General features: G+C 44.4%; 1 protein-coding gene, 2 long non-coding RNA genes and 2 pseudogenes across 10 annotated transcripts; 3 read left to right on the forward strand and 2 right to left on the reverse strand.

Moving 5' to 3' along the window:
* Positions 1 to 2,466: 2,466 nt before the first annotated feature.
* LOC136641963 (uncharacterized) lies at positions 2,467 to 15,498 on the reverse strand. The gene is made up of 3 exons (XR_010793933.1): positions 15,346 to 15,498; positions 10,704 to 10,771; positions 2,467 to 9,078 (listed from the first exon to the last, which is right to left on the reverse strand). It is a non-coding gene; the product is annotated as an uncharacterized lncRNA (long non-coding RNA).
* A 117-nt stretch (positions 15,499 to 15,615) lies between these two features.
* LOC136641965 (uncharacterized) lies at positions 15,616 to 33,088 on the reverse strand. Its single transcript, XR_010793934.1, has 3 exons — positions 32,994 to 33,088; positions 31,359 to 31,459; positions 15,616 to 16,880 (listed from the first exon to the last, which is right to left on the reverse strand). It is a non-coding gene; the product is annotated as an uncharacterized lncRNA (long non-coding RNA).
* A 13,893-nt stretch (positions 33,089 to 46,981) lies between these two features.
* Positions 46,982 to 447,950, forward strand: PLXNA1 (plexin A1). Of its 8 annotated transcripts, none has more exons than XM_066617858.1 (32): positions 46,982 to 47,047; positions 134,766 to 136,118; positions 163,912 to 164,094; positions 273,235 to 273,375; positions 285,860 to 285,960; positions 298,672 to 298,795; positions 299,169 to 299,322; positions 300,626 to 300,725; positions 319,205 to 319,319; positions 332,426 to 332,626; positions 361,202 to 361,298; positions 362,954 to 363,144; positions 371,005 to 371,156; positions 373,111 to 373,231; positions 374,326 to 374,462; positions 380,298 to 380,465; positions 381,715 to 381,808; positions 384,944 to 385,180; positions 389,228 to 389,371; positions 391,618 to 391,852; positions 395,236 to 395,378; positions 407,363 to 407,619; positions 415,754 to 415,820; positions 427,517 to 427,663; positions 428,590 to 428,749; positions 430,399 to 430,550; positions 432,173 to 432,269; positions 433,175 to 433,365; positions 435,576 to 435,745; positions 437,896 to 438,108; positions 442,315 to 442,465; positions 447,308 to 447,950. In XM_066617858.1, exons 2-32 carry the CDS (start codon positions 134,940 to 134,942, stop codon positions 447,401 to 447,403), a joined length of 5,718 nt encoding a protein of 1,905 aa, XP_066473955.1. In that variant the 5' UTR covers positions 46,982 to 47,047; positions 134,766 to 134,939; the 3' UTR covers positions 447,404 to 447,950. The 8 variants fall into 8 exon arrangements, with proteins under 8 accessions (XP_066473955.1, XP_066473954.1, XP_066473952.1 ...); XM_066617857.1 differs by lacking the exon at positions 46,982 to 47,047 and adding an exon at positions 72,249 to 72,412; XM_066617855.1 differs by lacking the exon at positions 46,982 to 47,047 and adding an exon at positions 72,249 to 72,400.
* LOC136642688 (5S ribosomal RNA) lies at positions 146,915 to 147,033 on the forward strand (annotated as a pseudogene).
* Positions 412,925 to 413,023, forward strand: LOC136643391 (U6 spliceosomal RNA; annotated as a pseudogene).
* Positions 447,951 to 576,716: the final 128,766 nt, after the last annotated feature.

The following is a 576,716-nucleotide window of genomic DNA, read 5'->3' on the forward strand; positions in this document are numbered from 1 at the left end:
TCCTGGTTTCTTGTCCCTAAGAGTGTGCTTGAGACAGCAGGACATCTACACTTCAGTTCCCGTTGTTTGCACAGGTCTTTTGCTCCGAGTCAATGCCATTTACAGTACATCTCCACTAGGGCTGATGCCAGGGTTGGCCCAGGGCATCCCAGCCCCTGAGGCAGCCTGCCCAACTGCCCCTGCACTCTCTCAATTCCCCCTGTTGTTGGCAACCTTCAGTCTTGAAAGACTCTGGTATCGCGCTCTGAAAGGTGGTTCTGGAACAGCATCTAGTGTGGCTGAAAAGGCCGATTCGGGAGTGACAATCCCTTCCACACCGGGAGCAAGTGCAGTCTGTCCCCCAGTGCTCTACAAACTGCCTCTAGAGGTGCATGCATGCACTCCCACCCCATTACTTACCAAAAAGCATGATCAGCAGCCTGCCTTGCCCACACTGCTTTTGTTTGAAATGGAAGCAGTGCAGCCTGGATTTGCAGCCTGCTCCACTTCTGACACCAAAAGAAGCAGTTTGGGTATAATGCAGGTATGATGCAATTAGCACTCCTGGTAAGTAAGGGAAGAGGGACGGGCCCCAAATTGCCTGCCCCTGTCTACTTGCTGCTTTGTAAGGTACTCATACGTTACTCATTTCCTTATGGTACTTTATCCTCACATGGGGTTTAAAGAACATGCATCCCTGTATTCTTTAAACACTGAGTGAGTAGGGAGCGAAGAGAGGAAGTAGCAAATTTAAAATTTAAAGGGATGTGTTTCTATCAAACTTTAAACCCTTTGCAAAGATGGAGCACAAGAAGGGAAGGTGATTCCGGCTTACAGTGAGTGGATCAATGCAGCTTGTGGGCTGGAGGAGGTGGCGGCAACAGACTCAGGGTGAAGGACACCCCAAATCCGCTGTTCCTTCCACCAGCTGCCCTGATGCAAGCTAGATCACACTGATGGTCAAAGTGACCACTGACCATCAGTGACCACTGACCATTGCCCCTATTGGACAGTCTAGGTCATTCCTAGTGTGGAATAATAAACACACAGATCTGGGCAAGTAACCAGACATTTATTGGCTCAATTCAGCATGAACTGAGAGACCACTGACACAAAGGCATTCTCAAACAGTCTCTGAACAAAGCTCTCCCGAGCTCACATAAGGTCCTGTTCAAGGCAGACCGACCCACTTATCCCATATTTGGCACACATTTCCTTAGCAGGTAAACAGCTCAGGAATGCAGAGGTCATGTGGAAATAACAGATAAGCTGAAAAGTTCAGTTGCAAGACATCAAAACCACAAATTCTATTAAGGCTCAACTACAAACTCTACAGACCACAATCCCCCTTTACCTTCTCAGCGTATTGGGAAGGTCAAGTTTTGGTCCAGAGGCTTCTTGGGCTTTGTAACAACCACCAAGTAACCAGCGTTCTGGGTGGCAGGGCTTAACCAAAAGGCAGAGAGAGAACCTTAGTTCTTCTCAACACATGGGCGTGTGTCATAGATAGAACATGTAATTCTCAGTGAGGCAAACAAGAAAAAAGAAGTTCCCACTTGTATGTTCTCCTAACCACAAAGTTCAGCTGACAGATTCACAGCTCTCTCAGGTTCCATCGTCATACAAGTGATGAGTCTCCCATACAGGTGGACATGTGTCTGGAATCTTGTCCAGTATGTCCCTTCTTTAGGTGGAGTATGGTTCTCAGACAATAAGGTCAACTGAGCAGTGGTTGGCAGGACCATTAGGCTATGAGGTCAAGTCACAGGATGATTCAAATGGGCCCACGCAGGCCCAGTGTCAGTTTGTAGTGTCACAAACGTGCCGTAAGGCATGCCTGCAACACTCTGTGCCGGTCCAGCACTGGCTCAGCCCGAGCCCAAGCTGAACCGGTGCCAGGCAGTGGACGGGGGCCCTACTATCATATTTTAACCTCCCTCCCAGCCCGGGAGACCCAACATGGGTCTCCTCAAAACTACACCGGCTAATATTACACCGGGTAATATTACTACGGCTAATATTATAATGCTGTTGTACAAATCTATGGTAAGGCCACACCTGGAGTATTGTGTCCAGTTCTGGTCGCCGCATCTCAAAAAGGACATAGTGGAAATGGAAAAAGTGCAAAAGAGAGTGACTAAGATGATTACGGGGCTGGGGCACCTTCCTTATGAGGAAAGGCTACGGCGTTTGGGCCTCTTCAGCCTAGAAAAGAGATGCCTGAGGGGGGATATGATTGAGACATACAAAATTATGCAGGGGATGGACAGAGTGGAGAGGGAGATGCTCTTTACACTCTCACATAACACCAGAACCAGGGGACATCCACTAAAATTGAGTGTTGGGCGGGTTAGGACAGACAAAAGAAAATATTTCTTTACTCAGCGTGTGGTTGGTCTGTGGAACTCCTTGCCACAGGATGTGGTGATGGCGTCTAGCCTGGACGCCTTTAAAAGGGGATTGGACAAGTTTCTGGAGGAAAAATCCATTATGGGGTACAAACCATGATGTGTATGCTTGATTTTAGAAATCAAGCATTCTAAAATCTCCTGATTTTAGAAATCGGTTATGTCAGAATGCCAGATGCAAGGGAGGGCACTGGGTTGCAGGTCTCTTGTTATCTGGTGTGCTCCCGGGGGCATTTGGTGGGCCGCTGTGAGATACAGGAAGCTGGACTAGATGGGCCTATGGCCTGATCCTGTGGGGCTCTTCTTATGTTCTTACACCCACTCAATAGCAGGTGCAGATCCAAGGAGACCCATTGGGGCCACCTGACCATTACATGGGGTAAGGGATCATAGTAGCCCTGGTGCTGCCTCCCAGCCCCGTGGGATGCAACATTAGCCATTTCAGCGCTGCTGCAGCCCTGGGCTCTGGGAAGCACAGGATTGAGCTGCTATTCACTCTGCAGTTTCAAGACCAGACTCACGACCTGCATAGGATGTGGTTAGGGGGAAGGTACTCTGTGTTCTGAGGTGCCAAGTAAGACAGGAAAACATTCTCCTTTGAATCTCAACAGAAAGCTCACTTTATATCTGTTAGGTGACAACATTTAAATATAGAGAATGGGGGATTAGGGACTTTCCACCTCTTCCCAGCATAAAGGCTTCAGAAGTGATTACCACCTCTGGTTTGGATGTTGAAGAGTCAACAGAGGGTGAAAAGGCAGAACTTTCCAATTGTGTGTCCGTGACATCCAAGGTTCGGAGTTTAATCCAGGCAGACAGAGTGACCTATGAGGAGACCTGCCGGGCTTGGATCCGGCACAGGGAGGCCAGTGCAACTCCTTGTGCTGGCTTACCTGACTCCTAAGTCGGCACAAATGTGCCTTATGGCACGTTTGCAACACCCGGGGTCTGCACAAGTGACCTGTGAAAGCCTAACCCGGGGATTAGGATTGTGCCCTAAAACTTTCTCTCTAAAGAAAGTTTCAGAGAGCTGGTCCATTGTGCAGGATCCCTGCTTTTTCATGGCTTTTTAAAAAAACAAAAACAAAATGGAGGCAACTTTTCAGTCTGACTCCTCAAACTTTGTTGATGTGGACATCCTGCATTTTTTTTTAATTGGAAGCCAGTCAGGATTTACAGTCTAACCTGCTGAGGCAAATCTTCCTGCTGCCTCCCCAGAGATTGCTGACATAGGCACCCTGCCTGTTGTTTTGTTTTGTTTTGAATTGGAAGTCAGCCATGAATAGGCTGATGGTTACTTCCCTGTGTATTGTAGTGGAATGTGTGTGCATGCTGCTTAACTCACTAACTCTGCTCAAAAAGAAAAAGGCAGAGCAGAAAGGGAAGGAACTTTTTCTTTTCACTTATTGGGTCCTTGGGCTTTGTTTTTATACTTGTTGGGTCCGGTGCAGCTCTGCCTCCCTTCCCTCCCCTGACTGCACATCACTGTTCTGCATGGCGTTATGAGCTGCTGGAATACCATGCTGGAAGTCACTGGATGCCCAGGGAATACATGGACACATTCTTATATTCCAGCACTACGTTGGCACTTGCTGGAGAGCAGCACAGGAAGAGAGGAAAGCATTCCCATGCTGCCTAGGCAATGAGGAACTGCGTTCCCTTTCATGCTTCCCCATGCTGCCAGCATACCTGATCCATCTTCATAGCCTTCCTTTTAAAAAGCATCAATGAAAAGCAAAGTCCAGGTCTACAAATTAGGCTGTCGAACAAGGGGGTGGCATTTCAAACCCTGTGAGCACATACAGAGTCTGGGTGACGTTAGCAGAATCTTGAGTGTTAGGGTTTGCTACAGCAGACGCCGCTCCTGACCTACACACATCTATCAGTTCTTCTGCATGAAGCCTATGGGTGCAATCCTAACACCAGCGCAAGTCCATGCTGTAAAGCATGTTTGCACCTCCTTGGGCTGGTGCAGGGATGCTCGCTGGCCCATGGAGTGTATCCAGCCTCTGCACCAACTTGGGGAGGGAGGGTTGTGTCAGCTGAGCTCAACCAATGCAAGGATCTGGGGAGGGCAAGGAGGGAAGCATTCTGAGGTGGGCGGAGGGCAGGCAGAAGGCAGTCCCAGGGGCAGGCTGGCAGGGAGCAGGAGGCGGGGCTGGGACCCAGCTGTTATGCCAGATCCCAACCCTGTTCACTGAGCAACTCAAGGTGGCTTGAAGCCGCTCCATTCTTCTCAGACTTGCACCACCTCCTGAGGTGGCGCAAGTCCAAGGAGACCCATTGAGGCCATGGTGGCTTACCTGGGCGTAAGAGGAAGAGTTTCCCCTTGCCTCTGGCTGAGCCACTTCTGGCCCCAATCTTGCACTGGATACAGTGCAGGACTCCTGGGCTGCCTATTCCAGAGCAAGATAGGATTGTGCCACCTGTGTGTGCAAGCTGTACGCATGTAAGCTCTGTCCACACAATCTGTTTACTGAACCCCCTTTCAACCGTTCTCTGTTTAAACAAAATAGGAAGAGGGATTGAGCCTGCTATCTCTGCTCCTGACTTATGTGTTCATTTAGCGTTTGGAATAGAACCCATACCCGTATTGCTCTATGTGACTGGAAATTCTGAAAAACCTATCCACAATGAGAGTGTCCTCTGTGCTTACAGCTGAATTCATAGAACAATGTAGAGGTCAGGGTGAAAATGGGGACAGCATGCAAAGAATGTCTTGAGTATGCTGGTGCTCAAGGAAACAACAATACATGAAGCCAGAGGATGGAATTACTGGTCCCCACTCCATATATTGATTTAACATAGTTTCAAAGCATAGGAAGAAAAGGCCATACACTTCTCCACACAGTGAGGACCACTAGAGGAGATGATGGCTGTGATGTCACACCTCACAGTGCATGTTCATGTCTTTCTTATCTGAAAAGGACTAGAGTGAGTCAGGGATCCATGGAAGTGCTGCATGTGGGCAAAACTATGGTGACAGAAAGGGTAAGAAAGATGATGCTTCTTCTATTGAGAAGCAAATGTTTATATGACAAATACACCACTTGACTAGGATCAGGTCTTTGTGACATGGCCATTTCATCGCAACAGTTTTTATTTTATATTATTTACAATGCAGAGACTAAGGGCTTTGCAAGCAATGGAGAAATGTGCTGTATTTCATTACAGGCTGCTCAATAGCTGCTTTTTATTTTATGGCTTATTAAGTGATTTAATTTACATTGAGTAGTTTGCTAATCGCCGCCATGGTTTGGCAGAAATTGTGCTATGCTAGGCTTTCCCTATTGCTCAGATCGCTGCAACATTTCCTACCATAGAACACTGCATTGGCCAGGCACTTGTTTCCTGGGGAGGTATGGCTATGGAGAGAGGTATGGCATGGAATGGGACAGAAGATGGGGTCTTATTCTGGAGCCAGCAGCCAGGAGGAGTAACTAGCCAGTGAATCCTGGTGAGAGTTAGAACATCAAGTCTAGAAACAGGAGTCACTTCTTTCGTTACAAATTTCCTACATGGAAGGTACTTCTGGTCTGTGGAACAGGGTACATAAACCCTGTGTAGATCAACATGTCTGTTGATCACAAACATATCTGTTTTGCTAAGTCCATGTACAAGTGACAGGAAGCTACAATTGACTTTGGCTCCTAGATGTTCTTGAGGTGTGTGCCCAACAGATGTATGTGTGAACATCACATGTGGAGACCTACATGTGGTTCATGTTTTTTCCTACATAAAGATATTTTCCATTTCAGAAATGTATAAACAATTGAAATTGTGGGTTAGATCAAGTCATTGCCCTAGCCAAGGAATCAGGCTGTATTACCTTTGTGATAACAAACAGGCCAGATTCATTGTCATACTCATCTCACATTTTCCTGGTGACACTTCTTAGAGGAAGAACTATACAGTTTGTGTAGTTCAATTTTTGTCCAGAGATTTTTTTTTCATGCTGCAGCTGCTGAGGCTACAGTTTAAAGACTAAAATGGTGGGGACAGGGGCTTCTGGACCACTTTCTTCATGCCACTTTTCTCCTGAAGATTGATGCCTTGCAAGGAAAAAGATGCAGGAATCATCCTGCATGTACGAAAGGTAACTCTTGGCTCTCATCCTTTATTCCAGGTGCCATTTTGAATCAGGTGGCTGGCCCTATCTGGATGATATTTTCAACATGTCTACATCCACAGGTCACCAGGGATATAAGGGATGGGGATGAGGAAGGATGGGGGAGGGATGTCTCTCCACAGAAGCCATCTGACATAATTGGGCCAGGTCAGTACGACCTGTTGTTTGCAGCTTGCGTAATAAGCCAGACAGCTTGGCTGGTGTTTTCTCTCTTTCATGCACCAGGATGATTCACAGATCATTCAGAATTGTTTGTCTTCTTCAGTTTTAGTGGTTAAGATTTCAATATTGTATTTTGACTGTCTCTTTTTACTTTTTAAAAGCAGTTTTCTTTAGAAGCCTCAGATTTGAGATAGCAAGCAAGGAGTCATTACACAGGGCTCTCATATTCAATGCACACCTCCTCAATTGTTCCCATATACTGTAACCCGTTTTCCTTCTCACAGGAGGCCAGCTGAAGCAATCCCCAAGTGGAAGATTAGCATCCTCCTTCCGTGGTTCTAAGCCATACAAATGTCAATTTAACCACTTAACAGTTTAATGGTCAAGCCTTAGCCTTTCAACTAAGGGATGCAGGTCAGGTAGGCTACTTGGGACAAAGGGAGGAAGAGATAATTGCATATAAGACAGGAGTCTCAATAGCCATTAAACAAAAGCCAAAGTGGCATCATTCATGTCTGTGATAAGCTCAACATCACGTTTGTGATAAGTAGAAAGAAATCAAAATATATTGGGTGGGTCATGGCACTAACTCATTGTTGTTCTGCTGCCGAACTAACTGGGCCAAATTTATTATTGAAAATAATAATTTATTTTCTGGGCCAAATTTATTATTGAAAATACATCCCAGGTGGCCTCCTTTGGGATCCAGGCAACTTCTTTCCTGGGTTTCTATTTGAAATGTAGATAATGGAAGCTTCTGTAGTGGGATATGTGTAGGGGGGGAGGGGCGAAAGAGACAGCCTCTCATCTGTGCCAGCAGCTCTTCAAACCAAAGTGACTCAGATACTGCTTTTACTTGTATGCTTTTACAGGAATTAAAAACCTCTAATCAATCGAGAACAGACGCTTTTTCACTTATATTCTCTCTTTTGGCATAAATTGTCACTGGAAGCACACTGGAAAAAACTCCAGGCTCTGCATATCAGTACAGCAACTGAAGTCTCTTCTTTTGTCATAATGTTTTTCATTTCTAGTGTACTTTTAGATTTCATCTTCTGGACTCTTGCAGGTAGAGTCAGCTAGAAGATACTTAATCAAGATTTACATTGTGGATCTCAGTGAATTATGGTATAGAGCAGTGGCTTTAAACTGGCCTGACTGCAGCTGAATTAACACTTGGGAGGGCCTGGGACTTGCAGAATCCTGTGAATTAAGTAGCTTTAAATCTTGCTGGTAAGAGATTATGAGGAAGCTTGAAAATCTGTGCCCTCTATCAACAGATAATAGGTATTGCTTATCCCCCCCCCCAAAAAAAAAACAAAGAATCTCATTGCACCTTAAAACACTAAGGAGCCAATCCTATCCAATTTTCCAGTGTCGGTACAGCTGTGCCAATGGGGCATGCACTGCATCCTGTGGTAGGGAGGCAGTCACAGAGGCCTCCTTGAGGTATGAGTACATTTGTTCCCTTATCTTGGGGCTGCTTTATGGCTGCATGAGTGCTGAAAAGTTAGATAGGATTGGGCCTTAATTTGTTTCTGCATCAACATTTGTGAATCTGGTTAATTTTCCAGGCCTTTAGGACTCCACTTGTATTTGCTGCAGCAGATGAACAGGGCTATGAAATGTTCTACTTCAAATCATTGCATTTGTTGGCTGTGCCTTGACACTTCTGATCCTGCAATGTCCTGAAATAAAGGGTAGCCTTTATGTCATATGACATGTCTTGCAATCCTGCCAAGGACACCAATTTGTCCCATCCAAATATTCAGACTCCCTTCTAATGCCTACTTTGCGGCTAATTAGCACCTCCTCCAAGAACAGCAGCTGCATATGCAAAGAAAATGACTAGAACCCCTTATCAGTTTGAGCAATTAACAGTAATTAATTGCTCCAAACACAGACACTCCCTGCACATCCTCTTGTCCAGAGGTCTTCCCCTCCCCAAAACTCCACTTAACTTAGTGGGCAAGGTCTGAAGCCTCCAGTCCAAGTCCACGTTCTAATCTCCAAAGCACAGTCCAGTCTTCCCAGTCCAGTCTTCTGCAGCAAAGTCCCTCCTCTGTGTCCTCTCTAGCAGAGTGTCTCCTTCAGCAGGGTCCTGTCAGTCCTCTCCAGCAGAGTCCTTGCAGTCCTCTTCTCCCATAAGTCCTGGTCCATCCGTGTCCCGTAGGTCTGGGGTCCTGTAGTCAGGGGTGGGGTATGTCTGGGTCTTCTGGGGCTGCCTTTTATTCCTGTATGTCCCATTATCCAAATGCAGCTCAGCTGTGAGCTACCTTGTTAGCTCATTCAAAGTCTCATCAAGGTCTAATGAAGCTCAGGTGTCCATCCAGGTCTCCATTGGCCTTGATTGATTACAGCTGTGGAGCCAGCCCTGCCCATCCCAGAGCTGTCAACCAGCTGTCAAAACATGGGATCACTGTCAACACCATATCATCCACCTGATGATCTGATCGTCCATTACAACATGGACCTCAAGTAGGTGTCAGCTCTTTAAAATTATAAGGAATGTATGCTAACGTTAGTGGAGGGCAATGAGAACACCTCCTTCATATTCTGCCTTCCAAACCAATATCCATATCAACAGCCATCACAAAAGTCTTCTTTAAAGAACTATTTTGGCAATGGCTAAACCCAAAATATGTGGCCATATTAACAACTGCTCACAGTACCTCAGTGCAAGGTACACATGATAATGATGACGGCTCGAAATGAATGTCCTCCTCAAACACTATCACTGTTTTTTTTAATAAAACAGTTAATATGTTATTTAAATGTCAGCTCATTATTAAGAGTGTAGTTTGTTTTTTTAATTTTTTACGTTTAATAACCATGTAATTGATAGCACCTATTCCACCACTAAACCTTGGCAAATACGTTCTCATAATTAGTTGGTATTTATTTAACATCGTATTAAATTTAATGAGTTCGATTAATAGGTACATGGGGGCTTTATTTTTAATGTCAATATGAATTCCTAAAGATGACTTCTGATAGCCTGCAGTCAAGAAACTTAATTGCTTTGGAAGCGGTAGAGAGCAGAGGTCAGGCGGCAAAACTGAGCTAGCTAGCCCTGCTTGGGTGAGAAGCATTATAGGACCGTGCGCCTTGAAGCAGCAGTAAGTATTCATAATTCAATGGGCACAAATAACTGCTTGACTTGGGCTCCATCCAGCCTTGAGCACTTGATTGAACAGCTGTTAGAAAGTATGGACTACTAAATGTTATCTCAGACTACTAAACTGTTCCTCTTAATAGCAAAGCAATAAATGTAATCATGGTATTTATGTGATTTTTCTGCAAATTATAGCTATGAAATTATTGCCATAGGGTACTGTCCCTCTAAAGTTAAGAACTGCTTGTTCCCATTCATTTCAATGGAATAGTCGTAAGATACAGTACGTAACTCTCCCATTGAACTCAATGCTTAGCTTTGGCTGGATTGTGCACACTATAAATGGAAATATAAGCAGTCACAGTCAGTCACCGCAAGTGTGATGAATGGGCAAAACTACACTGCAGAAAGCACTGAAATGTATAAAAATACTGAAAAGCTGCCATTTTGTTGTACATTTTAATCTACATATTTGTTGAAGAAATTGATAATTTCTGTCAGTATCGGAACAGAATTTAAAGGCTTGGTACCAGTTGTCCCTGAGACTATTAGTCTTTGAAATATTGGTTTTTTATTCAAATATATACCACGCATATTCCACAGGCTCAAGTTTTAGAGATACTATCTCATCACAGCTATCAGTGAGGTTTTGGAAAGGATAAAGTAAATAAGTTCTAGGTGGAAACCGCAGCTGTGATAGCATGTAAATTCATATGAAGTAGCCTTATACTGAATCAAACCATGGGTCTGCTTAGCCCTGTACAATCTATAATGGCTGGAGATTGTTCTCTAAGTGCCCAACCCTATCCCCCACCATTGGAGCTGATGTTGCTGTGCTGGGGCAGTTTGTGCTGCATCCAGTGGTGGGGTGGGGGTGATTAGGTGGCCTGCCAGACATTTTTTCACTTACTTTTGTGTAGGCACCGTCATGGTCCATAGGTCTCCTTGGACCCGCACTACTATATAGCTGCCTTAAGCCTGAGGAGAGAAAGGGGGCAGTAAGTCTGAGGAGAAAAATGGGGATCCGGCGGGTGTGTTTGCCACTGAGATTCTCCCCCTCTGGCCTGCTCCCCCGCCCAGCCTCCCTCTCCCCACCTTGGAATGCACCCAAACCTCCCCACCGCCAACTTAGTGGCACCTGTGTGGCCTTCCAAAGCTGCTGCTGCTGTGTACACCATGCCTCTTGCCACTCATGGCAGTAATCAGGCCCTGCGCAACAGCAGCCCAGCTTCCGCACTGTCATAAAGGACCTTGTACTAGTTCTTGTGGCACAAGGCCCCTATAAGAGTGGGGCCTAAGGCTGCAACCCTATAACACTTTCCTGGGAGTAGTCTGAGTAGACCTGCATATGATTGTGTTGTAGTGCTGTCGGACCTTCCTGGCTCTGCTGAGGTCATTTGACTTGAGTTGCCAGGGACTGAATTTAGGGCTTTGTGTAAGCAGGGCCTCTGAGAGGAATTTTTTTCAAGGGGTACAAAGTTTCTTTTGGGCCCCTTCCCAGAGAGGGAGGGAGTGAAACAAGAGCAGGGGGAGGGTGGCAATGGGGTGGGCAGAACAGGGGCAAAACAGGCAAGAGGAAAATGGCAACAGACAGAATAGTCTTTGGAGCCCAGGTCTACCAGGCTTCCCAATGCAGAGCTCAGGTCTACCTGCCTGCCCAGTGTTGGCAGCTAGATACAGTAATATGGAAAACCTAACTCACTCCTAAGTCCCTCTAAAATATTTCAAATATAGAAAATCATTGCAAGAGATTAGCATCATTGTATTTAGGCTCACACTAGGATGGAAAAAATGTCCTGTGTACACCAAAACCGACTTCTGCAGTAACTGTAGTACCACAGCTGTGTCACTAAGCTCCTATACACTCCTTCATGGTTAGCAGATCCCCAAGCCAAAGAGCTACTGTAGCAGGTCAGTTTCCTCCCAGATGTGACACTGTTAAGGAATGTATGCATTCCTGGGCCTGGTGTGTATCACTTGTGGCAGCAGTCGCCATCATGTGCCCACGGTAATGCCCCCAGCATGCCGTGTGGGCAGTGAGTCTGGGTGAGATAGGAAAACATAAGATCCCAGGAAATTTCTGGGCCCCCTCCTTTGGCTCCTGGGCCCCCCTGACCCTGGGCCTGGGTACAAATTACCCCCCTTACCCCCCTCTCCTAGGCCCTATGTGTAAGCACCGCAAGTACTTTACTACTGAGCTATGATAAAAAAGCCTGAAGCTCTTTCCTCCCTGCAAAGGAAATGTTTCGAGTGGAACATCTAATAATAAACTCTTCCCCATCCCCTTAAAATCACACTCAATTTCTGACTATCATGGCCTTACCTGTTCAACTCAGGCAAAACAAAAGGATAGATTTAATGGGCCAGGAGAAGCAACACGAGAAGTGCTTGTATTTTGGATGTGTGCATGATTGGTGGGGTTATGAAATAGGGTACAAGCAAGAGCTGCCAACTTGAGCTAATGATGCCAGTGGTTTTGCAAACTTGCTTCTGGTTTAATGGATTTATTGATCTTTCTGTGTCAGGAGATAATTTAGAAATCAATCTTCTGAAACCAATTAAAGGCCCTTCCAACAAAGTAAAACCATTGTTTTATTAAGGTCCCTCTACACCAGGGGTGTCCACATCATCTCTCTGACACTGTTTTGGAGGAAAGAAATAATTAATTTACATTTAAAATTTGAATAAATTTACATAAGTTTACATAAAACAATATACTAGAGGTGGAACTTATATGAATAAATGAATGGTCTTGCAATAGCTCAAGGCCTATAAAAGGCCTTGCACAAAGCAAGGCTGGCCTTTTCTTTGCTGCCACTACTGTATCACAGACGTGAAACAGCAAGCGGTGGAGGGAGCCCTTATCCCACAGCTAACGATTATCTGGATCCTTTTCAATCTGGTTTCAGGCCGGGCTTTGGGATGGAAACGCCTTGGTCACCTTGGTGGATGACCTACACCGGGGTCTGGACAGGGGGAGTGCGTCCTTGTTGGTACTGCTGGACCTCTCAGTGGCTTTTGATACCATTAACAATGGTATCCTACTGGGCCAGTTGGCTGAGCTGGGAGTTGGAGGCACTGTTTTGCGGTGGTTCTGCTCCTGCTTGGAGGATAGGTCCCAGATGATGATACTGGGCGATGCCTGTTTGACACCCTGACCCTTGAGGTGCAGGGTGCCACAGGGTTCAATTCTGTCTCCCATGCTATTTAACATCTACATGAAACCGCTGGGAGAGGTCATCCGGGGGTTTGGAGTGGGGTGCCATCAATATGCTGATGACACCCAGCTCTATCTCTCCTTTCCTCCAGACTCCAGGGTGGCAGTTGAGGGCCTGGAGCGCTGTCTGGAGGCAGTGAGGATCTGGATGGGGGCTAACAAGCTGAAATTAAATCCGGATACGACAGAGGCTCTCCTGGTTCGGAAATCCTCGATGCAGGTGCTGGAGTATCGGCTTGTGCTGAATGGGGTTGCGCTCCCCCTGAAGGAGCAGGTCCCCAGGTCGGGGGTCCACCTGGACTCGCAGCTGCTCCTGGATTCCCAGGTGGCGGCTATGGCCCGGGGGGGCCTTTGCTCAGCTTCGGCTGGTGCGCCAGCTGCGGCCGTACTTGGATCGTGCAGACCTGGCCACGGTAATCCATGCCACGGTGACATCGAGGTTAGATTATTGTAACATGCTCTATGTGGGGCTGCCCTTGAAGACAGTTCGGAAACTGCAACTAGTGCAGAATGCGGCAGCCCGTGTAGTTACTGGAGGTAGGCGGTTTGACTCTGTCAGTCCGCTTCTCCAGCGGCTGTATTGGCTGCCCATTTGACTCCAGACCCAATTCAAGGTGCTGGTTTTGACCTTTAAAGCCCTATACTGCTCTGGGCCAGGGTATCTTAGAGATCGCCTACTCCTGTACAATCCAGCTCGTCCTCTTAGGTCATCAGAGAAGGCCTTTTTACAAGTGCTGCTGCTTAGGGAAGTACATGGGGCGGCGGCAAGAAACAGGGCCTTCTTAGTAGTGGCACCAACGCTATGGAATTCCCTTCCCCTTGACTTAAGAACTACTCCCTCTCTTGTAACTTTCTGGTGAGGCCTGAAAACCCTTCTGTTTAAACAAGCCTTCTGAGTTGCTGGCCTTTCAAACATCTTTTAACATCTCTTAACATTTTTTAACATCTGTTCACAGGCCTGATCCTTTTCTAATTTGCTCTTATCTGACTAGTTTTTATCTGGCTATTGTTTTTATGATATGTTTTTATCTACTTTTAAATTATGTTTTTAACTGTTTTAACCTTGTTTTGTAAGCCGCCTTGAGTCCCTTCGGGGAGAAAGGCAGGGTAAAAATAAAGTATAACAACAACAACAAAAGTGGTCAAACAGTTGCCCTCACACTGAGAGCAGTTGTGTCGGGCCAGTGCAGGCTCCAGCAAGTTTCCGGAGGGCCAGAGGCTCACTGGAGGCTGGGGTCTCCCTGAGGGCCGCATTGGGAGTCCTTGAGGGCTGGCAGTGGCCCCTTGGCCAGGGTTTGGGCACCCCTGCTCTACACAAGTATCTATGGGTACACAACTACCCTGTATCTCATCCCAGTTGGTCTGTTGTCTACCTATGTCTTATCTTTTCAAGAGAAAACTAAAGTGTCTTAAGAAGAAGAGCCCTGCTGGATCAGGGCAAAGGCCCATCTAGTCCAGCTACCTGTATCTCACAGTGGCCCACAAGATGCCCCAGGGAGCACACAAGACAACCTGCATCCTAGTGCCCTTACTGTCCCTTGCATCTGGCATTCAGAGGTAGCCTACTTCTAAAACCAGGAGGTTGAACATGCCCATCATGGCTTGTAACACATGATGGACTTTTCCTCCAGAAATCTGTCCAATCCCCTTTGAAAGGCATCTAGGCCAATGCTATCACCACATCCTGTGGCAAGGAGATCCGCAGACTAATTGCACATTTGATGAGCAGTAAGTGCGCGATTGGTGGAAATGCAATTAACGTTCTTCTGTATCAGCCATTTGTGATGGTGGCTCTCTGGCCAAGACTGGGAAGCCTGAATATCTAGAAACAAGAGTTCTATACAGCACCCATGTCACCCCTTGACATAAAAACAGAGTGCCATTTGCATGATACAACAGAGCCAAATATCTAAGCATGGGCACCTGCTTGCAATGCTTCCTGTGCCTGTTCTAAGGTCAGGAAATGTTGTTTTGAAAGTCCTCAAGTGCTGTGTCACACAGAGGAAACGTGAAGAAGTGATGATAGTGTGTTACATGGTCAGTATTTTATTTCCATCAATTTCCAGGCATATCAGAAACATGCATTATGATCCAAGTGCCTTCCAAGAGAGCATGGGTTAGATAAGGAACACAGCTATTTACAGAACTGGTGGCAAGAGACCTTCAATCTACAGGCCATGAAAGCCACAGTTTTGATTAAACCATAAAATTACTCCCAATCCTATCCCCTGCCACCTGAACTGATGCAGCCATGCCAAAAAGCCCATGCTGCATCCTGTGTGGGGGGGAGGGGGGAACAGCCTGTAGGAGGTAAGTAACAGCATTTTGTACTTACTTCCTGGTAGTTTGCCCAGTCGCCAATCATGTCCTTGACATAATTTTGGTGGCGTATATCCAAGTAGAGAAAAGGGGCTGGTTGGTTAAAAAAAGAAAAAGAAAAAAAAGAGGTTATAAGATCCAAGGTATGCTGTTGTCAACCCACCCCTTCTTACCTCCTCCCCACCCTGGTTCCTTCCCTCTCCCTGCTCAGACATGTGCATGCTGGCACATTCACAGGTAAAGAGGAGCAGCTTTTGCCTCACGCTTTGGGAGAGCTTGGGCTGTTCCTGACTTCTCATATAGTTGGGTATCACATTCTGCTCTTATTCCAACCTGGCACAACATGACTTTTTAACTGCTATTCTGTGCTGACTACATTGCAGGTGAAACTCAATACTGCTACCCTACTGGGGTGACCATCTGTGGAAGGCACAAAGGATGCACATGGAAGATATGGTGTTTTTTCAGGTTCAGTATAAGAAAATGTTTAACCTTGAACTCCAGATCTACCTTTGATGTGAATTCTCTCAGAGAGCTCTTGTAGTCATTATGAATTGCTCTAGCATAAGACTTGCAGTATCCAATCACTGTACCTCTAATTTCAGTATCTCCATTTCTCCTCTTGTAGGAAAGTGATGCATGCTTATTGCCCATAGGTGTATATTGTGGAGGTTTGCTACCATTTCCTCCCATTTTTCTGGAGGAAAAATCCATTACGGGTTACAAGCCATGATGTGTATGTGCAACCTCCTGATTTTCGAAATGGGCTATGTCAGAATGCCAGATGCAAGGGAGGGCCCCAGGATGCAGGTCTCTTGTTATCTGGTGTGCTCCCTGGGGCATTTGGTTGGCCACTGAGAGATTCAGGAAGCTAGACTAGATGGGCCTATGGCCTGATCCAGTGGGGCTGTTCTTATGTTATTATGCTGATGTCCGTTATGTCAGTGTGGTCTAGTAGTACTGCAGTTTGTCTGGGTCTAGTCAGAGCCAACCATGAATGTACTGAGTGACCTTGAACAAGCAACCTTGTTCCATAGCTCTCCCTTGTGAATTCTCATATTGGCTCATTGAGCTAACCTGCTGGAGAACTGTGACAAGCTCAAGGTAGTCTCTACAGTAGGAAGACTATGTTGCTGGAGTCCATGGAGTTCTGTAGGCACACCATACATGTCAAATGGCTTCTGGTAGTGTGCTCTTTGAACAGACATGTAATCCATGGAAGTGCTACTATGCTGTGTCAATTGAAAGGATAACCATTGTTTGTTTTATCTTATCGTATTCTTTTGTATATTTAAACTGTGTATATCTTGGCTTTCCATCCCAATAAAAGGGTGCACAAATATCTATGCTGGTGCCAGCTTCAGGCTACCAGGAGCCTTGGAGCAAAGCCTTGTAGTGAGCCCCACATGGTATCCTCTGCCCAATCTCTGTTGGTGCATTGGGGACAACACTGCCACCAAAACTGAAGGTTCAGGGTTGGTCCAGCCAGGTAGGCTCTCTGTTGGTCATGTGCTCTTGGCCAGTGCTCATCCTGGCTCTCTGTTGTCGCCCCTGAAAATATAAATAAAACAACCATAAAATTAAATCCTCCAAGTTCTTGATTGCTTCCCTAATGAACACTGGTGATCAACTGATATTTCTAGAATGTGCTGCTTGCTCAACAACTTTTGGTGGTTGGAAGATGATTATGGAATGAGCATAAATGGTTGGTAGCTGCTGTCCAGAAAACACTTCACATATGTGGGTGGAAGTTGGAGAGAAAGCCATTGGGCCAGCAAAGGAGACATATAATCATAGAATCATAGAATTGGAAGTGACCCATAGGGTCATCTAGTCCAGTGATTTTCAACCTTTTTCATCTCATGGCACACTGACAAGGCACTAATATTGTCAAGGCACACCATCAGTTTTTGCCAATTGACAAGGCACACCATGCTGCCAGTGGGAGTATCACAACCCCATTGGCCCTACTAATAGATGATCTTCCTCCAAATTCCTGTGGCACACCTGTGGACCACTCGCGGCACACCAGTGTGCCATGGTACAGTGGTTGAAAATGGCTGATCTAGTCCAACCCCTACCTGTAGCAGGAAATCCTCCTAGAGCTTCTTCATCAGGTGGCTATTGAGCTTCTGCTTGAAGATCTCCAGTGAGAGAGAGGGAGGCAGACAGAGGTCTGAATTTTGTAGCTGGCTGGAAGAAGACTGTGTGCTTTTGGGAGAGGAGTGCTGCTTCACAGAATAGCAGAGTGCTTGACTCCTTTCCAATGCTCAGCTCACTATGTATATTTGCACATTAACAGATATTAAAAAACACCCTGTCTCCCTCTTCCAAGGGAATGGACCCTTGGAACTTTGTAGTGTCTACAGAAAGGGCGATATGAAGGAAATAATATGGATCTTTAGATCCATTTGCTTTGAATGTGCAAGCGCTATGTATACGGAATATCCCAGACTTCAGCAGAACAGCCCTTAGTCTGTTGGGGCAAAAAAGGATAAATCTGCAAAAAACCGTTGCGCAGACTTCTATAGGCAAGAGCCTAGTTTCTCTGTGCGTGAATCTTCCCAGCTCTTTTCAGCAATTTCTCAGACCTAACCATCCACATAATTTCAGTCATGCTCCATTTCATGTTTTTGAATAAGCAGAGCTATTTTGCATTCTTCTCACTCAAACTGTTTTCCATTCAGTTTTGCTCTCCCAGCCTCAGTGAGTCCTTTGCTGTGATCCCGTAGTGATGTCAAAACACTGCATTTTACAACATCACAGACAGACGTCAGCACTGCATGGTGCCAGGCAATTTCCTGGAAGTGTGTGCCTGAGTCCTTGCCGCAGAAGCTTGCTGCCAAGCGAATGACAGCCTTGCCTGAATCCAGGGTCTGACGATAAGCGAGATTCTGCTGACTGGTTCCCAGGGCTGTTTCCATTTGTAGACCTAGTCATCTCCCTTCCTGACATCTGAAACGTAGTCCTTGTCCCAGAAATCAGTACTTGCTTAACGTTAATGTACTGTCACTGACAAGTAATTCTGCTTCGAGTTGTCAAATCAAAGCTCCACAATAGCATTCCCTCCAATATTTGTCAAATGAAAATGGATAGATTTAGTTTATAGTAAATGAAAGGTATGTGGGACAGAGAAAACAAAGCAGAAGGATGCTATAAGGGGCAAAGTCCCTGGGAGATGTTGGAAACTAGCAAAATGTATACTTCCTTTCTACATTAAAAAAATAGTTTTTAAATTTAAGTACAGGTAGCAAGGCATGAAAACTTGTATCTTTTTAATTTAAAAATATTTAGACCCCACCTTTCCCCCTAACATTGGGGCATTCAAGGTGGCTTACGACATTTAGAATACAGTGTATTTCTGGAGGGTCTATGGCTGTACTAAGGAAAGATTGAGTTCTCTCTGGCCACTGGTACACATGCAGAGTAGTCCTAGGCATGTCCAAAGTAAGTCCCATCGGGACCAGTGGGGCGTACACAGTGCCGTCACTAGGATTCCTATCACCCAGTGCGGGAGGCCTGCGCATCACCCCATGCAGTGGGCGGGGCAACGCCCCAGGTGGTGGGCGTGGTGACGTACCATTGTCCCGCCCCCACTGGTTTTCTGGCTGTACCTTCTGTTAGAACACAGATATTTCAATGTGGTTTGTTTCATTGCATTCTGCATGAAATTAAGCATTGATTGATATATAACATGATGGTATTATTCCTCCAAATTCTGATTTTAGTGATTTTGAACACTTGTAGAGTCACACACACACACACACACACACACACACACACACCCCTGTGTCAACTTACTAACACCTTATTGCAGCAGTTCTCAAACTTTTAGCACCAGGACCCACTTTCTAGAATGCCAATCTGTCCAGGACCCATTGGAAGTGATGTCATGGCCAGAAGTGACATCATCAAGCATATTAAAATAAATAATTATAAATAATTAAATTAAAATGAAAGAAATAATTAAATAAGGGGGAGCCAGTCCTGTTCCACCAAGTGAATCTACTCTGAAGTAAGTCCCATTGTGATCAATGGGGCTTACTCTCAGGAAAGTGTAGGTAGAATTGCAGGCTGTGAGCTCAAGCCTATGCATGTCTACTCAGAAGTAAGTCCCATAGTGATCAATGGAGCTTACTCTGTAGTCTGCCTGCAATAACACCCCCCAAAAGAATCAGTGAGATTCCCAGCCCTCCCAGTGCCCAGTTTAAAGTTCTTCTATTTCAGGCATATCAAGATAAAGACCCACCTGGCTTTACAAGTGCAAAATAGAAAAAAATGCCCCTTACCAGTTGAAGCCTCTTTTTGGTCCTTTTTAGTAGGGGGGAGGGGTAGGCTGCCTTCTGGAGCATTTGTTGCACTCCAGCTCCATCAGATCAGGACCATTCTGGTGTCCTCACATTCCCCTTTGCCTGGCCTGACCACCAGCCAAGGCACGTCTGCCTACTCGCGAGTAAACACGACCGTGATGCTTAATTTTGCTTTCCATAGGGCTCAATTCATCTGCTTGGAAGGAGGGACTACCTTCTCAGGTGTTTTTGGGGGCTGCATTCATTGGATCAGGACCATTCTGACGTCCTTGGAGTCCTCTCAGCCTGCCCTTTCCGATGGACTAAGGCAAGTTCACCTACCCATGAGTAAACGCGACCACGTGGCTTCATTTTGGGCTCAACAGACTGGGATGGAACCTCCTTCTTGAGTGTTTTTTGGAGGCTGCATTCATTGGATCAGGACCATTCTGGTGTCGTTGGATTCCTCTCAGCCTGCCCTTTCCAACAGACTATGCAAGTACACCTACTCGCGAGTAAACGCGCGATACGGCTCACTTTCACTTTCTATAGGGATCCATGCATTTTTTCCTTCCGGTTTTTTGGCCACAACTTTTGAAGGAAAGGCGTGATTTTAATTCTGTTTTTTGCATTGCATTCTGCCAGGAATTCTGCATCCGACGGTGTATGGCACGACGCGGTAGCTCCTAAAGCTGTGATTTTAGTGCATCACCCCCCAGGGCGCATCAACCCCCCCGCACGTCACCCGGTGCAGCCTGCACCCCCAGCACCCCCGTAGCGACGCCACTGGGCATATGCCCAGGGAAGGGTGTACATGGTTTGTAGGATTGCAGCCATGGTGAGGCAGTAAGGAAGGCAACTATGAAACAGCAAGGTATGAAATGACTACAATGGAGCAGTGGTGAATGTCCTAGTCAGAAAAAGGTCCCTCTGATTCTACAAGAGTTAATATTCGTGGACTAAAGGGAGGTAGGCTATCGATCTTCAAATAGCTGAAGAGCTGTTGTCTCATGGAAGAAGGAGCAGAGTTACTCTCTATGGTTCCTGGAGCAGGAGCAGAAGCAATGGTTTGAAACTCCAGGGCAGTAACTGTAGTAATTGTGCAGAACTGAAACAGTCCACTTCATGTAGTTGTGGGCTCTCCCTCAATGACATTTATCAACTGAAGCTGGCTGGTCATCTGTCAAGGATGCTATAGCAGTTGCCTGTGCTGAGTATGAAGTTGAACTAGAATGCTCTCCAAGGCCTCTTCCAACTTTCCTATTATTCTATTATGCCCTTCAAATAAAGGCTCTCTCTCAGAACAGTGGTTCTCAAACTGATACGCAGCTTTGGTCAGTGGTGCGGCCATCAAGTGTGCATGGTGACCAGACTTATGTGTGTAATGGTGGGATAAGTCCATGAGAGGAAAATCATGTAGTATTCATGGTAATATAGTATAAAGCATTAAGGCATAGTGTATTGATTGATTGAGGAGGAATTTATTGATCCAGGAGGAGACACAGGTCCTTCAGTGTGGTCACAGGACACCTTCATAATGACCCTTTTATTTACTTACTTACTTACTTACTTACTTAAGGGGAGAAAAGGAAAATGTTACTAACCTGGCCCATGCACTCTGGCAGACACTCATGTACATAAAGTGCACATGCTTGTGTCCTGCATACATGAAAATAAGATATGTTGGTAAGAGCTATCAAGCAACAAATTCCCATCATTCATGCCTGGCTCTGACGGTATAGTTCTTTCCTTAATGTTCGATATAAATGCCCTCCACTAATTTCAATGCATTAAATAAAGAAAAGTACTTGATGGCCTCCTCAAAGGTGCCTCATGGAGGCATTGGAGAAGCAATCTTTTGGGGATACCTATAGCAGATTTCACCCTGACGCTGTCTCAGCTGCCTTATACAGCCAATGAAATCTGCATAAAAATAGCAGTGGCTATCGGAGTACAGCAAAATATCTCCGAGGTTTAGTTAGTTCCATAATCCTTTTAGGGGAAAAAACAGGAGGGGGATAGATTGTTGCCAGAGGAAGTGTCTGTGATTAATTGTCCAAATGCAGAAAGAGTTACCATATGCCTATCTGCTAAGCGCCCTACATCAAACACCATGGCTTATCTCTCTCGCTCTCTGTCGGTGGATGACTTGTGTCTCTGATGTATGACAGTGACAGACCTCTGGATTGTTTATTTTAAGGAACAATTGCTAGTTCCCATTGTGTGGCGGTGCCTCTGAAGAAGGAGGTGAGCACTGGGGAGGAGGAAATAATGGTGTTTCTGTAATTAATTGGGAAATTGCAGGCTGGTTTGGTCAGCAATTAAACATTCTATCCACACAAGCCTGGAATAAACTTGTCATTTCTATGGCTGCCATAAAGGGCATAGTCTGTAAGGAAGACGTCAATGGGTTTATCGGGATTATTTAGGGAAAAGCCACTAGCTTATAGCACAATCTTGTACCTATTTAATTCAGAACTAAGTTCCACTATGTTTAATAGGACTCACTGCCATGTCAGCGTGTATAGGATTGGAGCACATGTGCATACAACGGTATTGTACTCTATAGGTAGAATTGGCCCAAGATCACTGAACCAAATGTTGCCCCCCTCTTATCTGGTGATTTGCCAGCCTCTGCTCCATACACTCCATGGACTGGAAAAGGATGAGGATGATGGAGCTGAAGAGGAAGTATGGAGAAGAGGAGAGCGATGGGCTAGATTGTCTCTCCTCCACACTTCATCTCCTTCATTCTCCTCTTCTGTTTCCAATTCAGAGTAGGAAGAGAAACAGTGGAGAGGAGTGAGTGTTTCCTGCCATACCTCTGCCTGAGGCAACCACCTCAGCTGGCCTCATGGATGAGTCAGACCTGCATGTGAGCATCTGGACGTATGCTGATACCTTGAAATGTGTTTCAGGGCGGTTTTCTTCCCTAAATTTAGAATATACAAATGTTGTTCGCAAGTGCATGGCTATGACTTGATGACGCAGGATTAAGTGGTGACTAGGATGTGTGAATGAACACACAGATTGGTCACTGCCACAGGTCATCTCACACACAATGCTTTTCATAGAAGTTCGTTCACATGTTCAGTTGAGAATTGTCGCGTGAAAAATAAGCAAAGGATGCAAAATGAATGGCCCAATCCTATGGCCCTTTTACGCCAGCGCTTTCAAGACGGACCAATGTCTGACTCAGTGGACAGCAGCCTCCTCTGTTCATATGGGTGACTGTATGTTTTCTGTGGAGGAAACGGCAGTCTGGGGAGAGGGGGCAGAATTTGGATCAGGAAAATGGTGCAAAGGGAAAAGAGTTTTGTTTTTTTTAAAGCCTTTCCCCAGTGCCACAGCCCTAATCCAAATTAGTTGGCAGTTGCATTTAGCATTTTTAATTAGAGGTCCCATCTCTTAAATTGTCAAGGGCAACAACTACTGGAGGCGAGGCCTCTACAAAATTAAGAGTGAGCACCTATCTTAACAAGTCCTGGTATTTGTCTGTATTTGTTTGCAAGTGTGGTGGTTGAAGTGCATGTATGTGTTTGTATAGCTCATGGTGAGAGAACAACCTACATATTTAATACAGATTATGGCAGATTTCCCCTTTTGTTAAATTCTCTTGTAAATGTGAGGTGAAATGCAATTTATTTATGCTAAGCAGCCATTATTCAAACACAATAAAATCAAGTCTGTGGTCTTCTGATTTCAGCTACCCTTCGTGTTGGGCAAGTGGAGGCATCATTATTGAGGTAGAGGGAGAGGGACCTTCTCTGGGGGATTCAGAGCTGCCGTTTTAAGGGAAACAACCATATTCTTCTTTTTTCCAAATTATATGTTTTCTGCTCTCCACTGTTAATAATAATCATTTGGATTGCAAAAACATGTGGCACACTTTGTCTTCCTATTTGTTTCATGCTAACTGATAACCCCCATGGCCCTATATAAAGAATAATAAACATATTAGTGCATATGGTGTTTGCTTTGCTTTCTAAACACTTTGCAAATATTCCCTGATTACTAATCCTTTGCATAACTTTTGAGAACCAAGCATTTTCCCCATGGCAGGATAGCATGCAAGAGCAGACACTCGCAAATGACATAATGGGCGGGCCATGATAACCGGGTGAAAACTGTTTGGCGCTTCCTACCAGTCCTGAACACAAACAATTTAGCTGATAGCACCATTGTCAAGCAAAAATACTGGCTGGCAGTTTGTTTCCGGGCTCTATTCAGAGTGGTCTTGCCCTTTAAGGCCTTGGGAATGTGGGTATCTAAAAGACTTTCTTCTAAACGAACCTGTCTACCAATTAAGGTCTCTTCCAGGGGCCCTTCTCCAAGCAACTCAAAGGAAACTTATACTAAGATGGACTACTGATTCATCTCTAGAGTACTGAGAGGCCAGGCCCATTCATGAAGCCCACTGAAATGTTTGCCTCAGGCAACAGATGGGCAAGGATGCCTACCTTCATCTGCCCTCTCACAGCCACTGCTCCTCCTCCTTCTGTTCCCCCAATTAGAAAAGGAAGAGTCAGAGCAGAACAGGAAGTGTGGAGGAAAGAAGTGGACTACAGCATTGAAGACCATCACGTTCCTCTCTTAAGAACATAAGAACAGCCCCGCTGGATCAGGCCATGGGCTCATCTAGTCCAGCTTCCTGTATCTCATAGTGGCCCACCAAATGCCCCAGGGAGCATACAAGACAACAGGAGACCTGCATCCTGGTGCCCTCCCCTGCATCTGGCATTCTGACATAGCCCATTTCTAAAATCAGGAGGTTGCACACACACACACATCATGACTTGTAACCCGTAATGGATTTTTCCTCCAGAAACTTGTCCAATCCCCCTTTAAAGGCATCTAGGCAAGATGCCATCACCATATGCTGTGCAAGGAGTTCCACAGACCAACTACACGCTGAGTAAAGACATATTTTCTTTCATCTGTCCTAACTCTCCCAACACTCAATTTCAGTGAGAGTCCCCTGGTTCTGGTGTTGTGTGAGATGGTAAAGAGCATCTCTCTATCCACTCTTTCAATCCCCTGCATGATTTTGTATGTCTCAATCATGTCCCTGCTCAGGTGCCTCTTTTCTAGGCTGAAGAAGCTCAAACGCTGTAACCTTTCCTCATAAGGAAGGTGACCCAGCCCAGTAATAATTTTAGGGCGCAATCCTAACCCCTTATGTCAGTGCTTTCCAGCACTGGCATAGTGGTGCCAATGGACCTGTGCTGCATCCTGCAGTTGGGTGTCACTTATGGAGTCCTCCTCCTCACTCATGGAGTCCACCTCATGAGGTACTTTGTTTTCTTACCCCAGAGCTACACTGCCCTTATGTCAGTGCTGGAAAGCACCAACATAAGGAGTTAGGATTGCACCCTTAGTTGCTCTCTTTTGCACCTTTTCCATTTCCACTATGTCCTTTTTGAGATGCGGCAACCAGAACTAGACACAATACTCCAGGTGTGGCTTTACCATCAGTTTGTACAATGGCATTATAATATTAGCCATTTTGTTCTCAATACCTTTTCTAATGATCCCCAGCATAGAACTTGCCTTCTTCAATGCCGTCGCACATTGGGTCGACACTTTCATCGACCTGTCCACCCCCCCCCCCCCAAGATCTCTCTCCTGATCTGTCACAGACAGCTCAGAACCCATTAGCCCAGGGTTTCTCAAACTTTGAGGGAGCTTTACTCCCTCAGTAAGTTCTTGTGTGGGAGGGGCTAGGGCAACAAAACGGAGGTGCAAAATGGAAGTGCTTTGCGCCCGCTTCTTTTGCAGGTTCCAAGCGTTGCAGAGCGCTGTGCAGGGCTGCCTGCACCTCCTGCAGCCTGCTGCAGCCCAGCAGCATGCAAAGTAAGGCAAAAGCTCCCTCCCTCACCCCCTTCACAACGCGATCCTGGGGATCGTATTGCTGCCTCCCTCCCCTTCCCCCACCCCTTAAAGGGACGGGGGAAGTGTTACACTAACTGGTGGGTTCAAACCCACCAGTTTGAGAACCACTGCATTAGCCTATATGTGAAGTTTTGATTTTTTTTGCCCCAATGTGCACAACTTTACACTTACTTACATTGAAACGCATCTGCCATTTTGCTGCCCATTCTGCCAGTCTGGAGAGATCCTTCTGGAGCTCCTCACAATCGCTTCTGGTCTTCACCACTCAGAAAAGCTTGGTGTCCTCTGCAAACTTAGCCACCTCACTGCTCAACCCTGTCTCCACACTTCCACTCATTTCCCTCTTCCATTTCTAATCCAGGGAGTAGGGGGAACAAAGACTGACACTAGATAAGGGGGGGGGGGTAGCTTTGGCATGCCACTTTAGGCACCAGTAAATCTTGGGCTGACTCCGAGTACTGAAGTGCTCCCAGATCAGGAAGTCAGAATGTGGGAAGCTGCTCTGATCAAATAGTTCTTGTTAGTTGCCCTTGGAACTGACTCTGATAAGAAGACATCATCACTGGGACTAAGGGAGGAGTGCTTCCTGCTGCTGGACATGGTTTCCTTTCTGGTGCTCCTGATGCTTTTATTGCCGAAATATTGTTCGGCAATAGAACAGCCTTATGTAAGGGAATTGTCTGAAGTAATGGTTTTTATATTTTAATGTAGCATTTGTCATATCTTTTATTGGAATGAAATTAAGATGAAATTAGAAATGAAAATAACTTTAATTACGAATGGCATGATTCAGTCTGTTGTAAATCCCTTGGCATAATATTGTGCCATGAAAGCGCTATTTTCTGATAACTATTATTAGAATTAATGTGCTTCAAGTGGTGATGCTGCAGGCATTCATTGTCTGGCAGATTCCCTCACCCAGGTGCTTAAGGATGCTGGGGGCATGTTGTGAATTCTGTCAGTCACCTCAGAGGCTCTGTACAGGGAGGTTTTCGGAGGTTGGCATAATAATGCAACAATATGTGTTTTACAGAGCTCTTTTAATTTACAGAACTCTTTTGTTTTCCCTTGTAATATCCTTGGGGAGCAGTCCACTGCTGTTCCCATTTTAAAGATACAGAACTGAGGCTGCAAGATGGTGGCTAGCCCAAAGCCACACAATGAATCTACCCCAGTATTATTGACGCTGAATGGCATGACTCAACAACAATTCAACAAGATATCAAACAGGACCCCCCCCCTCTCTCACTTCAGTATTGAACCTGGGACTATCTCACTTCTTATAGTAAAGATCACCACTGCCTTACCTCTCCTTCATGCAGTTCTTCTCTGATCAGTAATGGACCTGGCTCTATGCTGCCCCGGGGCCAGGTCCGCATCACAGTGTCCCCCCCAGGGGATAATTACTGAAGCTCACAGAGCTTCCTATCATGCTGCAACAGGCTCAAAAAGCCTTCTCAGGCCTCTAGTGTGATCTTAAAGAGTTCTTTTGGTTTCCTGATGAAACCAGAAGTACTCTTAAAGATTGCGCCAGGAGACTCAGAAGTCTTCTTGAACCTGTCAGAGAACTGCGTGGGGTTTCGCCTGCCCACGGAACGACTCCAACAGCCAAGGCAGCAACGCCAGGCATGTGGCATGTGCAGTGCCGGGGATTTGCCCCCCAGGGCTGCTGCTGTCTCTGCTGCTATATATGGTGATTATAACAGTATTCCTCTCTCTCTCTCTCTCATTCACTCACACACAAAACTTAACAATATTTCATAGTATCTCTCTGTGCGCTTTGACTAGATTGTGCTATGCAGTGATTCTCAATATTTGTCCCCTGCTTTATCCTTCACATATAAACTTCACATACAGGCTGATGGGTTCTGAGCTGTCTGTGACAGATCAGTAGAGGGATCTTGGGGTGGTGGTGGACAGCTCGATGAAAGTGTTGACCCAGTGTGCGGCAGCAGTGAAGAAGGCCAATTCTATGCTTGGGATTATTAGAAAAGGTATTGAGAACAAAACAGCTAATATTATAATGTCATTGTACAAATCGATGGTCACACCTGGAGTATTGTGTCCAGTTCTGGTTGCCACATCTCAAAAAGGATATAGTGGAAATGGAAAAGGTGCAAAAGAGAGCGACTAAGATGATTACTGGGCTGCGGCACCTTCCCTATGAGGAAAGGCTACAGCATTTGGGGCTCTTCAGCCTAGAAAAGAGACGCCTGAGGGGGGGGGACATGATTGGGACATCAAAATTATGCACAGGAAGGATAGAGTGGATAGAGATATGCTCTTTACCCTCTCACACAACACCAGAACCAGGGAACTTTCACTAAAATTGAGTGTTGGGAGAGTTAGGACAGACAAAAGAAAATATTTCTTTACTCAGCGTATGACTGGTCTGTGGAACTCCTTGCCACAGCATGTGGTGATGGCATCTCATCTGGATGCCTTTAAGAGGGGATTGGACAAGTTTCTGGAGGAAAAATCCATTACAGATTACAAGCCATGATGTGTGTGTGCAACCTCCTGATTTTAGAAATGGGTTATGTCAGAATGCCAGATGCAAGGGAGGGCACCAGGATGCAGGTCTCTTGTTATCTGGTGTGCTCCCTGAGGCATTTGGTGGGCCGCTGTGAGATACAGGAAGCTGGACTAGATGGGCCTATGGCCTGATCCAGTGGGGCTGTTCTTATGTTCTTATCCCTTCATATTGGAAGTACCTCCTATTGGAAGGTACCACTGGAAGTAACTGGAGATCATGTCATTGCCAGTTACTTCCAGACTGTGAGACCAGACACTATGTAGCAAACACCAGTAAGAGGGCAAACAGGAAGGCTTTTTTGAGTTTGTGAAAAGTCCATGATGGAGCTCTGGCCACAAGCCAGGCCTCCTATTGCTGCTTTGCATGTTGCATTGCTGGTCTTGCTTCCTGGTGGCAGGGGTCTGGGGTTATTGGATGTACCACCCCACACCACCTCAAGTATCACTGGTGATATGAGTAGCACTGTTTGAGAAACATTGCACTAGACCAGTGGTACTCACACTGGTGGTTCTTGACCCACCAGCTTGTGTAATTATGCCCTATTCCCTTTAAAGGGTGGGGTCAGGGGGAAAGCAGTGAAGCAATCCCCAGGATCACATCCCTGCAGGGGAAGGGGGACTATTTTTAAACTGAACATACATGCTCTCAGGGTCCGGGGGTGTGAGGAGCCCCACGGAGCACTTGCAGGGCTCCCTGTGGCTTCTAAATAGTGAAAGTTGAAAGCATAATGAAACAGGAAATTCTACTTCTGGTTTAATCGTGCTTGAAACTTTCACCACACCCCCGGACCATGAGCACATGTACGAGTTTTTTTAGTTTTTAAAACTCATATTTTTAGTTTTAAAATAGCCCCCCTTCCCCGCAGGGGCACAATCCTGGAAATCGCTTCTCTGTCCCCACCCTGCCCTGCAAAGACTTACCCTGGGACTAAATCTCCCAGGAAGTTTGAGAACCACTGCACTGGACTGAGGCTGCAATCCTATTCACACTTTCCTGGGAGTAAGCCCCATTGACTATAATGGGACTGACTTCTGAGCAAACATGCATAGGGTTGGGCTCTTAGTCAGGATAGCTCCACTTCCCACTTCAGATAGTTAACTTCTAGAAATTCTGGGGAAGGGGTGGAAACCTCAAGAATAGTATTTCTATTGCATTTGTGCACACTAACTATTTTTCTGAAGACAGCCTTCCCATCTCTGTCAAAATACGTAAGTTCAGGTACAAGAAAACAGCTACTGCCTCTGGCAAAAAGGGACTATTGAAACATATGGATATGGCAATTACACATGCCTACAAAATTGAGGGTCAGAAAAGTTTTCCCAACTTTATGGTGGTTTGATATGAATTTGGGGTGCCAATTCCAAAAATGGCATCCGTTTTGCCCTATCACGTCTAGTTTTGGAGATATAGTATAGTGAATGGTTTAAGCAGCTTCCTCATGAGGAAGCCATGGTGTAGGCTTCCTCATGAGGAAGCTGCTTGAACCATTCACTAAAGAGGCTATGCCGTGTCTCCAAAACTAGATGTGATAGGGCAAAACGGATGCCATTTTTGGAATCGGCACCCCAAATATACCCAGGAATTGGTGTAATGTTTAAGGAAGCAAAATGTATGTTAGCCTGTGTTATTAGCCTGGTTCTTCAAGCTCTTGGACCAGCAAGAGAATCAGTGACTCTAGGTGCATTCCTTAATTCTGTACTGGTTAATTGAGGACCCAGGACCTAGTTTTGCTTATGACATTTGTGACAACTGAATATGGTTTTCCTGACTCCAGTCATAGCATAGAACAACAGCTGTTTTATGAAAGGCGTTTCTGCAGTTATGTCCCTGGCTTGCTTTATTATATCGAATAAATCTTTCAATCTGGGCCTCATAACCTTGATTTCTTGGTGGACCCCACATCAGGTGTGTACTGCCTGTTGACAATGCTTTCCAAATAACATTGACATAGTTGTGGTATAAAGGCAGGAAATCAATGACATCACCTGTGATTTGGCTTCCCAGTCTTGCTGGCAGAATTACTGTCACGTGTGACACAGTTCTGAGGTGTGGGGCACCCCCTGTTAATGCTATCAGATGGGGTAATAGCAAAATATAAAAGTGATTCTTGTTTCCATTGGATGTTATGTGCTCTTTATTCTGTTGCACGGTGCCCTGACTGCTTTGGGGGGGAAAAAGGCACTAATGACATAAAACAAAACTTATTATAATAAATTATTTGTAATTAACAATTACTGCCTCCCAAATGGAATAATGTGTGGCTTATAAATCTTTCCCGGCTCATGCTCGCTCTCTCTCTCTCTCTCTCTCATGTTCTTACACTTTTCACTTACTTGTGTGTGCGCTCTCTCTCTCTCCTTAATCATGTGCTGTATGAAAGTCAATGAGAAGACATATTGGCTGAAAAGGTGAAAATCGGTTATCTGCACTGGCAATCAATCAGTAAACAAATGAAGTCTAGTTATTCAAGGTATATGTATATGTCTGATGCTACTGAAATGGCAGCAATATGTTATTTCAAGACAGGTTCCCATGTGGCTTCTGGTATCTGTGAACCTAAAAATGTCCTTTATGAGATTTGACCAAACATGTATGTAGTTGTGATGCTCTGCAGCCCCACAGCATCCTCAGAAGCCTGGGGACACTCCAGAGCAGTGGTTGCTTCAATTCGGAACACTTAGCATGTCAACGCTGAGCACTAAAGAGGAAAGGACCCTGGTTGGCCTCTGTAGCAGTGGGAGTAGGGCATTGATGGAGCAGGGGATTTAAGGGAGGTAGAACAGAGGGGGGAAAGAGAATGAAGGCAGCACAGAGAAGGGGTGTGTGTAGGAGGGAGGGAGCATGGAAGTTATGAGGACAAAATTTGAGGCAAAGGGAAGGAGAGAAGGATGGGAACAAGGGGTAAAAGAGCATTGGAAGGACCGTTAAGGACATTGCAGAGATGAGAAAGATTGACATGGGGCCATAGCAACAGAGAGACATGGGAGGAGTATAGAATAGGAGGTAAGGATGGTGGCAAGAAGGGAAGGAGTGCACAAGGCATAAGGAGGAGGAGTCTTCCAAGCTAGTTTGGTGAGGGGAAGAGAGAGAGACAGTTCTTTTTGCCTAGCTATGGCTGGTCTAAGAAAGTTCTGGAATTTGGATCCTTGCCCAGATATCCCCACCCCACCAAAAGAAAGGAAACCTGCATTCCACTTTTGCCAGAGCTCTCCCTCTTGGGCTGCCCCAACAGCAGCCAGGACATCATGCAGGGGGAAGAACGATGAAAGGTAGCCTCCCTCCACATGCTCAGAGGGAGGCTCATTCCAATACCTGCTCTCTTTGGATGCTCTTCCAATCAGTTTCTGAACCATTTTTGTTAGTGCCACATGTGTGCCATGCTTGTTGTTCCTGGATAGTGGTCATTTTAAGTACTGTCCATAAGAAAAGTAAAATTGAGAGGGCATTGTCCTTACTTTGGTCCATATATATATATATATATATATATATATATATATATATATATATATATATATATATATAGTGCTGGTGCCAGTTTGCTGGGGGACCTGGGGCAAAGCACCCATGGTGTATCCCACCCACCCCTAATAGTGCACTGGGTGTTACTGCTACCACTGATACTTAAGGTTCAGGGACTGTTCTTGCTAGGTGGTTTTCTCATGGCTATGTACCCTCAACCAGTGCCCAATCTAGTCATCTTCTGACACCACCTTTGTCTCTACAGCCAACATTTTAGACTGCACATAAGTGTAATATACAAACACGCACAGTGTCTTGGAGAAATTGCAAGCGCGAAGAAAATGGTGGCAGCCCTTCGAAAGATTGTGGTCACAAGCACAGAGAATGGGGACAGGAGGCAGGAGGTAGCAGGCACAGAGCTTTATTCCCTGAAGTAATCCATATGTTATTTTCAGAGAGTCAAAGCAATTGATAGTGCTTCGTGTGCAAGGAAAGATTACAAAGAATATTTCAATGAGGAGAGTCTACTTAGATGGATGCCTCACACTGGAAGAAGCCATTAATACACTATCTCAGTATTGGGACTGCTTTTTCTTTATGATGTGGCTGTGGCTACCTTCAGCTGAGGAGAAAATCTGCCATTGGGACAGTGATGGGCAAATTGTGAGGCGGCTCTTTGGTCTCATGCTTGAAGTGAGAGATCTGCTTCTTGTGGAGGAGGGAATTGGAATTCTTTTCCTGATGTGGCTGCAGCCCATATTCACGGGGGCTCTTATAAGTTATTACCAAAGACCTCTGGTATGTGTCAAGATATACTTGAATGACAGGAAGGGTTGTAATCACATGCAAAAGCATCACACAGGCACACACACAATCAGCAATGATAACAACAGCATGTGAGTGAGAATGTAAGGAAAAGTTTGCTTTTTGTAAAGGGAACATTTGCTTTTAGGAAAGACAATGGAAACCAGAAACAGAAAAGTTCTGCAGAGAAACTTTAGCCAACATTGTATGTCCAAATGTGTAATGAAGCTCTGGAGTATTTAAAATGGTCTAAAAACAATCCACCATTTATTTATTTATAGTTTTAGCCAATAACATAAATCAATGCATAACTAGCAAAAGGTAACAGATTAGTTCAACTACTCTTAAAAAGAAAAGAACAGCAGCCTCAGCTGCGTGTGAATTGGATCTAGAGGAGTGTTTTAACTCTTTCATCACCTGTTTATTTTCTCCTTAAAAAACCTATGAAGCAGCTTCCTCTCCCCCACCCAGACGTTCCAGATGCAAGTTTGTTCTCGTAAAAACACATCTCAAGCCCTATAGTTAAGGAAAACAGCTTTATGAGGTTCTGTTGTGATTCAAACAATGTGAAGCAGAGGTGGAGAGAAGCACAGTGTGGTAAGCTGTGAGTTGCGTTGTACAACATGTTACAAGAAAAATAAGGCAAAGGAACGTGGAGGAGTGATGGCACCAAAGCACTGTTACCTTAATACTGTGTGTGTTCAGTCATGGGATGGAATGATAGCTCCCAGAGGTCCTTTCTTTTTCAGCTGGGTTGTTAGCTGGTCGTGAACAGCTGGAGTGCGTGGGTGTGGTAAGTCTAATCTTGGTGGAAGGAAGTTAGGACACAGAGGAATGTCTGTTGGCAGCAAGCAGAAGAATTTCAAGCATTGATTAGTTTGGGCTCTGCAAATAATAGCCCAGACCCTCTGGGAACAAGATAGCTTTACTTGCAGCCAATTCTTCCATGCCATTTTTATTACTGAGTATTTTAGTTCCCTCTCTGATTTCTAATCTTCCCAGCAGTAAGACAGCAGGATGAATCATACACCAATTTCTTGGGATGGGGGTGTTAAGATCTTTTACCTAACATGGGATTGAGAAAGCCCTCAAGCAGCTGCAGATTGGACTGGTTGCCTCTAAAGGCTCTGCTCAGTTAGATCTGTTGTGTTCACACAACTTCCTGTCTTCTTTTCCTAACCATGCTCAACCTCAGCACCCTAGCAGAACTATTAGTTTATGCCTAAATAAAACATGGTGGATAACTACAAAATCTCAGTTTTCATGTCTTATGTATTAGAAGCTTCTGCTTTCCCTCCACTGAAAACATGTAAGAGGTCTTTCCCAAAGTCAGCTTTTCACCAGTTATTAAGATGTTAAGGCTATATTTTTGTATAGGATGGTTGGCGTAGGATCCCTGCTTTGTCCCAATGTGAGCAGGTTGCAAGAAAAACAGCAAATACAGCAGAGTACTTTCAGCAGATGTATTTGAGCAAGGGATATCACAAGTAGAGTAGTCAGTAAACAGTCCAAGAGTCAACACAAAGAGCAGTCAATCCAAGTATAACAAATCCAAATCAGTTTCCAACAATACACAGTCAAAGGTTCAGTCCATAAGTCAGTGATAACATATACATACAGTATCCAGCCTCCTCAGTCACTGGCAGCAGTTCCTCAGTTATCTCCAACAACTCCCCTACTGCTGCACTGGAAGCTCCAGCAGACTAACCTTATGTAGTCAGCTTAGCCAATCAGTGCTGGCTTGGTCACACCCAGGGTGTGTCAGTCCCAGGTGCCTACTGATTCTGCTGACTCAGCAATCAACACCTGCTCCCTGAACCAACTTGTAAGCTGTGGTTCTGCTTCCCTCAGAACACAAAGCTAACAAGAATGTTTCCTTCCATGCATTGACTTGGAGAAGTCCACGCATGAACTGCTACTACAGACATTATTTTGAATGGAGTGGACTTATTTTTGTTTTTAAAAAATATGGAGAGAGTCTCCTACCCCAATCTTATTTGTGGAATATGATGGCGGATATCAGGCACAGCAGGCACTCTGCAGAGCTGCTGCCAATTCAGAGGCTGGGCAGTAGTGGCCTGCAAAATGTCTACCGTTGCCAGTAAGTTGGCAGTGGGGGGCTGATTGGGCCAAACCACAGATGGAAATTGGTGGAAGCCATGCATGCCAGATCTTCATTACCATTTCACGGCCTGGACCCCAGAGGCTCTTCAGACTTAGGCCAGCAAAAGAGCTGTCACTGGGGACCAGGATGCCTACGGAGAGGTACGTACAATTTTCTTTACTTACCACCCTTGGGTTGCCTGGTCCCTGTGCAGCCCATAGCATCCAGTTACGTCAACAGCACTACATACTCAGCCCTGGAGTCAGCCCTGGAAAGGATTAGGCCATTCATGGATGAATTATTTTTCATGCTCTGCATCTGTCTGAAAACCATATTAGGGTGGGAAGGAATGTTCAGATTTGTAGATAGATGAATCAGATAGATTTGTAACTGGGTATGTGCCATTCCTTGTGGCTTGGCTTGTTGCTTGACTCTTAGGAGGGCTGTTCACATGTTAAACTGTGCCTGAGACATCTGTGTGCCCAGGTACATTCTTTGCTAGACTGAAACTTGATAGTTATTTGAACATTCCATGCAGTGCAGGTACAATCTGTTTACTGTGTACATGTATTGTTGACCTGTAAAAATGAATCCAGGTACAATCATTTGAACGGGAATGTGACAGACAGCTGTACCTGAGTACGGACATTCTGTATCCAAGCATGGCATAATATATGAACTGCCCTGTGCACTTATTTGTTCTATGGAAAGTTTCAGTGCGCTTCATTCACTTCAGGTGTCTATCAGTGGGCATGCCGTGATCTGGATTGGATTTAACCACCTTCCAGCCTTATGATACTGTGATGAAAAACACTGGTCAGTTCCTATAGGGTAGGAATCAGTTAACTTCAAGTATGTCATGCACATAGTGTGAGAAATCCATTGAGTGGAAAACATGGAGTTTTATCTCACCTCTCCACATTGCAGCCCACCATATCAGAAGATCAGAGACTAAAGAACCACTCTTGCATGTGTCTTCCCTGTACTGCTTCAATAATGTCAAAAGTAGCTTCTTCCTATCTGACTTGCTCAGAGAAAGCCCTGTGCACAAACAGTTCTACAGGAATAGGCTCTATTCTGACCTTTAAATAAATGCACATAGGTTGGAACCCCTGAACCAGGCTCACCACAGCAATCCACCTCCCCGTAATCTGCATATTTACCGTAGATTGAAAAGGGCCTCATTTATATGACCATTCCTCCAGCCTGGCATTAAGCATGATCTTTATGCTGGCAAGAGAAGGCTGTGTAGCAAACCCCCCTTCAAACAGGTTTTAGCAGACTTGGACACTGGGCCAGCACAAATCTTTGCACGTTGTCGAGCCATTCCCACCCCAGCTTGAGTGTGGATAGCAAAAGCTGTTCCGGTATTTATAGTGAGCATTTTAACCTGACATACCCCTTCTGCTCATGACTAATTCATTCTGAAAGAGGTACCTGTCCAGCTCACTTAGAGCATCTTTGCTGAGAACGTGCTGCAACACATTACATTTGAAATAAGGTGTCCTTAGAATTATGCCTCTTAATCATAGTGAGATTTCAGCATAGGCAGGTGGAGAGCATCATAGAGCTGACAAAGAATTAAGAGCAGTAGCTCATGGCAAGATGAAAGGCAGGAGAACATGAGGAAGGTCGGTTTCTCAATGGCCTGGTTCATGGCAACCCATGAGAAAAGGGATCTCGTTTCCTTTCAACTGGAATCCTTTCTCTGGGCTGAAATGGTGATGGATAGTAGCATCTTTTAGAAAAAGGGATTAGACAAATTCATAGCATATAAGTCCATCAATGACTACTGGCATGATAACTACATGGAACTTTTATATACAAGGGCAATATACTTCTGAATTCCAGGTTCTAGGGACAGAAAACAGGGAAGTTGCTGAAAATGTATAAAATTATGAATGAAATTTAGAAGATCATAGCTAAAAAATGTTGGTTCTTTCTGTTTACATTCTAATGAAGGTCATAGAAGGAAACTGACACGAGGCTCAGGACAAAGAAACTCCACATAACGTTGTTAATTTGTGGAACTACATGCCACAAAATGCGATGAGCACTGGCCTAAGGACTTTAGATGGGCATTGGATAAATATAGCTGATAACTCTATTAACAGTGTGATAACTTTATCAAGAGCTAAGGGGAACATCATTCAGTGAATGATACCTCTGAATACCATCTGCTGGGAAGTAACAGGGAATGCTTGTAGATTCCCAAAGGCATTTGGCTAACCACTGTTGAACTCTATGGACCCTTGCTGTGATCCAATATAGCTTTTCCTAGGAGGGCCATCACCTTTATGTCTTGTTTGAAAGCATCTGGAAACAGAATGCTAGACTAGATATATAATATTCTTATTTAAAATTGGGTCCTGGGACCATATTTATTTCTTCAGGCCAGTTCCTTGAAAGTCTGTCCTTGGACTGTCAGGAATAAGGCACATGCATCACTGTCTTCACAACTTAATTCTAGCTACAATACAGCCTATGTACTAGAGGTGTAATCCAGAATTGCCCAGAGGTGTCGCAAAAGTGCCATAAGGCACGTTCACACCATCGGGTGAGGAGGGAGGCCAGCGCATGAATGTGCTCCAACCTCTGGAGAGTGACCTGAGCCCTGTGGAGCCAGTGCAATGGTAAGGCTGTGCCAGCCAAGTCAGGCTTTAGCGGGGGCTTGGAGAGGGTAGGGCAGGGTGGGACAGAGGCATTCCCGGGTGGGTGGTGGCTGGCTGGGCCCCTGGGTGGAATGAGGCAGAGTAGGGGGGTGGGGCCAGGATCTGACTCTTAGGCTGAATCCTGACCCCACTCCTGGGTGACCCAGCGCAGCCTCGGGCGGCTCGGTTCTGTGCCACCTCTTTAGGTGACACTGAGTGACCCCATTGGGGCTACTATGGTGCTATCCCAAGTAAGGGGAATGAATTCCCCTTGCCTGGGCATAGTCTCAGGCAGCTCCAACCCCACTCTGGATATGGGGCAGGCCAGCCGGCCTCCCAGTGCGGGTTAGGATTGGGCTGTAAGGGCATAAACCTAGCTGGCATGTGAACTGGCAGAGCGAACACTGCACAGGTGCTATTCATTCACACAGCACTTTGTGATGGCATAGCAATTCAGCATGCTGGTGGAAGTCCCTAGCCGTCCCGTACGCACTGGCACAAGAAGCAGCAAGCACTGGACATGGTGAGTTCTGTGCTGAAAGGTGCAGGAATGAGGGAAGGGCAGGCAGGGGCAGAACAGGGTAGGGACAGAGTGGTGACAGGGGTTGAGGTGGGCAGATCAGGCCCAGGAGAGGGTAGGATCAGTGGCAGCAGCACACACCTCATCCTATCCCTCTTCCCAGACCCTATCTGGGGGCAAAGGGCAACATACACTTGCGCCAGCAATTGAGCTAGCTCAGGTCCAAATTGCCCCATTGTGGCTGCTAGAGCTTATCTTGGGGGCAAAGGGACAAATATCCCCTTACCTTGGGGGGAGCTCCCAGCTTCCCCTTGAGGATGCAGAACAGTGCCAGTGCTGCTGCATTGCCATGGTGGAATTTGCGCTGGGCTAGGCTGGGCTGTCTGGCTGCAATCCTATACACACTTTCCAGGGAGTAAGCTCCATTGAACACAACAGGTCTTACTTTCATAAGTAAATGTGTGTAGGATTGTGCTGTATGAGAGATACCCAGAGAGATGCAGAAGGGACAAGAAGTGTGCCATGTTTCTTCTCCCACTATTGCATTCTTGGCAAAGAATTTAGAATACTGTAGAATGACAATCAATGAGTTAAACAAAACAAAAAAAGCATGCATATTGCATGAGGTTGTACAAAATAAGGCAATTTGCATAAATTGCATTGATTTGCATAATTATTTTGAGCAACCATAGGGGGAGAGAGAGAGCTAACTCCACAGAACACAGTTGTCCCTAAAGCTAATTTTGTAATTATTATGATTAGACAAAGTGCAGCACATATGAACCCATTGATTCAGGGAGAGTAAAGCATAGGCTTGACTCTCTTACTTGTTGAAATCAAGGGGACTTCAAGGTGCTAAACTGAGCCTGGATTGTGGTCTTAGGAACACTGACACCCCTAAACTTCAGGGGAAACAAATATAGACCTGGGTTCACGGAGCATTGCAAGTTAGGAGGGAAATGGTTTGGGCAGAGCTAGTTTTTGTCTAACGTGGTACTTCTTTCTACACCGACAGCCCAGATCTTTTTATGAATCTCAATGGCTCTTTAAAATACTGTTCAGCATCCTAGCTTTGCTTGTGCTGATTGCAGGAAAGCCCCAATTGTGAACTTGCAGCCTGTGCCTCGGAACACAGGTGTCACAAAGATTTAAACATGCAGCTGACAGCACCAGAGTTGGGGGGGCACCCTTTCCAGTTACTGCACCAGCTTATGTGCTGAGGCATGAAATGCTGTTAATACTGGAGCAATTAGCTCTTGGCAATGGCAAGTGGATTGGAGAATGACAGTGGCAGCACCTCGCCTGGGAGCAAAGGAGGCTTTATTCTTGGGAGAGGGAGAGATTCCTTTAAGGGACAATGCCCTTGAATACAGCATTGTCCTCAGCTGAACTCTGCTGAAGACAATTAGCTTCCAAAATTGAGTTTTCACAAGCACATTGCTTGCCCCATGTTTCCTGAGGGCCAGTGTATGCATGCAGCAGAATGAGCAGGTAAACCCTTGAGATGGTAGAGCTGACTGTTCTACTTCAAGCTGCAAGTGGAGGGATACTCCTCTCTGTAAATAGTACTGTAACTATCTACAAGTAGAAAACTAGCACATATAAGGAAACATTCTAGCCTAGAGGAATGCTAGAACACTAGTTTTCTGCATGCAAGGAGCTTTTCCTGTTAGGATCATTTGTAAAAAATGTGATACCCTGCTCAGAGACTGAAGATGCTACACTTCAGTGGAAGAGCACATCCTCTGCATGCAGAAAGTCTTGGGTTCAACCCTTGGTATCTCCAGGAAAAATTCCTATATGAAATCCTGGAGATTTTCTGCCAGTGTGGATAGTACAGAACTACATGAATCAATGGTCAAGCTTCCTTTATTCACATGATGTGATACAGCCTATTCTACCATTTTGTTTCTTTGGGCAACAAGGACAAAATAACAAAGGACACTGGAGTCATATGACTGGTAGCACAATCCTAAAGTTGTGCTGGGAAGGCGTAAGCCACTTACACTGACCTGGGAGTATAGTGCTCAGTAAGTCCCTTTCCCCCAAGGAGACTTCTGGCTGCTTCCTGGCACATGCTGGATACAGTGGTAGCCACTTTGGTACCCCTGCTTCATCAGATGCCCATAAGCTCAGGATTGGGCTGTAAGTGTTGCGTAGCAGGGGTGTAGAAAGCAGGGACTGTAACAAAACAAACAAACCATACTGCAATGTGGAGTTGTATGCCTGTGGGCTATGCTAGCCATGCAAACTGATAATACTCAACACTTGTATAGTGCAAAATGCTTCACATGTATTATCTTGTGGTAATACAACAATCCTGTGAAGCAGTGCTTCTCAAAATGTGTGATGTAGCAGACTGGCAACCTTCCCCCCCCCCCTGTGCCAGGGACCAGTGCCATATCTGTGGCTTATTATTACTATTGTTGTTTTCTTTCCTGGAAATTTTCTGTGAACCATCAACCAATGGCTCATGGACCAGCATCAGTCTGTGGACCATCACTGGTCCACAGCAGTCACACTGCTGTAAGGTATGTATGGTTACCCCATACTTCAACTGAAGAGTGGGCAGCCTAATCCTAATACAAACCTGTGCTGGCGCAGGCCATCTACACTGACTCTCGAGTGTCACAAATGTGCTGTAAGGCACATTTGCACTGACTTGAGAGGTGGCTGTACCAGCACAAGGACATGCGCCAGCCTGCCAGAGCAGACGAGTGTTGCAATGGGTGGCAGAGGGGGTGGGAGAGGGTGGAGGACAGGCATTCTGGGGTGGGGGCATTTCTGGGTGGGGGGAGGGAGGATCGGGTCCAGCAGGGTAAAGGATTGTCAGAGGCGGCGCATGCCATAGCCTAAACTCTGCTCCTGGTCCTGAAAGCCCTACATGGGCTACCTGGATTTATGCCAGCTAAATAACTGGCTCATATCCAAGTAACCCCATAGGGCAGGATGGGGAACGAAAGGTGACCTCCAGCAGCCTCCTACCCTGTGTTGGATACAACACAGGGTTAGGATTGTGCGCTGAGTGAATTAATGACGGAGGTAAGATTTAAGTAGGGAGAAGTCCTGATTCGTAGCTCAGTATCTTAGCACTAATGCAAAGTGGGAGGTGTAATTTGTGTGTGATGATAATTTCTACACATGTGAGATGTTATCTTGCTTCAATTCATATGCTCAAGTCCATATATGAAATGAGTCACTTGTCTGGCCTCCTGTTGTGTTCTCAGTGACAGCTTTATCATATGCTAAGCCTGAATGTACTGTCTGAATTATATTTATGAATGACAGAGATTGGTAAAGATTTGATCCCACACACAGTTATATGATGCATTGCATTTCTGAAAATCATTTCCTGAGCATATGTTTTTCTGTGCAATTTTGCACTTGGAGACTGCGCTTGTGAGCCCCTACATTTAGAATCAGAGGAGGCTTTGTCTGTGTAATGTTGTAATGTCCATAGCGGGCAAAGACCCCACCCCCTGGTATGAGACCGAACACAGGGTAGCTTACCGTTAATGATGGGTGGTCATCAACAGACAGAAGGACGGGAGACAGACATGGTCGCTTTGCACAGGCAGTTTACTTGAGTCAGACGTTTAACATTCACGGGGCCTGTTACGTCACAGGCCCTTTTGGTTTACATAGACTTGTGCCATCAGTGCACGTTAGGATCATTCCCCAACCCCTCGAGGTTCCAGGCGGAGCTCCTCGGCTGGTGCCTGTTGCCCCAGAATATGGGTTCCCCAGAGGTTGGTCACCTGCAGCACTGGTGTTTGGGGTCAGCCCAGATGTCCTCAGGAGGGCCCCAGGTGCCTCAGTGTTTGGACCTCGATCAGCTGTCCAGCATTTGGGAGAGTTGGCTGGGAGTCCTCAGGCCTGTGGCCTTGCTTCTCCTGAGGTCAGCCCAGGCGGGTTCCCAGTCCTGGCTCACTCTCTCAAGGACCAAGGCAGTCAAGTTCCCCTTTGGGTCATGAACCTGCAGAATAAGGCCAGGGTTGCTACCCCCTCTGGCGTTGCTGCTACCCTAGGCTGCTTATGAAGCCTGTGTCTGGCTTAGCTGGCCCCACCCTTTCCAGCCAGTGGCTGTTTGATGCTCCCAGGAGGCCCTAGGTCCTACTCTCGGGGAGATGCCCTGCCTGGGGGACCAGTCCTGGCAGTACTTGTGACTTAACCCCAGGAGGCCCCTACATGTGAGGAGACCCCTGCTCTTGAGGAAACCCTGGCCACTGGGGCTGGGTCCAGGTGACTAATGTATACATATTTTAATGCTACTCTGTTTTTAGGGTTCCGGCGTTTTGTTTCTGTTCTTGGGAGCAGTGTAAAAACTGGCCTATGCCATTTGGCCAGTTGGATGATTTGGGTGGGATATGCGAAGACTTTGCTTGGTGTGGAACTCAAATTCTGAGATCCCAGAATGTCTTGATATGAGAGTTGCATTTGGTGAGCTTTGAATTACTCTTCAAAAGTAGTTCAAAGAATTGATGGCTATTTACTGTCACTACTAAAATACCCTCTCAGAAGGGGCAGGGAAAACTTGACTCCTGTGGAGGAAGCCCCTCTGAAAGCCCCACTGTCTGGGCCTTTTCCTGTTCAGATATAGACATTTTCCAAGTTGCAGCTGTGGTGGGACTAGCAAAAGACATTTTCGCTTGTGCCTAGTTTCAACTCCCTGCTGTTCTCAATTGTCTCATGAGAAGCGAATTAAATCCTGCTACAGAACCAGCGAGGCCCCTGCATTTTATTCCTGTCATTGAAACCATGCTGCTAGAATGAAAATGAAGAGCAGGCACATTGCAACTGAGCTTGTGTTTTTCCAAAGCAGAAGAGTTGAGAGGACAAGTCTGTCCTCTCCAGCTGGCTGGGATACCCTGTGAGATGCAAACTTGTTCTGGCTTGGGATTGGGTGCGTCCACCCATCCTGAACATCTGAGTGAACTCTTAGCTATAACACAGCTTCCTGAATCCAGAAATGTCCATGTGATGTCTAACAGCCATGGTTATCTGAAATGTGCAGCAGCAGACCTAGTCAGTGCCCATTGGGTCTTATAATTAGGATTGCTGGGTTTGAAGAATTTGCTTATCAACAAAAACGAAGGCCAACAAACATTATGTGTGGAAGATTTATTTTCCACCACAAGCAGATGTAGGCAATGCTCTCAGGGAGGATCATATTGGATTTGCCTTTTCTAAAGAGCACATGAGGCTAATGGCAGTGATTGGTGTGTTCTCCATGGAATCTTATCTGTAGATTTCAAGCTCCATGCAGGGGGTTGGTCGCTTAACTAATTTGTTTATTAAATTTATTTGCAAGGTTATATACAGTACCTTGGCAGGGCTCCTAACACAGGGCCTCAGTCAGTCTAATAAGGGGGGCTGGCAACAGGGCTGCATTTAAGAGGACAGCACACAGTTAATTCACTGTTCCTGACCACAGCAATATGGGGAACTTCTCCAACTCTTAGGCCACTGGCTCTGTCAGCTCATTTTATATTCTGCTGAGAAAGTTGCTTTAGTGATTATTAGTATTGCAGCCTATATAGTTTATCTTTTGCTGTTCTAGCTATTGAAGACCAGACAAGTCTAGACCACTTCTATATGAAGTATTTTTAGTTTGAATGCCAGCTTTCACAATGGATGTCCTTTATTTTGGGATGCCACAGTATTAACGAATTCTTCAGAAAAGACAAGTGGGAAACCCTGGCCTCTGAGCGGCCCGCTTGGAGGCAGGCTGTGCAGCATGGCCTTTCCCAGTTTGAAGAGACACTTGGCCAACAGTCTGAAGCTAAGAGGCAAAGAAGGAAGGCCCATAGCCAGGGAGGCAGGCCAGGGACAGACTGCACTTGCTCCTAGTGTGGAAGGGATTGTCACTCCCGAATCGGCCTTTTCAGCCACACTAGACGCTGTTCCAGAACCACCTTTCAGAGCGCGATACCATAGTCTTTCGAGACTGAAGGTTGCCAAAAAACTTTAACGCTTTGTTCATTTTTTGGTTTGATAATCTTTTTAAGTATTATTTATGAAGAGTCAAAGTAATACAAGAAAGGGGAAAAAAACTGCACAATTAAACGCACACACAAATCACAATTAAGCAATCAATCAATGAGTCAAAATACTGTAGTACAGGAAAAAACACAAAATAATTACCCAATCCCATATGTCAAGCTGTCACTTGGAGCCTAAAGCAGGGCTTTTCAAACTGGGGCGTTGCCACACCACAGCCTGTGGGCCCTAGCCCCTGCCCCCTTAAGGGGCAAGGGCAGCCTGGAGGCAGGGAGGAGGCAGCAGCACAATCCCCAGGATTGTGCGGCTGGGGGGGGGGCTGCAGGGAGCCCGGTGCGACCTGCAACAGGGCTCCCCACAGCAGTGAAAGTAGATGTAGAGTGATCGCGCCCCACCTCCGCTAAAGGAATGTTAGGTTGGGGTCACACAAGTGTCCGATGGGGTGTGCTAGCCTTTTGATTCCTCTACTGAAAACCATCTTGCTTCTGGGAAATGCTTCCTGAATAAATGTGGAAACTGAAAATGTGGAAGTGCACAGAAACATGTGATGAAGGAATAGGAATTTGGGTAAGTATGACACCAACGTTTTGTCAAAAGCAAAACTGAAACAAATGTGTGGGTTGTTTCTCAGGAGGAACATGTGAGGAATTCCAACAGAAGGAAGAAGAGCTTTGATAAGATCGCCCTGGTGAAAATTTCCCAGGGGTGAGCATCATACTTGTAGGGTGGATAATATTAATTTTCTCTTTTGCACCTTCTATACACAGAAGACTGAAACATAGTGAGGAGCTCCAGAAGGATCTCTCCAAATGGCAGAATGGGCAGCAAAATGGCAAATGCATTTCAATGTAAGTAAGTGTAAAGTCAAGCACTTTGGGGCAAAAAATCAAAACTTCACATATAGGCTAATGGGTTCTGAGCTGTCTGTGACAGATCAGGAGAGAGATCTTGGGGTGGTGGTGGACAGCTCGATGAAAGTGTCAACCCAATGTGCAGCAGCAGTGAAGAAGGCCAATTCTGTGCTTGGGATCATTAGAAAATATATTGAGAACAAAACGGCTAATATTATAATGTCTTTGTACAAATCGATGGTAAGGCCACACCTGGAGTATTGTGTCCAGTTCTGGTCACTACATCTCAAAAAGGACATCCTGGAAATGGAAAAGGTGCAAAAGAGAGCAACTAAAATGATTACTGGGCTGGGGCACCTTCCTTATGAGGAAAGGCTACAGCATTTGGGCCTCTTCAACCTAGAAAAGAGGTGCCTGAGGGGGGACATGATTGAGACATACAAAATCATGCAGGGGATGGACAGAGTGGATAGAGAGATGCTCTTTACCCTCTCACACAACACCAGAACCAGAGAACTTCCACTAAAATTGAGTGTTGGGAGATTTAGGACAAAAGAAAATATTTCTTTACTCAGTGTGTGGTTGGTCTGTGGAACTCCTTGCACAGCATGTAGTGATGGCATCTTGCCTGGATGCCTTTAAGAGGGGATTGGACAAGTTTCTGGAGGAAAAATCCATTACGGGTTACAAGCCATGATGTGTATGTACAACCTCCTGACTTTGGGCTATGTCAGAAATGGGCTATGTCAGAATGCCAGCTGCAAGGGGGGGCACCAGGATGCAGGTCTCCTGTTGTCTTGTATGCTCCCTGAGGCATTTGATGGGCCTCTGTGAGATACAGGAAGCTGGACTAGATGGGCCTATGACCTGATCCAGCGGGGCTGTTCTTATGTTCTTAAGCATCATTTTGAAAAGCAGACCTCCTGCCCACTATGTGGCCACTATAGAGTGGTTTACAAAAGGAGAACTACTTACAGCATTAGGAGGATTTGGGGGGAAATGGACCTTAAAAGGAGCACCCTTCTCAACACCATTCCAACTGCATGCTCTGAAAACAGATCAGTAATGCTTCCAAGTGGCCAGTTTTAATTCCTTGCCTCTACAGAAGTAGATTTTCTCTCATCTATATTAGGATGGGCAGTTTAAAAAGCTCACATATTCTCATTAATTAACATTTGCAAAGGTTGATCCGTAGCTCAGAGTTTGTTTTTTTCCCTCCACTTACATTTCAAGGGGGCAGGTAGTCCTGCAGTAGGTTTTGACTAGTTTTAAGATTCATATTTTATTAAGTGTGTACATGGTGCTTTCTGAATGCTCAAGGTGCTTCACATATATTTTCACAATGAAACTGTCCTAACAACCCTACAGGGTAAGTATAATTCTATTATTATTAACAACAGTATTTATATACCGCTTTTAAACGGAAAGTTCACAAAGCGGTTTGCAGAGAAAATCAAACAAATAACTAATGGCTTCCTATCCCAAAAGGGCTCTCAATCTAAAAGGGTGCAGAAGAACACCAGCAAACAGCTACTAGAAAAGACAGTGCTGGGGTGAGGAGGGCCAGTTACTCCTCCCCCTCCCCGCTAAATAAAAGAGCACCCACTTAAAAAGTGCCTCTTACCCAGTTAGCAGGGGTTATAGCAGCTGAAGCTAAGTGGCTTGCCTAAGACCACCCCAGTAGGTTCATGGCAGAGGTGCAGTTTGAACTAGTGAAGGCCTAGATTCATATCTCATGCACTTAGCCACCATGCCGCACCAGTACCAGCTAATTTCCTGAAACAATGAAAAAGGCAGACACCTCTGTAGACCTGACACCCTCTTGGAACAATAGGCTGTTCAGTGCAGGAAAGAATTGGGCAAGGTTAGAAATCTTTCTAAGGAAGCCATATTAATTAATCTTGGCTGGAAGAAATTTGATATGATATTGCAAGGTTGTATGCAATTCCTCCTGACTTTGCCACTGCTCAAGAGAAGGCCCTTTGCAGAGACGTTCTTTCCTGTGCTGGGATTCTTAATCCCTTGGTTTAGATACAGATTTATGGTGCATAACAAGAACTTTATTCAGTGTGTGTGTGTGTGTGTGTGTGTGGAAGTGAATGATGCTGTGTGGAGTCTTATTTATGTGTCAGTAGATGGCACTCTTTCTATGGAAACGATCTCTGCGTGTGCTTTACAGATCTTCCTGCATCCTCTTGTAACATATTCCTGTAACCAGCATTTTGAACTCTGCATTACATTGAGAGGGAAATGAGACCCAGGGAAAGGGAGGAACCAAAACGTAAAGAGAAGGGTTCTTTCCTGGGTGGACCTTTGCACACAATTGGAATTTCCAGTTATCTTCAGTCTCACTGGACTGTGCTTCCCACTTCATTGCACAGAAGACAGCGCTTAAACTGTGCCTCTCCAGTGGCGAATAGTTCTTGGCGACAGATTGATCCAACTCTTGCTGTGCCTGCCTCTGAGGACATGCCAACAACTCTTCTTGTGTCATATGCCAGGCACTTACTTTTGGACCCTTTGAGAACTGTATTGGTCTGTTAAGGGAAAGATTCTGTCAACAACTTCAGGCAGCTCTTGGAAGAGCTGGGCCATCTCCAGCTCCTGAACAGGTAAGCCTAGCCCTCTCTTTCTCAGTCAACATTATTTCTTTTTCTTTTTTCTAAAAATGTATATCCTGCTGGAACTCTGGGAATCAGCTCACATCATTTAAAAGGATTCATGAACCCTATCTAGAGTGTTCATATGGGGGGGGGTTTGCTAGACTTAAAACATTGCTGGGGAAGCACCGACTTCTTTTTGACCCTTAGCCAGACGCAGTAGGAGGGTTCTGTACCCACTTAAGTTTTGACTGATGGTGTTGGGAGTCCTAGGCACACCTTCTGTATCTTTCATAGTCTGATACTGTACCCTCTGTTTGTCCAGTGGGGATTTTAGAGCATGCCTCAGGCCAACTACATGAGGCCCCTACATCAAGACCTCCTTACACTAGAGGTAGCATGCTAAACACTGCCCCCACCTATTGATGTGCTAGCCTCTGCTTTTCCCACTCTCTAAGGTTCTAGCTAAGCACTCTCGTCTCCTCCACATTTTCTCTTCCTCTCTGTTCCCCCCCCCCCTTCCAGGGAGTGGAAGGAGAAGGGAGATCAATGGAGGCAAATAGGTGGACCAATAGGGTAAAAAAATAGATGGGTACCCTCCCCAACCAACATGCTGCCTTAGGCAACCACTTTCATTTGCCTCATGGATGATCTGGCCCTGCACTACATCCTACTGCTGCCTTATTTTGTACTGCCAAGAGAAAAAACACCAGCAACTGAGTTTTATGTTGTATCTGATAACACAAAAATGTCTTTTCTTTGCTCTGAGGGGGCTACTCCAAAGCTTAAGAAGCCTATTGCTGGTACTTAATTTCTAAAATGAGTGACATTGGGGCTTAAGCTTGCCTTTCAAAAAAAAATACATTAACGTCCTACCTTTTTTTGTATTACAGAGCTCAGAGCAGTATATGTGAGGTTGTCAGGTTGTGTTCCAGGTGGGTACTGTCCAGGCCTAGTTTGGCTTGGGGTGGGGGGCCGCATCATGTGCTCTCAGACATGCCCTGGGATCTCCCACAAGATTTCCTCTGCAGTCTGGAAGATTGTCCTCAGATGCATGTTAGCAGGTTGTAATTATTCAGAATTAAAGGAAAGAGACTCTCCACGTGCTCAGAGGCATTTGGTTATTAGGCTTTGACCTGTGCCAGAAACTGAACATATGTTCCAAGGCTGAGCCCAGGCAAAAATTGAGCCCTTTCATGGCAAAGGTTCTTCGCTGTTCTGAGCCAGCTATCTGAATTCTAGGAGGACTGCTCAGAGAAGCATGGCCACATGCAAATGATCTTAGTTTTCCTGGATTCCCAAAACAGCAGAGGGTGCTCGTTTAAGTTGTGAATATCAGCTCAGAAGAAACAAATGCAAGAGTATATTTTTATGCACACTGGAACCCAGAGGCGTATGGCCCAATGTGAGATTTATTAGAGCCAGCTGAGAGTAAGAACAAGGCTAGAAGGATAACTGAGATGCCTGCTTCTCAGTGGTAAGTATGTGAAGCTTGAAGCTGAAACCAGGATGCATTTTTAATGATGTCGTAGGCAAGAGCTGAGTTTCTTTAACTAAGACTAGGCAATGAATACAGGCTTTGCAAACTGTCTAGCATGCCACAAATGCATTATTTACACCAGCGTCTTCTTGATCCATTTTAATTTTAAATAGGCTTCACAGGATGATCTTAAAAGGAGAATAAGTGACTTGTGTCCATCCACATGTTGCATGTGTCACAGAGGGGTGCATGTGCATGTGGCCAGGAGGCAGGCTAACATCCTTAAGGGATTTGGCTCGCCTCCTGCCACTGGCTTGCAAGGAGACCCCACTGATCTGAGTCTGTAGAACAGATGGTGACTAGAACGGGAGGGGCAGGGGGTCAGCAACAGCAGAAGCAAGATTGCTGGAAATATGCATGTGGATAGTGATGCAAATGTAGTACTAACAAAGGGTAGATTTCTGCAAGGGTTGCAACTGGCTCTCAGACCACCTATGTTTCATATAGCTCCTGCCATTTATCCTTGCTGTGTCAAGTCAATATGGTTCATTAGAGCAATTGGATTGTTATGTTGGAGACTTGGGTTCAAAACTGTGTTTGGTCATGAAGCTTTCTGGGCGACTTTGAACCTGTCGCTCTGCACCCTAACATGTTTTCCCACAGCTGTGACATGAACAGAAAAGGACTGCTGCTTTGAGTGCACTGTGGTTTGGAATCCATGTGTGTTGAACTGTAGAGGGCTGATGGGGGTGTGTGATCTTGCCATGTGGTGGGAACTGGGTGGCCTTCTGACCCTATGGTTCTGTGAAGGATCCCTTATAACCTGCTCTGAGTCATGGCAATAAGGTGAGAAAGACATAGAAAGGAATAATCCATAGATCCCTTCTGCAAATGGGCCTTCTTGCTCATGTCCTTGAAATTAGTTTCTGCCCTCACACAACGGAGATTGTCACAAGAGAAAATGCTTTGGTGCTGGTTTGAGACAGTGGTACACATAAGTATATGACTCTACCTTGTACTGGATCATGCTACAGCCTATCTGCAGTTGTCTACTCTGAGTAGCTATAGCCCTCCAGAGAGCTGTAATCCAGTACCTGCTAGCTGAGATCCTTTGTAGAGGGCTTAGTGGAGTGAACCCGGGGTCTTTGCCATGCAAAGCTTGTGCTTTACAACTAAGCTACAGCCCTCACCATTGTAGCATTACTTGAGATAGTCTGAATCAGAAATAACAGACAGACCCATTTGGGCAGCAGCTTACTCCCAGGCAAGGGGATTGTATGTGGTTGAGAGGACTTAGGATGAGGATCCCCGTCCTCTCAAACTGCTGTTCTATGTATTGACTCACAGCATGTATCGACTCCTTCCCATATTAGAAGAACTGAAGCATATAGAACATATATCCTATGTGCGCTAGGCTGAACACTGATGTTTGGGTGTCATTTGCGTTTGACTCTCCTCCTCAGTCCTCTCAACCACTTATAATCCCCTTGCCTGGAAGTATGCTGCTGCCCAAATGGGTCTGTCTGACTGTACTCTACCTTTCCCAAAGCTCATGGCAGCTTGAACCTGCATAAGTGATTTTTCAGGTGCAAGTCCGAATGGACCCAGGAAGGGGATTGAGGCTGTTAAGGGGGATAGGATATCAGCTGTGCTGCTGTTACCAATATCTCCCCCTTCCCAGTCTTGATCAAAGCCCCCTCCCTTCCCACCCCATTCTGCCCGCCTGCCCCACTGCACTGGGTCTCGTTGGTAGGCCACTAAAGCATGGCCATGACCTCTCACAACATGTGGCGGCAGCCCAGCTATGCTGAATGGCGCTGCAGCTTTTGCGACCGCTGTAAAGCACATTGTGCCGCTGGAACCAAAGTTCTGGCCACACAGCATTCCCACAGGATTGGGCCACTAGTCCCATTAGATTCAATGGAGCTCACTTTTGAGTAGACATGGCCAGGTTTGTGCTGTTAGTCTCTGCTCCGGGCTCATGACATCTTCAGTCTTCTAGTTTTTTGTGTTGTTTTTTTTTGAAACCTTCTCGCTTTTGGTTTCAGTTGCAGGTGCAAGATATTGGGAAGACCCCTTTAAAAAAAAATAGCAGAAATCAGTGGCTGGTGGAACCAGCTCTGTTCATGCTCAAACAGTGATTAGCTTTTGTGGGTTTTTTTAAAATTAAATAAGGAACTTTCCAGAGCAAATCAACCTACCAGCTCACTAACGTTAGTGCTATACTGCTGAGGGCTTCCCTTGAAGGCTTCCTGTATTAGACCTGCGATGCCTAACCTCTCTTTTGTAAGCATTAAGAGTGTACTAGACAGAATAGAAAACAGCTGAGCTCCAGTGCAGACAGTGCCTGATGCTAAAACTGTGTTTATAACCTTGTTTCAGATTACCAGTGATGTCTCCTTCCTTAAACGGCAAAGATACTAATATTTACCATTTGGTCTTGCCCCTGAACACTGTCTCGTTGGGAGGTCACTGTCACCATTCTGTGGTCTTTGCTTCAAAGAAAAGAGAACATGAATCTTTCCTTTATCCTTTGGTATCTCTCAAGGAGGATTCTGGCCTTTGGTTTTTGATTTCACACAATGTAGAGAGGCTAGAGCAGATAGATCCTATGAAGTCACTTAGGTCACAAGGCGGGATAGGAAAACTTCAGTTCAAATTTATTTGTTTGCTTGCTTGTTTATTATAAAAGCTAGCTGGATAGGAGCCTGTGGCTGGGGGTGGGAGTTGGGGGACAGGGACTTGGAAATAATAGTGGCTGAACTTGATGCTTATCTAAGGAGCCTTGCCTGCAACAGTGAGGTGCAGGGATGTCAACTTGATGACCTGGAAAATAGACTTAGATTAAGAAATATCAATCTAGAGAGTATTCCTGTCTGACAGCTTCAGGGTGGCCTAGATGAAATGGGCACCGGTGGTCTCCGAGGAACTGACAGGTTCCAACATCACGTTTGCTGCTAATTAGCCCCTTTTCCATCCGTCACAAGTGCAGCATGGAGTAGATCATGAGGATAGTGTTTGTCTTTCAAAAAACCCCACAGTGGGAGTTGGGGAAGGAGGAGATCCCCTTCTTCCAAAAAGGGTTTATTTTTCCCCCCTCTCCTTTTGATGCATCACAATTGGACAGGATGGAATTATTTGTCCAGTAACTATTTAGCAAATGCTGGCTAAAAATAGCCAGACATATTATGGCTCTAATCACATGGTCCTAATATAGAGTTTATGATGAGAATGATTCCCTAGGTTAAAAATGTATGTATTCATTATATGTATACTGTATATGTATATAAGCATATTGATATGTATATATGTATGTATATATTCATTATATACATGTCTATGCAGTATATAAATTTAAAATTTTTAAATTAAATCCACACAAAAACAAACCTTCAACTGTAAATGATGCAGATAATGTAAATGTATACCTAGAATATATCCTATATTGAACCAAGTAATTGGTCTGTCGATCATAAGACACTTAGGGCCCCAATTCTTTTTCTCACCATTAGCGCCGATGCAGTTGCACCAGAAAGGCATGTGTTGCAAACAAGGGTGGGGTAGGTGAACCAAGAGCAAATGGGAGGTAAGTAAAAGTTACTTACCTCCACGCAAATCTAGGGGCTGCCTCTGGGTCTCCTTGGACATACGCCTCGTTTTTGGTGGCGTATGCCCAAGGAGAGAAAAGGGGCAAGGAGGTTAACAATGGAGCGGTAAGATCCGACATGCGCCATTGCCGCTGGATCCACCTGCTCCCACCTTCTCCCCACCCCCAGTTTCTCCCCCCTCCTTGCCGAATTACGCTGCCAGTCCTTCCACTCGCTCCCCTCCCTTCCCATAGCCTGCCCCCACTGCTGACTCATTGGCGCCAGGGGCTCCAGTCAGGCCTCTGCTGCCCAACCAGTAGTGTTTGCTGGCACTGGTCAGTCAAACTCTATATGGTATCACATAATGTGATGCCATAGCTTGGGCGGCATTGCTGGAATGCAAATTCTGGCAGTTCAACCTGATCATAGGATTGTGCTGCAAGATAGGGATATCTCTTTTCCCTCTGTGCACATCAGCATCATATATGCTGACGGCACTATGCATAATCTAGATCAGTGGTTCCCAATGTTTTTTTTCATTTGCATGCCCCCTGGCAGCCCATTTCCATAATTTGTACCCCTCATTTTAGCAAAATGTTTATAATTAATATAGTTGCTCTTATTTTAAACTTAAATGTTTTCAAGTACTGATCCATATCTGAAAATACACAAATTAATGACCAGAAAGTAACAGTTGCTGGGGCTTTTGCAGCCAGCCAGCTGCCTGCCTTCCTTCCTACCTTGCCATCCCCGCAAGTCATTCTTATACAGATCTGCCTTTTCTTGCCATTATCCAAGTCTTTTTCAAGTACTCTAAGGGTCCTGGCAAGTACCCCTGGGGGTACACATACCCCAGGTTGGGAACCACTGATCTAGACCACTGCTGCCTATTCTGGCTCACTGTGCATCTCGATGCCCTGCCATCTAAGGTCCTTTTAGCAAGAGTTGTCAGGAACCAGAGACCTATATGCCAGGCAGATGCTTTATTACTGACTTATGGGCTCTCCCCATGCTTTGATGGTGCATCATGTGCTGGTACTCTCTTGTGTCCTTTTAGGGCACACCAGCTTGTGTTACAAGTGCAACAGTTGCCCAGCAGCTTATAACTCAGTGCAACCAGAAAAGCTTATTTTGTTATTCTGAAAAGCAAACAAAAATGTCCAGGGTTTATGTATGCCTTCTTGCCTAGTGATGACTGAACTGTTTGGAATGGATTAGCATGGTATTTTTTTCCCCTTAACTTTTCCACTCTAACTTTGCTTATTTTGGCTGCATACAAAATAAGGCAGCCCTTTCCCTGATAAGATGCCAGTTTATCTTTAAGCATGTCCAGGAGTAAGACCTCAAAGAACCCCACCAACCTTAATGGCCTTTAAACAAACTCGCTCTGAGGAAACAGAATCCATTTGCCTAATATGTGGAAAATCCCCATGTCTGTAATCAAACCATGCCAGTCCAGAAGCCTTTCTGTCCCCACTGGCTGCTCTTGACTCTTCTCCTTTCCTTCAACATAAACTGAGAATCCTTGAACAATCCTCTTGTTTTATGACCCAGCATGGGGAGAACACAAAACTCTCCTGATGTAATTAACGATACCGCAGACTGCCCACTAAGGGCTGTAATAGAAAATTCCACATTTCAAGGAACATAAGCACAGCAGGCGAAAAGGAGAAACCATTCCATCAGCTCTGAGCTGTTGCAATCGAAAGGGCAGCTGTAGCGGGTACAGCAGAGTTTTGGATCATCTGTGGGAGGAAGGCAGCAAACAGCTTCTTCCTGCATCCTGGCACAATCTAAAGGGGCAGTGGCTGACCTGGGGAACTAGTGGAGGGACATAGGAAGGCTTATGATTATGTAATTAGAGATACCAGGGCTCGAGTAAGCTTGAAAGACACATTCTTGAACCTAGAAACTCTTCATTCTAAGATCTGTATGGAGTAGTCTGGGTTACTCAGCGATGGGAAATCACTCTGCACATGTCAAAAGTACTCTCTTATTTTATATGTGCCGGTTCTAAGTCCTGGCACTGAAAACAAGTTCCAGGGCTAAGCCCCAGTGAATGGTTGGGTTTCACCTTGTAAGCCTGGATAGTGTGTTTTACATTCTGGTCTGGCTAGAATTTGCAGCTGTGATCCCCTAGAAAATGACTCTATTCATTACATGTCTTAATTTCACTCCATGACCCATGAGTGTTGCAGACACATTTTGTTGTTCTGGTTGGCATGAAGAGCTGCACAGACAGACAGACAGACAGACAGACAGACACAACTTTGTTAGACATTCTCCTCAGCCATATTTTTATCTGCTGTGTCCCTTGACAGTAAAGTCACAAGCAGATAGGGTGAAACGTAAAAAACAAAATAAAAACTATTAGAAAGTGCACATATTTCTGAGGAGTTCCTATGTCCCTTCTCCACCTGAGGCTGCTTCTGCTTTAGTGGAAGCTAGATTTGAGCAGCTTCGTTTGGCTGTATGCCTGTCTGCATCGGACCATTTCTCTGTGTCAAAAGGTGCTTAGACATGACATTCTGGCTAATCTAAGAAAGTCTGAATCATGCTGAGAATGATTTAGAATTCACATGCAGGGTCTAGTTTAGTTTATGTAATATAATGCCAATATGAAAGAGAATGGATGGAAAGAAATATTTTCTTTCTCCTAATACTAGAACTGTATAAGAATGTGTGTGTGTGTGGTAATGATAATCACACATGATTTGCAGTAAGTGTGGAACAATGAAAGAAAGAACATCACATAATGCAAAACTAACATGAAATTCACAGCGCGATCCCAACTTGTGCTGGAACAGGCAGGTCAGGTGGCCTGTGCTGTGTCCAGCGCTAGGTTGGGACTGACTGTAGCTCAACCCGAGGCAAGGGGAAACTTTCCCCCTTAACCCAGGTAAAGCAGCAGCAGCCCCAATGGGTTTACTTACCTGATGACATGGTGCAGATCTGAGCAGAATCAAACAGCCTGGAGCTGTGCTGCGCTGCCCAGGAACGGGGGTAGGATCCAGCATAACTGCTGGGTCCTGGCCCTGCCTTCTGCTCCCCGCCTGCCCACCCGCAGGAACACCTGCCACCTGCCCCCCCACCCCAGAATGCCTCTCTCTCTCTCGCATCCTCCATGCCCTCCCCACGCCCCCACAGACCCCTGTGCTGGCCAAGCTCGGATGGTGTGCTCACCTGCTGCTGCCGCCATGGAGGCTGAATCTGGCCTCCATGGGCTAGTGCACCTCTGTGCACTGGCGCAGCTTACTCCTATGGAGGCACAAATGTGCTTTACGGCACATTTGCGACCCTCCGTGGCTGGCACAAGGGACTTATGCAGTTAGGATTGTGCCCTCATTCTCACAAGATGTGGTGATGTACTTAAACAGTTTAAAAACATTAGAGAAACCATGGGAAATACAGTAAGCCCATCAATACCTATTATAATTACAGAACCTCCAAGTTCTAAAGCAGTATACCTGTGAATACCAGGCTTAAGACAAGCAACAGAGACTGGCCATCATGTTCTGCTGGTGAGCTTCCATAGGCATCTAATTTGCCATTGTTAAAAAACCAAATGCTGAACTGGAGGGACCTTGGTCTTATGTTCTTCTTATTCTTGTGCATGGCAGCTGCTAGGGACTCTGCTATTTCCATATGTGGGTTGTGTATGTGTTCTAACAGCAGCTCCCATCTGATGGCCTCAAGGCAATTACTGTGCCTCAGTTATCCTCAACTGAAACACTAGGAGAGTGAATATCCTCTCTCTCAAGGGTGAATTAGTAAAGTGATAACTATCCAAACCACTAACTGCATAAATGCGGTTATTGAAAAAACCATGGTTTTAGTGTAGAGGGCCATTTTGCACATTGATTTGGGCTGCGTTCCAGCCAGATATAAGCCTTTCCTGCCTACCCTCATTGGGCCTGTGCACATTGCACTTCACACTGCAGTACACTGTAGGACAGGCCCTCTGATTTTGAAGCCACTTAATTTCCTCTGAGATATACGTTCACATCTGGGAGCCTTTCTTTTGCAGAAGGCAGCAAGGACAGGGCTTCATATTTGGCATTTACTCCAGGACACTTTCCTTGCTGTTTGTCAGTCAAGATGCTGAAAACCTGGAGCTGGATCTCTGCCATGTTGACAAGGACCCACTATGAAGGACAATGTAACTGGAAGTGCGATGAGATCGCTCTGGTTTGGTGGGTTGGGGGTGTTCTTCCAAAAAAGATTCCATGTGCAGACATGGCATCCTTAGTCCAAAGTTTGGGACTGGTTCCTAATGCCAGTGCTTACTAAAAGAGAGTAAGCACTTGTTCTTAGTAAGAAGCTGGGAAAATGTGGTTTCCTGAGGCTCCTTTAATCCCACAAACCTCTCTGAAAACACACTTGTGGGCCTGTGACAATGAAGATATAGACATTGCTTTGGGCCTCAGTAGAATTTGACTGTATGCACAGCATGGAATGTAGGAAGCTGCCTTACACCAAGTCAGATGATTCAGCTAGATCAGTGTTGTTACACTGACCAGCAGAGGATTCGCCTCTGTTTTGGGTGGAGGTATTTCCCATTCTTTTCTGGAGATACCACAGGGACTGAATCTAGAAACTTCTGCATTCAAAGCAGGTGCTCTGCCACTGGCTATAGTCCTATTAGAGCGCAAAGTGATTAGAATAAGGCAGCGGTTCCCAACCTTTTGGCACCAGGGACGGGTTTCGTGGAAGACAATTTCTCTACAGACCAGGGGAAGGATGGGGGATTGTCAGGTGCCTTCCCTTGCTAATGGCTGGGAAGAAAGTGGTTTCCTGAATTCTTTCCAGAAGGACCTTGTTAGGTGAGGCCACTGGGAGTCCTCAGACTAGGCTCCGGGGGAAGGGGGTTACGTTACCCCGCTTTCATCCCTTTGGGGGTTACAGCCCTGAGATGGGCCCCAGGCAGGTGGCTGTTAGCTTCATGCTTCCTGCCTCACTATACTGCTTGCTCATCACTACCCCCCCCCCCGGGCTTTGTGGGACTGGTCAGCCTCCCTCAGTCTCACCCCTTCCTCTCTGGTAGGGTCATAAAGGAGTTCCAGCTCCTTTTCCCTGTCTTTCCCTGGTGGCTAGTGGCATCTCCCTCCTCCCTTGCAGCCTGTCTCCCCCCAGCCTGCTCCCTCCTTGCCTGCCTTCTGGGGTGTATCTTCCACCATCCGTGACATTGAGGAGGCTTCCTGCCTTGTGTGGCCTGCGGATGGCAGGTCCCTCAGCCTATCTCCCCCTGGTGGGAGCAACCGGGGGCCGTGCATTTATGCCTGGTGCCGGGTTGCCTGCCTCCAGCATCATCAGCCAGAGAGGGCCCAGAAGGCCCTGGGGTTCCCTAGCACTTCCCCACTGGAGTGGTGGGGCCAGGCGAAGCGTGGGGAGGCCAGATGCTCATTCCCCAACAGCTGCCCGCTGTGCTCTCTTGCCCTCGTCCTGCTGTGTCTTGTCTGCTGAGGCCAGCCTTAGGGGTAAGTTGCGGTCCAGGGTTTCACCCAGACCCTGACAGCTCACCCATTGCTCACTTCCTGCTGTGTAGCCTGGTTCCAGTCCATGGCCTGGGTGGTTGGGGATCCCTGGAATAAGTGATGAACAATGGTCTAGCTGTCTTTTCCCTTTCCTTGTCCTAATAAGAGCTTCACCGGGGATTTAAACTGAGCATTCTTTACCATAATGCTCAATAAAGCTTAAGCTGCTCCCGCTGGTAGTTATAGGGGGGAAAAGCAACCACCATGGCACAATGCACTTCAATGTACCTTGGTGTGGTTAAGTGCATTTTAATGCAGTTACAATGGAGCTACCAAGATGGCTGTGTTGTTTGAAGTGTTCATAGCTCTGTGTTAAGTGGCTGCAAAAGCAATGCAATGCTGAGAAAAAGGAAGAGGGATTCACTGTTACAGAATGAGCAGTCCAGCATGTCACTCTACAAAGTGGACCACAGGACAACAAAGTTTAGATTATTACACCAAGGCCCCTCTGAAACCATTATCTGATGCAGATTGCCCTGAACCATAAGGATGATGAAACCTTTGTTCCCATTCTCCTGAGAACTCAGGCTCTCAATTCCTTTTAAGTAAAAATATTTGGAAATCACCCCTCACAAAATGAAACTGAATTCTCGAATATCTCCTTGACTGATCAAAAAGAAAATGGAAACAGAAACAGTGAGAATGATTTTTTAACTAGAATTCCATTTCAAAGCATCATGTTCATGAATTATGAAGTCATTGGTTTCCTTTTCTTCATGAGAGGAATGGCAATGCAGCACCAAAGGGTCAGGGTGCCATTCTTGCCCACCACTCGGGGCAGTTACGTCCCTGCTTTTCAATGAAAAAATAGCGAGTGGAATCAAAATAATAGAGAATTTTTTAAAACCCTGTGGAGGGAGCACAACTGACACACTTTCACACTGAGGAACTCTAAATAATGAAACCATAGCAGGGGCTGTAATGTTGCTGGGGTCCTCCTCTGTTGAATACTTAGCTAAATGCTTAATCCATCAGTGATTGCAGTTTAGGCTGTTGCTAACTGCTGTGGCTGAGAATATTCTTGGAGGGAGGGATTCTTTCCCACTCAAAGCGGCTCCTAGAGAATTTTCCTGCCCACATGTTTCCTGATCATAGGTGGCCAGGATATTTTTTGCCAAGGTCTGTTGCCTCCGCTTCGAATCCACAATCCACTGTCTTTAACCTCATTGCGGCAATATTAGCAATATCAGCATAAGGTTTGTGTGTGTGTGTGGAGGGAGAGGGTTGGTTTTGAAGCTAGAACATATCTGCAGTTGCTGGGTTCTGCTTCTTATGTCAATTATAATGTCCATTGTTCAGTTTCTCTGTGAGTCTTGGCATAATCACAAACTAGTTCTGCCAGAGGCTATCTGTACATGTTTCCTTAAAGAAACCCTCAGCATAGGGTTCAATTGGAAAGTCACTTTGAAATAATGGCCTTTGCAGAAATGCTGCATGATCAAGCAGATTGGTAGTTTGTGGATGAATTGCCTTCCTTTGTCTGAGTCCACCAAGAACAATAACTGGGATTGGCATGTGCCAGGCATCTAAGTCCACAAGACCAGGTCAGAGGGCAAATAGGGATGCCCAGGTGGTCAAGAACCATCTAATTGGATCTTATGACCTCCTTGGAGCTAGGTTACTTAAGGTCAAGTCCATAGATGCTCAGATTTGTTCTGGCTTGGCTCCTTCAGGGAAAGAATCTCTTTGTGGTCAGATTCTCTCCCACAAGCTGATACTGCAGTAAGTATGGTTAGGGAACTGTAAGTTGGATGCATTAAGTGACTTCTATGTTTCTATAAGTTATGCATGTAATCATTTTGCTTATATTATTGCTAAGATTTGCACCATGTAAGTGCCCATCATTTTCCAAGCCTGGTAATTCTGTTCTTTTCTGCTTGTATTATCCAACCCCTGAATTTTTTTTTTAAACAGCCTACAACTCTTTCATGTTGGAATTCTTTACCTGTCTGTGGTTGATTGAAACCACTTTGTGAACTGCTCGTTGAAAAGTAGTATATAAATATTCTTTACTATACTACTACTATTTTACTACTACTTAGCCAGAACCTTGCCTCAGTCCTCCTGGACTTTTGTAACTGAGACGGGAACATCTGAAGGTAGTCTCTCTCCGTCTTTGCCCTTGCGTTGGCAACATTGCTGGTCAATTTTGGACCTGTGTTAGGGGCAGATTAAGGGAAGGAGAGAGGCACTAGCACCAGGGTTTCCTCCTTCAATCACCACACCATTGTTACATGATAGTATAGCACTCCAAGACTGACCAAGTCCACCTCACTTCCAGTGCTCTACTGACAAGTTCAGTTATCATAGCTGGTAGCACTTTACTTTTGCCTTCAGGTTTGGCATTTGGAGGGGGTCAGGTGATACCACTCAGAGGTTCGTATGTGGCCCTTAGGTTACCAGTTGCCGACATCTAGTGTATAAAGGGCAGTGGGGCTTTACAGGAGTCAGGGAAAAAGCTGTGCTCGTGAAAAGTAATTCATGGCAATTTTGCACATACTGATTGGCTGACCTGCTGCTATTGTGCTTTTCTTATCTGTGTGAGATTCCTCTGCTACATCATCTTGCCATTGGTAGCATATCTTGAAATGAAAAAGAAAAAAAAAATGTCAAAGCACATTGGTCACAGAGAGGTTATGGGCCACTATTCACAATTTCCCCACCCCACTGCTTTGCTGGAGGTAGGAAAAGCATCACCAAAGCATTCCAGGGAATTAAATATTCATATCCTTTTTTGTTTGAATTTTTGCTAGAAAACTGTGAGCAAGGATTGACTGCTGGAAAACTGCCATTTTAGAATGAAACGTTCCCACCCCCGCTTTCCCATGAAACAACATACCCCACCTTCCACTGAGTTTGTAGCTGAGCTCCCCCCTACCTAGTTTTGACTAGTTTTCTAGAGTCAAATGTCTGGCTGTGCAGATTGCTTGTCCCCTGAGGAACTATCAGTTTTATGAGAATCACAGTGCTTTTTGTTTGAGCATGTTTAAGCATATCCATCACTTCATCTTTCCTGCAACCCCCTCCCCCCGCCTCATCCTCACCCTGCTACCACACACATGTTCCTGATGCTTGGAATGGTGGCGGTGGTAGTAGCAGATACAGTAGGGGGGGGAGAGTAATTGCCCACTCCCAGGTTGTGCCCAGCGTGGGAAGCACTTGTTAAATTATGCCTACAGGACAGCCTTGGTAACCAGAGAACAGGAGGCCAAGGTGCCCCTCTCTAACCAACACAGAAAGCAGGAGACTGTCTAAGGGGGAGGCAGGGGATTGCTAGAATATTTCCCTTCCTTCTCCCTTACAAGTTTAAGAGCTTTCTCTGTCTCAATAACTCCCTTGAGAGACCAAAGCAGAAGCCTCTTTGGATGTGAATACCTGACAAGTTTTTAATGTGAAAAGAATTCACCTAAATTTAGCCTCTAGAAATGAAGAGGAGGAAAAAAAAAAGAAGAAGGATGAGTGATGGCGGGGGTAACCCAATGCCATCCACTTTCCTTTAGTCAGAATTGGTTCATTCGTTCTTTTCTCCTCTGTCTTGGAAGCTTTTAAGTCTAGGCGCCGTAAACTATACACAAATAAGCAATGTGACCAAAAATGAGAAAGGGAGAGAGGCGCGCGCACTCACCTGAAAGAGAACGAGCTGAATCAAGGCTCTTCAAAGCTGCCACAATCAGGCAGGTATTAAATTCTGCCTCTTCAGGAGGATGTGCTGACGGGAGGGGTAATGCAAAAGCCCTACTTAGGTGGATTAAATCTGCTGAGTTGCCAGGAATTTGGCCCAAGCAGTGCTGGGCTTTGTGGCAAGCTCCAGCAGGGCCTCAGGCCTCAGCTCTCCCTTCATTGCCTGATGCAAGACCCCCCCCCAGCTCTGAGGAAAGGGGGAATTGAGACCTCTGTGACCCCATATTTTGGGCATGTCTTTAAGACAAATTCCAGATTTCTCTAGGAGGGGAAGTAATTATGGTGGCAAGAATCTTGTATAACCACCAACATTTCACAGTGAAAACAGGGATGATGTTGTGGGGTGGGGGTCATACCCCCCCCCCACTTGCTGGCCAAGAATCGGTATCTGAGCCTCCAACCCACTTCATCTCATACATTTGTGAAGGATTGTCTGCTTGTTTTAGGCTGTATTCATTTTTATTCTGCAACTGCCTGCCCTGCCCTGGTTAAACTGACCACAACTGTTTCCTTCTTTTAAAGCTTAAGAATGTTGTAGCAGAGTGTATCCGTTGGGCTTCTTATAGAACAGCTGCAACTCAGTTATATTAAGAAATGCTTCCTTTTGATAGGCAGTTATAGGTGGTAATAGAAGACCTAGTGCGTGATAATGAAAACACAAGAAAAATAAGCAGCTGCAAAAAATGGGGGGGGGGGAGGAAATGCAGTGCTGGGCTGCATTAAAAGAGGCGTAGACTCCTGATCAAGAGAAATAATCATTTCACTCTACTCTGCACCAGTTTGACCTTACTTGGAAGGTGGCATGCAGTTTTAGGCATCACATTTTAAGGACGTTGATAAGCTGAAGCAGGTTTAGAGGGGTGCAATTAAGATGGTCAGAGGCTTGGAAACGAAGTTCTGTGAGGGATAATTAATAGTACTGGGAATGTTTATTCTGACGAAAAAAGACTAAGAGGAGATATAATGGCTGTCTTGAAGGGCTGTCATTCAGAAGAAGGGGAGGGTGTACTCTCTTTGGCTCCTGGGGACAGGACTGTAACCAATGGGCTGAAACTACAGGGAAGTAGATTTAAGGTAGACATGAGGAAGAATTTCCCATAAGTAAGAGTTGTCCAGCTCTGGAACAATCTGCCTCATGCAGCAATGGGCTCTCTCTTGGAGACTTGGAGGTTTTTAAGCAGAGGCTGGGTGGGCACCTGTGAGGGATGCTGCACAGTTGCCTGCATCTAGCAGGGAGTAGGACTAGATGACCTCTAGGGTCCCTTTCAACCCTAACAGTCTAGGATTCTGAAATGGTGCAAAATCAGAGAAAGGAGGAAAGAGAGTTAAGAGGCAGGCCTAGCATGTTGTAAGGTGAGGCAGCTGCTTCAGTTACCCATTAAGGGCAACAGAGTGTGAGACTGACTGATTGCGTCGGCTGCCTCAGCTGCTGGGACATTCTCTTGCATAAGCCTCATTGTGCAAGAGCACTATCTCTGCTTCTATGGTATTAATTGGGATTTTCTGGCTCAAATACCAAAATGTCCTAGATGGGCCCTGGATGGGGGAGGGAAGTTTTGGGTGGTCATGGACTCATGTGTAAGATGAAGCCAGGATGGTTCGGGAAAGACTTTGCTTAACAAAGCATCTTGAGCAGGAACTTGGAGGAGAGGTTCCAAGAGAATTTATTGTGCTTGTCTCCATGCCAAACCTGCTAAGTAAGTTGCTGTGATTACTGTTTTATAGATAGAGAACGGAGGGTGAAAGAGGCAATGGGCACACAGCAGTGGGCTCTGCCTTCAAAGCCCTTTCATCTCTAATGGTCTTTGTTTCTGTGAAATGTTCAAAAAGACAACTCCAAAATCGCCCCAAGAGACAAAATGGGAACACTGGGACTGTGATTTACCAGGGACAAGTATGTGAAAATGCAGGATAAGTAGAGATAGCTGGAGCATATGTCCTCATTGAGTTGTACAGCCCCACAACTGACTATAGACTTGAATATATGCTCTTGAAATAAAAAAGGTTCATATTTTTAGAGCATTTGTTGTCATTGCTGAGGTATTAAAACAAAAGGATCCTCAGCAATGTTACCAACACAGATCAGAGTCATCTTTATTTTTGCCTTTGGCATGCCTATTTAGTACATAGGCTTGTTTACCTATTTCTAGGATAACAATTAGTGATGGCGCCTACATTCTTATTTCCAGGCTTAGAAATACAAATTTTGCCAGCTGGTCATGCCTGTTTCAACTAGGAGGCTGACGTTATGGTACTGAAAGTTCTCCTACAACTTTTGCCAGCTTTAATTCGATCTGGAGAATACCTGCAGTTCTCCCTCTCACCTCCAAACCTCATCCGCTCTTGTTCCCACAACTTACCTTCACTGTTGCTCAAACAGGAATTGAAGGGAGGTTTTCTCTATACACACTACACATATACACAAGCAGCTGTACATGGTTATAAAAACAGGTGCACATGAGTGTAACCAAGGACATTCCATCTTGTATTTTCCTCAGTTTCTAAGTGCACTAGGACTTTTAATACACCTAGTTAGAAAAAAAGAGAATAGTGGCCCAAACCTATCAAGGGCCTGCACTGGTAGGATGCATGTTCCACTGGTGTGTACTGCTGCAGAAGTGCCGTAAAATATTTTGCAGCTGCGCAAGACCAAGGCATGTTGGTGGGAAGGCTGGAGTCTTCCCACTAGCGCTGGAAGAGCAACAGATGTCTGCCAAAGCAGGTGAGTCCAGCACAGGGGCAGGGGGAGGGTAGTGAGGGGGCTGAATGGAGTGGGGGAGACAGAACAGGGAGGAGCTGAGGTGGAATGGACAGATTGGGCCAGGGGTGGGGGCAGGATCTGCAGCATCAGCACAAGCCAAATCCCAAGCCCTTCCTGGGCCTGATCCACCTGCATGGAGCAATGTGAACTTGTGCCAGCGAAATTGCGAGTGCAGGTTTGAGCTGATGCTTTGCAGCTGCTGGGGCTTAGTAAGGGGCAAGGGCACAAATGAGGAGCAGCCCATTATCTCCCAGTGGGATGCAGCATAGCCCATGCTGGCACTGCATGGGCTGCCCATCTTCATTTCAGGGAACTAGGACCTCTACGCATTTCCATCATCAACAGCTAACAACCATGTAACGAGCTCCTGGAACTTGATCGTCCTTATTACCATGGATATACCAAGCAAGGTACTTTTGTATCATTATTGAGTGGAATAAATTCTGTTGGTACACTTTTTAAGCTTCATCATGTGCTTACATGCCACTGATTTCAGTGGGACTAACAGCTCAATCCTAACTAATTTTCCAGCATCGATGCATCTGCAGTTGTAAACTCAAGGTAATGGAAGAAATGTTCCCTTACCTTGAGGAGGCATCCATGACTGCTCCCTTCCCCCCCCCCCCGGCAAAATGCAGTGAGCGCCTCATTGGCACAGTATTTGGAAGTTAGTTAGAATTGGGTTGTTAAAGACTCACTTCCAAATCCTATCAGTGAATTTACAGCAGTAGGACACTGTCCCACTGCCATAAATCGGTTGTGCAGAGCATAAAATGGCATGCAGAGCATGCTGCTGGTGGCCATTTCTGAGCCACCACTTCCAAGCAACAGCAGCATCAGAGGCCTGCTGCATGCTCTGAAGCAGGTAAGTTGACATGGGGGGGCGGCTTTTGGGTAGGTAGAGCGAGTAATGGGGCATGCTGGGGGAGGAATTGGGGGCATATTGAGGGAGAGGAGGTGGATCCCACATGTGCAACCATTTTAGTGGCATATGTCCAAGGAGACCCATAGGCAATTGGGCAGCCTACTAGGAAGTAAGTGAACAATATTTTTACTGCAGGCTGTCCATTAGCCCCTCTCCCACCATAGCGTGTAGCACAGCCTCAGTTGGGTTTGAAATCTATAGGGAAAAAAGCAGCTTGGGAGAGGAATCTGGAATGGAAAGGTGGCAGGCAAGGAGAGGGTTAAGGAGCCATTTTCTCCACCCACTGCTTCTCCACTCCAAGGTCCCCCCAGCTTGGTCTGTCTGTCTGTCTGTCTGTCTTTTTTTCTGTCACTTACAGTGATTCCCTTTGGCCTGCTTAATGTTCTCTGTCCTAGCCTTTAGAAAACAATGTTGCTACCACAGAATTACATAAAAGCTTGCTGCAGGTTGCATGGGTGTTGTAGAGAGGCTCCCCTCTAAGAGGTGATAAACTTAGTCATACCAGTTTGTGCAGACTAATAAACAGAGATGGAGACAAATTAATTTCCCCCAGCAGATGAAAGAGAAGTGGGCAAGGCCAAGAGGGAGAGCTAGAGTTGACCAATTGGAGCAGGACTGAATTCCTACCAGCAGAAGCCACATTCTTTCTGAACTGATAAGAGGGGTGTCAGAGAGAAGCCGGGTCAGAAAAAGAATGGAGATGATAAAAGTGGCTGGCACTGAGTGCGCTTCTGAAAGACAAATAATCAACTGAAACTGTCAATTAATCTTTTTTTATGGCTTTTATGATTTTTCCTCCTTATAATTTTATCTTTGAGTTAAGTGAATTTTGTGCTGCTGAAAGATGCTGAACTGACAGCTCTGAGGCATAAAAGCCTGGGTCCGTCTGCAGAAAAGGCACATCATGGGCAGCAAAAGGCAGTGCTTTCCCCCTCACTGTTTCCCTCCACTCCGTGTCCAATGCATGACTCTGACACAGTGCACAAAATGGCAACTGCACAAACTTAGCACAGAGGGCTTACCTCAAATTTACCTGGGAAAGAGAGATCTAGAACAACTTGTTACCAGGGCCACATGCATTGCTTAACCTGGGGACCTGTCCTCAAGGTATTGTGGGTGTCTGCATGGTTCTGAGCTGGCCTGAGCAGGATTTTTTTTTTTTTGTCCAAGTGCTGCTGGAAGCTTTAATGGTACATCATGGACTTCTAAAAATCTGTCTACACATGTATAAGCTTTTAAAAAAAATTTGCATCATTCCTTTCAATAAACAGTTCTTTTAATTAGATATTTTAAAGGAAGCATACAACATTGGTAAAATGATAACAAAACTAAATAAGGAGCAGCTTTAGGATGGAACATGGGTGTGGGTCATTCTAGTTGCCCCCCTGCACTGTTTGTATCATCTCCTTCCTTAGCAGCACCAGAAACTTTCATGCTCAAGGCCATGCTCTAGAGCAGCAGTCACCAGAACATAAGAACATAAGAACATAAGAACAGCCCCACTGGATCAGGCCATAGGCCCATCTAGTCCAGCTTCCTGTATCTCACAGCGGCCCACCAAATGCCCCAGGGAGCACACCAGATAACAAGAGACCTCGTCCTGGTGCTCTCCCCTACATCTGGCATTCTGACTTAACCCATTCCTAAAATCAGGAGGTTGCGCATACACATCATGGCTTGTACCCCATAATGGATTTTTCCTCCAGAAACTCGTCCAATCCCCTTTTAAAGGCGTCTAGGCTAGACGCCAGCACCACATCCTGTGGCAAGGAGTTCCACAGACCGACCACACGCTGAGTAAAGAAATATTTTCTTTTGTCTGTCCTAACCCGCCCAACACTCAATTTTAGTGGATGTCCCCTGGTTCTGGTATTATGTGAGAGTGTAAAGAGCATCTCCCTATCCACTCTGTCCATCCCCTGCATAATTTTGTATGTCTCAATCATGTCCCCCCTCAAGCGTCTCTTTTCTAGGCTGAAGAGGCCCAAACGCCGTAGCCTTTCCTCATAAGGAAGGTGCCCCAGCCCCGTAATCATCTTAGTTGCTCTCTTTTGCACCTTTTCCATTTCTACTATGTCTTTTTTGAGATGCGGCGACCAGAACTGGACACAATACTCCAGGTGTGGCCTTACCATCGATTTGTACAACGGCATTATAATATTAGCCGTTTTGTTCTCAATACCCTTCCTAATGATCCCAAGCATAGAATTGGCCTTCTTCACTGCCGCCGCACATTGGGTCGACACTTTCATCGACCTGTCCACCACCACCCCGAGATCTCTCTCCTGATCTGTCACAGACAGCTCAGAACCCATCAGCCTATATCTAAAGTTTTGATTTTTTGCCCCAATGTGCATGACTTTACACTTACTGACATTGAAGCGCATCTGCCATTTTGCTGCCCATTCTGCCAGTCTGGAGAGATCCTTCTGGAGCTCCTCACAATCACTTCTGGTCTTTACCACTCGGAAAAGTTTGGTGTCATCTGCAAACTTAGCCACTTCACTGCTCAACCCTGTCTCCAGGTCATTTATGAAGAGGTTGAAAAGCACCGGTCCCAGGACAGATCCTTGGGGCACACCGCTTTTCACCTCTCTCCATTGTGAAAATTGCCCATTGACACCCACTCGCTGCTTCCTGGCCTCCAACCAGTTCTCAATCCAGGAGAGGACCTGTCCTCTAATTCCCTGACTGTGGAGTTTTTTCAGTAGCCTTTGGTGAGGGACCGTGTCAAACGCCTTCTGAAAGTCCAGATATATAATGTCCACGGGTTCTCCCGCATCCACATGCCTGTTGACCTTTTCAAAGAATTCTATAAGGTTTGTGAGGCAAGACTTACCCTTACAGAAGCCATGCTGACTCTCCCTCAGCAAGGCCTGTTCGTCTATGTGTTTTGAGATCCTATCTTTGATGAGGCATTCCACCATCTTACCCGGTATGGATCTTTGATGAGGCATTCCACCATCTTACCCGGTATGGACAACCTTGCAACCACTGCGTAACAAAAAAGTGACCCCTATTCAGACCAGCACTTACCGTTCTGCTGCACTGATCACAATCAACCCACCCGATCTCTTCAGCACGACACTCTGGGCAGTCACATCTGCCTCAGTAGGCTTTGTGCCCACATTTCCAGGCAGGTTCAACTGCACAGAAGGTTGCACTGAAGAGATTGGGTGGACTGATTGTGAGCGGTGCAGTGGAATGGTAAGCGCTGCTCACGATGAGGAGAGAGATTCAGTGTTGCGCTGGATCCAGCCCACGGGCTGTAGATTATTGAACGCTGCTGTAGAGCAACAATTTTAGACCTTTTTCATCTCATGACACACTGATAAGGCACTAAAATTTTCAGGGCACACCATCGGTTTTTTGATATTTGACAAGCCACACCATGCTGCTGGTGGAGGGCTCACATCCCCCAATGGCCCTACTAATAAATTACTGAATAATGAGACCAGGAGTGAGAGGAGGTGCAAGCAAGGTGAGGCCACATTGATTCAGGTAAAGAGTCTAGTAAAGAAATTGCTCTGTGGTTGTCCTAGCAACTGCAATATGCTTTCACTTCTCTAAACTAGTAATATGATTGGCCAAGTGGGTACATAGCACGATAGTAGGAATAGCCAACCTGAGAGCCTGGCCCCTGGTACAATTACTCTCTGTCTCATATGGACGAATGATTCAGCCTTAAGGATGGGTGATTCAGCGTTTGTTAAATGTATTTATTTTTCTCATTTTTATATTGTTCTTCCTCCATGGAGCTCAGGGTAGTGTACATGGTTCTCTCCCTCCTTGTATCCTCACAATAACCCTGTGAGGGAGGTGAGGCTGAGAGATAGAGACTGGCCCAAGGTCACCCAGGAAGCTTCATGGCTCTTCCAGGTCAAAGTCCAACTCCTGAACCACCACTACGCCATCCTGGCTCTCAGTGAAGATCTGGAATGTGATGTGCACTTTCAGAAATAGACTGGTATTTTATTGGCATCGATGTTTGTTGTCAACAGTGGAAAGCTTGATTTGGGGTGCAGCACTGGCCACATGCCTTCGACCAACCTCTGAGCAACTCTGAAGCTTAGCAACTTCCCAGCATCCTTAGCTATAAAATCTTAGATTTTGCATGCCATTTGTTGGGAGAAACCCTTCCCCTCTCCTTAATTATAAGTGGATGGGGTGGGTGCGAGGGGATTATAAGACAATGAAAAGAGTGAGAGAGTGGAGAGGGTGAGCAGGGGTGAGTAGTATCTTTTGATACTTTCACAGTGCTAAAATTCAGGGTATAAAATTTTTACAGGAGAAAGGTGATTTGGGTAATGTGCATATAGGTATCACCACGGCCTCCTGTCCATGTGAGACTTCATGCCAGATTATACACCTGTGGCTATCAGAAACACTAGGCAAAGGTGGCACTCAGCCCTCATGCTTGCACACAAGAAATGTACTTTTAAATGTTGCAAGCAGGCTGGGAATTGCTCACATAATCACTAGCTCTTTCCTTTCAAGTGCATTGGCTTCCCCAAGGCTGCAGGTGGTGTAATACTCTGACTCCACAGAGAGTTAAATAGCTGACCAAAGGTTTTGAGACTGTGCTCCCAAGTGTGTTTCACAACACTGAAATATTATGGTATTGTATGTATGTTGTACTCTTTAGTGCAGCTTTACATGTTAGTTCTATCATTCTTTGGGGGCCCTTTTCTGAATGGGTATGTTCTTCATACACAGAGCCAAGTGGCGATTTATATTCTATGCGGTGGTTTCTGTTTGCTTCTTCAGTGATGTCTATTTTCTTTGCTTGCATTTTATTATTTTTTAACTGACTACTAGTTTTGGGCTCGTTAGGGCTGAATGATGGGACATAAACTATTAAATTTAAACACACACATTTTTTATATTAAAAAAATATATGAAGTAGGATAACACACCTATTTTTAACATCAGCTTTCCAATTGCAAAGCCTACGGGAAGCTTCTTCCTCCTACCTGTTGCCGGTGCTGTAAGCATACATAGTAAAAATGTCTGCCTTGGTGAAGAAAAAAAATCAGCATTCACAAACTATCCTTAGAGCTTCTGTTTATATGCTTTAGGGCCCAATCCTATCTTTCCCGAGTACCCAGTGGTACAGCAGTGCCAAAATGGCTGCCACTATATCTTGTGTGATCAGGGAACCATGTCAAGCATGGCTGACCCTGATGGGTCTACTTGGATCTGCGCCAGTCCTTAAGCTGCTACAGAACCAAGGAGATCCATGTCAGGCAGCTTAACTCTGGAGGGTGAATAGGATCCAGTGATACCTTTTGTCACCATCACTGTCCCCTCCTGGGCCTGTGTTGGCCCTCCCACTCTTCCACCGCCAAGTTCTCCCCTCCCCACTTCCCCCCATCCTCCCCGCTCCCAAAAGCCTCCCTGCGGGGATACTCACCACTTGCTGCTTGTCATCTGAGTCCTGGTGCTGAGGACTAGTGCAAATTGGCACTGGCCTCTCTGCTGGCGCCATGCATTCCCTGCCACTGGCTAAGAGCCTTATGGCATTTTCATTACAGCTGTTGCTGGAGTAGCTTGCCACCCACTGGAGTAGCCCTGGCATAGGATTGAGATGTTATATTGTTTTATTGATTGCTGTCATTATAGCTGTTGGCCTTCTCTGAGGTCCTATTTTTTTTTTTAACAGAAAAGTGGAAAATAAATATTTTATTTAATAAATAAAAATACAAATACTTCAGAGATGAATTGTTTTTTTTGGGGGGGTGAACCTGCTTCTTCAACACCCTGCTACAAAATGAGGAGACAGCATTTCAACAGAAGTTGCTTCCCTGGAAACATAATTTAGATTGCAGCCTAACCCAGCTCCATAAAAGTCAGTGGAAATGGTCTGTATTCTAATCAAGTTATAAAACAGGGAAATTACAGGTGACTGATTTGCTGGAAACATAATTGGGGTTCCCTGTGTGGTCTTGGGTGAAATGTTGATCCTGTTAATATTTTGACTAAGATGACCCAAACCCATTCAGAGATAAGGGCATATCGTTTTCTTCTGCAATGGCATTTTCACAAGTTTCATTTCATTTCAAACATTTCATGGATGTTGTTTAGTCTGAAATATATCACTGTGAACATTTTTGATGCCACATAAAGAGCAAGAAGACAATCACTTTTAAAGCAATGCAGCCTTTTAATTGAGTTGCAAGACTGGATTAAGCATTCCCTCTAAGACAGTGTTTCTCAATGCTTGTCCCCCCACTGTACCACTTTGTACAGTCCACTGGAAATAACTGGTGATGATGATACAATGCAATAAACAGTGGTGAGAGGCTCAGGGTGGATGGGCAAAAAGCACACACTGGAGCTCTGCTTGCTGAACCAAGCCTCCTACTGCTGCTTGTTGCGTGGCATTGCTGGTCTCGCTGCCAGGTAGCGGGGATCTGGGGGTCCCATCAGACCCCACCTCTAGTACCACCGACGGGTATGAGTACCATTGGTTGAGAAACACTGTTCTTAGGGCTGTAATGTCTTTACATACGCATGCAAGTAAGCCATGTGAAATTCAGTGGTTCTTGTTTCCAAGCAGGTATGCTTCGGCAGCCTCAGTTTTCACATTTTAAAAATGGGTTTGTGATCATGCTGGCCTCCTATGGTGGTTGGCAACCTTCAGTCTCGAAAGACTATGGTATAAGCCTACAGCACCCAGTATTCCCAGGCAGTCTCCCATCCAAGTACTAACCAGGCCTGACCCTGCTTAGCTTCTGAGATCAGACAAGATCCAGCATGTGCAGGGTAACAGTTGCTGCCTATGAAACTTGTGGCAGGGGGTTGGAAAAGTGTAAGAAAGTGTGTGTGTGTGTTGTGTGTGTGCAATCCACTTTTCTTATTTGCTGCAGAGCACCTTTGGAGCACTGTACAGGCAAGCAGTTAAGGATTCAGGAGCAATAGCTCTTAGAGCAGGAAAGGCCTTCCCTCCTGGCACCCAACACTTTCAGTGCTGCTGGAGAACAGCTGCGGGCATTGCCGCTTTTAGGGCTGCGCGGCCGGCATCGCCCTTTTAAGCAGGCGCCCGCCTCCCTGGGCTTGTGAGCCTGCCTTCCCCTGCTCTTCATTCCCTTCTCCCCTCCTTCCAGCCTCTCGTGCGCCGTCCTTGCACAGGTGTGGGCGCCCTCTAGAGGGGAGAGAGCGTCAGACGCGGCAGCAGCAGCAGCCCCCTTTGAATGTGTGTCTCCGTCTGTCTCCCTGGGAAGTCAGATCGAGGCTGGAGTTCCATTGGAACCCTGCGCTGCATTCCATTCCATTCATGCTGGGCAGCAGCAAAGCGAGCGAGGCAGGCGCGGAGCCCTGAGTGGCGACGGGGGGGCTGCCTGGTGCGTGGAATGTAACGATGGCAGGCACATCCGAGGCAAGCTGCGGTTCGAGCTGTAAGTGCCCAGGTCTGAACTTTCCTCTTTTCTTTCTCCCAGGATACTCATTCCCCCCCCCCCCCCAAAAAAAAAGCACTGATCGTGCAGGGCGAAAGAAAGACCCATTGGAAGGTGCTTGCAAAGGGCGGGTGGTTGCAAAGCGAGAATGGATCGCAGTGCTTGGCTCCGGAATAGTTGCTCCCCATAGGAAGGGAGCGACACGTTTACAGGCATAAGGGGCTGTTCAGCCTCTGCTTGCTTTGCAAGGGGGGGATTTGCAGCTCTCCACGCCGCCGCCCCCCTTTTTTACTTGCATCTGATTGTTCCCTGCATGCGGGAGGAGAGAGAGGACTTTGCTGGATTCTTGCGCTGGGTGGGATCGTCGCCGTAGCGCTGCTGCGATTTGGGTGTGATTGTGTGTGTCTGTGTGTTGTGCTGAAGATCGTAAAGTAGGGAAGGCACACGCACAAGGGAAGACACCCAGGGAGAGACACACACGCACAAACAGGGAAACGAATGTGGGCTGGGGGTGGGGACGGAGAAAGGAAGAAGGAGGCTCCTCGCCTGGCCAAAAAATGCTCCGCGGGAACGATGTGGTTGGAGAGGCTTCCCCGGGGCCGGGCGCGGGGGGGGGGGAACCGGCTGGGAGGAAGGAAGGAAGGAAGGAAGGAACCGGGGCTCCATGCGTAGAAGGTGGCTGCAGGCTGGCTGGGAGAGGAGTGGAAGAGTTGACAATGAGACGTGGGGGGCGCTTGCCATGCAAAGTGTGTGTGGACAACGGGAGGGGGTCTGCGGGGCTGAAAAAGGGTGTGTGCCTGTGTGTAGGGGGGTTGGCGTGCCCGGGAAAGGGATGGAATCCGGATCAGCAGCAGCAGCCACAGCATGTGGTTGTAGCACAGCCACGCTGGGAATAGATGCGCGGCGGTGGGGAGACCGGAGCGGGCGTGGAAGTGGCGGCGGCGCCGGCGGGAGGAAGGCAGGGTGGCTCTTCCTCGAGCAGCTCCCGCAGCAGCCTTTCCAGGGTGCCACCGCCGGGAGGGCTAGGAGGGGGCGCCCCTTCTCTCCCCGTGCACCGTGAGAAGGTAGGGGGGGCTGCTCGCACGGGGGGGGCTGCTGCAGAGCCGAGCGAGGACGGGGATGCCGGAGTGCGTGCGCGCGCGGCTGCGGGGCGCAGCGTGGAGCTCCTGCCGCCGCCGCCAGCTCTTTTCCGCATCTGCCTTGCGCTGGGCGAGGATGACTTGCTCCAGAGGTGCTGCCGCCTGGTTGGGATCGCGGGCACGAGGGGGAGTGGAGGGGGCAGTGCTGGGCGAGCGGCACTGCATCCCCTCCTTTCTTCCCCGGGGCTGCCTCGAGAAGAAGCCCGGGCTGGGGGGGGGCGGCGGCGGCGTCTCTGGCTGGGCATGGCAGGCTGGCACCGGGAGGGGAACCGCTTCGCACTGCGAAAGTGACTGCACTCCTCCGAGTCATCCTCGGTGCAGTCAGCGGACCCGGCGCAGCCTGGCGTGGCACAGCCACCAACATTGCCCTCCTCCTCCTCCTCGCCTCCATCCCTTGATTTGGGGAAGGGAAAAGTTTGATCATCACAATGTGACTTTTTTTCCTTCCCCTGTAGAGGGATGGGGAAGGGGTGCTGTGTGGGGGTGGGGTGGCGTTTGGAAGCAGGGAAGCAGGCACCCAGCTAGATCATGCAGGTAGAGTCAGGCCCCACCGGTGCAGATGCATAGCGGGTCTCCAGATCTGGATCTCTCCCCCCCCCCCCCGTCTCTCTCACCTCCCACCCAGTTCAAGTGTCATTGCCCAGTCTGACCTGAGCCTGTCTTACCCACACCCCGCAGTTCACCCCTTCAGGTGCCTGGAGTTGGAGAACTTTGCCTGGAGAGCGGGCCATTCATTGGGCGTCTGGCAAGCCCAGCATGGTCTTTCTCTGAACCTCTGGTGACCCCCCTGACTTCCAGAGGATGCAGCCTAAAGGGAGGCACCCCAAGTTCCAAGCAGGCTGCCTCACTGCTGGACCCTGGGATGAATGACTTGTGCTCCCTGCCTTCGAGGATGCTTTGCCCACCTCTCTCCCTGGCTGGATTTCCCCCTTCCAAGAGGAAGCAGCCTTGGGCTTGCTTGTCAACTTCCTTGCGTAGTGGGAGCCAAACTGGACCAGCCAGCAGTCCTCTGGTTTCTGCCTGGCCCTTCAGTGGCGTTGGGGTGGTGGAGGGTGGGAAGTTGCCTGAACACAATAATAACCCCCTACCTCTGTGTGTGTGTGTGTGTGTGTGTGTGTGTGTGTGTGTGTGTGTGTGAGAGAGAGAGAGAGAGAGAGAGAGAGAGAGAGTCTGTCTGTCGGTCGGTCGGTCGGTCAGTCACACAGGAACTGTGAGGATTCAGGAACCTTTACACCTTGCTGGGGAAAAACACACAGTCCCATTTTAAGGGTTATTCATTCCTGGGTTGTTCTTGCTGATGATGGTGTAGTTTAGGAAAGGCTCCAGTGCTCTGCCACCACCAGCAAGCCTCCTTGCACAGATGATAAATATAGCTCCACAGAGTGCAGTGAGTGAGTGAGTGTAGGTGCTATTCATAATGCATATGTAGACGCCTTTTGCGATTAACAAAAACAGAAGGTTGTAAACCACCCTGAGCCCTTTGGGAAAAGCCAGGCAAATATCTAAATAAATAATAAACTGATCAAATAAACCCATTAATGCAGAGTCAAGCAAGACTAGCTCTTGTTTGCATGTTTGTTTTTCCAAATTGCTTTCGTATAACCACCATGCTAGTGATCGTGTCTGCTGTGTGTGTATGAGATACAGATACGAAACATGTGTCTAATGCACACATGCAGGGCTTCAGTGTATTGAGCAGAGGGGCTTTGCAGATATTCAGATACGGACTTGGTCCAATCAATGAATGTTTAATCCCTTTTCTCCTTTAAATTTTGATAGATGCTAGTTCTCCCTTTCCATCCAGTGAAATTCTTTCTCATCACTTTAATGGTTTGTGTATGCATATTGATTAAGTGTCTATACTGGTGGGCTCCATGGGGGGGGGGTGAGGAAGGTGTTAGCAAGATTTACATGAGATCAGCAGTAACAGAATGAACCTGGCTAAAGATAAGCTGAATTGGGGAAAGCTGCAGGGTTTATCCTGCCTAGTGAAAGCTCTCCTTTTCCTCATGCCCACGTGCTTTGAAGGGTAGCATCCTCAATTATATACAAATTAACTGTTATAATAATTCTTGTAGGCTCCACAGGGAAGAAAAGCTGAAATTGTAAGCTGCTTGTAGGAAGTGCTTTTTCCTCTTGTTTAAGATGAAATCTATAAGTAAACAGACTTCTTCGAATACAGTTGGCTATTCCCTTCCTGTGGAATAAAAATTATTCATCCGTTTTTGCAAAGGGGTGGAGGGATGTGCAAGGGAGGCATAGAGGCTATTGACTGCATCAAAGGTTATTCATTTGAAAACACCATTTCCCTCTGTACAGCATCTAATTGCTTCCTGAACAATCTCAAGGTCTTTTGTACATACTCAGTGGGTAAAATGAGCGACTCAATCTCTCTGTCTCTCTGTCTCTCTCTCTCTCTCTCTCAGTATTCTGGTGACCAAATTGTGTAGAGCGAGGAAGTCAGAGAAAATTAGCAGGCCAAAAAAACTCATGAGGGTTTTGATGCAGAGATAATTTCTTAAGTGGTTACAAAGAAAAGAGAGTTTTTTAAAAAATTCTTTTGCTTCAGACTCTGTTTGCATAGTTCAACTTGTTTTATATTAGTAAATTACAGTGCTAGCAGCTCTGAGACAATATCGAGGCTGTGTGGGTGGGAGGGAAGTTTGGATCCAAAATATGTGATCGCGTAAGGGAGCTTGATGCCATGGGGAATGCTTGATGGTAATCCTATGCATCCCATTTTCGATCTGTGTTTTTGTTTTGGATCCTGCTGATGCCTTCCTTTAACCGAATCTGTCCATTTGGATTAAAATCCCAGTGTGCATAATACATGTACGTATTCCTCTTGGATGGATTTTACAAAAAAAATAGCCAGAGGGTGATTCTTGCCTTTCACAGTTGGATTCGTGGGTCTTCTGTCCTATGTAATCAGTGCCATGGCAATGTTTTCAGGAGCCCTAGATGAAAAATCCCATCCCCCCATTAAAGCAGAGACTTATTTAAGGTTCAGACATACCTGATTTTTAATCATATATTCTTGCTTGGAATCTGGACTGCTTGTTTCATTAGCAGTCTCATAATTTTCAGATATTTAGGAGAGGAACCATAACTTTACAGAAATGCATTGCATATAGAAGGTCCTGAATTCAGTTGCTGGAATCTTTAGTTAAAAGGCTTTCAAGTGCCAGCATTTAGAAAGATCTTGGCCTGAGATCTGCCATTGGTCAAAGTAGACCATATTGGCTTGATGGATCAGTGATCTAGCTTTGTATAAGGCAGCTTCATATATTCAATAAAATACTAATCATTCAACTTAACACATTTTTAAAATGTAGTGTTTGGAAGGTAACATTTTCCTTATTTTTCAAGATATTCCCACACTCAATTCAAGGACGGCATGTATGTATTTATAATTATAGATACTATGGCCTTTTGCGAAGAAAAGTCAATGGCTGCATCATCAACTTCCATATTTCCTGTCAAACCAGATTGTTGTTGTTCCGTTATAGTCAACTTTTAAATTTCAGTTTACGGGAACTGTGAACCTGTCTCACAGAGTCCAGTGGGACTTCCAAGTAGGTTACAGTGCAAATCTGTACATGTTTACTCAAAAGTAAGTCCCATAAAACTTACTCCCAGGTGAGTGTGCATAGGATTGCAGCCTTCATGAGTAGGGCATTGAATTTGTAATGAATATACTTTATTGCATTGATAACCTCTCCTTCCAGTGTTGCTCATTTTTTCATCACTCTCCCACTGTTGTTCTCAGAACAACCTTTCAAGGGTAGGTTAAATGGAGAGTGACTGACCCAAAGTCACCCAGGAAATTTCATGGCTGAATTAAATGCCAGATTGAGTTATGACTTGATTATTATTAGTATAGGAAGATATCAATACCTGAGTGCTGCTTTTCGTAATCTGATTTTGAGCCATGTCTCACAAGTTGTCCCAAAATGGCTTTGGGAAAGATACCTACACGTTTCCCAGGATGATGGCTGCGCTTGGTCAGAAAGATGTGGTATGTTGAGGGTTTTGTGAGTTCCTCTCACAGAACAGATACTTGTAAAAACCCCATTTGAAAAAAAGCGTTTATAAATAGCCTACATGTGTAAACCGCCTTGAGTTCTGTGTAAAAACAGAGATAGGAAGTATATAAATAAATAAATAAATTTATTTCAGCCTGTGAGAGAGGCATGGTTCTTCTGCATCCCTTACACTTTCATGAGTGTGTAAGTGCTTTCCATATTGAAGCTATAAACAACTTGCTTAAATATAGTAAGCTTTCTGTGGCTTAAAAATTGCAGTATGGAGAGCAGCGCTGTGAGAACCTTTCTGTAGACTCAGGTTTTCTCTGGTGATGATGTGTGTGGATGGATGTGTGTGACCATGGAGAGAGGCCTACATGTTTTATCTTTCCCGCCTCTTATATGAATCATTTTTTCCTGTGGCTAGGAGCAGACACTCATGTGAGTCTGGACTGTACTACTGGAGATGGAACTCAAATCTTGCTTCCATCCATAGGCTGAAGTATTTATCTTGCTCGGCAGAACGGTGCTGATTTGGTGGCGGGCATGAGGGCGAGAGGAGGGAAAACAGACCCTCCTAATGAAAGTGTCGGGCTTTGGGGAGACAGATGAGGGCTTAGGACTGTTGCTGCTTAATGTTTAACTAGGCTAAACAGCTTAAATGGTACCCCGTCTGCTGTTTGTCTCTTTCTCTTCTCCCCCGCTGTTACAAGAAAATACAGCTTGACTCTCCTCCTCCCTCCCAAAAAAGGGAGTTGGAGCAAGAACGAAACAAACACCATAGATGGCTGCTGCCACTTCTTTGGGGGACCGAGTACATTTCAGGATGGAAATTCTCAACTTGAGAGGCCTTCAGTCCAAAACCGATGATGAACTCCTGGCCTTGGTTTTTTTGGTGCTTCGCTGCTTGCATCAGTAAGCAGGGTTTGACTTCCGCCAGCACAGAGGATTTTCGATCGAGGAGCCCCACTGTTTGTTTCTTATGCAGGCAGATGCCCCCTGGAGTCAGTGCAAGTTCTTCTTGCGGGATACAGTTACTGGCGTAGCATCTGACTCAATTTATTTGGAACCACATCACTATCCCTAACAGTCTCCTTTGTAATAAAACAAATGCACACAGAGGCCCAGAGGCACTAATTACCTATCTGAGATGCTTATACCAAGCCGACATCCAGAGAAATTTAGTGTCCTACACGACGCATGCAGTTATCCTTGCAGCACCCCCGTAAGATAGCGCTGTGTTATTATCTTGGGTTTATAAATTGTGAAGTGAGGCATAACTATGATGCCCTACCTTCCTGGGGTGTTATGAGGACAAGTTCAACACACGGCACCCTCCCTTCTATGCTTCCAAGTTCATCTGATTCCTCGGCTGCTGTTGTGATGCAGTGTGCTGTATGCTGGGTTGCCTTTGTTGATTGTTTGGAGGTTTCTGTTCAATCACTGCATTGTGTGGCAGACCCTGTCCTAAAGGACAACTTACTGGAAGTATCTGATACCGAGACGTCAACATCTTTCCTGGCTTCCTGATTTTTTTGGGTGCCCCCTACCCAGGAGACTGCCCTATGTCCCAGTTGGAAGCTGTTTATTCCTCCCTTGTGTTTGTGGGGTTTTGTGCTGCAGACAAAGTGTGAATAGCACATGCCCGTCCTTGTCCATGTCTGTTGGAGAGCCAGCTGGGACGCTCAGACACATGCACAGGGGTGTTTAATGTCATGCATCTGTTGTGCACATTTCACATGTTTGCTATGGGAAAAGCAGTGTAATACCAGTTGTGCTCACGTGATTTTTTGCATAAAGCACGGAGCTGCTCTAAGATCAATCAAGGCTGCAAAACTGGTGACCCTGGTTTTTTCTTTTAAATCGTCTATGTGAGTGTGTGTTAAAGTGTTTGTGTGCTAAAACTTTGTGGTTTGGCTAAACTGAATGTGTTGTTGATGTGGTGACCCCAAGAGTGTTGGGTTTGATTGTAGGAAATCTAGGTGCAAATTTGTACTTGGGCATCTGAAATTCACTGAGTAGTCTTGGGCATGCTCCATTTTCTTAGTCAAACCTACTTCACAGAGTTGTCGTGAGTCTAAAGTCGGGGTCTGCATTCTTTGGAAGAAGGACATAATACAAAATGTAACAAATAAATATGTTGCATTGACTTGGATTTAGAAAGTGCTGCCTCTGAAGGAGAAGGGAATAGAATAGTAGTTCTTGGATTTTGTTCTGAGAAACTTTGCATCACCTCACTGAGAAGACCGATAATGGTACACAAGCTTCTCTGAGGTGCATCTTGCCCCATCAATATCATTCTTCTTCCAATTTGGTTCTATAAGGGAGTGTTACAACCCAAGCCTATTGGGCTGCCCTGCTGGTGAAAAGCATGTTCTTCCAGCACTGACTGCTGCCGAGCAGCCGTTAAACATGCTCTGGCAGTGCATGGAATAGCATGCTGCCAGAGCACTGGAGGAAAGACCAGAGCCTTTCCACGTGCATTGCCAGATCACTTACTAACTGCAGGAGCAGAGAAAACAGCAGGGAGGTAGGAGGGGTAGGAGGTCAGAGCAGGCTGAGGAGGGGCCAGAATGGTGGGGAGAGGGAGGAACGGAGGCAGGGAGGCTGCAGGAGGGGGTGTACCTGGTGGTGATGGCACATGCCATATCCTATGCCTTCCGGCAGCGGCCTCCCATTCCCTGTCTCTCCTCAGACTTGCACCAGCGAAATTGCTGGCTAACATCTGAGGAGACCCATTGTGGAGCAGGAGGCTTATGGAGATGTAAGGGTATTTAAAACCCTTTCACTTCTGGAGCCTCCCACTCTCATTTGGATACAGTCATGCCTTTTAGGTGTGACTATACTAGCAGGTCACATCAAACATGGGGGGGAGGATAGGATTGGGCTGTTAAGTGGGTTTGAAGGCCATTTACATGGCATGACTGTGAGGCCCTATGGGTTTGGCCTGTCTCATGTGAACGAAATGTACACCCTGGAATAGTTTCTGGAATCTTCTCCAACTCTCCTGGGTTTCTTCCTTGGCAGACAGGTTAATGAGGAAATTGTTCCTTGATGGTAGAAGTTTGAAATCCTTTACATTAGATAATTGTTTGTTCATTTCCAGCTTCAAAGTTCTTTGATTCTAAAAAATACATATGGAAAGAAGAGAACTCAACTCTCTTGTTACTGTTTTTAACTAATCACAAAGTAGCATTAAAAAGTGGTAACAGGTAACTAATCTGTGTTGTACATTTATTCCCCATCAGTGAATATAGTGCTTTCCGCACAGGGAAAAGACAAGTTGTTGCTTCCAAAGATCTTACAATCTAGATCTTGTCACAAAGGGGACAATAGGGGTGGGGGAGAGGAAGGGGATGGAGGCGGGCGGGGGGAAACAGGTGAAACATACAAAATTGTTCAAGTTACACATACGTAATGTAGATTATGGTAACTTTCTGAATATAGAAATGGGCAGTGACAGCCTCACTCTTCATTAACCCACAGTGAGAAAGGCACATGTATTTATTCTGGATGGTGTTCTCATTCTGGTCTCTTTTTGGTACTGAAGCTGTAGTGTTGCTGTGGCTAGCACGGTGATAAGATGTGTGTGAATGCACACAGTTTGTTCAGCCGGATACATTTGGGTGGGTTGTTTGATCAAAAGCCTTTTTTTTTTTTTTTTTTTTTTGCGGTAAAAGACAGGTGTGCTTAACAAATCCAGTTCATCTGAAGCATGTGTAATGCTTTTTCATCAAGGAGGTCTTTTGACCTGCTAAGAGGAGCGGGTCCAGTTTCACTCTGTGAAGAGCTGCGGCTCAGCACTTCCAGGGGTAGTCAATCAGTGTGTTTAGAAAAGAGCTAAAGAAACCACATTGCTGCTCAAATAAAAAGCTCAGTCATGTCTGTGCATTTCCTCCTGGAGCAGCCATTACTTTTGGATGATGTGTTTCGGTTCCAGCCTGACCTTTGCTGCTGTTGCTTTCATGTCATCCCCTGTTCCCAGGTCCTTTATACCTCAGGCAAATGTCTTTTAGATTGGGAAGAAACATTAACTGACCATCAAGAGTTCCATTTAAAAGAAATAATGTATACATTTGAGGTTTTGTTCCCCTTTTTGCAGGGGCATGGAAGGCACCTGTCCAATTTCCTCTTTGTTATACAACAAAACGCTTTAATTCCCTTCCAGATGCCTGAACAGTCATTGTGCTTTAGATGTCAGATCTCAGCCCAAATTAAATCATTTTAAATTAGAGGGGTTTTTTTTTTTTGGAGGGGGGGTTTGTTTCATTTTTTCTTATGATAAGCTCAGAATGCTGCCAGATGAGCTCAGAATGTTGCATCATTAGACTCCAAAAAATTAGGTTTGCAACAAATGAGGTTTTACAGTGGCCAAAGTTGTCTTGGTCCTTTGCTTAAAGTTTTTAACACACGCTCACCATTGTTAGAATTACCAGATACAAAGGGGGTCAGAGTGCTTCTTCCATTGTATAGAAGAGGGAATTTTGGCAGGTACAGCTTTTTAAACCCTTCCATGTTGAGCTACACCTGCCTAAATTCCCTTTTCTATACAATGGCTAAAGGTATAGGCACTCTGTCCATATCTGGTAACCCTAACTATTGCAACCTCTGTGAAAAGACTACCAAGGCTGCAATCCTAACCACACTTTCCTGAGAGTAAGCCCCACTGAACAAAATAGAACTTACTTCTGAGTAGATCTGGTTAGGATTGTGCCTCAAGTGGAGTACATAGGCAAGGAATGCTTTCTGATCCCTACTTTTATTTGGGAAACTGAAGCAGAGGCAGTGCTATGGGGTTGGCAGGAATCAAACATGGATTGCCTGTCTATTGAGCTGACTTCTGGGCCTCTAGTTGTTTAAACTACTTTTTATGGAGTAATGATGCCTTAATTCAGTGGTTCTCAAGCTGTTGGTCCTAGGCCCACCAGTGTGTCATGACCTAATTTTTAATGGTTTATGAAACTGACAGGGCATATTAGGCTATGTGCATCAAGGATTAGACAAGCTACTGGGGGGGGGAGCATTGCTGCCCAATCATCATTATAGCCACACCCCTTGGCATTTATAAATCAGGCAGCAGCCTCTGGCCCCTAAAAAGTTTCACAAAAAGACAACCACTGCCTTAATTCATTTCAATTCTTCTTTCTTTTGTGTTCACGCATTCAGGGCCCAATCCTGTCCAACCTTCCAGCACTGGTGCAACCGCAATGCAGCCCTAAGGTAAGGGAACAAATCTTCCCATACCTTGAGGAGGCCTCTGAGATTGTGTCCCCACCACAGGATGCAGTGTATGCCCCATTGGCACGGGTGCCCCAGCAATGGAAAATTGGATAGGATTAGGCCCCCAGTTTTCAAAACTGGGTTGTTCTTCAGAGCCTGTATTCTTGTGCCTGCCCTCAGTTCGAGGGTGAGAGTTTTTTGACCTTTTTTGTCCTGTTTGCCAAAGCTGGCAAGAGAGAGAGCCCAGGAGTACAAAATGCAGCAGTGCTGATACAGGAGACGGCAAGTAAGCTGCAAGTATTTGTCTCCTGCCCTGGCAGTTGCTTGGTTCTGTTCTGCTATCTCTGTCTCCTACAGCAGCTGTGAAGCGGAATGAGTCTCCTCCTTGCTACTGAAAAAAGATCCCTAAGCCCCAAATTCTGTCTCAAGGAAGTTGAAAGCCAGTTACTGGTGGCTCTGAGCGGTGAAGTGCTTTTCCGATTGCTGTTAGCTGGTTGTACACGCGCCTCATCATTTGGAGCCCAGCTTTCTCAGAACAGGTACATGCAGATCCTTTTCAGGTAATCACACTGGAAAATGCACTTTCAGCTCTCGACAGCTCCTTGGCTAGCTTTTAAAACCAGTTTTGCCTGCTGGAATTGCTGAGAGTATAACTTTGCTGCAGTGACTATGTTTTGAACATCCTGGGTCAAAAATCCTATGAGACCATTGGAATGATGTACGGCTGTTCTATGAGGTGGTCTGCCCAGGAAAACCACATTGGTTTTTGCTAGCTCTTCATGAATGTCCTCAGTTGCCTGGTGCCCATGTGTGAGCTGGGCGGTTCCTCATCTTTGCTCAGATCACCCCTGGAAGTACTAAAGTTGCTTTTCACTGGGCTGTTGCCTAATTTCTGCTGAATTGTCTCTCCCCTTCCCTTCCTTCGACTCTCACTTGGGACAGAGTTTGAGCCCCTACTTGTGAGGTCTCAAATCTTGGAATCTGTTTTCTCTGACAAAGCCTGGTATGGCACATGCGAAACAATAACTACAACAATGAAAATAATAACACACATGTGCATCTGAGGATGTGCAGAGAGCATTTTCCTCTTACTGAAGAACGACAGCTGAGCCACCCTCCCTTCATGGGCTTGATTCTCGATCCTCAGTGCTTCTCCCTTTCACTGTTTCAGCTGCTGTGGCCTGCCTTGGGAAGGCCAACAGCTTGCAGGGCAGCCTATGGGCTCTCCCTTAGCCCCCCCCCCCTCCTTTTGCTGTCTCACACATATCCAATCCACTGGCCAAGTTGGCAATGAGACCGAGGAGAAGTAGTAATCCAATTTGGGTACTTTAACTGCACTTTGCTAACTGTGCCACTAGCCCAATGCTTGGGCACTTTAATCTGCCTAATGACCTCAACTTCAGGGACCACAGTCTTACTGATGGTCGTTTGTTTTATTTAGTTCCTTTTACTTTTCTACATCCGTTGGGGGTAAATTTGATTCTCCTTTGCTGGGGTTGCCAGGGTCCAGTTGCTTTCGTGTGTGAACCGTCCTGCAAAACTGTTACTTTCTTCTATAGCAGAAGGGAGAGGGAAGCGATGTGGGACCTTTTTTGCATGTTGTCTTCACCATTCTTCTGTCTTCTTCTTCTTCCCCCACCTCCTCCCTTTTCATTTCTTGTAGAGACAGCGTCACTAAGCAAGTCCGTTTTGCAATATATTATTATTTTCAGGAATACTCAGCCAAGAATAATAAAGTGTCTCTCTCTTCCTTTGGTTGCCTACTGTTTAATGTACAAAATACAGGGGTGGTAATTGCATTAAAATGTATATAATTATACCATAGAAAAAATAAGTCTTGTTAATTGCACGGGTGTTTTGAACTGATAAGTGTTGAGTGATTCATTTTTTTTTTTTTGGAGTTCACTAAAGCAGAGCTGTCGTCCACAATGAAAGAGGCTTGTTTCCCTGTCATTCAGAGACAGTGAACTAAACATAGACTTGGAGCTATTTTGCTAGCTCTGGGACCCACTGCATCTCAAAGAGCTCCTTGGAAATGGATCCCACAAGATGTTGAGGGCTTGGGCTTTGAAGTGGGCAAACATGTAGGGCCAGGGTAGACATGATAGGGACAGCTACATCTGATACTTACATCCTTGTTCTTTTCATGAGTGAAATGGACTTGCCTTTTTTTTTTTTTTTTTAAACAAGGGCGCAATTCTGAGGCACCCTTGGGCAAGCACAAGTCCCTTGTGCCTCCTCGGGAGAAAGCCAGGCTGCGGAGGCTGACACAAGCCTTTGCACCAGTTTCCTCAGCGGGGCTTGCATCTGCCCACCTGGGCCAATGCAAGCCTCTGGGGTGGGTGGGGAGGAGGCGGGGAGGAGGCAGGAGGGAAGTGTTCCTGGGCAGGGGGAGGGCAGGCAGTGGGTGGCTCCGGGGGCGGGCAGATGGGGAGCAGGAGGTGGGGCTGGGATCCAGCACTTATGCTGGATCCCAACCCTTGTTCCTGGGGCTTTCGGAGCGACTTGAAGCAGCTCTGCTCTTCATGGACTTGTGCCAACTCAGGAGGTGGTGCAAGTTGAAGGAAACCCATGGGGCAAGGGTGCCTTACCCAGGGGTAAGGGGAAAAGTTTCCACTTGCCTTTGACTGAACTGCCGTGGGCCCCTGTCCTGCGCTGGTTACATGGCAAATATCTTGGCTTGCCTGTTCCAGCACAGGGTAGGATTGCACCCTAAATGTATCTTTGAGTGAGGGAAGCTAAATCTTTTATCTTTGCCTTAGCTTGCTGCCCTAGTTCAGTTTGCTTCTGGTACTGGAATTGAACTGGAAAAAAGCACTTGTAGCAGTGGGGCACGGTTAGTTAAGACAGGGAACATGGAACACAGCTTGTAAAGTCAAACTATTGGTCCATCTAGCTCAGTACTGTCTGTATTAACTGGCTGAGACTCTATAGGATTTGAGATGAGGTCTTAAGAACATAAGAAGAGCCCCACTGGATCAGGCCATAGGCCCATCTAGTCCGTGGTTGGCAACCTTCAGTCTCGAAAGACTATGGTATAAGCCTACAGCACCCGGTATTCCCAAGCAGTCTCCCATCCAAGTACTAACCAGGCCTGACCCTGCTTAGCTTCCAAGGTCAGACGAGATCAGGCATGTGCAGGATAACAGTTGCTTCCGGTATCTCACAGCGACCCACCAAATGCCCCAGGGAGCACACCACATAACAAGAGACCTGCATCCTGGTGCCCTCCCTTGCATCTGGCATTCTGACATAGCCCATTTCTAAAGTCAGGAGGTTGTACATACACATCATGGCTTGTAACCCGTAATGGATTTTTCCTCCAGAAACTTGTCCAATCCCTTTTTAAAGGCGTCCAGGCCAGATGCTGTCAGCACATCCTGCAGCAGGGAGTTCCACAGACCTACCACATGCTGAGTAAAAAAAATATTTTCTTTTGTCCTAACTCTCCCAACACTCAATTTTAGTGGATGTCCCCTGGATCTGGTGTTATGTGAGAGTGTAAAGAGCATCTCTCTATCCACTTTATCCTTCCCATGCATAATTTTGTATGTCTCAATCATGTCTCCCCTCAGGTGTCTCTTTTCTAGGCTGAAGAGGCCCAAACGCCATAGCCTTTCCTCATGAGGAAGGTGCCCCAGCCCAATAATCATCTTAGTCTCTCTCTTTTGCACCTTTTCCATTTCCACTATGTCCTTTTTGAGATGTGGCGACCAGAACTGGGCGCAATACTCCAGGTGTGGCCTTACCATCGATTTGTACAACGGCATTATAATATTAGCCGTTTTGTTCTCAATATATTTTCTAATGATCCCAAGCATAGAATTGGCCTTTTTTACTGCCGCCGCACATCGGGTCGACACTTTCATTGACCTGTCCACCCCCTCCCAAGATCTCTCTCCTGATCTGTCACAGATAGCTCAGAACCCATTAGCCTATATGTGAAGTTTTGATTTTTTGCCCCGATGTGCATGACTTTACACCTACTTAAATTGAAATGCATCTGCCATTTTGCTGCCCATTCTGCCAGTTTAAAGAGATCCTTCTGGAGCTCCTCACAATCACTTCTGGTCTTCACCACTAGGAAAAGTTTGGTGTCATCTGCAAACTTAGCCACCTCACTGCTCAGCCCTGTCTGCAGGTCATTTATGAAGAGGTTGAAGAGCACCAGTCCCAGGACAGATCCTTGGGGCACACTGCTTTTCACCTCTCTCCATTGTGAAAATTGCCCATTGACACCTTCCCCCAGCCTTCCCACAGCCTTCCCCCAGGGTCAGTTTAAAAGCTGCTCTGCCACCTTTTTAATGTTATGCACCAGCAGTCTGGTTCCATTCTGGTTCAAATGAAGCCCGTTCCTCTTGTACAGGCCCCGCTTGTCCCAAAACGTTCCCCAGTGCCTAACGAATCTAAACCCTTCCTCCCTACACCACCGTCTCATCCACGCATTGAGACCCCTGATCTCCGCTTGCCTAGCTGGCCCTGCACGTGGAGCAGGTAGCACTTCAGAGAACACTACCTTCGAGGTCCTGGCTTTCAGCTTTCTACCTAATAGCCTAAATTTGGCCTCCAGGACCTCCGGGCTACACTTGGCCACATCGTTGGTGTCGACATGCAACACAACTGCTACCTCCTCCCCAGCACTGTCTACCAGCCTGTCTAGACGAGAAGTGATGTTCACAACCTTCGCACCAGGCAGGCAAGTTGAAATGCGGTCCTCACATCCATCGCAAACCCCCCTATCTATGTTTCTATTAATCGAATCCCCCACTACAAGAAGCCGCCGACCCCCCTCCCGCCGAGGAGTATCCTGAGTGCATTCGGATAAGGGCCCGTCCCATGGAGAAGGGGTCCCCCCCTAGGCAATTGTTTCCCTCCTCTCCAGGATGACGTCCTCCAGCCCCGAGACTTCCCACCTGGGCAGCTGAGGGTGGGACGAAGCCTGATCGTCCCCAGAAGTCTCCCCATGGTCCTTCTCTGCCTGCCTCTGCTTCTCCAGGTCAGCCACCAAGGCTTCAAGGGAGCAGACGCATTCCCTGAGTCCCTGGAGCTCCTTGCACCGAGGACACACCCATGACATGCCCCAGAGGCATATAGTCATATATGTGGCACTCGATGCAGAACACTGGATAGCCCCCACCCTGCTGCTGGCTGTCTGACTGCATAGTTTTTTTTGGTTTATTTGTTTCTGTTTAGGGGTGCTTAAAAATCCTACTTTGGTTTGCTGCCCCTCTTCTCAAAGGAAGAGAAGGGCGGTGTCTGGGGCCCTGGTTTCCTCGCCCTGCTGCTGAACTCGCACAGATGCTAAACTCGCGGTGCCTTACCTGGCACTTTGTTCCCCAGGCACTTGGTTTCCCAGGGGCCATGCTCCCTTCTGCAGAGAGCTTCTGCAGAGAGGTCTTCTTCAGTGCTGCCCCTTTATCCAGGGGGATATATTGTGCTGTTAGTGATGGGTTAGTGATGTGCGATACAAGGACATCTGCAAGAGGGATCTGAAGGCCTTAGGAGTGGACCTCAACAGGTAGGAAGCCCTGGCCTCTGAGCGGCCCGCTTGGAGGCAGGCTGTACAGCATGGCCTTTCCCGGTTTGAAGAGACACTTGGCTAACCGTCTGAGGCAAAGAGGCAAAGAAGGAAGGCCCATAGCCAGGGAGACAGACCAGGGACAGACTGCACTTGCTCCCAGTGTGGAAGGGATTGTCACTCCCGAATCGGCCTTTTCAGCCACACTAGACGCTGTTCCAGAACCACCATTCAGAGCGCGATACCATAGTCTTTCGAGACTGAAGGTTGCCAACATGAGTGATGGGTTAGCCTGAATATGCCAGTAACAATGCAATCCTTTACATGTTTGTTCAGAAATAAGTCCCACTGAGTTTAGTGGGCTTATTCCCCAGCAGGTACATATAGGATTGCAGCCTAAGCAAGTGACAAGTGTGCTTTGAAACCATCACCTGGAAAGGATCCACAAGTAACTCAAATCTCACTAGACTACTGAGTGTCAGGACATAATAACAGGTAAGGCTAAGGTGCTAACTGTTCCCATGACCCATTCAAATCTCTATGTGAATAAGAAATTTTTAATAAAAGCCAGGGCCTTCAGTCTGTCATGGCATCTGTCTTTAGATCCAGACACCAGGCTTAAAAATTTTTTTTTTTTAAAGTGAGTCAGTAAAGTCAGGTCTAAGTGTCATTTCATTTTGGAGCCAAAGAAGTGCATCATTGCCTCTTAACTTTCTTTTCCAAATTCATGACAATACTGCTCACTTCTTTACTTGGTTGATGACAACAGAACAGAACATTCAAGTTAGAGCTCAGTAGATTCTAGAATCCACTTCAGGCCTGAATATCTTAGGCCACTTGGCTAACATAGGCAGGTACAGTATGGGTTATTTTCCTGCTTTCCTTTGAGCTCCCTGTCATTAGTTTTTTGTTGGGGAGTTCACTTCCCCAACTGGACTCCCCAAGTCCAGGAAGTTCACCTGGACTGTTCGCCTCAAGTGAACAGTTCAGGTACCTGATGATGAACGGGATTCTGCTAGTTCAGCTCTTTGCTGAAAACAGGCAAAACAACTGGACAGCACTTTGTGATCATGGAACTGGAAAAGGAACAGAGTACCCTTTCTAGGCCCCCTTTCTAGATCATAAAATGGATCCTGAAGAGTACACAGTGAATGAGGCAACTTTTAAGTGATAATCCATACACTAATAAAAATCCCTTTTGTCCAGTATGGACTCTGCACTCAGATATTTACCTGTGATGCACTTTGTTCCAATGTATTTGAACACTGAGTTCTCAAATATGCAGAATTTTACAACAGAGCCCCCTCTAGTAAAACATATTCTATAAGTAGCTACTCCTCCCCCCCCCCAAAAAAAAATCTAGCAATTGAGACTCCTAATGGTGCACCCGCACCAAAAACACTGCACTTTAACCAGCGGGGGGTGGGGATTGGGAGGCTTCAGAAAGGAAAGGGAATTTAAATCCCATCATGCCTTAGTAAGCCTCCCACTCTGCAGTAGGTCTCAGGCCTTTCCTGCCAGGCCACATGCAGTTTACGACTCTGCAATGCCAGAGTACCTTTTATGGCTGCTTTGCAGCAGTTGCTATCAGCTGAACATGCATTCTGCTGGTGCCTGGGCCCAGTCGGATTGGGCCATTAATTTGGGCATCCTACATTCTCTACTTTCCAGCTACCCCTCTCTCAAGTCTCCAGCTCAGTACTGGTTTTGATCTAAGTATTATCTATATCCAATATTTGCACTTATTTTTATTCTCAAGACACCCCAAGATCTCTCCAAGACTACTCCAGGGATTACAGTTTTGGAAATTTGCTGAGAATTTTGTTAGAGATTCCTAAGTGGATTCACAGCATTGCAATTTCCTGGGGTTTGTGTTCAGAAACCATGACCATTATTAAATTGGTATGGAATTGCTTTAAACAGAGGTGGTGTAGAATAGTAGTTAAGGAGATGAGATGTGAGCTGAAACATCTGGTTCAAATTACACCTTAGCCATTGTCTCAGCTCGAGCCCCCATCTATAATACAAGCATGCTCCTGTATCCACAGGGGTTCCTTTCCAGAACCCCCATGGTTTAGTGAAACTGAGGATACAGTTGAATGCCCCCCCCCCACAGCTATTTTGCTGGTGCAGAACTGAGGAGGCCCTTCTAGGCTCTCCTGTGGACCAGGAGGAGCCATAGGATTCAGTGGCAGAGTCTGCTGCAGTCTCTGCCCCCCTTCCTGGCTCGATTCTTCCCTCCCCCTGCCCTTCCTTACCCAGTTCTGCCCTCTTCCTGCTCCAAAAAGCTTCTCCACAGGCTGGCAGAGAAACCTACCGCTCTGCAGACTTCTTGGCACTGAGGCCCAGTGTCAGTGCAGAAGTGCCTTACAACGTTTTTGTGACGGTGATTGCTCAGGTGGCACAGTGGTTGCCAGCGCTACCCAGGTATAGGATCGGCTCCTAAGACTCCAATCCTGTGCATGCTTAGTTCACGGTATGTGCTATTGAACTCAATGGGATTTACTTCCAAGTAGATATGAACAGAATAACACTGCCCTTATATTGTGCAGAGATGGCCAGTATTGGTACCAAAAAATTAAAAACATTCAAGATGTTATATCTAGAAATATCTTCCCACGAAGTCCTGAGCTACCACAGTGCATTTTTCCCTCCTCTGCATTGCATCCCCCTGCCTTAGTCATTTTCATTCCTCGAAGTGCAGGCATACAAACAAGAGTTTTTGCTTTGAACGCTTTCAGCTCTGATCCTCAGAGTGCTGCTGGGAGCTCTGTTGACTTGACCTGCCTCTTCAGCGACATGATTGCTTCCATCCGTGATGTTGCAAAAATGGGGTTGTCACCTCCAGTGGGAGAACAAGCAGCAAGACATTCTCTTAGAAAGGCAAAAACCTGTTTTGCGGGCCAATGCCTCCAGCGAAGTGTGGAGGATGAGGGGGTGGAGAAGAGAGGTAGTGGAACATACTGAAGATTGTGGAATTGTTTCCCAAACAGGATGTTTAGACTGTTTGGGGTTTTTCGTGCGCTTGTATTTTAAACCTGTCTAGTTCTACCACAGTCTGCTTTTTGCAATCAAGTCCCTAGCCCAGCCTACACTGGCATGCCTGATGAGAGAGGCAATTGCTTCTTCAGAATACTTTCCCCACGATTGATTGATTGGAGGGTATAGCATTGTGTGGCTTCCCCTTGGTTTCTGTAACATGTGAGCATTCAGGAATGTGGGGTTCATAATTCTGTACTCTTTTTTAAAAATTGCTTTCAGTGCTCACTCATCAATTGGAAAAGGGTGACTTGAAAATTACAGAGAACTTTGGATAGTAAGACTGCCAAAGAGCTGTTGGGGAAATGGAAATAAACAGAAGAGTTGTGGCTTGTTTAATCCCTTGCAGAAAGTCAGTGATAGAAAGCCTCAGGAAAGAGAAGACAAGTCTTGCAGACACAGGGGGTTACATACTCCTTGTTCATGGTAGCATGCTGAAACGGGGCCATGGCAGATGTGTGGTCATTTTTTGTTGCACACACAGTATTATGCTGGTGTTTCCTGCTGCAGACTTGTAGTGTGTGACCAACATGTGCCTGATTGGAGTCTTCAAAAGAGCTATCTGGGTATTTAAAGATGTGTATACACACTTGTATGATGTTTGTGTATTAGTGGTGGAAAATAACATGTGGCAGACCTGTTTGGAGTTGAATTAAGAGCCTTTGCGCTTCTAATGCAGCCAATGTTTTGTGCATCTGGAACCGGTAAGTACTGTCATAAGAACATAAGAACAGCCCCACTGGATCAGGCCATAGGCCCATCTAGTCCAGCTTCCTGTATCTCACAGCGGCCCACCAAATGCCCCAGGGAGCACACCAGATAACAAGAGACCTCATCCTGGTGCCCTCCCTTGCATCTGGCATTCTGACATAACCCATTCCTAAAATCAGGAGGTTGCGCATACACATCATGGCTTGTACCCCATAATGGATTTTTCCTCCAGAAACTTGTCCAATCCCCTTTTAAAGGTATCTAGGCTAGACGCCAGCACCACATCCTGTGGCAAGGAGTTCCACAGACCGACCACATGCTGAGTAAAGAAATATTTTCTTTTGTCTGTCCTAACCCGCCCAACACTCAATTTTAGTGGATGTCCCCTGGTTCTGGTATTATGTGAGAGTGTAAAGAGCATCTCCCTATCCACTCTGTCCATCCCCTGCATAATTTTGTATGTCTCAATCATGTCCCCCCTCAGGCGTCTCTTTTCTAGGCTGAAGAGGCCCAAACGCCGTAGCCTTTCCTCATAAGGAAGGTGCCCCAGCCCCGTAATCATCTTAGTCGCTCTCTTTTGCACCTTTTCCATTTCCACTATGTCTTTTTTGAGATGCGGCGACCAGAACTGGACACAATACTCCAGGTGTGGCCTTACCATAGATTTGTACAACGTACAATTTGTACTGTCCTTTAGGCTGCCTTGCTATTCTGTGACTGGTATGTAGCTTGGGGGCAAGTGTGAAAGTATAGCATTCATGTTGTGGGGTGATGTAACATGAAATGGACTGAGTTCACACCACATTGCTTGATTCAGCTGTTGTGGTTACTGTAGTCATGTTAAAAGTGCCTTTCAAGGCTTAAAGAGGTGGATCAGAAGTCTTTTCCTTATTGCAATCAGTGACCCGGGGAAATGTCCATACTTCTCCACTGCAGTGAGCTTTACCTCCTGCTTGTAAGGACAGGAGTAGGATTCAGCTTCCTTGCTGTTTTTGATAGCAGTGCTGATCGGTCAGGGTTGAATTGATGTCCTCTGTGCAGGTTTTTCTTGTGATGAGTATATGCAATCCAAAAACATACAAGGTGCTGTCAGACCAATTTTTGAAAATGGCACTTGTCTGTCAACCAGAAAAGGATCATCCTCTCTTACCACCGGTTCTCTGGCTTCCCCCAGTCAGACAGGTTTTCTGGAGGGCAGAGGTTGGGGGAGGGTATGAAGAGCTTTAGAGGGCTGGGACCAGGCTGCAGGAGTGAGGCCATGCTTTTGTGTGCTTGTGTATGTATGGCTCCAAGTGAGAACTGAAGTGGGGACGTGGAAATACTCTGATGGCTGCATCAGATAGTGGTGTCTTATAATCTGAGCTGAATTTAAACCATAAACCTGATGGAAACACCACTGCACCGTCTCCTGCTAGTTGAGCCAGTTTTACAGAGCATTGAATTTCATGAGATCTTAGTAGGTGGCTTGTGGCCTTTCATTAATGTCTTGGGATGTTTTCTCCCTTGACCTTTGCATCCTCAGGGGAAATCAATATACAGGGATTTACTGTGGCTCTACTTGGACTCTTATGTGTGCATGTCTGTTTATATTGGATGCTACTGGCGCATCCCTGCCTAAGTGAAAATGAAGCCTGTGTCACACTCTTGAAAAATAGTTTCCCTTCCCTTTGTTTTGTTGCTGTTGGAAGACTTTCAGACATTTCTCTCTGTCTCCCTCCCTCCCTCCTTTTCTGTGGTTCAGCGAGACTCCACAAGCTCTCTAGTTATCTCACTGCTTCCAGCTTTCCCAGGCTAGCTCCTCCTTGGGCAATTAAAAACGTTTTTTGCCTTGTAGTGGGACTTGAACTTTGAAGTGCAAAGTGGATCCAAGCCCTCACTTGAATTTTGCCCTTCCTTCACTGCAGGCAGAATCATCTTGTGTTTTGGCATATCTGGAGCAGACTTCCAGCCAGAACAGGGCCTCAGTGCAAGGAGTGCTGGGGAAGGAAACCAAAAGGAAGTCATCTGTGGTCTGGTGTTAACTCTGGAGAGGAGGAAATTCTTATCTGAAACACAGAGAGAGTAATTGCATTTGATATTAAAATGCACCTGCCTGTGAGAAGTATAGCAACCTGTGTTATGAAATGTTTATACAGAGACTCTAAGGCAGCAGTTCCTAAACTTGCAGTGGTTACGGTGTCCTTCTTTTACAGCAGTCTCTTCTTCCTGGCGTTCCTGGGCAGTGCTATCTTGGATAGCCCCTTAGCCATTGGAGGCCGACAGGGACATCCTGCAGCACGCCTGTGAGTTTGCTTCAGCACCTGATGGCGCCACAATGCACAGTTTGGGAACCACTGCTTTAATGTCTGAATAAGTAGTTCGGTCAGAGACCCTGGTCTGGGAAAACATGTCATCACTAGAGGTGGGCAGCTGGGCAACCCAAACCTAACTTGCGCCATAACGGGCAGGCCAATACGTGTATGCTGTATCCAGGGCAAGGTAGGTGCCGACTGGAGGGTAATTTGGGGTAAGGGGATATTTTCCCTGCCTTAAAAGGGGATATTTTACTGCCTGTCACACCCCAGCCATCCCTATGGGACTACTAGAATCTGCCAGTGATTTTGCTGATGCATCGTGCAGTTCGTGTAAGGATGCACGACCTGGGAGCGGGAGTTGGGATTTGGTCTATGTTGCTGTGGCTGATCCTTCCCTCCTCCCGGGCCTTTTCTGCCCCCGACTGCCCTACCCTGCCCCTAAACACCCCCTCCCTGCTCTGGTGTGCCCTCCTGTCACCCTCTTCCACCCTCTGCGGCAGTCTACCTTGGCCAGCATGAACCTGTCCCCTCTAGGTCCAGAATCAGCGCTGACAGGCTGGTGCGCGTCCTTGCACCAGCCTAGCTGGCTCATAAGGAGCTGCGAATCTGCTAAAGCACATGCGGCATGTTGGCAACACTCCTGGGCCGTGCTGTGGATTACATTCTAATTCTTGTTGAACATAGTGGGCTTACTTGTAAGTAAAATCAATACCGTTTTCAAACACCTCTCTCACCAAATAGTTGCAGTGTTGTGGATAGTGGTCTTTATTTGCAGCATAGAAATGGTAGGTGGAAAGAGGGTGGTTAGCCCTTCCATAACCAGCTGCTTTCCCCCTGCAACTCCCTCCCATCTACCAGAGTTCTGGACACATATTTACTGTGTCACAGGGAAATGTAGATTGGAGCAGATTATAAGGGGAAACATTTATGAATTGAAGCCTTTCTCTGATGTTCTGAAGACCCAGACTTGATGTCAGATGCCTACTTGTGCCCCACCCCCATCCACCTGACTTTGAATCTGGATTTATATTGCTTAAAATGAAATCAGTACTTTCTAGGCCAGGCCTATAGGTGTTTGGACTTTGATGTGGAAACCCACTTGAAATCATTGCTCAGTTTAAAGTTGATGAGTTTGATTTGGCCTCGGTGTTTCAGGCTTAGTTTCCCAGTCTGTGAAATGGGAAGATGGAAGACCTGCTTCATAGGGCTGCTCTAAAGTTTTGACCCCTCTTTGTTGTCCTCCTCTGAATCTTCTCCAGCTTGTCAGTGTGGTGCTCATCTGGGGCATTTTGTGCTGGAGTCAGAAAATTCCAGTTAATGTGGAAGCATATATAGAATCCAGTTAATATGGAGGCACAGGAAGCAGTGATAGTGCTATTGCACAGTTTTTGTTCATTTCAATGAGGCTTCCGCAAGAGAGTATCCCAGAGGCTGTGGCCATGGCCCAATCAGTCAGTTTCATGCCCTGCTGCTCTTAGTGGGTATCTGATGCAGCTACTTGGTGCCGAGATCTGGACAGAGTATTCCAAGTGAGGTCTGACTAGTGCAGAGTAGAATGAAACTTACTTCTTATGGTCTTGATTCTTGTGGTCTGTGCCTTTGTTAATGCTGCCTTGCACTGCGTTCATTATATTTTTGCAGCTTCATCACAGTGCTAGCTTATGTTCAACATGTGATTCACTAAGACACCTAGATCGTTTCCACATGTACTGTTGTGAAGCAGGTCTCACAGGTCTCAGATAATTTGTTGTATCTTCATGCAGAACTTTACATTTGTCTCACCTTGTTAATATGGGCCTAATGATCGCATGTGTCAGAGTAATTTTGAATAATCCTTCCGTCTCTCTGGGTGTTCGCTACTCTACCAATCAGCTTAGTGTCACCTGCAGATTTGATAATCATCCCCCCTCTACCCACCCCCGAAAATTTATAAAAATGTTGAACAGCACAGGGCCTGCCCAAGCTAGTGTCTTGTCCATCTAACATATATTACAAGTCCTCTAGGCAAGAATTCAGTACCTTCCATATTCTGGGGTGACCAAGGGTGACCCTCCATTGCTCTGGTCTCTCCACCTACTGCCACCTACCCAATGGTATGTTGATGCTATCTTGCCATTGGTACTGAGAGTTTAGAGTCAGTCTGGCAAGGGGAATCCTCTGATAGTTGTGCTGATAGATCACCCCTTCGCCAGTGCTGATTCCACCTTTACTAACCAGACCCAGGTCTGCTTTGTTTCAGTAAGGCTGCTACAATATATGCCACGGGACCATGTCCCTGTGGATTACAGCAGATCTCTGCTTGCTTGTAAGTGTAAGGCTGCTGGAACTGTTTAGCTATAGACACAGTTGCACCACTGGCAGCTCTTTCCTGGTGGGCATTCCTGCTCAAACATTTCCCAGCTCAGTGATGTAAAGTACAGTTATCTCATTTTACTATTTTTACAAATCCAATAACTGCTAAATGCCTTGTGATATTTTTTGAGGCCTAAAATGATTTTTGAACACTTGGAAACCCTGGATCCTATTTTATTGGAAAGGTCTATGGTTGTAATAAATCTGTATTTGATTAGGGAAAAACAACCACAATATGGTTTCCCCTATAGTGAGAATTAAATGTTAGCTGGAAACACATCTAGGCTTATAATGGACTGACACCATTGATGATGACGATTAATAAATCCCTTGAGTTTCTGAGTTTTTTATTGAGTGGGGTGGGGTAGTTGCTGTGATTCGGCTGGGATGGGAATGATAAATAAGTAAAATGTAGCATATTGATCTAGGGTGGTATGAGAAGCATTCAGGGGGCTCTAAGGGTTAAGGCCGGCTTGCTTGAGCATGAGACTCAGCCAGAGCATTCCTTGGTTGCCTCTCCCCCACCCCATCCATTTGTATTAAGTGCAGCAGCCTGCAGGCACTAGAAGAGGTTAACATCACAACTAGTCTGCAACTCTGACCCAGTAGCCTGAATGGAGCCCTTTGAGTCTTTTTGTACAGTGTCTCTGATTCCCAGCCTTAGCAGCATTGTGGGCTCTGGCTTCTCCAGGGACTGCTTCGTGTTGTGGTGCCTTCTTGAGATTTTCTTGTTCCTTCTTGATCAGATTCCAGACCCCGGGGGCTGTGTCAGTTTATAAGCTGGCCAGGCAAGCTACTGAAAAAACCAAAACGTGTGCAGGCACAGTTTGCCTCTTGGATTGTAAAGCTGCAGGCAAGAAAACTAACTTTTATTCTTCTTCTTAAGAGCCAGGTAGACCAGATGTGTTAACACAGGCATATATTTGAATTGCACTACTAGAAGTTTTCATGGCTACCATACCATGTTATCTTGAACTATTGGGAGTGTTTGCCTTTCATAGTAGGGAAACCACCTCCAGGGATGTAAACCAAGGCCCATGAAATGGGTAAAAGGTTCTACTTCTTAGGTCTCATTTGATTATTGTAGTATTCACTGTGCTTTTTCCTTAGTGTTTGTACAGCTTCACACACGGTATCTCATGAATCTTTACAGTAGCCCTATAAGGCAGGTTCATGTTATACCATATTGCTCTGTGTGTGTGTGTGTGTGTGTGTGTGTGAGAGAGAGAGAGAGAGAGAGAGAGAGAGAGACTAAAATAGTACCTGTTGTGTTCATGATTGAGGTATGATTTCATTTATTACACCAGCAGTAACATTGGAGGGAATAGAGAAGACACTGAGCACCTGGAGACTTCTCTCTCACTATTTCTAATGTTCCCAACAAGGCTAAGGGGAAGATGCAGGCTCTAAAAAATGCTGTTGTGTCTTGTGGTAGAGAACCCACTGCCTCTCTCCATTGTGAGCCCCATCACAAAGAGATCAGCATTGAGTAACATAGTGGAGTGCTTCCTGTCTGCCTTTTTGTTGTTGTAGGCTCCTGTGTCTTTGAAAGGCATGTGATAGCCAGAAGAGTTATAGCTGCAGCTCTCCCCATTGTTGCTTTTCCATGCTTGGTAAAGCAGCATTGGTTACATACCTGCCTGTTGTGCACTTTTGTAAGCACAGGATCCCGTGAGGAAAAAAGGTGACAGCCTAATGTTAGAACAACTGGCCTGGGATCTTGCAGTGTCATGCTGTGTGCCTTGATATCTGCTGGTGCTTATATACTCATGGTACTGTGCTGCGATTGGCTATGGCAGTTGTTCTCACACATTTAATACTGGGACCCATCTTTTAGAATGAGAATCTGTCAGGACCCACTGGAAGTGATATCATGATCGGAAGTGAGGTCATCAAGAGGAAAATTTTTTAACAATCCTGGGCTGTAGTCCTACCCACACCTACCCAGGAGTAAGTCCCATTTACGAACATTGTTAAAAGAATATACATAGTAGTCTGTTCAAAGTACAGACCTGTAACATTTCCACAGATGCAGTCGCATACCATGGCAGCATCAAGTCTAATATATAAAAAATAAAATATTGAAATGAATGGGAACCCACCTGAAATTGGCTCGTGACCCACCTAGTGGGTCCTGACGCGTAGTTTGAGAAACACTGGGCTATGGAGTTAGCTGGGATTCTTTGCTCTGATGTGGGGGCAAGAGACTTGTGCCTCTCTTAGATTCATTCTATGATTTTGAGACTTGTGCCTCTTAAAATCATAGAATGATATGGAGGTGATCTAGTCTAACCCCCTTCTCAGCACATGCAACTTTATTGACTCACAAAGCGTGTTATTACTTATACCATCAGTTTGGTAGGCATACTGTTATGCTGGCATCAGGAGTAGTATGAGCCCTCTGGATGCCAGTTAAGCTCTGCTTCTCCTTGCCATACCCCCAGCTGCATCCATTTTTACCCTTTGGATAGAAGCCGTGAAACTGGGAGAAGTGTCCACTAGCACAGCCTACTGCCAGTGCAGCAGTACCACTACACTTGTCTAAACTTGTTGTTTTGAAAAATCTTTGTGCTGCAGTGGGGTTGGGGTTGCAACCACCAAAAGGGGCAAGGATGTGGCAGTCACCGCACCGTATAATGCTTGCATAATGACAAGTTATCCTAAGATAACAACGCTAAACCATCATTTTTATTTGCCACAGGTAACGCAAATCTGAGATGCAAATGAAAAGTGCCCCTGAATGACTGATGTGAGGAAGCATGGCCTGGATTACAGGGCCTTGTTCTTCATGCTTGTGTTTTGTGTGAGATGAACGTATTATATTAGTAATGCAGAATTCATAAACCTTAGGCAGTCACTGCTTCACAGTTTGCATTGTGTGCTCGAGTGGAAGAGGCTGGAATTCCCTGTAAAGGTCAACAAGCCAGAGAGAGGAGATTGTTGGTTTGAGTAACAGTTCTGAATTAATAACAGAGGCAACATCTAAGTGCACCTGGACTGCAGAGCAAAACCCTCCACATCTAATCAAGGGAGACAGCATCTGCCTTTCTTTTGAGCGTGACCGGTGATGGTGCCGTTTGCTCACTGTTGGGCTGCCTTTCGGCAACACTGTCCCCATCCCCCATTTTCTTTGTTGCATTTCTAAAGGAACTGGAAATGACAGGAAGATTGTGATTGCTTCTGACAGATGTTTGGGGTATGATTTGTGTCACAAGGTGCCCAATGGTTGCCCTTGTTCTCCTGTCAGACTTCGGCAAAGCAAAGTCCTTCTGAGTCAGGACTGGAAGTTGGAGGGGGAGGAGGGAAGGACGGATGGATGGGTCTGCTCTAGTTTGGACACTCTCCCCTGCTGCTCGAGGTTATAGCAGCCCAGCTGTTTGGCAAAAGGTCAGGACAGAAGATGCTTATGAAGGAGTCGGAGTGGATGGTATATTGAGAGAACAGACTTGCTGTACGCTGTGCTGATTTCAGTGCCAAAAAGTTTCATCCTGCACCACAGCTGCCTGTTTTTCATCTGCCGTCTTCCCAAGAGGCATTCATGCAAGCTGCCTCTACAGATTGGCTCTGTGTGTATACATAGGTATAGCATGTCTTGGCAAGCATGCCTGATGCCTCATGAGATACAGTGCAGGATATGCCCCGGGTAAGTGCAGCTTACTGTAATGATTCCTTGGAGTCCATCAGCTTTTGCCATCACAGCTGAAATATACACTAAGCATAATGTAAAGCAAATTACCTATCTCTTAAGATAACAAAATATAAGGCATAAAGACAAAAGCATACTGCCAAATACAGTATTGGCTCTGAAATAAAATCTATAACACATACGCAGCAAGTCTTTTAAGCCCCAGTAAAATGATGATTCTTAAAATGACCAATGGCAGGAGTTTCTGCATGAATTGCCCAATATTAGAAGCTTGGTATCTGTAATCTATATACGTCTGCAAGATAGGCAAATGCAGCCATTGCTTTAATTATCAGTTCATTCATAGTGGCCCAATAAAAATGTCAACTTCCCCATGATATAAAGTTATTTCTTGCTTAAAATGCATTCAGTGATCTGGCTTGTAGATTTTGCAGTCTGAATATAGGTGGTAAAAACTTTGAGGAAAGATGGGGAAGAAGTGTAGAGGGGGGGGGCATCCATTCAAAAGTTCCCATTCCAATTCAGACCCCATAGGAAACATAAAGGATGGGTTGTTGTTGTTCAGTTGTTAAGTCTTGTCCGACTCTTCATGACCCTATGGACTACAGCACGCCGGGTCCCCCCTGTCTACCATTAACTTACGGAATTTGTCAAATTTCATGTTCATTGCCTCTGTGACACTATCTAACCATCTCATACTCTGCCATCCCCTTCTCCTTTTGCGTTCAGTTTTTCCCAGCATCAGGGTTTTTTCTAAAGAGTTCTCCCTTCTCATGAGATGACCAAAGTATTTAAGCTTCAGTTTCAGCATCTGACCTTCCAGTGAACAGTCAGGGTTGATTTTTTTGTAGGAAAAGGATGGATACCTGATCAATCGACAGTGTCTCTTCATTGCTATGCTATTGCTTGTCTTTTTTCTGTGACCAGAAAAGCAGACTATCCCTGTTTTCTTACAGTCAGTACCCAGATTCTTATTCTCTTGCTTGAGAGAGTATGGTGAAAACTCTTGGTATATTTGCTTATATTCTCTCCTGTCTGCCTGCCACACATCAGGCAGTTTTCTCTAAGCTATGCTGACCAATCTCAGCCTCCTTAGACCCCCTACCAGTGCTTGCTGTTTCCCATTTGTATCCTTAACCTACCGGTGGATGTAAGGGCTTGTGTCAAAGCCAGATCATACCTCCATCAGCTATCTACCCGCAGACAGAAGTGTCACTGCTATCTCTGCTGTCTTAGTGGGAAAGAGCACCTGTGGCTCTAGAAGACAAGAAAGGAGACCAGGTGGTCTGACGTTGTGCACCTGTGAACCTTTTTCCACACCAGGGGAAATGCAGCCGCAGTTCCTATTCTTTGTAGGACTTTGCTGAAACACTTCTTCTTCTTTTTTTTTTTAAGTGGGTGAAACTGCTCGTGTGTACCAGGTTTTCTGAATGCCATATGCTTACTTATCCTTAACAGTCTGGAACAAGCAGCTTTTGGTTTGTTTGTTTTTTTTTTGTTTAAAAGCAATTCTGGGAGTAAGTGCAGCCTGGTTTGTGTTTGAATATGAGGAACCCGAGTTTGACTTCTTACATGGGTAAAAGGGATAATGGTGGGCCTCAAGCCAGTCAGTATCTCTGTCACAGAATTGTTTCTGAAGCTCTGAACTCCAGAGATGAAAGTGACATCAGTCATAACGTAGTCATCATAAGATGTTAGAAGAGAAAGATGTATGTGTGGGGCTGCATTTCCCAGGGCAGTTCTGTGGTAGGATACCAATCATGCTTACTTCTTCATTGACTGTGCTTTTTGCATACCTCATTGCTTTCTTCTAAAATTGCATCTCATTTTCTTGCAAGAGTTGCTGAAGATGCCTTGAGGACCAGAAACCGGCTCTAGGACTTCAGGTGTGATTATTTATTAGCCAGCCACACCGCTCCTTCTGCTTTATTATTGTCTACTCGTGTGGTTCTTGGGAATATCTTTTGCTAATAACTGCATTTTAGGAAGGCAACAGCTGTATATGTCATATTAATGGGGATGATAAACTCCTCTCTGATGAGGGGCAAGGCCTGGTTGATGAAGCTACGAGGGCTGGGATTGGTGCTGATTTTGGCTGAGAGCACCATTATGCAGCTCGGTTGAGTCAAAACCGGCAACACAAGAGAGCTGCAGCTAGTTTTCAGCTGTAAAGTTGAGTAGAGGGCAGAGAATCCATGCACTGCTTCATTTGTTAAGTTAGTAACCTCTCTCCCTTGCCATAGAGTGGTTTCTGCTTTGTCTAACCCAGCGCCTGTTAGCAGATCGGTTTCCCCTCTTGTGACTTTTGTTCCTCCTCATTGAGCAGGGAAGAGGCTGCTGACTGCCCAGGCCCTTGTTATGCCACCCCTCCTCTACCTCCAATCTATGGGAACTCTTTCCAAGAGGCTACATGAATAGGTGGAGAATACCAGAGGCAAAGTGGAGGAGAGGCTCTCACATGACTCAAGGGTGAGAGGGTTAGTCCCTCTGGGAATCTCTTGAGGCTGTGGAATGTGTGTTTATGTAGAGAGGAAGTATTTCAATTGAAACCAAAATTGCCAGGGAGCCTCTTGTCCAAGCAGAATAGCTGTTTGTAGGAAAGCACCAGTTAAACTTCTTGACTTGGCTTCTCCAGATAGAGGCTATCTCCTGATGTGCCCTGTGCATAACTTAACTGGCCTTTCGAAAGGGCATTTGGGGGATTATAATAGGGAGACAGGAGCCTCTTTCCTAGGGCTTGTTTGCATGTTATGAAAAGATGCTAACTAAATGTTTTGGAAAATTTAGTAGCCTGTGGTTAATCAGTTACTGAGGAACTATAAGCCACAGATTTCTTTGAGCTTTTGTGAGGATGGAAATGACATATTCCTTTCCTTTGTACCAGGACCTGGTGCAGCTGATTAATTTTAGTGTATCTGATTAATTTTAGGGGATCACAGATTTGTATACATCATACATGATAATTACTTAGTTATACTAATTAGCAGGTTCAAATCTCTGTTGAAATGATAAAGATAAAGTTTCCTGGGTCACCTTGGGACAGCTTCTATCTTTCAGCTTAACCTACCTAGCAGGGTTGTTGTGAGAATAAAAGGAGGGAAGGAATTATATATACCACCTACCCTTGTAGGAAGGGTGGTATAAATACAGGGGGCCCTGGATCCGATATCTGCGGATTCACCTATTCATGGATCATGTCTGCAGCCAACCCCACACGCCCCTGGTGTAACCTCCAGAGAGTCCTCTGAGCTTAGCAGTCTATCCACAGTCTATGCCAGGCTCAGGCTGAACCCTAGTATAAAAAAGTCACTTCCAGTTTCTTTGTAAAACCGGAAGTGACTTTTTAATGCTTTAGTGGCCTCCGCTGGGCTCAGAGGAACTTCTGGAGGCGAGGGGAGTAAAACTCCCATCGCTTCTGGAGGGTGAGGGTAGGGGACATTTGGCAGTATCTGTGGTTTCAGTTAACCACGGGGGTTTCCAGAACTGCTGCAGATACTGGGGGCACGCCTGTATGAGATGAATGAATAGCAAAAAGACTGTGCAATCAAGATCATTCACAGTAATTTACATTCATCAAGATTTGATCTTAACTAAGATTCAGAACCATGTTTTGTTGCCACACTTCACAAAGGGCAGTTTTGGCGAACCACCTATTGAGTAATAGAGCTATAAGCACCAAACAACTCATGCATTGTCATAGGTTGTCATAAACAGGACAATGTACATGCATTGTCATGCATTGAAATAAACAGGAGGATCCTTGTATAATGAAGATAGTGGTGGCAACCTAATTTGAAATTGTATGTCACACCTAATGGAAGATGTATACTGGTTGTTTCCTGTCTATTTCTGCTTCTTTGATGCAAGATTACCTGTGGTCTCTTCATTCAATATCTGTGCTTTTTTTCAATCTGGAGAGTCAATCCTTTCCTGCTGCCTCTTGTTAATCTAATAGGCCTCTTTGTTTCTCTGATAATGAAGTAGGAGATTACGATACTTTACTGCATGCCCTTTTAAAATGCTGCAAAATGATTTTCCTTTCAATTCAAACAGTTTTTTTTCTTAAAAAAAGTCTTGTTCATTACCTGGGCTATAAAACTTTTCTCAGTTGAGGCACTGCAGTGTTCGATAAGCAGAAGCCCAAGGCCTCCATAAATCCAAGCCAATGAACACTCTTTCTCCATTATTTTTAGAGCACATGAGTTGTCTGGAGAAACTACAGGTTCCAGCATTCAGTGCCACAGTGGAAAGCTAATTGGTGCATTATACACCAATGTCCTTGGAGTGTACGTGATTCCATTTATTAAGATGACCTGTAGTATGCTTTGACTACAAGCTGTTGCATTGTTGGATGACTGCCAATCCTTGTGTTTGGCAGCAGGTCATAGGTGGTTTAGGCCTGGAACCCCACCTGTTTTTCTTGCTGTTTTTGAACCCCGTTAACTGGAAATGAGGTTCTACCTTGTGTTACTTTGGGTGCTACCAGATGGTGTGGAAAGTTTCTGGGGCAGCTCTGATAACGGAATGTGATCCTTGATCAGCCTGCATGGTTGTCATCTGCATTGTTTATTATTTATTCATTCAGCAATTTTTACTCTGCTTTCCTTTCCCCGAAGGGACCCTCAAGGCAGCTTACATAAAGATTAGAAATGCTAGACATAATAATTAATAAAACATCAAAAAATCCAATAAAACATTAATCAATAATTAAAACTGAATCAAAACAGTTATAAAAACTCAAAGCCAAATGATAGCTGAAAACCAACCGAGAGCAGAAAACAAATATATGAGTGTTAGTTTAACTGAAACACCTGTCCGGACTGGAAAGCTTGATAATTTGGGGCACCAAATGGGACTCAAGGGGAGTGAATTCTGCAACCTGGGCACTGTGACCCAAAAGATCCTGTCACATGTTCCACCCCCATGAACTTCAGAAGAAGGTGGATCTTGCAGCAAGGCCTCTGGTATTGAACAAAGAGAGTGGGCAGCTTCCTGAGAGGAGACATAGCCCCTCAAGTATTCTTGTGCCAGACAGGTCAGGACTTTAAAGGCAGTAACCAACACTTAGAACAGAGCCTGTAAGAATATTGGGTGAGAGTCAGTATTGGTGTGATTTATGACAGAGTCCTAAGGGTGCATTATGCTGGCACCTGAGAGCACATGCTGGGTTCCCCGTGTGGACTGACCCTTGTTGTTTCCTACGCTGCCAATCAGTCCTTTCCAGGAGTACTGTGTTGGGGGCTAGGGTATTGTGCTTGAAAGCCAGAGCGCTGCCTGGTTCAGAATGAATGATAGAATGGAAGCAAATAGGAATGTAAATGCCAAAGAAATACAAGAAGCTTACCGCAGCAGGCTTTTAGAATTCTTTGCATTGAGGCCTTGTTGTTGGACAAGAGCCTGTGGGAGGGCAGGCTGCCTCTTGAGCACCAGAAGGGCTACTAGTCTGTCTAGCAATATCTCTTTCTCCTCCTCTCCTTCTTTTCAGATGGCTCGTGGGTAAATATAGTTTCTTCAGATAAAGCTAGAGCAGAGGACTCGCATCACCCCTCAAAAGAAACTCCTTATGTGCCTGATTATGGGGGGGCATATCTGCGAATCCTGGATTCACTTATCTGCTGATTGGGTCCAGCCCCACTGCATGTGGCCCCCTGGGTGTGCCCCTTCCAGAGCGTCCTCTGAGCCAGCAGAGCCCTCCGGGGCTTCCCCAGGCCTCCCAATGCTTTATAAAGCATTAAAAAGTCACTTCCAGTTTTACAGGGCAACTATAATTGATTTTTTTCCCCACTGTCAGGCTCAGTCTGCACCCGGTCTGGCAGAGGTTGTGGACAGACATCCATGGCCCATGCTGGTCTTAGAGGACTTCTGGAGTTGGGGGGAGCAGAGCTTCCCTTAGCTCTGGTGGGTTTTGGGGAGGTATTCCTCCATATCCGTAGTTTCACTTAACCATGGGGGGTTCTAAAACGGAACCCCTGCGGATACGGGGGCACGCCTGTATTTGTATTTCTTAATTTATCTATTGTTGTACCAATTTTGAATTGGTTACCACTTCTCGTGTTTAGGGGGTTCAGTTCCAGTTCAGATTCAATGCAACCAAGAGATTTTAGGTTTGGGTTCAATTCTGGTGTGCTAAAAACATCAGTAAAATAGTTTTTGGGTTCAGGTTCTGTTTGACTCCCTGCCAGAGAAAGCCCTTCAAAATTAAAGCAGTCATGCAATTAGTTGGCAGTATTAATGTAATGAAACAACCAATTATGCATTGTGATAAAATAAGAGGCACATAGGGAATGCTGCGTCTTGGGTAGATACCTGTAAGGAGCAGTCCTATTATTGTTTGCCTTTGCATGTAATACGAGAAGCCAAGCCTATGCACCTGTTACAAGGCTTGTTGTTAATGTGTCAGCTAGGAAAGTTATGTTTGACCACAGGAAGTACTGTGCTTATAGTAAGTGGAGTTCAAAAATGACATACAACCCAATCCTAACTAAATTCCCACACAGTGATGCAGCGGTGCCAGTGTGGGCTCCACTGCATCCCATGGAATTTTGACTGCCAGAGGTCTCCTCGGTTTAAGGAGACATTTGTTCCCTTGTCCCGGGGTAATCTAGCAGCTGCCATGGGTCAACTTATGGGCAGGTTGGTCCCGGGACACGGGATAGGATATGGAACAGGCACTGCCAATCCTACCCCCTCCCAGGCCCGATCAACCCACCCTGTGCCTTTGCTACTGCCCTCCCCCCAACCCATTGAAACTCACTTTCAAATGGAGCTTTCTTTCCTTTCCTACTCAATCTCATAACTTCTCTTCCATTTTAAATACCATTTCTCCTACCTCCAGATCCTTGGGGCTCTTTCTTTTCTTGCAGAAAGCTCCACTCACTTAGGGAGACAGAAAATAAGTTACCCTGTTCAGGATGAATGGTAGAATGATAGCAAGGAGAAATGGAAGTGCCAAGGAAACACAAATACTTTCCCTCTGAGTCTAAGAATCCTCCACAATGAGGACTTGTTGCTGAACAAGATCCTGTACAGGGCATGTCTGTACTTGGGCCCCAGGGGACTACCAGCCATAGAGCTTGCCTACACTGCTCTCCTGCCCCCCCCCTCTTTTTTATACGGCTTATTGGGAACTATAGTTTCTTCAAATGTAGCTGGAATAAAGTTCTTGACACCCCTCAACAGAAGGCTCAGCATTTTTGGGGTGCTATTTTTAAAAGTATTTATTTTTGAATTGGTTTTAATCAGGTTGTCTAGGGGTCCAGTTCCAGTTCTCATTTTGAACCAAGAGATTTTAAGCTCAGGTTCACTGGAAAAACTCATCTGAACTGGTTTTTGGGTTTGGGTTTGCTTTGACTCCCTGATTTTCCCTTCCGTACACAAGTCTATTGTTTAGTCCTGTTTAGACACTCTGTATCTGTGGACGGTCCTTGTTACACCATGAGAAGGGTGTGGAAGCAAGCTCTGCTGCCAACATGTGTAGCTCCATCCTTCATTCGCCCTGTGGACAGTCTGTCTCTTCAGGCAAACTCTCTCCATGGAGAAAGCAGGAGGCAAGGTTATGAGTGTGTCAGCAGTGTGGTAGGACTTGCTGATGTGCTCTTGTTCATGCTGTAACCATGGGCAGTGTCCACAGTTTCAAATTGTCTGGCCAGGGCTACTATAGAGTAGCTTTGTGTGTAAGCTGCATGGAAGCTCAGCTGCGCAGCTATAATGGAAGACCTGCACAGCTGAGAAAAGTAGATGCGCTCCATTGAAATGATAGTATGATCTCTGGCACATGACCTCATGGCTGGTGACTATCAATCTTGGACTTGGCCAGGCTACATTATGTAAGTAATGGCAGCATTTGAGCCTCCCCCAGCAGTCTCTGTCAGGGTTACCTCCCTTGCTCTCCCTCTGGTGCACCAGAGCTTGGCAATGATGATGAGTAAGCCCCATTGAAAACAGTGAGATTTACTTCAAAGTAGCATGCATATCTGTGGATGGGAGATAAATTTCAGCATATTCAGAAGCACATTACAGTCATATCAAGATTGTTCAAAACCTTTTGGCCCAGTCCTATGGAGGCCTTACACTAATGGATCTCACAATCTGCTACTGTAAAGACTGGGACACTAGCATGAGTACCACCCTATTTGTGTGCTTTGGGTGCACTGGCGCAGACAGCCTGAGGCCCCATGAGCAAGACTGTGGCTTCCCTGTGACAGGGAACCTGTGCCATTTCCTTTCCTTTGGGTGAGAGGGATGAGGGCAGAAGGAGAGAAGTATAACGCTCACTAGAGTGGAGCAAAATAGCTTGTGTAGGTCCAAGCAGACCCATTAGAGGCGAGGTGGCTTATGAGGAGATATGTAAAAAATTGTTACACTTAACTCTTCCCCCCCATAGCATGCTGTGAATTCTCCTTCAATGGCACAGTGTGCTGTGGGCTGACGGGGTTAGGATTGGGCTGTTGGTTACTGATTATGGTCCGCTCTCTTTGCATCACTTCACCAATTAAAATAGGTAACAGAAATTTTATCAGTTATATTTCCAGATCAGTACAGGTTGAGCCTCATTATTCGTGTGGGTTCACTTCCAAGCACTCACGTGGATGGCAAAAAACACACTATAGCAAATCCATTTGAAAAACAAAGTTTCTTTGCTCTGGTGATTTGAAAACAGCCTTGCTGACATTTGTGATGTAAGATAAGAGTCATCAATCAGTCATCCTCCAAGAGCTTAGAAAGGCACTTCACTCAGCCCCTCCCTTCACCAATGCAAAGTGAACACCTTTCTTTCACGTGTCCAGGGGGAAGGGAGGGGTCTCCTGGAGAGAGAAGGATTGATGGATTGTCAGTCAGCTGCCCCCCCCTCTCATTAACAAGCCTGTTGTTAAAGGACTGGTCGGTTTTTTTAACTGATTTTAAAGGGATGCATTTCCCCCTTTCTCCAGGGGTCAGCACACTCCTTCTCATTTGCAGGAGCCATTCGTGTTGAGTCAAATCCGTGTATAAAAAATCCATGTGTAACAAGGCTGGACCTGTATATTTCAGAAGTCTGTAAACATGAATCCTGTTGTGAATTTTATACTGTAATAATTGGACCTGAACCAAATTTAAGATTGCCAGCTCTGTAGTTAATGTAGAGGCAGAGTTTGAAATCTGCTAATAACTGTGATTTCCAACAGGAAGCACCTTGCTCCTCCTTTGTGCCCTGAAAATAAATCAGGCTGATTTCTGCGTTCCAGTCAAACTCTTGAAAACCCTCAAGGGGTTTCTTGAGTATTCAGTAGGACACGCGAATCAGCTTGAACAGGCTTCCCAGCATTTGCAGCTGCGAATTGTAAAGCTTGTACTGAAACTTCAAGATCTCAAGCTACAAATAGTGGAGGCAAAAGCCCCAATTTGTCTTGAAAGAAGCTCAAAAGGGGCCTTGGCCTTCTTCAAGTGCTTCAAAAGCTTTGCCTTCTTCAAACTGGGGCCACCTTATTCAAGATGAGCTAGCTTGCATTTCAAGCTCTCTCTCTTAAATGTTCACCCCCCCCCATCCTGCCTAAAGCTAGCCAAGATTAGCCTACAGTTCAGTGCAAATGTCATGCTGGCAGTAGTTATTTTTGTTAAGAGAAGGAGGGGATTCAGGTAGAAGATGGGGGGAGTAGAAGAGAGGTGAAGAAACTTGTGAGACTGAGGGGCATTCCAGAACCAGTGTTAAGAGACTGGGCGACGTTACATGTGCACTGAGCTATTAAGTGCTCCTTCAGAAGACATAGGATTCCAGTGTTCTGATTTCTCTTCAGATTAGAGAGGGATCTCTTGGGTTTGGCTAAGCAGCCCTTATCCACACCTTTGTTAGAAGGCAAGTGGGATGCAGACATTTATAGGACAGGTCAATGGGTTTCCATTGAAAGACTCTTTTGAACTTTTGTGTGTATTGGCTGCAGCTAGGCAGGCAGAGGTTCCAGCCATGTAATAGTTCATGGAGCAGCTGTGACCAGAGTCGAAAACAATAAGAGCCTGTTGGCCACTTTTAAAGGTGGAACTGTGAGCAAATTTCCTTTCTAGCATGTGATAAAAAGGAGATGATTGGATCTGTCAGCCATGTGGCTTTTGGGCCAGGTTTCCATCTGATCCTGAGTTTCCTGCTGCACATGTGTGAGTCAGACAGGGACACACACACATACACATGCACTTTAAAAGAAAAGGGTTTTTTTAAAGTTTGCAAATACTTTATATTCATACAATTGTTTCCAAGACGGCTGATGACCTTGCTGTGTGTGCTTCTGCATTGCTTTGCTCTGCCTCTTGGCTTGCTGCCGTCTGAGTTATTGTAAAGGATGCCTTTTGTCCCCCTCCCTCTCAGGAAGTATGACACTGTTTACTTTTTTGTCCGGTCAGAATAATGGAATGTATTTTTAGGTCTCTTTGCTTTGCTCTCTGAATTGGCATTAATGTGCTGAGTGGGACTGCTCTGGGTAAACCTTATTTCTTTATTTATTGTTCTGTTTTAAAAATATAGCACAGTCCATTTCAGGGCCTGGGCTCTGCTCCAAGGCGTCTGCTTAGAGGGTTTGCAAAGTCCTGTAACCATGGTGGCCATGTTTGTGGAAGAGAATTAACTTCCTGTTGGCAAGGACATTGCTAGCTAGCGAGTGGGAATGATGCTTCTGGGCAGAGTGTGTAACATAATTTTCTAGTTTGGGGTGTGACTGCTAAAGGCAGTGTTGGCTGGTAGATATTGCCAGGTTTCGATTGTACTGCTCCAGGTGGAAAATGCTGTTGCTTCTTTGTGGGTGTCACATGTCTTTTTTCCACCTGTGGTTTAGATTAGATTCTTTGGGAAGTGGGACTGGCGTATAACTATGGTACCTTACAAACAGTCAAGGAGAAGCTTATGCCAGGGGAATTTTAGGGAGGACTCCAAGGGTCAGTCCTCTTGCATCTTATAATAAAATAAGAGTGGGAGATGTGTTTCTTGGATTATGCTCAGTTCAATGTTTCTATTATGTGAATTGTTCAGACATGCACTATTTTCCACTTTCATCACTGCAGAAAGAGATAGAAAAGAAATTGTGTTTTTCAAACCACTTGCTCTGTTAGGGGCCCTGCAGTGTCCACTGAGTCTAGCTTCCGGTTTCCCACAGTGACAATGCTGTGGATGCTTAAGAAGTCATAGCCTTCTCCCATTGTTGGGTATAAAACCATGCATATTATTCTCTGCACTGAAATATATGATGAAAGCCCAGTCCATTGTGGCTGTGTTCGTTTAGAGTCTCTTTTAACTCAACATTGAAACTGTTCTGTTTCCCATGTCACTTTTAAAAAATTGGCTGTAGAGAAACACTGGCTGTAGGAGAAAGGGCGCAATATTAACTTGCGCTGCAACAGGCAAACCAGGAGGCATATCCAGTGCAGGATTGTGGCTAAAAGCAGCTTAACCAGAGGCAAGGGGAAACCCAATGGGTCTCCTTGTACTTGTGCCACCTCCTGAGCTGGCACAAGTCCGAGGAGAGCGGAGTGGCTTGAAGCCGCTCCGTTCTCCCCGGGGGACGGGGGTTGGGATCCAGCATAACTGCCGGATCCCAGCCCAGCCCCACCTCCCTCTCCTCACCTTCCCGCCCCCAGGGCCACCCATCACCCTCCCTCACCCCACCCAGGAACGCCTCCCTCCCTCCACCTACCCGCCTCCCCCATGCCTACCTGTCACCCTTGCGTCAGCTCATCCAAGCTGCCGCAAGGAGCTGGGGAAGGCAGTGCGGAGGCTTTCATCAGCCTCCGCAGGCCAGCGCTTCTGGGCGCGCCAGTCTGGCTTCCTGCCACAGAGGCGCAAATGTGCTTTACGGCACGTTTGTGACCCTCCCAGGCTGGCCCAAGGGACTTGGGCCGGCTGAACTAAAGGTTTGGATTGCGCCCCAAGTCTCTTATACAGGCTTGGGTGTTTTCTGAACTGAAAGCAAGATTGGATTGGCCAGCTGTCACTATGCTTTAATAAAGCTGCAATCATATGCACACCATGCTGGCAGTAAGCCCTATTGCAGTGCTTCTCAAAGTGGGGCGTCGTGATGCCCTAGCCTGAGGGCCGTAGGCTCTGCCCCCTTAAGGGGTGAGGGGGGGGGAAGGCAGAAATGTGATCCCCTGGATCATGCCTCTGATCAGGAGCTTTGCAAAAACTTCCAGTTTTGCGATTGAGAAACAGGAAGTGGTCGCAGTCGTGTTCTGCAGGGGTCTGCGCTGTGTGGAGTGCCTTGTTGAGGCTGGCTCCGGGCTCCTCCGACCCCTGGGGGCTGCTTTAGGCTGGGGTGAGTGGAAGCTCACCCCTGTGTCCCTCCACAGCAGTGTGATGCTGGGCATTGCGTTGCTCCCTTCCCCCCACCTCCGTCCCTTAAGCAAAGACTTGCAGGCTCTCAAACTCTCTGGGAGAGTTTGAGAACTACTGTCCTATTGGACAGAATGGTGCCTATTTCTGAGTAAATGTGCATAGACTTGCACTATAAGAGCCTTCTTTGTCATTCAATCACTGTACAGCCTGATCTTTCACAAATTGTTCCAGACCTGGGCAACACAGATTGGTAGGATTTAAGTATATTGCCTTCTACTGCTTTCTTTCAATCCATTTTTGATGGTTTTAGACAAGCATTAGTGGTGATGCAATTTTGGCTTGGGAACCTGCTCTTTAATAGTAGTGCTGAAGCATGGCAAAGTGACCATTCATATTTATAAATCTCAGGTAAAACCAAAAACACCAAGGAGGAATGCAGGTTGCTCTAGAGAAAAACAGGAGACTGGGTAGGAGATAAATCAGGGTGTCAAATTCATTTTATACAGTGGGCCAGAATAGCATTCATGACGCCATTTGAGGGCCGGAAGTGATGTTATTAAGCAGGAAAAGGGCGCAATGCTAACCCACTTTCCAGTACCGTTATAAGGGCGATGCAACATTCTCTTACTTTGAGGACGCCTCCGTGAGTGCCCCCCAACTGCAGGATACAGTACATGTCCCATTGGCATAGCTATGCCAATGCTGGAAAGTGGGTTCGGATTTGGGCCTAAGCTGAATAAGCACTTTGTTCTCATGTAGGGACTCATTCACTGTAAATGCCAAAAAGGAAAATATGCAAATCTTGATCATATTTTCAAGATATAGCAGACCCCAGTTATCATGCAGAGAGAGCCCAAATATCACATCTGACAGGTGACATCTCGGCAGAAGTGTCACTGCTGAAGGGGTGGCCTGTGTGATAGCATTGATGAAGTCTCCCTCTCTCACCCCTCTTGGTCTGCCCCTTTAGTGTTCCTTGCCTTCTGAGTCCACCTTCCATTTCTCTCTTCCAGAGCCTTGGCAGAAGCAGTGCTACTGAAAGAGCAGCACAGAGAGAGCCCAATTATCATGTGGGCTAGATAAAGAGCTTCCAGGCATGTTTGACATCCCTAAGATAAAGACTACGATCCTATGCATACTTTCCTGGGAGTATGCAATGGAACTTACTTCTGAGTAAACATTCATAGGCAGGGCCTAGGAGAGGGGGGTAAAGGGTACAATTTGTACCTGGGTCCAGGGTCAGATAGGGTGCCCAGGAGCCAAAAAAGGGGGCCTGGAAATTTCCTGGGAGCTTACATTTTCCTATCGACTTAGACTTGTTACCGGCATGGGATGCTGAGGACACTACCACAAGCGTGCGGCTGCAGGTACTAACAAGCCATATCTGCTGGGCCAAGGAATGCATACATGACACTCCTTAACACAGTGTCAAATCTGGGAGGAACTGGCTGGCTACAGTAGCTCTTTGACTTGTGGATCTGCTTAGCATGAAGGAGTATATAGGCGCTCAGGGACACATCTGCAAGACCACAGCTGCTACAGAAGTAAGTTTTGGTGTGCATAGGACACTTTCCATTCTAGCCTGAGTTTAAATATGATGATGCTAATTTCCTGCATGATTTTCTTTATTTAAAAGATTTTAGAGAACCTTAAGAGTGTGTTTGTTTTTCTGTATTATCGTATGTAGCTGCCAGTGCTGTGTGGTTGGGTAGACCTGAGCTCCAAGAACTTTTCCAGCTGTCTCCCCACCTTGCCCCCAATCTGCTTGCCCATTCACCACCCTCCCCTGCTTTGTTTCACCCCTTCCCTTTGCAAAGGGGCCCAAAAGAAACTTTGTATCCCCTAATAAAATTCCTCTCAGAGGCCCTTTTCATAGGAGAGTGCTGAAAAACTGTGGTTTTTGAGTTTAGGCCAGGACCTTTCTGTTTTGGATAGCATGGAACATAGGCTGAAGCTGCAACAAAGCAAGAGCCCTCCTTTCCAGAAACTGGTATTCGGGAACGTTGAGTTCTCTGGTGGTAACCCATAAGTGGTTTAAGTTTTCATTTTGTGTTCCTCCTCTTAATCCTTGTAACTGTTTTTTTTTCTAATAAAACTTTCCTTTTACTCACTGTAATTGGCTTGAAGTGTTTTGTAATTAAGGACAGAGGATCTCAAGTGAACTAGTCCATTTTTGGGAACTCTCTCTCTCTCTCTCTCTCTCTCTGCAGTGATGACATTCTTGTTTGCTTTTTCAAGCATATAGAAAGACTTTGGGTTCAGGCAAAGCACCATTGTGGGCCAAATTACATGTGACATTAAATCTGTCATTACAAGATAGACTGCAGAAACAATCCTTTTTCAGTAAATATTAGCCACAGGAGGGCCCATGGACTGGCCAGGGACTGTGGCATACAGCAAGGGGGGAGTCGCATTCTCCCTGGCAATGTTTTTGCACTGAAAATCTCCCAGAATGGCAGGTAACCCCCAAAGCAGCTGTGTGAGAGCAAATGGTTTGAAAGCAATCCATTACTTCAGGAAGATGATTTTTTTTGGGGTATGAAACAGTTAAGCGGGGAACTGTTTACCTCCCCTCTCCACACCACACACCTTGGCACTGCAATTAATTTTTGTTGATAAAATGACCACTTCTGGTCTATTTCCTCGTTAAGGCCCTCTTCTTATTAGGTTTATGTCACATGTCATTTGGCCATGTGTTTATGAGGTGGAAAAGCCAGGCTGGTGAAGACAAAAAAACTCCTTATAATTTGTGCCTGGACTACTGAAAGCAAATTATGTACATTTGCATTTATTTGCATTGCATAATTTGCTATTTCCAAAGAGCAGACCAGAGAGACAAGACCCCGGGATCAGTGGGTTACAGACGTGCTGCAGTGGAAAAGAGATGAGTACAAAGTGCTGAAACCCCACTTCCTTACAACTTTGTATTTATTTATTTGATTTGTATTCCGCCTTTCTCCCCGAAGGGCACCCAAGGCGGCTAACAATCAAGTTAAAATACAAGGAACAGATAAACATTAAAAATACAAGACACTTAAAAACAATTAAAACAAAATAAAATACGTAGCAGCAGATTGAAAGCACGCAGTAAAAAACATAATTTATAAATTTGTAAAAACAGCCCTTATAGTGCCTCGAAGGCTTTCCTGAATAAAAAAGTCTTCAGGCCCCGCCGGAACGTTGTTAATGAGGAAGCTGCTCTCAATTCAAAGGGGAGGGAATTCCATAGTGCAGGTGCCACCACCGAAAAGTCCCTGTTTCTGGCTACCATTCCCTTCACTACTCTCAATGACGGCACAACCAACAGGGCCCCTTCTGATGACCTTAGAGAACGGACCGGATTATACGGAAGAAGGCGGTCTCTCAAATACGCTGGTCCCAAGCTGTTTAGGGCTTTAAAGGTCATAACCAGCACCTTGAATTCAGCCCGGAAACGAATGGGCAGCCAGTGCAGCCGCCGGAGTAGCAGCGTGACAGTGTCAAACTGCCGACCCCCAGCAACTACCTGAGCCGCTACATTCTGCACTAGTTGTAGCTTCTGGACCGTCTTCAGGGGCAGCCCCACATAGAGCGTGTTACAGTAATCTGATGTCACTATGGCATGGACCACCATGGCCAGATCCGCCCGAGAGTTGTATCCCTACCAACTCTGAGATTTCAGTGGGCTCTGAAATCCAACTGAAATCCCTCTGATTTCAAGCTGTCAGGTTTGAGAGCTTGAAATGTGGGTTTTATTATTTGGTTTGTTCAAATGAAAGCTGACATCTTTCAGAATGCCAGCTTCTTTTGTTGAGTGGAAACTGTAGGAAAGCTTTGGATGCACATAGCCTTGTCTATACTTTGCCTTGCTTCTCTTTTCTGGTCTTTACTCTTTTTTACTTTGTCTTTACACTTTCCCGCTTTCCTAGGGAAATCTACCCCCTTGGTGGTTTCTGCCCAGTAGACCATCATGCTCTTCCCCCTCCCACCATTTCAGCCTCCACTCTGATATTATGTACTCCAGCTTTTGTAACTGTGTCTTCAAATATAAACAGTGATAGACTAGAAATACATTAAAGAGAAGAAGCGGCAAGTTCTGCCAAAGGAACATCACTTCCCTTCAGCAGTATTTATCTATAGCTCTCTTTGCATGACATCGATCTCCTAGTTCTCATTTGCTTAATCTAGCATCTTTGCCTGTTCATTCTCTCTCTCTTCCACAATTTACTGTCATTACTGGGCCTGTTTTAGACTACAAATTCTTTGTAATCAAAGGCTCAGCTTTAACATGGCTGTAAAACTGTGATTCCAAAGTGCTGGCTTGCAGGAGCCCTATGGTGAGTTGCCAGGCTGCTGGTCAGGTTACTTTTGGATTTGAAGCAAGAAGCCAAACAAAGGCAAAATCCCATTGCCATGGATCCATTCCTTTTTGTTTTGTGTTTAATATTTTTTAAGTATTGCATATATTTGAGATGCCATAACTGAAGCTTCTGACAAACTTTACAACTGAGCAGTTCCAGGAGTTTGATTTCTTAGGAAGAAAGTATGTTTCACATTCATTGTCTTAATCTCTAGAGCAAGAAGGCTATCAAGCGTGATGTACTGATTGACATTGTAAATTAAAATTGTCCATTTGAAATCATAAGGAATTTGAACACCTTGTAAGGTGCCACCTGATGCCCTTAAGAAACTTAAGAATCTAATGTTAAGTATGAAAATGAATAATGCTTTTGTGATGCATGAAATTGTTACAAGAAATGAATTGTACTCTTACGTTTTGATTTGACATCTGAAGACCCTGTTAAAGAGCATCTGGTTGCCGGAAGCAACCCTGGAGGGCTCATTAAAATCCCAGTAGCTGTTGGGACTGACTACCTGGAGGTGGAATGTCTAAACTTTGATGCAGATGGCAGCACTGAGCTCTTTGGAGAGCTCAGCCTAGTCCAGAGCTATTCAAACTGGAGTGTTGTGACACCCCATCCTGATAGCCCTGGCATCTGCCCCCTTAAGGGGCGGGGGCAGAGGGAAGGCAGCGACGCAATCCCCAGGATCTTGTCACTAAGGGGGGCTGCAGGGACTGGGACGTACTCACCAGTCCCTGCAGCAGCCTGTCGGGTGCAGGGAGCCCTGTGCAAGTGTCTGCAGGGCTTCCCGACGTTCCAAAAGTGAAAGTGGAGCAATCGCGTTCCACTTCTGCAAAACCGGAAGTGGAGCGCAATCGCTCCGCTTTCACTTTTAGAAGGCTGGGGAGTCCTGCAGACCCTCGTGCAGGGCTCCCCGCACCCCTGACAGGCTGCTGCAGGGACCAGTGAGTACACCCCAGTCCCTGCAGCCCCCATAGTGACTCTGGGGATCGCATTGCTGCCTTCCCCCTGCCCCCACCTCTTAAGGGGGCAGAGGCCAGGGCTGTCGGGCCCCCTTCCTTCCTTCCCCTGCAAGGGCTTACTGCAGTCCTCAAACTCCCTGAGAGTTTGAAAAGAACAGGCCTAACCTTTTGGGAAGTATTGCGAGCCTGGACTTATCAGGAAGATGGTTTCCAGATAGAATGCTAGTATAGATGTGTTAAGAAAAAAGACTAGACTATGATTTGTTTCAGACAAACTTCAAACCCTTGAACTAGTGAAGAGGAACTAGAGGCCTGCAGGTAGAAATGTGGCTGGTTATCTCAAAAGCATGTTTTAATTTCAGCCCCTCTGCAGCTCCTAGCTTCATATATAGCATTCGTCTCTGTCATTCTCATGCCTGCCTTGCCTTTTCTTCAGATGTCTTCACCTGGTCTTTGCCCCCCCTTTCTTTCTCTATGGGCCCAATCCTATCCAGCATAAGAGCAGCGGCTCCAAACAGCTGCTGCAGCATCCTGTGCTGAGTGAAGCCCCAGTCTGAGCAATGGAGTTTCTCAAGTGTGCGCCAGCTATTTTGCTGGTACAGGCTGGAAAACCTCCATGTTGGGCTTCCAGACTTGGGAAGAGGGATAGGATTCACTGGAGGACACCTCAGCTGGTTCCAGCTCCCCCCCCCCCGGCCTGTCTCTCCCCCATACAGCCCTTCCCCCTGCCCAGAAATGCCTCTCCCGCCCTCCCACCACCCTCCCCATGCCTCTACACTGCTCGGCGCTTACCTCTGCTCTGCCAGCAGCTGGGGGTTCTTTTGTGGCAGTGACAGGGCATTGCTGGCCTGCCTGCCTTTTAAACTCCTGGTGTGGCAACACCCACTGCGAGGTCTGGGACTGCAGCTCTGGTGGTGAAGCTCCATAGGATCAGCTGTAGATCACATATGCTTCCAACCCTTTTTCTAAGTGCCCTCCCAACTGTTGTCCTAGGCTTTCCACCTTTTTCAGGGATCTTCTGCCTGCTTGCTGTACCTCACTGTGATAAGGAGGCAACTCAACCATTCAGTGCCAAGAGCAGCATTAGCATTTTCACCACTAGTTCTTAGCATGTATTACAATATAGATTGTAATATACGTATTATATACGTATATGCAATGTACATGTGAGCCTTAGCAGAGGATGGAGCCAACATGAGTGTCTATAAATGGGGAGGTCATCAGGTGCAACTTCTTCTGTCGTTGCGGTACTGTGACAGAAGAAGCTATGCCTGTTGAACTTCCCATTGTCATTCTTTGTTTTATGTCGTTGTCATGTATTTTAGATGAGTGGTTGGCAACACTAATACAGAAGTAAACATTTCCATAATGGTAAGTTTTGTGATAGCAAATATTAATGCAGGATCTTTCTGAAGGCTAGATCAGGTCCTTTGTCTTCCTTTAACTTCTCAAATGGTTACTTTCTAAAGGGAAGGTGGTACTACCTTTGCAAACCTTGTAGGCTACCTGTGATTCTTTAGTACCTGGGGATCATTACACTGATATTAATAATGGAAGTTATATTATTTAGGCAATGCAATTGAATTGTTAAGCTTTCCTTGGTGCTTGGCAATCTGCTTCCTGCTGCTTATAGGGATAAGATTAGCTACTTAGCTCAATCAAAGTGATACAAACTGACTGGATAGAAAGGAGTCAGGCAGATTAGCTGAATGGCATAGACCTCCTGCTACAAAACTCCATTAGAGTAGCCCCTCTGTGAGGAACTCCTATCTCTGCCATCATGAGCTATTTTTTTGGATGGAGGAACAGTGTTGTTCTCTTAGGAGCAAAAAAAGACATACTGAAAACTCTTGGAATGTCTAATCACATAGAGCCCTATCCAAACTGGAGAAAGAGTAATCTCCAAGAAAAGAAAGGACTCTCTTGTGAGGGCCTAGAACCCCAGGGCTTTGTTTGACAAACTAACCTGGGCTGTGTCTGCTCAGGCCTGAAAACCCTCTTCAGGAGCAGAATCAACCCATACATACTGTAAGCAGTATGTAACATCAATCCTTACAATTGACAGGCAATGTGAAGCCTCTGGATTGGGAGACCTGCTCTTATTAAGGGCCAAGGCTTCCTTGCTTAGTCAACACAGCCATGCATGTACCTTCTCCACCCATGGAAGGTCAAGGCCTGGATTCAGGTGCAACTGCCCATAACCCTGGGGTGGTCCTAATGTCAAAGAAGAATGCTGATAATCTAAATAGATGGAAGTAGTAATGTTTATGGATCAGTTGCATGTTTTCTTTTTCATTGGTACCCAAACTATTTCCTACAGGGAATCTGCCAACAGGCATCTTATTTTTCCTGAGCAGGATCTACTTGTGGGGCTCATGGCTTCTCCCAGATATCACCCTCCTCTTACCCCTCGACCATGTTGTGCTTTAATTGTGCATCTGCTTTGTTTTCTTTGAACACTGGGGTCAGCTTTCTAAGTATTTCCTATTCCTTAAGTGATTCCTTGAACAGTATTTGGAAACTACATGTCCTGTGAAATACGGACAAACTGCTTAGTTTCCTCCCCCGACATGATTTAGGGGATTATATATACTATCTTTTAAAGGTTTTTCATTTTGTTTTTTGTATACCGTATTAAAAATGAGTGACTAGTTTGCATTGCAGAATTTTGATTAGAATCTGAAGCAGGGAATGATTTATTTCCTTTGGCAGCTTTGGAAGTTGGTGTTTATGGTGGGAATTGGGTTATGAATTCTGTTTGTGAAACAAACAGCAAGGGCAGCTTTAACCTGGCACCTGCTCAGCTGGAGAGTGTTGCGTGGGCTGGTTAGAATTGCACTTGCTATCCAGAATGCAAGCTAAGACCTTGCTTGAATTACTACCTTGCACACTAGAGGAGTTAACAGGGCCGCAGCTCTCAAGATGCTGTTAAAAGACTGCAGTTTGGTTTTTCCAGTGTTTCTAGCTGTCTGTTCACTAGAAAGCTCATAAACGTTCTACTCTGATAATGGGAAGTGTGTGGTTTCAGATGTCCGAGGTTGGAGGAAGAAAGAATGCTTGTATACACAATATATGTGCACTGTACGTGGAACTGATGTTCTGCTGGCTCTAAGATCTTCCCTCCATTTCTTATGGAGCTTTGCCAGTTATCCTCTCTGCTGCACTAATGTTGGATCAAGTTCTTTTTTTGTTTGTTTGTAGATTATGGTGAAGAGTAGAGTAAATTGGCATCAATGGAACCAAGGTCACTGTGACCTTCCCCCTTTTGTGTATTGGAAGCTTCTTGTCTCTTGGTGTAGGAGGGAAATTCAACATTCACTACAGGGCTAGTCTTACAGTCCAATCCTAACCAACTTTCCTGTGCTGATGCAGCCGTAATGCAGCCGCAGGGTAAGGGAACAAACATTACCTTGAGGAGACCTCTGTGACTGCCCCCCACTACAGCAGAATGCAGTGTGTGTCCCATTGGCTTGGCTGCCCTGGTACTGGAAAGTCATTAGAATTGGGCTGTTGTTTGGGGTTCTTGGATCTTTGTAATAAATAATAAAAGAAGTATGTCTGTATAAGTGTTTGGGTCTATAACAGGCAGGGGATTGTTCTTGAAATATATGTATCTGGGGAGCATATTGAAGTTCAAGGGATAGAAGTGTGGTTAGAGGGAAGGGATTAAATAAAGTACCTTATCAGATTCCGCCCCCCCCCTTTTATACTGCAAACAAAAGTGTTTCTTACAGGTATTGAAAGGCTGACACATCACCAGGTAAGGGCAGGCCACATTTGACCTGCAACCTCAGGAGTGAGGAAGTCTTGGGCTGGGTGTTTGTGATTTAATTTGTTTTACAAAAAACAGCTGTTTTGTTTCCCAAACAAAAATAATAGTGCAAAAAGAAGTCCTCTTGCTGTGGACGGGTCACTAAGATCACTTGCCTATTTTCTAGTAAAAAGCCCATGGCAACTCCTTTGGAGTCTGCTTTTGATGTTGCCCGTGGACTGTAGCATTTCTTGAGTTAGGTCAGACTGAATTTTTAGAGCCATTGCCAGCCTCTTGCAAGTACAGCCTGACGCACCCTAGAGCAAGGATGCCAAGTACATTATTGGGTTGCTGTGCTTGATTGAGATGTTGTCACATAATCGTAGCAAAGTCAAGGAGTTGCCTTGGGTTATTTTCTCTGCCAGTGCCACTCCCTGTTGGGAATTCTAGACACTTAACACTTGCCAGAAGGTTTCCCTGTGTAGAGTAATTGAGCCAAGAAGCCGAGTGAGGGTGCTGGTTTCCTTGCTTTCTTATCCAGTGAGACTGTATTTAAAACAAAAGTTTTTTTTTACTCATGCTCGTTAGTTGTCTGTTTAAATTGCACTTTTCACATTCAGTGTGTTTATAAACCTAGGATGCTATAATTTTGATTACTTCTGTTTAACATTTGCTAATGTTAAATAGAATAATGCTTCCAAGCGTTGCATGAAATATCACTTAACTGTCAGCCTGCCCATGTGGCATGCAAAGTCAGAGTCAAACTAGATACATAACAGTAAACGTGTTGAAGCTATTCCAGCTGCGGACCTCCGCAGCCCTGCACCTGGAGCAAAGCTCCGCAATGGCGCCCCTGTGGGCTATCGCCACACCCCCGGGCAGAAATCCACTCCCCCTACTCACTAGAGGCTCACGGAGCCTTGCGTGACCTCCTCCCATGCCAGGGAATCCTCTGTGAGGTTCCCCGGCGCTATAAACTGTGCTTCCGGCAGACTGGAACCACAGTTTCCACCCCTGTTGGGAGCCTCAGAGAGGCTTCTGTGGGGTCCCAGCGGCTGGCGCCTGGGGCTTTTGCCCTGTCCCAGTCTATGGCAGGCATGCAACTGAGCTATTCAGAAGACCATGAATCTGTCTTCTCACAATTTGTTACCTATCTCATGTAGTGCTAGGAAATGCTGCTGCTGCCGGAATGAACAAATAAATGAAAATATTTTTGCCCTGGATCCTTATCATAGGCAACTAGTTAAGGAAGGGTGGGGAGAAATGTGGAATATTATTATGGCACTAGATGAGGTATGGTCAACCAGATGCTGTAAAGCTGAAGGGGAATGCTAACTCCTTGCATGACGATGCTGTGGTGCCAACATGGCACGTGTTGTATCCTGCAGGGGTGATTTGGCATTTTGAGGCTTTCTCAGAAAAAGGGAACATTTGTTTCCTTGCCTTGGGGAAGGTCCATGCCAGCCCAACAGGTCTATTTGGACCTGTGCAGGCGACATCACCGCTGCAAGTCTTTGTTGATGCATGAAGGCGGATAAGAACTGGAAATGGGGTCAGGATTCGACAGGCGCTACTGCCGCCATGTCTGCCCTCTTCATGTACCTGATCCACCCTCCTCCCCATTTCTACTCTGTTCTGCCTCCCTTCCTGCCTCACACCAAGCCCCTGCATAGTCTTATCTGCAGCAGCAGGGTCTGTGGTCCATTGCCACACAGACCCAGCTGCTTTCTGCTTCATGTTTGTAACAGCCAGAAATTACACTATACCAGTAGAATGTGCGTTCTGCTTGCATTGCATGTATTTAGGATTGGGCCCACAGTTAGTGTATTGGGTGGCTTTTGCTTCTCCATTTAAACAGACCATTGATTCATCTATAATACCTGGCTGTGGCTCTCCAGAGTTTGAGGGGTTCTCCCCCAATCATGCTGGAATCTTCTTTGTGCATAGCATGTACTGTACCACTGAGCCACTGCTCCTACCCAATATGCCATGTCAGATCTTGCCCTTAATGAAGAAGTTGCACAGATATGATGGAGACTGCTAGGAGAAAATGGAAAAAAATAAGGTTCAACACTAAGGTCTTGTAGAAGGTTTGTTCATCATTCCCATTTTACAGATAAGAAATTGAAACTAAAAGAGTGGAACACCATGCTTCTGCTGAGATTTTAATTTTCTCTCCAATCTTTTTCTCTCTCTCAGTAGTGAATCTCAGGAGTCAGTGGTCAATGTTGTGAGCAATAACGCTGACTCCTGAGATTCACTACTTGGACTCTTGGACAGCACCAGTATTAGAGGATCTTGGGAAAATCTCAGCAGAAATGGGTGAGGAGTCCCATCAAGGTGGAACCTAAAAGGAATCAACTGAAAATTATTTGGGTCAAGAGGCAGACTTGACTCAGTGGGCAAGGACCAAGGGTCTGTACACATGAGCTCTGTGCTTCTGGCAGTCGTTTGATTTGTTTGCAGAAGCTGTAGTTCTGCATGCCACAGTGAACCACCTCAGTGTGGGTTGAGCGAGGGCACAGAAAAATGACCCATGATTCTGGTGAATGAGTCTGTTGGCTTGTTCAGAATGAGCAGGGGCGCAGTCATGCAGGGAGGAAGAAAGTGGACTCTTGAAGCTGGATGCTTATGTACATCAGCCCCAAGTGGTGCAGAAATGAATTCTGCTTGAAATATCACTGCTTTGGGAACCCAGTAGGTCAGTGTTTCTCAAGGTTTGTTTTCTGCCGTACCACTTCACATGGTCCACCTATTCAAAGTACCACTGGGAGTGTCTGGCAGTGACATCACCACCAATTTCTTCTGGGTTGGGAAGCCAGATGCAACACAGCAAACGCCAGTAAGTGGCTCAGGGTGGACAGGAGAGCTTTTTCAAGTAAGGGAAAGCATGCTTTGTAGCTCTGCTCACTGAGCTGAACCTCCTACCGCTGTTTGTTGTGTTGCGTTAATAATAATAATAATAATAACAACAACTTTATTTTTACCCCGCCTTTCTCCCCGAAGGGACTGAAGGCGGCTTACAACATATTAAAAACAATTTAAAAAACAAATAAAAACATATTAACACATCATAAAAAACAGCAGTCAGAGTAAAAAAATAGGTAAAAAGAGCATAGAGCAGCAGCAAGTCATAAAAGAATCAGGCCTGTAAAAAATATTAAAAGATGTTAAAAAGATGTTAACAGGCCGAGAACTCAGAAGGCCTGTTTAAACAGAAGGGTCTTCAGGCCTTGCCGAAAGGTCTCAAGAGAGGGAGCCATTCTTAAGTCAAGGGGAAGAGAGTTCCATAGCGTTGGTGCCACTATTGAGAAGGCCCTATTTCTTGCCGCCGCCCCACGTACCTCCCTAGGCGGCGGCACTTGTAAAAAGGCCTTCTCTGATGACCTGAGAGGGCGAGCCGGATTGTACGGGAGCAGGCGATCTCTAAGATACCCTGGTCCAGAGCAGTATAGGGCTTTAAAGGTCAATACCAGCACCTTGAATTGGGCCCGGAAACGAATGGGCAGCCAGTGCAGCCGCTGGAGAAGCGGACTGACAGTTACTGGTCTCACTGCTGGGTGAGAAGTGTCCAGGGATCACGTGAGTACCTCCAGATACCACCTCAAGTACTACTGGTAGTACCCGTACCACTGTCATAAGACCACTGTCATAAGGGGCATAAGTCATGGGTGTGTCCTCGGTGCAAGGAGCTCCAGGGTCTCAGGGAACGCGTCCGCTCCCTTGAAGCCTTGGTAGCTGACCTGGAGAAGTGCAGGCAGGCAGAGGAGGACCGTGGGGAGACTTCCGGGGACGATCAGGCTTTGTCCCAACCTCAGGCGTGCAGCTCCTCGGCTGCCTGGGTGGGAAGTCTCGGGACTGGAGGACGTCATCCTGGAGAGGAGGGAAACAATCCCCTAGGGAGGACCCCTTCTCCAGGGGATGGGCCCATATCCAAACGCACTCGGGATGCTCCTTGGCGGGAGGGGGGTCGGGGGCTTCTTGTAGTGGGGGATTCGATTATTAGAAACATAGAGAGGGGGGTTTGCGACGGATGTGAGGACCGCATGGTGACTTGCCTGCCTGGTGCGAAGGTTGCGGACATCACTTCTCGTTTAGACAGGCTAGTAGACAGTGCTGGGGGAGAGGTAGCGGCTGTGGTGCATGTCGGCACCAACAACGTGGGCAAGTGTAGCTGGGAGGTCCTGGAGGCCAAATTTAGGCTTTTAGGCAGGAAGCTGAAAGCCAGGACCCCAAATGTAGCGTTCTCTGAAGTGCTACCTGTTCCACACGCAGGGCCAGCTAGGCAGGCGGAGATCAGGGGTCTCAATGCGTGGATGAGATGGTGGTGTAGGGAGGAGGGGTTTAGATTTGTTAGGCACTGGGGAACGTTTTGGGACAAGCGGGGCCTGTACAAGAGGGACGGGCTCCACTTGAACCAGAATGGAACCAGACTGCTGGCGCATAACATTAAAAAGGTGGCAGAGCAGCTTTTAAACTGATCCCTGGGGGAAGGCCGACAGGAGCTGAGGGGCATCCAGTTCGGGACTCCTCATCCCTGTGGGATGAGGATGGGGAGGTTAGAGAACAACAAGACAAAGGCAGGGTAGGAGAAGAAATTGGCAAAGGTAGCGTGATGGGATGTGATAGACGGTTTGGCACAATGAGAGGATGCGGGGACAAAGGAGTGAATAAGCAGCCCATCCTAGGGCATTCCGTGTACAAATGCTTTTATGCGAATGCCCGAAGTCTACGAGCAAAGGTGGGAGAACTGGAATGTCTGGTGACAAGGGAAAACATTGACATAGTGGGCATAACGGAAACCTGGTGGAATGCGGAGAATCAGTGGGATACCGCAATCCCGGGCTATAAACTCTACAGGAGGGACAGGCAGGGGCGTGTTGGAGGTGGGGTGGCCCTTTATGTTAAGGAAGGAATAGAATCCAGCAAAGTAGAGATTGAAGGTGGGTCTGACTCCACTGTAGAATCTCTGTGGGTTAAATTACCAGGCTTGTGCAGCGATGTAATACTGGGGGCGTGCTATCATCCTCCAGACCAGAAATCGGATGGGGACCTTGAAATGAGGAAACAGATCAGGGAGGTGACAAGGAGGGACAGGGTTGTAATCATGGGGGACTTCAATTATCCTCATATTGACTGGGTCAATTTGTGTTCTGGTCACAATAAGGAAACCGGATTTCTTGACGTGCTAAATGACTGTGGCTTAGAGCAGCTAGTCACGGAGCCCACCAGAGGACAGGTGACTCTGGATTTAATATTGTGCGGTATGCAGGACCTGGTTAGAGATGTAAACGTTACTGAGCCATTGGGGAACAGTGATCATGCTGCGATCCGTTTTGACATGCATGTTGGGGGAAGAATACCAGGCAAATCTCTAACAAAAACCCTTGACTTCCGACGGGCAGACTTCCCCCAAATGAGGAGGCTGGTTAAAAGGAGGTTGAAAGGGAGGGTAAAAAGAGTCCAATCTCTCCAGAGTGCATGGAGGCTGCTTAAAACAACAGTAATAGAGGCCCAGCAGAGGTGTATACCGCAAAGAAAGAAGGGTTCCACTAAATCCAGGAGAGTGCCCGCATGGCTAACCAGCCAAGTTAGAGAGGCTGTGAAGGGCAAGGAAGCTTCCTTCTGTAAATGGAAATCTTGCCCTAATGAGGAGAATAAAAAGGAACATAAACTGTGGCAAAAGAAATGTAAGAAGGTGATACAGGAGGCCAAGCGAGACTATGAGGAACGCATGGCCAGCAACATTAAGGGGAATAATAAAAGCTTCTTCAAATATGTTAGAAGCAGGAAACCCGCCAGAGAAGCGGTTGGCCCTCTGGATAGTGAGGGAGGGAAAGGGGAGATAAAAGGAGACTTAGAGATGGCAGAGAAATTAAATGAGTTCTTTGCATCTGTCTTCACGGCAGAAGACCTCGGGCAGATACCGCTGCCCGAACAGCCCCTCCTGACCGAGGAGTTAAGTCAGATAGAGTTTAAAAGAGAAGATGTTTCAGACCTCATTGATAAATTAAAGATCAATAAGTCACCGGGCCCTGATGGCATCCACCCAAGAGTTATTAAGGAATTGAAGAATGAAGTTGCAGATCTCTTGACTAAGGTATGCAACTTGTCCCTCAAAACGGCCACGGTGCCAGAAGATTGGAGGATAGCAAATGTCATGCCTATTTTTAAAAAGGGAAAGGGGGGACCCAGGAAACTATAGGCCGGTCAGCCTAACATCCATACCGGGTAAGATGGTGGAATGCCTCATCAAAGATAGGATCTCAAAACACATAGACGAACAGGCCTTGCTGAGGGAGAGTCAGCATGGCTTCTGTAAGGGTAAGTCTTGCCTCACCAACCTTATAGGATTCTTTGAAAAGGTCAGTAGGCATGTGGATTTGGGAGAACCCGTGGACATTATATATCTGGACTTTCAGAAGGCGTTTGACACGGTCCCTCACCAAAGGCTACTGAAAAAACTCCACAGTCAGGGAATTAGAGGACAGGTCCTCTCATGGATTGAGAACTGGTTGAAGGCCAGGAAGCAGAGAGTGGGTGTCAATGGGCAATTTTCACAATGGAGAGAGGTGAAAAGCGGTGTGCCCCAAGGATCTGTCCTTGGACCGGTGCTTTTCAACCTCTTCATAAATGACCTGGAGACAGGGTTGAGCAGTGAGGTGGCTAAGTTTGCAGACGACACCAAACTTTTCCGAGTGGTGAAGACCAGAAGTGATTGTGAGGAGCTCCAGAAGGATCTCTCCAAACTGGCAGAATGGGCAGCAAAATGGCAGATGCGCTTCAATGTCAGTAAGTGTAAAGTCATGCACATTGGGGCAAAAAATCAAAACTTTAGATATAGGCTGATGGGTTCTGAGCTGTCTGTGACAGATCAGGAGAGAGATCTTGGGGTGGTGGTGGACAGGTCGATGAAAGTATCGACCCAATGTGCGGCGGCAGTGAAGAAGGCCAATTCTATGCTTGGGATCATTAGGAAGGGTATTGAGAACAAAACGGCTAGTATTATAATGCCATTGTACAAATCGATGGTAAGGCCACACCTGGAGTATTGTGTCCCGTTCTGGTTGCCGCATCTCAAAAAAGACATAGTGGAAATGGAAAAGGTGCAAAAGAGAGCGACTAAGATGATTACAGGGCTGGGGCACCTTCCTTATGAGGAAAGGCTACGGCGTTTGGGCCTCTTCAGCCTAGAAAAGAGACGCCTGAGGGGGGACATGATTGAGACATACAAAATTATGCAGGGGATGGACAGAGTGGATAGGGAGATGTTCTTTACACTCTCACATAATACCAGAACCAGGGAACATCCACTAAAATTGAGTGTTGGGCGGGTTAGGACAGACAAAAGAAAATATTTCTTTACTCAGCGTGTGGTTGGACTGTGGAACTCCTTGCCTCAGGATGTGGTGCTGGCGTCTACCCTAGACGCCTTGAAAAGGGGATTGGACAAGTTTCTGGAGGAAAAATCCATTATGGGGTACAAGCCATGATGTGTATGTGCAAACTCCTGATTTTAGAAATGGGTTATGTCAGAATGCCAGATGCAAGGGAGGGCACCAGGATGAGGTCTCTTGTTATCTGGTGTGCTCCCTGGGGCATTTGGTGGGCCGCTGTGAGATACAGGAAGCTGGACTAGATGGGCCTATGGCCTGATCCAGTGGGGCTGTTCTTATGTTCTTATGTTCTTATGTTCACTGGTTGAGAAACACTGCAATAGGTTCCTTCCTCTTTTGCAGTACAAACAACAGAGAGCATGGTGCAGTGTCTTGATTGTTGGGTATGGAAAGCCCTGGTTCAAATCTCTCTACTGTGAAGGTCTGAGAAACTTTGGGCAAGTCATAATCTCTCAGTCTAACCTATCTTACCTCCTCCACAGCTGTTGGGAGGCTAAAATGCCACTCTAATCCCCTTACAGGAAAGTGGGATGTAATGTAGCAAATAAAAGTAATCAACAAGCATCATGGTGGTGGGTTTTGGATGGTGTGGAGTATCTCCCTTGTTGTCTAAAAATTGTCTGGAGGTTGAACGTAATATTCCTGAGGGTGTCGTCTGATTGTCTCTGATACCCTGTAAGGCTATAAGAAAGGAAGGTGCTTTGCTATTAGAGCTCTTGCAGCAAGCATCTGTCACTGCAGACAGAAGAGGGATGTGCCTCTCTTGTGGCTGTTTCAGGCTGACGAACGAGTCTGATCATCCCTGTCTCAGGTGCCTATAAATCTTTGGCTGCTGGTAAATGAGCTCCACCTCTTGTAGAGGCAATGCTTCCCTGTAGCAGTTTGGGTAAATAAAAGGGCAGAAGTAATGTGGGATGGAGAGTGGCAAATAGATTCCAGGAGGAGCTCTCTTTGCAAGACTGCAGCTGAAAGTACAGTTTTATTGTTGAATCCGTGTTAAATTATTTGCATGGAGATTCCCTGCTGGGAGAAGCTGCTCTGCTTGCAGTGATGATCTGTCTGACTGTGTTTGGTGGTAATAGAAATGCCTTTTTTTGAAGGTGGGGTGACAGTGAGGGAAGCAGTGCTGTTGGGGAATACACCTAGGTCTGTGGCTGCTGCCCATGAAACGAATCCCCACATTTCTGGCTCAGCAGCCAAAGGGCTTGTTCAGCATGCTTTTGATTATTCTGGGCAATAGCAGGAGGGCAAAAAGAGGCAGTGTCCTTTGTATGCTTTGTGGATATCTGGATCTAATGTTTTACAGCTTAGCTAAGGAATAATTCTGTCCCTCCTGGCTGCAAATCGATCATCACCTTCAATGTTTCCTTCCATAAGTGCCCATCTAACAACTCTGTTCCCTGTCTTGTTACTTCTGTATATTTTTGTGGGGAGGGGTGGGTGGTAAAAAATATTTTTATTTGTAAATTTGTATCTGACTCGTCCAATTTGCTGAAGATGGCTCATAAACACAAAACAGCAACAAAACACAACTTTCAACAGACATCTGTGAAACCTGAGTACTTTCTATAGTTTGTCACCCCAGCGCATCAAGAGACATCGGTATGTTTCCATACAACAGAACGCTAGCCCAGAGGTGCACAAACTGTAGGTCTGGGACCCACCAGTGGGTCATGACCCAATTTTTGTTAGCTCATGAAACTGATAGAGCAAATTAGGCTATGTGCATCAAGGGTTAGGGTTAAACCAGTCGCTACTTAGGAGGGGGAGTACCACTGCTGCTTGATCCCCATTATAACCACACTCCTTGCCATTTGTAAATCAGGCAGTAGCCTCTAGGGCAGCCATTTTCAACCAGTGTGCCACGGCACATTGGTGTGCCGTGAATGGTCCCCAGGTGTGCCGTGGGAATGTGAGGGAGGGTCATTTATTTGTAGGGCCATTGGGGGATGTGTGTCCCCCACTGGCAGCACAGTGTGCCTTGTCAAAAAACAGATGGTGTACCTTGACCATTTTAGTGCCTTGCCAGTGTGCAGTGAGATGAAAAAGGTTGAAAATCACTGCTCTATAACTTCTAAAAAGTTTGGGAACCAGTGTGCTAGATACTGCAGGAGTTTGTGCTGAAGTTTGTGTAGAGCCATAGAATTTGTTGTACTTCTCTTACAGATAGGAAGAAGAGAGCGCAGATGAGAAGTGAATTATTCAGATTTATATGGTAAATCAGTGCCAGGACTAGATGTAGAACCCCACAGTTCTTATACGCTCTCCTTAAACAGCTATATTCTTGCTTCTCAAATTGTCATCATTTATTTCTCCCTTCATTTGTGCTGGTCTCTCTCTGTGTTTTCTTTCCCTGTCTTTATAGAAAGTAAAATCTCATTAATGACCAACTATTCAGCACATTAAAGTCCAATTAGGTAAATGGTGAAATGCAATGAGTGCTTTCTCTACTCTGTGTGAGCCTGCTGGCGGGGGGAGGGGGGGGGAGAGACCCTGAAGTATCTTCAGGAGATGTTCTTTTTGAGTGTCTCTTTACAGGAGCAGAGTCCTTAGGCTTCTGTTCCCTGGGCAGTGGGAATGTAATGTGCTCTGCTTCTGCAGTGGGGCTTGGTGCAAATTCATTAGTGGAGTGTTTTCCTTTACTAGTGAGAGGCAGTTTGACAAGCTAAATCCTCCTTATAGCCACAGATAACCAAGGTGAGCCCAGGTTCCTTACCTGAACCTTGGTGTACTTAAGCCTTTGAATGAGAGTTTATTCATTCAAAATGGCCCTTTCAATACGTAGATAATGCCCTCCCTATGCATGTTTCTAGAAGGAAGATAATTTAATACTAGTTGAGAGGCTGATGTTTGTGCAGTAGTGTTAATAAGGATCAGACAGGTTCTCAACACTCATAAAGATCACCAGTCAGATGGATTTCAAGGTTTCCTAACTTGACATTATCTAGATATGGACATTTATGTGCAAACCTATCTCAAGTCAGGAACCAAAAAACAGATGTCAGGGATATGAATGTATAATATCAGATGGATTTGAACAGATAGTTATTCACAGATCTGACTACCATGTTACCAGTAGTGACTTACCCTTTTGCAGTCATGCTTGGCTTTGATAATCAGCACAGAAATGCTCTCTGCACTCCCTCCCCCCAGTTCTCTGCAAATTGTCAAGAACTCAGAAAGGGTGGATATTTTGTGTTGGGAGCAAGAGACCTTCCACTTCAGTCCTCTGCACTTGCCTTTTACAGAAAAGTGATGGGAGCAGAGCTTTGTGCTGGAGTTTGGAAAGAAGTGGTATAAGTCTTGCTGCTTCTCCCTTTCTCAGTGCTTGGCGCAAAATGTCTATGTAATGCTGAGATCAATGATTTTCAACCTTTTTCATCTTGTGGCACACTGACAAGCTACTAAAATTGTCAGGGCACACTATCAGTCTTTTGACAATTGACAAGGCACACCATGCTGTTGGTGGGGCTCACATGGCCCACCTGATGGCCCAACTAATAAACGACCCTCCCCCAAACTCCTGCTGCACACCTGCAGACCATTTGTGGCACACCAGTATGCACTGCACAGTGGTTGAAAATGTCTGGCTTAGATCACAGTCATCTCAAAGCGCTTATTTTTGGGAAGGAGGAACTTTAAAGACCTGCTGACTGTGCTAAGTGAATTGAATCATAATCCCATATCTTATCAGTAATGGCTAACAAATGGCATCTGTGGAACTTTGCATATACAATACTGCCATGGTGCCTTGCTTCAGTAAATGTTTGCCCTTCATGCAAGGTATATGTGGGTATGCTCTGTGAGGGCAAAGCTAGCTAAACAGGATCGAAGAATAAGCCCACTCTTGACTTTTGTGCATGAAATGAAAAACAGTACTGTGCTCTCAGACTGCAGCTGAAGTGTCATGCAATTTTCTTTTGTCCTTTCTGCCTGAAATCGGAAAACTGGCTTTGTGGTTTGTGGGAAATCTAGGATGAGCCTCAAGGCCATCCAGTGCCCAAAGAATGAGGCAGTGCAGAATATCCTTCCTCTTGGAGGAAGGGAAGACCTTGAAGACATAAAAAGCAGCCTTCTGTAGCTTGTCAGGTATGGTTGGGTAGGCAGGACATTGGCAGTCTCCTAGCAGAGCTACGATCTGGTCAAGGTTTAGTTAGCGATGAAATTGATGTACGGGCCAGCAAATGTTGGTGAGACGATGGAAGATTTTATTGAGATTGTTCTTTGAAGAAAATACGATATGGGATATTGGTTGGTGTTGGGATAGCTTTGCAAAAAGATTTCCTGTGAGAGTGGAGAGCTCCCTTTAGAAACACACCAATTATTCTACCCATATGGAATAAGGGAGACAGTGGGCTCTGATTGTATACTAAATCTGTAGAAAATGTACTGTATTTCCTTGGGTTTAATTTTTTTTTTAAAGTAGATTGCTCCCCTGAAAAGCTGTTGGGATTTATACCATTTCATTTGGAACAGTGCATGAACAGATAAGGCACGATTAGGACAGAAAGTGGGAAAGGCCATGCAGGTTTTAAGTCCCTTGAAGAAGAGATTTCAGGAAAGCAAAATGTCTGTGTTAGACTTTGTGTTAGGGACTGACTGTGTTAGGGACCTTGCTCTTTGGTCTGGAGCGTGTGCGATGGAGAGAAAGGAACACAATCAGTGCAGGTACATTGGTTCATACTACTCTGACTGGGAGGGTGCGGGTTGGCACACATACCAAGGGTCAGGCAAGAGGCTTCCCATTCCCTAAAACTCCCGTGTAAGCATCATATGCCTCCAAGATCCTCTGCTCAGACTGTCTGAGGATGAAATTCTAAACTAGGGAGGAAGCCCCACTGAACACAGTGGGAATTGATCCCAATAAACATGTATAGGATTGTTCTGCATGAACCATAACCCAAAGCTATTTGATACTTTTTAAAGGCAATCAGATTTTTTTTGTTAAGAGCAGATAGGGCTTTATAGATTTTACCGAAGTATTCTCTCTCGCAAATGTGCGTGGAGGCATTCCAGTATTCTTTCATAAAGAAATCAATTTTGTTGCTTTTCTCCATTATAAAACTATGAAGTTGGAAAAACAAATATAGAGGGACTTCAGATTGCCAAATATCAATCAAGGCAATGAAAGGGCTGTCTTCAAGAAAACACTATAATACTTGCATCAAGTTTGAGATAGGAAAGAAACCTAGGAAGTCAAACCTGGGCAAATTTGAAAAGTGGTAAAATAGAGGTGATAGAAGATCTGTTCCTGGTCAGTTATTTTACTATCTTCTCCAGATCTTTAACGTTTTCCTCGTTTGGAGTTTTGTTCCTGAAAATTCAAGCTTAAGGCTTCTAAGTTTCCTGCCCCCATAAAAATACAGAAAATCTAGAAGTCCTCTATTGTTTTTTGTCTGATAACAATTAAATAATCATCTTGGTTCTCCTAGATGTTGGAACAATTGAGCAACTATTTTCTGTGGTGAGCTGACAAAATGGTCATGGGAACTTTAATGGGAGGAATGTAGAATGATTAATGAATTCTGTGCAGCACTTCTCCCCAGATAGCTGAACACTGCAGAGATATGAACCACCTTCATTCCTGAGATGTTTGTAACTGTGAGGTTCCTTTGTTCTGTTATATCCTGAGTAGCACAAATGCTTGTCTTAACTCTGCTCTTTATTTCCTTCTAGGGCTGAGCAGGATGCCAGCACCCTTGATCTCCTGACTGTGGAGAGTAGTGGAAGAAGAGGAGACATTAGTTCACAACTCCCCCCCCCCTTTCTTTCTCCACAGCCTTTGGTTGGCTCTTGTTTATTTCATAGTTAGGTTCATGCACAGCCATTGCTGGATGTGACGCTTCCGCTATGTGGCTCCTAAGGCTCAAGCACCACCTGTCGGTCAATATCTGGACCTTGCTGCTTCTGGGGAGTGCTTGGCTGCAATTGTCAGAAAGCACTCTCAAGTCCTCCTCTTCCTTTAGGACTTTCCAGGTCACAGAATGGAGTTTGACACACTTGGTGGTCCACAACAAAACTGGAGAAGTGTATGTAGGTGCTGTCAACCGGATCTATAAGCTTGCAAACAATCTGACGCTGTTGCGCACTCATGTGACAGGGCCAGTGGATGACAATGAAAAATGCTACCCACCACCCAGTGTACAGTCTTGTCCACATGGGCTCGTCAGTACCAACAATGTCAATAAGTTGCTGCTGGTGGATTACTCTGGGAACCGGCTGATAGCCTGTGGCAGTGCTTCTCAAGGTATTTGCCAGTTCCTGCGCTTGGATGACCTCTTCAAGTTGGGTGAGCCCCACCATCGGAAGGAGCACTACCTCTCCAGTGTCAATGAATCAGGCACCATGTCGGGCGTCATCATTGAAGTGCAGAACGGGCAAAACAAGCTCTTCATTGGAACACCCATTGATGGCAAATCTGAGTACTTCCCTACCCTGTCCAGCCGCAAATTGATGGACAGTGAGGAGAATGCAGAGATGTTTGGGTTTGTTTATCAGGATGAGTTTGTCTCCTCCCAGCTCAAAATCCCTTCTGATACACTCTCTAAGTTTCCCACATTTGATATCTACTACATCTACAGCTTCAGCAGTGAGCAGTTTGTCTACTACCTGACCTTGCAATTGGACACCCAGCTTACCTCACCTGACTCTACTGGGGAGCAGTTCTTCACCTCCAAGGTCGTCCGGCTGTGCGTGGATGACCCCAAGTTCTACTCGTATGTGGAATTCCCCATTGGTTGTGTTCGAGATGGCATTGAATACCGTCTTATTCAGGACGCTTACCTCAGCAAGCCTGGACGGGCGCTGGCCAAGCAGCTGGGCATCTCAGAGCATGAGGATATTCTCTTCACAGTCTTTTCTCAGGGCCAGAAGAACAGAGTCAAGCCACCAAAGGAGTCCGTCCTTTGCCTCTTCACACTGAAAAAGATCAAAGACAAGATCAAGGAGCGCATCCAGTCCTGCTACCGTGGAGAGGGGAAGCTCTCTCTTCCCTGGCTTCTGAATAAGGAATTGGGTTGCATAAACTCAGTAAGTCATTTATCTTCTTCTCTGTCCTTTATCTTTCTTTTCCCTGCAGCTTGGATAAATCCAAGGCTGCAGTTGGGATATCTGTGTATTTACCTGTGCTTGAGTTCCCAATTTACATCATCCATCAATGGTAGGCCCTGCTTGGGTAAATGGGAATTTTTTTCCTTACATGTTTTACTATGTTATTGTAAATCATTGATCAGGATCTGGGATTTTTTGCTTCCATGTTGTGTCCGGGGGATTGTGTAGATGTGTAGGATAAAAACTGGATATTGAGAAGTTTCTGATAGAAGACTCTGAGGTGACTTCTCATACTGTTCATTTATACAGCTCAATCCTATATGCTACTTTCATGTCTACTCAGAAGCAAGCCTCATTGAGTTCAGTAGGCTTACTCCTGGGTTGCAGTGCTAGACAGATTTATTTCACTGGCCCATGGATGCTTGGAGATTGCATGAAGACCTTATGGAACTTGCATGTGCAGTGGCAGTATAGTTCTGAATGCCAACTACTGGTGAGCCCTCTTGAGCAACAGCATAAGACGGCTATTGTCTTCTAGCCTTACTTGTGGTCTTCCCAGAGGAAATTGGTTGGTCATTGTTGGAAAAGATGCTAGGCTAAATGGAGGGTGCTTCTTATTTCCAGATACATGTCTTTTGAAGTATACTAAAGGCCCAGTCCTATTTAAACATTATGTCAACATCGCACGGATGCCTGTCATATCCTAAGCCCATTCTGGCAGTGTCACACTGATGGCATGCTAGTGCAACAAGAGCCAAATACCAAACCTATCCTAGCCGTTCCCAGTAACACCCCAGCATCCATGGAAACACAGGCACAGGCCGTTACCCACAGTGTGATGTCCTGATGACAGTGCATCATCACTGTGACATTGGCACGTAATCATGTTTTCATGTGTCATCACTATGAATCTGGCCCGTCATCTGCGTGTTGTCACCATAACATCGCTGTGTCATTGGCAGGAAGTCGGTGCGTCATCTGTGTCATGAGCATGAAATTTGCGCATTATCTGTGTGTTATTGGTGTGATATCCAATCATTGCATCTAATCAATCCTAACACTGGCAGCCATTGTGAACACTGCCAGAGTGAATTTAGCAGGGGTAGGGGCAGGTGTAGTGCCAACGAGCAGCTATGCTAGGGTGACACCCCCCATCAACCATGAAGAATGGCCACAGTGGTGACCTCAACCATGAATAGATGTCTCCCCCCCCCCACATAAAACACAGTGCCACAGCAACCCTCCCACTCCACAGAAGTCGCTGTGGCATCAGCAGTAAGGGGACAAAAGCAAAGAACCCCTGCACCCAGGGTTCAAGTCCCCTCATCCTCCCTATATAAATACATACATCCAAGAAATACCATTTGAGCAAACAGAAAAAGGGTAGAAAGATAGCTCCTTTGGAAGATGGCAGCCATGTGAAACAAACACACATGGCAAGGGTTCAGGTCCCCATGGGGGCATCTGCCAACTGGAGGGAACCATTTTGCCAGGGAACTGGAACAAGTCACAAGGCTAGTCTTAGCAGCATTCAGGCAAAGCAGGGTGGTAGTGGCTGACTGTGCAGAGTGGCTAACAGGTTGGCAACCAGGTGAGACAGTGTATGTGGGGATATACACTGTCGTATCACTATGGTAGAATTTGAGATTCTTTGATAATTCCTGCCTGGATAATTTTCACAAGGTAATTGATAGCTGGTCAAAGAGACTTTTTCAGGTGGTGCTCCTCTTATTATTTAGCAGCGGGAGAGTAACTGTCCCTTCTCACCCAGTACAGTGTCTTCTGTAATGGCTGTTTGCTGGTGTTGTCTTTTGTATCTTTTTAGTTTGTGAGCCTTTTCAGGACAGGGAGCTGTTTAGTTATTTGATTTTCTTTGTAAACTACTTTGTGAACTTCTTTGTTGAAAAGCAGTATATGAATATTCTTAATAATAAGAATTGGGCTGAGGGAAAGGCAAAGATTTTGGGTGTGGGGACTGGTAATCCTTGTAACACACAAACTGACCCGACGTTCCATCTTTTCTCATCTGAGTTTGCTTTGCACCATTATCACCATGACAGTCCATGGCAAACAATGGGAAGAAACCAGGTGTGGTGCACCCTCTTACCAGAAAGCAAGTCTTGTTCGCAATACAGGAGCCAGTAGTTGAATGGCCACTACTGTGTGGTGAAAATGGCGGGAGATGTGCCCAAGTTGCTGAATGGTGCCCTCATATCACTGCTCAATTATATGGATCAGGGAGTTATTCCAATAATAACATCTGGGACCCTGCGATCCTGCAGTTTAGGGAGAATATGAATGCATGGCAGCTGCATTAATAGCACTTTCATTCTAGCGGTGAATCGCCCACATCATAGGTGTGTACCATGCACAACTGGAGTGTCAGGTTTGCAGGGCAATTATAAGCAAACCATTACACCAGAGGATATGGGAGTGAGCCAAAGTTGTATGTCTCGAGATGGTCTTTCTTTCTCAACAGAGAGAGTGCTGCCTGCCTATCCTGCGGGAAGCTTTTCTCCATGGGCTGTTGCTAAGACAAACACAGGAGCATTATTGACCTGTTCCATTGTGTTAGGTCTGTAGCAAGTCTGGGTGAGGAGCCTGCTTTGTTTTATGAACTATAGCTGGGTTCCTTTTCAGACAATATAAAATATAAGCGGTCATTGGAGGCTATTTCAGCTGCTTGTGTTGAGGATAGGAGTGTAATATATAATAGACCTTTCAAAACTGGAGTGGAATGGGTAGCCTCACACAGCCAAGGTTAATATTTCTGGGACAGATCCCAGGTCGAAGTAAATTGACAAAGTTATATTGGTTGCTCATGATTCTCAGCTGAATTCAATGCGATCTGTGTAATGATTGTGGTGGAGTCTGGAGTGGGGAGATTTGATTGGCTACCAAGCTGCTGACATGGAATTTTGGGGCAACAGTGATATAAACCATAAGGGATATGTGTATGATGTCTGGTTCAGGAAGCAAGGCTAATGGGTGGTTTCAGAGCAAAACTTAACCTGATTGTGGGTCCTTTTAATACTGGGAACTGCTGACCTTAATGTTGCGTTATTTTATAATTGTGGCATTTGAAGGCTGTTACGATGTCAAGGCAAATGCATTTCATTTAGCGTATGTTTGAATTTACTGTCAGTCTCCTCCCCAGTTTTCTTTCTTTTCCCCCTCTCTTCTTAGTGTTGTTTATGTTTTAAACATTTGGACAGAGTAATTCTTGAAAAAATTGATTTTGTATAGAACCTAACTGTTTTGCAATAGTAATAATAGTAGTAGCGATGATGGTGGTGGTGGTGGAGGATGGTGGTGGATGGTAAGAGGTGGAGGAATGTCATTTTTGAGGACGGTGGCAAAGAGAGATTTCACTGGTGAGGGAAGAAAAATTCCCTGTAAAGTTCAAAGGCTTGTATGCATTCAAAACTAAGGGCCCAATCCTATCCAAATTTCCAGACGCAACCTCATTGCAGCCCTGAGGTAAGCGAACAAACTTTCCTACACCTTGAGGAGGTCTCCATGACTGTCCCCCCACAGCAGAATGTAGCACCCCTCCCATTGGCACAACTACATCAGTGCTGGAAAGTTGGGTAGGGTATGGCCCTAAGTTGCTAAAAGCAACTTATAAGTATCTTAAAATCATTGGCTTTGGTTGCTTTTTTTATGCTGAATAATAACTTTATCTGAAATGTGATGAAGCAAGGGCTGCACCTCTGTCCTCCCTAAAATGGCACATAGTGACTGCCACAATCCACACAAAACTCCCTAGTTTCTGCTGTGGGCTGAAGCATGGCTGTTCCTCCTTATTTCGATGTATGTTTTTTTCAAAAAGAGTCTGTTTCTGCAGTGGTGCTGAGCCAGGGATGGAGGCTTGCTGCAGGAACAGAAGCTCAGCAAAGTTCCCTGTCTAGTTTAGACATCCGGAGGAAAGAGTGTGAAATGGGATTTCTCTCTCCTGGTCCTGTGCATTGCAAACAGGGCAGAGTCGGGACTGCTCTCTGAGAGCAGGTGGTTCAGCTGCGCCCACCTGGAATGGCTTGTTCACAGGCTTCCATTTGTAATTGTCCCAGGCAGCCCTGCCTCCTCCTCTCCAGGCTCTGAGGGAAAGAGCGAACAGCTGCCTGACGAAGTAAAGGGTTTGCTGTCAAGAGTGCTAGGCTCACAAATCTGATTTTGGCTTCAAACTAATTCAATTTTGGTGGGAAATGATGAAATCGTTACACTGCTGCCTGCTGGGTCACATAACTGCTGACTCAGGGGAAGGAGAAACCTTTCTCTGCTCTCTTGTTCCCCCTCCCTTCCGTGCTTCCATCTTCCTTGGCTTGCAGTGCAGGTTTGGGGAGCCAAGTGTAGTTCAGATCAGCTGCTGTTCCCCGAGGTTTGTCCTGAGGAATGGAGAAGAGAGGCAGAAAAAGAATGTGTGGAGGAAGACATGCACCCTGTTGCCAAAAAAGTGAACAGCTGTTCCCCCCCCCCCATTGTGAGGTGGAGGAACCTTCACTGTAACATAGTTGCAGTCCTTGTCAGGAATATTCAGCACTGGGGATGCCGATACTAATGGGCCCTGGTTCGCTGGAATTCCCCGAAAAACAGAGTTCTTCCAGTTCCAAGTTCCTCCCCATTTTGTTCAGACTTTGCAAGGTCAAGGAAAACCAGCCAAAGTGTCTTCTAACTGGGACTACAGTTCCCTAGGGCATGACTCAGGCAGGAAGTTCTCCTCTTCCATGCTATTTCGCCTGGAAGGGAATTTAGAGGAACATGTGGCTGGCTGGATCCCCCGAGACCATAAGAGCTGCAAGAGTTAACCCCCACTTTCCCAGTTTTCTGAAGGGGTGAATTGGCAGGCACGTTGCTGTTTTGCCGATCATTCAGCATTATCCTGAACCTCAGCCTGTTGTTTACTCAAAGTTTCCCTTGCTGACCCTTTTTGGTAAGTAGCTGTTGGTGGAATTGGGTGCTCTGACTTAGTTTGAGAAAAACAAGTCTCCTTGGGAGCTAGATATCTCTGTCTCTTAACTGTTTGGGATTGTCTTGCTGTCCTTATGAGGCTAAAGATTTCACATCTCTGTGGAGGAACATAATCTTTGGGTCCAGATCTGATCTAGGTCAAAGGATGCTTAGGAATTTGATGCTTTTTGAGCCCAGTCCTATCCCCCACCAACCCAGAGTGTGCAGTACCACTGATAGAGCATGCATTGCATGCTATGGGCTGGGAAGAGGACTAGACAGTCCAGGAGAACTAAGTAAAAACATTTACTTTACCTCTCTGTGGGCTGTCTCGTCTCCAGTGGGTCTCCTTGAACTGATACCAGTTCTTTTGCTGGCATAAATTCAAAGAGATTCTTGGGGGTAGTCAGAACTGAGAAGGGGAGATAGGATCTCTGCATGCATATAATCTAGCATATAATCCAGTAGGTGACATTTGTACCAAAATAAACCCATCCCGCCCTGGACCCAGTCCATTCCCAACCCCTGATTGCCCCAGTCCACCTTGCTGCTAACCTTGTTGCCCTGATGGAGGTTCAGAGGACTGCTGCTGCTGCTGCAGGGTTCACAGGCTTTTATGCCATCTGTAGGGAACTGTCCACTGTCAGAGCAGCTTTTGTGATGGTGGGCCCTGCGTCATGCTTATGGATTGCAAGTTCTATCAACATAAGGCCCAGATAAGAATGACTATTAATGCCATTCTTGTGCATACTCAAAGTTTCCTGTTGAATTGACACTAAGACGTAAGAAATTATTTTGTATAATAAATAGTTATGCTTAACAAGAGGGAAGTTTGTGATCCTGTTGTAGTTCTTTCTCCTTTCCTTTCCTGCTTTCTGTCTTCCTGTTCTAGAACAGAGTCACAAGGGACAAAGAATTTCTCAGTGCAGGTTTTAAGAAGGGTTTGATATGGCATTATACATTGGTCATTACACTTTTGGAACCTCTAGTCTTTTACAAGCTTAGCAAAGTCAGGATGAATTGTCCCTTGAATGGGAGAACCAGTGTGAAGTGTTGACAGGTGACTCATGCATTGGTACTTTCCGGAGAACTTGCCCTGACCCACTATCCTAGTCTTCTTTTGACTAGTGTTATATTTCTGGAGGGCTGATGTGAGATCAAGGCTAGGACTATGCATAATTTTGACTAGCGTATAATCCAGTAGGTGTCCATGACATTTGTGCAACCGCATTCCATTCAGCAATCATGAATATATTCTTTGGGGGGAACAACACATGTTCACAGATATAAAATACTGAACTTTAATTATCAGAAAGCTGCAATGTTTCTGCAACAAAAACACATTTTGAAGGAAGTTGTACAAGCTGTAAATGGGAAACAATGTGTGTTTATTGCAAAAAGGCCTTTACAACAACAGCTGAAAAAGTGGAATGAAAGGAAGAACTTAAAATTAACTTTACCCTCATGCCTTGAGCCCTGTCATGTGGCTTTGTAAAGATCCTTTATGGTCAATTCTTTGGGCTTTTCTCCCAAAGGAATGTTTTTATGGATGGCAACTGTTTCAGCAGGATTGAGCAACAACGATGAGAAGGAATGAGAATCTGGCCAGGACAATGTGGCTTTGGAATACACAACTCCTTTCTCTCGTATGCAGTTGTTCACATGCCTTGAGTAAGGGCACAGCCTAAGTATGGACACAGCCTACTTGGAACCAGCAGTTCACACAAAAGTTTTTTTTCTTTGCATCAATAGTTCCAGCCCTCCTCATACACATTTACATGGAAAAGCAGCATGCGAACTTGGCAATTGTAGATATCATCTGTAACAAATCCCATGATTGAAAATAATTATGTTGCCCAGGGGTCTCATCCAGAGTAACGCTTCCATGAACACAAGCTCCCTCTGAGAACTGAAGGAGCATTCTGCTTACGCAAAGAAACCTTGTGCAAGTGGAAGGGGAACATTCCTTTCATTTTCAGAGAGAGCTTGCGCTCAGACTGTGTGACCTTTCACAGAACTGTTACTCTAGGTGCAACCCCAAGTTTATAATTACCTAGTCTGGAACACAGTTTGCCCAGTTCTAACCCCTGCTAACAGGGTAAGAGGCACTTTTTAAGTGGGTGCTCTTCTTTTATTTAGCGGGGGAGAGTAACTGGCCCACCTCACCCCAGCACTGTCTTTTCTAGTGGCTGCCTGCTGGTGTTCTTTTGCATCCTTTTAGATTGTGAGCCCTTTTGGAACAAGAAGCCATCTGTTGTTCGTTTGATTTTCTCTGTAAACCGCCTTGTGAACTTTCCATTGAAAAGCGGTATATAAATCAAACATAATTTCTATAAGAAGTTCTGCAATGAGATTTTGCATTTCTGCAGAATGTGTTAAACCAGTGTTTCACAATTTGTGGGTCGCAACCACAAATTTCTGGTAGGTTGCATAATGCTGCCTGCTGCCCCACCAAAACTTCTGGGTTGCTGAACTTTCTTTTTTTTTTTACGTACATGGTGGTCTTTTGCTTGCTCTGGGCCTCGTTGCATCATGTTCTTGCTGATTAAAACATGCTTGATGGCGAGAACACCATGAGGTGGGGATGGGCCACAGACACTGTGCAGAGGCTGCAGCGGTGGGCTTTTCGTGTTTAAAAAAATTCAAAAGCTCGGGCAACTCGGAAGTTTAGGAGGTGACATGATGGTGTTATCATATCACTGCTAAAACTTGTAGTTTTCCAAGCTTGTATCCCTATGGGTGATTATTAAAGCTCCAGGGAACTATGAGCAAGCCAAAAAATGCTCCAGAGCTCTGAGAGCAAAGAAGCTACATAGTCCCTGGGCTTATTTGATGAAGCACAGAGAGGCTCTCCAACCAAATGATGCTGAAGTTTATGCAGCATCTGTTGATGTCTCCCCCTCAGCTCCCCTACTTCTTGATCATTTATGGTAAAGTCAGAAACTTTTGTGTCCAGTGCCTCAGTACTAAATACAGTCAAGGTTCAAGATTGCTAAGTCCCCTTCCTTGAGGTTCTGGGAACTTTCCTGGAATAGTCCATAGTTTCTTGGAGTCTTCAAAAGATTGAGTTAACCCATCTTCACATATATGGTAGATACTCCTATAGTACCTGAAATTTTTGTCAAGTAATCAAGCTCCAATTCTCACTTCGCCTTATCTCTGGGTCAATCAGAGGGCAAAGTCTTTCAACTCTGAAAAGTTTTCTCAAGCAACAGGCAGGCACAGCTCCCTAGAAGCAATTTGTTAACCTTTTATTCTCCTTCCTTCTGCTGCAGCCTGGTTCTGCTTGGCAAATGCTTGCAAAGCAGGTCTGTTTTTTGAAATACCAGGATGGGAATCCTCCTTTCCATCTGAAGCAGGCTACAATTCAATGCACCCTTACTTAAGAATAAGTAAGGGTGGAAAGCAGTGGGTCTACTTCTGAGTAAAAAGGGTTGCAAATATATGCAGCTGGATCTCTCTGCTGTGAATTGAATCACACACTCCCAGTTAAGTGTTATGGGTTGTATATTGTACATAGAGCTTAACACACCAGACACCTTAAAGGTGATTTGATTCCTGGTTCAACCTTTTTCACTTGCATATCCCTTGGCAGCCCATTTCCATAAATTGTACCCTTCATATTAGCAAAATGTTTGTAATTAATAATACAAGCCCTCATCTCCTCTATATGAAAGCCCAGACTTCATGTTTTCTCTTTTTATCTCTTTGAAGAACAGAAGACTCTGCTTTTGCACTATTTTGCACCAGAAGTTTGCTGAGAAATTCTGGATAATTGATCACTTTCCATATTATGTTTCAACTTTTTTACTGTGCTGGTTTTCAATCACTGGTTCATACATGAGTTGATGACCAAAAGCTAGCTATTGGTGGGGCTTTCACAGCCAACTAGCTACCTCCCTTCCTGCTTTGCAGGTCCTTGCAAGGCATTCTGGAGCTTGACCTGCCTTTTTCTACCATTATTCCATTCTTTTTCAAGTACCCCTAAAGGTCCTGTTGAGTGTCCCTGGGAGTACATGAATACCAGTTTGGGAACCACTGTTTTACTGGTATGTTGTTTACAGTGTACTTACTCTGATAGTGCTTACAAAAAGGTGATGAAGACCAGAATTTAAAAAGAAAAAAAATGTATCTTATGATCTTTTACTATGTTTTTAATCAATTAGAGACTACAGTTCTTAGGTAACTATTAGTGGTGGGTTATTTTTCAGGATCTGGCCTCTAGTAAAATCAGACAAAACTATAGTCAGACACACCCCTAAGTTTAACCCCCGACTTATCCAAGGGTCATAGAAAATTCCATGATTGTTCGCTCAAAACCTGCCCTCGACTTATCTGTGGGGTCGACTTATAGGCGAGTGTCTTCGGTGGGTTAAGCTAGTGGGTTTTGACCTGTCTGTGATGGATCAGGAGAGAGATCTTGGTGTGCTGGTGGACAGTCCAATGAAAGTACTGACCCAGTTTGCAGCAATTGTGAAGGCCAATTCCATACTTTGGATCATTAGAAAAAGTATTGAGAATAAAACGGTTAGTATTATAATGCCATTGTACAAATCGATGGTAAGGCCATATCTGGAGTATTCCGTCCAGTTCTGGTCACTACATCTCACAAAGGATATACAGGTGGGGCCTTGATATCCGCAAGAGATCAGTTCACAGAAAAGAAAATCTGAATAATAGCGGATAATCAAATTTGTGATTTTCTGCCCCTTTCTTCCTCTGAAGGGAATCAGAACTGTGCTCTGGTCTGCTCTGGAGGGCTTTCTGAAGCCCGCAGAGGCAGCGGACGTCTGCTCAAGGGCTTCAGAATGGCCCAGAAAGATTAAAAAATGCCACTTCTGGTTTCCCAAGGGCCTCAGAATGGGCTGAGAGTGTTCTTGGGCCTCAATATCTAATATGGTAAAAACATTTTTTTTTCTGGAAACTGAAAGTGGTGATTTTTTGCCTCTCCAGGCCATTCTGAAGCCCACAGAGGCAGCTCTGGTCCCCTTTGGAGGGCTCATGTGAAGCTGAGTCTGGCTCAATGCAGGTCCAAGGGACTCTTGTTGAGCCAGATCCGTGGGTGAAAAATTCGAAGATAAATAGGCACCACCTGTAGCAGAAATGGAAAAGGTGCAGAAGAAAGCGACCAACATGATTACTGGGCTGGGGCACCTTCCTTATGAGGAAAGGCTACAGTGTTTGAGGCTCTTCAGTCGAGAAAAAAGGTGCCTGGGGGGGAATATGATTGAAACATACAAAATTATGCAGGGGATAGATAATGTGGATGGGGGAATGTTGTGTTCCCTCTCACACAACACCAGAACTAGGGCACATCCACTAAAATTGAACATTGGGAGAGTTAGGACGCACAAAAGAAAATATTTCCCAGTGTGTATTTAGTCTTTGGAACTCCTTGCCACAGGATGTGGCGATGTCATCTAGCCTTTAAAAGGGTATGGGGAATAAAGCGGGGAAACAGGGGAGAGTTGACAGTGGGTCACACCCTAATATCCCCGAGAATAGTCCTTTGGGAACAATGCTAAGATATTGGAAAGACATGTCAAAAAAAAATTTCTGGAGGAAAAGTTCATAACAGGTTATAAACCATGATGGGTATGTGCAACCTCCTAATTTTAGAAGTAGGCTACCTCAGAATGTCAGATGTGAGGGTGGGCACCAGGATGCAGGTCTCTTTTTTGTCTTGTATATTCCTGGAGGCATCTGGTAGGCCACTGTGAAGGAAACTGGACTAATGGGCCTTTGGCCTGATCCAGTGGGGCTCTTCTTTTGTTCTCATGAGACATTAAAAACATCACTTTTGGTTTTACGAAAGAACTGGAAGTAACATTTTTTGCCTTCTTACCCTGCACATGCCCGATCTTGTCTGATCTTGGAAGCTAAGCAGGGTCAGGCCTGGTTAGTACTTGAATGGGAGACCGCTTGGGAGTACCGGGTGCTGTAGGCTTATACCATAGTCTTTCGAGACTGAAGGTTGCCAACCAGGCTCTGTCTGAGCCTGGCAGAGGCTGTGGATAGAGACTGGCATAGGCTGCTGGGCTCAGAGGACTCTCTGGGGGGAGGGTATTTGCCAGTATCCGTGATTTCAGTTTACTGTGGAAGATCCTGAATTGGAACCCCAGCAAATACCAGGTCACGCCTGTTCTCTCCGAATTTCATCTTTCTAGGTCCAGGGGTTTGGGCTGGGCATTGATGAGACAGTCAGGACATTCATTTTTATACATATAAATGAGTTAGCTGTGATTACTGTCTGTGATTTAGATGAAAAAATAGATGAAATTTTGAGGAGCAGTTGCAAATGATAAGGCAATACAACAAGGCGCAGCAAACATTTTGTGTCAATTTAGACCTCTTTAAAAATAAAATGACCACAATCATTTTTTTTTAGTGCTGTCCAGTGATGCTTATAATTATTGTCCTAATTCTCAATCGAACTGTGGAGAATTTGCCCACTTCTAATCACAACAACTGGAAAAGGCGCTGCTGTGCTCTTTCTGTATGTTGCTGGTCAGATCTGTGATAGCTCAATTCACACATTATACTTTTTCATGCAAGTGCATATGTGAGAGAGACCAGGAATTCTCACATGAAGAAAAAAAAACTTATTGTGTAAACTAACCTTTAGTCATTGACATAGACTTGCCTTTGGGATCCCTAAAGTCCTGGTCCTGTGAGAGTCAAGAATTGTTCGTGGATACCTTAGAGCAGTGTTTCTCAAACTGTGGGTCGGGACCCACTAGGTGAGTTGTGGGCCAATTTCAGGTGGGTCCCCATTCATTTCAATATATTTTTTAAAAATATATTATACTTGATACTTCATATGGGGAAAGTTACAGACCTGTACTTTGAACAGGCTACTATGTATATTCTTTTAACAATGATAGGCAATGGGACTTACTCCTGGGTAGGATTGCAGCCTAGGATTGTAAATTTTTTTCCTGCTTGGTGATGTCACTTCTGGTCATGACATCACTTCCAGTGGGTTCTGACAGATTCTCATTCTAAAAAGTGGCTCCTAGTGCTTAATGTCTGAGAACCACTGCCTTAGAGCCAGACGAGGAGGCTTCCAGGCTGGGAGTTTGGATTATCTTTGTACTTCTTCCTCAAGGCTGAGGAACTGAACACATTTGGCTGGCTAACTCATTCCAGCTTGTTTGTTTCTTTCCACCCTTGGCTTGAAATCAGGAAATCATCAGACTGAAAATGTGACCTGGGCTGGGGTGCTCTGCTGAACACTGTGAGCTCTTGCCTTGCGGTTTTCTACTGTCCTCTTCCATTTGCGGATCCTGGTTAGGGCCAGCACCTGCTTTAGAGGGTAAACGATGGCCAAGTTCATTTGGCTCTCTTGCTGAGTTTACATGCACAAGCCATTAATGGTTGCAATTACTTGACTCTGCTAAATGGTAACTCCGGAGGGAATACTTGCTGATTTTTCTGTTAACTTGTTCTGTGCTGGAAGGGAAATGCTGTATCCAGTTGGAATCATTTTGTGTAAAATAATCTGATTACCGGCTATTTTGATTCATTTGTCTTATGGCAAATAGTTACAAAGTGAGAAGTAAATTTGGCTCTATTTCCTTTAGCCTAGAATTCTGTTGCAGTTCTACATGTGCACAACATTTCCTGAATTTGAATTTTTGGAGGACCTTGCAGTTCTTTGAAAGAGGGTAATATGGGGAAAAAAGCTGGAAAGAGGAGAGGCATTGAGAATCATAAGGCAATGAGACAGTCTCAAGAGTTCTAGGGAGGGATATTTTGCAATTGGTGTTCTTTCTTTGACTTACTTGACCCAGGGCACAATCCTAACACATTCCAGGTCTACTCAGAAGTAAGTCCTATTTTGTTCAATGGGGCTTACTCTCAGGAAAGTGTGGTTAGGATTGCAGCCCCAGTCCTTTAAAACAAATATAATATTGCTTCTAGTACGTTCCAGACCTTGATTTGAATTGTAGCCATTAAGAAACACTAAAGCTGAGGCTGAGGCACTTCTATTTTTCAATAAGATTTTCTTATCATCCCTCCACAATCAAATTGCAGGGTAACATTTATAGTTAAATGAAACAAGAGTGTTCTCAGAGTTCCCCCTTTCGTTAAATATGTCAGGAAGCCTGGAAATGAATGGCCCTAAGGGACAACTGAATTACTAGCTGCTTAATAAAGCTAAATGATTGAATATTGTCTTTCCTGACCATTTCTTTGATGCCTTCAAAAGTGGGCTTGAAGTGAGACATCCATGTTTCACCCTGGAAGAGCACCATGTCTCTCTCTGTGTGAACTCCATGCCCTTCAGATGGGTCTTCTGTGGAAGATCTGGAGATTGGACACTGGGCAGCACAATCCTAACTCCCTGGGAGACAACACATGTCCCTTGTGCCAGTTCCCAGCCATTGTGAATATGCCATAAAGCACATTCGCGATGACTCGGGAGCAGGGTAGGCCAGCGTGTGGATGTGTGCTGTCCTCACGGAGTTGGCCCCGCGTAGGGGAGGTAAGTTTGTGTCGGAGGAGGTATTCCATGCTGGATACAGTGCAGACCAGTTGGCCTGCCTGTTCCTGTGCAGGTTAGGATTGTACCCCGAGTAGCTGAATTATGGGTGAGAATCATAGGTGCTTTCTTTGTCCTGCTCCCCTGGTGCTCCACTTATATTCACTTCTTCAACTAGCCATTCCTTTTGGGGGTCACCTACTTCACAGTTTTAAGAGTAATTGGTCTAGCCTTTGGTTTAGCAGTTTCCTCCACTGTTGGACAGAGGAAAATAAGGAAAACAGGTTACACGTGTGGTAACCTGTTTCAGAATGTGGTAGTGGACAATCCTCTGCACTGAGGTTTGCGGGTATGATTTGCCAAGTTCTTTTTTAAAAAGTCTGATTTAATTAGGATGTCACCCAATTTTTAAAAAAAAACTGAACTAATTAACAGTATGCGTTTTGATTGATAAATCTGCATAAATTTGTATGTAAATATAACAACTTTTTTGAAGGGAGGAACATTCTTATTTTAAATGATGCCAGCTTATATCACAGCAGGCACTGTGTAAGAAGAGGCATCCTTTCCTGCATGTATGTGTGGGTGGAAAGGGAACCTCTTTTAAGACATCACCAACCAACAATCTGCAGCTTGTGTAAATACTTGCATTTTTAACTTTTAAAAAAATGTTGCTAGATTAATTGCATTTTGATTCTGTTCAATCAAAAAGTTATTAATCAATTGATATAACTGATGAATTGACTGAATAGTGCAGCTTTCAAATAAATATTCCCAGAATTGCAAAGTTACATTTACAGCCCAATCCAGCCACCCCACCACACCCCTCCACTGATGCAGCAACTCCAAAATGGCTACCACTGATTCGGGGAGGCAGTTGCAGAGGCCTCCTCTGGGTAGGGAAACATTTGTTCCCCTACCCAGAGGTAATCCTCTGAAGTGTGGAGGGATCTACTTGGACTTGCATGAATGAATTTTCTGGTGCAGGTCTGTGTGGACCCAAACTGTGGGATTGGGTATGGAAAGGAGGCTAGGATTTGGCACCTGCCTAACCTACCCCTTCCCAGACAAAATCTCTCATCCTCTGCCTATTGCCTCCTTGGTCCACCTTCCCCCGTCCCTGATTCCTCCTCGTTCCACCCTCCATTTGCCTTGTCCCACTTTCCCCATCAACTTACCTGCCTTGGTAGGTTCAGGGAGATCCACTGGTGTATGCAGGAAGGCTCTGGCCTTCCCACCAGTACGGGTGTGTGAGCATGCTGTTGGGATTGTGCTGTAAGGCAGTTGGTGCTGGCAGAACTTCCACTTCACTTCCAAAACATTATCAGAATGTCAGCATTTAGTATATAACTGCAAAATTATGAAATGCAGGCTGCAATCCTAACCAACTTTCCAGCACTGACATAAGGACATTGCAACTCCGACGTAAGGGAACAAACATTGCCTTACCTTGAAGAGACCTCTGTGACTGCCCCCCAACTGCAGGATGCAGCACACGTCCCACTGGCACAGCTATGCCAGTGCTAGAAAGTTGGTTAGGATTGCGCCTAAGAAACGCCTAAGAAACGTTTATGTTGCCTGAGAAAGATTAGGCCAAGATTAGGCCTTAGGCAACGTTTGTGTTGCCTAAGAAAGATTGCGCCTAAGAAATGCAATTAGGCGTTAGGATCGTTCCTAAGAAATAATCCACCCACTCAGTGGCCCAAGATCTCTCGGTGTGATGCCTCTCTTGGTGCTGTGCCAATTTTTGCTCCTCTGACACTCTAGCCCACTTTCTCTCCTCCACACTTCTGCTTCGTTCTCCTCTTAATTTTCCAGTCCAGGAAGTGGGAAGAAGAGGAGGAGGATCAGTAGAGGGAAATGGGTGGACAGAGTTGGGAGCACTTCCGCCACTCTCCTGCCTAAGACAGTCGCTTCAGTTGGCTTCATGCATGGGCTGCCCCTGCACACATTAGGCTTGCCATGTGGAGGCTATTTTTAAATCACACCCATGTTGTGTGTATGTATGTGTGTATAACAGCTCAGATGAGCCTGAACCTAAACAGAAAAAGTACTACCTTTGTATTTTGTGGGATGTGGGGGGCATAGCTTAGTGGCAGAGAACATGCTTTGCATGCAGAAGATTTCAAATTCAGTTGGTGGCACCTTCTGTTCAAGAATCTCAGAAAGCAAGGTGGAGATAGACTTTTGCCAGAGACCCTGGAGAGCTGCTGCCAGACAGAGAAGACACTGCTGGGCTAAATGAACGTATGCTCAGTTAGACTCAGAGTCGGCATAAGGCAGCCTCATCTGATTATACGTGGCTGGCTCACCACATATTTCATTGATTTTCAACTCTGAAAAACAAATGGTTTTGCCACCTCCCCCCAAGTGCTGAGTGATTTAAAGCCACCTCCTTGTTATGGCTAAAAGGAGTATAAAAGCCCAGAAACAGATAGAAGCCTGCTGTCTAAACAAGTCCAGTTTGGCAGAGAAGCGCCAATATCAAGGGCAAATTCCACAAACACCAGCTAAATGCATGCATAGTGAGAAAATAGGTACCATACCTATTAAGTACATACAGTTAGAGAATGTGATTTAGCTAGCTGTAAGGTTGGACCCGCTGTGAGCTATAACAATTTTCCATGGCTATTGGCTGGAGAGTGAAGGCTTTTGTTAACTGAGCGGTGAATGCCTGCTTCAGCAAGCAGCGTGAGTGTGTGTGACCTCGTGCTTTGAAGATATACAATAGTGAGGAAAGAATTATTCACTCCATATGATATGACTGGCTCTGATGGACCAGTATGAGAATGTCATATTGCAGCCAGTGCCCTTTCCCCTCAAAAATGCCCCAAATCTGTTTTCTTCCCGCTAAATAGTCCAATTGGATCTGACCTGCGACTGGTGTGGCACCTGCCTGTGTCTCCCTAACGAGTCATTTTGCTGCTAACAAGCTAATTGCTGCCATAATTATTTATTGAGGTGGTGTCGGTGTTGCAAGGCAGGCGGGTGACAGGCACTCTTCCGCAGCCCGGGAATGCAGCTGTATTTGTCGCTTCCTAGAGAGTTTGTTGAGACAAAGCAGAGAGGAGTAAACACCATAAACATTTATGCTCTTGCATATTCAGCAGCAGATGAGGTTGAGGAAGCTGCAAATTGGAGCGTGGAACAAAGATTGCATCGACTGAGAGGTGCTGTCGGGGTTTAAATACCGTCCTTGGTTATGCTCCAGTCCGCCTGAGAGCTGAAGTTTCTTTTAACCCTTTTGCTTCTACTATGGTATGCATTTTCAGAGCCAAAAAAGAATGAAGACATAATACATAGGCCTTTCAGGGCAGGGGTCATGAGGCTAAGGTTAAAGGTGCACAACATGATGATGGGGGCCTCCTGTTCAATCAAAAGTGTATTATCTTTGTTAGTTCTCGGGCATGGCTGAGCTTCCACATCTCATGGAGCATATGGGCTGAATATCACCCTCAAGATTAATATACATTCTTCTTCATCCTTGTCAGGCCATATGTTTTACATAGAATTCCTACAATTTTAGGTATGAATTGCAAAATAAATAGGGCTAGATCTGACTTCTAAATGTACATTTATATCTGCACATTTAAAAATGAATCTACATACGTAAATATGCAATTGGGCAGGGTTCCGCCCCCCCCCAAGCTGAAAGAGGTGGCATCCTTGTCTTTAAGTAAAATGGTCCCCTTCTGTCAACTTTGTGAATTATTTCTTCGACCTAATTATTTGCTGCTTCCTCATCACAAACCTCTGTTAACGTGAGCTATGGGACTGAAGAACAGCTGAGCAAGCAAAAGGAATTGCAGCTGTGAATTGGTTCGCTGGGCCTCAGTAGGCTCTGTCAGCTTCCTGCTCTTTTAGTTGCTTTTCCCATCACCCTTTTTATTCAAGTGCAAAGGTAGTGGGAGGGGGTTTAGCTATTATTGTCTTTAAAAAAACAAACAAAAAATAATACAGTCCTCTACATTTGTAAGTCGCTTCTGAGCATTCACAGCGCTCACATAAATCTGTAATCCATAAATCCATTTCTAAACTAACAGTCTCCAAATGCTTAAAAATAATGATCCTTCTACCAGACTGAGAGGAATTTACAGTTGGAGATTTAATAGATGTATAAGTGTATTTTGTTCATTTGGTTTCTTTGCCATTTGGGAATTTATCAGGAAGGCTTTTTGAGTATTAGTTGTCAGTGATAAAGAGCTGTATATGTATTGTTGTGAATACTGCTAGGAAGGGTCTAATAATTTGATCACAAAGCTTTTGTTTTTAAAGCTTACAAGGAACCCTTCCTTGAGTTTCTCCCAGACAGATAGTGACAAGTAAACATGCTTCCTAGCCCACTGTCATATATGCCAGCTGTCCATGGAAGACACAAAGGTTGAAGGGTGAGAAATAGGGAAGCCAATCTTTGTAGTGTCCCTGTCATTGTTTTGGTGTCCTATGTGCTGTTTGGCTTTGGGCAAAGGTTTATACAAGAAGCCAGTCACGAAAGCTTCAGTACCAAGCATTTATTTGAAAGCTATATTTCAGGCTTAAACTATCCTGAAAATTTTCTTCAGGAATAGAGTTCTGCTTCCCCTCATATTCTTGCCTAGGTAGTATTTCTAGTATATAATAGATACATTTGGTATGAAGAATGGGAGTGTGGCGTTATTTCTTGGAAAATTCCACAGGCCTGAATCCTATTTTCTGGAAATTTTTGAAGCCCTGACAAGTTCTTACTGCAAATTAGGGAAGCTTTATAGCCCAGTTCCATGCATGTTTTGTCAGAAGTAAGTTCCACTGGGACTTACTCCCAGAAAATGCGTAGGATTGCAGTCAATGTAAATTGCAGGGCCTCCTATATGCTGGGGTTAACTTTTAGGGACTGGCACATGGTGATTTTATAAAGATTCACAATGTCAACACCTACTAGCGGTCATCTGCTAAAATTGAGTGTTGGAAGAGTTAGGACAGACAAAAGAAAATATTTCTTAGCATGTGGTTAGTCTGTGGAACTCCTTGCCACAGGATGCAGTGATGGCATCTGACTTAAAATCCCTTTAAAAGGGGATTGCACAAATTTCTGTAGGAAGAGTCCATCATCGGTTACAAGCCATGATGTGTATGTGCAACCTCCTGATTTTAGAAATGGGCTATGTCAGAATGCCAGATGCAAGGGAGAGCACCAGGATGCAGGTCTCTTGTTATCTGGTGTGCTCCCTGGGGCATTTGGTGGGCCACTGTGAGATACAGGAAGCTGGACTAGATGGGCCTATAACCTGATTCAGCAGGGCTGTTCCTAAGTTCTTAGAGTAGGAGTGTCAAACATAAGGCTTGTGGGCTGGATGCGGCTCATGGAAGCTCTTTATCAGGTCTATGTGATAACTGGGCTCTCCCAGCACTGTCCTTTCAGCAGTGCTGCTTCTGCTGCTGTTCTGGGAGGGAGAGATGGAAGGAGGCCTCAGAATGCAAAGAACACTATGGAGGAAGGCACAGACCATGAAGAGTGAGAGTGAGATGCTGCCTAGCTCAGGTGCTCTGCAAAGTGTTACTTGGTAAGAAGCAGCGCTGCTTAAAGGGCAGGCTATGTGATAAATGGGCTGTCCTGTATCTGGAAAATATTATCAAGATTTGCATATTTTATCTCCTATCACATGCAATTAATTAGTTCCTACATCAGAACCAAGTGCTAACTTTTGACCATCATCTGCTTAATGACATAACTTCCTGCTTAATGATGTCACTTCCGACCGTCAGCAGAGGGCTTGAATACTGTTTGGCCCGCTGTATGAGACCAGTTTGACACCTGACTAGAGAATTGTGCAGGCGCTCGCATGCGTGGTGTAGACCAGGTACTGCTGTGGCCGTGTTCTGTTCAAGTGTACCCACATGAGAAAGAGGAGAGAGTGAGGACTGTGTTGTTCGTGACATCTGCTAGTGAGTCCATCACTCTCAAGGTGGCTGTTTTTACAAATATGTGCATGCTGCACGTAGATTTGGGAGATGCTACTGGATATCATGACCAGACATTTCAGATAGCATGGTATCTGAAATGTCTGACCTCATGCTAGCTAAAGCTGCCCCTTAAAAACAAGCAAATACACAAACATAAACAAAACAAATTTCCAAGTCTCCAAACAGAAATGCCTGTGGATCCAGCTCTTTATTCCCTGGGAACTTGTGGATTTCTGAGTAATAATAATAATAATAACAACTTTATTTTTACCCCGCCTTTCCCCCCGAAGGGACTCAAGGCAGCTTACAACATATTAAAAACATAATTTAAAAACAAATAAAAACATATTAACACATCATAAAAAACAGCAGTCAGAGTAAAAAATAGGTAAAAAGAGCATAGAGCAGCAGCAAGTCATAAAAGAATCAGGCCTGTAAAAAATATTAAAAGATGTTAAAAAGATGTTAAAAGGCCGAGAACTCAGAAGGCTTGTTTAAACAGAAGGGTCTTCAGGCCTCGCCGAAAGGTCTCAAGAGAGGGAGCTATTCTTAAGTCAAGGGGAAGGGAGTTCCATAGTGTTGGTGCCACTACTGAGAAGGCCCTATTTCTTGCAGCCGCCCCACGTACCTCCCTAGGCGGCGGCACTTGTAAAAAGGCCTTCTCTGATGACCTAAGAGGACGAGCCGGATTGTACGGGAGTAGGCGATCTCTAAGATACCCTGGTCCAGAGCAGTATAGGGCTTTAAAGGTCAATACCAGCACCTTGAATTGGGCCCGGAAACGAATGGGCAGCCAATGCAGCCGCTGGAGAAGCGGACTGACAGAGTCGAACCGCCTACCTCCAGTAACCACACGGGCCGCCGCATTTTGCACTAGTTGCAGTTTCCAAACCGTCTTCAAGGGCAGCCCCACATAGAGCGCGTTACAGTAATCTAATCTGTTGGGCTCATCTCTTAACTGCGCTCATCTTGGCCCGGTGCTTTGTTCAGTGAACATTCACAGATGAGAGCTGATTGCTCTTTCATTTCCATACTGCTGTATTCTGCTGGAATTAGCAGATTTCAGTGTTTGGCACATGGCTGTTGCCCACTAAAGGCTTCCTGTATATTTAAGCTCACACGTTGCTGGTCATAGGGTTTATAGTACTTCAGTTATTTCTCAGTCTCCCCCCTCCTGTTTTCTCTTCATCCCCCAGACCCTGAAATTCATGGTCAGAGATTGCTGGACCAGAGGTTGTCATGGCAACAGCTCTTTTCCAGCTGAGGTGGAGATAGGAACAGATTTCACGGTTCAAGGCATTTCCCCATTCCTGACCCACTCCTCCCTCATTTCTTGTGGAATTTTCTCCCCATCTCCCTGTCATCCTCTCTTAATCCCAAAGCAGCTAGGCCTGCTTCGGAGTCCAAAGAGAGCACATAGAAGTACTGTGCAGAAATGTTAAATACATTGTGAAGTTTTAGTTCGGAACAGAAATGTTGCTGATGTACCGAGATGGGTCTGAGTGTTCGCAGACTCGGGGCACAATGCAGAGCCCTGGGTGGTGGCGCACACTTTTGCAAACGTGCTATAAGGCACATTTACGAGGCCTTACCGCGGGCCAGTGCCAGAGCTAGCCCAGCGCGAGGGCGTGCTGTGCCATCTCTGTCGCTGGGCCTGCATTCTGCCAGTTGGTGGTCGCCTGGACCATCCGTCGGCAGTGAGGTGAGTGAGGGTATGGGGGGAGACGGGGAGCAGGTGTTCTGGGGCAGGGGGAAGGTGGGGAGAAGGTGTGGCAGGGGAGGGAGCAGGGAGGGAGGGGGCGGGACTGGTGGAGCTCTGCTGTACTGGATCCAGAGCCCTGTGTGGGACCACGTGGTCCAACCCAGGGCTCTCTGATTGTGCGGCAGCTTCAGACTTGCCATAGAGTCAAGTAGCCCCATTGCAGGGCCGTTTCCCTTACCCAGGGGAAGAGGACGAAAATCCCCTTCTCCCCAGGAGCCACCACAGGCTGCCTGGTTGTGGGTTGGATGCCGCAGCAGCCATTTTGGCACTGCACTGCATGCCAGGCAGCTTAGGATTGGGCTGCCTGGCTGCAGTTCTGTCCACACTTGGACATCTTGGAGTAAGCCTCTTTGACTATAATAAGGGCTTACTTCTATATAGACATGCCTAGGATCTCATGGAATGATGGCGCTGAGGGTCTCTCTCAAGAAGGCAGAACAATAAATGTAGGAGGGTGCAGGAAAAGGCTATGGGTGAAAGAAATGAGTTCTCTAGACTCTGAGACCACTGCCTTTGGGTAAATTTCCCTTTTTCATTTAATAAATAGTCAGTGAACCTCAGTCCTGGTGACAAGTGCTAGCTTGGCAGTCAAGGCCTAAAATATAACATAGGAGGGCAAAACTATATTGCCCAACGTTTCTTTCTTGACTAAGAGGAGTGAATTGCTCAGGTTTTTTTTTTTCTGCTCAGCTTTGAAAATGGTGGCTTCAGGCTAATGTCAAACTGATGAGGAGGTGGTAGGAGGAGACTAGGATTCCAGTTTACACTGGTCACCAACCAGTTGTTTGGGAGCAAACGGCACAAGCCATTATTATTCTAAATTCCTACTGTGTTAGAATCAGTTCCCTAGAAATAAGACTGTATTACAGCTTGGGGCTGTGCATATCCTGCACTAGAAGCATCAACATTCATGCCAAAGAAACCCTAAACTTGTAACTAGAAAAACTGTTTCTGTGACATGTATTAATTATGCACATATGCATATATTTACTCATTGGTGTAACTTACCATTCTTCTGATAGCCATGCAGATGGACAACAGGTTGTGTAAGACACTGGAATCCCACTTCTTGACTACAGTACTGTAAATTTTCCTCTCTGTCTATTTGAATTCACCGAACATTCTACCCTCAGCTTTCCTTAAGTTTGTCTTGACATACTTAAGTTCTAGGAACAACAACCTGGAGAGTCAGGGTGGTGTAGCAGTTTGGGAGGTGAACTTAAACCTGGAAGATCCAGGCTGAAATTCCTTCTCAGCCATGAAGCTTCTTGGGTGACCTTGGGCCAGTCACTTTCTCTCAGCCTCACCTCACAGGGTTGTTGTGAGACAAAAGGAGGGGAGCAGCTGTGTATACCGCCCTGAGCTTTTTGGAGGAAGGGCGGTATAAAAATGTGGAAAATAAAGATCATTGGAGACTGAGGGCTCCTCAAGGGCTGGATTGGGAGTCCCCGAGGGCTGCAAATGGCCCCCAGGCCAGGGTTTGGGCACCCCTGGTATAGGCCATTAATTAGGGGAAACAGAAGCCCTATTCAGGTGTTTTTCTGTGGAGAGCAAACATGTGAGGGCTTTCCTGGAGTACACTTGGCTTAGCCGCCCCCCCACCCCCATCAGTGATGTATGTTTAGCCCTATCCTCTCGGTTCCAAGGTTGCAATCATAGGGAGCCAGCACAATCATAGGGAGCCAGCCAGCACATTTAGAGCCAGCACAAATAAATTCTTGAATATGAAGAGAGTGGGGCTAGGGTTAAGTACATGTGACATTGATGGGGGAGGGAAGGGCCTAAATAGTATGCCTCTGGGAAGTCCTCATGCTTTAGTGCTCAACCAGTGCCATTACTGATTTACAGCCCAAACCTATCCACACTTTCCTGGGAATAAGCCCCATTGACTTTAATGGGATTTACTTCTGAGTAGACATGCATAGGATTGGGCTGTTAGCTACCACTAATGATCAAATCAATGACCTGAGGTACAGCTGTGGTTTTGCTATCGTTCTGTGGTTAGTGTAGGGCTAGGTGATAAGGCAAGGCAAAGAAAAGTTAGAAACAGATCTTCAGCTATTTTCTATTTCTTCTTGCCCTCGATTAGTTGATATGTTGATGCTGCTACATCATTGCACGAAGAGTTAGGTAAGGATTGGGCTGTTCATTGTCTTACTTAGAGGGTTGTTATGAGAATTCCACCAAGATAATACATGTGAAACTCACACTAAGAAATCAGTAAGTAAATGCTATTTTTTATAGTTTCAGTGGAAGATGTTCAGATCACTCAGGTTCCATCTCTAATCTGAGTCTTGACACTGGAGCATTTATTTTGTCTTTGGGTACAAATATGGCCTCCACTTTAACAGGAAATGGCCAGGTCGGAAGTCTTTCAGCTGCAAAGCCCCAAGCAAGAACCATTCACCTTTTGTCATTTCATCAGTGCAGTAGCAAGGGCTTGAATCAGGGAGAATTACTGTTTGAAAACAGTGTTATTTATATTATTCAGAAGTAAGCCTGTTGTGTTCAGTAAGATTTAGGCTGTACTCCTATCTTACTTACCGGAAACAAACACCTCTAAGAATTACTGCGACCCACCAGGGGAACCAGAAACAGACCATTCCCCCCCCCCTTAAGGAGAGGAATCATGGCACCACGGAGACCTAGGGACATCCTAACCTACCTGGGGGTGTCCTGCAGCCTTCTGGAGGGTCCTGTGACCCTCTTTGTCGGTGCAATGAGCTCTGATCGTGAACTGCAAGTAAGCTTTGGTAGCAGATTAGAGCTCAGTACAGCCATGTGGAGGGTTGCAGAGGTGGCTGCAAGCCTGCAGGACCCTCCAGGATGCTGCAAGACACTCCCAGGTATGTTAGGATGTCCTTGGTTACCCACGGTGCCACAATGACTGTGGCGCTGTGAGGACCACCACTCTGTTCCCGTCCCTGCAACAACTTAGTGTGATCCCAAAGTCTGATTAGGACTGCTGCTCTATTCTTTTTGGCAATTGGAGGCACTGACAGGCACAGTGGCTTATGGCCATTATTGCAACTCTTTTCACTTCCTCTCATTTGAAAAGCTCTTGCTGACTCTGCAAATGCTAGAGAATGTTTAACAAACAAGGCTGCTGTCTGATACTAGCAGAGCAGATATGGGTCAGTTTCTGCTGCCAAGGGTACTCTGCCAATCTCTTTGCTGATTGGTTGTAGTCCAAATGAACTAGAAGGATCAGTACCACAGCAATTGTGCTGTACAAACAGCAGTGGTGGTGCTATCTCATGGTGCTAAATAGCACCTCTTCCTTTAAGGTACTTTGTCTTATTCCACTCCCTTTTAGCACTATTGTTGGTTGATTAGCATCTGTCTGAAAGCACTCTGAGGTATGTATATTCTGTGTTTTCCTCTGACCAGTTATAGGAAAGATTGTTCCTGCTGGGGCATAATAGTCCCTTGACAGAGCTAGTTAAATATGTAAAGATGTTTCTGGTTGAAATATTTGTCTTCTTCAGAAGGACTTTCAGGTAAATTGATATCTGCCTTAAAATTGTCCATACACCCTCAGCAGTATTTTGGCACTGATGGCTGATTTGGAGTTATTAATTCACCTTTTTTCATGTAGAGACCACAATTTCTCTGTAAACATATATGAAATGTAGGTCATGACATGCTTCCACTTACCAGTATGGCACCAGTATGATGACCAGTCCTTAGTTGTCTCCATTACATTTTCAGGGTATTTGAGAGGCTAAAAATACTCTCTCAGAAATTATGATACAGATACCTCTCTCCTCCCCTTAGTGCCTCTCTGTTGTGTGAATGGGATCCACTTCATCCCATCCATGGTGGATTGCATCTGTCTCTGGGATAGTAACATCCGTGCCGACATAAGGCCCAGCAGTCTAGGAAAGTATGTGGGAAACACCATATCCACTTGAAACTGCTGAGAGAGGACTGTATATGGGCAGATTCTGTAGCTTGCATGTGTGTGTCTGCAGCTTACAAGCACATTCCTCATACAGCCAATGCAATACAACATTCCCTATTTAGGAGTGACCTGGGGGAGAATTGGAAACCGCACAGGTGTGGAATTATGCAGTATCATTCCCCTTGGGCCCTGTAGCACAGATGCTAAGAGCTGTACACTGAATCCTTGGGACTGATGTAAGCCAATAAGGAGAATTCCTCAAGTGGTGTTAATGAAAATATGTGCATGGAAACTTCAACTTTGCTAAGCCAGCTGCTAGCCAAAGGATTGTGGCCCAAGCAAAAAGGCAGGCAAATACTTAAATATGCTTAACATTTGTATAATACTATATACATCTCTCTGTATGGTTTTAAAGTAATTGCATGTAGGCACTGGGTAGCTGGCATTGGGGAGGGGGGGAGAGAGAGAACGAGACCATTTCTCTCATCTTGTCTAGGATCATCTTTTTCTGGACTCCTCTGTATGTGCACATAGAACTTTTAAACATCATCATTATTAATTGAAAATATGGAAACTGATTTGCTTAAAACATTTTCTATGTAGAGCCTATTAGCCAAACCAGTACTATCTACAGTACCTTGTAGTTATTTCAATGGTTGGCTCAGATTTTCATAGTTACCTTTCTTTTCCTATATTCCTTTCCACTGATTAGGCTGTATAAATATTCCTTCTCTTAGTTTCCCTGTAAATTGCTGAAGAAAGCAACAAACTGTTCAGACTGCATCCTTTTAAAATGCTGCTTCTGATGAATGGACTATATTGCTGCTTGTGCTAATTCTTTGTTCTTTACATGCTTTGTTCAATTAATGACTCCCTAAGAGAGAGTGCTGACCCACATATATTTGCCAGCCTTAAGGCATGGCTGGCCCATCCATGAAACTGACTGAAGTGGTTGCTTCAGGTATCAGGATGACAGGGGTCACCCACCTCTGTCCACCCACTCATCTGCACTGCTCCGCCTTCTCCTCCTGCTCTCTGGATTAGACAAGAAAGAGAGATGGAGTGAAATAAAACATGTGATGGAGAGGAATGATTCTCTTCTCCGTTGCACTTCCTTTTCTGCTCCATTTCCCCTCTTCCTTTGCACCACCATGTAAAGGGGGCAGCATTTGGCATATCTCCTCAGGTACTAGAATGTCTTAGGCCAGCCCTGTCACAAAGGAGGGACTGTATGCCAGTGGTAGAGCACCTTCTTTGCATGCAGAAGGTTCCAGTTTGAATCACTGGCACCTTCAGGTTGGACTGGGAAAGACCCCTGTCCGATACCTTGGAGAACCACTGTTAGTCAATGTAGCCTGCCTGAGCTAGCTGGACCAATGGTCTGACTCATTGTTGGGTGGTTCATATATTTACAATGAACATTTTCCCATAAGACTAACAGTGCAATCCTATGCATGTCTACTCAGAAGTCCCATTATGTTCCGCAGGGCTTACTCCCTGGAAGGTGTGGGTATGATTGCAGCTGAAACTGATGAAGCAGAAATGACTTGTATGATATTGTTCTGGATTAATCAGATTCCCATTCTGGGTCCAATGCAGTAGACCAGTGGTTCCCAACCTGGGGTACATGTACCCCCAGGGGTACTTGCCAGGACCTTTAGGGGTACTGGAAAAAGAATTGAATAATGGGGCGGAAAAAGGCAAGCTGCACCTGCTGAAATTCTCTCTTCTATACACTTGTTAAAGGTCCAGCATCCCTAAAGTTGAAAGTTTGATCACCCCTGGCCTAGACTGAGAATTAGGCTAACCAGGCAAGAGAAGAGGGTGTTTGGCAAAATAGATTCCTACTATGCAGCATTATTTTCTGAGGCCACTCCTGAAAGAAAGATAGCTTTAAACATTACATTAGGAAGAGGTACCAGTTAAAAATGTAACTTGTATCCTCTTCTGACCTGTGATGTACGAGGCCGATAGGCTTTTGTTTTTCTGTGGATGCCACAGAAACATGCTGTGGAGAACTAGGACCAATTGTTATCTACAAAATATATTCACAGTATGAATGCAGTTAAAATGCACATATGCACAAGCAACATTTCACATGTTATAGGCTAGAAGCCAGCATGTGGTAAATTTTACCTTGTCTACTCCCTTCTGCTATAATGTGAGAAGCAGCCTGTAGCTGCTATATCTCAGAAGCAATTTATTACTGTAGGCTGCTGATTTTTACAGTAAAAACTTAAGTAGAACCGACTATCTTCTTGATGCAAACTATTTAATTCCTTCACATTGATCATTCATTCCCACACTTGGCAATCAACTCCCATTTCCCACTCTTCTAAAAAGACTTTGAAAGTAGAAATTTGAATAAATGGGGAAAACTTTGCTTAGATTTTTGTGATATGTGCACTATATTTTGGTTATATGTGTATAATCCAAGGAATTTGGATGTATCATTCCATCTCTGTCTTTAAGAAACAGAGATGGAGTGATACAGTGTGTGAACCTCTTGGGATGTGTTTGGAAGATATGGGAAAGTATGGTAAGTTCTTAGGAATGAAGTCTTCTTTGTCCCCTGGAACTTCCCTGCTGGTTTCCAAATAAGCCACCAAAATATGCTCTAGAAAGTCAGCAGTAATGCTGTTGTTGCAAATTCAAACCCTCTTCTCATCTGCAATCATTGACACAGACAGCTAATCTCTGCCTTTTCTCTTCCCCATCCCTTTCTCTTCTACAGCCTCTGCAAATTGATGACAATTTCTGTGGGCAGGATTTTAATCAGCCATTGGGTGGAACAGTCACCATTGAAGGTGTGCCGCTCTTTGTGGACAAGGAAGATGGCATGACATCAGTAGCTGCTTATGACTACCGTGGGCACACTGTGGTCTTTGCTGGTACACGGAGTGGCAAGATCAAAAAGGTAGGTGAACATTTTAACTATTGCTGTCATTTGCAGTGCATTTAGCCATTGCTGTGGATTTGTAGGGCTACCTTAAGGGAGCAAGGCACCCTGTGCCTCGGTTGTGTTGTGATAAAAGTCAGAGATGAAGCTGGTGGAATGGAAGAGACAGAGATTGTTTTTCACTTTCTTCATGACTTTTGAGGCTATTTCTGAATGGGAACATTTGACCTTGAACAACTTCAACCTGCTTTTCTAGTATCTCTTCCATGTAAGTGTTCTTTCAGCAGAAATAGCGCCCTTCGCCCAGCTCCCCTAGGACAGTGATAGTTTTAAATGCAGTTTAGTATTGCAAGTACGCATCTTTCTTTCTACCATTGCATGCTTTTGTTAGTACCATATCATACCATGCTTTTCTTCATGTCTTGAGGGCTGTTCAGCAAGTCTTTTATGATAAATAGCAAATAGATGATCCATGAAATATGTTTTGAAGACCTGTAGAAGGCTGGTTTCCTTCTTTTAACAGAAGGTTTGACTGTCTCAGAGGTTGTCTCAGAAGGTTTGACTGTCTCAGAAGGTTTGACTGTCTCAGGCCACTATTTCTGCTGTGCCTAACTTTGCCATGAAGTTGCATTGCTGTTTTCTTTCTCATATTTGCAGTACTGTCAAACCATTTTTTGCCTATACTGCATTGAATAGGCATGTTTTTGGATGTCCCTGAAGGCAGTGGCTCTTCTCTGTCAGCGAGAGCTAAAGAACTGTCATAACTGTGCATGAACAAAGATCTGAGCTGGAGGCTATAGAGTATCCTGGTATGAATGATTTAAACCATCTGTAGGCCAAAGTCCACAACGTGGCGGGAACTCATGCTCCCCCCAGCTACACAAAAGCCTCTTGTTGGTGGTGATTAGCAAATGACTGTATTCCTTTTCCTCAATATATCCAAAGGGCAGGGATTTCCTGTTATCATAACATCATTCCTATAATTACAGCTGGATATTCCCTGTGTAAACACAGTCTGCATTAAATGCATCTTCAACCAGGCAAAGTTGTATTTAGGGCCCTAACAGAACCCTGCAGGAACCACCCAACCTAGTAGAGAGCACCTCTTAAACCAGTACGTTCTGATACTACATTCTGAACTGAGGAATGGTCTGAATTTTGAGTTGCTTTGCCTTTGATCTCTTCCCCCCTAGTTAAACTGCAAATTTTCAAAGATTATAGGTATTTGCTAGAACAGAATCTGTTTTAGATCCTTGTGACTATGAATGCAGAGGGGAAGGCGTACAGTGCCTTACAAAGCTGTCCTATGCATAATAACTTAGAAGCAAGTCCCACAGTGTTTTCTATAGGGGTTGTTCTCATGACAGTGTGCATAGGATTGCAGCATAGGATTCTATGTATGCATGGAAGTGTTGGCACTGAACGTATTAGGGCACAATCCTAACCAACTTTCCAGCACCAAGGTAAGGGCAATGTAACTGCAAGGTAAGGGAACAAACATTCCCTGACCTTGAGGAGGCCTCCTTGTCTGCCACCCAACTGCAGGATGCAGCACAAACCCCATTGGCACAGCTATGCCAGTGCTGGAAAGTTGGTTCGGATTTGGGCCTTACTCATATGGACAGATTAAGTAGCAAATGGAGGATGTAATAGGTGCATGTGTGCATTTCTGCAAATTGGCTTGTGCTTGTCCAGCTGGCAGAGGGTCACAAGCTATGCAGCAACAATAGACCCAGGTTTATCACTGTATGCACTTGATAGCAGTCCCACTCTGATGTGGAAGCTGTTGATAGATATGTTTGCACAAACATATTTGGCACAACCAACTTTAAATTTTTAGGTATATGCTTAAAAACGTAATGCGTGAGAAGTGGCTGTTCAGGAAACCAGTTCAGAAATGGGCTGGCCAGCACACTACATTATGAATGTGACCCAGGAACTCTGCTCTGTTGTTGAAGATTGGATCCTGTCAGTGCAATGTGCAGTTACATGTTCGTTATTCTTTCACCATTCTGTGGCTTTATTATTAGAAAATGAAACGGAGATAGTCACTCATACAAGTTCCTGTCACAGACCTAGCAAGAGAGAGAACCTGGTGTTTGTCTCCCTGTTTCTCAGAGAATGGAATGACTGAGAATCCCTTTATATCCCAGTGCACATAGTGATGGAACGTTCTGTACACTGAACTTGCTCTGTCTCTCTTTCCTTGAGAGATATCTGTCTGTGAGCAGTGTTTTTCTACCTCAGAGGGACTGGTATTTACTTCTATCCCTGGTGATCTGAGAATAAGCAAGACGCTGATTTCTAGTTCAGTGGATTTGGAATGCAGTGACTGGCACAAGGCCAAGCTGAAGATCATTCTCAGAGATGCGGTTATGACATTATAGACCCCATGAAAGTAGAGAAGGGTCACTTTGTTTATTGGGGGTGCTAAACAGAGTTTCTCTCATACAGCTTTGTCTCTAGCCTTCTCTCTAACCTACAGCACAGTCTAGAGAGATTGTGAGTCCCCAAGGTAGTGTTGTAGTATTACAGATACGCAGGTGTTGAGTCCAAGAAGAACAAGCTATGCTGAGCCCCTTATCAGCTATCTCTGCTTACTAGTATTAGAATGGGGGCAGAAACTTCTTTCCCAGTCTTTGGGGTTTTAGATGCTTAGCAGAGAAGACTGGGGAGAGAAACACACAATATTTAGAGAGGGATGATAGAAAGGAGAGAGAGAGAAGGGTGTGTGTGTATGTTTGTATGTTAAAAAGAAAGCAGTTCTTTAATTATGATTTTTCTGTTAATGTTCAGCTGATGATAGACAGTGGTTTTTAAGACAGTTAAAAGTGGCATCAGTGTCCACAGCATCTTGTATCTTGTTAAACAGGTTTTTGCAGATTTTTGAAACAGTGCAAAACCCTGCAAAGCCTGTTTACCAGCCATTCTTCTCTTGCTCTGGCACAGTGGCTTTGCTTCTGTATCAGACACAAAATCACAACAAATGAAGATGTGTATCCATATCTGAATAGAGAACACAAACAAGGAGGTAGTTTGAAGACCGGTTTCAACAGGAGTTGTCATTCAAAGATGACTCTGGATCCTTGATTTGAATTTCCAGAGTGTGGTATTACTATCAGGGTTAACACAGAGCAGCTATGAGAAAGAGTGGCTGTGCTTCTGCCAAGCCTTAGCCCGTTCATTATTTGTAATGACTTGAGTTTGAGGAGCTCAGGGTTGCTTCACTTACATTCCTACATGAAATAATCTCTGAGTAGGAATGTATGAATGCAGTCTCTAAGAAACTGAGGCCCAAATCTTAACCAACTTTCTAGCACTGACATAGCTGTGCCAGTGGGACATGTGCTGCATCCTGCAGTTGGGTGGGAATCACTGAGACCTCCTCAAAGTAAGGGAATGTTTGTTCCCTTACTTGGGAGTTGCATTGCCCTTAGTGCTGGAAAGTGGGTTTGGATGGGGCCCTAAGTGTGACAAATTTTTTTTCCCCATTGCAAATGGCTTAGGCAGCTGTGGATTATTTCTGTGTAGGAAAAGTGAAATTTATGGAGCTGCCCTTGCTGCATCTTAGGAACACTAGGAAATAAAAAGGCTTCTCCATAGCAATTTGTTTATCAATCACATTTTTAGACTTCCCTTCTCAGGGTGGTATACATAGTGCCTACCCTCTTTTTATCCTAACCACAACCCTGTGAGGTAGGTGAGGCTGAGAGATAGTGACTGGCCCATCACCCAGGAAGCCTCATGGCTGAGCAGGCATTGGAACTTGGATCTTCCAGGTCTAAGTCCAACTCCCTAAACATTATACCGGTGGTTCCCAAATTGTGAGCTGTGGCTCCCCCATCAGCCAGGAGAGCTGCAGAATCCTTGCAAAATACCTGCTGCCCTATACAATGTATAGGATTATATCTCTAATGGGGAGCTACAGCCGGTGGCCCAGTAGATCAAGGGAGCTGCCAGTCAAAAATGTTTGGGAACCACTGCACTATACAACATTTTCTGTGTTGTTTATAAAGGGAAATTGGAGTACTAAGAAGAGACAGGGCGAAGTACACGGCAGCATTGCAATTCTTTGGTTGGTACCATGAACTATTTTAAGAATTTATATCCTGTATTTCATTCCAAATAAACCAAAGTGATTTACAAAATTAAAAACAATTAACAATAAATTGCCTGTGCCAGGGGTTCTCAAACTCTCAAGGTAAGTCTTGGCAGAGGTGTGAGGAATGCAGCGAAGGGGAGGGAGGAATGCAGTGTCATAATCCCCAGGATTGTGCTGCTTTCGGAGGGCAGGGACTCTCTTTTCAGAAGCCTCTGCAGGGCTCCCCAAGCTGCAGAGACTGGGAAAAGAACAATCGTGACCCACTTCTGGTTTTGCAATCACAAACTGGGTTGCAATTTTTTTTTCAGTCTCTGCAGTTTGAGGGGCCCTAAGGGGCTCCCTGCACCCCAGGGACCTGCTGCTGCCCTGTGTAAGTAAAAGACAGCCCCTGCTCCCCGAAAGCAGCACAAGCCTGGGGATCATGTTGCCACATTCTCCCCTCTCCTGCGCCTCAAAGAAATATAGGCAGAAATCCTCAGGCTGGGCTATTGTGATGCTCCAGTTTGAGAACCTCTGACCTAAGTGTTCTCAACTCCCTTACTCAAACAGTTCGATCAGGTTTTTTGTTCACTATCTAAAACTTTTCATCTCCTTTTGGGCACTGTCATCTGTTCTTGATTTTTGATACTTCCTGTCTTCTTTCCGATCAGAAGAGGCACCGGAATGGCTGGCGGCTTCTAGTTCAAATGGATTGTGAGAGATTTCATGTTGTCAGGGGTTTGGTCCTACTGCCACAAAGGCCAAGAAAAGACATAGGCAGATTTTCATCCTTTTTTGATCAATATGAAGTGACTGGTGTTTTGTTTCTACCAGTCTCTCTTTTTCTTAAGTCTCTCCCAGACTGAAGGCTTTAAATAGTTCTCTGCTGGTGCAGTTGTGGATATACGAATGCAAAGGAAGTGTGGGAGGAGGATTGATGAAACCATTGAGACTGTGTGTTACGCATCCAGTTATTTATCCCTGGTGATTGCTGATGATTGCTTTTTGTCTGGCAGATTTCTCCCTGAAATGGTAGTTCCCTCCTTCCCCCTTATACCATACTTGCTACATTCTGCCTCTTCATGTAACTTCTCCCACTTGTTCTTGCTTCCTGCCAGTGTGATTACCTTCCTTGCAGGGAAGCAAATGGCCAGTAAAGGAACATGAAAACTTCCTTTTGTTCTATTAAGGGGCCCCAGGGTAGCAGGTTGGTAGAGGATGGAAAAATATGGTTAGTTGCATCTCACATTAGGCACTTCAGATGTGCCTGGCACTGTACAGTAAGTAGTTCACATAGAACTGTACAGTTGTTCACATAGTATAGTAGTTCATATAAAAATGATTCCTGTTTCCTGATAACTTTTCAGTTGTATTCAGCAGGGAACAACAATATGTAAGCATACCAGGACTACCTTTCAAGTTACAGCAGAACTTGATTAGGGATTTACCCTCTTGAAGTTTGAGAGTGTGTGTATGTGTATGGGCCCAATCCTATCCAATTTTCCTGTGCTGGTGCAGTTGTGCCAGTTGGGCGTACACTGCATCCTTTGGTGGAGGGGCAGTCGGGGCCTCTTCAAGGTATAGGAACATGTGTTCTCTTACCCAGGGGCTGCATTGTGGCTACGCCGGAGCTGGAAAGTTGGATAGAATTGGGCCCTGTATCCCCTATGGTGTGCAGTACTAAACAAGAGTTTCAACTGGCTCTACAAAATTGGACCCCACTTTAAGGTATCAGTCCTTAAAAATATTCAAGCATCTGGCCATAAAAAGTGTGAGGCACAAAAGGAACTGATGCTTTGCTATCAGGTAGGGTGGCAAGTTAACTACATTTCCAGCCTCATCAGAACTTGATGAGGGATTAGCCCCACTGAAGAGTGCATACGTGCGTGCGTGCATATGTGTGTAAATGTCTCTGTCCCCTGCTTTAACCTTGAAGTACTGATGTAGATGGAACTCATGGGTTGACATTGAGTGCACAGTTTCTTTCAGTGATGGCTGTCTGGCTGAGCTTGGGAGAAGGAATAAATGCTGTCTCAGCAGTTACATGATACTCCTAGGGAGTTCTGTGCAATCAGACCCTTCATTTGGCTGTCTCTGCAGCTATTGTAGGAAGACAATTCTTCCAACCTGCCTTCCTCCTTTCTCTCCACGGCTAGAAGTGCAGGGAAGGTAAGAAGGGGCCTTTTGAACTGGAGACTTGCATGTATTGATAGATAACGGGTTTTCGAGACAGAGGGAGTAGCATTTACTGTTATGGACAGGGTAAAGGCATTCTGGTAGAACTTTTGAGAGAGACAAGACCAAGAATTGCAGGGGATTTGCAAGCTGGAGAAGACTGAGAGGATCTGGAAGGAACCTGCATGGTTTTCCTAATTGGTTATATTCACCCTGGTTGATTTTAATATCCAAGCTTGTTGCTAGTTAGTGGGATATACAAAAATACTCAAACACTTACATATATTAATTTAAATAAGTGAACCTAGGCCATTTTATTTAGCAGGGATGCCCAAACCCCTGCCCTGGGGCCATTTGTGGCCCTTGAGGACTCCCAGTCCGGCCCACAGGGAGCCCCCAGTCTCCAATGAGCCTCTGACCCTCCGGAGACTTGCTGGAGCCCACACTGGCCTGATGCAACTGCTCTCAGCATGACAGCCAACTGTTTGACCTCTCGCGTGAGCTGTGGGACGAGGGCTCCCTCCACTGCTTGCTGTTTCACATCTGTGTTGTAGCAGCAGCAAAGGAAAGGCCGACCTTGCTTTGTACAAGGCCTATAGGTCTTGAGCTATTGCAAGACCGTCATTCATTCATGTAAGTTCCATCTCTAATATATTAATTTATGTGAATTTATTCAAATTTGAAATGAAAATTAATTCTTTTTTCCCCCGACCCCTGACACAGTGTCGGAGAGCTGATGTGGCCCTCATGCCAAAAAGTTTAGACACCCCTGTTCTTTTGTAACAAATAGTAGTCCTAGAAGAAGTATAAGGGACAAGGAATAGTTATATTCAGTGGAGGGTTTCTATAGGGCTGCAGTGCTGATGGACACTTGGCACACTGCGCTGTAGGAATAGCAGGAATTGTGAGGCAGAAACCTAGCCTTGCATGCAGCTCACACAGTACCCGTCTGCATTGCTTCTGTCTCCTGGCAGGGTTGTTAATCCTTTCACTTTTAAAGCTTGTGCCAGTGTTTCCCTTTGTCACCTTGGCAAAAGACTGAGCCTGGCAGTACTGGGCCTAAAATTCTCTTTCCCTTCTCCTATTTCTGTGCTCTTCTCAAAGGAGTTGGAAAAGATGCAGTCCTTGAGAAGGAATGTAGGAACCGGAGGAAAGGGTGCAACTCCAGTGCACTCAGTAAATATTGGGGCCTTGGTTCACTCATATTTTTCCTTGACAGTCACCTACTGAATAATCAGAATGGAAAACTACTTTGAACTTTCCAGGGTCCTGTGCCTTAAGGCAATTTGCTTCTTGTATCTGGGTTGTCATATTGCAGGGTTATGGCTTAGCAGGGCGTCTCCCTTCCAATGGTAACTCTGCAAAATGAGAGTTCTGCCTGCTCCAGAAAGGCTGGGGTGGGGCACTGTACAGGAGCGAGATTGGGTGGAAACATCCACAGCTACATCCCCCTTTGTGGCTTCAGGGCTTTTAAAGAGACAGAAGAGTTCTTCAGCTATTAGCTAGCAAATTTCATGCCTTTGGTGGTGGAAATATTTTGAGGTGGCAGATGTCCCTTGGTCTCTGGTAATCACCAGTATTAGGTGGTCATTAAATGATGGGGCTTGTTTGGATTTCAGAGGTATTGAGTCCAACCTCTGGCCCTGGCTCAGGAGCCCCCTCAGTATAGGCACAAGTATTTTGGGGACTTTGGATTTATTGGTTTGTAGTTTATGGATCTTCTTTAAACACATTGTGACACAAAGAAAAAAATTTAATGAGCTTAGACGAGTCAGCATACCAAAGAAGAATGGAAAAACTAAGAAATATATTAGATTTTAGTCTGGTAAATTAGGATTCACCGGAGCTCATCCCCAGAACGTTTTTTTTAAAATGTTAGACATTTGATAATAAAGAAGAGAGTGTCTTTCCCCTCATTAAGTAGCCACACCTTTCTACTGAATGAAGCCTTTCAGCATCCCAGCCATGCCATGGCTCATTTATCTTGCAGAAACACAGAAGTACAGGGAAAACTGTTGTGTTAGCAAATCCATGGATGCCTCTGTAGCACATCTGTACCCCTCCACAGCCTGTGTTGCCTGATACAAGAGTGTTGCTTCCTTCCTAAGTATGTGCAGAGTTTGTGCAATAGCAGAGACCAAAAGAGGAAGCAAGACAAGCCTTCTCTAGAAAAAGATGGGCTTAACGGCAATTCTGAGCTCATGTCCTTCTGCTGTAATCAGGGCCCCTCTTTCAGAGTTGGAGACCTCCATGGATAGCAGCCTTCTCTCTCCATGCTGTCCTGCCCTCTTGCATTTGTCTAGGGTGCCAGATGCAAACAGAGAGTTCCTTTGTCCCATGGAGGGACAGCACAGGCTTGGCCCTGTATGCAATGCCTCCATAGACATGCCTTAAACAGTTGCTTCTCAGAAGATGGTCTTCCAGCCAGCACCTGTTGCAGCTGTAGCCTCGCCCCTGACCTGCCCCTCCTCATCCTGTTGCTTCTGTTATCCCCCCTCCTTCTCTGTAGCCCTTATGCCTCTTCCTGTCTTTACACTGGGAGGTGGATTGTTCTAACTGCTCTTCTAATTTTGTTTGCAATTTAACATTAGGGAGGATAGGGAGGTTATTCTGGGATTCAGAATGCCCTCCCCCTGCTTCCCTCTCTTTGCAGCTCTTGACAGAAAGGCTTTTTCAGAAAGTCTCATATATGTATATTTCTAGTAACAACTTAACACTAATAGAACCTATGTTAAAATCTTTAATGTTCGGTTTCTTTAATGCTGGTTTAATCACGCACATTTTTAGACAAGTGACACTTAAAACATTATGACACCAATGGACTGGAAATTTCCACAAGCAAAAAAATTTCATCCACTTCACTGCCTGTCTCCCTGTGGTCCTTAATAAGCAGGATTTCATTATGTAAAAATGTTACAAAAGAAGCTATCTATTTCTTTTTGAAATTAAAAAAAAACTCTGTTGGATATTTAGGCGCTTTACTTAAAAAAACTCATTTCTGGGGTCTCAGTCTTGACCTCAAGAGTATAGATGTGAAGTAATCTTTCCTATTGGTTTTTTCTGCCAGTTAGATCTGTAGTTGTATCCTCTCCCCCTCCCCTGGTTCCTTTAAAGGTTAAATTACTTTTATAAACTGATACTCTTTGTGTCGTTTACATTGCTGCAATGTTATATAAATACCTGTACTACTACTACTACTACTACTACTACTACTACTACTACTACTACTACTACTAAACAGCCACTGGGTAGATGGGACTCGTCAGCCTGGGAAGGCAGCTCATCTGAGAAAAGGAAAACTCTGATCCCAAACCTCCACTGCCTTGTGGCTACATCCAGTTATGGAAAAGGCTTCAGGAGTCAACCTTGAGGCAATATCCGGAGCCGGAGTCCCTGAGGCAGTTCATGGCTGAACACAGTCACGTTCTGGCAACTCCTGCGACGCCGCTGGAACCAACCGTATTGGCCTCTGCCTTTCCATTGGACCATTTCAGTGATGTGGAGAGGGGGGATTTGCTGCATGGGTAACAGCCTATCCTCCATACCTACTTTACTCAGGCTTCACGCACTGGAGAGGACACTGTTCCAGAACCACCATTCAGAGCGTGACACCATAGTCTTCCAAGACTGAAGGATGTCAACAATACTACTACTACTACTACTACTACTACTACTACTACTACTACTACTACAATGCATGGGTTTCCTCGTATTTTATTGCATGGGGTTAATCTGATAGTTTTAAAATACACATTTTCCTTTGAAAAGGTCATTTCATTTTCTTCATTTCTTCCCTCCCAGTCTTGTATATGGTAGCCACAGAAGTTTTATGAATTTTCAAACAATCCTTTTAATTAATCAAATGATGCTGAATTAGGAAAGAGCAAAGTGAAACTTCTTAAAACCATATCAGGGCCCAGTAGAAATGCATCAGGATTGTTGAAAGCATGTTTTGAAGCCATTTGAATAAAAATATCTTCAACACTTTATTTGCCTTTAAGAAACCACTAAGAATGCAGGAGATGCAATCTCTCAGTTAGACCTTTATGACAACATAATCTAAGTAATCCCTACTGCAGAGGTGTGAAATTTGGTACATAGCTCTACAATAAATGGGATAAAAGACTCATACTCCTCAAATAAATAACATGTGTGCATAGAAGTCTAGTACCCGATATGCAGAGAATGGATTGCTGAGAGAAAGAGAGGGAATGGTGCTCTAACTTAGCTTCCTGGATTAGGCTCGTATACCTGTGGCAAGTGAAAAGTACCTTAAGGCAACCTAGAATTACAGATGTGAACTTACTTTTCGTCTTTTTGTCTGTCTATCAGGGAGCAAGAAAAGACACAGATACAGAGGCTACTGTGGCAATGCAATAGAGAGCTATGGCTGCTGCATGCGTGCACATATCTATCCAGGAAAGCACACCTGGTACTGTGAAAGGGGGAGAGTGTGCATGCAGTTATGACAGCATACTTGTATGAAAGGAACAAAGGCAAAAGGAGTAGCTGAGTGCCACACAGATTAAGATGAAAGTTTGATGGCAGAGCTGTACAGTAGGTCTTGCTGCAGTTATGAGAAGTCTTGATGGGTTTTTAATCAGTGCCCTGCTGCACAGACACTGAAACTTCAGCAAGTAATCTCTGCTGGGAATTGGTCACTTTTCTGTGACCAAGACATGTAGTTATTTTTAGAATGCTTGCTTTTCCAGTGGTATTATGAAAGAACTGTTGTGTTGGCCTTCCCCTCTGCCGGCTGCTTTTCTGTAGTCATAAGGTTGTCATGTGCACATTGAGTGAGTTTTTACCATTGGGTAAAATGGCAAGATGGGTAAAATTTGGAGAGAATTTTCCAGATGCTGGTCTGATCACATGCTGGCCACTTCCTCTTTGTCTGCCTTTGCCTGCTTAGCTTGCTTTTGCCTTGTGGTCAAGACTCACAGCCCAATCCTATCAGGCTTGTTATGACAGTGGAACACAGTTCCACTGTTGTAACAGGTCTTAAGGAAGTGCATACAGCATGCCGCCTGTGACCATTTTGGAGCAAGCAGCAGCAGCAGTGGCGGCCCAGTGCTGCAGCAGGCATCCTGCCAGGTAAATCAGCTTGGAGGGCAGAGAGGGGATGGGACTAGGTATTGTTTCCGCACTGTCCAATGAACACTCGAGACAAGAGATATGGGAGAAAGGGCCACTTTATTTCACATTATCAACAGAAGAGGAGGCTGAGACCTGCAGCATTCGAGGCAGCAAAAACCCCCTGTGGTGCAGAGGCGGGACCTCTGGGCGTTATCAGAAACCTCTGCCCCCAGGCGGGCATGCACCCGACTCCCAAGTCACGCCCCGTCGCTGGGCGTCGCGTCTCATCCATGTCTGTCCCTTAAGGGGAAGGCAGCCGGACCGCGGACTGTGCCACCTTGAGCTGCTGAGCCTCTGAGGTGGGCCCCGCGGTCCCAGCCAGGGTCCCGTCTATGTCCTCGTGCCGCCGAGCCCCTGAGGACTGAAATAGGGTTCCGCCCTGCCTATACCGCCTGAAGGTGCATGCCAAAGTCCCATTCACGCCTCCTAACCCGCACCACCTGCCTTCTTGAAGTGACCAATGGCAGCTTTAGAAACGGGGGGGGGGTATAACCCCCTGGCCCATGACAGTCTGGGGTAGGCGAAAAAACTGCCTGCCCCTTGGCCAATCTTGGCAGGCAGCAAAAAATTCCTACCCGGCCCCAAACAGCAACCAGTTAAACTCAGACTGCCTCTAAGGCGGGCGGGTGGGTATTCCCACGGTGCCCATGTGCAAAGGAGGAAGAGGGCTGGATCCTGCGCCCTTTAAAAGGCCCGCTGTAGCTGCCAGACCCAGCCCCCTTCCACTCCCCATTTGGGGAGGGACTCTCATGTCCCAGGCCAGGCCAAACAAACTCCGATCACCCTTTTAATTAGGCGAGCGGGATTCTGGGGGAGAAACTGGGGCAGGAAGGGGGCATGAGGTAATGGATCCAGTGGCAATGATGCACACCAGATCTCATCCCCTTTTGAAAAATTTCCTGCTGCTTTTCCCTCCTTGAACATATGCCACCAAAAAAGGACATATACCACCAAAAATGTGTTGTATGCAAGGAGACCAATGGGCAGCTCCAGGGCTTATGCAGAGGTAAATAAAACATATTTTTATATACCTCCCATTTGCCTTGATGTCATCCCCGCCCCTCTATAGGAAGCAGTTTGTGCCTTTTTATGTGAGGCTTCATCAGCACTAGTTGCAGGGGTTAGGATTGGGGCCTGTGTCAGTAAAAGAGAAATATACTGAACATTTCTCATACCTTTCTTCTTTTTGGTGGGTTTCCTGTTCAAGAGGGCAGTGGGCACAGCCCTGCACAGCAAGTTGCTTCTGTAAAAATTCTTAAATCTACATAGCCATTAAAATACAGAGGGCTTGTCCTCTTCTCTTCTAGTCACCCAAGGGTTGCGCTAATATTCAGATTAAATTTAACTGGCAGACAAGAGGAAGAAACAGCTAGTGTACCTAATAAATAGGTGCACTGGCAAATAGCCTGAGATAGGGTTTTAGTTTAGCTTGCAGTGCAGCCTTATGCACTGCCCCAACTCTGGGTTTCTTTGTATATTTTTAGAAAGTGCAGCCCGTTCATTCAGACAGCCACCATCTGTTGTTAAACGCAAATGGCCCCAAGTAAGACAGAGACTCCTAAAATATTGATGAGGGAGATGAGGCCTTTTGAGCCTTTTGCCATAGACATGGGGCAGGTGATGGATTTTTCTGTCATTCAGCTGGGAGTGGAGATGTGGAGAGATTATGTTTGTACACTTTCTGGAAAGGGATTATCTGGACTCCAAGATTCTGTTAGAATTTTATTTGTAGCTCCCAAGGGTGTTTGCACAAATGATCTGGGAGCTATGAGTAGAAGACATGAAAACCTTTTAGAAGCAATCTCTATTTCAGCCAGTGGCATTGCTATGCGAGTAAAACAAAGTTTGGGCCAGAATTAGACCCAGTGGAGAAACTCTTTAGAGATAAGAGAGAGGTTAGGTAATAAATAAAGCATGTAAATTCCAGAGCAGTCTGTGTGGGACAATGGAGATATCTCTACCAGCCAGGTTTAGTTGCTTGTTTCTCAGACAAGTTGGCCAAATATTTGTTAGAGAATGATTTGTATTTAGAGTTTGGCAGATTACTGATTTATTATCAATTTACTAACAAATGGATTTGAAAAGAAAGTGGGAAATTACTGGCTGATTGTTGATTTGAAAGATTAGGAGATACATCATCAGTGTCTGTGCGGTGTAACTTGAGGTGTATTTTTCTCAAGGTACCTTCTTGTGTACTGCTCTCTTGTATCACTTCCTATCCTTGAAACCTAAGTGTTTCCTTGACAAGTCCCCTGTAAAAAACTCTTCTGCTGGCACCAATCAGAAATGACCAACCATGGACCTTTATCTCAGATCTCTTATTTTTATTGTGTACCTAGCCAGCCTTAGGAGTCATGAGCTTTACCATCACAGATTACATTATCCTTTTAAAAGATATGACCTTGGGGAAATAATAACAGTCCTTCCCACTTGCCTTCATGATTATGAACCTTGGTGCAGATGTTACATTTCTCAATACTTTAGCCAGAGTTAAGAGATTAGGAGCACCCTTCAGTCTTGCACATTCCTCTCTACCTCTTCATTCCTTTCTCCTACAGAATTCTTTTTTTAACAACTTTAGGGGCATCTTTCTGGTGTCTCTTTGCACCCTTTTCTCACTATCATGGTAGAGAACTCTTGTTGACCATCAGTTCCATCCCACTAGTCTATCTACCTCGTTCTCTTTTTTTGCGGTGTTTGCTGTTTCCTCTTTTGGTTTGTTGAACTGCTTAGAAATGGCCAGATTAGTCTGTCTCTAGGGTTTTAAAGACAATAGTTACCTTGTGCTTGGTGAGAACACGAGTCTTTTCTTCTGGCAAGCAGTGCTGGCTTTGTCTCTAGCAGGCATTGCTAAGCAAATTTTCTGCCAACTTGTAATGACACCAGCAGTGAAGTTTTCAGCAATTATGATGGAGGGAGATGTTGAATCATATTCTCAATTAGGGTTTTCAAGATTGTGCATCTGAACCTGTAAGGACAGAGAAAAGCATGGTGGGGATATGAGGTATAAGGATGGGCTTGTGAAACTGCAGCTCACCGCTGGTGCTGAGCCTGTGTCTGGAGGGACTCAAGGTCCTCCTGAGGCGTGACTGGAAGGTGTCTGAGGCATGGCTGCTTGCATGCAGTCCTCGCCCCTCAGAAGGCCTCCTGAACACATTGGATAGGCACTTCTGGCATTTAGCAAACTGGAAGTGCCTCTTTGAAACACCCACAAGGCATTTCGAGGCGCTGGTAGGTTGTGCTCAGCCTCCCACACTTCAGAAGGCCTCCCGGACACTTCAGAAAGGCCCTTCTAGTTGCCAGCATGGTTCTCCCCCCCCCCCACAGATTTCAGTTTCTTGGGGTGTCTGAGAACTTCTCCCCTGCAGATACTGAGGGCCCACTGTAATTGCTTCCAGTGAACAAATTCTTCATATATAGCTGAACATGGTATACAGGTGGAACCTCAGTATCCACTGACTTGGTATCCACTAATCCAACTTACTGCAGACACTCATCTATAAGTCAGCCTCACAGATAAGGCAAGGGCAAGTTTTCAGCCAAAAATTATGGAATATTCCATGACACTTGGATTAGTCGGGGGTAAAATCTGGGGAATTGTGCTTGTGAGGAGGGGCTGCAGCTTGCCCTGGAGTCTGATTGAAAGGGGGGAAAGAATCTAAACCATGCCGCTGTTTTTGAAGACATTAACAAGGTACTTATGTAGTACTGTGTGTCATTCCTCCCTTAAAGCAACAGCATTGAACATTGCACTGAATTGCTAAAAAAAAAAAAAAAAAGCATTTGCATTTTTAAAAACCATCCAGAACAAATGCAGCACCAATATAAAGCAACATAAACACCTTACCTCAGGACAGCACCCTGCTCCAACTGCTGACAGACAACTTTTTATACTGTTCACAGTAGTTTTAAGAGGCATTCCTCGGTTTGGAGTTAACAGGCCTGCTCAGAAGACTCTACAACTGAGCTCTACAATAAATGTAAAGCTGCCTCTCAGTTGTTTCTCAAACAGGAGGCACTTTTAAAACTCCTCCATGCTTCTCCTGGCTACCCAGACATGCCTGAGCAGCCTGAGTGACCCGCAAATAAGATGAGGTGTCAGTCTATGCTTGATTTATTGGCAGAAGTTTCTCACCTTATAGGCGAGTATCTATGGTACCAATGATACTGAGGTCCACCTTTAAAGGCCTTGTAACAAGGAAAAAATGCACCAAAATCCAATTTCCTACCTTTGCGCTGTTAAATAATTGTAATTTAATTTCATTAGATTCCATTATTCACCACATCTAGTGACTGAATGTGATATAGTGCCTATACCAGTGCATTCTGGGGTGACAACAGAGGAGCAAGAAACCTGGAAATGAGTCTTTAAAGCTATTTTTACATTGATTTGGTATCCACTGATTTATAATCCCAGTAGATAACAAGGCACAATCCATATATTTTAGTGCACTAGGAGTAGAGACTATGCATGAAGTTCTGTTAATGTTTTGTTTTTAAAAAACCAAGTATATATGATTGCATATGTCTTACATGCCACCTGCTTGCCTTAGTTGTGATGAATGAGTTGTACCTCACTTATTGCCTACTGGTCAGTCTGGCCAATGCCTGTTTAAGATTATAGTGCTTATATATTGCTCAGGTTGTTTCTGTGTTCTGCCCAGTGTGTGTGTGTGTGGGGGGGGGGGATTTAGAGAGAATATTGCTAGTCCGTGACTAGTTTGGCACACCTGAGCTGACTATCAAATTTGAATACCATTTAACTTTTCGACAACAACTTTGTTGAAGTTGGCTGGTTGGGAACTACAATATGCAGGAAGCATTGAAGTACACAGGAAAGTTACTCTATTTTTACTACTAAGTTGTTTATCTTCGTATTGTGTTGAAGGAGTGCAGTCTCGAAATACCAGGTCTCATCCGGCCTGTGTTCCAAGTCTTGAGGAGGACAAAGTACAGGAGCACAGATAAGCCAAAATGTATGAAAATCCTCCCAGATACTACTTTTATATGCTCAGGCTTAATCTAGATTGTAAGGCCAGAGAGTGTTGTATTATTGATTTTTAAAACTCTTTTTCAGAACCAATAATCTGCATTTGTTTTTATTCTATTCCTTATTCTATAAGGATTGAGTTTCTGTTCTGGTTGACAATACGTATTTCAGATTCAGTTTGACTTCTGGCTGTTTGCTGTTCTTTCGGTTGTTTGTTTTCCTACTGAAAGAATTTAATAGTTTAAGCCATATTTCTATTCCCTGTTACATTTTAATAATCTTTCTACCTGCTTTTGACTCTGTATAAAACATGTTAAATTAAAGTGGATTCCAAAGCTGAATCAGTTCTGGCTCTGGCAGGATAGATACACCTTTTCTTCCCTGGTGTTGGGAAGAGAGATTAGTCCTGGAATTTGGGAGAATGTTTTATTGTCTGCTTTTGCCTGCCCCAGTCTCCACTGTAATTCTCTTAACCCAGCCTGTCTCTCAGAACCAGATGGCCTCTGCTGCTAAGGCATTAGGGAGAGTTTCTCTCCAGAATCTGCACCCCTCCACTAGAGTTCATGCCCTCTTCAACTTGTTTATTCTCTCCCATGGAAGTTGCAGCTGATCTGGCCTCATTTCTGTTTTCTTTGGCTCATTTTCTCTAATAACAATAAAAACAGAAAACAAGCTCTCCATGTTCAGTGGGTTATCCTGCCCTGGTTATGCTCTGTCTCTCTGTTCACTATTCCTCTTGATAAAGTAGAGTCTTGGAATTAATAGCCTTGTCTCCCTATACATGGTGAACTGAGATCTAGTTTTAAGCTATGTCCACATTTCTATCTTTGAAGGACCCCACTTCACATTGTTATTGTACTAATAATTTTTCATGAGGTTTTTTTTAAGAACAACTGGTAGTAGCAAATTTTGCCTGCAAATCTGCTGATAGAAACCCTGTCTGTGCCCAGTCCTGTGTCATATAGGTGAATCATGGATTTTAAAAAAAAGAGTGTGAGATTTAGGGGCAAGTGATCAACCAGAGGCTAATGTGCTTTACGTAAAAAGAACCAGAATCGCTCAAACTGAAGTAACCTGCCACATAGACATACCTCAAGATAACCTTGATATTCTTAGGGAAAACCCAGGGATGTGATTTGTCATTTGGAGACAAGTCTTTAATTATAAATCAGACACAGCCTAAGAGGCGAAGGTGAGCATTGAAAGAAGAGCTTGGGAAACTGGATGAGACAGCTAGAGTACTGAGTCTGCCCAATTCCCCTGGAAAGGGTAGTTTTCCAAAGGAATCTGTCCAGCCTGAAAATGCATATAGTTCTGAGGACCAGATGCCCTAATAGCTTTCTCTTCTTCAGTTTCAGATGCACACAACCAGAGGGTTTAGCCAGAATTCCCTACAGTGAGACTTTGGAATTTATCTTCAGTAGCTTCTACCTCTCTATCACCTGGCAGATATTGGGGTCAAAAGTTCTGGCACAATTCTGGGAAACTGGCACCAACTTGAGGCCACAAAGTATTATAGCTTATAACTTGCTGCTTGTACTTGTACAGAACTCCAGCCTGTTCTGGGAATGGTGTTTATGTACTTTTATTTTTCAGTACTTACAGGTGAGACAATTTAAGGAGCTTCTGGCTGCAAAGCTCCCTTCTTTGGCTTAAGCATGTGAGATCATGTTATAAGGTCTTAACCTCTCATGTGACTGTGCTTTGTTGAGTCTCATGAGGTTTTGCATGGTAATTGAACAGTTTTTTGAAGGTTACAGGGTTGGCAGTACAATGCGTTAATGTTCAGATAGTGTTAAGAGGACCATGGCACCCAGGATGCAGCTTATATTGCTTCTATCTGTTCTGTCTTAAACCAAGCTGTGCTAAACCACAGCTCTGCAAAGGCTTTCTAACCTTGGCTTCCTGTCACTCTTACCCTTGCAGCCTGTCCTTTCCAACCTCTGTGACGCCTCTCAATCAGTCACAGTGAGCTTGTGACACTCCAAGCTCTTTGCTCTTGTCTGTAATCCCATTTACTGCATGTGGCCCTGTTGACAGGATTGACAAGTGTGTCTGTGATGGTACTGTGCACTACACGTAACTAGCCTGGGTGCATATGAGTATCTTGAACTAGCTAGTTAAAAAAGAAATATATTTTATTCTGCTGTCAGAAAATTCTGCACTAAAAAATATGAGACTATTTAAATATATTTGCATACATTTATTTGCATAATGTGGGAATTATTGGCAAATATTTAAAATAATAGTTGGGAAGAATGAAAGGGGAAGATTGGGCAATGGATGAGGTAGTAGATATATGAAATGGGAGCCATAGAGTATTGTGTGGGGTGAAGTTCTATTCACTGTCCATTAGAAAAACCATCATCTGATTTCAGATGTTTAGTGATCATGTTTTCAGATTCTATTTTAAACCATCACTGTGAAGATTGGAAATATGCCTTTAAAAAGCTCAGCAAAGATTTTCAGGATTCTGTGAAAAACTACTGTGTTAGAGATCAAATATTGTTATTCTTACCATGATTGCAGTCACACATAGATTTCTAGACCCTATCAGCATGTTAAATACACCTTAATATTCCTGGCATGTGGAAGAAGTCTTTATAGAGTTCACAGAGAGGAACTGGCAGTGGCAAAGTTAAATCTCAGCCCTTCCATCCCTTTGCAGTTTCATTGTCCTTGACTCTATGGATAACATCCTGCTGAAGATCCAACCTCCTTAACCCTGTAATATGGAGCAGAGAGCTTGCCCTTCTTTTTAGCAGGCTCTGGATGAACCCATTCTGTCCTATCTATCTTCTTGTGTTATTCCTATTCAAGAATAGGGGCTATCCTTCTGGGAATAGGGTATTTTTCTCTGCGTCCCAGAGAAACGGTTTAGAACCAATTAGCAGCTGGCCCTCTCCCAGCTTGGGCGTTGAGTGTTTGGCTTGAGGGTGCTGGGCTGACCTGCTGTGCTCTCAGTATGGAATGTCATATGCTTGTCATGTGGAGGGAGCCTCCCACTAAAGCCTCAGGGCTTATTCTCTGAAGCCGGCAAAGGAGAGCTGGACCAGTCAAACAAGGAGACTGCTAAGCCAGCTGTCTTGAGCTGCACAAGGGCCTCTTGTTCTCATTTTCTGGTTTCTTCTCGTCTCTTTAATCTGTTTTCTCTACTTTCTCTACCCCCCCCTTCTCTCTGCAGTCCCTAGGCACCCTAGTTCTCTCATCTTAGCATGCAGGTAGCTGCGGTGTCTTCAGTCCCCATGTGTTTGCCTGCTTGTCTCTGTATCTCTTACTCATTTCCTCCATTCAATAGCAATAACGTTAATGGCATGACAAGGTAGCCAAGTGTTGCCAAAGCGAATCCATCAAATACTTCTCAGCAGCCTCCCCTAACCCCCTGGGAGCACTTTAAGTGCAGGCCCTTTTAATAAAGGTGGAAGCTGGTAGTCTGGCGTGTTAAGTTGGGGAGTGGGAGGCGGGAGTGAGCAAGGAGAGCCTGCGGAGCAGAGCTGGGCCTGGTCACAGCAACAGGGTTGAATGTTCATTCCTGCTTTGACTGGCTAGGAAAGGGAGCTTGGTGCTCTTTGTCAGCTTTGTCGAGCTGACCGGCTCCAAACAGGATGTTTCATTGTTGCAGGAAACAATTTCAAATCTATCAGTAACCATTAGCCTCTGAGAAAAAAGAGTGGGGATGGGGGTGGGTGGGAACCGGGTATGACAGCAGGCAACTGTTCTTCCCAAAGTGAGCTGAAAAGGACTTGTTACGTACAGAGTTGGAATTTCTCCCGTCTCCTGTAAAACATATATCCAGAGAGCCCCCTAACTGGTGAGAGGAAGAGATTGTGCACACTTGACTCCCAGCTCCATACAGAGGTTTATTGCTTGTGCCTTTCAAGATATTGTACTGAGCCAACAGCTTAGGGCTAAGCTTTGCGTTAGGTTGATATTACAGAAAAGTGCACCCACCTGTCACAAGTTTAAAATATGTTTAAAACAATAGGAGAAGGGGTATGTTTCTGCTTCCAAGGCTATATTTGTATTCTACCCTTCCTCCAAAGAGCTCAAAGCAGTATCCATGGAATTCTGGTGTATTATCCCACTCAGGGGATGACTAGATCAAGGGCCATGGAGCTTCAGAGGTTCATTGGGTGTCTTCAAATTATTTGTAATACTTCCTCCTAATCTCTGGAATTGTTATGTGTGTTTACTGTTTGTGCTGGTGCTTACTGAGAGTGTATCTGAGCTGCAGCATAACTGTGGTCACTTCCTTTGCTTAGGTCCCCTGTTTTTATAGATAGTAACTTCTCTTTGAATCTGGTGTATGCTCTTGCCCCGGTTGACTTGTGTGAATTCAGCTACACGTGGTTGGCAAACACACAAAGGAAACCCAAAGAAAAATTGCAGTTTAAACACCAAAGGTGATTTTACTAACTTAATACATACCTGAGAGTGAGCCTGAGATCAGAGAAAGAAGCTGCTCCCTATCTCCTGTAATTTTTTAAGGAGCAGTTCATATTTTCTGAATGTAAGGGATTTTTGATGTAATTTTGAGTATAAAGGCGTACTGTGTTATCCACGTATTTGGTAACCATGGTTTCAGTTATCCGTGGATACCATGGATATTGGGGATGCCTTTTTAAAGATAGGGGAATCTTGCTTTACGTTAGTGCAGCAAAATTGCTGCATTTCCCAGACTGCAGACCGCCTTCCGAGCCACTTGCAGCCTCTTCCTGGTCATTCTGAGGCTGCTCCATTTCTCCAATGTAGTCCCAGAATGCAGCTCGACCAGGAAGAGAAGGCATTGTGTTCTATACTGGGACTAATAGGAGAAATGGGAGAGCCTCAGAGTGACCGGGAAGAGGCTGCAGGGGGCTTGAAAAGTTGCCTGCAGCCCTGGAAATGCAGCGGTTTCACTGTGATAAAAGTAAAAAAGATTTTTAAAATGTCCCTTTATCACAGTGAAAATGTTCCTTTATTTGCTATGATAAAGGAACATTTTAAAATCTTTTTTAAAGATGCACAATCAGTATGTACAGCTAAAATTGCGTAACATTGTACAGTACGATGTTAGTGAAGAAATAAGGAAAAAGGATTCCACTTAAAGTCAGCTTTCGACAGTGTGAGAGAGAACAGCACATTTTGACACCCCCATTCTGAGTGCTGAGTTTGCACATCTCCAGTGCTTCTGTTCCTTGGAGTGTGGAGACTGACCTCTATTCATCAGCCAGTACTTGCTGCTGGAGCAGACCGATGGAGGCAGAAGGTAACACTGTCTAGCAAGCTTTGCACAACCACTGAAGGTTGATGTCAAAGGAAATTTGGCATTTATCGGGGGCTCTCAGTAGTGTTTTCAAGACAACATAAACTTACGAAGCCTATGAATGCTTATCCTTCCCATTAATATAACTAGGGAGTAGGGACAGTACTCAGTAATAGTATATAAGCCGAAGAAATCATGAACTGATAACTGATAACAAGTGTAATGTGAATGAATTGTGTGGCATGACTCTCCAGGGGCTAATGTTATTTTGGACTGAAAGGAAAACATGGATGGCTTTGTATCTTATCGTCTATATTTTCATAATAAGCCTAGGACAGAGAGCACAGTCCTAGTCCCTTCAGACGCAGCAAAAGGAAAGAGCGTTTTCTCCTTTCCCTGCATCTCTTTATCAGGCGCTATTGGGTCTAGTTTTGTTGTGCTTACACACCATGTTTAAAAAGAAAATGACAAACAACATAGAATGGATTCGCTTCCAGAGGAATTTAACAAAGTGTTCAGGAAGTAGAAAGGTATGTGGAAAGATATATCTTGGCTTATATGGACTATGGAGCACTTGTGTAAAGATAAACCAGCGTTCCATGAAAATTTTCATGTTGGCTCTTATAGAGACATTAGCACTTTTCCCAGATAAGCAATGGGAATGACAGTGGGATGCTGTTAAATAATTATTTCCTAAATGCGAAATAGGTTAAGGAGCCTCTGAAGGGTTGGTTTGAGGTTACAGACCTTCAGAAAAATTCTGTCCGGGAGAAGACAAGATTGCATCTAAGGCTGGGTCTGTTGCTGTTTTGGTGGCAGGAAATGGAAGGAGGAGCTGTGCAGTATTTTTGTCCCTGCACAAACCATTTTCCTCAGATCTCCCTTCACTAGTGCTAAAGGCTGCTATCCTAACCACATTTTCCTGAGAGTAAGCCCCATTGAACAAAATCGGACTTACTTCTGAGTAGACCTGGTTAGGTTTGTGCCCAAACTCTGTTGAAATGAGTTGGCTTTTGTGAAAGGTCTTTGAAACTCCTTGTTCTCTCATTCTTGTGTTGTCTTCCATGCTATGACTCCCAGCTGCTATTTTGTTTATGCCTTTGCCAGCTTATGCATTTCTGTGACTTGCCTTTGGTTCTTTTTGCCATGAAGCAGAGTTGTGCTTAACTAGTAGCAGGTAATGGTGCCTGCTTGACACCAAATTTAACCAACAACGCTTATCCTTGGAACGTAGTAACTCCTTGCTATGGTAAGAACTAGGAATCACAGCAGCTCTTCTTCTGGTGCTGCCTTCTAGCACTAGGCAGCTAGAAGTATTGCAAGATATGTCAATATGCATTTCCTTCCCTTGTCAGTGCATCTCAGATCCTGCAACCCATTTGACCCTCTTGCTAAATACACTTTATTTAGGGGTAGTGTATAGAGGTAGGAGTGGTGCTGTGGAATCTGGTGAATTCTCTCTACTTGTCTTTATTCTGGTCATTGTTACTGTGGGACTTGGGTCAGACAGACATAGACCAGTAAATCAGAGGCAATCATAATTCACTAGGCCCAGGAGGGAGGAGCATATCAAACTGTGAGAAAGGAGCAGAAAAGGGTCTGCTGTTCCCAAGGGTCCTAGTGATTCATTATGTAGAGCATTGGTTCTCACTCCTTTAGCGCCGGGACCCACTTTTTAGAATGAGAATCTGTCAGGACCCACCAGAAGTGATGTCATGACTGGAAGTGACATCATCAAGCAGGAAAATGTTTAACAATCCTAGACTGCAATCCTACCCACACTTACCCAGGAGTAAGTCTCATTTACTATCATTGTTAAAAGCATCTTCATAGTAGCCTGTTAAACGTACAGATCTGTGACATTTCTCCAAATGCAGTCACTTACCTGGGTAGCATCAAGTCTATTAAAAATAAAATATTGAAATGAATGGGAACCCATCTGAAATTGACTCGTGACCCATCTAGTGGGTCCTGACCCACTTTTTGAGAAACTCTGACATAGACTTATTGAAGCATTCAGCTCTTCAATGTCAGTCAAACCAGGATTCAAGTGCAGTTGCTTTTGACAGCAGAGTTCTCCAGTCTCAGTTAAACATGACACTTTGAAACACCTTCCCATATAACTTCTTGTTTCCTCCTTCTTTCTTGGCCAGTATGGGAAGATGTAGGTTGTGGGTTTATTTTCTTTCTCGTTGGCCTTGAACATACTTTCCTGACCCATAGTTAAGACTGTGAAGCAAAATTAATGGGGAAAAACGTTATTTCTACTCAGCGGTCTTCCTTGGAACAATGTCTGGTGTGCCACAGATAATCATGGACATGTTGTCACAGAATTTTCTGGTGCTCTGAAATTGCAAAAAGGCTCCTCTCCATTTCTCTGCCCCATTCCTCTCCTCTGACCCCAGCTTTTATGCACGAGGAGATGTAGATCCTGTGCAACTGACCTAAGAACATAAGAACAGCCCCACTGGATCAGGCCATAGGCCCATCTAGTCCAGCTTCCTGTATCTCACAGCGGCCCACCAAATGCCCCAGGGAGCACACCAGATAACAAGAGACCTCATCCTGGTGCCCTCCCTTGCATCTGGCATTCTGACACAACCCATTTCTAAAATCAGGAGTGCGCATACACATCATGGCTTGTACCCCATAATGCACTTTTCCTCCAGAAACTTGTCCAATCCCCTTTTAAAGGCGTCTAGGCTAGACGCCAGCACCACATCCTGTGGCAAGGAGTTCCACAGACCGACCACACGCTGAGTAAAGAAATATTTTCTTTTGTCTGTCCTAACCCGCCCAACACTCAATTTTAGCGGATGTCCCCTGGTTCTGGTATTATGTGAGAATGTAAAGAGCATCTCCCTATCCACTCTGTCCATCCCCTGCATAATTTTGTATGTCTCAATCATGACCCCCTCAGCCGTCTCTTTTCTAGGCTGAAGAGGCCCAAACGCCGTAGCCTTTCCTCATAAGGAAGGTGCCCCAGCCCCGTAATCATCTTAGTCGCTCTCTTTTGCACCTTTTCCATTTCCACTATGTCTTTTTTGAGATGCGGTGACCAGAACTGGACACAGTACTCCAGGTGTGGCCTTACCATAGATTTGTACAACGGCATTATAATACTAGCCATTATAACTAGGCATTATAATACTAGACCTGGCTTTGAGGACCCCTGCAGGGGCTTGGTGTGTGTGAAAAGCTGTATCATTGAGATGGAAATGAGATAGGAGGCCTGAACTCTTGAGAGGGTCCTCCTAGGAGGGTCATTGTGTCCATTAGAAGCTGGAACACTAATTAATTTTGGCCTTTCTGTTGGCAGAATTACTTCCATGCTGTCCCCCAACAGAGTGACAGTGCAACAAGGTGAATAATGGAGGAGTCTATTCTAGAGACAGAGGGGGCCTATAGATTTTGCTGGTGTGGAAAGAGGCTGTTCCGGTATCCCAGGCAAGCCTTTGTCTCTGACTAACATAGATTAATGGTGCTTGTGGAATATTGCCTGCGCTCTGCCTTATTCTGATCCCTCTTTCTGTGCAGGCAAGAAAGTATGTCTGTGTGTATGTGGGGGGAAGGCATCTTTCTCCCGTCCCAATTCAATAGACTTCTGGTGGAAAATGTACACCCCTATCTATTGGATATGAGGGGATTTGAAAGGGATAGCACTTCCTTTTATTTATTTTGTGGCTATGAAGAATTATAAAGAAGCAAAATGATCTAGTTTAAAATGGAAGAGTGTGATGTGAAAGGCAGTAGAGCTGTAAATCCTGGCTACAATCGTAAGGTAATCTATTATCACAGGGAATGTTGACTTCAAAAAGTTAGCAGGAGTTGTGATACTGCCCCTGTTATGGTAGAGACAGGAAGCAGTGCAGTACAAGAGTTTGGGAAAGACAGTAAAGAGCAGGACTCTTGGGTTACTCTTTGTCTTGTTGTTGTCATGAATGAATCCCTGTAACTGTCCATCTGTTATCTGTGTTTGTGTGGAAATCCTGCGCTTTAATGGGGTCAACTTTTGGTGTCTCCATCTGGACCCCATATCAAGGATAAAGGTTTTCAGTATACACCATGATGTCTGTGTTGGCTGAGTGATGCTATCAGAGCAAAAGAGATGCATTCTTCACAGTTTTACCTGGCCTGCTGCTGCAGATCTGGGATTGGCTTGGGTGTTTGTGTATTGGCAGTGACAACCCACACAACTCCTACTTGTTCATGTTTGTACACAAGAATGAAGACAGGGTAAGTCACCTTTTACTATTGGCCTGACCTCTCTGGTTCCTATGGTAACAGCCAGTACATGTGATTGAAGCTGTGGAGACTTCCAGATTGGGAGGAAAATCTACCATAAATCACAAGTGAAATGGAGGTGCAGGCAGCATGAAAGAGGAAGAGGAATGTGGAGGGCTTTGGGAATGAGGGCTACTTCTGTCGCTGAAAGCTGCTGCCTGATTCTGTCATAATTCTTGGAGCCTTTTGATAGTCACAGTGCATTCATCTATATTGCATGGTGCCCAGTAGGGGGTCTGTGCTTGCAGGGTTAGCTCCACCTGCTTGGCTAAGGTCTGCAAAAGCTCAAGACAAGCTGCTGCTGGGCCTCTTTTTATCCCTCTCTTTCTATCTTGTTAATTATTGGGAGGCCTTTTTGAAATGAGGGGAAATGGAGGTGGCCTTCAGGTTGAATTGATCCTACTGAGCATCGAAGTGCAATTGAGGCAGGCCTTTGGTGATCTAAAGGGAACAGAAAGAAATTTGAGATAGGATTTGTTCAGTGATAGGGATCTGTGTGAGCGGCAAAGGCCTAGTACACATTTTGTACTTCTCATATGAGAACAAATCTGGCAGTCTTTTGTAGGGGCTCCATTTTATGACACTATGTATCTATTTCACAAGAGATAATCTGAAACAGGGACCTGTGACTCTCAAGGGCAGGAGTTAATCCTAAATCCACCAACTCCTGAGGAAGTTGATACAGACCTCTGTGATTAAAAGAATATCTGAGTTGATTGTGTCTGAATTGTAAATAACTAATATAGTACAAGGTAAGCAAACAGGCAAATCGGGATCACTGTGGTAATCCATGGGCAATCTACAACATTGCAAAATAACAAAAGGCTACGTTAATCAAGGGGCAGTCAAGATTGGGATAGCATACTCTTGGGATTTAGGTATGCTGCTGGATTTAGTGGGTTAAGAAGCTAGTCCCCCACTATTGAGCGGCCTATATGCTAATCCTATCTTAGGCCACAACACTAAAAACACTGGGGGTTTAAAATGTGCTGATGAGTTTTACCACTTCTCAACCTTATCTTCTAGTCAGACTCCTAAAAAGTCATGCATAGCTAGCATCATTAGCATAATCAACTCAAGAGAAACCTAAGACTTAAATATTTGAGGGAGAAAAGATGAAGTTAGGATGAGGTGCACACTGCAACAGACTGAGCAAGGCTGACACAAGGCCTCTGGGCACGTGAGGTGTTGTGTCATATTTCAATCCATTACCCAGTAGCGTGGTCGCTGTTGCTACCGCCCTTCTTCCTCCTTTTCCTATTCCCTGGATTTGAAAAGAAAAAGGGGAACAGAGTAGAAGAAGTGTGGGGAAGAGAAGAGTTGTAGGCAAGAGGAGTGATGGAGAGAGTGTTTTGCCAAATTCCTGTTCTAGCCTTGGCCTAGAGAATTTATGCCCACTTTAAGCTAATTAGCCTAAATTCAAGCACAGCTAGCTCTAGCGGCATATACACCTACTGCTGAACCCCAGCATCAGCAGGAAGGTGACTGGTAGGTGGCTAGCCTGTAAGGCTGCAGGGTCCCTCTTCCTAGTTCTCCAAGCAGCAGTTCTTTCAGGTGCAGCAGCATCACTTCAGCTCTCCACCACTCAGCAGTCTATGTTTGGTTAGTCCATTACTTAATAATAATAATAATAATAATAATAATAATAATAATAATAATAATAATAATAATAATAATAATAATACAGGTATTTATATACTGCCTTTCTTGGTCGTCAGATTTCTCCTCAGACTTTAATTCAAGGCGGTTTACCTAGGCAGTCTGTTCTAAATCCCAATAGGGATTTTTACAATTGAAGAAGGTTCTGAACCACATCATTTCAGATGGATCTTTTATGATCTGGTATCACATTCTGGCCTCCAGTTTCCTCCCACACAAGCTGACAATCCTGCATATCTCACTTGGAGGGTGGCCAAAGAGCAGATGGAATAACTCGGCTAGGCTTGTCAGCTGCTTCAAGGTCTTGCCGTTCACGGTGCCAGTGGCCTCGAACTGGCGACCTTCGGATGTTATCTTCAGGCAAACAGAGGCTCTACCCTCTAGACCAGACCTCCTGCCCAAGAGGAGTAGTAGGACCTCCTCCTACTTAGCCCATCAGTCAGTGTGCCAGTTCATTGACTGTCCTCCAGTCCGTGAGTTAGTGTGGCAGAAAGTTGTTTTCCACCAGTCCGTGTGAGAAAGTCAGTCCAATAAGCCAGCAAGTCTATTTCTCCAACTACAACCCACAAACTCTCACTGCTCCAGGTGCTGCTTTTATCCCTATAATGACCTGACTGCCTCTAGTGGTTGCAGCTGTGCAGCACATCTCTGCTGAAAGCCCAGGTCTTAACCTTGTGTTCCCCAGATCCACCAGAGCAAACGGCCACAGCAGACACCATATCTACCTCCTTGCAATATCTTCCATGATTCCAATACAGACAGGCAGGTAGATAGAAAGAGATGCCTTCTGTCAATCCTCTGTCCAAGGTTACTCTCTCAGTTAGTGCACTAGACTAGCACTAGTCGGCTCTGGGCCTCAGTCATGGAGAGGGGCTTCAGAAGCTGATAGAAATTCATTTGTAGAGCTGTGTGGGATCCTAGAATGGAGAAAGGATTGTAGGTTGGCTAAAGCATATCGCTTTAGATCTAGGTACAAATATAAAATTTCAGAGCTTGGAATCTAAGCATAGAACATTGAAACAACACAATCCAAGATTCTAAGATGGGTTCCAGGCACAACTTCAACTTTCCCTATCATTGGAAATGTCTCAGTTAGTTTGTATTGTGTTTGAAATCTTGTTTATCTAGGTTCAAATCAATTCCCTCTATTTTCTCACTTAGGGCTCTGCAACTGAAGGGCTATAGTCCAGAACGCTTAATAAAGGATGGTACTGCATTGTAGTCCCCAAGTTGTACAATGTATACTTAAAAAGTTGTAATGATGACAGCTAAACTTGTTCCTAGTGATATTTCCATGCTTTCCCTTTTTTATCTCAAGAAGCTGAGGAGGATGAGCTTGATGATACATACAAAAATCTTGTCAGATTATGATTGTGCTAACAGCAGAGGACAGAGTATCACCCCAGATTGTCTGATGGACTGAAGGCTGATCCCTAAAATATCTTTGTAGCACAAATGTAATTGCTGAGCTCATTTCCTAATGCTAAATGTCCTTGTGGGCAACTATAGCGATTGCTTATGTGGAGCAACCACAGCAATTGCTTACTTGAAAAGCAATAACAGGAAAACTACTTGTTATTTTCAACATCCTTTTAATGTATTCTTAACAGCTGGTAATAAGGAAGAGAACCAGCGTCACGTCACAAGGTATTCCATTTCAGACTATAAGTTGAAGACTGAGAGTAGATGTTTGGAAATAGTTTGCTAGAGGTTTCTACTCCATCCAGTTAATTACAATGGAATGGTTGGCAACCTTCAGTCTCGAAAGACTATGGTATAAGCCTAATACAGATAATTGAGTATATGCAGACTGAAAGCCTCTGATAATGGCATGTCTAGGACCCATGTCCATCAAAAGACCTATGTGACTGGACCAGCCCCTGCACTCACAGTACTGATGGCAGTGGCAGTGACCTAGTGTGCCACCAGGAAGTAGACAGCATCCCAGAGCAGGGCTTTGTCCCAGGGCCTCTAGGCATCTGAAGCCTCCACTGGGTTTATTAATACCTTTTAGCAAAGGTCCTCACTGTAGGAAGACCATAGTAACATATACTGTGAGCTAGTATGTTCTGGATCTGGCACAGGTACTACTGCCCCAGCCTGTGGTACTGTGCTGCTGATGTGAAATGGCCCAAGCTATTGCCACTGGTGCCTTTTTGCTGTGCCAGAAAGAGCTGCCACCCCAATTTTCTTGCTCATGGGAGGGGAAGATACAGCTATAGATATACAAGCCCTTCAGCCCTGCTTCTCTTTCCTCCATCCTTCTCTGTAATTGACAAACTCATTGGAAGAACAAATGTTGTTTTAATTTAATTTTCAGACAAACAGTAGTCCAGGGACAATGTTAAATTCATGAAACTGGCTTAATGTGATGAAATTTAATGAGACAATTTGTGCTGTGCCCTGGGCTTTCACAATGTGCTTGCCCCTAGCTGTGTGAGATGCTGCTTTCTCTATATGCGAGGGGTTATAGTGCCCCTCCAGTGCTTCCCAGTGTTCCTATAAGTGTTCTGTTTCTCACTGTAAAGACACTTCTGAAAACCAGTGTGTGTGCTTGTACTGTATATGTGCAGGCTCACACACGTTTCAGTGAATTTATGTAATGTGGGGAACCTGTAGCTTCCCCTTCACTTTGTCATCCCCATTAAACTTTTTATAGAGTGTGGAATGCAAAATCATCTTCATTAAACTTTATAGAATACAGATTCATACTGATCAAAATCTTCCAAACACAACCAAAGTGGAAGTTAACTGCTGGGTGTGAAGTTATCACTATTATGTATTTGTTAGACTTGTTTCTCACCTTTTCTGGTTTAAAATTTAAGCCACCCAAAACAGCTAACAAAATACATTTAGAAACCTCATCATATATAGCAGAAGTGGGCAAACATTTTGGCAGGAGGGCCACATCATCTCTCTGACACTGTGTCAGGGGCTTATTAAAAGAATTAATTTACATTTCAAATTTGAATATACATAAATTTACATAAACGAATACATTAGAGACAGAACTTATATGAATGAATGAGTTTTACTGAGCTTATTTCTAATGTACATGAGAACTATAATACAGGCATGTGGAACCAAATGAGAACTATGAGCTGTTTGCCACATACTTGCACAGTGCGAAACATAGAGACCAAGCCAGAAACACATGGAGACATAAGTTGTTCTGAGGCAATTGGGGGGGGGGGTTAAAATAATGCCCAGGGAAAAGCAGAAAACAGATGGAGACTATAAAGACCTTGCTCTAACTTGGCCCACAGCTCGTGTCTGTTCGTCGTGACCAGCAGTTGCGGGCCAGCATGGGCTCCGACAGTCTCTGACAGGCCTGAGGCTCATTGGAGTCTGGGGGCTCCCTGCGGGCCAGATTGGGAGTTTCTGAGGGCCGCAAATGGACTGGGGTTTGCTCACCCCTGATATATAGCATAATCAACAACCAACAAATAGAACAACAGATAAAACTACAAAACAGCCGAGAGAGCAGGAGATAGCACACTTCTATCCAATTCAGATAGTCCAATTCTGAGCTGCCCGGGCACGTGGCACCGTAAGCAGCTGCTGCCACAACCTGTGTGCCCAAGGCAACCACCAGCAGCACCTCGGGAAAAGGGGACTTTTGTCCCCTTCCCCTGGGTAAAGGGAGTAGCCCCGCAATGGGGCTACTTGATTCACTGGCGACCTAAAGGTCAGCAGTGAGGGGAAAGCCTCCATGTCAGGTTCCGGGCCTGACGCGGAAGTTCAGGATCAGCGTCACTCCACTGGTCCTGCCTCCCTCCCTACCCGCTCCCTTCCCCAGCATGCCTCTCCCGCCTCCCTGACATGCCTCCTCCCCACTCTTTCCCTGCCCTCTGCCTGCCTCCCCCCACGCCCCCACTTTCCTCTTCACTGCTTGGTGGTCTGTGCGACTGCCGAGCGGCAGAGGCCGGGCACCCACCCGGTGCTAGGCCAGCACCAGTCAGTGCTGAGCTAGCATGGGCACTCACTTGGTGTTAGGGCTCGCAAACGTGCCTTATGGCACGTTTGTGACAGTGCATGCTAGTGGCAAGCCGGCGCACAGTGCTCAGGATTGGGCACTTAAGCTGCAATCCTATGTACACTTACGTGGGAGTCAGTCCCATTGACTTGGGCTTACTTCTGACTAGACATGCATAGGGTTGCAGCTTTTACTCAGGCAAAGTCTGATGAAACAAAACTCTGGAGAACAACTGAATGCCAAGCAGATCTCTTGGGGTAGGGTGTTCCAAAGCCTGGGCACTGCAGCTGAGAAGGCATTCCTGGTGACTACTCCTTGGACAGGGGCAGGACATACAATAGGATCCCTCTTGATGACTTCAGTGGGTGTAAGCAGGATTGTTCAGGATACAGGTCCTATGGTGGGCTGCATAGGATACAGGTCCTATGGATCAGCTGCTGGCCTGATCCCAGGATACAACCAAATGCTGGCATTATTCTGTGTTTTCCTTACTAGTCAGTTAAGGACGCAATCCTAACCCCTTACGGCAGTGCTTTCCAGCACTGATATAAGGGCAGTGCAGCTCTGAGGTAAGGGAATAAACATTCCCTTACTTTGAGGAGGCCTCCCTGAGTGCCACCCAACTGCAGGTTGCAGCACACCTCCCATTGGTACTGCTAGGCCAGTGCTGGAAAGTACTGCCATAAGGGGTTAGGATTGCGCCCTATAGAAGTCTTCTGGTGACTTTAAGGAAATTACACAATTCCATTGTTGGTATACACATGCATGCTGGTTAACATTAGCTAGCCATAGGTCTTTGCTCATTGATGCCACTGTCATTTGTACCAAAACTTTATATTCTCTTCTGGTAGTGATGAGATTAAAACAAGCATTCTCTAATCTTGGTTTTACATCTTCTCTAGAGAACTTCAGCCATCTTTTATAAAGGACAGTACCTTGGAACACAGAGTTGGGGGGGAGGAGCTGAGGATGGTTCACCTTCCTCTGGGCAGGATGTCGACCTGCCCCTACCTACTGAGCCCCTTGGGGGAGGGCTGAAATGTGGGTTGTTACAGCCTCTTCCTTTCACATGTCCATTAAGTCAGTCCCAGAAAGCTCCAGGTTTTGAAGGCATTTTTCTTTAGAAGTCTCTTTATGAATTGGAAATAAATTGAAGAAGGGTTTTCTGAATTTGCAATGTAGTCTGAAGTAACAACTAGATTTTTTTTAAAGGAGGGCTAATAATATAAAATATTCCTGAGTACAGAAGTTAGTCTAGGGTAGGCTCTAATCAGTCTATTGAAAAGGGCAGTTTGGCTCCCAGATGGTTTCCCTTCACCTTTATTCTGTCCCCTCTCTGAGTTTGTTCTAATCAAAACCATGCTGTCTATGACTTTCTTCCACCCATTCTGCCTACTTGAAGTCTCTTTGTTCCTGAAGAGCTTCTGGTATTATCTATCCCAGCATGTGCAGCACCAGGGGCAGACTGAGGCATTAGGAAGAATTTGGGGGATTAACACTGATCAAGTGTACCAGTTTGTGGGATTTTGCTGCTAATTCTCCATTGTAATTTCTCTCCAGAGCGCTTCCAGAGGGCAAGTTAAAGCAAGGGTTTATCCTCTCGTCACAAAAAAAAAAAAATTTAAAAATACTTTGAGCAATTTGGCTTCTTCCCAGCAAAGAGTGAAAATATTTGAGGAGTGAAAATGATGCTCCCTATAGCAAATGGGCATTATGTATATCTTCTTCAAGTTATGCGTGTGGTAGAGTAGTCACCAATATGAATTGTGAATTTTGTTTAGTGAAACGTCTAATATGTAAACGAATGTGAAACATTAGCAAAAAAAGGCAATGTCTGGTAATCATTCTGTTTTCTGAGTTGTACCACCATGTGATTTGGGAATGCTGTGACTGAATCATACCGTTTCCAGTGCAGTGCCCCCCTCCCCCCTCAGTCAGACCTACCATAAGGTCCGTTGGGGCAAAAACCCCAGGCGCGAGGCACCAGGACCCTGCGGAAGCCTCTCTGAGGTTCCTGACGGGGGTGGAAACGGTGCTTCCGGTTTTCTGGAAGCACAGTTTATAGTGTCAGGGAACCTCACAGAGGTTTCTCTGACACGTTCCTGGGTCTCATGAGGCTCTGTGAGCCTCAGGTGAGTGGGCGGGGGCAGATTCCTGCACAGGGGGGCAGAGATAGCCTGTGAGGGGGTGCCACTGTGGACCTTTGCCCCAGGCTTGGGGTTGGGGAGATCAGCTGCTGCCCCCAATAGCATACATGCCTTTCCCTGAGTACTTGAGAGTTCAGAAACTGGCCAGCCAGGTGGTCCCTCAGCCAGTATGCAGCTGACTGAGAGCCCAATCTTATGCATGCCTACTCAGAAGTAAACCCCATTATAGTCAATGAGACTTACTCTCAAGTAAGTGTGGATAAGATTGGGCCATGATTCCTGACACCCCAAATTATGGGTTCTGATAATAAAATACTAGGGCTCATAATCACACAGGAGTGCATTGTGCCCTGCCTCATCTGACCTCATATGATGTTCCTACATGCCTAAACCTCTTTCATAGTGAATAATCCACTCCATTTCATGTTTGATTAAGGGCCCAATCTTACACAGCTTTCCAGTGCTGATGCAGCTGTGCCAGTGGGGCATGTGCTGCATCCTACGGTTGGGGGGGATCATCGATGCCTTCTCAAGGTAAGTGAATGTTTATTTCCTTATCTTGGAACCGCATTGCAGCTGCATCAGCACTGGAAAATTGGATAGGATTGGGCCCTGAGCCTATCACGTGGTTCTCAAACTGGGACATCGTAATGCCCCAGCCTGAGTGCCCTGGGCCCTGCACCCTTAAGGAGTGGGGGCGGGGAGAAGGCAGCAATGGCAATTATTGATCTGGGGGTGTATTATGGGGAGTCAGGCATCCTTCAGATGCAACACCGCTATGTCATGCCATATAACCAAATATCTTAAAATAATGAAGAAAATGATAGGCCAGCGGTTCTCAAACTGTAAATCTTGGTGGGGGCAGGGGGAAGGCAGCGATGCGATCCCCAGGATCGCACTGCTGAGGGCGCAGAGGGGGCTTTCCCTAGCAAGGCTTATCTGCTGCCAGGGTCCAGGGAGCCCTGCAGGTGACTCTGCAGGACTCCCCACAGCTTGTAAACTCTGAAAAACGTGATTGCGACCCCCTTCTGGGTTGCGAATGTGAAACTGGAAGTGGGTCGCAATCGTATTTTTCCACTATTTCCAAGCTGTGGGGAGTCCTGCAGAGCCCCCTGCAGGGCTCCCTGGACATCCCAGACCCTGGCAGCAGGTCAGGCTTGCTAGGGAAAGCTCCCTCTGCGCCCTCAGCAGTGCGCTCCTGGGGATCGCATCGCTGCCTTCCCCCTGCCCCCACCAAGACTTACAGTTTGAGAACCGCTGGCCTATCATTTTCTTCATTATTTTAAGATATTTGGTTATATGGCATGACATAGCGGTGTTGCATCTGAAGGATGCCTGACTCCCCATAATACACCCCCAATAATTGCCAAGGATATAATTCCAGTTCCTAGTGATTGGGTTAAGTTAGTTTATTTTTCATCCAAGATCCCTCACACTCCACCCCCCTCCCGTCTGTTCATGTCAGCAGAGATCTGAATGTTCAAATGCCATTCTGTAGGAGCATAAGAGGTGGACTGTGGGGGGTGGGGGCAAAGGAAGGGAAAGACAAATTATGCTGGTGAAGTAGAAATTTATGAAGAAGATGAGCAAGGAGACTTAAGGATAACCCAGAAAGGGAAGGGGGGAGTTCAGGAGGTTTGAAAAGGAAATGAAAAGCTTCTGTAGAGTTATGGTCTTTTTATCTTGGCTAGTGTGGGCTGTAGAATGAGGCCAAAACTAGAAAGAAAACCCAGCTTTACAGAAGCTCAAATCCTGGAATGTAGAGTGTAGCAGTAGCCTAGAAATGATTTATGTTTTCATTTTGTTAAATTGTGCAACTAGTTTTATTTCTCCTTGTTTCCTGTAACTGCTTATTCTAAACAAACATTTCATTCACTGTAATAGGTCTTGGAGCAGCCATTTTCAACCACTGTGCTGTGCCGCAAATGGTTTGCAGGTGTGTCTTGGGAGTTTGGGGGAGGGTCATTTATTAGTAGGGTCATTGGGGGATGTGAGCCCCCCAGTGGCGGGGTAGTAGTGTGCCTTGTCAGTTGTCAAAAAACTGATGGTGTGCCTTGACAATTTTAGTACCTTGTCAGTGTGCTGTTAGACAAAAAAGGTTGAAAAGCACTGCCTTGGAGTGTTGCATAAGAGTTAAGAACTGAGGTGATCTTGTCATCTCTGTATATGTGAGTGGGTACCTATTTTTCTCTCATGCCCTTAAAGGACTCAAGTCAGAGATTTGTCAGGTTGAGGCACTGGCTAAATAACATACCCACCTGCTCCAATAGATTGCTTCATTTTGCCCTACTTAGTCCAGCATTGACAGGTCTTTGCATCACCATTCCTAGCTCCAATGGCCTTGTGTCTGCCATAGGTTCAATGGCCTATACTGTTCTTTCTCAACCTCTTGTATGTGACCCAGAAACAATCTAACTCTCATGGCATTTTTTAAATCTATGCAGGTGCTATTCACCTTTGGCCTTTTAAAAAATAAACTGTTGCAAATGACCTTAACCCCACAAGTCAGAGAGCAGACTTAAAAGGTCTCTAATCAGACCTTTTGAGTTAGATTCAGATTTTCCCATGGCACCAGACCTTTTGCGTGCAGAGAAGAATGGGAAAATAATGGAGGGCACTGTAGCTGCTGATCCCAAAGAAGAGCATTTGCTGTGATTGTTTTGCTCTAAGATTATGGGAGAGGATGTGGAAAGCACTAGTTTTAGAGCACATATTCAGAGCGTTGCAGGTTATACAAAGGGTACTGAAAACCTTAGTTTTCCATATTTAGAGCATTCAAGTTGCCTTGGGCATTCGCTTTGGCATGGGAAAGGTGGCATATAAATATTTTAAATAAATAAATAAAAATAATAAATACATTCAGTTACTCATATCTCTGTGTGTGATCTAGTCGAGACCTGTCAGGTAGCCTGAAGCAGTACTGATATTCGGATAACATATTGTAATAGCATATTTGGTGGCTGACGTTAATGACAGATGCACCCTCTTTCTCAGCAATGCATTACCAACTTAATGGTCAATGTTGATATCAAGGTCTTACTTGTAAAAGTTTAATAAATGACATCTTGGTGTGTTTATGCTTGGATTATAAATGACTAGAAATGTGCCAGCAGACGGTGTTACAGATGGTTATTAGCCAAATTTGTCAGCAAGCTGTTAACCTGGTGAATTCTCTTATCATTTTATAACAATTTATTAATCCGTTATTAAACTATTTGATAATCATTGATGAAATCGCTTCATTCATCAACACTCCATTAATAAATTGATCTTTAACATAAAGTGTGATTTGTGTGGCACAATTTCACTCCTCTTGTCATGAAGCAGCCGCGATAGAATGAAATTCAGCAAAACACAAAATGTATAGTAATACATGCTGGAAAGAATCTCTCTCTCTCTCTCTCTCTCTCTCTCTCTCTCTCTCTCTCTCTCTCTCTCTCTCTCTCTCTCTGAATATTGTGCATGCATGTGTGCATCTAGTGTGACTAAGAAACAGTACTCATGCATGTATGTGTATGAGACAGAGCTATGCACATAGAAGCATGCTTAATTCTCTATAATTAGGATAATATGGTGGAAATAAACACTCCAACAGAATCCCCAAGTGTAGTCTTCTGTTTTTACATAGGAATGCATGGCAATCATTTGGAAAGTAATATACTTGCATGTACTGCTATGCTGAGACCAAAACTTGTTCTCCAGCCTTAATAGTGGATGGTCCAGCCTCACTGATCCTGCAGAGGCTTTCTGCATGCAGAGCTTGTTGAGATGCACTACACTTGCTCACGGGGTCCTTTCCATATATAAGCTCTCTCTCTGCACACACCTCACCCACCATAGTACTGAGTATTTCAATAGTTTATGTGTAGGAGGTAGAGGTAATAGTTATGGATGATCACATGCTGAGTACTAGTCAGCATTGTGATGCAGGCTTGTGTTATCTTCTCCAACCTTCTAGGGATATTGCTGCCTGTATTCTACCCCAAAGACATCTACAATTCAGCAACAAAACTTGTTTCAGCATACTACATACAAAGTTATTTAACAGTGGTGAAGATAGAAGGTGTTACAGAAATTGAGGATGATTGTGCATCTGATGGGACTGCAGAGGTGATGATGCCAGCACAGTGTTATCTAATGGGCAGAACAGGGATGACATAATCTGGGTTATAGTCGGTCTGCTACAGATATGAGAAGAAATGCAGATGAGGATAGTTCGCAGGACAGAGGTAAGGCTAAATAAGTGCAGTCCTTTTCTGAAAAGCATGATTTGCTGTATGTTCAGAGTGGGTGGGCACAGTCTCCCCCACCCCTGGGCCTGAGTTAAACACCTGGCTTTCTGTTTAGCAAAAACAGTCTTTGTTTCTCATTAAAGTTAATTAAATCTAAATGGCAGTCATTTAAAAAGAAATGCCAGCGAACATTTCACATAAGAAAGAAAAAAAGACACACAAAGTGTGTGTGTTTATAAAGCTCCCCCACATAATCCCCAGGTTGCAGCCAAATTGACCATGGCTGGAATTACCCATGGAAAATAATTGTATGAGTAGCAGTCACACATCCAAAATACTGTTCATTAAAAACGATCTCAGCCTCATGGTAATCTGGATGGGGGTATGAATGGAGAAACTGAGTCATAGGGGAGTGAAGTCATGCAGCAGTGGAATCAGATTTGGCGTTAGAAACTGGAAGATTTTGGCTCTCGACCTGTGAACAAACATGGAACCCACACAGCTAGCATTGTAAAGATAACTTGGATGACATTTCTTGGTCCAAAGTGGAGTAGGGCTGGGTTCCCTGTAACAAGCATCATTTCCTTTAATTAGCTGTAAGTGCTGTAGAACCAATTGGCCTAATATGGCCAGAGGCTATGGAGGAGAGAACCTTCCTTGGGGAATTTCATATGAATGGAGGGAGAGGGAAGCATAAGAATAGCTCTGCAGGATCAGGTCCAAGGCCCATCCAGTCCAGCATTGTGTTTCCCACAATGACTAACATTTGCATTCTCTGAGAAGCCCGTAGGCAGGCAGTGAAGGAAACTTCCCTCCCCACAGTTGCTCTTCAGCAACTGGTATTCATAGGTATACTGGTGCTGAAACTAGAGGTAGTATGTAACCATTATGCCCAGTAGTAATCATTGATTGATTTATCATTCATACATTTGGCTAAATGTTTCTATTTATAGCCATCAGCAATACCTAAGAGGTATTTTCTTTCATCTATCCCAGTGTTCCCAACCTGTGGGTTGGGAGCCACCAGTGGGTTGCAACTTGATGGTTAGTGGGTTGTGAAATTGGCACGCTGATAGCTGACAAGGAAAATGTATAGAGCCCTATGGAAAGTGAAACTGAGCCACATGTGCATGTTTACCTTTGGGTAAACTGTGAGCTGAATGTACCTCAACTCCTATCAAACACCAAGCAAAGGGGAATTCCAGAACACCAGAATGGTCCTGAACTGATGAACGTGGAGCTCAACTAATTTCTCCTCCTCAGCCCTAGTAAAAAGGGGGGAAAAAACAGGCTGGAGAGACTGGTAAAGTGTAAACTTTTTTTTTTAAGTCTTGTAAAGCTAGGTGGGTCCTGACAGACAGTGTAGCTTTAAAAAGCGGGACCTGGTGCTAAAAGGTTTGGGAACCAGGGATCTATCTTAAATCTGCTGCCAAGCAGTTTCATTGGAGGATCCTAATGACCCCTAGCATTAACAGGGGAGAAGAAAACTTCTGTCTATCCACTCCTTCCTAATTATCCATAATTCCTAAACCTCTATCATATTTCCCCTTACCCATCTTTTCTCTAATACTAAACAAGTATTGTTTATTCTGTCTGGTGGTAGTTCTCTGTTGACTCAGGCAAAGGTGTTTTGCATCTCCTCCTTCCTGAGAGTCTTGAACTGAAGATGCCAGGACATAAAAAAAAAGCAGCTGCACTATGGTAAAGAAAACCCTCTGTGGATACCAAAATCAGTGGATACCGTGGTCCACCATTAAAAGCCTTGTAGCACAGTATAGATGTTATACCACATTCAACCAGTAGATGGAGTGAATAATTTGATTAGATTCCATTATTCAACCCATCTAGTGGCTGAATGCAATATAGCATCTATACAGTGGAGGAGCAAAAAACCTATAAAACATTTATTTCTGGGAGGTTTAATTAAGTGCTGCCTCTTTCTGTCATCCTGGAGTGTAGTTATTAGACTCTTTGTTGAATGAATGCCCTTTGACTTCAAGGTATAGAATGTTGGGCTTTTGGATGAGAGATTAACAGTGCAATCCTGACTTGCGAGTTAGTCCGGCACAAGTGGGGAGGATGCGTTTCAGGGCAGGGAGAGGGCGGGCAGTGGGCGGTCCTGGGGGTAGGCAGGGAGCAGGAAGTGCGGGGCCAGTATCTGTTGGTTATTCTGGATCCTGACCCCGTTCCTGAGTGGTGCGGAGCAGCCTCTGGCTGCTGCGGTCTCCTTGAATTTGCACCACCTCCTGAGGTGGCTCAGATCTGAGTAGACCCATTGGGGCCAGCGCTGTGTGACACTGGTAATGGGGAGAGTTTTCCCCTTGCTTTGTGTTGCACCGATTCTGGTTCCAAACTTGTGCTGGATGCAGCACAGGGCCGCTGGCCTGCCTGCTCCAGTGCAAGTTACGATTGCAACCTACGTAGAATAGCTGTGGCTTCTACATTTAGGATGACCTAAAAATTGTCAGTCACTTCTGTTGTCCATTTTGTGACATCTACAAGCAGCACAGTCCATTTACTCACAGCAGTGTTATATTAGCGTGAGAGAGAAGAACAGGAAGATGTTTTCAGAATACCTTGAACATTTTGGCTGATCTTAGCAGGGCTTCCATGAAATGTTAAATCTGATTTGAGCTAAGGACTTAGTGCGCAATCCTAACCCCTTATGTCAGTCCTTTCCAACACTAACATAAGGGCAATGCAGCTCTGAGGTAAGGGAACAAACATTCCCTTACTTTGAGGAGGCCTCCATGAGTGACACCCAAATGCAGGATGCAGCACATGTCCCATTGGAAAGCACTGACATAAGGGGTTAGGATTGTGCCCTTACTTGTACTGACAAATTGCAAATTCAGTTTGGCAACTTGATCGTTCTTGCATGGACTTTTGGCTTAATTTATTTGCAATTTCTTTTTACAAAGTTGAATACTTTGATTAGTCTGTCAGGTAATTAAGCAATCAAACTTGAACTTTTACCTTTTTAAAAAGCCAGGTTTTTGGTTTAAAGATAATAATAATGCAAACTCTACCTAGTGTTAAAAGCCAGACTGTTGCAAACTACTAACTTACTGGGTTTGCAAATTGTGCAGAAATTTAACAGTTACCAACCCATGAGGTTTAAGTCACAATGAACAAACGTCGAATTCAGCATAGATTCATTTACTTGAATGGCTAGGAAAACCTCCAAAATATTTAATAAAGGGGATTACTATTTATTTAGGCATGCACTGGGTGTTATTTCTCACAGTATGTTTTTGCAGATGTGTATCTTTCCTCTTCCTTCATGGGTGGGTAAATATTTAATAGATGTCCATCTATTTACTATGTTTTTGTATCTGCAAAAGCTTAAGCTGCCCTGATATCTTGTTGCTGAATTGAGTTAACTGAGAGCTGATTCTTATTTGACTATTTTCAGTATGCAGTATTCAAACAGTAACATGGTTTTCTGAAAGCACTTCCATGTAAGGTGTCGGGTACCCTTTTCTGAAAAATGCTAGAAATAAAATTATTGGTAGCGATGAGGTCACCTACAATGGTATCACAAACCACTTGAATTTGTGCAGTGTAAAAATCCAGTTGGATTGAATTTTCAACCTCAAAAATGGTTGTGTAAAACAATGTATTTGACATACGTAGTTTTAATTTTGATTTTTCTGAGTTTAGTTTTATAGCAGTTCATAGAAGGGGCATGAATCTGATCAGCAATACAGAGTTAGGGCCAAATCCTATCCAACTTTCCAGCCCTGGTGTAGCTGTGCCAATTGGTGGGAGGGCATATAGAGGCCTCCACAAGGTAAGGGAACATTTGTTCCCTCACCAAGGGGCTGCATTGCAGCTGCATCAACACTGAAAGGTTGGATAGGATTGGGCCCTTATACCGGAGAGTAAATCCCATTGAACTCAATGGGGCTTATTTCTGAGTAGACGTGCATAGGATTGTGCTGTAGGGTGAAACACAGAAGTCTGACTAATATTAATGCATTGTAGCAACGTTATTCCTTTCGGCCTTGGGCAATCCTATCAAGACTCCATTGGGAACGTCTCTTTCTAATCCTTTCTCTGTATTCTCATTCCCGAATTGAAAATCTGTGAAACTGCCACAGATCATTTGGGACTTCTCCTTAATGTTGGTGTCAGATGACAGTGCTTTGCATTCCTGCTTGCATGAATTCATACTTGGTTGCATGAAATACAAAGAACTGATTTTGCTTCACATTTATTGGATAATAAGTAAAACCAGGAACAAAATGTGGGCAGCACTTTAGTGTACGTTTTAAGGCTAGAAAGCACACTTCTCTTAGTAGTTTCTACTCAAGTATTCATTTTTTGTCCTCAAAGATGCAATTCAGCCATAATTGGTTTCAGTGAAAAATTTAAAATGAAACACAATGGTTAAAATACATCTCATTGCCTTTTTTTAAAAACATCTGCTCAAAAGACTGTTTTTCTGTATAGCAAAAATTCTCTTTGCTCTCAAAAGGAATGTTAACTGGATACCTACTGTATTTGGCAAGATGCTGTAGTCTGACACTTGGCAGGTTCAAGTTGATCACTCTGTTATTCTTTATTAACTAATCTGGGCTGATTTCTATTTCCTGATTCTGTATTTTCTATCAGTAATGGGGCAGTATGTCTCCTCATACAAATCTGAACTGAAAGACTGGTGAAAATTCTATCTTTTTTCCACCTTTTAACTACATTATTATAATGTGTTAAGCCGACACTCATCTGCACTGGTTAATGCACCTCTCATATGTGTATGCATTCATTAATGGGACATGTTTGTGTAATAAGTGCATCCTTTGAAAGAAGAGACCAGTATTTGTTTTACTAGGGGTATTCTTAGTTCTCATCTTCTCAAATATAATTTTTCACGTACGGGTCCATTGAAAAATCTTTCTTCTGCTTCAGATAAGGCAGGTCATGGTTTGGTTCTTTTATAGTTGTTGGTCTTGGGACAATTTTTGTCTCTGAACAGAGCCCTTATCTTCCTTATTTTCTGTTCCAACCCAGCATCTGTCCCTGGGGTGTATCATAGTCTTGTAAACAATAACATTGTGCTTCAGCCTGAAAGAAAACCTGGCTGGCATCCTCCAGCTCTGCAGGGACATTAAAATGACTAGGAGAGTATGCTTTGCTATGATCTTGGGTCAAGCATGTGACTATTATCTGCTTCCCTATGTAACTCCGTACTGGGATAATGGTTCCTGGCAGATTTTCTTTTCTTCTATTTGTGCTGCATTTCACAGGGCTTCAAGTCAGGATATTGTCTCTGACTGGACCTAAAGAGGAAAAGTGTGATTGCTGTGGAAAGCAGGGAGGGCAGCAATGGGATTATCTCAGTGAAGGAAGTTGTTAGGAGAGAACACTTCAGGTTCTTTCTTTAGCAAATGCTGCAAATAAACTGCCTTTCTATTATACAGTAATTTCATTGTGGTTATTTTCCCCCATTTGTATGAACCACTAGAACATAAACCTGATAAACCAAAGTGGAGGGAATAGGGAGGGTACTGGGTCACAAAATTAGAAAGTCAGTGTTAGGTTATGTGCATACGATAAGCTTTTACCTTCACGAGTAAAATAAGATACTTGTGTTGGAGGAAGTAATCCAGCCACACCATCTTATTTCAGCCAGCCCCAGCAAGCCTTGTCAGTCTGCTTTTCAGGATCACACAATATAAAGTCCTGTACAATTGGTGTATTGTACATCCTTTTTCTTCCATACTCCACAATATGTTTGCTACCAATAACAGTGATGTTGGACTAAGAAGAAAACAAATAGCCAACCAACCCCGGGAACCGAGCTTGTTCCTAAAGTAGTGGAGCTTCTATATTTCCTAAAAGTCATTCTGCCTATATGTCCCACTCTCATGTTTATGAGCCTAGGCATGTGTGCAATTGTACCCTCAGCATTTAAAATTGAAAATGTATTTTTTTTAACAAGTAACAGTAAGCATTCTCTTTCATGCTATTTTTATTTTTAAGTATTAAACTTATCTCAAAGAGAAAAATGAGAAATTTTTCAGCAGTTAGAAGCAGGATAGCAGCAGTCAATGCTCTACTTTTTTGCCTTTTGACTTTGCAAAGAGAAGGGAGATACATAATTAAACATAGGGTAAAGGAAAGGAGTCTGTCATATGTAATGTTAATTACTGACTTTGGTGGGATACTGGAGTCTGTAGAATTGTAAAGGTGGAAATAGTTTTTGAAAGCACGTCAAAAAGATTTCTGTGTCTTGTCACAGGGTTTTGCTATACAGTTACAGAGTATATTGCACCTACTGGTGTGGGTGCAAACGTACACTAGTAAACACAACTTGCACTCTTCATAGATTTGCTGCTACTGCAAATATCTCTTCTCCTTAATCAAAGAATGATCGGAGTCTGTGAAAGAGACTTCCTGATACCCTCTTACTGAAGGTGTCCCCTTGCTTGTAATCTGTTGGAATGCAGAAAATCATTTGAGATAATTTGCTTTTGCATGTTTTGAGAGGGAGATATAATAATTTGCCATTTCAGACTTTTCTAGTTAGCAAGGTTGCTGTGTAGTGATCAAAGGAGGAGGGCAATTCCTGCTCATACCTTTAAGCCCCTGGGAGGCAGCAGGGAGTACATCAGTCAGCACTTGTACAATTTTGCTGAATTGTTGACCCTAATGACAGTAGCAGTGCATGGCTATACTGGGCAAATATGTGCTGCTTTTAATTTTTAGACTACTGTATATTTTTATGCTGTTGGTTGTAAGCCACTTTGAGCTTTCATTTGATTGGAAAAGTGGGATATCAATCTTTTTAAATGAAATACATGAGTAAATATTGAACTAGCAACTCTGCTCTTGTATGGTGCTGACTGAGGGCCCAATCCTAAGCTTCGCATGCTGACTCACTGCTGGCATGCACTGTTGCAGTTTGTGGGCCCTAGCACTGGTGCTCTGCCGGTGCTTGGCTGGCACTGGGCTAGCACCAGCGGAGTACTGGAACTCCGCTGCTCAGCAGTTGCGTGGACCTCTAAGCAGTGGAGAGGTAGGTGGTGGGAGGTGGGGAGAAGGAGTTCTGGGGTGGGGAGAGGCAAAGGAAGGGCGGGGAGGAGGCGTGCCAGGGGGAAGAGCCAAGGGACCCTTGGTCTCCATAGAAGTGAGTAACCCCATTGTGTGGCTACTCAGCTTACCTGGGAAAAGGGGACAAAAGGGGGAAGGCGGCTGCTTGGTGAGCACAGGATGCAATGGCAGCCATTTTCGGTGCTGCTGCAGCCCCACACACCGGGCAGCTCAGGATTGGGCTGTGATGCATCCCAATCCTAGTTATCAAGTTCAGTCAACAAAATTGAATCTCTTCCAAAGGCAGTACCTCTAGCCCAGTGTTTCTCAAACTGTGGGTCGGGACCCACTAGGTGGGTCCCCATTCATTTTAATATTTTATTTTTAATATATTAGACTTGATGCTACCATGGTATGTGGCTGCATTTGGGGAAATGTTACAGATCCGTACATTTAACAGGCTACTATGTATATGCTTTTAACAATGATAGTCAATGAAACATACTTCTGGGAACGTGTGGGTAGGATTACAGCCTAGGATTATTAAAAATCTTCCTGCTTGATTACATCACTTCTGGTCATGACATTACTTCTGGTGGGCCCTGAGGCTCAAAGAAAGAACCACTGCTCTAGCCCTCTTGAAGGGGAGTGGTTTGCAGTCAGGTTTCTTTCTTTTTTCTTTTTTCTTTTTTCTTTTTTCTTTTTTCTTTTTTCTTTTTTCTTTTTTCTTTTTTCTTTTTTCTTTTTTCTTTTTTCTTTTTTCTTTCTTTCTTTCTTTCTTTCTTTCTTTCTTTCTTTCTTTCTTTCTTTCTTTCTTTCTTTCTTTCTTTCTTTCTTTCTTTCTTTCTTTCTTTCTTTCTTTCTTTCTTTCTTTCTTTCTTTCTTTCTTTCTTTCTTTCTTTCTTTCTTTCTTTCCAGAGACGTGTTCATGTTAAGATGGTGACATCAGTGAAGGTGGTGTGAGAGCTGAGTCTGGAGAGACCTGGGAAAAGATTCACATTAAGTTCAGCCTGTTCTTAACCCCTTCAGTGCCACTGTTTAGTAAAGGGCATGGACATTTTACCCCACTTTTCTGTTCCATCACAGGATGGGTACCTTAGAGCATCTATAGTTTTTAAAGTGCAAGAAAAGTACATTTTGTCTTAACTCCACTCATGGGAGCAGTGCATGTGTGAACAGTGAATTGACTGTAGCAGCAGTTTTTGTGTTCAGAGGCCTTCCCATCCCACATATTACGCTGTTTGTGCAGGTCAACTCTTTACAAGACCTCAAAATGAGCAGCCCATTTTAACAGACAAATCCATGCTCAGATGATCAGGAGCAGGAAAATGTGGAAGATTAGTTCCTGGATCCCAGACTCTCCTTGAAACCACCAAGGAAAATTCAGATGAATGTGGTGCTTCAGCTAGCAGCTATTTTGCAGAAGTTTTTACATTCTGTTCTGAGACTTAGGGGCCCTCCTCTGCCATTACATACTTAGCTGTAAAAGTGCCAAACTCTGGTGTAAGTTGAAGTATTTGAGACTGTTTCTGTTGTGTGTTTTTCATAAGGAGTTTCAATTGCACACAGGATGTTTCTGTTTATCCAAGAAAATGAAATCTCACAAACAGCCCACCCTCTTTGGCTCTCCCTGAACTTCAGCTGTGTGACCGAGAATCCATACAGAGCCAGATGAACACTTTCCTCCCCTTCCCTTGTTCTTGGATTGCAAATGGGGCCTATTCCGATTGCAGAAAGAAGAGGCAAAGGAAATGTTTTTGCATATATTTAAGAGTGGGATTTTTCTTTCAGGCATGATAGTGGTTTGCACTGTTGCTATCTTAAACCAGTGTGGGGATCTTGCAGTGCCTTGTTTCAAGAATTTAATGTCAAAATAGCAGAATTTTCCTAAGACTTCTGCAGAACTCAAGTCAAGATTCACTTTTCACATGTTGCACAAGCAGGGTGGCCATTGTTGGGAACATAAACCTCTTCAGTCTGTGTTGATGGTATTTGTGGGAAATAGCTTGCACATGGCAAACTTAAAAAGCAATTCACTAGCTTGGTTAAAATTGGATTGCAATAGGATTGCTTCATACAAGGTAGTGGGGTGGTCATGGAGAGTGGCACCCTTGCAGTTTGTATTCTTTGCAAAAGCTGCACTGCCAGTAACATACAATGTAAGTCAAAGTTTCCTTTGTGAGTAAAAAAACTGGGTTGAGGAAATTATGCTTCCTTCTAGAACTAACCACTACAGTGGATATTTTTTTAATGGAAAAACAGTCTCAATGGTTATGATTGAGAACAGAGAGCAGTTGAAGGGAGGCTGCTTTATTTTTTCCTTCTTGCCTTTTGCCCACTCAAAATTGACCCTTCCCTGTTGCTTTCCCTTTTTCCTCTACAGCAGTGGTACCCAAAGATTTTTCACTTGTGAACTCCCTTGGCAGCCCATTTCCATAAATTGTACCCCTCATATTAGTAAAATGCGGGCAGGCAGGGAGAGCGAAGTGGTGCTGGGATCCAGCAGTTATGCCGGATTCCAACCCCCGTCCCCGGGGAGAACAACTTCATGACGCTTCGCTCTCTTCGGACTTGTGCGACCTCCAGAGGTGGCGCAAGTCTGAGGAGACCCATTGGGGTCAGCAGCCCTTACCCAGAGATAAGGGGAAATGTTTCCCCTTACCTCTGGCTGAGCTGCTTATGGCCACTATCCTGCGCTGGATATAGCGCAAGCCTCCTGGCTTGCCTCTTCCAGTGCAGGATGGGATTGCACCCTAAGTTTACCTTGGAGTAGCAGTCTGCATATGGCTGTGGTTTGCTTTGGGACTCCAGCACAGAGATAGTGGCTATTTAAAATTGTGTGTTCAAAGTGTCTATTTGTTACCTCCCCCCAAAATGCCATTATGACAAATGGCACTTTTGTGATGAAATACTGCCTCAGTGGATGGGTTTGATAGGTGGCGTATGTCTGAGGAGAGAAAAGGAGTGGGGAGATTTTAAAAAGAGGGGATAAAATCCACCATTGCTCCAAAATTCACCCCTCCTACTTCCTCCCCATTACCTGGTTCCTCCTCCCTCCCTGCCCAGAGCCTCTGCTGACTTACTGGTGCTGGGGGCACCAGGGAGGCGGCTGTTGTCTGGTTGCTTCTGCTCCTTGTTTGTGATACAGTCAAGCAGTGCTTTATGGCACATGGTGTTGGAATGTGGCTCAGTGGGCTCATAGGATTGGGCTGTAATACATTTTATGTCACATGTAGCTTGGCCTCAGTTAAACCAAAACCTCACAAGTTTTCTGTTGGCATTTCATGTGTCTTCCTTGTTTAACCATAACATGCATTCAGATATGCACTTCTTGGGCTAGGAGTCTCACATGACTACACCTCTTGCCTTCACCTTCCCAGCTCCAGTGCAATTCAAATGCCTGTGTTTGAATTGCTGGCTCAGATTCCCTTCTAACATAAATCACAAGTTGTGCTAAACTGTTCAAGTGAAAGAATGAGAGGCGCTTGAGACATAAATTTCTTTCTTGGGAATTAATGTTTGCAAGATCAGAAATAAGAAATGCTGAGCTTGAAACCCAAGAGTCGATGGGAGCACGTTTTTGCCAATGTTGTTGTTCTTGTGCCTCCCTATTGGGCCTTTTCCTTGGTGTTACTTGTCATTTGATAGAACAAGGAAAATGGGGTCTGCCACAACCAAGTACTCTCGGGCCTGTTTTGTATGTCCAAACCATTGCATTGGTTACCATGGGAAACCAGCAAGCTGATAACCAAGCAAGAATGAAGCCTGCATCTCTGCTACATGGAATTTGGAGGAGTGAAATCCATGGAGAGGATTAGAATGATTTAACAAGCCATTAAGGAGAGCTGGGAAAACACTGGAGGAGTTTAGGGAAGGTTTGAGGAGGAAGGAGGGGGTGCTTTTGGCAGGGAGTGGGTCACACTGGCAATCTGTTCCTCTTGCCTAGGTTTGTTATGAAGTTTTTTGAGATTTTGTGAAAAGTGTCTGGGGAGCTGTGGCAAGCCAAGCAGGCCCTGGGCCAACTCTCAGCTAAACATGTTGTTGTGTAAAATTGTAGTCAATTAATTTAAGACCTGCCAATTTCAACTGCAAAACGCTACGAGGTTCTGTCAAGTACTCACCAGGATGTAGAAGGGGAGTGGGAAGAGAGGAGTGAACAAGAGAGAGCGTGATCTGATAAATGTGTTTGGCAGTATGTTATTGGAGTGGGTGAGCATTCTCACTCTTGTTAAATCAGTAGTAATAGGGCAGGCAGGGTGGGGGGGTTTTGAGGCCTCAGGACATTTTCACAAGTGATGCTAACAGTGCCTTTTGCAGTGAAACATTGTTGCAGGATAGAAAACAGAAGAGAGTCAATTTTAAATCAAGAGTATCCTGTAGTTTGTGTACATTTTAAATCTGAATTATAGCCCCAGGAAAGGTGAAACTAATTTAAACTGCAGTGGACCTTATGAGCATTTAAAAGATAACCCAGGGTAAAAGGCAGACTGCTAATTACAGGTAATTCCATTTGCCATAGGAACTACAGAACGCAAAGGGAGAGGTTGGGTGGGAGGGTCTAAAACCTGAGGACAATCTTGTGGAAAGTTGAGAAGATCCTGTTGGGAAGTGAACAGGGAATGCTTTGCTTGCTTGGAAGATCTCAACCAATAGGAGAAAGATGGTTCAGCAACTCTAAAGAAATTGATGCTGTAGAACAGCGTTTCTCAAAATGTGTGCCTCAAGACCACTTTAGGGGCTCGACGAGCATGCTGTGATTGCCATCCAGAGGCATCACTAGGGTTGTGTCACTTGGTGCGAGAGCTCATTGTGTCACCCCCATGATGGACTTTCTCCAGTATCAGACCATACCAAATAGATTACAATGTTATACACACAGCCTAAATGCAGTGGTATAACTAGAGTTGGTGCAACTCCCATTAACTTTATTTTAATATATAACAATACAGGTTACCCAACAAATCAGTAACCAACAAAAAACTAGTGACCAACTTGATGGCACTCACACAACTGAAGAAGAGTTCTAGTATTAGCTCTGATACATGGAAATGAGAGCTGACATACTAACACCTTAGTGGTTCCCTGCTGTGTCATAATAACACCTCATTGGCTCTTGGAACAAGCAGTCTCATGATCAGTTTAAGAAAACCTACTTTTTGTTTCATAAGTCAGTTGTATTTTCTTTTTATGGTTAATTGGCCACGTCTTTTAATATAATAAAGATAATTCAACAAAATTCGTTTCATTATACATATGCCACTTAACAACCATTTGCTTAATGACAGACCGCATATATGATGGTGGTCAAACCACAATAAAGATGCTCTTAATGCAAAGAAGAGGCAATCTATCTCCAGTAGCCTGTGCAGCCAGCTAGTGTCTGGCAGGGAGGGTCTGTTTACACAACAAGGACAGTAGATTTGACTGAATGTTCACTTAATGACCTAATCGCATAACAATGGGAATAGAAGAATGTATCCCCATCGTTAAGTAGCACACAACTGTATTCTGCATGAAATTACCTTTCCAGTGATATATAAGATTGTGGTATTAGTCATAAATAAAAATGAAGTGTGTCCAAAGTGTTTCCAAAATTTTGGCCAGTAGTGGTATCAGCCCCCTGAGGCTGTCATTCAGTGAGGTCCACACCTCCTAGTGATGGCACTACTGCCACCTGCTCAGTGCATGTACTCTGTGCATATGCCAGTGCTCTGGTGCTCCCCAAGACTCTGTGCAAAGCACAGATGGTGCTGTAAGACTCTGTTCAGACGTGTAAAAGGTCTCAGGAGACCAAAACATCTGAGAACTGCTGCTATAGAGAATGTCCTCACTAGAGTCCAATAAAAGAACTGTTGTCAATAGGAAGGCTTCTAGCTGAGTCTAGTGGCTACAACAGCAATAGTCAAAGCTATGAACCACCTGTGTGTATGTGGTGAGGGAAGACTGTAAAGGGTTTGGAAAACAATGGGACTTGTAGAATCTGTTATTGATGTAATATATGTATATCTCGCAACCCAATCCTGTTGGAATCCCCTCCCCTGCTGATGCATCCATGGCATTGGAGCTCACACTGCATCCTGTGGGGAGGGGGGCAGTTCCAGAAATCTCCTCTAGGTAAGGAAATGTTAGTTCCCTTGCCTCAGGTTAAGTCTTCGCTGTTCCAGTGAGTCTACTCAGAAGTCGGAGTGAACTTGGGTAGGTGGATTGAGCCAGGAAGAGGATATTAGTGGAGCTGCTGCCACCAATAACTGCTACTTCCTGCCTTCTAACACACCACCAACCCTGCTCTGTTCTGCTTGCACTCCATGCCAACTTATCAGTGCCTGGGCTCTCCTGGATAGCATTTTACCAGGACTTGCATTCAACCAATGCAGCTGCTGGATAGCATTGGACTGTTAGTTTGCTAGATTAGCTAGTAGCAATAATTTAGATTTAGTAATAACCACATTTGTTATGTCATTTGTATTTGTTCTTTAGCAACAGAATTACTACACTATTGCTTGTCTACCCAAATTTCTGAATTTTTACCCCTAAAATAAATCTAACTTCCATTTGTAGAAGTATCCATGGATGCATTCTTTTGTAGATGAGGGTTTGAACAACTTCCTGGGGGAGGTATTGTACACGCGTGCCCCAGTATCCATGGGGGTTCTGTTCTGAAACCCCTGTGGTTGCATGGAACTGAGGATACCAGGGAATGCCCCCACCCTCTGGAGGTGAGGGGAGCTCTGCCTGCAGTTTCTCCCAGGCTCAAACTGACTCTAAGAATTAAAAAAAAGTCACTTCCGGGTTTTTCTCTTATCTGCAAATACAGGTGAACGCCTCCCCCCCACACACACTCCAGAGTTCCCCTCGCCTCTGGAGGGTCTTCTGAGCCCAGCAGAGGCTGTGCCCGTCTGCCCACAGCCTCTGCCAGGCTCAGACTGACTCTTAGTCAAAAAAAGCCACTTCCATTTTTTGTTTTTAAACTGGAAGTGACGTTTTTAATACCTTATAAAGAAGGCATTAGAAGGCCCCGGGGAAGCCACTGAGGATATCCTGAATCTGTAGATATGAGGGAATGCCTACCCCCACCCTTATTTTTCCTCCTTTGCCTTGTGTCAGAGAGACTAGGTTTTCATTACTTCTCCTGCCGCCTGCATTTGAAATAGATATGTTTGCACTTGCTTTTCTCTCCAGGTAATAGTTTCTGTCCTTGTATTTTTAACTTAGTCATGGTTTGTTATCATTCCATTCTGCCTTGAAAGCAATCCTGACTTAGTTACTCTTGATTTTGACCATCTGTTCCTCTTCTGCAAACAGTGGATTAATGGTTATCCCTAGAATTCTTTGCTCACCCGGGGAAGGGAGAGGAGTTGATTCTGATATTATGCCATGGCCAATTTGCAGTTTAAAAAACCTGCCCTCCCAAACAGCCTCTTAGCATGAGTTATGTAATGCTGGAGCATGCACCGTCCGTCCCCCCTTTTTTATGAATCGGAGAGATGGGAACAGAAGGGAAAAGGATTCTGGAAGTATAGATAAATTTTAGTGGAGCAGTGATTATCACTGATTTATTTTTAGATTGATTTCTTTTTTAGTTTTAATTTGTTGGAAAGGAGAAAAGTGGATTCTACCATGATGGTGGGGCAAGTCTTGTAGCAGTTCTAAGACATGTGACTGGATCCTTTGCAGAATTCAATTCTGAAGTTCCAGTGAACTCAGCTGTGTTTCCTTTCCAGTAATGTGCACAAGATTGCAGGCTGTGCACACTTACCTAGGAGTAAGTTCTTATGAATGCAGTGGAAGTTAATCCTGAGTAGATGTGTGGCATTGAACTGAAATTGTTGCAGTAGCTCCCAAACAAACCTGTGAATCACTAGAATTTATCAGTTCCAGCTCCTCCATTTCGTTCTCTGGGTGATCAGGTCTGCTGATGGAAATTTGTGTTCCCAGCTCATGACAAAACACTGCCTATTAGAGAATGGCCTGGCTCCTACTATTGCCAATATAGTGAAAAAGAAATACGTATAACTTTTTAAAGTTATGTAACCTCAGTCCTCTGTGTTAACACACTGGAGATTCTCCAGATGTGAAGAAAGTGTATTAAAAAAGGTATGATTTGTAAGAATTGTGAGATTTCTTTGTGCCCCAGTCTCTTGAATGGATCAAGAATTTGCACTGTACTGTGGGCTGTCAGCCTAGCAGGACATCATGGCCATTGGCCGATTATGGTTGATCATGTTTGGAATCAGCAGGGTTGGAAACTCGAGTCAGTGACTTGGACTCAAATCATGAAAATGCGTGATATTGGGTGACTCATGAGTTGCACGTGTGGCATACTCTAAAAAGGACTCAAGTCAGGGTCCCTCTGACTCGGCACTAGTCCCCATGCATGCTGACTTGAGTCTGCCTGTGTCTGGGTGTGGCTGCTTACTTTTTTTGCAGCATGGAAAACCTCATGGGACAAGCATTCTGACGGGCAAGCAACAGGAAAGTTTCAGCCGGGAGGCAGGAAAGAGTTAATGTTGCAATGAATGGGGGAGGCGGGACTGGGCTCTCTTTTCCTGTCTGATAGGAAGGAAGGATTGAATAATCTTTGGGCAAAGGGTGGGCATTCTGATATTTTTCATTGGTTGAGGGAGCTGGAGGACGAACCAAGGGGAGATTCTTGCCTTACAATTGGCTTAAGAAGCCCAGGGAGGGTAGGAGGCAGGGATGTGGGGAGGGAATTCATAGCATGGAAGTTCATATTCTCATTGAATGACTGGTTGCAGTGGGATAACTTCTGAATAGGCCTGCAAAGGATTGGGTCATACTGGTAAGCCTTGCAGCTGCTGCGCATGACCCTCCTCCCTCTTGCCACTTCTGTCCTGGCTCTCAGTCAGTCCCTCCCACTCTGTTTACAGATGGGGGAGAACAGCAGGGGAGTGTTCAAAAAGAACTCCAACACACACACACACACACACACACACACACCTGGGCACCATCCCAGTTTTTTCTATGGTAGACTTTTTTTTTGGGGGGTGGGCAACTTGAGTCCATTAGAATCACTAAAGGGTGACTTGAAGACTCGGAAAGTGTCTCCATTATGACTCTTTTTCGAGTCAAGTCGAGGTGGTAACTCAGCGACTTGACTTGAGGCAAGCCATGCTGAGTTTTATCATCTCTGGGAATCAGTAGACTCATGACCTGTGTTTCTGATGTTTTTTGTTCTTTCTTGACTTAGGTTAGTGTGTCCTTGCTGTGTTTGTGACCCCCATGCAATGAACCAACAGCTTCTGTTGTCTGATAGGGCTTGAATTCTTCTCTAATTCAATGCATTTTATGCCTGTACTGTGGAACACCAGCATTGCTAACAGAATTCTCATCTGTGTGTTAGATAGGGCATGTACTGAAGTCTGTAAAGGAGCGTTTAATGACCTTATGAATGGAGGAAAAGTATAATGTACAAAGTGACCCTGGATCTTTGTAAGGCTAGAACAACTGAGTGTGGGGGAATGGGCACACGCAAAGGGAGATGATGATAGTACCTTGTGCTTTTTATGCTTTTTAAAACAGTATTAACAAAGGGAATTCAAAGTGGTTGTGTGCAGCCCCTCAGTCATGGCTGAAGGATGCAGCACAATACAGACTGAATTTGGGGTAGGAGTTTTTTTGGGGGGGGGGGGTGCTCTCCCTTAATATAAATTCTTTTTGTCTGTACTCAGCCTCTGGCTGCATCATGTTCAGGTCCTTAATTTCCATGTGGCTGAAGGATAAAGGGGGAGGTGTCAATATTCAAGGGCTCTGCAGATTTCCTGCCTTCTTCTTGGCAGAGATTGTCACTGTTTTTATAGTCTGTTTGCCGGAGACTTGGGTTTTGTTGTTTTACTTTTTACAGCTTAGTGAAACTCTTAAAGTTCTTAGCAGTCACAGGACTTGCACAAAAAGCCTTGTTTGAGAGTGCCCCTTGGGCGGTTCTTAGCTAAGTCTAAGAATAAGCTCTAAACATCATTAGAAAACGAAAGGCAGCTTGTTTAACATCTGCCAAAGGCCTGCATTTTTTTTCCATTGGCTTAATTTATTTTTTCTCTTTTTTTTCCCAACTCCAAAAACACTTCAACCAAAGACTGCAGTTCTGATCACACTTACTTGAAAGTAAGCTGTACTGAAATCAGTTGGATCTCATCCAGATAAATGTGATTAAGATTGGGCTGTAAATGTGTCAGTGTTTGTTCATTCCAGCCATTCTCTGCCTCAAGCATTCCTCTTCAAAGTCCATGTTCTACAGCCAGGAAAGGAGATATTTCTCATCCTTCCTGCGATCATGGTGCTCCTCTCATCATTCTTGTTGCTCCTCCCAGCTCTGCTCTTTAACATTCTGTAGTATGGGCACAATTCAGTTTTAATTCCAATTGATTTTTGGGAAGGTGATAAGTATATACTTTATTCTCCCTTAGAAATTTGTGGGACTTAAAACATTTTTAACTGTGGTTCAAATTAAAATTTTTGGGGTTTAAAGACCACGGCCTTAAAAAAACACCAAAAAACTACCTAACATTTTGCTTGCTTCTATGGCAGGCGTTATCAAAGGAAACAACACACACCAAATGGTCCTTTGAAACCCTTTAGTGCAAGTGTCAGTTCACTGTAGATATACTGAGTCTCCTTTAGCTTTGGACAAGTTTACGTAAGTACCAGCAAGGGAACTATCAAAGTGAGGATAAAGTTGCATGAGAGACTTTGTAGGTTGTCATGTTGCCAGAACATGTGGTAACAACAGAACATAGAATGGAATTTAACCAAGTGCAGGCAGTTGCTATGGGTCCTCATCCTTCTAGGATCTATGGGGGGCTATTGAGATCTATAGACATTAGAATAATATGAACAGGAAGGAAGAAACTCAGTGTGTCAGCAATGCCTGGTTACCGGTTCTCAAAACTACCTCAATCCATGGCTGTAAGAATGAGAGGGTTGTCCAGAGAAAAAAGTATGCAGCACTTTTGTGTGTCTGTTTATACACATACCACTTTTCTATTCTGCAAAGGGCACTCAAGGCAGTTTACAAATAAAACAATACTACTTTCTCTCTCTCTCACACGCACACGTGTGTACACACAAGCACACACACGTATACACATATAAAAACATTTAAAACAATAAAACTTGGATGCCAATTAAAAGATATTCATAAAGAAGCGCCATGTCTTGCCGCCATCCCCCTCACTTCTGCTGGTGGCAGCACCGTTAGAAGGGCCTCCTCTGATGACCTTAGAGGATGGGTTGGATTGTATGGAAGGGTAATAACTTCACCCTTCCATAGAGTAACTTTAATATCTTCAGTGAATTGACAACTGCACCAGGAATTCAACTAGGAAGCCGTTATTTCTCATCCTACCTGCAGTCAGGTGCTCCTCTCTTCGTTCCTCTGTGGCCTTTAAACCTGAAAATTTTTAACTTTAATCATTTTGTGAATGGAAAGTTTTATGGAATGGAAAACCATGAAAGTTTTAGCATGTATATTCTTAACTTTATCATGCCTGTGTTTTTCAATGTGTATAGTTTAAAAGCTTAGTTCTTCTTGCCAGAGACTAGGAGTAATGGGTATATCTTGGACTTATCATTGTACTTTTAATCTTAATTCAGAGTTCCTCAAACTTCTCAGGAGTAAACCTCCCAAGAGAAGTCTTCGCAGGGGCAAGGAAAAAGGTAGTGATGCAGTTTCTCCCTGCCACTGCAGGAATAGGAGAACCATTTTAACTCACATCTTACCTTCTGCCAGGGTCGGGGGGGGGTGTAGAGAGCCCCACGGAGTGCTCTGCAGGACTCTCCGCAGCTTGTAAAAAGTGAAAATAGTGATCACAACCCACTTCTGGTTTCGCAATTGCAGCCCAGAAGTGGGTCGCAATCACTATTTTCACTGTTTATAGCTGCGAGGAGCCCTGCAGAGTGCTCCATGGGACCCCCCGGGCCCCCCCAGGCCCCGGCAGAAGGTAAGATTTGTTTAAAAAAAAAACCCAAAAACGTTGCCCCTGCAGTGGCATGATCCGGGGGGTCATGTTGCTGCCTTCCCCCACCCCTTAAGGGGGCAAAGGCAGGGCTCTTAGGCTGGGGCATTGTGTCACTCTAGTTTGAGAACCGCTGTCTTAATGCATCCACCATAGCCCCTGTGTAATTTGAATAAAGGTTGGAATTCTTTTCGTTGCATCTTTCATGCTGTTTGAATTCATTGTATAATTTACCACATTCTGAAAATTCTCCTTTCTCTGCAGAAGCCAATACAGGGATTCTTTCATGTTATCATCAAAACAACCCCCTGAGCTAATTTGTGCTTAGAGTTGGTGACTTGCCCAAGGTCACTCAGTGGCTGAAAAAAGAGTTCACCTGAAGTAGTGAAATGTAGGTAAAACATTGAAAATGGCTTTATATGGAATCAGACTACTGATCCATCTTTCTCAGCATTGTCTCTTCTGCCTGGCAGAAGCTCTCCAGAGCTGCGAATAGGTGTCTTTCCCAGCACTATCTGGAGATACCGCCAATTGAAACTGGGACCTTCTGAATGCTCTGCCACTGAATGATGGCTCTTCCCTAAAGAAAGTACTATATACTGTTAAACTAAGACTCCATCCCAGACATGGCTGCAGTTTCATCATGCCTCAGCCATTCCTGCTTGTTTCTAATTAGTGTTAAGGGATGAAAGACATGAAATGTGAGATAGTATTATTTAAGATTCACACTACACAGCTTCACGTAAGCAAGACAGAGCATCCACATTGCTACTAAACTTTGCTTTGCTGTGTGTATCATTGCATGCCTGTCTTTGTGTACATATTTCCTCTGCATGTCTGATGGGTAATTTTCTCTGACCTCATCAGGAGTTTGTTAATATTTTACTGAAGCAGACATGCAGGCTGTAAGTGTTTAACTTCAAAGGAAGGAAACTTCCCTTGGCTTTCAGTTCAGACACAAGTAACTTTTTGTATGTCTTTTAAAATCCAACTGTCTTTAACACTAAATAAGCCTTTTTGCCTATGCATTCAGATTGCAGAGTAAGCTAGATAAACCCTAAATGTTAGTCTTAAGACCGTCTTCTTAAGGTCTTAAGCCAAGCGTTGGCTTGGTCATGTCGTGAGAATGGATGATGGCCGGATCCCAAAGGATCTCTTCTATGGAGAACTCGTGCAAGGAAAGCGCCCTACAGGTAGACCACAGCTGCGATACAAGGACATCTGCAAGAGGGATCTGAAGGCCTTAGGGATGGACCTCAACAAGTGGGAAACCCTGGCCTCTGAGCGGCCTGCTTGGAGGCAGGCTGTGCAGCATGGCCTTTCCCAGTTTGAAGAGATACTTGGCCAACAGTCTGAGGCAAAAAGGCAAAGAAGGAAGGCCTGTAGCCAGGGAGACAGACCAGGGACAGACTGCACTTGCTCCCGGTGTGGAAGGGATTGTCACTCCCGGATTGGCCTTTTCAGCCACACTGGACGCTGTGCCAGGGCCACCTTTCAGAGCGCGATACCATAGTCTTTCGAGACTGAAGGTTGCCAATACAATACAATAAGACCTTCTTCAAACCCTTCTCTTAGTTGCAACCGAGTCTTCCTTATCCCTTGCTAAGCATTGACCCTGCCACTTAATGTAAACCGTCCTCTGGAAAAGTATATGAGTAATAATAATATTTAGTTATAGCTAATACTGGTACTATGTACATATGAAATAGTAGTAGTAACAAGTATATGTGAAATTGCACAGGAGGATGATATGAACTGGCAAGGAAGATATGAACGGACCTTGGGAGCACCTTTTCATTGAATGGTCAGTGAGATTAAGTGTGTCTTTTCCTCTCACTTTCCGCATTATACTTCTTTGTTTACAGTGTATATTTTCCGTGCATCTTTGTGTTTTTAGCAGCATACATAGGGAAAGGATGGCTAACATAGGTTCAGATTGTTTGTGTCTTCACAACGTAGCATGCAAGTCTGCAACATTTAAAACCGCCAGTATATGTGATTCTCAAAATATGAAGTGGGCATCCCTGAAACTGGGATTTTGCCAGGAGAGTGGCACGCTTTTGTCAATAGTGTTTGCAAATCCAGCAGAAAGGGGGGGGGGTTTAATAGAACAAGGAAATGCAGTGCTTATCCTCCTGTCTGTCAGCATAACATGAGTTGGCTGTGCGCCTTCCACTAATTGTATTGGTTGTACTTGATGTTGATGAACTCCAGTGGGGCAACCTCCTATGTTTCACCGACTTTTTGCTCCCTTTCCTTGTGTTCCTTTGAACTATAATAGTTCTCTTCCCCTTTTCTTTTAGTCAGCCTGTCCCCAGACTCAGGATAAAACATTGAATGAATTACTCTTCCTTTCATTCTTTTCCTTCCTTCCTTTTTTTGTCCTTAAAAGAGGACATTATTTTAGAGCCTAAGGGTTATCCTTTCAAAAAGCCAAACATGACTTTTTATAGGTTTTTATAAGTGGAGATAAGGAAAGCATAACCTGAAGGACCGTGTGCGTGTGTGTGTGTGTGTGTGTGTGTGTTTTCTTTCATGTTTCATATTGTCTAGACCAGGGTGTCCAATTGTTTTGGCAGGAGGGCCACATCATCTCTCTGACACTGTATCGGGGGGGGGGGCTGGAAAAAAAAATAATTTACATTTCAAATTTGTATAAATTTACATAAATGTATATATTAGAGGTGGAACTTATATGAATGAATGAAGGTCTTGCAATAGTTCAAAGCCTATAAAAGGCTTTGCACAAAGCAAGGCTGGCCTTTCCATCGCTGGTGCTGCGACATCAGAGATGTGAAACAGCAAGCAGTGGAGGGAGCCCTCATCCCACAGCTCATGCAAGAGGTTGAACAGTCACCCTCATGCCAGCACGGGCTCCAGCAAGTCTCCAGAGGGCCAGAGGCTCATTGGAGACTGGGGGCTCCCCGCGGGCCAGATTGGGAGTCCCTGGGGGCTGCAAGTGGCCCCAGGGCCGGGGTTTGGGTACCCCTGGTCTAGACAGTAAAAAACTAAGAAAGAGGGAGAGTGAAGACTTATTTCATGCTACCTGAAGTGATTTGAATGTAATTAAGTTAGTTGTATAAAACAAAGAAATCTCTTATGTTTTTCTTACTCAAGATACACAATCCCATTTATGTAATGTGTTCCTGTGGAGAAGAGTGGATGATCTGTTTGGGAATTTATCCACACTCTTCAATTGGCTCTGCAGAAAACTCCAACAAAGTTACACATCAGGAACCACAATGGAAGATGGTTCTGGATTGCCAGATTGCCCTACTGCAAGAGAAGCCTGATGTTTTAAAGAGGTGTTGCTTGCTCCAGAACAGCTTAGTCTACAGGATCAATGCAGGTGAACCCTCGTTTTTCAAAAGGGTTCCGATCCTGGCATCCTTGCAAATACCAAATTTCGTGTGAAACCAAGTCACATGAAATTGGGGGTCCATCCAGCTCCAAATGCGACAGGAGCCTTCCTCTGGTCATGTCGGATGAAAACCGAAAGTGCCCTTGTAGGACCTCCTGAGACCTTTCTGCACATGGCCTCCAGGGGCCTCAGAAGAGCCTCTGGAGATGATTGGATCACAGTTCCAGTCGCCTCCGGATGACTCAGGTGGGGCCAAATCTGGAAGTTTGGAAGTTCTTTCAGTGGGAAGAAAAAGACATGGGAAATGTATTCATGGTGCCACAGAAATAGCTAGATTCATGGATAGAAGTTCTGTGAATAAATAGGCTCCACCTGAATCCCATATTTCTACATAGGTTATAACCGGGATCCTCTTTAAAGCTCCCAAGGATTCCTTGGTTCTGAGGGCTAAAGTAGATACAATAGTGGTGATTCTGTGTGTTTAAACATGGAACTGCCCCAGGTGTATAGAAAGAGGGATGGGTTCAAATTTTGAAAGCAAAATGGGCACATGGGGAACATCATAGCATCTTTCTCTCTACTTGCAACTTGGGTTTTCTCCACAAGGTGAAGAAAAAAACTTCAGCCAAGCTCCAATATTAGAAGTTCTCTCAGTGGGAAGAAAAAGACATGGGAAATGAAGCTGCAGGGTGCAAGCACCAGGCACAGAGAGAGTTAAGTGTCCCTTATTTACACTCTTCCATTTTGCTACAATAAAGCCTGATCACCCCCTTTCTGTGCAATTTGGGCAGTTCTGTGTTTAGACACACAGCAATGCAATTTTTAGTTTGGCTCTAATTTGATTGAAAACCTAGGTAAAAAGGAATCCTGCTGCATAGCCAAGAAATATTTTCCTTAGGGAGAAATGCTAGCTGGGTTTTGAGTTGCACTTATGGTCTAAGAGCTGTTTTACTATTTATGCGGCACCACTGACAAACCAGTGCTTGGCTAGCATTTGCTGTGATACATTAAGTGCGAAGGGGAACTGTATGTGTCCAGGTATATAGTAGACACACTTTGGGAAGCTATAGAAACCAACCAGCTATGCTTGAATGTCTTTGAATGGTTGGACCATCCCCTCCACACATTTACATGTGTTCTGCAGGTCACACCAGACAACTGCCATTGTATTCATGGTGCCACAAAAATGGGAAGTAGCTCTAATTGCTCGCCTTTTTGGAGTCAAGATGGAAATTTTTCCTAGGTCTGGCCGATTGGCTAGCAACAATGGACATTTTCTTTGTTCTATAGAGGTTAGTTTGGCTCACTTTCTTGGGTTATTTTCAAGGACTATTCCTTCAGGAAGGCTTGAGTTGTTTTGTTCTCTGTAGTAGTTAAACTGTAGGTGAATAATATTAAATACAGGGAAGGTCCTGCTTCAAGGCATGTTGGACTGGATTAGATTGTTTGTAGAGATCCTTCTGGCTTTATGATTTCTTTTTAAATGCAAACATCTTAGTGTGTATGAGGCTAAATAATTGCTTTGAAAAGTTCAGGTATTTCACAAAATTCAGGTACTTGTTTGCCTTCATGCTGAGAATATATCAACAATCTGACTGAAGTAAGATAGGCTAGTGGTGAATGTGTGGTGGTTTAAATTCTTCGTTTTTTTGTAATTTAAACTCGACTCAGCCATGACTCTGAGGTGATTTGGGGACTGTCGTCACTCCTTTCAACAAGTGCGTTATTCTATTTCTCCCTCCAACTACGCTGAATTTATTGAGGGCTTTGCAGCTTTCCTGAGAAGTACGACCAGCATCTGAGTGTTTTGTTTTCTGCCTCCTCATCTAAGCAACTGGAGGTGTGTGCTGCGTTTTGTGCGTTATTGTGGAATGTGTCTGGATTTCACATCTCAGTGATTCCAAAAGGCCCAAAATTGGCCCTTGAGGAGCGATAACTTGTGAATTACTGCATTGCATGGGCGTCTTTATGTGTTTTTTAAATCGTGCCTCCTAATTATAAATAATGGCTGTGATATGAGATGTGATTATGATGAATGGTGATTCTGTATTCTGCATGCATTAGCTGCTTTAACCTTGCCGAAGTAATTATGTCTCATTTAGAATTCTGATAGTATTTATTTGAGGTAGGGGACTGGGAATTTAATTTCTATGGCTTTGTCTCTTAGTATTATTATTATTTGAAAAGGATACCTTTGCAAAATTGTTTTTTAATAATTCCCTTCAGTGGCAACTCTAGTTCATTAATATTTCAGAAGCTTGTGTGGAGACATTTTAAAGATGTTCTTAAAGGTACAGGGGGCATGGTATATGTAAAATAAGGGTTAATGTGAGACTGAGGGAGCATGGGGGAAAATTGAGGACAGCCACTACTGCCTCTCTTTCTTTTTCTGCTTTAGAACAGTAGAATGCAATTCAAAATTCTAGTTAAGTTGTCACTTATGTGTCAGAGTTGGCAATCCGTTTTGCTGCATATTGTAATTATGCTTTTTAAAATGTCTGGTATTGGAAAAAGTACCTAATGCAGTGGAGGGCTGGTGTCTGTTTCATTCTGTAGAAAATGAATTCCTCCCTACTCTGAACCAGTCAGACAGGTATTTGTGAAAAGTATGGCATAGCCATCCCTGAACACAAGAGAAAGCCAGATTGAGACCTCTTTTCTGTCATAAAGAAAATGACAAAAGTTGTGTATGCTGTGTAATTAAAAAGATATAGCAGCAAGAAGATCATCTAAATAAATGATCCAGTTTTACATTGATATAAGTAGGACTGGGGAAATATTTTGTATTCCTAGGTACCAGTATCAAATATTTAGACTTTTTCAGCCTTTGTTGCCATGTCTGGTAATTGGTAATTGGTAGTTAAAACTGTGGAACAGTGAAACTTGGAAATAAATAATATACTAAAACTAGGCAATGAAGCCATGCCAAAGAATTCAAAGTACAAATACAAGAACCCTTCATTCATCATTAGTTCCATTTCTCAGCTGAGAAAGAATGGGGCTGAGAGATGTGATTTGATTTAACTTTATTCCGGTGCAGGGTGCCTTTTATCTTATCACTACGCGACTGTAACCTGCTCCCAGAGATTTTACTTTTACCTTATTTATTTTTTTACTTTTTACTTTTATTCTTTCTCTAACAGCCTAATCGTAACCTATGCTGGCAGGCAGACCAGCTAGCCTGCCCTGTATTCAGTGTGGGGTTGGGGCTGGCTGCCCCAATTGTTTCCCCTTATCCTGGGTAATGTGGCAGCAGCCTGAAGGGGCTACTCAGATCTGAGCCACTTAAAGTGGTGGTGCAGATCCGAGCAGCATGGCCCTAAGCCAGGCCTCCAGGGAGGGGGGTTAGGATCCGGCCAAAGTGCCGGATCCTGACTCCATCCTCCTTCTGGGCCTGCCCTGCCCACAGGTGCGCCCGCTGTCATTCTTCCCCCCACCCTGGAATGCCCCAGTTATGCCCTCCCCAGCCCCCCCCCCCGCACTGGTGGCTCGCCACCAGTGCAAATTCACCTGACCCCAGAACTTGCTGCAGCGCATCCTTGCACTGGCCTCCCGGCTCCTAAGTTGTCACACACTTGCCCGGTGGGATTGCACTCTAAGACAACTTCTGGTTGCAAGACAGCTTTGGTGATGGATGTATTTGATGCTGCTTTATACCCTGTACTCACTGCTCCAAGTGAAAAAACTAGGTATCACCCAGAAGAAAATGCTATGGCCAAGTGAGGAACGCCGGAGAAAAAGATGGTTGCCTGTATGGGCCACTAGTTTTAATAGAGGCTGATGCTGATTTGAGAAAAATGGCAGTGTGCTTCTACATACCATAGCTCAAATAAAACTGACTTTGGCTGGAGGTTACAACCTGCTGTGGAAAGTTCCAAGGACATCTTTGACAGCTTGAGTGTAACCATTTCTATGAAAGTGACTGACAGGCTGAGATGTTTGTATGAAAGCACAGCAACATTTTTTGAATATTTACCTCTTAACTATGATAAGTTCAACATTCATGCATTGGCTTCTTCATTTGGAAAGATGATCACTCTTTGGCTCTGTATTCATAATCTCAACTGCAGTTTAAAATAATTTTGTATGTACACATGTGGCATGCCTTGGAAGAGTGGTACCCTATCCTCCCAGCCTTTTATCATGCTGTAATGTGACCAAAAAAAGAGAGAGTGTATTAATAGGGAGCAGAGAGATTATGACTATGCATTTTCAGTTACTGCTAGCTATTCTTAGAGTATACCTGTGAGCATCCAGAGCAGGAGCAGCTTAAAAGGAAAAGACAGTGGATGCTAAAAAGGGATAATAGGGCTGAGCCCACTGTCTCGAAACCCCTCACCCTTTTCTGGTATGTTTAATTAAAAATCAAATCAACCCAAAGATTCTGCATGTTATTCTTAATCAGTTTGCAGTCTCCAGGAGAATAAAGTAATTATACCAGTCATTTGGTTACAGTAATTAAAACTTTAATTAACATCACTTCCTACCCCTTAGCCTCCCTAAATGGCATAGAAACTTGAGTGCTTCAGCTCTAGCACCTTTGGAATCTTCTAAGACCGCTACTGCTATTTTGATCTTGGGGCGGGGGGGGGGAGGCAACGACTGTTTGTTATGAAGTTTCTTAAAGAAACTGTGTAAATACCTTTCCCGAAACCTTTGCACAGGCCACAGTAGGACAGATAAATGTCTGATGGCTGTTGCAAAGTTTGGCACTTATTTCAAAGATACTTTCTTTTCGAGTCATTACAGTTCTATCAAGCCTAGTAGAGGAATCTTGCTCTAGAGCAGGGGTGTCCAAAGTTTTTGGCAGGAGGGCCACATCGTCTCTCTGACACTGTGACCTGGGCCTGGGAAAAAAAGAATCAATTTACATTTCAAATTTGAATAAATTTACATACGTTTACATAAATGAATATATTAAAGAATGAACTTATATGAATGAATGAAGGTCTTGCAATAGCTCAAGGCCTATAAAAGGCCTTGCACAAAGCAAGGCTGGCCTTTCCTTTTCTACTGCTACTGCATCACAGACGTGAAACAGCAAGCAGTGGAGGGAGCCCTCATCCCACAGCTCATGTGAGAGGTGAAACAGTCGCCCTCATACTGAGAGCAGTTGCATTCGGCCAGTGTGGGCTCCAACAAATCACCAGAGGGCCAGAGGCTCATTGGAGACTGGGGGTTCCCCGAGGGCCGCATTGAGAGGCCTTGAGGGCCGCAAGTGGCCCCAGGGCCGGGGTTTGGGCACCCCTGCTCTAGAGCTCTAAGTTCTACAGCAATATCTCCAGAGCAGGAACATGCAGTCAGGGGAGGCAGAACTTCACCTGTCATACCCACTTCCAGGCAGCACTGCCTGCCTTTGTTATTACTTGCAGCGATTGATTGCTTCCAAGTGTTCTCCTTGGTCATTGCAGGAGTGGGGTGGTGGTCTCTTTCAGTACCAAAGCCATTTCTCTGCAGGTTTCCCTGCTAGTTGAAATAACAAAGGGAGGCCCCTGCCACCACGCCTGGAGCCACAAAGAGCTTCCTGATTAACTTTCCAATTGAGCCACTACAAATCCTATGCAGATCTGCTCAGAAGTCTACTCAGAAGTAAGTCCTACTCTGAGTTCAGTGGCACTTGCTCCCAAGTAAGGTGGATCAAGCAGATACAAAATACTGGTGAAGAAAATGGCCATGTATGTGTCAATGTGGGTATGTGTAGAGGTTGATTCTGCAAGTGATATGATGGCAGGAGGATGCTGTAATATCATATGATGCAGATGGAGAACCTCCCAGCAGGTCCCTGCCCCATGGAGCTTATAAATTTCCTCTTCAGCCTAGAAAAGAGAGCAAAAGAGAGCGACTAAGATGATTACGGGGCTGGGGCACCTTCCTTATGAGGAAAGGCTACGGCGTTTGGGCCTCTTCAGCCTAGAAAAGAGACGCCTGAGGGGGGACATGATTGAGACATACAAAATTATGCAGGGGATGGACAGAGTGGATAGGGAGATGCTCTTTACACTCTCACATAATACCAGAACCAGGGGACATCCACTAAAATTGAGTGTTGGGCGGGTTAGGACAGACAAAAGAAAATATTTCTTTCCTCAGCGTGTGGTCAGTCTGTGGAACTCCTTGCCACAGGATGTGGTGCTGGCGTCTAGCCTAGACACCTTTAAAAGGGGATTGGACAAGTTTCTGGAGGAAAAATGCATTATGGGGTACAAGCCATGATGTGTATGTGCAACCGCCTGATTTTAGAAATGGGTTATGTCAGAATGCCAGATGCAAGGGAGGGCACCAGGATGAGGTCTCTTGTTATCTGGTGTGCTCCCTGGGGCATTTGGTGGGCCGCTGTGAGATACAGGAAGCTGGACTAGATGGGCCTATGGCCTGATCCAGTGGGGCTGTTCTTATGTTCTTATGTTCTTAAATAATTATCATAGCAGAGACAACAGAGGAAGGCAAGGGATTTCCTGAGTCTATAAACTTATGCACACTTGCTTTTGTATAAACCCCATTTATCTTTCTGAGACTTACAAGTGAATTTGCATACAACTGGGCTGCATAACACCCATGGCAAAACTCCAGCTTTTTTTTTTACCTGAGAGTTAAATTTAGGAATTTAACTATTAGTATAATTTGACCTCATCTTGCCTCCACTTAGGTGAAGTGTCAATAGCCTACTGTGGATTCAAATATTGCTTGACTGCTTTTTCATTTGGCTTCTGGAATAGGAACAATAGAATGATTCACTTCAAATGGGCAGTCAGACTGCAGGTTGATCTTTTTTCTTTTTCTTAAGCATTTTAATGGGGGGAGGAGAATATCCATTCACACAAGTTGGAGCTGCAGTGTGATGCTGAGTGGTCCATGTTGTGATACTACCCCCTTTATCTGGCCACCCCTTTGCCTGCCTCTCTCTCTCTTTCTCTCTCTCAATCTGGTTCTTTCAAACCCCCACCCCCACGGCAATGACTGAACCCTGCCCTCCAGCCCTTCTCATCCCTCTGTCCCCATACCCTTAGACTGCAATCTTATGTACACTTTCCTGGGGGTAAGGAGTAAGCCCAACTTAACACAGTGCAGCTTACTTTTGAGTAGACATGCATAGAATTGTCCTGTTAATACAACATGTGCATAGTATGCAATACGACTCTAAGAGACTGGTTGATGACATTGTTAAGAGATGTAAATGGAAAGATGCATCTGTTGCAAAGAATGGTCTCTGAAATGCAAGGCAGGCAACAGTCCTTCCTTGGGCCCTCTTTGCAGCCTGCTGGTTGTTTGGCTTTTTTAGTTGTACTAAGCAAGACACAGTTTTCTGAGCCTGATTTTCAATTTGTGGCTTACTGTGCTCTGAGGAGCCATTGGTGTGTGTGTGTGGGGGGGGGAGGGAATTGGACGTAGCTTCTGAGCTGCAATATTTTATTTATCATTTGCAATTTGAGTTCCTAGGTGAGAACAGTGGTGTCACTTCCTACATGATGACATCATTTCAGGCTCTGGCACAACATTGATGGCACTTCCTGTTTGATGATGTTACTTCCAGGTTGATGACATCACTTCCGGTGGGTCCCAGTCAGGTTGTCATTCTCAGGGTCCCGGCCTAAAACATGTGAGAATCATGTTTTAGCCGCCTTGGGTGCCCTTCGGGGAGAAAAGCGGGATATAAATCGAATAAATAAACCACTGCTCCAGAGTGTCTCTCTGACTGTTAGGACAAATTATGCTGTGCTTGCTTCTCTTTTCATAGGTAGACTGGCAACCTTCAGTCTCAAAAGGCTATGGTATAAGCCTACAGCACCCAGTATTCCCAGGCGGTTCTCTTTTCATTGTCCTTTTTTACATAGACAAAAATTGTAGGTGGCTGCCCTGGTCCCTTAGGGGAAAAGAATCTGAAAGCAACAGTAGCCTAATGAACACCTTTCATGAAGACCAACTAAAATGTTGCAAAGTGATGAGGAAGCTTTCAAGTTCTATAGAACTCTCCTTGAGGCTACATGTTCGGTAATACAAGCAAAGAAAGAATAGTGAAAGGAAAAAGAAGAAAAAGAACGAGGAGGCGATTATATTTAAAGGGATGATGGAGAAGCCACGTCTTAAAATCGTTACAGACTGGATTGTTCCATTATTCCAAGAAACAGCCTTTTCTCTTCTGCTCCTCCTGCCCTCCTTTTTTACTGGCCAAGTAGCCTGGGGAACTTGAAAGCTTTCTCACTTCTTCATGTTGTTTTAGTTGGTTCTGATAAAAGGTAATACACCTCTGTTGTGTTTGGATTTACCGCCAACAGTTTTAAGCAGTCCTGATTGGTGTATTTGGGTGAGCAACTTTTCTGTGGCTTTGTTTTTTGTGTAATCTATTTGTTGTTTTGTATCTGCGCTGTTTGTTTATATATGTTGTAGCAATCTCTACTATGCCATTAAAGGTTGTTGAAATTGAGTTTGGATTTTTTTATTTTTTATTTTGTGCTTTATATGATGTTGAGGTGACATTTCAGAAAAAAAGCCATGTAACTTTCAGAATGTCAGTCTCCTAAAAGAGTGCTAACACAACCCTCACCAAGTGTGAAAAAATAATGGAACTGTAGCACCGAAGTGTTATGGGTGTGACGCCAAAGTCACCATTTCTCAAATGACTTTTCCTTTGCTAGTCCTAACCATTTGTACAGTGACTGTGCAATACTGGCAAAAACTTCATATGTTGGACTATCATGGTTGGTAACCTTATACTAAGCAATTTTCACTGATATAGGGCATAATCCTAACCCAATTTCCAGCACTGACATAAGGGCAATGCAACTCCGAAGTAAGGGAACAAGCATTCCCTTACTTTGAGGAGGCCTCCATGAGTGCCACCCAACTGTAGGATGCAGCACACATCTCATTGGCACCACTATGCCAGTGTTGGAAAGTTGGTTAGAATTTGGGCCATAGTCTGTTCTAGGATTGGGCTCTTAATGTTTTTGAATGTCTGGGGATCCACATGCTGTTAAGGGGAAACATCTTTGAAAGCGTAAGCAGCACTACTGAAGCACCTGACAGTCACTAAATACAATCTGGAGTAGGCTCATTTGTGGCTTTGAAAATCTAAACATGTCACTTAGTTGCTTATAAAGACACCCTTGACCGTTAACAGGTTTTTTAATCGATATGTCAGAATGCTGACAAGAATAATTAACAAACAAGGAGCAAGCAGCTATTCTGAGGGGCTGACCTAGATTTGGGAGCCCAGGAAAGTGAATGCATAAGTATGAAAGCACATGGATTGAGGAGCAGTAGCATAGGAAGAGCTTCCAATGACTATTGAAGGTGTTCTGTGACAAATGCTTTTGGCTTACAAAGAAACAATATTCCCAGTTCATGGAATATTATGCTGGTGCTTTGGTGAGAATTGTCATATATGTTGGTCCTTTGCTTGTTGTTTAAGAATACATTTAGGTTAAGAAAAGAAATTACCTCTTTCCTTATCTTTCCCAAGGTACTTTTGTGTTACATACCTCTTGGGTCTACATCTACAACTATGTTCCTTCGAACATCCCTACTACTTGTCTCCATATCAGGCATGAGGAGGCATGCTGAGGGAAAGTGGGAGGGTGGTAAAGCAGGTATGCTAGTGGGGTTCAGCTAATGTGAGAACAGAATCCACTACTGGTCATTTCTACAGCTCTGCCTTGAATAAACTACATCATATGGGAACCTGGAAGAGAGTTTTGGGCTCATTGAGAGATGTACAGCTTCAGAGCTTGATCTAAAGTATGATTATGTAAATTGAGGTTTTTTTCACTATTAGCATAAATGGACTGTGATTCAGGGAATCTGGTTGCAAAGGAAAAAAGCAATTATTTGTGTAAAAAACAAGCGGTTACCAGGTTCACTGTTAAACATCTGTAAAAATGCCAGCAAATTAACCATTCCCTTAAAATCCTATCTTGTTGAAGGCGTGCGCCTGTTTGTGTAAGATAATTAAAAATTTAAGTGGAAAACAACTGTTACGTTGAAAATATTTTCTCCCTTCCAGCCAGCTGATTTGATTCTGTTGCAACAACACACTTATTTTTCTCCCAGTTTTCTGGGAGAAAAAAGTTTTCTCTTTTTGATTTCATGGTCTACAAGAATCCATCTCTCTCTTTCCTATGATTTCAGCAGATAAATCCAGGAAGACTTAATTTTCAATAAATTGTTTTTGTAAATTTATAAAACAGTTATGTAAATTTACAGTGCAATTATATGCATGTCTACTCAAAAGAAAGTTCCATTAAGTTTAATGGGACTTACTGCCATGTAAGTGTGTATAGCAGTGGTTCCCAAACTGGTGGGTCACGACTCAGCAGCCTGGAAACATTTGTCCCTGGCCCCTTAAGGGACAGGGAGGGGGAGAAGGCAGAGATGTGATCACCAAAATTGCGCCGCTGCTGGAAACAGAGGGTTTTTTTCATTTACCTCCACCTGTGCTGACCTGGGAGAGGAGTGTTGGGGAATCCCACAGACACCTGTGCAGGGCTCCCCAAGCCTTAGAAAAGTTAGAAATGGCGATCAGAAACCACTTCCAGTTTCATGATTAAGAACTGGAAGTAGTTTCTAATCACTATTTTTTAACTTTTCTAAGGCTTGGGGAGCCCTGCAGAGGCACAGGTGGAGGTAAGTGAAAATACCTCTCTTTGTCCCCGGCAGCGGCACAGTCCTGGGTATTGGGTCAATGCTTTCTTCCCATGCCCTCAAAGACTTAGTGATTCCCAAACTTCTCTTCTCAGAGAAGTTTGGGAACCAGTGGTGTATAGGTTTATAGCGCTAGGAACATACAACTTTGACTTTCAAGAATGGATGGATGCTCAGTGGTCAACATGTATTTTTCTGAAAAGAACCCCATGGCCCATTACTAGCAATGTAGCATTTAGTGGTGGAGTAGTGCTCATTGTTGTTTTTTCAGTTTCACCCCTTTTAATTGGATACAATTTGTCAGCCATGACAGAAGATAGTAAAAAGATCAAATGTGCCTCTTAACTAACCAAAGCTCAATCTCTCCAGCACAGTGAGAGCTTCCTTTCTCCCTAGGTAATCTCGTTGGATAATACATTTAGCTTGCATTATGTATGTTTGTGCTATCATATGCTATATGGGAAATGGCTTACCAATTGCACCTAGTAGAAATAATGGTTTTAATATTCGTGTGGAAGGTGCTGTGCTAGCTGAAAACTGCTGGTAAATATTACTGTCAGGTTGTCACTTGTTGGAAAGGCTTTAGATCTGTGAGGTTATGCTGTGTTACCATGCAGGGTTTTGTTTTGTAGGCTCTTGCCTAAATAGGGTTTGAAGCATGACAGTGGGACCATGTAAAAACCAAAATAATCTCTTTCACAGCAAGAAACTGCATTCTGTCTGCTAGCTATGGCAGGGATGCAGTGCCACAGCAGGGCTGCCAAGTAGGGTGCATTCAGTTGACTATTCTTTCTTCATGTTTATATCTATGGCTATTGCTTCCATCACTAAAGGCCATGTGCAAGGATCAACTTAGGCTATTCTAATCTCACTTGGCATTAAGATTCTGCTTATGAACAGTTTTTAACCATTTAATGTGATTTGATGATTAATTAAGGTTTAATAAGTTAATGATTGTTAAGAACCTACCAGACCAATGTGATGATATGAAAATGCTTCAGTATTGTTTTTCCAGCTATGTTGCTTGAATAGCGTTTGTGAAGAGAGTGATAAATTGAAAGGGGCTCTAATTTCATTCTGTTCTACTTGCTGTAGCCTTCTGCTCAGTAATTACATCAGAGGTTTTCTCAGGGTAATTATTTCCCTGCAGGATTGTCTGTCTTTATCTGACCTTCTAAATGCAAGAAATTTGTCCATATTGTAGGTGTTCTGTGGTACTGATAGCAAAGTTGAAAGCATGGATTTAACTTTGGATAAAATGAACCCTACGGGCATTTCCCTTGTCAGATCTTTGGTAACTGTTTAGCTCCATCTCTCTTGAAAAGTCTCAGGTTTTGTGGACCTTGGATGACCCGAGTAGAAATTGAGGAGTTCTTTTTTTAAGTCAGGCTTTTCTCTTTTAACCTGGTTTTAACTGAATGTACAAAGGCTGCATCCCAGGCACACTTAGGGCAAAATACTAGACATGTCTACTCAGAAGTAAGTCCTATTGTGTTTGACGGGGCTTACTCTCAGGAAAGTGTGGATAGGATTAAAGCCACACTTGGTTGTAAACTCTTTAAACTTAGTGGGCAAGACTATATAGCAGTGCTTCCCAAACTCCTACAAGGATTGCACAGTAAGTATGTGCAGGGGAAGGGGGAAAGGCAGCAATGCAATCCTCAGGATCATGCTACTGCCAGGTTTTGTATTTATCTGCATCCAGTGCTGCAGTCCTGAGGGGTTTGGGTGGTCGGAGGAGTCCTTGACTAAGGTTCCCCTTGACTGCAAAAGTCTTTGAAAAAGATAAAAGGGCACTTCCTTTTTCATCATGAAAACCAGAAGTGCCTTTTTCAGACATTTGCAATCAAGGGGAGTAACCCCCTGGGCCCCTCAGGACTATAGTGCTGGCTGCAGATAAGTGTAATACCCTTCCCATATCCAGCATCTGTACAATCCTCAGGATAGTGTTGCTGCCCTCCCCACCCCTTAAAAGGGCAGGAACAGGTGCTTTCCTGGCTGGTGAGTCGTGACCCACCAGTTTGGGAACCACTGCTATATAGGATTAGATTGCATACCTGTTTTTAACCTGTTAGTTAATACCTTGAAATATAAGGATTGGAGTAGGCTAGACATTTAAATATGGAAAGTAAGCTGTGAGTTAAAATTGTAGCATGAATATACATTTTGTTAATTCCTTTCCTACCCATTGCTTTATAAATGAAGAAATATGTGCTTGATAGGTGTATTAATTAGTTGCATGCAATGTTTGTCCTTCCTGTTTCAGTAAACTGCTTTCTTCTTTTAGATGTGCTGTATTTTAACGTGTGTTGATTGCTGCATCTTGCTAGTAATAAGCATACTAGACTGTCAGCTTGTCAGAGAACATATTAATGCCATTAATTCAATTTGTTAATTTCAGTACCTCTGGCAATTCCACTTTAAGCACCTTTTGTGCTTGACAATTAAGTGCTGAAGCTTCGATTTAAGAAAGGCAGTGAATCTAAGTAAGACTGGTGCCATTTTCTTGTAGGGGCAAATAACAGAAAGGGGCATTTGCTAAACCATCATTATCGCTGTAAGAAATTTGCTGGTGGCCATCTTGAATACTAATTGTTCATGAAGAGGGTGTGTGTATAAATACGTCTTCTTGTTCAGTTACTCATACTGGCATGTTTATCTCACACAAATTAAAGGTCTCCTGTGATATTTCCTGGGGGAATTATGCAAAATAGTTTGGAATATTCATGTTTCTCAACCCTTAAAAAAAAAAATCTGGGGCAATGTTATGCTTTGGTTCTCCCAGTGGGTCTGTTTTCTGTAGAAATGAACTGGGTGCACTTCTGATTTAGTTAGCAACACTTTGACCTGAAGGGAATAATAATTTTCCAGGGAGATCGCCCTCACTCCTGAGGCTCTTTTGTTTTATGTGGGTGTCTGTTTCTGATAGTTCTTCCAAGATAGCTCTGCTGTGACTTCCTGAGGCTATCCCACACTGGTACTTCTGCGCAGATTCACTCCTTTTGTTTGGAGGAGAAGTCGCCTTGAAAGTTAAATCTTAAAAAGAATGTGTGTTCTGATCAGTGGAGATTTGAAGCTTAGTCATTGAAAGCAGTTTTGGAACCCAGCCTAAAAATGGAAGATGGCAAAAACCATATGTTGGTCTTGCCTGTCTGTTCAGTTGAAGATGTATAGTCAACCAATGTATCTTATGGGAGACGTGGGTTTGCAAGACTCAGGGCACAATCCTAACCAGGTCTACTCAGACCTATTTTGTTCAGTGGGGCTTACTCTCAGGAAAGTGTGGTTATCCGATTAGTGCATTGAGGCTTCTGTTCCATTCTAAGAGATGAGACACAAGATGGTTCCAGGAGAGCTATACAGATGTGTTAAGCTTATTTCTACTGGGGATCTTCTCTGAGGAGTGGGAAATGTTGGTCTCCAACAGGTGTGTGCCTGCATGGTGAACCTTTCATTATAGGCAGTCCCCCCTCTCCCCCATTTTTGTTCAGGAAGCTTAAGTGTTGACATATGGAATCTGCAATATTTTGAATGCCTGCCTCATCATGTCTAGCGCATCAGTCTCATAAGCTGTGTTAGTTGTGATGTCATCATGCTGCCTTGGGATTTCATCAGGTAGAAAATTTTCTAGGGAAAAACCAGGACAAGCAAAATTTGAATACAATTAGAAGCCAGGAAAGGACTTTTTTTTGTCGCCTTCACTCTGAAGCTGATTTCACATATCAGAGAGTCATAAACATCCCTTGCTGTTTTAGGATTATCAAAGCTGGCCTCTGTTTCCCATCTTACTCTTTGTGAGTCCCAGTTGCTTAAAATATAGGAAGATAAATTCATTCTCCCAAAGAACTTTAAATTCCCTAAGTAACAACCATATTTGTTCTTTTTTTCCCCTACTTGCCATGCTCTCCTTGTGAGCTTAGCAACCCAAATTGCCTGCCATTGGGTTCCCTGTGGTATACTGACTGTGAAAAAGGGTGAAGGCTATGCATTGATTTCCTTGTCAGCCCCCTCCCACCTAACCCTCCCTCAATTGACTCAACAGAGAACAATGTTGATTGGAAAATAATTGCAATAATAATAGAGATATTTGCTCCTGAGTAACTAGGCAATCCAACCCAGGCATGAAGCCAGGAGAATTTTGAAGGGCAAAGCACAGAAATCAATGGCTCGAGACTGCTGGAGCAGCTGTTGGCCTGGGGAGGGGGGAGTAGGGAGAGGGCAACGGCGTGAACAGCGAAGATGAAGTTGCAAGTGAGGAAGATTAGTTGAGGATAGGTATGGGAGGATAGAGCTTTTGCAGAATAGTAGCAATGAGGGTTTGTGTGGTGTGGTGGCCCAGAGTGTCGACTGTGAACTGACAAGTTTCCAGTTCCAATCCTACCTCAGGAATGAACTCACTAATTATTATTTATATAGCACAGTCACTGTTTATAGTGCTTTACATAGAACCATATCCCTCCTCCAATGGGCTTATAGTCTAGATCAGCGATTTTCAACCTTTTTCATCTTATGGCACACTGACAGGGCATTAAAATGGTCAAGGCACACCATCAGGTTTTTGACAATGACAAGGCACACCATGCTGCCAGTGGGAGCTCACATCCCCCATTGGCCCTACTAACAAACAACCTTCCCCCAAATTCCAGTGGCGCACCTGTGGACCACTCGTGGCACACCAGTGGGCCATGGCACAGTGGTTGAAAATGGCTGGTCTAGATCAGTGATCTTCTTTCTTTTTCAACTCATGGCACACTGACAAGCCACTAAAACTGTAAAGGCACACCATCAGGTTTTTGACAATTGACAGGGGCATATCATGCTGCCAGTGGGGATTCACATTCCCCATTGGCCCTGCTATTAAATGACCTTCCCCCAAATTCCTGTGGCACACCTGTGGACCACTCACGGCACACCACTGTTCCATTGCACAGTGGTTGAAAATGGCTGGTCTAGCTTTTAGATAGACACAAGTGAAAATACAGAGGAAGAGGAGGAATGGAAACAGAGTGGGAGCTCCAGCACCTCACAAGAGCCTTGGCGAAACTATGGAGAGTCTTGGGGACTGTGGCACAATAATGTCAACTCCTGGTGCTGTCTGTTGAGAGGAGTCCAGCTGTCAAGTAGCTACTAATGTTTCAGGAGGGAAAGAGCTACAGGAGGCGTGGGAGGGACTAAAGGGGTGAAGGGGAAATACGAGAGGCAGACAAGAGGAAAGGGGAGGAGAACACAGAAAAATGTTTCCTCCCAGTTACATTGACTTAAACTTACAGCCCAATTGTATCCCCCCTGCTGATGCAGCATGCCAAGGAATCTTGTACTGCAACCTCCATCCTGGAGGGGGAGATCAGAGGCATGGGAGAGGGAAGGGAAAATATTTACCTTCCATAAGCCCCTTGACTGGCATGAGTGTCCTTGGACCTGCACAAGCTGCTTAGTTGGCACAAGTCCAAGGAGAGAGTGGGGGCATGTTGGCTGTGATCGGAGAGGATGGTGTCCAGTGCACTATCTGGGTGCCACCCCTCCTATCTCTATCATGCCCTGTCCCACCCCATTCCACCTCCCCTACTGACCTACCTGGGTCAGTGAGCACTGTCTCTGCTGCACATGGGGCCATTCAAGACATCTGCCCTGGCATTCTGGAAATGTGCGGATCTCTTGTGCTTTTGGAAGGCCATTCAGAATAGCTGTAAAGCTTACCCCACTGCCGAATCGCTAATTCTGGTGGCAGGAAGGGGGGGGATAGGATTGGGCTGTTAGTTACTGTAGGAAAATAATTCTAAGACATTGTGCCAAAGGCTTAACAGAAAAGATAGGTTTTCAGAAGTTGGCCTTAGGGTAGCCACTTTTTTCATGTCTTCCAATCTGAAAGATGGGGATAATAGTTCTGATTTTATCTTACCGTTGTTACAGAGATTATTGGGGTAATGCATGAGAAGGTCTTTGAATGTTTCTAAAACATTGTGTAAATCCTAAGTAGTATTACTGGGAATGGTCTAGGGCTGAATTGCGGAAATACTTCTCCATGATTTCCTTGTTGTATAAAACTTTCATAGCTAAAGCTGCTTTTGTTCTCCCTTGTTCTGAATAGATGTCAGTGTTTCTGTGAAATCTACCTAAAGCTTCAATGTACTGAACAGGAGATTTTCCAAAGGACAAAGTCCAGGGAAACAACATTACTGACTCTTCAGGGGGTTGGAAAGCTGTTCTGCATGTTGCAATCTCCTTGCAATGTATCAGCCAGCCTCTCCTTCTGTGTGTTTGGCCTTAGGCAAGCCACTTTCTCCCTGTCCTCCCACCTAAAAGATGGGGATAATAGTTCTAATTTCATGGGGAAATGGCAGTTGATGTGAGATGACAGGTGAGTTAAACCAGTGACAACAGTAAGGAAGAGGAACAGCATGGCCAGAGGCTCTAAACAGTGGGTGCTCTCGAGGGTGGACCTTGCAATTCTGGCCCCTGCCATTGGCCCTGCAACAGAAATATGAAGAGCAGGTCACCATGTTAAGAGATTCTGTGCCACTGTTGTCATGAACATTTAGTCACGTGGAGAATCTCCAGGCCACTGCCCCGGTGTTCATGAAACTCATGTTCAGTGGCACAGAAACTCTTGACGTGGGGATCCTTTCTATATTTTACTGTTGCAGGGCCACTGTCAGGAGGGAGCATGATTGGTCCCACTATTGAGAGTCCCTTGCCTTGCTACTCTTCTTCCTTATCATTGCCACCTGTTTGCTCACCTGCTATCTCCCTCTTGGCCAGAGGGGGGTGAGTAAGTGAGTGATAGTGGTGAGGAGAAACAGCGACTAGTGGCTTGAAAAGGGGGGGGATTTGCCACACAGAGTCTGTTTTGTTGAATAAAGTGTAATGTGTAGACAGGACTTGCCTGGGAGAAATGGTCTCGCCACACAATATATCCTGTTGGTTTCCCAATTAGGCTTATATTGAGAATCTACCTAGTTAGGGCACTACAGGTGGAGCCTATTTATCTGCATTAGTTCTGTTCTGTGACTTGGCGCGATTAACAAAAAAACGTGTTGTGCTAAATTCTGCAGAGTTATGCAAATACTGCAACCTGACACTTCTGGATGGAAGGAAACTAAGGCAGCTGTTATCATTCCCCTCCGCTCCGTACTCAGCCCCCCCATTGCCAGCTGCCCAGCTTCTTTCACAGTTGGGTTGCTGATCTTTTAAGAGTCCAGCCCTATGCATTTCTACTCAGAAGTAAGCCCCATTGTAGTCAATGGGGCTTACTCCCAGGAAAGTGTGGAGAGGATTGTAGGCTAAATTTCATGCTTTGCTTGGTGGGAAGGCTTACTTGTGTCCGTGATAGCCTGCACCATGGGGGGGCGAATTTGGCAAACACTCCTGTCAGGGGCTTGGCCCTCCTTGGCTCTCCTGCTTGGCCAGCCCCTGCCTTACCTGGAGGTGCGGGGGGGGGGCGAAGGACAGGCGCGGAGAGCGATGGGAGGCTGAGGGCAGATCCCACCAGTCACCCCTGCGGGCTGCCAGGGCTAGCAGGGAGCCGTGGGTGGGAGGAGGAGCAGCCCCCAGAGAGGCACTCCTTCCCAAAGTGCAGGGGTACCGGGGGATGGACAGGGGAGAGCTCCGGGTGGCAGTGGCACAAACCCCTGGCAACCCCCACAGATGACCAGACACTGTGGGGCGCTGGGGGCGGGAGGAAGAGCAAGCCCCTGGGAGGCACCCGGCCCCCTGCCCGCAGCGATGCGGGCAGCGCGGCTCTGGCAATGGCTGCGCCTCGCCTCACCCGCGTCCAGCCACCCGGGAGGCGGGGAAGGGAGCCCTGAGGCTGGGTCCAGTGGGGGAGGACAAGCAGGGAAGCACACCGGCCCACAAGCAGCGCCCCCAGGGAGGGCTTCTCCCCCCGTGTGCGCCGCAGGGTCTTCCACACTAGGAGCAAGTGCAGTCTGTCCCTGGTCTGTCTCCCTGGCTATGGGCCTTCCTTCTTTGCCTCTTAGCCTCAGACTGTTGGCCAAGTGTCTCTTCAAACTGGGAAAGGCCATGCTACACAGCCTGCCTCCAAGTGGGCCGCTCAGAGACCAGGGTTTCCCACTTGTTGAGGTTCAGAATGCAGTGCAAATCTATTACCCCAGATCAGGGAGCAAAAACTAAGATAAAAACAACTGAAAAAACACTCAGCACCCTCTTTTGCATGACAAACCATACTCTCCTGGACAATTGGAGAGGGGTTCAGTGGAGAGAGACTAGATAATGAGGAGGGCTGGAGAGCATGTCATATGAGGTGGTGGGAGTCTGTTGTCTTCATGCCCTGGTTGTGGGCTTCCCATAGGACTTCGATGGGCTAAGGAATATGGAATGCTGGACTTCCATGGTGTATCTTTTGGTTCATGTTTTTATGTTAATACATTGTTGGCAACCTTCAGTCTCGGAACACTATGGTATCATGCTCTGGATGGTGGTTCTGGCACAGCATCTAGTGTGGCTGAAAAGGCCGATTCGGGAGTGACAATCCCTTCCACACTGGGAGCAAGTGTAGTGTGTCCCAGGTCTGTCTCCCTGGCTATGGGTCTTCCTTCTTTGCCTCTTTGCCTCAGTCTGTTGGCCAAGTGTCTCTTCAAACTGGGAAAGGCCATGCTACACAGCCTGCCTCCAAGTGGGCCGCTCAGAGGCCAGGGTTTCCCACTTGTTGAGGTCCACTCCTAAGGCCTTCAGATCTCTCTTGCAGATGTCCTTGCATCACAGCTGTGGTCTACCTGTAGGGCGCTTTCCTTGCACGAGTTCTCCATAGAGGAGATCCTTTGGGATCCGTCCATCATCCATTCTCACAACATGACCGAGCCAAGGCAGGCGTCTCTGTTTCAGCAGTGCATACATGCTAGGGATTCCAGCACATTCCAGGACTGTGTTGTTTGGAACTTTGCCCTGCCAGGTGATGCCGAGAATGCGTTGGAGGCAGCGCATGTGGAGAGCGTTCAGTTTCCTCTCTTGTGAGCGAAGAGCGAACAAAGCGAAGAGCAAAGAGCAAAGAGCGAACAAAGCAAGGCTGGCCTTTTCTTTGCTGCTGCTACTGTATCACAGATGTGAAACAGCAAGCAGTGGAGGGAACCCTCATCCCACAGATAATGCCAGAGGTCAGTTGCTCTCATGCTGAGAGCAATTGTGTTGGGCCAGTGTGGGCTCCAGCAAGTTTCCGGAGGGCCAGAGGCTCATTGGAGACTGGGGTCTCCCTGAGGGTCGCATTGGGAGTCCTTGAGGGCAGCAAGTGGCCCCAGGTCCGGGGTTTGGGCATCCCTGCTCTATAGCATGAAGGTAGTGCAGTCCAATGACCTTGTATGAATGTTGTCATCAAACTATTTCAGCAGAAATACATTCAGAAACTCATTGACTGCTGTGGCTGTGTTTTTATTTATGACATAAAAGACAGACCTCTTCATGACTTCTTAGGGAAGGTTTTGAGTGGCACTTACTTGCATGCCCTCTTGTGTTTGCCCTTGACCTCATTTAGACTATTAGCTTGGTTCATGTTCTGCACCAGACCATGCATTGTATGTATTGCAGCGACCAAAAGACTGTTATGGTGGCCTTCTGTACACAGAGGCGTTGGTCCCTTATAAAGCTTACAGTGCAATGATATACATGTTTATTCAGAAGTAAGTGCTATTTTAATCAATGGGATTAAGGGTCCATTTCTATCCAACTTTCCAGCACTGGTGCAGCTATGCCAATGGATCATGCACTGCATCCTGGGTGGGGGGCGTCAGGGAGGGCAGTCAAGGTAAGGGAATGTTGGCTGCATTGAGGCGGCATTGGTGCTGGAATGTTGGTTAGGATTGGGCTGTTACTCTCAGGTAAGTGTGTATAGGATTGCAATCTTATAGTCCAATTCTAACTTGCACTGGAACAGGCAGGCTAGCAGGCCTGCACTGTATCCAGTGCATGTTTGGAGAAGACTGCAGGCCAGCCTGGGGCAAGGGGAAAAAAATTCCCCTTGCCCTGGACAGCACTGCAGCAGCCCCAATGGGGCTACTTGAATCTGTGCTATCTATAGAGGTGGTGCAAATCTGAGCAGCCCAGGCTGCCCAGGAACAGACTAGGATCCAGAATAAGTGCCGGATCCTGGCCCCACCTCCCACCTGCCTGCCCATGGGCCCTCCTGCTACCCTCCCTCCTCCTGCCCCGAAACGCTCCTTCTCACTTCCTCCCCATGCCCCCGACCCCTGTGCTGGCCAAGCTCGGCTGGTGTATACTTACCCATCCCTGTTAGCATGGAGGCTGGATGTGGCTTCTTCGGGCCATCGTGCATCCCTGTGCAGGCACAGCTGACTTCCATGGAGGTACATTAGGCACATTTGTGACTCTCCCAGGCCAGTGCAGGGGACTTGTGCCGGTCATGGGCGCAGTTTGGATTGCACCCTTAACTTCTAAAGAAGCGTTTGCCTGAGTATTCTTCCTGTTCTCAATTCATACCTTGGCACTAAACAGAAAAGTTACCTTAAAAACTTCTAACAATTTAAAACAAGAATGTTTTGTGCCAGCTCCAGACCTTAAATTGGCTGTAATGTGAATGAGCAGTTAGCCCAGATTGCGTGCACTTTGTAGGTATAGGGTACCCTGAAGAGCACTCTACTTCATTTCAAGGAGTGGTGTCAGGAACCTGCAGAGCCAAATGGGATAATTCCTTATGCTTTCACCTACTAAACCCCATTAAATCCCATTTACAAGACTAAGACCTAAAGAAGATGAACCTTCCAGGTGGGCTGCTAGCATACAGTTGCTTTAATGTGTATAGGTTCATTGGATTAAGGGAAGTGTCTTCATTACACAGTGAACTGTGGTTCCTATGACAGACTGAATTGGAAAGCCACTGTGTGTGTCTTGACCAGGCTTTTTACTCCTATTGGTTTCTTGCTTTAAAGATGTCTTATTTTTGAAAAAAAAATTGAAATTTTCTGTTAGAGATTTTTGAATGGCTTATCTATCTTCTGACTGGCCCTTAATCTGAGTTGCCATAAGAGCAAAGTCTGTATTCATAGTCTTAACTCTGTTCAAACTTGTGGGTGTTCACAATATGATAATTTCTTGGAATGCAAGTTAATTGTTTGGGTAATCTAGTTACCCAAACTAGACTAGTAAAATTTATTTATTTGAAAGAGTTATATATGGTACCGCTGTTTTAGTGCTCAAATAAAAGTGGTCTATTCTCTCAAAGTCTAGTGGGAATTGGGTCACAAGAAGGTTTGTTTGTTAGAGATAGCCCATTATTTAGAGGTGTTTGTTTTGTTGATTACAGCACAAAAACACAAATCATTACATTTTAGTGTTTAAGATAACACTGCTTTCTGTCTTTTTCATTTTCAAATTGCAGAATCTGGGGAAAAAATTCAAACACCTCTATCCATTAAAATTAACAGCCATAGAACAAGTGAGACTGAATCACATCCTAATGCTAGTATTCCCTGGTCTCAACAGGAAGAACAGGTCTTCATGCTGTCCTCAGGGCCTCAGTGGCTGGACAGGTGGTTAGTATGAGTCATATTCTCCCCACTATGTAAACTGTTTCTCCATCCCCAGGCCTATTCACTTGTTTTTTGCCTCAGCTCACGTTTCCCTAGGAAACCTTCTGTACCAGATATGGCTTTTATGGTGAGAGCCAAGATTGTGTTGTAGGCATGCACACGCTTCAACTGTGTACAGCTCTGCTGACGCAGCATCTCCACTTAGTGTTGGGGTCATGTTTGTAGCCCATGAATAAGCTCACACAAGGCTCGCTCGGGGATTAAAAAAAAGTTTGACTTTGTTGCATGTTGGCCAAGATCCAGCATTCTCCTTCCCTACAGGGAGATTAATAGCCCTTAGCAGTGGCGGCTTGGGAAGAAAGGGACCATTGTCTTCTATGTGTTTCCTTCTTAGAGGATAGGAGTGAAGGCGATTAGCAGGGAAGGAGGGAGTGGGTTGCTGCAGCTTGCCACCAGCTCATGCCTGGCTTAGTGCCTAGTAAGTGGGGGTGGGAAGGGAGAAGGGCAAGGGGCTTGGAGCATTAGATCAGCTGTCGGCTTCGTCTCTTAGCTGAAAGGAACACAGAGTCATCTTAACTGTATGCTGTGTAGGACAGAATAATTATTGTAGTGGGTTTTGTTTAGGCCTGCCAGGTGAAATAATTTGGCTGCTTAAAGTTTGTGAACCAGTTAAGGATTGACTTCATAAGGTTGAAGAAAGTCAAGTAGATTTGAAATATTCCTACCCTTGGATGGGATGGGATATTGCTCCAATTGATTTGGTTTTCTAGATCTAGCTTGAGTCTTTGTACCTTGTCTCTGTCTGTTCAACTTGTGCTTTTTCATAAGAAAGATGAGAAAAACAGCAGTGCTGTTTGAGAAGGCAGAGAAGAGTGGAAAGAAATGTACTTTTCAAGTCAATATAATTCTGTGTAAATAGTCTTCTGTGTATCCCTTGTTTTAGGAAACTATCTGATGCAACCTGGCAATTTAAATGAGCATGGTTGTCTTGTGTTGGTTTCTTAGATACACTCTCAAATTTGTACCCGTTGATAACTTTTACTCAATTCTCTTCCAGGATGCTCATTAAGACTGAATCAGATTCTTTGTTCCCACCGTTGGGACATAGAACACACTGTACAACCAGCCAGTGGCTGCTCCTTCAGAAGCCTAATTCGAAAATGAATGAAGGTTATGTGATATAAGTGCTTGGTAGATTGTACTTGCAGAACAATTGAATTTCAAATTCAAGAATACTGAAGAGAGAGGCAAATTGCAAAGTGAAATTTTTTTCAGACGTTGAATCCCAAATTAAAATAGGCAATGTGAGCCATGAATATGCATTTTGAACATTTTGGAAGTTAGTCAAACTTAGATGTTGCTTGTTCTCAAATCTTAGAGATGCTTTCTGATGACTGTACTCAGGGATGCTTTTTTCGCTGGCAGTCCATTCATTTCCATGAGCAACATAGGTTGTGCGCTGGCAGCTCAGGGTTTTCAGAGCAGCAGTGTGTGGGACCTGTAGCCTGCCAAAATGGACACTTTAACTCTGAATGTTTATAAGAGGAGAGACTGTACCAACTCTTGCTTCAAGGTCACATACCCTGTCCTCTGTCCCTCAGTTAAACGGGTAACCGCCCCCAAGGACCTCAGTGGAAGAGACAGGAGCAGAAGGAAACATGCCTGAAATTAATATTAATGACATCTAATATATGGGTAGAAAAACACCTGGCTCCCCTTTCTGGATCGTAGTGAGGCCTCTGAGTTGGGACTGGTATGGCAGCAGCTGGTTGAGAGATGGAGGCTAGTGTTGTATGTTACACAATGATTCCCAAAAGGGGGTCTCCAGTTTCTTATTCTCACAGCCCCGCATTTGTGCAGCTGAGTTTTATTATGTCTCTGAGAACAATATTCTCCTTGCCATGGTGTGAGCTTTAGGGGGGCCTTTCTTGGGGTAGTCATTTCCTTTGCTAGTCTCAATTCAACAACTTTCTACCCTGACTTTGCTTGCTGATGGCTAAGTGCAGAAGAGCTGTGATCTGAGCTTTCTCTGTGCATATATACACCAGTATGACTATGTAAGCAGCCCGTGCTTCCTTACTTTTTTTGAGTGGTTCAAATTATTCAGAGGTGTTTGGTGACCTCCTGAATCTGAAATGGTATTTGATTTGAGCAGAGGGTTGCTCTCTGGCTGTTGGCAAAGAATACATGTAGTTAGGATTTAAGGTTGCTTTCTTCTTTTAGAGTCAGTGTGCTGTCTATGATGGAGATAGTTCTGCTGGCCAAAAGGGTACTAGAGAGAAAAGGTGGCAGTAAGGCATTTAGAAATGGGCTATGTCAGATGCAAGGGAGGGCACCAGGACGCAGGTCTCTTGTTATCAGGTGTACTCCCTGGGGCATTTGGTGGAGCTGCTGTGAGATACAGGAAGCTGGACTAGATGGGCCTATGGCCTGATCCAGTGGGGCTGTTCTTATAATAATAATAATAATAATAATAATAATAATAATAATAATAAAAGACTTTCTTGGTCTTTATTCAAGGCGGTTTACATAGGCAGGTTGATTAAATCCCCGTAGGGATTTTTACAATTGAAAGAAGGTTCTATCTTTCAAGAACCACAACAGTCCAGGTGTTTCACTCTGATCTGGTTTCACATTCTGGCCTCCTTCTCCCACGCTCAGAGCAGATGGAATTGCTCAGCTTCAGCTTGTCAGCTGCTTCAAGGTCGCACGGTGCCGGTGGCCTCGAACTGGCGACCTTGTGGATGTTATCTTCAGGCAGTCAGAGGCTCTACCCTCTAGACCAGACCTCCTGCCCTTATGTTCTTATGTAAATGCCAAAGCTAGGAAGTTGTAGACTTCAAAATACAGTATGTAGCGGCAGTCCAGAGATAAGCCCTCAGTCATACAGGATCACAGGAATCAAGTCAATGTCTGTACAAAGGAGTAGTCTGAAATCAGAATTGTTGGCTGTGCTGTATTGAACAGTTAGAAAGTTAGAAAGAGGCATGTCTAGGACAGGTGCTTTGGGCTCCCAAGAGGAAAGGGTAGAATATGTGTAGAGGCCATTGTGGCAAGGAATATGGAGTCTGTTTAAGTAGTCCCCTGACTACAAATCAGGGCAAATGAGGTGCCCACCATTCAAGGTGCCCATCATGAAGCCATCATGAAGCCAAGGTGCCATCACACCATTATCTGGTGTGCTCCCTGGGGCATTTGGTGGGCCGCTGTGAGATACAGGAAGCTGGACTAGATGGGCCTATGGCCTGATCCAGTGGGGCTGTTCTTATGTTCTTATGTTCTTATGAAGCAGTAACTCCCACAACATCACTGTCGTAATGTGAAACGGGCACTTAATTCACTTAGGCCTGAGAGGCCTGGGGGCAATTCAGTATGTTGCCCTTACAGTTGTGGACAGTTTGAGATTCAGCCCACAGTGGTTTTGTGGTCTAGCTTAGTGAACCTTTGCCTGTAGTGTGTGTGGGCAGGTGATGATTTCTTTTTTTGGTAACAGCTCATGTGTTCTCAAGCTGAGCAGGAGCTGAAAGTTTAGCATACTTGCCTGGTGCTGTGGCCAAGGCCCACTCATGCAGAGTGGGCCCATTAATAATGTTCACTTTAAATCAGCTTAGATTAACTGGTGTCATATCTGTCAGCGACGGTGAGCTGTTAGAGTTTGTTGCTCTTATGAACATTGATTTAGATTAAGTATCTCCCTGGCGCTCGCTTGTGCGCTCTCTCTCTCTCTCTCTCTCTCTCTCTCTCTCTCTCTCTCTCTCTCTCTCTGGCTTTATTATGTTGATATAATTAAAGTTCCAATATTTTCTGGCTTGCAGCAATGCAAGATCCAGGATGGAATCCTTGCTTCTATTAATCTTTATTAAAAGGGAATTTATGTTTCAGAAAGGAGGACAACAGCTCATCTCTTCTATCCCCAGATATATTATCTTTAAGGAGAAGATTTGGATGTGGGAGCAGAGGCTTCAGTGATCAGTCCTCTGGGCTGTGGTAGGAAATGTGGCTGATACAGAACTTGGCATGCCCCCTGAAAGCATTTGGGAGAACTGAACCTCCAGGATAATTTTCTGTGTTGAAAGGATTACTCCACAGACCTTTGGAATTAAGAATTTGGTTTTCACAGCCAAGGAAATGCCCTTCTGAGTTTCTTGCTGTTTAACAAACAGAATACTTGGCAGCTCCGAAGAACTGTGCTCCTTCACTCTAGTGATGGTGCAGATTGTAGCAGGGGTCACCATGTCAGGACATCTGAGGTCTACTACCAGTTTATTCTGGCAAGTCAGTGCATTTTTCTGTACATAATGGGGAGAGCTGTGCCCTTGTTGTGATCAAGAGATCCAGAATGCATCAGCAAAGATCTTTAAATAGCCTCTCAACTCATCCCCTGAAAGGCTACTATATTACAAACGGCACCTCTGATTCTGTTGGGTGTGCTGTTCTGCAGAACCTTCCTGGACTTGGTGACTGCCTGGCAGTCAGTGCCTTGAATAAAGCCGTGGCTGTATGCTTCAAGCGATGTCTGTTGCATCTGTAGAGTTTGAGAATTCCCTAGGACAATTGTTTGCACTAATCCTAACTTATCCCAATTACAAACCAATATATTACCTGTCCATTTTGAGGAGACAGAATAATTAACTGTGTACTTTTCTTCATGTTATTTTGAAATTGAATGTTCGAACTCATAGAAATCAAGGGCTGCTTACTCTGATAAGGCGATCAAGGAGAAGGAAATACATACATTTCTATCACAACATTTCTCCCAGAATCTCCAGTTTCTGATCTACTACATTCCCATCCCCACCACCATGCCGTAAATTTGCAATCCTGGCAAAAATATAGTAGTTGCTGTTTTATTCATTCCAGCATGTGCACATAACTTTTGGAGCCTCAGCTGTTTTCACTTCTGATACGGTACGACAGATGGACAAGCAGACACATGTGGTGCTTTACCGTGGGGACATGTAGTCTCCTGCTTTTATGGGTGATTTGGGTTTGCTGGGGCTGCTGCCTGTCTACTCCAGAGATCTCACGCTAGCTGGAGTGGGAGAGCACTATACAGTTGCTAGGTATTCATTTATTTGTTTACAGTATTTTATCTTACCTTTCTCCCAAAGGGACCTCAAAGATAGAGAGTGTTGCTGGCCCTGTGTTTTCATGTTACCCTTTAATGGCGTCTGTCTCTCCTCTTCTGTTGGACAAGAATTTTCACTTCTGGACTTGTGTGATCACTGAGGGTCTTTTGCAGTCATGATGATTTAAGTTTTTAAAATTTGTGATCCTTTTGTGTGGCTTGAATAATTGTGATTGTTTCCTATGTTGTGATTGCTTCCTCCCCTCTTACGACATACCACTATGAAGTTGCTGTTTATACAGTATATAATGTAGTGAAGATAAGGGTGTTAACTACAGGCATCCCCCCTATCAGCAGGAGATGTGTTCCTGCTGCTGCAACCGCGGATACCTGAAACTGTGGATAGTAGCAAACCCTATTCAAATCCCCCTCCTAGTCACGCTCATGACTTACTCTCTTTTTCTGCAAATGGAAGCTTTTTGGAAAATGATGTAGACAGCTGCACACTAGATTTGTAGTTGCTAGCTACAGCAGTGGTGCCCAAACTTTGGAGCCCGTGGACCACTGAAGCAAAAATTGAACTCACAGTGGATCACATGTAACCTTCCCACCTCATATACACAAAAAATACAGTTCGATTAGTAATAAATAAGGGAATGTTTATTAGAGATTTATTCGATCTATAATTTATAGAGAGATTTGTGGGTTGCTGCTTCTGTGGATGGTCCATCCTTCACCCTCTCTGGTGGTCCATGGGGAAGCGATCACTTGGCGATACACTGGAAGTGATTGAAGGTGATCTTTCTTTTTCTGAGATTTTGCCACTACTTCTCAGAGTCTTGTTGACCATCTGTGGTCCACAAATCATGGATTGGGAACCAGTATGCTAGAGGAACACTAGGGGAGGCAGCGGTGAAAACGCTAATAGGAAGTGGACAACAGAGGAAGCAGACAGACAGCAAGAACATTAGACTCTGCTTAGTGTTCTCACTATCGCCTCCTCTAGGAGCTTCGAATCTAGTGTTCAACTGTCTGCTTTTTCAAAAAAAATTTCTAAACAAAGAGAAATGAGTCATGAGCATGGGGGAGAGAATTAGAGAACTGCTGGTAAGTGAAACTGAATATGACACCCATGGATGTTGGTGGAAACCTGTTCTAATTGAAACAAGCCACTAATTTCTGGAGAGTACAGGAGCTCATTTTTCATTATTTGTTTGTGGTTTCACAACCATGTAGTATTGAACCATAAACTGTACCCAGTGGAGAAGTTGTCAGGCAGATATCAGTGGGGCTAATACTATTCTCTCAATCCCTTAACTGGCTCCTTTGAACACAGAATTCTCTTTCCTTCTTGTCATAAGCTCCTGTGTGCAGCGCAGCTGTCTGTAACTTTGGCTTCTTAATGCCACCTCAAAATAGTTGCAATGGTGAGGAAAGTGGTTCCCCTCTGTGTAAAATGTCTGGGTGCTGTTGGTTTCAGAGTCATGGGTTACATGTCGAGATGATTCCATATCAGTTGCCTTTCAGATCTGCCAAAACTCTAAGCCGCCCACTGAGGCATGTGGCTGAGCAGCCCTATTAAGTGCCTCCTGCTGTTATCTGAATGCACAGCCTCTGTTCTTGTCACTGCTTTGTCTTGGATACTCCACCTGAGCCCTTCTGGTGGTGGTGGGGAAGGTAGGGATACAGGGACAGAGACCAAACCCAAATGTTTCTATTATGAATAAAAATCTCCAGGGCCTGGAGATTAAAATGCACAACACGAGGTGCCTGGCTCTGCCGTGGTCTAGTGCAGAAGCTCACGTGAATCGAAATGGGACGGGCAACATCCATTGACCTGCTGCCAAAATTCTCCAATCTCCTTCTTATTGACTTAGTATGATGTGTAACTTGGGTGGGAGCAAGGTTGGTTAACCTGATGTGTAAGCTGGGGTGACAAGAACAGGTGTTGAATTCTGCACCTTATTTCTCTGCTCTGTTTCTGATGGTTTGGCACTGGGCTCATAGCTTTTTGCTGCAATCTTTTACCCCAAAGATCAAGTCTATTCTGGGTCAGCCGCAACAACAACTCATTCCTGTCTTCCTGTGGCAAAGCACAGTGTTAATAAGGCAGCTATATGGAAGGAAAGGAATGTCTGGGCTGATTTCGAAGCAATGTGTTTCATTTGTAAGAAAGCATCTGTGGGATTGATTCTCCCTGTCTCTTCCAGCAGGTGTCACCGCAGAGCACCAAACTGAAGCTTGGGGAAGGACGTGGGGAGGAAGGAGGGGGGCTTTGAAATGCAGCACCATAAATAAACCCTTCTGCTTCTCAGCACCATGTGAGCCCCATGGAACTGGAAAGGGTTCCCCTGAAAAGGCTGCAAAGTGTGTTTCAGGCAGATAAGTCCTTGCCTTTGAAGTATGGCAGCGAACTAAAGCGCCCCCCTCTTGTTGTTGCTGCCAGCCACTGAGAATTAATCACAGCCACGTACAGATAAGAGTACAAAGCAACACAGAACATTGTGCCAGAGAGAGGGGGAGGCAGGCATGCTGGAATAAGAGTGAAGCAATTGGGTGGGCCCAGAGAAGGGACAGATTCAGAGTGGGAAGGTCAGGAGCAATAGTGCCTGGCAAACAGGCAGAAAGTGAGATTCCTGTTTTACAGTCCTCTGTTAGCTTTTCCACCCTGCCAGACTGCACGATGCCGCTTTCTTTCCTTCAGTGTATACATTTTGTTTGATGCAGCAAGCAAGGTGGAGGTGATATTAACCCCCAATTTGACATCATCGCATTTCTTAAGATGGTTGTGCTCTCTGAATGCCTACTGGCAAGTCACCTTCTCCATCTGGAAACGGGACTGAGTTGTGTGTTGCTGATGAATGGATTAGACAGTGGTTCTCAAACTTTTTAGAGGCCCTAAAGGCTGCTGCTTGATTTATAAATGCCAAGGAGTATGGCTGTAATGATGATTGGGCAGCAGTGCTTCCCCCCCCCCCAGTAGCAGCTTGCTTAATCCTTAATACCGATAGCCTAATCTGCCCTGTCAATTTTGTGAACCACCAAAAATTGGGTCACAATCCCCTAGTGAGTCCTGGACCCTACAAGCACTGGGTTAGAAGAATGAGTTAGGTAGAATCTCCTGTGCAGGCTGGAAATGAAGGTGCAGGATAGAATGTAGGACCTGTGGGCAGAGGCATAAATGGAAGGGCTTTAAAAAAGCAGGAGTAAGAGAGGCAATTAATAGCTGAAATTAGCTCCCATTTAGCCAGGCCTGGCCCAAGGGGAAAATTCTGCTGCCTCCATGCCCCTTGTCTCTGCTTCAGCTTAGAGATGTTGATTATGCCACTACCTTCTTCCCCTCCAGTGGCAGCAAAAACGTACAACAGCACTGCTACCTCCTTTCTCTTCAGTGGCACTGCTACCATTGTCTCAACTTCCCGTCTCCTCATGATCTTATGCAGTTTCCCTGTTCCTCCTTGTACTGCTGCTTTGTTTTAAAATAGAGCAGCAAAGTGGTGCCAGAACAAGGAAGCTTGGAGAAGCTGATGTGGGTGGTGCTTCTGATGGCTTCTTTCTATCAATCTCTTCCTGCTATTGGAGCAGCAGAGTGAGGAGAAAGATGTAAGGGAGCAAATAGGGACTGAGTAAGGCAACTGCAGAGGTGGCCAATGGGTTCAGGGTGCCATCTGTGCCAGTCAGCCCACCTCACCTTCACTCATTGCTGGATTGGCTCTACAGGTAACCCTGTATATGTTCCTCTAGACCAGGGGTGCCCAAACCCCGGCCCGGGGGCCACTTGCGGCCCTCGGGGCTCCCAATCAGGCCCTCGGGGAGCCCCCAGTCTCCAATGAGCCTCTGGCCCTCCAGAGACTTGATGGAGCCCATGCTGTCCAGATGCAACTGCTCTCAGTATGAGGATGACTGACTTCTCATCTGATCTGTGGGACAAGGGCTCCCTCTACTACTTGCTGTTTCACATCTGTGATGCAGCAGTGGCAGAGAAGTAAAGGCTGGCCTTGTGCAAGGCATTTTAGAGGCCTTGAGCTACTGCAAGACTTTCATTCATTCATTCATAAAAGTACCATCTCTAATAAATACATTTATGTAAATTTATTCAAATTTTAAATGTAAATTAATTCTGTTTTTTCCAGCCCCCAACACAGTGTCAGAGAGATGATGTGGCCCTCCTGCCAAAATGTTTGGATACCCCTGCTCTAGACCTTGCTAGCCCCAGTCCAGAAGGAAACTTCTTTCCCTAGAATTGGAAACTTCAAGAATTGATGTAGTTTTACTTTAGTGATACTGGGGTAGATCCTGGCCAAGGTTCTTAAAGCTCTTGCATTTGACTTGTAGAGCATGTAAAAATGGCTTTATGAGTGCCTATTTTACTACTGGTGAGTAAGGTGGTGATAAGAACTCTATCCAAACCAGTAGGGATGCTAGTTTTTAGTAATTTTGGTCAGCCACACAGTTTCTGTATTTTTGTAATCTTTTATTGCAGTGGTTCTCTAACTTTTAGCACTGGGACCCACTTTTTAGAAGGCGAATCTGTTGGAACCCACTGGAAGTGACATCATCAAGCAGGAAAATTTTTAACAATCCTAGGTTGCAATCCTAACCACACCCACCCAACCACAGGAGTAAGTCCTATTGACTATCATTGTTAAAAACATATACATAGTAGCCTGTTAAAAGTACAGATTTGTAACATTCTCCCAGATGCAGTCACATACCATAGTAGCATCAAGTCTAATAGATGATAAATAAAATATTGAAATGAATGGGGATCCACCTGAAATTGGCACTCAGCCCACCTAGTGGGTCCTGACCCACAGTTTGAGAAACACTGTTCTGTTGATTTCAGGCTTCCGCATGCTATCCATTGCAAACGTATGCAAATTCATGCCTCCTTGTATTGCTTTAGACTCCTACAACTTGTCACATTTGTCAGATATGTTTATTATCTTCAGAGAAAAATTGTATTTATGCTGTATACCTGCATAGGACCCAATGCAGCATATAAATGGTTATATTCTAAACATTAGTACTGGAAGAATATTGAGTTTTCAAAGTCAAATGGGGAAGAAGACTGGAAATGCCTATATTAAAGTTGCTTATGGAATTAGCTTCCCAGTTTGTAGGTTTCCTCTCTGACCATATTTTTTAAAATGACACAGCAGATATATAGTGCAACTAGGAAATAGGAAGCAATTACTGCTGGGGCAAAGGGGTTCAAGTCATATATGACATAAAATAATAAATCTGTGGGATTGACACTTGGTCTTAAGATGGTGGGAAGAACAAGACCTAAATATCATTTTAGAAGCTAATGAAGCTGTGATGATGCTACTTAAGTACTGGACAGAACTGTTCCATTGGCCATGGATGTGTGAATGGCATGGCAGATGTGCACAACCTGAAAAATGTGCCAGAATTCCTAAAATGGGTGTTTGAAGCAATAAAATACCAAACCAGAGCAAAGTTCTGAATGCCTTGCACATGGATTCCAGGAATTGCTTTGTGCATGAATAGATATCAGCAGAATTTAATTTCCCCATTTATTCTGGGTTTGCATATTGGGACACAGGAGTTTAAGATAGTTGAGCATATACTGTTGTCAGGATACTTCTAGAAAAGTAGTCCAGAAAACCTTGTGGGCCTAGCAGACAGAGGTACAGTGCAGTTTCATTTCTTGGGTGTTTGCTTCTCCCTGCAAAGGCTTCCTGATGCCAGAAGGTAAATGTCCCATTACAGCAAGGCTTTTCAAAGTGGGGTGTCATGATGCCCCAGCCTGAGGGCACTGGCCTCTTTCCTCTTAAGAGGCGGGACAGGGAGGAAGCAGCAATGCGATCCCCAGGATCACGCCGCTCAGGTGGCTGCAGGGGCTTGGCTGTACTTACCAGAGCCTCCTGCAGCCTCCTGGGGGTGCGGGGAGCCCTGCACGACTGTCTGCAGGGCTCCCCAGAGCTTCCAAAGTGAAAGTGGAGCGATAGCGCCCCGCATCTGCTGAACCGGAAGTGGAGTGCAATCGCTCCACTTTCACTTCTGGAGCTTCGGGAAGCCCTGCAGACAGTCGCGCAGGGCTCCCTGCACCCCCAGGAGGCTGCAGGAGGCTCTGATAAGTACAGCTAAGCCCCTGCAGCCATCTGAGCAACGCGATCCGCCCCCCCCGACCCTGCAAGAACTTAGAGCAGTTTTCAAACTCCCTGTGAGTTTGAAAACCGCTGCATAACAGGATTACTTGAAAGGTTGTGTGAACTAGTATTGGGGGGGGGGGATGTGGTACAAAATTATGTGGTATAATTTAGTTCAAATATGATCAAAAACTCAGAGGATCCAGGTGCAATTCTGCTTTTATCCTGAATCTGTCACCACTCTCTCACATCATAGATACAAGAGCAGTGGTGACTTTATTGTCTCATTATGCTCACACCAGTGTTTCTACTCTTGTGCAGCCTTCCCTGCACGCTGCGCAATTGTGCCACTGCACTGCTGGAATGGAAGCCCTGTGCAGTTTTCTTCTTGACACTCTGGAATTTGGTGATGATAATAATGTCATTGCTGAGCACTCTGGAGGTGCCCTTGCACTGCCATGGTAGGGCTTAACACATTCCCTGAAAAGTTATTTATTTATGTTTATTTAAAAGATTTATATCTCACCTTTCCCATGCGGAAGCAAATGTCCAAGGGGACTTGCAAATGCCACACTAATTACAGGGAACATCGCTCTTGTGCTATATTTGTTCTGTGCAAAAGCAGATGAAATTTCAGATATCATTTTGTGCTTCTCCTTTTGATGTAAGTGTACCCCTTTAGGACTGGATGATTTTTGAGTTGCTCTTTAGTAAAGGTGCTTTCAGGTAATCAAGCTACCTTTTTTGAAATGTGGAACTCTGAATAAAGTTTCCTCGATTCAGTGCAAGCCTAAAGGATGCCTCAGCTACAAGAGCACTGCACAGCATGGAGTCAGTTGTTTGTAAATACTTACTCAGATTCTCAGTATTCGCTCAAAAAAGAGCAAGTTTTAGCCCCTGTAGTTGTTTAATATATTTTGCCAACTGTGCTAGCTTGATGCCAGATGGAAATATGCCAAGGAAGGTGGATGTGGAAAAGTCTTCTGTTTGTAAAGGTTGCATATGACCTTTTCCCCACAAATCATAAGCCACAAGAATATTTCATGGATTTAGACTGTAAATATAAATCACCACAAGAAACAGTGGCCTGACCATTCTGTTCATTAGATGACTTGAACTGTCTATAGTAACAGCTGCTCAGCCAAGTTCCAGCTTGAGCTTCCAATTTTATTAAAGGTGATTTGTGATTTTGTTGGCTGTGACTTGGGAGCTTTCACTTTAGGTCCTTATACTGAGGAGGTTGTTGTGTCACACAGTTGGTCAGGACTTCACTCCGTTCAATATACTGATCACTGTCAGAACATTAAGTTTCTGAGTGCCTTAACAAGCACTATATGTACCTATATACCAGTTGGGGGTAGGTCCTTTTTAATTCCATGTGACTTTGCTTAATGTGACTATGCTCAGGAACACAACTTAAAGGAGAAGAGTAGTGCTGATGTTAAAGCAAATTGGTACAGAAAAGATGACTGGAGACAAGTTATGTCTATAAATTAAGTTTTGGAAATGTTTGTCTCCTCTTAATTCCTGAATCAAGAATTAGCTGAATCACTGAATCAGCCCAGTTTGCACCAGGTTCCACCTGAACAATCTGTTTTGAAGGGCAGGAGGGAGGGAGGGACTGCTTCTTTACTTAGAGGCACAATCCTATCCTGCACTGGAACAGGTAAGCCAAGAGGCTTGTGCTGTATCCAGCGCAGGATAGTGGACAGAAGCAACTTAGCCAGAAGCAAAGGGAAACTTTTTCCCCTTACCCCTGGGTAAGGAGGTGGTACAAGTTCGAGGAGAGTGGAGCAGCTTGAAGCCACTCTGTTCTCCCTGAGAATGGTGGTTGGGATCCGGCAGTTATGCCGGATCCCAGCCCCGCCTCCCTCTCCTCTCCCACTCACCTGCCCCTGGGGCCTCCCACTGCCCACCCTCTCCCAACCCAGGAACGCCTCCCTCCCGCCTCCTCCCTGCCTCCCCCCTGCCTCCCCCCCACCTACTTTTTCCACTTGCGTTGGCCCAGCCAGGTTGACGCAAGCATCAGAGGGGAAGCCAGTGTGGAGGCTTATGTCAGCCTCCGCAGGCCGGCACTTCTTTGAGCGCCGGCCTGGCTTCCTCTCGAGGAGGTGCAAATGTGCTTTATGGCACATTTGCAACCCTCCCAGGCCAGTGCAAGGAACTTGTGCCGGCCAAAGCCCATTCTAGGATTACGCCCTAGATCAGTGAATAATACTGTGGAGAATTCTATCGTGTTCTTTTTGTAACACCTCCCGTTGCAACTTTCTCTGTAAGTCCAATGAACAGATAACAGTCTCTCTAATCAAACCAGATATGGTGTTAAATAAGTAACTGAATCCTGTGCTTGGGATTTTTATCATCTTTTTTTCTTCAACAGTTGTTAGGTAGACTGTATGACTTTGCGTTCAGAAGGTACTAGTCTTAATCCCCACTACCCCCAAGAAGGAGGTCTGAACCCTTGGAGAGCCTCAGAGAGCTAGTCAGTGTAGCCGTGGACCAGTGGTTCTCACACATTTAGCACCAGGACCCAATTTTTAGTATGAGAATCTGTCAGGATCCACTGGAAGTGCTGTCATGACCAGAAGTGACCTCATCAAGCAGGAAAATTTTTCACAATCCTAGGCTGCAATCCTATACACACTTACCCAGGAGTAAGTCTCATTTATTATCATTGTTAAAAAGAATATACATAGTATCTTGTTAAAAGTACCAGTATGTAACATTTCCCCAAATGCAGTCACATACCATAGTAGCATCAAGTCTAATATATGACAGTTTGAAAAACACTTGGCACAGACAATACAGGTGGAGCCTGTTTATCTGCAGAATTTTGATCTGCGAATCTGGCTCCACATGGGTGCCCTGGAAGACTTGGCCCCACCTGAGCCCTTTGGAGGTAACCAGAACTATGCTCCAGTCGCCCCTGTAGGCTCCTCTGAGGCCTGTGGAGGCTGCACACAGCCTCCACAGGCCTCAGAAAGTCCCCTCTGGTTTTTGCCTGAAAACCAGAAGTGGCCTTCTAGGACCTCCAGAGGCCATTCCGAGACACGTGCAGGCTATGTGCGACCTCCATGGGCCTCAGAACAGCTCAGGACGTGATCGGAGCAAGGGTCCAGTCATGTTCGGAGCTTTGTGCTGTCCAAAATTCGTGGGACTTGGTTTCATGTGAAATTGCAATATTGCAGTTGCTACTATGAAAACATGCTCTGCAGAAGCACGCATGGCCTCTGGGACACCAAGTGCCTTGGGAACAAAGTGCCAGGTAAGGCATCGCGAGTTCAGCAGCAGGGTGTAGAAGCCAGGGCCCCAGACACTGCCCTTTCTCTTCCCTTGAACATAAGGACAGCCCCATGGATCAGGCCATAGGCCCATCTAGTCCAGCTTCCTGTATCTCACAGCGGCCCACCAAATGCCCTAGGGAGCACACCAGATAACAAGAGACCTCATCCTGGTGCCCTCCCTTGCATCTGGCATTCTGACATAGCCCATTTCTAAAATCAGGAGGTTGCACATACACATCATGGCTTGTAACCCATAATGGATTTTTCCTCCAGAATCTTGTCCAATCCCCTTTTAAAGGCATCCAGGCCAGATGCCATCACCACATCTTGTGGCAAGGAGTTCCACAGACCAACCCCACGCTGAGTAAAGAAATATTTTCTTTTGTCTGTCCTAACCCTCCCAACGCTCAATTTTAGTGGATGTCCCCTGGTTCTGGTGTTATGTGAGAGTGTAAAGAGCATCTCTCTAGCCACTCTGTCCATCCCCTGCATAATTCATCCTTGGTTTATCTTTCCTTTGCTTTTTATGTGCCCTTCCTATGGAAAGCGAATTATCTATGGGGCAGCACTTCACTGTCTATGCTGTGGAATTGCCGTGCATCTTATTGTCTGCTACTCCAGACTTGACCCACTTTGCTTGCAATCAGTTTCCTAGGATTCAATTGTAGGCAGCCTTTCTATGCTTTTTTGATGAGGGAGTCAATCTGCTGTGTGTCTGGGGCACATTTAAGTCTGTTCCCCTCAAGCTTAAAGGTTCTAATGTGGAAAGAAGCTAAGGACTACAAATAAGAAAACCAGAAAATTATTTTCTATAAGTGGACTTGCATGGAAAAAATAATTTGAATATCAGGTGAGCTAACTTGTCATCAGTCTGATCCTTTCTCACCTGTGTTTAGGTTCATGAAAGCACCCCATGCTGCTCATTTAACCAAAAACAAAAGATTCCTTTCAAGAACATAATGCTTTAATTTCTTCCTGTCTTCTTTAATAATACAGCTGGGAAAGTCACTTTTCAAGTTCAAACCACAGCTACCTTAATAAATCACTGAGGGTTTTTGTAAATTGCTCCTGAAGACAATTGAGAAGGCATTTTCAAGACAGTTTTCTTCCAGTGGTTCCAACAAGATGAACCCCACAACTTTAGTCAAAGTACAACCTGCAACATTTGCCTGAGTTCTTCTGATCCTTGATTAACCCCCCTCCCTTTTGTCCTCATGAATGTCATCCTTGGGCAAACTAAATGACATGCAAGCGATATGTGACTGGATCTTCCAGTGCCTTTTTCTTTTATAACACAGCAGCTGTGGGGGAGCTTGACTGAATGGGGCACCCTTCTTTTCCTCCCTGTTTGCTTTGTATTATCTGACAACATTGTATTCCTCCATGAAGTCACTAGCGCAGTGCTGTGACTGACTTGCACAGGACGGGTAGAATGAGAACAGAATTCTGAATGAGAAATTAGATAGAGTAATTATTAGTATTTGAGTAATTATTAGCATCAGGATGAGGAGAAAGGTTAATAAGAGGCTTTTTTTGGTAAATGTTTATTCCCCTGGGTAGAAGGAGGGAAAGAGATGGGGAGGAAAAAAGAGCTTTCTTTGTTGGCTTGTCCTGATTTGCATACATCCTTTTCCATATCCCATGCTTCTACCTTCCTACACCTGGCAGGAAATGGAATGTGGAAGAGTCTTGATGGAAATGAACCCTTCACAGACAGTTCCAGTGCACTTTAGTAACTGTTGCAAGGAAGGATTCAGAAATTGTTACATTCCAGACCTGTTGGAGCTTTATCCTGCTCATGCTTGTGGAAGTCAGAGTCCTGGAGAGATTTGGGCAGTATGTAGTTTATCCCATCTCCTCATCCTTGTTTTGTTTCTTCTAAAAAGAATGCTTATAAGCAATGAACATCCCACTCCTCCTTTACCATTGGAGCTCAGTTTTCTTACAGTTTGCCACCAAAACAGTTTTTGCCCACACTGTCTATGAATTTGTAGGAGCTTTATCAGGGTGCACTCTGGGACCACAAATAGGAGACCATCAGCCCAATCCTGAGCTGCCCGGAGTGCAGGGCTGCTGCTGAAAATGGCTACCACAGCATCCAGCGCACGCTATGCAGCCACCACCTCCTTCTCAGGAGAAGGGGACTTTTGTCCCCTTCCCCCAAGCAAAGGAGGTAGCCCTGCAATGGGGCTACTTAATTCTATGGCAGCTCTGGAGCTGCCACAGAATCAAAGAGTTCTGTGTTGGGTTGCGCGGCCCAACATGGAACTCAGAATCCGGTGAAGCTGAGCTCCACTGGTCCCACCCTCCTTCTGCCCCACTCCCTCCCTCCAGAATGCCTCCTCTTCACTCTCTCCCTGCCCTCCCCCACGCCCCCACCTACCTCTCCACCACCCAGCATAGCGGCAGAGCTCTGGCTTTTCACTGGCGCTAGCCCAGTACCAACTGGTGCTAGGTCAGTGCTGTGCCTTATGGCACATTTGTGACAGTGTTCGCCAGTGCTCTGCTGGCGCGCAGAGCTCAGAATTGGGCTTCAAAACATAACACATTTTGGTAGGTGTGTTAGTTTCTCTGTGAATTCCTGGAGGATCACAGATAGGAAATGCAGGAAATTTTTTTTGCAATTTCTTTGCAGGTTTATGTAATCTGACTCCTTTAACAAAATTGATTAACGTAGGGCTGCTTTATTTGTGCATTTCTCATGTTAAAAATTTGGACTTTTTTTCCCCCTGTAGTGTGATGCTCCCCACCATGTGTTTAAAATGCTTAAATGAAATGCTTATTTTTGCATGCTTAACTACAAAATTTTACTGCAAGCGCTGAAGTGCAGGTTTGTTACTAGGTGCTCATTAGGCCACCTGTGGAAAGTAAGAATCATAACTTAAACTGCTAGGCAAAACATTCTAAATGTTGGGTTTTTTTCTTTCTTTCTGTTAACTTCCTGTCCACGTATATCTAAGTTTCTATACGGATAACTTTTGTGAACTTATTTGCAAGGCTGTTTTAGGCTTTCCATAATAACTTTGTATATGTACTTGTAGTTGTGGTGGAGAGCAAAACCCACAGATACTAAAATCCTAAGATATTTGTTGTGGGTAATAGCATATTCATCGCCTCTGTAAACTTTGCTCAGAATTTTCCTTCTTATCTGTTGTAAGCAGCACATGCCTGAAATAGCTTTCTGTTAGTCCAGAGCAAGTAGCATTCTTGCTCTGTGACCAGATGAGACATATTTAGTTTGGAACTGAGACTACCATAGTTTGAAATTGTGCTTCTATTTGTTTAAAATTGGTCCAGTAACGGTATTTCTTATACTTTCCATAGTTTTTGTGTAAAATGCTGAGATAATAGTGGTAAAAGACATCTCACTTACTCCTTTGGAGTTGCCATCACTATGTGGTGGACAAGCATCTGAAAGCTTTTTTTCTCTTCCTCTGTTGCTTTCTGACACTCAAATTTCTTATCTATTGCAAACTTCACATGAAAGTAATTATTCTTACAGGTTCTACTTCACTCATCAGTGCTAATCTCTAAATCTACTGGAGCAGTACAATAAAACCCACATCCCTTGCCTCCACAGCTGTTGCCTTTGTTCTCCCAAGAATATATCTGAATATCACAGTGGTGGCCAACCCTTTTCACAAGTGTGCCAGACGTCAAGTCCAAATGTGTCTGGAGCTGTCTGGAAGGGGGTCAGAAACTGAACGTAGATTAATCAGGTGAAATTAAATCCAGACAAAACAGAGGTCCTCCTGGCCTGAAAATCTGTGATGTAGGTGTTGGACTATCAACCTGTTCTGAATAGGGTTGCACATCCTGTCCTCCAGAGGGTGGGGGTGGTCCCTGGTATTTGTGGTTTCAGAACTGTGGAGGGTTCTGAAACCCTTGCAGATACTGGGGCAGGTTTTTATTGCCACAATAGTATGCAGATTGACCACCAGTAGAATAGCATAAAGCACCTCTGAGGCTGCTGTAATTTCACACTTTTCTAGAAATGGGCCCTTAATTTCTTATATCCTCCTCTGATTTCTATCCCCTCTCTTCTTTCTAAGCATACACAAAGCATCAGCTTTCATCCAGAGAGCTCTGCACTTATTGGTGGCTCTGTACAACTGTGGACTACCATTCTTCCAGGGATGGTCTAGTCGGACACAACTTGACTTGAGTTTAATCATGAGTCTCTACCCCTAAAAATCAACTTGAAAACAAGTCATAACGGGGACACTTTCTGAGTTACCAAGTCACCTTTTCATGACTGAAAAAGTCTTGAGTCACTAGTCAATCCCCTTTAAAAAAAACCACTGTGGGGAAAAACGAGGCTGCTACTGGGGGTGTGTGTGTGTGTCAGAATTTTCTTTAAACACAGTCCCCATGTTTCTTCTTGCTGTCCCTGGGAGGGGGCAAGGTGGGAAGAGGTGGGATGAACTGTGAGAGGGCTGGGAGAGAAGTGGCAAGAGGGAAGAGCATCACGTGCAGCAGCTGTGGGACTTACCAGGATGACCCAGTGCTTTGCAGTTCTACTTAGAAGTAGTCCCATTTGTGCTGGTTGTTCAATGAGGCTTCCTCCTCCCAAGTAAACAGCCTCCTCCCCTTCCCTGAGCTTCTCTAGCCAATTGTAAGGCAAGAACCCAATTGAGCTCCTGCCCTACCTCAGCCAAAGAAAATATCAGTCCTCCAATTTCAGAGATTGGCAAGACAGCCTGCTCCCGCCTCCTGTTGGTTGCAAAAGCAAAACATTAACCCTTCCTGCCTCCTGGCTGGAACTTCACTACTGCTCGCCCAGTCTGATTGATGGCCCCATGAGGTTTTTCACACCGCAAAAACAGTAAACAAGCACACGCAGACACAGACAGACAAGAGTCTGCATGCGTGGGGACTGAGTGTCGAGTCAGGGGCCTTTGACTCAAGTGTTTTGCCGAGTCTTCTATGTGTGTGACTTGAATGTACACAAGTCAGCGAAAAACACGCAACTAGAGTTCCCATCTCTGCATTCCTCTATGGACCTTTGCTATAGTTGGAACCTGAACATCTTTCAGATTACCATCAGATTTTTTTGTTTTGTTTTTGGTTTTGATGACATGTGATAAATGGGTGGTGGATGTGGGTGTTAGTATCTGTCTTATTTTTATGTGAATTGTCCATTTTGTATAAATTTTAATTTAACATTACCACTGTAGAACCTTTGGAATAGGAATGGATAAAAAAATTTATAACCCTCAGTGGTGGGTACAAAACAACCTTGATTACGAATGCTGATGTTCTGGTAACTTCAGATAGTGGCCTATTGACAAAGCTTTTAGCATTCAAATAGAAATAATTGCCCAGCAGGAGGTTGCAGGCTCTTGATATGACCTATATTTGATATGGAGGAGGAGTAGCTTGCACAATCAATGTAGGCTACCCTTTCAGGGCCTGCAATTTCAGGTTAACTTCAGTCTGTTTCACATGTTACAATAGAAGCTTCTGTTGAAAATGTAGCATATACCTGCTTCTACTCTGCAGGGTGTGATGCGGGCGGCTCATCCTTTCACAGCATCTGCACCATGGAAACATGCAGCAGGGGATCAGGGTCAATTGTGGCTCCCTGTGGGGTGTTTGTGTGATGTATACACAATGGAAAAAAGTGGAGTAGCTGCCTCATGCGTCTTGGGGGTTGTTCAGCACTAACAGGTCAATCTTATCAAATTTGTGTTCGTGAGATGGTTTTAGAAGTAGGCTAACTCAGAATGCCAGGATGCAGATATCTTGTTAAGTTGTGTACTCCCAGAGGCAGCTGGTGGGCCATTGTGAGATTTAGGAACCTGGACTAGATGGGCCTTTGGCCTGATCCAGTGGCGCTCTTCTTATGTTCTTATGGCTCTTGCTGTTCTAAAAGGCTGTGCAATGGTGTGCAGAGTGCACTGCCACTGGGCCTGTTCAAGCCACTGCCACAAAGCGGCATCAGCATTGGATTCATTCCACTGCTGTGGCCACTGGACCCCACGTGGGCTGGTAGGTTGGTGGGGGCATTTTGTGGGTGGGGAGAGGGATGGAGAGTTTCTGGGGGGATCATAGAGGGCAGGGAGCGGTTTGGAGGGGATGGATCACAGCAGCAAATATCAGCCCGCTCTGCCCCTTTCTGTCCTCAGACTTATGCAAGCTATAAAACAAGCATAGGTCCAAGGTGGACTGTAGGCTTATGCAGAGGTAAGTAAAAATGGTTTTTTACTTACTTCTAGTTTGCCTTCAGGTTGCCCTCCCCACACCATAACATGCAGTGCACATCTTCATGTTGCAGCATGTGGGAGGGGGATAGAATTGGGCTATTTGTGGCTTAGGATAGTGAACTAATGTAATGAACAACAACTCATAGCTCCTTCTGATAGAATGTATGGGTGAGTGTTTACAGTGTGATTGTTGGAATTGTAGATATTTACGCTTGTATCTCAAAGATGCATAAATTTCGTTGTGCTGTAGCACAAAGACTATAAAGTTACTACTACTATTACTGATGGAGTAGAAGTGGAGTGGAGCTGACGGGGCAACTGTACAGACTCATTGAAGGTGTTATGGCCATTCAAGATTTTGATCATGTGTAGAGTGAGATAAGTTTCAGCACAACAGTTAGGGAGAGTGTTGCAGTGCTTGCAGAAGGAATTGGCAGCTGAGAAGCGCACATTCCACCACTTCCCTGTGATTTTACAGTGCAGCTGTAAGGTTTATGTGAGGACCCTTCACAATCACACCTGCGTTCCTGGACACCTTCACTGCAGGTCCAAACCCCGTTCTCTGTAGGGAGCCAGCTTTTCCAGTTTCTGCCTCTGTCTGTCAGTCTTTCTTAGCTCAGGGGTGTCTCTCTTAATCAAATACATTTGTTTTGTAAAACTGACTAAAAATAATCTGGAGCTGGTGTGTGCTGAATGCTGGCAGTGAATCAAAGGCACTGCTTTAATTAAACGGGCCCCAGTTTGTTTGTGAGCTGCATACATTTCCATGCTAATCAGCCACACGCCAGGAACCTGCCTCCTAAACCCCACTTCCTTTGCCTGATTGGGAAGTATGCAAATGGATGGAGGCTATTTTTTGCAGCGGGGGAAATGAATCTGCAGCAGGCTCTGTGGGGCTTTATTTGGGGGTTGGGGGTGCTTTGGTTGAGAGTCTGGAAAAATGAAGGACAGCCTGGTGATTCAGTAATGCTTGTTGAATTTGGGTTATCAAAATAAAATACTCAATGCCCATTAAGTTATAACCTTGTCAGACATTTATGACCTTCATGTATGACCTTGAATATGTTACTTAGACCATTGACCACAAATTATAATCTGTTGGAGACTTGCTGGCCAAAACCCTCTGTGCTTTTATGTTGTTATCAGTAAAAACGTCCTATCACATGGGACTGCTGTGAAAAATTCACAAAGGAATGAGAGATAAGGTCAAGAGGTCTTTGTGAGCTACTGAAGTCAGGTAAGAAAGTATTGCTGCCTGTGGAACCTTTGAGAGTGCTGGATGGAACAAATTACTTTGCATGAGGCTCTGAAAGGGTGTCTGGTTTAGTGGTGCTACTGACTATCTGGTTCTGCTTTAAATGTACAGAGTAATAATAACTCCCAGAATGCTGCCTCCTTTAGCACTGATTTGTTACACCCCTCTTTGTCCTAGTTGGGATTGACAACCATTGTAGCCAATGGGAGCAGTGAATTCTGGGCAGTATGGGGCCAATCAGTGCCAGTTTCTTATCTCATAAGAAATGTATCCTATAGGACTGTTTTGGAGAGCACTCAACTTTCAGGGAACATATCTTTTGTGCTATTGGAGATAAGACCGTAGATAGATCAGCTTTCTGTAATCCTTGCTGACTGTAACTTTGGGTAATGTTTAGGGCAGTGGTTCCCAAATTGTGAGCTGTGGCTCTCCGGAGAGCCGTCGAAACTAGCAGGGGAACCGCAGAATCCTTGCGAAAAATCCATCCTATACAATGAATATGATTGTAGCCCTAGGCAGAAGCTGCAGCCAATGGTCCAGTAGGTCAAGGGTGCTGCCAGTCGAAAATGTTTGGGAACCACTGGTTTAGGGTGATGAGCATCAAATAAAGGATGTTCATTTGTATTGCTGTGGTGCTTGCCTGGCCGTCTGTTTGACTGGAGAGGAGAACTTCATTACTAGAGACAGAAAACAGTGGTGGAATTTGAAAGGACATTTATGCATTTTGTTTAAAATATTTGTATCCTGACTTTCTCCTCCTGCAAGGTATCATTGAGGCACTCAAGACAGCTAAGACGCAGCAGATTAAAAGAGCACAATAAAATACAATAAAAAATGAATTCAGTAGAAGCAAAAAGACAACATTAAGCAGTATACAGTGTCAGAAAACAAAGCCAGGACAGCATAACTAAGAGGGAACAAAACAGATCAATACTGTTTAAACTTAAGCCCCAAAGACTAAATGGAATAAAAACATTTCAGCCATTGTCGGAACAGTGGGAGTGATGGAGCCAGCCGTGCATCCAGGGGAAAGGAGTTCTACTACAGATAAGGTCCTCTCTTGTGTCAAACACGCCCCTGTCAAAGGCAGGATACCCCAGAAGGCCATATATGTTGATCTCAGGGAACAGACAATTTCATATGGGAGAGGTGTTGCTTCAAATACTCTGGTCCCTAATTGTAAACGGGCTTTAAAGATAAAAAGAGCACATTGACTTACACCTGAAAACAACCTGTGCAACTGATTAAGCTGAGGCATCATATGCTTACTATGCTTCAAGCTGGCCAACAATTGTGCAGCAGCATTCCGCACTACATGAAGTTTTCAAATGTCTTTAAGAGCAGTTCCTCATAGAGCGCATTACAGGAATCCAAGCATGAGCCAGTGCATGAACAATCATACTTGGGTCTGACTGACTCAAGAAGGGATGCAGTTTGCACACCAGCCTGTGTTGGACAGAAGCACCCTGAGCTACAACTGAAACCGAAGCATCCAGCTGAAAGACCGGGTCCAGGGCAAACCACTCAGTGCGACCATACAAATGGCCCTAGACATTTCCTTATTCATGAACTCTTATTCAAGCTGACTATTAAGCCAAAGGGGGAGGTGAGAAGTGATAGACAAAGCTGGGCATCATGGAAAAGCCCTCAAGTTTGCTGTCTGTAATGTGTAATGCTGGAGGTTTTATATAGACATAATTATATTGGCTTCTACCAGGTATCAGACAGATTTTACTGTGCACTGTGGGCTGTTGTGATAAAGGAAATGAGACTGAAATCCTGTACACCAGGCTCATGAGCCACATTTGGCTTTTGGTATACAGATTGAGTCTCATTGTTCACGAGGGTTCTGTTCCAGAAACTCAGGTGGATGGCAAAAAACGCACTATAGCAAGTCAATTTAAAAAACAGTTTCTTTGCTCTGGTGATTTAAAAACAGCCTTGATGACCTTTGTAATGCATACAGAGACAATAAGTCTCTCTCCAGGTACTTGGGCTTCACTAGGAGGCAGCAATTCCTCCCTTCACCAGGAGCCCCAGCAAGGGGGAAAGAATGGAGAAGGTGATAATCGCTGCCATTTAACCTTCTTTCACATGCTCAGGGGGAAGGGAGGAGTGAAGCCTGCCAAGAGAATGATTGATGGATTGTCAGCAGGCTGCCCTCTCTGGCATTACTAGACTGTTTTCCTTTAATTTAAAGGGCCCTTCTCATCAGCTTTGAGATAGAAAAATCTGTGGATACTTAGGTTATACCTGTAATCACTTGCATGACTGTCTCTCTGCAACTGTAAAAAGCAGTTTTTTAAACTGCATTTTTAAAGGGGTGCATTTTTTCCCTTCTCCAGGGATCAGCGCATTCCTTCTCATGTGCAGGAGCCATTCATGTTGAGTCAAATCCGTGTATAAAAAATCCATGTATAACAAAGCTGGACCTGTATGTGTGAACTGTGGAAATATGTTGCCTGAGCTCTTTCTTGCATTGCAATTTTTCAAGCTTTATTATTTTTTTCTGGGTATAAACCAAGAATCCACTGGTTTAAAATGTACATTTAAAGTTCACAGTGAGTAAATATATTTAAGTAAGAATTTAAATACTTTTTAAATATTGCAGCTCTCAAACACCTGCAGTTTATCATATGTGGTACTTACGTTAAGCAAGTTTGGCCATCCCTGCTGTACACACTTACCTGGGAGTAAATCCCATTGAATTCAATTGAACATACTTCTGAGTAGATATGCACAAGGACTGTGCTGTAAAATATCTTTTGCCCCCTCCCTTTTTCCTGAAAGTATTAAATCTGTCTATAATAAACATAACATGCTTGAGTGTGTCTCATTTAAGGCAGAGTGTAGAAATAAAGAGAAATGTGGTAGTCTTTATATTTGAAAAAATGGAGATTACTTGTTGGTGATGTACTAAGTGCAGAGTCAATAAAAGTGAAATTGGGCAATATTACACAAGGAAATACATTTATTAGGCAAGTAGCTGTAGTGAGAAGCCAGGTGGTATCTGAACCAAGATCATTAACCCAGTTGTATTTTTTTCTCTTCTCCCTACGCTCATTGGTTGCCTATGACCCTGTAGTGTCTTTTAATGTAGTTATGGCATCTGCAGTGAAAGCTAGGTCTTAGGATAAGCTTTATTGTCTCTGTGAGAGGTAATGGATTAGAGTTTTTGCTACAACCTTGTTATGCTTAGATCAGAGATGCTGGGTGACCCTCTCCTGTCCTCTGTCATACAGCCTATGGCGAAGAACATGGGTCTTTCATTCTAATACAAAAGCAACAGCAGAGTGTCTCCTTCTCCTCAGGGTTGTGTATAAACCCTCCATTGGCTCTAGGTACATGGCTCTTTGCATTGAAGGATACTGCGTCACAGATGTATAGGAAGCTGCACAAGGTTGTGGTAGGCTCGTAGATGCTTCACCTACACTGGAGAGCATTTCAAGAGCAGTGCAATTATTAGGCTGCTTGAAGGCTCAGCAGGTGAGGAAGGCTGACTAAAACAAAGCTCATATAGCTTGGCTAATAATGATGCATGGGGCCACTGTCTTGCAAGTGTACAGAGAAGGTGAATGCTGAGATGAGTGAAAGAGTGCTTTGAGTGATGCTATGGCAAAGGAATTGGGCTGGGTTGGACTGTGTGAGTGGAAGAAGTGGATTGCTTGCATACGAGTGTGTAATTATATGTTAACGGTGTGGCGCTACTTCTGCAGTTGCATACGAAGTGGGTTGATGTTCTCAACAGGCTGACTAACATCAGCAGCAATTCTTCCTCTGCCCTTCTCCCAGTATAGAAATACCTCCACTTGTGTAGCTTTACATGTTTCTTCTCTCTTCATCCACCATTAATTCTTCACACTACCCTTACCAACCATTTGCACTTTTTTTTAGAGCTATTAACACATCATCCTACAGTCTTCCCTGATCATTTAAAGTTCATTAGATGTAAATGAAGAGCGTGAAGTGCACCAAAGTGCATAATATAGTTATTATTTTAAATAGAAAGTAGGTGGAGCTGTTACTTTATTGAATTCTGTTTCAAGGAGTGATTTGATTGGGGGAAAGACAGAACAGTGGCAACTCAGATAAGGACCTTAAATGGCAAGGGAGCTGGACAATAGGATTGATGATTTATTGTCTTCAAGAAAAGGGTGCACAAGCAACTAAAGAGAAGGCTTCTGTTTAGGAGAGCCTTTCAGATTCTTTATTTTCTCCTTTGTTTTTTCTGGTGGCAGTCAAAACATCTTTTTGAAATGAGGTCCTTGACCATTTGCACTAGGTTGTTTTTTTCAGTGATGGGCCATGACTTGTTGCAGAGTGATTACTGAGAGAGGTAGGACTGAAGATCAGATATGCTTAGAGCTTTCTTTCTCCTCAGGGCTTTTTTTCCATTGTGACTTGACTGACTTTCTTCACCCAGGTAGCTACTGGCATGGAACTAGCATATTGTTCCTTTTGCCAACTAATAATAATAATAATAATAATAATAATAATAATAATAATAATAATAATAATAATAATAATACTCGGTATTTATATACCACCTTTCTGGTCATCGGATTACTCCTCTGACTTTATTCAAGGTGGTTTACATAGGCAGGCATTTCTAAATCCCTCAAGGGGATTTTTACAATCATAGAGGTTCTCTCTTTCAAGAACCAACATTTCAGAATGGATCTTCCTGGTTTGGTCTCTCTTCCGGCCTCCAGTTTTCCCACGCAGGCTCTAATAAATGTCTCTAATCTTGATTTTGCAAGGTAGTATAAGACAAGCAAGCACTAACTGTGTCCACCCTTCTCTCAGATCCTGGTGGACCCTGCCAATCCCATTGGACGTGCAGCGCTGCAGTATGAGAATGTTGTGGCCCATGAAGGCAGCTCCATCTTGCGGGATTTGGTGCTTAGCCCTGATCTCCAGTATCTCTATGCCATGACGGAGAAACAGGTAAGAACTTGCATCGAATTCCTGTACTGACTCCTTTACATAACTGTAAGCTCAGCACCAGAACTGAGTGAACAGCCCTTTCAGTCTACAGTGTATTTGCATTACTTCTCCCACACTAGGCCTTGCCATACAACGTATGGGGATGGGGGCTATCAGATTGTTGGAGTAACCCAGCGATTTTCAACCTTTTTCATCTTACTGCACACTGACCAGACGCTAAAATGGTCAAGGCACACCATCAGGTTTTTGATAATTGATAAGGCATACCATATTGCTCAGATCCCTTATTGGCCCTAATAATAAATGATCCTCCTCCAAATTTCCATGGCACACGTGCAGACCATTTACGGCACACCAGTGTGCCACAGCACAGTGGTTGAAAATGGCTGGAGTAACCAAACAAAAACACTTTCTAAAAATGTTTTATTTTCTGTATTAGTACAGTTTTGATTATCAGCTGAGCTTATGAAGTTAGTGTGAAAGAGCTTGAATGAATGACAGGCAGTACATTCACTTGATTTAACACCAGAGTGATAGCTCTCCTGAGAACCCCTGTTTAATAAGTGGTATCTTGAACAGATTTGAACTCCTGATGGGTGTATATGCAGAATTCTTGTGCTTGGAATTTCAACATGCCCTGCATATATACAGAGGGTGCAATCCTAACCAAGTTTCCAGCATTGAGGTAAGGGCAGTGTAGTTGTATGGGAACAAACATTCCTTTACCTTGAAGAGGCCTTCATGACTGCCACTCAACTGCAGGATGCAGCACATGCCCCACTAGCACAGCTATGCAAGTGCTGGAAAGTTGGTTAGAATTGGGCCCCGAGTCAACTAGAAATGCTAGCAAAACTTGTAATTCAAAGGAGATCAAAGTTTGAGTCATGGAAAAATTCCTACTTTGCCCCTTACTGCCCCCAAGGCCACTGACCCCTCAACACCCCACCACCTTGCTTTTAAACACTACTTAGTGGTGAAGTTACTTGTGGTGGCACTGTGGCACATCACAGCATATCAGGACTAAAGGCCCTGATGGTCCTAGATAAACATACTGTTTCTTTTCACTTGGCCTTTCATACTGGCAAACTGCTGTGTAGCATATAAGTGCCACCAGTCTCTGTGGCTTGGCTGGTCGCAACAAGAAGTAGGACCTTGAAACAACAAGAACCAGTATTGATGCAGTCATGCCAATGGTGTGTGTGCTGCATCCCGCTGCGGGGGTGGGGGGCAGTCCCAGAGACCTCATCAGGGAAAGGCAACATTTGTTCCCTTATCTTGGCGTTGCAGTTTGGGAGTTGGGGTAAGACCTAGAAGATCTTTGTTGAAATCCCTGCTCAGCCATGAAGCTTCCTGGGTGACCTTGGGCCAGTCACCCTCTCTCAGCCTCCCCTACCTCCTTTTGTTGTGAGGACAAAAGGAGGGAAGGAACCATGTTCACCCCTCAAACTCCTTGGAGGAAAGGCAGGATAGAAATGAGAAAATCGTGTGCTGCATCAGTGCTGGAAAGTTGGATAGGATTGGACTCTGTGGTTCATATTGCATTTGCTACTTAAATATTATTTTTGCTCCTTGTTAGATCTTTGCTTGCGGTTGTTTTTTAATTGCTTATTGCCATGTTTTTGTATTACTGTATTAATTATTTTTATGTTTTATTGGTGTTGTAAGCCTCCCTGGTTCCCTTTCAGTAAGGAGAATAGCAGAATTTCAAACTTTTAAAAAAAAAATAGTATACCAGGCACCTGAGAAGGGAAGAAAAAAGAGGTTGTCTTTCTCCTGGTAGTTGGAACAGCCCTGCTTTTGTCACTGGTCCAATTGGTTAATAAAGTTTAAAGGAAAGGGGAGAGAGGTGTGGGTTTTGAACTCCAGAGGATGGAGCTTTGACTCAGTTGTAACCAACAATTCCCCCATTTTGGGCGAAATAGCTCCACTTATTTCGGAGACAGTTGATAAGACTCTGTGGAGGGGAGAACTAAAGCTCTGTGTAGCCCATCGTATGATAATGTTAATTTGTGGTACTGGCAACTTACACAGGCCTACAAAATTGAGGGTCAGAAAAGTTTTTCCCAAACATTTTGGTGGTTTGATATGAATTTGGGGTGCTGAGTCCAAAAATGGCTTCCGTTTTGCCCTATCACGTCTAGTTTTGGAGATATAGTATAGCCTCATTAGTGAATGGTTCAAGCAGCTTCCTCATGAGGAAGCCTACACCATGGCTTCCTAATGAGGAAGCTGCTTGAACCACTCACTAATGAGGCTATACTATATCTCCAAAACTAGACATGATAGGGACAAAGGGATACCATTTTTTGAATCAGCACCCCAAATATACCCAGGAATTGGTGTACCATTTAAGGAAGCAAAATGTGCGTTGGCCTGTGTTACAAGTATAATCAGCAGTGGCTCAGGACCAGTCATAAAAAGCTGCTTTGGGAAATAAAGTGGAATATAAATAAATAGGGTCTCGCAGTGCAATTCTATGCATGTCTACTCAGAATGAGTTCCATTTCAGTTCAGTGCAACTTACTTCCAGGTAAATGTGTATTAGGTTATAGCCTTAGTAATTATATTGAATTATTAAAAACCCAGTCTCTACTTCACTCATTTCATCTTCCTCAGATAACTACAGAATATGTTGGTGGTCAAAATCTTTGTATGGTAAACTTCAACCTCTTAATCCCTTTTGGATTATTCATGTAATTATCCATTCTGAAAAAGGGGTGGCAGTTCATGTACTTCTAGAGTCCATACCTTCTTCTGAGTATCTACTCAGTCAAGCCAATGATCCCATGGACAGACAGATCATAATTGATGTGACAGTAGCAGATCAGTTTCTTTAATTCCAGGTCTGCACCAAATGCATATAAAATGGGGGGAGGGGCTGGGTGGGTTTTTGTGTGTGTGCAAAAGGGGCATGGAGAGTTCGACCTCCTGATACCCATTCTTATGTATCTGTAACGTCTCCATCAATTGCCATTCACCAAACCAACTTCAGGTTTGTTAACTGAAACTTCATTGAGGCAAAATGTACTGGGGGTCGTTACTGACTTACTGGGTAACCTTACTGGGTAAGGTTCAAAGAGAAACACACTCTCATGTCTCTTTAAACTTTAAACTTTGGGCCCCATCACTGGGAAAGAGCTTGATTTGAGCAAACAGGTCTGATGCCATTATATCTACTTTGGCCCTAAGAAGACTACATTTTTCAGCCGTATTAAATCACGTCTGATTGAATTCTCAGGTATCTGTTCATGGAATGAATAATACCTATTTGAGTTTGTCCTGAGGGAAACAAACTTATTATTAGGAAGCAAATGAATCATTGGTACTTGCCACATCTCTTCTAAAACAGACTCATTAGGCTTCTTTTGAAAAAGCTCTGTCATTTGATAGATTACTTACGTTATATGCAGGAATTAAAGAAGCTACTTCTGCTCTACTCTAGTGTTATAAACAGGTGTCATGAGTGAGGAGCCCTAGCTAGCACTGAAGCTGAGAACCAAATTACACATTACATTTAACATGCAGTTTGACCTTCAGTCATTAAACAAAAAAAGCATCCACTGGGGGCATTCAGGAACCATGATGTGTCAGGAGTAGGAAATTATTTGCTTTAGTTCTGCAGTTCTGACAAAACCGCTATGAAGCTATACAAGTTAGAGGTCTTTGAAAACAGTGTTATTTATTTTACTCAGATATAAGCCCATTGTGTTCAATAAGACTTAGACTGTATTCCTAACTTACCCACCAGAAACAAATACTTCTATCCAGAATTCTTGTTGTCAGTGGAAGCTTCCCTCCTATGGCTTATAGAAGCTTGTAGGGATTTGTCTTTGTTGGGATTTGTGGCACTGGTCCTTTAGTCCTTTAGTGCTGGTGGTACAAGTGTATTGCTGGCACTGGGTGTTGTAAACATGCCATAAAGCACATTTACTCCGAATAGGGGCTGCCGGCACTGGGCCAGTACCAGTTGTTCCATGTCAGGAATAACTCTAATACCTGAAAAGCCTGACATGGAGCTCCTCCAGTCTGCACCAGCAAAATAGCTGGCACAGACTGGAGGAAACCCATTGTGCAGCCTGCGTCTTTAACCCAGGGGAAGGGGACAAATGTAAGCCTCATTGAAGCTATAGCTATATCTATCTATTGATCGATAGATCCACCTGAGATTGGCTGGCAACTCACCTAATTGGTCCTGACCCACAGTTTTAAATAACACTGGTTATTTAAAATTAAATGGAGGAAAACAGTGTTTGCCTCCAGTTCCTTGAATTTTTTTTAAGACAGCAAGATAAAGGCATTCAAGCATACAGCTTGCCTCTAATGTAAAATATTATATAGTAATTTGAGATGGTTGGCCTCACCTGGTCCATGTGATTTTGAGCCAATCAGAGCATATTTCCCATGGGCACTAAAGTCAATTGGTTATGTAAAATGCAACAACAATGGAGGGAGATGATGTAAGGACTATGCATATCTTTGATCTTGTCTGGTAAGTCAGTGTCTAAGGGTGAATAGATACACAGAGGGAGGCTTCAGTGAGAGCTCTGCAGAGGACCAGCGTTCAGCCTTCTGTGGCAATGATGCAAAGGGTTTCCAATGAGTGTTTGACCAGCAGTAGCAGTGGTTGGAGCCCCTGGCATTCACTAAAAGGGACCAGACACTCTCAACTCTTAGCTGTTGTAAAAGGAAACATGGTGAGGCAATTGTTAGCAGAGACACCTTTGATAATCCTGAGACGCCCTAAGGTTGGGGACAGAGACATGAGATAGAGATGCAGCATCAATGTGTAGCAGCATAGAGTTCCCTTCCTTCATTTGCTTACCTGTGTGTTCTTTCTTCCCCCGTTGGACCGATGACGTAGAGGTTCTAGTCGGCTGTTCATTTGTAAAGTTCTCCTAGGGCAAAATTCTTGCAATAAGAATTCTAAGAGGATATGTGTTTTACAGAATATCTTGCCGTATATGCTGTAAGAACAAAATGTTCTTTGTGCAATGGCTTGGTTTATTCACCAAGTGCCTTTTCATCCTAGTTCCCATCATCAAAGTTTCCATTTCAGAGGACAAAGAAATATAGTCCCATGCTGCATGTCTTATCATATGGACTATGGTTTCTTTGGCTGGGGCTAATATACTCAGGTTGGTGTGATGTGATTGGCTGCCATGTAGTATATACAGATGGAACCTTTGTACCCACTGATTTGGCATCCACTGATTTGACTCACCACTGATACCGGGGTCCAGGGATGTGTTATCCATTAGGCTGACTAGGCTGAAGCCTAGGGACCCCGTGGGGACAAGGGGTCCATCAGTTTACGCACCCCAGTGTTGGGGCCCAAGGCCTGAGTCAGGTCCTGTCACTCATGGCATTCTTCTGTGAGCAGTCTGCCACAGCTGCAGGGAGCCAAGCCATGGCAATGCAAAGCACCCGCAACGGCCTGATCCACAGTGCCGGAGGCAGTTGGCAAGCCAGGGCCAAGTGGTGCCTGCATGATCAGATACCCAACTCTGCTTCCAGGGGGCGGGCAGAGTGGACATCACAGGGCTGAACATGTTCAGTGCGTTCAGGTTGGGGGCAGGCAGTGCAACCTCTCCAGTTGACCAGGGCTCTCCGCAGCGCCAGCAGGACCCTTGACCACGAGTTGTCTGCTGGCACACTCCGTTCTCCCTGGTCACTTAGGATTCACCGCAGTGCCAGCTGAGGGACCCGGCCATAGGTTAATATGTCTCTGCCGGGGTCCCCTTTTAAATGTCTTGTAGCAAGGGAAAAACTTTCCAGCCTTCGCACTGTTAAATAATTATAATTTCATTCCATTAGATTCCATTATTCACCCTATCTAGTCACTGAATGCGGGATAGTGTCTACACCAGCCATCTTCAACCACTGCGCGTGGCACACTGGTGTATCGCAAGTGGTCCACTGGTGTGCCACAGGAATTTGGGGGAAGGTCATTTATTAGTAGGGCCAAGAGGGGATGTGAGCTTCCCACTGGTGACATGGTGTGCCTTGTCAATTGTCAAAAACCTGATGGTGTGCCTTGACCATTTTAGTGCCTTGTCAGTGTGCCGTGAGTTGTAAAAGGTTGAAAATCACTGATCTACACCAATATATACTGGGGCGACAATGGAGGAGCAGGAAACCTGGAAGTGAATCTTTAAAGCTGTTTTTCCACTTTAAAACTGATTTGGTATCCACTCAGGGTTCCAGAATGGAACCCAGTGGATAACGAGGCACGACTTGTATCATATGCTCTATGGTTGGGGAGTCGGGAGAGCAGGGGGTGACCGGAATTGCAATTTTCTCCTGGTTTCCCCTTCCCCATTGTTCGTTATGGGATTCCTCCTACTTACGCCAGCCTTGTCACTGGTGTAGCATTTTTCTGTCATTTGAAAATTTGTGACCATTGTCTGAAGGGGGGATAGGATCTGGTTATGTAGCTTCTTCCTTGTCCCTCCCACGTGCCTTCCATGTCATGCCCATGTCTCCCCATTTTTATCTCTCTACTGGTTTAGTTGCACTGGCATCTGGATGATGTTGTTGGTGTTCTGTGGTGTGTCCATTGGTGAGTGGACTTTACACCAGCGGAACTGTTGTTGCACCGGCATATGTAGAGATACACCAGTGTATCTCAAGGATAGAATTGGACCTTCAGGCTCCTTATCTGGAAGATATTTGAAATAAGTGTAGAACTCTCTCAGACAGGGAAATAGTTACTGCAGACATGGTCACCCGTCGGATAAGAGAAATATAGGAGAACAATTCAGAATGTGCTCTCTTTGAAACAATCTATGTTTGCATCACATTCCTTCTTCCTTTTAAGCTCCAAGACTGTCAAATCCAATATTTGTGTAATGTATAATATTTCTTCCCTTCTCCATTCATCAATGATTAGCAACATTTACTGAAATTCCTACTCCCCTTGGAATGCATGCCTGTCTAACCCTCTCAGACTTGCTTGCTTGGCTGCTAAATAGCTCTGTAAAACCAGTTTCTTTGTTCAGAATGATCAGGGGGCTAGATGAAGTGGCACACCTGCTAGTAATGGAAGCAGCAGATCCCCAGAGACCCTATACTCCCTTTGATAAGTAAATGGTCACACAGGGCTGGTAAAATCCCAGGCACCAGATTTCTTAGGAATCTAAAGTCTGGTGCTGACCTAGAAATTTAAAAGAGGTCTGTGCAGGGCTGATTTCTTAGAATTTTGAAATATTTTTCAGCTCTGGGTAAATGCCATCCAGAGTAGGCTACCTCAGAATGCCAGATGCAGGGGAGGGCACCAGGACACAGGTTGTGTCTTATTGTCTTGTGTGCTCTCTGAGGCATTTGGTGGGCCACTGTGAGATACAGGAAGCTGGATTCGATGGGCCTTTGGCCTGATCCAGTGGGGCTCTTCTTATTTTCTTATGTCTCCTGTGCATGCTACATTTGAAGGAAGATGTGCAGCATATAAGATAGTGAGACTTGAGGCTGCTGCATTAGCAAAATGAGATATCAGGAAACATCAACCACCATTTGGAAAGAATGTTTTGGGTAGCAACTTGAGGTGATTCTGTTTCTTTATCCTTTCTTGAATCTATTTGAGTGCTTTGCTTCCATGAGCATGCACATATCTGTCCCCTTGACAATGTTTGTCCTGTGAGAGGTACCATGAATAGTACAAAGTGATAAGCCTAATTAGACAATGGAACTAATTAATGTCAAGTGTGGTGGTGGATCCATTTCACTGCTACAATCCAGGTCTCCTTGGACAAAACAAAAGGAGATACTCTATTTCAAGACTGTTTTAAGTGTCTGTGACGACATTGACTCAAGAACCTTTTTGCCTTCTACTGGTCCTTTTCTTTCCCTTTTCTTTCCCTTTGTGAAACCAAAGAGCTCTCATCCACAGCCTACTATTATCAAGATGTTGGTGGAAAGTAATTAAATGAGCAGTTGTAACAGAGCTCAAAGGGCCTAAGGAATGAGGGGATTTTAATCAAATCTGGATGAGCAATTAATAAAGAGCTTGTAACCCTTTAAGGCTGACTCCTGCTGTCAGATTAAGAAGAAGTGTGGGTTATGACTAGCATCTGGAACAGGACAGGACAGTGGAGAATCTCCAGAGAAGAATCCTCTTAAGTTTTGTTGTGTCCAGCTGTTTCCTGATTATCTTAAGAGTCTGGCAGGTAGGAACTGAGATCCTTGTGAGTGGAAGAATGCTTGCAGTTCTCTGAAGATCAGCTTTTGAACATCACTCCTACCATACAGGAGTGAGGTCTGCCTTAGTTTACTTTACTAGAATTACAATTCTAATAGGCCAAATAGAAGAAACTTCGTAACTTGCATAAACCTACTTTAGATCCCGCAGGAGTGATACCATCCATTTACAGTTTTGAATGCCTATCTGTTCATTTGGAAAAGCAAATGCTAGGAGTTAGCAAATGTAACTGAAGCGCCACATAGAATAGTGGAGTGGGGAGGTGAAGACAACAGCAAAAAGGCTGAATTGTGCATACACATCAAGGAATCACTGGAAGGGAAGCTGCAAATCATTTCTGAGAGACATTGCGAAGCTTACCGTTACTTTTTTGGACATGAATACAGCTCCTGGCACCTGTGCCTTTACTCAAGCCTCTTCCTCCATTCTATCACGTCAACAGCCCTTCCTGGTAGTTATGCTTGATCATTTTTGTTTTCTTGATAGTTACTCTCTTTTCACATAGTTCTTTATGAAAATAATCCAGGATTTCCTGAAGTTTTTGCTTGTATGTAATAAATTACCTCTTTAATGAGACTGTTGGGAATTGGAGTGCTTGAAAAAGGCACGAAGCGCATTTGGCTCACCAGATACAAATTCTGATTCCAAAGAATCTCTCACCATTGTTCATCCTCTTAGCCTGGGAGACTTGTTAAAACAAAGACTGTACAACATGTGGCTCATATAACCATTACAACTCACCAGCCCTGTATGGTGGATCACCAGGAGCCACAAAGCTCCTGCCTGGCTCTGAAGTGTGTGTGTGTGTGTGTGTGTGTGTGTGTGTGTGTGTGTGTGTTTGTGGGGCTGGAACTATTCTGTGCAGGTACAAATTGTATCCAACCAAGTTCCATTTTTGATCAGCCGTTCATACACCACACATCAGTCTCTTGCCCTAGGCTATGGGAAATATATCTTCCTTGTTCCTTTGGACCGCTGTTCTGATCACAGAATTCTTAAATTGAAACATCTATCTAGGATGCCAGTGTAGTTTGTGTTGCAGTGCCTTGGAGCTAGAGGGCAGTACAGGAATTTACTGATGTTTCAAGTACACCCTGGATCATTGTAAATAAAGGGTATGAATGGACTCCAACACCCTGGTTGTAACCCTGAAATTGCTGTTCTTTCTGTTTATGCTTGTATGAGCTCTTCAAGCCTGAAAAAGGACTAATTTTTGTAATTGTGTCAACCCATGTGGGAGATTATGTTCTGGGATTTCTGTTCTTGGGATATGCTTCATTTTGCTTTTGTCCATGCGCTTTTCTCCTGTACTTCATATGTGAAAGATGATTCCAGGATATTTAATATTTAAAACTAGATAACGTTCTTAAGTGCCTAATTGTCCAGGAGCCAAATTTCATTTCCCATTCTTACTGTCTATTAAAACTGGGATGTTCAGCATCAAATAAGAGTTGTGGACAGTCTGTGCTGTGAATAGAGTTCAAAGGTCTGTACAGTAGAGGGATTCTGACTTGTGTGTGCATGTGCATGTCTGTCTCACATGCAGAGGCACATTTTTTCCAGTCTGCATTGGGTGGCTAGAGGTTTTCATAGCTCATGATTAATTTTGACATGCAATTTAAAAAAAAAGAAGAAAAGGAGACAGGAAGACTGAACTCTTACCTCAGAAAGTAAGAACTTGTTAAGAAACAAGTACACAGTTATGCAGAAGGAGACACAGAATTTATATGCTTGTCCTCTGTGCATTATGCCTGTAAGTATGCCTCTCTCTCTCTCTCTCTCTCTCTCTGTGGGTGGGTGAGAGAGAGGGAGCACATAAGGGAGAGTATTTACTAGAATAGTACTTTTAATGGCATTTTGGTTAGCAGGGACCTTTGGCAGGAAGACTTTGATGAGGTTTGATCAAGGAACTTTTGAACTGGCATGACATGAGTATTTGGCCAAGTAGAGATTGTGGAAATTGCCAGTTTCCCAAAGGAATCATTTGAAATGCATGGGCAAGCATATCTCTTCGGCTGCCAGTGGAGGGGCGTTGGTTACCGAAAAGAAGGTTATGCAGGGATAACAGTACACTTTTAAGCACTGGAGCTCACAGAGCATTCCAAACAGATATAGGCCAGTTGGGAATTTGATTTAGACATGTAAAGAGCAATCTGGATTTAGTGTAATGCTTAATCTTGAAACTAAATATTTGCTTGTGAAGTGACTATCTTCACAAAGTAATGTGAGGACAATGATACAACAGTAACTAAGCAATGATATACTACTTGAATGCTCCCATCCTGATAGGCCCCTTTATCCATAACAGAGAGCTGTAGAGCCCTTCCTGTGAAACGTGGGCATTTTGCTGAGGTTCTCAATTTTAAGAGCCAGTTTAGTGTAATAAGTAGTATGTTGGGAAATTTGAGTTCAGTTTCTGCTCTACCCTGATGTTCACTGGGTGACCTCAGCTCAGTTACTGTCTTTCAGTTTAAAACAACCTCACACCATTGTTGTGATGTAGGTTTTCATAGAGCAGCCGTTAATCCTCTGCTTTGTACCTTCTGCAGTGTCTTTGTGTCCAGTTGAGTGTCCCTGTGCATGTCTCACACAGACACTAACTGCTTCCACCCATTTTTTCCCCTCCTCCTCTTCCAACACTGCCATAGAAGCATTTGCTTCTCAGCAGCTGTTCAAAGGGGCTGCTCCACAGTAGAGCCTGGACTAATAGCCCCAGTGCTTAATTTTCTAGGCACAGGGTTGCCTCTGGGGAAGGCAGTTGAAAGCTCAGGAGTAGGCCTCTGCCCCTCCTCCCTCGCCTGCTCTGATCACCAACCTCAAAGAAATAGCAAGGCTGCTCAGATCATTAGCACTGGGCTTAGAAAAGAGCCTTGGGTTTTGACCTATATTTGTTGACCCTTTCATGCCTTCCGGTGGTGTTTGGGTTTTTAATGTGATGATAGCATAGAATGGCATCTGGGGAAATTATTTTAATCCATTATCAAAGCATCCCTCCTGCTGCTCTGTCTTCCTCTACCATACACACAGAAACACCAGGGGTCCTGTGAATGTTCCCATCTCTTTGCTGTCATTTTCATCCCCACGTCTCACCTGTTCAGAAGGGCCTCCATTTCTATAACTCAATTCTTTGTTGTGGTTATTATTATTGCCTTAAACACGAACTATTTCAATTGAGCAATATCTGAATGCTCAGTTCTGTAGAGCAATGGTTCTCAAAGTGGTGGGTTGTGACCCACTATTAGAACCAAAATGGGTCACTTTCCCCTTAAGGGGAGTGAACCATAAAAGGGTGTCCGAATAGTGCCATGGCGCTGCAGGCACCTGGGCGCATTTTAACATACCTGAGAGGACTGTGCAGCCTCCCGGAGTGTCCAGGATGCTCACAGCCCCCTCTGTAAGCCTCTCCTCTGCTGCACTGGGCTCCTGTCTGCAGTTGGAGCCCACTTCCAGTTTCGGAAACTCTGCGCTCTGGAGCTCCAACCGCAAACTGGAAATGGGCTCCAGCTGTAGATCGGAGTTCACTACAGTGAAGGGGAGGCTTGCGGAGGGGGCTGCGAACCTCCTGGACCCTCTGGAAGACTGCACAGTTCCCCCAGCTATGTTGAAATACACCTTGGTGCCCGCAGCACTGCAATCGCTGCAGCACCATTGAGACATCCTCCCCTATCCCAGTCCCCACTCCCGTCAACTTACCAGTGCTTCTCAGACTCCTGGAGAGTGAGAACCAGAGCTGACTATTCTGACTTTCCTCCAGTTAATTTTGTTGCAAGATTTACATCAGCAAAATATTGTTGCTAAACCGTTTTCACTAACACTATATGAAGGAAACCACATTTGAATGGGGCATTCAAGCAGATTAATTTTTTTTGTTTGAAAACACAGAAGCAATTATGCTGTATTCCAGGACTGTTCAGGTTCCAATTGATTTATAATATTTAGCATTTGTACAGTGCAATCCTATACATGTTTACTCAGAAGTAAGTCTGACTGTGTTCAGCAAGGCTTACTCCTGGGAAAGTGCATATTGGATTGCAACCTAAACTCTTACTCCTGACCAGAGATGGAAACTCGACTCAGGTGACTTGAGTCAGAGCTGCAAAAATGTTCCCATCCCTGCTGCTGACCAGCTCTTGTTTCTTGTTAATCTTTTTTCTTCTTCTAATGAACATGCTGTAACCCTATTGAAGAACCCATCTGCTCTCTCTTGGTTGAGGAGAAAGGGGAAGGATTTGACCAGCTTGAAGTACCTAGATAAAGGAATTTTACTGACTGTCTCTGTTTTTCTGCCAGGTGACTCAAGTGCCAGTGGAGAGCTGTGAGCAATATACGACCTGTGCACTGTGTCTGGGCTCCAGGGACCCTCACTGTGGCTGGTGTGTTCTACACAACATGTAAGTACTGTATGTAGAATTCTTGTCTTGCACCCCATGGCCTCTTTGTACACTTACAAGACTGCCTCTTTAGGGAACCTTCTTTCTTACAGTCTGAATGCTTTAGAAGCTGTCTTAGCAGCTTAGCTACTACCTCTTAGTAGGACTATTTTGAGTATTCAGTTAGTGTAAATAATAGTACGTATATTGTACAGAACACAAAAGTGGTACAGTTCCTGCCCAGGAGGCATGCATTCTGCATGAAATGGATGTTAGGGACAGGAAGAGTGGTGAGTTAAAGTGACTAGTGGAGATGAGGGAGGGAAACCATGGATGGCAGTCTAGGGATAAGTAGTATATGGCTAGATTAGTTCAGGAAAACTTTAGTTAAAGGACAGGAAGAGAGAGGTATAGTTTTACCCATCAATAAGGGAGAGGAGAAATCAGACACAGCAAGCAGCATGGAAGAAGGCATGCTTGCCGTTGGGTGTGGACCAATGTGAGAATAAGTGCACAATCCTGAGTGTGCCTTGGGCTGACACAAATCTCTTGCACTAGCCCAGGAGGGTCACAAACATGTTGTAAAGCACATCTGTGCCTCAAGAACCTCTTGTACCTCAGCTGGGTCGGCGCAGGGATGTGCGCCAGCCCATGGAGACTGAATCAAGCCTCAGCGCCAACTCAAGCAGGGAGGGTTGCGTCGGCCAGACTCGGCCAATGCAAGGGTCTGGGGAGGGCAGGGAGGAGGCAGGAGTGAGGTGTTCTGGGGTGAGGGGAGGGTGGTCCTGCGGCAGGTAGGGAGTAGGAGGCGGGGCTGGGACCCAGCTGTTAAGCTGGATCCCAATTCCATTCCCGGAGCAGCACGGAATGGCTATAATCCCCTCTGCTCTCCTTGGATTTATGCCACCTCCAGGGGTGCAGTGAGGAGGCCCATTGGGGCTGTGGTAGCTTACCTGGGGGTAAAGGGAAGAGTTTTCCTTTACCTCCGTCTGAGCCACTTTGGGCCCCTATCTTATGCTGGATACAGTGCAGGCGTCTTGGCCTGCCTCTTCCAGCACATTAGGATTGCGCTGTAAGTCTGACAGGATGTGAGCTCATGTGAAGTATGTAAGCCATGATGGGTATATGGAAGCTCCAGTGTTCAAAGGCATTATACCACTGACTGCTAGCTTCTAGAGGCCAATGGTTGGTGAAAACTAGCCTTCGAGCCTTACTTGTTGGCTTCATGGAGTTATCTAGTTAGTCACTGCAGGAGGAAGTATCCTGAGTTAGATAGGTATTTGGGGTTATTCATCTGGGCTCTTCTTATGGTCTTCAGATCTTGGAAGATCTGAACTTCCGTAAGTTCAGATCTTGCTTCTGCTAGGAAGCTCACTAAGCTCTCCTAGGAACTCACTAGGTGGCTTTTTCAGCACAAGACTATGCATGTTACTTGAAAGTAAGTGCCATCGTGAGGAGCTCTGGAAGCATCTCTCCAGACTGGCAGAATGGGCAGCAAAATGGCAGATGCGCTTCAATGTCAGTAAGTGTAAGGTCATGCACATTGGGGCAAAAAAATCAAAACTTTACGTATAGGCTGATGGGTTCTGAGCTGTCAGTGACAGATCAGGAGAGAGATCTTGGGGTGGTGGTGGACAGGTCGATGAAAGTGTCGATTCAATGTGCGGCGGCAGTAAAGAAGACCAATTCTATGCTTGGGATAATTAGAAAAGGTATTGAGAATAAAACGGCTAATATTATAATGCCATTGTACAAATCGATGGTAAGGCCACACCTGGAGTATTGTGTCCAGTTCTGGTCACCGCATCTCAAAAAAGACATCGTGGAAATGGAAAAGGTGCAAAAGAGAGCGACTAAGATGATTACTGAGCTGGGGCACCTTCCTTTTGAGGAAAGGCTATGGGCCTCTTCAGCCTAGAAAAGAGGCGCCTCGGAGTGGACATGATTGAGACATACAAAATTATGCAGGGGATGGAGAGAGTGGATAGAGAGATGCTCTTTACACTCTCACATAACACCAGAACCAGGGGACATCCACTAAAATTGAGTGTTGGGAGAGTTAGAACAGACAAAAGAAAATATTTCTTTACTCAGTGTGTGGTTGGTCTGTGGAACTCCTTGCCACAGGATGTGGTGACGGTGTCTGGCCTGGACGCCTTTAAAAGGGGGTTGGACAAGTTTCTGGAGGAAAAATGCATTACGGGTTACAAGCCATGATGTGTATGTGCAACCTCCTGATTTTAGAAATGGGCTATGTCAGAATGCCAGATGCAAGGGAGGGCACTAGCATGAGGTCTCTTGTTATCTGGTGTGCTCCCTGGGGCATTTGGTGGGCCTCTGTGAGATACAGGAAGCTGGACTAGATGGGCCTATGGCCTGATCCAGTGGGGCTGTTCTTATGTTCTTATCGTATTCAGTGGCCTTACTCTCAGAAAAGTGATTTTCTAGACTCCCTGCAGGTATCGAAACCTGCAGATAATTGGATCTGTCAGTGGGGTCCAATAGGACTTCTGGAAATGATCAAAATCACCTTCTAGTTGCACCAGGAGGTGTTCTGAGAAAGCCTCCTGAACTTTCATGAACAGAAAGTACTTCTGAACATGAACAGAACATGACCATGACCATGAACATGAACAGAAAGTGCTTCTGGTTTGGGAGGTCAGGTGAGGGCCTAGTGTGAGTCCAGAACTGCACTGAATCAAATCCGCAGGTTTTTAACCCACAAATGAAGAGGCCCCACCTGTATTATTGTAAAGATTACAATTATTGTGTATATCAGTGGTTCCTAAACTGGTGGGTCGCGACCCACCAACCAGGGAAGCACTGGCCCCGAAAATGGTCCTTGATAGCTATTTTCAGTACATCAGAGACTTGGGGAGCCCTGCAGAGGCTTCCACAGGGCTCCCCGTACCCCTGCCCTGAGGCTGGCACTCACTTTGGTGAGTACAAACCCCTCTTCTTTCCCTGGCAGTGGTGTGATCCTAGGGATAGTGGCAAGATCCTGGGGGTCACATTGTTGTCACCACCCTGCAAAAACTTACTGCAGTTGCAAAGTCTGAGTAGGACTTTGGAAACTGCTGGTATATATGATGAAGCAGTAAAAGGATCTATATAATGATGATATGATGAGACAGGAGGTATAGGTGTGACATATAGGAAAATCCACATATGCTATCATGTGTGAAGTGTGTCATGAGCATTTATTTTGCCATGAATACTTTCATCTCCCCTTTCGCCTCCCAAGGAGGCAGCTCGGTATCCAAGGGGTTCTGGAAGACCATGGGCATTATGGACAAATGGCAGAGGCAAAGCAGCTGGGCATCTCAACATTTATTTTTATCAAAAAGTTAAAAAAGAGCAAGGGAGCTTATCTGTGTTTCCCTGCCGGTTTATTTTGCCTTTGTTCTCGGCTGGCATTTGCTTCTTCACCCCATTGTTAGTTGACTACCCTTATCCTGGGGTTTAGTTCTAGAAATGACCACTGGGGATACCAAAGTGCTCTTGCCACTTGCTAGTGTACTATCTCCCCTGGTGTGGGTATCCAGGATAAGCTGCTGGCACTCTGTCGACTGGGAAGATGTTCTTGCTGACAGTCCTCTCCCCACTACTCCTCTAGCACTGACCTGCAAGTGAGATATCCAGTCCTTGGGTTTGGCTATTGGCCTTTCCCTTCTTTTCTTCCTTGTCTCTCATCCTACTCTTGCCCCTGTTTTCTTTCCTGCCCTTTTTCTGCCACTCTAAATCTTTCTAGTCTTTTCCCTTTCCTGTCACTTTCTTCTTACTCTTTCTCCTTTTTCAATTAGATCTTGCACTTTACTTTCCTATTTTGCTCTTCCTATTCTTTGCTTCTTTTCTAGTTCCTCCAATCCTTCTCTTGCTTCCTTTGTTCTTCTTCCTCCTCCTCCTTTCTGCTTTGCTTCCTTCCCATATTTTTCTTCTGCCTTTCTGTCTCTTCTCCTTAGCCTTCCTTCCCTCTCTCTCCTGCTGGGTTTTTCCTTTAAGGAAATGGTTCCCAACCTGTGGTCCGTGAGACCCTGAGAAGTGGGCAAAATCCTGAGCAAAGTCTCAGGAAAAGTTAAAAAAGATTATCACCTTCTATCACTTCCAGTGTCTCTCTAAGTGAGTGCTCCCCCATGGACTACTGAAATGTCAGCTGTAGCTGTAGGTAGTCCATTCTCCTCCCTCTGGTGGTCCAGCACTTGCTGATGTGCCAGCTGCAGGAGGGTCTGTTCTCCACCCTTTCTTGTAGTCTGTGGAGGAGCGCTCACTCAGTGAGATGCTTTCCCATGGACCAGAAGAGTCAACGGAGAATGGGCTTCCCACAGCTGGCATTTCCAGTGACTCACTAAGCACTCCCCCATGGGCTACCAAACTGAATTGTAGTTTTCTGTGTGTGGGGATGGAGGGGGTTGCATGTGGTGCACAACAATTCCAATGTCTGCCTCAGTGGTCAGTGGGCTCCTAAAGATTGGGAACCTTTGTTTTAAATTCTGGAATCTGCCCTAACCCCTTGACCCCATGGTCAAGCTGACAGATGTCAGCTAGCTCTGCATGTGGTCAAGTGCAGGTAATGGCGGATGACATCAACCATTATGCTAGGCCCCAGCTGCCCCACCCAAGCAAGGTGCTACAAATGCAAGGTGTCAGGGAGCTGCTATTTTCATTGTGTTTCCAATCTGTGTAATAAATACTCAAACCATACTTCACATATGATGGTGTATATATTTTGTATGGAAAAAATGTCGCATCTGGTGTGGGTCATTCTCAAAGATATATTACTTTAAGTTTGAGGCCGGAAACTTGACTGTAGATACAGACTATAGATGACTGCTACTAGTCAAGTGAAAAGTCATATACGTAATAACCATTTTCTGGAGGCAGTGGATATACATTTGGTGCTCTCCCATGATATTTCATTCTGGGCCCAATATACAATTCTGTCAAATCCTTCATTCCAGACCTATTGCAACTCACCAGTCTTGTGACGCCTGTCCCCACTCTGCAGCTACGTTGTTCTCCAGGACACCCCCTCCCCTTGGGATGTGCTGCTGCTGGCTAATTATGACTGTACTTGGATGACTAGTCTAGATGCTTTTGCCAAGGTTTGTTTTGCATATTCAACCCTGAGGCTACTCTCATAGCATGAAGAGGGCGAAAATAGTCCAGCTCAGCAGACTTCCCCCTGACCTTCTCAGTGACTAATAGCTCCGTCCATTGCAGATTGCATCAGCCTCTTATCCTGCTGAGCTGCTATGGGCATAAATACAGAGCCGGCACTGCTGGAGACAGAGAGGAGAGTTGGTTGGTGGTCTTCAGTAGTTTACATCAAGCAGGGAGAAGTGGCTCTGTCTTTTGTTGTGCGCACAGCCTGTTGTTGCATCCATGGTCGATGCTACATGTGCAGAACGGATTGACGGCAGCCTGCTCTGCTCTGAGCTGCAAGTTGTCTAGTGCACTGGGGTTTTGAATGTGGGGTAGCTGAGGACTAAAAATGTGACTTCTTGTCTTGAAAAGCAACAAGAATGTCTTCCCCATTGCATAGATTGACACAGACCACATGTCTATAAAGAAACTTATTGCTGTGGACCAGTTGTCCAGAATTTTTTGAAAGATAGTAGCATCTTAACAGTGGTTTTTTTTTTTGTTTTTTTTTAAACATATCATAATCTACTCTGAGTCCATGGAATAGGGCAAAACTGGAAAAAGATAAAAGCCAATAACACAAATGTAGGATTACTAGGGCCTGTCAGCCTTTAGATTTTAAAGCATTTTATTTACAAATCTGTCATCTTGATGAGAATGTATTTAAATTTCTTTTAACCACAGTCTTATTTATTAGCATAAAATTCTAAGGCTAGTGGCAGTCAAATGTTTCCTGTATGTTTGGTGTCAATGACTTGTTGGGAATTGCCCCTTTCTAGGTTCTTTCCCTCCTAGTTCTGTTCTCTTAGGCTGGACTGTTTTTGTAACCTCAAGCTAGTTTTTATTTGGGTTTGTTTAATTATTTATTGCTCTCTAGATCCTGTGTCCTGTGTCCCAATTTACTGAACTGTTTAGGTTATGTTCTAACTTAGATTAGGTTTAACCTGGGTTAAGTATAGGTTTAATTTAAACAAGTAGAAAAACCTGCTTTCCACTTTATCCTCCTCCCTTCCTTCGATTAGGTGCTACCTTAGGTGCTGCTAACTTTCAACTTTGATTTAAATGCCTGATCCTTGGGCTCTTACTCACGAGTAGGACTTTGCTCTTACTCACGAGTAGGACTCTGCTCCTCCCTTATGGTGCTAACTTTCAGTTTTGATTTAAGGTTTATTTAAAGGTAAGGTTAAGGTTAGAAGACAGGGAGTTAGAAAGACAAAGCCGTTGTACAAATCTATGGTAAGGCCACACCTGGAGTATTGTGTCCAGTTCTGGTCGCCGCATCTCAAAAAAGACATAGTGGAAATGGAAAAGGTGCAAAAGAGAGCGACTAAGATGATTACGGGGCTGGGGCACCTTCCTTATGAGGAAAGGCTATGGGGTTTGGGCCTCTTCAGCCTAGAAAAGAGACGGCTGAGGGGGTCATGATTGAGACATACAAAATTATGCAGGGGATGGACAGAGTGGATAGGGAGATGCTCTTTACACTCTCACATAATACCAGAACCAGGGGACATCCACTAAAATTGAGTGTTGGGCGGGTTAGGACAGACAAAAGAAAATATTTCTTTACTCAGTGTGTGGTCGGTCTGTGGAACTCCTTGCCACAGGATGTGGTGATGGCGTCTAGCCTAGACGCCTTTAAAAGGAGATTGGACAAGTTTCTGGAGGAAAAATCCATTATGGGGTACAAGCCATGATGTGTATGCGCAACCTCCTGATTTTAGAAATGGGTTATGTCAGAATGCCAGATGCAAGGGAGGGCACCAGGATGAGGTCTCTTGTTATCTGGTGTGCTCCCTGGGGCATTTGGTGGGCCGCTGTGAGATACAGGAAGCTGGACTAGATGGGCCTATGGCCTGATCCAGTGGGGCTGTTCTTATGTTCTTATGTATCAAAGAAGGAAGTACCAGCATCTTATTTGGAAGGGAAAGACCAAGGCACGTCCAAGATGAACCAGGTCATGAGTAAGTTTAGTCTTCCCAATTGAAGTGAGAACGTAGTCCAGGTCAGGTCAGGTGCTGAATCACTAATTAGTCAGTCACTGGATCCCTTGTAGTCAAACTCCTCAGGGCAACATAGTGTACTAAAGTGAGAATGGAGTTTGCATTAGTAGTAGTAGACAACAAGAGTTGCTTGTGGAATTCACCCAGAAATGTTGAAAAATACTGATTAGTCAAGAAGCAAACATTAGTTTGCTCCTGGCAAAGAGAGCCTGTAATGTACACTGTGTGGGGGCTTCCTTTTACAACGGTTTGCAAACTGCTTGTACCATGGGGTTCCGAATGCTTTGGCTTTGCTAACTTGGGTCAGGGGCATAGGGGTTCATGTGACCCAACTACATTCACTGGCATTCCTTCTTGCAACCAAGTCCAAAAACCAACAAGCAGTCAGTCACCTTTAATAGGTATCCTGATCTGGAGAAAGGTTGTTTCCCTCCAATGGTGTACTATAAAGTATACTGTAAGGGGTATACTGTAAGTCAGTGATTCCTAAACTGTGAGCTGTGGCTCCTTGGGAAGCCATGGAAACCAGCCAGGGGGGCCATGAAATCCTTGCAAAAAACCCACCTCCTATACAATGTATAGGATTGTAGCCCTAATGGGGAGCCATGGCCAATGGCTCAGTGGGTAGAGAGCCGCCGGTTGAAAAAGTTTGGGAACCACTGCTGTAAGGAATGAACTGTGAAATACAGTAAGTATATACTACAGTTTACTGTGTATTGTATGCTGTAAGGGAAAATGGTGTGCTCTGAGGCGAATGGTATATTGTGAGGGAAAGCAATAGCATTCTGCTCCTCTTAAAAGGCAGAATATAGAGACTTTCCATTTTTAAATGCCATGTTATATGCACATGTGTCTAGTATGGAGCTTGTCTGCAAAATTTTCACTTTTTATTTTATTCTTCACCTTTATTCATAAAAGTATTCAGTTCTTTTATGAAGCTCACATGCATCTGCAGTTTGTAACTCCCTGATAATGATCTAATCTGGGCCATAAACCAAGGCCCTTTAGCCCAGAATCCAGGGTCCCCATATGGGAAAGAACAGGAAGAGCAGAGTATAAAAGAGAAGAACCTAAACAACAAAGAAGCATGAGGGAAGAGTTTTCCTTTGGGCTTTGAGGGAAAAGCTCTGTAGAAGCTGCAAAGCCCTGACTGTTTAGCCATGTGGAGCATTTTAATTAAACTCAAAGACATCTCTTTTCCTGAAGCACAGGGAGATGGGTGGGATGCAGTGGTGGTTCGGGAACGCCATGGTACGATGTCAAACTGGCACTTGCTTGAGAGATAAATCGCTTAGATTACCAGGACCTTGAAAGGTGCATGTGTATCTGCTTTTCTTATTGCCCTCCGCTTAATTAAAATGCTTTCCGTAATGAAATAATGTTATCTCAGATGCAGGGAGGGGAAGCAGAGAAAACTCATTTCATCTCATTAAAATGAAGCGCAGCGTACCTAGATAGAACAGTACTCTGGGGGCAGGCGAGTGGCCCCACTGGTGAAATGCTTGGTGTATCTGGAGCTGATTCCAGAAGGATCTGGAGAATAGATGATGTGATGTTAGCCATTAAAGGCAGAAAGCAAAGTGAACTTCATGTTGGAAAAGTAAATACAGTAGAACCTCTTTAAGTTGACTACCCAAGGGACTGGAGGAAATTGATCAACATAGGGAGGTGGTCAACATACAGGGAAAAAAGGCATTTAAATATTATCATGTTTGGCTCCCAGGACAACAAATGCAACGCCAAGTTATTATTTAGATTGGATTTTTAAAAAGTTTTATTGCCAATATCAATGCGAATTGATCCTCTTGTGATGCTTACTATTTATATCATCTATATCAAGAGACAGAGAATAAACAGCCCACAATCAGTGCTTAAAAAAAACCCTGAAAATTAATAAGCTTAAAAAAAATGTAAGTTAAAAAAGATACTTGGTTTCACAGCAGACAGGCAGACCAATGCTATCCCTTGCCAACCCATAGCATGTAGCATGTTACATAGCCCCAACAGCTAAAAAAAACACAACAAAAAAACTTTTTTACTTAGGCTGCCTGGCCTCCACTGGGTCTCCTCAGATTCACTAAATGCCAGAAGGTGTTTGATACGGTCCCTCACTTAAAGCTGTTGAGAAACTCCACAGTCAGGGAATAAGAGGACAGGTCCTCTCATGGATTGGGAACTGGTTGAGGACCAGGAGAGTGGATTTCAATGGGCAATTGACAAAAAAGTGGAGAGAGGTGGAAAGTGGAGTGCCTCCAGGATCTGTCCTGGGACTGGTACTTTTCAACATCTTCATAAATGACCTGGAAACAGGGATAAGCAGGGAGGTGGACAAGTTTGTGGATGACACTAAACTTTTCGGAGTGGTGAGGACCAGAAGGGATTGTGAAGTACTCCAGAAGGATCTATGCACAAGCAACCTCATGTCCCTCACAACTTGGTACATGTCCAGGTACAATCGGCAGCCGGCGCAGGTCTGTCAGCTAGTTGCAGTGTTCCCACCTATAAAAACCCTTTCACACGTGCTAGCAAGCGTAGGGGAGGGATTGTCAGGTGGCTTCTTGCTTTTCTATGATGGGACAAATCAGACAAAACATAGGCCCACAGTATCGCGTTCAGTGGGCAACTTACGAAGGGTAAATTAATACTCTGTGCACTGGCCTGTGCAATGGTCGAAGTGGTCAAGATACAGCTTCATCTCTTGGCACACTGTTTTCATCTCTCGGCACACTGGCAAGGCACTAAAATGGTCAAGGCACACCATCAGCTTTTTGTGCTGTCAATGGGGGCTCACATCCCCCAGTGGTCCTATTGATAAATGATCCTCTCCCAAATTCCAGCGGCACACCTGGGGACCATTCGCGGCACACCAGTGTGCCATGGCACAGTGGTTGAAAATGGCTGGTATACAGGTTAGGAAGGATATGGAACAAGGTGGCATAGTGATTTTCGCAGATGAACCCTGCTGCTCTTTTAATGGGGCAAGGACATTTCTCAGTGACAGAGCATATACTTTGCATTCAGAAAGTCCCGAATTTAATCCCTGGTATCTTCAGGTAGTACTGGAAAAACCTTTCTCTGAACCCCTGGAGAGTTATTGACAGTCAGTGAATACAATACTGAGCTAGATGGATCAGTGGCCTGACACAAAAGAAGGCAGTGTCCTATGATAGATAGTTTTGCAGCAGGGTTTAGTTCAGACTATAGGTGCCCAATTACCACGTATAACTGGCCACTACCTTGGTTGTTAGTTTAGTTTACTTAGTCAAAGGTCAAAATAATCAGCACAAAATGCAATTACTATTTGCAAATCCGTCTGATGTCCCCAAATGAAATTCTATCCACATCACTATTTTGATTCAGATGTAGAGAATCCCAATCCAAACCAGAAAAATCTTGAATAATATTTCAGATCGAATAATGCTACTTGCCCAAATCCACAGGTAAGAAGGTGGGACCTGTACTCAGATCCATCATTAGATTTGAATCCTGGTACCTGTGGCAAAAAGAACTCATGTGATGCCACTCATATGTTACAACATATACATTGTTCCAGGGAGTTTCAACAATGAGATGAAACTTCATTTTGGAAAAAAGTAAACCCTATCTTTTATTTTTAATAAGTACAGGCATGCTCCCATATCCACAGGACTCCCATTCTGGACCCCCCCCCCCCCAGTTAAGTAAAACCATAGATACAGGCAGTGCTTTTTTTGTGAAAAAAAAGGTGCAGGAACTCACAACTTGTTAATGTTTTTATTTATTTATTTATTTATTTATTTATTTATTTATTTATTTATAAGCCATTTTTATTGGAGAAATAAAATATTTTTATGTGCTTCCCCCCTAAAGATGAACTTACTTCTGAGTAGACATGCATAGGATTGGGCTATCAATCTCCACATCCCCTTCCCCCTAGCTACTTTTTCTACACATGAGGAAAAATACTGTACAGGTGCACTTGTAGCGTGTAGTATGTAGTGTGGCACTACTTCGAGGAGAGGAAGCAGTGAATGGATTCCAAAAAATGGCTTACATGAGTTCCATGTAGTAAAATTACTCTAAGCAACTGTTGGAGTAAGAACAAAAAAGTACTTCTTACACAAGAGGGGTTCTTAGGTGCACATAGAAACAGCTATGTTTGCAAACAAGCGATTAAATATGGTTTAATTCAGGTATCAGAATACTCTGTGTCTTTGGGAAGGCGCTTGGCATGCAATTGTATGTTCTCTGCTGCCCTGAGCAGCTGCTGTGCATTACTGGAGAGGAGCTGCAAACGCTGGCTGGCGGAGGGCATGCTTGTGGGGGAAGGACGAGGAGGATCTCTGGCAAGGCTGGACAGCACGTTGTACACACGTAGAATCCCTTTTCACCTGCCCTTAGCATGTGAAAACGGGTGCAGATATATATCTCTGCCAGGATTAAGAGCCCAATCCTAGGTATGTCTACTCTGAAGTAAGTCTCGTTCTAGTCAATGGAGCTTACTCCCAGGAAAGTGCCTAGGATTGCAGCCTAAGAACCCAATCCTATGCATGTCTACTCAGAAGTCCACTTTAGTGAATGGGGCTTACTGTGGATAGGATGGCAGCCTTAGAGTCCAATCCTGTGCCTGTCTGTTCTGCCTCTGTTTTGGTCCCCGCCCTCCTGGAATGCCTCCGAAGGGGAGGGGCCCCTGCAAAAAGGTGCCGGAACTCCGTCCCCCCGCGTTCCATTACAAAAAAAGCCCTGGATACAGGTGAATGCCCCCTCTGCTCCCCTTGCCTCCAGAGAAGTCATGAGGCCAACAGAGGCTGTGGATGTCCATCCGCGGCCTCTGCTGGACTCAGATTGAGCCTTAAAGGCATAAACACATGACTTGAGGTTTTTTCAAAATACTGAAAGTGCCATGTTTTTGCCTCTAAGGCTCACTGTGAACTCAGCAGAGGCTGTGGATGGATGTCTGCGGCCTCTGCTGGGCTCAGAGGACCCTCTAGAGGTGAGGAGTGCAGAGTTTCTCTCATCTCTGGAGGGGGCGGCTGCAGGGGCGCACATGGGAGGCCCCCAGACCTGATCCATGGTTAAGTGAATCCACAGATAAGGGATCTGAGGATACGAAGGGCCTCCTGTACATCTTTGAGCCATTTAATGCAATCACTGTACTGACCGAAACAAAACAGAAGTTCTCCTACAGTTTTGCAGCCTGCTTATAGTGGGGGGGGGGGGGGGTGGCGGCGGCAGAGAAAGAAAAAGCTTGTAGTGCAGGAGACTGAGGTTCGTAAGTGGGAGGTATCCTTCTCCAGTGTCTTGCTAGAAAGGCCAGTACTATACATGCAGAGCCTGCTTGGAAGAGTTAAGAATAAGGCCTTACAAGAGAATACAGGAGGTGTTAATTGTCTGTGAGCATGAGGACTCTGTACATGTTGTTTTATGTTGATTTTAATTATTGATGTGTCTTATGTCTATTTTATTATTTGTGAAAGTTAAAAGCCACCTTGGGGCTTTTACCAAGAGGTGTGGCAGAATATATGTAAGTAACACATGAAACAAAGGGGCCAGGATAGAGGACTTTGCAGGATTGTCCTGCTGGATATTGCATTCTCCTTCCTTACAGCTGCTCACGGAAGGACTGGTGTGAAAGAGCTGATGAGCCCCAGCGCTTTGCCTCAGATCTGCGCCAGTGTGTTCAACTGACTGTGCAACCCAAGAACATATCAGTCACCATGTCAGAAGTCCCGGTAGGTGACTTACCCTCAAATCCTATATAGGCTTAACTATTGTTGTCCTCCTTTAATACTAGTTTTCCTGCAAGGTCAGATACAATGGAGGACACAGTACCTATACCTTTGTATAGAAGAGGGAATTTTGGCAGGTGCAGCTCAACAGGGAAGGGTTTGAAAAGCTGCACCTGCCACAATTCCTTAACTATACAGTGGTTAAAAGTATAGGCACGGTGTCCTCCATTGTGTCTGGTCACCCTGTACAGAGTATAAGTCTAAATTTGGTGGAAGGGTTTGTGTGTGGTCTTGCTATTAGATTATCTGTCTTAGTGAATCACTGAAGAGATGTTTGCTGGCTCACTGTCTGACTTTCTCCTTTCTATACTGTCAGCTGGTTCTTCAGGCTTGGAATGTCCCTGATCTTTCTGCTGGTGTGAACTGCTCATTTGAAGATTTTACAGAGTCTGAGAGTCGCATTGAAGATGATAGGATTTACTGTAGCTCTCCTTCTGCAAAAGATGTCATCCCTATTACCAGGGGCCGAGGTGAGTTTGGCATGGGGCCTCTGCTCAACTTGCACTGTGCAGTTGAGAATACTGTCAGTGGGTTTTTTGAGTACTTCAGGGAATGTGGATTTTCCAGCAAACGCTCAAGTAAGATAATAGCTGAGCCAGTCGCTTTCAGTTTATTTATTGCCATGATGTAAGCTATTATGGATTATCCAGTTTATTTTTAAACCTATTTGGTGCTTCCCAGATGCTGTGGGAAAGCTCTTTCTGCTTATGCCTGATTTTGTGCCTATTCATATCCTAGCATGCTGTGGGAGAAATGTTTGGGTGTGCCTTAAGATGCTTTTTTTTTTTTAGTGTTGATACTTATAGAGCTGAATTAGACTGTGGCTGCCCTTATGTGAATGATGAAACACTCATACAGGATGAGATGACTACTCTTTTTGCAATGTGGTTGAATCCATTATAAAGTCCTTCTCTCTGGCTTGTAATGAACTTGTGGTAACAGTATTTTATTCTTTCTATCACCCCATGGAGCAAGGCTGATCTAGTCCTCTGTATCCTTGTGATTTTTTTGCATTGAGTTCAGGTACCTATCATACTCCTGATGCAGAAAAAGTCACAAATCCAAGCAAACCCAATTTATAGTTTTTGTCAGAAGGTGCAAACAAGAAGGCAGATGATCAGGATGAGTGCATTTACAGGCTGGGTGGAAAAGTCAGTTTCTCCAGTGGAGGAAGGGTGCATTCCTTAGCATGGGAGATTGGCCTTGCCTTGCTGGTGAGAGATCACAAGTCACTCTGCTCCCTTGTTTGGAGGGGGCTGTTTCACTCTTCTTTTTTGCTGTTTTTTTTATTTTCCTCCTCCTCCCCCCTTGAGTAGGGGCCAGTCCTTTAAGGGATTGGAGGGAAAACGTAGTGAAGCTCCCTCAGGGACATTTAGCAGTGGGGAGCTTACATTTTGTCATGAGGCGCTTTTGTACCAGTAGTTTCTTGGCTTCCCCACATTATTTCCCCCCGAATCAAGCGGTGAGGGCAGCAACAGTCCAGAGAAATCACCTGTCATTGCCTCATGCTTTGACTATATGGTAAGCAAGATCTGCTAGCTGTTCAGGATGTAGTGGGGGTGGAGTGCCCTCTTTGTTTATATCAATAACAGGTGCTTTTGTCAGCTAAGTGGGATTCATTGGAATTGCTGCTCAGCTCAGTCAGATCCACTGGAGACCCTTCTCTCTTGCTTGCTGCCAAACCATGTGCTTTCTATTCCCAGATGCTCACACTACTATATCTTCTCTCTCTCTCTCTCTCTCTGATTTATGTGCCTGCTTTGTCTCTTCCAGGTGATAAGCGAGTGGTGAAGCTCTACCTCAAATCCAAAGAAACGGGGAAGAAGTTTGCAGCTGTGGATTTTGTCTTTTACAACTGTAGCGTTCACCAATCGTAAGTGACATAGAGCGCTCCCCCCACACACAGCTTCTGAGCCTATTCTAAGACAATGTTAAATATCATGCAAAGAAGACAGAATCAAACTTAGGGAAAAGTTGTATATGTACATTATGAGATGTTAAACACAGAAGCTGTTCTTTGAGATTTGACAAATGATTTTCAGGAGAACCGAGCCATCGTGCCTTGCTGTTAAAATTTGCTTTGTGCAAGAAGCTGCAGCAGTTTAAGCATCCGAAATCACAGTGTCACGGGGATAATCCTTGTTCTTTTTTTTTTTTTTTTTTTTTTGAAAAGCAGCTGGACTGTATTCCTCACTGGGTTAATCAAGGACACCTGAGTCAATTTTAGCATACTTTCATCATACTGTATAGATGATGTCCTGTGCATTTGTCTGTGTGGGGAGAATATGTATGTATTTTTCTATTGGTGATGTAGGTACAATTGGGCCTTCAGAACCCTTATCTATGAGTACTTACAGATGAGGAGGACCTAGGTGTGAATTTATGATTGGCAAATGCTAGAAAGCAGCCCTGACTCATAAGTACAACAGCACAGTTTGATCTGGGCTCCTGTAATATTGGTCTGTGCTTGTTTCTGTCTTTAATATAGCTCAGCAGGTTCTAATTTAGAAGCTCCACAAGTTGCATTTCAAAACAGTAACATTTTTTGAATACTGAAAACCATAAAGATAAAAACAACCACCTCCCCGTTTGCACACTTTTTAGCAATCTGTAGCAAAGATCTCCACAGTATTGTGGTAGCTGTCATGAAAACACTTAATAAGCAAGTCAAAGCTGACTCTGACATCCAGAAGGAAGAAGTTGATTGCTGGGCATGCTAAAAGGCAGGATGGTGAAATGGGACATTCTGTGTATTGAATCGTGCTTGCTTAAGAGTTGTACCAAAGGATATAATCTAGATCTTATTTTTGGTCTTTGGCATGTTTTAAATGTGTACCTACATGCTAGCATTTCCATATCTTGTCTACAGTGGGGCTATGGTTTGATGGCTAACAAGGAGGATGTCGGGGCCCCTCCCAGATGCCCTGACCCCCAACTTACCCTGGAGCAGGCACCCCATGCCCAGGGTGGGGAGGCTTCCCTGCCCTTGAGGGGGGCAAAGAAGGTTGGCTCACCCCAACCAGACAGAGGGGGCTGGCAGGGCAAACAAGGAACACTGAAGGAAACAAGCCAGGAACAGGAAGGGCCTTTTCTGCCCCACCTGGAGGAAGGGGAGGGGCCAAAAGGGGGCAGGCTTGCTCCATAAAACAGGGAAGACAGGAATGAGAGGCAGGCAATGTGAAGCAGGGAGCTGTGAGGTGAACAGCTCCTGCTCCCAAGCCAGGTGCAGTGGCAGCTATGCTAAGGAGGAGGACAAGGGTGCTGGAACCCCTCCCCCTCCAGCCAATCTGAGGCCTCCCTGGGGGTGGAACAAGCCTGCTCCAGGCCCCTCCAGGGGTGGGCCCCTCCAGAGGATTTTCTAGGCCAGGGCATTGGTTCAAAGTTTTCCTCTTATCACCATCAAAAGCTGCTAAAATTCATTCATCTGCCTTTTGTTGCCCATGATGATTTCCAAAACCACAGCTTTGTCCTACAGTCTCTGTAGGACAAAGCTAGGAGAGTGAATGAATGAACTGGTACCACACTATGACAAAATATTCAAACTTGATCCATTATGGAATCAGACTTCCACACTAGGCTGTATGTGGAATTCATGTGTGTAATACATGGACATGTGTATCTTAGTTACTGCTAGTTAGTATCTGAACTTGTACATGCACATGTGTGTGTGTGTGTGTGTGTGCATGTATGTATGTACATACAGTATCTAAACATTTCTTAACAATGCATTAGGTTATATTCTGTGGGGAATGTAGCATTATATATTTTCAGCATGTGACTTTGTGGTCTTGCCAGAATCTCTTTTCTGTTAGCTACATTCAGGCAGAGGGAATTAATAGGTAACCAGTAATTCTGGTAATATAATTGCTATGGTATGGGCTGAAAAATTTCCTGGGGAGGCAAAAATTATAATCAAATAATTAGAATGGTAGCCCGAAGCTGTACTTCATAACACTTCTTCAAAGGCAGCTCTTTATACAAGATGAGCTTTTTAAACTTTAAAAAGGAAGAAGCAGCCGAGATGCGAGAATCTTAAAAGATGCCATGGTGCTTGCAGTGAAATCTGGTACTTCAGTAGTTTGGCCTGCAGATACAGGGGGGGCCCTGTGGGGACCTGTCTGTACTTGTCTGCTGGGAAGATGCCCATATCCAGGAGGATGCTCTAGGGTATGAAAGTTGGACAGCAGAGCAGATCTGAGTAGCAGAGTCTGTAATAAGCACAAAGGAGAGTTCTGTCAAGGCCTTTCCTGACAGGGAGGTGATGCCGAGGCTGCTGCTGGGAAATCAGTACCACCTGCTGTTCCTTCAGAGAGCAGATCTTGGCTCCTGGGAGACGTGAGGTGAGGGGAGGAAGAGAGAGAGAGATCTGAGGCCAGTCTTTCTCTCTCACCTTGATTCTATTCTAAGGAGAGCTTTTTCTCCAGCTGTCTTTCCTGTTTGTGTGATTTTGACAGTGTCAGATAAGGTTTGGCACAGGCAGTGTGCATCTTCGCTGTAAGAATTCTGTTTGCAAAGTCGATTGAAGATTTTCCACATAAATAAATAGGTCAGTAACCTCTTTCCTGCCCCCATAACAAGCAAATGTGATTAAAAAAAATAAATATAAATTGGACTTCTTTCTTTCTTTCTTTCTTTCTTTCTTTCTTTCTTTCTTTCTTTCTTTCTTTCTTTCTTTCTTTCTTTCTTTCTTTCTTTCTTTCTTTCTTTCTTTCTTTCTTTCTTTCTTTCTTTCTTTCTTTCTTTTAAAAACCAAATTATGGTTTCATTAATATTTATGGGATTAAGCTAATAGAACACAACATCATTTATAGCTACTGATGACAGTGAATGTTTTGATGATTTTTTTGTAATTGTTGTTTTGTTTTCTCATTCCTCTGCTGTCACCTGATTTGAAGGGTCTTCAGAAAGAAAGAAGGCCAATCAAGTGACATCCATGGAAAAAATGAGACATTTTTCACCGTGTAGTAAAATTCTGAAGTTAGTTGTTGAGCCAGCTGGAAATGTACTTGGCAAAGAATTTAGCATGCATATTGCTAATAGGAAGTGTTTACCCAAATTGCATTGTGTGACTCTCCAAGAACTTTTGACTAACACCAGTATATACCAGTTAACTGTATTTTCTAAAAACTCCAGCAAGATGCTCTGATTCTTTGGCCTCCCCTTGTTCTCCTTCTGAGCCATGTCAGTCCCCAGTAGGCTTGCAAACTGCAATGTATATTAGCCAGTTTTCCATGCTGAGGAATGCAAGTAATCTTGTGGAAGAAAATCAAATTCTTTGTGTTTTCTACCTGGAATTTTTCAGAACTGATTTTAATCTCAAAAAAAAAAAAAAAAAAATAGCAGAACAGAGGCTGTACCATTCATTGCTTTAGTATCATATATGTAGCTAAGAGCCATTCTGGATTGAACAAAGGCCATCTCATCCAGTTTCAAACAGTGGGTATCTGGATGCCTACAATTGTGTAAACAGGGCATAAAGGCAGCAGGCTTGTCCTGTTGCCTGTCCTCAGCAGCTGGTACTCAGAGGTGTGATACTTTCTGAACACAGAGAGATTCCATTCCATTGTCATGACAGTTAACCATTTATAAGCCAATCATCTATGAACTAAATCGGTGGTTCTCAAACTTTTTAGCATTGGGACCCACGTTAAAAAAAGTTTCACTTTACCCACTGCTCAAGCTTCTGTGACTATATTGATGATTGGGCAGTAGTGCCCCCCCCCGGTAGCAGGTTGTTTAGTCCTTGATGCACATCGCCTGATCTACCCTATTGTTTTCAAGCCACCACAGACACACAGTTTGAGAACCACTGAATTAAATTGTGATGATGTATATCTGTTATGTATATGCTGTGTGTAGGTGTTTTAGGTACAGAAAAGGTGCATCTGACAGAAGATGCACATTAGTCTTTGTGATTGGCAAATCCTACACGTTGCTGGGTTATGTTATGACACAGGCATTTTCCAGTTTACAGATTGTGTTTGCACTTAGGAGATACCTTCTTGCTGAGCTGGCCACAAAGCTCTGATTCATGGTGTTTAATGTCTGGAAAGAATCTATTTGTGCTTTTCATAGAACATCTGGGGGTCCCTGTGATCTGTAACAGTTAGTGCTAATTTATCTGTTTCTTTCCATATTTCACTTCTGTAATTATTATTGAATATTTACCTGGCAAGAAGCTTAGAAGCAATTTCAGTTGTGTAGCCTACTTGTCAGAATCCCTGCCAAAGAAGAATAGCGATATGCAAGATAATGCAATACATTTAAGCACTATTTATAAGTAGGCTAATGGATATCTTTGGAATTAATAGACCTTTGAATCTAGGTTTCATAGTTTTGCAGAGGGAAATCTATAAATCAGGCTGTGATAAATCCAGTATCAAGAGTACGGTAATCTGCCTCTCAATGAGGCTAAGGTACTTCCTGTGGTGTTTGCTGATCATCATGTATTATGTTTAATTTTTACATCTGGTCAGCTTTCCCTGGGTTGGGAGCCAGGAGCATGTGCGTTAAATCATTTCTCTGCACAAAACCAAGTGGTTTATAAGGGATTTTCAAATGGTAGAGAGAGCCAGAAAAATCATGGACTATCTCAGTGAGTTGTGTATATTGGAGGTACTTCAGCAAAGTTGGCACAATTAGTTAACACCAGATGAAGAGCTGACCTAGTGTGTTTTCTTTACATAAGAACATAAGAACAGCCCCACTGGATCAGGCCAAAGGCCCATCTAGTCCAGCTTCCTGTATCTCACAGCGGCCCACCAAATGCCCCAGGGAGCACACCAGATAACAAGAGACCTGCATCCTGGTGCCCTACCTTGCATTGGCATTCTGACATAGCCCATTTCTAAAATCAGGAGGTTAAACATATACATCATGGCTTGTAACCCATAATGGCTTTTTCCTCCAGAAACTTGTCCAATCCCCTTTTAAAGGCATCCAGGCCAGATGCCGTCCCCACATCCTGCGGCAAGGAGTTCCACAGACCAACCACACGCTGTGTAAAGAAATATTTTCTTTTGTCTGTTCTAACCCTTCCATCACTCAATTTTAGTGGATGTCCCCTGGTTCTGGTGTTATGTGAGAGTGTAAAGAGTATCTCTCTATCCACTTTATCCTTCCCATGCATAATTTTGTATGTCTCAATCATGTCTCCCCTCAGGCGTCTCTTTTCTAGGCTGAAGAGGCCCAAATGCCGTAGCCTTTCCTCCAAACCAAACCAAAGCAAACCAAACCAAACCAAAGGCTCCAAACTTTCTTTGAAAACCCAGAGTACTTGCAGGGAAAATACATTTGAAAATTGAACTCGTAGTACAATGTACCAAGTGGTTTTGCTTTCTTTTGCTCTAACAACATGAAGGGTGTAGGTTCATTGTGCACTTCCTATAGAGGTGCTGGAAATGGAAGGAGATCCTACAGATTCTGGAAGCTTCCCAAGGTCTGATTCTGACCGCTCTCCGTGGCTGTTTTATAATAGTCAGCTGCTGAGAACATTAATCTGTCTCCTGGTTTGGCACAGTGGAACAGTCCATCAGGAGGATAGTCTTCTTTTGTCAGTTTTAGAGATTGTGATGAGTTGTAGAGGAGAAGCCAGTTGATTAGATCTCATAGGTCCAAAGGGCTCGAGCTGTTAAGATTTCATAAGTCAAAATCACCACCTGAATAGTGCCTGGAAGATTTTAAGAAGTCAGTATGGGCACAAACACTTGTATGCTTGATTCTTGCAGCCGTTCCCATGTTGTACATCAGCTGGAGCCTAAAGGGAAATATTTTATAAAGTTCAATCCAATATTGAAGTTACAACAGTGTGCTAAAATAGGGGAACAATTCAGCCAAAGTTAAGCAATTTTGACTTCTATTTTTTCATCTAAAGAGCTGAACGAGTGCTTACCTCTTTCCTATTGAAATCAATAGGAACTGAAGGTGTGTAACTTTGACTGGGTTTGTGTCTATGTTTTCTCCTTTCCTGGGCAGCTGTGGGAAGAGATTATTCATTAAAAAGGTTTGCAGGCTTGGATTAGCAGAATGGCTTTCTCATCCTTTCACTGTGCCTCCTGCTCAATGAAACACTGACATTTCACCAGTGAGCTTGTAAAAAGAGGCCAAGAACCTAGAAAACCAACCAACCTCCCCCCTGCAGAAAGGAAGTGAAAACAAGGCAGGATTTTTTATGTCTGGTTTCTGAAATGAAATTCTGAAATGATACCTGATTTGTAAAACTGAGGCACAACATGAAAATCTTTCTTTTTCACTCTATCAAAAGTGAAGAGTGGTAACTGATTAATAAATGGCTTGTTGGATCAGAGCAGCAGGATCCATCTAATCCAGCATTCTGTTTCCAGCAGTGGCCAGACAGAGGTTCTTGGGTGCTCACGAGTAGGCTGTTATGGTTTTTGACTATTGCAACTCCACCTCCCCTTCCCTGGAGCCTTGGCTGCTGAGCTGCCTGGAAACTTGTAGAACAAAGCTAGGAGAGACCAACTCCTCCCTCCTCGTTCAGTCAACTCTCTGTAATAGACACCAGATCAGTGCCTTTGTCCAAGTTCTAATCATGATTTTGTTGTCAACTGATCTAGCATTCAGCGGCATATAATGATTCATATATATTCATACACAAGTGTGTCCCTGTATCGACTCGGGATCCGTCCCAGGGACACACACTCACATATGCGCGCGCGTGCACACCCACACCCACACACACACACATGCAGATATTGAAACCATAGATACGGCAGGCCTGTCTTCATGTCCCACATGTGCTTCTTGTGCATCCATTAAAATTATTTAAATGCTTAATGGACCAAAAATGTTTTTGCTTTACAGGTGACTGTAAGCATACAAGATTATGGTATACAAGCATACAATCTCAGGTTCAGTTTCTGGCATCACCAGGCAGGGGTTAGAAGAAGATCTCTTTGCCTGAGGACATGAAGAGCCATTGTCACTAAACAATACTGGGCTAGATGGACCATTGGTTTGACTCTGCATAAGGCAGTTTCCTGAGTAAACCTGTGTTTATAAGAGAGAGAGAGAGATTGTGTGTGTATATACACATAGACAGGATAGTTCCTGTGTTGAAAAGAATGGATAACTACTACCAAAGGAAAATTCTCTAACCCAGTGGTTCCCAAACTATGCACTGCAGCGCCCCAAAGGGCCATGGTGAGTTCACAGGGGTGCTGGCTCTGGCTCTCCCAAGTGCTGCCTTCTTGTCCAGGCCAAGAGCATGCGAATGTTGGTGACCATCTTGTCCTCACGAGGCATAGTGCTGCAGGAGTCTCCAAACTTTTTGACCAGAGGGCCACATCAAATATCTGGCGTGGTGTGGAGGGCCAGAAAAAAATTTAAATATAAAATTTAAATAAATAAATTAGAGATGGAACTTAGATGAGTAAATAAATGAATGAATGGGCTCATTCATTCAACCTCTCTGGCCTTCAGAACACCCTCCAGACACAACCAGAGCGCAGCTCTGGTCATGTACAGTTGAGTGGGCTGGAGGCTTTCAGGGTACAAGAGGCTGGCTACGGGCTGGATAGAGGTTTGTTGCGGCCACATCTGGCCCCTGAGCCGGGGTTTGGAGACCCCTGATTTAGTCAATGGAAAATGCATTGTGGTTCATTAAAGTTGCTCAAAGGGCATCTAATCAAACTCTGATAACCCTATTAATTACCCCTTGACCAAAATCCAGATATGAAAATGGAGTGTTCCTCTTCATTAAAGACCTAAGTTTCCTCTTCAGGATATTTTCCAGGAATTCTTTTGTCATCTTTTAGAAATACATGAAGCTTAAGGCTAATCAACATCATTAAAAGACTAGCTGTGCTAGCCAGATGAAAAGAAAGATACGTTGCAAAGAAATTGGGGATTCCAGGAAAACATGATGCAATAAAATATCCCCTCCCTCCTGACTTCTGAAAAGATAACTCTTCAGAACTCAACCTGATTTGTAAGTAGGAGAGTCAATCTGTGTAAATATAGAACTGTATCTTATGCGGGATTGTAGTAATACATGAATTGTTAAGGCCTAATGTTGGGTTCCTACTGCTGGCCAGTCTCCCACACTTTGTGTGCAGATACTTAAAACCTCATTCAAAGAGTTAAGGGATATTAAATTTCCTGTAAGTATTTCTAGAGTGTTTTCTTAGGAAAGCATCTGGAAGCACTTAAAGAACCTGGAAATATTTTATTTTAATATTACGCTTGTAGACTTTTAAAAACACATATGCATTACCCTTACGGTGAACATCAGACTTCCTCAACTACATTTGTGTGTGTACATGTGCATTCATGTTTACTAGATTGCCTCTTATAATCTCCTGCACAAAAAGGCAACACAAGTCATGCAAACTATTGATGAAGTAAGGTATTGCGTACAGAATCTCCTGGAGGCTGTCTGGTCACCCCCTTTTCATTTTGCTTATGTTAAATGTTATGTGGATTGATAATGTTACTGATATAATAAAAATTGATGATTAAATAGAAGTCGTGCCACCAGACTCTGTCTCCCACACAGGGCTGTACTCAGTTAGTTATACAGCATCGCATATCAGGGATTAAAGTATAATTGCAGCACAATGGTTAGTCCTGTCTGTGTTCCTTTCCTATGAAGACAAATACAGAAAGTTAACGATAATACACAAACAATTTAAAAAATGCATTAGGTACTGCTTGTACAAACCTACAGTGAATAATATGTAAACAATCAATGAATACCTCTAAGGTAGTGGCCCAGATCAGAAATTACACAGAACTATAGCTTAATCATCATGCTTTGTGACTTTCACAATCTTTGGGTTTATGCACACGCACCCAGTGCATGTATGGGGAAGGAGTTTTCTTTTGTTTTCCTCTTTAGACGTAACTACTGATGTGGATATGGACACGGACTGACTAGCAGGACCTTATCCATGTTCACACATCACCTGGAAGGACCCTAGGACAATGAGTGTTCATTATGCATGCCACTCATTAAGGCATCCTCAGCATTTTCATCCTCCATCTATGAAAACTAATAGGAAAAGGAAATATAATATTATTTCTTAAGCAACTAAAAAACAACAACCCAAGATGCTCTACGATATAAGAAAAGTCCCTCACTCCCTTGCTTCCCACAGTGCCACATGGAAAATATAATGGAATACCATAGAGATATCTTAAAAGTAGCTTCAGGGATCATTAAAAAAAAAATTGAACTGCTACTTGTATGCAGGTGCTGTTTTCATCAGTATGGATCATGTGTGTAATTTTCCAGTGTGCCTCTCTTGTTCAGCATGCTTATGGGTGCAGTTTCCCCTTCTCCTCTCTGAATTTACTCTATATCTTGTCATCCTTATGGCTTGGCTTGTATAGAAATGTGTTGCTTCAGGCAAAGACATCCCCCCCCCCAGATTTTTTGTAGCACCCAGTATGACAGAATTGAAATTGCTTATGTAAAATACTCGTATTATTCCCTCCATGCTTTTACCTTCCTCTTGTGTCCTCATTCTTTCTTCCAAGTCAGCTTTCAAAGACTTCTGCATCTCTCCCCCCCCCCCCATTTTACTTCCCTCCCAATGCTTGTTTCCCTGCTTAGGAATCTCCTTGCTTATCTTACCCCTGTGGATTAGTGTTTTGTTCTTTCTCTGCACCAGAGCACTGAAGAGCTCCCGGCTTCTAAAGCTGGAGATAAGGAAAAGGACTTGTTTCCTGGGCCATAAGAATATAAATGTAAGTGTGGTGTGTGCCTGCTCACGTACGTGTGTGTGTGTGGTGTGCTCGCCATGTTCTCTGGAGCAGAGATGTTGCTGAAGATACAAGCTTCTAATGTTCTCCAGGAAGAAGCAGCCGTTATGAGGGCCTTGCATTCTTCTCTGTCTCAGGTTAAAATCCAAAGGGGAGAAAAATCCCTGGCTAGTGCCCCCTCCCCTTCACACAGAGCCAACTTTCAAATCTTCCCTCTTTCTCTTCGCTTTAAACCAAGCTTGCTTGGTTTTTGGGAACAGTGATGATATTAACTGTTGGGGAGAGGGAAGGAAGAAGATCTGCCTTCCATCATCCGTGCTCTGGTGCACTGATGCAACAAGTCTCAATGATATTTAGGAAAAAGTCCTCCCAATAAAAAAGAAAAAAAGAGGACCAGTGATCAAAGCATGTCAGCCTAGTACCAGGACACTGGGGGGGGGGGAGCAAGAGATTTCTTCCCTCTTTCTCCATCTTTGCACCGGACTTCAAGCACTGTTGTCAGTCCTCCTACTGACCCAGTTGGGTAAGCTCAGTTTACAGGGAAGAGGGAGAGAAATTTGAGGGGATAGGTGCTGGCCAGTGGGAGTAATTTGGGGGTGGATGAGCAATTTCTGAATTCAGATTGGCTTGGGAAATAAGCTGAGCAGATTCTGTACTTTTTTAAAAAATTAACTAGCTTTAAAAAAAAAAAAATCTTTAGATTTTAAATAGTTTTTTTATAATTATATGAATATGTAATTCATATTCATTCATATCAAACAAACAACAAATTTGACATCATCTCAGGGCATCTCTACTATAGAAAAAGTGAGGTGAAGTGGAAGCTGGCTGTAGAAATGAGCTGTTTCCAATGTGTACTGAAATTACCAGCAACCTTCCTTTGACTGCAGAATGCTTTAAAATGGTGACCAAGGACTTGTATGCACAAAAAAAAAAGAAAAAAAAAGAGGAAATGTTAAGAGGTAGAATGCTGATCATTTGCTGTACCACTCGATGCTCACTGTATTGTATGTATTTGTGAGTTGGAGTAAGTGTTTGTTGTAATCATTTAATGGTCTGCTGCCACAGGGACACATTGTTTAAGGGCTGAGGGTGCTATCCAGCTAGGGCTGCAAGTTTACGTTGGTCAAACTGGCAGTGTAATCAGCAGCAGTTTAATCGAGCTGAAGCTGAGTAAGTTGACAGTGGAGGCTGTTCTTTGTTTTCTGAGGCTCTTTTGGTTCTGGATTTTTATGCTGTAACAAGGAACAAAAAAGAAAGTATTGAAGGTGGCCTTTTCTTGATAGCATTTGTAATGCAATCATACTTTTCTATATTTCCTTTAGGAAGGCGCCTATACCCAAGTGATGTGCAGGTTGAAAAGTCACTAATTAATTCAAAATAAAAAGTAAATGATGAACTCAGAATTCTTTAGTTGGTTGACAGACCTGGATTCAGTGCATTGAATGTCCGTAGTGCTGTTGTGTAAGAAGATTCAGTTCCATGCTGGTCACCTACCAATGTAAGTGACTAGGTTGACTGCAGGATGACAATAGTCTCCAACAGTCTCCCCAGTCGGTTTCCTTTCTCTTAATGCAGGGGGAAACATTTGGGCACTTCCCATGCTCTCAGCTGGGTGTTGTTGTGCCAGACATGGAACATAGAAAGTGTCCCTGGCATGTACTTTTTGCTTGCCTGCTTGCCGGCTTTAGTTAGTTAGTTAGTAAGTATTGTAGTCTGAGGAGGAGGAAAATCAACAGAGGTCAGACTGGGTAGGCACAGCTGCAACTAGACAAAGGCCCTGGTGGTCTCTGCTATATGTTCAGCCTCCAAATGAATTTGTGGGGAGGAAGTGAGCAAGTGGTCATATCAGAGAAAGCCAGAAATTGCCTGTTAAGTAGAAAGAGCAATGCAATAAGAATCGCACAGGATAGTCTGTCCTTGTCCTGATTGTGTGTCTGAGGTTAGCGGGTCAAGAAAGCGTCTATAAAACCGAGCATGTTGGTACCAGCAGGACGCCTCACTCCTGTAATCCCTATTGCAAAAGAACAGCTCCACAGAGTAGAATGCAGCAGTTAGTGGGGTTTTTTTAGGAGCAAGCTTGCCAGTTCACTTATGGCCTAACCCTATTCAGACGCCATGCTGACGGCACGCTGACACCAATGTCACATCTGTTTCCTAAACCCACCCAGGCAACGACATGCCAGGACAGCCCTCCCAATAATACTGGCATAGCCCTTCTTAGCAATGCTGATAGCATGTGTAGAAACCCTGGTGTGGATTTCCACGCATCCTCCTTGCAATGGTGTCCTGATGTTAGTTTCATTATTAGTGTTGACGCCTGCGTTGGCTCGTTCATGTTGTGAGAATGGATGATGGCCGGATCCCAAAGGTCCTCTATGTTGAACTCGTGCAAGGAAAGCGCCCTACAGGTGGACCACAGCTGCGATACAAGGACTTCTGCAAGAGGGATCTGAAGGCCTTAGGAGTGGACCTCAACAGGTGGGAAACCCTGGCCTCTGAGCAGCCCGCTTGGAGGCAGGCTGTGCAGCATGGCCTTTCCCAGTTTGAAGAGACACTTGGCCAACAGACTGAGGCAAAGAGGCAAAGAAGGAAGGCCCATAGCCAGGGAGACAGACCAGGGACAGACTGCACTTGCTCCCAGTGTGGAAGGAACTGTCACTCACGAATCGGCCTTTTCAGCCACACCAGACGCTGTTCCAGAACCACCATTCAGAGCGCGATACCATAGTCTTTCGAGACTGAAGGTTGCCAACATGGATATTAGTGTTGGTGCAGTGTCCAAGGAGCCAATCACTGCTTTCATCTAGCCCCAGTGCAAGCAGCTAGAGAAGCACCACCAAGGTAAACTGAGTAGGGGACAGGAATGCAGGGCCAGTGAGTGGCCATCTCTGTTGCCTTCCTGCCAGCCACTAGGAATGACCACTAGGAATGACCACTCAGGTGGTCCCAGTACCACCTGAGAGACATAGCTTCATGCCAGGCATCTTATCTGAACTGTAGGCTGCCTGGCAGCAGCTTATATTTTAAAGTTTATGTGCTGTGGTTGGGTGCTAAATGTAGTCTATATCGTGTGCACCTGTAGGAAAGTGGGTAGAGTGTTTTTCTGGCGTTTTCCACTTGCCCGTTGTTCCCCATGAGTTTACTCCTTCCTCTGCAAGCTCTGTCATTGGCATTGCATTTTTCCAGCATCCAGGGTGAGTCCATAGCCTAAAGGGAGTTTACATTATGGCATATGTTGACTCCTTATTCCTCCCACATTGTGCCTCATTCTGCTCCCCAGTCTGACCTTTCTGCTGTCTGAATTGCACTGATGTCCAAGCTACACTGGTGTGTTGTTTTATGGGCATTTTGCAGGCAACTATGGCACACCTTTTGACAGATGGACTTCTGCACTGGCAGGGCCATCATTTTGCCAACTTTGGATGTACGCTGGTATATCTTGAGGGTAGGATTGGGCTGTTATTACTATTAAAGTAATGCTCCCTTACTTGGTATAGTATTCCTCTTGCAGCTGTAAAGATCTTTTTTTATGTTGAGCTGACTGGACAGCTTGAGAAATTTCTTTAGATTCTGTTAGAATTTTCAGAAGGCCAGAAATAGAATTCAACTATTTTCCCCTTGTCTTCCTTTCATATTACTGTTGGTCTGGTGAATTCCCCATGGAAACTTATTGAATATCGTGTTAGCAGCATTGTAACTTTGCACATGTTGAACTTTTCCGACAGTTCTCCACTAGATGGCATCATGCCCTCCACTTTCCAACATATCCCATGAAGCTTTGGGCGTTTGGATGATTTTTGTAGTGAGACTTCCAAGGAAACCACTGATGTCCAGCCCGGTACCAAATCACATCAACCTCTTCTCAGATTAGTGTGAAGATGAATCATCATTAATTTGCCACAGACTAGATCCACAGATGGCAGTTTCCAATATTGTAGAACCAATGTTGTAAAACCCAGTACTTCCCGGGGCCACAACCACAAACAGCGCCCCCACCAGCCGGGCCGCTGCCCCCTGCCTCCCTTTTGGAGGCCCAGGGGGGCCATGTGCGGCCTTCCCAACCCTCCAAAGCCATTGTAAAGTGCTCAGAGGGCTGAAAAATATCACTTCCCATTTCACAGAGGAAACTGGAAGTGGCGTTTTTAAACCCTTAGAAGGGCTTCTGAGGCCTGGGGATGCATAAAAATGCCCTTCTCTGTGGCGCGGGGGCATTCATCATGACATGGTGTTACCCCTTCTCCAGGCAGGGGTACAAGGCAGGGCTGGACTTGTTTCGGATTCTGAGGGCTTTACAAGGCCTTTGGAAGGTCAGGGAGGCAGCATGCTGCTTCCCCAACCCTCGGAATGCCACTGGGCACAAGGCCCTCAGGCATTGGCCTGCTGGCCAACTGCGTGCCATGGGGGGTGGATGACTGTGTGGCACTGCCTCCCCCAAGCCCGGTGCCCAGGACATTTATCCCCCTTGTATACCATAGCATAAAACCCATTTAATGGATGTACAATTGAAGGAAAAAACTATTGACTAAAAAATGTGATCGACATTGACCTAAGGGTGGTATTGTAATTATCAGTGCTACTTATATAGCACCTCTGATATTGTTGGCGTTTCCTATCCAGGCAATTCACAGTCTCAACCAGCTAATACCATTTTCTCACAGAATTGTAAAATAGTGGTTTGGTCTGATATTTACTGGTCAGTAAAACTCCAGGAAACGCGTTGCCTAACTTGGAATTCAGGTTGATCTAATTTGGGCCTGGCTGATTTGATGAGTTGGCAATGACATTAATCAGAAATGTCAGAATTATGGGTGCCAGCATTGGATTAGCTTGTACGAATATCATGTATGCTCTGAGGCTTGAGGCTTATGCTGTGTTTTAGAAAAGGAATGAATTTCAGCTGTTGATTTGACAGGGGGTGTGTTTTCTTCTCTAGAGTTTGGTACATGGTTGGAAGAGAGTTTATTCATTCCAGTTATCAAGAATGATGTGTAGTCAAAAAGTGGTGAGAGAAAACTGTGCTGATCCCAGGAAGTTGGAGAGACATAACAGATGGTAACATGCTGCTGAACAACCTGCCACAGAAACATAAACAGACCTCAGTGACACACAGATACAGGGGATAAACTCCCATATGTACTATTAAACCTGACCTTGGCCATAACGCACCCATCTCTGATGGAAAGATGAGGACTCTACCTTGTTCTTATCCTCTGGCAAAAACTAGAACTCTCCCTGGACCCTTTGAAATGATAAACTGAGTCCTAGGGTTTATTTTTCTCCTAAGCAGAGTCATGGTGTACTCAAAGTTCTTGTTGTTTACTTAAAAATATGAGGATAAACTTTTCAAAACAAAGCCAGTTATTAGCTGAGGCATCAGCAATACCCACTAAGGACTATGGACTAATTAATGAGGAAGCTCGAAAAGAAAGAACTTTCCTTATTCATTTCAAGTTGAGGATGTAACTCTGAAGTGTAATTCACACTGTATATGAAAGAGATGACCTTTTTTTCTTGGTAGGATACATCTCTTTTTCTTGTTAGCTAAAAGGTATGTTAGAATAACTAAAATTATCTTGGGCTTGGGTGATACATTACATTTTGACATGCTTATCATCTCAGCCACATGATAACAGTGAATGCATTAAGACCAACCATGTGAACTCAGTGGCAGAGTAAAGGAAAAAATGGGAATTATAGATCAATGGGTACATCACATGTGTCTTTGCATGTAGATGAAGTAAAAGATTTCCATAGTCCCTGGCTTTCAATTAAAAATATCCAGCTGTATTTATTTTTATTTAACATATTGTATTTAGAACCGCCTTATTGCCAATCAGCTTGTTTTAAGATGCCTAAAAACAATGTAGATACAGAAAATATTTTATTATAAGAGCATAAAAGCAGCAGATAAAAACAAGGTATGTATGTATTTATTTATACATTTATACATACATACATACATACTTCACCTTTCCAAAAGCTCAAGGCGGCTTTTAAATCAAATCTAGTATCAGTATTAAAAAAAAAAATCTAGTATCAGAAAAACAACTGAAAGGTTTTCTGATTTTAAAAGTAATTAAAGAAAGAGAGACAGACTTTGACTGGCACTTATAATGTGGCAGAAAAGGCGTCATGAGCTCATGCCTAGGGAGGGAGTCTATAATCTGGATGCTACCACAGAAAAGATAGCAACTTGGCTGGTTGTCATCCACCTCACTCCTGAAAGCAGAAGCATAAGGATAAGGGCCTCTGAGGCAGATCACAATTGGTGCAGAGGTAGGAACAATGGTGATTTCATGGTTGCGCCCTTCTCTGTACATAAGGCAATGGGCAAAGCTGAATGCATAAATTATGATTTATCTGTACTTTGAGGTGATCATGCTACTATCTCTTCTTGCAAAAGTGATACCAATTAACATACCAAGGTTCACCCTATGAATTGAAAATCCTTGCTATCAGTAGTCATTCACTAATCAATCTTCCTCCCCTTCCCTTTGCACTTTTCCTCCCACATCTGATTTGAAAATGAGATAGACCATAGGAACTGGTTGGTTGATGTTTCACTCCCAGAATTCTGCTTGGGTGAGATGATGAGAAGGCTTTGGGCTAATGTGCTCACTTGATCATCAGCAGATGCTAGCCAGTAAGCTAGGGAGCTCTCTGTGGTTTCTTTCAGTTTACCCATTACTTTCTATTTGCAGTGAGGAAGTGGAGGAGGACCTGCACAAACCCAAAATTTAATCCCTCTTTCATTCCAGATAGAATCCCAAGGACAGTGTGTCATTCGAACAAGCCTCCAAGGTTTATAGTGAAGGATTATATACAACACTTCCATCACTGGTTGTATTTCATGTATTACCCTGGATAACACAACAAATCTTCTTTCTCTGTATGTTACAAATTAGGTAGTAATGCTTTCGGTATTAAGGCTTCACAGTTTTCATATGAGGCAGAAATGAAGGAGAGGGGTATGTGGCATCATGCCAGGTGTCTTAAACATTTCTTCTTTGACTACCACTGGTTTAAACTAAACTTTTAATCTATTGTACATAAGAATATAAGAACAGTCCCTCTGGATCTAGTCGAGCTTCCTGTATCTCACAGTGGTCCACCAAATGCCCCAGGGAGCACACAAGACAACAAGAGACCTGCATCCTGGTGCCCTCCCATGATGTTGTTTCACTTCTGCTATGAATTCAGTAAGTGGCTTTAAGGCAAGCCACTCAGTCCCCCAGCTGCAATATGTGGATACCTACTAATTTTACTAGGGAGTAAGGATTACATTGAGATCGTACATGTGGAGCTCTGTGAACGTTCTTCATTGTTATAACAGGAAGCCACCTTGGGTTCCTTTGGAATTGAAACTGTACACTATTTGAAAGCAGATCAGTAAGTCAGGTTTGTCAGAATGGGTTGCAATTGAAGACAAAACCCACTAGAAGAAAGACTATAGTTCACTATTCCCTTATGCCAGTGTAATTGAGCTCTGGTGTACCAAAAGCTGGGGGAATGTTACTGGGTTGCCTTTATGCCTGATGTTTCAGATACAACCTTCAACCATTGCACAATTAAAAATATTGCCCTTGTTGGTAGTTGCTGAGCAGGGGAAGAAGAACTGGAGAAAGATGTTAAAGAAGAGAGAACTAGGCAAAATGAGAGGCTGGAAATTAAATCTTCATAGGATAAAATTGTCTGAATCTTGGGTACAAGTAGAGGAAAAATGGATTCAAGTTCACAACCAGAGAGACAGGAGGAACACATTACATACAGACAGACAGACAGACTGAGAGAGAGAGTGGGTAGGACAGAAAGTCAGGGAAAAGTTTGCAACTTGTGCATGTGTAGCCAAATGAAAGGCATTCCAGTCTCAAAATGTTAACCTGACCCTAACTTTGGGTGACGATATAATTTTCGTATGAATGACTCTGCATTAAGACCTAAGCTTTTTCTTCCCGCAATGGAGGGCTCTTGTTTTGCCTTCTGCTCATTAAAATGGCTTTTCATAAATCCAAAAATAAAGCACACAAAGGCTGTGATTCAACCCACATGCAAATAGGAGAGGAGGAAAAGATTCCAACACTGCCAAGTTAGAAGGAGAGGTCACAGGGGGTGCACATTCGACCACATGGAATGTATTGTGGGGCCAAATGTGGGAGGCAAAGGCGGTTGGCACAGGGATTAAGAGATGTGAGTAGTAAGCCTTGACGTTTGTAAAGTCCTGTTTATGCAGGCTCTGGAGGTGGTGCTTCAGTCCCAGCGGAGCTCTCATCTTTAATTCAGTTCTGACCTCAGTTGCTCCAACATGTTGCTGAGGACACAGTGCTGCAGGGCATGGCATGGTTGACCCAGTGGGGAACATTCACTTTTTGGCATTTCTCCCAGTTCCTCAGTAAGAGCTTGTGGGGAATGATGAACTTCTCCATGTGCCATCTTGTGGCTTACAGTGTAAAAAGTGATGCCCAGGCATTTTGCTGAAAACTCATCTTCCTTATGAAGCCTTTTATGGGACTTGTGAGGGTATAAGCTTGTTTGGGATCCTGTGTCTTTAAAAAAGTGTCCCACATAACTGCATGAGATGTTTCTGGAAATATTCATGATGTCTTGTCTTTAATTTTATTTTTACAGCTGCCTGTCCTGTGTGAATGGATCCTTCCCTTGCCACTGGTGTAAATATCGTCACATCTGTACCCACAATGCTGCTGACTGTTCCTTCCTGGAAGGACGTGTCAACATGTCTGAAGTAAGCCAGGTTCTACCAAGTCTGCCTCTGGCACTCATTTTGTGAATTTTCTCTTGTCTCCTCTCATACTCTTTTTTATAGCTTACCCATGTGATGTTGTTTTAGCCAGAAAACCTGTGCCATTGTAGGAGCCTGCGATCTAGTACTCAGGAAGCTGCAGAACCACTTTATTTAGCAATGGGTAAACTTGCACCTGAAGTTCTGTTCTGGGCATTACTGTTCAAAAGCAGGAAAGAATTTGGGAGAGCACTGCATGGATGAGAAACAACTTGCCTTCTATATTCTATTAGGAGAAGCAGAATGAGCTTGATATGTTTAGTTTAGTTGCAGGAAATAGAAACGAGGGCATAATGATGGAACAGGTTTCAGATACTTAAAAGTACATTGTAAGGAAGTGAACAAATTTGTTCGTTCACTGATGGTATAAGAAATAATGGATTCAAATTATTAGTAGTGTATCTAGAGAAAATGTTGCCCATGGCAAGCAGTGAGTTTGCACCCTGTCCAAACAGAGAAGGGGAGATTAGCCAGCCCTGTTCATCCCACCAAGTGGGATGGGTAGCCAGCCCTGTTCATCCCACCAAGTGAATTCATTCAGGAGGCTACACAGAGGGATATCATGGGGTGGGAAACCACCCCTGTCCCACCAAGTGAATATATGCAAAAATCTGTGGATGCTAAGCACCCCCCCTCCCAAGAAATGAAAAATATCATTCATTTACCTCTTTTTGGAGGTCCCTGAAACTGGTGCAAAAATGCACCATTGGTAGAAACTGGGTAAGTCCGTGCCTGGCAGTCAGGGCAACACCCTGCCACATCCTAGACATGCCACTGCAAATTATGGAAGGGAACATTTAGGAACATTCTTCTTTTGGAAGAACTTCAAATCTTATGTAGAATGCAGCAAAAGATGACAGTGAATGCCGGAATTTTCTCCTTTGGATGGTTTTGAAGAATGGCTGTAGAAGCATAGTGATGCCAGAAGAGACAGACTTTTGAAACTATTGTCACACATGTCTGCGGTCTTCTTTCTGAAGCATGCTGATCCTGAACTACACTTATATCCCACTTCCCTTGAAGGAATGTAGAATATGTAGTTCTTCCCTCATCTTTTAATTCTTGCAACAATCTTATAAGGTAGGTTAGACTGACAGATAGTGATCAATGACCTAGCAAGTTTGTGATTGAGTGAATATTTGAACTTGGGATCTCCCAGTCCTAGTTAACAACAATTTTATGCTACCTCTGACAAGCCCATTGTTTTCAGTGGCATCACCTACCAGCTAAGTGTGCTCAGGAGAATATCTTGAAACTTTCTTAAGTCTGACATGAACATTCTTAAGGCATGAACATTCTTGAAATAGTTCTTCACTTGTGGTTCTTGCATATAGAGGGATGTTCTTGCTAGTACAGAAGAGAAGCCTTTTGATTCCAAGAGGATTTTGCTTCCCCGTCCTAGGCTTCTCTTCTTTTCTCACTACATAGTCACTGTGCAAGTCATTAAGAGACAATCCTGCCGGCCAAAAAGTCAATTTCAAATCAGATCTCAGTTGCACTCACTAGGGTTCTTTTTTCGTCTCATTGTCTCTTTATCAGCCTGTCATTTCAGCTCTTGGGCACATCGTTAGCTCTTTACCTGATTCATTGTCTGAGTGTCCCTCCAATAAACTCAGTTGGGATTATGAACCAGCTTGAAAACTGGCTTGCAGGCGAGACCCAAGGAGAATGCACAACTGTACATTGTACAGTATTTAAAAATGGAATGTTCTTAAGGATGACTGCACACTGAATATAACTTATGAAACCATTCTTTCCTTGATGACACAATCCTACAATTCATACTAGTTCTGGTTAACCTGAGCAAACAGGCATTTGAATTGACAGTGGAAATTATGACAGCTGTATTCGCAGTCAACTTGCAGGGTATCGGGCTGCTGACACAAGTTCTGGTGCATCCTCCAGGCTGGCTGAGGATCAGGCCAACCAGCAGAGGTATTGAAAACATTTTAATTCCTCTGCTGCTCCGTGGGTCTCCTGTGGGCCTACTCAAATCTATACCAGCAAAAGAGGTAGTATAGACCTGTTAGACTGAAGGGGGCATGCCCGGGCTGGAATGATGACTCCAGACCCTGTGGCTGCTGCAGCCACGAAGGTCCTTCCCCATTCTGCTCCCTGCCCAGCCCCATCTCCCCCCCAATCCACCCCCACTGCCAACATACTTCCATCAATGGCTGGTACGTGCAGCACTGCTGCTGGTGCTTGACCTCCCAGTCTTTGCACCGGCAATCACACTTTGCAGATTGTCGGAGAAGTGGCTGCAGTGGCGGACCACTCATTACACTGGCAGACCTTGGAATCTGCCAGTATACTGCTCAGATAGAATTGGGCCATTTGTGATTCTAAGTGGTGGAAATCTGCCAACTTGAAACCATTTCTGCTTTCACAGTGTAATTGTGAAATCATGTGTTAATTGGGGTAACAGTTCTCGCAGAGAGACAGGCAAGATTTGGAAGCAGAGGTTTGGGGCAAATCCTAGCTTTTAATAGAGAACTCTTAAATAAAGTTCAAAGGCAGTGTTGAAGCTAAAATGGTTAAATACTGAGCTTCAAGTTGACCTGAGAGTTACAGACCTTTGCTCTGTTCCTAAATGTTAGAGGCTGGGCATAGTTAGCTAGTAGCAAGATAAAGGCTCTCTGTGCATGCTGGAATGCAATCTGGTTTTAACTGTTTCCAGTGCCAGTATTTAGCCTCAGGAAGAATCAGGTTGTGATTAAACAGTTCGCCCATATACACTACAGCAGTGTTTCTCAAACTGTGGATCAGGACCCCCTAGGTGGGTCACATGCCAATTTCAAGTGGGTCCCCATTCATTTCAATATTTTATTTTTAATATATTAGACTTGATGCTACCCTGATACATGACTGCATCTGGGGAAATGTTACACATCTGTACTTTTAACAGGCTGCTGTGTATATTCTTTTAACAGTGTTAGTAAATGCGACTTACTCCTAGGTAGGATTGCAGCCTAGGATTTTTAAAAATTTTCCTGCTTGATAATGTCACTTGTGGTCATGACATCACTTCTGCTGGGTCTTGACAGATTCTCATTCTAAAAAGTGGGTCGCAGTGCTAAATGTATGAGAACTACTGCACTACAGTATAATCACAGTTATACATTATTGTATTTTATGTCTGTGGAACATTACCACACTGTGATTGCCACGCAGTTATGCACCTCTTTATTCATCAGTGTGAGCGTATGTGTGTATATACACACATTGTTGTTATATTTCACATTTGTGTATCTTGCATGCCTCTGAATACCAGTTACAGAGGGTAGCTGTAGAAAAAGGCTGTTTACCTTCATGTCTTACTTGTGGGCTACCTAAAGGCAGCTAGTGGACCACTGAGCGGGTGGGCCTTTGGCTTAAGCTAGCTGCTCTCATTTTATGTTCCTGTATCCTTAAGTCTATGGTGAGTAACTTTTCTACCCTTTTCACTTATTTCTTGTTGTTTTATTTTGCTTTTTGAAGAAAACTGCTCTGAGCTTTGATGAACCAGTGGCAGAAGTGACAATACATCCTCTCAGCTGCTGGCTGGCTGGCAAACCATATTGTAAGGAAAATATTGAAATGCAGATATCCATTGTATTGTGAAAATGTGAGTGTCCCTGGCAGGCCTAGATGACCTTCAAAGCAGGCCTAGATGACCTTCAAAGGGACTATATAGGATAGCCTGTGAACAGTAGTACAATATGTTAAGAAGCATTTTGGTATTCAGTCCTGTCAGCAGAATGCCAAATTATTTCTGCTTGTTTGAAAGGACTTTATGGGTCAAAAAGAACTCTCACCCTTGCCCATGAAAGTGCATGCCACAATCAGGCACAATTGGTCTTTAAATCTGAGGATTTTTCCTGATTAGTTTTGTTTTTTTAGGGCGCAGATAACTTGTTTTTGTTACAATAGATTTATTGGGCATAAAAGGTGCCCAACAGGGCTTCCTTGGACTTGCCTGTGTTTTTAATTGGTAATACCCCTGACTCTGCAAGCCTAAAAAACATCCCTTTTCATTGAGGGAGATTATGTCAGACGTGAGGCCCAAAGTCAAGTGGGGAAAGCTTGGATTATAACAGATTGGCAAATTTTAACAGCTATTGAAAAGTACCTTTTTGATTTCATCTCTCTAGGTTTATATAATCCCATGTGGTTCAGAGTAACTTTTTCACCTTTTTCTCATTTGCAATCAGTTTCCAGTTGCTCCTTCTTCTCTATTTAAAGGAGAAATCAAAGAAAAGAGATTTCAGAGATTACTTAGGACATGTAGCCAGCCTTATCCACCCACCTTTTCACAGGTACTCTTCTTATCTGCATTTCCCCTTAGAATCTAATTTGAATCAGGTGTCAGGCCTCATCAATTATCGGTCCCAGGACTTACTTGGACAGCCAGCTTACAGTCTTGGAATGTTTGAAGCAATCATAAGAAAAGAACATCTGTGTTCTTATTGGTACTTGTTTTCCTCACCAATGTGAGGACCCCATTGAGGACCCCTATAGTGCACCCCAGTGAATCTGAGATGAAGCTTGAGTCCTAGTACATCTCTTTCTAGAAACCATCTATTATTTCTCTCATCTCTTTCTGACTTCTTTCATTTCTTCCTCCTTTAAGTGGAAGGAGGAACCTCCTCCATCCTTCATTATGTGCCCTTTCATATATCATTTTAAACCCTAATAGTCATTGTATATTCTTATGGTCTCACAACTGGTAAACATCCCCTTTTCGTGGCCTAGAAGTGTTTGGCCTCTGGTTTTGAGTGAGAAGTAGTGTGTTCGTTTGGCAAGGTTTTGCTCGTCTTTTAACTTCTAGCACTTGCTTAGTCCTCCTCTTTCATGAATTTTACTGCAAAGGGCAGTGCACCCCTGGGTGTTTTGTGCTGTGCTGTGCTGTGCAATGGAATGGCCTGCTGACAGCCCCTGAGTTGTGTTAGATGAATCCCATCCTAATCTTTTGCTGTGAGTGCTGGCATAGTGGAGGTGCCCTTAGTTATATTTTTCACTTCCCTCTTCCTGTGTCATTTCCCACTCTAACTCCTGTCTTGTAGCCACTCCAGGCTGATAAGTATCGGCTCCACATTGAAGAGGTTTCGCTTCTGGCTATGAACAATTAATTCCTCCCCCTTCTTCTCCACCCCACCCTTTGTCATCTCTAGGAATGCGGACCCTCCAGGAAGGAAACACAAGAGATTGGTAGTTATTCATCTAGCACTTGGATACCAGAAGCACAATTGGTTTTGCAAGGGCTGTTTATGTGGGAGGAAAGGAGGAATTCATTTTCTTTCTTATGGGTTAGATTCTGTCACCTGTCAGCCAGAAGCCACTACTGAGCAAGATCAGTAGGTGGCCCTGATGTTTCTTACATGGAAGGGGCCTGTTTGAATGAGCGAGATGACAGACATATCACCTTATAAGCACAGGAACTGAGAAACTTGCATGTACCTGCCTTGTTGTAAGCAGCATCTCCCTCTGTGCTCTTTAAGCATGTCTGCTGCAACTCCAGCTGCTTTCCTTATGATGTGGCCCAGGACATATAGGGAACAGCTGTTGCCATTTATACCTCATCTCATCCTGAGCTCCTTGATTAGGGCTTGCTACATTTCCAGGTTTTGTTCTAGGAAAGGTAGTATCTCATTCAAGAATTGACAAGCTTGCTTACTTATAGGTTGCTTATTCATGAGCAGGCGGTCCTATTTTCAGTCTTGAAATGCTTTTCAGATTGCAGTTTTGAAGGGAACATTGTTCATTGTCCAGTCATTATAAAACACTGCAAGAAACTGAGACCTGTATACTCTGTATACCTATATTCTACATTATATAGGCTTATGTAGTTAATCCTATATAACACATAGTTATACCCAAATGACAGTGAAAGAAACGTTTGGCTACTTTTTTTTCCCAAATTGAAAATATTTCTAGGGTGCCTTTCAGCCAAAGTTTTCAAAGCAACTAATGGAAATGTTTACAAATACAACCATTAATATCACATGAACTTATAACTGAGACAGACATTGGCTCACCTTGGCCTGTACTGTTTACTTCCCCGGGGTTTCAGACTAGGCTCTATCTCAGCTCTACTTGAAGATAGCAGGGATTGTGATCTGCTGCATGAAAAGAGGTGCTTGACCACCATGCTGTGTTCCCATCCCCAAAATTCAGTTACAAATACCCTAACAATACAGTATTGGCAACCTTCAGTCTCGAAAGACTATGGTATCGCGCTCTGAAAGGTGGTTCTGGCACAGCGTCTAGTGTGGTTGAAAAGGCCAATCCGGGAGTGACAATCCCTTCCACACCGGGAGCAAGTGCAGTCTGTCCCTGGTCTGTCTCCCTGGCTATGGGCCTTCCTTCTTTGCCTCTTAGCCTCAGACTGTTGGCAAAGTGTCTCTTCAAACTGGGAAAGGCCATGCTGCACAGCCTGCCTCCAAGCGGGCCGCTCAGAGGCCAGGGTTTCCCACTTGTTGAGGTCCATCCCTAAGGCCTTCAGATCCCTCTTGCAGAAGTCCTTGTATCGCAGCTGTGGTCTACCTGTAGGGCGCTTTCCTTGCACAAGTTCTCCATAGAGGAGATCCTTTGGGATCCACCCATCATCCATTCTCACGACATGACCAAGCCAACGCAGGCGTCTCTGTTTCAGCAGTGAATACATGCTAGGGATTCCAGCACGTTCCAGGACTGTGTTGTTTGGAACTTTGTCCTGCCAGGTGATGCCGAGGATGCGTCGGAGGCAGCGCATGTGGAAAGCGCTCAGTTTCCTCTCCTGTTGTGAGTGAAGAGTCCATGACTCGCTGCAGTACAGAAGTGTGCTCAGGACGCAAGCTCTGTAGACCTGGATCTTGGTATGTTCCGTCAGCTTCTTGTTGGACCAGACTCTCTTTGTGAGTCTGGAAAACGTGGTAGCTGCTTTACCGATGTGCTTGTTTAGCTCGGTATTGAGAGAAAGAGTGTTGGAGATCGTTGAGCCAAGGTACACAAAGTCATGGACAACCTCCAGTTCATGCTCAGAGATTGTAATGCAGGGAGGTGAGTCCACATCCTGAACCATGACCTGTGTTTTCTTCAGGCTGATTGTCAGTCCAAAATCTTGGCAGGCCTTGCTAAAACGATCCATGAGCTGCTGGAGATCTTTGGCAGAGTGGGTAGTGACAGCTGCATCGTCGGCAAAGAGGAAGTCACGCAGACATTTCAGCTGGACTTTGGATTTTGCTCTCAGTCTGGAGAGGTTGAAGAGCTTTCCGTCTGATCTGGTCCGGAGATAGATGCCTTCTGTTGCAGTTCCAAAGGCCTGCTTCAGCAGGACAGCGAAGAAAATCCCAAACAAGGTTGGTGCAAGAACACAGCCCTGCTTCACTCCGCTTCGGATGTCAAAAGGGTCTGATGTGGAGCCATCGAAGACAACAGTGCCCTTCATGTCCTTGTGGAAAGATCTGATGATGCTGAGGAGCCTGGGTGGACATCCGATCTTGGGGAGAATCTTGAAGAGGCCGTCTCTGCTGACCAGGTCGAAAGCCTTTGTGAGATCTATGAAGGCTATAAAGAGTGGCTGTCGTTGTTCCCTGCATTTCTCCTGCAGTTGTCTAAGGGAGAATACCATATCAGTGGTGGACCTGTTGGCTCGGAATCCACACTGTGATTCTGGATAACCCTAACAATAAAACAGCAGCATAAAAACAGAAATAAAACCCTCAACAAAATTAGAAATAAAATTCTTCATCTAAAGCCCATGAGAATACCCAAAAGCTAGAAAGACAATAACAGCCCAATCCTACCAAAAACCCTGTGTGATGTTGCTGCAGCACTAGTGCGGCTTCTGCTGCATCCTGCAAGGGGAGTTCTCCTTGGGGTAAAGGGACATTTCTCCCCTTGCCCCTGGGGTAAGCCTCAGCAGCTGCAACAGGCCAACTTGGACCTGTGCCAGCTATATCACAGGTACAAGTCTGCATTGATCTGTTCAGGCAGATCAGGCCTGGGAAGGGGGTAGGGATTTGGTGTATGCCTCCATCACTGAACCAGCCCCCCTTCCAGGTCCAATCCACCCACCCCTCCCCATCTCCACTCCTTTCCCCCATCTTCCCCCTTACACTGCCCCGTTCAAACTCATCCCCACCTTCCCTCGGCCCATTCTGCCCTGTCCACAGCCTTACCTCTGCCCATGGGTCTCTGTTAACCTGCTGGCATGTGCAGGAAGGGTCTGGCCTTTCCACCAGTGTGCCAGCTCCCTGCAATGCTACAAAGTGCTTAATGGCGCTCTGGCAGCAGCCAGTGATGGCAAAGCATGCATTCTGCTTGTGCTCCTTTTTAGTTAGGATTATATGAGTTTTGTTCCACTTCGGATGTGGCCTCAGTGGTTCCTGGTACTGGAGGAAAGCAGGACAGACAAAATACCCTTGTGTCACTCTTCTTATTGGCTGGCTGCTCTGGGTGAGACCATGAGGTCAGGGTTTTCACCCTGCATAGCTTGTTCTCATGTGGCTTCTAAAATAGAGTGGTTAAGGGTGCAATCCTAACCCCTTAGGTCGGTGCTTTCCAGCACTGGCATAGCACTGCCAATGTGCTGCATCCTGCAGTTGGGTGTCATTCATGGAGGTCTCCTCAAAGTAAGGGAATGTTTGTTCTCTTACCCTCTGAGTTGCACTACCCTTATGTCAGCACTGGAAAGCACTGACATAAGGGGTTAGGATTGTGCCCTAAAGCTCTGAAAGTGTGGGGAATGCCTTCTTGGTGCTTCATACTTATATTTTGAGCAGAAGTGAAGTAGATTTAGGCCCAAAGTGAATCCTACTTTTTGGTTTGTTATCTTTTTAATGAATGTCAGATTAATCCTTTTAGCTATTTTCAGTAAGACTTGGATTGGCTAAATTATAAGCTTTCTATGCTTGTGGGTTTTGGCCAAAGAGGTGTAATGAAAAACTTCTTTAGTGCAGTGCCCACACAGGTGCTTAACCCTCTGTGACTTTTCTGCTGGGCATTCATTGTCTGTTAAACTTGAGTTGGGAATGAGAAGCAAGCAGCTTTCGCACACTGACTGTGGAATGTATTTGAAACAGAAGGCTAGAGGAGATGCTCATGTGAAGTCTCTCTCCTGGTCATTGGGGCCCTATAAATCATCACAGTGGGAATATTCAGCAGAAGAACAACAACAGCATGGAGCAGAAACTGTCCTGGCCACCATGTATGCATCACAAAGCTTGTTTCTCATTTTTGTTTGCCCATCAACATGCTAATATTTTGCTGCAAGTGGTGTGAATTGCATGTCCTGAGGACATCGGTAGATTTTGAGACACAGTTCCCCTTTTGGGATCTGGGATTTCTCAAATGTTAAGAATTGCTGCAAACTGAGACCCATGGTTGGCTAGAAGAGCTGAGCTTTCCACCCCATGCCCATCTTGGTCACAGTTGTGCTTCTTGTTTTGGATTTTGAATGGCCATGATGTGACTAGAAATGAATGTAATGATAGATGCAATCCTAACCCTTTATGTCAGTGCTTTCTAGCACTTACTTAAGGGCAATGCAGCTCTGAGGTAAGGTAACAAACATTCCCTTACTTTGAAGGAGGCCTCCGTGAGTGACACCCAACTGCAGAATGCAGCACACATCCCATTGGCACCGCTGTGCCAGTGCTGGAAAGTACTGACATAAGGGGTTAAGATTGTGCCCACTATCTCATAAATGCCTCATTTGATGAGATTGGGTTGCTTGGGTTTTGAAGTCAGGGGAGACGACTGCTTAAAGTCGAATTGGGTATAATTTTTGGGTAAATTAACCCAGAGTAGCTACACTAATTTGTGTATTGTGACTGGAAAATTTAACATTTTTCCCCAAAGCCTTTGGCTGTCATCAGGAAAGAAAAAGATGTTGGGTGTTCATTAGCAGCAGGTGTAGAGGTGAAGAAACAAGAATTAAGAGTGATGGCAGTTGTCAGGAATCTGACCAAAGCACAGAAACAGCAGTCCTCAGAAGTCTATTCTAATAATGACTGGTTTCTGAAGACACCTTTCTGTTGTCCCTGCTCTCCAAGGACATCCCAGATTCTCTGCTTTCACATCTAGGGATTGTTCACTTTGCCTTTTGAAGTGTTCTGGTTACTCACACCACTCCATCCTTTCAGCTTCTTCACATGAGAAGAATACAAGGCATTTTGCCAAATCAGAGATGTCCCTCAAAGTGAAGGATGGTTGGAAAAAAAAGAAGCCTTAGCAGTCATTCTTTGCAGGGTTTTTTCCTACTTATTTCTGCAGGAAACTTGCTTTTTAAACTGGATACCAATACTCTCTGCGTTGAAAATATGCAGGCCTGGCTGGGGAGACTACGAGTGTGTGAGGAAGGGGGTGTTCTCATTAGCCCTTCAAAATAGCTGTTGCAGCTGAGAGAGGCCTGGCCAACATCAGAGCCATTTCTCCTGAGGAGTTGTCAGTTTGGCATCATGGAGTGCTGAGCCAGGAGGCTTTTAGCAAGGGCTCCTAAGTACCAGGTGCTTCCTGTTATTTAGCACTGCAGAATTTTTGCTGCATGAGACATAGCTCCCTGTAGATGCTGAACATGTGACATAGCAGAACTGAATAGGCTCTGGCTCGAATAACCAGTCAGCAAAATGTATGCATGTTTTGGGAGAGAGGACATTACCTCATATATTTGCCTTCGACATCTACGTATGCATGTTTTGATTTGAAATGTGTGCATGTTCAAGTACTACATGTGTGGCTGTGGTATTTGTGCTTGCACGTCCAATCTGTTTGCATGGGACATCAAAAAAGGGTGGTTTGATTCTCAAGTAGGTCAAAGAGCTAGTATGTGGGATGTTGCATACACATCAGTGAAATGGATCAGGCTATAGAACTAACCTACCCAAACAAGAGACTACCCAAACACGAGACTTCCTACTTGGAGTTTCAGAAATCACGAGGATTGAAACTTCAGAGTTCCAGAGGGAAAACATGATTTTCACACTAAAGCTTGCTTTTGTCTCAAGAAATGGCAAGCTGCTCTGTGCTGCTTTGTTTGTTTTGGAGACCCAGTGAAGGAAACTAGTGTTTGAGGGTTAATGAGGTCTTATAAAACTAAGAGATGCTCACTCAACTACACTATTGTAGTTGGAAGCAGTTGTTGGAATAAACATCTCCCTTGACGCCATTCTTGCCTCTGTTACAAGTAGCATTTACTGGAATGAGTCTTGGTGAGTTGGGCTAAATCTGAGCATACATGCACTTGGGAAAAGAGCTGGTCTGCCCCCTGTTGGAGTCTCTGATGAACATGTGGCTGAAGATTCCTAAGCAAAGCAACTCATCCTGTAAGAGGTTGCTTCAAAACATGTTATTCTCCCCTCTCCCTGTTATTTAAAACATGTATGCATTTGCCCCCAGGCCCAGACTGACTGGCCTGGGAATTGCATCAGGCTATTATTGCTGAAGTGGTGCTCCTCTGGGATATAGAGCTGTTTTCCTGCTTGGTTCTATTTATATTTATTCTCCCTTGTGCTCTGCAGCCTGGCTGTGGGAGGTCAGGTTTGTCCTCTGAGAGCAACCTGGGTGGTTGCAACTGATGCTGAAAGGAGTTTGCAGCTCTTCTTTCTCAGGATGCTGAACCTTCTTCTTCACTGAAGGAGACTGATAAGTTTGTGCCATGGTTCTGGTGTCCACTGACCTCTTTGCTAGGTCAGCAATAAAGCTTAGTCTCTGTTGGGTGCAACTGCAACCTTTCCATCATGCATGCCTCTCCAGAATGGGGGATGATGAAGTAATTGGCTGCTGGAGATTAGTGGAGACATTGTCATGAAGGAAAATCGGAAATCCAAGTGGGCTCTGCTATGCAGCCCTGGGTGCTTGTCTGAGAGATCTCTCATGATCAAAACTGGCTTCATGCAGGTGATTTCCTTGCCCTCAAACAGGGTCAGATTTCTAGGTCAGACATGCCAAGATAGCAAATCAATTGGTTTGCAGGTTTTCACTTGTCTGCTTGGGACTCTGCAACTCAGGCTTCATAGAGATCTTTAAATAGAGAGGCCTTACTCCTGTTTCTCTCTCACCTCTGTGGTCACTAGAAAAAGCAAATGTGTCATTATTATTATTAGTGCTAACATTTACGTTTACATTCATATCCCATTCTTCTTCCAGGGTGCTCTAGGGTCACATATGGGGTTTCCCTCCTATGTTATACTGTACTCCCACCTACCTTTTGTAGTAGGTTAAGCTAAGAAATTGTAACTAGTTGAAAGTCACTGTTTAGCTTCATTTTGGTAAGGGATCTAAATCTAGATGTTGCTGATCCAATTCCAATACTCTGTCCACAACATTCCATCAACTCATATAGGTTATCTGTTTATAGTGGCCTGACCATGAAAGGACCTTTTCATGGTTTGGTGCAACACTGTGTTGTTTAGAGATGTGGAGTCATATGATACGAAACAAGATCCTCTTTTTCCAAGAGCACTGATGCTTGGAAATAGTAGGATGCTCAATCCTACTATAGGATTTTCAGTCAGCATTGTTGTTTCAAACTCTTTTTCCCCTTGCTATAGACACACAGAAGCCACTTGACAAATGAGCTTGAGGAGACCCTGTAAGCAAACCCAGGCACATGCATATTTTAATGTTACCAGTCATGTAACATTTGTTGCAAACCAAGTTTACATCAACACTTAGGTCTTTATAACAAATACACAAGAGTAATGCCCTGACTCTTGTTCTATTTGTTCATGTGACTGTTATGGGGTGAGGCCCATAACCTTTACTGAAAGACCTGAACCTGAAAGTGTTCACTAATGTTCATGTGAACAAAACCATGACATTTTGCCAATTGTGTATTTTTCAGTGTTAAATGGCCCTGCAACTTCTAAGCAGAGGTTTCAAGAATCAGTCTGTTTGGAGCACAACATTTACATGGTCTGGTGTAACTAGGTGATCATTTGCAACACAAGAGAATAAGGCAATACGATTTGGAACCATGAAAAGGACTGGGGAAGAGGCAAGACTTGAGTTTTGGTGGGCAGACCTCTAGATGCAAAGGTGTGATGCCCTATTATTTCAATACCTGTTACTTTTTTCCCTTTCTCTTACAGGACTGCCCACAGATCCTCCCCTCAACCCAGATATATGTCCCTGTGGGTGTGGTGAAACCCATCACCCTGACTGCCAAAAACCTGCCTCAGCCGCAGTCCGGACAGCGCAATTATGAGTGCATCTTCCATATCCCTGGCAGTCCCACCCGTGTCACTGCCCTGCGCTTTAACAGCACCAGCATCCAGTGCCAGAACACCTCGGTGAGTCCATGGCTTGTAGCTGTCCTCTGAAAAGACTGTGTTTGATAACACCGCAGAAACCCTCTGCATGCCTCTGATACTCATGTTGGCCTGAGATGTGCAAATCTCTGATAGGAAATCTCATGCTGTTATTTTTCTCAGTACAAAAGACTTTGGATTCCATTTCTTGGGAAGATGCCACTTCTCTGGTGAAAGGACATCCCATTCACCCTGGTTGTTTCTTGCTGCTTTCGTGCTTTATCAAAAGATGAAAAATGTGTGTCTGCAGTGCTCTAGTAGCTTTGGAAGGATCCTGATCCTTTCTCTGCCATGGTGTTATCCACTTTCCTTCCTTTCTGTTTCTCTTTCCCTTCCGCTGTGTGAAATTGTTCCATGTATGATCAACATCCCCTCCTTCCTTCACTGCTGAGCCAAAACTACCCAAGGATCTTCTGTTGTGTTTTATGAGCATTTACAAAGAAATTTGCTTATGAAAGCCATATAAACTTGCCTAGGCCTGAGCCAGCTTTGCTGGTGTCCCAAAGGAACACTCTCATCTTCCTCTCTGCCCTGCCTACATGGGGACTGATCCAACTTGGTTACTTTTTTCCAGCACAGTCCTCCTTCCCACATGCACACAAATAGTCACACAGTTGCATTGCCACCATTTCTGCTGCATTGCCGATTTTGCTCACATTATACCACAAAGCTTCTCAGGTGTTCGTCTGATCCCTTCTCCTGAGTGCAACATTTGGTTGGCAGCTTTCATTCCTGACCTTTAGGACTTGATGTCTCCTGACCATACGGCTTTGCCTGCAGAACTCGGCCTTGTATTCCAAGCAACCACAGCAATCTTTCAGAAACACTTACCCAGTTGATATTGTTAATAAGAAGAATATTAATGTAATCCTTCTGCTTTAACATGGACAATGTGTTAGGAAGATTTGTATTAAAGGCCAATTCAGTTTTCTGATGTAATCTGTTCAAGAAGTTCCACGTCCCTCATGGTGTTGGCTGAATTATTTGCAAGAAGCCCTGATGTTAAAAACAGTCAGGTTAAAATCTTAACAGCCCTTTCATCTACAGAGGCTTTCCATTCCTTGGCTGACCTGTAGGCCACCTAAACTTCTGCTCATTTACATGAAAGCATCCTCTTCCAACTTAATACTTTAAAACAAATTTATATCACTTGTGTGGCGCAACCTCATTTGCAGCCTGGTGTGAGCCGTGTTCCCTGTTCTTCTGCCCTTCAGCAACTTGAGTCATATTGCAAAGCTATGGGAAGAGCTAGAGTTTGCTTGAAATTGTCTTTCCTCCCTCTTGCTGCTTCCAGAGGTCTTTTGTCATAAGTGTGTGTTGAGAGATCTTGGAGAGTACCATTTCCCTCTTCTTCTCTAGCTACAACTTTTTACACATACATTACTAATTTGAGGGTGCAATCCAAACTGCGCCCTGGACTGGTGCAAGTCCCTTGTGCCTGCCCAGGAGTGTCACTCAAGTGCTGTAAAGCACTTTTGTGCCACCCTTTCATTCCACAGCTGGCCTTCCCATGCTGCTGCGAGCCCTGGGAAGAGGTAAGTTTGCATTGGCCGAGTTCAGCCTACACAAGGGCTGGGGGGTGTGGAGCGGGTGGGGAGGAGGCAGGCGGGAGGCATTCCGGGTGGGGGGAGGGCTGTCGGCGGGTGTTCCTGGGGTGGGTGGGAGGGGACAGCAGGAGGCGGGGCCAGGATCCGGCACTTATGCTGGATCCTAACCCCGTTTCCAGTCAGCCCAGGGACGTCCCAGGCTGTTTGGATTTATGCCACCTCCTGAGCTCCATTGAGACTGCAGTGGCTCTCCCTGGGTAAGGGGAAAAGTTTCCCCTTGCCGAGACTCTGGCTGCCTGAAATTTGGTCTGGATACAGCGCAGGCCTGCTGTCCTGCCTGTTCCACCACAAGTTGGCATTGAGCTGTTACTTTATTTAGGATATTTATATACTACATTTGGCAAAAAGGTTGAAAGCTCTCAAAGCAGTTTACAAAGGAATAAGAAAATGGGTTCTTGTCCCAAAAGCCTCATCATCTTTAAAAACAAAAAACAAAAGACAACACAAAAGAGACACTAGCAAACAGCCCCTGTGAAGGATGCTATGTGGAATGAATGGAGACAGTTGCTCTTCCCCTGCTAAATAAAAGCCACCAATTTAAAAGATGCCTCTTTGCCCAGCTAGCAAGTAAAAGAGTTATTCAAGCAGAGGATTCTCTGTCTATGCTATAGATAATATTTGAATAAACAAGAAGTATTTTGGAAGCACATGCTAGCTACAAAGATGTAACTGAAACTTTAGACATCATGAATATAGTTATTCAGTTTAGTTGGTTGCAATGTGGTGCCTTATTTGTATAAATGGAGCAAACTAGGTGTAACATAGTAGGTGTGCCTTTTTTTCCTTTTTACTGTTTTGCTTTTAAGACATCGAATAAACATTATTTTTGCTGACATTCTAAAATTCAGATTATGGAATGGCAGTAAGACCTTGTAGCAGGACAATAAGGATTCAGCAGTTTAGGAGACAGAAGAACCCAAGTTTTGTTTTGTTTTTAAAGTGTGGTTTGCTGCTGCTGTTGCAAGTATACACACAGAAAACTTCAACACAATGAAAGGAAACACAATGTCAAGAAAGCAAATGATGCAGCAAACAGTGAAGTGGATGCTAAACTGAAAGCAGCAGAAAGAAAACACTTAATTTGCAGGTTAACAAAGAAAACCAAAACTGAAAAAGAAAACAGAGAAGTCGCACTTTATAGAACAGAGATTAAATAATGTTGTACCTCAGACCAAGTGCAGTTGAGGCTGCGTTCATACACCAGGGAAGAGAAATCAGAAACGACACACCCCTAATTTGCTTGCATCCACTGTCTTTTGTGAAATAGGACTCACAGATCTTGCCCATGGAAAGCTCCATGAACTCAGCTGTGAAGCTCAGCAACCTTGCCATTATTTCCCTTTTGTGCACCACTCTTGATTTTTCTTAGGGAAGCTTAAGCAAGCTGAAAAGGGACACAGTTGCAGCCCTGTTTTAAATGCTTTGAATAGAAATGAAGGAAATATCCATAATGGATGAAAAAGAGGATGAGTGAGATAAGGACCCCTTCTCTCGCCCCACTTGTAAGGACAGATCGCACTCTGGCAATTGCCCAATGGCAATAAATCTTCAGAGGCTGGTTGCTCATCCTTGCTCACAGCGCACTGCAGCCACTCTGCCAGTCATACTCTTGGAGACAATTCTTTAGAGGTCAACTGAGTGGCCATTTCCACAGCAGGAGGCCAGTTACACAAAATACCCACTCAGCCATCAGAGTGCCGTTACTGAAACATATACACAGTCTAATCGCATCCTGCTTGCAACACTTGAAATGGGCTTGTTTAGGAAGTGGGGGGGGGGGAACTTGCTGCAAGGCAGTGAACTGGCTTCAGAGGAGCCATTTTTATCTGCTTCAGAGGGAAGCAAATGGGAAGGAAAGTGATTTTTGACCTGCTTCAAGAGACTGAGCCAGCTGCTAAAATCACTTGTCTCACATCAGTTGTGCTTTTCTACTGAAGACTTGGGTGTGAGAATTTTGTTATTTCATAAACATGTATGTGCATGTTTTACGTCACTCACAGGTGTAGCCATATTAAACATACTGCAATTTGTCAGATGAGAAAAATCACAAATTTTAAGAAGTTGCAGTTTTATTGGGTTGATTGATGGATAGATTGGCCCTCATGGCAACTCTCAATCAAAATAATCAGTGTCAAAGCAATGAAATATCACAGTGCTAAAATTTAACAAAAACCATCAAAAGCATCTGCGCCAGTATCAAAGCAGAGTATAATTAAATATCACACGTAACACCCCACTGTCCCAAAAGCCTTTTGAAACCAACCAACTTTTGTTACCTTTCTGAAAACCACAAGTGAGTCTGATGGACTCTTCTAATTTCCACAATGGAAAGCTACAGTGTCTAAAAAGGCCCTACTCCTTTTTCTGACTAAGTTTACCTCCGAAAGCTTTGGCCAGTTGATCAGTTTTGCCTTGGTCTTTATGCACATTGCAAAAAACTGAAGATAGCATTTCTCCAAAGCAGTACTGGGTTTTCCCATTTTCTGGGTTGGGATGAAGTAAAAATGCATGTTTGCAGTTCGAGAGCCTTTCAAAGTTTGCTCACAAGGAAGCACTAACTTCCTGTTATTAGAATTAAATTTGAGCAATGCAGTCTTTGGGTGGAGTGCAGGTGACGGAAAGACAATTGTACAATCTAGGATAGAGATTTTCAACCCTTTTCATCTCATGGCACACCAAGAAGGTGCTAAAATTGTCAAAGTACACCATCAATTTTTTGTCAATTTTTAAGGCACACCACACTGTCGACTGGGGGCTCAAGTTCCCCAATGGTCCTTCTAATATGTGACTCTTCCCCGACTCCTTCAGTGCACCTGCGGACCATTCGTGGCACGCCAATGTGCTGTGGCTCAGTGGTTGAAAATTACTGATCTAGAAATTTATTCTGTCGTACTTTGTTGACACCCACTCACATTCTGCCCTGCCCATTTGAATGCTTTTGCTGTGTCCCACTTCCTGTTTCCTCTTCATGCCGTTTCTATTTGAAGTTTATTTAGAATAAATGTTTTTTTGTTTCTTTTTCAATTGGAAATATAAAAAAGAGAGAGAAAGAACACCAATCTGAACTCCCACATGTAGCTAATCCAGTTTTCCCTCTTCCCTTACCTAAGATCCTTGCATTTCGCTAGGATCACTCCTCCTTTCCTGAAGTTTCTACTTATCCTATCCTTTTGTTCATGCTTCTGAGATGATGACTCACAGGCTAAATTCTGTTGCCATTGTGTATTCTCCACCCTGTTATATTTGCTGAGTCTTCAGCATTCAGTTTCAGAGTCTTTCCCCTCCAAATCTCTTGTTGTTTAAAATCTCCTATTTCATTTTAGCACACAATTGAGCCTAGCTCACTCTAAAGAGATTTGGTCTGCTGTGTACTAAAGGACACTAACAATAAACGCTGTGGTTGAACAACAGCAGAAGTGCTGGCTTAATGGGTCTTGAAGGTTGTATCTGAAATGCAGCCTGTGGGAGAGGAATCCAGTATCTATAGCAACACAGAACCTGAAAGATGGGAGGATGTATTCTCATCTATAAACAGGAGATTGGATTGGGCTTAAAAGGCCATGAGGTAACTTGAATTCTATCTATGCCATTACTACCTGATTGACAAAAAGATGCTAAAGAATGGAACACCTTAAACATTTCCAAAACAGAGTTATGCCTGCTTCCAGTGATTTGCACTTCTTTAGAATTTGCTTAAAGGCATAATGTTGTAGCCTTTTGATAAAAGGATGAATAGAGTCATCCTTTAGTCTACTAAACTGTGTGTATAATAGGAGCACAGAGATGGCTTCATAGGTAAAAAGAAATCCAATTATCAATGCTGTGTGGATACCGTACTCAGTAACAATTTCTGCCATGTTGTAACAATGGGAATGGAAAGGAAAATGCAAGCATCACACAGCAAAGAAATGTCAAAAGTATGATGTCATTCAAATACATGGTCCCAATCTAAGAAAGTTAATGCAATTGTGACCCCATTCAAAGGAAGCACAGGTGGAACACATACACTTGTTCCACCAGCACCAGCTGCCACAAGAGCACAGTTCAGCACTTTGTGGCAGTGTAAGCCGCCAGTGCAGTGGTGGGAAGGCTGGCAAGTAAGCCCTTTCAGGGAAGCAGAAAGAGCAGGTAAGCCTGTGCCGGGGGGGGGGGGGGTTGGAGGGGGGTGGAGTAGGCAGAACAGGGAGGGGTGGGGGAATGGGAGTAGGGAGGAGCATGGATCAGGCCTGGGAGGTGAGTGGGTTCAGCAGTGGCAATGCACACTGAATCCTGACCCCCTTCCTGGGCCTGATCCACCTACATGGTCAATGTGGACTTTTGTTGGCTATATAACGGGTGCACGCTCAAGTTGACCTGTTGCAGCTTCTGAAACTTATCCTAAAGCAAGAGGGCAAATGTCCCCTCATGCTGAGGAGACCTCCAGCAGTCAAAAATCCCCTATGGGATGCAGATGAAGCCCTGCTGATGCAACTGCATTGCCAAGCAAGGATTTAGGTAGGATTGGCCTCTTAGGCTGGAATCTTGTGCACACTTAATTGGAGTAAGGCTGCAATCCTAACCACACTTACCTAAGAGTAAGCTCCATTGAACAAACTAGGCCTTACTTCTGAGTAGACCTGGTTAGGATTGTGCCCTCAATCTCATTGAATATGGTGAGGCTTGGTTCTGAAGTACACACACAGAATTGCAGTGCACAAGCCAGTTCACAAAGCTTTCCTATGCATGAATAGCCTGTGCACATGTCTATGTGGAAACAGCTGCAAGTATTCCCATACTGGAAGTTCTAGAAATGCAGCCATAGTTATAGAATTGATTGTTGACTGTTTCTCCATGTAGTTGCATAATTGGTCAGTCATGTGTTGGGGTACCTGACTGTGAACTGACCCCAAGCCCTACAGAAGTGACTGGGATTTAAGAATGCCATTAAGTGGTAACTTTCCATGGTCTTCAAATACATTCTTGGCCCTGCCTGGCAACTCGTAACAATTCAGCAGAGGTGCTACCCTGCTTTCCTACTTTCCTACTGCCATTTCTATTCCTGCTTCTTTTTCTTTGACAGAGATCCAGATTTGGTCTGAATATTGATAAACATTTAGAGATTTTTCTAGAAAACAAAATCAAGCATTTTTGTTATAGAAATACATAGTCCCCCCCCCCCCCATTTTTGTTTCCTGTTTCAATTTCTTTCTTTCTAGTTATTGGATATTGCGATTGTATGCCAGTTATAACTCTAGAATTCTTTTTTCAACTCAGGAATCTGTTCACGCCTCCAGAGGATGTGAGCTTTCTTAACATTTAAAGGCAGCTAGCCAGGCACTTTTGAAGTCTTCACGTTCACACTTCTCCACATTTTTCTCTATTCTCTGCTTTGTTTCAGTCCATCTGGTTTGATTGTATTGCTTGCTTCACACTTTGCAAAGTTGATTAACTTTGAGAGGTAATGTCTAACTTAAAAAAGAACTGTTTGGTTTGTGAACAGTTCTTTAACTTTATGGTAGATATCAAAATGGGACAGATTTTCATTAGGTGTATATATATGCATGTGCATGTGAGTGTTTCATAGCACTTGTGTGGCAGTACAAAGGTCTACTTGGTCTACACAAGATTTATATGCAAACATTTTTGGCATTGTTTTTTCCAGAATGGGGCTTTATCTCACTGTCAGAACAGATAATGCAGTATGTGATATAGTCCCTGGAGTCACAGCTACTACTGATTCTTAATACATTGTATAAATTCATTTATGCAATTATCTATCTCAAGATGCGGTACTGACCACTAACTTAGTTGACTGTACAAAAGGATTAAACAGGTTCGTGGAGGACAGGTTTACTAATTTGTATTATCTATGAACGCTAAATGAACTCTGGTGTTCCCTATCAGCCCAATAGGAATATTTTTTGTTGCTGAGTGAGCATGATTCCCACCCCTCTTCAGTAAGTGCTTCCATTGTGGTTGAATCATCTTGGAATTTGATTGCATGACTTTCATAAGCGCATACTGAACAGTACCTGCGTTTGCTGGCACCCATAATCTTGGGAACATTTGAAAAAGTTTAAAAAATTTTTTAAAAATTAATTGATTTCCTGAGATTTTTCCTGATGTCCCTGTTGTGCCGCCTAAATATAGAACTGGTATTTAGGTATTTCAAAGGGGGCAAGAGAGACAACAGCAAGATTAAACTGTCCTTTCGCACCAGTGTATTAGTACCCCTCTTTAAAAAGAAAAAAATTCCTCTCTGCAACAAGACTATGGCATCCCTCACCCCCATTATATGGACGGGATATAATACCATTGTTGCCAGTTCTTTTTAGTAGAAATCCATGAGGAAAATGCTTTGTTTTTTGTAATCTTAGAGAGATACCTTTTTATTCTTTTAATATGGTTAGAGTTGCTTTGGCTCAAAGCACAGGATGGGAGCAAGCTGGCGAATGTTAAAGGGAAGTATGTTCGGACTCTCTTGCCAATTTAGTGTTTCACAAGTGTATGGAATAAGTCACTAAGAGATTCTCTTGCATTTTTTATTTATGTATTAAAAATTTATTCCCTGCCTTTTAACCTATAAACAGGTTCTCAAGGCAACTTACAAACATTAAAGCACAATAAAACCGATAGAAGTAATTAAATGCATATTAAAGCATAGAGCAAAGAGACAAAGCATCCATTCTTAACAGTGGCAGCCTTTAATCCAAAAGTATTTATATGCTTATACAGTACGCGTGTGTGCGTGCACACACAGTATAATATACTATATAGTTATTAGTTAGTTGGCAACCTTCAGTCTCGAAAGACTATGGTATCGCGCTCTGAAAGGTGGTTCTGGAACAGCGTCTAGTGTGGCTGAAAAGGCCGATTCGGGAGTGACAATCCCTTCCACACTGGGAGCAAGTGCAGTCTGTCCCTGGCCTGTCTCCCTGGCTATGGGCCTTCCTTCTTTGCCTCTTAGCCTCAGACTGTTGGCCAAGTGTCTCTTCAAACTGGGAAAGGCCATGTTGCACAGCCTGCCTCCAAGCAGGCCGCTCAGAGGCCAGGGTTTCCCACTTGTTGAGGTCCACTCCTAAGGCCTTCAGATCCCTCTTGCAGATGTCCTTGTATCGCAGCTGTGGTCTACCTGTAGGGCGCTTTCCTTGCACGAGTTCTCCATAGAGGAGATCCTTTGGGATCCGCCCATCATCCATTCTCACGACATGACCGAGCCAACGCAGGCGTCTCTGTTTCAGTAGTGCATACATGCTAGGGATTCCAGCACGTTCCAGAACTGTGTTGTTTGGAACTTTGTCCTGCCAGGTGATGCCGAGAATACATCGGAGGCAGCGCATGTGGAAAGCATTCAGTTTCCTCTCCTGTTGTGAGTGAAGAGTCCATGACTCGCTGCAGTACAGAAGTGTACTCAGGACGCAAGCTCTGTAGACCTGGATCTTGGTATGTTCCGTCAGCTTCTTGTTGGACCAGACTCTCTTTGTGAGTCTGGAAAACGTGGTAGCTGCTTTACCGATGCGTTTGTTTAGCTCGGTATCGAGAGAAAGAGTGTCGGAGATCGTTGAGCCAAGGTACCCAAAGTCATGGACAACCTCCAGTTCATGCGCAGAGATTGTAATGCAGGGAGGTGAGTCCACATCCTGAACCATGACCTGTGTTTTCTTCAGGCTGATTGTCAGTCCAAAATCTTGGCAGGCCTTGCTAAAACGATCCATGAGCTGCTGGAGATCTTTGGCAGAGTGGGTAGCGATAGCTGCATCGTCGGCAAAGAGGAAGTCACGCAGACATTTCAGCTGGACTTTGGACTTTGCTCTCAGTCTGGAGACACTACTATATAGACATATACAATAAATATTCAATTTAAAAATGTATTTCTATTCAGTTTGGACCTGAGTTTATGTGGTCTTACTATAGCTGAAACACCCTAAAGCTCTAAATATGCTGAACCTAAGGGAGATATATAGTTATAGTATGAACAGCCCAATCCTATGCAGGATTGGATTTTTTCACACAGAAGAGACTTCTGTTGTTGCAAAATGGCTGCTGATGGAGTGTGGTAATGCTCCAGGAATGTAGCTAGAGCTGCCTACACTCATTGGAGCAGGTAAGGGGGCAGGGAGGGGGCAGAACAGGACATGGAGGGGGCTGAGGTGGGGTGGGGAGGCTGCAAGAGGGGTGGATCTTGCACAGAAGGCATATGCTGGATCTTATCCACTCCAGCAGCATCCTCTCTACCCCCTTTCTCTTCCTGGACCCACGCTAGTGAAATCAGTAGAGCAGGTCTTAGGAGACCCTTTGTGGGTTGGGGGGCTTACTCAGGCTAAGGGGATTTAAATCTCCTTTACTTGTGGAAGCTTCCCAATCCCTCCTTCCATTGGATACACCACATCCATTTTTGGCACAGCTGCACTACTGGGGGATGGAAAAGATAGGATTGGGCTGTAAGTGAATATATTTGTAAGGAGGGCAAATGAGTTACAGGAGTGATGGAGAAAGATAATGCTAGAGAGAGTTGGAAGGGGTATGTCAAATCAAAGCAGATGTCAAACCCTGTAAGTGTGTGTGTTGGTATTTTATTGGACCTGGTAAATATTTATAGGGCCCCATAAATCATACATGCAAGGCCCTGTTATGACCACTGCACACCTACAGTATGTGTATCTCTAATTAGCCAGGCACAGAAGAGGAAATGGCCATGGATCTTACAAATCCAGAAAGGTTTGTGGGGGGGGGGGCCCTCTCTTTCTCCCTCCATCCAAGCAGCACGGGCATTTATCTTTTCTGCAGCAGTGTTTAAAGTGAAAAGGGAGTATCAGGAGAGTTTGATAGGATCCAATTAAATTCCAGCAGATAAAATAATGATGAATTGCAGTTGAGCCCCAGTGAGACACGATGCACATTACTGCTGTCCCCATAGTGCTGGGAAGGCATTGAGGTCATCAACTATAGAAAAATAGGACACACTTGCAACTGTACCATTCGTGCAGAAAGGGAAATGAAGGTGAAAGGTGTGAGTGTGAATATATACAAGGTGAATGGATATACCAAAATGCTGCTGTTCATGAATTCAGGAGATTAGCACAGAGGCTACCTTCCTCTTTAGAGCATTTCACTTTACCTATCATAAGCACAGTGGATGCAGAATTGCAAGAGGTAAATTAGAGAAGTCCAGGCTTCTTATTATAGTGGAGACCATTTTTATGTTGTCTGCTATTCTGAACGAATGGAAGCACTTAAAAGTTTTGGAGTCTGGTCTAGGCCTATTACAGTAGCCAAGGCTCCCACTCACACATTGCCTTTTGAATTCTGTATTTCCCAATTTCTTTTAAAAACCTTCCTTGGTAATATTGGTTTATTGACATTTTTTATCTAGGCTGGTTGGCTCTCCCATCAGAATTCAGTTTGCATCTAACATGTGTCCAAGGGATTTGCTTGCTAGTCAGGAATAGTGTTCCAGGGGATGGTCATAGTGGTTGTAGTGATCTGTATTTGTTAATACAAATGGGGGCAAGAGAACTTCATACCTATTTTCCTGAGCTGGATGCTGAGATTGACCCTGAAGCAGAGAAAAAATTTAAAAAAAAACCCTAAAACCATTTATATCCTGTTTCCAAACCATTCAAGCATCTGGGTGTTGTGTTTTGAATTGCTTGTTAGAGTTTTTATTTAATGCTTGATTAGGTGGAACAAGATGAAATTTAATCAAGGGGAATGTGAAGCTAATGATCAAGGGAAACTTCATGCAAAGTATACTGGGAAGAGAAGCTTCCCTATTGCGTGAGTTGTTTAAATCTGAACAGGTTAGAGCCTTGTGGATGATGCCCCTGTAGAAAAGTAACATCTTACAGGCACAGTTGTTACTTGAAAAGGGTCTTGCAGTATTTATTTCACAGTACATCCTTCTGGAGGAATCAGCCCCTCATTAGAATCTTGAAAACCTCAGCTTTCATTATGCATAAGTCACATGATGAAGAGACAATGCTGAAAATGCTGCTGTCATGGGTATCTTTCTTTCTGTTCTCTCTACATGTTCCTCTGTAATAGATATTTTGTACTGGATTCACGCATTCATATTTTCTTTATTCCTCTGTCTGTCCTTTGTTTCCATATCTATACCGTCTCTCTGTGTGTCCTTCTGCATCCATCTGCTTACTTGCCTGTCATGCTGTGTCCCCATCTGCATGAGTTTCTGTCCACCTGCATATGTGTGTTCCTTTAATTTTTAAAGTCTCATCAGCTGTTTTGAATATAGAAGCATTTACTTTAGGCTTTTGAAACAAGGAACATTTGTTGTAGGTTTGCAGCAGATGATGGAATTCTTATTCAAGAACTAAGACATTAGGTTAAGGCCAGTGAGAGGTAGGGCCAGTGAGAGGACACCCCAATCCTGTGGACCTCCTGTGGCAGCAAACTGAGCAATCTGTTGCCATAAGTCACGTTGTGATGATGCAAACATTGTACCACCATTGCGCACTATTGAACTGCCAGTGAAAACATACGAAGACTCTGTACGTGCACCAGAACCTCTTGCACAGTCCGCCAGTGCCAGTAAGATGGTAACTGTGTATATAATACTATTGTTGTGTGTTATAGAGAGGGGAAAGCAATGTAGAAGTTCTTACGGTTTAGATTTCAATGTACTATATATAAAAGTCAGACTGTGTAGAGCAGATGGAGAATCACTGTGTCTGGTTTGTATTCTTTTGGCACTTTGGAGACCTAGTGAAAAAAACACACAGTAGAAAGAAGAGCTTGCTTCATCCCTAGCCTACGCTTAGCTTTGCTGTTCATGCTGTGGCTAGCAATGTTGCCCACAGCAAATGAGTAGCCTTAAGTCTTTTTCTAGCACATTTGGCTAACTGGATGTGAAGAATACCCTCATTTTCCATTATTCATAATTTTAACCTCAGACCAAAGGGAGAAGAGATGGTATCCACCCAGGAGTTATTAAGGAATTAAAGAATGAAGTTGCTGATCTCTTGACTAAAATATGCAACTTGTCCCTAAAAACGGCCACAGTGCCAGAGGATTGAAGGATAGCAACTGTCATACCAGTCTTTAAAAAGGGAAAGAGGGGGGACCCGGAAAACTATAGGCCGGTCACCCTAACATCTATACTGGGTAAGATGGTGGAATGCCTCATCAAAGATAGAATCTCAAAACACATAGACGAACAGGACTTGTTGAGGGAGAATCAGCATGGCTTCTGTAAGGGTAAGTCTTGCCTCACGAACCTTACAGAATTCTTTGAAAAGGTCAACAGGCATGTGGATGCGGGAGAACCCGTAGACATTATATATCCGGACTTTCAGAAGGCGTTCGACACGGTCTCTCACCAAAGGCTACTGAAAAAACTCCACAGTCAGGGAATTAGAGGACAGGTCCTCTCATGAATTGAGAACTGGTTGAAGACCAGGAAACAGAGAGTGGATGTCAATGGGCAATTTTCACAATGGAGAGAGGTGAAAAGCGGTGTGCCCCAAGGATCTGTCCTGGGAGCAGTGCTTTTCAACATAAACGACCTGGAGACAGGGTTGAGCAGTGAGGTGGCTAAGTTTGCAGACGACACCAAACCTTTCCGAGTGTTGAAGACCAGACATGATTGTGAGGAGCTCCAGAAGGATCTCTCCAAACTGGTAGAATGGGCAACAAAGTGGCAGATGCATTTCAATGTAAGTAAGTGTAAAGTCATGCACATTGGGGCAAAAAATCAAAACTTCACATATAGGCTGATGGGTTCTGAGCTGTCTGTGACAAATCAGGAGAGAGATCTTGGGGTGGTGGTGGACAGGTAGATGAAAGTGTTGACCCAATGTGCACCGGCAGTAAAGAAGACCAATTCTATGCTTGGGATCATTAGAAAAGGTATTGAGAACAAAACCACTAATATTATAATACTGTTGTACAAATCGATGGTAAGGCCACACCTGGAGTATTGTGTCCAGTTCTAGTTGCCACATCTCAAAAAAGACAGTGGATATGGAAAAGGTGCAAAAGAGAGCGACTAAGATGATTACTGGGCTGAGGCACCTTCCTTCTGAGGAAAGGCTACGGCGTTTGGGCCTCTTCAGCCTAGAAAAAAGACGCCTGAGGGGAGACATGATTGAGACATACAAAATTATGCATGGGAAGGAAAAAGTGTATAGAGATGCTCTTTACATGCTCACATAACACCAGAACCAGGGGACATCCACTAGAGTATTGGGAGAGTTAGGACAGACAAAAGAAAATATTTCTTTACACAGCGTGTGGTCGGTCTGTGGAACTCCTTGCCGCAGGATGTGGTGACGGCATCTGACCTGGATGCCTTTAAAAGGGGATTGGACAAGTTTCTAGAGGAAAAAGCTATTATGGGTTACAAGCCATGATGTGTATGTGCAACCTCCTGATTTTAGAAATGGGCTATGTCAGAATGCCAGATGCAAGGGAGGACACCAGGATGCCGGTCTCTTGTTATCAGGTGTGCTCCCTGGGGCATTTGGTGGGCCGCTGTGAGATACAGGAAGCTGGACTAGATGGGCCTATGGCCTGATCCAGTGGAGCTGTTCTTATGTTCTTAAGGGAGTTCACATGACTCGGTCAACACAACTTCCTTCTCCTCCCCCTGACTGAGGGTGAGCTTCCAACTTACAGGAAATGCATAGATGTTCAGGAAATGCATAGTGGCTGCTGCTTTCTCTCTGTAGTAAAATAAATGCTGTGATATGATGTCATGTTCAGTGTTATCCTGCTCCCTGCAATTGGCAGCCATTGAATTTGAATGGAATAAGAAAATGCTGAACATGCAGTACCTTGTTAGATCCATAGTGGCCAAATTATTCCCATCAGCACTCCTCAGGAAGTCTCTCAAGCTCTTTTCCTTTCTGGGTATTTCCCCTGCCTAATCATAGTCCGGGCAAGCCTTGTAATCCCTCCCATCCAGGAATTTTCCTCCTCTATATGAGCCTCCTCTTTCTGGGCATCCTTCACTATCCTCAAAAAGGCTATAGGGCTCCAGGTCCTCCCACTTGTTACCAGCATACCATCACCTGGTCCAGGAGCCCAGCATGTCACTTCCATGATGGACCTCCTCCCATGCAGGGGGTGGAGCACTGCACTGGAGAGTAGGCGTGGTGATGCACCATTGCCCTTCCCCCACTGCTTTTTTGGCTTTAACGTTTGATAGACTATATTTCAACATGGTTTGTTTTGTTGCATTCTGCATGAAATTACGCATCTATTGATGTATAACATGATGATATTATTAGAAAATACTAAGATTTAATAATTTTTGACCAGTAGTGCCTTCTCCCCCCTGTGTGCATCACCCGGTACCGCCTGCATCCCCCAAGTGATGCCACTGGGCTACAGTGCCAGTGCTCTGGAGCTCTCTCCTGAATGCAGGGCTGGCCTTAGGAACTGCGGGGCCCAATTGGAAACACTTTTGCGTGGGCCCCTCTAATTTTGCGGGGAGGCCTCTACTAATTTTTGTATCTCTTAGCTTGAATGGAGCCAAACCAAGATAAAAAATCTGTTACTTCTATGAAAGTGGGTAGGACTCCTGTACCTTTAGTGGTTGTGCAGAATAGGTGCCTGGCCAGTCAGCCAGAGGGAGGAGGGAGCACACACCTAGCCTGCAACACTCCCCAACTCTTGCATATCACTGCCCCATCTGCATCAGTCTGCTCTGGAGCGAGACAGGGGAGAGGATGGTACTGGAAGCTGCGAGGGTGGGGAAAGAGTGAGGCGCGCATGCTTCCGCTTGCATGGCACCAATTTCGGGCCAACTGGAAACAGTGGTGAGTGGGAGCTGCTTCTGAAATGACCCAATTTTGGGCCAAGTAGAAGCAGCAGTGGGTGGAAGGGCAGTGCGGGGCCCCCACCATGTGTTGGGCCCAGTTGGTCAAAACCTCCCCAATTGCCTAAAAGCCGGCCCTGCCTGAGAGAGACCTACACAGCCTCCTGCTTGTCTTTCCAAAGCCCCGTAAAAACTCTTTTTCTTTGGGAACTGTTGAGAACTAATCACTGCAATGTTCTATGCCCTTTATTACCCACATGACTTCATAGAAAGACTATTATGGAGAATGTCCAGATCTGAACAATATTGTTCACTCGCTCCACCTTTCCTTTGCCAGCCTGCTACACACCTTTTGCAATTACACCTTTTAAATATTTAAAAGTAATCCCAGGGAAGCTGAATATTTTAGCTGTTTTTAAGTCACGTTATCATGTAATGCTCCAGACTTTTTCAGACTGTCATTTGAGAATCGGTTTCATGTAAAATACTCACTTTTGAAGGCAGCTCTTTGTTTTCTCTCAGAACTGATCCATTCAATTGAGGCAAAATGAACCTAATGATATACACAGGAGACAGGAAGTACTCCATTATAGTGCTTAGGCCCTGGTTTTGGATCTGGATTGTTTGTTTCATTATTGCCTGTTGATTTCATTATTTAACTCTCCTGTGTAAAAAATAAGGATTATAAAATTGATCTGCTTCTTGCAGACTACAGTAAAGGGTGGGCAGGGGCAGGTGGGAGTGCTGATTAGTTACTGTGTAAACTTCTGTAGTGTGTAATTGCGGAGCGCTGTTGAAATCCGAATTTTTTTTTTTTAAGTAAACACAAATCCTGCTTGAGATTTTACGGCATGCACAGGATCCATCTGTGTTTCTGTAATCAACAAATAAGTACGGCTTAAAAGAAAATAATTGGAGCACAGCCATTCCTATGCTTAACTGCTAAGTTTTGAGGTCAGAAAACTGCAGCAGTCCTGACTGGCAAATCAGCAAGAAGAGTGCAGGAACTTCTTGGCTGTGGGAAACTGCACAGAGCTTCAAACCTAGGTTATGGTGCTTTGATGTTATTTGTTGTACCTTTGAATTGTGCCCTTATCTGCCAGTAAATACCCTGTTTGTTTTGTTTTTCTTTCTTTTAAGCTATTGAGCACCTGATGCAAATTATGGTTATTGGATTCTATTCATTATCACTTTTTCTGAACTTTGGGTTCAGCTCATAGATGAGACCAATTAGATACTTACTTGGGCTACCTACAAAAAGGGATGTTATCCAGAACATTGATCAAAGGATATAAAATTCTTTGTAACCCCCTGAAGATTCTTTCCATAGTTGAAAGTGAAACGTTGGGACTAGATCCTACAGTGTGTTTTAATCCATGACTTGAAGACTCAAACAATATTTTTAATTATGTTTTGTCATTTGTGGAATCCTTGCAGTAACCCAACTTCAAGCCTATATCCAGACTAACAGTTGAACTACTAGTTCTACTACTATTTCTTCAGAGAAGTCTACAGTGATATTTCTTCATTCGGGGGCTAGATGTCCATTCTCACTGTCAGCCTCTCCTTCCCTGCCCTCCTACCCCCCCCTGCCCAAAACAAAAATTACTTGCAAGCAGTAATTTTAGCCAGAGATGATATAAGAATATGGTTGTGGATACACTTGTGTTGATATTGTAACGTTTGTCTCCAAAAAGTAATCTTGTCATAGGTGTGTGTGCATGTAGTGAATTTTTTTTTTTTGTCACAGACCAACAGCCTGGAAAGCAAATCCATGTTACAGTGTGTCACAACAATTAACTGAACCAATTTTGTCCACAGCAGAGTATAATTTTAAATATTCAGATGGAGAGGAGTTAACAACAGTGGTGTGATGCCACTATAACATTACAACAAATCCAGCAAATGTATTTTTTTCCTTATAGATAGCCTTCTGTCACAATCCTGTAAAATAAACAAACGAAACCCATTCATTTCAGTGCATCTACAGTTCATTTAAGAACACTTTGGATCTCAGTTCTTAGATTGTTGTTGTTAGTAGAGTACTTACAATTTAGGTTATTAAAAAAGAGAGAGAAAAAGATAGATTTTTTCCCCCCTTCAGTCTCAGTATATCTTAATGTAGGCAATGGGGATTCTACTCTGCATTAGCGATTATGAGCACAGAATGACGTGATCATTTCAAATATACTTAGAATAATAGGGCAAGATATTCTGTATATGCCCTAAGAGGGTTAAAAATACCAGAATGTGTAAAAACAAAGCAGAGGCATGGGTGAGTACAGTGTTTGGCTTTGTCTGTGTAACATGAGCATGTGGTGTCAGACTTCTGGCCAAAGCTCAGGCTTGTTGGCTGCTTTCCTCCCAGTTCTCTCCAACACACCCACCTTCCCTGGCTTCTCCTCTGGCTCTTGGGATGCATGTTGGGCTCCCTTCCTATATGCAGCTTTAGGAAATCCAGAAATAGTCCAGACTGTTGGCAAAACCAAAAATCTGGCTTGTTTTTCCTCCGGTTGAGTCATGGAGAGACTTGCCTGAAATGTGAATGTTGGGCTCGTTTGCTAAGACCTCACAAACTTCATATGAGATCTCTAATTCTGTATCTGGACTTACCACTTACCACTGCTCATATGAGCAGGTAAGGGCTCACATGGTTTATTTCTTATCCATACTGTGCATAGAAAGCTAGATAAGAACATAAGAAGAGCCCCGCTGGATCAGGCCATAGGCCCATCTAGTCCAGCTTCCTGTATCTCACAGTGGCCCACCAAATGTCCCAGGGAGCACACCAGATAACATGCCTAGATGCCTTTAAAAGTGGATTGGACAAATTTCTGGAGGAATAGTCCATCACAGGTTACAAACCATAATGTGTATGTGCAACCTCCTGATTTTAGAAATGGGCTGTGTCAGAGGGCCAGATGCAAGGGAGAGCACTTGGATGCAGGTCTCTTGTCATCTTGTATGCTCCTTGGGGCATTTGGTGGGCTGCTGTGAGATACAGGAAGCTGGACTAGATGGGTCTATGGCCTGATCCAGCGGGACTGTTCTTATGTTGCAGGGTTATGATACACAAACACATCATGGCTGTTCTTAAGTACTGCTGGGGCTACTTGGAGTAAGGGAGCTTATGTTTATGCTCCCTTACCTCATGTAATACCCAGGTGGCCTCAATGGGTCTCCTCAGGTTTGCGTTCTCTATTGAGCAGGCACAGAATTGAGGAGACCCATATCAGGTCTCCCAGGCCCAAACAGGGGTCAGAATATGGTGGCAGGGCCTGCCACCACCTCCACCCCCCTCCCGCCCAGTTCCCTTTCCCATCACACTTTCTCCATGCCCCTTGCCTCTCTGCTACCTGGCGCTCACCCAGAACTCTGGACGGCCGTCGCCCATCCTTCTCCTGGCACTGGCTCAGCACAGGGTCGCGCTGAGCAGCACCTGCATTGGCTGGGAAGTATGTGTCGCAGGCATGCCTCACTGCGCACTGGCGGTGAGTTGGTGCACCAGGTTCAGGATCGGGCCCTAAGGCACATTTTTCTGTATATATTCATATGCAACAAAACATTGTACTGCCGCATGTTGTAATATGCATTTTGTTACTCTGAGTCACAGATATGATTATCTGGGCCACAGGAGGTGGTATGAGTCACTGAACTTCATTATAGACTTCTTGGACTCACAGGGAACCCTGAAGTCATGTTAATGTTCAGCTTATGCTAATTTTGTTTCTTATGTATTATTGATTTATTCTTAAAATTATAACCTGCTCCTGGTGTTCACTGAATTCTGTGACTGACAGTTGTGTAATTTATAGCCAAATGGCATGCATGTGTACTTAGACGTCTCTGAGATTCAGTGAGATTTACGCACAAGTTAGTGCATACAGGATTGCATCTTCAGTGCATTATCGTTATAAGCTGACCTTCACTGACCTACTTTAGCTGGTCATTAAAGATCTCTTGGATTTCTTGTCTAGCATGTTGCATAGGATGTCATTTGACTTTCTCTTTGTACCCCTGCAATGGCTTTGTTTAATGATGCTGTTTACCAGCACTTGGCAGATCTCCATCAGGGTAGGTTAATGAGGTCTTGCCCGGTACTACTCGTGGGACTCTCAGACCTCCACTACCTTGCAATGAGACCAGCAATGCAACGTGACAAGCAGCAGTAGGAGGCTTGGCTCAGTGGATAGAGCTCCAGCATGCACTTTTCATGTGCTCAAAAAAGCCTCCTGTCTGTTCTGAGCCTCTTACTGGTGTTTGTTGTGTTGCATCTGGCCTCCCAATCTGGAAGTTACTGGCAATGACATCAATAACTACTTCTGGTAGTACAACCAATAGGCAGACCATGCAAAGTGGTACGGCAGGGGACATTGAGAAATGCTGGTGTAAAGCATTCCAGAGTTCTAGGTAATTTGAATATGATTCTTGGGTCAATCATGGCTCTTGCACGTGAACTCGGGCTCTAAATTAAATCTAAGTTGTGCAGTCTACAAGAGAAAGATCAGGATTTGAACAGTTGCATAAACTCTGTGTCTTGTAGTTAGGCACTCACTAGCTACTTTGCAGTGTTTGACACATCTGGCCTTCCAACGCAGAAGTAACTGGCAATGATGTCATAACCAGTTACTTCCAGTGGTATTTTGAATAGAATAGCTGACCCATGTGAAGTGTTACAGTGGAGGATAAACACTGAGAAACACTGCTCCAGTTCACCTCAGCTATACCCCAACAGTTCCCATTAATGAGATTAGTTCAGTTAATCTCAGAAAATAAAGCAGTAATAACATGAGAAATAGAACAAAATGTATTTTAAAAAGCAAACTTGATCAGTGCATTTTCCTAATAATCTTCATGTTGTTTCTCTAAGTACAGGTTGAGACTCATGATTCATGTGGTTTCCAAGCACTCACTTGGATGGCAAAAAACACACTACAGGTAGAGCCTATTTATCCACATTAGTTCAGTTCCATGACTCGGCGTGATTAACAAAAAAACGCATTGTGCTAAATCCCATAGAGTTACACAAAGAGCCTGCAGCCTAACACTTCTGGATGGAAGGAAACTAAGGCAGCTGTTATCAATCCTCTCTGCTCCGTACTCAGCCCTCCCATTGGCCTTGCTGTACGTGTTCTGGCTACAGAGGTTTTTGGTCTCCCCTTCCCCTCTTCAGCTTCAGCTGGCTGAGGGGCTCCAGGAATGTTACTGTTCCTTCGCAAGGGGAACCTCTTCCAGGGCTCCAGGGCTATTTCCCTACCTGGGCGAGGCGGAGCCTTTTTGCAGTGTTTTGGGCTGCCTGGTAACGGATAGAGATGCCAGTGCAGGGCAAAGGAGGCAAAGGTGTGTGAGACTTTCAGTACCCGCACCCCATTTGCGTTGAGACAAATCTTCAGATAAAAAATCCGTGGATAAATAGACTGCACCTGTATAGCAAATCAATTTTAAAAACAGTTTCTTTGCGCCAGTGATTGAAAAACAGCCTTGATGACCTTTTGACTCTAAGATAAGAGTCATTAAGAAGACAACCCATCAATCAGTCCTCCCCTTCACTCAGCCCCTCCCTTCACCAATGCAAAGTGATCACCTTTCTTTCACATGCTCAAGGGGAAGGGAGGGGTGGCCTGGAGAGAGAAGGATTGATGGATTATCAGCCAGCTGCCCTCTCTCTCATTAAGGAGGCTATTGTTAAAGGACTGTTCAGTTTTTTAAACTGATTTTAAAGGGGTGCATTTTTCCCCTTCTCCAGGGATCGAGTGCCACATATATGACTGTATGCCTCTGGGGCATAAGTCATGGGTGTGTCCTTGGTGCAAGGAGCTCCAGGGTCTCAGGGAACGCATCTGCTCCCTTGAAGCCTTGGTGGCCGACCTGGAGAAGCAGAGGCAGGCAGAGAAGGACTATGGGGAGACTTCCGGGGACAAGCAGGCTTTGTCCCAACCTCAGGCATGCAGCTCCTCAGCTGCCCAGGTGGGAAGTCTCGGATCTCGAGGATGTCATCCTGGAGAGGAGGGAAAGAATCCCCTGAGGGGACCCCATCTCCAGGGGACGTGCCCGTATCTGAACGCATTCAGGATACTCCTCGGCGGGAGGGGGGTCAGGGGCTTCTTATAGTGGGGGATTCAATTATTAGAAACATAGAGAGGGGGGTTTGCGACGGATGTGAGGACCGCATGGCGACTTGCCTGCCTGGTGTGAAGGTTGCAGACATCACTTCTCGTCTAGACAGAATGGTAGACAGTGCTGGGGAGGAGGTAGCGGTTGGGGTGCATGTCAGCACAAACAACATGGACAAGTGTAGCCGGGAGGTCCTGGAGGCCAAATTTAGGCTATTAGGTAGGGAGCTGAAAGCCAGGACCTCAAAGGTAGCATTCTCTGAAGTGCTACCTGTTCCACTCGCAGAGCCAGCTAGGCAGGCGGAGATCAGGGGTCTCAGTGCGTGGATAAGACGGTGGTGTAGGGAGGAGGGGTTTAGATTCGTTAGGCATTGGGGAACGTTTTGGGACAAGTGGGCCCTGTACAAGGGGGACGGGCTTAACGTGAACCAGAATGGAACCAGACTGCTGGCACATAACATTAAAAAGGTAGCAGAGCAGCTTTTAAACTGATCCCTGGGGGAAGGCCGACAGGAGCCAAGGGGCATCCGGTTCGGGACTCCTCATCCCTATGGGACAAGGATGGGGAGGTTAGAGAACAACTAGACAAAGGCAGAGTAGGAGAAGAAATTGGGAATGGTAGCATGATGGGATGTGATAGACGGTTTGGCACAGTGAGAGGATGCAGAGACAAAGGAGCTAATAAGCAGCCCATCCTAGGGCATTCCATGTACAAATGTTTTTATGCAAGTGCCCGAAGTCTCCAAGCAAAGATGGGAGAACTAGAATGTCTGGTAACAAGGGAAAACATTGACATAGTGGGCATAACGAAAACCTGGTGGAATGCGGAGAATCAGTGGGATACCGCAGTCCTGTGCTAGAAACTCTACAGGAGGGACGGGGAGGGGCGTGTTGGAGGTGGGGTGGCCGTTTATGTTAAGGAAAGGATAGAATCCAGCAAAGTAGAGATTGAAGGCGGGTCCGACTCCACCATAGAATCTCTGTGGGTTAAATTACCAGGCCTGAGGAGCGATGTAATACTGGGGGCGTACTATCGTCCTCCAGACCAGAAACCGAAAGGGGACCTTGAAATGAGGAAACAGATCAGGGAGGTGACAAGGAGGGACAGGGTTGTAATCGTGGGGGACTTCAATTATCCTCATATTGACTGGGTCAGTTTGTGTTCTGGTCACGAAAAGGAGACCGGATTCCTTGACATGCTAAATGACTGTGGCTTAGAGCAGCTAGTCACGGAGCCCACCAGAGGACAGGTGACTCTGAATTTAATATTGTGCGGTACTCAGGACCTGGTTAGAGATATCAATGTTACGGAGCCGTTGGGGAACAGTGATCATGCTGCGATCCGTTTTGACATGCACTTTTGGGGAAGAATACCAGGCAAATCTCTCACAAAAACCCTTAACTTCTGACGAGCGGACTTCCCTCAAATGAGGAGGCTGGTTAGAAGGAGGTTGAAAGGGAAGGTAAAAAGAGTCCAATCTCTCCAGAGTGCATGAAGGCTGCTTAAAACAACAGTAATAGAGGCCCAGCAGAGGTGTATACCACAAAGAAAGAAGGCCTCCACTAAATCCAGGAGGGTCCCCTCCTGGCTAACGAGCCAAGTTAGAGAGGCTGTAAAGGGCAAGGAAACTTCCTTCCGTAAATGGAAGTCTTGCCCTATTGCGGAGACTAAAAAGGAACATAAACTGTGGCAAAAGAAATGTAAGAAGGTGATACGGGAGGCCAAGAGAGACTATGAGGAACTCATGGCCAGCAACATTAAGGGAAATAATAAAAGCTTCTTCAAATATGTTAGAAGCAGGAAACCTGCCAGAGAAGCAGTTGGTCCTCTGGATGGTGAGGGAGATAATGAGGAGATAAAAGGAGACTTAGAGATGGCCGAGAAATTAAATTTCTTTACATCTGTCTTCACGGCAGAAGACCTCGCTGCCCGAATGCCCCCTCCTGACCAAGGAATTAAGTCAAATAGAGGTTAAAAGATATGTTTCAGAACTCATTGATAAATTAAAGATCAATAAGTCACCGGGCCCTGATGTTGAAAAAAGTTATTAAGGAATTAAAGAATGAAGTTGCTGATCTCTTGACTAAAATATGCAACTTGTCCCTCAAAATGGCCACAGTGCCAGAGGACTGGAGGATAGCAAATGTCACACCAATCTTTAAAAAGGGAAAGAGGGGGGACCCGGGAAACTATAGGCCAGTCAGCCTAACATCTATACCGGGTAAAATGGTGGAATGCCTCATCAAAGATAGAATCTCAAAACACATAGACGAACAGGCCTTGCTGAGGGAGAGTCAGCATGGCTTCTGTAAGGGTAAGTCTTGCCTCACGAACCTTATAGAATTCTTTGAAAAGGTCAACAGACATGTGGATGTGGGAGAACCCATAGACATTATATATCTGGACTTTCAGAAGGCGTTTGACACGGTCCCTCACCAAAGGCTACTGAAAAAACTCCACAGTCAGGGAATTAGAGGACAGGTCCTCTCATGAACTGAGAACTGGTTGAAGACCAGGAAACAGAGAGTGGATGTCAATGGGCAATTTTCACAATGGAGAGAAGTGAAAAGCGGTGTGCCCCAAGGATCTGTCCTGGGACTGGTGCTTTTCAACCTCTTCATAAACAACTTGGAGACAAGGTTGAGCAGTGAGGTTGCAAAGTTTGCAGACGACACCAAACTTTTCCGAGTGGTGAAGATCAGTCGTGATTGTGAGGAGTTCCAGAAGGATCTCTCCAGACTGGCAGAAAGGACAACAAAATGGCAGATGCATTTCAATGTAAGTAAGTGTAAGGTCATGCACATTGGGGCAGAAAATCAAAACTTCACATATAGGCTGATGGGTTCTGAGCTGTCTGTGACAGATCAGGAGAGAGATCTTGGGGTGGTGGTGGACAGGTCGATGGAAGTGTTGACCCAGTGTGCAGCGGCAGTAAAGAATGCCAATTCTATGCTTGGGATAATTAGAAAAGGTATTGAGAACAAAACAGCTAATATTATAATGCCGTTGTACAAATCGATGGTAAGGCCACACCTGGAGTATTGTGTCCAGTTCTGGTTGCCGCATCTCAAAAAAGACATAGTGGAATTGGAAAAGGTGCAAAAGAGAGTGACTAGGATGATTACTGGGCTGGGGAACCTTCCTTCTGAAGAAAGGCTACGGCGTTTGTGCCTCTTCAGCCTAGAAAAGAGACACCTGAGGGGGAACATGATTGAGACGTACAAAATTATGCAGGGGATGGACAGAGTGGATAGGGAGATGCTCTTTACACTCTCACATAATACCAGAACCAGGGGACATCCAGTAAAATTTAGTGTTGGGAGAGTTAGGACAGACAAAAGAAAATATTTCTTTACTCAGCGTATGGTTGGTCTGTGGAACTCTTTGCCACAGGATGTGGTGATGGCGACTGGCCTGGACTCCTTTAAAAGGGGATTGGACAAGTTTCTGGAGGAAAAATCCATTATGGGTTACAATCCATGATGTGCATGTCCAACCTTCTGATTTTTAGAAATGGGCTATGTCAGAATGCCAGATGCAAGGGAGGGCACTAGCATGAGGTCTCTTGTTATCTGTTGTGCTCCCTGGGACATTTGGTGGGCCACTGTGAGATACAGGAAGCTGGGCCTGTGGCCTGATCCAGTGGGGCTGTTCTTATGTTCTTATGGATCAGCACATTCCTTCTCATTTTCAGTGGCCATTTGTGTTGAGTCAAATCCATGTATGAAAAAATCCATGTATAAGGCTGGACTTGTATTGCTTTGTGGCTGCCAGGCATAATTGCCTTGAGTATTCCTTGCTTGTGTTGTCAATTTTGTCTTTATGTCTGGGCTTGGGGTGTTTGGTGCTGCAATTTCCAGGAGTCTTCATTACAGCTGGGAAGGCCCTTCTTAGGAAGGAGAGTCTGTATTATAAGAAGCAGAAATGCGACCTCATGAATTGTGCCCATCCCTCTCTTATATGCGAGTTGCTTTCTTTAGAACAGGTAACCAAAGGGTTAAACTATCTACAGCCCCCATTCTCCACCCAAATCAGAAGGAACTCATTTCCAAAAGGAGCCAGGGCAGAGAAATGCAAATAAGTGTTTTGGACAGCTGCAGGCTGTATGCCTTCTTGAGATGCCAGGGCCCCAAATGAGACATGTCAGAGTACAAATTGAAAATGCCAATTTCACTTACACTGCCACACTGCTCGTCACAGCTAAATCCTTCTCTGCGCCCCTCCCCCCACATTCCCCACTTAGCGAATCAGGGTAGCTTCTCCTTAACGTAAACCTTCTTGGGTTATTCCCATAGTGAGCTTCAGTCTGTCTCCAATTAGTGGGACACACATAGCTACAAAGGAAAGAGATGAGAAGATAGGCCGAAACTCTCACTCTGCCTTATCCAAACATTAGTTATCTGCAAAACCTCGCAATCCAGATCCACCCACAAATATAGACCTTATTGATGCAAGCTTAAATTAGGTTTACGTGTGCTTATTCAGACTTCTGATTACTTCAGGGTTACCCAGATCGTTTGGATAAATAAGCTTGTACAATACACAGTCTCTGTTCTGGAGTCTGTGGGAAGTGGCTTGGAATGTATGGACCAAAGGCCTTTGTCATACGTAGCAATTCATATGAGGTTAAGGTTGCATATGTCATATGTAGCAATTCATATGAGGTTAAGGTTCAGCAAGCGACCCTGAAAACAAGGGAGTGCTTTATTTGTTTAGAGTTTTAACAGGGCAGCAATTTTAGCGTAGGTCAAGGAATAACATTGGTTATCATGTTGTTATTTTTGATGAAGATCGTCTTTTTCAGCACAGATGAGAAAGCAGAGGTCTTGCTCGCTTGTGGGCATCGGAACTCAAATGGGAGTTCCTTTAAAATTACTGAGTACTGTTGAATGCTGTGTTCAGCACCTTAGGTGGCTGAATGTCAGTGGTGGGAGTAAACTATAGAGCGAATGCTAGAAGATCTCCCCACATACAAGTACATACTATACACTTGTGCCTGTTTTGCCCTGGTGGGAATTGAAAGGGTCAGACATAATCTCATAATTTGTACAGGAATTACAGTACGGCTTGAGTTTTGCAAAGGAATTATTTTGTGTTGATTAGACTTTTAAAATGGCAGGTGTTGATAGCATTACATGATACAGTCTTGCCTATTCTCAGGAGCTCACCTGTTTTTGTTTCTTGTTTGGTGTCTCATTTGGTATCAGGTGCCAGTTTTGTCTTCTGATTTGAATGTCTTAAAGCCATCACTCCTAGTTTTTTATACTGATCACTCAAGTAAGCACAAATGAACTTTGAAGGAAGTTGAGGAGCAGAAGCTGGGACCTTCGCTAGAGGAGTGGGAGGCTTGCATGTATGAGTGTGTGTAGGGAGGCAGGAACTTACCACCTTCCTCTTTACGTTCTGTGTCCTGTGCCTTGAAGACAAACTTGCTGCCTGGGTGAGGGACTTGCAAGGTACACAGAGCTGATGCTGCAGCCTCTGTGGCTCCCTAACAAACTCCAGCAAGCCATGAATCTTTCATTTAATCTCTCCTGACACGCCTGTCATTTTCTCCGGAGAGAAGTGTAGAATCTCTTGCGGAAGGAGGTCATTAGCTGTCAGGGAAGGTTCCAACTGCCTTCCTGTCTTCCTATCGATTAAGCTTCCACAGGCACGCAAGCACTGTGGAGGGAATATTGATGGGGCTGCCAGGAATTTGGCTGGGGCTAGAAATTGGGTGTATCTTTCACTGGAGGATGGAGAATGAGGGCGTGTGGTGCTGAATGAAGATATAATTCCAAATTTGTGTCTCTCTGCAACAGGCCCTCCCAGACACCTGAACTGCCTTAGGTCTGTTACCTTTTCATTTCCTATATGGAGCTTTATATCTTCTACTCCAACAAGAGCAGAATCCAATATTTCCAGCCCTGAAGAACTGAAAATGATGGCTCCAACTACTTGTCTCATTTCAGATATAACTGTTGTTCAATTTATACAATGAATCGGAAAATGTTCCTCCTCTCATTTTTAAGAGGGGTCTACCGTACCACCAGATGCTAAATATTAATGACAATATTAATGTTTTGTTATTACCACTGTATTATTACTGTATTATTTATATAATGATATTGTATATAGTGATATTGTATTGTGTATGTACAGTTCATTTATGTGAATGGTACATGATTTAGGTTCCTTTTAGATTCCAATTTTGTTGAGGCCTTGAGCTGCCGGAAGTAGCATTCTGGCAGGGCAAGGTCCTCTATGGTAGTGTGAAAGCTGCGCTGCTAGTCTGCTGCCTTAAATGATGAGAGGCGCAGAGTGCATGGCAGCAGCCCCAGGAGGCTCCATGGGCACCAGTACGTTGATGGGGATAGGTTGTGGGTGGGTAGGGGGAGGAAACCTCCTACAAGCTGTTTGATCACCCGCTCGCTGTAACACACAGCGTAATCTCCATTGGCATGGCTGCATGTTATAAGGTATTGTAGGGTAGGATTGGACAGTTAGTCCAGGTCTGTCTGAACTCTGACTATGCTTTAAAAAAAAAAATTCAAATTCCAGGCCACGGTAAACCAAGTTCTGTGCCATGAAATTCTGTAGTTGGCATCTCCCAAAAATTAACACACACTGTTAACTGAAAAATATTTTTTTTCCTTTCCACTAATTATTCTCTTTCTCCTAGTGATAATGAGAGATAAAGAGCTATACAGAGCATAGCTGAACTCTCTGAGTATTGTCTTTGTTAGCAAGGAAATGATTAAAGGTGGCAGGTGGGCATTAGGGGTGTATTGGACCCAGGTTCAAATCATTTTTCCCCCAAGAATGCCTTCTGTCCCTCAAAATTCTAGGAAACATGTAGAAAGGACTGTTTTATTAGAGAGTGGGAAATCTGTGGGTATTGGAACTTTGTGTTTGTCCTGTCTGCCTTACTTTTAGGCATGTGGTTCTGGCAGTAGCTGGACCAAATAGGCACAACTAGAATGAGCAAAAAACGATATGAACTTGCCCTCTGGTCCCTGGGTTAACTGTTGTTCTCTGTCTGTTTCTTGTGTCTAAGGGTGACTAATGGTCTCTCTGCTCTGTTATGTCTTCTGGCAGTATTTCTATGAAGGGAATGACATCAGTGACCTCCCAGTGAACCTTTCAGTGGTGTGGAATGGAAACTTCATCATTGACAATCCACAGAACATCCAGGGTAAGTTTGGTGTTTTGGGAAGGGAGGGGGCTATGGATGATAACAGTGAAAGGCACACCTTTAGATATAGAGAGAGGCTTCTGCTTCTGCATTCTACTTCTGAGCCATCCAGCTGGGGAACAGATTGGAACCAGTGAACCTCTATAGTTGAACAACCACATATTTTGACCACCTGAGCAAACAACTTCTTTGAGACACAGCAGGATTAGAAATGATAGTCTAGGAATAACTGGTTTCAAATTTTATCCTTAGCCTTCTCTCCTGCCCACCAAGTCATATTGATCTCTAGCTGAGAGATGTCCTTACTCAGAAAAACAGGACCAAATCAATGGGAAAAGAAGATGCTTGTCCTGTCATTGCTGCTGCTCCCCCTTACCCTGCATCTTCCTCTGCAGTATATAAGCAAACTTGACCCTGGGCCTCAGAATGCCTTAAAAGGCATAAAAACTTCACTTCTTGTTTCCTGAGGGAAACTGGAAGTAGTGGGTTTTTTTGCCGTATCAGCCATTCTGAAGCCCACTGAGGCCAAGGGCGAATACGCGCAGCCTCTGCGGGCTTCAGAAAGCCCTCTGAAGGTGTCCTGAGCTGTGCTTTAGTTGCTTTCAGAGGTTTAAGAACTAAAACAACACATTTCCTTATCCATGGTTTTAGGTATCCTCAAGAGGTCCAAGAACAGATCCCTCGCGGATATTGAGGCCCACCTGTATTTATATACTGCCTTTCTCTGTTTCTACACAGCATTCAAAGCATTTTACATAGGCAGGCAATTCTTAAAACACCATTTTTCAATGGGGTTTTTACAATATTTTTCTGTGAGAATTCATAGAACCCTCTGTCACCAGATGTGGTGTGGTTATCTCTTCTGGCTGCGTGCCATTGAGCTTCCACAGACAACAGTAAATCAAACCCAGGCAGGTTCTTAAAGTCTTTAACCATTCTTGCCAGCTGACCTCTCCACACTCCCTCACAGCAGGTGTCTCAGTAGCAACTCTGCCCTCTCACAATGGGTTATCTTTCCTCCAAGGGCATGACCAGTGTTGTTCCTGCATAGTTCTTCAGGCAGTATGACAGCTCAACCACTGGACCACATCTCTTGCCAAAATTATGGCAAATTATGCCAGTGATTTCAAATTAATTTCAAATGTAATGGTAGATATACCCTGGAATTTGATTGCCAACTAGGATTTTAGTAGATAGACATCTACATCAGGAACAAACTTTATGCTGGTCACATTCAACAATTTTGAAGGGTAGAATGAGCTGATGATACAGAAGGTCCCTCGATTTTAGAAATTTCAGACTTACACAAAGTATTCCATAAACCATAATTAAAACACACAATAACCCATATTCTCTTTGCACAGATCTTTCCCCACTTGTCCCAAACTCAAGGAACTATGTATTCAGAGGAAGAGCTGTGACTTGTGTAAAAAAAAATCAACCTGCATAAGGGTGACTGGAGCAGATCCCTTTCATAAGCTGGGGAAGGCCTGTATTCCTAGAAATGGACTACCTGCCAAGCTGTGCTGATGAAGCACACTGAACTCTTGTTCCATGCATTATCAGAAATGCCTGGTCCAAAGGGGATATGTTAAGCAATTTTGCCTATCACAGCTTCTTTTTTATTGTAAACAGAGACTGTGTTCCTTTTGCAGCACACCTATACAAGTGCTCAGCTCTGCGTGAAAGCTGTGGACTGTGCCTCAAGGCAGATCCACGTTTTGAGTGTGGCTGGTGTGTATCAGAAAAGCGATGTTCCTTGCGCCAACACTGTCCAGCCTATGAGAGCAGCTGGATGCATGCTAGCAACGGCAATAGCCGCTGTGCAGACCCCAAAATCATCAAGGTATGCTTTGCGTTAGGTGGGCATGGTAAAGTGTACTTCTTCAGCGCTCTCTGGGAGGTTGACTGTACGAAAGGATGGTGGGCAGTTCTTGAGTGCCAAAGGTTTGACGGAAAATGATAGGTTCTGCTTAGAGTTGTTAGTACAGGGTGTTAGTACAGGGTTAATACAGGGTGTTTCATGAAGATGTTCACACACTTTATAGTGCCAAATTTATTATAATTTCACACGTATACTATAATTCACACATATCCTGTACTGCATATGGCATACACAGTTGCTTGGCCCTGTTAATTAAGTAGTTAACGAATTAGACTAAATGCTCAAAATGTTTCCCATTGGTGCCTATAAACTGTTGACATCATTGACTGAGGGATCTGCAGATATCCACCAACATGTGTGCTGGGATGGTTCCTAACGTCTCTTCAATTACTTCCTTTAGATGTATGAGTGTTGCAGTTGTATAACTTATTGAAGTTATAGGAATTAGATCTTATTAAAATATGCGCATTTTTTTAATACTCCCTGTAGTATTCATAAAGTGTATGTTTGTCCTTACTGTAAGACCCAGGATGGACATTACCGCAGCAAGGTAATGCTGATTGTATGTTTGATTGTTTGGCATACTAATTTCTCTTCCCTGTGTTCATAGTAAATGCTTGCGCTAGCACCTTCATCACATCTCAATTCTTTTTGGTTAAGGCTTTCCAAGATGTCACAGAATCCTTGGCTAGTGAGATTTTAGAAGAGAATGTGTTCTGGTTTGTTCCATCCTCAACTGCTCTTCCATTTGGTTCCCTTAAGGATTGACTTCCAAGGTTTCACAGGATTCCTTATCAGTGAAATTCTGGAAGAGGTTGGATTCTCATGTCTTTCAGTTCTTAGCCACCCTTCCCTTATCTTCCTTAGATCTGGTAGTTTATCATTCATCTTTTCTGACAGCTTTTATGACCTTCATTTAATAAGATTAATATACACAATGTTAACATGTCTGTTGGGCCAGACTCCAAGTGCATTAGCAGGGATTGGTGGGATTGGTGTAACATATTCTATTTGATATGTTCTATTTACCCATGGATTGTAGGCCAAGCAGGCCTTGGTGGTGTTAATTACAAGAGTCTTAACACAGTATCTAATCTATTTGGGTTTCAGTGTCTTATCTGATGAAGGCTTGAAATTCAAGTACTGCCATTCATGCTCCCCAAAGCTGCTCACTTCTTATTACTTATTGGTATTATGGGGCACTGTTCTGGCCTTCCAGAGTAGGTTAACTCCACTAAAGGCCCTTGCCTGCCATTCATGCTGATGGGAGAAAGTCAATTAGTAGCACTTCCTTCTAGAATAGAAATAGTGGCTATAAAATGGAAAGCGAGTGTGTGACAGGAAAGGCTAACAACCAACATCACTGAGACTTTGTTAACACATTCGCTAGTGCTTAGCCTTTAGAACACATCCCTTATATACGAACAATGTTTTAGAACACATCTCGTACATTACTTCAGTAATCTTTATTATTGTTATTGTTATTGTTATTGTTAAGGATATTTATATACTATAAAATATTTTATTTTTTGGTCAACCATAAAAAGTTGTTTTTTTTATGCAGTTGTTAACCACAACCAAGTTTTTTTTTTATGTTTTTTGTAAACTGCAGTTGTTGCAGTTTACAACAACTGCAAACTTGTACAAGACTATCCATGTATATGGCCTACCTCTCATACACAGAGATCAGCTCACACAGCCCTGACTGTGGAGTGCCACAACAGGAGAACAAGTGCCTTGCATAAGAGGGGCTATGAAAGCAGTTTCCAGTGTGAGTTGTGCCTGATGTTTGGTATTTGAAAGTAATGCATCCCTTACAGAGAGAGGAATAAGTTATTTTCCATCCTGAGGCATCAAAACTGTACGTCACCAGTGAAGTGATGATTGGCTGCTGTTGTGTTTTCTTGTGGCATCTTGTTGTGTACTCAGTTTGACAACTGGGTAAAGAATGATTCATATACGGAGCAAAGAAAGCTACAGAATCATGAACAATTATTGGACAGATAGTTACTATTAGGAAGCGGGAGAAGTATAATAGCAGGGAATATGGTTCGTTGGGATCGACAGTTCCAAGCTTAATTGTGTTTGGCCAAGATGGGACGGTGTATGCTGATCATCACCATACAGTGGCATAACTGGCAAGGATGGGAGCCCTGATTTGTTGGTGTGGGCTTGTGGCTTTCGGCTTGTTTTTCAGGAAACTCTGCAGTTGCTTAGAAATTTCTCAATGAAAATCCCAAAATTAGCAAACAAGCTATCCTGAAGCTTGCCAACCATGACTGATTTGATTTCCTCCCCCAACCTTGAAATGTGTCATAATTGTCCAAAGGGTTATATTTGTTTCTGGACACACATTCAATTCACATGATGGTGAGGCCTGCCACGCTAGCCAGCATCTTTCTTAAACTGAGCAAGTACCCTAGTGTTCTATGTACCTTGCACCCCCATAATGTTTAAATAAATGTGTTCTAGCTCTTGAATGATCTGCAGTGCTCACAAAGCTTTAGACAGGTAGCACAAGGTTCCTCAGCAGACAAGTCACTATGAAAAAGATTTCCCGAAATTAGAATTTTCAAGAATGGTGCAGTAGGTGTTAACTAGGGCATATGAACACATATATGCCAGGCAAAACCTTGCCTACCATTTGTCTTCTGTTCTCAGATTCTCAGTGGTGTTGCCAGCCTCTTCATAATGAACACTGGTCTCACCTAAAATTGCAAGGAGCTGTAGGTGCTGATTGTTGAGATATCAAGTAATGGATGCTCATAATGTCTGATGCATTAGAGGGAGACATGCACTCCAAAGGTTTTGAAAACTGTAATTGCTGCTTGTTCCAAGAAGCACCCAGTGAATTCTTTGTGACACCTCAAATACCCTCCAGTGTCATATGTGCCAAAGAGGGACTTATTTTGCATATGGCCTTGGGACTTCAGTAATTGTGTAAAGAAGACTAGCGCTCTTTCACTTGCAAATGTGTCATGTTTGTGCTGAAGGTTTTAAGACCTGTTGGGGCTTTAAAGGGGCAATTGCATCTAGGAAAGATGGATCACTTCCCTTATAAACAAGTGCGTGAGTCTAGACTCCTATATCATAGCTCCTGACAGTGGGTTATAGAATTTGCACAAACTAACAGTGATTGAAGTCTGTCACTTTAAGTGGGAGTTGCCAAGAAAATGGGAGAATGGTTTGTGAATCTGGAGTCACAATGTAGTGCCAAAGCTATTAAATAAACATGTACTGCTTACCTGCTACTTTTGAGCAGTTGCCAGTATTTGATTCTAATGTTATTCTCTGCATCCCTGAATAATTAAAACCAAATTAAGAACTCGTCACACTAATTGTCAACCATGTGTAAAAGAAAAGAAAAAAAATCAAGAAATAATGCCCCTTTACATGCCTGCCAAGTCTTGGAGCTTAGAAATGCTAGGGTTTTTTCTCCCTCTCAGTTACAGCTCTGATTGAAACCTTGAAGGCTTCATGCACTTCAGGAAAGTTCAGTGGTAGCTCATGGGATGGGAGCACTGCAATGCAATGCAGTGCAATGATAGTACTCAGAAATGCTATATTTGTATAACCTTTTCATCTGAAACATGTTGACCTGAGTGAATCATTAGTCTGCTGCTCCTGCAAGAAAATGGGGAGAGAAAAGACAAACACCTGAGGTAAATCCACTCATGGAAGGGATGTATTCTGGTTTCTTGCTTTTATTTATCTCTGTTTACTGCTGATGTGCAAAAGACTTCAGCCTTTCCCTCTGTCTCTCCCTCTCTCCTCACAATAATAAAGATGTGAGGTGACTGAGGGCACAATCCTAACCAGGTCTACTCAGAAGTAAGTCCTATTTTGTTCAATGGGGCTTACTCTCAGGAAAGTGCAGTTAGGATTGCAGCCTAAGTGTAATATTCCCACTTTACACTTGGGTCACATGACAAGTGGCGGTAGCTGAGCAGTGCATTATCTGGGTCCAAGACAATATATTGTTCCCTTTTCCAGATCATCTTGGTACGCTATTATATCTGACAATCAGATCCAACTATAGTAGTTCTTTGATACCCTTGAAAATAGTATCAGGCCAAAATGCTCTGCTGTGGATGCCAGTTTTGCTATGCCTTCGAAAACCTCTTTCCAAGGTCTCTGAACTAAGATTCCTGCATTGTTGCCACATGGAAGGATAGCAGGGGACCATTCCTGCATGTCAGACAGTTGTGTGTCTGTAGGCTTTCAGAACCCCTGCTCATCTGCAGTTTCTTTGCTTTCTCTATTTGCAGCCTATGTTTAGTGTAACATCCTGAACAGGATTTTATGCATGCCGGCACAGAAGAGCTGTTCTGCAATGAAAATGATTGAATAGCCACGCCAGTTCGTTGCTCATTCATTATCTCATCTTTCAGCCATTGCTAGATCTTGTGTCCACTTCATTTGGCAGATCTGAAGGGTTTGTGCTCTGAAACCAATTAGCAGAAGAGGACTGTTGTTTGTCAGGGCTAGAGCTGGGGTGGGAGCCTGTGTGTGCAGAGAGGGAGACGGTTCAAGAAAGAGCCAGATTTCCCTGCCAGCTCTGGCTCCCATGTGCCTTGTTTAGCTGTGACCTCCCCACACAGTGTGTCAAGCAGTGTCAACTTTTTCCCAGAGTTGCTGCTCCCCAAAGGTGTGGCCCTTGTCAGTTTTGCTGCAGTGGAGGGGAAATCTAACATACCACGGCAGCCTTTAACACTAATTTAACAATGCCAAACAAACAGCCGCGGCTCACCAAGCACCCCAGAGGAGCCCAATTTAGAGAGAATGACTCGGGTTGCCTGCTGCAGCAGCTGCTTTAATGAGTTCTGATCCAGGACTTTAGCAGATGATTGGATTGAATTTAGGCAACCCTCAAAGCTCAAATCAGTTTGACTGTTGTATAAATTCTGAACCATGGCATGAGATTGCCTTAAGCCTCCTTGTAATCTAATACATGGAGTGGACTGTGAATCAGAGAACAGAGATTTGAGCCAGGCTACCAGAAGCTCCGTGGGCAAGGCACAACATTTTTTGTACCTTGGCTGCTGCTAATTACACAGCACCATCTCTTTTTTGCAATGTGCTCAATGGGTGTTTATAAGGCAAGGTCTAAAGAATGGACAAATGCTGGGTTTAGTATGTTGTTGCCTTGGCCAGAAATCTTGAAGGCGGAACTCTTTGTATTTGCATCGTCCCTTGGAAAGCTAGGAAAGATGGAACTTGATGACCATAGTGGTCTCCTGCGGGATAATGAATGCCTGCAGGAGCAGGCTAACCCCCACAGGGAGTTGGGGAAGGGAGCCAACCCTAAACCTACATGGTGCAGGGGGTGGGTGAGACGGGGTGGGTGGGCAGAACTGCGTGGCAATGGGGCAGGAAAAAGTGCAGATGAGACCTGGGAGGGAGGTGGGATCAGCAGCAGTGGCAGATCCTGAGCCCCTTCCCAAACCTGATCCACCTGCATGGAGCATTGCAGACTTGCTCCATTAGTTAAGCTGATGCAGGTCCAAGTTGCCCCATAGTGGCAGCTCTTACCACAGGGCAAGGGGATAAATGCAGCCGAAAATTCCCTGCTCCAGGATGCAGTAGAGGCCATGCCAGCACCACTTCACTACCATGTGGGGATTTAGGTGGAATTGGGCTGCTAATGTTCTTGTGTCTTTTGATCACGTGAGTGCTTCAGGATCTCTACACAGGCTCTCTGTACACTCACAATTCAAAATGCTGGCTTAGAACCAAGCATTTTGAACCCCACATAACCTTGGAAATCTCTTTTCAACCTTGTGTCTTCAAAACAATTGAATGTGTGTCTTTTTTGCAACATAATTTGTGCACAGGTGTATAGTGAAATAACTCAGTGGTTTCCTCACAATTTTAGAAATCTCTTTCACTGTAGGTTTGTCAGAGCCTGTGAGTTCCTAAAGGTAGCACAAGACCCTTTTGTTTATGTAATATTGGGAGGCCAATAGTGGCTTTGCTTTGGCAGTCATTTTTATGCCTTTGGTCTGCTTTTTTAAACAGGCTTGCTCTGAGCAGTTGGAAGTTGGATGTATGCATAAATAAATAAATAATAGGATATGCTCTCAGACATGGCTGCCAGTGGCTGCCAGACATGGCTGAATAGTACCCACTCACTTAGGAAAAGACAGTACAAAGCTATCCATCAGGGACAATGGGACTATCAGCTACACTCTGATTAATCAGGTGGGCTGTCTTCTCTCAGTATTGGTAGGCCTTTTATTCTGTTTCAGCCATCCATGGTGGCCATTGCTGAGTCTTCCTTTTCCTGAAGCCTCTTCCTTGGCTTGGGGTTGCCAGTGACCCAACGTAAAACTCTCCCAGCTGGATGCCCATTAATCCTCTTTATAACTTGCAGGTGCGTGCCAAGCACTGAGGGCCAGCAAAATGTGGTGTAAAATTGCCCATAATTGCCTTGTTAGTGGCAGCAGTGGGCCCATGCTGCACTGCTCATCCGTCATCATGCCGACGTTTGTCAAGCCACACCTGTCCGCTTTATTGGGAATCATCCTGACAAATGAGGCATATCATGCTCTGCTGGGACTCCCCTCCCTTCGCAGCTGGTGCTGGCAGAAATTTTGTATGCTCCAGGATATACCAAGCTGTCGGGGAAAGGGAGACAAGAGACCCAATTGCTGAGGCTTAAACAGTGCCCTGGAGTGGAGAGGTTCTGGAGGCAACACTGTTCCTCTGTTTCCTTCAAGGCTGAAATAGCACTCTCTGTGAGTGTCCGGTGACCTTGCCAACACAAGCAAACATAGTATGCCAAGGCAGTAGTATGCTGTGAATAAGTCATCTTAAGGCAAAGAGGTTCCATCATTTCTGCCTTTGTGCCACCACCACTCCAGTGAAGCATTTAAATGCATTGCCTTGAATGAATGGCTCAGAGGCATGAACATTAACAGGGAGAACTCAGCAGTGCCAGCATTCCAAAAAGATGGTCTGAGTGCCCTGCAGCTTGCTCTCTGTATATTTTTTTCATGGAAGGATAGATTCATGGGGCTTCTTTTTTTCTCCATTCTCACAGAAGGAATCCCCAGGCCCTTTTCACAAATGTGAAAGGCTTTCCCCATATCCATGTCTCGTACAGTTGGAAGACAGGACCGTGGCTCAGCTTGTCCGAGCAAATGTTGACCTGTCCCAGCAAATATGAAATATTGCACAGGCTGCAGTTAACAATGACTAATAATTTGGAGGGGAAGGTGTAGCCACCTTGCAAGTGTGAATAATTGCTGTAAATTGGTACGTGGTTTGTGTCACTATAATATGGTGGGGGGAAAAAAACAATGATGTGTTAGTGTGTTGCAGTAGGGGCTGGAGTTAATTCCACTGCTGCTGTGACAACAGCCTCTTTTGATGAACTATGAGGGAACTGGCTGCTTTCCTGGATTTTCACATTTATTATTTTAGTTTATCTAATTATACTTGTATATTCATTTTAAGCAATAGGGGCAGGGCAGGCTGGGGATAAACATAAGCTGATAGATAGGTGGATGTGATAGATAGTGGGTGGAATGATAGTGTATGATCCAGGCAAGCAGATTTAGTGATGGCAATAGCTTAGTGCAGTGTTTCTCAAACATTTCAGTCTCCAGGGTTCTTCACACTCCTAAAAGGAGTCATGGGGAGCCCCGCTGGCACAAGCATGAGTCTTGGGGAGCACCAGAGCACCGGTGCAAATTGGGCAGGGAGTAGATGGTGGCCACTTATAGTGTGCTCATGGAATCCTTGAGGGTTCTTGGGGAACAACTTTGAGTAACACTGGCTTACTGAATGCAATAACGCTTTGACTTTGTTCCTTTATAGCTGTTCCCTGAAACAGGCCCCCGACAAGGGGGTACTCGCTTAACCATCACCGGTGAGAACCTGGGCCTGAAGTTTGAAGATGTGCATTTGGGGGTTCGAGTCGGCAAAGTGATGTGCATTCCCATTGAGAGTGAATACATTAGTGCTGAGCAGTGAGTATTCTACAAAGGAGGGATGGTAATGGTGTGTGCATGTGCATGCACACCAGAGAGTGGTGCCTAAGTGGATATTGGTGCGTGTATATTGATCCCCTGGCTAACTAGACCAGAGGTGAGCCTAAGCTTTACTAAATAAGCTTTGCTTTGTAAGGGATGCCAGTAAACTTTGCTTCATTCACAGCCGGCTGAAGTAGCAGGTACTAGGGTTTGATAAGGTAGTGCATTACTTTACTAAAAACAAACAGAATCCATGTGCTGTCAATGAGGAAAGGAGGCTGTAATTCTATGTGACAGTGTCTAACTTTTCATATGCCTGACCCAAGTGTAGTCCAGACTTCATTGTTAGCACATCTTGTCTGGGTTGTGTAAAAAATATTTCCCACTGCAGAAAAAGCCAGTGTCATATGATGGTTAAGAAAGCTGGTCTTGGTTGGGGTTCAAATGATAGCTTATCCATGAGGTTCATGGTCATGATTACCTTTCACCCTAGCCTGCCTCACAGGATCATTGTGGTTATTAAATGGGATCACAAGAGCCTGTGCATCCTTTCTTATCTCCGTAGAGAAAGACGTGGATAGGAGAGTGACTAGAGAAAAATAATGGCTCAGTCTTGCCATGTTGACTCTTCAGTCTTTGCCAATCATTGGTAAGAAATCTTTAGTGATATGCAGCATCATGGTTGACCTGAGAAGAGTCCCAGGATACATAACATTTTATTTGAGAAGATTTTAAATCTACAGTGCCAGGAAGGTATTGCAGAGTTAAAATTAAATGAGAGACAGTTTATCTCAAATGTTTTGAGTGTAATTCATGGCTCCTTAGCAGTTTAAGTTCTAAAGATGTGTTGTTAGATCTGCAGCATCTAAAGCTCTGACTAGCAAGCTGGAAACAATCTCATTTCCCCCCCCTGTATATTCTATTTTGCTTTTTGGCTTTTTTCTCACTGCCTTGGTTGTTCAGGCTATTTAAGTTGAAAACAGACCACCATTCATCTATAAAGCTAAAGAGCAAAAGGCAAAAGGGCGTACAGCCCAATTCTATTCTTACCTAGTGCTGGCACTGAGCCCTAGTGCTGATGCTGGATGCTGTAAACATGCCGTAAAGCACATTTATGGCAACCAGAGAGCAGGGAGCGCTGGCCCTGCACCAGCAGGAGGTGGATGCACCACCTCTGGGGGTAAGTGCCAGGGGGAGGACGGGCTGGTCAGGGGGAGGAATTGAGGCAGGAGGAGGCTTTCATGTCTGTGCTGGCAGAATAACCAACCCAGATGCAAGGAGAAGCACTGCCGGGCTGGGGCTTTTCCTCGGGGGAAAGGATTGAAAGTCCCCTTCCCCCAAGGAGACTCCCTGCAGCTTCCTGGTGCCTGCTGGATGCAGTGGTAACTACTTTGGCACCACTGCTCCAGCAAGTGCTGGGAGGCATAGGATTGGGCTGCCCATAAGAGGAATCAATGTATGAACATTTGGGTGTCATTGTATAAATCTCTTCAATAAATAAATAAATTGTATATGGATAACAGTGATAGCAAAGATGCTAAGCCAGAAATGTATAAGAATGCTTTCTTTAATATATGGACTAGGAATGACCTTGCATGAACATACCCTGTATTGAGGGAAGGGGCTGAAGAGAGAAACAGGAGGTTCTTTTTAACCTTTAATTGATGATTTCCTGTTGAGCCGAGTGTTATGGCACTTTTGCAATTTTGATATGCCCATTGTTCAAATGCAAATATGATCTTGAGAAATTCCTAAGATTGTTTAACAAAATTTAATTTAAAAAAATCAGTCCATCAAAATGCACTGACATCGTTGGAAGGAAACACTTCCTACAATAAATAGGAACAGAAATGTTGGCTATTTGACCTGGAGATTTTGCCCAAGGTCTGCAGGGCACCTGTGCTAACATGTTGCATATGTATTATAAGACCAGTTGCTGTGTCTTCTCTAGGATCGTTTGTGAGATTGGAGAAGCCAGTCCTAGCAAAATCCAAGATGCCCCAGTGGAAGTCTGTGTCAGGGACTGTTCTCCAAACTACAAGGCAACAGCTCCCAAAAGCTTCACCTTTGTGGTAAGAATAAGTAGTAGTAATCATTCACCTGTAGAGAAGAATAAGGTGTGTTCTCATTTTTGTGGCAAGCCTGTAAAAGGATGCTTTGCAGCCAGTGGCCCGTCTGTTCGGCTTTAAAGGATATAAGAATGCTGCCACCAGACTCCTTAGCTCAAGCTGTGAGCTCTTGTGAAGTCAGCTATGGAGGTTTTGGGTTCACATTTAAGGGGTTGTTCAACAGCTATTTAAGAACTTGTGCAGGTGGAATCCAAGGAGGTGTTGCTTCTTTCTGAACTGAGGTTTTGCTTCTGCAGAGAGCAGTGCTTCTAACACTGGTGATAACTATTGTTATCTAGATCAGCAGGTGCCAAACCCCGGCCTGTGGGCCAGGTCTGGTGCCTGCAAAACACCATCTCCATCATGTCCAGAGCTTACCATTTCACACGGCAGCATCTTATTTTTCATTCTGATCATGTGAGGAAGTTGCTCTGGCCAGTCGCTTCTGTGCTCTGTCACCCCCAGCAGGCTCTGCGCCTGGATTTCTGGGCGGAAACGGCTGGACAGAGCAACTTCCTGACACAATCAGAATGAAAGATGATGGCACTGAGCAGAACTGTGAGCTCTGGACACAATGGAGAACACTTTCTCCTTACAAAGAGGTCCTGTGGTTTGGAGACTGCTGATCTACATCCTCGCTAGCTGGACTTGTGTCATTTACTGAGGTTGTCCGTGAATTCCAGCCCTTATACTTTATAAGTATAGCATTTGTTGTTGAACAGTTGCTATGGTAATGTGTGCAGAAAGAGTGTTGTATCTTTATGCTGATCTAGACAGAATCATTTCTGTGTGTTTACAAGCATATGTATATATGTGTGTGAATAGAGATACAGGCATTTAGTAAGGCTCCAGATGACCTCCTAGTCCATCTTTTTTATTTTTAAGTAGAGTCTGGTAGGATCAAGGAATATATTATGTCATTGTGGTACACACAGTGACGCAAAATGCCTGAGGTGAGGGAATGTTCTCCGTTGTTCACTTGCAGAGTTTCCTTAGGTTGTTCCTTCACACTGATGACACCTCCTGAACTGTGAACTTGTTGTGTTTCCCTTTGACAGACTCCCACTTTCTCACAAGTGACACCTGATCGGGGTCCTCTCTCTGGGGGCACCTGGATTAGCATAAAGGGGAAGCACCTCAATGCAGGAAGTGACATCACAGTGACCATCGGAGGGCAACCTTGTGCCTTTTCAGGGTGAGGCTTCCATGGGCGTGGGTAAGAATTGTTGGGGTGTGCTACTGAGAATGGGGGAAAAAGAAGTGTTGACTTGCACTGGGCTTTGTGATTGAGGGGGGTGTATGCGTGTGCACATGTATGTGACTGTCTGAAACGGGGCATTTCTTGAGGAGCCAAACAAGCATTCCAGTATGAGATCTGGAATTTTAAGACTCATCTCCCCCACTTTTTTTGTTAAAAAGACTAAAGACAGTGAATTTCTTTTCCCTCTAAAAAAGCACAAATCCCTGAGCCATGAAGTGGATAATTTTTAGATTAGGGATGATAATGGAGCGGCTCTTTAAATATTTTCCTGCAGTAATTACTGGTTATCAGCCCTAATCGCTGCTGTTTGCAGCAGCCGCACGATGGGGAACGCTCCAGAGCTACACAGGCTTCAAAGGCTGCCTTTGCTTTATTTTGTGTGTGTGTGTGTGTGAGAGAGAGAGAGAGAGAGAGAGAGAGAACTGATAATTTTGGCAGCACTTTTCTAAGGCAGATAGAGGGGGGAACCTCTCAGAGGGCAGCACCTTATTTGCTACTGTAAGAGATGAAAAGTTGAACTGGCATGGGCAAACTAAACATTTACAAGAATGCATTCTTAAAGGCATTCTCCCAACAGGAAAAGTGTCTCTTTTACCATCCCCTTCCCAAAAATCTCAGTCCCCCTCCCCAAAACTCCAAGTACTACACAGAAGGGGAGACTCCCAATACTGCTATCTGTCCCCCAAAACACTAGCAAATTGTAGCGTAGAGGCAATTTTCAGCTGGAAAATAGTACAAGGCAAAAAGTCATAAGAACATAAGAACATAAGAACAGCCCCACTGGATCAGGCCATAGGCCCATCTAGTCCAGCTTCCTGTATCTCACAGCAGCCCACCAAATGCCCCAGGGAGCACACCAGATAACAAGAGACCTCATCCTGGTGCCCTCCCTTGCATCTGGCATTCTGACATAACCCATTTCTAAAATCAGGAGGTTGCGCATACACATCGTGGCTTGTACCCTGTAATGGATTTTTCCTCCAGAAACTTGTCCAATCCCCTTTTAAAGGCGTCTAGGCTAGACACCAGCACCACATCCTGTGGCAAGGAGTTCCACAGACCGACCACACGCTGAGTAAAGAAATATTTTCTTTTGTCTGTCCTAACCCGCCCAACACTCAATTTTAGTGGCTGTCCCCTGGTTCTGGTATTATGTGAGAGTGTAAAGAGCATCTCCCTATCCACTCTGTCCATCCCCTGCATAATTTTGTATGTCTCAATCATGTCCCCCCTCAGGCGTCTCTTTTCTAGGCTGAAGAGGCCCAAACGCCGTAGCCTTTCGGTGCCCCAGCCCCAAAATCATCTTAGTCGCTCTCTTTTGCACCTTTTCCATTTCCACTATGTCTTTTTTGAGATGCGGCGACCAGAACTGGACACAATACTCCAGGTGTGGCCTTACCATAGATTTGTACAACGGCATTATAATACTAGCCGTTTTGTTCTCAATACCCTTCCTAATGATCCCAAGCATAGAATTGGCCTTCTTCACTGCCGCCGCACATTGGGTCGACACTTTCATTGAGCTGTCCACCACCACCCCAAGATCTCTCTCCTGATCTGTCACAGACAGCTCAGAACCCATCAGCCTATATCTAAAGTTTTGATTTTTTGCCCCAATGTGCATGACTTTACACTTACTGACATTGAAGCGCATCTGCCATTTTGCTGCCCATCCTGCCAGTCTGGAGAGATCCTTCTGGAGCTCCTCACAATCACTTCTGGTCTTCACCACTCGGAAAAGTTTGGTGTCGTCTGCAAACTTAGCCACCTCACTGCTCAACCCTGTCTCCAGGTCATTTATGAAGAGGTTGAAAAGCACCGGTCCAAGGACAGATCCTTGGGGCACACCGCTTTTCACCTCTCTCCATTGTGAAAATTGCCCATTGACACCCAGTCTCTGCTTCCTGGCCTCCAACCAGTTCTCAATCCATGAGAGGACCTGTCCTCTAATTCCCTGTCTGTGGAGTTTTTTCAGTAGCCTTTGGTGAGGGACCGTGTCAAACGCCTTCTGAAAGTCCAGATAGATAATGTCCACGGGTTCTCTCACATCCACATGCCTGTTGACCTTTTCAAAGAATTCTGTAAGGTTCGTGAGGCAAGACTTACCCTTACAGAAGCCATGCTGACTCTTCCTCAGCAAGGCCTGTTCATCTATGTGTTTTGAGATCTTATCTTTGATGAGGCATTCCACCATCTTACTCGGTATAGATGTTAGGCTGACCGGCCTATAGTTTCCTGGGTCCCCCCTCTTTCCCTTTTTAAAAATAGGCGTGACATTTGCTATCCTCCAATCCTCTGGCACTGTGGCCATTTTGAGGGACAAGTTGCATATTTTAGTCAAGAGATCTGCAACTTCATTCTTCAATTCCTTAATAACTCTTGGGTGGAGGCCATCAGGGCCCAGTGACTTATTGATCTTTAATTTATCAATGAGGTCTGAAACATCTTCTCTTTTAACCTCTATCTGACTGAACTCCTCGGTCAGGAGGGGCCGTTCGGGCAGCGGTATCTGCCCAAGGTCTTCTGCCATGAAGACAGATGCAAAGAACTCATTTAATTTCTCTGCCATCTCTAAGTCTCCTTTTATCTCCCCTTTCTCTCCCTCACCGTCCAGAGGGCCAACCGTGTCTCTGGCGGGTTTCCTGCTTCTAACATATTTGAAGAAGCTTTTATTATTCCCCTTAATGTTGCTGGCCATGCGTTCCTCATAGTCTCGCTTGGCCTCCAGTATCACCTTCTTACATTTCTTTTGCCACAGTTTATGTTCCTTTTTATTCTTCTCATTAGGGCAAGACTTCCATTTATGGAAGGAAGCTTTCTTGCCCTTCACAGCCTCTCTAACTTGGCTGGTTAGCCATGCGGGCACCCTCCTGGATTTAGTGGAACCCTTCTTTCTTTGCGGTATACACCTCTGCTGGGCCTCTGTTACTGTTGTTTTAAGCAGCCTCCATGCACTCCGGAGAGATTGGACTCTTTTTACCCTCCCTTTCAACCTCCTTCTAACCAGCCTCCTCATTTGAGGGAAGTTCGCCCGTCGGAAGTCAAGGGTTTTTGTTAGAGATTTGCCTGGTATTCTTCCCCAAAAGTGCATGTCAAAACGGATCGCAGCATGATCACTGTTCCCCAATGGCTCAGTAACGTTTACATCTCTAACCAGGTCCTGCGTACCGCACAATATTACATCCAGAGTCACCTGTCCTTTGGTGGGCTCCGTGACTAGCTGCTCTAAGCCACAGTCATTTAGCGCGTCAAGAAATCCGGTTTCCTTATCGTGACCAGAACACAGATTGACCCAGTCAATATGAGGATAATTGATGTCCCCCATGATTACAACCCTGTCCCTCCTTGTCACCTCCCTGATCTGTTTCCTGATTTCTGGTCTGGAGGACGATAGCACGCCCCCAGTATTACATCGCTGCACAAGCCTGGTAATTTAACCCACAGAGATTCTACGGTGGAGTCGGACCCACCTTCAATTTCTACTTTGCTGGATTCTATCCCTTCCTTAACATAAATGGCCACCCCACCTCCAACACGCCCCTGCCTGTCCCTCCTGTAGAGTTTATAGCCCAGGATTGCGGTATCCCACTGATTCTCCGCATTCCACCAGGTTTCCGTTACGCCCCCTATGTCAATGTTTTCCCTTGTCACCAGACATTCCAGTTCTCCCACCTTTGCTCGTAGACTTCGGGCATTCGCATAAAAGCATTTATACACGGAATGCCCTAGGATGGGCTGCTTATTCGCTCCTTTGTCCCCGCATCCTCTCATTGTGCCAAACCGTCTATCACATCCCATCACGCTACCTTTCCCAATTTCTTCTCCTACTCTGCCTTTGTCTTGTTGTTCTCTAACCTCCCCATCCTCATCCCATAGGGATGAGGAGTCCCGAACCGGATGCCCCTCGGCTCCTGTCGGCCTTCCCCCAGGGATCAGTTTAAAAGCTGCTCTGCCACCTTTTTAATGTTATGCGCCAGCAGTCTGGTTCCATTCTGGTTCAAGTGGAGCCCGTCCCTCTTGTACAGGCCCCGCTTGTCCCAAAACGTTCCCCAGTGCCTAACGAATCTAAACCCCTCCTCCCTACACCACCGTCTCATCCACGCATTGATACCCCTGATCTCCGCCTGCCTAGCTGGCCCTGCGCGTGGAACAGGTAGCACTTCAGAGAACGCTACCTTTGAGGTCCTGGCTTTCAGCTTCCTGCCTAAAAGCCTAAATTTGGCCTCCAGGACCTGCCAGCTACACTTGCCCATGTCATTGGTGCCGACATGCACCACAACCGCTACCTCTCCCCAGCACTGTCTACCAGCCTGTCTAGATGAGAAGTGATGTCCGCAACCTTCGCACCAGGCAGGCAAGTCACCATGCGGTCCTCACATCCATCGCAAACCCCCCTCTCTATGTTTCTAATAATCGAATCCCCCACTACAAGAAGCCCCCGACCCCCCTCCCGCCGAGGAGTATCCCGAGTGCGTTCGGATACGGGCCCATCCCCTGGAGAAGGGGTCCCCCCTAGGGGATTGTTTCCCTCCTCTCCAGGATGACGTCCTCCAGCCCCGAGACTTCCCACCCGGGCAGCCGAAGAGCTGCACGCCTGAGGTTGGGACGAAGCCTGATCGTCCCCGGAAGTCTCCCCACGGTCCTCCTCTGCCTGCCTGCGCTTCTCCAGGTCGGCCACCAAGGCTTCAAGGGAGCAGACGCGTTCCCTGAGACCCTGGAGCTCCTTGCACCGAGGACACACCCATGACTTATGCCCCAGAGGCATATAATCATACATGTGGCACTCGATGCAGAACACTGGATAGCCCCCACCCTGCTGCTGGCTGTCTGACTGCATAGCTTTTTTGTTGTTGTTGTTGTTTTAGGGGTACTTTTAAAAACCCTACACTGGATAGCAGCCCTCTTCTCAAGGGAAGAGGAAGGGCAGTGTATGGGGCCCTGGCCTCCTCGCTCTGCTGCTGAACTCGCCCAGATGCTAAACTCTTGGTTTACCTGGCACTTAGTTCCCAGAGGCACTTGGGGTCCCAGAGGCCACACGCGTCTGGAGAGAGCCTCACGCGATGGCAGGCCTAGCTTTATACTCCTGGCTGGCTCCTCCTCCCTCTTTTCTTCCTGATTGAAAGGGGGGCTGGTCCATGCCATAGTCCCAGTCAGGATCGGATTCTTCTTTTCTTTTTGTTTTTCTTCTTTTTCTACAGGCATAGGGGCACTTCTGGGTAGGAGCACATTATTTAGTGACACATTCATTCAGATCTCTAGTTTGGCTCCTGTCTGGCTAAGAGCAAAACTAGCCCCTCCTTTGCAAGTCCTGTCTTGGCCCTTTCCCCACATTCGCCATCCAGAGGGAATTTTCATTGGTGTGATGTGGAGCACAGTTGTCCTTGTGCATTCCACCACTCCTGCTGTGAGAAGCAGGAAAGCTTGTATCTGGAACACCAGGTGAAAATATTAATTGTAGCGCACAGCAGTTTGCAGTTCAACACAGAGTCTCCTGTAGCTGTGGAGCAGTTTGGGAATCAGGCCTACAGCGTCCTATGATGCTAGTAGAGGGAAAGCTTGCATATTCTATGCCCATCTGTTTCCTGGGGTATATAATTTGCTGCCAAATAGGAATGATGATGAGATAGCAAATCCATGATTACCCATGTTCAGGCAGACTATCCAGTGTTTGGTGTTGTGCTGTGCTATGCCAAGAAAGAGAAAGGTGTTTGCGTCCTCTTCCAGTAGCCAAAGACATTGCTTTTGTGTTGTCTTCTCTCTGTTGCACAGGAGAAATGCTGGTGAGATCCAATGTAAGACACCACCTGGCCAGATCCCAGGGGAGTCACCCATCCTCATCCATATAAACCGGGCTGTACTTAGCAGCCCTGATGTGACATACACCTACACTGAGGATCCCACCATTCAGAAGATAGATCCTGAATGGAGCATTAACAGGTAGGACAGAATGGGTAGAGAACTGCAGAGTAAGGGGAAAGTGTCTATATTAAGTGTCCCAGTAGATGTGTATCCATTTGTTAGCAGCTTTAGAGCGCAATCCTAACCAACTTTCCAGCACTGGCATAGCTGTGCCAGTGGGGCATGTGCTGCATCCTGCAGTTGGGGGGCAGTCACAGAGGCCTCCTCAAGGTTAGGCAATGTTTGTTCCTTTACCTCAGAGTTGCATTGCCCTTATTTTGGTGCTGGAAAGTGGGTTAGGATTGCGCCCTTAGTGTGGTTAGGCAAGTCTAAAGAGAATCCACTATTTAACATTCTGACTTTGTTCAGGATCTCCCCCTCTTCTTAGAACTCATTGCAGGAAATGTAGTTAGGTGGGTGGAGCTATATTAACGAAGTCAGAATGCTGTAGAATGCTACAGTTGAATATTTGCTACCCCTTCATTCTGAGTAAGTGTCTAATCTACTTGCAGAGGGCATTAAAGCTGATATTAACCAGGGTTAAATGAAATGCACACAAATACTAGTTTACCTATATCAAATTGTGCACAGCTATGTGCCCTCGTCTGCTTATTTGTTCATAGCTGCCCTACTGCTTTTGAGCAATTTCTGTGAGTAAATTTTGTAAAGCACTTGTCACAAATAGGTCTTTTATTCTGATAGCAATATAAAATACCATCATAAAAGCTACACCTCCGTCTAACTGTTAATCTTTATATCCCGTGGAAGTCTGGGGCTCAGGATCAAAATTATTCCAAAAACCCAAGAAATGCGCTTCTACAGCTGGCCTTAGGGTGCCTCGTAAAGATCTATCAGGAATGCCATGTAGCAATCCATCAGGAATGCACCTTTTCCAAGCTGGAATGCTGCATCAATTAAGGCCAATAAGTATATTTTTGGAAAATGCTTCTTGTGGCCACTTAAAGAGGCATTAGTTGTGGAAGAAAGAAAGAACCTCTGGCTTAGTGGGTTAGGGCCGTACAGGGCTGTATGTGATAAAGCACAAAGTTTGGAGCCCAGTACTGCTTTACACCACTTGCTAATCATAAATTGTACTTTATTTTGTTGATTTTGATTAAAGTTTGGTGGCTTATGTTACTTGGTGCACAGTTTGATCCAATTTAAAGACAGGACGCAACATGTAACTTTTAAAGTACTGTGTTAGAAATGACTCTTTTGGTTGATTTACACAGTTATGGAATGATTGCAGGCAGCCTTTGATTAATCCTTTTTCTTACTTGATCCCTAGTGGAGGAACATTATTGACCATCACAGGCACCAACCTGGCCACTATCAAAGACCCCAGGATCCGAGCCAAATATGGCAGCACTGAGAGTAGGAATGTAAGTTAACTTTGGTCATTCTAATACATAGACAATTTTTTTAAAGACTTGGAAGTCTTATGATAAACACATGATTATCCTCACTGTGCACACATTTTTTTTTTTGTCCCACCGTTGTCTGCAGTTGGACATCACAGATTTTTGAAAATACTGCAAAAACTACCAAAATCTGCTTATCAGAGAAAATAGTGGCAGGTGTGTTTATGCCACAGTTCTCAGCAGTTCTCAGACTGTGGGCAGGAGTCACCAGTGGGTCATGAAACTGACAAATTTGACAAGGAAAATGTAGTCCTGCATGGGGGAAGTAATTGCATGTGCAAGGGAACTCTTACTCTTTAGAAGACTAATGTAGATATTTGAGGAAGGGTGTTGTATGCACAGTGGTAGTTTAGAGTTGGAAAATGAAGAAGAATAGAATGACTAAGAGAAAAAGTGCTAGAAGCAGAAAAGGATAAAAACAGAGGCTTGAGTGGCTGGTAAAGTGAAACTGGGGGTGGGGCACAAGTTCAGTCCTTGGCCGGTCTTTTCATTGAACCTCGTTTCCATATGCAAGAAATGCTCTTGGTGCACTGAAGGCAAATATAAGAAATACAGTAGAACCTCCAAAGTTGACCACCTCTCTATAATGACCACCTACTTAAGTTGACCAAATTTTCACAGTATGGACAGACACTGCAAAAACACTATGGGAGACCAACCTCTATATTGACCACCTCCCTAAGTTGTATCTTGACCACATTGCACAGAGATTTAATTTACCCTCCGTAAGTTGCCCACTGAACACGATACTGTAGGCCTGTGTTTTGTCTGGTTCGTCTTACACCTGCTAGTGTGTGCGCGAAAGGGTTTTTATAGGTGGGCACACTGCACATAGCCGACAGACCTGCGCTGGCTGCCGATTGTACCTGGACATGTACCAAGTTGTGAGGGACTTGAGGTTGCTTGTGCATAGTGAAGCCACTGTCCTTTCACTTTGGTTCCCATCACCACTGCTTTACTTTACACTTATATTGAAACACAACTGCTATTTTGCTGCCTATTCTGCTGGTTTGGAGAGATCCTTCTGGAGCACTTCACAATCCCTTCTGGTCCTCACCACTCAGAAAAGTTTAGTGTTATCCACAAACTTGTCCGCCTCCCTGCTTATCCCTGTTTCCAGGTCATTTATGAAAAGCAACAGTCCCAGGACAGATCCATGAGGCACTCCACTTTCCACCTCTCTCCACTTTTTTTGTCAATTGCCCATTGACACCCATTCTCTGTTTCCTGGTCCTCAACCAGTTCCCAATCCATGAGAGGACCTGTCCTCTTATTCCCTAACTGTGGAGTTTTCTCAACAGCTTTTAGTGAGGGACCGTATCAAACACCTTCTGGCATTTAGTGAATCTGAGGAGACCCAGTGGAGGCCAGGCAGCCTAAGTAAAAAAGTGTTTTTGTTTAACTGTTGGGGCTATGTAACATGCTACATGCTATGGGCTGGCAAGGGATAGCATTGGTTTGCCTATCTGCTATGAAACCAAGTATTTTTTTTAACTTACAATTTTTTTTAAGCTTATGAATTTTCAGGGTTTTTTTTTTAAAACACTGATTGTGGGCTGTTTATTCTCTATTTCTTGATATAGATATAGATGATATAAATAGTAAGCATCACAAGAGGATCAATTCTCATTGATATTTGCAATAAAACTTTTTAAAAATCCAATCTAAATAATAACTTGGCCTTGCATTTGTTGTCCTGGGAGCTAAACATGATAAAATTTAAATGCCTTTTTTTCCGTATGTTGACCACCTCCCTATGTTGACCAATTCCTCCAATCCCTTGGTTGGTCAACTTAAAGAGGTTCTACTGCAATCTCTCATCATCTAAAATTCTGCTATGTAAAGCGCTTTTTGAACTACTGTTCGTTGAAAAGCAGTATATAAATATTCTACATAATAATATATACCCTCCATTGAGTGACTACAGTGTTTTGTTCAATATAGAGCTGCACCACAGTGATGCTGAGCACTCACAGCAGTGATTGGTGTTGGGTGCCGGTAGCATCCTCCAAGCTCAGGCTGTATTCAAAGATGTGTCTTCTGATTTGCCTTGGAATTGCAGGCATCTTTGGAGAAGCATATGGAAGCTGTTCAGTGCTGCAAAGCAACACAGATTTGGTGATGAATGTTGGTGTAGGTTTTGTCTGTGGAACTGTTGAAAAGCTTGCCATTCTATCTGACAGTCTCCTACTTGCATTATTAGTAAGGCCTTCATTTACAGAATAGTGAGTTATCTCATTCAGGAAAGGTAACCCTGGCACTTGCTGGTATCATTTTTGGTTCCATCATTGTTGTTTTCAGATCATTTTTATCCCGTGTCTTGTCAGTTTCACAGAGATATTTGCTATTTCAGCAAATTGGGCAGTCTCCTTCACTCCTGCTCCACAAGCACAGCACAGCAAGTGGAAAACAGCTTGCCCGGGGAATATATCTCGTTTTGGTTAATAGTGGAGCAGATGAAAACTGTAGGGGGAAAGACAAGCAAAACACAATGACAACAGCTTTGCTGGTGTAGGACTGTCATGGTGGCACAGGGTTAATTTAGATATATGTCTGCACAGCTTTAGAACTTAAGTTTCACCAGGAACATTTGTCCTTTTTCTGATTGATGCAGCTTTAACAGCATGAACACAGCTTCCAGCAGAGCCTAAGCAGATGGTTAAATATACTTTAATTCCATGCAGAACCACAGTATATTTATAATATATACAGGTCTATATTGTGCCTCCATCTTCATCCCTCATTTTGAAACTGTGGGCATGAGATGGCAATTTTAAATGAGATGCTGCTGATAGCCCTTAAACTATGAGGAAAGTGGTAGAACCTTTGATCCGGGCCTCTTGTCTAGGACTGCACATCATTGCTACATAAACACATGTGTCTCAGCACCATTTTGAAGAACCCCACCACACACACACACACACACACACACACACACACACACACACACTTTATTGATTAATGCTGCTATCCCTAAAGGAGAACAGTAAAAACTTCCTTCCAGGAATTAAATATGCTTGACCTTGCTTAGTGTCTGGGAACAAATAAAACCATGGGCAGATAAAGTTGATTAGTGTTTTTTTTTTCCTGTTCTAGAACTGCACCATCCACAATGACACCACGATGGTGTGCTACGCTCCCTCCATTGATAATCCAGACCGGAGCCCCCCAGAGCTTGGTGATCGCCCTGACGAGATTGGTTTTATCATGGATAATGTCCAAGCCTTGCTGATAATCAACAGAACCAACTTTGTCTATTACCCAGACCCTGTTTTTGAGTCACTCCCCTCTGGCATGCTGGAGCTCAAGCCAAGCTCTCCACTCATCCTCAAGGTACCACCCTTCCAACTGTGTTTCTGCAGCTGCTAAATCAGGCATTCTTTCCTGGCATAATTAGTGTTCCATTCCTGCCCCTCCCTTGGTAAAATGCACTTGGCTGATTTCTCGCTTTTTGTTTGACTCTTGGTTTCCATGGCTATGCAGCCAGGAAAGATGGGGTAAAAGAAGCCACTTTGCAGCTTCCCAGCTTGTCTCTGTTAGATACTAACTGAATGTACTTGAGGAATACAGAAGCCATACATTTGTTTGGGTCGGAAGAAAGAAGAATTAGACCACCCTTGTAGCGAAAGTTCTGCTGAGTCCCAGTAGGTTTTTGTCAGACTGTAGGAGAAGAACACTAAAATTGTAGGAGTCAAGAATCCTTAGAACAGATACAATACTGAGTTATGATTCTTTCGTAGAACATTTAAACAAGTGATGCCTGACTTTGCTGTTAGCTTTGTCTTAGTTTCAAAATTTGCATTGAGCAGAGTTTCCAGATATTCCTTGATCTGTTTACGATTTCTTTTTACACTGGGAAATCCTGACACTAATGATGAGCTACAGAAATGATTCCCTCCTTGCTCTTGCAAGAATGCAGAGAGAATCAAACTTGGTTCTGCATTCATATTATACTCACAAAAGCAGGAAGCCAGGAAACCTGAGGTGGTGGTTGGAAATGTACCCTGTCTTGTTGAGAACAGTTACCCTTTGGCCATTCTAGTTCAGCCAAAGAGTACTTGGGATTGGTTTAAGTACCCTGGATGTTGCTGCTCCATTTGCTTTTCCTGATCTTTATGAATGATTATAAGAATGCCTTCTAACCTCTTTGTAGGTTAGAACAGGGGTCTCCAAACCCCGGCCCGGGGACCAGATGCGGCCAGCAGCAAGCCTCTTTCTGGCCTGCAGCCAACCTCTTGTCCCCTGAAAGCCTCTGGCCCACTCAACTGAACAAGACCAGAACTGTGCTCTGATTGTGTCCGGAGGGTGTTCTGAGGGCCAGAGAGGTGGAATGAATGAGTCCATTCATTCATTTATTCACTCATCTAACTTCTCTAATTTATTTATTTAAATTTTATATTTAAATTTGTTTTCCGGTCCTCCACACCATACCAGATATTTGATGCGGCCCTCTGGCCAAAAAGTTTGGAGACCCCTGGGTTAGAAGACCGAGAGTGACAGCCTCCCAGTAAAAACAGTAAATGCCGTAGATACTCGCCTATAAGGCAAAAACTTTCTTCCCAGAAAAGTAGCCTGAATCATTGCCCCGCCTTATCTTTGGGTCAGGCAAGCAGCAAGGGTGTGGGGGAGGTGAGTGAGCCAGCCACAGTCACTATTGTGGGAGGGAGGGAGGGAGGGAGCAAGGGAGCAAGTGATCTTCTGCTGAGAGGAGGCTGTGCAGGCTGGGGCTGCTGCTGAGTGTTTGAAGCTGCCTGCGGGTGTGGTGCAGGTGTGCTCCATGTGCTCCTTCAGGCTGTTGCCCAGCTGCAGAAGCTCCAAGCACAGGGCAGGGCAATTGCCACCGCAGCCATCAGCAGCACCAGTGCCCATATAGGCATCTCTGGAGCGGCACCCAAGACAGAGCAGGAGACAATGAACTGTGTGTAGGAGGGGGCTTCTGAGCGAGGGAGAAGCAGTCATTTGAAACAGCTGAGTCCATCTCCCCTTTCCTTCTTGTTCCCCCTTCCCCCTTCCTACTGTATTTAAACTTCAAGCACTCCATTGGAAAGCCCAACTTGCTAACCCCCTTCCCATCACCCCACAGATGAAGTTGGACAGGGTGGGGAAGGGGGGAGAGTGATCTTTTTAAAGAGAGAGGGGGGGGCAGCCTGCAGAAGGCTGTACCTTTGTTTCTCAAGCCATTGAAAGGGTTAAGTCCATCTCCTCTTCTTGTTTTTGCCCCCTCCCCCTTATTGAATCCAAACTTTAAACTCTCTGTTGCGAAGCTAGCCCCTCTCCCCATAATCATTCATCACTGATCAAGTTGTACTGGGGGGAGAGGAAGAGTTAACTTTTATAAAAGGAGAAGTTTGTGTGTGTGTGAGAGAGAGAGCACTTAAAACAGTTAAGGCTACAATCCTAGCCTCACTTGCATGGGAGTAAGCCCCACTGACTATTAAGGGACTTGCTTCTGAGTAGGCATGCCTAGGATTGGGCTCCCAGTCTATTCCCTCCTCTTGCTTTCCTCTCCACCTCTCTCCTTACTGTATACAGTCACACTTCAGTCTCTCCTTTGTAAAACTTTGCAAACCTCCTTGCTAACCTCATTTCCCCCTATCCTCACCAATGAAGTTGGACTAGAGGGGAAAAGTCCCTGCATTTGTGTATGTGGGGGGGGGGAGCATCTGTGTGTGTGAGAGAGAGAGAGAGAGAGAGAGAGAAAGAAGCAATCTCCCTGTATGTGTGTCCTTTTCACTGGAAGAGTCCTGGAGACCTTGCAAAGATGCAAAACACAGGAAAAGCAGAGAGTAGAATTTAAAGAATTATTCTGCAGCAACAGGTATTTTAGCCAGAAATCTTAGCTGCATGCTGGCAGGAGCTAGGAAGCACTTGCAACAGCTGTTTATGTAGTAAGCTTTTAGGAGAGCATGCTTGCTTCTGCAGTATCCCCAGGCAATCAGGCATTCCTCCTCCTCCGCCCCTGCTAGTCTTCAAAAGGACAGGAAAGGGGAGCAGGAGCCTGGAGCACATCCCATGTGTGTCGTGAGTGGGGCTTACTCCCAGGAAAGTGCACGTAGGATGGCAGCCTTTGAGCCCAAGCCAGTGCATGCCTACTCAGAAGTAAATTCCATTGTCAATGGGGCTTACTCCCAGGAAAGTGCACGTAGGATGGCAGCCTTTGAGCCCAAGCCAGTGCATGCCTACTCAGAAGTAAATTCCATTGTCAATGGGGCTTACTCCCAGGAAAGTGCACGTAGGATGGCAACCTTTGAGCCCAAGCCAGTGCATGCCTACTCAGAAGAAAGTTCCATTATTGTCAATGGGTCTTACTCCCAGGAAAAGATGGCAGTGAAGCTAAGCTAGCAGTGGGGGGTGGGGGGGAGAGGAAAAGGGCAGAATCACCCCACTTCTTTAAGAGTGAAACTCCCCTGACAGCCTTGATCCTGCTGTAAATCAAGAGGAGGAAACAGCCCTCAGATCAGGTGAGGGTGGGCTTGTTGCAGCTGCAGGATGCACCTTCCCTGAAAGTGGAAACACTCCCATCAAATGCCTCACAAACTACAATTCAGAGTACCATTACTTAGGAATAACATCCAGGGAAAGCAATGGGTTTGCTTCTGAGTAAATAGGGTTTCAGCTATGTGCAGCTGCACTTGGTCACAGCCATTTGCTGTTGCTTGTCTCTGCTGTGAATTGAATTGCACACTCCCAGTTGTGTTCTAAGTTGTATGTTATATGTAGAGCTTCTGGCTTAAGAGCAGAAGACTCTGCCTTTGCACTGTTTTGCACCAGATATGTCCCGAGAAATTCTGAGTGATAGATCACTTTTTTTTTATGTTTTAGTTTTTTCCTGTGCTGGTCTTCAATCACTGGTTCAAACATGAATTGATCACCAAAGATTAGCTATTGGTGGGGCTTTCACAGTCAACTAGCTACCTCCCTTCCTACCTTGCTGGCCCTGCAAGGCATTCTGGAGCACTGCCATTCCATTCTCTTTCAAGTACCCCTAAAGGTCCTGTTGAGTGCCCCTTGAACCCCAGGTTGGGAACCACTGTTCTATTAGTATGTTGTTTACAGTGCACTTAATACTCTGACAGTGTTTACAAAAAGGTTGTGGAGACCAGAATTAAAAAAGCTACTGAATACAAATGTATTTTATTTTTAATAAATTAGATGGTACAGTTCTTGGATAACAATTACTGGACATTTTTCAGGATCTGGCCTCGGGTAAAATCAGACAAACTTATAGTCAGACACCTCCCTAAGTTAAACCCCTGACTTATCCAAGGGTCATAGCAAATTCCATGATTTTGGGCTCAAAATTTGCCCTTGTCTTATCTGTGAGATCGACTTATAGGCAAGTATCTTCGGTATTAGTCTTGTTTTGTTTGCATTTTAAAGGGCCGCAACCTCCTCCCTCCAGCATCTGGTAATTCCCGTCTAAACTACACTGTGCTAATTGGCGACACTCCCTGTGCCCTGACCGTTTCTGAGACTCAACTTCTCTGCGAGTCACCAAATCTCACAGGACAGCACAAAGTGACGGTAAAGCAAGCCAGGCATGGCACCTGTTTGTCTTTTGTGTTGGTATTCCAGCTGGATGTTCTTCCTACTGGAAAAAGCTGTTTTGTCCATGTTTCAAAGAGTATAGAATATATGCATTACCATTTCAGTGTTCTGATTCTTCCTAACCCCTTCTCAAATCCCAAGGTGCTAACATAAGGTGCTATTAGCGGAAGGAGACAAACAATCCTGATTCTATTAATCAACCTATATTATACATATTTTTAAGTGCTTTTATGTAGTAAATTTGCATAACTGTCATGGATTTTGGAAGGAATCTGTTCCTTTATCACTGAGGGAGCATTGTAGCAAGGAGTCCTAGCAGAGCCACGGGGACAAATCCGAGTCTGACTTGTGTTTGGAGACAGAGTGTGTGATGACTTTGGGGGTCCTAACATTCTGCAGGAAATCTACCACCATATTCTATTTTGTCTGTTTCCCTGTAGTCTTTTTCTCATTAACATTCCTCATGGAACATTTTTCCCTGCCATGTCAGTGCATAGTATTCGCCTTCTCTATGGGCAAACACACCAGTTTTTTCTTGCCAAAGCTGTTTCTGTACCATTCCAGCTGCCTGTCCCTGAATCACAATAGGACTGTAGCATTTCCCTGCTGCTATACCATAAGAGCTCATCTGGGCTATTCTGCACACCTAGATAAGAATCTCAGTGAAGGGGCAGGAATTCCTTGAGGCTTGGAAATATCCCACCTGGGATCTGCCCACATGCTCCCTAGAGTTTTGCCATGAGACTGCACCCTACCGGCTGCTGTTCCCCATTTATTTAGGATAATCCCAGCTAACCCTTGTTTTGTTTTCACCATTGGGTGCGAAAGGGAAACAAACATCTCTATTGAGCCACAAAGCAGGGTTTCACCTGTTTCCTGCTTCCACTTGACAGCCCTTGAATTTGTTAAGTAGGATGTCTTGTGTACTAGGTTGCAGCCCAGCAATTCACATGCACTCTGGGGCTCAGTGTGGCCTTGGGTGTTTGAAAGGGACCCAAAACATCCCTTCCTCCAGGCACCTCATCCATCAGGCAATGCACTTTGCATCCCATCTGTTATTATAATGTTATTTGAATGAGACATCAAACTTGTCGCCTGCTCCTGCAGGCATCGGCAATGTACCAGCATGTGTCTGCATCCCATCAAATCTCTTTACACTGCTTTGGACAGGCAATGTGAAATTCAGCTCTACAGTGCATGTCCATTTTCCTTCCCCACTTGCACATTTGCCTCCATCCATGGGCTGCAGTCAGTGCTAACTAAAGGATTAGTATTAATCCTTTTCCATTCGGTGCTTGGGATGTGGCTAGCAAGATTGAATTAACCACTACAATTGGTTTTTTGAGTGTTAGAGAGCCCCTGTCCTGTTGCTGTGCTATGGAAATCAGTGAGTTACCCAGTGTGGCAAATGTTTTTCCTACTAGTAGGAGATAGTGGCTATTCATTTATATCATGATAGAGATCAGCAGGTAAAATGGTAGAATTCCTGGCAGGTGCCTGTGCCATGGCAGATTTCCAGAGTAGCAGACAATGGCAAAGGTCACAAGCAGGGAGCGTCCCCCATATCACCCTTCCATTCTACTTGTCTCTCTCAGATGTCATTCGCATTGGGTTCTCTGTAGGTGTTGGCAGAAGCATGTATCTTACAGGCTTGTCCAACATAACATTTTATACTTGGATATGGATACCAAATACTAAATGCATACTCCTTGCATCCATTCTGGAGAGTGCATGCTTTAGAATTAGCTTTAAATAATTGAATTGCAGTTGAAATTGGCACTTGTTCTTATGCTGTTCAGAGTTTGCCTAGGGCATGTGGGTGCCTGATAAGCCCCTGTGCAGGATATTACCATTTCAGAAAAATGCTTTCTTAGCATCCTTTCCTGACATGTATCACAATTTTCCACCTACCTACAATGTATTTGCTATGCCCATCCCTCTTCTTTATTAAATAGTACAAGCAGCCACTGGTGCCTTGAGATAATCAATGCTCCATTAATAATTAGCATCCCCCACTCAGATCTTGCACATTATTTTTCCACTCCCAGATAGAAGGGATTCCAAAATGTTCATGTTCAGAAACTGCCTGGGTCCTTTTTAACTCAGATCAGAAATCTATTCCACCCTCCCTTATAAATAGGTAGGAATGTAAAAACCCTTTTTGGCAGCAAAGTACTCTTGAACACTAATGTCTGACCTTTCTCTCCCCCTATGTGTCTCAGATCAAGGCTGGGGGCTTTGAGTTCTCCCCAGGGACGCTGCAGATATACTCAGACAACTTGTTGACTTTGCCTGCCATCATTGGTATTGGTGGGGGCGGGGGCCTTCTCTTACTCATCATTATCATCGTCCTCATTGCATACAAGCGAAAATCCCGAGATGCTGACCGCACCCTTAAACGTCTCCAGCTACAGATGGACAACCTGGAGTCCCGTGTGGCCTTGGAATGCAAAGAAGGTGAGTGCATCTGGATCATTTTTCTTTTTCCCTGTTTGGTTAACTGCACTGAAGCTACTTGTTCAGCCTTCCTCCCACCCCTTTATTTTCAGGATATTTTCAAAACCCTTTGGGGGGATGAGTATGACTTTGTTTTACACCAGTCTCTGACTGCCTTCATTTACACCAGGCAGCAGTGTTGTTTTTTCCTTGTTGTACTTGGTCAACAAAAAAAACCCAGTATGTCTAAGCATGATGTGAATATTATCACTATTTTAGCCGCCTGGGCAAATGGGTGCTTGTTTTCAGTGGCTGTCTTGTTCCTTTTGTTGATGTCTTTCCCCACTGAATTTTTGTGTGTATGTGAAGGATCTCACAGACTGCAGTTTCCTGGACATGATAACATAAGCTATGCCTTTTAGACTATACTATTCTTAAAACAAGTACAGACTTTAATGAAACCTGTAATGACAAAGGTGTTAAGGATTTATGATTCGACATGAAGGCTGCAACCCAGGTGGGATTAAATACCACACTTTTATATAACTAGTTTGTGGGCTAGTTTCTATTATATTACCTTAGCATGTAGTGCCTTGGCTGTTGAAAGAACACCGTAAAAAAAGAACTCATTCTTAGGCTCAGACTGCCCATGATGGAAACAAACCCCTCTGTTTAAACTTGGGCCTATCCAAATCACATGTAAGGTAGAAAGGTAATAGAACAGAACCTTCCCTGCACTTCCCGATGACTTTTCCCCTTGAGTGCTTTTTTTCCAGCCGTGTTCATGTCCAGTTTCAGTTGAGCATTTGAGGAACAGGCAGGAGGGCCGTAAGCCATGAGTGGAGATGCGATTTAACATCCTCCATCCATGTGTCCCTTTTACTCTTAAAATCTTTCCACCACTACACACATTGCATGTGAGTGGAAAGACCCAAGTTTAAAGAAATAGACTATCGCATGTAGTTTGAGCTTTACATTATGTTCCTCAACTAATAGGATCCCTTCCAATTCTGTTTTGGAAATGCAGGTACTTGGGAGGCCACCATAACACTTTTCCTCATGGTGACATTTTATGAGGGGGCTATCACACCGTGTGGCTCAGAAATTTGGACAGAAAGTCATCTTGTCCGCATGGAGTATTCCTAGCTGGTACTGGCATAGAGATTTTCAGAGTATTGTATAGTCTGTACTCTGAGGATAATTTCAGAGAATGGTCTGAACTCCCATGATTCATTTCTGCTGTTGAAGCAAAGCAGGTCTGTCTCTGCTTGCTACATAGATGAGAGGCAGCTGGGAACCACATAGGCCCCTCAACCTTTGAAGGAAGACAGTGGTTTGAGTGTGAGTAATCATATGCAGTTGGTCTAAATCATACAACAGCAATTTAGAATTGTTACAGCTCCCACATGAAGCACTGTTGTATAAGGCATGGAGAACCTAGCATGAGAATGGGTTCTAAATAATTAGTTTATTCCCTAGCCTTTAATGAGGCAGGTCCTGCCCTGATCATAAAATATCCTAATTATCTATGAAGCAATATAATTAATCAGCAATCACAAAAGTACTCACTATTTTGTAAGTTGTTGGAGCAAACTGCCTAGAGTACTTAGCTAGTATTCTTGTCTCTGCCTAAATTTGTAACCCTGCTATATAGACTTCTGTAGTTGCTAACAACTGCTGGTCCCATTCATTGTTAGTACCCTACTTAGGTGGTATTGCAGAGTAGTGCCATTGAGTGACATTATGCTGTGGATAAAGGATGTGGCCAACAGCTTTGCTACTTTCTTCTCTAGTTCAAAGTAGATGAGTAGGGGAGCGAAGTCCATCTGAACTTATGATCTAGGTTTGGACACAGCAACTAAGTACAGCACAAGTGCCCACGTCTTGTCCTGTCCTTCCAGTAGGCTTACAGTCCTGTCCTTCCAGTTGGCTTACAGTCCTGCTACTTCTGCAGAGTTGGTCCCACCTTCATAGGTTGTCCCCTCAGCAGAGACTGGGTGAAAACAGTGAAACAGCTTTATTGCAGGTGGCTGATATTTATTTTGTATAGTTTGAAGGAAGTTAGAGAGATTTTTAAGAGCAAAAGTTTTAAAGGATGCGAGAAGCCTGCCTGCAAAAGGCTGTGGGTCTCTCATTATGTGACAGACAGATGCTGAGAAATTGGACAGAATGCTGCTTCTGATCCTGCTGATAAAACCTAATTGCCCATTATCGCCACAAGCCAGTGCCTGGGGCTGTGACCCTGCCAACTCCAAGTTGGCCCAGAGGCTGCCGACAGAAGCGGGCACCTAAAATGAGATAATAAAAAAGGGGGAAGTGGAAAAAATAGCCCTGTAGATAGAAATAGTGACAGAGAGGAGTGGAGAGAGAGGGAGGGAGTGCATGGAGGGGATTTTGCCTTGTCTTCCACAGCTGGCAGATAAAAGGATCTGCTTTTAATTAAAAGCTGCAATATCTTCTCTGCTTTTTCTCTTTTCTAGTCCCACTAGTTACAGATAAGATAGTGTGCCTTTCAAGCTGACGGTTTGTTTTTTCTCATCAAACTGATCAGCCTACAGCCCTGTGCTGCTTCTAGCTTTCTTTAAAGTGCCATTAATGTGATTTTTCCCCCTGCGCTTTATTCCCCCCCCCTTGTACGGCACTGGAACTTGCACACAAACAACCTACTTTATTCTTGTAGGTGCAATTAAAGGTACAGGATGCCAGTTCTTGCTTTGTTTCCATCTAAGAAAGCAGCCCAACTAAGCACTAGCTTACCAAATGCTTACTCCATTTGCAAGATGTGAAGTCAGAATGCAATGTGGTTATTCTTGTGGCTTAGAACTGTTTTTCCTTCTCCAGAATTCCCTTACAAAGAAAAAAAAACCTATGCCCTGCGCTTTGTAATTTGCAATATCCTTCTATATGTGCAAATAAAACCAGAAAGGCAGTTTTATTCCAAAGCACTAACCTTTCGGCTACACACCTGTCTGCTAGCTATGCCTCAGAGGCTTCTGGACTAGATGTCATTGAAGGGGCCTTTCCAGTTCAGTTCCTATAATTAAGGTCTTTTTTATTCCCTTCTCTGCTTTTGTTGAGTAACTGCAAGGAATAAACTTCCCCAGACTTTAGTTTGTATATTTCTGTGATAGGATTGGATTCTGCTAACTTACTGCACAGTCCTATGCACCTCAAGTGTCAGTGAGTTCAGTGGGACACAATCCCGGGTAAATGTATCTAGAATTGCAGCTGTGAATGTGCCTTTAATTCCTTTTGATCTCTAAGTAAAGTTGAGGATATTTATTGCTGGCCATGGCCTTAGTTACTAGGCCTTACTGGGCAGAATTAGATATATGGGCTATTTTTAAGATGAATTGGGGACCATTGTGCCTTAATGTGTTTTTTATCTGCCTTTTGCTTCATAGCCTTTGCCGAGTTACAAACAGATATCCACGAGCTAACCAATGACTTGGATGGCGCTGGCATCCCCTTCTTGGATTATCGCACGTATGCTATGAGAGTCCTCTTCCCAGGAATAGAAGACCACCCTGTACTAAAGGAAATGGAGGTGTGGTAATGTCTGTATGTGTGTCTGTTTGGACAACATGTCACTTTGGCTTATATTCATGTTCCTTAGCTCTGTAATTTTATGCCCCTTTGGAAACAAGACTTGTCTACATGCTTGCAGTCTCCACAGCCCATTCAAGTAGTAGAAGATTCTTCTGTCCACTGAGGTCTCAGTGGTCTGAGTTCAATGGTGGTTTAGCAGAATGATGACCTCAAAGTAAGACTGTTGCACCACCACCCATGGGATTTGATAAAACAAGCACTTTGATTATTCTTAAGTTTACATAAGGTTTTGTTTGCTTGTGTTGGTCTAAAGGACACTCTTGGGAGCAATCCAGCTAAAAAGCTTTTCACTCTGGTATTTGTATTGTTGCCTTTATGCTTCATGAACTTTGCTTCCATTGTTTGTGGAGTGTCTTTTTGTCTGTTTCTGATGATACTTGTGACTGCTAGCCATTGTTGAAAGGGCTGCCCATACTAGGTGTGGTGACTCATCTGATGTACAGGTGTGTCTCAATGCAATAAGAAGGGCCCTTTAAATTAAAGGAAAAAATTCATTTAACAATAGGGAGAGAGGGCTAATGTGAGAGAGGGAGGCCAGCTTGACAATCCATCAATCATTCTCTCTCCAGGCACTTAGAACACCTTCACTCCAAGGTAAGTGACCCTTCCCTTCCCCCTGAGCACATGAAAGAATAATAATTACTTGACTTTGTTTCCCAGCCTTTCTAAGCGCCTGGAGAGAGACTGATGGATTTTCTGCCTAATGACTCTGTCTTGCATCACAAAGGCAAGCAAGGCTGTTTTTAAATTGCCTAGCAAAGGGACATTGTTTTTTAAATGGATTTGCTTTAATGCGATTTTTGCCATCCATGAGTTCTGGGAACAGAACCCTCAAGAATAATAAGACTCAACCTGTAGTGTCTTTCCCAAAGGCTGGGTCTTGGGAGCCTTTTAGGTGGATTACCATAGTAGGAGCAGGGGCTAAAGATAATGGATAGAAAATGTATGGATGGAACTGATTAGAAGTAAGAGCAGGGCTTTTTTTTCTAATAGAACGCACCGGAACGGCGTTCAGGCACTTTTTTATGCAGTCCCCTCGCATAGCGTGACCTTAGGCAGCCACCGCCGCTGCCTGGAAGGGAGACTCTGGAGTGGCTTGTGGGGAGGGGGGCAATGGCAGGCAGGCAGGCAGGGAGGAGGAGGAGGAGAAGGAAGGGCGCTGCCCCCCAAGCGCCAGCAGCCTCCACAGCCGCCTGGAAGGGAGACTCTGGAGCGGCTTGTGGGGAGGCAGGCAAGCGGCAGGCAGGCTCCAGAGTGGCTTGCGAGCAGGCAAGCAAAAGGATGGGAGAGTGCCAGAGGCAGGGGGCTGCTGACCCAAAGTGCCGGGACCTTTCTGAGAGAAGAAGGCTCCGAAGCGGTTTGAGGGGGCGAGGGAGGGTGGAAAAGCAGGAGAGCTGCCACTGCAGCCCCAACCACCTGGAGCAGCCTGGGTCAGAGCTCGGTTGAGTTTGGGGTTTGCCTCACTCATTGCTTCCCACCCTGCTCAGTAGCTGCTCTTTTGGGGGGGGGGTGAGAATTTAGAAAGGGATGAGTTGTGCTATAGTCCTATCCACACTTTCCTGGGAGTAAGCCCCATTGACTAGAATGGATGTACTTCTGAGTAGACATGTCTAGGACTGGGTTCAATGAGAGACAACCACTCTCAAAGGCTACAATCCTAGCCACACTTTCCTGGAGGTAAACCCCATTGACTATAAGGGGTCTTATTTCTGAGTAGACATGCTTAGGATTTTGCTTTTGATCCATTATGGCAGCCACTTCCTGCTTGATGACATCACTTCTGGTGCTGGCATAACCAAGATGTCATTTCCTGCTTGATAATGTCACTTCCAGCCATGACATCACTTCCAGGTCATTGACATCACTTCCAGTGGGTCCTGGACAGATTGTCATTTTAAAAAGTGGGTCCCATGCTGAAAAACCTGAGAACCACTAGTTTAAAAATAAATAAAAGATTGACAAGTTGTATGTTCCTGCACCTTTTTTTTTTTTTTTAAAACAACAAAAAAAGCACTGAGTAAGAGTGATAGGTTGCTCCAGAACAAGAGCAAACTCTGACTAGAATCCTCAGCAACATTTTTTGGCCTGTTTCCAGTTGTTCACTTCTTTCAACATTTTGAGCTTGGAGGCTGATCTTTACAAGAAGATTTTCACAAGAACCCCATGAAATAGGTTGCTGTCATTTTAATTTTACAAAAGGAAGAACTAAGCTTGTCAGGGTCTCCCAATCCAGCCCACGAGGAGCCCCTAGTCTCTAATCAGCCTCTGGCCCTCCAGGGACTTGCTGGAGCCTGTGCTGGCCTGACGCAACTGCTCTTAGTGTGAGGATGACTGTTTGACCTCTCACCTGAGCTGTGGAATGAGGTCTCCCTCCACTGCTTCCTGTTTCACATCTCTGATGCAGCCGTGGCAGCAAAGGAAAGGCTGGCCTTGCTTTGTGCAAGGCCTTTTATAAGTCTTGAGCTGCTGCAAAAACTACATTCATATAAGTTCCATCTCTAATATGTTCATTTATGTAAATTTATTCAAATTTTAAATATAAATTCTTTTTTTTCTCCAACCCCTGACACAGTGTCAGAGAGATGATGTGGCCCTCCAGCCAAAATGTTTGGACACCCCTGTCTTAGATGTTTGGAGAATATCTGGACAAAAGTATCCATGTCTAGGTTTTGAGTTCTAGAAAGTTGATTGACAGCAACAGAGAGTTATAGAGTTGGAAAAAATGGAAAGATTGTTATGGATAGGTTATAGAATAGAATAAGCATTAGATATTGTGTGCATATGACAGCAGGTAGCAGAGTTGCCGCTCAGGGCAATTCAGGATAGGATTTTAAAATAAGGAGTAACAGGATGAAACTGAGTAAAGGCAACTAACTGCTGAAACATTTTCCTGACAGCACATCTATCAGGGTGTGGAAAAGTTTCTTGATGGAATAAATGGCAGTTCTGTGGCTTGGCATGTTGAAAGCAGACTTTGTTTGAGGATATCTGCACTGCAAAATATTATGCCTCTCTAGTCTTAGGAAGGTGCTTGCACTATGCTAGTGAGAACTGTTTTTTACTTCAATGTTCTCTGCTCTTGTGACATTGCTGGGTCCATTAACCTGCTATATAAGATCATTCTGCTGATCTTCATACGAAGTAGTTGTGTGCTCTCACAATAAGCCCAGATTTTGCTTGTTGGTTTTCCTGACTTTTGGCAGAGACTAATTTTACACATTACACAAGTGCACAAGTGGTAGAATTCTGGACTGTTCCATTTCAAATGTCAGTAGTGGGGTCATTTTTTAATCCTCTCTATTGACGTAGCTGGAGGGAGACAGAGCACTCAGTCTGGTGGGGAGCCTCAGCCCGGTGGGCAAGCGGCCCCTCCCTTCAGAGCCATTCCCAACAGGAATGCCCCCCCACCCGCCGGGAATGGCTCCGAAGGGAAGGGTCGCTTGCCCACCGGGCTGAGGCTCTGGGTGCTCCGCTCCCCCCTCCAGCTATGCCACCAATCCTCTTCCATGCAAAACCTTTACTGTATGCACTGTATTTAATGAACACATTGTGGGGGGAACTATTTAGCTTGGACCCCTTCCTGATTAGCTTGTTTACTACATGAAGACTTTTAATATTTTATTTTTATTGTTACATGGAAGAGGTTTCAAAAATGTGGTTGCCTTCCCAGCTGTAGTTTGAAGCAGAATAGGTTGGAATTCTACCATACTACCTCACTCTGCAGAATGCTTAGATACAGTCTAACATCATCTTCTTGGGAGCCCTGTATTGTTTAGCTGCTTCTGGTGCCAATGCTTTTGTCTTGCTCTTTATCCCAAGTTATGAAGACATCATAGTGTAACAGCCTTTGGACCACACCTACAGGTCCCCCTTTCTTTGCTAGCTTTTTCTGAATCTGAATTTTCTCCCTAAACACATTGTCATTCTCTAGAGAACTTTTTGTAAGAGCATCATCAGTGTTTATCTAATACTCCATGGAATAGTTGAGTGTCACATAGTAAGCTACTGTGGGCGGTTGTGTTGTAACCTTTATTTTATGTGATCCAGAGAGGCTACCACGGTGATGGGGGGTAGGCACCTTTGGGGATTTCCTCCACAGACCTCTGCTTAAGAAGAAAATACAGGTTGGGCATCCCTTATTCAAAGTGTTTGGGACCAGAAGCATTTTGGATATTGGATTTTTCTATATTTTGGAGTTCTTGCTTATACATAATGAGAGAACTTGGGGATGGGGCTAAAGTCTAAACACAAAATTCATTTGTTTCATATGCCACACACAAATAGCCTGAAGGCAATTTTGTAGAATATTTTAAAAAATTTGTACATGAAACACAGTTTGTGATTTTATTTCTTTAAGTAAAAAAAGAAGAAAGAGGGAAAAGAAGAAGTCATATTGGTGTTCAAAAAAGTTCTGTATTTTGAAATACTCCATCTTTTAGAATTCTGGATCAGGGGTGCCTAACCTTATCCTAATGCCCAACCTTTTCCTAATGACTGGTCCACTGTATGACTGAAAGTCAATGGAAATCCTCTGTGCTGGCAAAGAATACTGTATGTTTCTGCATGCCTGGGTCAGCATGAGCTCTGGGTCACCGACTACCACGCTCAGTGACATTACTATCAATATTTATATTAATATCATTGCTGCTGTCATTTTCTGCAGCACTTGGCTTATTCAATTGGGTTTGTTTGATGCATGACCGGCCACTCATTTCCAAGCGACTTGCCTGACATCATCAGACTCCCTATCTTCCTGTTTCCCCCAATGTGGTCTCATTCTTTCCTTCTTTCCACACCAGCTCTCCCTCCCTTTGCAAGCCCTTACAATATCCGCTTAATTTAGTACAAGAAATTGTGCAAAAATTGGCCTTGCATTTTCCTATGTACCAAAGTTGTTCTTGATTGGAGAAGTGAGAGGTGGCCTTATCTCTACCCCACTGCTGACCTCACAGGGTAATTAATGTTGACATAAGTTTCAGAACATATTTAGGAGAAGTAATTCGCTCCAGAACATGATGCAGTTATTAATTACAATGAATCAAATGTTTACCAGTTCAGGCACACAGGCTGCCTATCTTTGCCTTAGCACAGTTATTGCTTTGTGATTTTGTCCAACCAGCCCACTATATACTCTTCCATCTCGCATTAAAAAATGTTGGGTCCTTGAGCAATCCAGCTGTAGAAAAAAGTTTTCAGGAGATCCACTTAGTTTGAAGAGGAAGGACCCCTTGTTGCGAGACATTTTGAGGCATTGAAAATAATATTTATGAAATTATGGAACTCTGCTGTTCGAGACTATGTAATGAATTCTGCTTGCTCTCTAGTTCTGTTCTTACAAGATTAGAGTTTTATTTAAACATTTCGGGATGTATTCCCATTTCATGTGTACTCTCATTGCTCAGCTGTTCCTGGGGCTTATGGCATGTTCTTACTCGGACAAAAAATGCATAGTAATCAACTTATATCATGCTTTCTCTGCTGTCTTATCATAATGGAATTGATTTCCTCCATTCAGTGTGTGCTTATAGGAGCATTCTCCCAAACCAAACTTAATCTCCCCCCTTTTTTTAAGGAGAAGTCCAACTGAATCAACATGGAGAATTCCTGTCACGTACATTAGAATCATTGTGCCAATCTTAAGAACACTTTGCCAATGTTCTGAAGAAAATTCCACCATTTTGCTATGCTTTAACCTGTTCTCTATGATTCCTTATGCCCAAAATTTCACAGAGAATGCTGTACCAATACAGGATTAAATTTCTGCATAAGTCTTGCTTTTTATTAAAAAAACAAGAGCTTCTGTATAGGTGTGGAGATTTTACATTTGCAATGTAAAAATGGTGTCTGCAAAAAAGACTCCAGTGTTCTCAGGTTTATCTTTGCCACCCATGTAGTCTCTACTCATGCCTTCTTGCACATAAACCACTGTTAACCTTCATTGATCCACACATCTCCTACTATACTTCCACTTGCCCACCCTACAAAAATCCAGATTTCGCAGAAACTCAAACACTGCTGTCAGAATAAAAAAAATGCATGTTGCAACTCCTTTGGGGAAAATGAGCGTGTTTAGCTACTCTATTGATTTTATGCACATAATTTGAGTTTTCTTGGTGTCCAATTTGGGATGCAGATGAATTCTGACTTTATACTCCTCACCTAGATCATATGAACTGAAGGGAGATGGCAATGGAGTCAAGGCTTACGCAATCTCGGCATGCACAAAATGGTTGTGTGAGTGCCCCATAAGTCTTCAAGAAAGCCACAGTTAATTTTATGAAGTGTGAATTCCAGTAATCATGGCCAGTGAATTAGGAATAGCAATATAGTGATGGGCCTTAGTTCACTCTGTGTTTTTACTGTATACTGGTCCTGCTTCGTAGAGAATGTGGTCTTGGAAAAGTCTGTTTTCCTATCTAAACTGGTAATGGAAACTAGGTCCTTTGTGGATTACCAGTACTGTCTGCAAGGGTAGCCTGAAATCCAAGAATCTAGAGTTCTGCTTTTATCCTCTCTGGAATGTGCTGGAGGTTTTTGGCCCATCTGTGTTTCAAGCTCTTGGCAGTTATTTTGTTGTGATCACACTCTGCCTGTTATTATCTCCTTAATTATTGTGGGGGAAGAGACAGAGTATGATAGAGAGAAGGTTTGCAGCAGCCAGGAGGAATTTGAACTTACTAGTAGGAGAATAAGGTGGAAACCAAACAAATGAAACCATAAACTTTCTGAACATTGGCGTACAGGAGACTGTGGAGAGTAGCACTCCTGTTTTCTGAATATCCTGTATCCATATTTCCTCATTATTGGAATTAAATATGCACCCTCCATTAATAAAACCCTGCAATCCTTGAGAAGTAGCATTCCCATTTATTTGAATTTTTAAAATATATTCTTTTGGAAATAAATGAGAATACATTTGGATAAATTAGGTTGTTTTGTAACAGAGTGTGGAACCATCTCTTGAAAGAGGAAGTGGGAGCACTGCCACATAACTCTGGCAGAACTCTGAAATACAGTCTGCAGTGAGTAGTCATAGACTGAGGGAACTAATTAAACAGAAGGATATACAAAGCTTTTTTCAGCTATAACCTTCATTCCAGAAAAGTTCATTTATGTTTGGTTGGGAGAGTAAAATCACAAGTGGGGAAACCCCATATAAAATGAAATAAGTATGGTTTTTAAAGCCTAATATGGTTAAGGTTTGTTTTCGTTTTTCATCTTAATTAGAATAAGTTTAATGCTAGCTGTTGCAGATGAAGAGGAGAGAGTGCGTACTCTCCTCCCCCCTTTCCCCTTCCTATTAAGAGTGCATGTATGTAAAAAGCACCAATCCAGAGCCAAGTGTAAGTGCCGTCATTATCAGCTCCTCTTCTCTTTGGGGTTTGGGGTTGTTATTTCATTGCTTTTTTATGAATTTAAAGCCTGATTAAATACTTAATTCCTTATTGTTCATTTACTTCTGCTAATGATGTTAAAAAGGAAAAGGAAAGCAACATACTGAGATCAGTGAGGGTGGGAAAGGGAGGAGAGGGTGTCTGTTTGCAAGAGGAACTTTGCTTCATTGCTTTCAGAGTTGTAGATAGTAAGTCAAGCCTGCTGAGATCATTTATGTGACAGATGTTTTGTGCTGCCGATGCTATCCCCACCACCCTGCTCTGTTGTGCGTTATTCTGATAAGATCACAGTGTAGGACAGGACCAATTTCCAAGCTTATCAAGTGTCACTAGCTTTGGGAGCAGAGCGCACGGCCCAGATAGGAAACTGCCATCATGGCCCCTGAGTGAGCAGAACAACTTGCTTTATTTTGAACAGTGAAAAATTTGGGGCAGTGGCCTTACACAAAGCCATCTGTGAGAGTTTCTGTAAATTAGGGTCTTTGTATGTTCGGACCCTGGCCAGAAACAACTGAGTCAGTGCTAGTCACACATGCACATACACCAGTGGGTCTCGAACTTTTCCAGCTTGCGCCTCCCCTGATCCTTGTAGCCATTGGCCACGGCTTCCCATTACAACACCTCACCTCAGTTACCCCCAAAATGGGGGTGAAGATGTTATACACTAGAAACAAGGCTGCCAGCACTCTGAGGCTGCAATCCTAACCACACTTACCTGAGAGTAAGCCCCGTTGAACAAAATAGGACTTACTTCTGAGTAGACCTGGTTAGGATTGTGTCCTGAGTTTCTTAGCAGTACACCTGGAGGGTTTTGGAAAGGGAGGGGGGAAGTGATGAATTTGCAGGAGGGGAAGACTTTGTTTTGTGTGTATCTGCTAATTGCAAACTGATGCAAACTGAGACCTGGAGACTGTTTGGCTGGAATCCTAACCCCACTTTCTTGGGAGTAAGTCCTATTGAACACAATAGGACATATTTCTGAGTAGACCTAGCTAGGATTGTGCCTTTTGTCTTACAATAGCAGCCAACAGAGTACCCCCCCCCCCAAAAAGGAGGCAGGAGGAAAAAGGGGAATGGCTAAAAAGGAATGGGGATTTTTATTTTTAATCAGTTTTTGGAAACAAAGCCATCAAGAGTGGCTTTTTTTCTTTTTTGAAGGGGGAGGAAAAAGAGAAAGGTGAGGATCCTGGGTTAAGCTGACACAGACCCCCAAGCCTATGTAGGTCTACTCAGAAGTAAGCCCCATTAGAGTCAATGGGGCTTACTCCCAGGAAAGTGTGGAAAGGATTGCAGCCGCACCCAGCATGATTACAACTCACCCCAAAGTAGATGGGGGCTGCTCACACACACACACACACACACACACACACACACACTCTCAACATGCAGATGCCACCCATGTTCCCCCCAGGCAAGACTGAAGGATGCAGGCTGGGGCATTTGGACACCCCCCCCCTTCACTAGGAGCAGGCAGTCTCCTTCCTTCCCAAGCAGCCTTGACCAATCCCAGAATGCCCAGGGCAAGGGGCACACTGGGAAATGTAGTCCTTGGGGCGAGGTTGCACATGGAGAGAGCTCCATGATGAGATGTGGCACCTCTGCCTGCCCAGCCAGTCTTCTTTCCCACCCACCCCCACCATGTTTCACACTGCTCCACCCACCTCATTCCCAGCCTCGGAAAAGCAGCAAGTCAGAAGGCAGCACATGCAGCTGAGCAGAGCAGAGCAGCCTCGCCTCTCTCCTGGCGATGCCCCTGGAGGCTAGCCATGCCTCACTAGGGAGGCGGGACGCACAGATTGAATACCTCAGATATACACCCATGCACCGTAGCTTCTCCACTCCAAATCAAATGCACCCATCCTCAGTTTTTTAGGAAATGTGTGGCATGCATCTGAGGGTATGTAATGCAACGAGGATCTACCAGTTAGTATGGAAATTCAGAAAGGGCAAGATTAAAAGAACAAGTGAGGAATTCGCTTCTGAATCTCTCCTTTTAATGTACAGTATTATGCGAAGCCAAGGTTCATGGAAGTGCCATTAGGCGTGTGACTGATTTATACCTCTGAAGCCCTTGCTTCTTTTTGAGCATCTGAATTAGCTTTCAAGTTATCCAATTACTGCCAGCTGGGCTTGTCTTACCGTGTGCTTTTTCTGGCCATTAGAAAACAGGCATAACCTTGTATCAAACTGCAAGCATTCAGCTCGTAGTGACAACCTACAGTTGCTCCAGAGAAAAGACTGTGATTGGAGATGACATTCCCTTTTGATGTATTTGTGTGTCTTAAAAATCATCTTGGAAATGTAATGCTGGGGGAGCTGGTGTGGTGTACTAGCTAGAGGGTTAGGCCATGCCTGTGGTGACCCCGATTCAGTTCCCTGCTCAGCCATGAAACTCATTGAGTGACCTTGAACCAGCTGCCTTCTCTTAACCCAACCTACCTTACAGGATTGTGATGAGGATAAAAGTTGGGTCACACCATGTGTGTGGCCGTGAACTTATTGGAGGACGGGTAATAAAAAGTAGGAAACACATACAAGATATTTCTTTTGACCTTAGTACATAGGGCTGCCCAAGTGCAGGGTTATCTACTTTAGGACTCTACTATATAGGAGACCTCCCCTGCCAATGTCACACAAACATTTATTTTCCTATTTATATAGCATAATCAATGTATATAACACTTTACATGTTAATATAAATAAAAAGACTGATCTCTGCACCAAGGAAATTACAGTCTGATTTCAGACTGAGGATGAGAAGATATACCTCCAGTTTAGATCTATCTTGGACTTCTAGAAAAAGACACTAAGATGTTCCCAAACTGGGTTTTGTGACACCCTGGGGAATTGTGATGAGTCCTCAGGGGCGTCGTGGGCTGTGCGCTGTCCAAATCACTTGTCAAAGCAAGTGCAGGAGATTGAGAAACAGAGTCTCTGCTCTGCATAGTGAGGGCTGCGTGGAATGTGGTGTGGGTCTACCCACCCTTCCTGCATAGTTTTATGCTGATTTTTAGGTTATTTTTACTGGTGTGACCTGGAAGTAAGTGCCAATTATGTCATCACATTGTGCGTTGTTGCCTCATCAGCACTTACTTCCAGGTTCTGTGACCAGCAGAAGCAGGGCATCACGGGCCCAGTAAGTTTGGGCAGTGCTACCATAGATGTATGTATACATAGTGGTTCAAGAGACTTACTAGTAATCTGGAAGGACCCAAGTCTTTCCCCTATTTTGGTTTGTGTACTTCCTAAGCTTGGGACACTGAAACACCTAAGCTGAATCATACCTATAATTGCACATAAATATTCCCCACCTTGAGCCTCCAAGATCTGATGCCAAATCAGATTTAGTAATAATTTTCTTCTTAATGGATGAGAAGATCATGTGAACCATTTGGATAGCAGGGGCTGCAGGGCTGCTGCGACCACAGACTTTGAGGATAGTGCAGTGGCAGCAGGATTAGAATCTGTGGGAATGAATGAAATGTCCTTTTCTTATCTGTAAAACCCAGTGAGAGAGAATGAGGCATGTCCTGAATTCTGTCACCAATCTCAGGGACAGACGGTAACATTTAGGACCATATGTAAAAAGTGCAGAAGATCAGGATTTCCTGTGGGGACTGTTTGCCACACTCAGATCTAGCCAGGAGGAATCTGGCAATTAGTCTGCAGCCAAATCCAGCATTTGGGCAATTTATTCAGGAGCACAGAAAAGGAAATAAATGTACCTTGCTTGTCCAACTGAATTTTGTCTTTTAGTAAAATTGAATAGTCTCTCTGTGGGTGTATGTGATGGAAAATAGGATTTTTATATATATTATGCATTTATGTGTATACTGGCCAAATAATATATATGTATATTTGCAGATTACTTATCTAATAAGTTTTTTAATTACTTTCAAAGGAGAAAAGAAACATATCTTCTTGTGTCTTAAAGATAAGTGTCATGTACTCAAATGGAAATGTTCATCAGACAAAATTGAATGTATGTGTGTTTCTATATGTCCTTCAACATTAGATACAGAACCCAGCAGGGTTTTCCATCATCAGTTATTCCAGCAAAGTGGGATAGGGGTCAGTCACATTGCCCTAGAAGCATCCTTTGTATTTCCCTGTTGTGACTTGTTCCAACCTTCCATGAAGAGTTTGTACTCTGCTCAATGGCTGTCCAGACCTTTTACTTGAGTAATCTGCAGAACAGAACACAACAGTTTTGTTTTGTGCTCTGAATTATCATTGAGTGATGAGGGTTTGAAAGAAACTCCTCCAAACTGCAATTCTGTAGTTATATGAGAAGATAAATGAAGACAGTACTTATTTTTGAAGCATGTGCATTCTTGGTCACAGCTAGAGTGCAACGTTAACTCAGCAATTGGCTGTTTGGGGTTTGTTTTTACCAAGTTCTAGCGTCAGTTAGCTCTTTCTCTCAAATGTTTCATCATGGTACTGTACCTGGTCTTAGTCTTGCTACATCATCAAACACCTGCTTCCTCATTCTCTGGGCTTGACTCTAATGATTTCCCTCCCTCAGGTGCAGGCGAATGTGGAGAAGTCCTTGACCCTTTTTGGTCAGCTCTTAAACAAGAAGCATTTCCTGCTGACTTTCATTCGCACCCTGGAAGCTCAGCGCAGCTTCTCAATGAGGGACCGTGGCAACGTGGCCTCCTTAATTATGACTGCACTGCAAGGTGAGATGGAGTATGCCACTGGAGTGCTCAAGCAGCTTCTGTCAGACCTGATTGAGAAGAACTTGGAGAGCAAGAACCACCCAAAATTGCTCTTGAGGCGGTGAGTGCTTGTCTAAGAACCTGTTAATTGAAAAGCTTACCTGTGGTTTCATTTTGGACAACTTTCAATGTTGCACTGTAGTTGGGAGAGAGGACCTGTGCCTGACTTACACTCCCTCTTTTCATGCTTCCTGTTGGATTCAGAGTGAGAATTCATGTACCTGGAAGTTGTGAGAGGTGTTGTAGGGTGCTAGTATTTTATATTTCCTCCATACCTAAGATTGTTCCTGCGTCATGTACCAAAGAGACAACCATCATTACTTTTTGCTGTGGAGAAGCTTTAAGCAGTGGTGGTCAAATGCGATCTAGTACATTGGTGGTCAAACTGGTGGGTTGCAACCCACCATTGAAACATAAAAGGGGCACTTTCCCAGAAATGGGTGCCCTGACGGTGCCACAGCGATTGCAGCACTGCAGGCACTCAGGAGCATTTTAATATACCTTAGGGAACTGTGCAGCCTCCTGGAAGGTCTTGGAGGCTTGCAGCCCCCTTGTTGAGCCTCCTGTCCATGGCAGTGGGCTCTGTTCTGCCATTGGAACCCACTTCCGGTTTTCAGTTGGAGCTCTGGAGCTTGGATCTTCTAAAACCAGAAGGGGCTCCAATGGCAGATCGGACCCCACTGCTGTGGAGGGGAGGCTCACTGAAGGGGCTGCAAGTCTCCAGGACTCTCTGGGAGACTGCACAGTCCCCCCAGGTATGTTTAAATGCTCCTGGGTGCCTGCAGCGCTGTGATTGCTGCAGTGCTGTTGGGGCATCCCCCATCCCAGTCTCCATCTCCGTCAAAACTTGCCAGCGATTCTCAGACTCCCAGAGAGTTTGGGAACTACTGCTCTAGTGAGTGGAGATGACCACTTCCTTTCTGCCAAGAAGTTCTAAACCTCTTGATTGTGGAGACAGCCCCAAGGTAGCTGGGACTGTATTTGCTAATCAAGTTTTTGCCTCTTTCAGGATCCCATGGTCAGACCATGAAAGCACAGAAATTGTTACTGGTGCAAAATTCAGCAACCTAAAGAAAAATCTCAGCACAGGGAGGTTGTTATTCCTAGCCTTTAAGGTTTCAAAGACAGACCACACATTGTAAGATCTCTTAGGCCCAAATCCTAACCAACTTTCCCACATTGGCATAGCTGTGCCAATGGGATGTGTGCTGCATCCTGCAGTTGGGTGGGAATCACTGAGACCTCTTTAAAGTAAGGGGATGTTTGTTCCCTTACCTCAGAGCTGCATTGTCCTTATACTGGTGCTGGAAAGTGGGTTAGGATTGCACCCTTAGTCCAGAAGTGGGTTTCTTCTGCAGTCTCTCTTTTAAGTCAGATATCAAGTGATGACCAAACAGCTTCTGCTTTGGAATCAGACAGATGTTAGGAAAAAGCTGTTTGTTTCATAACTCGGTAGATATCACATGCCTGTTCTTCAGCCTGGCACAGTCACTCTGTATGTGCTGGCATTGGTTTAAAATCTCTGAATGCTGGAAATGGAAGCTGTTTCGTTAATTAAAACTACTTATCATTGAGATTTTTATATAGATTAGTGCCAGCATGTTCCACTTCTCACTGCAGCCATATTATTTCCCAATCTTACCAACAGTATCCTTGTTTGGCTGTTGGTAGCAGCTAGTCATTGCCAATGTACTTGCATAGCTATCAGCAGTCTATCTTACTGACACCATATTGTTACAGGCCCCCTAGATGCTTTTGCTAAAGCCCAGAGTTGTTTATGGCAAAATCTTTAATCGCACATATGGAACAGCTTGGTGTCATCTCCTGTTCCCCTTAATCAGGCTTTGTATCTTATGTTTTAATTTATTGTTCTGATTCAGCATTCCTTAAATTGTCTTAAGAAAACACATCCCCTTTCCCCACGCTTAATGTATTGGACTTTTCCTTCCCTTGCCATTTTGTCTTTCAATTATTTTGTCAAGAGTAGACTGATTCATGGTTTGGTTGGGAAGGCTTAATGCAAAGCAACTTTTTTTCAGCAAGGAATCTCAACACAGGTAGGAGAAAAGTGTGACTCTGGGGCAGCGTTCCAGCTTCACCATGCATCTGCTGTGTTCCATCCATTTTTTAACGGTTGCTAGATAGAAGAGACCTATCAGAGGCCAATGAATGCACCATTGAAGGATACACCAGCTGCAGAATAGCAGGCCTTGAACTAACACCACAGTATCTGTCATCTTGCCTTCCCCTTTCTTGCTGTTCAACAATCCAGTCCTTGCAAAGATATCCTGAATTCTTTAGGACAAAATGGCAAACTGTGCAAATATGAACAAAATGAACTTTTCATTCAGTAGCAGACCTGCCCTCATTACAACCTGGGGCAAGTCCCAACATACCGCCCCTCCTTCCCAGGATACTCACAGAGGCTCATGGAGCCTCACACAACATTCTGCAGTGGGCTGCCTTCTGAGGCTTCTCCTGCTATCTATAAATATGTGCGAGGCTGTCATGTAGAAGATGGAACAAATCTGTTCTCGGTTGCTCCAGAGGGTTAAGAACAGAGCTAATTGGTTTAAATTAAAGGAGATTTCGCTATTTCAAACTGAAGTGGGTCACGATCGGGGTTAGGAGCTGTTTGCAGCAGTGAGGAGGCCCGCAGATGGGGTCGCACACCCTCCTGCACCCTCCAGATGACCAGCGCTGCCTCCCAGGTACCTCTGTAAACCCCTTTGTTGTGACACCACAACGATTGCTACAGTGCTGTCACTGCTGTTGCCACTTGGCCACTCCCCTTCCAGTTACCCTGGTGGGTTGTGACTCAACAGTTTGAGAACCACTGCTGTAAACCATGACGGGAATGTGCAACTCTGTAAACGTTTACTAAACTTGTGTGAAGGAAGCATACACAGTCATTGCTGTATATAGTATACTGTATATATTGCTGTGAGACCAACATGTCTCTCATGTACACCAAATTGTTTGAAAATGTGCATTTCTCCCTTATTCCTCACGTTAACCGCAAACACTGGTATACACATAACGAGCATGCACACTGTGTACAGTATGCCTGTCAACTGGGTGGAGATAGCGATCTAAGTGAAAACACAGTTTTTTCTACCACTGCATTTTTAGGGCCTATGAATCAGGGGAAATACGTCAAAGGGGGAAAATTTGCTAGTCGGTTGGTATGTATAGGAGGACTTCGTCTTGATCTCAGGATCATTTCACGTACTCATTGGTGACAGACTTGAATTTGCCACCCAGTTCACATTCAACAAGGACCCACAGCCTATTTTTGATCCCTGACAAGTGAACGTGTGTGCTCCACTTCTCTACTTTGTTAGGTATAAACATATCATAGGTGTACACCTGCAAAACCATGCAGTAGTTTAGTCTAGATTAGATGGTAAATATTGTGCAAACAATGTGAACGTGGGGAAGAAGTGGTCCAAGATTGCAGGACCCCAGAGAGAAGCACTAGCTGGTTTGGGGAAGGGACAGGTCTAGTCCAGAGTGATTGAGGCCTGACCTGGCTTCAGTTTTTAATTCCTATTCAGTTGTTCCATTGTTTCTGTCTTAGGACTTTATATTTCTTCCTAGTTTTCTCCTCAGGCAGTCGAAATCTAGGGCATTCCTCCTCCTTGCTTTTTTAGTTACCCTTCTTGTAGGTCAAAGGATGTCTTTACATCTAGAGTAACTGGCTTAATGTCAATCTATTAAGTGAAGTCTGTTATTTATATATTGTAAAATGTAATCCCCTGTGGCATCTGGACTTACCGCAGATAAACATCATGTTGCAGTCATGACTACAGAGCAACTTCCCCTTGAGATACAGAAGAATCTATTCTGAAAACTGCCATATTTCACCCAAAACCAAGTTGAATCTATAATACTTCTCAGAATGTGGTATGATAAAACTAGGCAGTGTAGTTTAGATTTCCTTCATATTTTATTCAAGAGACACACTTATTTCTCTGTGCTTCCTTTTCCATGCCCGTAACATCTCCAACCTAACAATGTTATGCTAAATACAGGATGTCAGTCTTTACTTAGAATTAGAGGACAGGTCCTCTCATGGATTGAGAACTGGTTGGAGTCCAGGAAGCAGAGAGTGGGTGTCAATGGGCAATTTTCACAGTGGAGAGAAGTGAAAAGCGGTGTGCTGCAAGGATCTGTCCTGGGACCGGTGCTTTTCAACCTCTTCATAAATGACCTGGAGACAGGGGTGAGCAGTGAGGTGGCTAAGTTTGCAGACGACAGCAAACTTTTCCGAGTGGTGAAGACCAGAAGTGATTGTGAGGAGCTCCAGAAGGATCTCTCCAGACTGGCAGAATGAGCAACAAAATGGCAGATGCGCTTCAATGTCAGTAAGTGTAATGTCATGCACATTGGGGCAAAAAATCAAAACTTTAGATATAGGCTGATGGGTTCTGAGCTGTCTGTGACAGATCAGGAGAGAAATCTTGGGGTGGTGATGGACAGGTCGATGAAAGTGTCAACCCAATGTGTGGCGGCAGTGAAGAAGTCCAATTCTATGCTTGGGATCATTAGGAAGTGTATTGAGAACAAAACGGCTAATATTATAATGCCGCTGTACAAATCTATGGTAAGGCCACACCTGGAGTATTGTGTCCAATTCTGGTCGCCGCATCTCAAAAAAGACATAGTGGAAATGGAAAAGGTGCAAAAGAGAGCGACTAAGATGATTACGGGGCTGGGGCACCTTCCTTATGAGGAAAGGCTACGGCGTTTGGGCCTCTTCAGCCTAGAAAAGAGACGCCTGAGGGGGGACATGATTGAGACATACAAAATTATGCAGGGGATGGACAGAGTGGATAGGGAGATGCTCTTTACACTCACATAATACCAGAACCAGGGGACATCCACTAAAATTGAGTGTTGGGCGGGTTAGGACGGACAAAAGAAAATATTTCTTTACTCAGCGTGTGATCGGTCTGTGGAACTCCTTACAACAGGATGTGGTGCTGGCGTCTACCCTAGACGCCTTTAAAAGGGGATTGGACAAGTTTCTGGAGGAAAAATCCATTATGGGGTACAAGCCATGATGTGTATGCGCAACCTCCTGATTTTAGAAATGGGTTATGTCAGAATGCCAGATGCAAGGGAGGGCACCAGGATGAGGTCTCTTGTTATCTGGTGTGCTCCCTGGGGCATTTGGTGGGCCGCTGTGAGATACAGGAAGCTGGACTAGATGGGCCTATGGCCTGATCCAGTGGGGCTGTTCTTATGTTCTTATGTACTTGACCAGGATGAAGGGCAGATATGGAGTGAAAAAATATTCATTAAAAAGAATCATATTGCTACCATTTTGCTGATGATTTTTTAAGAATTGTGTCCTTGCTTTGGTATATTATACATATATTAAAATTGGAAAGACAGTAGGAAGACTAGCATGGCCCACCCACAAGGATAGTACACAAGTTTGTGAGATGTTTCCATATTAATGGGGCATGGGATTATTCCACAGCTCATTGGTGGAGCATACTTTGTATGCAGAAGATCCTAAATCCAATCCCTAGCACTCACCGTGAGAACATCACAAATTAGCAGGACTGAAATCTGAAATGTGCTGGCTTTGATGAACAAATGGACTGACTCGGTGTAATGCAGCTATAGGTTCATCATTTTTAGAACATATTCCAAGCCTGCACAATTTTTGACCCATCAAACAATATGCAGCCCACAGCCCCAGGCAGGCAGGAAATATAGAAGTCAGTTGGCCCAACAGACTTGGCTTGGTGGCTCACAAGATGAGCAAGCCTGGTTTCCCTGTTACTAGAGAGGCAAAAGAGGAGTGTTTTCTAGGAAAACATAATCAGGAGAACAAAGCCGAAGGTGGAACTGGCAGGAATTAAATTTGAACAGGCTTTGTCAACAATTGGAGCAGACTTTGGGTCTTCTCAAAACAATCAGCAAGAAATTGTTCCTTTCTCGCTCTTTCTTCCTGATACAGGTACTTCCTTTGTGTCGGGGTACTCAGCTCAGAATCTGTGCGACTTTTAGAACTGAGTGTTGCAGTTTTGATTGTTCTGGTTCTGCTATTTCCAATAATGCCTCTCATGCACTTGCTTTTTTTGCTGGCTTATTGCAGTAGGTAGGCAGTTACCTTCTTGAGGTCATTAGTGTTTCTTGTGCTTTCGTGAGCATTTGAATATGAAATAGCTGATCTGATGATTAATAGATGGAGCAGCCAAAAAAGCATAAATAAAGAATTTCAATCAGAGCCACCTGCATATTTTGTTGTTGTTGTTTTCATTTTAAGGAAGAAATGTGCATAGTTTTAAATGTTGTTTTGAAAAGGTGTTAAAGTGAATCTTAATGTTTGTAACTGAGAGATGTCTTTGTGTGTAGGAGCTAGTTTTAGTTGTAGTCAGTTAATGCAGACCCTCTCCTTACAACCCAATGTCCTATATTAGCCTACTTGGTTCTCTGGTGATCAAATACTGTTTTATCCAGAAACTATTCCAGTACTCTTCCCAGTTCTTCTTTCATGTTACCCAGGTATTGCTGTGTGTGTTCCTTGTTCTGAACTTCTTCTGGTCTAAAGGATATCAGCTTCTGATGGAATATGTATTATCTTAGCAAAAGCATTTAAGGATACTGCTTGAAGTATCCTTGCTATCCCATTGCATCTGTCATTTGGTGTGCTCTTGTTTTCTGGATAGCAATGTTTTCAATTGTAGGCAAAAAGAGACACAATGAATATATAATGGAAACATGTGTAATGGAAATGCAGTAAGGTTCACCTGCAATTAAATCCATTACTGAGTATTAAATACTTAGTATGTATGCTGATGTGTTTTATTCTCATGAGGTCACTTTGTTTTTCTTTTTAACCGCCCCCCATATAGAGAATATTGCACCCTTCTCTTTCCTAGTAGATCTGCGTCCATTCAAGTATCTGTTGAATTGTGGCATACTGGATGCATAGAAATGCTAATTGGGAAACCAGAGTAGGATACCAAGGTGGCCCTGTCAGCTCACATGCTGATAGCATCTGAGCTCTCCTTAACCCTCTGTACCGCTTTATCACAATATTACAGAAGGGGAGGAAGCTGTTTATTGATCACACACTGACTTTCACATGCAATTGAATTTATGTGAATTGTATATTTATTGTATAATACATGTCATGCGCTTCTGCTCTGGAACGGTTTCATGATTTTCCTTGGCCCTTCGTTGCATTTTGTGCAAAAGTTTCCAGTCTGTATACTTTGTGAGGCTCTTAGTGGTGCTCAGCGTATATACCGCAGAATCATGTACAGTGTTGTAAATGACTGCAGCCTTGTTATTGTCTCAGCATTAACATTATTATTATTATTATTAACAGTATTTATATACCGCTTTTCAACTAAAAGTTCATGAAGTGGTTCACAGAGAAAAACCAAATAACTAAATGGCTCCCTGTCCCAAAAGGGCTCACAATCTAAAAAGATGCAAATGAATACCAGCAGACAGCCACTAGAACAGACAGTGCTGGGGTGAGGTGGGCCAGTTACTCTCCCCCTGCTAAAAAAGGAGCACCCACTTGAAAAAGTGCCTCTTACCCAATTAGCAGGGGTGATACATGATACATTATGTATGGTCATAATGACTGAATATTTTCCAACTGGGATATTCACTGATTTACTGAAGAATTTTGAATTTGTTCAGAGTTTCCTTGCATTCCTCCACTACTGTCCTGCTAAGAACATCAACTGAGGGGAATTTACAGGGAAGCATTGTAAATTCCATGTACTTAGTAAAAATGCAGGTTCCTGCACTGCCATGAGGGAGAGCTCATTAGAGAAGGGGAGCAGGGTTGAAGGTGGTAGTTATTTTCCCCTGAGATAGAAGAGCCTCCCATGGAATAATCTCCAGGACCTCTGCACTAACCTATCTAGAGGTTTGCTAATAGAGCATGGGATAACTTCATATGGCTGTGTGCTGCAGGAGACCAGATTCTAATGAGCTCTGTTGGGCAAAGTAGGAATGGCCACTGCCTGGAGTGTTGTTAAATTTTGTCATGGCAACTCAGTATGCTGACCATCTTTTAATTTGCTTTGAAATTTCAGTCTTCTAAAGTTTTTGTTGACTTTTTAAAGAGAAATAGCAAAACAAAACATAAAAACTGAGAAAAGATAAGAGAACTCTAGTCTTCCTATGATCACATTTACTCTCTACTTTCCCTGCAGGACGGAGTCAGTCGCTGAGAAAATGCTGACAAACTGGTTCACATTCCTTCTGTACAAGTTCTTAAAAGTAAGTATGGAACATCTTGTCAATAGCATGAGATGGTGCTGGGGAAGAGATATGCGATTCCTGATTAACTGTTTCTCTGTAGGGGGTGGACAGTTTGCCAACTGGAACACTGCATGGGAATCAGTGAGCCTGAGTTTGGGTGGGCTTCTTTTGCATTTGGACTCTGTATGAGTTGATGCCTCTGCTCTGTCTCATAGTTTTTCCTGCAGAGTTTGGTAAGCAATCTTGCCTGTAAAGCCCTTTGCTATCATTGATGGGACGTGCTGCAAAAATGCAGAATTCTATTTCTTGATTCTTTAATACCATCTGGAAGACTCAAAGAGCATGTATGTTTTGGGATGTTGGAGCCGCTTTGATACACAGTCCTGTTGCTCCCCACCACTATCCCTCCTTCCTGATGAACTTGTCTGATGCAAGGATAGAGATTCTTGGAATTTACTAAGGAGGGAACTGTTGAAAGATTCTTGAGCAGCATAAATCATGGAATCACATCAATAATTTCTTAACAATTCAAAATGACAGGCAGTCCACACTCTGTGATGTGGAATAGTCTCTCAGGATCGTTGTTGTTTTAAAATGATGGAACTGTGTTTTTATTTTTCCTTTTATAGCCAGGAATTGTGTATCTCATTAAAATGTGTTAGAGTTCTCCCATTGGTCTTGTCTGTCTAGCAAAATGAGTAAGCATGAACAGGGTGCAGGTGCTTTCAGTGGAAATATAACCTGCAGGCACTGCCTAGCCTGGAGCCATGAGCTTCTGCACCACTGATGAAATTATAGCTGCAGTTTGCTGGCACTGCAGTAGTCCATGTGTCAGAGGGTCTGTAGTTTACCTCACACTCTAGAAGGAAACCTGGGCTAATGGCAGTTACGGAGATGCTTGTTCATCAGTCAAAAGTGATGCCTCACCAGTTTTGCACCTGGCTTTTACTCAGCATGTCGTGGTGGCATAGAGCTGTTTTTTTGTGGGGTGCCATCCCTCATTAAGATAAAGAAAGTCTGGATCCTTTCCAAGCAAGCTGAAACTATGCATACTGCAAGTGATCACCAATGAGAGGTGATTTATGGTATCACTTACATGCACTTGGCTTTTTGCCTTCTCTGGGGATGGCCTGTATCTATAAAATGTATCCATACTGTGGAGCGTATATCACTTTGCAAAGATATAAGAAAAACCTTGCTTTGCTGCTGTTCAATCAAAAGTGTTCCCCCCATGACTACCGCAGTAACTTATATTCTTTTTAGTAAATTCTGTCACTGTAGTTTGTGTTGGTCCTGTGCATGTTTAAGGGTGCAATCCTAACTTCACATTAGGCTGGTACAAGTCCCTTGCACCAGCCTAGGAGGGTCACAAACATGCCATAAAGCATGTTTGCGTCTCCTCAGGAGGAAGTTGCACCAGCGCACAGAGGTGCGCTGGAGCACAAAGGCTGCATCCAGCCTCTGCAGCAGCTTTCCCCAGATAAATTGCATCGGCTGAGCTCGGCCAGTGCAGGAGTCTGGGTAGGGCGGGGAGGAGGCGGGGGAGAGGCATTCCAGGGTGGGCGGAAGGCAGGCGGAGGGTGGCCCTGGGGGAAGCAGGTGGGTCTGAGATCTGGCTGTTATGCTGAATTCCAACCCCCATTTCCTTGCGCCAATTGGCTGCAAGCCGCTCCGCTCTCCTCAGACTTGTGTCACCTCCGAAGGTGGCGCGAGTCTAAGGAGACCCATAGGGGCTGCTCCCTTACCTCTGGCTGAGCCACTTTGATGCCCTATCTCACTCTGGATACAGTGCAAGCCTCCTGGCCTGCCCATTCCAGTGCAAGATAGGATTGTGCTGCACTTTGCTTAATTCTGTTTATGTCTGTTGTACTACCCTGGAATTTGGCAGGGGTCAAATGAGAGAACAGTACAGGAGGAAACGGTCGTGAAAGTTTATTGGAAGAAAGTTTGGAAACTTGGAGAAAGGCAAAGAACTCATTCATAATCTGTTCTTGCTGCCAACACAGACTTTTTATAGTGGAGGCTGCCTAAGGCTCTGGAGTTTTATGGTGGGCTTTTGCTCTTTCCTGGCTCTCTGAGAGGTCCTTTGAACTAAAGGTGTCTTCTGCCTCCTAAGTCCTGCACTGCTGAACACAGTCTTTGAATATAGAATCCAGATACTCTTGTAACCTGCAGTCTGTCCAGTGCTAAATCACAGGGACCAGACGTAGTCGCTCACATTTTTGAGAATGTGATAATGTGCAGCCTGGAATATGCCTCAAACTGTGTGTGGGAGGAACCAGGAGCCCGTCTGTAAACGTCTCTTTCAAAAATATCCCTATGCACTGAGCTCCCAAAATAGACAAATTGCATTCTGAGCCGGATAAAGGAAGGGTGGACTCAGTGCTGCTGGAATTTGGCAATGCCAGTGTTTGTGACCCAAATAAAATTTGGTAGTGCCATCTATTTCCCATCAGTGAGACCCATGTAAGGGATCTGACTCTGCTTATATTAATTGCTAATACCAAGCCAATTGAGAGACCAGTTTGGGTTTTATGAGGCAGGTATGTTTACCACACATAGACTGACCATTGCCATGGGGAAGACAGGGTGGGGGGTGCTCTGGATGAGTTTTGGGGAGCCACTGACTGTAAATTAGTCCTGAAGAATGTTTTGAGGAAAGAAAACATTCACATCAGTTTGGGGAGATCCATACTTTCATACTTTTCTCCTTCCCTTGACCAGAAGGGGAAAGGAACCATGTTTCTCAGATAACAAAAAACCCTTTTCTGCTAGAACCATTGCTGATGATGATGAGTTAGTGAAAGCAACAGGTAAGGATCTCTGTTATTTTCCCCCTAAATACATGCATGCTGCAATTCTGTGCACACTTACCCAGGAAAAAACCCTATTGACTACAATGGGACTTACTTCTGAGTAGACAGTAGGATTGGGCTGTTTCTCTCTCTCTATCTCTGCTGCAGCTAGGGTTGTTTGTGTTTAAGGTCCTGAACAGTATCAGCCCTGGGCCAATACCACAACGGCTTGTTTGCAGTCATATACTGAATTGAACTCTTCAGTTTAGGGACAATAGTTTCATAGCACTGATCAGAGGAAGTTGTCACTAGGATTAGCTCATTGTGTCACTCCACAGCTCATTTGATAGAGGGTCAGGCATGGGATAGTTCTGCCTAAAGGCTGCAGATGCTAAGAGTAGTGAAGTCTTTTTAGTGGCTTTCAGTTTGCCTGGAGTAGCAGCAAACCCAGCAACATTTTTTATATTTATATAAAGGGGGGACTGGTCAAAAACTGGCCAGATGTCAAGTTTGTTCTAAGGGTATGAGGAAAGAGGTTGATTGGCTGCATTATTTCTGCACAGGCATTAGGGGGCATTTCCCAGTACTCTTTATCAATATGCTGCTCTTATTGAGGTACAATAAGTCTAGTTCTATGTCTCAAGTTGGTATTTAGACTTTCTCAAATATGACATCTTGGCAACTTCGGGCCACGTTGTTCATGGCTCCATGGCTCCATGCCTCCAACCCACCATATTTTCTTATAACTTCAGTGCTAAAGAGCATTGTTTGTAACCAGTCATGGGAGACAACTTCTATAAACAGACATCTAGAAGATCTAGGGAAGAAATCCCTCAAACAAATCTTGGGACTTTTTGGAGCTCAAGCTGTGTGTTGCAAGCTGTGTGTTGCAGACCTCTGGGTATAATGAATAGGGAGAAGGGAGTTGCTAAACAGTTCTGAAGTGAGATCTCAAATGTAAGAGTGTGGAAGATGATGGAAGAATATTGTCCCACCTGTCAATTCTTGTACTATGTTATGGAGAAGAGGTCGAACACAATCTGTCTTAGTTCACTGATTGGTTTTAGAGAGATTGGGACAGCAGGCATTTGTGAAATGACTTGTAGTCAAGAAGCACGGAACAGGCTTTGCAGCAAGCAGTTTTCCAGCAGGGAAGCATCTGTTTTTTTTCAAGTAGTAGCAAATGTGCATGCAAATCAGGCAGGTGAAAGTGTTTGCATTTTCCATCTGCACAGCTGTCTGCTGATCTTTGTGAAAATGTCTCCTTGAAAGGGATCTGGCAGTTCACTGCCCCTTGGATCTGTGTCCTTGGGCCAGCAAGACCTGTTTAGGGCCAGAACAAAGGAAGGAAAGAAAGGCAGTGCCCACCTTTCCCTGGAGAAGGTGTCTCAGGATGCCTCTGGCTCGCAAAAGTACACCTGCCCATTTGCCCTCAGATTCGCCTCAGTAGACAGTAGAAGGACTGTGGAAGTATTGTTAGCCTGTGTAACAGATGCTCAGGAACATCCAAATCCATGCAAAGTGGGGAAAAAGCAAAGCAACCCTGCCAAGCATCTGAGAGGGAAATTGCCTGCTGATGCTCAGATCTACATAAAAGTGGGATCATTTTCTCTCTTTCTACCTGGGTGTCTCTTGTAGGCAAAGGTGGGGTTGAGCAGCCATCATGGAATCAGCAGGCCCTGGCAGTGGCGCTTTTGTTGAGGCCTCAAGCACCATTCATCAGCCTTCTAATGAGCCATCCCAGGGAATGGGAGAGCAAAACAGATAAAGAGGAGCATTGAAAAATGCACAATATTAGGTGCCTGATGAGCTAAATCTCATCAATAAGACACTGTGAGCATTAGCTAGTTTGGCTCATGCTGCCTCAGGCCTTTACAGGCACTCACATGCAAATGCCAACGTTTACACATGCCTCTGTGTCCTGCAGCTTCTCTTAATCTTTTAGGGTGGGATGCTTCTCTCAAGAACATTTTGTCTTGTGACTTTTCTATAGATATGCCCATGTGCTTTTCACAAAGCTGGAATCTTCAGTCAGACAGCCTTCTCCATGCTGACCACGTAACACAGTCAGGAAATTTTTTACAACCCTGACTGAAGCTGTTCCTGGAGATTTTTTTTTTCTCCTGTCAGCATGCTGGATATTCTTGAAGGCCTTGTTAAAATCCCCAAGATTCCTTCTTGTAATCACATGGAGGTTATTACTGATTCCTGGAGCCTTCAGGACAATCCTGGAGGGCTGGCAACCCTATAGATATTGGTAACCAGATCTGGTCCCTTATCTCAGTCCTTCTAGCTTGTAGAAATAGGTCAGGGGCAGAGCACATGCACATATGTTATCGGGGAGGGGAAAGATAAATAAATACTTCGCATTCAGAAGGCCACTATTTCAATCTTTGCATATTTAGTTTGAAAGCAATCTCAGGTAGCAGAGGAAGGAAGGACTTTTACTGGAGACCTTGGAGAACTACTGTTTGTTATTAAGGGAAACAATATTGGGTTAGAAAGGATTCATGATCTGTCTCAGCACAGAATAGCTTCATATGTCTTCCAACTAAACTGTTCTTTCATTATTTGTCTTTGAAAATCAGAACAAAGTTTCCTTCAAAGAAAGTTGCAAGGCATGATCATTTGTGCAAAGCATTGTGGAGAAGAAGAAAGCTCCTGAAAATGCTATGTCCTGCAAGAACCAAATATACAGACCAATCCTATATGACAGCCACTGCCAGAACCAGTTTTCCAGCAGTGGAATGTTCTTTACGGCATTGTGAACACCATTCCAGAAGCATGTGTAGCTGCATGCTTCCAGGTTGCTACCACAGATGGTGGGGAGGATGTGGCAGCAGTTAGGAGAAGCCAATTTTGATAAGGTGGGGGAATCAGTGCAGATTGGGGGGGAGGGACAGGGGCATGTCGGAGACGGGGTGGCACCCAGCATGAGCAACTTGTACCAGATGCTATCTCCTCCAGAGTCAACCAACACACTCCCTGTTGTATTCTTGGACTTGTGCCAGCTAAGGATTAAGCTGTGAGGCTGCAATCCTGGGAGCAAGTCTCATTGAACTCAATGAATCTTACAAGTGAGTAGACATGCATAAGATCATACTGTTTTAGGATTTGGGGGAGTCCTTAGATTTGCACACACACCCCCTCATAACTGTTAGAGCAGCAAGTTGTCTATAGGGATTTTGCTTTTGTTTTGCATCAGCTTCTGTTGTACAGGAACTGGAACCAGGGCCATGTGTTCATCTCTCAGAAGGTTCTCCCCTTCTGCCCATATAGTCACAATCATATGACATACTTGCATTTTTGGTCTGTGACCTCATAAAATTCAAGCACAGACTTGAGTAGCTTCAGTACTGTATCCCCACCTGCAGAGCCTGTTAAAGAGCAGTTGATTGTGTTACATGTGCTGACAGGCCTCTTCCCATTAGCTGTTAAAGTGCTTTTCATTGTTGCAGGTTGGTACATAATCCCAGCTCCACAGCTATTGGGGAGTATGTTAAGAAAGCACTTTGCCTAAATATGCCAACTTGCTTTTGACTGGTTTTTAGCCTTGGTCACACAGGTGACCTGATTTCTATAATACAGATCCAGAAACCTTTTGCCCTGGAAGGCACCAATTGTGCTGCTCTGGCTTCTCCGCATTGTGCGGGGACCCAACAAACTTATCTAAGTTCTCTGTTCTATCTCATCTCTCTTGTTATGGAAGACAAAGTAATTCCATCCTTGTGTGTTTCAGGCACACAGGAGTGGCCAAGTCCCAAAGCACGTTTTCTGGAGTTATTGTATGATAATCTTCCAGTGAGTAATAAAGAGCTGGCTAGCACATTATTTTGCATATTGTTGAACTCATTTTTGGGTTTGAGAAGGCAGATGTACTGGTCTGTTTTTATATTGGGTGTATTGTTATCTTGAGAGTATAATCTGCTCTTTCTGATCCATGCCAAATCCTCCCCACTGTGAACCAATGGATTCTTATACCACTTGTATATCTCTATATATTTGTTCAGTATTGCATAATGGCTCCCTGCCCCTGTGGTGCTTGGTGGCCAAGAGCCGAACTGTTCAGATGCAGTTAGCAAATGTAACAGAGTAACTATTTAATACCTGCTCGGAGCTTTTAAGAACACAAAGCTCTCCATTTGTTTTCCATTATATAAGGTACATAGGAAGCTGCCTTATAGATTGATTGGTTGATCATTGGTTGATTGGTTGAGCTCAGGGTGGTCCAACTTTGGGCAGCTAGGGTGTCATGTGAGTCTTGCATGATCCACACCATGCCAACCCAGAAGTAATTGGTGGTGACATGATGACGTCACAGCTAATCCCTTCCACATTCTGAGCTGCCAAAGTCAATCGTCAGGCTCAGGATGGAGGCAGCAGTGAGTGTAGCACAGTCTCCCTGCCACACTGTTCTGGCTTCTTCTTCTCCAAAGGAGAAACTAGAACAGCACAGCAGAAAGACCAAAAAGCTTCTGAAGTGGGAGGTACCAGTGGGGGAGGCTGTGGCCAGGCTTTTGGGGGCAGCCATAAAGGGCCAATTGGGAAGCATGCGGCCCATGGGCCATGTGTTGGACCACCATGATCTAGCTTAAGAATGTCAATCCAGCCTGGCTGGGGAATGTCTGGATGAGGAAGGAGGGCATTCTTTAACCCTTTGGGGAATTCCCCTTCCACTACTAGGAGGTAGAGCCAGTCAAAGACTAGGTCTTTTCTTTCTTTGGAGAGCTCCAGGCTCAGTGTTTTTCCTCGGCCTGCCTGGAGATTCTGGGGATTGAACCTGGGATGTTTTGCATGCAAAGCATGTATTCTTCCACTGAGCTACAGTACGAAATCTACAGAACTTTTCTGAACTGAAAATGTTAAATGAGTTAGTCGTCAGAGGTTATCTGTTTAAAAAGCAATTCTCTGCTCTCATGAGTGCCTTTGAAGAGCCCCAATGAAAGGTTGGGCTCCTAAGGCCCAAAGCAATGCACAGCTTCACAGCTGATGGCAAGTGGTAGAAAACTGTGCACTGGGAGAAAACAACAGACAAACAAGATGTGACTATGGAGCCATCTTCAATTTATTTTCCATCCGTGTTGCTTTTTCTTGGCTGAATGGTTTGTTTTTATAAGCAAACAATCAGAAACCTCTGTGGAAGGGACTTGCATGTTTTTCCTCTTCTGAAAGGGACTGCAAAAGCAAGACTGGGAGAGTCTTCCTGTGTTAGAACTTAATTGCCACATGTGCCTGTTAACGTATGGTCATCAATTGGCTTGCGCATTATGAAGAGACACGACAGTTATTAATAAACAACATAGCACCCATATTGGTTCCCCCCTTTCCCTCTCTCTCTCCCAAGCAGACTTAATGAAGCCAAGTTTGCAAATGAAACATAATTTCAAAGACAGGCGTGTTGTCGGAAGGTCTAGGGATGATGTATGCCTGTTCCTGCTTGTTAGCAGCTGTCTCTTTAATTATCGCAGATGCTAACGAGATGCTAACAGCATATGGTGACAGAAAGAGCAGGCGCACTTTGCGCCAAAGTAGAATGTGTTGTTGTGACCAGCAGGAAAGAGGTGGTGGGATTAAGGTCCCTTGCGGTTTGATTTTTGCCCATAGTCTTTCCTCTCTAATCCTTTCTAGTTTGCCCATAGCACCTCCACTCTAGTAAGGGAAAAAGATTGCACTGTGTGACATAGAAATGTTTGGGGAACCATCTGTACCGTGGGTGGGGTGTCAAACATAAAACTCACAGGCCAAATGTGTCCCCCGGAAGCTCTTTACTTGACCCTCAAGCTTTCCTAGCACCACCATCAGCTGCTCTCAGCTACTGAGCTGTGCTGAGATGTCACTGCTGAAAGGGCACCCTGTATGATAATTGCAGGAGCAGTGGGCAGCCCTGAAGGCAGGTGGGTGGGGAGCAGCAGGTGGGGCTGGGATTCAGCTTGAAGCCACTCTGCTCTCCTTTGAAAACCATTGGGGCAAGGGCACCTTACCCAGGGGTAAGGGGAAAAGTTTCCCCTTCCTTCTGGCTGAGCTGCCTTGGGCCCCTATCCTGCGCTGGATACAGCACAAGCCTCTTGGCTTGCCTGTTCCAGCGCAGGATAGGATTGCGCTCTAAGATTCTACAGACCTTGGCTATGAACCTGGGACCCCACAAAAAATGTTTCAAATAGGGCTCCGCAGTTCCTAAGACTGACCCTGCAGTGATGCCTGTCTGCACAATCTCTCTCTGGTTTCCTTCTGAAACATCATTGACCTTCATCCTTTTTATTTCCATCTCCTCTTCCCCCAGTTCCACAGCTCACCTTGAATCATAAGAGAACACTCTTTAGGTGAATATTTGCAGCAACTGTTACCCTGCACATCCCTGATCTTGTCTGATCTTGGAAGCTAAGCAGGGTCAGGCCTGATTAGTACTTGGATGGGAAACCGCCTGGGAATACTGGGTGCTGTAGGCTTATACCATAGTCTTTCGAGACTGAAGGTTGCCAACAATGGGCAGGAAGTTATTCTAAAAAGGTCTGAGAATGGGTCAGATGGTAAATTGTACAATAATTTACCATGTTGTTTCTGTTAAGAACATAAGAACAGCCCCACTGGATCAGGCCATAGGCCCATCTAGTCCAGCTTCCTGTATCTCACAGCGGCCCACCAAATGCCCCAGGGAGCACACCAGATAACAAGAGACCTCATCCTGGTGCCCTCCCTTGCATCTGGCATTCTGACATAACCCATTTCTAAAATCAGGAGGTTGCGCATACTCATCATGGCTTGTACCCCTTAATGGATTTTTCCTCCAGAAACCTGTCCAATCCCCTTTTAAAGGTGTCTAGGCTAGACGCCAGCACCACATCCTGTGGCAAGGAGTTCCACAGACCGACCACACGCTGAGTAAAGAAATATTTTCTTTTGTCTGTCCTAACCCGCCCAACACTCAATTTTAGTGGATGTCCCCTGGTTCTGGTATTATGTGAGAGCGTAAAGAGCATCTCCCTATCCACTCTGTCCATCCCCTGCATAATTTTGTATGTTTCAATCATGTCCCCCCTCAAGCGTCTCTTTTCTAGGCTGAAGAGGCCCAAACGCCGTAGCCTTTCCTCATAAGGAAGGTGCCCCAGCCCCGTAATCATCTTAGTCGCTCTCTTTTGCACCTTTTCCATTTCCACTATGTCTTTTTTGAGATGCGGCGACCAGAACTGGACACAATACTCCAGGTGTGGCCTTACCATAGATTTGTACAAACGCATTATAATACTAGCCGTTTTGTTCTCAATACGCTTCCTAATGATCCCAAGCATAGAATTGGCCTTCTTCACTGCCGCCGCACATTGGGTCGACACTTTCATCGACCTGTCCACCACCACCCCAAGATCTCTCTCCTGATCTGTCACAGACAGCTCAGAACCCATCAGCCTATATCTAAAGTTTTGATTTTTTGCCCCAATGTGCATGACTTTACACTTACTGACATTGAAGCGCATTGTTGGTCCAGGGAACTGAGTAGCCAATAATGTATTTATTCTGTTACATAATAGCTGTATTTAGGGGATACCTAATGAAATTAGCTGGCTGATGCAGAAGAAACAACAGGAGCATTTGTTTCATATACTTAATGATTTATTTGTGGGCCTTATAACTGTGATGAGTTGTACGATCTAATAGCATAACGTGCTTTTTTCAAGAGAAGGCTAAAAAAATTCATGAAAGATAGTTTATTAGTCACTAAATGAAATGCTAGGGGATGCAATCTGTTGTTCAGCTTGTTTCTACACTATACTACTGGAAGCTTGAAATGAACAATAGAGAATGGAGTGCTTTGCAATTCTGTTATCAAAGATACTGTTCCAGGTTACTGTAATGGATTGATCCTGGGATATATGGCACATTGGTCTGTCCAAAGAATCGAATTAGCTATTTGTGAAAAAGTTAAAAAAAAGACTTATGAGACCATTTGAGATAGCTCTTTAGCTACACACTTCCTTTTCCAAGTCGTTCTCTATGTGTTCCTCATCACTCTACTGAGTACTGTCTTCTTACCAGTTGAAACTAGCCTTTGAAATGAAGGTATAATCCTCATAGCTTTCTAGTATCTCCTACAGCCCTTGAATTTATCAAATTCACACCTAATTTTTCACTCTGTTGCAGAAATATACCTTAAGGTACACTTCATCATTCATATATGATGTATATTCTGAAAGTACCACACACATCCCAACTATAGTTGAAGCAATTCACTTAAATTCACTTATTGTAAAGGGGGAGATTGTTCGGAGGAGATTAGAATAAATGGCCAGAGAGCATGGTTATCCATCAGAGAATGAATGAGAACTAAGACCAAAGGAAAATGGTTCAGGTTCCAAAGGGCAGTAGAACTTAATATTCAGCCAAATCTTGAATCATTTTTCCTCCAATAAATGTTTTTCAAAACCAACATTAATGTAGCAGAGGAATAAAGTTTAATAAAACCAGCCTCTCATGCCAGTTTGTTACTGAAGAATGGAGAACTCTCCCTTCTTGTTTTTTCCAACTAACACAAGGTTATATGAAAGTAAATTGCAAATAAATTGAAGCTGCCAGTTCGAAGCAACCAGAAGTACCAGAGAACTGACAACACACTGATATACTGATGAGCTGACCCTAGGTGGCAGAGAGGAGTTGCCATGAAGTGGAGCGTGGGAGGCGAATGGGCAGAGAGAGGCCAGACTGGGAAGGAATCCAGCTAGAACAAGGACTTCTATGAAAGACTAGAACTATTCAATTGTAAAAATCCCTACGGGGGTTTAGAACAGCCTGCCTATGTAAACCACCTTGGATTAAAGTCTGAGGAGAAATCCGACAACCAAAGAAAGGCAGTATATAAATACCTGTATAAATAAATAAATAGTTATATCCGACACTTCCTCCTCATTTTTCCTTCCTTCCCCTCTTTAGGAATGCGCAGGTGAACCTCTCTTTATGCTTTACTGTGCCATCAAACAGCAGATGGAGAAGGGACCCATTGATGCCATCACTGGAGAAGCACGTTACTCCCTAAGTGAAGATAAGCTCATCCGTCAACAGATTGACTACAAAATGCTGGTTAGTGCAAGTGGGAGCATTGGAAAGGAGATTCTTGCTAGGATCCTGCTAGGTGCAGCTATTTGTCTGGGTTGGTGTTCCATACACCTGGATTTGAGAGGGTGGAGGGAAAGAAGTAATATCAAGAGAGCTTAAAAAGTTGAGAACAGTTAATGCATTGTTTTCTCATTCACATACCTAGAATACCGATGTGCTCTGAATCCTTAGAAAATTTCTAAGTAATTTTTATCTTGCAGCAACCCTGATAAACACACGTGTGCATGCAGATGTAATTCCTCTTTTAAGCTTTATGTTTGTTCTGTTTGTAGCCCAGTAGGAAAAACTGCTTGCTATGTACTAGTCTTTAGGAATAACTGCTGAGTTTTTAAAAAATAAAGTTATTTTCCTATCAGCCATGATAAATCAAAGAGAAGCACCCATGATTAGAGAAAATGTAGCTTTGATTGATGGATGCTGGGATCAAACAATAAAGAGTGGCTTTTACATTTATTAATTTTGCTATGTAAACTGCTTTATGAATTACTTTTTTGTTGAAAAGCCTTATATAAGTATTCATAATAATAATCTGCCTGTGGTCTGTCAACATTATATGGCTGTGTATTGCTGGAAGACTGAGTGGTGGCCTAGATAGTTTGAAACATTAAAGCAAGTATTATGTTCAGCAGTAATACTGTTTTAGAAAGGTTGGAACAACAGTCTGATTTCCTGGAATTGACATAGGTGGATGTTTTGGGGGATGAGAAGTTTCTGTTACACAACCTTGTGTTCAGCTAAACTGCCTGCCTAATGATGGTGGAGAAATAAACTGTATCCAACACATTTCAGTGATAACTCTTCCTTGTATCCATCTCCTTTTGCATCTGGCCCTGCTATACAGACATAGTGCAGTGTAACACAGATATGTTTTACCTCTTCATTTCATTTAGACTCTGAATTGTGTGAATCCTGAAAATGAAAATGCTCCTGAGATCCCTGTCAAGGTCTTGAACTGTGATACCATCACACAAGTAAAGGAAAAACTACTGGATGCTGTTTACAAAGGAGTACCATACTCCCAGAGACCCAAAGCAGGAGACATGGATCTGGGTGAGCTGCAGAGACAGCGTTGCTTCCTGTGGGGTTAGTGCAGACTAAGGGTGGATTCACACAGCCAGTTCATTTTACATTTGTCATGTGCTGAGTGTATCATGTGAGCTTCCATTCCTGTTGAGGGGTACTTCCCTGCCTGTGATACTTACACTGTTTCTAGGATATCTGGTAGATGATGGTAATTCCAGGCGACTAAGCAGTGGTTGTCTTTGTGTTGGGTGAAAAATACAATAGTGTGAATCCATTCTGGTGAACAGAATTGAAAAATGATCGGAGATCTTGAATCAGCATGGAGAAGAGTTTTTGGCTGGGGAGTGGGTCCCATGACCAAATTACATCTTCATTAGCTTGGCATTTGGCTCAATACACTTCAGCCTGTCGAAATGCGTAGTATACTCACCAAGCAACTAAGGCTGCAATCCTATCCACACTTACCGGGGAGTTTATAAGCTCCACTGATTATAATGGGACTTACCTCTGAGTAGACATGCATAGTATTGGGCCCTATGTGATAGACTTGTGGCATTCTTAGGAGTATATAATGTTTAAACTACATATTATAGCAGTAGGCCCATACATTTAAACATCAATAAGCCTGAATCCCAGTATCTGCCAGATAATTGTGTTGTCCAAGCAGAGGACAGAAGTGTCTTACCTATAGGAAAATAAATTGCAGAAAACAAATCCCAACAGCTCAAACGAAAACATTAGGTCTGGTCTGTAAAAAAAACTATCAGTTAGTCCATAACAAAAAATTCTTCTGTGGCCAGTGATTACTTATGCTCTGCTCTACGTGAAGATGGCAGACCTGTTTGATCAAAAGTCGTGTGTCAGTGGTGGTGCTTAAACCTTCTCCAGTCAGCACCTCACCCCAGCAGTTCATACCTGTGCATTCCATTTGCTCTACAAATCACCTCAAATAACCTCCCACTTTAGATGAGATTGTGGCAGATCTGAGTTTAAACAGATGAGTCTGCTATTGTCAAGCATTACTAGTCTTATATACTCGTTAGAGTACAAGCAAGGTCTTCTTTCCATCTCCCCCAGGAGAAAATATTCTTAATATGTATATGCTAGAGCTAGCTCACCATTTAGTATTTCACAGTGGAACGTAGGAGGAACCCAGATTCAGCATCCAACATGTTAGTGTTCTAAACTCTGCATTTTGAGAAGACCCCACAAGTAATACACCACGAGATAAGGAGAGCTGTAGCATTTAATTAAGTTTACTACATATAACCTCAACAGAATATGGAACCCAAAGTTGAGAAGAAACCCATCATGTTCCCATTGGCTGAAACAGGGTTGCTAAGTTGAAGGTGTAAGACTCACAAGATGTAAAAATAGAAGGAGAATGGGTGGATGAAGATACATTCTGTTCCTTTGAGCTTCATAGCCCTGGGCTGACAAATAGAGCAGTGCTGCCCCAGTATTCCCATTTTTACAAATGGAGCACAGGCAGAAGAAGGCAGGTCAGCTATGCTATATCCAAAAGTATGGGTGATTTCTTCGGTATGACTGATGTTAGGCATGGCAGCTCACAAGATTATTGCAGATTTGAAGTTGGGTGTGGCTTGTTTTAAACTGTGTGTGCCACACCTCATTCACACACTCTCCATGCCTTTCATTCTGTGATCTGTCCTAAGTGAGCACGATCCCCAGTGACCCCATGCCCTTCTCTTCCATCGGTGCAGAGTGGCGGCAGGGCAGAATGGCTCGGATAATACTGCAAGATGAAGACGTAACCACAAAGATCGACAATGACTGGAAAAGGCTCAACACTCTTGCTCATTACCAGGTGTGGTTGTCCACTGGGTTTGAGAGAGATGTGAGTGTGAGAAAGGGGCACTACAGACAGTCACTGTCACTAATTTTCCTAATCTGTGAGTGGGGAGGCTAGGCTGGATTCAGGCTGGATATATTCTGCCTGTTTGTGCAAGTACGGTCTAATAGACACTAAAGTATACAGCCTACAAATCTTTGTTGAAAGATATCAGACTTTTCTGTGGCCAAGACTGGGGCTTCAGTGCCCTTCATGGCTCCCTCGTCCTCTCTTGTATCTTTTTCCTTTGTGCAGAATTTGGACTGGAGATGGGAAAAAGGGAAACTTGCCTTTGTGCTAACTTTCATATCTCTATAGGTGAATGGTCTGACAAGATGAAGCTTGAATCTGACCTCCCACACTGAGAGTAGGCTGCTCAAGAGGTTTGATTAATGGGTCCTCCAAGTGGATGAGCCACTTCTGTCCAGCCCAGAAAATTTTCACAAATTAGGAGCCATTCTTGCACCTAAGATGGGAGAGATGCATGCAGTGCGTTGAGCATACTAAACATGAGTCAATGTAGATGAATTATCTATTAGCACACTTCTGTAAATCAGAAGCACAGCACTTCAAGGGCTTTTCCATAATTTCTGTGGAAGCTTATGGATGTGTGATTCTTAACAGTGATCATTGTTGAGAATATAGAAACAGGGGAAGATAATTACTGTAGAATAATTAGTCATAGTGAAAACTGTGGTCTTAAAGGTCTGCAGTCTTTGTTTTCGTTGTTGTCAATGTCTCTGTCTTACTAGAAAAGCCTCTCTTTTTGGCCTCCCTACCATGCATTGAATTTACCCTGGATCTGAGCTCTTCCGCAAGGAATGAGGAGGAAAATGGGGATAAAAATACTCTTTTAAAAAAGCCAAATCTGACTATTCTGAGCAGAAAGCGAAAACTTTTAAGTAAAAGGAGGAGATAAAATGATGCTAGATTGGCTGTGAGGAAGATACAATTTTAGTCTTGCTGTCAAACCAGGGTTTAACTGGGCTGAATAGGCCCAATAAGGATTGGCTGCATTCTGATGGAGAAGAATGAGAATGTTGATGGGAGATCTCAATCAAGCTTCTGGAGTTTTACTGTTGTCTCTGGGGCAGGTCACTGTTCATCTTGTCAGACTTTCCCCCTTGTGAGAGGGTAAGATTATACCTCCTTCTGACTATATTCTGCATTGGCATCTGTAGGTTTTAAGGTTGGCTTCCACTCTTTTGCTTTCTTTCTTTTGTATCCATTGCTTTGATATGCAAAAAGGAACTGAAGTACTTTAAGAGAATAGCATATGTGGGTTCTGGAAAGAACTTCCTATGTGAAAACTGGGATGGGGAGTGTGAGGCATTGAAAGAGTGTGAGTTTTGATGAGGTAAAGCAGCATTCCTTGTTTTCCCAGGGAAGCCTAATAGTGTCCAGGTCAATCAAAAACAATAGGACACTCTCTGTATCCTCCACCAGCTTTGTGATTCTAGTGCAGGGATCTCTCTTTTCTTGAATGGGCAATTAAAATTGTAATTACAGTTTGCTTTAGTTGGGAATTAGTGCTGCTGGGGTAAGGTTGTGTATCTCAAAAGCTACTTCAGTTGTGGTTTTGGTAACATTCACCTTAGGTGACTGATGGCTCCTCTGTTGCACTGGTGCCCAAGCAAAACTCAGCCTACAACATCTCCAACTCCTCCACCTTCACCAAGTCACTCAGCAGATATGGTAAGTGTGGAAACATTGTTGCTTGCTTGCTGTCTGGAATTCAGCAATATTCTTCTAATTAGGAATAAGAGCAATGATGGGCTACCTAGACATAAATGGTCCTCCTTTATCTCAGTGGGCTGATAATATTGAAGTCAGGTATGTGTGCTAACCTTGTGAATACCATGAGGGAATCTGACAACACTGAATGTGGGCAGTGATGAAGAAAATGTATTTTAAAAGCATTTTAATGTATCGTCGTTATTTTAAGGGATGTGACCTGAATTAATGCAAATAGAAATGCAAGTGATTTTGTGATAGGGTCTTTGCCTCCAATATAGTTCAGGATTGCCAAGCTTTGAAGGCAGTGGAGATGTCTAACCTGGCTAAGGAATGTAAATATGCTTTACCTGAAGAGGGAGTTCCCTTCCCAGGCTTGCTTTAAAAGAAATAGCCAGGAATGCAGATTTTTGTGTGTAACTGGAAGTCAATGATGTGAAAAGCACACCATGTTGATTCCCTATATGCGTATGTACACAACATTAGAAAAAGCATGGTAGGCATTCTTCATGCTGTCTTGTCGGCATAGCTAGCCTGTAAGGAGATTAAAAGTGGCAGGTGTGCCTTACGGTGAAAACACTTGGCTATTTAGGATTGGTGTATACTTCACCAATGGCATGAGCAGCTGGACAGGCCTTAGGTTACAACCGTTTTAACTTATGGGTCATCAAACTTGTAGGTCTCTTGGTAGCAAAAGTTATTCTATTCTGATAGAGCCACTCAGATCATGAAGTCCTGTTAACAGGTTCTAAGGGGTAGCTCAACCCTTCAGTAATATGTGACAGATTATTCTGGAAGCTGAGTGTGAGGCTGAGAGTCAGTGAAGGAGGGAGAGGTGGTTCCCATTGCATGTGGTTTCCTCACAGAGAGTATGCTCCGGACAGCCAGCAGCCCTGACAGTCTCCGCTCCCGGACCCCCATGATCACCCCTGACCTGGAAAGTGGCACCAAGCTGTGGCATCTGGTGAAGAATCATGATCACATGGACCAACGAGAAGGTGATCGTGGCAGCAAGATGGTCTCAGAAATCTACTTGACTCGCCTACTAGCCACCAAGGTAAATTTCTGAGGCACATTCCTAGGTTTGGGAGGACTACAAATTGACAAGTCACACAGAATTTGATTTTTTTTTAATCGTACCATGTTGTCAACTTTCTAACAATTAAAAAGTTATAAATCAGCAGAGAGAACACATTCCCTAGTGTAAACATTATCTGACTTTGCATCAGCCTGACTCAAGGACAAAGTTCGGAATTCTCTTGGCAACAACTACGTAACACAAGATTTTAGTTGCTAGTGCTACTAGCAACCACCACTAGTAGTGCTAGTGCTACTATCCAACCACCACTTGAGAACCTTATCTCTGCGTACTGTCTCCAACATCAACACACTATTTGTTGCTTTGAAATACTTATATCCTGTCTTTCCACCCATATGAATCATAACAGATTTTTAAAATAATCACTGGATATTTTATAATCATATGTATAATAGGTGTGACCGTATAATAGTCACGTCTCCCACTCATTGGGGGCTTGGGTTTTACATTCCTGGTTTTGTTCTGATCTTTTATGTCAGCCAACCAGAGTTGTACACAAATGCCCAGCTGGAATTATTTTCCTACCTCTTTCAGAATCCTAATTGCTGAGTGTTCGCACAGTTGGAGTATGTGCCACTCCAACTAACTGCATGCAATGTTTAGTAGACAAACTGACCCTGGTGACAGCATGGACCCAGGTCCTCTGCTTTTCAAGATATGCTGAGTAGTCTGACTCCTTTCCTGTCATCTCTTCACCTGCTAAGGAAGCATTTCTGGCCCCAGTTACATCTGGCCAAGAAAACAGCTGCAAGGACGAGTTTTGCATCCTAGCTGTTGACAAAGCAAAACAGAATCTCAGCCTCTGGTTGCTGCAATTACTGATTTCCCCTGTGCTCATTGTTCATACGCTTGATAGACGCCCTCATTTTACCAATGCTCTGTATCAGCAAAAGCCAAGGCAAGGGAGCTTTAAAAGTCCAGTGGCTTAGGACACAAATAGCAAACGACTCACGCCGTGTAATTGCTGCACCCTTCCCTGATGTAAATCAAATGGTCAATAATATAAGATTTGCATAAAAGCAAACAGAAATGATGTCCAATTCTGAGGGCTCAGAAATCTAGCATTAATTGTAGAAACTGGCAAGCAAGTGGCACAGCTGAATGTCTCTATTTTATACCCAAACGAAATCATAAATTGAAGTAATCTGCTAGAGCTATTAATTCTCTCACTGCTGGTTGGCTGCCATGTCGCTATCGTTTAACTCAGAGCCATTTTAACACAAACCTGGAGCATTCAGGTGTATTCTAGCTTCATATGTTTAATACATTTCATACTTCAGTAGCTATAGTCTACATGGGATGTCAAGTGACAGTGCAGTGTGTTTATCTTTCCTAGTAAAAACTCACACCCTTTATCAAACCAAGCATAGAATTCGCCAGAAAAAGAATGATCTTGTAGATGACACACAGTGAACTAGACAACTCAGAAATCAGAACTGTCCTCTTGTCTGCTTTCCCTTCTCATAAAATTGTGGTAATATTTTGCCATCACACAGGATTATTGTGTATAGGAGTTGTATGTGACTGACATTAACACACGAACCACCAAAATTAATATAGGAAGTTGCCTTATTCAGCCCATTGGTCCAACTAGGTCAGTACTGTCTGTTGTGACTTGCAGAGGCTCTCTAGGGTTTCAGATATAGATTTCCCAGCCCTACCTCAGAATGCTAGAAATGGAACTGGGGACCTTCTGCATGCGAAACAGCAGTGCATGCAAAGACCCGATCCCTCCCTCCCGGCTGGTCCAGTCCCCAGGAGTCTCCTCTGACTTAGGCCAGCAAGAGACCAGGTGACTTATAGAAAGGTAAACAAAAAAGATTTTTACTTGCATCTCCTGTGTCGTCGTCCCCCCCCCCCCGCCTCCAATAGCATGTGTCGGTGAAGCTGCCTTGTCTGGGCTGAGAGGGATAGGATTGGGCACTAAGTCTCATCTTATGGAAGGGCTACTGGACCTCTTTGCAGCATAGCCTGGTTTGCTCTACGGTAGTCAGTATGCATGACTCTTTTGCTTCCAGTGGTGATTCTTCTCTTGTTTCAGAGGATGACCTTTCTGCTTATACCATAATTGAGGTCTTTATTCCCTCTAGGCAGTTAGTTCCTTCATTGCTGCTGTTCTGCTCATTGACATGACACAGTGATCAGGCTGCTACCTTTCTTTTGTCTAGGGGACCTTACAAAAGTTTGTAGATGACCTGTTCGAGACCATCTTCAGCACAGCCCACCGAGGGAGTGCCTTGCCTCTGGCCATCAAGTACATGTTTGACTTCCTAGACGAACAAGCAGATAAGCACCAGATCAATGACTACGATGTCAGGCACACTTGGAAGAGTAACTGGTAAGTGGGGAGAATGCACTGGTGGGAGAAAAATGTGACTGTTTTCAAGGAGGTGTTTCAGGCAGCTCTGTTCCAATTACTAGACACTTTCTCGGAAACGCACTATTTCCTAGGGTAGGTAAAGCCTCATGTCTGCATTTGTCACATAAGAAATATAAGCTGTGCCACTTTTTGCCAGCCAATTAGATCCAAGCAGCAAATTTTCTATGACTTATTCCTATGGCATAAGTCAAAGTAGCTTGATTACCCTCACCAGGGCAGATTGGGTACCTGTTGAGTGTAGATTTGCTAAACCACAGAATGTGATTTGTAGAATATGCAGGATTATATGCACTATAACCAGTTCTAATTTTGATGGTGAAGTTTGCTCCAACTTCTATTAGAGATCACATCAGGAAAATTAGCATAGAACCATCTGTATGCCTTTTGTCCATAGCTATAAAGAGTCAATATAGCTATTCATTTATGCTAAAAGCATAAGGGATTTGTGAAGTCTTAGAGAGTTGGGGGGTGGGTGGGTAAGCATTCTGCTGAATATAGATCTCCATGGCTCTCTTCTGTTCTCTTGCCTTCTGCTGCTTTGCAGATTTTATCTATCAGATCCTCTCACCGTTACTGGAGATAAGAACATACATTCCTATCTCTGGCATTTGTTAAATGGCAGCCAAATTGCGTTTGTATAGTTTAGTAACTGCCAGTAATTAGCAGAGTAGAAAAAGAAACATTTTTAAATGGTGATATGAGAGCATGGAAACATTTGGAGCGGATTTCTCATTCTGTTTTCTATATTTTAAATCAAGAAGTGGAGATGGGAGAAGAAAAGGGTGGTGGGTGGTAAGAAAGACTCCAGTAATGTCTGGATTCCAGTGCCACAGAGCCCAGGGAAGCAGGTTTCTCCATACCAATAAAAATGCTTATTTCAGGGTGCCAATTCCATGTGTAGACATACTTTTATTAATTCTCTGAAACTAAAATATGTTTGCATGTCCTGCGTCCATATTGTAAGAATTTTAGATAGCCAAGCATTTGATATTTGCAACAGATTATTAGTGAGGACCAAGGCATAGTTCTTCGTGAGGTGGTCAACCTGTGCCAGGGCCGTATAACTTCAGACTGCAAGTGGAATGAACTTGCATGATGGAACGCTCCTGCATTGAAAATCTCTGTATGTGGAAAATTTGGTGCCAGGGGGAAGGCCATAGCGCCTATCCTTTTCCTGGACATGCTGGCATTCAATATGTAGAGCTTTTCCTACTGTTAACTCAGCCCAAGAAATGTAGGGGAAATAGTGCATCCCCAGTAGTCATTGTGTTGTGATTCAAGGATCTGAAAACCTAAAAATGGTTCTGGTATCAGTCTGCAAGCCATGTTAATTTTGAGCATCCTCACCTCTTTCCCTTTGCCCAGCAACTTTGAATTTCAGGTAGAGGGAAAGCATTGAGGGTCCACAAATGATCATACCAGGGTAAAAGAGGGAATGAATGGTCCATGGTAGACCCACACTCATCTGTGTATCATGGATTTTGAAGGAGGACAACATGGTGCTTTGCCTGTTGGTTTCGCTAAGAGAGAGATGCCATCTTGGAATGGGTCAGGAAGAAGCTCCTACCTTATCTGCAACTATTCCAGTTCCTTAGTTATCTTCATACTCTGAAAACAATAAGCTCTTTCTAGAGAACTGAGAAGAATTTATGCATGATACTATGTGTGCATGTGGTAAATGTCAGAAACTTGATAAATGAGATTTACCTGTAATCTTTTAAGATTTTTAAAAGTAAATGGCCTCATCCTTGTTACTACCATATGAAAGGACACTATATACCATGGCCTGGTTGGTTGTGGATATCCAAGACAAGCCTAAAGACACAGATGATTCCACTAATCATCCATCATCTAGAAATAAATGTTACAGTTTCATTATATAACCTGCTTACTGATATTTCATTTGGTCCTGGAATAGAAGTGATGGGATAAGTAGGAAGAATTGGCAAAGCATGTTAAATCATTGGTGTCTTTAAAGATGTGGACAGGATATGGCATTCCTATGGCAGTTTCTGGGATTCTTACCAGCTTAAAGGCTACTGCCAGGACCCTGTTGGTAGTTGCTATGAATGTTTTCCTTACCTGATTTTTCTCCTTTTCTTCTGCAGTCTACCTCTGCGTTTTTGGGTGAATGTGATTAAGAACCCCCAGTTTGTGTTTGACATTCACAAGAACAGTATTACTGATGCCTGCCTGTCAGTGGTGGCTCAGACATTCATGGACTCTTGCTCAACTTCTGAGCATAAGCTAGGGAAAGACTCTCCCTCCAACAAACTACTGTACGCCAAGGACATCCCCAACTATAAGAGCTGGGTAGAAAGGTGAGTGGTTTTATAACTGAGAAAGCAAACTGGAAAGATTCAGCTGTAAGGAATTTTGCTAGTATGCTCTGATTGGTTGGAGAACCTGATAAAGATGATCACCCATTTGTGAAGAGTTTTCCAGGATGGGAAGAGGATGGAATCATGCTAGCCAATTGCCAACAACATTTCACTTTAGTTTTTGTTTCAAAGCAAAAACATTGCTCTCAGTCTCCCAAAGACATATACAGAATATATTTTTGGGAGTGGGTTCAGGGAGTTAGCCACTTACAATGAAAACAGTACCAGTGTGATTTGCAGGGAGAGTGATAGGGCAAAATCTGTTGCCAAAGAAACTTGCAATTGAAAGCATGTGAAAACAGTGACAGCATACAATGATAGATGAGTGAGACAAAGGGAGATTTTGCTGTACAGAGATTTTACTGAGGGAATGTTCCCTCTTTCTTAGGAAGAATAGTTCTGATTCATTTTCCTGTAAGCATGCTTGTATTGACTTTTTTTTTCTAAAATAAGATATTATAGCTGAAAATTATTTGTGCAGTGGAAAGAGTGGCACTACTGGAAGTAGTGGAAGCAATCCCTGGACAAGATCAATTTATTCCTGTTGTAGTCACCATATTGGTGATTCATGGATCGTTTTAGCAAGGCCTGCCAAGATTTTGGACTGACGATCAGCCTGAAGAAAACACAGGTCATGGTTCAGGATGTGGACTCACCTCCCTGCATTACAATCTCTGCGCATGAACTGGAGGTTGTCCATGACTTTGTGTACCTTGGCTCAACAATCTCTGACACTCTTTCTCTCTATACCGAACTAAACAAACGCATCGGTAAAGCAGCTACCACGTTTTCCAGACTCACAAAGAGAGTCTGGTCCAACAAGAAGATGACGGAACATACCAAGATCCAGGTCTACAGAGCTTGCGTCCTGAGTACACTTCTGTACTGCAGCGAGTCATGGACTCTTCGCTCACAACAGGAGAGGAAACTGAATGCTTTCCACATGCGCTGCCTCCGACGCATTCTCGGCATCACCTGGCAGGACAAAGTTCCTAACAACACAGTCCTGGAACGTGCTGGAATCCCTAGCATGTATGCACTGCTGAAACAGAGACGCCTGCCTTGGCTCGGTCATGTCGTGAGAATGGATGATGGCCGGATCCCAAAGGATCTCCTCTGTGGAGAACTCGTGCAAGGAAAGCGCCCTACAGGTAGACCACAGCTGCGATACAAGGACATCTGCAAGAGGGATCTGAAGGCCTTAGGAGTGGACCTCAACAAGTGGGAAACCCTGGCCTCTGAGTGGCCCGCTTGGAGGCAGGCTGTGCAGCATGGCCTTTCCCAGTTTGAAGAGACACTTGGCCAACAGTCTGAGGCTAAGAGGCAAAGAAGGAAGGCCCATAGCCAGGGAGACAGACCAGGGACAGACTGCACTTGCTCCCGTTGTGGAAGGGATTGTCACTCCCGAATTGACCTTTTCAGCCACACTAGACGATATTCCAAAACCACCTTTCAGAGCGTGATACCATAGTCTCTTGAGACTGAAGGTTGCCAACAACAAAGTCACCATATTGATGTATCATAAAACCAGACGAATCCACCTGAATTTTTCCATTGGAAAAAGAGGGAGAATTTGTCAGAGCAACACTTTTTTTTTTTTTAAAGAAGATAAGGAACTCTTAGTCCTTACCAGCAGGCTGTTTGTAAACTCAGTTATGAGGAAGAGGTTTCTTAAGCTTATAGGTCTCCTTGAAAAAAGTTTTAAGAAATAAGGGTGTTTACAAAATTCTGCTCCTCTTGTTGACTGAGTGCCTTGCATGGACTTTAAAAACAAAGTAAGACAGGGTTTTAATTTCCCCAGACTTGCTGACACTTAGAACATATTTGGTTAGAATTTGTAAGTAGATAAGAGTTTGCTCTTATTTAGATAAGGGAATGTACCTTGGTTTTTCTGCCCTCCTCATGAACGTTTGGAAGAAGAAACCCAAGAAAGGCAAAAATGAACCTTCCAGGTAGGATTTTTCCAACCTGATAGCTTCAGCAGCTTCATGGAATAATATACCTTGATGCCTGTCCTCAGGAGGTTCTCTTCTTGAATCTGTGTGCTGCATTAATCCTTTGAGAAGATTAGGTGCAATTTTTACCATTTTCATTTTCTGAGATTCACCTTCTCCACACTTCAGGTGCATCTGTAGTCTGGGGTGGGAATTGCCCTGTATAAGCTTATTAACATTATCCCTCAGCAGAGTTCATGACTGCAGGAGAAGGGGAAGGGGTTTGGTGCACACCTTCCAGAGGCACTGTGCTACCATCTGCTCCCACCCAGATGTTTGACTCAGCATTGTTCCACCTCAGTGTGATTCAAGCGATTATGATAATAGCATCTGCAACAATCATTGTTGTGCCCCAGTTTTTAATGTAGACCCTGCCTCTTTTTGATAGAGAAAGGGAAATGACGTTTTGTTAAGGATTATTTCAGTGAGCAGCCCTACTCATTTGTCCTCTTGTATGATGATCACATAGGCTAACTTTGTACCAACTTTCTCTTCCATGCCTTTATATCATGGTGAGTTGGAGCAAAGCCTTGACTTCTTCCCTTAATTTCTCCCAGCTGTCATTTCAGTTGCTGACCTGAAGACCAACATTAGATACTGCTTTGCAATGCAGTGTTTTACATATGATGGTTTACAGTGTCTCTCTGTTGCTATAGGTTTGATCCTGTTTGCCTAGTTTGCTATTTGTCTCATTAGCTAATGATTGCACTTGCTGTTGGCATTTGTATATATTATTCCCCTCAAGATCTGTCCTGCGTGGATTCTGTCATCATGGCTCTCAAAAAGGAGGCTTAAAAAATATTGAAACTCTGGATATTCACTTTCTGGGATCTGTTATAATAGTTACTGCAAGTGGTTACAACATGGTTTATAACAGGGGTGCTCAATAGGTGGATCACGATCTACCGGTAGATCGCGAGGCAAAATGAGTAGATCGCAGAGTGCCCACCCCCCCTTCAGGTGCCTCTGGGAGGAAACGCCGGGAGTAAGGCCCATTGTACTCAATGGGGCTTACTCCCAGGTAAGTGTGGCTAGGATTGCAGCCTCACAGCCTAAACCTAGGCATGTCTACTCAGGAGTAAGTCCTGTTATACTCAGTGGGGCTCAAGGTACACCAACATACATTGTACACATAAATGTTATATGTTATGATGGCGTGAACATTGTAAAAAAAACTCTGGTAGATCTCCGGGCCTTGCTGGGTCTAAAGTAGCTCTTGAGCCAAAAAATTGTGAGCACCCCTGGTTTATAAGTACTAAATATTGTTACCATGGTAGAACTTGATCTTTGCCTAGCTTACTTAGGTGGATTGCATAAACCCACTGCCCTGGAAGCCTATAATAAATTCCTAAATAAACATGCAGTGGGTCCTGGGTACCCATGGGGGACTGATTCCATATCCTCATGGATACCAAAATCCGTGGATAATTGAATGGTCTGGAGGAGGAAGTAGCATATGCTTATTGGTATGAACGAGTAGTTGCAAATCCCACAGGGACTGAAACCCATGGATATGCTTATGGGTGTAATTCGCTGTGGAATAACTGTATGTCTGATGCAGGTCTGAGAAAATTAAGAACCACCAAAGCTTTTTGATTATGCAGTTACAAAGAAGCCAGTGCAATTCAGCCACATCAGCCTCCACAGGTATCAGCATCACATCCTGTACCCCAAACATGGGTCTTTTGACTCATTGTTGGTTCATTGATTTTATCTGCTCTTACAAGGACTGGAAGTTCCTCTGATCTCTTCAGATTTTGAATTTAGGGGTTCTAACATTTCCCAGAACAATCTCAACTAACCACCATGGATTTCCCAATTTACCCACTGTGTTCAGCCACCTCTCATGGATGAAATAATGCCAAGGCGATGGAGTGCCGAATATTCTGGTTGCAGTTGTCAAAAGCATGTGATTGAAGGATGGGAATTAGGAGGATCATTTGGGAGAGGAGTAACAATTTGATCTCCTGCACATGGTGCGCAGTTGCTTCAGTGTAACAAGTTGGTTTGTAACAGCAAATTTAGAGGCCTTTTAGTTCTGTCATCCATCAATCCCTAGATTTATCCTCAGCAAGAGCCTCTCTTTTTCTCCATCAAACACTTTTTGTTTTCAACAACATGAATGACCTGTCCCTCCTACTTCCTGCTATAGGTATTATGCAGATATTGCAAAAATGCCTGCAATCAGCGACCAAGACATGAGTGCCTACCTGGCAGAGCAATCGCGGTTACACCTGAGCCAGTTCAACAGCATGAGCGCACTGCATGAGATCTACTCATATATCACCAAGTACAAGGATGAGGTAAGGGGCAAGAGGTCTCTAACATTCAGCTTTCATGCAAAGGTTTACCCCAAATCTCCCTTTTCCTTTTTCTAGCCAAAAAATTCTAGATGGTAGACGCTGGAGTTTGTGGATTTGTTGCAGGGAAAGTGTCCCTACTAGGTGATTATGATTGAACCATATCCACTGGTACAATAAAGACCAAAAAGACCACCAGCATGTGGGGGAGAAAATAGCTTTTACTGGGCAGAAATAGTTTACCTAAAACATTGTGTGATTGTTTGATTAGGAAATCACATTGTCTTTCTTGTGTTCCTTGCTATTTGAGAATAGGTCAGTAGACAACATTATGCATTAATGATAAGAACACCCACCACTCCAGTGTTGCTGGAAGTGATGCTTATGAAATGGGAGAAAGAGTGTGATTGGAATATAGCACAGCAGTTGCAAGTCAACATCCATCACTCCCCTACAGAGCATCACATCATTCTTTACCTTGAATACAGAAGCTAAGTGTCATGTTGCTTTCAGCACCCCTATTCACTTCCTGTGAGCTCTTCCTGCTTCCTGTTAGCCCTTGCAGGAAGCACACAGACAGAATGACAGGACGGCTGCAATCAGACAAAGATAAGTCATTTGTGCAATGGGAGGGATTTGTGAGCCACTTTTTGGAGGGTTCGGTACTACCTGTGGTTTTAGGTAACTGCGGTAGCAGCAGGAACCTGTCCCCATGAATATGGGGGGTGCCTGTATATAACAGGTAAACAAAAACAGGAAAACAAAAATAAGTAATAAAGGAAACAGTACATTTGTAAATACCAAATCAAATATTGAAAGAAAATAAAGTAGAATCCCCTCAAGTCTCCTTACCTCTCTTTGAGATCAGGTCACAAACACAGGCCACTCTTGAACTACAGAATCATGCTAAAGAATGGCAGGAGAGGGCATCATCTCATCACATCACCGTCTATTTGAATGTTTCCAGTTACTCTTGTTCTGGGTTGTTCCCGAGGGCTGATGTAATGATGTCCTCATTTGTGGTCCCAAGGGTATTTGCTGTGGAGTCATTTCTATAGGCCTCTTAAGTTTTAAGAGTGGGTAAAAACCCATCTGCTCTACTGTAATTTGTGCTAACACTGTAAAATACTTTTGAAACACATTCTCTACAATTCTTTATTAAAGCCATAAAATATACAACTCTAATAAAAAAAATGTAATAAGATCACATGGAGTTTACTGCCCCATTGAAGCACAATGAGAACCTGGGGAGTAGAGGATGTAGTAGCCTGTATGGCCATAAAAGCTTTTGCACAAGAGTTTGCCACACAGTTTTTGCCCTGTTGTCTTGACAAGGATGCAGGTATGTTATGTGGAGAGTTGATTGGGAGAAGCCTTTGTCAGTGGACCATTATCTCGCACACATGGGGACACATAAAGGAGAAGGAAGAGGCAGCACATAGAAATGCCTCTAGCAAACCATTGGAATGGCTGAATAATAAATGCATGCTTTCATGACATCAAGTTAGTGTGACCAGTGGACAGTTGGATTGAATGCTGCTTGTCAGAAGAAGTTGGAAGATATTTTTGTACACAAGATCCACAAATGGGCTGCAGGTGTGTCCTAATGTGACAGCAACGTAAGTGAGGCCCAGTATTATTTTGGATATGCAGTCCAAAGCTCCAGCTGACTTTTAGCAAAGTTCCCTCCAAAATGGAATGTTGTTTTGATGTTAACTGCACTCCAATCTCCTACTCCTGTTTCTAGCCCTCTAGCTCACTAGACCTCCTCCCCAGTGGCACTAGTATGGCTCTGGCAGTCAACATAGTTGTCATGACCAGGGTATCAGCCATTCAAGGAAGCCTAAAAATAATCACAAAAATGGAACCAGAGATGATGCCCCTCCCAAGCACTGTTCCTAGATATATTTTCCTAGCAACTGCAACATTCCCTTTCATCAGTATTACAAAAATCGGCAGGGCCTTAAAAGCAGAAATCAATAACAAGACAAGCACTACATGGTTAGAAAGGGTGATCTTAATGAGCTGGATCCAGGCTGCATAGCCATTCCGTGTCCTCCCTGGTTAACCGCTATCATGCATCTGTTGAATGTGCATCTGAAGCCCACTCTAAGAGCACTGCCTGTGTGTTCACAGCTCTCAGGAACTTCTTTATTATTTGTAATGGGATTAATAAATAGCAGCTGTTCCCATTGTTTGTTTTCATTCATTAAACACAATTACACGTAGCCCAATTGCACCTTCTTTGATGCCAAATGGGAGAGAATAATTTTTCCTGTTGTTCGGTGTTATAATATGCTGTCATTGGCACTGAATGAAAATCATAATTAATTTTCATTTGGGTTTTTGCATCTTCGTAATCACGGCGGTCCCAGCTCCTTAAAGCAGGTGACAGACATATCTCTCTCTCTTTCCCTCTCTCTCCCCTCCCAAGTAGTTTTCCGTTTTACTATGTTGCTTACTATGTAGAAGGACAATACAATAACAGAAGATCAAACAAATATAGCATGCTCAGCCTTCAGTGATAGCCTGTTCTTGAATCAGGAGAAAAGGGAATGGGAGGGAGCTACGAGTGGAACACTTGTTCCTATTTCTTTGCTGCTACCAATACCTTTAAGATTTTAATTTTTATTACTGCCAGATGCATGTTTGGTTTTTGTTTGCATTAAGAGCTTTGGTGCCACCTAGAAGCTTCCCTGCTTGGTGGCAGGGAAGGGTGCTTTACACCAAATCTTAGAATCCTTTCAAATGATCAAAATTAGGTCTAGGTTCTCTAGCACTGGCCCAGCCATGAGGCAGACTGAAGCAGTTGATTTGAGCAACAGGTCAAGGAAGTGAGAAATGGATTAGGGCACCCTGAATCTGTTTAATGTCTCTCTGACCTTCAGTGCCATTGCTACAAATGGTTGCAGTGGTGGAGCAGCAGGACAACCTGATTTTGATTGCTCGCTTCCACAAGTGATCAGGATGGCTCTGTATTGCTTTGCTGCACTTTTCCTAAGCATTTGGGCAGGCAAGGAAGAAGAAGCAGTGGCAGCAACAGCAGTGGTGGTTTCAAGAAAGGAGGGCAGTTACCATGGGTTACACTTGCAGCCATTACAGATCAGATCAAATGCAAGCAGCTGATCAGCTAGAACAGTCACTGGGGTTCTTCCTAGGTGTAATTGCAGCAGATTCAGTTTAACACCAGACAGGCCTGTGGAGTGTCCTTTCCCATCTGGAATGGAGTAGGTGTGTCACGGAATCCTTCATTGAGTTGAATGGAACCTTCTCCCTTGTTAGTGAGCTAGGATGATGGTCTTCAGATAGGCTCCCTCAGGTCATGGACTGCATAACTCATGGACTCTTTTCCAATTCCACAATTCTTTATGCATCCACCAAGTTTCTGGTTAGGAGCCGTTGTATAATCTGTTCTGGGCTTTTACTTATTTCACTGTCCACAAGGCCCTGAACTGCAGCGCTGTGAATTCACCACAGCATGTCCTGCACGTTCAGCACTAGAAATCTGTAGGGCGACGCTACTACTCTTAATCAAAGGGAGCTGATTTCCATATTAAGGAATTACCTGTAGGGCTTGTGATGGACCTTTCCTGCCTCCTAATAGTCAGTCTATTAATTATACAAGAGTTTGTTTCCAATTATGCCACCAATGAAATGGTTAATCAAGTCTCCTTTGATTGATGCCTTGACATTTAATTGGAAAGAGAAATCCACCTTGCACTTGCAACAGACTTAGCCACAGTAATAGGCTTTCTGATAGGGTTGCATTTTAATTATCTGTTCTTTATCTGGCAGTGCAATTTAAAGCATTTGGTTGTCTACCTAAGTAGAGGAAAGGTGGGGTAGAAATATATTAAATAAAAAAATAGATAAAGAAGGTCAGGCTTGGTTCAGACTGATTGTGATAGGCATATCTTTCTTGTCCTTCCACTTTCCCATTTTCTCATCCTCTTTCACTAGAACTCAACACCTGCCCTTCTGGCCAAACCTTTCTGTTATAATGTTCCAGGGAGCAGCTATTTCAGATTTCTTCTCAGCTCCACCAGTAAAGAGGCTGCATTGCCTCTGGTTAGCAGTTTAGGTTTAGGGCAGCAGTTTGGGAACCGGTAAGTATTTGCTGGAGGGAAGGGGAGGGGGGCAACAACACAATCAGGATGATTGTGCTGCTGCCAGGGAGTGAAGGGGATTTTCAACTTACCTGGGGATCACTGTGGCTCTCTGGAGGGTCCGGAGAGCCTGCAAACCTCCTGGCAGCTCCAGACTGATGAGAAAAATGAAAAAAATTTCCTGTTTTCATCATGAAATGGGAAATGTTTTTTTTTTCTTTTGTACAGGAGTTTGGGGCTGTCGGGAAGGCTGCAGAGGGGGGTTGCAGGCTCTCTGGATCTTCCAGAGAGCCATAGTGACCCCCATGTAAGTTAAAAAAAAAACCTTCCCTTCCCAGCAGCAGCACAATTGTCCTGACTGTGTTGCTGCCATTGCTTTTGCCCTACCCCTTAAGGGAGCAGAGACAGAGATTCCCTAGCTGGGGCATCATGACACTTGAGTTGGGGAATCTTTTCTGGCTTTCCTTTGGAGAGTAAGGGCCCAATTCTATCCAACTTTTCAGCATCGGTGCATCCGCAGTGCAGGCCCGAGGTAAGAGAACAAATGTTTCCATACTTTGAGGAGGCCTCTGTGATTGCCTCCCCAACACACGAAGCAGTACAAACCCCATAGGCACAGCAGCACCGCCACTGGAAAATTGGATAGGATTAGGCCATTACTTTTGTGATAATTTTTATTTCAGATTATAGCGAAAACCTTTCTTACTACTGACATTCTCCCTGTTCCTTCCCTTTTCAGATTTTAGCTGCTTTAGAGAAGGATGAACAGGCCCGAAGGCAACGGCTGCGGAGTAAGTTGGAGCAGGCAATTGACACAATGGCCCTAAGTAGCTGAAAAGTCTGAGACAGCGCTGCAGGCTTCCCTAGCAGTGGATACTAAAGAGAGAGAGGGCAAGCAAGTTGTGGCAGTAAGAAAGCAAGCAAGAATCTATTGGGGCCTCGGACCAACACCCAGAGTCCGCTGCTGCGTCTTCAAACACTTTACGCAAATGAACAGCAAAGAACTAAATCACCATATCAAAGACAAATTGACCCTGTCTAGAGACCTTTTGAAAGGAGTGACGTAGCAAAGACCCTGAAGGACCCCAGGAGATGTGAAAGGAGGGCCGGGAAAAGAATTCCAGCTCAGCTGCCACTGCCCCCCAAGGCCTGTCCCAGATCCAGAAATGGAAGGTTGGGGCCTGCACTAACATCTAGGACAACGTTTTTACATTATGGTTTTTCTGTAGCAGGCGGGTGGGTAGGCTTATAATTTTGGTTTCTTGTGTACTTGTTCCCTTCCCGCCTTGCCTGGACAAATCTGCTCTTTATCTTTTCTCCCTTTCTCTCTCTGGCCTTCTGCCTCTAGTGTTAACTGCTATATTTGCACAATTTCCACAAGCTAGACATTTTTTTAATTTAAAAAAAAAATGGTGAAAGTATGAGGGTGGGGGGTGGGAAGTTCTAAATTTTCAACAAAATTTTGCAGGACAGTTTTTTTAAAATAAATAAAAGAAAGGGCCGTAAGTCAATTAGGAAAGAAGTGGAATGAGTGGGACCAAGAAAAAGTCCTGGTGTCTTTTGGTTCCTTCTCCATTTTGCCCTGTGCCATGTTTTATTTGAATGTTGTTTAGCACAGGCCAAATAGATGCTCTCGTTCTGAATGCTGCTTAAGAAAGTGTTGGAGGTTTCAATCCAAGAAGACAAAGAACTTAAAAAACGGAGGGATGGTCTTGCGTAGCAAGTCCCAAAGGGCAAAATCTTCATTGCTGTAGACCTGGTAAATTGCTTTGTAGGAAGCAACATACTTTCCAGAAAAGAGTCTGTTTTGCCTTTTTAGATGTGGAGAACTATAAGTAAATTGAGCTCAGGCACTTCTCAGAAGCCCTCTTTGCCCCACCCCCACAGTAGACTTTCTCTTCCCCCCCCCACACACACCATTTGTAGACTTTCCATATGGAGAGCATTTTGACATGGAAACTCTTAAACAAGCAGTTCTGCCAAGTACAGTGGTATAGTCATAGTTCCCCATTTGAACCACCTTTCAATATTCCCTCTTTTGATGTGGACAGAAGGTTTTGTCGTAGCAAATGCAGTTGCATTTGCCAGGGCTTAGGCTCTACCTGAGCTATAGAGGAGCTACTGCGACCTATTGCTCTTTGTGTTTCCAATCCAGACCATGGTAGCACTGGGCCTAACCAGAAGGGGATGACTGAGAAACTGTGAGATCAGTCAGTCTTCATCCAAAGGAATAAGGAACGAAGTGTGATTTAGTTTCCATAGTTTGACAGTAGTGCACACATAGACTCGCATCTTGATAATATTTGCTTTTTGCATAATTTCTTTTTCAGAAAGTGTGGAGCATCTCCATTTCTCTTTGGTAGCACTGAAGGTCTCAATGGTTCTTATAATTCCATTAGACAAGTTGTCTCTTTGCAAGCAGTCAGAGGTACTTGGAAATTTTCTCTTAGCCACCCTCTTCCAAATATTTTCAGTATTTTTTTTTATAAAAAGCAAAATGTGAGACAAGAGGAACTGTCATACAACAGGAGCTCTGTCTGTTAGTAAGCCCCCTTCATTACAACAAAATACCCCAATTTAGAGCAGTGTGAACAGCAGCTACATCAGTGGATTTGAATTACACCAAAGAGCAAAGGGAGAGGCATTACAAAGCAAGAAGATAGTGTGGGCCTGACTCTGTAGTTTGTGATTATTTCAGGGAATAGCCTTCATTCCAGGAGTGACACGTACTTCCCTGCTGCCCAATCTCTCCCACAGTTTTGCCACCCCCATGTGCACACTAGCCCCCTCTTCATAGATGAGGTGGAGGGCAGGTAAGTGAGAATTGTCCCATGCGCCTGCCCAGCTGCTTCCATACTCACTTCCTTTATCTACAAGGATACAAGTGAGTGCACCTCCTATGGATACGGAGGGGGGAGATGGCACTCAACTCCCTTTCACTTTTTAACAGCATGGCATATTGCCGCCTTCCTCCTTGCCACTTCTGGTTCCCAGCATGCATTGCTCCATTTGAACCCGAAGCAACACAGACCCCATGCTCCTGGTAAGGAAGTTGTGGGGAGGGGAGATTCCAGTTCTCTGCTCCCTTCCTACTCAGTGCACCATGTAGGTGGGGAGAGGTAATCTAGCACTGTGGCAGCTATTCTCTTTTTCTTCCTGACTCCTCTCAGCAACTATGGAATGAGAAAGGGGTTGCTGCTGCCACAATCCTGACCCACTCATGACAAGCTGGAAGAGGATCTGAACCCAACACAGCGGCAGAGCTAGAGAGGGCAGCAGAGTGTCAGGCAGTTGTCATTGCCTCTCCAACTTTGCCACTCCATGCAACCATTTCAGGTCTCTTCCTGGCAAGTCGGCCTTGCATTATCCCCATGGAAAGAGTTTAGATAATTCTGTCCTTGAAATAATCTTTCTACTGTATGTGATGATAGATAGACAGACACAAAAATATTCTCCGCAGCTTGCCTTGGCTGTTTTGGCTCTCATGCCCTCTAGCCACTGGGAAACAACAATCACAGCTGGGATGAAAAGCACCCTGTCTGTTGTTGGTACTAGGGCAGGTAGAAGAGCACTGGAGAGGTAACCCCTACAGCTGAAGGCCCCCTTTCTGTTCTCTGCTATTTGTCCACTTTTCATTGGTTGCTAGCTTGGCACAGCTCTGTGGTAGGTTAGAGGGAGCAGGTGTTAGTATTGTGACAGAACAGAAAGATATGCAAAAGACAAAAAGGCTTGATGATGTTAGTTACCCACACATTAACTAAGTTGCAATCAGACACTTCCAGTGCTATTACAGGTGAGACTGCCATGCTATTTCTAAGACACTTTGCAGTGTGTGGAATAGGCATTGTGTGTATCTTCATTTTGTATCTGCACACACGTGAGTTAGTAGGTGCTCTTATTTTACACAAAAAAGTAACTCCAACTCCCTGAAATTTTGTACAGCTGTCATGGAAGCTCCATCTTTGAAATGTGAATTCTGTCACAAACGACCATGTGCTATGAATCAGTTGTTAGATATGTCTTCTCAGATATGGAAGAGTTAACATTTTTACCAGGCAAAGGGTTCTGGGCAATGCTTACTCCACTTCACAACATCACTGCAAAAAAGGTTGTCACTGTTCTCACTTTAAATGTAGAGTGGAGGCTGAGGGCGTGAGAGAGAGAGTGTGATATTCTCAGTGGAAGAGTTGTGACTTGAATCCAGCTCTGTAGCTCACAGACTACATGGTGATGCCCCATAATTCTATGCCAGATAGATATTCAGTGCACTGAGTGAAAGATTTTCTGAAGATCCTAAAGTACCCATTTGCCCTGAATGTCCCAATCCAACACATATTTTACAAATGAATATTTACAAGAATATTTACAATATTCTTTACATTTATTTACAAATTACAAAAAGAGCCAATGCCTCTCACATTCAGCCTTTGTCAGGATTTTTCCTAAAACCTTTCTCCCTTTTTCCATTTTCTATTTTCTCTTCATCATTCCATTCAACGTTCCATCCTTGACTCAGACTCTAAAACCCTGTCTTCAGTTCCTGATGGACGTAATACTTTTATTGTTGTTGCTATTATTTAAAGTTTACCCGTTTGATGAAGCCACTGCCCTAATTCAACTCAGGTGACCAAACCCACCAAATTTTCAACCTTCCCCCCACCTCCATACCAATAAACTTAGTTGCTATCTCAGCCCAGATAATATTAAGAGAGAGGCTATTGCAGAACATACCGAGCCTGTTCCTGTCCATTCCCTTTGAGTGCAAGTAAGGGGAGGAGAGGATGTAATGAAGTTTTTAATTAAGATTTAAAATGTGTGTATGTGTATATATATATATGTTGTTACAATCTAATTCTTGTGCCCCAGTGGGGCACTGTATAGTTAACTGAAGGAGATCAAACTAAGATCAATTATGAAATGGTTTTTACACAAGCAGTGGAAAATACCAAATGGAAGGAAGTTGCAAACATTTCTCACCAAGCAGAACAATCTTTGGAAGCCTACACATCTCAGATTGCTTTGTAATTTTGTTTTTAGTCTTTTAAAAAAATTAATTAAAGCGGAGGAAGAGGAGAACATGACAATAAAAATGAAACAAAAAAAAAACTTATGGACTCCTGAGATGTCTCCGGATCCATAAAACCTGTGGGCTGTTGCATGACTGTGCTAGAGTTTAGTCTGAGTTGATCTTTTTTTAAAAAGAAAAAAATGCAAGTGTTGAATACTAGAGGTTTGTTTAGACCTTTTATTTTTAAATTTTTGGAATTAATTTGTCATTCTTGTACAAGGAAAAAAATAGAATTAACGTCAACTGTTTATTTCTGAAAAATGGTACTCAAAACCCTTAAAGGACAGCTAAATGTTGCTGCACACAGTAAGATTTTGCAGGTTCCTTTCCCTGGACTTTCCTTAAAGTGTATTTGAGAGCACAAAACATTCCATGGTGATATTCTTAAAAGAGATAGAGGCTGGATCTCTCCGCTTGTTGTAAACTGGCAGTGCTTTATGGAAACCAAAGGTGTGATCCTGACTTGACTGAAGTGCCCAGACCTTTCAGTTGTTTTGATTGAGTAGATGAATGTTCAGCCAATTTGACTGAAAAGGCCCATACTCTTGCACGAGCTGCCCACTTAGGCATCTGCATTATCCTGGCACTGCAGCAATAAACAATGAATAACTTAGGAAACTGTGCTAGGGAAATTGTATAAGCTTACCTTAAACACACAGTTTTGTCTTAGATTCTTCCTCTACAGTAAAAACTAAAAACTACTTTGGAGTCTTATTAGGTGGAAGGACCTTCAGAATGCAAGATAGATCTTTTCAGTCTTCAAGACTGTTCTTAAGGTTTACTTTTTTTTTTAAGTCCTAGCTCAGTTAATCACATTCTACTCTCCCGGTTGCCTCCATCATTCTATAGATAGGCCATCAGAAAAGGAGCCCTTAGCCAAAAGTAAGAAAATAAAGTTTGTGGGAAAAGCAGGGGAACAGGATGGGATGACACATCACGAAATTTCCCTGTGTCTTATAGGGTCTTTCCCCATGTACAAACCAGTTCAGCTGAAATAACTGGAAAGTAAAGAAAATCAGCTCACAGTTTCTCCTATGACAACAGGAATGATGATGACAGTATGTACATTTCAATACACAAAGCCTCACCCCCCAAAGTATAGAAAACCAGATAAATTATTGCAATAATTAAAGATCAGGTCTTAAAAAAAGAAAAGTCTGGTTCATCTCTGTTTTGCTTTTTGTTGGTGTGTGGCCCCCTTTTCTGTAGTTTGGGGGGGGTGAGTGCAAGGTCTAATTATCAGTGTTGAAATTCCCACTCAAGAGATCTGCATGCATGACTGTCTGTCTGTCTCTGTTGCTGGCCTGCCTTTGTCTCTGGCTATGTCTTCATCAGTCACAATTCTGCCATAGGAAATAGAAACTGAGCCAGTGATTCTGCAGACAAGGTCTGAGACAGAGGTTCAGTGAATCTTGTATAAGCAATAGGGAAAATCAAATGGCAAGCAGACCACCAAGCCCAAACTGTCATCTGCTTTGTTCCACAGGCACTTGGAATGCCACTGAAATCAGTAGGACTACCTGTGTGAGCATATGCTCACCCGATGCATGCAAAAGGCTTTGTTTATATTACAAGGACCGGTTTTAAACAAATTCACGATCTTTGTATACTGTTACTCTCTAGGTAGAGTAGTTTTCTTCCATTTCATTCCTACAAGCCTGTTATATTAAGGTGGCCCGTTAGACTTTTCACCTCCTATCATCTTGTCCACGCTAAAAACAATGGGTGGTTTTACTTTTGTTCATCTCTAAAGAATCTCTAGGCTGCTATAGGCTGGGTCTCATGCTCCCTAGGAAAGACATGCGTATGTTATCATCATGTTATCGTCCTTGTATAGATGTAAAGGAGTAAGAGATTCCTGAGGAAGAAGCTTACTCAATACACAAGAAACGGAATGTGTGAATGGGTATACAGGTCTGATCTATCATAAACCTGTGAAATGGACTTCTTTGGTAGACCCATATGTTGGTAATTCACACATTGTCTGGGCAATAATTAACTTCTTAACTGAACTTCTAAGACACCAATTTGTCCTGTATCCACGCAGGCGCTCTGTTCTTGGCCTCTTGCTGCTCATTTAGCCAATGTCTTACTAAACTCTGATCTAACATCCATATTCAGAGCCAAAATTTCTCTGAGTGCCAGATGTTGGGGAGAGGCAATGAGAGGTTACTGTATCCTTCATGCCCTGCTTGGGAGCATCCCAGAAGCTCTTCTTAGATTAAATGGACTAGATGCTGATGGGTGGTTAGTCTGATCCAACAGAACAATTCTTACAGTCTCAGCAAATGCTTTCTGAAGCCATTTCCGTTCTTTTTGCTGTGGTGCAGGCAATCCTTTTTTCTCTCCACTTAATTTCCCCTGAGGGCCCATTCTGACATAACCGTTTGTGGTTGCGTTCCCATAAATAGTGGAATTGACAGTGAGGAGGGTGGTATGTCACTAATATTTTATTAGCACGCCTTCATCTGGTTATGCTGACCCTTCACAAACCCACACCCCTTATCCTTCCAGGATAACACTGCCAGAGGCCTTGGCAGTAGTGTTAAATTCCTGATGTTTCTATAGTTTTTGCAGAACTCTTCATTGTGCTCATTCATGTAATTGGCACTTGAAAAGATCTTTTGATCTGCATTTTGATGCTCGTATTATCACACACAAAAAGTATATGTCAGCTGTCAGCACTTTGGAACAGGGCAGCAGTCTTGCTGAGGCCCTGTGATGTCACAGACAACTGATGATTCGACAAGTTCTCCAAACTTTAAAATGGAAAACTTGTGGATTTAAAATGGCATAAAGGATTTAAAGGTCATGGATTTAAAATGCCAAAAAGGCAAAAGAGAAGCGGTATTGCTTATCTGGAAACCTGTAGGCCCAGTGGTTTTGGTTTTTGTTTTTGTGTTTTGCAGTTCTTGAGAATCCCGAAAACCTAAACAGGCACTGAGGCTGCTGGATATGTTGGTTTGTTTCCCTTTGCCTCAGTGTTGATGGGTATGAACAAGGATTCCTGTCAGGAACAGGTGGTTGTTTCCGAAGACAAGTGTTTGGGCCAGTCCTATCCAACTTTTCAGCACTGATACATCCGTGCCAACATGCACTGCATCCTGCTGTGGTGAGGCAGTCACAGAGGCTTCCTCAAGGTAAGGGAACATTTATTCCCTTGGGGCTGCACCGCAGTTGCATTGGTGCTGGAAAGTTGGATAGGATTGGGTCCCGAGTCACCCTTAGAGCTTCTGCTTGACCCTGAGAGTTTGATAGGATATTTCATAATGTTATTCACGTTGTACCAAAGCACTATGTCAAGGTGACGACATACAGTTGCCAATGTCCCCTTCTAGCATAGCAGCATCAATATTGGGTATCAGTGACTTCCTCCTGTTTCACTTGAGGGTTCCTTGAGAAAAAATACATGCAAGATACACCTTTGGGTTTCAGGTACTACTTCAGCTTTTCACATCCATTTAAAAAAAAATGTTTAATCATAATTCACCTCTTGCATTGTGCCTTCAGCTCTCTTTTCCTCCCACCCTCAAATATTGTTCCTCATCTGTGCTGTCTACAAACAGGAATGGGAGTATGAGGTTGAAGATAAACTTAAGCAAGAGACTAAGGCTAGGTTTACCTGTTATGGAAGTTTCATCTCAATGGGAATAACAAGTGGTCTGGATCCAGAAATTCATAGCTCTTCTGAGAAGACAGTTTGAGTCAGCCAATAAGGAAAGTGTCCAGTGTTTACTTTGTCTCTTGAATCTTTGTTCCAGTATCTCTTTTTTACAACTCAAACTGGTTTGGCAGAGACATGTCCCTTACAGCACAATCCTATGCATACCTAATCAAAAGTAAGTTCCATTGGGTTCAGTAGGGCTTGCTCCCAGGAAAGTGTGAATAGGACTGCAGCCTTAATTAGTCAGCATGATCTATCATTCTTCTTGACTGATTAAGATTCATCTAGATGTCCTCAGTATACTGTGGTCAATTCCAGGTGCTATCCAGAAAATGTAGAAGACCACAGGTTACACTAATATAATAATGTACTCCAAACCCCTATGCCAATACCATCCTTTGGATTGTTTGTCCAGATTGCCCGTGCTGGGCCTGCTTTAGCGTGGAGCCAGGCCAGCGGACAGGCATAGGCTTCACTCAGGAGTTTGAGATATTCACATTGCACATCCGATGCCTGGAAAAGCCCATTCCCAACTGTGGGAGACTCTTGAGCAGTGCAATCCTATGCAGGTCTACTCGGAAGCAAGTCCCAGTGTATTCAGTGGGGCTTTTTCTCAGGAAAGTGTGCATAGGATTGCGCTGTAAGCTTAGGAACAGCCTTGAATAAGCTGAGTGGGAAATAAAACTGTAGGGTGATACACTAGACAAGACAGTGCACTTTTCCCCATTGCAGTTTTCCTCTGACTTGAGCACTTTGAATTATCCCGTCTATTTCAAATGCATACAAGTGGTGTTAGGCTCTGCCACTCTCTCTTCTTCCTAAGGAATGTCGGGGCCACAGTTAGCTGTCCTTTAAGAATGGGGGGGAGGGGCGGCATGGGAAGGGGAGGAGGAGAGAAAAAGAAACAAAGAATTTTGATAATAAAATTAAAATAAACAAATAAATAAATAAAGTAAAATCCTGATGACTTTATGTGATTGTTTCAGACTTGAAGCAACTGTGCCAGTGTGGCAGGTCAGCACCCTTTGATTGTGTAAATATCCTGCTATTTCCTATTTTAATGTTCTCCAGATTTAGTACTTGTAAATAAAACACACGCATCAAAAAGAGATTAAACATTTTTGCTATATAATGTGTCTTGTCTGGCTTTGTGGATAGACATTTGTCCGTTTTAGTGTGAAGAAAATTGGGGAAATGGAGGTGGTGGGATAAGAGGAGCAGTTCTAATCATACTGGGCTTGGCATGCTCCTGAAGCCTTGCTTAAGTTTGACGACAGCACGTCTTACCCAGCTTCATCCCTTTGTTTGAGCTTCAGTACTCATCACTGTGGGACACATTTTTAGTGGCACTTGGCTCCCAGACACACCGAACCTTGAGCTTTTCTGTCAATCCAACCATCACCAACAAGCAAAGAATGAATTTCCTTCTTATTTGTTTTCTGAAAAAGAAAATTTGAAGTTGCTGTACATTTATGTTCTTAAGGGTTCCAAGGTGTCACAGTTTTAGTCTTTAACTCTGGAAGAGAAATAAGCTGCTAAAGTAAAATTCAAAGAGTGTGGCAGTGTCTCTGCTATGAATGGCTCTGCATTCATCCATCTAGGTAGTCTTTATTGCCCACACTGACTATAGCAGAAGGTTTCAGGCAGGAGTCTTTCTCAGGCTTATGGAAAAATGCTAAGGACTGAACCTGGGACTGTCTACAGTCAAAGTCTATCACTGAGTCATGGCTGCATCCCCACACAAGCACTGCTAGAACCATGCTTCCTCCTAAGCAGGCAAGGCTGGTCTAGGACCTGAGAAGTCAAGAACAAAAGACTGTCTCATCACAGAACTACTGGAAAAACCATCTGTCACTTACTCTGGCCTCCACGTGAAATGACAATCATCTTATTCTGATAAGCTTGCAAGTATAACCCACAAAAAGGACTTTCCAGAAAGCTGAGAAGACAATAGCTGTTCTGTGGTCCATATATCTCAGTATCGCACCTTCAACAGTGATCTGATCTGGATAACTGAAAGAGTACATAGAACAATGCCATTAAAAAAATTCCATTCCTTGCCAACAGTACTGGTGCCATGGTCTATGGGGTGCTTGGGCCAATGCCAGTTCTGGCCCACACTTCCCACTCTGTGGATTGATCTCGGGTGGTGTTGCTCCATTTTGCCAACTGGTTTGAGGAAACAGAAAGAACCACTCTTGGATCAGAGAGTACATCCCTGTCCGTGCGCTGGTAATTCCAAGGAAGAGATACCCACCAGAATTGCTTTGTTCCTTGACTCATCCCAGTTGGCGAAAAGGAGAGAAGCAACTGGACAGTGTTGTTCCTCAGCACTTTGGTGATGCTGAAGGAGGGACACCCAAGTAGCCTCTTCTCCTTCAATGTAGAATTTTTCAGAAGCCTCAACGCCATTGCAAGAACCTCTGGAAGAAGCCTCACTGCAGAAGGGTAGGTCAAGGCAACAATGGTCCAAGTTGTTCTGATGAGTGACTCGTGCCACTGCTGGCAGCATTGGAGGGGAGGGCTTCAGTGGTTAGCCTGTTGGACCTCGTGGAAGTCCAACATGGCTGTCCTCTTACACACCCATGCTTGCTGATCAGAGCGTAACACTGAAGGGTATAAAGGACCACCGGTCTGGTGCTTGAGGATGCATTGCTCAGAGGCTCGTATATGACTTTAATACTTCACTGTACTGTGGCGGAATAGGCCTATTCCCAACATCACGACTGGCTCTAGTACTGAACAACACTGCATTGCCCCAATACTAGTATAGGAGAGTCTTTAGGGAATTAAAGGCAAGTGGGGTAAAGCATGAACCACTGTCTTTTGCAGCAAAATCAGCACAAAAAGATTGGATTGCTACCCCACCATTCATGAATATGGCTAACTTTGGTTTCCGCCCCCCCTTTCTGTATATTAGAGAGTTGTTTGCTTTTGGCACAGATGTGAGCTATGGTGATGCTGGCTGTCTGGCTGTCTGGCTTTGAGTAAATTATTCCATTTTTTCTCTCATTCCCCTTTCAGCCATATTTCTAGAATGGCTACTAAACTAGAATGGCTAGTTTAGTATGTATCTATCCAAGGATCCTTTGGGCTGCCAGTAGGACAGACAGCAGAACAGAAAGTCTGGAAAAAGGAGTTAATTTTAACTAGGGCATGGTATAAACAGGTGAGTCTTGAATAAAAACAAACTCCAACTGGCCTGCAAATGCACATTCCACCTCTCCCAAGGCCTTGCTTTCAAATTATGGTAGGTATCCCTGCCCTGGTACCATTTAGCTCTCTTAGTACCACTTAGTACAATGGCTCTCTGAGAGAACACACACAGAGATGTCATTCTGTGAGGGAAGGAACACAGGACATGCTTTGGGGATTGTGGGCCTGCATGTATACATATAGGGAGGCTGCCCGAAGCATCTAAGACACCTATTATACTTATCAAAGAGAATTTCAAAAGCCATAGACTGAAACTCTTGTAACTGGAATAAATTAATGGATTTATGCAAATACTTTATGCAAATATGTGTATGCAAATGTGATCACTTTGATTTTTTATTTATATTTTATTTATTTTAACACAAACATGTCAATCAATAAAATGTTGTTTGAAACTGTTTATCATACGCATGTTTGTTCATCTCCATTTAATTTCCCAATCTTTCCCCTCCCCTGCTCTTCAACATTGTCCTTATAATTTCAACTTTCACTAAAAGTTCCTCACTATTATAGACCTTGGGCCTTGTTATGAATCTTTTAGACATTCAGCTATGCACTCATGCCCCTCCACAACTCCACAGACATGACAAAAGGGAAAGTCAAATTAAAAAGACAGAACAAGAAAAAACCAATGCCAGATGATTCCTGGTGTGACCTCCTTTTCAGTCTGCATAGAGTTCTACAATATTTCCCCATATTTCTTTACTCCTCTTTCCCATTCCATTAGCTTTATATACCATTTCTTCCATGACTACAAACCAAGTATCTATTGTTGCTTATGCACATGCCCTTTTCTCTAGAATTGGTATCGTTTATTCATTCACTTTTCAGTGGAGAATTCAGATGAAGCTATTGCCAAATTATTGCAGTTCAATATTTTGTTTTGGTCTTTTATGTTTTATCAGATCTAATTTGCAGTGCTTTGGGGGGGGGGCAATAAAATGCAGTTTCACCACCAGCTGGCCAAGTGTGGCAATGTACAATTTGAGGCTACTAAGGACAGCTATTTCTTTAATTAAAAGCTTCCTACTTGCTCATTCTGACTGTTTGATTGCTTCCTGTTTAGTAGTTTGCTGGGGGATTAGACTCTTATTAATCATTCTCATTAATCATTAATCATTTCCTCATGGTGAGTGTGTGTTAAATTACTGGTTTCTTTGCATTATTACTTTAATATTTCCTGCTCTGTAAGAAAGGGAAGCAGGGAAGATAATGCAAAGGAATCAGGAACTGAAGCAATCCTCTTGATTAGGAGAATAATCTAAGGGGCAATTGAAGAGCAGTTCAATAGTAATCCCCCTGTCCACACTAAAAAGGCAGCAACAAAACAGTAAACAAGAAACTTTTGATTAACATCATAAGGACCTTTGCTAAATGGGAATATCCAGGATCTGTCTTTCAGCAGTCAACATTGCTCTTCTGATTCAAGTCTTTTGTTCCTTTTTAAAAAAAATTCCAAATAATTAGGATGCATCAAAATTGGGCAGGGGAGGGTGATGACAACCAGAATAGTCTTTGGAGCCCAGGTGAGATAGGAAAATGTAAAATCACAGGAACTTTCTGGGCCCAGGCACAAATTACCCCCTTTACCCCCCTCTCCTAGGCCCTGGTTCACAGACTCAAATTATTGACATTTTATGGCCAGAAAACCATAGAAGAAATCTGGGCAGAGAACCCCAAATTGTTCATTTACCTGCCACCTCAACTTCATATGTCTGAGAGTCACCCACTGTGTGGCATTACACACTGCCACTCCACCAGCATCACGGATGTCATGTGCCAACCCAGGCATCCAAGAAAGTGACTTGTCTTTTTGTTCATTTTGTTGCGCTACCTTCTCCCTTCATCTTGGCTTCCTCTTCATTCTCATCTACTGTTCTCTGCTACACAACTAGGCAAGCTCTTGTCCAGGGCCACACAGCAGCTCAGGAACTCAGGCAAATACCTCCATTATCCTTGCATTAAGTGTCCTGCAAGTATTGCTCACCACACAACAAACTGCTGCCCAGTCCCTGTTTGTTTTACACCTTGAAAAGCTCCTTTAGAGCCTCCTCATTTCCTAGTTCCTACCGTCTAAAATTCACAGCCACTGCCCACCATGTCTTTATCTTTAAAATAACCCAGTGAGGTCTGTTATGTTGATAGAGGACTGGATAGAAGGTCACCACTCTGTAAATATCACAGGTGCCTGGGGATTTGAGCCTGGCTCTCCTCAGCCTAGTCGGACTCACTTGTGCTGAGAAGATGGGAAGGGTGGGGAAAAGAGCACTTCCATAGCCCGCTAGAGTGCTATTTGTCAGTCCTAGAGGCTTTGAGGCAGGAATCAAAAGCTGCTTTTGTGTCCGAGTCTCAGGAAAAAAATTATGAAGTAATCCTAGAGAAATTCCCGTTTATTTTTCTTAACATATTCTGTAGTTCCCCACCTTTCCAAATTACCTCAAGGCAGCTTACCACCTTTAAGAACATGACACAATTCCCAGAGGGGGTGTGCTGTGCATTTCTCTTGCTACTGAATTGCAGTTGTTTGACCTCATACACCTGGGATTATCAACCCAACTTGCTAGGCCCCACTTAGGCTCAGCACTTCTAACTTTGAAACAGAGCAATGACTGTGAAGGGCAACTGCCTGTTACAAGGAGTAAGGAGGCTATCGAGTGCCTACCATTCCAGCATCTTTCCATGGCTATTTCCATTCTAGCCTTCTTCACACTGGGTGATAATGATGCATATGTGGTGGGGAATGGCAGGATTGTGCCCCCTGGCTTCTTGCTTTCCAGGTGCTATGGGTTCCCTTGCCCTGTGGCTCTCCTGGGCCTCCTGCTGCTCCTCATCACAGGTGCTGTCTGCTTGCTTCTTCAGATGGTGATGGTGAGCAAATGACTGGAGAGAGGCTGGCATTCAAGATCCCACCTGGTATTGGAGCAAGCACAGAACAACATTGCACATCTAGTTTCACAGCTCTGGTGAAGGCTTGCAACCACTTTTCTTTACAAGAATCATCCTCAAGGAGGGCAGAAGCAGCACTTTTGAAACTTGTGGGAACTGCAGCATAGCGACACTTCTCGTCTGAAGAAGGAGACGGCAGAAAAAGTAGCAGGGGGCCTCATTTGGGACTGTTGTCAGATGTTAACAGTCCTCATTTGGGACTGTTAAGCAGATGTTAATTTACTCTGGAGGCTACTAAGGGGTGGATAAGACTACTAAAGCTACTAAGGGGGTGGATGACGACTTTTGTTTTTGCACTGGTCCTAGTCCTGTGCCTTTAACTGAAGTCTGACAATATTATTATTATTATTATTATTATTATTATTAATAACAGTATTTATATACTGCATTTCAACAAAGTTCACAAAGTGCTTTACAAAGAAAAATCAAATAACTAATGCAACTTCTCTTGGAGTGGAGATAAAGTCAAGGCTCCACCTGTCCATTCAGCATCTCAGGTCTCTCTTAAAGGCACAGGCCTGTCAAAACCTTGGCAATCCCCGTGAATACCCTGGATTATGCCTTTATGCAGGTCTCCCTCCATCGCTGGAGAGAGCCTGAGCGCTTGGTGTTCTTAATAGTGGGCTTTCTCTAACTATCCCTACCCAAAACTATGAGAGGGTGAATTGCCTTGCAACAACCTGCAATTCTATAAAGCCAGGCAGGCTCTTTGAAAACCACACACCTTAGTACATTCTTCTGTCTGCTATAATCCCTGTCTACTTCCCTTTTACTTCCCTTGCCTTTAGGAAAGTGAAAGGTGGATTTGCCTATTTGATCACTAATGTCTCCAATTTTTCAAGGGTGTTTTTATTGAATAATTTTGAAAGTGTTGGCTTGCATTCACCAGCTTTCAAAGTTTCCATGGCTTTTGATCAGCTGCAAAGGAAATAAATCAATTATATTGGGTGAGAAGCAAAAGGGGGTAAATAATTGACAGGTCTCACCATCTGGTTACCAAGTGCAGGGATCAAAGAGACCAATCATGGACCTTCAAAGGAAAGGGCGGGATTTGAGGGTGGCAGGTCTTTAATGTGGCTCCAGGCAGCTATTTTCTCCTTCCCTCAGTTCTGGCCTTTTCTTGTTCATTTGATTCTGGAATCTGAATGCTCCTCCCTGCTATTTTCTCTGCGTGCCTTCTTTAAAGCTATGCCTGTTCCAATATCTGTCTTCCAGTGTCTGGGCAATTTCTTCTTCTCTTTCTCTGTGTTTGAGAGGAGAGAGCTTCCATGGAGCTTCTGCCTATCTTCCATTGACTTTCTATTTAATTATTACTGATATGGCATCCATTAAAAACGACTGTAAAACACAGACTTTGTGACTAGAAAGAGCCCAGCTGCCTGACCCATCCATAAGGAATGGGGCTCCCTGATAGTGGAGCAGGAATCTAATTTACTAGAGGCAAGAAGGACGCATGTCAGGGCCAAACCACATGTGACACAGGAGCTCCAACTTGTGTGTGTTGTACATTTGTGTGCGTGTTGTACATTTAAAATTGGTGCGGGTCCGACTAAAGCAACAACACTGGGGCAATGGGACATGGCCCAGTACTAAACAGGGCCAGCGCCAGCACTGAGCTCCAGTGCTGGTGCCGAGGGTCACAAACATGCCATAAGGCGCATCAGCAACACCCTGTGAAGAGTCAGCGCTGGCGCCGGCCCAGCGCCAGTCGGCACTGAACCCAACATCGGCCAGACGCTGCCCAGAGCTAGGAAAGAATTCTGGGTGGTGATGCGGGTGTTCTGGGGTGGGAGGAGGGCAGGGGAGTGTGGGACGGGGAGGGACAGAGTCAGGAGGGATCCTGAACTCTGTGTCAGGCCAGAAGCCCCAACTTGGAGTCTCTCAAGTCTGCACCAGCAAAATAGCTGCTGCAAACTTGAGAAGCCCCATCATGGGCTTGGGACTTTCCCTGGGAGAAGGGAACAGAAATCCCTTTCCCCCGAGGAGACCTGCAGAGGCATTGGCAGGGCCCAGTGGAGCCCCTGGTTTTAGGATTGGGCTGCCCATTTTTTTCTCCCACTCCATTTCCAGTCCCCCTCCCTAAGCTGCTCTCAGCCTCATAGTAGAAAAAATACACACATGAGGTTTTCAGCATCACATGTGGTTTGACCCTTGGAATTTTTGTCCTTAACTAGGTCTGCACTTCCTGAGGTGGCAGTTCTATATATGACTTCATAAACTGCTCATTCTGAGCACCAATCCTCACCTTTATTTTGGAAGTGATATAAAGTTCACGTATAGCAATTTTACATCTTCATTTTCACAGAGGAAGGCAGTTAACTGAAAGTGAAAATTTATACTCTCAGTATCACCTTTATTCCTTTTAGGCGCTTGCTTACCTAATTTTTTGACCACCTTTTCAAATTATCAAAGTTATTTACATAAAACTGAAGAAAAGTAAAAAAAAATCATAAACATAATTAATGCAAAAACTATAAATACTAAATTAGCATAAAAACCATAAACAGTTACAAAGTTGGGAAGGCCTCAAAGCTAGGCTTTCAAGCTAACGTTCCCTCTGATGTGAGAACTTTGGACACTGTGGGAGATATTGCAGGCAAACATCTTCCCATGTGCAAATGAGATAGGTAAAAGCAGGTGCTGACTTTATCATCTCAGAAATTAATACACACATTGACCCTTATGAGTGTGCCTCTTGAAGGTGAAATAGGTGGCAAAGCCAGAAAAAAACAACTGTAATTAGCTTTCAGTGAATGGCCTTGGGCTGCCACTGTTCATCACAGTAAGTTGGGGGTGTTTGTGCAGCGGGAGGCCTCACAAAACAAATGTGTGGAGCCCGACATGGCCCCTCAGGAATTGGACCCTTCACTTCCTAAGGCCAGCCCTGACTCCATGCCCTGTAAGGGCTTTCTGGGAAGTCCTCTTCCAAGTTCTGCATCTTCTGCAGCCTGGTGGGTAGCAGCTTGCAAGAGGAGATACTCAGTGGTGGTTTCCATGAAGTGAAATTTCTTCCTGCCTTGAGCTGTGGCTGGGGCCTTGCCACCAACTAAAAGCCTCCCTATTCTGATAGACCTTTACTACATAGGGCTTCAGTAGGTTGCTGTGGTCTCCTCAGCTGCCCTTTGTCAGTTGACTGTTTGAACTCGTTTTAGGGCATAATCCCTTGTGCTGGCCAAAGACTGCTGCTTTAGTGCCTTAAAGCAATTTTGCACCATCTCTGTAGCAGGGAGACTGGCATGATCCCTGCTCAACTGGCAAAAGAAGAAAGCCCATGCTGGCCAAGTCAAGTCGGCCCAGGGGTTGGGAGGGCAAGCAGAAGGTGGGAAGGAGGCGTTTTGGAGTGGGAGGAGGGCAGGTGGGCCCATAAGAACATAAGAACATAAGAACAGCCCCACTGGATCAGGCCATAGGCCCATCTAGTCCAGCTTCCTGTATCTCACAGCGGCCCACCAAATGCCCCAGGGAGCACACCAGATAACAAGAGACCTCGTCCTGGTGCTCTCCCCTACATCTGGCATTCTGACTTAACCCATTCCTAAAATCAGGAGGTTGCGCATACACATCATGGCTTGTACCCCATAATGGATTTTTCCTCCAGAAACTCCATGGGTGGGCAGCTGGCGAACGGGGGTGGGGTTGGGGCCAGGATCCGGCTATGACATATCCAATGTTTGGTCCTGGGCAGCCCAGAGCAGTTCCGGGCTGCTTGGATTTGCGCCACCTCTTGAGGTGGGGCAGATCTGAGTTACCCAGGGTAAGGGGAAAGAATTCCCCTTGCCCTGGACTGTGAGCCACAACTGGCTGCAACCCTGCTTTGAATGCAGGGCAGGCCTGCCGGCTGGTCTGCTTCAGGACAGGTTAGGATTGGACTGTTATTGTTCTTAAAATATGTTTTAATTGTGGGTTGCAGATTGCCTTGGATTGTTTTGAGAAAGGTGGGATATACATTTCTTAAAATCAAAATTTTAAAACTAAATAACTATATCAGTCAGCATCATTCAGGCCCCCACATCTAAAAAATTGGGCCATGTGTCTCATCCACCAAGAAGAGTCCTGAGGTATTCTGATGCTTTACTTGTATAGTACCATCACTGTGTTTGGCACTTCACACAAAGTGAAAAGAAAGGTCCCTGCCCCTAGGGCTTGCTGTCTAGATATTGACATGAGGGAGGCAATAGAGGAAGGGAAAGGAGATGAAGACAGGAGCAAATGGGATGGCAGGGGATGATCGAGTTCTCAGTCCCTGCAAACTGAGCAGCATCTCATTTCGGAGAGAGCCCTGCTACACATACAAACCAGGGTGTGTAAATAACCCCAAATTAATTGGCCCATAAAAGGGCAGAATGATTTCGTTTCTCGACCCCAACGTGGTTTGATCCTTCCCAGTCCCTACTGTGGCAGGCTGCCAGCTGCTTCAATCCTTTGATCATGTATCCGTTCATCTTGCCTCCAGTCAGGAGGGCAGCTCCTTTTCTGCCTGCTGCCCAATTACCAAGAAACATAAAGGAAGGAGTGTAAAACTCCATTCCCTGGAGTCATCCTCAGCCATTAGTAGCAGGCATTGATTACATTTCAAATGTATTGTCTTCAGGGATTTAGTTAAAAACCAAAAAAACAAAAACATAAAAAACCTACTGCCACCAGAAGGGGATATAGATCAATGTGACAAACTAGTCATCAATCAAAACACATTGACACTGGAGGCTGCAGGCCTAAAAATATAACAAATAGGCACTTAGTGATGGCCATGTGGAAGCAGAGTCTGCTTTATTTTCAAATGCAAACCTAGATTGTGCTTAGTTCATATCTACTGTTGTGATGTTGCTCATTTTTGCATGGTCTAGTAGTCCACGTTGCAGTGGTAGCATCTGCAACCAGAAATTAGTTTTGATGGGTTGCCCATCCACCATCATGGACATGGAGACTAGGCCATATAGAAGCTGCAAGCGGTGTTGAATGATCTGAGTTTTGGTTCCTAAAGGGAACTAGGAAATGGTGGCAGGGATTGATTGATTTATAGGAAGGAAGAGGGTCTTCCTGTGAGTTGACAGTATATGTTTCTATACTCTAAAACAGGGGCCTCCAAACCCTAGCTTGGGGGCCAGATGCGGCCTGCAGTGAGCTTCTGTCCGGCCGGCGTCCAGCCTCTTGTCCCCTGAAAGCCTCTGGCCCACTTGACTGAACGTGACCAGAGCTGTGCTCTGATGGCATCTGGAGGGTGTTCTGAAGGCCAGAGAGGCTGAGTGAATGAGCCCATTCATTCATTTATTCACTCATCTAAGTTCCATCTCTAATTTATTTATTTAAATTTTATATTTACATTTTTTTCCAGTCCTCAGCACTGCAGCAGAAATTTCATGTGGCCCTCTGGCCAAAACATTTGCAGACCTCTGTTCTAAAATGGCAGCAAGTCTTCATTTCCCTCACACTTGAAGGTCAACTGCAGACCTATGTAGGAAGCAAGGCTCAGCCTGTTTATGTGGCTTTGTATTAGGTGCAGTGGTACAAGGAGCAACTTAAAAAACGAAGGGAGGGAGGCAGAGCTCTTTTCCATTTAGCAGCAAATGTACATTGTCATGTATATTGAATGTGCCTTAGGCTGCAATCCTGTACACACTTTCCTAGAAGTAAGCCCCATTGAACACACTGGGGCTTACTTCTGAACAGACATTCATAAGATTGCACTGTAAGTGAATCTTCAATTATGTTTCACTTAGCAGCTGACTATGTTGAATCTGCTGTTTTACTATATGCATTAGTTTTATATACTGTGTTTGTTACTCAACAGAATGCCAAGTTATAAACCCAGACTTTTGTGTGTTCGTATATCTGTCCTAGAATTGCTTGGAAGATTTACTTTTGTGTGTTTGTATATCTGTCCTAGAATTGCTTGGAAGATTTCTAGCAAATCTTATACTAATTCCCTTTCTTATCACTAAATATGGCTGCAATATGTTTGAATCAGCATACAAAGTCCCATAGGGTGCAGCCCAGGATAGCGGAAGGCACCTTGATCCTTTTGAAAGCCATCTTAAGAGTCATACAGCCCAATCCTATGCATAGCTACTATACTTAGAAGTAAGTCACATTATAGTCAATGGGGCTTACTCCCAGGTAAGTGTGGATAGGGTTGCAGCCATAGGGAGTATGCCCCTGTTGACTGTGTGACTTCTGAGTAGGCATGCATAGGATTGAACCCTAAGCTGCTATGATGTGGACGCAGTAATGGCTGCAGTGTGGCTGAAAAGCAGATCTATTGCCAAAGACTACCAATGGCTACACTTTTGTTTGGGGTGAAACTGAGTTGAGAGATCGGATCTCAGTTCTGACACAAAGGCTCAATTGTGTGTTTTAGTGTCAGACCCCTAATTCTTGATCCTATGAAATGTTGGCTCAGTGGCTCCAGCTGGACCGCACTGTATAACTTTAAAGGGGGGGGGGAGCTTTCTGGTGTTCTGTACATCCAGTTGCGGATAGATAGTCATTCTCCAAGCTGATGTGATTGACCTCACAATTGCATTGGAATGCATGGATTGTAGTTTCTGTTACTTCCAAGCCTTACCTGCCTTTTCTGGAAAACTCCACAAAAGTGGAAGCAGTTTATACATGTAGCAGGGCATTTCTGGTGCTTTTGCTTGATTTTGTTTTAGGACACTGGTTCTTAAACCTTATAGCAATGGGACCCACTTTTTAGAATGACAATCTGTCGGGACCCACCAGAAGTGATGTCATCATCAAGCAGAAAAATGTTTAGTTTGCAATCCTATCCTTACTTACCCTGCAATCCTATCCTCACTTACCCGGGAGTAAGCCCACTGACTGTCATTGTTAAAAGCATATACTTAGTAGCCTATTAAAAGTACAGATCTGTCACATTTCCCCAAATGCAGTCACATGCCATGGTAGCATCAAGTCTAATATATTAAAAATAAAATATTGAAATGAATGGGAACCAATCTGAAATTGTCCCACGTAGTGTGTTGTCCCTGGGGGCTGGGGATAAGAATAGGCCCTCAGTTTGGCTGTACTTGTCCTAAGAGGCGACTAAACAGCCACCGGGTAGATGGGACTCGTCAGCCTGGGAAGGCAGCTCATCTGAGAGAAGGAAAACTCTGATCCCAAACCTCCACTGCCTTGTGGCTACATCCAGTTATGGAAAAGGCTTCAGGAGTCAACCTCGAGGCAAAATCCGGAGCCGGAGTCCCTGAGGCAGTTCGTGTCTGAACACTGTCACGTTCTGGCAACTCCTGCGACGCCGCTCGAACCAACCGTATTGGCCTCTGCCTTTCCATTGGACCATTTCAGCGATGTGGAGAGGGGGGATTTGCTGCATGGGTAACAGCCTATCCTCCATACCTACTTTACCCAGGCTTCACGCACTGGAGAGGACACTGTTCCAGAACCACCATTCAGAGCGTGACACCATAGTCTTCCGAGACTGAAGGATGCCAACAAGTGTGTTCTGACCTACAGTTTGAGAAACTTTGTTTTAGGAGAAAGAGGGAATTTTCTTTAGAAATTCTTTAGAATTTTCTTTAAGAAGAAGAAAATTGTTAGGGGGTGGGGAAGCAAACCACAGCACAGTTTTGCAAATTTCAAGATAGCTGCGTGCTTCCTGTACCTGTATAATGACTCCAGAATGCATTTGCTGATGTGTGATTGTAAGCTTTCCTCTGTTCTGTCCCTTTCACTAGGGGTGCAAGGGAGGGCTGGGAGCAGGACGCTTATTCCTCACATCTACCTCTTCCAGTGTTTATTCCCCCCATTTTTCATCCTATGGTTCTGCAATCAGAAACAATAAGAACTGGAAGGGAAAGGGGGAGAATCTGCAGCAAAGAATGGGGGGGGGAGGACAAGGGAAAGTACAGCCCCACCCAAATGTTTTTCAAATGGCCCTTGTCCCCTGGGATGACTGTTAGCCAGAAAAGATGTATGGGCTGAAGGAAGATACAGTATTCCATTCTTAGATGGAGGAAAGTTTGTGCTAGAATGTTAAGCACGTGAGCTGCAGTATTGACCTATAGAGAGTTGCGCTGGCCATTGTTTTGGGCCTATCCTGTGTATGTTTGCCTATAATTGGTTTATTACATAAAACTTGTTCTGATAATCCTCATACAATCTGAAAGAAGATTTTGTTCTAGAAAGGGAAATCCTAATGAATGAAAGGGAAAATCTGATGAAGAAGATCCATGATATTCACTGTCTTTGCAGTAGAGGTCTCCCCTTTGTCCTCCCCCCCCCCATAGCCTCCCCTTTGTACTTTCCCCCAGTCCTTACCCGCTTAAACAAAAGGGTGTATGTAGACTTTGAAGGGCAATTGGCAGATATAGGCAGAGTCAACAGATTCACCACCAACCTGTAAGGCAGTAATCTGAATATACTGTATGTATTTGTTGAATCTATGGGGGGGGGGGATGGGGATTGTGTTGGGTCTAATCCAGCCATATTAAAGCACCCAAATAGAAAAGGTCCTCTGAAAAAGGTTATGTCAAATGCTGTTAAAAGCCTGGTGATCAAGAAAAGAAAAGGTCTCTTTTCTCTAATCCCTTTTTCTCAAAGACACATTCTCCGATATAGTTTTATTTTTTGTTGATGGCTTCCTTTTAAAGCAGAGCAGTTAAACTCACACACATACAAAAAAGAAGCCAAGCTGTTCATAGGTTAACATGGTTACAGCCAATATTAACTTATCTCCATTACACACATCCGGTAGATTTTATGGTATACATTCATTTTATGGTATACATTTTATACTGAACATAAATAGTAATGTACTGAGCTATGCATTAAATGCAGAAGCTAAGAATATAAAATGCTACATATTTCTGATATGACTGAGTTAATGTAGCTGTTGCATCTTCCTTCTAACACCTTGCAGACTGCTTTTGGCACTTGGGGAAGTTCAATGCCGCATTAGACTAGTTTTATTGTTTTAGTATTAGCAAAAAATAAGAGCATTATCTGGACCTAATAAAAGGTGCTGTATAACTGCATCTCTAATCTGGTCCAGATCCGGGTCTCAGAGAGGTTAATATTCACAGGTTCAGATCCAGATTTGGAGGGAGGGGGGCTGGATTAAGGAAATTTGAGTCTACCTCCTCACAGGCTGAGGCACTAATGTCAGAATCTGCAGTGCCAAACTCTCTCTCTGGTCCCTGCCAACCAAGTGTCCAGTGGTGGTACAATATGTCAGTGCTAACGAAGTTTAGGATTGGGTCATAAATGATAAGCCAATGCTCCTGCTTGCTCTGCTCTTGGTACTTAGTGTCTCTTTGGCCCTTGAGGGCTATACTTGGACAGCATTTGGACGTGGGCACCTGACATGTAAACAAGGTTACACTGAGGGTCATTTTCCTCTTACATGTCCTACATTGTCTGTCATCATGGCAATTCAAGAGTAGTCTGGGGGTGTTCTCTTGGTGGCCTAGAAAGTGCTGCTGTGGTTCCTTTCCACTTTCAGGTAAACTGGAAGCAGGCAGACTACATCAGCAATCACATAATCACTTTGCAATATTTGGTGGAGGAAAACAGGAACATTTGGGTTTTTTTTCTCATTAACTAATAAAGCATTTACAGCATGGAAGTAAGCTTAGTTGGCAACCTTCAGTCTCGAAAGACTATGGTATCGCGCTCTGAAAGGTGGTTCTGGAACAGCGTCTAGTGTAGCTGAAAAGGCCGATTCGGGAGTGACAATCTCTTCCACACTGGCAGCAAGTGCAGTCTGTCCCTGGCCTGTCTCCCTGGCTATGGGCCTTCCTTCTTAATAATAATATAATATACAGTATTTATATACCGCCTTTCTTGGTCTTTATTCAAGACTTTATTCAAGGCGGTTTACACAGGCAGGCTTATTAAATCCACGCAGGGATTTTTACAAATTGAAAGAAGGTTCTCTCTTTCAAGAACCACCACATTCAAGATGTTACGCTCCGATCTGGTTTAACATTCTGGCCTCCATCCTCCCACGCTCCGAGCAGATGGAACAGCTCAGCTGCAGCTTGCCAGCTGCTTCAAGGTCGCACGGTGCCGGTGGCCTCGAACTGCCGACCTTGTGGATGTTAATCTTCAGGCAAATGGAGGCTCTACCCTCTAGACCAGACCTCCTGCCCTCCTGCCTTCTTTGCCTCTTAGCCTCAGACTGTTGGCCAAGTGTCTCTTCAAACTGGGAAAGGCCATGTTGCACAGCCTGCCTCCAAGCGGGCCACTCAGAGGCCAGGGTTTCCCACTTGTTGAGGTCCACTCCTAAGGCCTTCAGATCCCTCTTGCAGATGTCCTTGTATCGCAGCTGTGGTCTACCTGTAGGGCGCTTTCCTTGCACGAGTTCTCCATAGAGGAGATCCTTTGGGATCCGGCCATCATCCATTCTCACGACCACATGACCGAGCCAACGCAGGCATCTCTGTTTCAGTAGTGCATACATGCTAGGGATTCCAGCACGTTCCAGGACTGTGTTGTTTGGAACTTTGTCCTGCCAGGTAATGCCGAGAATACGTCGGAGGCAGCGCATGTGGAAAGCATTCAGTTTCCTGTCCATGACTCGCTGCAGTACAGAAGTGTACTCAGGACGCAAGCAGATTCCTTGGAAGTAAGCAGATAAGCTGAATGAATGCGCTCTTTCCATTGTGTCTAGAGTCCTTCCTTTGGAAAATAATTTTTAATATGTAATTTAAACATATATATCTCTTTATACGTTAGAAGGTATATCATTGCATTTTAATGTCATAAACATGTACACTTTTATCATCATATTACTTCGTATGAATGCAACATAAGGGGACACAACTAGCTCCTCCTGCTTTCAGACCATCATCTTACTTGCCATTAATCACCTTAACTACACAGATTGTATCAGACATGAATAATATAGCACTTTCTATACATTATCTAAGCTATCCTTACAATAACCCTTTCAGGACATGCCAGTAATCTTAATAATAGGTTTATTGTCCCCATATTGCAAATGGAGGTGGAAATGCCGGAGGCCAGTGGCCACTTAGAAGCAAATTGCTAGTACTAAACAGGCATTCTTCCAACTGGAAGGGCCTCTTTCTCTTGAAATACCCACATACAAACAAACAAACAGCCATAGGTGTGGCAGGGGGAAGCCATCCCAGCTGAAACTACATTGTGCAATGAGGTTAACTTTTTTCTCTCATATTATTTTTCAGTAAAAAATCTCCCTCTTCCCCTGCAAACAGGCAATTTGCCCCAGAAGGAGCCATTTAAAATGATTGGTTTGAGGGCAAATTGCCATTTTGGAGGAACATTTATTGTTGTTATTGATGTTGATGATAGTATTTCTATACTGCTTTACAACAAGAGTAGTTCACAAAGCAGTTTACATAGTAAAATAAATCAAATGGTACAATAAATTAAATAAAATACATCAAATTACGAGGGAACAGAGACAACCTCTTCACATGCCACGATCCTGACTGGGATCAGTTTTCTGCAGCTGTTTTTTCAAGAAAAGTGGACACTATCCTTCTGGCTGGAAGCATTTGTTTCTTTAGCAGGTGTTCCATGAAAATTTAGTTTAATCTTTTATGAGTTTGTTATTGAGGTTAGATTTAGACCCAAGAGTTCATGGTTCACAATTTTGTTGCTACCTTCTAATACTATAGCGCAGTGGTTCTCACACATTTAGCACTGGGACCCACTTTTTAGAATGAGAATCGTGACAGGGCCCACCGGAAGTGATGTCATGACCAGAAGGGAGGAAGCAGGAAAATTTTTAACAATCCTAGGGTTGCAATCCCACTCACACTTATCCAGGAGTAAGTCCCATTGACTATCATTGTTAAAAGAGTATACATAGTAGCTTGTTAAAAGTACAGGTCTGTAACATTTTCCCAAATGCAGTCACCTACCATGGTAATATCAAGTCTAATATATTAAAAATATAATATTGAAATGAATGGGGACCCACCTGAAATTGGCTCGTGACCCACCTAGTGGGTCCCAAGCCACAGTTTGAGAAACACTGCTATAGCAGCTTCCATCATGGTTATTGCACGTGCTGGAATCCCTAGCATGTATGCACTGCTGAAACAGACGCCTGCGTTGGCTCGGTCATGTCGTGAGAATGGATGATGGCCGGATCCCAAAGGATCTCCTCTATGGAGAACTCGTGCAAGGAAAGCGTCCTACAGGTAGACCACAGCTGCGATTCAAGGACATCTGCAAGAGGGATCTGAAGGCCTTAGGAGTGGACCTCAACAAGTGGGAAACCCTGGCCTCTGAGCGGCCCGCTTGGAGGCAGGCTGTGCAACACGGCCTTTCCCAGTTTGAAGAGACACTTGGCCAACAGTCTGAGGCTAAGAGGCAAAGAAGGAAGGCCCATAGCCAGGGAGACAGGCCAGGGACAGACTGCACTTGCTCCCAGTGTGGAAGGGATTGTCACTCCCGAATCGGCCTTTTCAGCCACACTAGACGCTGTTCCAGAACCACCTTTCAGAGCGCGATACCATAGTCTTTCGAGACTGAAGGTTGCCAACAACAAAAGTAGACCATACAGCAGGAGTAGCCAGACTTTCAACTTCAGGGCTCCTGGACCTTTAACAATTTGTAGTGGAGGGTATTTCAGAAGGTGCAGCATTTCATCTGAAAATGACAAGATGCATCTGCTGAAATTCCCTCTGCTACACAATTGTTAAAGGTTTAGCAGCACCTAAAGTTGAAAAGTTGACCACCCTGCAGTACGGGATTCCACCTCTCATTCCCCAACTATTCCAACGTTCAGAATTCCGTATTTAGTATGCAGTTGCACCAAAGAGCCATTATTATGCCAATAGCAAAAAATGGGCTTATGGCATCATTCACTTGCCTGCACAAAACAAGCCCCTGGCACTCCTCGCACCTCATGGCATAATGATGGAGGAAGGAGGATGACAGTGAGGCTGTGAGGTGAGAGCTAAGCCACCAGGCAGCCTGGCTTTTGGCCCTGGGCTTTGAGCTCTAATCTCCTACTTTGACAGTGACAGCTTTTTCTAAGGGAAAGGCAACAACAGAGAAAGATTATCTGTGCAATTGTGACTACATTGTCATGTTGTCATCGCTGAATTGTCAGGGAAAAAAATTGAACTGTGTTTTCAGGACACCGGGCATTGCAGTCTAGCCCCATAATTGCAAGCAACATAATGCTTTATTTTATGTTTGCAATTTACTCCTGCAACACATTCTCTGAAGAGCAAAGAGGAGCACCTGTTATCAGGCACCATCCCAGCCAATTAATGGCGACAAGTGCCTCATTAGCGCCACCCCACCCTCCCACTGTTGTGCAGCGGCCCATCATGTCATCTACACAGCTGCTGAACCATTTAGGCCTATAGAATAGACCGCATCAAGTGCGCAGTTATTTGCTGCAGAGTAACTGCTAGCAATTCTAATACAAAAGTGCTGTGCAGGTCAAGTGATCGGCAGCTTCGCCACAACAGGAGACACTGAGCAGCTTATGAGGCCCTTTGTGCAGAAACGGAAAAGGGCCATTGTTTAAGAGAGCAAGGCTTTTAGCACAGAGAGATGTTTAAGTTAAGGCAGTATCTTCTGTCGGAATAATTGCTTTCATGTGGGCCTCCGCTTTTTCCTTGGCTTCATTGATTATTGGATGAGGACACCTTGCAATTCACAGAAAAGTGGGGTTGGGGAAATAAGGGCTTGCATTATTTTCCCAAAGCCGTTAATCAGATATTGATTAACTGAAGCGTATCCACATGTGAGCACTTTCAGCCTTCTTCCATACATAGCACATGCATACAGAAATGCACAAAACCGTGTAAACAAAATTAAGCCTGCATATCAAGCAAATTAATGCACATTTATACCAAAGAGAGAATCTGTTTTTAAATCAAATTTTGGGATTTTGTTGCTGCTTCAGAAGAGTTTTGCAGAGAAGCAAGATAAAAATCCCCCAAATACAAATAGATGATTAGAATAAATAAATATTTCTAGAACCCCTGACAACTGCATCCCAGGACCCTGGAGTCCCTCTCCGTGCCCCCCTTAACATCTGCAGCTTTTTTCAACTTTATCATTTAAGCCAGGGTTCTCAATGTACATAACATTTTACAGGATAACTTACACAACAAATTCAGGCCCATGCACACTGAGAATATTATCTACATTTTCTTTTCTTTTTTGTGCAAAGTTTATTGATTTATTACAGATACAGGTAAGGAAAATGGGTTAAACTTAGGGCTGGGACTACATAGGTTACACATGAGGATACTGGCCATAGATTACAACATGTCTTAATTCAAATTATCTACATTTTCATAGTGGGTGAAACAAGTAGCGAACTGAGAGTTGGGTAGGGGAGGCAGACTACCCCAGGTGTCAAAGCGAGCCAGGGTATCAAATGCAGGGACTGGTAGCTGTGGTCTCCACCAGGAGATCTCGAGGCAGAGGCCAGGAATACCTGTGGCTTTGAGCAGCCTGCCACAGGTGTCAAATACCACTGGGTGAAACACAAGCATGGCCTGATAACAAGAGTTGCTTGAGGTGGGACACAAATGCCACTCACCCTGGTGCTCCCTACGCCCCCCCCCCCGAACCTGCCTTCAGATAAGGTGGCAGGGAAGAGAGCACCAGAAAGGGAAGGCCTCATTCCTTCCCTTTGTGACAGTAGGCAGTCCTCCAGCCCAAGGGCGCTGGAGGGAGAAGCGGGAAGGTGCCTCCATCATCGTCTCCTTGCTCTCTCTGCCCACTTGGCTGCAACTGGGTGGGCAAGGAGAGGGGAAGAAGGAGACCTTGCTCTTTGCCTCCCCTTCAGCCAAGTCTTTCTCATTGTCCTCACATGGGCTATTTTTGAAAATAAACAGAAGGAGAATTGCATGCTGGGTTCTTCCTGTTCGTTTTCAAAAAGGCCCCATGTAAAAACGAGCAAAGAGACAGCATTGAAGAGGAATGGGGTCACCCTCCCTTGCCTCTCCCCGCGCACTTGTTGCAACAGAGAATGAGGAACAGGTGACTGTGGCACATGAGTCACTTTGCCCCCCTTCTGGCATTCCCCCCTTCTTCTAACTTGGTCCTAGAAAATGGGAAGAAGATTGAAGTGCTCAAGGGTTCCACTAGCAGCAGGTTGGAGGGGGGTCTCCTCAGTTTCCCAGCCTCCCTGCCACTCCACACGGCATATGCAGGAGGCATAATTAGTGGGCCAGCTGTGGTGAAAGAGCAGAGGGAGGTGAATGAAGCCTAAGGGAGAGGGGAGGAGTGAAAAATGAAAGGGCAGTGGCGTCACTAGGGCTTGCATCACCTGGTATGGGAGGCCAGCACATTACCCCCATGGTGAACCTCCTCCCGTGCAGTGGACAGGGCAACGCTCTGAGCCTTGCATGTGGTGATGTACTGCCACACTGCCTGATGGCTTCTTTGCTATCTTGTTTGATAGAATAGAGATATTTCAATGGGGTTTGTTTCATTGCATTCTGCATGAAATTACACATTAAATGATATATAACATGATGGTATTATTTGAATATACTAAGATTTTCAAGTAGTGGTGTCACCCCCTCTGTGCACGTCACCAGGTGTGGCCCACACCCCCACACCCCCCCGTGACACCGCTGGGAAAGGGTATCATGGGATGAACGTGAGCAAATATCTGCCAAGTTAGGGGAATGAGAGTCACACCCCATTCTCCCTTCCCAAGCCAGATATCTTCGGATTTCCTGCTTTCCATCTAAAAAGTTTAACAAGTTGCTGCACTCATGTATTTTCAACACAAAAGTGTATCTACAGGATAGGACTTTGGGGGCATTCCCACCCCCCAAATATAAGGTCTTTTTCTTGACTTTTCAGCTTTCCGGATTTTAAAAAGGAGGTCATTTACTTATGGAGATACAAAGGGAAATGAGCGAGCAGTTTTTGACCTAATTGATCACTCAGAAATAAATCTACTCCTGGAAATCAATGGGATTTAACTGTGCTTCACTTTGGCTGGACTGTGTGCAAAGACTGCAGAGGGCTTTGCAAATTAAAAATGGTATACAAAGGATTCATAAATGTGTGTGTTGAACCCCAGGTTCCAGAATGCCGTGGACCATGGACATGAATGCTTCTCCTCTGCCTCTGCTTGAGGCCAGCATAATTGCTCAAAAACATAAGCAAGTTCTGGGATGGCAGTATTTTTAGAGGCACAAATGGATACTGTCCAAAAGGGGCATCCCAGTATTTCTTGTGATGTGAGAGAAGAAGTGCCGCTTTCCAAACATGAACTGCAAGGACCTGGGACAGCAAAATACCTTGAGTCTGCACTGCTTTGCATTGGCCCCACCCATGCAGGGACAAATCTGCTCTTAGGTGGATCTGTGTTATGCCTCTGAAATTTAGGGTCTTGGCTTGGCAAATTCTGCTAAGTATGGCATGACTTGGAGCTGATATCTTTCTTTGTCTTGATTGCTTTTATTAGCTTAATTAGGTTGTCAGAAGAATTTATGGAAGCCTGTGCTCTTTCCCTCTGCCACCACATGCGACTCTCTCTCTCACTTTTGTGAATTCAAAATGGCCACAAGTGAAAAAGAGATTTACACCTGGACAGCGGCGGATGGAGGCTGAACAAATATACCTGAAGCAGTTAGTTATGGTATCACCCAAGTGTGCAAGAATTCTCATACGTGTATGAGATTCAATGACCTTCCATATGAGACCATATGACATTGTGAGGTCCACTGCTGTATGTTCCAGTCCGGCCCCACAAAAGTCACACGGCTGTTGTGTGCTGCCAGCATAAATGGCTGGAACCCTGAATGTGCCCCAGTGGCTCATCCAGACTTCACCAGAGCATGTTAAATGGCAGTGGGAACAGTTTGGGGGGGGGGGGAATTGGGGTTAGGGAGTGGACTGAACCAGGAGCAGGAGGGAAAGGATCTCAGCTGCAGAGGTGCACACTAAGATCTTATTCCCTTTTCCCCTGCCCAACAGGTCCCCTGAGGCTCCTCAGACTTATTCCAGTTAAATAGCTCCCTCCCTCCCCTCCCCTATAAGTCCGAAGAAATCCATTGGCAGCCAGGCAGCCTATGGGAAGGTAAGTAAAAAAATCATTTTTACTTACTTCTCTGGGCCATCTGGTCAACCCCACCACCACCATAGCATGCAGTGTGTGTTCCATTGGTGCCGCTGCATCACACATGCTAATGGGGGAACAGGATTGGTCTGAAAGAATTATTCATTATGGAACATGGGGTCCTATGCAAAAGCAATAATGTGTGAAATGATATCAGGAACCTATGTGCTTGTGAGTGGGTGCCTGGCAGGAAACAGTTTTTGGGCATCCAAGCAGAAATTTGAAACCTGGGATGGCAGCCATTTTGAGTTGTAGTAGTAAGAGTTGCACAGTGTTAAATAAAGTTTGCTTGTTCCACAGGTCAGTCTCCCTGGCAAAATGTAATAATGTTTGTAGCAGCAAATAGCAAATATTGCAACGTGTGCATGTGAGTGATAGCTACAACCAAAGATATAGCACTAAATCAGTGGAAACATTTTCCATTCTCCTGACACTGAGAAAATCCTGAGGAGAAACGGGAGGGGTGTGAACCTACTCCAAGTCTAGAGGAGACCGTTCACACTGCATCAATGTACTCCATTTTATGAACTGAACAGAAATATATTTATTTTCCCCATACTTATAATTTGGTAGTCAAATTGTCTAGGTGGGGATTACAAATTGTAATAGAGAAATAAATTCTTGTGATGACAATGACAATTATTTTAAGAAATGCTTTCTCAAAATCTTGATATATGGCACCTAACATTTTTCCCTTAGCCACCAATTTTATGACTCATTCCAAAAGCAAACAAAGCAAAAATTATCCAACGTTCGGTATCGTCTACAAACCCTGTTGCCAATGCTTGCTTCCCATCATTTCATTATCCTCTAGGTACTTAGTGATATATCTTTCCCCTTATATTTGCGCCACTCTTTTGCTAGGGATTGAAGTTTACAGTTGCTGGATGGTTAGCAGGAAGTGAAGGGGGAAAAAAAAAATACCCTCCTAATATTTCATGAACTCTGGGACACATTGTAATACAAATTGCTACCCTCATCTCTGGGGAGTAAGAGCTCTTGGCAAGAAGCCATGGCCTCCAAATCAGCAATAAATGTCTCTGTCTCCAAGTTCGAGTGCACAGCTAAGCAGAAAAAGATTAGCAAGGACTGGGAATGATTGTGTAATCCACAAATGCACTTTATTTGATTAAATGATAAAAAGTGAACCTTCCAACAACAACATATGCTATAATTGTGGCCTGAGGCATGGGTAATCCGGTAAATCAGGAGCCATGGCAGCAATGAAATTAAAAGCCCGAGCCTTTCATATAGCAAATTGTTTTCTGCCCTCTGCGCCTCTATTAGGCCACGCTAATCTCACCAGTAGCTGGGGCTTCAGTGGTTCTTGACTCTTCCTAGTGCTCTAAGGTGTTTGGCACAATGTGGAGAGGCCTTAGGCTGCAATCCTATGTGCACTTTCCTGGGAGTAAGTCTCATTTAACACCATGAGAATTACTTCTGAAGAGACATGCATAGGACTGTGCTGTTCGTCAGTTTAATGGGGGTTGAGGGCTCTCAGCCCTTCCTGAGCTGAACTTGAGAATTGCCAGCAGACTTCCAAGTTATCAATAAACACATGAAGTAGAATGAGGTAGCTGAGTACTGAAGTTGTTTGATGCAGTAGATTGTGCCACTTCCACCTGCAGGTGGGGAGGCATATCCTGTCACACACACACACACACACACACACACACACACACACACACACACACAGAGATCTAGTCTTGTTATTAAGAACATAAGAACAGCCCCACTGGATCAGGCCATAGGCCCATCTAGTCCAGCTTCCTGTATCTCACAGCGGCCCACCAAATGCCCCAGGGAGCACACCAGATAACAAGAGACCTCATCCTGGTGCCCTCCCCTACATCTGGCATTAAAGAAGTCATCTTCAGATCCCTCTGATTTGAATCACTGCTGTCCTATTTCTAATCTTCCATTTTTGGACAAGGTATCTGAGTGTGTGGTGACAATCTCACCCCTTTCCTGGAGGATACTGATTTAACCCATTTCAGCCATTTTTTTCATTGGGTTTGGGGGGCAGAAAATACTTTGGTCATTAGTGGACAATATGACAGGAGATGGGCATGAAGAGTTGATTCCCCTGGAGCTCTCAACAGCTTTTGAAATCATCAACCTTGGAATCTTTCTGGGTTACCTGACAGGAATAGTGCGTCAGGAAACGTGTCCAGCCTGTTGCGTCTCTACAGAAGAATTTGGGTCACAACTTGGGGATGCTCTTTGATCCAGGGCTTCTTTTACAGGCTCCACTTTCAGTGGCCACTCTTTGATAGTCTACACAAATCTTACTTGGAGCTATAGGCCTAACCAACTTCCTAGCACTGACACAGCTGTGCCAGTGCCACATGTGCTGCATCTTGCAGTTGGGGGGAAGTCATGGAGGCCTCCTCAAGGTAAGGGAATCTTTGTTCCCTTACCTTGGAGCTGCATTGCCCTAGCCTCAGTGCTGAAAAGTTGGTTAGGATTTTGCCCATAGTCTCATATGCTCCTCATCACATTCACAGTGAATTCCATTTTGAAAATTGATTTTTCAATGGCTGCAGTTAAGAAGTTAGAGAAGTGAACACCCTAGCGCTGTTGTCTTCAGGCTCTGGATGAGGCAAAGGTCTCTGGTTCAACTGACCACTCATGGCATTGACGTGTATATGAAAAAGAAAAAGGACAAACTCTGATTTAAAGAGGCACAGATTTCTGAGTTACACAAAAGACAACCAAATGCATATACTCCAAGTACTTGTAATGTGATAAGGGGAAAAAAGTGGTGACTGTTCCAAAAGTCCTTGATGACAACATCTGAGAAACTATGACCTAGTAGATCACTGGGGCTTCTGTATGCTGTGATGATAAATTGATGTGCCATTGGAATAATTTTTGAAAAAAAACTCTAACTGGATTATACCATGCCCTTTTGGCATGACTGCATCAGTGTAGGAAAGTTAGATAGGATTGGGCTGTTAATTTTATGCCGGATTGTGGCCCAAGGCAGGGTTATGTGTTCACCAAAGCAGTTTCTGTACCAAGGAAATATTTGCACCCCATCCTTTTGGCTCTTTACAGAACCACCCAAGGAGATATTAAATACATTAGAAACAGTCAAATGAGTCAGTGGCAGTCCTGGGAGGGGTCAGGGGACAAAAAGCCCCAGGCACCACACCTGTGGGGCCTGTGGGGGTGGCAGTGCCATGCCCATTGTGCCACAGCTGCTGCCTTTGTCTGCCCTCTGGAACCATTGGCAAAGCCCTGCACTGCATCCCTGGGTGTTCCGAAAGCTTTCCAGAGTGCCCTTACACAGTACTTCCGGTTTTCATCGTGAGAGGCTCCATACAGCTGGGTAAGTATTCTAGGGGGAAGGGGGTGTGTTGTAGGTGGGTGGCATGTTGCTATCCTGTGCCCCAGGGTAACACAGGGGCCACATCTGCAACGGAAATCAGTAGATAAAAACAACAAAACTTAAAAAAAGCAACCAATCAGCAGAGAGGGAGTTGGATCAAATCAATCAACAGCCAGATGAATGAAAGCACCTTCAGATGATGGTGGAAAACCATCAGATAGGGTACCAAGTGAATATTCAGGGATGGTCCATTTCAAAGGCCAGCTGGCCCAGCTGAGGAAGCTCTCTCTTGCATTCCTGCTAACTGCACCTCTGATGAGGGTCTTTGTGTAGGAGTGTCCCCTGCTGACCTCAGTAGATGGGCAGAATCACACAAGAAAATTCTCTAATTTCTCTTACCTTGCACCGATGTTCCCTCCAGTTTTTTTAAGGAGCACATGGAGCCCTATGTGGCTGCACAGGGGTGGTTCTGGGGCACTCAGTGATGATGTCATCACCAAACTCTGGAGCACTGAGAGAGGAGCTGTGTGGGGTTTCAATTCCAGCTGCACTGCTTACAGGGAAGGCTGCCTTGCACCATTTTGTACACATTTTTTCTGGAGGTTCTCATTTGTTTGATTCTTTAGTTATAAATGTTGCTGCCATTGCCCACCCTCGCCAACTCTTAAGTGCTTCCCAACTCTTCCACTGTGTTTGGGAACCACTGTGTTATTCTAGCTCCTATTTTCCAACCCATCCCGCACCTTTTCTGTCCTTGGAGTGATGTGGGTGTAGGTCTGTGGAGACCCATAGGAGCCACCAGGAGGTCTACACATAAGTAGAAAATATTTTTACTTATCTCTGGCAGACCTCCTGATCCTCCCCCATTGGATGCAGCATGTACTCTGTCAGTGAGCCTGCATAGTTGGTAATGGTGGAGGATAGGACTGGGCAGTTGAAAAGAAGATGAGAGTCTGTGCTTTTCCTGCAGACTGCAGCATACACAGCAGAGCCTAAAGGTATCCCTTTTAAGCAAGAGATATAAAAGAATCATTAGTGGCCCAGGGGAAAACAGTCTGCTTCCACATGCTCCCCACACCACAGGCCCCCTAATTGTGTTAACAATTTGTCCTGAAGCTTAGAGCAGTGGCACTTTGCAACATGTGCGCAGTACTGAGTGCACTGCAGTAATCTTCTTATGCCATGTGCAGGACTGAGCATCGAACCAGCTCCATTCTCAGATCTGACTCTGAGCGGCTTAGCCGTTAAAGATGTCATTAGAATCAGCCTCTTCTTAGACTTGGAAAAGGCCAAGGGGTGGGGAGGGGGGGGAGGAAGCTCCATCTCTAACTTCTGCAAAGCTCCCGAATCCTGATTTATGGGCTGGCTATTGTTCTTTTGTCACAGATGTCTAGAAGCCCTTAATGTGTTAAGGGACAGGCTCAGGCTGATCTTCCATAGGAGCGATTACCTATTTAATAGGCACACTGCCCATTTTGTCCTGCTTTTACCAGTTACTGGCTCTACTGAGTTTGTACCTAAAGCTACAGCAGCACTTCCTCCACTCCACATGGTGCTGAAGTTCTTGCTTTGGTACTGGATCTCAACAACTTTGCTAATGTTTACAAAATTGTCATTATGGTCTTGGGCTGTATCCTGTAGAAGAAGTAGCCCCATGCACAGCCAATATGGGCATGCACAACCTCTTGACTCCTCATCACTTAGTTATTCAGCACTTAATGGCTGACAGCTGAAGTTCTGTTGAAAAGCATTGTGTTCCATAATGGAAATGGAAAAGATCCCTCCAGGAGATAGGGTGTGGTGTCAACAGTGGCCCCTTACTCTGGCAGGCAAGCATGGGGTTAACAGCAGGGCCTTAGATTGCTGGCAGTGAGTGTGCTGCACAGCTGCAGCCATTTAAAGGCAATAGAACCCTCAGGCATAAAAGCAGCACCTGCAGAAAGGAAAGGGGGGTGGGTAGAAGAAGGAGGAAAGACAGACGAATTAATGGACTGAGGAACTAATGACTGATGGACTATTGGAACTGCTGATAGGTTGAAAATCACTGAGTTAGTCTTTCTCATCTCGCGGCACACTGGCAAGGCACTAAAGCGGTCAAGGCACAACCTCAGCTTTTTGACACTTGACAAGGCACACTGTGCTGTCAATGGGGGCTCACATCCCCCAACGGTAAGCCATTGATAAATGACCCTCTCCCAAATTCCCACGGCACACCTGGGGACCATTTATGGCACACCAGTGTGCCACGGCACAGTGGTTGAAAATGGCTGGACTAACTGACTAAAGGACCGAAGGTATGAATACCCAATTTGAAGTGTTAGATCTGTGGCGGCTCATTCACACATGCAAGTCAACAAGTGATACTGAGAGTGCAGCATGCATGTGTGAACCAGCCCTGTGATGAGCTAACCCCTTGCTCAATATACTTATAACATTGTCTATTGACTTCTAATGGAGGGTGGTGCTGGAACAAGGGCTGTTCTTATTTTCTTTCCACTTTGTGAACAAACAGATAAAGGAAGAAGACAAAGAGGAAGAACTTCTCTGTCCTCAGCAAACCTCTGCCACAGATCCAATTTTATTTCAGGACCCTGAAGGTCCCTTTTCTCAGACATTGAGAGCATGCTGGCCCAAGTCTCAGATTCCATTCAGCTCACCATCTTTGGATTCATAGCAGCCGACTCCTAAGACTGCATTTAGCCTTAATTCCCAAAAGCCTTTTCTGCCCTGAGCATGACCCCCTGTCAGTAGGAACCATGAAGGGTCTCACAGCTCATGGGATCAAACAGGCACCTCCTTAAGAATCATCATTTATTCTTTTGAGAGCTCAAGGAAACAAAATGATACTGGTATGCTTTGCACTGTGGGCACTGGCATAGCATAGCTAAGGCTTGGCCTAGGGGCTACATGGCCCCGGGTATCATGCCTTGAGGGGATGTCAAGGCAGGAGCAGTTGGAGCGGTTGTGCATGTTCTGGATGGCTGAAGGTGGTTGTTTTTTTTTGGTTTTGTCTTTTTCTCAACAAGTGGGGGGAAAATGCTAAAAAGAGGTTGTCTGCTCAGAGTGGCTCACAACTACTCTGAGTGCCTGAGAGGGAGGTGTAGGAGAAGGTACTGCTGCAGCGAGGAGGGGGACATCATCAAGCCACAACAATTACTTCTGGGTCAGACACTTCTCAGGGATAACATCACGAGTCAGGGCCCCAGATACCAGAGGGGCCAGCTATGCCACTGACTGTGGGTATACCAGCTGGGAAGGGGGGATTTGATTGGGGAAAACAGCATGGGCAGAGAGGGTTGCTCTTCTCCCTAGTGCCACAGCCAGAAATCTGAACTGGCTCCTCCTGCAGCTCCTCCTGCAGCTGCAATTGCAGGAGACCTGTGATGGGAGATCTGCCATCTCATCTAGTTTAGCCCTGGTTTTCAAAGCTTTTTCATACTCCTTTGAATCATGCAACACCCACACTCTTCTGAATGTACTCCTCAGTACAGGCTGACAGTCAGTTCAGTTAACAATTTTTTAGTTTCTGTTTGCAGACCTAACTGCATCAGGGTTCTTGTCCCCCCCAAATCCAGCCCTGGAATTGTGGTTCACAGTCCAATCCTAACCTGCACGGGCACTAGGGGGCTGGCTGGTCTGCCCTGCATCAGTGTAGGATTGGGGCCGGTTGTGGCTCAAACCGGAGCAAGGGTAATTCCTTCCTCTTACCCTGGGTAATGCCGCAGCAGTTCCAGTGAGGCTACTTGGATCTTTGCCACCTAAGAGGTGGTACAGATCTGAGCAGTCTGGAACTGCTCCAGCTGCCCGGGACTGGGGTTAGGTTCTGGCACAAATGCTGAATCCTGGCCCTACCACCTGCAGCCCACCCACAGGTCTGCCCACCACCCACCCACCCCTGCCCTGAAATTCCTCCTTCCTGCCCTCTGCCAGCTCCCCCCACACCAGCCTGACATGCCATGTGCAGCCTTACCGGTCTGCCTGCACTTTGGCCCTTGCATTGGCCTCCAAAGGCTGGTGCACGTCAGTGAGCCAGCCTCCCTCCTTGAGTGGTGGCGCGAAAGTGCTCTACGGTACTTTTGCTACACCACTGGACCAGCACAAGGGATTTGCACCGGCCCAACACGAAGTTGAGTTTGTGCCCTCACTATCAGAGTTTTGCATTAGAGCATGTCAGGTAACTATAAAGAGTGCCTCCTAGCTCATGCAGAATACCTTTCCTTCAACACTGTAACACAGCATGGTCCCCAGCTCTGGAACTGGGAAGCAAGGCTTCCAGGTCAAAAGGAATCCACAGAGGTAGGCTGTTATGAACAGCAGAACTTGAATCAGGAGAATTGCTTGCTTCCTCCCCTTGAATAGAAAAAGAAAAGAGGGTGGATCCCAATTCTAGCCCAACATTCTTCTCTTGTCTACACTTTCTCCTGCACTCTGTCCTTTTTCAATTCAAAGAGAGGCAAAAGAAGGAGCTGCTGCATCACAAGGTAAGGGGCAACATTTGGTACACAACCTCATGTGCTGAAAGTCTTGGACTGGCCCTGCTCCTTCTTAGTTCTGCATTTTGGCTGCCAGCCACAGGTGGAGTCTCAAGACCTTTCCTGAAGGGTAGCAGAAGCAGTGTGGTGTAGTGGTTAGAATGTCACACATGGGCTGGGAAGAACCAGTTTTACATCCTCATTCAGCTATGAAGATCAACCTTGCCTAGCTTGCCTTACAGGGTTTCTGTGATGACAAAATGGGAGGGGGAAGAGAATACCATATACTTCCCTATAAGGGATGGGATAAAAATGTAATAAATAGACATAAGTTAGGGCTGCCTGGTTAGTGAATATGAACTATTGTTCTGCCAAATCCCACTTCACTTGGCCTCATGCCCACTTAAGGCTGATTAGTTTCCCTTGTGAAACTCACCAGTGCTGCAAGCAAAAATCAGAGTCCAGTTCCAGTTCACAGATTCCAAGTAAACCAGTCCAATCAATGAGAGTTGCCAAATCAGAGTCCAGAGCCAATAAGCCAAGTTGCAGCCCAAGGTCAGGTTCCAGGTAAGTCAGGGTATCCAAGTTAAAGCCATTCAGTCTCCTCTCCAACCTACACTCCTTCTACAACCCACACCACTAGTTCCTTCAGGTGCTCTTTATATGTTCCCAGGTTCACTTTAGCCTCTAGTGGCCACAGCTGTGCAGCACACCTCCAGCTACCACCTGGGCTTTAACCCTGCATTTACTTAGAGCAAGGGGCACTGTGGACACCACACCCTATCTCCTCTGTAATTCCAATGCTATTCCAATACAACTATGTGTCAGCTGTTTTGCCTGAAATGACCTATACCTGGGGAAGTGAAACGTGGAAAGGAAAGGCCAAGGCATAAGGACTGGACACAATACTGGGCATGGGTAATAGATATAGTTCATGAAGAAAAGCCCTTGGCTTCCAGGGCACCACAAACAGAACCTTATCTAATCCATCTCCTCTGGGATGACAATTTGCTCTTCGGGTCTGTTTAGAATGAAACCACAGATCCATTAGCTCATAGTGAGCAGAGCAGAGGGGTGGGAGGGCTGAGGCTAGATGGAAGTGCTGTAGCCAATGCTAAATTACACCACCAAGAATCAGCCTGTGATGGATGTCAAAACCAATTCATCACCAGCTGAAGCCATTCGAGAAATAATGTCCCGGGAACGTCCAGCTTGTGACTCACATTCAGTTCAGCAAATCACATGGAAATGCATTCGCAGAGCCGATGATAAGCAGGCCTTCAGTTGCCAGGATCCCTGACCCTTCTGTCTCTCTGTCCATTCGTGTGACATGCCAGCTATATATAGGAAATTTCAGCAAGTCTGGTGCTCAAGTGTTGATAGGGATGTAAGCAATATAACAGCTATGGTTGTATGCCCAGATGCCTACTGTGCAGTTCCAATGGTGAGGAAATATGTTTATTTCTCTAGACCATAAATTGTGACAACAATCAGAAATGAATACAATAATAAAACCAAACAATAAAACATCCAGATTTCCTTATTACAGTGCCACAAATCACGAGAAAAATAAAGCTTTAGGCCAGCAACCATATATATATACTGTGTGTGTATGTGTGTATTTGTACAGTGTATGTACAGTCTGCTACCTGTACAGTACATTCAAATAAATTTAGCATAGTTTTCCTTGCAAAAAGGCATAAGAAGCAACTTTTTCTATAAAGTCTGTTTCTCAGTTTGCAAGCAGATGCTTGATCTGCCCAGTCTGCAAAAAACCAGACCAGATATTCAGAGAGTTATAGAAGACTTCCTTAATGTTTTTTAAACTGTTTAAATTTTAAAAAAATCCCCGAATGAACATTTCTGTTTTTCCAATATTTGCAAATTCAAAGTTGTATTCACAGTACTATATAAAGTCATAGTATCTATAGAAGCTTAGCACTTTCTGAAGTCCTGATAAGGCCAAATGCACCCTCTTTCTGAAGTGTATAAAAAGAAAGAAAGAACTACTGGAAACTGAATTAAAGGATTTAAAAATTAAGATCTGAAAAGCTTAGTTGGATTACTGTTGTAAAGAATCATTTAGATCAGGGGTGTCAAAAATTTGTCTAATACAGAGGGTCAAAGTTAGCATTCATGCTGCCTCCTGAGGGCTGGAAGTGACATCATGAAGCAGAAAGTGACATCATGAAGCAGACAATGGCCAGAAATAAGCACTTTGTTCACTCCTAGAAACGCATTAGCTGCAGATTACAGAAAAGAAAATGTACAAATCTTGTTCATACTTTCAAGATATGAAAGAGCCCAATTATCATGCTGGGTGATCCCAATTATATTTGGGGCCAGATAAATTGCTTCCAGGGGCCACTTTCAGCCCATGGGCCTTATGTTTGACACCCCTGATTTAGGGTGAACTTTGACAAATGGAATTACTAGACACCAGTAAGTGTAACAAGTTGTGCAAATGTTACAATGGTGGGTTGATTCCTAGTTATTTGTTTGAAATTTTGATCAGGGCCAGGCCAAAGTAAATACTGTGAGGCAGATTCACAGGGTCTTATTTCTTGTTGCTTCCAAGATTTCTCCCCTTCTCTTTTTATTAAGAGTAAAAACTGCATGAGAGCCAATAGGCTATTTTCCACAGAAAAGCTGTAACTTCCAAAGTCCACCCAGAGTGTCTGATCAACTTTTAAGGTATTGAGAGAATATCTGTGCAAGCCAAAACCACAGCCATTTGGTTCCACAAAGCACAATGGACTTGAAGCAACAATTTCTCTGTCAAACCTTGATTAATTTGCTCTGCCTCTCCACAGACAAGGACAGTGCTCAGACTCTTTTAATTAAAAAGGGAAGCATGGAATGGCTGTAGCTTTAACCCTAATTATTTATGGAAAGGCCAGCAAGCCCAACCCTCAGGAACAGGGAATGAAATTAAAGACCCAGCTTGAGAACCAACTTTGAAAGACCACAGAGGGCTATGGCAAGCTGCAATAAAACAAGACTCCATCGTAGCCTATGAGGAAAATGCTCTGTCAAAGATCAGGTTGCAAAGCCAAAATTTGAAATTCCATCTCTATTTGGAATATTTCTGTCATGCTACATTCCAGAGAAACAGGAATGTAATATTGGCTTCTTTAACCCATCCTGCCTCTCTTTTCTCTCACTTGTTCCTTCTCTGCTTTCTGCTTTCATTCCCCTGTCCCCTTTGCCTCTCTTTCAAAGCATCCTAGCTACTTGGCTCTGGAACCTTCCACAATGCTGCTTCCCTCTCCACCTTGGTTTCTCTGACTCTTGGACCAAGTTGACCTAGGGTGCAATCCTAATCAACTTTCCAGCGCTGGCATAGCTATGTCAGTGGGGCATGTACTGCATCCTGCAGTTGGGGGGGCAGTCATGGAGTCCTCCTCAAGGTAAGGCAATGTTTGTTCCCTTACCTCGGAGTTGCATTGCTCTTATGTTAGTGCTGAAAAGTTGGTTAGGATTGCGGCCCTACTTGTGTAGCGCAACACTGTCATTTTCCATGGTTGAGATGGAGCTGGCATAAGGCTGAGATGAGGCCAAGATCATTAGCAGCTGAAGCTCTCAATCCTATCCAACTTTCCAGAATCAATGCAGCTGCAATGAACATAAGAACATAAGAACAGCCCCACTGGATCAGGCCATAGGCCCATCTAGTCCAGCTTCCTGTATCTCACAGCGGCCCACCAAATGCCCCAGGGAGCACACAGATAACAAGAGACCTCATCCTGGTGCCCTTCCTTGCATCTGGCATTCTGACATAACCCATTTCTAAAATCAGGAGGTTGTGCATACACATCATGGCTTGTACCCCATAATGGATTTTTCCTCCAGAAACTTGTCCAATCCCCTTTTAAAGGCGTCTAGGGTAGACGCCAGCACCACATCCTGTGGCAAGGAGTTCCACAGACTGATCACACGCTGAGTAAAGAAATATTTTCTTTTGTCTGTCCTAACCCGCCCAACACTCAATTTTAGTGGATGTCCCCTGGTTCTGGTATTATGTGAGAGTGTAAAGAGCATCTCCCTATCCACTCTGTCCATCCCCTGCATAATTTTGTATGTCTCAATCATGTCCCCCCTCAGGCGTCTCTTTTCTAGGCTGAAGAGGCCCAAACGCTGTAGCCTAGACCCAAGGTAAGGGAACAAACATTCCTTTACTGTGAGGAGACTTCCAGTGAAAGCCCAGCGTGGCTTGACTCCAGTCAAGTCACTGGGTCACTGCCCCCCAAAACTCGACTCGAAAAAGAGTTATAATGAGGGCACTTTCTGAGTTGCTGAGTCACCCTTTAGTGACTCTAATGGACTAGAGTTGAGGTGCCCCCTCTTAAAAACTCCTTTAAAAAGTGGGAAAAATGGGGCTGCTGCCAGGGAGTGTGTGTGTGTGTTGGAGCTCTCTTTGAACACTCCCCTGCTGTCCCCACCCATCTGTAAAGGGCAGGAGGGGTGGGAGGGATGGTGAGAGAGCTAGGACAGAAGTGGCGAGAGGAAGAAGGGTCACAAGGAGCAGCTGGGAGGCTTACTAGGAGGACACAATACTTGCAGCTCTATTCAGATGTAGTCCCTCTGTAGCCACTCATTCAGTGAGAGTCTCCCTTCCAAGTAACAACAGAGCCATGCCTGGAAAGCATGATTGGTCCCCTGCCTTCTCTCTCTTCCTGGGCTGAGTGGCCCCCATTAAAAAGCCAACTGTGGGAAAAACGGGGCTGCCACTGTCTGTCTGTCTGTGAGTTCTCTTTACTCACTCCCCTGCTGCCCCCTTCCTTCTGTAACAGGGTAGGAGAGATGGCGAGAGAGCTGGGACAGAAGCGCCAAGAGGTAGGAGAGTCACAAACAGCAGCTGTGAAGTTTACCAGGACCTCCTGATCTTTGGCAGCCCTATTCACAAGAACGCCCACTGTAGCCATTCATTCAATGAGGGTTGCTCCACCTCCTGCCCTCCTTCAGCCAAAGGAAATATGAGAATGCCCATCATTTGTCCAATGATAATCCTATCCTTCCTTCCAATCACAGATGGGAAAAGAGAGCCCAGTTCTGCCTCCCTGCTCCTGCTTGCATTAACCCTTTCTTGCCTCCTGATTGGAAATTCCTGCTGCTCACCATCTGAATGCTTGCCCCATGAGGTTTTCCATGCAGTGAAAACAGTGAGCAGGTACACCCAGATACAGGCGGACTCTAGTCAGCACATGAGCATACGAGTTCTGAGTCAGAGGGGCCCTGACTCAAGTCTTTCAGAATCTTCCACGCATGCATTTTTGCGACTTGAGTCCAAGTCACTGACTCCAGTTCCCAACACTGGAGACCTGCATGGCTCGTTTCCCACCTGTTGGCAAGGCTGCATCAACACAGAAAGTTGGATAGGATTGGGCCCGACGTCACAATAAAACTGTGATAAAGCCTAAATCATACAAAAGCATGCTTGGACTTTCCAGAGTTTGCTTTCACTGTACCCTCCTCTCTCTCCCCTGGATATACTTGATCATTGGTCAGGAGGTTTACAGGAAGTTTACTTGGCTGTATCAGCCTGAGCAACATAGCTTGCCTCTCCAGATACCAACTCTCAGCAGGCTAGGTTAGGTAAATCCCCTGGTCATTAGTCTTCCTCTAGTCTAAACGATCTCCCTTCCTGTTTGCCCCTTCCATTAACTGTGCAGTCTTTTACCTTCTGTCCTTCCCTTACTGTGTAGTGTTTCCCTCTTTCTTTTTTCCCACACACAGAGGTGAGAACCTAGAAAATGGGTCTCCAGGGGGTCTCTTAACCAATCTAGCAAGATGTCCAAACCTATGAAGTTTGTCTGTATTGGACAAACTCCTGTGCCTTTATTTGCTTGGGAGCAAAACTGATTTCACTTCCTCAAAAGTGCAGAGACATCAGCTAAGAGTCCTTGTGGCAGAAAGCCTTCTCCTTTACCATGGATGAAAGAGGTCCTTTAAGACCCAGAGAGTAGTTACCTCTGCTCTCTAATTCATTGCATGCATTGAGCTATCAATATGCTTGTGTGCTTTGATAATGCTCTCTGTTTCTTTACACATGTACCAGTTCTCTCTCCCTCCTTCCACCCTGTCTCATTTACTTTAGAGCCTGTTTCTTCTAAAATACCACTTGCCCTCCTGGGAACGCTACCTGACAGCCGTAATGCTCTAGTGTTTCTCCACTTTTGCTTTCTAGTGTTTCTCCACTTTTCTCCACTCTAGTGTTTCTCCACTTCTCCACGGCTAATATTATAATGCTGTTGTACAAATCTATGGTAAGGCCACACCTGGAATATTGTGTTCAGTTCTGGTCGCCACATCTCAAAAAAGACATAAGACATAGTGAAAATGGTAAAGGTGCAAAAGAGAGCAACTAAGATGATTACTGGGCCGGGGCACCTTCCTTATGAGGAAAGGCTACGGCGTTTGGGTCTCTTCAGCCTAGAAAAGAGGCGCCTGAGGGGGGACATGATTGAGACATACAAAATTATGCAGGGGATGGACAGAGTGGATAGAGAGATGCTCTTTACACTCTCACATAACACCAGAACCAGGGGACATCCGCTAAAATTGAGTGTTGGGAGAGTTAGAACAGACAAAAGAAAATATTTCTTTACTCAGTGTGTGGTTGGTCTGTGGAACTCCTTGCCACAGGATGTGGCAGGCCTTCCCCTGCGTCTGGCCTGGACGCCTTTAAAAGGGGATTGGACAAGTTTCTGGAGGAAAAATCCATTACGGGTTACAAGCCATGATGTGCATGTGCAACCTCCTGATTATAGAAATGGGCTATGTCAGAATGCCAGATGCAAGGGAGGGCACCAGGATGAGGTCTCTTGTTATCTGGTGTGCTCCCTGGGGCATTTGGTGGGCCACTGTGAGATACAGGAAGCTGGACTAGTTGGGCCTATGGCCTGATCCAGTGGGGCTGTTCCTATGTTCTTATGTTCACTTAGTGTGATCTTTGTCTTCTCTACCTTTTCTTCCCTTCTTTTTCTCTGTAGAAATCAACACTCCCCTAAGTAATTGTTAGTGTACATTTGCCCATTTATTTGTCTCTCATTTGTATTATGTTGCCTCTTGTATTTTGCTGCACACTTTGTTGTTATTTTGCTTCTTGCACTGTATTTATTCTCATTCTTTTATTGTAAATTGTGTAAAGTGTGATTTAAAGCCTTTAGACTTTCCCTCTCTTTCTTCTTTCCCTCTCCAAAATACCAATTCCCCTAAATTGTGCCACTGCCAAAGATCCTTTATCAGGTTTGTTTATGGTACACGGGTAGGTTCATTCCTCTGTGTTCCTGAGCAGGTGTGGTATTAGAAGTGCGCAGAAGATGTATCGGGCCATTATGGGATTGTGCTGGTTAGGTGATAATTTGGTGGGACGGTACATATGTGCAGAGGTACTGGAAAATATTTTGTTAGTATAACTGAATCTTATTATTGTTTTATTGAGATATTATAAAAGCCATGGAAAAGGGAACATACAGTTAGTGGCAAACACGATCATTACAGGTAGGTAAAAATTTGGAGGTGAGAGCAGTTACCATCATTACAACTGAGGAAATACAGAATCTGAAACATTATGTTAACACATAACTGGACTTTTTCAAACATCTTTGGGAAGTGAAAAACAAGATTGTGCCTGGGAGGGGGTCGGGATCCCCATCCTGGGCCAAGCAACTGTATGCAGGGTTGCTTTCTGCAAGCTAAATAGCTGGTAGAGATCTGAGAAGTTCCATTGAGCTGACTGGGTAAGTCATGGTAAGGAAACATTTTTTCCAAGGAGACCTCCAGCCGGCTCCCAACTAGTGTTGGATACAAAGCAGGCCAGGTGGCCTGGCTGCACCAGTGCTAGTTAGATAGGCTGCCCGTCTTTTAGCCGTCTTATATCCTATGCTACACCAGCTCTGTTTCCTACTGGCCTTGCGTTCAGCAGAGTCTTGGGATCTATAGATGGCCTTTCTGCTGACATCACAAGGCCACAACTCAGAAGAGCCCTGCTGGATCAGGCCAAAGGCCCATCTGGTCCAGCTTCCTGTATCTCACAGTGGCCCACCAAATGCCCCAGGGAGCACACAAGACAACAGGCACAACCTGCGTCCTGGTGCCTTCCCCTGCATCTGGCAATCAGAGGCAGTTTGCCTCTAAAACCAAGAGCTTGAACATACCTACTATGACTTGTAACCCGTAATGAACTTCTCCTCCAGAAATTTGTCCAATCCCCTCTTAAAGGCATCCAGGCAAGATGCCATAACTACTTATTGTGGCAAAGAGTTCCACAAACTAATTACATGCTGGGTAAAAAAAATATTTTCTTTCGTCTGTCCCAACTCTCCCAACAGCTTTCGTGGATGTCCCCTGGTTCTGGTGTTATGTGAGGCATCTCTCTATCCACTCTGTCCATCCCCTGCATGATTTTGTATGTCTCAATCATGTCCCCCCTCAGGCGCCTCTTTTCTAGAGAGACCCAAACGCTGTAGCCTTTCCTCATAGGGAAGGTGCCCCAGACCAGTAATTTTGTTGCTCTCTTTTGCACCTTTTTCATCTCCACTATATCCTTTTTGAGATGTGGCAACCAGAACTGGACGCAATACTCCAGGTGTGGCCTAACCATCGATTTGTACAATGGCATTACAATATTAGCTGTCTTATTCTCAATGCCTTTCCTAATGATCCCAAGCATGGAATTAGCCTTCTTTACTGCCACCTCGCATTAGGTCAACACTTTCATCAAGCTGTCCATCACCACCCCAAGATCTCTTATGGTATATCCAGATTCCGTATGTAGGCAGTCTGGTTGTTTATCTCTCAGAGGGTTTGCTTGATTTCTCCAGTATGGAAGAAGTGAATAAATGTGGTTCGTCACCTTCCCTTGTGATAATTTTGGGGAATCTTCCACCTCCTGGCTAATCTAATTTCCTTTTATAGCTCGTACAATGGCAGTTGTAATTACCATGAAAACAAGAAATGCTCTAATCAAATCTTTACCATTCTTGACAAACCCAGAAAATGAGTAAAATTTGTGACACATGGAAAGAAAATGATTGAGTCAGTGCTAACAAAGAGGATGTCTAGCAAAACCAGAATGATATTCTAGTGACAAGAATAGAATTAGATGGCAGAGGGAGTCACATGGCCTCTTGGATTCTTTGTTTACTTAGAGGTCAGTTTTATAAGGTTATGCTTTTTTGCTCCAAGTGAATTGATACATAGTACACACTGACCTGTGTTTTGTCACAATTGCAATAGGTTCAACGCCCGAACCTATAGGTTGCATCCACAGTGAATTAGTTAGCCCTTGGCACCCCTTAAGAAAATATGCTAGAAATTCTGGTATAATATTTTTGTTATTGTTTTATGTACAACCAGAAGGTGTAACAAAGCAAGTATAACCTGCTCTTTTAGAATTCCAGATCAATTCTGCTTCAGAACCAAACCTGATTGTAATCTAAGGGTCAAACTAGACATTCACCTAAATATAGGTATTTTAAAGAGGTATACTTTGCATTTCTGCAAGTAGCAAGTGCCTCTCCATATGTATTGGTCTCAGTTGGATGTGGGCTTCCCATGGTTGTTTTGTTTTATTTTCTCTGAAGAAATGGTGCTTTTTGGTAGTAAGCATAGATTTAGGGTCAGTTTGACCCTAGGACTCATGCAAAGTAGAGAAAACTATCAGAGCAAAAGGTTTGAGAGAGGAACGCCAAGGCTATCAAAATATGGAAACTGGGTCAAGTTCTATATACTTCATCCCCAGTCCTGCTAAGCCATTTCTCTCCATAGATAACTTTGATAGGACTCCTCAGTGTGCTGAAAGCTGACATCACGCACAGTTGCTTTTTAGGTGAATGGGCCTCATAGTCTTATCAGATCAAGAGATTTGTCGTTAAAGTAAAATAAAAAGCACACACTTCGGTTAAGGATATGGATTTTATATTTTGATCTGAAGGAAGCAAAGGAAAAACCACCCTTGCCGATTCATGATGTAATATAGCTTCAAGTACCTCCTATTGCTCAAACTGAAAAAAAAAAATCAGTATCTTAATGAATTTTGCTATGAGTGCTAAATTTCCAGATGTTTCTTGACATGAACCCAAGCAGCAGCAGCAGCACTTTTCCTGCCAGGATAAAGGAGAACAAGCCATGGCTATGTGATCTTCTTTTCATTTTCTGATCTACATATTGAATCAATGTGTTGAGAGGAGTGCTAGGCCAAAAAAAAAAGAGAATGGGTTCTGTTTGCATATTACTGTATATACACAGGAACACTGGTTGACATGTCCCAGTCCCAGAAATGAATGTCCCAGACCTTACTCATGCAGCTTTATGTGAGTCAAGCCCTCTCCGAAATTTTGGCCAATGCAAGGAAGTTATGATGGGGCCACTGAAGGTGACCTTATTCCTCTCCACATGCTAATTGATCATATGGCTGATGGAAAGTGGAAAAAGAGAGCTTCTGTTTTTGGAAATGTAGCAAGTATATGAGCTTTCTTGTAGCTGAAACCACTGTCAGAAACATGTAGCTGGCCTAGAATATTGCTTTTATGGGGGCTGGGTGAGGGATAGATCCCCTGATACTTACAGCATTTGGATAAACTGATTTTTTTAACCTTTGCTGATAAAGGAGATGAAGGTCTTAATGCTGTGGGATCTGTCCTGTGTGTGTGCACACGTGTGCATGTATTTTAACCTGTATGACATTTTCTAGCGCTCCTCGTTGACAGAGAAATGTAAGAAGAGTGGGTTGCTATCCCCCAATCCAAAAAAGAAATTCTTGGTTTATCTCATATAGAACACTTACCTGTAGTCTTCAATAATATAGAAATTCATTGTTGGTTAGATTAATAGTATTTCTAACTTAGAATAGAAACCTTAAAACAAAAAAGATTACAGAAAGATTACAGAAAACAAAACAAAAAAGATCTCCTTCCTTCCTGATTCTTGTGTGAATAAAGGTCTTGATGGATTTTTCTATTTGTGTCGTATTCTGATATCTTCTGTATTATGCTTTCTTTTTCTGGGTTCAGTATTTATTAATTCAGGTTTCTGTCAGACAACAGACACTGGTTAGCAAGGCATATTATAGATGGTGTTTTAATGAGCCTTTTTCATATTAATTTCTCTCTTTCTTACAAAAGATTAAAAATCTCTAATAAATATATTGTGGTTTAAAACAAAAGAAGTCAGTGAAAATGTTATAATAGGGAGTGTTGAAAGTAGATGATCCACAGGGAATTTGAATGTAGCTTCCTACATGTCCATGAATATACTGAGGAATGAGACTTTAGTGGACTGGGCCTCCCACACCCTTAGGAAAACGGTGACCTGTCATGGGACAAAAATTTTTGCCCGGCTCTCTATAAGAGCCCCTAGTAGCTCTTCTTCACTGAAAACAGTTTATAAAATTCTGCTGGTGCTGATTCAGAGTAGGCAGAGATAAACTATCACATATGAAGTCTGGAAGCCTTCTTAAAAATGCATACTGTCTCCTCAATCACAGGTTTGCCAAATTTACTGCCATGGTGCTATTTTCACCACTCTGTTAAACTTAAACATCACCTCGGTTTTCCATGCTCATTTTTTTTCTTGATTTATAGTATAAGACAAAAAAGGTAGAGGAAAACATGACAAGAAACAAAGTAGAGACACAGGAGCTAGTCTGGAAGGTGTTCCTCTTTCCTATTTAAGAAGAAGAGATGCACTAGCCACTGGAGCTCATACCATCAGCTCCTACAGAGAAAAGAACTGTTGGGGCAACTCCTTCTAGGACTTCCCAGGGGCTACCAAAGAGCCACATGCCCTGAGGGGAAGGCAGAAGAAGAGAGCTCAGGGCCATGATTGCAATTTGTTCCTATAGAGACCAGCATCAGTGGCATACCTGCAGAGGGGGCAAAGCGATAAGTACTGCAGGTGCTGCAAAGTGCCATGTAAACGGCCCCTCCCGCTCACCCTCGAAGCCATTTTGGACAGCGACAAGCACCTTACACCTGCAGTACTTACCACAGCGCCCCTGTAGCTATGCCACTTACTGCCTGAAAACAACTCTGTTACCTCCAGTAATTTTTTGTTGTTGATTTAGGGCCCAATCCTAACCCCTAACCCTAACTTTCCAGCACTGACAAAAGGGCAATGCAGCTCTGAGGTAAGGGAGCAAACATTCCCTCACTTTGAGGAGGGCTTTGTGAGTGACATCCAACTGCAGGATGCAGCACATGTCCCATTGGCACAGCTATGCCAGTGCTGGAAAGCACTGACATAAGGGATTAGGATTACGCCCTTAATAGTTCAAAATTGTTGACCATCTCAAAAGGGGGTATAGAGATGTAGTAAACAAACCAACTAAGTGTTGCATACCTTGTTCTTCAGAGTTGCTTCTACCCTGTCACGTACAACCTGTGTATTAGGTTCTGGGGAGGCTTGCAGTGAGTTTCCCTGCCCCTTCTTCACAAAAGAACATGATAGCACGTGAATGCAAATGTGGACATGTTTGCTCTGCTATGGTTCTTCTCTTCCACATGGATCCAGGCACATGGTGCTAGGGAGGCCCAGTCTGGGGTAGGTGAGAGTCAGCACTCTCTCCTGACTCAGGGCTTTGGTGGCTGTCTGGTGACGCTGGGCCTGAGCAATACAATTTAAATCTAACCAGGTTTAATTTACCTGGGTGGACAGCAAAATGTCAGCATTCAGAAATGAAGGCTGTTATCACTGCAAGAAATTCCCTCCTTTTCTTAACAACTGCATTTCAATTTCCACATAGTTTGCTTCTGAGTGGATTTATCAAGCCAGGCCTAAACAGCAAATTGAATAATCTTTTGCTTCAGACCTATAAAATATAATATGGAAAGTACTTGACATGGTAATAACAAGAGAAAGTGTGAAAAGGAGAAATGAAAACCCTGCTTTAATAAGATTAGAGAGCTTTGTTATTCTAAGCCAACCTTTGGCTTTCAGAGTTTTAATCTCTGGGCTGATTCACATTGTTTCGATGTGGTGAAATCTCTGTGTGGTGCCATTTTTGTTGGGTACAGCCTCTTTAAGAGCTCGGGAGGCCTGAGGATGAGGCAAGCCAAGTGAAGGCGCTGGAAGGAAGCACTTTCGCTGTCGTTGCCGAGGTCTCTGCAAGTGTTTGACCTTGTCAGGGACAGAGTAGTCCTAGGCCCAGATGGAACAGTAACCGGAGGCAGCCCTTATGGGAACAGTATGTGTCATTTCACTGGTTTGCGTTTTTCTGCCCTGTCCCTTTCCAGCACATTGTGTAAGCAAGACTAGTACGGGTTGCTGTTCACACCTATCCAAGAATTTTGTTGGTGTGATGACCCATCTTCTGTGCTGATAATATTGTGGATCAGCAATGCTGTTGGGATTAAACACACATTTTGTCAGTTTCCTGCAGTGTGGGGGATTCTCCTTGCTGCAGGGTAAAAAGACTCGCATAACCATTTGCCACAATAATACAGTAAAATAAAATCACCTGCATTTTACTCCAGACCCTTTCTCAGGCATGTTATTGTCCACTTCATCTTGGCTTTTTTGCTTAATTCTCCTTCCCTTTCCCTGCCTTCCTTTTCCTCCTATGTCTTTACATTTCCATTGTAAGTTGGATGGCAAGGCTTGTATTATTTGCAATTGGCCAGCAATTTTGGCATAATAAAAAAAAATAATAATTTTTTTTTATTATTCTCCTGAAGAAGCCCTCCCTGGCTTCTTCCCTGGCCTCCCTGGCCTCCCTGGCTGAAGAAGCCCTCCCTGGATCCCACTAATTTAAATAACTTTTGGCCGGTCTCAAATATCCCATTCCTGGGCAAGGTGATTGAGCGGGTGGTGGCGTCCCAGCTTCAGAGGGTACTGGAGGAAACGGATTATCTGGACCCATTCCAATCTGGCTTCAGGCCGGGGTTCGGGACGGAGACTGCCTTGGTCGCCTTGGTGGATGACCTTCGCCGGGGGATGGACAGGGGGAGTGCAACCCTGTTAGTCCTGCTGGACCTCTCGGCGGCATTCGACACCATCGACCATGGTGTCCTTCTGGGCCGGCTGGCCAGGTTGGGGCTTGGAGGCACTGTTTTGAAGTGGTTCCGCTCCTTCCTGGCTGACAGATCCCAGAAGGTGGTGCTGGGGGATGCCTGTTCGGCACCCCGACCTCTGAGGTTTGGAGTGCCTCAGGGTTCCATCTTATCCCCCATGCTTTTTAACATCTACGTGAAGCCGATGGGAGAGGTCATCCGGGGGTTTGGAGTGGGTTGCCACCAGTACGCTGATGACACCCAGCTTTATCTCTCCTTTCCCCCTGATTCTGAGGAGGCGGTTGGGGTCCTGGATCGCTGTCTGGAGGCGGTTAGGGACTGGATGTGGGCGAACAAGCTGAAATTAAATCCGGATAAGGCAGAGGTGCTCTTGGTTCGGAAATCCACAGCTCGGGTGCTGGACTATCGTCCTGCTCTGAATGGGGTTGCACTCCCTCTGAAGGAGCAGGTCCGCAGCTTGGGGGTTCTCCTGGATCCACAGCTGCTCCTGGAGTCCCAGGTGGTGGCGGTGGCCAGGGGAGCCTTTGCTTAGCTTCGGCTGATTTGCCAGCTGCAACCGTACCTGAGCTGCGCGGACCTGGCCACAGTAACCCATGCCCTAGTGACATCTAGATTAGATTATTGCAATGCGCTCTACGTGGGGCTGCCTTTGAAGATGGTCCGGAAATTACAACTAGTACAGAACGCGGCTGCTCGTGTGGTTGCCGGGGCACGTCGGTTTGACTCTGTCGAGCCGTTGCTCCGGCGGCTACCCTGGTTGCCGATTCTGTTCCAGGCCCAATTCAAGGTGCTAGTTTTGACTTTTAAAGCCCTTTACGGCTCGGGTCCGGGGTATTTGAGGGACCGCCTCCTTCCCTACAATCCGGCCCGTGCTCTTAGATCTTCTGGGGGGGCCCTTTTGACTGTGCCGCCACTAAGAGATGTGAGAGGGGTGGTGGCCAGGAAGAGGGCCTTCTCAGTGGTGGCCCCCAAACTGTGGAATACCCTCCCCTTAGAACTGAGAACTGCTCCCTCGTTGCTAATGTTTCGGCGTGGACTGAAGACCTTTTTATTTCAAAAAGCTTTTAATTGTTGACAGGCTGGCTGGCGTTCTTGCTTTTTATATGAAAATCCATGGGGTTTGTTTTGTTTTGTTTTTAGCTTTTTAATCATTGTAAATTGTTTTTAACTGTTTTTCATGTTGTATTTTTAAATTGTTTGTTAGCCGCCTTGTGTGCCCGTTGGGCAAAAAGGCGGGGTACAAATTAATAAAATAAAAATAAAATAAAATAAATAATAACACCCAGTTTGTCACTAAATAAACGGTTGTGTGAAACAAACGTAAGGACTAAAAAAAGGCACTGTATTGGTGGTTGCCATCTTTGTTTCTGGCAGTGTTCCTGCACTTTTAACAGCTGTGTAGTAGGCGGGAATTCCACTGTTAGAGCTTTCCAACAGTGTAGCATTTCTGACTGTTAAAGGCACAGAAGCTCTGCTGAAGAGAGATGTCAGCTGTGGAACTGCCATGTTGGATCACACCAGTGATCCATTTAGGACCCAATCCTGTCCAACTTCCAGCACTGATGCAGCCTTGTCAACTGAGTGTGCACTGCATCCTGCAGAGAGGAGACAGTCATGGAGGCCTCTACAAGTTGAGGGAATGTTTGTTTCCTTACCTTCGAGCTGCATCAGTGCTGGAATGTTGGATAGGCTTGGGCCCTTAGTCCACCACATTTGTCACCTGCAGTGGCCAGTCACATACCACTGGGAAGTAGGGCATAAGGGAGGCAGCTCCTGTTGACCGTTGTGTCTCCTCCCCTCTCAAGGCCCTGCACAAATCCTACTTTGCCACAACCATTAAGTTTTTCCCTTCATGTCCTTGCTCTGTAATATACTTCAAGAAAGCTAAGTGAAATATAATTGAGTAAGAGTAACTTTGAACACTTGACTGTTTCTCCCTCCCTTCACCCTTCTTGTCTCTCCCCATTATTCAGTTTTAAAGTATATGTTCCTCAGGGAAAGAACCTGTCTCTCTCTTTTGCTCTGTAATATACTGATAGTACAGTATAAAACAATAGCGCTAATAATGCCTTGTGGTTTCAAATTTCCTATATTCTTTTCTTATTTTGTTCTACATCTGTGCCCAGAAGCTTTCAGGCACTCAGTTCATTTTAGCCACCCATCTGAGTAAATAACTATTAGTCTGTATCTTGAGGTAAGTGGAATACTTGTTAATTACATGATTAAAAATGGTACAAAATGAACTTAAGATGCCAATTTGCATATTTGCTGCTGATGGTGCCCTTGAGAAGAGGTGTTAGTGCATTTGGTCCTTTTGGAGGAAGTGGAGGTGATGAGGACTATGTTACTTTGCCAAAATTTGATGATGTCCGTATTAGGTGTTGGTGGCATTGGTGTTAAGAGATCAGATTCATTCACCAAAGAAAGAGTGAGATGAATGGGACTGTGAATTTCAAAGTGTCACAGTCATGTCAGTGGGATACAGGGATGTGCTCAAGGCATGGATTCTGAGTTGCGAGGCGTCCCGAGTCAGCAACCTCACAACTCAGCTCGCGAATCATAGCATGCAGCCATTGCGACTTGACCTGCAGGAAATGTATTTTTGTTTGTTTGTTTATGTATTAATTTAAGAGATTTATACCCTGTCTTTCCACCCCGTTTAAGGGCCCTGAAGGCAGCTTACAACAATATTTCAATACGATAAAAACAGTGCTAAAAACATTAAAACGATTAAAACCACATAAACAATAAAACACAACTGGATCACAGATTAAAAGATGCTTCATTAAAAAGTGCTAGCCTCCCAATGTCAGCATTTAAAAGCTTACCTAACTAAAAAGGTCTTGAGACACCACCGAAAGGACTTTAAAGAGGGAGCTGTTCTCAATTCCAGAGGGAGGGGATTTCACAGATGGAGTGCCACCACTGAGAAGGCCCTATTTCTTGCTGCCATCCCCCTCATCTCTGTTGGTGGCTGAACAATTAGAAGAGCCCCCTCTGATGATCTGGGAGGATGGGTAGGATTATATGGAAGGAGGAGGTTCCTCAAATATCCTGGGCCTGAACCGTAAAGGACTTTAAAAGTCAAAACTAGCACTTTGAATTCAGAGTCATGAGTCATTTCAAAAAACGACTCAAGAAGGATGACCAAAAAAAAAGCCTTTCTCCTCCCCTCACCCCAACCCCTCGGCCCCCGCCTCCTAGAAAACACCACATCTGCTTCAGAATGCCTGCTTCCAGATCACCCACAAGGTTTTCAGCATGATGCGGAAGTGACGAACAAAAGTAAGCAAGAGAACACATACACACAGAAGAGAGTCGGGACTTGAGTCATTTCAAGTCCTGATTCTTTTTTACAGTCACTGGCCCCAAATCACTCGTCAAGTTGGGTCAATGACTAGTCAAGCCATGATGTCCATGTCTTGAGTCAACTTGAGTCATCCAAAGCAGCATTTTTGTATGACTCGGGTCAAGTCATCCAGAGTCGAGTGCCTATCCCTGGTAGAATACACAATAGGTAGATTATATAATAGGTAGGCCTTTGAGTTAACTGAATTCATGTAGTTTTCCTGTTTGCGTTAGCACAGATTCCTCAAGAGCAGGGCTTTGCAACTTTTGTTTCACAAGTGCAACAATTTAAAGTACCACCTTTTGTGGGTATGCAGTTTTGCAACTACCAGCGGAGGTGCCAGCTGTGCATAGGAGTGGGTAGCTTGGTCCTCTGCAGCAAGGGGGAGGCTTCTTCAGTTGCTCCTGCTTCCTGACTCTACTTTCCTTGCCCAGACTGTTACTCTTTTGAAGGGTCAGTCAACTGTACAGCCACATCTTGCCAGCTGTTACACAGACAATATTTTATATCGTTTTATTTCTGTTTAATGCAAGGCATGCAGGAAACACACATTCAAACATGCGTACCTTGGTACTGAGTGCCGGCCTGGAGAGCAAACGGCCATGTCAGTAATGTGCCTATTAGTAGAACTGTTGGCATGAGGCCACAGGTCCTCTGGCCAGGAAGTCCACATTTTTGATGAAGGAGGCCAAGAAGGCCACACTCTTGATTGTGAGCTATGTAATCACCACCCATCCCCTTCTGCAATCCATATAATTAAGCCTAGAATTCAGTGCTCCAGACTGGGACAAAGGTTGTTTACAGCTTAAATGTGAAAGCAGTTTTCACGCCTCCAAAATGAAGGTGAAGCTTCCCCCTTTTACATTCTGGTGGAACAGCAGATTTCATGGTTTACAACCCTGTCCACTTTCCTGGATTCCTGAGTTGGGGGAAACAGTTTTGAAAGACGTGGGGCAGGTTTCAAACGTCCAATGGTCCTCATCAACCTCATGACAAAGCTTAATTTCGAAGATGATCCAATGGTCATCCACCTAGTCTCTGCACCCTCATCTGGGTGGTGATACAAAAGGAGGACTCATCATGGGTATTTTCCTAACTACAGGAAATGATTGCGTTACTCCACCTAAGAATCCACAGGATTCTATGGGGTAACTTCTAAAATCTTTTGACTTCAGAGCAGTGGTGTAGCAAGCAGGGAGTGGGAGATGGGCTGCCCCAGAAGCCAGTCTGGAAGGGGGGACCACGTGAGACACACCCAAGATGCCAGTGGTGATGGGAAAAGCAGTAGGTTTGTGGAAGTGTGGTTGCAGGTGTGTAGAGGCCATGGTCTTCTCCTCCTGTTTTGGCAGCTTTGCGATCTTGTTCCTGCCCCACTCCTTCTCCTTTGGAAGTTGAGCAACCCCATTTCCTTTCTTTTCCAACTTCTCTCGCTCTCTCCTCTCCTTCCTGCAAACGTTATCAAATTCCTGAAGCCAATGTAGGCTGGTCCAACTTCCCTGGATTGCTTCTCCCCAAGTACCTCCACCCCCTCTTTTCCCCCTTTTGGGATGATAGGCAGCCCCATCTCCCTTGCTCAGCAACCTTCAATGCTACTGCCCACCCTTGCACATGAAAAGCTTGCTTTCTGCCTTTCTGTCTCTATGACCCCCTGACCCAGGGAGATCCACTTGGTTGGCACTGCTGATGCAACCCCTGCAATGCCACCACCTCAAGCTATTCAGAACATACAAGCAATTTTGATCTGCAGCATAGCCCAATGCCAAAGACCCACTTAATCCCCTCTGACTTTCCTCATCTCATGCAGTCACACTGGCTGTATGCTTAGTGATTCATTCTCTCTCTCTCTCTCTCTCTCTCTCTCTCTCTCTCTCTCTCTCTCTCTCAGACCCATCGGACCTCTACAGTAGAGGTATCAAAGCCCAGGGGCTGGATGTGGCCCACAGAAGCTTTTCATTCAACCCAATGGGCTATCTCAGCACCACTCTCAGGTGTTCTCAGCTGCTGAGCAGGGCTGAGATGTCACTGCTAAAGGGCAACCCGCATGATAATTGGGCCATATTTTGAAAATATGCTCAAGATTTGTGTATTTTCTCTCCTCTTGCTTGCATCTGAGTTCCTCAGTGAAAACAGTGCCTATTTCTGGCCATGGCCTGCTTATTGACATCACTTCCTGCTTTATGATATCACTTCTGGCCCTCAGCAGGCATCATGAATGCTATTTAGCCCACTGTATGAAATGAGTTTGACACCCCTGCTCTAGAGGGTCAAAAGAGTTTGTCTAGCTGGAGAGGCAAGCTCTCTTGCCGCGAGCGGGTGAAGTACCTTTCCTGCTCACTCCTTGCCTGTGGCCTTCGGCTCAGGCTGCACAGAACCATTTCCAGCTACAGCTCCTGCTGCACACTGAACTGTCTGTACCTTTCCCTTCTGGCTAGTTCATTTGGTTGTCTCCCCTCTCTTCCTCCTCCCCACACCCCAAACTCTATCATTTTTCCCTGCCCCCAAGTTCTTCTGGGAGCCCACCAAATCTACTATATCCCTTCTCCCCCCTCCTTTGCCTGCCTCTAACAAGTTCTCTTCCTTTCTCCCCTCCTGTTAACCAGGTTTCTTTAGAGCTCCATTGTGGATGAGTGTTAGAATTAGATCCCCTTTCGTACAGTACAAGACTGAAAGTGATATTTCAGAGTCCCAGTTAAAACCCCTTGCTTGGTTTCTGAGTACAGTTATTAAACATTTCAGTGTACCTTAATTTGCCTCAGTCAACTTTTCATCACTGGATTACATGGATGTGCCATTAACTTTGACACAGGGTCCCTGCATACGATTGTTTCTCCACCTTTGTATGTGTACGATATATGTTTTAAAAAGCCCTGCTGGTAACACAAGCACCACTACCCCAGCCACCTCCACTTCCAGCCAAGTCAAGTAAGGTAGAGTCATGTAGTCACCAGGGCCATGCGTTCAAGTACCACCTGCCATACTATGAACTAGTACTCATACTATGACCACTGGTTCAAAAGCACTGCTGAAGAGCATCCATTCTTTGATATTGTTCCATGTCCCAACATAAGTGGTGATAAGCATCTAGGACAGCGATTTTCAACCTTTTTCATCTCATGGCATACTGTCAAGGTGCTAAAATTGTCAAGGCACACCATCAGTTTTTTTTTGGCCATTGATCAGGCACACTGCACTGCCGACCAGGGGCTCACATCCCTCAATAGCCCTACTAGTAAACGGCTTTCCCCCAAACTCCTGCAGCACACCTGTGGACCATTTGCAGCACACCAAAATGCCATGGCACAGTGGTTGAAAATTGCTGATCTAGGAGCATATGTACAGTGCTTCGAACACTGTCCACGACATGACTTGTGGTTCAACTTTTCTGGGACTGTATCATTTCAGATGGGGTGGGATATCACTATTTTTGCTTTCTCAAGAACCACAACAAAATCTATGCACATAAAAAGGCAACTATTCTTCTTCCTGACATCCTGATGTACAGTATGTAGAAAGCGGAGGGTGTTCAAACATGCAATCAGCCACCTGCATTTCTCCTCATCCAAGGAATCAGAAGCACTGCTTCAGTGTTTCCAGCCCCCACATTATCACAGTGCCAGATGTTTTAGCTTGTGCTGACACTGCACTGCTAGTTGTGTGCCACAGCTAGGACTGAAGGAAACTGCTGTGGTCCTGCATAGTGAAGGTCAAATGACACGTGATGTTTAGTGTTATTAGCAGTGATGTAGACTCAAGTCCCGCAACTCACTCCCAAGTCAGACAAGTCCTGTCAATCACTCTCTCGGACTGACTAGGGACCAAGAAGCAGCGTCTCGGGACTAGACCTGGGACTCAAAGCCATTTTTGCGTCCAAGTCACTGCGCATGTGTTTCTTGCTTACTTTTTATTGCTGACACTTCTACATTGTGTCACAAGACCTCTTGGGTAATCTGGAAGTGGGAATGATCTCCTGGCTGAGCAAGGAGGGCAGGCACCTTCCACCTTGCCTGGGTAATTGTGCTGTGGCCAGTGGCTTTGGGTTGCCTGCAACACTTTAATTGCCACCGAGCAGCTGGGCAATGGGGAGCAAGTACCCAGAAGTGCATGCCATGAGGGGGATGTTTACAACTCTCCCCTCCCGATACACCCTGTCACCACCTCCTTTTTTTTTTTGTTAAATTTGGCCCAGGGATTTGAGACTTTAGAGACTTGATACGTGAGATTTGACTCAAGAATTTGAACAAGGCTTGATTTGAGGCTTGAAGGTTGAGACTTGAGACTCCAGACTTGGGGTTAAGGTCTTGAATACATCACTGGTTATTAACCAGGGCAGACTTAGTTTTTTTAGTCATTTGCCACTAGATTACCCTCTGTCAAATGGGATGAAGGAGAGGGTTTTTAACCCTACTTAATTGTCCCCTCCTGCTCCTGCCATTTGCCCTAGATTCTAGGGCAAATTCTAGTGTTTCTCAAACTGTGGGTCAGGACCCGCTAGGTGGGTCGCGAACCAATTTCGGGTGGGTCCTCTTTCATTGCAATATTTATTTTTAGTATATTGGACTTGATGCTACCATGGTATGTGACTGCATTTGAGGAAATGTGGCAGATCTGTACTTTTAAGAAGTGAATATTCTTTTAACAATGATAGTCAATGGGGCTTACTCCTGGGTAAGTGTGGGTAGGATTGCAGCCTAGGATGGTTAAAAATTTTTCCTGCTTGGTGATGTCACTTCTGGTCATGACATCACTTCCGGTGGGTCCTGACAGATTCTCATTCTAAAAAGTGGGTCCCAGTGCTAAATGTGTGAGAACCACTGCCCTAGAAAAACGCTGTTAGTGGGAACCTTTTCTGAGGTAAATACCAGCTGGAACAGGGACCCTCACGGATTGGTGAGATGGGGTTAAAAGTCTCTGCCACCCTGCCATCAGTGTTGCTAATGCATTTTCATGACAAAAGGCCACAGCAATTATATGAGCAACATTTACAGAAATCATGGGATATGGTAGAGCAGTTCCAGGATCAAAGATGCCTGTGTACTGCCAGCGATAATGAAGGAATTGCCTTGTTATTTCAGCCAGAGATGGCTTCAGTCAAGTTGGCAAATTTTATTTCTGGCTCTGCTGAAAGGAAAACAAGGGAGGAGGAAAGTATTTCTGGCACCTCCGAATTCTGGCCCTGTCAGTCAATATGTACAGTGCCCTCCCCAAAGATTCTTGCTTTCTTCCTGCATAGTGTCGATCGCAAGCTGCTGTTATATTTAAATAATAAAGCAGAACCAGGGTTGTTTTGTCTGCTTTCTTTCTTCCTCTCTGATCTCCCCATTGAAAAATGCATGGAAAGCAACAGATGTTCCGACTTTGTAGCTTGAACCTTTCTCAGCTGTTTGAAGATTTGATGTAAAGTTCTTTGAACATCAGTTTCAGAGGAGACTCTCTTGGTAACGGTTGCCATGCAGAATTCATAATTAAAGACGATTCTAGGGTGAGGGTGGGTTTTGTAAAACCGTATTTCATTAATTTGTTTAACTATATTTAATGGGATGAGAGAAATGGGGTTTTTTATCCACAGAGAAGAAACTCTTCAGGCCTTCAACCCCTTCCTATTGGGGATTAATCAAGCAGAGACACCTCCAGACTACACAGCAAGGTGACTGCCGAAAGCTGCCTCCAAGCTAGCCACAGGGTAGGTACGTGATGCGGAAGGTGACATGCTCATGAAGGATGTGACAGTATGCCAAATCCTGAATTTCTGTGTATCACTGTCACCCTCTGCAGGATACTATTAGGGTTGTCACAAATGGGATGGTGGCCAGATGGTGTTTGATGATACTCCAATCCTGATGCTTCAATCCCCCTCTAGGATTGCTAGGTAGACTTTATAGGCAGTATTCCTCCATGCATACCGCACAGCTGTACCCATAAGTGTGTTTCCCTAGCAGGTTATATCAAGAGTAACTGTGCTGTTTCTGTTGTCTCTTGATAGTATTTGGTGAAATGATCCCTTTTCCACTCCTGCAAGTTCCTTTTCCCAAATTCAGGGCTGTTGACTTTCACATAACCATTGGTGCAATTTTCATTCCACTTTTACATCTACTCGCTTTCTTCCAGTAAAATAAGGAAAGGAAAGTTACCTTCTTACAGTAAAGTAAGAAACCACTTCACTTACCTCATTAAAGGGTACAGTAATCTACCAACAAGCAAATGGAATAACGAAGACTCTTGCACCCAGTTTGTGTTTCACCAGAGATATTATCTCCAGCTTGTGGCCGCCACAACATCACCGCCACAAGCCTGTGTGTTTCAGCAATGACAAAACTCTGAGAAGCATAATTACTACTGAAGATGTAGTAACTTGTCAGTGGCAGGCAGGAACAATTTTAATGGTAATTACTAAGGCTGTCACCTAATTAAAGAAATCTTAGTTGATTAATCATATTATGTTTAATCAATTAATTGATTAAATCTGCATAAAATTGCATATGAATAAACAATAGTTCCAAAGAAGAAAGCCTACCTTCTTTGTTTTTAAATGATGCCTGCTGCTAGGGTATTGTGTCATGTTCCATGCTGGAGGTATTCCCTCCAGTGTGAGGCAGAACCGTAATGGTGGCACCAAAGGGGCACCTGCTATCCATTTTTGGTACTGTTTGGTATTTTTAAAAATTCCTTTTTCAAAAACTTGCTGCCCGATTAATTTGGGTCACCTTTCAAATGAGTTAAAGCAGTTGTTCCCAAACTAGGTGTCATGGTACTTGAGGGTGCTGCAGCAAACTCACAGGATTGCTGCAGGATAGCCCTACCAGCCCCTTCTTCCCAGCTCTCCCAGGTGCCACCATCTTGAAACGTGTGACATCTCACGCAGTCCAAGACAGCAGTGCCTGGGAGAACTGGGAACAAGAGGCTGCTGCGAAAGAAGAGTGCCGTTACCACTGTAAGTTTGGGTAAAGCATTTTTAACCCATCAGTCTAACAAGTGAATAAACTACACCAGGGGTCTCCAAATGATGGTCCATGCGGCACCAGCACGATCAGCTCAGGCGTAGCGCAGCAGTGGCAAAGGGTTAGTGTTCTGCCCTGCAACCTTCTTTCTTCATGCTCAGTCTTAGCAGAGCCTTGCGTCAGGCAACTGCTTCTGCTTCATAGTGCCCAGAATGCTCTGTGTCCTGATTTCCAGGGTGACGTCTCTTTTAAGTGTGAGGCTCTGAGATGATCAGGTGTGAAGAAAGGAGGCTATAGGCTGGAACGGTAAGGCTTTGCCACCCCTGCCCCATGCCCAAGCTGATTATGCTGGCATGCTGGATCTGGTTCACAGGTCAGAGTTTGGAAGTCCTTGAACTAAACTTTGTAGCCCTAGAAATTGCAGCATTAAACAATTGGAAGCATTAAACAATAGGTCAACTTTGTTTCAGCTGAATAGAGTATATATCCTGAATTCAAATTTCCCTTAAGATTTTTGGACCCTGGAATTTTAGCAACTATCGTTAAGAGTTCTTTTGAGTGATGGCATTTCACTTCATTAACTGTCTATTGTCACTGTCGAACTAATTCAGTAGTAGAGCCCCTGCTTTGCACACAGAATGTCCCGGGTTCATTCCTTGGCATCTCCAGGTAGGACTGGGAATGACCCCCCTCTGGAACCTGGGAGAGCTTCTGCTGACGAGTGTTGACAACGATAACCAAGATGTACCAATGGTCTTTCTCAGTATAAGGCAGCATCCCACGAGATTGCATGTTGGGGTGGGGGGCAGAATATAAGATGAGTGAGTATTAGGATGGCTATTTATTAGGATGACTATATATAGGATGAGTGTGGCCTTTTCAACCACACTAGTTGCTGTTCCAGAACCACCATTCAGAGCGCGATACCATAGCCTTTCGAGTCTGAAGGTTGCCAACTACTACTAACTATATATTATGATTACGGTGGGAAACTCTAGAAGCATGGATGCCATGAGCATATACACAAGCATCTTTAAACACAGAGGAAAATGCATCCAAAATCCTGATAGTTCAACGTTCCCAGATTATTGTACTTCCTGTAGCCACGATGTTTATGGCATCCGCATTCCACATGGTTGCTGCAGGAAACCCAGTGTCATATTGTGCTTTCTTATAGCAATATGAATGTTCCAAGCTGCGCTTAGTCCTTTGAAGTGTTAGCATGGAAGACAAGTAAGACAATGGCTACTCGACAGTGTGGAGATATGACACCAGTGGGCTTAGAGGCATCATGCTTGGGATTTGAGTCCTAAGGGAGAAAAAGTGGAAGAGGAGTCTACCTTCATCTCCTTTTTGTGGACTAGCTGCATCTGTGAGATTTAAGGTTTGGTACCTGTCAGAGTGGGGTGTGTGCGTGTGTGTGGGGGGGGGGGAGAGATTGTTTCTTAAAAACAATCTTGGGTCCAATGCAAAATTATGTGTTTTTAAAAACAGATGTATTCTTCCTTCCCAGTCACTATTGCCCATTCAGAAAGAGACAGAGAGAGATTTAGATACTAAGGCTAGATTTCTATGCACATTGACCTGGGTAAACCTACCTGAACACAGTGAGAGTTACTTCTGAGTAAATGTGCGTAGGATAATGCTGTTAGCTCAGATAGTAGGACTGGACAAGTATGCTGGGATAAAGAAATGATTTAGCTTTTAAAAATGAAGACTAGGACTTCATGGAAACATGGCCCCTTGCTTCTGGCCTCTCATCAGCCTTCCTGTAAGCTGTGTGTGTGGCCACTGTGCTGGAATTGAAGCCCCACACAGCTCCCCTCTTGGCACTCTGGAGCTTGGCCATGAGCTTATCACAGAGCACTCTGGAGCCGCCCCTGTGCAGTCACAGTAGAGCTCCATGTACTCCTGGAGGGAATTACAGGGAACATTGATTACAGGGAACCCTGCAATTGGCTCCCGAACCCTTGAAGAACCTAAAACTTGGAGTCAGCTCCTAAGATTTGGCAACACTTTTAAAGGGTAGATGTTTGGACGGGAGAGGGTATTACTGCCTTGCCTTCAGTCCCTCCATTAACTCTGTTGGACTCTTCCCCCTTCCTGAAATTCACTGAGCTTTGCCTTTGCTGCCGACCACAGCTACTCTTTGTCATCTCCTAGCACCATTAATATTAAGATACAATTATGGAAATATCTGTTGTACAAAAAGCAAATATAGCATCCTTTAAAGGTAATAAGTACATTGGCAACCTCCTGATTTTAGAAATGGGCTATGTCCGGTGCAAGGGAGGGAAAACACCAGGACGCAGGTCTCTTGTTATCTGGTGTGCTCCCTGGGGCATTTGGTGGGCCGCTGTGAGATACAGGAAGCTGGACTAGATGGGCCCACCTGATCCGGTGGGGTTGTTCTTATGGCAGTAAAACAATACTTGTGGGGGCAGTGGCAGTGCCAGCAAAAGATACAAGCTAGGAAATGGGTGGTTATTAAGTAGTTACTAAGGAGGTCTGAGCCCCTAAGCTTTATTGAAAACAGATACTAGCATTTTCAGAGAGGTAAAGGTCATTTGAAAGAGACCTTTCTACTCATGATACACACATTCATTCTGCTTTCACTGCTGTTAAACAGATTGAGCAATGACAAATTTTCATATGATTTCACAAACCTGCAAATCCCATGTGACCAATGGCAACAGTGTTTTGCTGTGTTTGTGCAGACACTGCACACTGCAAAGCATCTCTCCAACCACTTTCAGCTCCCTTAAGATTTGTCACCTTCTCCAGCCTTAAAGATCCTGGTCTGGGTGGATTTGTAGTTCACTCAAACTGCTTGCACACCCCTAGTTTGCTGTGATGTGCTAATAAGATTACAGCCATTTATACAGAACCCTGTAATAGCAAAGCATATTCAATGACTGCTGCATCAACCCATGAACTGACTGGTTAAACAAAAGGAAGGATGGAGAGGAAACAAACAAAAAGCAAATGCTTCAAACAGAAATGGGAACTTCTGAACACAATCCTAAGCATTTTTATTCTGGAACGAGACCCACTGAGTGCAGCCAGACTTACTGCCAAGTAAGTATGCATAAGGTCGAGGCTTTAGGTTGCAGTCCCACAGCCTCTTCCCCCTATTGCTGGTAACAAAGCAGGACTTCAAAGGGCACAGAGGGAGGAAGGAGGCACAAAGTTGCAAGAAGAGGCTTCGCGTGTTAAGCAGCTGAGTGAGCTCCATGCACAATCTCTATCACTCCAGCGACAACCAGACCTAGGCAGCAGCCAACCACCATCAAGGAGCCACTAGCAGCAGTGGCAGCAGCAACCAAGTCATGCATTTAATTGATGTCTATAGGACTTTTTTCCCTGAAGCTATACTTTGTGCTATTTATTTTGACATGCAAAGCAGGGGTTTTAGTTTTGTATCTGCATCTGGCTTAGTGATCTTTTTTCCCCCCTACCTTGGCATTTGACTTCTGCTCTGATGCCAGGTTTTCTTTGATGGTGGGACTGAAAAAAAGAAAATTTCTCACTAAGTAGGTAGAGATATATGGGGGAGGAGGGGGATTGACAAAAGCAGGAAAAGAAAGCTAGGGCAAGTGAGTCCTGTGTCCCTGCCAGTCTTCTTTCACCTCAAAAAAACAGGACAACAGCGAGGTCTTTATCCTATTGTCACATAGAGATACTGCTCGCTCCCTCGGGAGTAGCTCCTGAGAGAGGGTTGCTTCTTTAAAATCCGCACATTTACAGACATGACATTTGTAAAACAGAGAGAAAAACAACCCTATTCTGCAGCTCTTTGGAGGGTTTCAGCTTAACCTGAGGAGAAACCAGCTGTGGATGGCAGGACCCTGAGAGGAATTTTATCAGGGGGTACAAAGTCTCTAACGGGCCCCTTTGGGGGTACAAGGTTTCTTTTGGGTCCATTTTGGGGTCAAAACTTTCTTTCAGGCCTTTCCCCCTCTCCACTGGATCATAACTTCATGCAATAATTGGGCCATAATTTCTACAAACAGTATATTTGAAACTATATGGGCATACACAAAATGAGAGTGCTAGTCTTATGGAATATATACACAAACATTTGCTAAGATGCCAGGAAATTTCTGGCTCCCTGCCTTTGGGTCCTGGGTTTCCTTTTTGACTCCAGGCCTGGATACAATTTACCCCCTGCACTTCCCTCTCATGGGGCCTGGTGGATGGTGCCAGCTGGCTACTGCTTGCTCCTTTAACAGCACAGTTCTCTCCCCCTCCCCCCAACAGTATTGTGGCAACTTCTTAAAATGAATGAAAATTTTTATAAAATGGGATGATTGTATGACATACGTGTGATGCTTAATAAGAATTAAAAAGCAGATAGCTCAGCTGAAGGAGGATAGTGGGGAAAAGACTGGTGGCTGAATGTGTGTTGAGTTTCTTTATGCAAAACAAATTATAAACTCAGTTCACACTTTCTCAGTTAAGATATTATATCTGTCCTCACCCTTAACATAGAACAATTGTTAATGGGCAAGTGTATAACTGCGGAACAAATGTATCTGTTTACATAAACTAGAAGAGCTTGAGCTAAAGTAGATCAGAATATTGTTTTAATAGTTTAATTGCGGTGTAATTTCCACCCCGAGGAAACATACATGTCCAAAATGCACTGGGAAATCTGGAAGCCAGCTGAATCATTCTTTGTATTCACTGTTTTGCTTTATTACTATTATTTTTAAAAAATTCTGCAACGCAGTGCAGCTGTCCTTCTAGAAATTCATAATTCAGACAGGGCAATAAAATACTAGGGACCCCTGTCAACAAACAAACAATAATCCATTGTCTTTTTCCATTCTTATCTGCCTCAACTATGGATACCGCCTCCAAGTGTGCTGCCTGTTATCCACAGTTTACACACCAACAAGGAAAGGATGGCTTCACAGCTGTGACAGAGCTCCAGTAGAGTGAGGCAAGGGAGAAGCATCTTGGGAATCTAATCCAAGCAGACAGATTGAGGTCAAGTGAATCTTCCATTCAAGAAACATGGTGGGAGGGGGAAGGGAGGACAGGGAAATAAAAGCCACAGAGACAAAGAGGAGGTGGCAAGTGCTTCTAAGCCACCTCTCCTTCCTCTGTACCCTGAAGTGTGAGAAGCATGGGCCTAGGGTCAAACTAGTACTGGAAGTACAGCTTGAGCAAGAGGCTGCCAATGGCAACAGCATGCAAGGCACAATATATGTGTGTCTTTCATGTAGGTTGCCTTTTCCTGCTTTCTGATGCCCTTGGATTAAGTTTGCTGCTCATTTCCCCAGGCCAGTGTCAAAGACAGGATTCTCTTAGAGCACTTTATGTACCGTGCCAGAGCTTGAGAAGATAGTACCAGCCATTAGAATGTGTGTACTTTATGTTGGCAAACCTCCCAAGGTTAAAACTGAATGGACATGCCACCTGAATTCCCTTTACTCATAACAGTATTTGTTGGGGTCCAGCAAGCAAAAGCTGCTTCAATAAGACCTAATGGGAGGACAGGTTTGGCTTTATCTGACTTAGACCAAGGCATCCACTTAAATGGTCACTGGAAGCAGTGGCATTTGAATGCGTTGTTTCATATCTCCAACACTCAACAACAACAACAACAACAACAGTATTTATATACCGATTTTCTACTAAAAGTTCACAAAGCGGTTTACAGAGAAAATCAAATATCTAATGGCTCCCTGTCCCAAAAGGGCTCACAATCTAAAAAGATGCAACACCAGCAGACAGCCACTAGAAAAGACACTGCTGGGGTGAGGTGGGCCAGTTACTCTCCCCCTGCTAAATAAAAGAGGAGCACCCACCTGAAAAAGTGCCTCTTAACCAGTTAGCAGGGGTTAAGTCCGACTCAGGGAAGTCCGACAACTGTGCATTGTAATTTCGGTTGTAAAGGACCAAGTGGCCTTTTCTCCCCCTTTTGAGTGCCACTGCTAGAAACTCACCCCCACTGAACACTAGTAAAACATGTCCCTCCCCCATGCCATCATTCAACTAAACTCTAAATACATCACAAAATTGCATGCCTTGCAGCTGCCTATCAGATTATGCCCATGACATCACTAGTGACAAGTACACCCCTCCTTATGCGATCTCTGGCTTTTTAAACAACTTAGAAGAAGGTTAAATACTTCCTCAATAAAGGACTTTTATATTCTGGAACATGCAAATCTATTCCTTAAAAAAAGTAAAGCTTGAGCAATTATACTCTTTTCCACCTAACCACTTCAGAACAACCTTATCCCCCTCTTTAAAGTATGTGTAACGACCTCTTCTCCTCTCATCCCCCCCCCCCCGCTATGGAGTGGTCACCAATCTCTACAGGTTTTAGCTAGTATGATGTTACTACTGCAACAGAATGTCTGAGCACCCTAAGCAACACAGCAGAGTAGAGATGCACAAAGGCACATTAGTGTTTATCACACACACACAGGTTTGATCAGCCAAGCAACCTACAGACACATCTATAGTAGAAGGCACAACCTGATGCCATGAGTCAAAAACAGGAGGAGTTAACAGCATCTCTTAGTTTTATTTGCCATTTTTGAATTGCCTTTTGCCTTGAATTGAATTGCCTTGAATATAGTTCAGCTTTAAGTATACATACAGCTCGGCACAATTGATATAGCCAGATAGGATATACAAAATACATTTAAAAATTAATCCTTTCCACCAACACTTGATAATGCCACTGTTTCAACAGAAGTCGACTCAAATGCACTCATTTTCTCCTCCCTACATATTATAGCTGGTGTAATAGTTATAAGGTTATACATTTTCATATCACATTTTTGGGTGAGAAAGGTGGGGACATGTTTTTTTACAGAACATAAAATATCTTCAGACATTATTGGTAGGCAGACAACCCATTCCACTTCTGTTTGTTTGTAAAGCAATAGTAACGCAGACCAAAAAATTGGTCTGTGATGACATCAAAGTTGGAAAGGGCAGAGCTGTCAAAAAAAAAAAAAAAAAACCCTCTCTTTCCAGCCCATCAGTGACCCAGCCTTTCTTACAGAGAAGGGGAACACAGTTGCCATACACCTAGCACCACTTTCAAAAAGGGAAGCGATGATGATTAGATAACCCAGAGAACACCAACTCCAGAAGACACACCATTTCCATTTCATTTTTCAATACAAACATCAGCCTCCCATATATATTTCCCTCCTTAAAATACATGTATCAAAATCATCTTTCTCCACAGTATTTTCCCAAACGCACACCAGCTCAGCAGGCCTGGTGAAGAAACATCGCCTCTGTCTTTTGCTAGCATCAACATTTTCACTCCCTCCATCCCAGCACCTTTGGAGGGCTTTCCCTTCCCCCCCCCTCCCCCAGAGCCCAGGAAGCTCAAATGGGATGAAGTCTGTAGCACTACATGTAGAGCACCATCCCCAACAGTTTGATCACAAGTCACTCCACAGGAATAGCTTTCCACTGAGCAGGAATCTGGTCCACCAGCTGAAGCACTCGTTGGGAGAGATAGAGGCTGGAAGGATGCCTGGAGAGATGCTGGCACAGGGCATAGGGACAGATGGAGATGGACAGCACCTGGGGAAAGGAAAGATGGAGTTTCAGCAGTTTCTTGTCCCCTACCCTATCCCCATTCCAAAAAACTTAGTTTTCCTCCCATTTCTTTAACTGACCTTGCCACTGCGGCAGATTCCCAGCAGGCTGTGGGGCTTATTCTCATCAAGTACAGTGGCGAAAAGGATATCCCAGACCAACTGAACGCAATATATAACTTGTGCCGTCTCAATATCAGCAAGGAAAAGAAAGGCGTGCTTGGTAAGAATGACCACTACACCCAAGTGTCGTAGGAACTGAAGGCGACAAGAGTAGAATTTAGACTACTTTCCACCCACATCAAAACTAATTCCATTTCCCCATATCCTAAAAATCTCTTTCCTACTTCCTGGGACTTCGAAACAGTAAGGAAAAGAAAAACCCAAGAACCACAGAATCAGCACTTTGGCTCTAACATACTGACTTTGTCAAATATTTGATTAAGGGATGTTCATTGATTCAGATGATGAGAGCAGCATCAAACCCATGACCACATGGGTGAGAGTCAGGATCATATCTCACATGCCTATGATCACTTTATACTTATATAAAGTATAGAAAAGTACATTTCTATTTCCGGGTGGGCATAGAAAAGATGGAAAATGCCCAATTAAGTTTGGGGGTGGGGGGCTGAGGGTTTCCAGCAGCCTTAGAGAGCTACAATGCGTACAAACACTCCTTGACCATTCCCTATGCTTAGAATACTCATAATTGTGCCCAGTAGCATGTATTTAATCTGAAGCATTTGGCTTTGCTGGGGCAGAACTTGCATTGCCAAGGTGCAGATTAGAATGTTTAAAAGGCACAATGTATGTAGTTCTGTTGAAAGTTTGAGCATTAATCTCAGTACAAAAGAGATTAATGAACAGTCTGACTAAGATGATGCTAAGCTGGTTCTTAGTTCATTGTCTAATGATGGCGACAAAATTTACCTGTAAAGCACTAGGGAAGTCCTCTGTTTGAGCCCCCTTGAAGGACAAGGTGCCGCGAGCACTAAGCAAGGCTGCATTTCCTGGTTGGTGTGGGCCTAACTCTACCACATGAAGCTGAAAACAGAGTACAGGCACAGGGTTACTGAATCCACTATATTGGCTTCCATCACTCCTTTGAGATTTGTTCCCAACTTCCTTTTCATCTGCCCTTACTGAACCATACTTACCTGTCCAGTCCATTCTTTGCCCCTCCGCACAGCAGCCAAAAGGGCTGCTGAAGGTTTTTGATTCTTGGAAAATCTGTGCTGGGCCAAGGTAATTGCCTGGGCTTCTATTACTTGAGACACTGCACCTCCTCGCCAGTAGAGCTGGTTCAGACCCATAACCTGGCCCTATGAGAAGTCGAAGAGGTAAGGTCATTGCAGCCAGATGATCAACAAGATTAGGAACAGAATAGGTTTGATACCCATAGGGTCAAGTGGCCACATACCTGTTCAAGCCCTAGAGCTGAGAGAGCCATCCACAAACGATTGGCATCCTGTTGATATCTAACTACCTCCATGCCCCAGAGTCGTTCATGCCGCCTAAACTGATGCCTTGGTTTGGTGCCTTGAAAGGGATCACAGAGAGGAAAAAATGGAATCAAGTTCTCCCACAGCACAATCCTATGCATGCTTATTCAGAAGCAAGCCCAACTATGTTCAGTGACACTTGCTCCCATGTAAGCAAGCATGAGCTTGCAGCCCTGGTCAACCTATGTGATCTACCTACAGAATAGATTCTCAGGATACTCGTCTGCCTTTATGTTCTATCTCAGTGGACCAGCACAGAGCTTCCCTGTTAATTCATTTTTCCCCAGTTGTGGAACCAATTCAACTCCCTATCTTCCAAGTCCTCTATCCAGTATAGCAGTGTTTCTCAAACTGTGGGCTGGGACCCACTAGGTGGGTCGTGATCCAATTTCAAGTGGGTCCCCATTCATTTCAATATTTTATTTTTAATACATGCTTGATGCTACCATGGTATGTGACTGCATTTGGAGAAATGTTACAGACCTGTACTTTTAACAAGCTACTATGTGTATGTGTATGTGTATGTGTATGTGTATGTGTATGTGTGTATGTGTATATATATATATATATATAAATATAATGATAGTAAATGGGTCTTACTCCTGGGTAAGTGTGGGTAGGATTGCAGCCTAGGATTGTTAAAAATTTTCCTGCTCGATGACGTCACTTCTGGTCATGACATCACTTCCAGTGGGTCCTGATAGATTTTCATTCTAAAAAGTGGGTCCCAGTGCTAAATGTGTGAGAACCACTGCAGTATAGCATTTTGCCTGCCTAACTATAGTTCATGGGATTAACTAAGATATTACCTATTGTTCTAGTCCTTTTCATTATTTCCCTCACTATCCATCAGATTCCAAAGATTTACAACCTAAACCTATCTAACAATCCACTCTGTCCAGTGACCCACATCTTCCAAAGATTCTCCTAACCACTCTAAACCACATTTCCTAGTCCCTCTACCACTCACGTTTCATGGTCCAGTGTAAGACATCCACCTCTGTCACCACAGCCAGAGTGCCAGCATTTAGCCATACCCAATGCTCAATAGGGTGATCAAATTTCCACTGATATCTTAAGGAACGCTGATCCACATCATAGACCTGGGCCAGTTGTCCTGCTAGTAGAAGGAAGAGAACATACAATGGTGAACTTGCAGGACAATAGAACACATTTTTGGTTTCCCTGTGCCTGTTCAATTTAGCAGCTTGTGCAGGAAGCCCGCACAACCTCATCACATGGAGGAATGATAGGGAGAACTATGTGGGAGGACTAGGAGTTCAAGAAGTCACCCACCATCTGTACCATTCCAAGAGAGAGTTCAAAAGTGGCAGGGATAGCATTTACTGTTCTAATCAGTTATCAGCATGGAGAAGTTTATCCTGTATCTGATCCCTGAAGACAGAGCTGGGGGACACTTCTCCCCAGTTAGGGTACCACACCAGTTTCAACTTCTCCCAGTTAGGGTACCACACCAAGAATTCAGCCATCCTAAACTGTGTGGCCACCCTCCTTCCTCCAACAGATCAGCTGCAATTGGAGCTCAAGCATACACTGAAAGAAGCCACTGCTCCAAGTCCAGTACTTCACATGTTAGCACCCCGACACCTTATTTTCTGTTATCATTACTAACCTGACTCCACATCCAGTCCTTTGTTCCCCATTAACCCATAAGGCTCCCAATCTTTCTCTGTTCACAGCACCTTTAGGGTCTCAGTAATTTTTTCACAGCATCCCTACATTTCCACTGCGATGTTTTCCTTGGAAGTTTAAAATATCCCATGGCACCTGAGCTTTCCTTTAGCCAGCATTTCTCCCCATCATTACCTCTCACAGCCAGTAGTGGGCGACTTGGATTGGCCAGTGCTCCTTGTACTTGGTGTAAAGTCCAGTTTGGGGCAGCCTGATCTTCTTTTGGAGATGCATGGGGATCCAAGAGTGTAAGGCACTGCCGGGAGGATTCACCAGGTGGGCTGTGCCTCACACACAGGCGAGAGGCAGAGGTGAGGGTCACACGAGGGTAGGTGATGTATTCTGAAACAATGCCATGGGCTTGCAGCTGCAGAGGGCAGGAGACACAGTTTTGACTTCACTGTTGACAAAACTGGTGTACCACTTGATAAACACTCACACGGGGGAAAAGGAGAGATCAGGCACGCCAAAGTTGTGACCCACCAACTTAGCAGATACAAAACTGGCCTGCCTAGTCCTGAAGGAGGGGCTGCTTTTCTTACAGCTGATCTGAAAACCAAGAAGAAAGTCTATTTCTTCTAGCCTCCTTTCACCCTTTACAAAAATTGTTGTCTACCTGAGGTGAAGACAGTCTTTTACATTGGGCTCTGCTAACAGAGACTGACCCACCAAAACTTCCAGTCTGCTCTGGGAAAGCATCAAAAATCATAGCCAAGAAAAGAGGCAAAGCTTGAAATATAGAGCCCAGATTATAAGGAATTTGTTAGTGATGTACTTGTGCCCAGCGCATTGTGTCCTCAGTATTCCTCAGGGATATGAAGGGAAACTTCTTTAAAACAACTCATCCCCCTGCTCATTTCTCTCCACTCCTGAAGGCCCCATTGCTGATTATGACCCCTTCTCAATGCCTTCTGAGCACTACTACATTTTGCTTCCTCATTCTCTCCTTAGGTATCCTTCCCCCAAAACTCAACTCCTTCCCCCCCCCCCCCCGGTTTCCAGGTCTCCCCACATTGCCATCATTCCTCAGGAGCATCTGCATTTAAAGCTAGCTCACTGGTTCAACACATTGAACAATTAGGATTATAAACAATTAAATGAGTCTGACATGTATGCCAAAGGCAGAAATTCCTTTGCACAAATAAGAGCGCAATCAACTATATCCCGCTATACTTGTTAGGAAATATAGCAAAATCAAAATAATAAACCACAGTTTATTCTACAAATGCACTGCACTGTTGCAGTTCAGCCTGAATAAACCCAACAGCAGACATTTGGACATTGCTGGACATTGCCTTCTCCGTCCCCAACCTTCAGTGAACCAGTAAGGGAGCTTACTATTTTGGCTTCTGTAAATCAGCTTTTGATTTCATCTTCTCTAAACACAGGTAAACTGGAAAGCTAATAAACCCTCCCCCCCCCAATAAATTCTCCTCCCTTGCTAGAATGTTGTGGTTCCTTGGGGGGGGGGGGAACACTTTTCACATGCTCAGAGTGTTTTTAATCATCATCAGTATGTATGAATGAGAGAAAATGCACTTCTCCATTGGCTCATTTCTATCAGGGATGGAACTAGTGTGGGAAAGATAACTTTTAACTATATTAAAAGTTAATGAGAGTGGCTTCAGAGAAAATACATTTAATATGGGAGAATTACATGTAAAGTATATCTTGGAATCTAATATGTGGGACAAGACTTGCCTCATGCACTTTGCTCCTTATCCAACCAATATCCATTTTTCCTGGAACCACCCCCGATTCCAAAAACCAACCCACCCACACTGTAAATGGGTTGTTCATAGTTCAGTTGTGTTTTGGGATTCCCACTAACCTGAGTCAGAACCTCAACATGGACTGGAGACACAGGTTCACTCATAACTGGATGTTCCAAGCCAAGCTGAAAGTAAAAAACAGGAGCAAATGGTTACAAATAACAAGGGGGGCAGGCAGGAAGGATGAACAGGGCATGGATGATCAAATCCCTGAGAAAGATTTACTGAGTCAAGAATGATAAGCCAAGCCAGTAGATATAGATTATTAAAGCAGGCAGAGAAAGGAAAGCTTTAGAACACCACTCACATCCCTAAGACTGAAAAAGTTGATGGCCTAAACCTTACTGCTCATCTACAACCCCCACTAACTGTCAATGTTTTATTCCCCCCTCCAAAGTTCCTGCCCTCTAGCCCAGCTGCACTTTATACTGCTTCTAGGCTTGATTCAATTAGCAACAGCAAACAGGAGGATCCTTCCATCATTCTGGAATCAGAACTTGTTCATAGAGAAATTAGGAGACCTCTTCTAGAGGGGCTGCTGAGTTTCCATGTTGCAACAAAAGAGTCTTTAAAAGACTAACCTATACCTTTTAGCAATAGTGGCCCACACTTCATGCATACCTACTTATGGAGGATGACATTGCTTGCCACTGATGAAGTGGATGTATTAAGCTGCTATACCTGTGTTTGTCTTAAGGTGCTGTATTAAGCTGCTATACCTGTGTTTGTCTTAAGGTGCTGCACGTGGCTCTTTGTTGTTGAGAGCCAAGTTTCAGGAGCACACAGGAAGTGCAATAAACTACATTTTGGGTTATCTATCAGCTGAACATGTCACTTGGAAATGGTATGTTTATGGAAGGTTGTAAATCACCTGGGGGATACTTTCACAACCCAGAGAAAGCAGGTAAGACTCAGTAAACTTGTATCACCACATCTTTGTTGTAAAAGACCACACACTTTTGGGACAGTAATCAAACATATGCAGCATTTCCAAATAATATTTGTTGCATGGGCTGGACAGACTTTTCCTTCTTTTTCTGAAAGAACATTTGTTCATATGAGCCCATGTCTGCAATCTGAAATGGTACAGCCCAGGCACAGGTGTGCCACCTCAGTGAGAACTAGGCCCAAGGAATAGTTTGGTCCTATCTATGCATGTTTAGCAGTAAATCTAGCTGAATTCAGCAAGATTGACTTCCAAATTAAATCCGAATAAGACAGAGGCTCTCCTGGTTAAGAAATTCTTGATGCAGGTGCTGGAGTATCAGCTTGCACTGAATGGGGTTGCTCTCCCCCTGAAGGAGCAGGTCCAAAGCTTGGGGGTCCACCTGCATTTGCAGCTGCTCCTGGATTCTCAGGTGGCAGCTGTGACTAGGGGGGCCTTTGCTCAGCTTCGGCTGGTGTGCCAGCTGCGGCCATACTTGGATCGTGCAGACCTGGCCACTGTGATCCATGCCATGGTGACATCGAGGTTAGATTATTGTAACGTGCTCTATGTGGGGCTGCCCTTGAAGACGGTTCAGAAACTGCAACTAGTGCAGAATGTGGCGGCCCATGTAGTTACTGGAGGTAGGTGGTTTGACTCTGTCAGTCCGCTTCTCCAGCGGCTGCATTGGCTGCGCATTCGTTTCCGGGCCCAATTCAAGGTGCTGGTTTTGATCTTTAAAGCCCTATACTGCTCTGAGCCAGGGTATTTTAGGGACTGCCTACTCCCGTACAATCTGGCTCGTCCTCTTGGGTCATCAGAGAAGGCCTTTTTATAAGTGCCACCACCTAGGGAGGTATGTGGGGCGGCGGCAAGAAATAGGGCCTTCTCAGTAGTGGCAGCAATGCTATGGAATTCCCTTCCCCTTGACTTAAGAACTTCTCCCTCTCTTGAAAGTTTTCGGAGAGGCCTGAAGACCCCTCTGTTTAGACAAGCCTTCTGAGTTCCTGGCTTTTTTAACGTCTGTTAATATCTTTTTAAAAACCTGGTTACAGGACTGATCCTTTTATGATTTGCTGCTCTATGCTCTTTTACCTGACTACTTTTTATCTGACTACTGTTTTTATGATATGTTGTTAATATGCTTTTATCTGTTTATCTGATTTATCTGTTTTTAAATTATGTTTTAAAATTTGTTTTAACCTTTGTTGTAAGCTGCCTTGAGTCCCTCCGCGGAGAAAGGTGGGGTAAAAATAAAGTTAAAAATAAGAATAAGTAAGTGGGCACAAGATAGGGACGCACACCTGCAAATTCCGACTTGCAAAATGTCCTTGGAGTGGGGCATATTTCTGAGTAAATATGGATAGGATCAGATGGTATATGTGTGGTATATTGTGCAGTTTGGAAGGTTACTAATTGAGTTCAACCTATTAGGAGAATGCTTCTTCTTAACCTAGTTTTATGATGCGTATGACAGCCCAATCCTATCCACACTTTCCTGGGAGTAAGCCCCATTGACTCTAATGGGATTTACTTCTGAGTAGACATGTACAGGATTGGGCTGTGAGTTAGTTATCTTATATGAGTGCAATGGGACACATACTTTTAATCTCAGGTTTCTTCTTATCCTGAAACTTTCTTACTGGATCTGTTTATCAGTTTATCTCTTGAGAAGTTAGACATTCTCTTCTAATTTTCTCACTGAGTTCTTCTGTGTTGGTGCTCATATTCAAAGCAGAGAGGGTGCTAGTCAGCATTTCCTAAATTGTGAATCCATGTCCCATCAGTAGCCACAATCCAATTTTGGTAGGTTGTAAAACTGTTGGGACAGATTAGGCTATGTGTGTCAAGGGTTAAACAACCTGCTGCTTGGGAGGTTCACCATTATAGACCATTATAGACACAAAGGCTTGAGCAGCAGGTAAAGTGAAACTTTTTTTAGGTGGGTCCAGATGCTAAAAAGTTTGGGAACCACTGTGCTAGATGATTGTGATGGTGAATGCTGTACTGCAGTGGTTCTCAAACTTTTTGGGAGCTTTACTCCCAAAGTAAGTCTTTGTGGGGGAGGGATGGGGGTGGTGACATGATCCCCAGGATTACATCGCTAAGGGGGGGTGAGGGGGTGCTTTTACTTACTGTGTGTTAGTGCAAGCAGCAGAAGGTGTAGGGAGCCCTGCGCCACCCTCTGCAGAGCTCCCTGAGGCTTGGAGTCTTTAGAAATAGCAAGTGCAAGCCACCCCCTGGCTGCATTTGCAAACTGGAAGTGGCTTGCGCTTGCTATTTCTGAAGATTCCAATCCTAGAGGAGCCCTGTGGAGGGCTGTGTGGGGCTCCCCGCACCCCCTGCTTCTTGCCTAACACACAGTAAATAATAGCGCTCCCCTTAGCAACACGATCCTGGGGATTGTGTTGTTGCTTCCCCCGCCCTTTTAAAGGGATGGGGAAGTGTTTCATGAATTGGTGGGTCGTGACCCACCAATTTGAGAACTACTGCTGTATTGTATTTATACCAATTTCTACACAAATAGTTCTTCCAAGTACACAGCAAAAGGAATAAAAAGATGATTCTCTGTCCCAAAGGAACCCATATAAAAAGAGACCAGCAATAACCATCAGGAGGGATGAAGGGAACAGCCAGCAGGCTGGATTGAAGAGGGGCACTTGTTTTTCCCCTGCTGCATATGAGATACCTGCCACTTTAAAAGCTGCCTCTTTGCCCAACAGGTGGCATTATCAATTATTCTTGAGATGATTATTATTGGTGTTATCAATTTCTCACCTTCTGTTCTAGCATCTTAAAGTGAACATCCAGGAAATTATTAAAATTTCTCAACTTCCTTTTTAAAACACGCCTTGTTTACAGAATGGTTTTCAATCCCTGTTTTAGTGCTTTGAGAGCCCCAGCCATTCCAGTTCCTATTGCTGAAGCCTTTTTCTTCTCTTTTTAAATCCTTTTCAGATCAAGTGCTTGGTTCAGGGCCTGCAATCTTAGCAATTTCAGGGATTCTGATTTCTGCCAACCTGGGATGTCTTTCAGGGCAGAGTCTAGACTAAGAACATAAGAACAGCCCCATTGGATCAGGCCATAGGACCATCTAGTCCAGCTTCCTGTATCTCACAGTGGCCCACCAAATGCCCCAGGGAGCACACCAGATAACAAGAGACCTCATCCTGGCGCCCTCCCTTGCATCTGGCATTCTGACATAGCCCATTTCAAAAATCAGGAGGTTGCACATACACATCATGGCTTGTAACCCGTAATGGATTTTTCCTCCAGAAACTAGTCCAATCCCCTTTTAAAGGCATCCAGGCCAGACGCCATCACCACATCCCGTGGCAAGGAGTTCCACAGACCAACCACACGCTGAGTAAAGAAATAAAGTTCTGACTCTCAGAACTTTATGTGTTTGGTGATAGTGTTGTGAGGTTTGCCAGAAAGAATAATAGCCACAGGTCTAGGGATCCATGCCAGCAACTGAGTTCATATCTTAAGATCTGCTTTGGAGGCCTGTGAGGTGGTCACTCTGCTTGCTAATGTCTGAATGGGAGAGCTATTTGGGAACTCCATGTACACTGTTTTCACGTACAGCAGTGGTTCTCAAACTCTCTGGGAGACTTTGAGAGCCAGTAAGTCTTTGCAGGGGCTCCGCATCCACTTTCCCTCCTGCGGGAAGCTTTGCCAGAAGTCACGCCGGGCTCCCTGCACCCCCAGGGAGGCTGCAGGAGGCTTGGGTAAGTGCACCCAAGCCCCTGCAGCCCCTTGAGCGGCATGATCCTGGGGATCATGCTGCTGCCTTCCCCCCCCCCCCGCCTCTAGGCTGCCCCCGCTCCTTAAGGGGGCAGAGACCAAGGCCCTCAGGCTGAGGCATCACGACACCCCAGTTTCAATAGCACTAACTTACAGCATGGAGAAAGGTGAGATGTCTCCCCCCCCCCACCTCCAAGTCCCTCTTACCTTAAGATGAGCTAAGATTGCAAGACTTCCCTTCTGGAACATCATAAACAGTGGAATGCATGTCTCACAATGGAATCAAGACCTCCTCATTCCTTTTGTTTTGGAGCTCTAAGGGCAAATGTGAATTACTAGCTGAGTATTCAGTGGTCAGCCCTCACTGGAATTATTATTGGTCCAGGGAAAAATATGATGGGATGTAAGGAAGTGTATCATAAGGGTAGAACTTGAGATGTGATTCAAGGGAGTGAATTGCAGTGTTTCACTAGGAAAAATGGGACATAAGAGACCTTGGCAGTGGTTTTGTAGGAGGTGGGGTATTCATTGAAGTCAGGGAGGTATGGAAATTGAGGAAGTAGTATGGGGTAATGTAAAGTGAACAAACCCCACACATTCTAGAGATGATGGTAATAAAGGTGACATGGCTTTTGAGTATAATGGAGTTCAACCTTTTATTTACTGAGTGTGTGCGAGGTTTATGTTTTTGCTGGGAGGGTATTCTGGAAGGGAATGAGTGAGCCCAGGGGAGCCTTAACTCTGTGCTAATGAAGTTTGTTTGTTTATATATTGGCCAATAAATTTCTCTGAGTTACTTAAAAGTTAGATTGAATGGGGTTCCCTGTGGTGTCATTTAATGGGTGTCTTGCAGTCGGATATGGCAGCAGCAAAGCTGTATACATTTCTGTCACCCTCATTTATTTCAGACTTCATACTGGTTTATTTTGCATGTTGTGTTGCTGCCAGAGTTCGCTTGAGTCCTAAAAGGTGGTGCTCAACCATGCTGGATCTACCACTGGAGAGAAGGGCTGAAAAAAAGGCTGCTAGCGTTTTGGCCTGTGACTGGAGATGAGGCTGGCTTCTCTTTGGAAAAGTTCATTTTAGATTAAACTTGTTGCAGTGTTTTTGGGTCCCTTTGGGGAGAAAGGCAGGATAGAAATTCAGTAAATAAATAAATTTTTCCTATTACCTAGCAACAGTGACAAGAGAAGCTACAGCTGGTGGAAATGTCCCTTTGGTGGAACATGCACAGCGCAGTACTGAACACATTCATTATGTTTAGTGGGATCTGCTCTCTAAGCAGGCTGCAGTCTCAAAAACACTTTCTTGGAAGTAAGTTCCATTAAATTCAGTCCAATATACTTTAGAGTAAACATGAATAAAATAAGGATGCACATATTCTTAGCTACAGCAGCCCTCTCATCCTCTGGTGGAACCTGAATACTCTTAGGAGAACTTGTAATGGTGTGCTTGGTCTCTCCAAGAACTGTGCACTAAGAATTCCTACTTCTGGCACCAGGGTTTCTGTGACTTGAGTGAACTTGGTTCTGATCTTGTGTGCGTTGTACAACAGTACTTCTAAAAATCAAGGATCATGGAAGGAGGTTGTTGATGATATTCCTATTTTCAAATGAGGAATTGCTGAGGACCACATGATTAAGCAGCACTGGCATCGCTAGGAGGGTGCGGGGGGTGCGGGCCACACCGGGTGATGCACCGGGGGGTGACATGCCCGGGGAGGACACGCTAACATCGCTTTAGGAGCTACTGCATCATGCCATGCACCGTTGGATGTGGAATGGCTGGCGGAGTGCAGTGCAAAAAACAGAATTGAAATAGCTCCTTTTGTTCAAACGTTACGGCCAAAACACCGGAAAGGAAAAATGCATGGAGCCCTATGGAAAGTGAGCCTTATTGCACGTTTACTCATGAGTAGGCATACTTGCCATAGTCCGTTGGAAAGGGCAGGCTGAGAGGAATCCAACGACACCACAATAGTCCCAATCCAATGAATGCAGCCCCCCCAAAACACTCAAGAATCTCCACCCTCCCAGCTGCGAGTCTGAGCCTGAAACGAAGCCACGTGGCCGCTTTTACTTGTGAGTAGGCAGACTTGCCTTAGTCAAGGCAGGCTGAGAGGACTCCAAAGAGGTCAGAATGGTCCTGATCCAATGAATGCAGCCCTCAAAAACATGGAGAAGGAGGTCCCCCTTCCCAGCTGCAAGTCTATGGAGCCTGATGGAAAGTGAAGCAGCCTCATGTCATGTTTACTTGCGAGTAGGCAGACGTGCCTTGGCTGGTGCCAACAACCTTTTCTCCTATCTCTTTATAGTGGCTAATCCATGGAAACACAAAACATTTGTGAAGGAATTAATTCCCTTTTGTTGTGAGGTATTTACAGACTAATTCAGGAGCCTTTTAGCAAGAGGATACATGGCCTGAGCATCTTTGGCAACAGATTTTCTACCTGATGCTTCCCTACCTGATAACTACAAATATTTTGCCAGAATCTTATCTGTTGTCCCCCCCCCATCTCTCTTCCTTGTTCATTTAATACAGAATGTAAGCATACTGAGCAGGAGACACCTTCACTATCCTTCTGTTGAGCATCTAGCCAATGGCGTAGCTACAGGGAGACAGCATGATTAAGCACTGCAGGTGCGCAACAAGCCATATAAGTGGCCCCTCCTGCCCAGAACACCCCTCAGAGGTATTCTGCATGTTGCCATAGCTGCCCGGAATAGCTCCAGTGGCAAATGGGAGGGGCCTCTTACACAGTGTGTTGCAGTGCCTGCAGTACTGATTGAGCCACACCCCCCGATAGCTATGCCACTGCATTTAGCACACCACTTGGCTCAAATGGAAGATATAATTGCTATTTCTGCACCTTCCAATCTCAGGCAATCCATGCTGTAGGAAAAAATGCCTTTCCCCAAAACTTAATTTCTGTGTTAAATTTTTATCATGCCTATTTTCTGAACAAACTGGAGGGATAAAAAGCCTTGTCCTACATAATGTTTTCTTAAACCATTCACAATTCGTATGTATACCTAGCTCAAAAGATTTGGTAGTAATCCTCTGCCCAAACTTTCCTAAGCTGGGTTTCACCAGCTTTTCCTATGAAGAGAGGATGGCTTTTAAAAAAAGTTTCATATCCCTGACCTTTTTGCTTTGGTTTTGGCTTTTTCAGTGATACAAAATCTTTTCTTTGATGGAGTAATGGGAATGGTGTACAGCAGCTAAGATGGGAAAATATACTCTTGATTTTTATATATTTTTTTATTTTTGTCTCATCTTCTGTAGTGGTCCCTGCATTGTTCATGTGTATTTAGCTGCATAACCCCATTTAGATAAGATTTTGCAATTAATCCAATTAAGTAGCAATTGCTATCTCTGACCCCCATCTTCCTTGGGGCTTGTTTTAATTTAAATTACTGTCACCGCCAACACAAAACCAGTTAAAGATAGGAGGGTGTTAACCTCATCAAGTCCTTTGAAAAACTAAGATAGCATAAATTACTTATGAGTTAACTCTTAGTGATCAGTTTCTTTCAGTACAGGTTGGAGGGGCATCAGAAGTAGATGAAAAGATAGGATGACCAACACTGAATCCTCTGCCTTTACAAGTAAGAGGGAATTTCCGTTGATGCAGATTTTCTTACTCTGACCCTTCAAGACAACCTGCACTTACTGAAATGCCCACTTCCTCTCAACTATGAAATGTGTGAAAGTTCTACCGCAGGGGTTCTCGGACTTCTCAGAAGTAAACCTCCCGAGATAAGTCTTTGTGGGGGTGGGGAAAAAGGCAGTGACACGATCCCCAGGATTGTGCTGCTGCGGGAGCAGGGGGGCCTTTTTACCACATCTTACCTGCTGCCAGGGTCCAAGGGGTGCAGGGCTCCCCGCAGCTTGTAAAAAGTGAAAATAGCTATCGCGATGCACTTCCGGGTTGCAATTGCTATTTTCACTTTTTACAAGCTGTGGGGAGCCCTGTAGAATGTTCCTTGGGACTCCCTGCACTCCCTGGATCCCAGCAGATAAGATTTGCTAGAAGAAACCCCCCTACCCTCGCAGTGGTGCGAATTTTGTACATTCAATGGATTGTGTAACTGCCTTCACCTGTTCCCTGCCCCGTAAGGTGGCAGAGGCCAGGGATCTTAGGCTGGGGTGTCACATTGCCCCAGGTTGAAAACCACAGCTCTACCTTCTTTGTTGGTTATTTACTGTTGGTCATTTTCTTTTCTCTCTCCTCTCCTGTGAAATGGTATGGTTCAGCATTTTACCCTCTCATTTGGAGTAGTAAAGTGCAGTGTAATGTAGTGTACATGTAATGCAGTATACATTACACTGAACCTGCATGGTGTAATAGACAGCATGTAATTCTTGGAGTGGGGAAGACTCAGGTTTAAATTCCCACCCAGCCACGAAACTCATTGAATGATAGGCATAAGGTCACCATCTTTTAACTTATGCTGAGTGGGGATTTGAACCTGGCTCTAAGTACAACTCCCAAACCACTACTATCCCATTCTGGTTATCAATATAGTAACTAAACAAATATGCAAACTGACTCATGAGCAAAGCTATCTTGTAGCTTAACCTACCTTACAAGGAGACTGTGAAGATCAAGTGGCCTGATTTTTCTGAGTTCCTTGAAGAAAAGATGGGGTGTGTGAAGCCAAAGTATGGTATCATGTATGTGTGTGTGCTACAAAATGACGATTGGGATTTGAAACACATGATGCACCCCCAACCTCTGATGCCCCATTGGCTCAAGCAAGTGAATTCCACTTCCTTTCTTCCTCAGCTTCCCTGGTGTTCTGCTGTTGGTTCTGACCAACTGACACCTCAATATTCCATGGCTCTTGGGGACCATGGAGCATGTTCAGTCTGCACCAAACTCCCCCCCCTCTTTATTTTATCTACTTTTGCATATACAGGGAGCCCCCGTGAATAAAAGTGTATACAGAAAACTACCTTGTTAGTAGTAGGCCCTGGTTCATGTGCAAACTGACAGGCACTCAACCCATATAAGTTTGCTATTGGTATATAGACAGATAACAATCACTAGTTTCTCAGATCGCTGCATCCTTCTTGAAGTGTGATGAAAGCTCATCCCAGACTAAGGCTGCAACAATGGAACTTACTTCGGAGTAGACACGCATAGGATTGTGCTCTCAGGCTGCTTCTTGGCTCTTGTTTTGTGGAGTAAGCCCCACTGAACGAGTCACACTTTAACTCTGAGTTGAATATGGATAGGAGTGGAATGCAAGTCAATTAATTTCAAAAGCTGCAACTACATGCAAATCCTAGGAGTACATTCTGTTGAACTCATTGGGACTTACTGGCATTCCTGGGGTATGTGTTGCCCCTGACATGCTGCCTTGATCTGGAAGTGATTGTGGTGATGTGATGATTACAGTTACTTCTGGGTTGCTTTGAGTGGCTGCAGTTGCTCAGAGTGGCCAGGCTGCTTGCTTTCTTTCACTCCGAGAGAAGCAACCCCAGGTGCCTGCAGGGATGCCACTACCATCCACTCCCCGCCCCCCCCCCCCGCAGCTGCTCAGAGCAGGAGTAGCCGCCTGCTTCTTTTTGCTTTGTTCCAAGTGACCACTCCAAGTGCCTGCGAGGAGGGGAGTGGATGCTGCCGCTGCCCTGTAGGCATGTCGTCCGGGATCACTTGCCCCCACTGACCCCTCCTAGGAATGCTGGTGGACTTACTTCTGAGTAGACATGCATATAATTGTGTTGTAAGGTACTGGGAGTGTACATTTTGCCTTTTTGCAAATCAAGCACATCGTTATTGTGCCAGGTTGAAAAACAGTGCCATGTTCCACTTGGCTGTGGCAGAGAGGGAGAGGCAAACCAGCAAATCGCCTCCATCTGCCTGGCCAGGACCAACTTTCTTTTTGGCTCCTACCATCTGAGAACTGTGCAGTCCTGCATGACAACAAGGCCCCTTGACCTGGAAAAGATAAATACTATATATATCTAATCATGACCTATTTTTCCCATTTCCCCTTCCCTCCCCTTCCTCTGTCATCTCCCTAATGTCTCTTTTGAGAGTCCAAGAACCATCTTCTCACTCCTTTTGCTAAGTAAGCTGCTTCAGGATTGTTTTTGTTGTTGTTGAAAAGCAGTTTATAAATATTCTCAATAAATAATAAAGATAGGGAACTGAGGCTGAAGTTGAATGCATTGTCCATGACAGGGCTGTAATTTGAACCTAGATTGATGTCTATAATCTACTGAAGCACAGAGGGTCGTTTGGCTATGTAATACAAGTTTATGATCTTTTGCTATTTTATTTTGCTATAAGTTTATGATCTTTTGCTATTTTATCAATATTGTGGCAATTAGTAATGGTGAGCTCCAAGACGTTACACGTACATTACTCTGTGTGGGGAATGAAAGTAGGTGTGATGATTTAAAGTTCATGAAATTGAGGTGGGGGGGGGTGCAATTCAATTTTGCAAGCCTGCCATTAGTTTTGTGCAAATATGAGGGCTAATATAACTGACAGGCACAGCTTTAATGTCTTAACCAAAATTAGACATGCCTTTTTTTTTTTTTTTAAAGAGAAGCTTGAATATTTTTGGTGGCAATTGAAATACTTTGATATTTGTCAAAATGTTGATGTTTTCTGAAAATTCAACATTAGTTTTGTTAAATACATGTGTTCCCTCCCCCCCGCTCTCCCAATCAGCTCTGGTGTGAAGCAAGAAGCCATATGTGTTCTGTCAAGAAGCAGCACCAGTTCTGTGATGTTGGGATGCAGATGAGAGGTGTGAATTCTAGGATTTTGGAACAGGTCCATCTCGTTTCAAACTGGTGTCCCAACGCTGTAGCAATGTATGCAGAATTATTTTGACAATTGTTAATGCTGCTTCATTCAAGGGAAGTTAGTAAAACTGAAATTTTGTGTGTATGCGTGAGTGTGTACGTCCTTATCTGTTTGAGAATGTCCATCAAAGGACTTCAGTGATTTTGTACCAGATCATTAGCTCTAAAGGCCAAGATGCAAACACTTCCAATTTATCCATAAGAACATAAGAAGAGCCCTGCTGTTTCAGGCCTCGGGCCCATCTAGTCCAGCTTCCTGTGTCTCAAGCAGCCTACCAGACGCCTCTGGGAGCACATAGATACTTGCTTTTTGCTGCCACTCCCCTGCATTTGGTATTTTCTTTAGCCTTGCACTTTTATTTTATTGCACCTTGCAATAATTTACCCTTTATTTACCCTGGTGGGGTACCCTTGCACCCCACAATGAAAACATCAGACAGTAGCTTGAACTAAGTTCCAGCAGGGTTGTCTACTTATGAAGAACAGGTATTCCTGTGAGTAAAATAAAGTTTCCAGCTGGCTGTTAGACATAGCTCATTGGAAGATTTCCTTGCAAACAAAACCACTAATGAGAAGGAATTTCTGCTGTTTCACATGGCAGGCCAGACCCTTCCACATCTGTAGATCTGCTTGTAGTTTGGTGTCTCTGTTTGCAGGCTGGAAATGGCAGGATCCTAGAAAGTCCATTCTTACTAGTGGAAAACTTATTTGGAGAGTTATGTGTCCCTTATGATCATGAGGGTAACATTGCAAGGAATGCTGTAGAGCAGTGATTGTCTACCTTTTTCATCTCATGGCACACTGACAAGTTGCTAAAATTGTCAAGGCACACTGTGGGCTTTTTAACAAATGACAAGGCTCACCAACCACACTGCTGGTGGGGGTTTCATATCCCCAAAGGCCCTACTGATAAATGATCTTCCCCCAAATTCCAGTGGTTCACATGTGGACCATTTGCAGCACACCAATGTGCTATGGCACAGTGTTTGAAAATCGCTTCCTTAGACTGCTGGTTGAATAAGGTTGTCACTTCCTAGCAAACTGATCTGAAAGTTTTGACTTGAATGTTATGGGATGTAGACTGGGATGTTATGGGAATAGCACCAGTTCATGGTGCAGATGCCTGGGGAGGGGGCGGGACCAGAATGGATGTTCTCTAAGGGTTCATTAAGGTTGCTATATTTCAGGAATGGGATATGGTGGTTCTGACTCACATTGCCAAGCTGCATGAGACTTTTAATCTCTATGTTCATACCTCCCCACCACACCAACCTCCCTCTTGATCCATAAGGCTGACACAGAAACTGGTGCCCATAGCAGAGTGGTCAGTGCAGGCCTCCATCAATAAGCCTGATGGTACCGAGATAAATGTGATACTTCCTCTCCCTAGGGCACTTCCTGCACAACCAAGCATGCACCTGTGCACTGCAAATGGGGAACACAGAAAGCTGCCCTCTGGATAATGTCTTTAATATCCAGATAGCCCTGGGGGATAAAAAGTGTTAACAGTTGCCCTTTTCCTGTGCGTGCCATCATGAGAAAGTGGCATCTGTCTGTGACCTGATTATTTTGGAATCATCCCTTGGTAGAAAATCTCCACTCTCTCTCAGTGATTCTAAACAATGATTCAACAGTGAATAGAATACAGTGAATACAAACAGTGAATAGAAACAGTGATTCTAGCCTGAGAGGCCATTCTGACTTAGATTCTATACAATTATGCAAAATAGGCTGGGTTTGGCTTTGGGGGCCCTTACCCTTGACGCCACAGGATTTAAGTCCTTTCCCACATCCAGCAGCTTCCAAACACAATGTTTAATTCTGTTAAAAAATTTTTCTTTGATTTTTTTAAATAATAAATTATTTAAATCTACTCCTCCTGCTCACTACCTTTTGCTCCCCTTGTCTGCTTGTAAATATTTCCTCTGATCACCAGAAACTAGCCATCAACGCCTGCTGTGCGTGTGCTCTTGTGTCTGCCTGCAACTTCTCCAGCAGCTGTTTGGCGAGGAGGGGGAAATGCGTTGCCACCGTGCCTGTTCTATAATTACCATTTTTTGGTGCCATATTGTCAGCATCTCCCAGTCTTGGAACCTCCTGGGACGCCCTAGAGAAAACACGAGCAGATTTATTTTGTAGGAGAGCAGCCTCTGACTCACTAACCCATGTGCGTTAGTCCCATTGGCATGCGCTTTCATAAACCACAAAAGATTAAAGAGTGACTGAAGTCAGGTTGCAGTTTTCCCCCCCTTTTTACAGTCTTAACTTGGTACATAATTGGGGGAGCATCGAATAAAAGATTTTGGTGCCCTGCAGCAGAACTGCTTTTTTAATGCCGCAATTGATGGCAAACTGGCCTGTGGCTAGGACTCAGGGGGCCTTGGCTTTGAAGGGCTTTCTCTGCTGTTCGACATTTTCTCTCTTTTGAACTGCATGAGTCTCTAGCGAAAGCCTCTCCTCTCTTGCCTCCATCAACCTGCAACTCAAATAAGCATTCTGATTAATTTATAGGTGCTGGCTGCAGACAGAGGCTGGAAGCGGTGGGGAGCTGAGATTAGCCCCTAGATCCTGTTCTTGACACAGATCCTAAGGGAAAACCAAAGGAGATATACACCCCAAAGGCACAAATGCATGCACTTTGCATGATCAGCCCTGGAAAGGAATTCAGTATGGCTGGTTGACAGTCTTTTTTAAAGCCCCTCCCAAAGCAAGAGTTTGATGGTACTCCAGACTTGCCTTCAAACAATGCTCTGAGATAGAGCAGATGTCATTCTTGTGAGGATACTTAGGCTTCCCCGGCCCTCAAAAGGCCTTTTAAAGGCTTAAAAGGTCACTTTTCGTTTCCTCTGTGAAACTGGAAGTGATGTTTTTTGGCTCTCCGAAGCCTTTGGCTCTCTTTGGCCTTTGGAGGCTTGGGGAGGTAATGCACTGCTTCTCTGGGCCTCAGAACACCTCTTGGTGAAAGGCCCTGTATGCCATGGGGTGGGGGTGTGTGGTGGCAAAATGCCACCCCCCCCAGCCTGGCACCCAGGTATTTTGTCTCCCTTGCCCCTCCCCTCAGGTACACCACTGCATAAACTGGGTTTATGTCCTAGGTGCTCCTTGCAGGCATTCAAACAGTGAAAGATCATTCCCAGTTTTAGATCTAAGTTTAGACGGAAGCTGTAATGATGTCCTTTCTTCTAGCTGTTGATGTTTGTGAAGATCCTGAGAGGTGAGAAATGATGATAAGTCAAAACTCCTTTGGACCCATGAAATGAAGACTCTAAAAAAAATTGACAAAACAGCTACATAGCTACATGGGGGGGGGGTGCAGTAAGTATTGCAGACACCGCAATGCACTATGTAACCGGTGCTTCCCACTTGCCAATGCATTGCTGTTGCTACCCAGAATGGCACTGATGGCAAGTGGGAGGGACTGGTTACACAGCATGTTGTGGCACCAGCAATGCATTCTGTGCCTCCCCCTGTAGCTATACTACTGTATGTATAGAAAATCCAGAATGCCATTTTCTTAAAAAGAAATGCCACTTCAGGAGAGCTCTGATTTGGATTGGAGAGGTGAGGTCCGAGTGCTAACCCTCTTTATCTCAATTGTTACACTGCAGGGTTCCAAAATGTGCATATAGATGCCTATATAGCCCGTTCCCTATATCCATTTTTGAGCCGTTTCTCTCTAGAGGCAGAACCACTGTATTATAGGTTTGTGCCAATAGTGTTTTTCACATTCTCCGTAATCCCCTCTCTCTTCAGCCACTCGCCTAGCATTTGGATGACTGCTAAAAATGTAGAGATTCATCTCCAATAAGTGATAAGGACCACCATGAAGTGGACTGTGTGAAGAGATTCTTAATGTTGCCTGGCATGTCGGGAGGAATTAAGCTGTTCCTTATTGATATTCCAGCTCTGAAATTCTCCCCTTTGTCTGTGTACTGGGCTACCTTCGTGACAAACCGCAGCTCCACTCAGGGAAAGGTATGTGTCTCCTTTGTTCACGGCTGGAAATGTGGGAAAGAACGGCAGCTCAGGATACAGAAGCCTGCATTGTTAATTTTGTTTGCTTCACAAACGTTCTCATCAAAGCAACAACAAATACAAAAACCATTATGACAATAGAATGCTGGAGAATTTTCTTGTCATAATACTAAGTGCTGCTTGTGGGAGACGTGAAATGGATATTATGTTTCCTGACTCAAACATTTTCTCGGTTACATGCGGGCTTGATTGCTTGTGAGTCCTGAGTCACACCAGGTTGCTACTGCTGTATGATCTTCTTGAGCAGTGGGCTGTGTACTGCTTTTTTACCAGAGCTTATCTCTTGAATCAAGAGCATCAGAAAAGCCTTGCTGGAGCCAACTGAATGTTGTACACCTTGGCAATGTATTTCCCATGGTGTGTTTTCCACAGTATGACTCTCTTCAAATCCTTCCTTAAAAGCCACCTTTCCTGTGAAGCTGTCCCCAACCTTCTGGTCCCCATGCAACTAAGCCTAACAACGTGCATGTGAAATAATCATATATTCTTCCCCAGCCTATCCCTGCCTCCCCTTCTCTCACTTTCTCCTCTGGTCTCCCTTGTGACTATTTTTTAGATGGTGAGCTCCTCAGGGCAGGGGCCTGACTGCTCTTCTGCTGGAAACCGCCATGTTACATAGATGATGCTATCTAAATAATAGTATTTTTACGTATTTTAAGCATTTATGCCTTACCAGTGTTACCAAAATGACATATGTAATTATAAAAAGAAGCAGCACACCCCAAGCTGGGGGAAAGGTGCTTTCAAAGTGGTGGATTGCTCATATTTATGTATCCAACCCTCCATATTCACCCCAGCACAGTGTCTCTTCTACTGGCTGTTGCTGGTGTTGCTTCTGCATCTTTTTAGATTGCGAGATGGAGGGGGGGCTATTTATTTATTTCCTTTTGCTGTGTAAACTGCTCTGTGAACTTCAAATGCTTTGTTGAAAAGTGGTACATGAATATTCTCAGGCAGAATAATAATAGCAAATTGAACAACGCAATTACTAAAATTGTTGCTCACTTACTAAGACCAGCAGAAGCAAAACAGCAAGTATACACCGAGAATGACCATAACTAAAAATGTAACCAGCAGGAGGCCTCCAGGAAATCCATGTTGTTTCCCTGTTTGTCTCCATTGTATGTGGTATTCAGAGGCATGCTGCAGTGGCATAGCTAATGATCGTGTAGCCCAGTGTCGAGCTCAAAGTGATGTGCTGGAAGTGACATTATGCCCAGGCTTTTAAAAAAGTGGAAAGGGGGGAAAATTCACCTCCTCCCCCAGTAGCTCTCTACCCACTTGCTCTGCTGCCTCATAAGAACAGCCCCACTGGATCAGGCCATAGGCCCATCTAGTCCAGCTTCCTGTATCTCACAGCGGCCCACCAAATGCCCCAGGGAGCACACCAGATAACAAGAGACCTCATCCTGGTGCCCTCCCTTGCATCGGCATTCTGACATAACCCATTTATAAAATCAGGAGGTTGCGCATACACATCATGGCTTGTACCCCATAATGCATTTTTCCTCCAGAAACTTGTCCAATCCCCTTTTAAAGGCATCCAGGCCAGACGCCATCACCACATCCTGTGTTAAGGAGTTCCACAGACGAACCACATATTGAGTAAAGAAATATTTTCTTCTGTCTGTCCTAACCCGTCCAACACTCAATTTTAGTGGATGTCCCCTGATTCTGGTATTATGTGAGAGTGTAAAGAGCATCTCCCTGTCCACTCTGTCCATCCCCTGCATAATTTTGTATGTCTCAATCATGTCCCCCCTCAGGCGTCTCTTTTCTAGGCTGAAGAGGCCCAAACGCTGTAGCCTTTCCTCATAAGGAAGGTGCCCCAGCCCCGTAATCATCTTACTCCCCCAGGTTCCCCTCATATTAACACTTTATTGGTTCCCTGCTGTATCATAGTAACACCTAATTGGCTCTCAGAACAATCAGTCTTGTTGGTCAGTTTTGAGTTAAGAAAATCCAGTTTTCATTGCATAATGCAGTTGTGTTTTTATTTTCTGGTTATTTGGCTATAACGTTTGACAGATTAGAGTTTGTTTCATTGCATTCTGCATCAAATGGTGTATAACATGATTTTAAAATACCAAGGTTTTCATAATTTTGGCCACTAGTGTCAAGCTCAGGTTGTTGCCCCCCTAAAGCTTGTTGCCTGGTGTAGTTGTTACCCCCTGCAGGACCTTAGCTATGCCACTGGCATGCAGCCCTCTGAAGATGGTGATTCTTTTTAGTTATTGTAGCTAATGACCAGTGCTTGGGATGAGAGTACAAGTTTGTGTGGCAGAGCATCATACTCTTAACTTCACCAGTTGATCTGGTCTGTGGGTCCTCTATGCCAAATATAGATATAATGTTTGTAGGCAGCGCCAACCAATACAGAGCCAAAATGAAATTGAAAAAGAGAGTATTTGCACAGTTACTATGGGTAATCAACACCATTGCTCCTTGAGTCGCAGCTAGTTCCACAGGCTGTATAACAGGCCCATAGAGTGAATTGCATGTTAAATGAAAGTCTTTGGGAAGATTTTTCAAGTTCTCCTGGTTGAGTATGGATAGAAAAGCACTGACGCAAACAGGTGTTATTTTGCTCATCTGCCTTCTATATAAGAGATCAGCTACCATTATGAACTCAAAGTCATCGTGGAGCTGGGGTTGGCTGCCTCCCTCTCACTCTCATTCCAACAGGATTATGTCCAGTGGCGTCACTAGGGTTCGCATCATCCCGGTGCGGGATGCCAGCACGTAAACCCCCCATTCCATTCGAGATTCCATATCCAAAGGTATATAATATGATGGGGTTACTCCTAACCGCCATGATTTTAGCGTGTCACCTCCCCCAGTGCACGTCACCCCCCATGCGTGTCACCCGGTGTGGCCCGCACCCCCTAGCGACGCCACTGATATGTCCATTCTTACCACAGCTCAATCTCATTTAGACAGAGCTCCTGAGGGTAGTTCACGAAAAGCAGCTGAGTGCTGAAATGGCTATTACTTTTAACTTGGTCCAGTTCTCCCTCTTTCCCTACTTCTTGCAAGTACAAGGGAACCAAAGATTGACCCACAAATAATTAATTGCAATATAATAGGAAGGTGTCCCATCATTCAACACATGGCCACCTTGGGCTTAGGATTCTGCAGCCAGCTTGTCAGGGACAAATGGAGCTGAAACAACACATTTGACTTCAGTCTCCTAGAAAGAAGGAGAGAAAGCTTTCCTCACACCACTGGTGATAGTTCTCCCAATGTCTTTGGAGAAACGCTACACCTGACCCTGGGATAAAGGCAGGGTCAATGTTGTGGTACCATAACTAGCCATGTTGTTGGCAACCTTCAGTCTCAGAAGACTACGGTATCGCTTTCTGAATGGTGGTTCTGGAACAGGGTCTAGTGTGGCTGAAAAGGCTGATTTGGGAGTGATAGTCCCTTCCACACTGGGAGCAAGTGTAGTCTGTCCCTGGTCTGTCTCCAACCTTTAAATCCAGATCAAGGCCACTAAGGGCTACTTTAGGGAGCACCTTGCCCCATATATATATACCATCCTATGAATTAAGATGAACTGGAGAGACTCTTGTTTGGGTGCCACCTTGACTTTTGGTGAGATAGTTGGTTCTCGATCAGAAACAGGACTTTTTCTGTAGTGGCACCATTATATAAAAATCTCTCTCATATGCAATTTGTCAGGTCCTCACTGAAGTGTTTAGGGCTATTAACTGTGCAGTTAGTACATACCTGTACTACCTGTACTCAGGTCTCAGCAGTTTATTATATTTTAAAAGCAAACAGACAAGCTTGGATTTTTACCAACAGGCAGCTGTGTTATTTATTTTTGGGAGTACGCATTTCTATTTTCTATTGTTTTCATTGTGTTATCATTTTTTTATTACAAGTCATTCTGAGGGCCTTGCAGAGGAAAAGTAACTGAACATGTTAAATATAATCCTGAAAAAATAGCTTTTTCCTTAAAAAACAAAACAAAAACAAAACTACTAGTTATTTCATTTATTTAAATATATAACCACTTGCAGGTTTCAGGCAACGGTTAATATTTCTTAAATAGAGAATGCATATGGTTTTAAATGCTGATATGACAGATTGTGGCCTGTGTAGTTCCTTTTTCCATTTTAGAAAACAAATACATAGGCCCCAGTCATGTAATTGGCGTATTGTCTAGTTTGGCCCTGACGATGGATGACTCATGCACCCATTTATTTGGCTGTACAAATGAAATCTGCATCCCATTTTATGTTCGTCAGTTATCTGAAATCTGGGAAATGTTGTATTTGAGAAGCCACAAACATCTCTTTCCCCTGGGATGCCAGTGTGTGGGTGTTTTGCCTCTTTTAGGAACTTACTTTCTTGTCCCACCAATACTTTTAGTTTTCTAGCAAGAATCCTTTTTGTTGCAATCCTGAGAGGGCAGGTGATGGTCTTCGCATTGCTGACTGAAGTGAGTTTGCTCCAGCCTCGTTGGATCCCACTTCCATCTAACCAGTGGAGCAAAGAAATTGCCTGTTACCTTGGGTCGATTTTTCATGCACTCCTAAATTGCTTTGTATTGACACACTGTCAGAAATGGATTGTCACATTAACCTGCTGAGCTAGGCCTGGGTTCTTGAGCATGTGCAGTTGGACTGTTGTTCTCCCAAGCTCAGGCCAGAATGAAGATGGTTTTTTCTGTTCCTCTTCACCCCTCTGTTCTGCTCATCTCCTTATCTTTTAAACAGTATTGTTTATTTTTATATTTGCAAAGGTTTTTAATACTCCTTTTCAACAGTAATAGTTCTCAAAATAAATCATCAACACCAAATGACTATAATAATATCAATTAAAATTACAATTGTTAAAAACAAGGAAAAAAGCAGATAACAGAATAGCTCCGTGTCAAAGCTTCAGAACTGTTAGGCAAAAATCAGACAGAAAAGGCACAATACATAGGTCCTTACCAAAAGGGAGGAAGTTTGCAATAGGTTTTAGGGGTCACCACAAAAAGGCCCTGCTCCTCATCTGTGACCGTCTGAACTCCCTAATTTACAGATGAGGATGTGATGAAAAGATCTTAAAGGCCAAGACAGAGGAGGCTTTTAAGTAGAGATGTGAATTTTGATAAATGTGAAATAACGTGATATAAATAACGTGTTTTTGCTGTTCTGCATGCCCCCATACTGAAGCAGCTGTCGTTCGCATTTTTTCTATGCTGTTTTCCATTCCCCTCCCATTGCTTCCTCCAACATCCTACCTAAAATGCTCTAAAATGCCTGTGAGCTGCACCTACCTTCACTATATTACATATATCACTTTCCTAGTGTATGTATACTCTATCTGAGCACATTAATAGCAAGTAAAATTTAAAAAGCTCATAACACCACTTTTTGCTTTTTCAATTTTTTTGTTTACCAAAATTTGTGAAAAAAATAACACCCAAAAAACCTACACCTCTACTTTATAAGGAAGGAGACGTTCCCTTAGATATTCAGAATGTTAAAATAGGTGTGTTGATTGCTCAGACAGACGAACACTTGTTACAGACTGTTCCACTCCATTCATAAAAAAAAAAGTATTCAATACATGGGATGACAGATTAGAACTGAGTAACAGAAGATTGAGTTAAAAATGTGTTTGAAACAGTATCCACATAGTGGCAGGTCAGTTCAGGAACTGTTGGTGGGCAGCAGTTCATAACTCAGATTGCTCCCATGCTGGTGACTGAGAGCCCAATCCTATCCAACTTTCGAGCCCCAGTACAGCTGCAATGCCACCCCAAGGCAAGAAACAAATGTTCCCTTATCTTGTGGAGGCATCCACAACTACCCTCCCGCTATAGGATGCAGTGTACATCCCATTGGCATGGCTACACCCTGGCTGGAAAGTTGGATAGGATTTGACCCTCATATTGCTCCCATCTCTACACAACCACAAGCCATTTTCATTGCCTGAAGATGCTTTTAGTTAAGATGACTTTCAATCCAACATAACGTCTCTGGGGCTTTTATTCAAGTTGCTTTATCTCTGTTTTTATTGTTTTATATTGTTGAATATATGTGTTTTGAACATAGTTGTCAACAGCTTTGTATGTGCAGTAAAAACAGATAGAAACAAATAACCTTGTCTTCAACATTATTTTCTCTGAAATAATAGGCCTGTTGATTTTGATGGAGTTGACCTTCAAGCCAGCATACTTAGGGTTGCAGCTTTAAATTAATTTCCAGAGTCCAGCATGATGGGGTGGAAGGGGTCTACTTTCCTCACTTTGCCCTGTCTCCCCTGGCATTACCTATCTATATGGAATGTTCAATTTTTAGCAATCCAATAAGATATTGGAGGTGCCACTGCTGCTGATACTGCCCATTTCCTGGCCTTGATCCATTTCCCTTTCCATTTGGCCCCCTTCCACACCTCCCTACCCACTATGCTGGGCTCCTGTCCAGGCTGCTGTTGCACAGCCATGCCCCAGCCATGCTAAATGGCACATTGCATTTTGCAACACTTAACTTAGGAGTGAGCCATAGTGATGGAACTGACATCTGAGTAAGCATGCATACTATTGTGTTCTTAATCATACAAACGTTATATAATGTAAATGAAAAGAAGAGGATAGTCTGTGGGCTTGTGATACACAAACCTTCCTGAAAGTAAGCAGGTCTGGGTCTGAACTGTGCCTGCAAGGGCAGCTGGGAGACCTTATAGATGCTACTATGAATTTTTCAGAAGAAAGGCAGAGTATAAATGCATTCCTCCTAGCTGTGGCCTCAGTAAATCATGCTAGTTTCCCAAGACAGCTAAACAAACTTTTTGCAAAACATTTGGAATTCCAGACATAAAACACAATATGCAAGGATCAAATGTCCTTGTTGTTCTATCAAAGTAGCCAAGCTTTCAATTTCCAGATGCTACACCTTTGTCTGTTTCATTTCCTTCTTTGTTGCTACAGAATTGAAATCCTGAAATCATTTCCTGAACCACCACCCTGTTATAAAACCACCACCCTCTTTGTCTAAAACCCAAATCTTCTTTTGCTCACTGAAGGAAAAGCATAATCCTCCTTGTTGTTAATGGAGCACATTTCACGTGTCCCAGCAACTGCTTCATGGACACAATCTCAGCAATTCCTACAACAGTTCTGCCAGGTAGGCCAATGTGTTGTTCTCATATTGCGGGTAGGGTGACTGGCAAGCTAAAGATAGTGGTGTTGTGAAGCTCACTTACAGCCTGATTCTAAGCTTGTATAATTGGAAGTCCTGCAGGTCAACAGGGCTTCCAAACAAGGAGGCCTAGGATTATTGCTTTTGTGAACTCCTATCCTAGCCCTGAATGGTTTGAGGCACATGGTGCAACAATTTTGCAGAAGCTAAGCAGGTTTACATCTAGTCAGTGCCTGAATAGGAGATTGCCTGGGAACCCCATGTATGCAAACTTGAGCTCCACCATTGTGGAAAGAGATGGCACATCTGCTTTAAATACATAAAGATCTGATGAGAGATGTGAACCAGGAACTTCTGCCTGGTTCACACCCTTATAGTGTAATCCTATGCATCATCAGTAAGCTCCATCCCCTGGGGGCTGGGGATAAGAATAGGCCCTCAGTTTGGCTGTACTTGTCATAAGAGGAGACTAAACAGCCACCGGGTAGATGGGACTCGTTAGCCTGGGAAGGCAGCTCATCTGAGAGAAGGAAAACTCTGACCCCAAACCTCCACTGCCTTGTGGCTACATCCAGTTATGGAAAAGGCTTCAGAAGTCAACCTCGAGGCAAAATCAGGAGCTGGAGTCCCTGAGGCGGTTCATGGCTGAACACAGTCACGTTCTGGTAACTCCTGCGACGCCGCTGGAACCAACTGTATTGGCCACTGCCTTTCCATTGGACCATTTCAGTGACGTGGAGAGGGGGATTTGCTGCATGGGTTACAGCCTATCCTCCATACCTACTTTACCCAGGCTTTGTGCACTGGAGAGGACACTCTGTTCCAGAACCACTATTCAGAGCGTGATACCATAGTCTTCCGAGACTGAAGGATGCCAACAACAAGCTCCATTGAGCTTTTTGGGGCTTAATCCTGTCTAAGTGTACATAACCTCAGTGGCTGTTACAGCTGCTTACTAATAATATGGTCAAGTAAGTAGGCAAAGACAGTGATACCCAGCACTTTCTGTTAAGACAGAAGAAATGGGTGGAATTGCTGCCTCTCTCATATACTCTTTTTATACCTTGGATAAATTTTCTAACCGATCGTCGCAACTGCTTTAATTCATTGAACACGTTCCCTCATCAAAGATTATGGAATGTTCCCTGACATCCAGGCATACCCTTTGCATAAACAAGGAACACTATTACAGCTGTGGGTATATAGAAATGAACCTCATTTCAGTGACTACTGATAAAGCTTGACGAGTGATATTAATAAAAGTATTTATCTTGCTGTTCTTTTGCATTCTACTTACTTTACATCTGTTATAGTGATATCCCATCCCTCCAAACAATTCCCAATGGTGTGAACACACACACACACACACACACACACACACACACACACACACACACACACACACACACCTGTCCTGTTTTCTTTTCTGCTTGGGAACTCTAAGCAAATATATAGTATAACTCCAATTATATTCCAGCACAGCAGTGCAAAATAATCAAACTGATGACGTAAGTCCTGGTATTAACTATAAAGTTAATACCGCCTGGGACCAGGTTACCAGGGTGCTTTTACATTTGCAACCCTGTCCAAGGGCTAAGATCAACTAGGAGTCTCTGCTTTATTTTTCATTGCCTTTGGCTCATGTATGCTTGGCTCATACTATGACCCGCTGAATTCCTACCCCTTTCCCCAGCTTGATCTGCCTTCATGGTCAACATGGACTTGCACCAGCAATATTGCTGGTGCAGGTCTAAGTTGAACCACTGGACCCACAGCGGCCTACTCCAGGGCAAGGAAACAAATGTTCCCTTACCCCAAGGAGACCTCCTAAGGCCAAAACTCCCCCATGTGATTCAGTGGATGCTACACTGGCCCTGTTGCATTACCACTCTGGGGAGCTACGGTGGATTGGACTGTAAAATCCCCCCCCCCCGGCTTTCTTCTGTGTCCAGTTTTCCTAATAGCATTTCTTGTGTTTGAAACTTAAATAAAGCTTCTTTCTTTAAAAAAGAAAGGTGAAAAGTAATTGCTACATGGAATGTTTGACATATACATGATTTGTCCTCTAATTTCCTTGTTCAGATGCTTCTGCTCATTCCTATAGTTCTCGACTCTTTCTTCGCTCTTCACAAATCCATCATAATTCCTCTAAGATGTGATGTGTTTTGACTGGACTTGATTGACAGCACTTCATGCCTGCCATGCTGCTTAGGTGTGCAGCCAAGGATCTGCATTTCAGCAAAGCTGGCTTGTAAAGTGCCGTGTGGGCGTTTTTAAAAAGAAAAGTGGAGTCAAAACAGCGTCAAGCCTCTTCTCTTTGCCAAGAGCTGTGGAAATGTCACCTGGTGTCATTTCGTAGTGGAGAGGCAGAGTTGACACTTTCAGCAAGGGAAGTTCTCACTTAGGGTGGAGTTGGCACATTCTAAGAACTGGAGTTTCTGCCCAGGTTGACCTTGTCCCCAGTGGTGACCATTTCAGATCACTTCCCAACACTGAGAGAAGTCAAAACCTGTCAGTCTTTGAATCTTGCAAGCAGTTTCTTTTAACAGTTCATCTTGTTGAATGACAACAACTTGATGCATGTTCTGTGTGTGGATGATATTTCCTGCTAAGGATTTTAGTTGATTGCCATGTCTACATTCAGGTTTGGGAAGATATCCACCTTGGGTAGGATGGATTGTAGACCCTGAAGAGGGTTTCATGCATTGCAGGACAGGCTGGAATCTCCAGGAATTGGCATCAATCTCCAGGTGACTGTTGAAAGCAGCCCTGGAGATTTTAGTAGGGCCTCCAGAAATTTCCAACATTGCATCATGTTGGTAAAGCAAATATCCAGGAATAATTTTAGTCATAATTGACAACTCTAAGCCTGGAGCCTTTTGGCCTCTCTTTCCTTCACACTCCAATGTTTCCCCCAATCCCTCCTTTTTAGTTTAAGTGATATTCATACAAGGTGTCTCAGAAAAAAATATGCACACATTTTAATTAGCTCTAATACATACGTAGTTCATCATAGAAAATCTGCAATGTTCGAACATCTAAAGGAAGCAGTTAAAGAGATTACTGGAAACATCCCCAGCATACACATTGGTGGATAGCTGCAGATCCCTTACTCATTGATGCCAGCAGTGTATAGACGCCAATGGGAAATACTTTGAGCACTTGGTCTAATTCATTAAGGGTACAATCCTATCACCCATTTGATGCTGCAGTGCCAAAATGGCAACCACTGCATCCTATTGTGGGGGGGGGAGGGCATCCAGAAGGTCACCTCTAGATAAGGGAACATTCCCTCACATGGAGGTAAGCTTTTGTGACATAGGTGGGTCTGCTTGAACCTAAGAGCCTTTTTGTTGGTGTAGGTTTGTGTTGACCCGCACTGCTGGATTGGGCCTGGGAAGGGCCCAGGATATTGGCTGAGGTTATCGGCCTAGGGCCTAGGATATTGGCGGTGCAGGCACCGCTGATCCTGCCCCCCTCCTGGGACCCTAGTGGAGTGGAGCTACACGAAAATGTTACAGTTGTTAGGTGGTTTTCCCAGGAGGACAAGCTGTTTTTAGAGGAAATCATGTGATCCAAAATAAAAGAGTATAGTCAAGGTGTGAGGGCATGTCAATGGCTCAATGCCTGCAATAGGTTAGAGAGTAGAGAAAAGCCTTACACCAGCTATATTTCAGCTGTGGGGAGGGCAATGTGGTGTTTCATGAGTGGATCAGCCCAGTTTACCCCTGCTGATTGGGTAAGAGGCACTTTTTCAAGTGGGTGCTCCTTCTTTTAGCAGGGGGAGAGTAACTGGCCCACCTCACCCCAGCACTGTCTGTTCTAGTGGCTGTCTGCTGGTATTCATTTGCATCTTTTTAGATTGTGAGCCCTTTTGGGACAGGGAGCCATTGAGTTATTTGATTTTTCTCTGTAAACCGCTTTGTGAACTTTTAGTTGAAAAGCGGTATATAAATACTGTTAATAATAATAATAATAATAATAATAATAATAATTTCATAAGAGCAAAAAGGTGGAGAGGAGAGGACAGATGGGTTTCAGGTGGTTTGGTAGTTGGATATGTCAGCTAAGCTTGTGCTTCAGGAGAGAAAGGGGGAGAAAAGTGAAGAAGGGATGAGGGTGGTGGGTAGATCCATACCTGGGTGGCACTTCAGGGGAGAGGAGGAGGGAGCAGGAGAGAATCAGAGAGGATAGAGCAAGAAACGGAAGGAAGGAAGAAGCAAGGAACAAAGGATGGGGTAAAGAAGGTGGTATTATCTTCCTGGCTCCTAGGGAGCACCGTCTTTAAACCAAGAGAGCGAAATGCTGTGGACGTGACAAGGACATCTCAACTGGAGGTGCGTAGAGATGGAATTCCAGATGTTGGCTCTGACATTGGTTCTTTCATAGGCATGTTTCTGTGTAGACTAGCCTGGAGTTATTTGTTTAACTGAGGCTCATTCCAGCCTTCTGTTGCCTTTCAAATTGGGTCTCAGGTTTGGTCTTTGTTTTACTCCTGATTCCTGGAGTTTGGGCTCCCTAGCCTTTTGGTAGATTATTAAATTAAAGCTAGAGCCCTGTTTTTCTTTTCCCTTTAAATTTTGACTGATGTCCTTTGTCCCTATTAAAGATGGGATAAATTGAATCATGACTTGATGGGGAGACTCTTGGTCCATTGCTGTATTGTGGCAACAGATGGCCTTTTGGGGATGGGAAGGATGCAGTTTGTAGAAGAGAAAAGTGATGCATTGGTCCTCTCGTGGATTGAGAACTGGTTGGAGGCCAGGAAGCAGAGAGTGGGTGTCAATGGGCAATTTTCACAATGGAGAGAGGTGAAAAGCGGTGTGCCCCAAGGATCTGTCCTGGGACCGGTGCTTTTCAACCTCTTCATAAATGACCTGGAGACAGGGTTGAGCAGTGAAGTGGCTAAGTTTGCAGATGACACCAAACTTTTCCGAGTGGTAAAGACCAGAAGTGATTGTGAGGAGCTCCAGAAGGATCTCTCCAGACTGGCAGAATGGGCAGCAAAATGGCAGATGCGCTTCAATGTCAGTAAGTGTAAAGTCATGCACATTGGGGCAAAAAATCCAAACTTTAGATATAGGCTGATGGGTTCTGAGCTGTCTGTGACAGATCAGGAGAGAGATCTTGGGGTGGTGGTGGACAGGTCGATGAAAGTGTCGACCCAATGTGCGGCGGCAGTGAAGAAGGCCAATTCTATGCTTGGGATCATTAGGAAGGGTATTGAGAACAAAACGGCTAATATTATAATGCCGTTGTACAAATCGATGGTAAGACCACACCTGGAGTATTGTGTCCAGTTCTGGTCGCCGCATCTCAAAAAAGACATAGTGGAAATGGAAAAGGTGCAAAAGAGAGCGACTAAGCTGATTACTGGGCTGGGGCACCTTCCTTATGAGGAAAGGCTACGGCGTTTGGGCTTCTTCAGCCTAGAAAAGAGACGCTTGAGGGGGGACATGATTGAGACATACAAAATTATGCAGGGGATGGACAGAGTGGATAGGGAGATGCTCTTTACACTCTCACATAATACCAGAACCAGGGGACATCCACTAAAATTGAGTGTTGGGCGGGTTAGGACAGACAAAAGAAAATATTTCTTTACTCAGCGCGTGGTCAGTCTGTGGAACTCCTTGCCACAGGATGTGGTGCTGGCGTCTAGCCTAGACGCCTTTAAAAGGGGATTGGACGAGTTTCTGGAGGAAAAATCCATTATGGGGTACAAGCCATGATGTGTATGCGCAACCTCCTGATTTTAGGAATGGGTTAAGTCAGAATGCCAGATGTAGGGGAGAGCACCAGGACGAGGTCTCTTGTTATCTGGTGTGCTCCCTGGGGCATTTGGTGGGCCGCTGTGAGATACAGGAAGCTGGACTAGATGGGCCTATGGCCTGATCCAGTGGGGCTGTTCTTATGTTCTTATGTTCTTATTGGAAACATTGTCCTCGACTGGTGCGCACCTGCCTATTTCTATGTCAAAGGCAGCCAGTAATCTGGCTCCCCTTATCTGGATAGCTGTCTCCCCTGTGGCATAAATTCATAATGTTTCCTCCTCTTTTTCCACTTTGCACCTATAAAATCCCATCTGCCGATTCCTCTTGGGACCCCAGGTGTTGCCTAGAAAACTCTGGGAGGAAATAATTATCCACTTCAGATTGCACCATCATTCATTTTCAGTTCTTGTCATATTTGTTCGTGTGTTCAGCAAAATACCACCATAACTATGATGATGGCTCCCTTTTGTTTTCTTTAACATTTTTATTTTTTTCCCTGGGGCAAGAGAATAAGGCAGAAGTGAATGCTGAAAGGTCACCTTCTCCCCCTTTCACCTTTTCTTGATCCATCTCTTAGTTCTCTTCTCTTTCCTGGCTGACAGCCTCACACCTGGAAAGTGAGTGAATAACCTATTTCCTGTTCAGTTGCCCAGCTGGAAGCTGGTGTCCTTGTTACACCCAGAGTGTGATTTTGCTGTGCTCTCAGTCCAGAGGAATAGAAACCAGCTGGTTTGGAGGCATGTGAGAAACTGCCTCCCAGGTGTGAATGGAAAGGAAGGTGACCCCACACTGAAAAGCTGAAGTCTACGAATACTTTCATTCCTCTCTCCTTCCTCATTGGCTAGGCTGGTGGTTACACAATACATTTAGCCCTGCCCTTGTACTGGCAAGATTTGAGAAATTGTTGTGGAGTTATTGATCTGGACTGTCTGATACACACATACCTCTATGTGCAACAATAATGAAGAATGTGCACATGAGATGTGCACATGAGTTGTGCATGGTTTGTAAAAGTACATGTGCATCTGGTGGTGTAGTGCTTAGTATGTTGAATTAGGACTGGTGGGACCTGGGTTCAAATAATCCCTCCTCCATGAAGCTCATCCTATGGTTCCTGGCACCTGGAGGAACAGCGGTGCTAAAATGGCTGCTGCTGTAGCCCACAAGCACAGGGAAACTGCCGGAGGTCTTCTTGAGGGAAGCTCAGGCCCCACAATAGGGCTTCTCAAGTCTGCATTGGTTATTTTGCTGGCGGAGACTTGAGAATCTCCTTGTTGGGCTTTTCAGCCTGACACAGAGGATAGGATCCAGTGGAAGAAGCTCCACCAGTCCCACCCCATCCTACCCTGGCCTCTCCCCCTGTTCCACCCTCCCTCCTCCCTGGAACACCCCAAACACCCATACCATCAGCCAGCATCCTCTTGGCACTGAGCCATGCAGCAAATCCCCCCTCTCCACGTCGCTGGAATGGTCCAATGGAAAGGCAGAAGCCAATACAGTTGGTTCCAGCGGCGTCGCAGGAGTTGCCAGAACGTGACTGTGTTCAGCCATGAACTGCCTCAGGGACTCTGGCTCCAGATTTTGCCTTGAGGTTGACTCCTGAAGCCTTTTCCTTAACTGGACGTAGCCACAAGGTAGTGGAGGTTTGGGATCAGAGTTTTCCTTCTCTCAGATGAGCTGCCTTCCCAAGCTGACGAGTTCCATCTACCTGGTGGCTGTTTAGTCGCCTCTTATGACAAGTACAGCCAAACTGAGGGCCTATTCTTATCCCCAGCTCCCAGAGGTTCCAAGTTCCATAGAGGAAGAATATATAATAAACACATTTTTTCATGTGAGGTACAAAACCTCCTACCACGTCTAGGGCACCTTTCACTCATCTTTCATCCTTGTGTAAGTGATTGGTTATACAGAGGAGTTATTTCTGAGTATCAGAATTCCTGAAACATCCATCTGTTTTTTAGTTGTAAGGTTACCCTGGGTTAACAACCCTAATAAGAATAAGAAGTGAATCTCAGTTGTGTTGACAAGCCCTCTAGAATAGATTTCACCATTGCTTGGGACTCATCAGAAAGAAGGATGCAAAAGGGTAGGACAGAGCTTGTTGAACCAGATGCCAAGGAGGGCAGGACTCCTACACGATCAACCATTTCATCAAAACCTTGGTGGGTGTGGCTCTCTTCATCCTGAATGACAATCAACTCTTTCCAAAGTTTCTTTTGGAACAGGTATTGAAGGTACAGGAAACTTGCCCTCCTCTGTACATGGCCATTCTAGAAAAATCAAGCCCAATTGATTCCAGCTGTGGAAACTCCAGGGAAGTGCCTTCGCCTGAAGTGAATCCTGATGAATCCTGGCACTCTTATACCCAACAGGAACATTTACAAGCTTGAGAATGTCGGAGATAACTGTGGTCCTGGAAAGGGTGACCTTTTTGCAATGAGGCTCGAATAGAGCTATAAAAAGGTTCTTGACTGATAATTTATCTTGACTAAATATCTGTTCAGTAGATTGACTTGGGCCTGCTACTGGGGCTTTTCCTTCTGACACGGTGAGAAAAAGAGAGAGAGAGATGCACACAGCAATTCCTGTACAGGAATTAGCAGTCGATGCGCACCTGTTACTACAAGAGACTCCAGCTGAAAAAAAGAGGCACTTCAATTTAGTGCAATTATCTCAATTTTCCCGGGATAAGGATCCTTGAGATATTTATCTGATTTACAAGGGTGTTCTGTCGAGGTGGCAGGCATGAGACCTTAAAGAGGCATTCATCAATTTCATGTGCACAGAGGGGGGAAAAAAAAGAACGTATGAGAGAGACATATGGTGAAAAGAGGTTTGGAAAGGAACGACAACAGCTCTTGGTGCCTGTCTTCAATTATGATGAATTAAACAATTTGCAGGAAATGGGATCAGGCAGAGGGAACACAGGGGGTGGGGTAAACATTTTTCCCCCCAACTTGGAGACAAAACAGGTTAGAATTGGAATTCTAGAACCTGCCTCTAGAACAGATTACAGGGCAGACTGGTATTCTGGAGCCTAGAGTGAGAAGCTTCTGCCAGACCAAACATTCTCCACTTTCTTTCACTGTGTGTGTTGATGTACACCATTCACTTGCTTGTTTGGATTCCTTGGGTGGTTGCATGCAACTAATATAAAGGGGGGAAAAGTTTGTTGTGTACACTCAGAAACAGCATAATAAAAATGAGAAACATGGCTTTCTTTCAAAATGTGAATGTTATTCCTTTCATTTAGGTATGTGTGCGACTATGTGCATGTGGCACATCAAGCAAAGGAATCCTCATTGTGGCTCAGAAAAAGAAAGATATGAAAGGACAATGTGAACTTCATTTTTAGATGCGGGAAACCAGATTTGAATTCCTGCTGAGCCATAAAACTCACTGAATGGGCTGGGGACATTCAGAGTATCCCAGAAAAGGTGTGGTGGCCGATTGTATAGCTCTTATCATCATGCAGAGGAAATGTGCAATGCATTGCTGAACATCGATGGATGTCAGAGCTGCACATTTGCCGAGATGTGTGGACAAGGTCTTAAAATGTCTCCTACGCCAGGCAGAAAGCAGGCCATGAACAGCTCAGTAACTCTGTCAGCGAGGAAATGGAAGTGGAAGGCAATAACAGGAGGGGAGCAGCCAGAGGAAGTACTGTAAGTGAACTCGATTGTTGACGTTGCCTAAGGGACTCATAGACTTAGAGGTCACTGGCCCATGTGAGTAAACTTCGGTCATAAACCAAAGCAAGAATCGGTAGGCCCAAGTGAGTGAGTCTGAAAATTGCCATAGTTGAACTCCCCGCAAATGCAATTTGCCAGGGCCGTTAGAGAGTGCAAGGCTCTTGCCAGCTGCAGTAGGGATTACTTTCCCTCATCCCCTTAAATTCATCACTCTTTTTACAATGCATTGTTATGTTGCCATACATTTACGGAGTGGGCTTGCTGGCAGCTGGCCTCTCAAAAGGGATTTATGTCTCCTGAAAAAAAGGCGCTTGGACAAAGCCTCATTTAGCAAGGCAGTCCTTGAAGCCCTATGAGCGTTTGACGTTATTGGTGAAAGTAAATAATCACTGCCTTGAAGACCAGAGAAATCCCAGCTCAGGGGTCTGCTTGAAGTACCTTGCCTTCTGCCAAGCAAATCTCCAGCCTTGTTTCCCGTTTATGCCTTCCATTCCCCTTTTTGTGCAAAAGAGTGAACTGAGATAGTCTGTGCGCAAGTTGTGCGCAATCCACACCTTCCTGTTATAATGATAGTGCTACTACATATTTCCGCCCAGCTGGCATGTATGATTGAAAAAAGTCCAGGTTGATTAAATGTACTGGCTGGAAGCCTTGCAAAAGTCCAGAATCATAAAGGGATCCCTTGTAGATTTGGACTGAAGATACTGATTGGAGCTTAAATTGCCCTCTGGCTCAATTTGGTCAGTATCTGAGCAGGCTGGGCTCCTCTCTGTTCAATCCAATGCATGACTACTCAGAAGTCAGTCCCATTGAATGTCATGGGACTTGTAGGTGTGTATATATAGGATTACAGCCTCTGATTAGGAATACTTATTGTGGGAGTTGTATCTCAGCATCATGAATGATAACTGTCCTGTTATTTTAAATTATGTTGTTCAAAATGCAGTGTTTCAAAAAGAGATATCTGGAGAAGAACCTCATATCAAAAAGGGAAGATGACTAGAACTTTTCTTGGCAATTGTTAATGCCAGGTGGCATTATTGGAAAAACCGAACATCATCAACATTTGCTAGTGTGTTTTTCTAGATGTTTCCAGATATTTACTCTGTGGCCTGGCACTGGATCTGTTGAAAAGTCCAAGACCCTACTGTATCTAATACACCTTTCTATCTTGCTATTCAGTTTTGGGTGAATGGGCTTTTATTCAAGAGTTGCACAGCACTTTATTTACTTAAATAAAAATGTCAGAGATTGTGCCATTGGTTGTAGTTTGATCTTTGAGGAATGTTGAAGAAATCTCTTAAGGCTCCTGCCTCTCCCAGTAGCACTGGTAAAGAGATTATAGGCCTAGTGTGTTCACAGAAAAATGCCAGGCCTCTGGGCCTAGCATGCTAATCCATACAAAGGATAACAGAGGCCTAATTAATTCTCATGTCTCTGAATCTGATAACAGTGCTGTGCACAGGCAAGTCCGTAAGGACTTAATGAGTTTAATCGACTGCACTTGATGATTTTATTTGAAACCCTGTGCCACAAATTAAACTATTAAAAATGCACTTGAACTTGATTGGCAGCTGTAATCCCGACAAAGTCTATTTAATCCGTTGAGTCAGAGAGTGGGGCCTAGACACAACTTTTCTCATGCTCCAAAGAACAAGGTAAGGTACGTATGGTTGGAGCGCAAGGTTGCAGGAAACTAGTTTTTTAAAAAGATGTGGCAGGAATATATGAATTTGCAGAGGAGGACAGGCTCAGAGGTTGTTACATTGTTGCCAGGAAAGGAAAGAAGCAAAAACAATTCTAATTTCAATGCATATTTTCCTATGGCAATAGGAAACTGTTCAAGACAATTGAGGGTAAATGCTGGTGAAGCTGGTGTATCGTTGCTTCTGTTATGCCAAGGTTTGGACTTGGATGAGGGGATGAATCTGACTACTGTTTTTATGGTATCTGTTAATGTGTTTTAATACGTTTTTATTCGCTGCTAAATTATGTTTTTAATCTGTTTTTAACATGTTGTAAGCCGCCCTGGGTCCCTTTCGGGGAGAAGGGCGGGATATAAATAAAGTTTATTATTATTTATTATTATTATGAATGTGTGGTCATGTTTTGCCTGAGCCATATTTTTGCCTACCCTTTTTTCCACACTAATTCCTGGAATGATCTTTCAAAAGCTGAAACAGCCTCATTACCTAAATCAAAGCCTCTAGTGCAGGGATGTCAAACTTGTTTCATACAGAGGGCCGAAGTCAGCATTCATGGTGCCTGCTGAGGGCCGGAAGTGACATCATTAAGCAGAAGTGACATCATTAAGCAAATGATGGCCAGAAATAAGCACATTGTTCTCTCCTAGAAACTCATTAGATGCAAATGACAGAAGAGAAAAAGTGCAAATCTTGTTCATATTTCCACGATATGAGAGAGCCCGATTATCATGCTGGGAGAACCCAATTATAAAGGAGTGTGGATAAATTGCTTCCGGGGGCCACATTTGTCCCACAGCCTTATGTTTGACACCCCTAGTGTGTCCCAAGAGCAATGGGGAAGTGGGGGTGTCTTTGTGTGATTATTGTTTGTGTGCAACCACACAATAGGGTTGAAGAAATGTCTGCACGCTCAGTTTTCTTCATGGCAGTATGACAAGTTGCAGTTTCAATGGAAGCTCTTTTGCTATTAACAGTGATGTAGAGGGGCTTCAAAAATGGTTGTGGGGCAAAGTACTAAATTCCCCCGACCATGTGGATTTGGACCTTTTTGTTACCTACCCCCGCACTATTTCAATGGTTCCCCAACTCTGGGCCACAGCCCAATTTTTGGTGGGTTACATAGCATGGAGCACAGCTTCCAATGAAAACAGGGGTGTTGGAAAGATCAGATAATTAATTGCCTCAAACCTTGAAGCTGTTCAAAAATCAGATAGGTGCTAATTATCTTCCAAAGGGTTCAGCTCCTGCAGTTTGCATGATAGCTGCTAATTCTCCTGCAAAGAACTCAGCTCCTATAATAGCTGAGCTCCTGCAGTTTGCAAGGGATGTCACTGAATTCTTTCTGGAGCCATAGCTATCTGAGGGCCCAATCCTATCCAACTTTCCAGCACTAGTGCAGCCGCAAAGTAAGGAAACAAATGTTCCCATACCTTGAGGAGGCCTCTGTGACTACCTCCCCACCACAGGATGCAGTGCTTGTCCCACTGGCATGGCTGCAACGGCACTGGAAAATTGGATAGGATTGGACCCTTAGTTGATGTCACAAAAAAAAACAAAAATCCCCCCAAACCCAGAATTTTTTATGTTTTTTAAGAAATGGAGAAATGGGAAAGGAAGGAGAGCATTAATTAATGTTCATTAGGGCTACCTCATTACAAGAAATGGATACAGGTTTTTTGGTAAATAAAGAACTAAATAAAAATATTACAATAATGTATTGAATGCTTTATTGCATAGGCAATAAGCTTCATAATACTGCATCCTCCAAACCTCTGACAATTTATGTGCCCTGATCTAGCACGGCATGCATAGATGAGGAATTAAGGGAACAAATGAGTGCTGAACACAGAGTTTCTCCCCTGATTTATCTGCTGAAGCTGTGTACATGTAGCCCAGGTAAGGATACATGTGTCTCCCACTTATTTGACAGGTTAGGGACCAGAGCAGTGGTGAAAAGTGAAATGGTTGAAAAGTGGAACCTGGTTATTTTTTAATTTACAAATTCCAGCTGTCACACAAAGATTTCTGCAAATGGACTGTCATTATCACCTTTGGAAATAGGAATAGACCTGGAGCTAAAGTTGGCACATACTCTCACACACATGCACCAAAACATTTGCATACAACATGAATCACCATGTCATATGCAAATCAACATGGGGATGGCAATTTTAGCCTTTAGAACAGCAGAGAGAGGTTGAAAGAGCACAGCATGCATTGAATGAATAACTTCTTGGTATAATTGAAATGTGTTGAAAAAGCAGATAGTTGGAAAATGAACCATCAGAATATGGGGGAATACCTGCAATCATTTATTGTTTGGATTGTGCAGTGCTGGATTTAATCCAACCTGGTCCCTCATCCCTCCAAATTGTTGATCATCTGGCAAAATGCTACAAAATGACGTTGTGTATTTAACCTCCAGTACTGTGCCTGAGTGTAGCATCAGGGCCCAATGTCTGTACATGGCCTATGGGTACTACTCAATATTGTTTATATTTTGCAAAGGCGATAGTTTTGCTTTAGCTTGGATGCTATTCAAGGTGAATCTTGGTTCGCTACAACTGCTTTAATGGGCTGCAGTGAGTTTAATCATTTTTAAAATTGCTATCCCACTTCAAGCTGTGAGTTTCTCCGATCTTACAAGCTAAGTAGGTTTAGTGCCATTCAGCACTTGGATGGGGGACTGACAAGAAAACCAGAGGTCCTGCTGGAAGCGTGTTTGAGAATTCAGGAGCTGAAATTCTGCTTTCTGAATCGATACTAAACCAATAGCCCAGTTCTAGGGATGAATGAGATGTAAAATTCAAACCAAGTTGCAAACCTTTGAAGTTTTCATCAGAAGATAAATCCTACCACTGCTCCTCTCCCACCCCAACTTTCAAAATATTGCTGTGTATATTTGGAATACATTGCTCCTTGCAGTAAAAAGCATGGTTTTCGTTTACACTTTCTGTCCTACAAAGTGTTTCTTGGTTGTTAACTAGAGAAAGTGCTTTGAACTGTATCTAATTTTTTCCCCCAAAAAACATATCTATAGGAATAAGTGGTTCCACACATAGTTGGCAACCTTCAGTCTCGAAAGACTATGGTATCGCGCTCTGAAAGGTGGTTCTGGAACAGCGTCTAGTGTGGCTGAAAAGGCCGATTCGGGAGTGACAATCCCTTCCACAGCGGGAGCAAGTGCAGTCTGTCCCTGGCCTGTCTCCCTGGCTATGGGCCTTCCTTCTTTGCCTCTTAGCCACAGACTGTTGGCCAAGTGTCTCTTCAAATTGGGAAAGGCCATGTTGCACAGCCTGCCTCCAAGCGGGCCGCTCAGAGGCCAGGGTTTCCCGCTTGTTGAGGTCCACTCCTAAGGCCTTCAGATCCCTCTTGCAGATGTCCTTGTATCGCAGCTGTGGTCTACCTGTAGGGCGCTTTCCTTGCACGAGTTCTCCATAGAGGAGATCCTTTGGGATCCTGCCATCATCCATTCTCACGACATGACCGAGCCAACGCAGGCGTCTCTGTTTCAGTAGTGCATACATGCTAGGGATTCCGGAACTACAACAGAAGGCATCTATCTCCGGACCAGATCAGATGGATGTGGTTCCACACAGTGGTGTGCTAAGGACTAGGACGGGTGCAGGTGCCAATGTGACTGTGCCTTTGAATACTGAGTAGACTTGGTTTTCCTCAGAGGATCTTGAGGCAGATGCCAAGCAGTGGGTAGAACTGGCCTTCACCGGGGGGGGGGATCTCAAAGTACAGGCCAGGTCTACCCACCATTTTGAACGCTAGGTAGACCTGGCCTCCTCCCTGAGATCCCCCAGGGATACCAAATATACCCATGGCTTCAAGCATCCACGGGCAGGGTGGTGGGAGCAGTCTGCCCCGGGTACAAGTGGCACTGGGTTCACCATGTTCCACAATAGGGTTCCACAATAATGAACTGGAAGAGTGCAAAAAAGCAAGAGGCTGGATGCTCAGGTCAGAAGGCAGGAAACGAACAAAAAGTACATAAACTTGCATTTGCTTCTACATGTAACCCTCTGGGCAGGGTCAGCTGGTGTCCAAGAAATCAGGATAACATCTCCCCAGAAGAATGAGATATAGTATCACTTGGAAGCAAACTTAGTTGCATTTGCAACCTTAACCCTACATGCCTACAGCCTAACCTTGCTTTTACAGCCAAACCCTGCATACCTACCTGGAAGCAAGTCCCATTGAGTTCAATAGACCTTACTCCCAAGAAAGTGTGCATAGGATTGCAGCCTTAAGAAGTGCATTATAAGTGCCATAGAGAATGACAGCCCAACATTAAAGTGAGTGCAAAAATATTTATGACTTGGAATATATATATATATATATATATATATATATATATATATATATATATATATACATATATATATATATATGTATATCTTTGCTCCTTCTGCAGCTGCACAGGTTTCTTTTAACCATAGCAATTTTGGCAGCCCTGTGTTGCCAAATTTATAGCAGCAATTTATAGTTGACCTCAAAGTATAGTCACAAGATCTTAATGAAGTCGACTAGGAAGACAGCAATAAAATATGAGGAATTTATTGCATATAGTCAGGCATTACTTGAATCAATACATTTGGCAGAAAAGGGCAATACGTATGTGAAAGGCCACAGTACAATAATCATAGGCTGGTTGGTTCAAATCAATATGTGAAATCTGCATGTGTGCACCAATGCTCAGAATTGCCCTGTCAGGTCTAGACTCTAAATAGTGTTTCTCAACCAGTGCTACAGGTACTACCAGTGGTACTTGAGGTGGTGTCTTGTGGTACTCGCAGGACCCCTGGGAGATCAGGAAAGCAACACAACAAACAGCAATATGAAGCTGCAAAGCACGTTTGTCTGTGCTCATAAAAGCCCTCCTGCCCACCCTGAGCATCTTACTTGTGTTTATCATGTCACATCTGGCCTCCCAATCCAGAAGTAACTGGCAATGACATCATCGCCAGTTACTTCCGATGGTACTTCGAATAGGTGTACTGTGTAAAGTGGTACAGCACGAGTAGTTCATTGCCTTATGCACATGCTCTTAATTTCTGTAAGTCTTATTACCATTCTTTTCCTGCAACTCTATGGTACATAAATCTTGTAGCATGGAAGACTCAGAAAGCTAATTTCCCATTTATTTACATTGCAGGACTCTCGGAGCTTTCTGACAGAGCGTATCTTGTTACCCTAATCACCATCCTATTCAAATCCTAGTGTTATATTTACCCACTCCCTTTCAACGTTCAAGAACCAAAAGGGGAAAAAGTTATCTATATGCAGCTTTTAGCTCCTGCTGCTAATTCCATCAGGAGCAGCACCCTGGGGAAGCCTTCGATTTTCAGACTCTCTCAGCCCATTGAGGCATATCATCCAGTAGTCAATCCAAGAGGCTGGTTCCAAGCAAGAAGGGTAGGGGGGGATAAGGTAAGGAGACTGTCATTTCAAATATGCAATTGGCAAAATTGTTGCCTCTTTCTCTATAGGCGATTAGTTTTTTTTTTTTCTAAGTTTGAAAGAAGAAAATGAAGAGTTGGGTTTTCCTCGCACCCCCCCCCCCACCAGCCTGGAGAAGCTGCTTTTCTCTTATTTGGTTTGAAAGCATCAAGCACTCTTTTTTCAGCAGGACCGTGCAAGAGTGCCAAAGAAGTTATTGCGAGCAGGAAGGCAATATCTTTGGCTGCATAACATGTATGATTAAGATGTGCAAAGTAGTTTACTGTAGTATTATTAGCTGTTCTCCTCAATAGGTATGAAGTATGAAGTTAGGTCGATCCGAGAACATGTAATTTGAATATATGAAACTCCCTTATTTTTAATCAGACCATCGGGCTTTCTGGACTAGTAGTGCCTGCATTGAAGGCATAGGAAAAATGGGGTAGGGGATGTGATCAGACTTCAGGTAGTCTTCTCTGTTTTTGACATATACAGTCATTTCATGTGTAAATTTGCTTATCTGTGAATGGCAGAATTGCCACCTATTTCTCATTATCCACGAATACTGTGCCAGTGCAAGCTGAAAGTTGTCTGAATTGGGTCAATTTTCCAAATCAACTAGGCATTGGTTTTGGCCCATGGAGGATTGTTGGACACATTTGTTTCTGCTTCCAGAAGTCCCCCACCATCTTGGGCACTCTCTTTAGGACTCTAGTTGAACAACCCTAGACAACCCTAGTAATGAAGAGAGGCCAATGATGAGAGATCTCTGAAAGGCTACCTGAGAGCTGCTTTGGGACTGGGACAAGCCTAGGGAAGGAGCCAAGAGACGGTTGGAGTAGGAGGGCAGGAGAAACAACCCCCTCTCCACTCCTTCGCCACAACCTTCAATGCATCGAGGAACATCCAGCATGGAAGAAGCATCAGATGTTGATGAGCCCTCACTATCACCCAGCTCCATAGACTTCAAGTTAAGATTCAGGTTCATAAACTTCACAGAGTGTGTGGTAAAGACGGTCCCCTGGAACCTCACCCCTTTTCCCCATAGGCTCTATGATTCAGTATCCACTAGGTTTTCCAGGAACCTAACCCTAGCGGATAACAAGAACTGACTATACTTGGAATTTCCTGGAAGGACCCCTATATAGCATCCTCCAAAGCCCATTTCTTGTATTTCTATGTCTGGAGGAAGAATGCACTTAGGAGAAAAAAGTGAACACTTTCCTTCTTCCACCCGTGCTTTAGAGAACTGAGATTATTCAAGTTGGATCATTTGTCGGCCATCATGTCTAATTGCACCCAGAGAACACCAGTTACTGCCTCCTCCCATCAAGAATGCCTATTCCTTCCTCTCTAGCTTGGAACATGAAACCTCAGACTCTGTGTAAGATACTAATTTCTTCATTTTTTTAAATTAATCTCTTCAGTTCATAATCTTGCATTATAAATATCCATACAAATTTATATCCTTACATATTGAAAGTATCTACATTACTCATTATTCGGTTGTGTGTCAAGCAAGGGTAATAAATTTAACAATTTAATGTCTAGCCCAAAGTACAAGATAACTTATCTGCTTGGCTTAACACCAAAGTCCTTTCAAAACCAGTAAACCGGATGACATTACTTGTGTATACAGTCAACGTTCTTTTTACAGGATGATAAATATAACTTGTTACGGCACCTAAATCTTTTTAAACCTATCAGTGTACGAAATATAACTGGTTTACTAACTAGTTTACTATCAATTAGACCTTCTGAAACCAATCAAAATATAATCACCTGCTTGCAGCTACAGGTCCAGACTACCTAACTGCAGATTCGGAACCTGCAGTTTTAACTAACTGTAGGTTCTGAACCGGCAGTGGAAGTCGAACCTGAGCTCCCAGATGCCACCAGAGATGTTCTCTGGTGGCAATCCAGGAGCCTTTCTGAGGTCCATAGAGGCTGCACTTAGAGGCCACACTCAGAAAAACTCCAAAGTGTCTGGAATGAGGTTCTGGTAGCAGGGCCTCTGAGAGGAATTTTATCAGGGTGTACAAAGTTTCTTTTGGGCCCCTTTGCAAATGGGGAGGGGTGAAACAGAGCAGGGGAGGGTGATGATGGGCAAGCAGAATAGGGGGAGAGGGGTGAAGCAGGGTGAGGGGAGGGTAGAGACAACTGGAAAAGTCTTTGGAGCCCAGGTCTACCCACCCATGTGGCAGCAGTAGTGTCCCCAGCATCCCCAGCATTCTGTACAGGCAACTAGTCTGAGTAGACAGGAAAATGTAAGATCCTAGGAAATTTCTGGGCCCCCTCCTTTGGCTCCTGGGCCCCCTTTTGACCCTGGGCCTGAGTACAAATTACCCCCTTTACCCCCCTCTCCAAGGCCCTGTCTGGTACCATTCGGAGTCCCTGTTGGTCAGAACCCATGGATTTCATTATCTGCGGGGGGGGGGGGGGTCTGGGAACTGATCCCCCGTGAATACCATGACTCCATCTGTACTAACACCAACTACAAAACCAACTTTGGTGAGACAGACAACTTATTCACAGAGATCTTCTTAAATCAGTCAATCATGCTAGAGGCATTTAACTCAGGGTCCAATCTTATCCAACTTTCCAGTGTGGATGCAGTTGTAATTGCAGCCCCAGGGTAAGGAAACAAATGTTCTCTTAACTTGAGGAGGCCTCTGTGACCCCCTCCCCATAGGATGCAATATACACCCTGTTGGTATGGCTGCATCGAAGCTGGAAAATTGGATAGGATTCAGCCCTAATTAACAACCTCATCACTAATTTAAAAAAGTCAAAATTATACTTCCTTTATTAACACTTAGATTCCTGCGTAAATAATAATACACTGATGTTCACCTTCTATACTTTTTCATATTCATTTTTTACTTTTCAGTATGCCATTAACTCTGCCATATTACTTAATTCTTAATTTCCAGCATTTAAAAATCCATTCTGCTTCAGCTGCTTCAGTGTCACAGGATTGGTATTTGATATGTACCCATTTTGTCAAATTCAACCCACATGGTTAAGTGTCTCTCAGAACTGAAGAAACAAAAAAATGTGTTTGGCACATGTATGTGCCCATTCCTTTTCAGTTATCTCTTCTTGTAAATCTTTAACCCTTTTTATTTTATACATTCTTGTCATTACTTCTTCCAATTTGCCTATATATTGTATAATCTAATGGTTTATTTTGCTATTTTGTAACCATGATATCAAATTCTATCTTACAGTATGTCTTGGCAAACTCTTTTCAAATTATGTAGATAATGGCACATCTGTAAGTGTTGGAAAGGTTGAGGTGTCAAAAGTTCTTTGCAGATACAGGCGTACTTTGACTTTCATTCACTTGACATTCATCACTTTGCTATTTCAAACACTTTCAATTATGACCACCTTTCAGATTTTGTCCACATGCTTTCCGCTTTCAATCGCTTTCATCCAAACTTTCATCATTTACTTTTATGTCTGTTTATTTAAGTTTCACATGCATTTATATGTGTTATATGGTTAGCTATTTACATTTTTCACTTGCCAAAATAAATTTGCAAGCTAAATAAGGCTATGCTTTGACATTCATCCATTTTTGACTTTCATCCATGCTCTGGTCCCTAACCAGATGAAAATGCAGTGTATTCCTGTACAGAGACAAGAAACAGACCAATGGGATACAGCCAGAAGCCAGGATTTATTGTCCTGCACAAGCAACAACTTCCCTCAAACAGATAAAACAAAATGCAGTGTTTTACATCCCTCCAAATCGAAGTGGTGCATCTACCTTCTACATACAGTCAGCGGGGAGGGCAGAATGGGGGGGAGGTGCTGAGTGGGAGACACAGAGGCAGGGGGAGGTGGCACCTGTGTGGATGACTTGCACTGGATACTATCCCTTTCCTAGCTTCCCAACATACCCCTTTGTGTCCTTGAACTTGTGCCAACTAAAGAGCTGACACAAGTCCAAAGAGACCCATTGGTGACTGGGAAGCTTACAGAAGGAAAAGGGACAATTATTTTCCTTTCCTCTCCCTAAGTCTGCCCTCCCCACCACAGCTTACAGCTCAGCCTATTTGGACTTGGCTGCATGTTATGGCAGGGGAAAGGATATGTGTATTTAATCAGAAGTCCAATTTTGTTCAATGGAGCTTACACCCAAGGAAGTGTGCATAGGATTGCACTGAAAGTCTGTTAACATTCATGGGCATAATGTTTAGTTTTGCCATTTTCTTATCCTCTTATTAATTCGTACTTCCTATACTTTCTTCTTGGTAAGTGATTTCTATAGTATAATAATCGATGCCTGTCTCTCCAACACTTGTAAAACAGATTAGATTTAGGATTAAAAAATTCTACCAGCTGCAGTTTCCTCTGAAGCTGTTCTGTCTTCTAACTCTTTCCAAAAGTTTTCTGACTTGGTTTGATTATATATTGCTTTTTTTTAAACTGAAATTTAATTGAAATGGAAAACTCCATTGATAATCTATTCCCTGTTGTTTTAGTCAGTCAATGATGTGTTGAAAATGGTTTCTTTTCCTTAAAGTAACTGGGGACAAATCTGAGCAAAAATTAATTTCTGCATTATCCACTCTTGTAAGCGGACTCTTACTGTCTGTGTAATTAAATTTCTGAAATATATATAATCACTTTCACATCTCTATCTAAATTATTTCTTTTAGCTGTGCCAAAGTTAATATGGTATGCTGTACTTAATGGCTATCTGCTCATGGCAATCTGCCCCTAAAGTTATAAGGAAGAGTTCCTCCAGGTTCAATTAGGTAGACCTTTCAACTTTTTCTTTTAACCCCCTTATTTTTCACCAGTTGCCTCTGGAAAGTCCCTCAGCGAGAGAGATAACGGTACTTCTCTTCCACCATTGCTATCCTGCAACTGATATTCAGACCCATACTGTTGGTGAACCCGGAGGTAGCACACAGCCATGATGACTAGTAGTCATTGAAGTCCTCCATGAATTTGTCCAATCTCTTTTTAAAGCCATCCAGGCTAGTTGCTCTCACCACATATTGTGGCCATGAATTCTACAAATGAACTATGTGCTGTAAAAATATCTTCTTTTGTTCCAATTGGTTTCATTGGATGACTCTTGATTCGAGTACTGTGAGAGAGGGAACAAAACTATTTTCTATTTATTCACGTGATGCATAATTTATCAGTCTCAATTATATCCCCTCTTAATCACATCTGTTTCCAAGCTAAAAAGCCCCAAACACCGTAGCCTTTTCTTGTAACGTGATTCCACCCTCTAACCAATCCGATTGCACCTTTTCCATCTCCACAATACCCTTCATAAGGTGTGGCAACCAGAACTGTATATAGCAGGGGTTCCCAAACTTACCCTGGTCATGATGCCTCCGCATCCTCTTCTTCCTGACTCAGCTGGGTGCTGCCATCTTGGATCTTGCAAAATTTTGTGAGATCCAAGATGGTGGCACCCAGGAGAGCTGGTAGGAGAGCACCCCTGTGAGTGCCACAGTGCACAGTTTGGCACCAACTGGTATCTAGTATTCCAAAAGTGGCTGCCTCATCGATTTATATAGGGGCAATATAATCCCTGTAGTCTTTTTCTTGATCCTTCTCTTAATGGCCTCTATCATGGAATTTGTCTTGTTCATTGCTGCTAGAAACTGGGTCAACGTTTTCATTGAACTATCCATAGAGTGGAGAGAGAGATGCTCTTTTCCCTCTCACATAACACCAGGACTAGGGGACATCCACTAAAATTGAGTGTTGGGAGAGTTAGGACACACAAAAGAAAATGTTTCTTTACCCAGTGTGTAATTGGTCTGTGGAACTCCTTGCCACAGGAAGTGGTGATGGCATCTCGCCTGGATGCCTTTAAGAGGGGATTGGACAAATTTCTGGAGGAAAAGTCCATCACAGATTACAAGTCATGATAGTTATGTGTAAGCTCCTGAAGTGGGCCACCTCAGAATGGCAGAAGCAGGAGAGGGCTCCAGGATGCGGATTGTGCCTGTTGTCTTGTGTGCTCCCTGAAGCACTTGGTGGGCCACTGTGAGATACAGGAAGCTGGACTAGATGGGCCTGATCCAACCGGGCTCTTCTTATGTTCACTTCTGTGCTACAAAGATCAAGAAGCTGCTTTAGATGACATTGCCTAAAGATTTGCATCTCTGCCACTGTCCTTTTTATACCAACCCTTCCCTAATACTTTCTCAGCTTGATCAAAATATATTGTAAACACAGAGGCAGTAAACTTTAAACTAGCAGTTCTTTTAAATCCAACCAGGGTTTAGAGAAATAGCTAGCTTGCTATCATCAAAACAATCCAACCTCAACCAGACTAAAGAGGCTTAGCTTGCATGCAAACCCACATTTCTTCTACATTCTGCCCATATAAAATAAATATATTAATATTGGCAACCTTCAGTCTCGAAAGACTATGGTATCGCGCTCTGAAAGGTGGTTCTGGCACAGCGTCTAGTGTGGCTGAAAAGGCCGATTCGGGAGTGACAATCCCTTCCACACTGGGAGCAAGTGTAGTGTGTCCCTGGTCTGTCTCCCTGGCTGTGGGCCTTCCTTCTTTGCCTCTTTGCTTCAGACTGTTGGCCAAGTGTCTCTTCAAACTGGGAAAGGCCATGCTGCACAGCCTGCCTCCAAGTGGGCCGCTCAGAGGCCAGGGTTTCCCACCTGTTGAGGTCCACTCCTAAGGCCTTCAGATCCCTCTTGCAGATGTCCTTGTATCACAGCTGTGGTCTACCTGTAGGGCGCTTTCCTTGCACGAGTTCTCCATAGAGGAGATCCTTTGGGATCCGGCCATCATCCATTCTCACGACATGACCGAGCCAACGCAGGCGTCTCTGTTTCAGCAGTGAATACATGCTAGGGATTCCAGCACGTTCCAGGACTGTGTTGTTAGGAACTTTGTCCTGCCAGGTGATGCTGAGGATGCGTCCGAGGATGCGTATTTATTATAAAATAAATAACTCATTTGCAAACACAAAACTTTGTTGGGGTTCATGCAAGATGAGCAATATGACTTGCTTGCAGATACCAAAGTCTTTTAAATCATACCCACTGAGGAGTGCTTCTTATTTGGAGAGGCAGAAATCTTTGTAAAGCAGACCAAGATGACAGACATAACTTTCTTGCAGGGCACCGTGATCATTTGATTCCAGAGCGATTAAGGGGGAAATTACCTACTATGTCCAGCAAGTTTTGATGTTTCCCCCCAGAGGTGTAACTAGGGTGGAGCCTGAGGGGCACCTGCCCCAGGCACTATGCCAAGGGGGCACAAGACTGCCTGTCAGCCTCTGCCCTAGTTACAGAGGAGGTGCTGGCAGCTTTACCCCATTCCTTCTAAGGGGAACCTCCCTAACCCTCCACTGGAGAAGGAATGGGGAACATGAAGCCGCTGCAATGAGCGCCCCCTCCTCTGGGGGAAGTGTGATGGAGAGGAAGTGTGATGTCAGAAGTGGCATCACAGTGTCATGTGCTGTCACTGCCCCAGGTGCCGGGGCAGTGAGTTGTGCCTCTGCTCCCTCCCCCAACCCTCTGGCAAAAATGTTCCTGCCTCTAGCTTCAGTTCTTGCAAATAGGCTTGCCAGAGGGGCCTGCCCTTCTGGCTTTGGCTGTTTGGTGCCACACTCTTCTTATCTAGAACTTTCACAACATTGCCTACTGCACACTTCAGCCACATTTGGTTCCATGGGAGGCTAAGACTGCCAATTGGCTGCAGAGGTGTGGAAGCAGAGCATGCTATTCCTGGGGAGAGAGCTGTTGTTTCAACAGCATGCCGCAGCCTCTGCCCCTCTATTCTCCCACCACAAGAGAGGCCCATTTCAATACCCATTTGATGGAGACAAATGCTGTTTAGCAGTTTTCCTGTCACAAGTATAACAGCTTGATCCTGAGCTGCTTGTTGCGTCAGGACTGCCGCAGCGTATGGTAGTATCCTACACACAACAGGACAGCCAACCGATGGTTCCTTGGGGGGAAGGGGACTTTTGTAAGTAAGTCCCCTTGAGTAAGTCAAGTAGCCCCAGACTGGGGCTATTCGAATCTGCAGCAGCCCTTGGGCTGCCATAGAATCAATAGCCTTCGTGTTGGGTCTGTGGCCTGAAATGAAGGCTGTGGATGTGGTGGAGCAGAGCTCCACTGGTCTCGCCTCCCTCCCACCCTGTTCTCTCCCCTGGCATGCCTCTTCCCCACTCTCTCCGCCTCCCCCCAAATACCTTCTCCTCGCCCCCCACACATCCCCACCTACCTCTCCGCCACCCAGCAGTCTGTGAAACCACTGAGCGGTGGAGCACTGGTGTTCTGGGCTGGTGCTGAGGGCTGCAGACATGCCTTATTGCACATATATGACACTCTGTGCCAGTGAAAATCCTTAACTGGATATCTTTCTGTGGTAAGCAATGTTTTAAGCTTTAGTTACATGACATTTACTTCCATGTGATGTAAAGCATCCAGAATTATAGCAAAGATGACCTACTCTGACAGCCCATTTCAGCAAAAGATTATTCCTGCCCCCTACCCTGGTCCTGGAAAAAGCGCTTTTGCTTCTGCCTCAGAGAGGCCTCCTCTGAAAGATTTCCTCATTTGTTTAGATGTCATTTTTGCCTTTTACAATAATCGCTGCTCTTGTCTTCCCACCCCAGAACTCTTTGTCACCTTCCTTCTCCACCCATTTTCTTAAAAGGCCTCCCAGGGACAAATTGCTTAACTCTTTCTTGAGCACATAATCCCACATTAGAGCAGCAGTGAACCAACTCTCCTGGGAAGAGAGCACGAGGGTGAGGAGAGTGTGATCGCGCCCCATCACAATCATATTTTCACTTGCTCGTGCGATCGGACACAGCTGTGACTTGCCAGTAATTACTTGCTTGTAGCTGAGACGAGGTTTCTGGTGTTAGAAACCAGCTGTTTTATCTTGTGTCTGTCTTGCGCTCCTGGTTTCATCTGTAACTCATGGATGGCTTTTGAGTGTGCACACAGTTTGCTGTTGAGATAGATTGCTTACTGCTCAGCTTCTGAGCCAGGCTGGTGGCCTTTAGAAGGGATTGATCTTGATGCCCTTGCAGACTCTTTAAATAGTCAGGTCAGTAGCTGACCTAGACCTTGTGTAATACAGAATAACTTTCCAAACTCCTGAGTGGGTTGCAGCAAGCACCTGGGGGATGGATCACCAGGCTACTGGTAAGCTCTTCACAATTAAGAGCCAAGTAGGGTTGCTTGCCACCTCTAACCTTAGATGCCGGATGAATGGAGGGGGAAATAAGGCATCCACAGCAGCTCCCACCTGTTTGTTCCCTGTTATTTCCCTGCTCTCATTTCTTTTGGCAAATAAGTTCTTCAGAGCATTGTATAGCTGGTAAAGGAAGGGGGAATATTACAGAATGGGATGTGACTAGTCGGATGTGGTTGTGGTTGGCTTGTCTCCCACTACATCTAAACATTGGTTTCTGTGCCTGAAGTAAAAGTGACAATGCTGACTGACCCAAATCAATGTTGCTGATGTGTCCTGTCACTAAAATAACCAGGTATAATAATGAGATAAATACAGGAGTTAACCTTCAAACTTGGAGAGCTGATGCAGCATAGTGGCTTACAACCTGAGCTGCCAAAGAGGAGTCCCCCAGTTTGATGTTCATCTTTGCCATGTACTCGCTAGGTGTCCTTAGGCAATTCTCTTGGAGGTATCTTTGCAGCTAGCAGTATGGAGATGATAATACCTACCTTCCAGGATTGTTGTAAGGATAACACCATAATAATCCATCTGAAGTGACTGCACACTCAGAAAGCATATTTTTTTGTTTATCGGTATTATTAAAAGCTACTGTGAATTATCAAGGCCCCAGGCTCATCTATGCCATCAATTCACAAGGCATCCTTAGGCAAGCCACTGAAGGATTGTTCTGACACCCCTGCATATAGCAAGCACATGGAGAGGGAAGTAGGAAAGCACATGCCAGGCCACTCCCCAAATCTGAATGTTCCATACAATTTCTGAAAGGGGAACCTCATCACGTAGAGCTGTATGCATAGGCTCTTCAGGAGCTCTGCATGATCAGCATTCCTGATGTTGTGGAAAGCCTATACATGTATAGCTGTATGTATTCAAATATGCCCCCTTTTCCAGTATTCTGCTCTATGTGTGGAGAGGGGACACTTGGCATGGTCCTTCTTCTACCTTCACACATTGGATACATGCATGGGGTGGTGACATTGTAATCACAAATGTCTCCTTGATCTCCAATATGAGAATAATAGCTCCTGTATGATCTCCTATATGAGAATAATAGCTATCTTACAGGAAGGTAAGGATCACTGAGAAATGTATGTGTACACATTGAAATGCTAACTATATTATGACTTCCTTCTACTGGGTCTTGTTCAGACATAAAGTGGGATGACACAGGGAGCAGGGCTGAAGTCAGGGGGTACAGATGAAACTGCTGTGTGGGAGAAAGCTTTGGGAATCTCAGAGGGGCAGCTGTGTGGCCAGGAATCACTCCCCTCCGGTAGGAGAAGTTGAGCCCAACTTGTGTAAGTGGGCAGTCAGCAAGCCTAATCTCCTCTCTGAAAGTCCATTGTGAAACAGTGGAGTCTTTCTATGTACTCTTATTTGTATGCATCTAATTAGAAATGTATACATGATCTGTATTGTTGAGCAATTTGTGAAAGAAGTGTGATATGTTTAAAAAGAATATTGGCAAGAAACTACAATATAACATGTTAGTGTGCATTAAAATAATATTCTGAAGTATTGCTAATGTGATACAAAGTAATTTTTTCAAATGGTGTTAATTGTCTAGCCTTCATTAATTCATTCATTGTTAAATAAAATCTTGCTGTTTTTAGAGCCTGAATTACTCATCTTTGGAAAGAACATAAATGGATACTTGACTCAAGGGCCATCTACATCTGTAATCCAATCAGCGCACACCAGAACTTCTACTTGCATGATGTAGGACCTGTCAAATGTGCTTTTGCCTCCTTAGTACAACACACACCTTGACTTAAAAATAGAAGCCCACAGGCAGGAGATGAATACTGCTCTTCTTCCACTGCTCCCTTAAAGAAGGAGGTGGAAGAACACAGGATTGGGCCGCACTGAAGTTCTGGACAAGCGTGAGCAAGAGGAAAATGGGGATTTAAAAAAATTATTATCTTGTGGTACTAAAGGGAAATAATTGTTTTGAGATGGAAGGGGTGCTGATATGAGATGTGGGTGCTTATTACTGAGCATCATCTGCTTACTGATATCACTTTCTGTTTAATGATGTCACTCTGACCCTCAGCGAGCACCATGAAAGCTATTCGGCCCACTATATGAAATACGTTTGACACCCCTGCCTTGGTGCGTTCTCTGTGTAGAATATTTGAGAATACAATAGTAGCTAGAGGGGGGAAAATGGTATGTACTGCAGGTGCTGCAACATTCAATGCAAGTGGCCCCTCCCACGCCATTGGAGCCATTCTGAGCAGAGATGGCAACATGCAGGAGATGCCATCTGGTTGAGCAAGTGCCTACACATTGCTGTCACTGCCCGGAATGGCTTTGACTGTGTGTGGGAGGGGCTGCTTACATAGTGCATTGTGGTGCCTCCAGTACTTACTATTCTGCCCCCTCTCTAGCTATGCTACTGGATACATAAGCTTGTAAGTAAAGGAAGAGAAACAAGGAGAGAGAAAGGGGAGGTGAGGTGTTTAAATATCAAGAGACTGAAGAACCTGAGGCTGAAAGTATGGGAAAGACAGATCTCTTGTTGTCTTCAAAGCTTGCAGCTGAGTCTCGGGTTGGCTTTACTAATCACAATGATGTTGAATTATGGGCTCTGCAAAGATGAGCTACTTTAGTTGTGTGTTACTTAGAGCTTTCTGAAAAAATTCAAATTCTAAAAGACACGCAGTCAAAGCTGCCCTCTGCTAAACAGGGCTCTTCTGTGGTCCCCTCCTAATGTAGGATTGCTTCAATGCTAATAGTATTTTGTAACTCTGCAATGGTATTATTGGTATAACCCAGGGATGGGGAAACCCAGCATGGTTTGACTTGAGTTGAGTCACTGTCCCTCCCCTGTGACTCAACTCGACTCAAAAAAGAGTCCTAGTGGGGGCACTTTCCAAGTCTCTGAGTCACCCTCTAGTGACTCTAATGGATGCAAGTTGAGTCGCCTCCCCTTTAAAAAGCCAGCAGTGGAAAAAATGGGGCTGCTGCCGGGTGTGTGTGTGCGTGTCAGTCAGAGTTCTCTTTACTCACTCTGCCCATCTGAATATGGGGTGGGAGGGACAGAAGCAGCAAGAGGGAGGAGGAGGGTCATGAGCAGCAGCTGCAAGTCTTACCAGGACAATCCAATCCTTGGCAGCCCTACTCAGAAGTAGTCCTTCTGTAACTGTTCATTCAGTGAGGGTTACCCTTCCCCCTCCTCCTCCTGCCCTCCCTCAGCCAATAGAAATATGAGAATGCCCATCCTTTGTCCAATTAATATTCCTTCTTTCCTTCCTATCAGAGATGGAAAAAGAGAGCTCAGTTCCATCTCTCTGCTCCTGCTCGCATTAACCCTTTCCTGCCTTTTGGTTGGAATTCCCTGCTGCTCACTATAGGAATGCTTGCCCCACAAGGTTTTCCCGATGGCAAAAGCTGTAAGTAAGCACCCCCAGACACAAACAGACTCGAGTCAGCATGCATGGGGATGAATGCTGAGTCAGGGGGGTCCTGACTTGAGTTTTTTCAGTCTTCCACGCGCGTAACTCATGAGTCGCAGAGTCACCCGAAATCATGCATTTTCGTGACTTGAGTCCGAGTCACCCAAATCAAGTTCCCAACGCAGGTGCAATCCCATCTTAAGTGACTATCTGCTTAGCAACAGGCTGTTAGTCTTTGGTGAGTAGCAGCAGTCAAACAGAAAATGTCATCAGACTGGTTTCTTATTGCTTATAGGGACTCTGAACCAAGTGTTTTTCAACCAATTTGTAGGAGTCCATCCGTTTATTAAACAAGACATTTCTGAGCCCTCTGTGGTGCCACTCTTGATGGGCTTCCTTTATGTATTTGTGTGTGTGTATTCAATCAGTGGGTCCAACGTTCAAGAGGCTTCTGCATTCCTTAAATCCTCCTTTGACGGCAAGTGGCAGAGAGAGGACTGCTTTTTGCCGAGATGCATGTGTGCAAAATCTGGAGGGAGGCGTGGGATTAATGGGAAGAGATTTGTTCATACAAACCTTTATGAAAAATGGAATTGAGGCTTTGCAGGCAGTGTAAATGGAATGGCAAGATTAGCTATGGGCTTTCCTTGACAAGGGCTCATATTAAGAAGAGAGCTGCCATCTCTTGGTAAACAGAGAAGATGTGAATGTGATATTAAAGAAGACTTCTTTTGCCAGGAACAGCAATGCTGGCTGATTGCAGTGTAAGGGGTGAGGGAGAAAGGCATTTATTTGAAAAAAGTAATATCGGCTATTTTTGCCCCCTTCCAGTGTCTGTCTCCATCCATGCTAAAGTGAGGTCACAAGGAAGAACTTACATTAAATTCTGATTATTTTTGGTATTAAATTTGATGTCAGATTTTTTTTAATCACTTCTAAATTTTGCAGCCAAGATGAGATAATACATATAAATATAGATTAAAACATCACAGAACCTTCTTGATGTTCTTGACAAACAGCAGTAGCTAAATTAGCCTTTGCAGCAATGGTGTTCATACATGTAATGGAACAGATTGGCAGAAAAAAAACACCAATGATCTGCTGCCATTTCCTCAGGGGATAATGGTTAAGTGCCTGTTCTTTATTAAGTAATACTGGGTCCATTTCTCCTATTTCTCCTTTCAAGGAGTGGAACAAGTACATAGCGGGGCTGTTCTTATGTTGTTATATAATGTTTATGTGCAACCACCTGATTTTAGAAGTGGGTTACCTCAGAATACCAGACGCAAGGGAAGGCACCAGGATGCAGAACTCTTGTGCTCCCTGGGGCATTTGGTGGGCCACTGTGAGATATAGGAAGCTGGACTGGATGGGCCTTTGACCTGATCTAGCAGGGCTGTTCTTATGTTCATACAGATAAATACTGGTGCAGATTTTCAGTTTCATTCATAGAAGGGGACAAAGGCCAGAATGCATATTGGGGTCTTTATAGCTGCCAACCATGAAGGCTGCCAATAATTGTGTGTTCAAACCTTGTATTGTATATGATAGCCTCAAAGGCTTATGAAGAGTGATGTCCTAAAATGAGTAAGTCATCTTTCAGTAGCCTATCTGCATAGTCCGGGAGTGTTTAGG

The sequence above is a fragment of the Tiliqua scincoides genome, chromosome 2 (genome assembly GCF_035046505.1).
Source record: "Tiliqua scincoides isolate rTilSci1 chromosome 2, rTilSci1.hap2, whole genome shotgun sequence".
In the NCBI taxonomy this organism is placed as follows: Eukaryota; Metazoa; Chordata; class Lepidosauria; order Squamata; family Scincidae; genus Tiliqua; species Tiliqua scincoides.

Bases quoted from the DNA above. Each gene is read 5' to 3' on its own strand.
- PLXNA1 (XM_066617858.1), top strand. From the start codon at position 134,940: ATGTGGCTCCTAAGGCTCAAGCACCACCTGTCGGTCAATATCTGGACC. The intron at 371,157-373,110 runs GTGAGTATTCTA...TGTCTTCTCTAG, and splicing joins GAATACATTAGTGCTGAGCA to GATCGTTTGTGAGATTGGAG. The intron at 374,463-380,297 runs GTGAGGCTTCCA...TCTGTTGCACAG, and splicing joins CAACCTTGTGCCTTTTCAGG to GAGAAATGCTGGTGAGATCC.